The sequence below is a fragment of the Chelonia mydas genome, chromosome 2 (genome assembly GCF_015237465.2).
Source record: "Chelonia mydas isolate rCheMyd1 chromosome 2, rCheMyd1.pri.v2, whole genome shotgun sequence".
Taxonomy (NCBI): Eukaryota; Metazoa; Chordata; order Testudines; family Cheloniidae; genus Chelonia; species Chelonia mydas.
The window spans coordinates 259,639,866-260,095,628 of record NC_057850.1 but is presented as its reverse complement, the minus strand read 5'-3'; the positions used below and the strand labels follow the sequence as shown (position 1 = coordinate 260,095,628).

The 455,763-nt window shown below is 52.3% G+C and overlaps 15 protein-coding genes, 2 long non-coding RNA genes and 1 other non-coding gene across 47 annotated transcripts; 5 read left to right on the top strand and 13 right to left on the bottom strand.

Annotated features, from left to right (window-relative positions):
- Positions 1-2,358: 2,358 nt before the first annotated feature.
- On the bottom strand, positions 2,359-15,652 carry LOC102944463 (zinc finger protein 436). 4 transcript variants are annotated; one of them, XM_043541816.1, is made up of 7 exons: positions 15,486-15,615; positions 12,947-13,109; positions 12,739-12,865; positions 7,395-7,499; positions 6,727-6,813; positions 5,844-5,945; positions 2,359-4,753 (listed from the first exon to the last, which is right to left on the bottom strand). In XM_043541816.1, exons 2-7 carry the CDS (start codon positions 13,022-13,024, stop codon positions 3,624-3,626), a joined length of 1,629 nt encoding a protein of 542 aa, XP_043397751.1. In that variant the 5' UTR covers positions 13,025-13,109; positions 15,486-15,615; the 3' UTR covers positions 2,359-3,623. The 4 variants fall into 4 exon arrangements, with proteins under 4 accessions (XP_043397751.1, XP_043397752.1, XP_043397753.1 ...); XM_043541817.1 differs by having other exon boundaries at positions 2,359-4,750; XM_043541818.1 differs by having other exon boundaries at positions 6,727-6,810.
- An 11,327-nt stretch (positions 15,653-26,979) lies between these two features.
- LOC102944020 lies at positions 26,980-73,233 on the top strand. 5 transcript variants are annotated; one of them, XM_043541782.1, is made up of 25 exons: positions 26,980-27,321; positions 40,297-40,423; positions 45,649-45,768; positions 46,542-46,640; positions 46,755-46,907; positions 47,409-47,567; positions 48,360-48,518; positions 49,237-49,407; positions 50,742-50,903; positions 51,399-51,560; positions 52,088-52,270; positions 53,183-53,353; positions 53,906-54,079; positions 54,276-54,437; positions 56,144-56,317; positions 57,268-57,435; positions 58,387-58,563; positions 58,813-58,983; positions 59,332-59,505; positions 60,505-60,660; positions 60,826-61,011; positions 62,651-62,878; positions 67,692-67,856; positions 68,934-69,107; positions 69,792-73,233. In XM_043541782.1, the coding sequence occupies exons 1-25, from the start codon at positions 27,295-27,297 to the stop codon at positions 70,739-70,741; spliced, it is 4,752 nt and encodes a 1,583-aa protein (XP_043397717.1). In that variant the 5' UTR covers positions 26,980-27,294; the 3' UTR covers positions 70,742-73,233. The 5 variants fall into 5 exon arrangements, with proteins under 5 accessions (XP_043397717.1, XP_043397718.1, XP_043397716.1 ...); XM_043541783.1 differs by having other exon boundaries at positions 58,810-58,983; positions 60,826-60,969; XM_043541781.1 differs by having other exon boundaries at positions 58,810-58,983.
- Positions 73,234-79,027: 5,794 nt separating this feature from the next.
- On the top strand, positions 79,028-368,235 carry LOC102941352 (zinc finger protein 420). Its single transcript, XM_043541827.1, has 7 exons — positions 79,028-79,237; positions 83,917-84,318; positions 330,474-330,600; positions 336,136-337,559; positions 366,088-366,309; positions 366,415-366,418; positions 366,485-368,235. The coding sequence occupies exons 1-7, from the start codon at positions 79,214-79,216 to the stop codon at positions 367,111-367,113; spliced, it is 2,832 nt and encodes a 943-aa protein (XP_043397762.1). The 5' UTR covers positions 79,028-79,213; the 3' UTR covers positions 367,114-368,235.
- LOC102943808 (zinc finger protein 586) lies at positions 84,049-101,235 on the top strand. The gene is made up of 6 exons (XM_043541821.1): positions 84,049-84,178; positions 87,195-87,321; positions 89,796-89,909; positions 91,145-91,261; positions 91,819-91,932; positions 99,599-101,235. Exons 2-6 carry the CDS (start codon positions 87,288-87,290, stop codon positions 100,813-100,815), a joined length of 1,596 nt encoding a protein of 531 aa, XP_043397756.1. The 5' UTR covers positions 84,049-84,178; positions 87,195-87,287; the 3' UTR covers positions 100,816-101,235.
- LOC102942476 (gastrula zinc finger protein XlCGF57.1) lies at positions 105,307-187,501 on the bottom strand. Of its 11 annotated transcripts, XM_037891403.2 has the most exons (8): positions 187,290-187,501; positions 185,028-185,429; positions 182,668-182,794; positions 180,275-180,388; positions 178,648-178,764; positions 177,979-178,092; positions 176,662-176,775; positions 174,340-176,131 (listed from the first exon to the last, which is right to left on the bottom strand). In XM_037891403.2, the coding sequence occupies exons 1-8, from the start codon at positions 187,311-187,313 to the stop codon at positions 175,569-175,571; spliced, it is 1,575 nt and encodes a 524-aa protein (XP_037747331.1). In that variant the 5' UTR covers positions 187,314-187,501; the 3' UTR covers positions 174,340-175,568. The 11 variants fall into 11 exon arrangements, with proteins under 11 accessions (XP_037747314.1, XP_043397736.1, XP_043397743.1 ...); XM_037891386.2 differs by lacking the exons at positions 174,340-176,131; positions 176,662-176,775; positions 177,979-178,092; ... (2 more) ...; positions 182,668-182,794; positions 185,028-185,429 and adding exons at positions 105,307-108,006; positions 109,300-109,413; positions 109,923-110,036; ... (1 more) ...; positions 116,963-117,349; positions 119,498-119,606 and having other exon boundaries at positions 187,369-187,480; XM_043541803.1 differs by lacking the exons at positions 174,340-176,131; positions 176,662-176,775; positions 177,979-178,092; ... (2 more) ...; positions 182,668-182,794; positions 185,028-185,429 and adding exons at positions 156,504-158,167; positions 159,286-159,417; positions 159,535-159,663; ... (1 more) ...; positions 166,206-166,332; positions 166,780-167,175 and having other exon boundaries at positions 187,290-187,497.
- On the bottom strand, positions 153,205-153,277 carry TRNAI-UAU. The gene has a single exon. It is a non-coding gene; the product is annotated as a tRNA-Ile (tRNA).
- Positions 189,216-220,173, bottom strand: LOC122461341 (zinc finger protein 777-like). Of its 5 annotated transcripts, none has more exons than XM_043541795.1 (8): positions 219,874-220,173; positions 211,698-212,099; positions 209,210-209,336; positions 203,529-203,642; positions 203,228-203,341; positions 202,844-202,957; positions 191,649-191,762; positions 189,216-190,691 (listed from the first exon to the last, which is right to left on the bottom strand). In XM_043541795.1, the coding sequence occupies exons 1-8, from the start codon at positions 219,895-219,897 to the stop codon at positions 189,589-189,591; spliced, it is 2,112 nt and encodes a 703-aa protein (XP_043397730.1). In that variant the 5' UTR covers positions 219,898-220,173; the 3' UTR covers positions 189,216-189,588. The 5 variants fall into 5 exon arrangements, with proteins under 5 accessions (XP_043397730.1, XP_043397732.1, XP_043397733.1 ...); XM_043541797.1 differs by having other exon boundaries at positions 189,216-190,688; XM_043541798.1 differs by lacking the exon at positions 219,874-220,173 and adding an exon at positions 218,984-219,016.
- On the bottom strand, positions 237,632-251,921 carry ZNF777 (zinc finger protein 777). Its single transcript, XM_037891385.2, has 6 exons — positions 251,490-251,921; positions 248,798-249,190; positions 244,898-245,024; positions 243,666-243,782; positions 242,040-242,294; positions 237,632-238,995 (listed from the first exon to the last, which is right to left on the bottom strand). Exons 1-6 carry the CDS (start codon positions 251,511-251,513, stop codon positions 237,896-237,898), a joined length of 2,016 nt encoding a protein of 671 aa, XP_037747313.1. The 5' UTR covers positions 251,514-251,921; the 3' UTR covers positions 237,632-237,895.
- LOC119565451 (zinc finger protein 777) lies at positions 261,721-268,171 on the bottom strand. Of its 4 annotated transcripts, XM_043541813.1 has the most exons (6): positions 268,010-268,171; positions 266,625-267,014; positions 265,588-265,714; positions 264,570-264,683; positions 263,449-263,559; positions 261,721-262,949 (listed from the first exon to the last, which is right to left on the bottom strand). In XM_043541813.1, the coding sequence occupies exons 1-6, from the start codon at positions 268,031-268,033 to the stop codon at positions 261,997-261,999; spliced, it is 1,719 nt and encodes a 572-aa protein (XP_043397748.1). In that variant the 5' UTR covers positions 268,034-268,171; the 3' UTR covers positions 261,721-261,996. The 4 variants fall into 4 exon arrangements, with proteins under 4 accessions (XP_043397748.1, XP_037747323.2, XP_037747322.2 ...); XM_037891395.2 differs by lacking the exon at positions 268,010-268,171 and having other exon boundaries at positions 265,588-265,669; positions 266,625-267,511; XM_037891394.2 differs by lacking the exon at positions 268,010-268,171 and having other exon boundaries at positions 266,625-267,510.
- LOC102941811 lies at positions 277,474-309,566 on the bottom strand. The gene is made up of 16 exons (XM_043541894.1): positions 309,353-309,566; positions 307,363-307,752; positions 306,407-306,533; positions 305,810-305,923; positions 305,437-305,550; positions 303,806-305,115; positions 296,336-296,734; positions 295,067-295,193; positions 290,295-290,408; positions 289,750-289,860; positions 286,868-287,774; positions 284,231-284,765; positions 282,474-282,872; positions 280,738-280,864; positions 279,899-280,012; positions 277,474-278,375 (listed from the first exon to the last, which is right to left on the bottom strand). Exons 1-16 carry the CDS (start codon positions 309,374-309,376, stop codon positions 277,474-277,476), a joined length of 5,814 nt encoding a protein of 1,937 aa, XP_043397829.1. The 5' UTR covers positions 309,377-309,566.
- On the bottom strand, positions 285,717-298,036 carry LOC102939812 (zinc finger protein 777). Of its 2 annotated transcripts, none has more exons than XM_007068399.4 (6): positions 297,569-298,036; positions 296,336-296,734; positions 295,067-295,193; positions 290,295-290,408; positions 289,750-289,860; positions 285,717-287,774 (listed from the first exon to the last, which is right to left on the bottom strand). In XM_007068399.4, the coding sequence occupies exons 1-6, from the start codon at positions 297,590-297,592 to the stop codon at positions 286,864-286,866; spliced, it is 1,686 nt and encodes a 561-aa protein (XP_007068461.2). In that variant the 5' UTR covers positions 297,593-298,036; the 3' UTR covers positions 285,717-286,863. The 2 variants fall into 2 exon arrangements, with proteins under 2 accessions (XP_007068461.2, XP_043397750.1); XM_043541815.1 differs by having other exon boundaries at positions 297,885-298,036.
- LOC119565455 lies at positions 316,051-327,718 on the bottom strand. Its single transcript, XR_005224150.2, has 3 exons — positions 327,505-327,718; positions 326,669-326,791; positions 316,051-318,566 (listed from the first exon to the last, which is right to left on the bottom strand). It is a non-coding gene; the product is annotated as an uncharacterized LOC119565455 (long non-coding RNA).
- Positions 352,974-353,544, bottom strand: LOC102940256 (histone H2A). The gene has a single exon (XM_007068400.4). It carries the CDS (start codon positions 353,513-353,515, stop codon positions 353,087-353,089), a length of 429 nt encoding a protein of 142 aa, XP_007068462.1. The 5' UTR covers positions 353,516-353,544; the 3' UTR covers positions 352,974-353,086.
- Positions 358,077-373,447, top strand: LOC114021408 (protein ZNF783). 2 transcript variants are annotated; one of them, XM_037891411.2, is made up of 4 exons: positions 358,077-358,360; positions 364,123-364,249; positions 364,835-364,948; positions 365,583-365,803. In XM_037891411.2, the coding sequence occupies exons 1-4, from the start codon at positions 358,196-358,198 to the stop codon at positions 365,639-365,641; spliced, it is 465 nt and encodes a 154-aa protein (XP_037747339.1). In that variant the 5' UTR covers positions 358,077-358,195; the 3' UTR covers positions 365,642-365,803. The 2 variants fall into 2 exon arrangements, with proteins under 2 accessions (XP_037747339.1, XP_037747340.1); XM_037891412.2 differs by lacking the exon at positions 365,583-365,803 and adding an exon at positions 372,883-373,447 and having other exon boundaries at positions 358,079-358,360.
- A 5,383-nt stretch (positions 373,448-378,830) lies between these two features.
- Positions 378,831-379,166, bottom strand: LOC122464284 (oocyte zinc finger protein XlCOF19-like). The gene has a single exon (XM_043538844.1). The coding sequence runs from the start codon at positions 379,164-379,166 to the stop codon at positions 378,831-378,833; it is 336 nt and encodes a 111-aa protein (XP_043394779.1).
- On the bottom strand, positions 379,162-385,677 carry LOC122461356 (zinc finger protein with KRAB and SCAN domains 5-like). Its single transcript, XM_043538843.1, has 3 exons — positions 385,654-385,677; positions 382,340-382,466; positions 379,162-380,162 (listed from the first exon to the last, which is right to left on the bottom strand). The coding sequence occupies exons 1-3, from the start codon at positions 385,675-385,677 to the stop codon at positions 379,585-379,587; spliced, it is 729 nt and encodes a 242-aa protein (XP_043394778.1). The 3' UTR covers positions 379,162-379,584.
- A 4,168-nt stretch (positions 385,678-389,845) lies between these two features.
- LOC119565481 lies at positions 389,846-394,991 on the bottom strand. The gene is made up of 5 exons (XR_006289182.1): positions 394,761-394,991; positions 394,159-394,164; positions 393,935-394,054; positions 393,445-393,546; positions 389,846-390,780 (listed from the first exon to the last, which is right to left on the bottom strand). It is a non-coding gene; the product is annotated as an uncharacterized LOC119565481 (long non-coding RNA).
- A 38,396-nt stretch (positions 394,992-433,387) lies between these two features.
- Positions 433,388-441,293, top strand: LOC102940911 (MAP7 domain-containing protein 1). 4 transcript variants are annotated; one of them, XM_037891390.2, is made up of 4 exons: positions 433,388-433,524; positions 435,909-436,585; positions 438,824-439,027; positions 440,133-441,293. In XM_037891390.2, exons 2-4 carry the CDS (start codon positions 436,048-436,050, stop codon positions 441,164-441,166), a joined length of 1,776 nt encoding a protein of 591 aa, XP_037747318.1. In that variant the 5' UTR covers positions 433,388-433,524; positions 435,909-436,047; the 3' UTR covers positions 441,167-441,293. The 4 variants fall into 4 exon arrangements, with proteins under 4 accessions (XP_037747318.1, XP_037747319.1, XP_043397745.1 ...); XM_037891391.2 differs by having other exon boundaries at positions 433,470-433,619; XM_043541810.1 differs by lacking the exon at positions 433,388-433,524 and adding an exon at positions 434,352-434,490.
- Positions 441,294-455,763: the final 14,470 nt, after the last annotated feature.

The window sequence follows — 455,763 nt, the reverse complement described above, 5'->3', positions numbered from 1 at the left end:
AGAGGTCAAGTATTGCTGGCGAGCTCTTTGACTGAGAAACTTTCCACTGGAGCCTGCTGAGTCTCTGGGAATCACAGGGTGTGCTCCAGTTGCATGGGGTGCATCGAACATATTCTGAAGGAGCGTTACATAAAATCTAGGGCACGGCAGTCAATTATTTTTTGTCAAAGTCCAGATTTCTTCGGCAAGGTAGAATCAAGGTCCAGACTCCAGAGAAAATAATAAACACCCAACAACAATAACGATGATCAGTACAGCAGAACCGCAGAGTTACGAGCCTCTCAGGAAGGGAGGTTGTACGTCACTCTGAAAGGTTCGTCACTCAGAACAAAGCGTTAGGGTGGTTCCTTCAGAAGTTTACAACTGAACATTGACTTAATGCCGCTTTGAAACTTTACCGTGCAGAAGAAAAATGCTGCCTTTAGCCATTTTAATTTAAATGAAACAAGCACAGAAATAATTTCCTTACCTTGCCAAATCTTTCTTTTTTTAAACTATCCCTTTATATTTTTAGTAGTTTACGTTTAATGCAGGACCGTACTGTCTTTGCTTTTGTGTATGCGGGGTGGGGGTGGGGGGCTGGGGCAATGTCTCTGCTGCTGCCTCATTGCGTACTTCCAGTTCCAAATGCAGTGTGGGGCTGACCAGTCAGTTCATAACTCTGAGGTTCTACTGTAAATAAAAAGATCTCAGGGTCCATTCAAAAGCATCCGCAGGTCAGGATTTGGCCCGCGGTCCGCCTATTGATTACCCCGATCTACGGCATGGGTTGTAAATAGTTTGTCAGGTTCTACTTTTTGTTGTTGCAGGAGCCAGGAAATTGCATTAAACCTGGACAGCCTCTCACCAACCTTAGACTTTAAGGTCAGAAAGAACCATTAAGCTCACTCTTGGGAAGATCTCTGTGTCTGGACATCAGTGGCACAGAACAGGCTCCTGGCTGAGCACTGATTCCACCAGGCAACTCATCACATGGAAAGGAGGGGATTGCAACCCACCTAAGGGCTAATTCACAAACGGCCGACGGGAGCTGGGAGCAGTTTTGAAAGGGGGCTGTAGATATTTGGGTTGGGTTCACAGATTTTAAACCTTTAGGGGGAGTTCTCATACTCGCCTGGGAGCAGGAAGTTGCACTGTGGAAACCCAGATGACCACAGAGTGACTGTTCCTTATTCAGACTCTCTCTTCCCCAGCGCTAGATCACCCCGAAATGGCACAATTTACATAGTCAGTAGGGGCACCATAGACATCTCGCCCCGTAGGGCCAAGTTCTGCTCTCACACTGCAGGATGGGGATCTAATGCTAAAGCCAATGGTGAAACTCTGACAGACTTGAACGGGAGCAGCACCGGGTGCCCGCTCTGGAGGAACCCCACTGACCGCCGTGACATCGCTCTGGATTTACACAGCTAAAACGAAGTCGAAACGGGCTGTAGCGGGGTGGCCGCCCGCTCCTGCCCAGAGAGGTTTAAAACAGCCCTGAGAGAGGGCTGTTGCAGGAGAAAGGCAGCGGGGCTGATTGGGGAAGCAGCCTCAGCTGGGGGCCACGCCCCAACCAGGGTCCAGCTAGCTCTATAAAGGCTGTGAAAGAGAGAGACGGGTCTGGCTGCAGAGGCTTAACTAAGTATCTGGAGGGGAGCAGGGCTGGGGATAGGCCAAGGGAGCCGGGGAGCTCCAGCCTAGGAAAGCCCCAGGCTGCAGGCTTGGTAAGGCCTATTAGATACTGGGATTGCAGGGGACAGCCATGGGTAGCCAGAGGCAGCAGGTCCAAACCCCCTCGCCTGTAATGAGTGGCTTATGCTGCAGTCTGCCCCAGGGAGCGGGGAGCTAGTTGGTGACTGGCAGTAGTCTGGGACTGAGGCGAGGTGGGGATAGTGGGGGGGGGGGTTCCCCTGGGAGGAGGAGACACAGAGCTGTGGGGTACTGCCAGGGGGCAGCACCCAGTTAAAGGGGCACCGGGGTCCTGGCAGGGACATGGGTGCCAGCAGCAAGGCGAGACACCAGCCGACAGAGGGCGCTCTGGAGGCTGGAATGCTAATTCCCTGAGACGACCAGCAGGAGGCGCCGCCGGTGAGTCTGCGCCCGGTTACAAGGCCCAAGCCAGATGCTGCACCAGGTCTGCCTCATTTACGGCTGTTCAGCCCCACTGAAGACAATAGGGTTGGAGCAGTGTAACTGAGGAGATTTTGGCCTGGTGCCTGTCCCTCCAGCTGACTTTTCTAGAGCAGGGGTTCTCACAACAAATGTTTGGTGGCCTCAGAGTGCGGCCACCAACTCTTGCTGGCAGCCGCTCTCACAATTTTTCCTAAAATACTTAATTAACTTCAGGAAAAACAAATCAATATAGACAGATACATGTCCAGGTCAGTGTGATTCATTTATGTCTGGTTTTTTGCAGACTCAATATTAAAAATAATGTACAGTTGTCTCTATTCTTTACTGGCCCTAAACAGAATAGAAACACAAGGTGCTCTGCACGTTCTTGTCTTTTTTTTCTTCTTCTTTCTTTTGCTTTTTGGGTTGCTTTTTTTTTAGACTTGCTAGAGAGTCAGTCTGCTGTGAGAAGTGCTAACAACATACAAGTATCACTTCTCACAGCAGAGTGACTCAGTCCCGGCAAGCCTGGGGACAAATTAAGCCCGGATGGGGAAGTGGGTATGGAGACCGCGGGGGCCAGGGACGATAGGGCTCAGGGGAAGGCAGTGGGGGCCAGGGTGATGGAGAGGATGAACTCGGGGCCAGAGCCCGCCATGGCAGAGCCAGGGAATGAAGCCTGAAGCCCCACGGCTGGAGCCCGACACTTAAGGGCTGATGCCCGACCCCGCTGCCCCCAGGAAGGTGGGGAACTCACTGGCTGCCTGCTCCTCCAGCTTGTGTGTCTCCAGACGGGGGCAGAGCCCAACCACTACTGACAGCCTTGGAGGTGGGGCCAATGCTTTGCGGCGCCCCCCCCTCCCCGATCCCTGCTGTGGCCACAAGAAAAGCCCCTGGTGGCCGCATCTGAGAAACACTAGACTAGAGCCCTTATTACCGCAGTGATCTGCACTGTCTGGGCCAGGCAGCTCCTCCCGGGGCGAGGCCTGGGTCAGCAGGGCGAGTCACCCATCTGGGGCGAGCCGCTCAAGAAGCGGGGCTAAGCGGTAATGGAGTGAAAGGTCAAGCTTGACAAAGCCCTGGCTGGGCTGATTTAGTTGGGGATTGGCCCTGCTTTGAGCAGGGGGTTGGACTAGATGACCTCCTGAGGTCCCTTCCAACCCTGATATTCTATGAAACATGCCCGGAGCTGGCTGCCAGAGCCTGGGCCACAAAAGCGTAACTTACACTTGCTTGAGATGTCGTGGGGTGGATCAGACCCTGGTGTAAGTGCTACTGAAACCAAAGGGATCTCAGTCCTGGAGGTGCTGCCAGACAACATGTCGGCTGGGGTGGCTTGATCTAGCACCCCCTGCTAGTCCCTTTCCCTGCTCCCCCTCCGCTCAGCTTCCTCAGTTAGCACATCCGCTGAGAAGCGAATGGAGGGGCTCCTGACTTGCACTGGCGGGAAGGGGAGCGGAACGCGGCTCACAGCCCAAGTGACGTGGTACTCCAATTTCCTGACCGGCTCGCAGCAGCACCCCCATGGTTCATTCCTTGCCGGGCCGGGCCGGGCCGGCCGCTGGGAGGCGCTGCCCCAGGTGGGTCCTTTGGTGGGCAAGGAGGTTGGACACGTTGCTGAAGCTCTTGCCGCACTGGGCGCAGGGGTAGGGGCGCTCGCCCGTGTGTACCCGCTGGTGCTTGGTGAGGTCCTGCTTCTGGCTGAAGCTCTTGTCGCAGTCCGCGCAGGGGTAGGGGCGCTCGCCCGTGTGCACCCGCTGGTGCTTGGTCAGGTCGTGCTTCAGGCTGAAGCTCTTGCCGCAGTAGGAGCAGGGGTAGGGGCGCTCGCCCGTGTGCGTGCGCCAGTGCGTGTACAGATTGGAGACCTGGCTGAAGGCCCGGCCACAGTCGCTGCAAAGGTAGGGCTTCTCCCCCGTGTGGATGCGCCGGTGCGTCTTGAGCCGCTGGCTCTGCCCGAAGCTCTTGCCGCAGTCGGCGCAGACGTAGGGCCGCTCGCCGGTGTGGATGCGCTGGTGGATGGTCAGCTTCTGCTTGTCCTTGAAGCTCTTGTCGCAGTTGGTGCAGGCGAAGGGCCGCTCGCCCGTGTGGATGCGCTGGTGCCGGACGAGCACCTGCTTCAGGGTGAAGCTGCGCCCGCAGATGTTGCAGGCGAAGGGCCGCTCCCCCGTGTGGATGCGCTGGTGCTTGATGAGGTTGGAGACGTGGCTGAAGCTCTTGCTGCAGTCCGTGCAGGGGTAGGGACGCTCCCCCGAGTGGGTTCTCTGGTGCTTGGTGAGATCCCACTTCCTCCGGAAGCCTTTCCCGCACTCCGGGCACTTGTGGGGTTTCTCCTTCTTGGGAACACTGCTATCCTGTACATCGGGAGGGGCCGTCCCATTGGCTCTCGGAGCACACTCCGGGCACGGGCTCGGCCCCTCTCCAGTCTCAGGCCCTGACTGCATATTTAGGGAGTTCCTAGAGCACCGGTCACACCCCCACGTGGCCCCCAGCTCACTCTCCGCTCTCTGAGCCCCACATGAGCTCCGGGAGGCTCCTTGCAGCTCAGGGCTCAGGACAGCTCCCTCTTCTGATCGCCGGAGTAACACCCTGTAGGGCTGCAGAGTCTCAGCCCCTTCATCTGGATGCTGCTCCTCAGAACCGCTGCTGACCCTGCCATCTGCTGGGTGGAAAAGAGAATCCAGAGATTATCCCTCAGGGAAGAGAAAACACTAATATTCTGGGGCTGAGCACCCCACACCCCTACTTGCACGACCCTTCTCCCAGGAGGCACTTGCAGCTCCTGCAGGAAGTGGAGAAGGGCCTGCGATTTCAGCGGGGAATAGACAATGGGCCACATTCATGCTGGGGTAACTCCATTAACTCCAATGCAATTACCCCAGCGAGGCGTTGGCTCACTGTGTTCTCATGAAAGCAGATTTTCTCTTATGACTACCCCATAGCTCCCAGTTCTGTACTGCCAGCCCCAGGCAATGGGCGTCTCCAGGGCGCAAGCCTCACCCTGCCGCAGCATCTCCCGACAGGCAATTTGTGCCGCATCTCCCAGCATCCGGTGAGTGCAGGAGCCACCAGGAGAAAGTCACCAACACTGCAAAGCGCTGAGGGTACGAGAGCAGGGAAGAGCCCGACCTGCCCCGAGTGGGGAGAGTCCAGCGTGGGCAGACTCAGTGTGGGGGTGACCAGAGGGAGTTTCCCAGGGGCTCTCCTAACAGGCCCACCTGCTCCCAGTCAGGGGATTTAGGGAGAGCGAATCCGGCAAGAGTTTCCCCTAATCTTAACCACCTCAGTATTAAAAATAGCCTCCCCTCAGACCTGGCGGGGGCGTGTCTGACCCGGGACAGCAGTGTCTGTAAGGGACTGAGGGCGTCAGGCCTGTGAGGAGGAAACTGTGTGTGCAAGGGAGATGAAAATTCCTCGTGTAAACACCCATTGACTGGAGGGGCCGGGAGTCAGCCCTGGGTGTGCGCCAAGTGTGAATGCCCAGTCGCGGCAGTGACCGCAATGGTGCGAGTCTGGGTGTCGAGCATGGCAGCAGAACGCTATCTGGCGCGGCAGCTGCATTCCCGCACCTTGCCGCAATAGCCCAGAGAGATCAGAAAACGGGTGGGCAAAGGGCTTGGCAAAAGGCCGACAGGCACCTCCTCAGACACGACAAACCCTGCTGGAGGAAGCCCGGGCAGCAGCTCGGCGAGTCACCGCTCCCAGCTCTTCGCCCGGGAGTCGGAGCAGCTCCCGGGACCGCTGCCGCTCACCTCGGCCGATGCTCTCGGGTCTCTCCCACGCCACGGCGCACTGGAGGATGCTGGCCCATAACCGGCCCTGCTGCTCCCCGGACCCACTCAGGACATCGCCGCCTGATGGTTGGAAAAGAGAATCCAGAAATTGTCTCAAGCTGCAGCCAAGAGGAAACGGCTCCTAACCACCAGCAGCGGGATGGGGCTGGGACGTCCCCCAGATGGCACATACAGCCTGGTACCAGCAGCGCACAACTCCCAGCTCCTCAGAGCACAGAGAGGTGGGGGCATCATTTGGGGAGGGTTGGATTGCAGCAGGGAGGAAAGAGAAACAAGGTACCAAATCTACTCTGCTGTACGCAGGTCCCATTGCATTCAAGGCTTCCCCCAGGGTTGATGGTACCCCAGGAAGCCTGTTTCCTTGGCCAATCTCTTGTGAGTCCCTAATGGGTATGAGATATACCGGGAAGGTGGCATCCCCCAGTCACACCCACCTGGAAGGACACAGCCTACATCTTCCCCCCACAGCAAACTGCGGCAGCATTCCCATGGAGGGGCCCCTCTCCATGGGCTGAGAATAGGACACCGTCGCTGCCTGTACAGACACACTGCTGAGGATGAAGGGCCCAGGAGCAGCCTAGCCTCTCCCCAGCAGGAGGCAGGAGTGTCCCACTGGGGCCAGCGAGCGGGCAGGGAAGAGTCCATGCTGGATGAATGGGATGTAACGTAACCAGACACAGGTCTGCCTGGGCCCCCAGCCCAGTCCGTGATCTTAGGGAAACACAGCCCAGTGCCTTTCCCTAACCTCAGCCCCATGTGAACGAGAACAGAGCCTCAGCAGCCCGGACGGGGTCTCTGCCCAGCTCTTCTCTCCAAGGGAGCTGGGCTGGGTGTTACTCACCTCGGCAAGGGCTCTCCGGAGGCTCCCACACCATGGAGTCCTGCTGGGGGCTGACCCACGGCTCACAGCACAGCTCCTCCTCCTCTGCTGGAGGGAACATAACCCAGATGCTACTTCCTAGGCCCGGGAAACACTCAGACCCCCCTGCAGTGGGGCCTGACTAAGGCAGCCTCACATCCCTCTCCCAGCATATGCGTCTGTAGGTCACCCTGTCGGCACAGGACTGACGGCTCTGCCTGGAGGATGATCCTGCTTGGGAGGAGCAAACACTGGAAGTGTCCAGCAGAGCAGCAGGGATGTGGGGGTGAAAGAGCCAGCGCCCCTGACTAACAGCCCCGCTCCCCAGGAGAGACTGAAACAGGAGAACGTGCCAGGTCAGCGGACAATTTTCACGGAAATAATCATGGTCCACAGGGAGTCTGAAAACTGAGGGGCAAGGGGCTTGTGCTGGGGATGAATAGGCAGGGGAGGGGAGGCACATGGGACATGACACCTATGCTGGAGGAAGCCAGGGGAGAAAGGGCAGCCATGGCAGCAGCCTGGGACGGGGTCACTGGACTCTGACCCTTACAGTCCCTTCTAACCATATGGTTCTATGATTCTGTCACTCCAGCTCCTCACTGCAGAGCGTGAGCAGCGCTGAGGGAGCGAGGATTACTGCTACTCACCCGGAGAGGGGCTCTCCCACGCCACGGGGCCCTGCGGTGTGTGGACCCACGGCTCTTCCCCACGCTCCAGCCGATATAAGAGGTCAGGCTTGGGGCTTGGGTAGCCTGTGAGTGGGAAGAGACCAGGGGCTGTCAGGGCTTGGTATCATATGAATAGTTTAGTCTTGATTTCAGCGAACAGTTTGTCGACACCTGCACAATTGGTGTAAAACCGCTCAGGAGCGTTCCAGTTCTAAAATGGAGAAGGACTAACAGAGGGTGGAGCGGAACAGACTGAAAGCTGTGGACACGACACAGAAGAAACAATATGTTTATCACCTTGAAGTGGTTCCTTTTAACTGACGCACATCCAGTGAGATGAAAGGGCCACGTCGCACCTCTCTGTGCTCCTACGTGCTGCAGGAGGGTGAGCAGATCCCGCATTTATCCACACCAAATGCCATTCGCTGCAGTGCTGCCCATTCACCTGGCTTGTTTCGATCTCTCTGAGCCAGCGGCTGCCCAGGGACACTCGGGAGAGTGACAAAGGGCTCGTCTACACTTGAAACGCACCATTGCTGCACATCAGCGTAGACGCCACCTGCGCCGGCAGGAGGGGTTCTCCCATTGGTGTAGGAAATCCACCTAGCCGCGAGCAGGCAGCTAGGTCAACGGAAGGATTTTTTCCATCAACCTGGCGCTGTCTACAGGGGGTTAGATTGGCTTAAGTACATTGCTCAGGGGGGTACCTGGGTCAACCTAACTTTTTAGTGTAGACCAGGCCTTAGTTTGCTGGAATTTACTCCTCCTCCAAATTAAATTACAATGAACTAAAGCCCCTTTGTTCCTGAGTGAGACCATCCATATGGGAGTTTAATGTGCTTTCATTTATGCCCATTGGCTTCACACCTTTGGTGGATTCGTGACGCTGGCAGACTGGCTGCCAGCTCGTGTCACGGCCCCTGTGCCTCAGGGAACACTGACCAATGCGTACCTGGAAACCAGTTTGACTCACCAGTGTGTTAGTAGGGCTAAAATAGATATTAGAGTGACAAGAATGGGTTTAGACTTCATGAAATGCTTCTAGGATGCTGCATGTATAAATCTCGCTTATGACATCTGTACCCCAGGTTATAAGGTAATATTTAAATATTGGCTCTAATGTAGCTACAAAAGTGTTTGCTCTGAAACTGGAAAACCTCCCAGTCAGGAGAGAAGCATTCCCGAGTATGAAATGCTAGTTTACCACAAGAGGGGTCTCTCCTGCGCAACAAAAGAAGCTCTCTGGACATCAGACAAGCCCATGCGTAACACCAGTGGACAGAAGACTGTTGATTGCTCCCCCCATACCCACGAAGAGGAGACATGCACATACGTTCGACCCAGCCATGGGAATTCTACGGGAAAGTAACAAAAATGCCAGACCAGAAGTAACTTTATGCTGTTTGGCCTCAGAGAGGCAAAGATCCCCAGCTGCTCAGGTTGGATTAGCCCTAAAGGACATACAGAGCTTGCCTATTATAGAAGCTTCTCTTACCTTTTGAACCTAAGACTGTAACTCATTTGTGTGTGTCTGTTTACCTGCCTTAACCTTGTAAATAACTATATTTCTTTCCCCTAGTTAATAAACTTTAGTTAGTTTATTATAGGAGTGGCTTTAAGTGTTGTCTTTGGTGAGAGATCTAGTGTTCACTTGACCTTCGGGACTGGGAGTAACCTGAATATTGGTAAAAAGAAAAGGAGGACTTGTGGCACCTTAGAGACTAACAAATTTATTTGAGCATAAGCTTTCGTGAGCTACAGCTCACCTCATCGGATGCATTCAGTGGAAAATACAGTGGGGAGATTTTATATACACAGAGAACATGAAACAATGGGTGTTACCATACAGACTGTAACAAGAATGATCAGGTAAGGTGAGCTCTTACCAGCAGGAGAGCAGGGGGGAAAGGGGGGAAAATCTTTTGTAGTGATGATCAAGGTGGGCCATTTCCAGCAGTTGACAAGAACGTGTGAGGAACAGTGGGGGGGAATAAACGTGGAGAAATAGTTTTACTTTGTGTAATGACCCATCCACTCCCAGTCTTTATTCAAGCCTAAGTTAATTGTATCCAGTTTGCAAATTAATTCCAATTCAGCAGTCTCTCGCTGGAGTCTGTTTTTGAAGTTTTTTTGTTGAAGAATTGCCACTTTCATGTCTGTAATCGCATGACCAGAGAGATTGAAGTGTTCTCTGACTGGTTCTTGAATGTTCTAATTCTTGACGTCTGATTTGTGTCCATTTATTCTTTTACGTAGAGACTGTCCAGTTTGACCAATGTACATGGCAGAGGGGCATTCCTGGCACATGATGGCATAGATCACATTGGTAGATGTGCAGGTGAACGAGTCTCTGATAGTGTGGCTGATGTGATTAGGCCCTATGATGGTGTCCCCTGAATATGATATGTGGGCACAGTTGGCAACGGGCTTTGTTGCAAGGATAGGTTCCTGGGTTAGTGGTTTTGTTGTGTGGCGTGTGGTTGGTGGTGAGTATTTGCTTCAGGTTGGGGGGCTATCTGTAGGCAAGGACTGGCCTGTCTCCCAAGATCTGTGAGAGTGATGGGTCATCCTTCAGGACAGGTTGTAGATCCTTGATGATGCCCTTCCCCCCCCCTCCCACCCCCGCTCTCCTGCTGGTAAGAGCTCACCTTACCTGATCACACTTGGTACAGTCTGTATGGTAACACCCATTGTTTCATGTTCTGTGTATATAAAATCTCCCCACGGTATTTTCCACTGAATGCATCCCATGCAGTGACCTGTAGCTCACAAAAGCTTATGCTCTAATAAATTGATTAGTCTCTAAGGTGCCACAAGTCCTCCTTTTCTTTTTGCGGATACAGACTAACACGGCTGCTCCTCTGAAACCTGAATTTTGGTGTAAGGGACCCTCTATCACAAAGGCAGGCTTGCCTGGGTGGCCAGATTGACAGTCCCCTGGGTCACGCTGTCTGTGACTCCATACAAAGGCTGTGATAGTGCTTGAGGCGTTCACACTTGTTACTTGAGGGGTGAAATCTAAGTATTGAATGCACAAGCAATTGGGGGTTTATGCCAGTCTGCCCTGAGCTTGGCACCCACATTCGTGAGCCACTCCAGACAGCCTGACAGGATCCACCTTAGCTGTTCTGATTGTCCCTAAGCAGACATGGCCCGCAGGTCCTCCCAGCCCTCTCTGGTCTTCAGTAATGTCCCTCTGTGCCATCTGCGTACCTCCCTTTCCGGAGCAGTGACCACCACAGGACCTATTAGAGAATCTCCCGGCCCCAGCGGTTACCTTCTGTCTTGATGAAAACAGACCATTGAATCCCACTCTTGGATTTGCAGCTCCTTGCCGGTTGCTAAGCCGTGCCAATACTCTGTCCCCCAGGCTCTGGGAGCTGGCAAGAGCCACGGGGGGCCTGTTGTACGTCTGGCTCAGGCAGGGCTGGCCCATAATAAGGAGCGTTATGTGGTGTGTCTCACAGAAGTGTAGTCACTCCTTGGGCCGCATGCGCACTGATGAGCCTTCGCTGCGTTAGAGGTGGGAGAAGCATTACAGTATGTGACAAAAGAGACTGGGAGCTGCCATGTGACTACAAGGAGGGTGGTTGAGAAATTCTTGGGCACAAGGGATATGAAGTAAGGGGCATCTTCTACAGGTCACCACGACAGAGGGACAAGAGAAAGAGGAAAAAATTCCTGCACCAAGCCCCAGTCCACACACCGCTGTAGTTGTGGGGGATCTGAATTACCCAGATAGCTGCTGCGTAATAAATACACCCAAGCAATCATCTTCAAAGAGGCCTTCTGGATAAGGCAGCTTATGATCCTGGCTGTAGAGATTCCAACCAAACAGGAGAGGCCATCCTGGGTCTGCTTCCTAATTCTAAGGAGGAACTGATTGCCTGTAACAGGATGGCTCGAAACATACCACCATAAAATGCCTGAGTTTATCCTAGTCAGCTAGATTCACACGGGGCCTTCTCCAAAGCCCACTGAAGCCAATGGGCGTCTTTCCGTTGACTTCAAAGAGCTCTGGAGCAAATCCAGAAGGCGGCACTCTTTTGCAGGCTGATTCACAGGGGTAGAGAGAACGCGTGAGAAGGACTACAGGACTGGATTCCTAGCAAGCGAGGGGCAGCGGGAGGCAGTAGGGACGGGAGCCAGTGCGGAAGACGACAAGATAATTAAGGCACAACAGGGCACAGCTCCTCTGAAAAGAATAATGTACGAAAGAAAGAGCGGGCACAGCTTCCTTCAGGAGGGACTGTTCCCGGGTGCGAGGGTCTATGCTAGAAACAGAGTGAGGAGGCAGGTGAAAAGAAAATGTACAGTGCAGAGAAAAGATAAGGGCAGTAAAGAGGCCAAATGAATTAATGACAGACAAAGGGCAACAGTGAAAAGAATGGCTTTTACAAGTGTGTCGTGGGAAAAAAGTACAAGGGGGAACCATCAGTAAAGGAAACCAAAATGGCCACGGTACTCACTCCTTTTGGAAATGGTTCTTTAAGAAGAAAAATAAAGAAATCTGAACAACCTGTAAGGACGGGAGACCCAGTAAAAATAACCATTGATCTAGAACTGGTGAGAAAACACTTGGAAAACATACACCTATCCAGATCAGCCTGTACGTATGAGATGGCACCCTAGGGTACTAAGGGAATTAGCTAGCCAATTTACTGACCATTGCTTTTGAAGAGTCATGAGCAGATAGACCGGTAACGAGATGGCAGAAAAGTCCGTTAAGTGCCGATTTTCAAAATGTGCAGAGACGACAGAAAATATGGGGGTTATTAACAGCGTAATAGACATCCATGCATAGACCAGAAGCCTTGACACAACTCAGGCCTCGGCCTATAACACATCAAACAACAAATGCTGCTTTTGTGTTTCACGCACAGATGAAGGCTGGGTAACTGCAATGGCTACCTAGCTAGGCTTAACCACAAACTCTCGCACAGTTGTGAAGTGACTGGCCAGTGAGAGCGCCCTGTCTGTCTTGTCCCTGACAAGCAGCCTGTTCTTTGTTTTTTCTCACCTAGGGAGATCACTGTGAAAGCTGGAGAGAGAAAACAGCAGCAGGTGTCATAACACCTTGAGTGAGTCACCGGAACCACCGACGCAGCTTGAGAAGCTGGTCATCCCTGCAAGTGTGAAGCAGAGCTGGAGAACCCACCGTCACGCCAGAGTGCTCATTACACAGACTTTCAATGGTTTTAAATCAGCCCCTTGCTCTGCCAGAGGTGGCTGGGATTCTGAACACAGATCAAACATGCTAACGGGAGCCCCGAAACAAAGAGCCCAACCATGTCTCAGCAAAAGAACGAAAACAGTTCTTTACCCAAAGAAAGCAGCATTTCATAGTTCTCCGTCATCACCTCCCGGTACAGCTCCTTCTGCCACTCCGCAAACATGTCCCACTCCTCCCGGGAGAAATAGACAGCAACGTCATCAAATATCACTGGCACCTGCAATCACAAGCATTCCACACTCAGCACTGCCGGCAGCCCCGAGACCCAGCAAAACGGCTTTCTAGGGGGGAAATTCACCCCTGGGCAGAAGGCTAGCACAGGGTCCAAGTCCCATGTCAGCCCTAGCTTTGTGAATGATTCACAGCGATAACCCATAGCAAGTATCTCTCAGGGGGGTTATCCATCCCTGTGTACTTCAGCCAGACTGGATGATCACAGGGGTCCCTTCTGGACTTGGAGTCTATGGGGAAAAAACATGTAAGATTAGCACCAAATGCAGCCTGGAGCGAGTAGGTTCAACCCCTCGGAGTGTTTGGGCCAGATTCAGTGGTGATGTAAGCGGTAGCATGAGAGGCTACTGGAACGTGTGTCCTGGTCTAGTCCGGGCTAGCTCCCAGGCAGGTGTGCAGGAGGCGAGTAATGCACCTGCCAAACCGGCAGAAGAGGAGTTACCCTTGCTCAGCATTTGTCCATAGCTCTCCGGGTGCGTGGCAGCACCCGCCGCTCTGGAAACTCTGGGCTGTGGCAGAGCAGCTGCAGTGAATTCGAGCAGCCCGATCCCGTGCTTTACCAGCTCTTTTGTACAGGGGTCAATACTGAGAAACGGCACCGACGCCCATCAAGTTACACAGGTGTAACCGATAGCAGAATCTGGCCGATGAGCAGTTCCTGGTCCCACTGAACTCACGGCAAAATCGCCCAGTGGTTGCAGGAACTGGCCAGGAGTCCCCAGAGAGCTCACCACGAGCAAGGGTGCAAAAGGAAAACATCCCTAGCGTGAGTGATAAATGACGCAGACACAGGGCGGTGGGAGGGAGGATGCTGAAGGGATGCTATGCACCATTACAGCCCCGGTCCCTGCAATCAGCCTGAAACGATGGGTGAAATCCGGATCCTGTTGAAGACAACGGAAGTTTTGCACCGACTTCAGGGGGGCCACGCTTTCACAGGGCAGCTCTAAGATAGGCGTGAACTATCCCCACTCATGGCAGCGTGTTCATCAAGACGCCTGTCTGGGGACTAGTTAAATATCCACATTGTTCACAGCACCGAAACCTGATCAACAGCCCACCCTCCTTAGGGAGCTGCCTGGCTTACCCTGCTAACCTGGACAGAGCAACGGGGGCTTGGGCTTGTCTTTGCTTTGACAATGAAGCATAACCTAGACCTGTTCACACTGAGGTTGTATTTGGGTCGTGCCTGCCCTGGGTCTCCTGAAATGCTCTGTGGATGACTGGAGAGCTGGGGGGTTCTTTCTTAAAATTGCTAAAGAACGTGCCCATTTCATGCTCTGGACACATGAACAAAAGCAATCAAAAGAGCATTACAATGTACAAGTAAGACCCAAGGTCCCAATAACAAAGGCCCTGCTAAGCCCCACAACCTCTCACAGCGCCCCTCCTCCACCATGCAACATTCCCTCCTCCCTGGAGACCTGGCACATGGCCCTGGCTGCTGAGGGCATGGGGCAGCCCACCCATCCCAGAGCCATTGCCCGCACAGGGCCCCGGGCTGGGGTCCACAAGGGCTGTAAGCGTCCTGTACTGTTTACACGAAGCTTGAACTCTGCAGAACCGGCTGGGACGGCGGCTGGCCCTGCTTCGCTCCTGCTCTGCGCTAGAAACGCACACGGGTAGCGCTAGGGTCTCTCCGGGCAGGTCTACGCTTGAAATGCCGCAACGCTGCAGCTTCGCCACCCTGTGCCAAGGGGAGGGCGTCTCCCGTCGGGGTGCTTAATCCAGCCCCAGAGAGGCGGTAGCTGTGGGGCAGAGAGAAGCTCGCCCGCCGACACAGCGCTGTCTACACCAGGGTTACGGTCCATATAATTACATCACTCGGGGATGTGGATTTTTCACACCTCTGAGCTGGGGGGGGGCAGTGGCTGGGTGTCGGGGTGGGTCCCACTGGGTGGGGGGGCAGTGGCTGGGAGGTGACACTTGGGGGCTCCCACTGGGTGGGGGGATATCACTGGGGGGGTCCAGCCGGGTCGGGGGGTCCCACTGGGGGGGTCCCACTGGGTAGGGGGCAGTGGCTGGGGGGTCACACTGGGGGGGTCCCGCTGGGTAGGGGGCAGTGGCTAGGGGGGATCATACTGGGGCGGTCCCGCTAGCTAGGTGGGCAGGCAGTGGCTGGGGGGGTCACACTGGGGGGGGTCCACCCGGGTGGGGGGGGCAGTGGCTGGGGGGGTCACACTGGGGGGGGTCCACCGGGGGGGGCAGTGGCTGGGGGGGTCACACTGGGGGGGTCCACCCGGGGGGGGGGCAGTGGCTGGGGGGTCACGCTGGGGGGTCCAGCCGGGTTGGGGGGGCAGTGGCTGGGGGGGTCACACTGGGGGGGGGTCCACCCGGGTGGTGGGGGCAGTGGCTGGGGGGGTCCCGCCGGGTGGGGGGCAGTGGCTGGGGGGGTCACGCTGGGGGGGGTCCAGCCGGGTGGGGGGGCAGTGGCTGGGGGGTCACGCTGGGGGGTCCAGCCGGGTTGGGGGGGCAGTGGCTGGGGGGTCACGCTGGGGGGGTCCAGCCGGGTGGGGGGCAGTGGCTGGGGGGTCACACTGGGGGGTCCCGCTGGGTGGGGGGCAGTGGCTGGGGGCGAGCTGGGGGGCCGGAGCGGCGGCTCCTACCTGGGCAGGCGGGGCGGGTCCGGGTCTCCCGGCCATGCCCGGCGGGCGCCTCCCCGCGCTGCAGGAGGCTCCGGCCGGCGGGCCCAGCCCGGCTGCTGCCCTGCGGCTCCGGGGACCGGAGAGACCGGCCCGGCCCGGCCCCGCACGGCTCGGCTCGGCGGCCACCCGGGCAGGGCATGCTGGGAGCTGGGGGTTGGGCTGGCAGCAGGTCCCACCCACACACACACGGAGACAGCCACACTCACCCACAGCTCACACCCACACCCACAGTGACACAGCCACACTCACACCCACACAGCTCACACCCACATACACACTGAGACAGCCACACTCACCCACCGCTCACACCCACACACACAGCTCACACCCACAGTGACACAGCCACACTCACACCCACACAGCTCACACCCACACACACAGTGACACAGCCACACTCACACCCACACAGCTCACACCCACACACACTGACAGAGCCACAAACACACACAGAGCTCACACCCACGCAGACACTGACACAGCCACACTCTCACACACAGAGCTTACACCCACACACACTGACAGAGCCACACACACACACAGAGCTCACACCCATGCATACACTGACACAGCCACACTCTCACACACAGAGCTTACACCCACACACACTGACAGAGCCACACACACACACAGAGCTCACACCCACACACACTGACAGAGCCACACACATACACAGAGCTCACACCCGCGCATACACTGACAGAGCCACACACACACACAGAGCTCACACCCATGCATACACTGACACAGCCACACTCTCACACACAGAGCTTACACCCACACACACTGACAGAGCCACACTCACACACACAGAGCTCACACCCACACATATACTGACACACCGCACTGACACACACAGAGCTCACACACACACACACTCGACACAGCCACACGGACAAGTACAGAGCACTGACTGCACCCATCCACACACAGCACTGACACACACACACACACAGCTCACAGCCACACTGACACACACAGAGCTCTCTCTCACACACACACTGACACTGCCACACACTGAGCACTGACTCTGAGTCTGCACCCATCCACACACAGCACTGCCATAGACTGAGCTCTCTCACACACAGTGCTGAGCTGACACAACACCCGCTGACACAGACTCACACACACAACTGACTAGGCACTCACACTAACACAAACACAGCACTGAGCTGACACGGCACATACTGACAGAGCTCAGCTGACAGGACACGCAGCACTGACACACAGAGCTAGCTAGGCACACACACACGGCACCCACTGACACAGACTCACATACACAGCGTCGACGCACACAGAGCACTGATTCTGCATGCATGTGCACACAGATAAACTCATAAGAACAGCCACACCGAGTCAGACCAAAGGTCCTTCTAGCCCAGTATCCCGTCTTCCGGCAGTGGCCAATGCAGGTGCCCCAGAGGGAATGAACAGAACAGGGAATCATCAAGTGATCCATCCCCTGTTGCCCATTCCCAGCTTCTGGCAAACAGAGGCTAGGGACGCCATCCCTGCCCAGCCTGGCTAATAGCCATTGATGGACCTATCCTCCATGAACTTATCTAGTTCTTTTTTTAAACTCTGTTGTAGTCTTGGCCTTCACAACATCCTCTGGCAAGGAGTTCCACAGGTTGACTGTGCATTGTGTGAAGAAATACTTCCTTTTGTTCGTGTTAAACCTGCTGCCTATTAATTGTATTAGTGACCCCTAATTCTTGTGTTATGAGAAGTGGTAAATAACACTCCCTTATTCACTTTCTCCACACCCGTCAAGATTTTATATCTGTCATGTCCCCTTTTAGTCGTCTCTTTTCCAAGCTGAAAAGTCCCAGTCTTTTTAATCTCCCCTCATATGGAAGCTGTTCCATAATGTTAATCATTTCCATTGCCCTTCTCTGGACCTTTCCCTTTCTAATAGATCTTTTTTGAGATGAAGTGACCAGAACTGCACACAGTACTCACCGTGTGGGTATCCCATGGATTTATCTAGAGGCAATATAATATTTTCTGTCTTATTATCTCTCCCTTTCCCAATGATTCCCAACATTCTGTTCCCTGTTTTGACTGCCGCTGCACTTTGAACGGCATTGTCAGAGAGCGAGCCACAATGCCCCCAAGATCTCTTTCTTGACTGGTAACAACTCATTTAGACCCCATCATTTTATATGTATAGTTGGGAGTCTGTTTTCCAGTGTGCATTGGGCTGGCAAGCGACTAAAACAATTAATCGTGATTAATTGCACTGTTAAACAATAATTAGAATACCATTTATTTAAATATTTTGGGATGTTTTCTACATTTTCAAATATATTGATTTCAATCACAACACGGAGTGCAACGTGGACAGTGCTCACTTTATATTTATTTTTGATTACAAGTATTTTCACTGTAAAAACACAAAAGAAATAGTATTTTTCAATTCACCTCATACAAGTGCTGTCGCGCAATCTCTTTATCATGAAAGTTGAACTTACAAATGTAGAATTATGTACCAAAAAAACTGCATTCAAAAATAAAACAATGTAAAATTTTAGAGCCTGCAAGTCCATTCAGTCCTAGTTCTTTTTTAGTTTATCAATTTGTTCTAAACCTCTTGTAATGACATCTCAATCTGGGATGGTTCCTCAGATCTGTCACCTAACAAGAATGGCTCAGGTTTGGGACTCTCCCTCACATTATCTGCAGGAAAGATTGATGCAAAGCATTCATTTAGCGTCTCTGCAACAGTCTTCCTTGAGTGCTCCTTTAGTACCTTTACTGTCCAGTGGCCCCACTGGTTGTCTGGCAGGCTTCCTGCTTCTGATGAGGTGGCAACACAAGGAGTTACTCAGGAATAGCCTTTCAGGAATTCTAACGTATACAGGTTTTCATACTGCACTCATCAGCCTCACATCTCAGCATCTTCCAGTAGCGCATTAAGAGACGTGACTAACATCTGTCATGTGTTTGTTCTGTCATGCCCCCATCTCCCCCAGTGAGGAGAAATGAGTTCAGTAGAGCATCATGGAGGAGGGGGTTTCTGTTGTTTTTTTGGGGAGGTGGGCGACAGTGGTATTTGTTTGTTTAGCTATATCAGAAACCACTCTTATTCCAGAATAAGAGTGCCCACAACTGGAGTTATTCTGGAATAGCTGTTCCACTTTAAATGCTTGTTTACAATGTCACTTGAAAGTGAGAACAGCATGGCACTGTTTTAGCCGGCGTTGCAAGATATTTACGTGCCAGATGCTCTAAAGAGTCATATGTCCCTTCATGCTTCAACCACCATTCCAGGCAACTCTTCCTTATTCCAGAATACTTTCATGTGTGGACAAACCATTAGTCTCCTGGTAATCCTGGGCTCAGGGCCGGCATGCAGCAGTACAGCATACCAGCCCTTCTCCCTGGCCCTGTCTTCACTACCGAGAAATGGTGTGTCCTTAACTCAAGTTAACTAACTGGAGATAAATTATAATGAAAGCAAAGCAAACTGGAGTTTTCCTGAGTTAACAGGTCCAGGGGAACCCTATGCTTCCCCATACTGTTTAACTCAACCTGCTAACTCGTATGGAAACCCAAAACTGCCTCGTCTTCACCAGGATTTTAGCTGGAGTTAGCACACGGTTTCAGTGGCGAAGACAGCTGCTGTCTTGTTCTCCTGGTTCTCTGTTTTTATTATTACTATTTTTTAGTCATTCCCTTCAGTTGGTCTTCTGTAGAAAACCTGAGTCTGCAGAGAGTTTGGAACAATTACTCCGAGGGGTGTGAATTGCCCCATTCATCTCAGCGAGGGGTTAGCTCAGAGCCTCAGATGCCCAGTGCTAACAATGTGAACAGCAGCAGCCCGAGCGGGCGGGTCACAGAGCTCTGCAATTTACCCGTCTGGGTGCCACAGGGGGTGGCCTTTGGGAGGTGCCATTTCTCCTCCCTCCCAAACTCCAGGAGCTGAGCCCAAGGAGCCTAACATAGCCCCAGGGCACATTCCAGGCCCAGCTCGGGGAGCTCAGCCCAAGGAGCCAGGGGAGCTCAGCAGCTACACCTCTCTGTGAGCAGGGTCTCATTCTGCTGATTCATATGGCGGGATGTACCTTGTGGGCTTGGAAAGGGACCATCACCTTTTTCTTCTCCTGATTTGACCCCTCTTCCTAGGCGCTCTTTAATCCCCCTCCTGCTCCCCACAATCCATTCTCCTCCCCATCTCTCCCCGCCCTCATTCCCTGCACTCCCCCAGGCCCCCCGCCCCACCTCTCTCCCTCCCTGCTCTCCATATTCACCTGCACCCAGCCCTGCTCTGTCTCTCCCATGAACCAACCAGCCTCCCTCCTCCCCACATCTCCCTCTCCCCACTGCTGCTAACACCCCTTCCAGGCTGAGTTTCACTCTGACGCACCTAAGCTGTGGATAAGGATGCTGGGTCACGCAGGCCAACAGGAGCTGCCTGCCCTCAGACACACTAACGTCTCAACTGTCCCTAGAGCCGGGCATGTCACACACGAGCCCCAAGCCTCTCTGGTCCTACTGCCCATTTATGCTGCTCTGGCAGCGTAAAAGGGTGATAAAGTGGGTGGATCCAGCCACGGGGGTGGGGGAGGGATCCTGGCATAGGGGATTCCCTGGGCGGCAAACAGCAGGCATAATGGTGTGTAATCTAGGCACATCAGGGGCGGGGTGGGGAACTGCAGGCACAGCCAGTGCATGGCTGGGCTCCAGCTAGTCTCAGCTGCTGCAAAGGCAGGCACTGTGGGTTTGGGCCTTTTCCTATTTCTTTCTGCTAGAGAAGGCATGAAAGTGACCCGTTTTTTCTTGCGGGACCCTGTGGGTAACTGGAGGAGTGGTAGGGTTATGACATCAGTGTGGGGGAGTGGTTATTTGAAACGCGTCAATGTTTATTTTCATTAACCCATATTTAACTCAAACACCCGAGGCACACTTGGGAAGTAGAATGTCTTAGTTAAATAGCCAAAACACGCAGCCGCTCTGGAGGCACAAAAGCGATTTGCGTACTATTGGAACTGTGGGAGCTGAGGAAAACCAGGCTGGGAGCACGGTGCTAGTTTTAAGACCTGCGATAACTAGATAACTAAGGATCACTAGTGTAAGACCCTTTCCCTCCAAAGCACTGAGCAGGGACTCTCTGTGATGAATGGGTGGGCATCTCTCCTGTGACTGCAGAGAGTACAAGGGGCATAGCTGGGTTTGGAGCCTCCCAACTAAGCCTTGTCCTCTTCTTGCGGTTTACACCACTTTACCCGTGACCAGTAGGGAACCCAGGCTCGCCCACTACTCCAGGTTCCCCCCAGCACACAGCAGCCCTACTGCTCAACTTCAATCCTCTGCTGCTGTCTCTTTGGGCCTCTTCCTATGGGGCTCTTTTATCTCCAGCCCTACCTCAGGGCCAGCGTCCTCAGGTCCTTCTCCCTCTGCAATCCCGGCTATGTACATTCAGCCAGCCATACCTTCGGTCTGATTGTCCGGCTCCACCCATGTTCATTCCTCTGCTCCCAGCCAGACCTGCCAGGGCCTGCGGCGCCTTTGATCTGAGCCTCTTGGCTGCTCAGGCAGGCCTGGGGGACCCACCTTTGCTGCTCCTGTCCAGTCACTTCGCTGCTTCCTGGGGCGGGGTGTAGTAGGGCCCCAGGGGCTCCTGAAGGGAGCTGCACAGGCCAGGGGCACCGCGTCACAGGGCCCAAGCCCCATCTTTGAGGAACTCCGCCAGTAACCTCCCTTCAGCCCAATAGCTCCCCGTTCAACACAACCCATGGTCTCCTCTCTGAACAGTTCCTTTCCCGCCTTACAATCCTTGTACCAGCCAGCCCTCAATGGAGAAAGAAGTGGTTCGGGACTATTTAGAAAAGCTGGACGTGCACAAGTCCATGGGGCCGGACGAGTTGCATCCGAGAGTGCTAAAGGAATTGGCGGCTGTGATTGCAGAGCCATTGGCCATTATCTTTGAAAACTCGTGGCGAACGGGGGAAGTCCCAGATGACTGGAAAAAGGCTAATGTAGTGCCCATCTTTAAAAAAGGGAAGAAGGAGGATCCTGGGAACTACAGGCCAGTCAACCTCACCTCAGTCCCCAGAAAAATCATGGAGCAGGTCCTCAAAGAATCAGTCCTGAAGCACTTACATGAGACGAAAGTGATCAGGAACAGTCAGCATGGATTCACCAAGGGAAGGTCATGCCTGACTAATCTAATCGCCTTCTATGATGAGATTACTGGTTCTGTGGATGAAGGGAAAGCAGTGGATGTATTGTTTCTTGACTTTAGCAAAGCTAGGCAGCAGTTCTGCAGAAAAGGACCTAGGGGTGACAGTGGACGAGAAGCTGGATATGAGTCAGCAGTGTGCCCTTGTTGCCAAGAAGGCCAATGGCATTTTGGGATGTATAAGTAGGGGCATAGCGAGCAGATCGAGGGACGTGATCGTTCCCCTCTATTCGACATTGGTGAGGCCTCATCTGGAGTACTGTGTCCACTTTTGGGCCCCACACTACAAGAAGGATGTGGATAAATTGGAGAGAGTCCAGCGAAGGGCAACAAAAATGATTAGGGGTCTGGAACACATGACTTATGAGGAGAGGCTGAGGGAACTGGGATTGTTTAGTCTGCAGAAGAGAAGAATGAGGGGGGATTTGATAGCTGCTTTTAACTACCTGAGAGGTGGTTCCAGAGAGGATGGTTCTAGACTATTCTCAGTGGTAGAAGAGGACAGGACAAGGAGTAATGGTCTCAAGTTGCAGTGGGGGAGGTTTAGGTTGGATATTAGGAAAAACTTTTTCACCAAGAAGGTGGTGAAACACTGGAATGTGTTACCTAGGGAGGTGGTAGAATCTCCTTCCTTAGAAGTTTTTAAGGTCAGGCTTGACAAAGCCCTGGCTGGGATGATTTAATTGGGGATTGGTCCTGCTTTGAGCAGGGGGTTGGACTAGATGACCTCCTGAGGTCCCTTCCAACCCTGATATTCTATGGTTCTATGATTCTACCAGTCTCCAACTTCACGAATAATTTTCCATGTGCTACATTGTCAAATACTTTACTTAAGTCCGATCTACCGCATTTCCCTTGCCTGGAGAATCAGAGCCTTATGCCAGGGCATGTCTGCACTGCAATCAGGAGGTGTGATTGCAGCATTTGTAGACATATCGAGCTAGCTTTGATCTAGGTAGATCAGCATAACAGTAGAAGCGAAGTTGGGGCGTGCATAAGGTGGCTGCATAAGCTACCTCCACCCACCAGGACCCCGATACATACTTAAGTGGCATCCCTTCGCTGCTGTTACAGAGCTACCTAGCTCAAAGCTAGCCGGGGTCTGTCTACACCTGCTGCAATCACACTCCCTGATTGCAGGGTAACCATATCCCAAGTCTCTCACGTCTCAGGTTTGATACTCTGTGTGGGGTACACCCTGCCTGTTCCTGCCCCATGAGCGCCAGGGCTGTCATGTGACCATCGCATGGGGCTCTGGGTTCCAGCCCTGCCCCGTGTAAAGATAGACACTGGGGAAGACCCCAAGGGGTGGACGTGGCTTTCCATGCCAGCCTTTGTTCTCCCAGCAGGAGTGAAGCATTTGTGGCCTCGGACCCAGGGGGTGGAGAAAGCTCTCTGCAGTGTGATGAGGAATTTCTCTTTCAGGTGTTTGTTTCGGGGGGGGGCTGTAAAGGCGCCAGACGCCATGATTCCATGTCCCGTTCCCACGCCTGCATGCAAGGACGGAAACAGTGAGCGGATGTGGTGCTCATGACACCCAGAGCTGCAAGCCACCACGTCACCCCTCTGCCTCAGCAGGAGTGAGCTTTGCTGGAGATTAGACCGTGTATGTCAGCGTCACCAGCAAACTCCTCCAGACTCTGCAAGGCTCACAGGTAACAGTCAGTGCACCCATGGGCGCCAGGTTTGTATAATTTTTGGTGGTGTCTAGAACGGATCCAAGCAGAGCCATCCCATCCATAGGATGGACTGGGGCAACCACCCTGGGCCTTATACTTTGGGGGGCCCCGTGCTTCAGGGGAACACGGGGTTCTGGGAAGCCTGGGGGGTTAGTGGGGGGCCTGGCACTGGCAGCAGCGTGTGACCCGGCTCCAGCCCGCCCTGGTCCCCCTCTTCCCACCCCTGCTCCGCCCCCACCCTGCCTCTTCCCACCCCTGCCCCACCCCCATTCCACCCCTTCCCCCAAGATCCCACCCCAGCCCTATGGATGGGACGGCTCTGAAAATATAAGCGCAAACATTGTTGGAGCCGGGCCCACGTTTCTGAATATTGGTGGAGCACGGGAACCACGGGCTCATATAACTCACCTCCTATGTGCGCCCCAGTTCCTGAGCTCCCCAGAGGCATCTCTCTGCAGCGTCCGTCCCCTCCCACTGCGGCACTCACAGAAATTATTAAGTTTGCTCCCTCCAGCGAGACAGAGCGCACAGCAGCCAGCTAGGTGAGCCGCAGACTTCGCTTCAGTACGCAGCACTGTGACGGCTGCTGTATAGTAAAACCAAGAAAGCTTTCTAACAAAGAAAAGAGAGGTAAGGGACAGGAAAAGAGACAGGGCTGGTAACAAAAAAACAAAGCAAAACACATTTTCCCGTGACTAAAACTCAATTCTAACAAATTATATCTTCACCTAAAACAGTTTCTCACTTGCAGCAAGTTCGCAGCAGCTCCTGCCCTTCAGACCAAGAGGACCCACTGTTCACAGGCTCTGACTCGGATGCTGTTCCTATGTCCCCTAAGTGACGGGTAAGGAGAATGTCTGTTTGCTCCCCACGTGGTTCACCAAAGTCCATTGTTTTTGCCATCATAGCCATGGAGACTTGCTGGGGTGCAGTCTCTGTCCAGGGCAGGCTGAGGGGTTCGCTCACTGAGCTGTCGCTTGTTAGCGTAATTGCTTTGTTTATCTTACATGTAAATGTACTTTCCTTGTCATTTGGCTTACGAAGCTTGACTGAGACAGATGGACCCACATTCCTTTGTCTAAGCCAAACTTGTTTATCAAGCCTGCTCCCAAACATGCTTTAGGCACATATTTCCAGCGCACACATACAGAATTCCACACACCATCCGTACCTACATCACGCGATGATATTCATGACCAACGTGGCACGTGTTTTTTTATGATACCTTACTTCATACACTTTTATGTACAAAAATATTGCATATCACCAGTTGATTCAAGGGCGTACTCTTTGGGGCTGAGTCCCCCCTGTTCTCCCTGGGGTATCTGGACCCTGATTGTCACAGTGGAACCATGTTGTCATCTGGCAAAGTCAGGTACAGAGAGAAACAGCACAAGGACTCACAATGCTACAGTTGGCCCAGTGCTGCCGAGGGCAGGATCTTTATTCTTATGAGGCCAAATTCCTGACGGCAACAGACCTTTAACTATCTGCCTCCTTCCAGAATTCCATAACCGAGAGTCTGAACCACATCAGGCTAAAATGTACATCTCCCATCAGCTGAGCTGCACAGCTTCGGAGCCAGGTTACTTCAACCAGTTCAGGTGTTTTCTGGCTCTAGGATCACACAACAGCCTCCTTGGCAGTTGGGGGCCTTCTCCTCTCGGGCTGCTGGACAGGGAGTGACTTTAAAACAGCCGTGTCCCAGTTTGCTCAGGTCTCTCAGTGCACTTGCTGCTTAAATCAGTTTCCGCTGGTGTAAACAAACCCACTTGCTGCACATGCCCAGGGTCTCCCTCCTCTGCGCATCTGTCACAGGTACAAATAAAATCTCCCTGCTGGCCCTAACTTATTTCGGAGGGACACGCACAGCTGCCATCTCAGCAGCACGAGCGTCTGTGGCTGCAGGAGTGGGCTCAGCAGACGATTCCTAGATTCCAAGGGCCAGTCCCTGCAGCCCCATTCCCTGCTCCCTGAACCAGCAGCAAATGGCTCTGCACAAATTGGAGCTGCCCCCAGGGTCTGGAAAACCCAAGTGGGATTATGTCAGCTTCCACTCCTGCCCCCGGGGGCTGAGACCCACCCCCAGCCTGGACACAGGACCCTGCCCTGCAAGAGGCTGGCAAGGAAGTGCAGAGTTCCCACAATTCCCCCTCCTCACTCCCAGTCCTGGGAGTAGCTTCCTGAGGTTGGAGGGAAGAAATTTCATTTCATTTGGGGGCCACCGAAATGTTTTGGCTTTATTTGGACTGTTATATATTTGTTTTATGTTCTTCTACCATGTTAATATCATGCCAGGCCACGTTGTCATAACCCTGAAACTTTTTGACTTTTCCATTAAAAGTGACAATGTAAGTAAACACTGTAAAGCCCAAACCAAATATTTTTACATTCTCGAAATGACTGGAATCATGTTGATAATTTCTCAAATTGCTACGCTCCCCTGGAATGCTTCAATTTTTGTCAAAGCTGCGTTTTCCGACAGAAATCTGTTCCCTTGGAAACATTTCCACCCACTGCAGACTTGATGAGTTGCAGTCTCCTCTTTCCAGCCCCCAACCCCACTTGTTTCCCTTTTCCTCCTTCCTCTCTACACCGTACGGTTGATCTATGAGTCTATGGTCTGGTGTGTTCACAGCAGTTTGGGTGACCTTGGTGATGCTGATGCCTTGGTGACTCATGTGTAATGACTGCTTGGGATGTGATTATCCCTTTCTTGGTGTACGTGGTCATGCATAATATTTTAACCACCCTTTTTACGTTTTAGGTGGGATTTTATGGGCTAAAAGCGTTTTTCACGCCCTGCCTCCTTCCTTCCGGCTCACCCAGTGGTGTTTACAGAGGTGTCCACGAGCAGTGGGCTGTCCCCTGGGGAGGATGTGTACACGGACACCCCTCAGCTGCTGTAGCGAGTGGGTGTCTCTGGACCGGCCGTGGCTGCTTGATTCCTTATAATGTTTATTGACAGGCCCAGCAGAGCCACTGGCATCAGTGCCTGGGGGAGGAAAGGAATCAATAGGTCTGCATGAGAGATGGCATGTCCCCGCCAGGCTGGAGGTGTGCGAGACAGCTCCCAGGCTACCGGGCAGAAAATGTACAGATCCCAAGGCCAGAAGGGACCCACCTGATCATCTAGTCCGACCTCCTGCATCACACAGGCCTGGCACATCCCCAGATCATCCCCGGAGCAGATCCTTTAGAGCCACACACCCTCTTGCTTTTAAAAAACAGCCCGAGAGAGTGACAGCAAGTGGCCTGTACCACTCCGGCCTCAGGGTCAGTGACGCCACCGACTGCTGCGGAAGAGACCCGGAGCCCTGCGGCCCGAGCCGGGGGGAGCCGGAGCCGGGCACCCCCAGGGCATCTGAGCCCAGGGGCAGTGAGCGGATTGGTTTCCTCTCCTAGACCCACAGACTCAGAGAAGATCAGGGCTGGAAGGACCCCGGGGGGTATCCAGCCCACCCCCTGCTCAGCGCAGGACCAGTCCCCCGCCAGCTCCAAGGCTGCAGCCGGTCGCGCTGTGCCTGGCCCGGCGCTGCGGGCGGGGACGCGGGGCTCGCAGGGGACTCCCCCGGCCGGCTGCGGGCGGAGCCGGAGCCCCCCAAGGGGCGCGGGGAGGCTGCTGGGAGGTGTAGTCCCCCCCGGAAAGGCTGGCCGGGAAGGGGGCAGGACCGTTCCCAGTGATGCTTTGCTGCCGCGCACGGAGCGAGGCGACGACAAGGGACCTGCTCTGCCCACGGAGCTTCCCCCTTCCTGCGTGGGCGCCCCACGCCCCTGGCTCCGTCCTGCCCTGGCTGCCCCCAGCGCCCGGGGGAAGAGCCGCTCCGGCAGGGACCGAGCCTCCCCGCCCCAGCCCAGCCGGGCAGCGGCAGCCCCGGCCGCCCGGGCTCCGGGGGAGGCGGGCGGCGAGATGTCCGGCGGGGTCGCCGCTGCCCAGGTGAGGAGGGGGCGCGGGTGGGAGCGGCGCTGCTCGGCCCCTTGGCCGGGGGGAGCTGGGCTGGCCGGGGCTGGGCTGCGTTTGGCGGGCAGGAATCAGGCACCCGCCTGCTTTGGGGGCAGCCCCCGTCTCCAGAAGAGGCCCCCGGCTGGCGCTGGGGCGTGTGGGTCAGAACTTGGGGCGCGGGTCCCTGGAGTGATAAACGGGGTCCGGTTAGCTGCCTTGTTCCCGCCCAGGCTGGTCGCCCGGGTCCCGAGCGGGGAGCAGGGAGGTTTGAAGGGCGAGGAGACCCGGACACTTCCCGGGGTAGGGGGGCGGGGGGGTTAAAAAGAGGGGGTTGCGCGTCCCAGTGCTGGGAACTGTGCTGGGTGGCACCGGGATCCCTGAAAGGGGGTTTTCCAAAGAACAACCCCGTGTAGATTTGGTCTCCCCCCCGCCCCCGCCTGGGGTTCAGAAAATGCCCAGCGGGTGACACCGATCAGAGTTACTTGGCACATGCCAGGGGTGGCCTCTCACTGGAGAGCACCCTGGGGACGTGTGTGGTGCTGCCTGGCACAGCCCAGAGTTAGCTCCTCCTTGGGCTGCCCTCACCGAGCCGTGGGCCTGCCGGAAAGTGCTGTGTGACATGACCCAGGGTCACTGCGTGCTTGGGACCCAGATATCCCGGGAGCTTGTCTGGCGCGGAGATGTTGCTGTTTTCACCAGCCTGCAGTCAGCAGTCTCAGGTTTGTGCAGGGAAATGCTGTCCGTTAGGCTGATGGATGGCTAGCCTGACTTCTCACCGGGCAGACCGCCTGCCTTCCCACAGCGAAAACGCCTCTCACGGGGCAGCCTTCCCCACGGCTGCCATTCGGGGAGTGCTTTGCCTGTCGCAAAGAACTCCAAGTGCATTCCCAAAGTTCTTGCTTTTCCACGAGCCCCCAAACCAGCCAGCGCGGCTTTGTTCAGTTCGGGCAGGAGCGCGAATCTTTGTATGGATTTGTGCTGTGCCCGGGGCTTGGCGAGAGACCCTCCACAGCTCCTGAAAAGGGGTCGTAAAAAAGGGAGAAAATATGCCGAGATTCTTGCTCTTTCTTTCAGTCGCAAAAGCCAAACCCCACGGTGCCATGGGGCTCAGTCAGGGGAGGTAATGTAGTCTAGTGCGTGGGGCCCTGGCTGCTATTCAAAGGACCCGGGTTCTGTTCTACTGTATCACTAACCTGCTGCATGATTGACCTTGGGCAAGTCTCTTCATCTCTGTTTCTGCTCCCACCCTTTGACTGTCTTGTCTGATTAGATTGTGAGATCTTCAGGGCAGGGCAGGGCCTGGCTTTCACTGTGTGTTTGTACAGCACCTACCGCAATGATCTCGGTCGGAGCCTCTAGGCACTACCCTAAATACAAACAAGAATTACAGTAATCCTCACTGTGGTGAACTAAAGGAGCAAGAGCTTCAATAGTTGGTAGCAGTAGTAAGCTGTTATCCTCAATATAGTCTAGCCACTAGAGGGAGAAATGAAACACACTTTACAACCACGTAACACAATATTAATTTCCTGGGGACAACTTTTTCTTAGTTCTCTTTCAAGCCTTTTATTGCTGGATGACTAAACACAACGCAGCTAAAAACAGCAGCAAACAGCAGGTCAAGAGCCCAATGACGTGGGACCATTTTTTTAAAAAAGGGGGTTCAGGGAAGGATCCTAGTCAGGGGCAGCAGAGAATGAAACTGCAAACAAAGCTAGTGTGTTCAGAGGCTTTTTAGATTTGAGGAGGGGTTCAGCCATGGGGGAGTCTCTGGCAGGGGGAGGGGGCCCACGTCCAGTACCTGAAGAAATGCGACCACCGCCGTTCCATGCCCTGCCCAGCTGGGGTGCAGTGGTGGACGTGCTAGATCGCAGGTGGTGTCAGTCAGGGCATGGATGCCAGCAGGGAAGGGGCCCTGGAGCAGATCTCACCAGAGCAGATATTATAGGAGGAGCCCACGATGTTTGTTCATGTACGGGCCGGTCGGTGTCCCTGAAATGGAGTCACACAGTTGGGAGAATTGAGGGCTGGTGGCGGTGCCAGCCCATGGAGAGAGAAGCCCTCAGTTTGTCCCTGTGCGGGATACAATATGGACAGCGACAGGGCCGTCGTCCCCACGCACGCACCCCACCCCGCCTCTGCCCAGCCCAGGGCGGAGAGGCCACTTTGGCCTCTGAGTCCCGGCAGCCCCCGGCCTCTCTCAGTACTGAGGTCAGCGAGCAGCTGCTGCACTGGTGCTGTGGGACTTGGGAAGGGGTGTGAGCTCCGCCAGCCCCGGTGAAATCAGGCACCGTTCGGCCTGAGCGAGGGTATCCGAATCTGGCCCTCGCTGACCAGCGGCAGAGCGGGCTCTCAGCCCAGCAGAGGGCATCCTGAGCCGGGTCAGTGCAGTTGCCCAGTTCGGTGACGTGATGTCCACTGGTCTTTGGGAAGAGCAGCCCTGCCGTCAAACTCGAGCCTTCTGCCCGGCAGCTTGTTGTCAGTGTCACGTCAGCAAGGCTGGGGCATCAAAGCACCATAATAGGGCCCGGCAGGTTGTGTTTCACGAGATACTGCGGGGTGAAGTGTTCCTTCGGAGGCTCCCCAGCCCCGGGGAGGACATGAGGCCAATGGGCAAAAGGGGAAGGTCAAAGGGGAATCCAGCATTGCATTAAAACGTGTCATGACTCACCCATGGCTGTCCCTGAAACAGAGTCCCCCACAGCCCGGACACGCACACGCAGGGAAGTGTGTGCAGAGCAGGGAGTCTGCACGTTGACATAAACGCATGTGGGCCTGATTATTCCCTCCCCGCCCCACCGCCTTGTGTATTCGTTTGCCCCTGGGCTAAATAGATACAGGGCCCAGCATAGGGAGGTGTGTCAGCGGGGGTGGGGGGCTGGCAGGGCACTCCCAGGTAGTGCTCTCTGCTGTGGGGTTGGGGGCTGAGGTGCAGTCCATGGGGGTAGCACCAGGGCGGCTGCTGTAAGTTAGGGGCTCGTCTTTGCTAGAGTCTTTTGCCTCCAGCTAGTTGATTGCCAGTTAACTCGAGGTGATTAAACACCTTCGTACAGGCTAGTTGGGACACTCCCTTCATATTTGTTCCAGATCACAAATGTTTGTTCTTCCCCGTAGACTCTGCACTAAGGGTTTATCTTGACCAGCTAACTTATTAACATGATCCCTTGCCTTGCCTACGCTAGGATTTTAATGTGTGCTAGTTAACACAAGTTCAAAAGACAACGCTCTGCCTAGTGTGGACGTGGCCTGAAGTCCTGCTTGAATCATGTTTTGAGAGTCTAAGGGGTGCACAGGCCTTTGTGCTGACCCCAGCACTGGGTGTCTTTCACCCTGTGGTGATGGTTTATAATGAGACTTGCCTCCTTCCTTGGGGCAGAGGGTTGTGAAGTGTAGTTGATCCATCCTTCTACCATGCTTTGAGATCCTCAGATGAAAGGGCCAGGTGGTTTTCTCTTCCTGTGCCCTAACATGCAAATGTCCTCGGCTAATCTCTGCATGATTGATGGACCCCGAGCAGCCAGGGTGTTAAAGACCCATGAACGATTATCACACATTCCACAGGAAGCCGAGCCAAGGAGCACACAGCATTAAAGGTTTGACAAAGTTACTTCTTTTGAAAATATCACGGTGTCGGACTTAATTATGTCACGTCAGCGTCATGTCATCCCTGAAGGAGCCTTAACGGAAGAGTGAAATGTCAACAGGCAGCGGGGGGGGGAGAGCAGCACCAGGGATTCCTTCGATCCGGCGTCTGACGGGGCACGTACGCGCGAGCACGCCTGGGTCAGAAACCGTTCGCAGTCGAGGCAAAGGATAATTATTGCTACTGCACCCGGGCAAGGAAAGGACGACGCAGGCTGCGGAGCACAACGTGGATTCCTGCCCTACAAACGGCTCCCTGCCGCTCTAGGGGGACACTCAGCGCCCTGCTGGTAACCGTAGGAACTGTGGGTATCGGTGATGTTGGATGCCCAAGTTTCTCAGTGCCCAGGGTGAGAAATCTCAAAGGGCCCTAATTTTCCGAGGGCAGGTGCTCAGCACTTTCTGGAAATCAGGCTCCTTTTAAGACCTCTCAGGTTGGGCACCCAAACTCGCTAGCCACTTCTGGGAACATTGGCCTTGTCAGGGTCTGCTGGGGGCAACTTACATCGGTCTATGTACTGCAGTGAGAGTGCCCATCACCTGACACAGGAGACACATGCCTTGCAGACTTTCTGTCTGCAAAACCAAATCGCCCTGTTGGCCGAAGGCTGGAAGACTCCAGCTCTGGATCAGAACTTGGTGGCTTGGACCCATCTCTAGCATTGAAACGTTTTGTTTGAAATGTGCTGCGGAGTTTGACTGTGGTGGCAGCTTCCTTGTGGAAGGGATTGTTCCTGACAGTACCCACCTGGGTAGTGGGTCTTGCGGCCAGCTTGGATCAGCACCCAACGGTCTGGATGGTTTTCCTACACATGCACCTCTCCCAAGTAGCATGAGAAGAAGCTTTCTCATGAGACTGGCCGTGTTTCCTCCTCTGCCTCGGGATGGAAATACGAGCAGAACAGCCTTTGTACCCCAGCACGTATAGTCCAGCTCCCATCAGTGGAAGAGCTGACAGCAAACCTTTCTGGAATATCTGAGCAAACAGTTTGGTTCCAGCAACGGGCAGAGGCTTCAGGTCTGAGCCTGGGGTAGAAGTGTCTAATTTGGGGGGTTTTGAGAACTTGTTTTCAGATCACAAGTGGGTCCCCAGTTATTTAAAACACTCACACATTCCCCTTCCCCCTCCCACGCACCCTCTCCTCCTCCCCACACACACCCTCTCCCCACACCTACCTTCACCCCGCACACCCCCTATCCCCACCCTCTTGTTCTGCTAACGGGGCATGGAGGCCTGTCACATTCGCTTGTACCATTCCGTCCTGATCTTGACACAGGGTTTCCAGAGGTCAAACGCTGCTGTCCTTTAGCAGGGCTCCTACCCCAGGGATCTCTGGGTAGCCTTGAGCGGCCAGTGCAGTTCTTGTCCTGCAGGGGCCCAGGCATGGGACAGAGTGGGCCCAGATTCAGAACAAAGGGCACAAAACCGTTGCCTTCAAAAAGGGGGAAGTGAATTCTTGAACATGAATGACATCCTCCTTTCAATGTCAGTGTCTGACGTCAGTAACTTCCTCTAGGGGAAGCAAGATCAGCGTGAAACCGAGGCAAACTTGGGTTTAAAATGCGGGACTGAACCATCCCGCAAGGCAGAGAAGAGAGGAGTCATTGGCCTGACATTGCCTAGAGGCAGTTCTCTGGGAGAAGTTTCCCCTGATTGATTTGTGCTGATTTAAAATGAACCTGGCTGAGTAACAGGGCAGCAAGGAAATCATGTTCCAGTTAAGTGCTGGCTTCCAGGAGCTAACCAGGAGGCATACTCATCTCTGATCCCCCCAGCTAAAATCTCAGGCAAAGAGGGGCTTCCCCAGCACTGCGGGGCCTGAGCGGTTTGGCCCCAGGCCTTGTCAGAGCACGCAGTACAGGAATCGCAGCTTAGCTCTGACTACAAGCCAGGACTGACAGCTTTCAAAATCCATCAGGAATGGTAACGGAACGCAAGCCCCGAGACTTCCTGGGAGCCGTCCTGCAAGAGAGGCCAGTGCCATCCAGACCCATGCCGCGTGGCTTCGTGCTGTCGTTATTTCTGTCAATAACCGATCTCGTTTGCTAATCAAGCCAGCATTCCAGGACCTGCCGGCGTGAATCATCCCAGTGCAGCGGGATAGCAGCCATTATCCGTGCTCAGTCAGGTGGTGGTGGAGATGTCAGAAGCTAACCAAAGGTAACTGGCCCAGTCACTGCGTCTGTCTCCGTTCCCCGGGGCACTGACCCGTTCGCTCACCTCCCCTCGTCCTCTCTGCTGCCAGATTCCAGCCTGGCACTCCAACAGGGTCGGGCATCTCTGAAAAGCAAACTCTGTTTTACAAATGTCTGATTCCCAGGGTGCTCTAGGCCTGGCAGATCCCAGCCCCTGCCCTCCATGGGGGATATTCACCCCATCTCAGACTCTTGTATTGCTGTCTGCCCCTAGACTGTGGTTTTATAACATGCCATGTAAGGGCCCAGGCCTGTGCTGGGGGCTGTGCCCCCCGATGAAGTCCATGGGAGGAAGGGGGTGGGATCTGAGGGAAGGGGAAATACTATACCACGTTCCTCCTCTTTTGGGGGACCGTTCTGCCCTGGATTCCATATCTTGAGCCTGATTCTGATCTCGCTCATTCTGGTGTGGACACCGAAATCAGTGGAGTTCCTCTGGTGTAACAGCAGTGCGGACAGGATCAGACTCGGGTCCCTTCGAGCTGGCGTACGGCTCTGATGCAGCAGCGATCGCGGGAGTGGAAAGATGTGAGATTGGGGGGGGGGTGCCTCTTTTAACAGCCCCACTCCAGTTAATACCATCACCATGCTCCACACCACTTACATTGCACCTTTCACCCCAGGATCCCATAGGACTCTCTGAGCACGAGCAAAGGCTCCTGTTTCCCTTGGCAAGGAGACACCAGGGGCTTTCAGCAGCACTCAGCTCATTCTTTGAACGGAGATTTTTCAGTGTGCTCTGCTGTCAGTGAGTTCAGATCCACATGACCTGTCTGGGGTCTTCACTCTGCTATCGGAGCGTTGTGGGGGGTGTAATGTCAAAAGCTGCTTCTGACAGATTTTGCTACCAGTACCAGTTACTGACGGGTAAGGATGTTCCTTTTTGTTGCCCTGTCACCTGGTCCGGGAATAGCAAATTGTGATCTATGGGGTACTCCTGTCACGCTTTGCTACCGCTCACCTTTCCCATCCTCTGGTCCAAGGGTAGCTGGTTGTGACGGATTAGGTCACTCCTGTCACAATTTGCTATCATTTTGCTATCTCTATTTTAAATGTGGACACAAATAAAGAGAGTTATTTTCCAGAATTTTAAAACTTGATTATTGTAACATGGGATATAAACAAGAATAGCTTCCTTTACACTTCAGCTTTTTTTTCCAGGAACAAGCATTCAAACTTATCTTTAGATACACAGTTATTAACAGGTTTTTTTCTTCACTCAAATGTACACTAAAATTAAACTTCTCAATTACTCATTTGTATTCCAGCCGTGTTATTCCAAGGAAACCAGAATAGTTCTCTTAACAAAAAAAACAGACGTTTCTGTAAACATCTGAACGATGCACACTTTGTGCAGTTGTTCTCTTTCTCCTCATCGGAGGTCTTCCCTTGCTTTTTGCTTGTAACACTCCTGCTAATACAGCCCAGAATGAGGTTTGCTTTTTTTGCAACAGTGTTACACTGTTGACTCATCTTTAGCTTGTGATCCACTGTGACCCCCAGATCCCTTTCCGCAGGACTCCTTCCTAGGCTGTCATTCCCCACTGTGTATGTGTGCACCTGATTGTTCCTTTCTAAATGGAGTACTTTGCATTTGTCCTTATTGAATGTCATCCTATTTACTTCAGACCATTTCTCCAGTTAGTCCAGATCATTTTGAATTTTAATCCTGTCCTCCAAAGCATGTGCAACCCCTCCCAGCTTGGTATCGTCCGCAAACTTTATAAGTGTACTCTCTATGCCATGATCTAAATCACTGATGAAGATATTGAACAGAAGTCGACCCAGAACTGATCCCTGCGGGACCCCACTCGTTATGCCCTTCCAGCATGACTGTGAACCACTGATAACTATTCGCTGGGAACGTTTTCCAACCAGTTTTGCACCCACGTTATAGTAGCTCCATCTAGGTTGCATTTCCCTAGTTTGTTTATGAGAAGGTCAGGCGAGACAATATCAAAACATAAGAACAGCCATCTAGCCCATCTTCCAACAGTGGCCAATGCCAGGTTCCCCAGAGGGAATGAACAGAACAGGGAATCATCAAGTGATCCATCCCCTGTCGCCCATTCCCAGCTTCTGGCAAACAGAGGCTAGGGACACCGTCCCTGCCCAGCCTGGCTAATAGCCATTGATGGACCTATCCTCCATGAACTTATCTAGTTCTTTTTTGAAACCTGTTATAATCCTGGCCTTCACAATAGCCTCTGGCAATGAGTTCCACAGGTTGACTGTGGATTGTGTGAAAAAATACTTCCTTTTGTTTGTTTTAAACCTGCTGCCTATTAATTTCGTTTGGTGACCCCTAGTTCTTGTGTTATGAGAAGGAGTATATAACGCTTCCTTATCTACTTTCTCCACACCAGTCATGATTGTATAGACCTCTGTCATAACCCCCCTTAGTTGTCAATTTTCCAAGCTGAAAAGTCCCAGTCTTATTAATCTCTCCTCATATGGCAGCCGTTCCTTGCCCTTCATCATTTTTGTTGACCTTTTCTGAACATTTTCCAATTCCAATATATCTTTTTTGAGATGGGGCAACCACATCTGCACGCAGTATTCCAGATGTGGGCCTACCATGGATTTATATAGAGGCAATATGATATTTTCTGTCTTATTATCTCTCTCTTATTATTCCTTTCTTAATGATTCCCAACAGTCTGTTCGCTTTTTTGACTCCCACTGCACATTGAGTGGATGTTTTCCGAGAACTATCCACAGTGACTCCAAGATTTCTCTCTTGAGTGGTAACAGCTAATTTAGAGCCCATCGTTTTATATGTAGAGCTGGGATTATGTTTTCCAATGTGCATTACTTTGCATTTATCAACATTGAATTTCTTCTGTCATTTGGTTGCCTAGTCACCCAGTTTTGAGAGATCGTTTTGTAGCTCTTCGCAGTCTACCTGGGACTTAACTATCTTGAGTAGTTTTGTATCATCTGCAAATTTTGCCATCTCACTGTTTACCCCTTTTTCCAGATCATTTATGAATATGTTGAACAGGACTGGGACCAGTACAGACCCCTGGGGGACACCACTATTTACCTCTCTCCATTCTGAAAACTGACCATTTATTCCTATCCTTTTTTGCTATCTTTTAACCAGTTACCAATCCATGAGAGGACCTTGCCTCTTATCCCATGACTGCTTACTTTGCTTAAGAGCCTTTGGTGAGGGACCTTATCAAAGGCTTTCTGAAAATCTAAATACACTATATCCACTGGATCCCCCTTGTCCACATGCTTGTTGACCCCCTCAAAGAATTCTAGTAGACTGGTGAGGCATGATTTCCCTATAGAAAAACCATGTTGACTCTTCCCCAACAAATTCTGTTCATCTGCGTGTCTGACAGTTTTGTTCTTTACTATAGTTTCAACCAATTTGCCTGGTACAGAAGTCAGGCTTACCGGCCTGTAATTGCTGCGGTCACGTCTGGAGCCTTTTTAAAAAATTGGTGTCACATTAGCTATCCCCCAGTCATTTGGTCCAGAAGCTGATTTAAAAGTGATCGTTTACAGGCGACAGTTAGTAGTCCTGGAATTTCACATTTGAGTTCTTTCAGTACTTTCGGGTGAATCCCATCTGGTCCTGGTGACTTTTTACTGTTGAGTTTATCAATTTGTTCCAGAACCTCCTCTGATGACACCTCAATCTGGGACAGTTCCTCAGATGTGTCACCTAAAGAGAATGGCTCAGGTTTGGGAATCTCCCTCACATCCTCAGCCATGAAGACCGATGCAAATAATTCATTTAGTTTCTCCGCAATGGCCTTATTGTCCTTGAGTGCTCCTTTAGCATCTCGATTGGCCAGTGGCCCCACTCATGGTTTAGCAGGCTTCCTGCTTCTGATGTACTTTAAAAAATTTTTGCTATTAATTTTGAGTCTTTGGCTAGCTGTTCTTCAAATTCTTTTTTGGCTTTCCTAATTATATTTTTACACCTCATTTGCCAGAGTTTATGTTTCTTTCTGTTTTCCTCTCTAGGATTTAACTTCCACTTTTTAAAGGATGCCTTTTTTGCCTCTCACTTTTTTGCCTCTCACTGCTTCTCTTACTTTGTTGTTTAGCCACGGTGGCTCTTTTTTGGTTCTCTTACTATGATTTTTAATTTGGGGTATACATTTAAGTTGAGCCTCTATTACGGTGTCTTTAAAAGGTTTCCACGCAGCTTGCAGGGATTTCACTTTTGGCGCTGTACCTTTTAAATTCTGTTTCACTAACCTCATTTTTGTGTAGTTCCCCTTTCTGAAATTAAAAGCTACAGTGTTGGGCCGCTGTGGTGTTTTCCCCACCACAGGGATGTTAAATTTAATTATATTATGGTCACTATTACCAAGAGGTCCAGCTCTATTCACCTCTTGGACCAGCTCCTGTGCTCCACTTAGGACTAAATCAAGAATTGCCTCTTCTCTTGTGGGCTTCAGGACTAGCCGCTCCAAGAAGCAGTTGTTTAAGGTGTCAAGACACTTTATCTCTGCATCTGGCCCTGAAGTGACATGTACCCAGTCAATATGGGGATAATTGAAATCCCCCATTATTACTGATTTTTTTCATGTTAATAGCCTCTGTAATCTCTCTGAGCATTTCACAGTCACTCTCACCATCCTGGTCAGATGGTCGGTAATAGATCCCTACTGCTGTATTCTTATTAGTCAAGCATGGAATTACTATCCACAAAGATTCTGTGGTACACTTTGGTTCATTTAAGATTTTTACTTCATTTAATTCTACGCTTTCTTTCACCTATAATGCCACTGCCACCCACACGACCTGTTCTGTCCTTCCGATATATTTTGTACCCTGATGTTACTGTGTCCCATTGACTATCCTCATTCCACCAAGTTTCTGTGATGCCTGTTATATCAATATCCTCATTTAAAACGAGGCTCTCTAGTTCACCCATCTTATTATTTAGACTTCTAGCATTGGCATATAAGCACTTTAAAAACTTGTCACTTTTTAACTGTCTGCCATTACGTGATGTAATTGAATGGGACTCTTTTTCATTTGACTGTTTCTCATCAGATCCTACCTGTATTTTATCATCTTCCATCCTCTCCTCCTTACTAGGACATAGAGAGTCTCCATTAGGAGATCCTCCCCTAAGGGATGTCTCTGTCCGAACCATGTGTTCCTCCCCACCTGTCGGCTTTCCCCCAGCTCTTGGTCTAAAAACTGTTCAAGGACCTTTTAAATTTTAAGTGCCATTTAAAAGCCTTACTGAAGTCAAAATATACCCCATCCACAAGGCTTGTCAAAGAAGGCTATCAGGTTGGTTTGACATGATTTGTCATTTTGTCATGTTGGTTTAACTGGGTGTTTATCCTTTTAACAAATTTGTGTCCGTCCCCACCCCCACCATCTTTTCATTGCTGTCTCTGTCTGAGCAGGCACAGGAAACGTTAATCTGCTAACGAACGTGTTTCAGGGGGTGTGACGCTGTATGGAATCTGGGGGACACTTTAGGTTATTGTGACTACCAGGATTATAAAATTGCAATGAGTTAAGCCAGATATGCCATGTAAGGCATCTGCAAAAATATTATGATTTGTTTATATGTTTGTATCACCTTTTGTATTATGTGTTATAGATAGGTCTGTATTTCAGACTTGTTGTATGCTTCTGGGTGTCACCCCAGACAATTGACCCACTGAGAGAGGGCAGGTACATCTTATGACTCAGCAAGGCTTGCAGGGACAGGCCTATGGACAGAACTCTGAGGCTTTCAAGCCATGTGCTGGGCAGCTTGTGTTTGGAACGAAGGCCACATGGCAAAAGACTATAAAAGGCAGCTGCAGCTCCTCCAGCTTGTCTTCAGTCCTGCTTCTTACCTCTGGAGGGTAAGATCCAAACCTAGACTGACCTGGCAATGCGGCTGGCCCTTTGGGGTCAGAAGAACATTTTGTATATGTGAGCAGAGTTTAAAATAACTTCTCAGTCTACTGGACCTAGATGCTGATTGGGAGCCAGAGACTGGAGTGCAATAAGGGGACTGTGTGATTCCTTTTTTGCTTCGTGATCACCAGTGTGGGGGATCAGAAGCGCAGTTTGTGACTGGTTGGGAGGTTTGACTTCAGTGTTACCCACCTGTCTTGGGAGTATCTGCTCTCCCTTTTGCAGCCTGCCCTGACCTTGGCATCTCCAGTGAGGGCTGCTCCCAGGCACCTCCAGTCTCAGGGGGTTCCCCTGTACTGAAGTGAGTTAGCTAATGTCCGTGAACATGCCCAGAACTGTATAAGAAGGGGTAAGAATTGTTAATGCTTAGAAATATTTTTTCACACAACTCTCTGGATCCCATTAGCCATTCTGGCTCGTCACTGCTCTCCCTTCCTTGCTGCTCATCCAGGCTATTCAGGCTAGGTGCCGGGCAGCGGGTAGTTCTTTCAAGTGCTTCCCCTTTAACTGGGTCTGGCCCTGTTCCACCCCACCCCGCTCCAGGGGCTGTGTCCACATGCTGCAGCAGGCTGGACATGGCACTGCCTGCCGACAGCTGGGGAAGCGCTTCCCCTCGGGGCTTCTCCTGTTCTCGGGGCAGAGAGGGGCTGGTGGCTCGGAGTGGGCATGCTACTGAAGGGCCTGGGGAGTGTTTGGAGGGGGCGTTATCACAGGTGCTGGAGCTAGGGGTGTGGAGGGGGCTGCCGCACCCCCTCGCTTGAAGGGGTTTCCATCATATCCAGGGTTTGCAGCTTGGTTCAATGGCCCTCAGCACCCCCACTGTGCAAATTGTTCCAGCACCCCAGGGTGTTATGACAGGGGGAGTTTGTCTTCATCCTGCCTCAATCTCATCCAGCCTCTCCTCCTCGGCTTTAGGCAAACAATTGGTGTGAGGATGGGAGGGGTTAGGCCGGAAGGGGAGGTGTCCCGAAGAAGAGCTCTGGCTTGAGAGGTGAGCTACCATATGAAACCACTTGCGCCTGCTTGCTCTAGTTAATGTTCTAGGTGCAATGGGCGTGTTAATGACTTGTCTGAGAGATATCTAGTAGGGAGTGCATTTCCCCATCAAAATCACAGAGGGAGCAAAGTTAATAAGGCTCAGGGGCATGGGCCAGAAATGGTGAGCCCTGCTTATTTACAGGACTCCCGTACTCTGCCCCAGGCCCGGAATCAACTCAGCCATTTGTTTGTCTTCAGGTGCCGGTGACATTTGAAGACGTTGCTGTCAGGTTCTCAGCAGAGGAGTGGGAGATCCTGGAGGGATGGCAGAAGGAGCTTCATAAAGAAGTGATGGAGGAGAATTACCAGTTGCTGATCTCGCTAGGTAAGGAGCAGCATGTTTTATGTCTGCATGGAGGGCTGTGGGCCATTACCTGGCGTTGCAGTTACAAATGTGTGTCTTTCCGGCTCCGCCGACATTAAACCAAGTGCAGGAACTGTATTTAAACTTCTCTCCAGCTACGCTGGTTTTCAGTGGTCTGCATAGGTAGGGCGAAACTGTCCCTGTCTGCACTCATAGATTCATGGATTCCAAGTCCAGAAGGGAACATTGATCTCTTGTCAGGCCACAGGACTTCCCCCAAAATAAGCCCTGTAGCAGATCTTTTAGAAAAACCTCCCATCTTGATTTGAAAATTGCCAGTGATGGAGAATCCACCCCGACTCTTGGTAAATTGTTCCAGTAGTTAATTACTCTCCCTGTCAAAAATTTACACCTTATTTCCAGTCTGAATTTGCCCAGTCTTCAGCTTCCAGCTATTGCATTGTGTTACACCTTTCTCTGCTAGATTGAAGAGCCCATTATCAAATATTGGTTCCCCATGTAGGTACCTATAGGTTGTAATCAAGTCACCCCTTAACCTTCTCTTTGTTAAGTTAAGTAGATTGAGCTCATTGAGTCTGTCACTCTAAGGCCAGTTTTCTAATCCTTTAAATATTCTCAGGCTCCTCTGTGACCCCCCCTCCAGTTTATCAACAGTCTCCTTGAATTGTGGGCACCAGAACTGGACACAGGATTCCAGTACCGATCGCACCAGGGCCAAATAGAGATGGTAAAATAACCTCTCTGCTCCTACTTGAGATTCCTTTGTTTCTGCATCACAAATCTCATTCCCTCTTTCAGCCACAGCGTCCCATCAGACGCTCCTGTTCGGCGGATTATCCACCACGACCCCCACCTCTTTTTCAGAGTCGCTGCTTCCCGGGACTTAAGTATGGCCTACATTCTCTGATCCTAGAAGAATACATTCACATCTCACCATATTAAACAGCAAATTGTTGGCTTGTGCCCAGTTTACCAAACCATTCAGATCTCTCTGAATGAGTGACCTGTCTTCATTATTTACCGCTCCCCCGATGTGTGTGCCGTCTGCAGACCTTATCAGTGATGATTTTGCATTTTCTTCCAGGTCTTTGATAAAAATGTTAAATAGTGTAGGGCCTACAACTGCTCCCTGCGGGACCCCACTGCAAACAGACTTGCTCAGTGATGATTCCCCATTTACAGTTACATTTTGAGACCTGTCAGTTAGCCAGTTTTTAATTCATTTAACGCCTGCCATGTTCATTTTATATCCTTCTAGGTTTTTAATAAAAATGTTGTGTGGTACCATGTCGAACACCTTACAGAAATCTCAGTATATAACATTCATACTATTACCTGTATCAGCCAAACTTGTAATCTCATCAAAAAAAGATATCAAGTTTGTTTGATAGGATCTGTTTTCCATGAACCCATTGACTTGCTGTAATTACATTACCCTCTTTTAGTTCATTTTTAATCAAGTCCCGTATCAGGTGCTTCGTCATCTTGCCAGGGATCCGTGACAGGCTGACAGGCCTATAATTACCCAGGTCATTCTGTTTACATTTTTAAAAACTGGCACAACATTAGCTTTCTTCCAGTCTTCTGGAACTTCCCCAGTGCTCCACCTCTTGTTGAAAATCACCATTAGTAGTCCATTGAGTCCCTTAGCCAGCTCTTTTAAAACTCTTGGATGCAAGTTCTCTGGACCTGCTGATTTTAAAATGTCTAACTTTAGAAGCTTCTGATTAACATTCTCCACAGACACTAGTAGAATGGAAAGAGTGTTATCATCACCATATGATGAGACGGCATCATCTGTTTTTCCCCAAATACAAAACAGAAATATTTACTGAACACTTCTGCCTTTTTGGCATTATTGTTGCTAATTCTACCATTTCCATCTAGTAATGGATTCTTTTAGTTCCTAATATATTTAATAAACTTCTTATTGTCCTTAACTCTGCTTTCAATAGATTTCTCCTTGTGTTCTTTTGCTTCCCTTATAAATTTTCTAAAGTTCCTAACTTCTGTTTTATATTCATTACTATCAACTTCCCATTTCTTCTATTTGTTACATATTATTTTTTTATTTTTATAGCTGCCTTTGCTTCCCCTCTAAATTAGGTTTGGTTTTTAACCAGCACAATCTTCTTCCTCGGTTGTGGGATTGAGGCTTTTGGGGCATCTAGTAAGGTATTCTTAAATGATTCCCAAGTATCATTCACCACAACACAAGCCGTGTTTAACCACCTTATTTACAGGAGTGTTTGTTTTTGCTTGTGTGGGAGGTACAGGCTCTATCTAAGATACAAGAAGGCCCCCCATCACTGCAGTAAAGGAGCACCTCATGTTCTTTAACTCGTTAACTTTCACAGCACCCCTGTGTTATTATTTCCATTGTACAGAGGAGGCTCAAGGCTACACAGCAGCTCAGGGCTTGTGTCCCAGCTCGAATGGACAGACGCCGCTGGCTCGGCTCGAACTAGCAGTGTGGCCGTGGCAGCAGCCCCAACGAGCCGCACGGGTATGTGCCCAGGCTGTCAGGCGGAGTGACTAGCCAAAGCCCCCACCCAGGCTGCTGCAGCCACGAGGCTATTTTTAGCATACTAGCCCGGGTGGTGTGTGTACGTCACGCTGAGTGGGGAATTACCCCTCCCAGCTGCTGTGTAGACATGCCCGGAGCGACGAAGTGACTTGTCTGGGTCACACGTAAGCATGTCAGAGAAATCTGTATTAACCCTTGTGGCTACCCCCTGGTTCTCTAACGCATTCCTCCCCTGTTTCTTTTCTGCCCATTCCCGGGCAGGAATGAGCTATGTTATAACATACTTTGGCCATAGCTGGGGTGGGGTTTGGTTCTGTAGGGTAGAGCAGTGGCTCTCAACCTTTCCAGACGACTGTACTCCTTTTGGGAGTCTGATTTGTCTTGCGTACCCCAAATTTCACCTCACTTAAAAACCACTTGCTCACAAAATCAGACATAAAAATACAGACGTGTCACAGCCACACTCTTAACGGAAACGATGTTCTCCTTGTTACCATACCATTATCAAATAAATCCACTGGAATATAAATAGTGTACTGACATGTCAGTGTCTAGCGTCCAGAGCAGTATAAACCAGTCCTTGCTTGCATGAAATTTCAGTTTGAACTGACTTTGCTGGCGCTTTTTCTGTAGCCTGTTGTAAAACTAGACAAATCTCTAGCTGAGTTGATGCACCCCCTGGAAGACCCCCACGTACCCCCCGGGGTACGCGTCCCCCTGGTTGAGAACCACTGGTATAGACGGAACCGTTGGACACTTTTCTTTAGAAGTCTGATTCCGACACGGTTTTGCCTCGTTCACACTGGCTGAGTGAAACGCGCAGAGCTGGAACTATGTTTCAACTGCAGCTGGTGTAAGACCTGATTGGTGTGGCTGAGAGTTACACACATGTACACACACACACACACACACACACACACACTCTCCACGAGCATTCATCTCCAAATCCTCCCCTGGCACTAGCATCCCTTCGTTTCCACCGGTGGTAGCCGCAAGGGAGCACTAATGTAAACTGGACACTGATGCTTTGACCGCTGTGTTATCTGACCCTGTCTAGACAGCACCGTGGGGAATACTCTGGCAGCTGGTCTGCACCTCGCTCCCGCTGGTGGAGCTGCACAGGTGGTTCCAGGGGTGGGGAATGTGAAGAAAAATGCCAGTGTCCACAAGGCCTCGCCACGCAAACCACAGGCAGCTTCCACTGGCAATGGCTCATGGGAAGGCTGGGGACGACTCTCCTCCCGCTCAGATGGTGGGAACCCTTGGAAGCCAGAATGAGAGGAGAATCCAGTTCTTTCGTTTCCTCTCTGATCCATGTGGAGGTCCCTCCTCTGTCCTGAGCTGGGCTGGCATTTCAAAGCAAAGCTCAGCCCAGACCTGTTGTGAACCCATGAGTTGCCCCAGGTTTGCTGAAGACACTAACGAACGTTGCACCAAACCAAGCCTATACTGTAACCCTGTAACTAAATCCCGAACCAGGAGGCTGTGGTGTGCTCACGAGTTTCACGGGGAACCCCTCTGGCTCTGACTTCCATTGGGAAGTTTTAATTTCAGCTAAGGCAAATGAGCCATTGAGCAAATACAAAGTCTCTGACTGCGGGAAAGAGCCGTCTCACCCCGCTTCCCGCCACTCTCTGCACTGAACCATCTCCATCTCCGGGGGGGCTGTCTCTTCCCTGGCCGGGGGGAGTCTGACATTTGAAGCGGCAGGATGTAGAACATAGATAAGTCAGAGTGAAACTGGAAAGGATCCAGAGGCGAGCAACAAAGATGATCAGAGGGAGGGAACACAAGCCATATGAGCAAAGGCTGAAGGGACTGGGTATCTTTAGTCTGGAAAAGAGGAGATTAAGGGGGACATGATAGTGGTCTTCAGATACTTGAAACTCTACCATAAAAAAAGATGAAGAAAAGTTGTTCTCTCTGGCCACAGAGGGCAGGACAAGAGGCCATGGGGTCAACCTGCAGCAGAGCAGACAGAGGAAATCTCAGGAAGAACTGCCTCGCTGTCAGAACAGTAGGACAAAGGAACAGACACCTGGGGAGGTTGTGGAAGCTCCTTCCCTGGAGGTTTTCAAGAGGAGGCTGGAGAGCCGTCCCTCTGGGATGGTTTAGACACAACAAATCCTGCATCTTGGCAGGGTTAGACGGGATGAGCCTCGCGGTCCCTTTGAATCCTGTGGTTCTGTGATCCTATGAAACATGTCCCCACCCCGGGCAGCAGTACACACCGAGGTTTGCACCATCTCCTGCCCCTGCTTTGCACCATCCTGCCTGACATGCAGGTTGCCCTGTTTGTCAGCTCCCACCCAGGTCATGTGTTAACGGCCCTGTCCGGGGCTCAGCTGAACTGTAGCCAGGTTCCCGGACAGCGCCCAGACTGGGCTGGATTCTGGCCCGAGCTGAATGACTCTGCTGGCCGTGGTGGACAGACGAGAACTGGGGAGACTAGACGGAAGTCGCTCTGAGCTCCATGGACGGCCGGCGAGGTGCAAAGAAGCATTGGCCCCGTCCTACTCAGCAGCTTCATTGTTTCTCTGCCCCCGGGACAGCCCCGGTCCCCGGCTGGGGTGGCTTTGAGCTCCTGGGTGGCTGCTGGCCCTGCTCGGACTGGCTACTGGTCGCCCAGCCTCTGGCTGGCCTGGGGTAGCTCGCCAGAGCGAGAGTCATTGTGCTGAGTCTTGTTTTCCCTGACCAGGTCAGCCAGTTCCCACGCTGGCTCTTCTGGCCCTGACTGCAGAGCGGGAGGCTGCTGGCGGCCAGATCCGCAGCGTCTCCGGAGAGCGAGAGCTCGCCAGCAAAGGCGGCAGCTCAGAGGGTGAGTGAGCCCTTCAGTAACCAACGCTAAGCCACTGCCCGCCATGCCAGCCCTGGCAGTGGGTAGACTGCAGACGCCTCTGGCTGGCTGGTGTGTCAAGGGATCTACTGCACACCCGTCGCTGGGCTGGCTGAGACCTGACAGCAGGCCCAGCCCCCCAGAAGATATCGTCTAGACCCAGGGTGTCTGTCTTCTCCTCTCTCCCACCTTCCTGGGGCCCCTTTCCGCTGTCCACAGAGGGAGCCCCATGGGGTCCAATAGAGCTACTAGGAACTGACTCTGCCCCCACCTGCCACTTTGGCCCCTATGCACCTCTCTGGCAGTGCCTAGGGGCCGGTGATACAGCCCAAGGGGTCAGGGGAGAATACCCTGGCCCTTTGCAAGCCCCAGCATAGATGGCAGATTGGGGGAGGGAGAAGCTCATGGTGTTAGGGGGAGTCTGATCCATGCCACAGCCCAAGACAGCTGCTCTGACTTACACTGGGAGTTGTCAGCCCAGAATCTGCAAGCACAGCCCCCTCCTCCGGGGACAGAACGGGACCCTCCGTGGTCAGCTTTCTCCTACCACCACTGAGTAAAGATGGTCTCCTGGTGCGAATCCCACACCAGCAGCCAACAGACCTCCCTGCGGTGAAGCGATGGGAGGCTGCTGGTTCTGCAGCCTGAGGCATTTCATAAGGGTAATAGGAACCATGTGGATGGAGACCACCCCCAAATAGATAAAATGGTGCCCATCGTGACATCCACTATTCCATGCACCCACGTCTTTCTAGGTGAAGAACTGGCCTTTCCAGGGGATGACCCAGATGTGGGTGGATTCTGGGACTCAGGGCAAACAGAAGAGGACGGGTGCCCCACAGGAGATGAGGAAGGTAAGAGATTCCCTGCCCGAGGTGGAAAAGAAGGAAAGAAAGAACTGCTCTTTCCTCAAGTCAGGTGCCGATCACACTGGGCTTCTGGTAAGTTTTTCTCCGTGTCTCAAGCAGGAGAGCGTCAGGGCAGCCTGCATCTTAGCGCACTGATGAAGCTGGTGAAGGAAATCCCAGAATTTCTCTTTGGGAATTCAAAGGCCACTGTGGAGCCAGCTGAGGCTGCTGATAGTGAAGCTGAGATGGGCTCTGAGAGGGCGTGTGCCGACGGTAAGTGGGTACCATACACTGGGAATAGCACACCCGCAGGGAGAAAGTCCCTGGTTCTGTTTTATTTATGAACCCTGAGCTTGGTTTTAAGGTGCAAGTTGAAAGCAGAGAACGTAGTGGCTTTGTGTATACCTACCTGAGATCCTTTTGTGCACCAGGGATGGCAGGGGGGAAAGCAGGAAATTGCATGAGGGAAAACTGGACTAAAGGACGGTAAAGACTGGCCTCGCTGGCAGAGCAGAGGAGGCGTCCGTGGGTCAGTAACGTAGAGGAGTTGACAGGTACAGATCTCCTGAGCCTGAGGCCAGAGCCTTTTGCCCACAAGACCATCCATCCTCTCGATTAGTGGTTCACAGATGCCCATCCAATGACAGTGGAGAGGTTTCTCTTTAACACTAGGTCTAAATATCCACTGTCAAAGATCCAGGTGGTTTTATAGGGTTAAAATGAACCCGCCCCTCAGCAACAGGCCCTGAGCTGATGCTGGCTTTGTCTGTCCAGTTAAACCAGAAATAACTCCAGAGAATCCACCTGCCCTTGGCCTGGAGAACTGTTTAGTGGAAGTATCTGTCAATAGACCCAGTCATGCCGACACACCGAGCAGCTGCGAGTCCACCAGTAGCACGGAAGGGGCTCAGCTTGGGAGGCTGTATGCGGAAGGTGAGTCACGGAGGAGTCAGGCTATGCTAGTGACATGGTAGGTACCAAAACTGCCTTGGCCGGCCGACACGTCCCAGAATAGTGCAGCAGGAGTGTGACACAGTTGTCCCGGGTGTGTGAGGGGACGCGGAAGGATCGGGGCAGGGGGGGTCTTAGAATGGTACGGATTTGGGATGGACACGATCTGCTGGGTCCCATCTAGCTCATCCGTTGGGAACCAATCTGAATGAAATTAAATGGCTAGAGCGACAAGGCTTCTCCCCCTTCCTTTGCGACTTGACTCCACAATCCGTTAGATCTCATGGGTTCCTGAGATCCAGCCTAAACTTTCCTTTCCTCCGTTCAATTTGGTGACCTGTCCTCACACCCCTTTGGGTCAAGCTGAGCATCTCCCATTCCTGCTGGTTCATACCTTCCCATCCCCTGGTGTCTCTTCCTCATGGCTTAGCCAAACTTGACATCCTGAGGCTGCGTCTTTCCCCCTAAATCACCCCTTCCCTGGGTTTCCTTTCCCTGAAAACATTCCAATTCATCCATGACCTTCAGGCCCTGGGGCACCAGATCTGAATGCCTCGTTCCACGGGCACTTTTGTAGAGATGACCTGCTCCGGGGTGTGATGGATCTGTATGTGCAGCCCAGCCTTGCTGGCAGGAGTGTGAAGAGAGAAAAGAGAAGTGCTGGGGGTCAGTGTAGGTTCCTGTAGATTTGACAGGGCTCAGAGACCAACTGCACCACGCTGCCGCGGCTCCACATCTCCCGCTGATCTGTTTCTTTTCTGACTATTAACACAGAAGTGGCTCCAGAGAACAGCCCCCTCCAAGGTCTGCTGAACTGCCTGAAGGAAATTCCCATCAACAGGCCCCGTCACCCCAACATGCAGAACCCCAGCGCGCAAGGAGACGTGGAACACAAGAGAGTGGGGGTGGAGATGAAGAGCTTATGTGCTACGGGTGAGTTAAAATGTCTTAATACCTTAATGCACAAAGGAACAGCATCTCGCTAGGCAGAGCGGAGAGATCAGACACTCTGCTTCTGGTTGTGTGGTATAATCAGAGAATGAGCTAGGAGCTGATTGACTGACACTGGTTTTACACTGATGTAACTTCAGTGGAGTGACTCCTGATTTACACAGTGTAACTTAATAGCACAGGCCCCAGGGTACAAAACTACACAGCCCGAATTTGGGGCCCAGTTAAGCCCAGAGTATTTGGGTGCCAGCTGAATAAGAGCCATTCGTTATTCGCGTGTCTGTGTGTCCATCCTACAGGGGTGTCACTGCATTGGTCAGTATTCTTGCTACGCAGAGGAGAGGTACATGCATGAACCAAAATCCGTGTTGCCGTGTTAACCTTCATATGGCCATGCTCCATCCTTCCTACACTGCATCCCCTTCTTCGCACCGGTAACTGGAGAGAGGTGTCTCAGAAGGGGAAGAAGCGCTGAGGCCATGTTATTTCTGTGATTGTGGATCTTCCCTCCCTTGGTTTCAGGCATTCTAAAATCAAAATGAACCTAGTTTCTGGGTGGACGCTTGGCATTTGAAAGAAGCATGTGGCCTGTCTACGGTCTAGCCGCTGATCCAGTCGGCTGTGTTGACTGTGTTCAGGAGAGAAGGAGCCGAGCCATTCGGTTGCAGGACTTGGACTGAAATTGAGTTTGTTTCTGTAGTTAAAACAGAAGTCACGACAGAGAGTTCCCCGACCCAGGGGCTGACGGGCTGCCCTGTAAAGAGGCCCAGTTATCCAAGCACCCCAACCAGCAGGTCGTCTACCAGCAGCGCACAAGCGGGTGTGGAGGACAGGAGGCTGGAGCTGGGGCTTTGGAGATGTCCTTATGAAGGTATGGTTCAGTCAGGCATAGGATAGGGCCTGACATGTCTCCTGGTAGAGTCCATGGAAAGACACCTGTTGACCTCAGTGTCAGTGGATTGGCCCCTTCTCCTCAGAAGGAGGATGTGGTTTGCAAATGTATACGGTTATAGGATTCGTGTAGGGTGGAGTTTTGGCAGCAGGGTGATGTGCCATTAGCTGAACACTCTAGGGCTCTGGGATGGATTTGACCTAAAACCTCAGTGTGTTCTCAGGACCTGGTCACTCCATTGCTGGGGCTTGCGAGCTGACAGAGGGGTCTGAAATTCTGAGAGATTTGGAGAGAAACCGGAGGGACGTCTGGGGATCAGAGGACAGGACTGCATAACCCCATATGAACACCACTGATTCTTACACCAAATAAAATAGGTCCAGAGAAGCCCTTATTTCCTCCCCGATCGGGACCAACTCAGCCAGTGCACACTGGCACAAAAGAGAGGAAACACAGTGACCAGTCAGGCTGTCTGGGGAGAATCTCCGTAAAGGCCCCTAGAAATATAAACTCTTGGGTTCTCAAGGTTAAACCACTGATCAGCCCAGAGTCCCGTTTCCTACAACCCTGGGGGTACCGTACTAACCCCTCCCACCCGTACGTTATCTACAAATGTGCCCCAGCTCCTGACTGCTGGCTCTGAGCCCCCACCTCTGGGGCTTCGCTGACGATCCGCTGGTTGTTCCCAGTATTGACCCTCTGCCTCCTAGATCAGCGGTTCTCAATCGGGGGCCCTGGCCCACTGTGGGTCCGCGAGCCCTTTCAGGGGGGCCACACGGCCCCGTGGCTGAAACCCAAGCTCAGTGCTGAAGCTGGGAGCAGCGCGGGGCTGAAGCCACACCCGCCCCCCCCCCCCCCGACGCCGTGGCCTCTGAGTGAGTCAGTGGGTGAAGGTGGCACTCCCTCTCTGGCCCCCGCTGTGCGGAGCTGGCTCGAACCCTACCAGACTTTGACCCCCACCCCAAATAGAAGCAAAACTGTGCCTATGCCTAAGGGTCCCCCCTGGCCCGGAGCCCTGAGTTCCCCCTCGCACCCCCTGCTGGGCCCTGGAGTTTTTATAGCATGTGGAGGGGGCCTCAGCAAGAGAAAGGTTGAGACCCCCCCCTGCCCTAGATCTGGGCAGGAGGTTCTCCCAGCGATGGGGGACCAGCCCCACCCACTCTCCCGGGGGTGGCACTCAGAGGCTGGTGTTTAAAGGGCTCAGGTCATGTGATTCAGAGTCAGGTGGAACCTTTTTCCCGTAGGGCGAGGGGAAGTTAATTGATTGAGTTAATCATGTGTTTATTTTAATATTCACGCCACGGCGACGGCAGAGAATAGCCCCCTCCAAGGCCTGCTGAACTGTCTGAAGGAAATAATTGTTCACAAGCCCCATCATCCCCACCCATCGCCCTGCCAATCGGCCAAGGGCCGCACGCGAGGAGACCCAAGGCAGAGGAGGCCGGAGAGCGAGGATGGGAGCTCCTCTGTAGAAGGTGAGTGTGTGTAAAATTATAGCTCCCCTTTTGGAATCGGGAACAGCTCTTTGCAGCCGGTGCTTGGCTGCCCCTCGCGTGATGCTCGCTGTACGGGCAGGGCAGTTGGCGAGAGACGCAGGAGCGGGGTGACTGGCCCTCAGAGTGTGTCTAGGCCTGGTGCCTGGTTCCCACGTTGTCTTGCACATATTTGTAGGGGAGCTGGCTCGAAAAATCCAGTGCCCACATCCGGGGAGCAATAATGCTGAGCGCTTGCACAGAGAAGCCATCGCAGGGCAAGTCTTGGCGGGCTTTGCCGGGGTGGGAAGGGTCGTTATCTCTCTCCCAGGCGAGGTAAGTGCAGGGATGTGTCTTGCTCAAGTGAATCAGTGACAGAGGTGGGGGTAAAAGCCCGGGGCCCCCTGCCCAGCTTGTTCTCAGTCTGCCAGAGTACTGAATGGATGGACTGAACCAGCCCCACAAGTGCTGACCCGGACTTTGCTGTTCTGCATACAGTGAAAACAGAAGTAACCACGGAGGATCCACAGGACCCCGGCTTGGAGAGCTGCCCATCAGCCAGGCCTGTGAGCAAAGCCAGCCCTCCTCCCGGGCCGTCCAGCCGCTCCCCCATTAGCAGGGCAGAAGGGGAGGCCAGCGGTAGGAACCTGTTTGGCGAAGGTGAGCCATCGAAGTCACACCCCATCCCGTGTACGTGCCTTGTGTGAGATGGCACCGGAGGGGGCGCGGGCCATATGCCGCTCTGCCCCTGCCTGCCTTCCCTCCCACTGTCGAGACTCTGCCATGATGACCGGCTGGTGGATGGCTCAGTGATCCTGGGGTCTGTCTCGCCTGCCCGCCATCCATCGCTTCCAGCGGCCCGCCCCCGTCCAGACCTCCTGGTCGTCGTATTTATACCCAGCAAGCAGAGCCAGTCCGTCCCTCAGGCCACACTGCTGATGTAAGGAATCCCCGGCCACATAGACAAGTGCGGGGTCAGCCCGTGCTCCAGGGGCCTGTCTGAGGGGAAATGCTTTAACAAGGTGCGGTACCAAGGTATCGGCCCCGAAGGGGGACGAGGCAGAGCGTCACATGGCTGCTGCCTGCGGAGGTCGGAGGCGTGGGGCAGCGGGTCTCTATCGTGCCCCATAGCGAAGGGAGCTGCTGGGCAGCAGCTGCCAGAGGCTGAAGTTCTGACTTGCTCACAGGAGCTGTTAAAACGGACGGAGCTGCGGGGAGCTCCCCTGCCCAGGGCCTGCTGAGCTGCTGGAGAGACGTGGCCGGCCCCTGTCGTCCCGCCCGGCCAGCCTGCAGCTCCCCCACCAGCAGCGCCCACCGGGGGGCAGACCAGAGGGGGCTGGACCCGGGGCCCTGGCACGGTCCTTGGGAAGGTGAGAGGGGGGTTCGCTTCCACACTGGGGAGGGAGACGTTCGCAGCAAACCTGAGGCCCCGCGGGTTTAAGAGGCAACAACCCGCCCCTCACCCCTGGGCTAGTCGTTGCTGAAAAGGCTTGTGGAGCGTCAGGAGCTGAACGCTCCTCGAGCGGGTCTCCAGGGCCGGGGAACGGGCTCAGGCTGCGGTGGGGACGAGGTGCGCAGCGAGGGAGCGGAGGAAGAGCCAGCGAGCCCCCCGCTGCGAGCGGGACGGCCTGGTTCCCTGCTGAGAACCCAGCCAGACCTTGGCAGACTAGGCGGCCGCCAGGGCACGTCATGGGGAGCAGTCGCCACGCCGCATTCACACTCCGGCACAGACCTCGGCGTTCCCCCGTGCAAGGGGGTTTGCACGGATATAATTGCACCAGTGTCACTGGGCAGCGCTGGGGTAAAACAGGGCTTGCACCAGTGCATTTGAAATGAGGGTAAGCCACAGTGGCGCACACCCCAGTACACACTGGTTGAAAGCATCTATCGCAGTTTAGCTCTGCCAGTGGAAATGAACCCCGTCTAGACAGCATCCTGTAGTGCTGTAACAGCTCTGCGTGTATTCCCAGCAAGCGCCCACAGCACTGGCCTGTGTCCCAGAGCCTTGGCTAGTCACTCCGGCTGGCTGCTAGCCTCAGAAGCCAAATTCTCTCCCCAGAACAGGCTCATAAAGCAAAGGACTCTCAAAGTGCCTCTCAGGTCGAGACCAGGAGGCTGGTGGGGCCTGCACAGCCCCCTGTGACTCTGCCCGTTTGGGGGATCTCCCTGCGGGAGCCCGGGGGGCTGGCCAGTGAGCGGTACGGCGGGGTGACTGTGCTGGGGGCAGACACCACCTGTCCTGCACCTGCAGGCCGTGCCCTCTCCATTGTCCGTTAAAGCAGAGGTGGCGCTGGAGGACTCCCCGCTGCGCGGCCTGGAGAACTGCCTGAAGGACATCGCCGTGACCAGCCCCCGTTGCTCCCACCCACCCGCTAGCCGCTGCTCCAGCCGCGGCGCACAGAGAGCCCCGGGGGAGAGGCCTGGGCGAGAAGCTGGGAGCCTGTCCGCCGAAGGTGAGAGCCGTAGTGCGTAGTGGGGGCGCCCCCGCTGGGTACACCTCGGAGACAAACGTGCTGTGGCTGGGCAGGAAGGGTCAGCTCCTCTGCTTGGAAATCGGACAGTGGGCAGGGGAGGGGGTTCAGATCCCTAAAATCTCTATGATTTGGGCACCAGTGGTGCCAGACGCATTGCGTACACAGGGGCCTTGCTCCATGCATTGGTCCGCCTGCTCTGCAGAGGAGGGACTGTACTAGGGAACATGCAGAAATCAGCGGGTCATTACCAGGACCAACCTGGTTCCATCCCCAGCCCTTTCTGTGCCGCCCATCCCACGGGGGTGCAAGGGGCAGAGAGGAGGGGTCTCGGAGTGCAGTTGATTGCTGTTCACGTCCATTTCGAGTTGAATGAGCCGCTGGCCCAATCCCCAGGGTCTGATCGGAGGGCGTCTAGTTCTGGGAGCTGGGGAATGGGCTGGTGGGTTTATCATGCGCAGAAGGGCTGGGACGCCTCTTCCAGCCACAGCCACTGGGCTGTTATTCTGGGCATCGTTCCTATCGTTAAAACAGAAGCAGCGACAGAGGATTCCCCCCTGCGTGGCCTGCTGAGTTGTGTGACAGACACAGCCGCACCCTCCCCCCAGCATCCCAGCCCGCCGACCTGCAGGGCCTCGGCCAGCGGCACCGAGCGGGAGACGGAGCCGAGGGGAGCGGAGGCCGGGCTCTGGAACTCGTCCCCGGGAGGTAGGACAGTGCTCCAACCAGCGGTCCCAATTGAAGTCCATGGGAATCTGCCACAGACTATATGGGACCAGGACTGGGCCCTAGAAAGGGGTGGGATGGGCCAGAGTCCACTGTTGCTATCTGCGGCTCAGGAGCAGGTCGGTCCTTTGGCCACTGACCCTGAGCTGGAGCGTGTGTCTCCATGTTTCTCAAGCAGAGGTGACGCCAGGGACCAGCCCCCTCCACGACCTGGCGAACTGCCTGCAGGAAACACCTGTCCGTACATCCTGGGCTTCCCGAGTGCTGGCCCGCAACGCCGGAGCAGATGTGTCACCAAGGAGACCTGCCACGGGGATGGTGCGGAGCTGGTGCGGAGAGGGTGAGCCCAAGAATACACGAGCTATCACACCGTGGGTCCTGTCGACAGCTGCCCGGCTCACTGGAGGGTCCCAGCTGCCCACCTGCAAACCCCTGTCACTGAGCGGTCTCTGCCTTACCCATCTCCGACGCTCGCACGGCGCTTAAACAGCCTCTTCGGTCGCTCTTACGTTACGATTCCATTTCTAAATGGTTCCAAAGGTTCATAAATGATGAATGGACGTGACAAGCAGGAGACAGGTGCCGATGGGCACATCACCAGCAGCGGCTACAGATGGTTATAAGCAGGCGTGGTAGAATTCAGGGGGTTTTATATTTTTGACAGATAATATTGATATTGATTTTTAGCATTTTTTTCCTGTTTTTAGCCATTTAAATGTTTCACAGTTGCGCAAAACTATGAGCTGGGTGGGGGTGTCTGTCGCTAGGGGGGTCAGACAATAACTACTTACTGACAGTAGACCGTGAGCTTCAAAAATGTAAAGCTTTATAGCCATTAAAAGACAATCTGTCAACACTGTGTGTCAAAATATACCCATTAACTATCCTTGCATTAAACCCTACGTCCGCAAGCTGTATTTTCCCTACTTTGGCCATAGAATTGTGGGACTGGAAGGGACCTCGAGAGGTCATCTAGTCCAGTCCCCGGCCCTCGTGGCAGGACGAAATATATATACATTTTGATGACTATTGATGGAAATATTTTTTGTCGGTTTGTGTGTGTACGGAGAAATGCACGTTTGCTGACAAAAGTCTAACCCTTCCAAGCTCAGTTATAAGCCATAGTCAGAAGCAGTTTGTTGGGCTCTGTACCAATTGATTAACATGTGTGTCAATCGTTTATTAACCCTTTTATAAGCTATTTATACAGGGAACCGTACTGTAGAGTTTGACCTCCTTTTCTCTCCTTGGTCTTGCTGCGATCAGCACTCTGATCCTTCCAGGCGGCTGTGAGGTTTGTTTTACCTCCTCGTCTCTCCTGTCTTTGCCTGAGTGTCTTGCACAGCTTTCAGGTCTCTCTGGCGTCTGTGCGATCAGGTCGCTCCTCCTTTCCCTTCTCCATTCCTTTGCTACAGCTCCAGAGGGGTCTGGTTCCTCTTCTTTCAGCCACCTGGTTCCCCCCGGCTCTGTGCATGCACTCTCTGATTCGCTTGGCTATGCCAGCATTGTTGCATTCCTTGGCTCTGGTTTCTCTAAGGCTTTGAGTTGGTTTGGGGTCCTAGAGAGGAAGGATGGCATGGTGGGTAAGGCACTGGGGTGGAACACAGGAGAGCTGGGTTCTGTTCCTGGCACAGGCTGTCTGTGTCCTGGGTCAAGTCACTTTGGGTCTCGTTTACACTGGTGTACATCAAGAGTATGTGGGCCAGACCCTTGGCACTGTTGAGGTCCCTTTCCATCCCAGAGAATTGGTAACAAGCTTCATGTGTTCAGGAAAGGAGTGAATGAGACACTGTGGGGACCATTAGATCATCTAGCCCGACCTCCTGTATAACACGGGCTGTTCATGTTACCCCTGCGCTCAGCCCGCTCTGCACCACCCCTACAGCTAGTCCCCACCTTCGGAAGGGCGTACGTTTCTCTTCTAAAGCAGGCAGCGGGACGAGTGTCTGCCCAGGCCGAGAGCCGGCCTAAGGCCCGGTAGGTTTTACAGAGCTCAGCGATATGTAGCTCCAGCTGATATTGGCTTTGGATCTTTTCTTTAAACAGACATCAGCACAGAGACCTCGCCACTCCAAGGTCTGGAGAACTGCCTGAGGGACATCCCGGTAAATAAACACCGTTACCCCCACATGCCAGCCAACGTCGCCTTGACCAGCCCCACGCAGAGAGACATGGGACAGAGGAGGCCAGGGGCCGGGAGCAGGAGATCACTTGGAGAAGGTCAGATGAAGTGTTTACACCATAACCCAGTGTCACCGCCATAAGGATCAGGTGGCAGGGAGGGTCAGCCGGAGCCACAATAACACCCCATGGCAATCCTATTCCAGTGCTAACCATACTCCTGTGCAGTGATAGCCTGGCTCACTTCCATCTCCATTCCACGCACTGAGCAGAAGTCACCCCTCGGCAGGGTCCCAGCACACGGCCTGGGCGCCACTTCAACTCTGTGGGCTCCAGGGGTGAATTCCACCAGACCTGCGGCCCCTGAGCTGCTGCTAACTTTCACTGTGCATCACACAAGTAGAAATAACGGGGGGAAGAGTTTGCGTTCCTGGCGTGCAGATTCTGATCTCGCGTACGTCTGTTTTGGCTTCTGGCTTCTCCCTATGCCAATGAGAGCAGAATCAGACCTGGGCTCTGAGTGGCGTGTGGTTCTGGTGCACGCTTTGCCTTATGGAGGGGTGGGGATGATGTGTAACCTGCTATAAACACAACGGGGGTGCGTGTGTGGTTTTTTAACCCATAAAAACAAACACAATGTGGGCTGGAAGCCAGGGGTGTCTAGAGAGGATTCTCCCCTCTATGGATTGGGGAAGCTTTTCCAAGAACTAGCTGCAGGTAAACCCGCTTCTGCCAGCCTGCTGCTCTTCCTGCAGCAATAGAAGTGAATCCAGACAGATTTGATCTCTTCACAACAAAGGCTCCTATTTATCCCTGGTGTAACTCTGACTTGAGTGGAGTTCCTCCAGGGATGAACCCAGCTGAATATCTCAAAGTCCCTGTGAAACACCTAGAATTCAGAGCCAGAGACATTCAGAGCCTCTGCCTCGACAATCGCAGTATGGGAGCGGAGGTGAATCGCACTGGACGCAGGCTCATTCAGAGATGGAGGGAACCCATCCCAGAGCTGCAGGCCATGCCCTGACGCAGGCTTGGTGTTGTTTAAACAGACGTCAGTACAGAGAATTCACCGCTGCGAGGCCTGGAGAACTGCCTGAAGGACATTCCTGTACCTAGCCGTAGTCAATCCAGTACCCCAGTCAGCCACTCCTCTATGAGCAGCTCACTGGATCCACGTGGCAGACTGGAGACAGCGGGGTGGCCAGTGAAAACAGAAGGTAAATAGAGAGTTCACAGTGTCCCTGGTTCAGCTTTGCAGAACTCACCATGGCATGGATCTGAAGGTAACATCTGTCTGCGTCGCTTTTCGGTCTGTTTTACTAGCCCTGGAATTCCATGGAAGCATTTCCCTTTTTAGGGCAGGATTTTCAGACAGGGAAGCAGCTCCTTGTGGGATAGTCCCAGACCCACTGGAAGTGGAGCTTAGCCCGACTTTGGGGGGAATTGATACGTTATGGGCATATCGACAGCACTGTATGTCAGCCACCAGTGAATACCTAATACCTTGAATGAGTCTGTTCCTAAATTCCCTGTCAGCCGTGCGGCTGCCTATTTAGTGCCGCCCAGGTGCTCAAGGAAGGTTTGAACCCCTCTGATCTCTCCTCTGGAGCAGGGTTTGGACCCCTCTGATCTCTCCTTCTCTGGAATACTTTTTGCTTTTCTCCCAGATTTTACGATCTGCTCTTCTTGCCTCTTGCTGCCTTCGGTTTAGTTCTTAGGACCCCTCAGGCCAGATACCCAGCTGGCTCACATCGGCGGAGCCCCCGTGACTCCTGTAGCTTTGTGCTGATTTACAGGAGCTGGGGATCTGGCCCTCGGCGCGCGTGCAACACGTGGTTCCTTTCACACTTTTCTGGCAGCTTTTCCATGGATTTGCACAGTGCTGATTCCCACACCCCGACGTCCCCCAGACCCTGAGGTACAGTGAGACGTGGCTCGCTGGGAAGCCCATCACCGCGGCTCCTTGCCGTGGCCCCGGCTGTGCTGGGGTCTCCTTTTGGGGCTCCCTACGGTCACACACTGCACTCCCGCTGGAGGGCCCGAAAGGCTTGGCTTTTCAGCGTGCCTGGCAGGGGCTGGGAGCTGGGAGCAGAGTGTCCGAGGCGGATGGGAGCAGGGCTGTAACTCCCAGCCTCCTGCTGACAGAGATGTCGTACCTTTCGTTAAAGCAGGGGCCGTCTCAGAGGTCACGCCACCGCTCCAAGGCCTGGAGAACTGTCTGAAGGACATACCCATGACCAGGCCCAGATGCTCCAGTGAAACTAGTTACTTCGACCCCAGCAAAGCCCCGGGAGAGGTGGAGCAGAGGAGACCGGTGCCGAGACCCTGGAGAGCATGCGCGGCAGGTGAGACAAGGAGCTGGGAAAGCACTGAAATGGGTGGGACTGCGTGTGACTCCTCAGTGGGCTTCTGGGAAAGAACGGGACGGAGAAGAGCGAGAAGGAGGGATTAAGATTTGATCCTTTTAAATTCACCTTCATCCCACTCTTTAAATCTAAAAATGTTTTGAACCACTGGGTCCTGAAATCCCCCGGGTGCCCATGACACGTCCCACCCGGCCCTGATGTTGGGCGTTTGTATTATTAAACCAGCAGCAAGTGCGGAGAGCTCCCCCCTCTACGGACTGATGAACTGCTTGAAGGAAATACCCGCAGGCCGGCCGCGCTATGCCAGCACCCTGTCTAGCTACTCCTCCAGCAGCAGTGCCGACGGGGAGAGGGACCCGTGGGGCGCTGGGCCGGGGACGTGGAGGTGGGGCAATGAAGGTGAGCCAGGGGCTTCGTGGCATCTCGTGGACTGTCAGGCCATGCCGTTCTCTCCATGAGCTCTCCCCGGCCTCACACAAAGCAGCCAGCTCTTACGGCAGCTGTGCTGGTGACGGGGTGATCTGCACTAGCAGGTTATCTGGGGGCATTGGGGGGTGATGGTGGGCAGTAACCCTGGGCTGAGGAGCAATGGTGAGTGGGGGGAACTGTGGGGCGAGGGGACCAGTGGGCTGAGGAGCGATGGTGGTTGGGGGGACCGTGGGCTGAGGCCCTGGTGAGCGTGGGGGACCGCTGACAGCAGCTTCTCTGTGGCCCAAGCTCTGTGCTGATCCTGTGTTGTCTAAACAGAACGGAGCCCCGAGAATTCCCCTCTCCGAGGCCTGGAGAAGTGCCTGCAGGAGATCTCGGTGCCCAGGCCCCGGACCCCCAGCTCCCCCACCACAGCTGCTGTGGTGGGCAGCCGGCGAGGAGACACAGCGCAGAGGAGGCCAGAGACGGGGCACTGGGACTGGCACGGTGCAGGTAAGAGGAGGATCAGGTTCACAGTGTGAAAGGAGGGGCTGTGCCCTTTCCTGCTGCCCTGCTTTCTGCCAAGGCCCCTTGTTTGCCTGGTGTGAGAGGCCCCAGAGCCAGGCCTCACCCACGGTCCTGTACAGAAGGGGACGCTCCGGAGTGCGGACGGGACAATCAGTGAATAGGACACATGGAGGGGGATGGTGGAGTTTTCCTTCTCCCTGTGTCTGCCCCCCAGAGTCAGGGTAAACCGAGGCGCTGGGCAGAAGTGTGAATTGGGGGAAGAACGAAGCGATGGAGCCTCCGTTGGAGGCGGAAGGAATCGGACCCTTTGCCGAAGTCACCGCAGAGCGCTCCCCCCTCCATGGCCTGCAGCGCTGTCTGACGGGCCTAGCGGGGAAAGGCTCCGTCGCTCCAGCAGACCTGCCAGTGACAGCCCCACGCGGGGGTAGCGCAGCGGAGCCCTGAGGCGGGGTTTGGAGATCACAGGCGGAAAGTCAGTCCAAGGTGCCCAGCCGTGGCGGTGGCCTGGGTTAGCAATCTGAACGTCGTCAGGTGGGGCTCGGGGGTGAACGGTGGGAGGTCGTTCGGGTACGAATCCTGCTGGGCCAGAACAACGGTCCCTACGCGAACCACCTTGCTCGAACGGGACGATCGTACTGCAGGCATCTGGCAGATCCAAGACAGCCCTGGGCTGTTACTTGATGTCCAGGTGTCCATGCAACGGTCACATGGTTGTGGTTGCTAGAGGGGTGGTGAGGAACCTCCAGGACAGACGGGAACTGAAACCAGCACGGCAGCAAATCACCTCTCAGGAATACGCGCTTCACCATGCTTCCGAGACCAGGCGAATCCGCGGGGCCCCGCCACAGAGAGGCCATTCCCTGAGGCCTGTCTCGGAACAGGCTCGTGCTCGCGACCCCATGGCACGCTCTGCAGCGCCGCGGTGTCTGGAACGAGCGGCACCTGGCAAGAGTCTGACTCTGCCTCTGTCTGTGTTTATTGTACCTACAGTCAGCGCCCATGTCCACGGCCCAGAGAGCTGTCTGAAGCCTCTGCCTGGAACCAGACCCAGTCACGCCAGCCGCTTGTCGCCCCCCAGCACAGCGGGAGACGCGGGATGCAGCAGCCCAGAGGCTGGGATTTCGAGATTTCAGGCTGAAGGTGAACAGTGGGACTTTAAATTGTATTCCCTTGAACCAGGCTTGTTCCTGGCTCACTCTCTGGGCAGGGGAACTGCAAACCTTTCGGCCCGGTTGGTTTTCCAGGGCTTGAGGGAAGGACTGACCTGGCCTAATGCCCACTCCCTGTCTGGTTTCTCTGCTGCAGATCAAAGGCAAGAGGAAAACCTCCCAGGCCTGGAGGAGGTAGCTGCGCCCAGATCCTGTCCTGCCCAGTCCCCTCCCAGCAGCGCTCGGGGAGACGCAGAGCGGCAGGAATGGGATGTGCACGCGAGGAGCTCCAGTAGCAGCGGTGAGCCGGAGAGCTTGGATGTTACGGCTCTGTCTAGATCAGGTACTTCTCTGGCCCCCAGCACCATGCCTCCCAGTCTGTGACTGCATTTACTCTCCTTCACCACTGTGGGCAGGGCAGGGGTATGGTCCCTGGTCACACAGAGTCTATGGCTGAGCCGGGGCATGAACCCAGGTCTTCACAGTCCTAGTCGAATGCCCTAATCACGGGACCACCCAGCCTCTACTTGTCCTGCCTCTGACTCTCACACGTGATGCAGGATTCACTTCCAACTTTTGGGAGCAACAAGGACAGCCATAGTGTAGACAGGGCTCAGGAGCGCTTCACTTAGTTCTAGTGGAATAACCGGGTGTCTCTCCAGGAGGCTGCTCAGTTCAGACTGGGAGTACACACTCAGAATGGCTCCCTGCTGCCCTTCCCCTTCCCTGTACACCTGCCCCTAACATGGAGAGCTCAGTTCCCATTGGCTTCACTCGGAGCTGCACCCGCAGAACGGGAAGCATTCAGTTATCAGCACTGCTCACAAACCCTACCGCTTGGGAAGTAGCTCTCAGCCCCTGGGAGCCTCCTCCCCGGTGGCCCTCTACCTCGCAGCCCGTCGTGCAAGGCGCTTCTCCTCGCACAGCTTGGGGCCTCCATGGCAGGGGCGTCTCTTTCCGCTGTTGCCCTCCAAGGGGCTCGCTGACTGGTCTCCCGTCTCCAGCGAGCATAGGAATGGGTCTGCCAAAGCTGAACCAGGCAGGAGAATCCAAGCTGCTGCCACGGGTCTGAGAGCCAGGTATGGTCACGGAGACCGTGAGCAGCTGACCCGGCTTTATAGCAAAGGGCCTTGAGAGGCTTTTCAGTTTGCTTAAAGCAGAGGGAACGGCAGTCGGTGACCCGGAGAGTTCTCGGAAGGAGAGTCCTGTGAACAACCTGTCACCCCAGCACGCCAGCAGGACGGGAGTTATGGGGCCACGGAGAAGGGGGACGGGTGCTGGGAGATCCCCGAAGGAGTCATAGGGTAACCCAAGGTCCCGTTTAGGTACCAGTTCAAGGTACAAAAGTCTAGTGCAGACCAGCCTGAGTTGGGGCTGAGCGTCTGCATCTTGCACTGAAGGCAGCAGGAGAGGCAGGTCCTCAGCCCCGAGACTGGGGTGTCATCTGCATGCTGGTACCATTCGTTCTGGGGTAACCAGGGAATCTAAACCCCCGAGGACAGGGCGAGGAAGGTACCAGAGTGTAGCCCCCAGAGCCAGGTTAACTCCACCTCTGTGTAACCGCCCGCTGCACTCTCAGGAGAAAGCACCGCTCGCCACTTAGATTATAACGAGCGTGCTTCTGCATGGCGACGACCACGCTTCCCGCCTCTCCCGGGACAGTGGAACAGTACATAAGAGCAGCCACACTGGGTCAGCCCAAGGGTCCATCTAGCCCAGGATCCTGTCTTCTGACTGTGGCCAATGCCAGGTGCCCAAAGGGAATGAACAGCACAGGGAATCATCAAGTGATCCGTCCCCTGTCGCCTATTCCCAGCTTCTGGCAAACAGAGGCTCGGGACACCCTCCCTGCCCAGCCTGGCCTATAGCCATGGATGAACCCGTCCTCCAGGAGCTTGTCGAGTGCAGAGCAGCTCGGGCAGAGCGTAAGCCATGGACGTGGGGACTGGGACACAACCCGGCTCAGGCTTGATGTTGTTCAGGTGTGGAGGGAGCTGGCCCCACGGAGACTGGCCAGGAGCGGACAGCAGACTCGGCTATTTCTGGGGCGGCAGAAGTCACGGTATGGAGCTCGCCCCTCCCCAAGCTCAACTGTTTGAAAGAGATCACTGCCAACAGACCAACGCCTTCCTCACCGCCTGCCCACACTGGGCAGGGAGACGGGACGCTGAGGAGAGCAGAGAGCAGGGGGAGGAAGCTGTCCGGGGAAGGTGAGCAATGGAGTTCATGGCTTTAACACCTTAGGCAGCCGCACTGCAAGGCCTGGCTGGTCCAGGGGGTCTGAGACGCCTGAGAATAAGCCCGGGGCATGTGGCTTGCCGGGGGCTGGTTTCCTTCCCAGAAATCAAGGTTCTGCGGGTGCTCGAATGCACACGTGTGGGTGTCTGGATTAGGGCTCAGTCTGCAGGCTGGGTGCAAGGCTTGTAGGCTCTGCAGAGAGACGCCTAGATTCGTCGGACCAGACAGGGCGAGAGGTTGCTTCCTCCAGCCCCCTGCACAAATGTCAGATGTATCGCTCAGCTGAGGTGGAGAGGGGGAGAAAACCACATCTGCCACCACAGCAGATTCTAGACACGGGCCCCCCTCGACCATTCCTCCAAGGGCTTTGATTGTACCTCTCGGCTGGGGACAAAGGGAGAGGAAAGTGTTCCCATGAGCAGGGCCGTCCTTAGGCATATGCAAAATACGCAGCTGCATAGGGTACCTGAAAATTTGGGGCACCCCTGGGTCTTAGTGTCCACACTTCTGGCTTTCCTATCCCTGTTCTGACCCTTCCGGCAGGCTCCCAGCTGGCTGCTGCAGCCTGGTGAGTCTTCCTCGGGAGGGGATCTAGTAGGTAAAAGTGAAAAAGCCTCCAGCCTGCCCGACCTATTAGCACAACATGGAACCTGTTAAAGAGCCATTCAAGGGGGGATGAAGCCATTCAACAGGCATGTGCCAACCCCCAGGTATAGACTGTCAGTTTCTGAATTTACTGACCAAAACAGTTGGGCATTGCTGTAATATTTACTCAGAACATGTCAGTCTACAGGACCTTAGTTTAAAATTTGCTTTAAAAATATTTCATTAGTGAGTTGGTGAAGATGATAAAATCACATCTCTAAAAAATCCTTGCATAGATTTTTAGATGCACAATCATCTTTAGCCTTAAATGCTTGGATCTTCAGACATATCGTTTTTTAAATAAATCCTTCAAAAGACCACCCTTCTCTAACATACACATTTTAATTTTAGGTTTCAGAGGAGCAGCCGTGTTAGTCTGTATTCGCAAAAAGAACAGGAGGACTTGTGGCACCGTAGAGACTAACAAATTTATTTGAGCATGAGCTTTCGTGAGCTACAGGTCACTTCATCGGATGCATTATTTTAATTTTAATTACTATAGTAAAAAACACTTGTTTCCAAAGTCTTCCTGTCCTTTCTGTCCATCCCTTTCTCCTTGAAGAGAGCCCTTAAATGACAATACCCCTTTCCTTCCAGATAGCTGGACAAAGAGTTTCCTTTTCTTTCATAGAATCATAGAATATCAGGGTTGGAAGGGACCTCAGGAGGTCATCTAGTCCAACCCCCTGCTCAAAGAAGGACAATCCCCAATTAAATCATCCCAGCCAGGGCTTTGTCAAGCCTGACCTTAAAAACTTCTAAGGAAGGAGATTCCACCACCTCCCTAGGTAACGCATTCCAGTGTTTCACCACCCTCCTAGTGAAAAAATTTTTCCTAATATCCAACCTAAACCTCCCCCACTGTAACTTGAGACCATTACTCCTTGTCCTGTCATCTTCTACAACTGAGAATAGTCTAGAACCATCCTCTTTGGAACCACCTCTCAGGTAGTTGAAAGCAGTTATCAAATCCCCCCTCATTCTTCTCTTCTGCAGACTAAACAATCCCAGTTCCCTCAGCCTCTCCTCATAAGTCATGTGTTCCAGACCCCTAATCATTTTTGTTGCCCTTCGCTGGACTCTCTCCAATTTTTCCACATCCTTCTTGTAGTGTGGGGCCCAAAACTGGACATACTACTCCAGATGAGGCCTCACCAATGCCGAAGAGAGGGGGACGATCACGTCCCTCGATCTGCTGGCTATGCCCCTACTTATACATCCCAAAATGCCATTGGCCTTCTTGGCAACAAGGGCATACTGTTGACTCATATCCAGCTTCTCGTCCACTGTCACCCTTAGGTCCTTTTCCGCAGAACTGCTGCCTAGCCATTCGGTCCCTAGTCTGTAGCGGTGCATTGGGTTCTTCCGTCCTAAGTGCAGGACCCTGCACTTATCCTTGTTGAACCTCATCAGATTTCTTTTGGCCCAATCCTCCAATTTGTCTAGGTCCCTCTGTATCCTAACCCTACCTGCCACCGTATCTACCACTCCTCCTAGTTTAGTATCATCTGCAAATTTGCAGAGAGTGCAATCCACACCATCCTCCAGATCATTTATGAAGATATTGAACAAAACTGGCCCCAGGACCGACCCTTGGGGCACTCCGCTTGATACCGGCTGCCAACTAGACATGGAGCCATTGATCACTACCCGTTGAGCCCGACAATCTAGCCAACTTTCTACCCACCTTATAGTGCATTCATCCAGCCCATACTTCTTTAACTTGCTGACAAGAATACTGTGGGAGACAGTGTCAAAAGCTTTGCTAAAGTCAAGGAACAACACATCCACTGCTTTCCCTTCATCCACAGAACCAGTTATCTCGTCATAGAAGGCAATTAGATTAGTGAGGCATGACTTGCCCTTGGTGAATCCATGCTGACTGTTCCTGATCACTTTCCTCTCCTCTAAGTGCTTCAGAATTGATTCCTTGAGGACCTGCTCCATGATTTTTCCAGGGACTGAGGTGAGGCTGACTGGCCTGTAGTTCCCCGGAGCCTCCTTCTTCCCTTTTTTAAAGATGGGTACTACGTTAGCCTTTTTCCAGTCGTCCGGGACTTCCCCCGATCACCATGAGTTTTCAAAGATAATGGCCAATGGCTCTGCAATCACATCCGCCAACTCCTTCAGCACTCTCGGATGCAGCGCATCCGGCCCCATGGACTTGTGCTCGTCCAGCTTTTCTAAATAGTCCCGAACCACTTCTTTCTCCACAGAGGGCTGGTCACCTCCTCCCCATGCTGTGCTGCCCAGTGCAGCAGTCTGGGAGCTGACCTTGTTCGTGAAGACAGAGGCAAGAAAAGCATTGAGTACATTAGCTTTTTCCACATCCTCTGTCACTAGGTTGCCTCCCTCATTCAGTAAGGGGCCCACATTTTCCTTGACTTTCTTCTTGTTGCTAACATACCTGAAGAAACCCTTCTTGTTACTCTTAACATCTCTTGCTAGCTGCAACTCCAGGTGTGATTTGGCCTTCCTGATTTCACTCCTGCATGCCCGAGCAATATTTTTATACTCATCCCTGGTATTTGTCCAATCTTCCACTTCTTGTAAGCTTCTTTTTTGTGTTTAAGATCAGCAAGGATTTCACTGTGAAGCCAAGCTGGTCGCCTGCCATATTTACTATTCTTTCTACACATCGGGATGGTTTGTCCCTGTAACCTCAATAAGGATTCTTTAAAATACAGCCAGCTCTCCTGGACTCCTTTCCCCCTCATGTTATTCTCCCAGGGGATCCTGCCCATCAGTTCCCTGAGTTCTTTACTTCTGACTGTCTGATGAACTAGTTTTAAGAGAACCCTCCAGCAAAATCAGTACCTAGTAAGATATAAAATCCTTTGTTATGCCTAAAATCTTTGGAAACATATTTTTAAAGTCTGTGAAATTTCATAAGCACGTCTATTGTTATGGAGATCACACAAAGTAAATTAGTGTCCCTTTTTCTAAAAGCCGTGAACATTGTTATGAGCACACTAAACCTCTGTGACTGATGAATTTAAAATAATGTCTTTGTTTCAGTGAGTTAAATATGTAGTACTCTGGAATGATTCCTTTCTGAAGGCTTAAGAGTACATTTAAAATATCCTCATCATCGTATCCACTCATTATACTCCACACCCAAACAGAGCCATCATATGAACAACATACCCCCATATCTCAATGTCTGTACTCTGACCCGTTAACCTTCTACCCCCAATCCGGGAGACTGCAGATTATGTATTCCTTACGCCACCCGATCCTAAACCGAACTTCACACCCCTTGATAATCTGTACCTTATTCCCTGATAACCAGAAACTTCTATGCTTCAACTCTGTACCGTTTTCTTTTTACTTCAACATCATCTTAATAAAATTATTAAATATAAAACCAGCTTAGAAATACTGATTAAGAAAATGTAAAACAGAGAAGAGCTGCATCATGTATCCCATAATATTTAACGTTGTGTTCAGCGGGGCAGCTGACTCGCCCTTCCTACAAAGCTTTTGCAAATAAACCTCTGACAAACTTCAGGGCATATCAAAAAACCCGTGACGGACACTTCTTATTCCCAAGTTTAGTGCTTTTAATTAGGTACCTTCTGCATGTCCAGTCTGCATGAGGGAGGGGGCACAGGGGTCTCTGCAGGGAACTGTGACTCTCCACCACCGTGAGGCGGGCCGGGCGTCTTGCTATCCTTTGCTGCTTCATCCCCTCGCCGCTGGGCTGCGAGCCCGGGCTGCTGTCGGGCAGAGGGGCACCAGTTTAATAACACTGCGTAGGGCCCCATAAATCCTACGGATGGCCCTGTCCATGACACAAGGGGACTAGTGAGGGAGGAGGCCAGAGGATGTGCAGCCCCCCTGGGAGGAGGCGGGGGAGCACACGGTTACATGATGGGAGGGCTGGGGGGCATGTGGCCTCGGGGGGAGGCTGGGTGCAGCCCCACTGACTCCGCTCTGGCCCTGGCCCTCGGGGTGCGTGGGCTATGAATGTACCTACGGGTTTCCTGCCCCTGTAAAGTCCGGGTGTGTACCAGCAAGTGTACGAGTGGGTTGAGGATTCCATCCCGAGTGGGGATCAGGGAAGCCCGGTCAGTTTCCATGGCTATAGCGTAGCGGGGTCTGTCCTGTAGCTGACATGGATTTCTTGGTTTAAAACAGACAGTACGGCCGAGACTGCCCATCTCCCAGGTCTGGAGACTTGCTGGAGTGCAGTGCCTGAGAGCCGACGCAGCACCCCCCTCGCCATGTCCTCCAGCAGCAGCCCACGTGGGGCCAGGGGGGAGAGGAGCCCACAGCCAGGGCTTTGCAGGCTGCACAGAGAAGGTGAGCCAGCCAGCGGGCCTGGGACGCGGTGTATGTGATCTGCACTGCACGGGCCAATCTGTCGGCTGGGGTCAATCAGTGAAGTCGGTGAAGCTTTGCTGATTCATGCCCGCGGAGGTTCTGGCTGTGGGACTGCGTGGTATAGAGAGTCTCATGCTCCCAGCCTTGCGATGCGATGAGAGACTGACAGACAGGAGCGCTCCATTGACAGGTCCCCGGCCTGCCTAGCACTGATAGCTCTGCCCAGCGTTGCCCCGCTTAGCCTCTTGGATTTCACGCTGGAAATCTTCACGCACTGAGGAAAACCGGACCTTTGGGAGGGTGTTCCTGGGAACTGACAAATGTGGCATTATTATCGGTTATTATTATTAATGATCTGTATTAGTCTAGGGCCTGGGACCCCCGTCAAAGACCAGGCCCCTGTTGTGCCAGGCGCTGGACAGACACAGAGCGAAGAGGGTCCCTGCCCAGAGAGCCGACGATCTAAGCCCCTTTGGCCAGATAACGCCATTTCCCCTGCAGTGAGATTCCCCCTCCCCCGAAGTAAGGAGCGAGCATTTCCGCTGGGGGAAACCGGCCATCTGAGCAGCCAAGGGACGTTTCCTCCCATCAGAACTGTCTTTGTGTTGTGGGAAGCAGAAGAGAAACTCTGTCCTCAGCTCCACAGTCCACAGGCACAATGGGAGCTGGGGCGGTGAGGATCCCAAGGTTTAAGACTGACGATTCCTGCCAGTGCCCCATCCTCCTGGAGTACAGTGGGCTACCTGTATTTCTGGGCTGGGAGCCCAGCTTCCGATGGGACTAATGGCCCATAGAGAGGGTCACCGCTCCTCCGTCCTGCTGTCCTTAGCTTGCTACGCTCCTGTGCTCATAGACTCAGAGAAACTGGAGCTGGAGAAGACCCACTCGATCTCTGGGTCTGTTCCCGCTCCAGACACTCCAGTAACGAGGGCCCGAGATGTGCCAATAGATGAATGGTTTCCTGTAGGAATAAGGCTGCAGTGGGTCTGTAGCACTTGGCGGAGGGTGGGACCTGGCTTGATCTGATGCAGGCTTTGTTTGTGTTGGTAAAATCAGAAGGGATGCCAGTGGACGCCCCTCGCTATGGCCCTGCGACCTGCCCTCAGGGAACCCATGGAAACGGGCCCAGTCGTTGCAGCACGCCGAGCGGCACCTCGCCTGCCCGCGATGCCCCGGGCCACAGGCACGCTAGAAGACCCAGGACAGGGATTAAGAGACCGCACACTGAAGGTACCTTGATCGCCTTGCGCCTTCCGAGTAGGTTCCTCGTTAGGCCCCCCAATCTGTTTTCAAAGGTGCTGAGAACCCACAGCTCCCACTGACTGCAGCGGGGCTGGTGGGTGCTGGAACCAGGCCTGCATTTAGGAGTCTGATCCGGTTCTTCCCTCCTGGGGTGGGGTCTCATTGGCTCTCATAAGCCAAGCCGAGTCACTGGATGGGAGACCTCCAAGGAAGACGTGAGTACAGCGGGAAACAGTGCTTGTGAACGAACAGGTGGCGATCTGAGTCCCTCCTGAGCCAATGCCCCAGCCCCACCTTTCACATCAGCTGTAAAACCCAGGTGCCTGTCGGTGGGCGTTAAAAATCCCATGGCACTTTGTGCAAGAGTAGGGGTGTTAGCCTGGGACCTGGTCCAGTGCCAGTTGGGTAATTACACTCGGTTTTACTTCACTCCCTCCCACAGCATAACTGGATATCCCGCCCTTAGCTTCCTGTCCTCAGCTGTTGGGTAGCGTTGCTGGAAGACAATCAGCTGCCACCTTTCCCTCCAGAGGAGGCTGCAGTGCAGTGGTGGGTGTGGGGATTCCTGCCTAATATAGTGCTAGGAAATTGTCTCTAGAAGAGCGCTCTAGAAATGGTGCTGACCCTTGCTTGGTGTTGCCGGGTCTGATATGTTTGTCCTCTGGACCGTAGCCAGGACAGATGCTGCCCGACCACCCAGCACCGGCTCCTGTACTGATGGTGAGGACGGTGGACAAAAGGCAGATGCCACATGGGAGGAATTTCCGAAGAGACAATGCTCCCGCGCAGCGCCATCTCCGTGGGAGTGCTGCGGCTGGGAGAGCGGGACGCCCCTGGACCTCGGGGTGGAGAGGAGCGCGGTCGAGGCCGTCCTCTCGGAGAAGCTGGACCGGGTCTCCCAGGATTTCGCGGCCATGTGCAGGGACGTGTCGAGCATGCAGAGCCGCGTGGCCCAGCTGGAGCGGGACTCGAGGGGCTGGGCCCTCGAGCTGGCTGCCCTCCAGCAAGGCAACAAGCGCCTGAGTGAGACCGTCCGGCGGCTGGAGAGCCGCTGCCACGTGCTGGAGAGCCACGCCCGTCGCAACAGCCTGCGGCTGGCGGGCCTGCCGGAGGGGGCGGAAGGGGGAGACCCCGTCGCCTTCCTGCAGAGGACCCTGCCCACGGTGCTCCACCTGCCGGCGGACTGGCCGCCCCTGGAGATCGAGAGCGCGCGCCGCGTGCACGGGGGGGCGCGCTGGGACCCTGCCACCCGGCCCCGGGCGCTGCTCTTCCGTCTGCTGCGCTTCTCCGACAAGCTGGCCATCATGCGAGCGGTCAGGAAACACGCGGAGCCCCTGACCTGCGGCGGCGCCCGGGTCGCCCTCTTCCCGGACGTCTGCCCCAAGCTGCGCCGGGGGAGCGGGGCGCGGCACGCAGCCGTCAGGGGGCTGTGGCGGGCGGCGGAGCTCCGCTTGGGTGCTCAGCCCGCCGGCTGCTGCCACAGCCGGGCACGAGGACATTGGGAGCCGCTGCCCAGCCCCCCGGGCCACGCGCCCGCTGCGGGTACACGGGAGCAGAGTCGCCAAAGGGCAGTGACAGAGAGGGGGGACTTGGAGCCGCTGGCTCCGCTCACCCCCCTTTGAGTCACAGGGTCCATCTCCCTGCCCTGGAGACCACAGCACCCCTTGGGTCCGGACTGGACCTCTCCCACCTCCAGCTCTTTGTTTCCCTGACTGTCGCTAGGTCCCAGCACTTGGCTGCGTGACTCCACCGTGTCCGTGTTTTCCCCGCCACGGTGTGCACCTGCGCTGCTCAGCTCGCAGGCGGGGGGCTCCGGGAACTGCAGAGCAATAGACTCGGCCGTTATTGGGGCCGGCCCTGCGGGGAGCCCTTGTATTGTAACAAGTGAGATAGCATCAGAGCCGCGTGTTAGCGAGCTGCTCAGGGAGCCCTTCGGGGGCTAGGCAGTCTGCGAGGGGGGGGCTCTGGGCAGGGGTCCGGGGTAGGGTCAGGCACTCGGGTTTGCTTTGCTCCCCCTGACAATTGCTCCTTGCCGGCTGGGGAGAAATTTGACATTTCCCCTTTTTTCCCCTGTCCGTCGCCACTACCCAAGCTGGTGTCTTTTCCGTCCAGCTTCTAACCACCCCCCGACCCTGGGGGAGTCGCGCTCGCTGCTACGTCTCGGCAGCAGTTTCACAGGGAAGAGCCTTCAGGGACCCGGCCAGGGCAGAAACCTTCCTGGTGGGAGGCATCACTCACAGGGACGTTGCCAGAGTACGGGCACCGCCGCGTGCTCCAGTTCCCCGTCGGCACTGCCCGCGCCCAGGAGGCGCTGAGGTTAAAGGCTGTCATGGGCTTGCTGGGCTGGTCCTTTCCCCGGCTGTATATCGGCTTCCACTGGCTGGATCCACCACCCACAGACTTACGCTTATTCCCCATTGCCTCAGCCCTCTGTTTTGCTGCCCAAACTCTCCTCTGCAACTCCCCAGGCAGCTCCCGGCACTCTGGAGAGTTTCTGGTTTTCGGGCACAAGGAGAAGCTGCCAGATTTGGAGCCCTCTGCGCCCGAACAGGTCCCGCCCCCCACGTGTGTGAGCCCGGAACAGCTCCCGCCCCGCCATGTGCGTGAGCCCGGAACAGCTCCCGCCCCACGTGCATGAGCCCTGCCTTGGAGGGACCATCTCTGAGCGCAGAGGGAAGTTCATTCTCCTTCCTCCCTACCCCGGCCGAGACTACAAACAAAGGGACCGAAGGCTCGATCCTGTCAGGTGCTGAGCGCTCCGGCCCCGCTGTAGCGAAGCATATTAGCTTGTGCTTAGCTTTAAGCCCCTGAGTAACCCCTCTGAAATAGGTGCTTTCCTGGATCGAGGTCAGAGCGCTCAGCACCGCAGGATCAAGCCCTGCATGGGGGCTGTGTGATAATTACACCCACCCACTCCGTACCCAGCTGCACCCGCCAACTCTCCCAGCAGCCATCAGTGCGCGATCGGAGCTGGATTTGAACTGGAGAGCTGCAGTGAAAGGCTCCTGCGCCCGTAACTAGGTCCCGTTACCTAACTCACACCAATCTCATCTCAATAGGCCCCGATCACTTCAGTGTCCAATTGCCGATCTCCATCAGACAGGTTCTTTATCACACGTATTCCTAGGCTGTCCTGTCTCTGCAGCACCATCCTGCGTGTAAAGCACAGGGTGAGCAGTGAGGCTGAATGCGAACTGGAGCTAGGCAGGACTATGGTAGAGGATGTGCCATGTATCGGGCCAGGCAGCCCCGTGAGTGGTGCTTGGACAATCCCAGCATTTTAAGAGTTAATTAGTCCAATGAATCATCCTGTTTGCTGAATGGAAGTGACAGGTGCCTCCCTGGATAGTATTCATCAAGTTCCCTAAGCTGGCCCCATGTCTCAGCCAAAATTTACTGCAGCTGGAATTTCTTTGTCTTCAGGACGCCCTCTGCCTATTCCCACTGGGCAGCTCAAAGACCTCTGGTTACAGGGGAGTCACCTTCCGGTACCCACACCTGCCGCTTGAGTTCGCCCCCACCCCCAGCTCTGCCAGTGCATTGCACTGGGGCCTGCTTTTCTGGGGTGGGTGGTGGCTGCTCTGCAGAGCAGGAGAGTTCTGACCCTGCCGGCTCCCCTGTCGCTCTCAGGTTTGCTCTAACTTGGAGGCCCTACTCAGTAGCCACAGGGCACTGGGGGCCTGATTCTGAGCTCTCACCCGCGAAATCGGGAGTGACTCCGCCGTCGGGGGTGGAGCCGTGCCGGAATCGGGAGTGACTCCGCCATCGGGGTGGAGCTGTGCTGGAATCGGACGCTTCGTGGCACAGGTTCCCTTCTGTTGACAGCATGGTGTTTGTGAGATCCTTTCCTGCTGCCAGGGTGGGCGGCACGTGGCTCTCCTGATTTCCCTGTGTTTCTGTGCTCACGGCACAGTTGGACTGCATTAAAACACTGATTTTAACCTGCTTGGCCCCCTTGCCTGGTGTTTGTTTGAATTCCCTGCACCTGCGTTACGGGTGTAAATCAGGCGGGCCATGGGCCAGAACCTGCTGTCTGGGTAAATCCGAGCCACTCCACGGCCTGCAGACTGGGGAGTTCCCCTGGTAGCCGAGAAATTCAGGCATCTCCTGTATGAAACCCCCCTTCGGCCCCCGAAGAGAGCGCGGGGCATTTGCTGGGGATTTGTGAGCAGCCATGAGGGATTATGGCCTGGGCTGGGGTCCTGAGTGTTATAAACCTGGAGCAAACCCCACCAGCCTCCGGATTTCCGTCTGGGTGAGGCAGTGCGAAGTGCTAGAGAATCAATGCCCCGTGCACTAGCCAATCCGATTTGCTCGAATCACCGCCCAGAATTCCATTCATTTGAATAAATCTACATGGGAAGTGGCTTCTTAAGCGCGGGGCGTGAATGTTCCCGACCCGCCATATTCTGTCTGCAGCAGCAACTTGCATTCGCTTTCCACTCAAGGCACCAGTGTGTGAGGCTGGTCGTACCCAGCAGTCGGCAGCTGTATAACGAAGCCCTGGCCTCAGAGATACAGCGGGGATAGAACCCAGGACCTTCCCCTCCCAACGCACAGCCCTTACTGCTTGAGCTACAGGAAGTGCTCCGTTAGGTATGAGCCGGCTCCTATCCTCCCTGGAGCAGCCACTAGAGGGAGACATAATCTCACACGCTCACAGTTAAGGGGCGGTAGCGACCCAGGGATGGACAGTGAGGGGAGGGGGGTAGTTGGTGGCTTGCTGGGTGTGACTGTGGGTGACACACAGGGCCAGACCACGTGTAATATAAATTAAGACCCAAACACCCGCGTGAAGGAGCACGGCTGGAAAGGGCCCAGCCCAGTGCCCTCTGTGTGCGGCACACCGGGGCCAGTGTTGCCATGGGGACAGGTCTGCCCAGGGTGCCATCCCTGGGGGTCTCTCTCCCCTCAGCCCTGCCCCAGTTTAAGACTTAGGATACTGGCCAGGAACTGTGGTGTTAAAGCATTGGGAGTTTCCAGGGGCTGGGGAACCTGTCGGGGGCACGGTGGCTGGGTCTGGAGCTGGGACAAAGTATGGGGAGGGGACTCCAGGTCTAAGCCAGTTCCATGTCACCTGCCTCTCCTCACCCATGAACCCCAATCCTCCATGGGATGCTTGGCCCACCTCCTGCCATTCCCAGTGCCACCTCGCCCCACTCGGGGGAGGAGACAGTGCAGGCATAGGGCATGGGCCTGCAGGCACAAAGTTGTCTGGGGATGGGGTCCATGGGGCTCTAGAGGGCCGGAGGGAGAGGGTGCTGAAGGGCAGGCAGTGGGGCTGCTGCAGGGGAGGAAACTCCGCTCCCGTCCATCCCCTGGGAACCCAGAGAGCAAGTGGCCTCCACCCTCGGGCTAGGGGGGGCTGCCCCACTGCTCCTCTGCTCTGTGCAGGCAGCCCCTGCCGGTAGGGCGTCTGCAGCTCAGGCCTGGTGGTGGTTTGCTGCCCACCGAGGTGAAACACGGGAGCACTGCGGGTCCGTGCCAGCACCTAGCAAGAGCACGGCCCCAATTGCACCCAACAGCAGCTGCGGGCGCCCCAGCCCCTGTCAAGCAGAAGTAAACCCGTTTCACGCTCCTCTCCCCTCCAGGGCACGTGAAGGTAATAAGAGCTGACGGCGCCCCTGACATTTCCCGCCGTCCCCGGAGCCAGGCAGCTTCTTGGCTCCCACAAAGTGCTGCGCACGCCCCCACGCTGGCCGTGCACTCACACCCCATCGCTCCCCCGCCCTCTCACACGCTCTCTTCCCCCGGGGGGGGGGCTGTCCCGTCTCCGTGGCAATCAGCAGCTGGCGCAGCTCTGAGACCCTGGCTCAGGGTGGAGAATGAGGCCTGGTCTGCTCCAGTGGCTGAGTTCTCGGACCATCCCGCTCACCGCAAATGACTGAACGAGTGCCCTGTGTCCTGCACAGCCCCGGGTCTGAGCACCTGCCGCATGAGGGTTAAAGCTGGAGGAACGCTTCTTGGACGCGCTGGCCAGAGAAGGGGAAATGCGCCCTCCCCTCGCTCTGTGAAGTGCCCATGAATGTAGCAGTTGGTGAATTAGGACTAAAATGAGCCTGCGTGACAGGTGTGGGTGCCCTCTTGTGGCCTTTTAAAACCAAGGCTCCCTTGAGTGGGGCTTTCTGCAGACTGCAGCGGTTGGACTGGGGGGCACAGCCCCAGGCGTGTCCCTCCTGTGACTGACAGGGCTGGACAACGGGGAGTCTCCCTGCTGTCTACTGCAGGGTTTCCTCCAACTCAAAGGCCTTCACAAAACACGCTCTGTATTCTTCCCCCCTCCTCTGCCTGGTGGTGCATGTAAGCACCTAGTGCACCAGGAACACATAAATGTGAGGACCTGAACTGCTCCACTCATTAAAGATCCCAAGAGTCCGGGGTTAACCCCCGGGGCCTGACTCTGGTAAGTCGCTCTGCCTCCCTGAACTCCCCTGCAGTTTCAGTTGACTGTGCCAGTCTTCACTTCCTAGCCTACAAACATACCCGTGTACGGTGCTAAACAGCTGCTGCATCCCACCCAGAGGTGGCTGCGTTTACTTGGTGTGTGAATGATCCTGTATATAGTCTGTGGTGGCTTACAGGCTCTTCATGGCTAAAAGGCACTAGCCAGGCCCATGAGTCCTGATCTGCCCTCTCTTCTAGTCTACATGTAGCCACTTTCTTCACTGTGGTATCTGCGCCTTCCAGTCGTGCATTAAAAGCAATGAGACTAACATCGGTCCTGTATTTGCTCTTTTCAATCTCCCAGAGGGAGAAGCATGTGCAGAGCCGTGTTTGGTTTTGCGAGGGGGTTCGGTGTTTACAGATGCGTGTGTTGTTAGAACGGTGATAGCCAAGAAACGCACCTTGCGCTTGGAGCAGAAGGCGGGATGTTCATGCCGCAATCTCAGCCCATTTCCGCCCCCGAGAAAGTTGTGTCTCCTGCATCGCTAAGCTCTGGCCTTATTACAGAGCATTCCGACGAGCCAGAGGAGCCTGGCCTGTCGCCCACCATCTTCGTCCCGGCGCGTTCGGCTCTTTCACAAACCCTGGGCCCAGGCCCTGTGGCACTGGGAAGAGAAGGCCCGAGACGGACCCTGGTTTGAAATCCCCTGGGCAGCTGGTGTCGAGAGCAGAGGGCAGGTGTGAGGGGCGCCAGAGCTGTGTTGCTGAGGAGACCTGCTGCTGCATCTGGCCCAGCTGGAGTTTCCTCAGTGCTGAAAGAACAGGAGGACTAGTGGCACCTTAGAGACTAACCAATTTATCTGAGCATAAGCTTTCGTGAGCTACAGCTCACTTCATCGGATGCTGAAGCCTCTGGTGCCCAGGCATAGCTGGGTGTTTGAACAGCACTTAATTCCTGCGCTCACACCTTTAGCACACTGAAAATAGGCCGGATCCTGTCCAAAATCCAACCCGGGCCCTTCCCCGGCCGGCGTGCAGCCTCATCAGCCAGGTCCGCGCCAACTCTCGGAGCCCGAGGCTTCCCCCGGCCTGTCACATCTGTGACTGCACCGGAGAATGATGGCATTAACCTTTCCCAAGCACCCCCTTGGGCCCCTTCACGAGTGCTGTGCCTGGCTGGTTTCCTCGCCTTGTTTTCCTTGAGGCTGCGGGGCAGGGAGGGCCAGACACTACAGATTATCAGGGGAGTCCGCCTGCCCCTTGAAGGAGGAGGAGCTTGGAGTGATTCTAGCCTCAGTATTATATTATTCGGGGGGTCTTTTGTTCTGTTTTCATAGATTCGTAGATGTGAAACCGGACTGGCCCACTCTGACCATGTGGTCTGCCTGCCTGTGGGACGCAGCAGCTGCTTAGCAGTGCACAGCTACACCACACAGTGGTTAGGACCGGTCGTGATCTCGCACGAAAGACTTGGGGGCGAAAAGTGCACAAACCAGAAGGCAAACTCAACATAGCCCCAATTTATTACTGTGTAAAATCTCCTGATGTTTTGGGTCCAGTTCCAGCTTTCCCAGCGCTTGGGGCTGGAGCAACAGCCAGCAGGAAATTCCCTTTGAAACAGTGAATGAGCAGAACCCCCCCACCCCGCCTATTAGGCAGAGTGGGCATGGGGGAGGCAGCCATGGGGTAACAGCCAGGCCAGGCCCAGCCAGGCCACTCTCAGCCTGGGATTGTGCCACCTTCTTACGTACCACGGGACCCACGTGAAGGCCTGTGTCTGAGCAGCTGGGCAGGTGGAGAGCAGAGGCTGCAATCCAAGCCATGGAGAGGGAGGTGCAGTCTCCTGGCACAGGGCTGCTGCAACTGGAAGGGAAAACGGGACGGCCGGGGGCAGCATTAGCAGTGGCTCAGGGGTTCAGCTACACCCCCAGAAACCATCCGGTGCTCCAGTGCCATGCAAGTTTGGCCCTGCTGTCCTCTGTCATGTGGAGGGGGCGGGTGGCTGAGCCAAATTTGAGGGAGTGGCGCTGCACCAGGTGACAATGCCAACTCAGAGCAGGGAGCCGTGCCCACCCCTGCTGGACAGGACTACTCGTGGTAACCCGCCCGCACAAGCCCCACTAACACAAGCCCATCGACCCGGCTCAGTGCAGACAGACCCAGGGCACGGCTGGCCCCAGCAGCTGGTGTGACTCTTACAGGGCAAATCCTTCATGGGGTCTCTCCCTGCTCCAAGCCCGCTATAGGATGGAGGTGGTGACATGGCAGAGAGGTGGGAGACGGGAATCCCTCACCCCATCAAATCCTCCTCTAGAGACCTTTGCTCTCAGCACCAGCTGTGCAGTCCTAGGGGTCGGAGGTTGCTGCAGGGATCAGCTGTGGGGCCACGAAAGCCACTGCGAACGCACCAGTACCACGGAATGCCGCGGAGCTCAGGTCGCACGTGAAACGATTCTGGGAGAGCCAGTCCGAACTGATCAGCAGGATTCTGCCCCGGGGCGTGAGTTTGGAGAGGAAAGAAAAAGGCGGCTTTCGAGGGAGTAAAAAAGAAAGTGAGTCGTTCCAGCCGACTGGTACATTTTAACAAAAATTTAGAATTCAAAATAGAAAACTGTAAAATCAAGCCAGAGGAAGCGTTGTACTCGACAACCAGCTGCCATTGCTACACCTACAGCTCTGTGGGATCCAGAGGAGCAGCCGGGCCGGTCTGGACCCGCAAAAGGAACAGGAGGACTTGTGGCACCTTAGAGACTACCACAGGTATTTCAGCATCGCTGTGTGTGTGTAAACACTGTCAGTGATTATTTGCTATTAAAATATAAACAACACCATGAGATCGCGCCATGTCAAGGAAGGTTCAATCATGGAGGGCTTAGCATAGTAAGAGTCATTGAAACACTGGCCAAAGTAATCAATGCAAAGGCACAGGAGGACACTGGGGAAGGGTTACAAGACAGAGTGCGGGCCAGGGAAGCAGAGCCGCTGACAGGGCAGAGCTGGGAGGCTTTGAGGCTTCGCGCAGCCGTCTCCGCCGGCCGAGGGCTGGAGTCACCGCCGGCCCCGTGTGCGACCCTTTGCTGTGTGGACGGGGCATGTGAAACTCGTCCCTGACGCAGGACTCCTTGAGCAGCTCAGGGCGTCCTTTCAGCTGGGCAAGAGCCCTTTGCCCCTCCCTCGCCTGGGGCTTCCCCTGCCCCGTCCTCAGCCCCGGCTCCTGCCCCGCTCCCCCCTCCCCCGGGCCCCGCCCCAGCCCCAGTGCCGGGCCCCGCAGCGGCCTCCCGTCACCCCGTCCCAGCCGGGAGCAGAGGCCGGAGCCGCGGGCCAGCCGGGCCGGGAGCGGGTCTCCCACAGCGGCCGGGGCCCGAGCCTCCGAGTCGGGCACTGACCCGGCTCCTTCCCGCGGGCGGGCCCCGGGCTCAGCCGCGGCCCCGCTGGACAGCTCCGCCCCGGGGCCCCCGCCCGGCCCGGGCCGCGATCCCCGCCGCCAGGGGCCGCTGCCGCCCCGCTCCCCGCCGGCCCCGCCCGCCGCTCCCGGCCCCTCCCGGCAGCCAGGCCGCGGCTCCCTCCCTCCCTGCGGGCCGCGCTCGCTCTGCTCCGCCCGGCAGCGGGGCCGGCCCGTGGCGAGGCGGCGCCGGGACTCTGCCCAGCCCGCAGCGGGAGCGGGGCTCGGCCGGGCCGGGCCCGCGGGAGCAGCCCCGCCCGGGGGGGCCATGGCCGAGCGGGCCGCTGCCCAGGTAAGGGCCCGGCGGGCGGGGGAGCCTCGGGCCCCGGGAGCGCGGCGCTGCCCGGCCGGGCTGGGGGGTCCCGGGGCGGGTCCGGCTCCCCCTGCCCGACCAGGGCTGCCCGCGGGCGGGGCGGTCCCGGCCCGTTTCTCCTGCTCCGGGGCGTGTGAACGGGGAGCGGAGTGAAACTGATCCTGGCCCCGTCTCCGAGCTCTGAATTCCCCGGGGCTGGGTCCTGCTGCCCGGGGCAGGGGTTGGAAACCGGCCCCTCTGGCCTGGCGCTTTGGGGTCTGATTGTCCTTTGGGGCGGGGGGGAAGCGCCCTGCTCCCTAGCCCGGCATTGCCAGAGGCCTTCGCTGACCCCCTGTGCCCCCCTGGGTGTGGGGCCAGCGTCCCGCACGTCTGGAGAGCGGGGCAAGGTCTCTCCGTTCAGGCAGCCTGCGCCCTGGGTGTCAGTCCCGGCTGCCGGAGGCTGTCAGCAAGGGGGTGCATGCAATGGCAGCAGGGCAGAGAGCAATGCACGGGGTGCGAACCTGCTCGTTTCTGAGCTGGGGAGCAAGGAGTAGACTCTGCTTCTTCGGGCCCCAGTGCTAGAGCGACCATCACGCAGAGAAAGGTAAATGCCCAAACCACAGCACGTTGTTCGGTGTTTGTAGGGCACCTGGCACAGAGGGGTCCTGGGCCCTGACGGGGGCTCTTAGCCATTACCACAATGCACACAGATAATGTTTTCAGTTAATGTTATCTGCTTAGTCTTCCCTTCCCTGCCTGCCCCTCCCTGTTCACCCCAAACACCTGTTACCACTCTTCATCGCGCTGTGTCTTAATGCTAGACCTGGTGGTACGCTGAGCATCTCCTGAGAAACACAGAACAACCTCCACCTCTCCCAGAAGGTGCTCAGCTCTTCCCAGGATCCAGCCCTTAGCTGTAAGCTCTTTGTGTCAGGGGCATTACCTGTGCCTGCCCCACACAGCCCCGTGCCTGTCTGTGGGGCTGGGTGGGTGGGGCTGGATTTCAGGCCGCAGCAATAAGATGCATTAGAATTGGGAAAGATAACAGAGAAGGGCAACAAAAATGATCAGGGTTATGGAACAGCTTCTGTTTGAGGGGAGATTAAGAAGACTGGGGCTGTCCAGTTTAGATAAGGGGGGATATGGCAGAGGTCTATAAAATCAGGACCGGTGTGGAGAAAGCGAATAGGGGAGTGTTATTTACTCCTTCTCATAATACAAGAGCCAGGGATCACCTGATGAAATTAACAGGCAGCAGGTTTAAAACAAACCTAAGGAAGTATTTCTTCACACAACACACAGTCAACCTGGGGAACTTGTTGCCAGGGAATGTTTTGAAGGCGAAAAGTATAACAGGGTTCGCGTAAGAATTAGGTTTCAGAGTAGCAGCCGTGTTAGTCTGTATCCGCAAAAAAAGAATTAGGTAAATTCATGGAGGACAGGTCCATCAATGGCTGTTAGCCAGGATGGTCAGGGACACAACCCCATGCTCCGGGTGTCCCTAAACCTCCCACTGCCAGAAGCTGGGACTGGAGATTAGGAATCGATCGTTTGATAACGGCCATGTTCTGTTCATTCCCTCGGAAGCATCTGCTATGGCTGCTGTCGGAAGACAGGATACTGGGCTACATGGACCATTGGTCTGACCCACGATGGCCGTTCTTATGCTTAGGTGTAGAAATCTTGACAGTGCCCGTTTCAGTCAGGAGAGGCAGCTGGAACTGGGACTGTCACAGCTTTACACCGGCTTTGTAGCATCACTGTCTCTCCGTCTCCAGGGGACCCAGCTCCCCGCCAGCACTGGTGAGTGGAGGCAGAGCTGGGGCTGAAAGTCCTCTACAGCTGAGACCAGCGGGGAGAAGTGACCTGGAGCGCAGCCCCCCAAACAAGCCAGAGCTGGAGCGATAGCGAACAATGCTCTAGCCCAGGGTTTCTCAATCTGTGGGTCATGACCCAAAGTTGGAGCGCCAGAATGTTTGAAAGGGCCACGGGGCGGCTCCTGCAGCTCCAGTCTCGTGAGGCAGGCTGGGCTTGACTCCCCGCTCTGGGCACTGCGGTATCCAGGGCACAGTGCCGCTCGGGTTTGGCCCAGCTGCTCCTCCATCACGACAATGGGGGGCCGGCCAAGCCGAAGCTGAGTGAGTGGTGCGGCAACCCATGCGCCAGGTCACAAGGCCACTTGCATAGATTTGGCCCCTTTAGCAGGGCACTGTGTGGCACTGCGACCCCGGAGGTCACGGCACCTGGAGCAGGGAGCTGAGCCCAGCCGGCCCTGCAGGACTGGAGCTGCTGCTGCAGGGTGAGTGTGGGGTGGGCTCTGCGCACCCACCCACAGGCCCTGAACCCCCTTCCGGGGGCAGTTCTCAGCACCCCTCCCCCGGGCCGATTTACTGGGCTGCAACAGGCCATCAGCTTTTACCAATGGGTCCTGGCCAAAGAGGTTGGGAAGCGCTGCTCTGGCCGTCTCTCCCTGGCCACAAGGGCTCGGGGCGGTGCCCAGGGATCAGCAGCCCGGGCCCTAGGAGCTGTACGGTCGGAGCGGTGGCAGCCAGAACCCCAGCCAGGGAGCTGCAGTCAGGGGCAGCCAAACCCGCAGCCGCCAGGGCCAAGGAGCAGGCGCAGCGCTCGACAGGCTGGTCTCCCCGCTTCAGATCCCCTGGGGTTCGGCCCAGTTGTCCTGGAGTTAAGGAGAAAACAGCCAGATCGGTCAGGCTGCCCCAGGGCAGAACAGTCAGTGGGCATGGCCAGGGCTTCCACATGCCCGCCCAGCTGCCTTTGCTGCCACCGGTACCAGCCCGTGCGCGCCCAGGAGCCCTGCGGCCCACCTGGGCAATTGCCACCCTCCCCCACCCCTGTCGGGGGGCCTAGGCTTCCCCATCCACCCAGTTAGATCCCCCAGCTCCATTCACCCTCCTGCCTCCTTCTCTCCCATTGTAAACATGTGTGACACTTCCCAGGGTACCCAGGGTTGGGAGCCACTTTGCGAGCACCTGCCCTTAGCTGGGCCTGCTGTGGATCAGCTCCCTGAACCCACCAGCCTCTGGCAGCCCGAGCGCTGCCCTCCAGGCCCCCACAGGCCTCACTCTCTCCGCACAGGTTAGCGATAGGCGCTCACCAACCACCGAGTCCTCGGAGCGTCCTGCTGGAGCACCCAGCCCTGAGCCGCTGAGCGCAGAGCTCTCGGATTCGCTGCTCCCAAAGGAGCAGAACACGCCCGCTCAGGGTCCCCGCTCTGCGGCACGCAGCTCCGGTAGACGTAGAGCGACAAGGAGGAGACGTTTATAATCAGAGAACCGAGATTCAAGCGAGGGGCAGAAAGAATGTTGGAGACACACGGTTACGTATGAGACAAAATCAGAACACGCTGCCTAGCCCCTAAACAGGACTCCCAAGGCCTGGCCCTGGCTCCTGCGAGTAGCTGACCCCCCCACCCCCCTCGTCCTTTCCCCAGCCTTTTGAACCGATTTGGCTGAGACCCCTTCCCATAAGATCAAACACACTGGTGGTTTGTTCACATAGACGGAAGGAGAACTGGGGGTTTATTTGCACCCCAGATCTAGTCTCAAGAGTTCATTGTCTTACTGTAAACAGGAGAACCCCGGCTGTCCTTGTTTTGTCCAGCAACCTCCACAACCTAGTGTCTAGCATTTTGCTCAGACTGTAAATGGCCGTCCATTGTGAGTCGTACAGTAATTAACTTGCACATGACCAGCCAGAGTGAGATAAATGTCTCTTCCCCCCGCTTGACAGGAGTTTGTGGATCACCTGTCAGTGACTTGCCTTAACTCACCGCCCTAGAGAGCAGAGTTTTTAGCATAAAACAGAACTCTTCACCTATTTTCCGTATATACATCTCGCAATGGTTATGGCAACCCTTCTGGCGCTGGCTTTCGTTAGAGACCTTACGTGATGTTTCTTGGCAGACGAGTAGGCAGATGCAGACCCAGGGGATCTCTGTGGCCCATATGTACCCAGGTCCCCACTCCCTCCATATCCCCACATGTTCACCGAGAAATGGGGGGAAGGACAGCTCTGCCTTTCCAAGCCCCCGCATCAAAAAGCCTCCTACACTTCATGTATTAAACCCTGTGGAAATTCCACAAACCAAACCTTTGTCTAACAGGGTCTGGCTGGGTAGGTGTGACCCCCTCCCCCAAGGGAAATCAAAAGGAGCAAGGAAATGACACTGTCTGAGGCTCCCCTTCACTGTAGCCCACACTGCAGCTTTCCACAGACAGTGAGAGACTCGGCATCGTGCCAAGGAACTTGCTCCCGCCACTGACCCGGAAATGTTCTTTGTGCACCCCATTCCTAGCACGTCCTTAACGGCAACCTTGTGCGTCCCCCATAGAGACAGGCACCCCCTCCCTGCTGGTCCTGTGTGCACATGTCCCAGTATCGGTGGAGGTGGCGGGGAAGGGTTTTGCGTTGTACTGGGGGAGGAATGTGCTGTGCGTCTCCACGAGGGAATCCCGTCCGCTGACGCAGGGCTGGGCGCTTAGCGGAAGTGCACTGTGTGGACGGCAGATTCAGAGGAGGCCGTTGGCCTTTCCTGGCTTTTCAGGGCTGGCTCTCTGGGGCATCTCACACTTGCTCAGCCTCAGTCACTTTTAAGTGAAGTTTCGTTTGTGGAATAACGAGTCCCCCAGCTCCACTTACGTTTCTGTTCTTACAAACAGGCTCCAGAATGGGACCCGGAGTCAAAGCGCCCAATGGCTTTACAGTCCCGCTCTGACCCCAGACAGACTTCCGAGAGGGAGAACCAGCTGCAGCCGGCAAAGCTTTCCATGTGGCCTGCAGTAGCTGCAATCCAAGCTGTGGACAAGACAGTGGATTCCCATGCCACGCGGTTACTGACTCTGGAGAGGAGAGTGGGAACAGCTGAGAAGAAATTAGTCGATTGTGAGAAAACGGTGATACAATTTGAAAGCCAGCTGGAGAGTAAGTGGGCTGCGCTAGGAACTCTGATCCAGGGGTATGGACGGCTGCAGAGGAGGCTGGAGAACATGGAGAACCTGCTGAAGAACAGGAACTTCTGGATCCTGAGACTCCCCCCAGGCACTAGGGGGGAGGTCCCCAAGGTAACGATACCCCAGCTGGCGCCGAGGGGCAGAACTAAATCATGGGCAGAGATTTTCAAGAGTCGGTGCCTAAAGCTGGGTTCCTACCTTCATATTCAGGCAATGAATAAGTGGCCTGATTCTCCCAAGTGCTGTGCGTCCCGCCGCTCCCATTGGAGTCCGCCGGTGTTGTCGTGTGCTCAGCACTCTGGAAAATTGGAGTATTTATTCATTGCCTAAATATCGTCCCTTTGTGACCTGCGTGGCTAGTCAAAGTGCAGGGCCCTAGGGATGTTCCCGCTGGAAGGTAGGTATTGATGATGGAGTCTGTCAGGCTGGGGTTTTCTTGGACGCAGTCTTGTTTATCTGCGAGGAAGGCACAAATGGTCTCTGAGCGCAGGAGGCAGAAGGAGCAGTGTCTTAGCCAACAGCCTCCAGCCTCTGTAGCAGCACCAGACCCAAAGGAACTCTCTGGCTTTCTCCAGGGTCAGACACCAGGCTGTGGCTTGGTTTGCTTTCTCCCTCGGTCTCTCTCTTCATCTCTGCGTGTTCTCTCTCCCCTCGCACACACGCACGCCCTGACCCAAACAGACTTCTCCCCCCATTCGGTCCAAAACTGGGGTTCACAACCCCTTTTGTCTTAGGTTGGGGCTTGGGGGCAGCAGTGATTTATTTATCCTGATAGTTATGCTAGTGGAAAGATGTGTTCACACCCAGTTTCAGAGATGTGTGACCCATATCCCAGCCACCTCTTGGATAACAGGATGAACGTAAGAGCTTAACTTTTGACATCCACTTTTGAAACTCGTGGCCTCTTTCCCAGGTCAGTCTATTGAAAGATTTCTTTTCCCGTTGACACTCCATCTCCGCAGCAAGATTTCCCCAGTCAGGGCTGCGCGCTGGAGCGTGATGGCTCGTCTCTCTTCTGGAAGGACCCCAGAGTACGTTCTAACCAAGTTACAGAAACGCGCTACAATAGCGCCCAGGCGAATTGTGTTGACATGCTGCTCTGACGCTGTGTTGGCTGTTCCTTATTCACTGGCCTAAAATGGTTTGGATGAAGGGAGTGATGTGATCTGGCTGCCAACCTGTGTGACGGTGCCTAAAATCACATTGGTTAGGAACACCGTGGCTGCGCTGGGCCCATTCCCTCCCCGCTGCAACTCCGTGGTGTCAGCACACAGCTATCAGCGCTCAGGCTCCGTATCAGAGTACAGGGTTCAAATGTCTGCAGGGCAGGAAGGACGGCCTAGGGCATCGGGCACTGAGCTGGGACTCAGGAGACCTGGGCTCAGTCCCAGGTTTCTTATGTGTCCTGGGGCAAGTCACTTAGCCTGTGTGTGCCTCAGTTCCCCATCTGTACGATGGGCATAACAGCACTGGCCTGCCTCACAGGCCTATTGTGAGGCTACACACATCCGACTGTGAAGTGTGGAGATACAACGGTGACAGGGGCCATACAGGTACTTTGCTTAGGTTCAAATGTTGCTCCATATTTGCAGCCTCTGAGAACAAATTCTGTAGGCAAAACCTGAACAAAGAGTCGCTCCACAGGGACCTCCTGGCTCAGTTAATCACTGGGGCCAGTGCCGGAAATTGCTTGATTGTATTATTTCTGGAGGATATACCACCAGATAGTAATTTAACCATAAATTCCTTTATGCAAGCCAAAGGCCAAATGGTATTTATGCAGTTGCTCCACCCGTGTCTAAAATGCTAAGCTATAAGCAGTTGCAACCTGGATCAAGTGACACACATTCAGAAGCAGTTGACCAGAATATTCACAAAAAATACCCAGCCCGGGGGCTGCTCAAACCATTGCTGGCTGGCTCCACCTTGGGCAGGCAGGCAGTGGTAACGAACCCCTGAAGAGCTCACCCCTTTATACTCTAACAGACAAGTGATGTCATCGCCAATTTCTAACTTTAGCTAAGTACCAGTATGGGGCACCTTTCCGCAAGATATGGCAGTGGGGCCTCTGTCGTTCTAATTGTCTTAAATGTATGGATCTTAAAGCTACCTGCACTGGCCTTTTCTCTTCTTCCGCAGGCCCATGTTGTAAGATAGTACTGGGGCGTTAAAGGTTACTGCTCGTTTATCACATGACAAAACACCTTCTCTTTTTGTGTTAGAACCAGTGTGTAAGCATTGCTTATCATTCAGAGGCCCCTCTTCCAAAAATCTCCTTTTTCATCTCATTAGCCACCTTCTAAGCTCAGCATCCTCCCCAGAATTGGTCTTGCCTACATGCCACGTTCTTTCTAACTTTTAAACCTATTCTTTCCAAAGCCTGTTCATGGCCATGAAAGCCCCTTTATTTTACTTAAACTACAAAACACATTTTCTTTAGCCAAGCTCATTTAACCCTTTCCATATCTATCTAATCTTACAGCCAGCGTGTTCCCTTGGATCAGCATGCAGAGAGGACCTTCTCCATGTCTCTGCCCACTTCCACACACAAAGCATGAGAGGCAGCTGCCTCCACGATGGCGTCTTCCCAGAGCCCTGCACAGCCCAGGAGTGGGGAAATCCCTGTGCAAGGGGTATGTGGGTAATGTGGAGCCCCCTAGCAGCCTGCTCCATTTGAGCTGTGCAGCCTGGCAGTTGGAGGATGGGATCCACGTGTTGCATGGATGGCGAGGGGGAAGCAGTCTCTGTCCTACCCCTCCACCTGACCAAATTCAGATTTTCCTTTCCAGCTCTACTGGTGCAGGGGTGGGGCAGCATAGCCTCCTGCAGCTCTAGCTGTGATGTCTGGGGTGTTCTTACATGAAACCCATTTCTAGTCATTTTCCCAATAACAGTCAGGCGACATTGCTCCTCCCCATCTCCCCTGATTCATACGACAGGTGGGATTGATGCAGGACGTACTGAGTGTGCAATGCTTGTGATTCCAGGTGCCGGTGACATTCGACGACATCTCCGTCTATTTCAGCGAGCAGGAGTGGGGGAGCTTAGAGGAATGGCAGAAGGAGCTTTACAAGAACGTGATGAAAGGGAATTATGAGGCCCTGATCTCCCTGGGTAATTCTTTTTTCTTCGCTCGATTACGAGAAGCCGTGAGTTCGCTGAAGGTAGAGTTGGCTCCAGCTCAAGTTTACTCTCCAATTCCTTTCGTTCCTGGTGGGTCGGTAGGTAAAATCCTTGCAGTGCGGGTCGTGGATTAAGGGCTCGTCTACCCTTAAAACACTTCAGCAGCACAGCTGTGCCATTGTGCCGCTTCCGCGTACACACTACCTGTGCCGACGGGAGGAATTCTCCTGCCAGCGTAGCTAATCCGCCTCCCTGAGGGGTGGTCGCTGGGTCGACAGAAGACCTAGAGCTGTCTACATGTGGACTTAGGTCGGCTTCACTACACCGCTCGGGGGGTGGATTTTTCACACCCTGACCGATGTAGTTAACCTGACCTAGTTTTCTAGTGTAGACCAGGCCTGACACAGAGCTGGTCTACACTTAAAACGTGCATTGGCATAACTATGTCTCTTTCTGTTTGCGAATACAGACTAACACGGCTGCTACTCTCTGAAATATGTCTTTCAGGGGTGTGAAAAACCCATACCCCGGAGAGCCATAGCTACGCTGACCTGTCCCCTGGTGTAGACGACACTAGGAGGATGGAAGAATTCTTCCCTCCATGTAGCTGCCGCCTCTCGGAGAATTGGACTAAGTGCGGTGATGGGAGAACCCCTCCCGTCGTGGTACTGAGGGACTGCACGGCCGCGGTAGAGTGACGCAGCTGCAGCTCCAGCGTGTTACGTGTAGACGTGGCCCCAGTGTTGTTCCGAATCCCCCCCGGCAATGCTCTCGAGAGAAGGGGTGTGTTGACTGCACACGCACAGAGACTCTGGCTCTGTTGCGTTGGTCTCTAATCCTCGTGCTGACCGCAGCAGTTGTGTCAGCCCTCAGGGAAACGTTTGCTGACCCAAGTGAACACAGTGCTGCCGAAAGGTGCCCTGGTGTAGCTGGAAGCACTGGAGGCCTCGCCGCTCCGCCCATGTTCCTCACTCCTGGCATCTCTCGGCTTGAGCGGCCAGTTACTCGTTCTAACTGAGAAGGTGGTTCTGCGATTGGGCTGCATGGAGACCCCAAGTCGCATTACACAGGTACTTCCCAACCAGCCGCCAGAGGGCAATGGCTTGTGTTCCCCACTGACCTGAGCTGGATTTGAGCCAGTCACCTAGGAGAGAGATTCTGTGGCCTGTCACTAATTGTATGGACCAGCCAGTTCCAACTCCAGATACTGCACCAAATTCACTGCTGGTGTGTGCAGGTGCCACTCCCCTTTGCCCAGTGGGTTCTGAGTTGCCAGCTGCATTGCAACAGATGCAAATGGTGTCACAGATCCACAAGATCTGTGCTATACCCCGGCCTTTAACCGGCCCCTGGAAGGACCCGCTCAGTGCGCCAGACCCCCAGGGGGTCCCACTCTTCCACAAGGGGGGGGCCACACGGCCTCAGTGCCCCCAAGACTGAGACTCCTGTTTCTCACTGTTAGCTCTGCCCAGCAAGTCCAGCTGAGAGAGACCCCTGCTCAGGGACCAGTGCACGGCAGCGAGCGTGGGCAGGGCCGCCAGGCGCGAGAGCCGGGTTCATTAGCCGGCTGGAACACGTCTGGGGTAGCGCTGAGACCAGCGGTTCCGCGAGTTCAGACTGGCCAGCGCCGGGGCTCCCACGAGCCCTGCTGCCGTAGCCCCGACCTTCGCCGCCCTTGTCCCAGGCCTCTGAGCCGTCTCCTGCCACCTCCGCCCAGTTAACCGTTAACCCCAGCGGCCGCATGTCGTGTCGGGACGGCAGGGGCAGGAACGGCCCTGGCTGCACCATGCCTAGCCGGCTGGCCAGACCCCTGGCCCCAGCCACGCCGGACCCTGGCCGGACTGGCCCCAGGCCCCGCCATGCCAGGCCCACCCAGCTACCTCGGTTAACCAGATAAACAAAATAACTGTAATCGTTTAACCGGTTCACCTTTTTAACGAATATTTGTATCCCTAATACACATCATGTAATTAGTAGGAAGGAAAGGAATAATCCCAGGGGTTGACAGTGGACAGCAAATTCGATACCCCAGATGCACTGCCCAGTTCGCCCCAAGTTTTCCTTGGCTAAGATCCTGCACCTGAAATGTCAGGACATAACTGTACTTTGTGTGTCAGAGAACAGCCCCGGCGTCGCCAGGCTCCCTGGCGCCCTTGTCTTGTAGAATAAATAGTGTCCAAATTAACCCGTCTGCCCCTCTGCAGGTGGCTCCCTGCGCGGCTTCTTGGTGCTTGATAAATAGCATGTGGATTAATACTTCCTGTGCCCATGGCAGCCCCTTCCCTTAGGAGGAATCAGAGAGCCCCAGCCATCAGAGGAACAGCACCCTCCCCGGTGCAGCTTCTCTTCACATCACCTGTCGCCCCCAGCACTCGGGGGTTGGGTATTTCAAAGCATTGATAATGATCTGGAATGAGTATCCTACTGTGTGAATCAAACCCCGGAGCGTCTCTCTCCATCTGCAGACTACGCCATCTCCAAACCTGACCTTCTATCCCGGATTGAACGAGGGGAGGAGCCGTGTGTCGGGGATCGGGGTCGTTCAGAGGAGAGCGAGATCCCTGCAGACCCCAGCCCAGGTACCCTGAAACAGCTCAGAAATGAGCCCTGAGGTCTCTCGCTTCAGCTGGGTTCCCAGGGGTCCCGTTCCACTGACTGCCGTGGCATTGCCAGAGCTGGAGGTGTGACTGCCTGGCGAACGTGCACAAGGAGTGAAGTCAAATGGCTCGGTCCAGTGAGAGCTTCACGAGCTCTTTCATTCCCTCTGTTTCAATGGGCACTTTTCTGACACTTGTGCCAGGGCCAGGAGAGAAGAGAGAAGACCTCTCTGGAAGGAGCACGTGGGAAAAGGGCTCCTTTGAGAACCCTAAGCCCGGAACAACCCAGGGGCAGTTACACAATGTAACCCTGGCAGCCTGCGTGCTGCAGAACGTCCCGTGTCCTGAACGGGCTCTGAGACGGGACAGGCTCGTCCAGCCCCCGGGGGAACCACTAGAACGAAGGGAAGCTGAAATTCTAGCAAGCTCTCAGGACGTGCAGCTCTTCCCCATAGGTGGATTTCTGTTGTCCTTGTCCCTAGCAAGTGCCATCTGCAGCCGTCCCCTCATCCCACCTCGGCCCCCTGCCCCCTTCCTGACCATTCTGGCATCGACCCCACCTGCAGCCCTCCATTTCCCCTCCCACCGGAGCTGCACTAGTGTCTGTTCAGAGCAGCCCCCTCTGAAAACCGATGCTGGGCAGAGATGGGTTTCATAGAATCATAGAATATCAGGGTTGGGAGGGACCTCAGGAGGTCATCTAGTCCAACCCCCTGCTCAAAGCAGGACCAATTCCCAATTTTAGCCCCACATCCCTAAATGGCCCCCTCAAGGATTGAACTCACAACCCTGGGTTTAGCAGGCCAATGCTCAAACCACTGGTTTGAACCTCCTTGGCCCAGCTCTCAGCGGGGAGGAGAAACACGCAGGGTGTGTCTGCGTTCAGGCTGGAAGGGGGAAGTGCCAGCCAAGGAGACGTACCTGCGCGAGTTCTGATCAAACAATAGAAGTGTAGCCGTGGGGGTGCGCAGCGGGAGGGACAGGCCGCCCCACGTACGATCTCATCTGAGCCATTACGGACGTACTTGGGGCAGCCAGCCCCTCCACCGCCATGGCTACACGTCCAGCTCGAAAGTCGACGTACCCTTAATACCCTTGGCTGGGATTTGGTAAACAGCCTAGCGACTTCGGGCTCCCACCTACAGTGAATGGGAACTGGGTGCCCAACTCCCCTAGGCTCCTCTGAAAATCTGAGCCTTTCTCTTTCCTGTGAACAGAACCCCCCATTTCTGCATCAGACATTTCATTGTGGATTAACCAGGAGGAGGAGGATCCGGGCTGCGGGGGCCAAGGGGACTCTGGGGAAAACGAAATCAGTGGAAGCCCCTGCTCGGGTGAGTAATGGATTTCACCATCTCGGAGCTGCTGAGCGCAGTAATCACCCCGGAGCTCTTATCTCTGCGCCCAGCCATCTCCAGGGACCAGCAGCCGTTTCCTCACCCTCTGGGCAGACTGTCACCGACGTCTGCATTGCTGTACCCGACTTCTGCTGGCTTATCCCCCTGCCTTTCAATAGCACACAGCCTGCCTCCGCCTCGCCCCGTGTGGGGCTGGCAGTGCCCTGCGGGTGCTGGCAGGGAGCAGCCCCTCTGCTCAGGAGCTGGGACGGGACCTGCCCTGCGTGCACAGGATACTGTCTCACTCCCTTGCCTCCAGCGTGGGAGCCTGACCCATCTGGCCGTTAGTACCCGTGCTCTGCGTTCGTTAAGCCCAGCGGGGCGGGGGTGTCCCTTAGTGTTCTGGCCGTTCAGCAAATCCCCTCCTTTGGAGCCGCCCAAACTTGTCTTTGGGCGGAGGAGGGGTCCAAAGCGAAGGTGGTCGGGCCTGAGCTCGGTGTTTGGCTCCGGCCGAGAGCGGGGGAACGCGGTGTAATCCTCTTTGCCCTGAACAGAGTTTCAGATTGTCCCCCCCGATGCCGTGTCCTGGGTTAAACGAGAAGAGGAGCCGTGTGCACAGGATCGGCCGGTCTCTGGAGAAAGCAGAACCCCTGCAGGCCCCAGCCCTGGTGAGTAGCAGCCAAGACCACTGGGCACAGGGTGTGAGGGGACGAGCGGGGAATCCAGCCGGACCGTTTTACAGTTTCTGCTCATCTGGTCTCAACTTCTGATATGTTGTTAGTTTACAGGCTGCAAGCCAGCCGCTCGCACCCCCTCCTGGCCCTGCCACCACCCAGTCCCATCGCTGAGCCTCTCCTCCTTTCCCTCTTTGGACAGTCTGACCACTGGTCTTAGCCCCTCGTTTTCTGCTGCCTCTTGATCCTCACAAACACCTTTTGTATCCATTAAAAAGAGGTGTCTTCTCTCCTCCAGCAAAGAGCCAGTGCTGGCTTTAAACCCCTAACTCAGGGTTTAAGTGGGAGTAGAAACCAAACTGGAACGTAATCCCACAGGAGTGGAAGGGACCCCTGGGACCTGGAGTCCAGTCCCTGCTATCGCTGGCCACCCCAGCATGGAACTCGTTGCTGGAAGTTTGTTTATCCCTGTTTTTTCAGGGTGGCACCAGATACAAGCATTTATGGCTAAATTAGTATTAAATCCAAGCGGAATTTGTACGGTTGCTCCAAACATGCCTAAAAGCCCCACTAGTCAGGAGTTGCTACCTCCGAACAGTGACGAACCTTGATAAGCCTGTACAGATGTTGATCAAGGATACGCACAAAAAGGAGTCGGCCCAGGGGTGCTCAAACCCACGCTGGCTGGCTCCCGCGTGGACAGGCAGACACGCTAATGAACGAAGCTCACCCCTCTATACCCTTCCACAAACAAGTGATGTCCAATCACCTGCCGTTGTCTTCTCTAACGGCCAGGGATTAGGCAGTGTGGAGTTGTCCTTTCTCTGGCTTTGGCTAAAAAATGCTGGAGCAGTTGGACAAGGAATTTTCCTTCTGACTTCATCAGCTCCGGTTCCGGTTTAATATTTCCCGCAGAGTGTACCCTGGTGCAGGCACGGCTGCTTCAACCCTCCTGTCGCGCCTTCCCACAGCTGGGAAGTGCCTGCCCTGTACCGAGCCTGCAAAACCAGATTCTCTGTAGTCAAGTGCATCTAACCCTGGATAGACTAACCCGACCTGTTCAGAAACCTGCAAGCTCCACCTTCAGACCCCTTTTTCTTGCCTCCGCTTCTGTCGGGAGCCCCCTCCGGGACGTCTGTCCCCTGATGGTTAGAACCCGTCTGCGAATTCCCAGCCTGCTCTTCCCTGTGAACAGAATCTCCTGCTCCAGCGCCTGGCCTTTCCCCCTGGGTTAAACCGGAGCCGGAGCCGTGTGTGGGGACTCAGCCGGCTTTGGAGCAAAGGGGGCTCCCTGCAGAGCCCAGCGCAGGTGCGTGTTGGAGAGAAACCGCTCGGAACCAGTCAGTGCCGACAGGAGCTGGTCAGATCCAACTTCCAGCGCATTGCGACTGCAAACGGGCCGCCGGGATCATCAGGCCCCTCCCATCCCCTCCAGCACGGCCCCTCTGCCGGAGGGAGGGGGGTGGCGTAGGCCTGGCCATTCCAGCGTCACTCCACCTGGGGAATTCCCAGCGGGCCACGTAAGGCTGCTGTGCAAGCCCAGAGTCGCTCAAAGCAGCCTCATCGCTGGTGATCTCAAGGCCCAGGGCCAACCCCAGCATCTCAGGGAGACGGGGAAAACTTCCCCTCTGCCCTTCTCTAGGGGGAACAAAGAATTTATCAACCCTGAAGCGAGGCGGAGCCCGGTCCAGTAAACCAGCACCTTGATGAGTGTTCCCACTCACTCCCCACGGCCAACTTCCTGGGACTTGACTCCAAAGCTGGAGCCCCTGAATCGCAGAATTCCCTCCCTCCCCGGCAGGTGACGTGAATAACGGCTGCTTTCTTCTGCCCCGGCAGGTGACGAGATCCCGCTCCAACTTGCAGAGGAGCCTCGTGCCGAGGGGGGGGGGCGAGGGCCCAGGCCCCCCTGGGGCGTCCAAAGGGACCAGGGTCCAGAGCCCCGGGGAGGGCCCTGCGGCTCGGCAGAGAAGCGTCCTAGGGAGGTCGGCTCAAGAGGAGCATTGGGGAGCTCCGAGCGGCCGGGGGCCAGCAGAGAGCCGTGGGGGGCGAGCGGCCCAGCCCGTGGCCCGAGCGTGGGAAGTGCTTGGGGCAGAAGCCGTCGCTGCTGAGCCCCAAGAGGAGCAAGCTGGCGGAGAAGCCCGCCAAGTGCAGGGAGTGCGGCGAGAGCGTCGGCCGGGTTCAGTGCTGCCTCCAGGACCAGCACATGCCCCCGGGCAAGCTGCCCTTCACCTGCGCCGAGTGCCGGAAGCGCTTCCGCAAGAAGCGGCCCCTGCTCTTCCCCCCTGGGCCGCACCCGGCCGAGCAGCCCTTCTCCTGCCCCGCCTGCGGCAAGGCCTTCAGCCGGCGGGACGCGCTCCTGGCTCACCAGAAGACCCACCTCTGAGAGCACGAGTCCTTTGCACTGCCTGTGGGCAGGGCTCTGTCGCCGAGGGGCACACGCAGCACCAGTGGGCGCCCGCCATGGTGCGGGAGGAGCTTCGCCCACCTGTGCCTCCTGGCCAAGCACCAGCGGGTCCCTCCAAGGGCACTCAGTGTGGATGGGGCTTTGCCCACCAGGACAGCCTGGCACAGCACCAGAGGACTCGTCTCCTGCACGAGCCTGCCGAGGCCACCGCGGGGCTGGCAGCGAGGAGCCAGGGCCTCTCGGGCTGCACCGGCCCCTGAGCTGGGCTTGGCAACCCAACCCCCAGCTGTGCCCACGTGACACGTGTTACATCCCACCCGTGCCAGGCGAGGCAGAGACCCTCCAGGAATAGAGTCCCTGGGGAGGGTTTGCGCCAGCTGGGCTGTGGCTGCCCACCCGAGCCCTGCAGAGAAACCATCTGTGCGGGGACAGGGCTTCCCACAGCTCCGTGGTGGGGAACGTGTCGGGTCGGAGCACTGACAGGTCCAGCACCCGCTGGGAGGAGCAGCCGCACCGCTCCTGAGCACGGGGAAGGTTAAACAGGGACACTGAGAATCCAGGCAGGAGCGTCACTCGCTGTGGGAACATCCTTGGTCATACACCACGAGCCAGCTGGGCTGGTGCGTTCGGGTCCCTTTGCGCACCCCTGTGTTCGGGCGGCACAAAGGGGCCGGAAAGCAGCCAGGTCGGGCCAGCTGAGAATCCCCGGGCACGGGGGAGCTCTCGGCTTGTGCACCTGACTCCCGTGCCACCATGGCCCACCCAGCCCTGTACTGGGGGCTCAGCCAAAGCGCCCAGTGCCCCAGCTCTCCCCAGTTTGCCCTGAGCGCCGTGAGCCCTCCACACCTCTGACTATCCCCCGGGCAGGGGATTTGGTGCTTGTGGAAGATACCAGGTTAAGCACGGCTGGACAGTAACGGTCTCCATCCCCAGAGCAGGCCTGGCACGTGTAGTGACCACGCCAGCGTCCCCACCAGGCCCTTCTGTTCTGGGGTGGATGGGCCGTTCCTAACTGCGGAGACTCCAGTGGGGGTCTGGCTCGCATGCTCTGCCTGTTGGTAGCTGGACGGTCTGACCAACGGGCTCCAACAACGGCTGATGATAATGATGTTTGGCCGGTACTGACCTGGGACCAGGTCACAGGAGTAAAGCGCCATCCCTTGTGACCAGTCCGCCCTGCTCCCCGCCACTTGGCTGCTCCGAAGTCACTGAGGCACAAGATCACATACAGTGGAGAGCAACCGCGTGCGTGCACCGAGTGTGGGAAAAGCTCCCGGTATGAGCATCTCCCGGTTACCTGTCGAGAGTCACAGCAGGACGAGCTCCTCCTCAGGGACGGGCCCCTGGGCCTGCAGCAGGGAATCAAACCTGGGCCCCTCTGTACCAAGGACTGGTCGCTCAGCCGTTCTGGTTTGACGGTAGAAATATCGCAGCTGTTACCGGCTCAGAAACAGCTCAGGAATTTAACTCTCGGTGCTGGGAGAACCCAGCGGGTGTAGTTCTCCACTGCCTTGCACCCTCTGCAGTCTTTTCCCCCGTACAAAGTGCGTGCAGAACGCTTCCGGATCAGCTTGCTGCAGCCTCTCCCCCTGGGCCAGTGGAAATGAGAGCAGAGGGTGCAAGGCTGTGGGGACGCAGGCCCTGAGTTACAGTCATGGAGGGCAGGCTGTGTCCTGTAGTGGCAGGAGAATGGAAAGCACCGAGGGACTCCTTGTTGGTACCACAGCCGGACACATTGATGAGAGGAGAAGGGAAGGGTGCCAGCTGGACCGTGGCTTGGTAGTGGAGCAGTTTGCAGGCTTGGCTCCAGATGGGGAAGGGTTCCACAAGGAGCCATGGAGCGGAAGGGGAGATAGAAGCCAGGTACTGTCCGGGGATGATCTTGCTTGCTCTTGGAATTATTAACAGTATTTAAAATTAATATGAGAGACCACCAAACACTAATTGAACCATAAATCCCTTTATTCAGGCCAAAAGGTATTTTATACAATTGTTCTCAATATGCCTAACAGCCTCAAGGATAAGTGGTCACTACACCCAATACAGTGACAAAGTATTCGCAAGCATGTGGTCAATATATTTACAAACAGGCCAGACCCAGGGAAAACTCTCATATCCTGGCATGCACAGTATGATTAGGTAGGGGCTGACAATGAGTCCTTTGTGACAAAGTGGGAATTTTTCATAATATTTTGTCTGAATAGTGTGTGTGCTTCAGTTTCCCTTCTGTGGTGCATGGGTAACTAGGTGGTGGGGAAAGGTGACCCTTGTAGAAGACCCAGAGATCCCAGTGGGACTGATGCCTGGCTGTCTGGGGCTTGGGCCCAGACAATGGCCCGGCGATTTGGTAACTAGCAACTAACAACCAGGCCCACCCTCTGCAGGAAGCCAGCAGATTGTGACCAGCAGGGGAACAAAAGGCCTGCGGGGGAGGCCGGGTGACACCGTTTGCCCAGGAAGAAGAGCAAAGGATGGAGGAGGGGCCCTTGGGCTGCTGGTAGCAGGACACTTCTGGACTGGGGGCCAGAGAGGGCTCAGGACTGACCAGGTGACTGTGCTGTACGGCTTTGAGAACTCCGAACTTCCTACGCTGTGGTCCAGACGTCTAATAAACCCCTCTGCTTTTACAGCGCTGGCTGCATTGCTCCAGTTTAAACAAGGCGGAGGTGCATTGCTCCCTTAGGGTGTGTGGGGCTTCCCCATGTATCCAAGCCAGGCGGACTCGCTGAGGGGAGCTCACGGTGGAAGCAGGGGGGCTGAAGGCTCTGAGGTGTGGTCCCATGAGGCGGGGAAGCCGAGGGGCTTACCTTAGTGAGAGAGTGAGACCCTGAGGGGGGGCTGACACAAGGGGTCCTCCCAGGGACTGCTCTAGACCCCCAGACCTGTGGATCCGTGACACCCTCACATTCATAACTCCCTTTATCCCCTTCACCAAACAAAGCATACAACCTACCCCCTCCTTTCTTCCCCAGGCCTTTCCCCGGGTCTCTTCCCCTCCTTCCTGCTGCCTGCAGAACAGCGGGAGGGTTTGGGCTTGTTGCTTTTTAAACAGTTTGTCTTGTCACAGCAGCTCTTTATTTTATTAGTTACTTTTTGACCCATACACCCTGCCCACACTGCAAGTACTTCTTAATATTCTCACGACATCTTTTATTTGCTGATGGGGGCCTTACTAGCCCCAAACCATAAAGCAGACATTGTTTTCTTAACCAAACTAAGCTCTCTTTAATTCTTTCCATTGCATGACTATCCCTACGACCCGTGGGGATGATCTCCTATAGTGGTGGACAGAGGGCCCATTCTAATCGGCCACGGACTAGTCTAGCCATGGAGACAGCTCCGTTCCCCCTTGCGAGGCGAGGGAAGTTGGCACAGGTGTCGCGCTGTGCCTGCTTTGTGGACAAAGCGCGGACTGTAGGCTCCAAGACTGTTGCTCGGGCACCGTTCACCAGCGCACTGAGGCGCCTTGGTGGCAGCAAGGCACCTCCCAGCCCCCTGCCACTGAGCAGGAGACCAGAAGCTGTGCAATCTTCCGTGCTCCCTAGCTGGGGATACCGGGGTAGTTCACCTGCCCGCACGTCCGGAAAACGCCCCATGTTCCAGGCATGCAGCTAACGCCGCGAAGCCAGCGAGAGCTGATGGTGTTCAGGAACTTGCAGGAGCTGCCCGTTTAGTTGCGATGACTGTGGGCCCAGTCCTGCAAACCCTTGCCCATGTATTACTTCCATGAGTGTTCCCCTTGAAGTCAACGGGCCACATCCTGTCAGTGTGAACTGCAGGTCCCTGGCCCAGTAGGAAGTCACCTGTGAGTCAGGGTTTGCAGGCTGAGGACACATGCACTAGAAAGCTGCATCCTGCTCTTTGCAGTGTGGCTCCCCCAGGGTGAGCGCTGCTGGGGGACCAGCAGGAACATTCCCCTGGACAGGGCTCTGGTATCAACACCGGGTGCCTCAGCTGCTCCCACTGACTGCGGTGGGAGTGGGGGTGCATTCTCCACTCAGTGCGATTCCTCCTAGAGCCATTGGTGTGCGAGCAGCCAGCGCCTGTCCCTCCAGTGACGAAGGGGGCGGGTTTAAAGCCATTTCATTTGCTTGGTAGCAGCTACTCCGTGAACAGTGACCGAGCTGCCTGCCCCTCCCTCCTCTGCCCGGGCAATGCCATTTCCAGTCCCGCTCCACTGGCCCAGATGGAGCGTGTGGGGGAGCCACGTGTCGTGGCTCAGGCAAAAGGGAGCGAATCCCTGCACACCCCGGTGTGGGGGAGTTGCAGCAGGTGTCTCAAAATGCTTTGCACTGGAGCCTGGGCCGCACTTAAAAGTTAGGTAGATGTAGACGCGGCTCGGTCGACGGAAGAATTCTGCTCGACGTAGCTACAGCCTCCTGGGGAGGTGGCTTCAGTACAGCGATGGGAAAGCCTCTTCCGTCGCTGGGGGAAAGGCCCACCCTGCAGCATTACAGCTGCGCAGATCCAGCGCTGTAGCTGTGCCCCTGGAGTGTGGCCATGGTCTTTCAGGGACATTGGTATAAAACACAAACCAGAAATCCAGGAGCTTGAGTTAGTTACATTTACCCCAAACACTTGGGTTTCCTCTATGGAAACTCAGTTAAGATGGGCAAACAACCTTAACTATGCCCCTCAGCCGCACCCGAAAAGAAAATCAGGAAGGCGGTCTGCCCTATCTATCCCGAACACACGTTTTCATCTACACTGAGACTAGAATACATGACTCTCCATCATCTCTGCATTGTAGGCCTGCTAGCTCGGTGTCTGATGACGCTTGGCTCACTAGCTGGTGTGGGGCAGCACGAGCCCAGGCCTGGGAAGTGCTGCGCTTTGCATGGAAGGTCCTTGGGCCCCCATAGCACCTCGCAGGATAGGGCCAGCACTGAGTGGTGAACCTCTTTGCTCTGCTGTTTGGCGAAGCAGGGCTTTGTAAAGCCTCGGCTAAGCTGAAGAGCTTTGTTCAGGGTGGGGAAGGCAGGCTGCCTTCCCGATGGTTGATGCTCCTGGATTTCTAAAAGAATAAAAAAACTGCAGAACAGCCCTGACACAGGGGAGGCTGCAGTTTTCTTGCAGCCTTGATCGCTCCTACACGTCCCCGTGCCCTCCATGGTTTCAAAACCCCAAACTAGGTCAAATCTCATGGTCCCTTCCCAGGAGCATCCCAGCTGACTTTCCGTTCCTGATTCAAGGCTACTGTACTGACTCCGTTGCATTAACTGAATAAATCTCTGGATTCTCTCTTTCTTTCAGCAGCCGGCAGGATTGTGATCAAAGCCGAGGAGCAGCAAGTTGAGGAAAAGCCTGAAATCCTGGAGCTGACGACGACATTACTGGGAAGAGCAGACGACGAGGCTTTCCAGAGCCAAGGCCAGCCAGCAGAGAGTCTGTGCAGCTCAGAAGGACAGCAGGGAGCTGGAGAGGGCCTGGAAGAGCCCACCGCACGCGGGAGCAATCTGTGTGAATGCAAGCCAGGGGCGGCGCTGGAGGAAGCCCGTGCAGACCAAGGCCCATTTACACCTGCAGACCATGGGCCAGGCGTCAGAATCGAGCAGCTCCCTCCCCTGCCCCAGAGAATCCTGACTGGAGGAAAACCCTGTAACTGCGCTGAATGCGGGGAAAGCTCTTGCCTCCAGCCCAGCCTCCGGAAGCACCAGTTGCCTCATGCCGGACAGGGGGCTAACGTCTGTGGCGAGTGTCGGCAAAGCTTTCGGCCGAAGAGGAGCCTTCTAACACACCAGCGATCCCACGTGGGGGAGGGCAACGGGCCCTTCATTTGTCCCGCCTGCGGGAAGAGCTTCGGCTGCCACCCGGCGCTCACGCGGCACCGGCGGCTGCACGGCGGGGAACGCCGGTACAAGTGCCCCGCGTGCCCCAAGAGCTTCCTGCAGAAGCGGCACCTTGCGGATCACACGCGGCTGCACACGGGGGAGCGGCCCTTTCCGTGCCCGGCCTGCGAGAAGACCTTCAACGAGAAGTCCAACCTCAACAAGCACTACCGGATCCACACGGGCGAGCGGCCCTACCCCTGCGCCCAGTGCGGCAAGAGCTTCACCCAGAAACACCATCTCCAGAAGCACCAGCGCGTCCACGGGGGGCCGAGGCCGCAGCCATGGGGGGGAGGGGGGGATGGCTTCCCGGCTCCCCCGGCAAACCCTGCGGGGGAGAGACTCTACCCCTGCATCGAATGCATGGAGAGCTTCACCCAGAAGACAACCCTGGAGCAGCACCAGCGACTGCACACCCAGGAGAGGCCCTTCCAGTGCACCAAGTGCAACAAAAGCTTCCGGCACAGGCAGTCGCTGAACAACCATCAGAAGAGCCACTCTCCCCCCAGGGCTTCACCCCGCCACAGGCAGCGGACGGAGACAGCCCCCGCAGGGGAAAGACTGAAAACAGGCAGCAGCCCAGCGGGCTGGCAGTGGGGAGGAGGCAATTTACAGGCTGTTCCCTCCCCAGAAATACAGTAACACATTACATGACGGGCCCATACGCTCTATAATAGCAGCTGGCGTTTACCGAGCGCCAGACTGGTCCAAAGCACGGGCCAGTCCTTCATGAATCCTCCCAGTGCCCCTGTAAGACGGGGGGTCAGGACTGACCTACCTGCTTCACAGGCAGGGAAAGTGACTTGGCAAAGACCATGCAGTGAGTCAGTGACAGAGCCACGAGCAGCACCCAGGCGCGCACTCACTCCTCCAGGCCACGCTGCTTTCGGAAAGTGTCTTTAACTGAAGTGGGACTTGACCCTGGTAACTAACATGTAATGGTAAACAGCAGATGCTACATTAGAGACCGTTACCTGAAGGCTGATGTGTTTTGAGACCAGTTATTTTTTTAATGTACATGAAAGACTATCAGTGGGTTAGGGGCTGGGGAGGCTGGAAAGTCTAGTTATGGGGCTGGGACAATCAAACAAGCTCAGAGGGGCATGGGGAACGGGGGGGGCTGGGTCTGACAGTGTCTTCCAGCCCCACCTACGCCATGTTGTTCACATGGACATGGAGCCAGGCGCTGGTTTCCCTGAGCCCCCTCCCAGCCCGTGTCCTGCTCTGGGTGGGGTTGGTAGAAGTCCCTGGCAGTGGAGGGGGATGTTCCTGCCATAGGCCTTGTCTACACGGGGAAGGGTTTGCTGACAGCGCTATTGCAGTAGGGCCGGACCAGCAAACCCTGCTGATGGCCGGCACAGCTTCTACTGGCAAGAGTGCGTTTGCTGAGCCACGGGGGAGAGGAGCTGGAACGGGGCGGACGAGGGCACGTGGGAGAAAGGAGAGCAGAAGCGTTGGAGGCAGCTCCTCGAAGGGGTGGGAGGAAATGGGAAGGCAGAAAAATGCACATGGCAACTTCATGCTTTTGTCTGGTGTGCAAACAAAGCATGTAAGCCCTGCCCTGAGTGGCTAGCAGGGATGCACCTTGGGAAAAGAAAGGGGCTTGCAATGGGTTTGAGGGCAGACTAGGAGGTACCAAGCATACTTGTAACAGGGAGGACTTTCCAGGCACACAGGGTGGAGAGACAGCAGGAGCAGCGAAGGCTGACAGGCGAGGGAATGGGGGGGAAAGTGCAGAAAAAAGTCTAAGCTCTCCTAACTTGCTTGCAGAAGTCCTGCAATAAATACAAACCTCCCCTTGGGGCCTTTCACCCAGGCCTGGGTGAGTCCTCACGGATCTAGCCAATTCTGGTCGCTATCTGGAGCTCCGGAAACTAGAGGGGTACAGCACACGTGGGGGAGAGGAGAAAGTGGCTTGGGAACCCGCTAGCTTGTGCTGTCTGTCATGGCACACAGACCCTTATGTTCTGGGTGCCTTGTGACGTCACTTGACGGGTCGCCAGCTAAATGAAGAATTTTGGGTTCTCTGGCCTCAGCCGCAGGAGGGTTCGGCCCCCAGGGTGGGTGCGTGCGTGTAGCCTTGCCACGGCCATTGTACCCAGCATGTTGGCTAGCCTTGCGCTGAGCAGGGTGCAGCACGTGAGGCCTTAGTGCCGCGTGCCCAGAGCCTGGTCTACACTGAGGCTCCCGGCGAGTTGCTTCAACAGTGAGCCCGTTTGGGGGGAAAGCCTAGTGTAGGCACAGCAAGGGCTGCCAGGCCAGCCTCTTCTGCCAGCACGAACGAACAGGTGACCCCAGCGAGGAAACAAATGACAGGCCGGTGGGAAGGCCAGGAGGTGGGTGAGCAATTGTGCCGTGGCCATGGGAATTTTCTGTCCAACGCTGTTTGCCGTACCTGGCAGCTGTGGGTGAGGGGTGACCTCCAGCTGGCTCCGCGGGCCACCTCCCAAAGCTGCCCTCACACCTTGCAGCAGAGGCCAGACTCAGTGCCCTTGGGGAGGGGTCACGCCTGCACTGGGCAGGGTGGGGGAGGCTTTGCCACACCTGCTCTGTGGATAAATGTGGGACCTTCCATTGAGTGAGCGTCTCAGCTGGAACAAAGCCGGCGAAAAAGACTTCTTAGGAGGAGGAGCCGCTTAGAGCAACGCCCCTGGGGGGGCAGAGGGCGTGTTGGGGCCAGATGGTTCCAAGCAAGGAGGTGCTGCTAGCCTCGCTGTCCAGGAAGGGGTGGGGCTGCCCCGAGAAACCCAGGCCATGTCCTCTTGCCCCCCAGAAGATGGAGGGGTTTGCACCAGCAGCCTCACACCAAGGAGCTGCTCATAAGAATGACCATACTGGGTCAGATCAATGGTCCATCTAGCCCAATAGCCTGTCTCTGACAGTGGCCAATGCCAGGTGCTTCACAGGGAATGACCAGAACAGGGCAACGATTGAGGGACCCAGCCCCTGTCGTCCAGTCCCAGCTTCTGGCAGTCAGAGGTTTAGGGACACCCAGAGTTACATCCCTGACCACACTGGCTAATAGCCAGTCATGGACCTATCTTCCATTATCTAATTAATTATACTTTTAGCCTTCACAACACCCCCTGGCAATGAGTTCCACAGGTTAACTGTGTGTAGTGTGAAGAAATACTTCCTTATGTTTGTTTTAAACCTGCTGCCTATTCATTTCATCGAGTGACCCCAGGTGCTTGTGTTATGTGAATGGATAAAACACTTCTTCATTCACTTTCTCCACACCATTCATGATTTTATATCATATGGGCTCCATACAGCCCCTAGGGGTGCAGGCCTGCAATGTGCATCTGTGCAGGTCTGTGTGCCTGGGGGGGCTGATGTACCACGCCATGTTTATACCTTCCCCCTCCCCTGAGAGTATTGCCTGGGGCACACTGCCCCCTCCCCAGCAACCACTGCCCCTAGTTGTCAATGTGGCCAGCCACCACCAGCCATTGGAGCGTCAGGGTGATTCTAGGCCTGAGTGTCAGATGGGGAATGCACATCTCCTCCCGCAGCCGTTCGATCATCAGTAAGTGGGAAAGGGGGAAGTGTTAAGACGTTCTTTCCACCCTGGATTAATTCATCAGAGAGCTGGTGCCGAAGGAATCCATCTACACTTAAAACATATCAGAACAGCTGGGAACGACACCCCTCTGCCCAGCCTAGCTCTGCTGCCAAAACCCAGCATAGATGCAGCTGGACTGACAAAAGGGGGCTTCTGTTGCTGAAACTAACAGCATTCAGGATGGTGTTTCTGTACCAGCTTCTGGTGGTCTACACTACCTGCATGGGGCAGCGGGAAGCAGGTCCCTGCCCTCCTCCTGTCTTCAAGCAGAGGAATTTTTAAGCAGAGCCAGTTTGGAGTCAGTGAAGCTCAGAGCAGGGTGAGATATCTCTTGCCTTTTAACTGTATGGGGGTGAAGCCAGAACAGTGATTCTCAAACTTTTGTACTGGTGACCCCTTTCACATAGCAAGCCTCTGAGTGCGACCCCCCCCTTATAAATTAAAAACACTTTTTCATATATTTAACACCACTATAAATGCTGAAGGCAAAGCAGGGTTTGTGGTGGAGGCTGACAGCTCACGACCCCCCATGTAATTACCCCCCGATGCCCTGAGGGGTCCCGACCCCCAGTTTGAGAACCCCTGAGCTAGAACATCCCACCAGGTCGATGGCCCTGTATTTCCCAGAATGACGTTGGCAACGGTGACACTGCTGACTGCTGTTTAGCTTGTGGTCCAGTAGGACGTGGCCTGTGTGAGCCCCCAAGGTGAACACCCAGCAACAGGCAGCTAACCGTGTCCCCCTTCCCTGGAGACCCAGGCTAGCACACGGCTGTGGCGCAAGAGCCAAGCACTGGTGCCTACGCAGCACAGACAGGGCCCCCTCGTGATGCCCGGGGTTTGGTTCGGGCTCTTCTACAATGAGCAGGCTTGAAGGAGAAGGATACGCCAGAGTTCACTAGCCCCTGTGAACAGAACAGCTACACTGAGTCAGACCGATGGTGCATCTAGGTCAGCATCCGGTCTTCTGACAGTGGCCAGAAGGGAATGAACAGAACAGGGCAATTTGGAGCGATCCATCCCGTCGTCCACTCTGTAGCCTCTGACTGTCAGAGGCTACAGAGCATAGGGTTGCATCCCTGCCCATCCTGGATAATTGATGGACTTACCCTCCCTGAACTTGTCTAGTTCTTGTCTGAACCCCATTACAGTCTTGGTCTTCACAACATCCTCTGGCAAAGAGTTCCTCAGGTTGACTGTGCGTTGTGTGAAGTAGAACTTCATTTTTTTTTGCTTTAAACCTGCTGCCTATTAATTTCATTGTGTGACCCCTCGTTCTTCTGTTATGGGAAGGAGTAAATAACATTTCCTTATTTACTTTCTCCACACCAGTCACAATTTTATAGACCTCTGTCATATCCCTCCTTAGTCGTCTCTTTTCCAAGCTGTAAAGTCCCAGTCTTATTACTCTCTCCTCATATGGAAGCCGTTCCAGACCCCTCAGCAGTTTTGTTGCCCTTCTCTGTATCTTTTCCCATTCCTATATATCTTTTCTGAGATGCAGTGACCAGGACTGCACGCTGTATTCAAGGTGTGGGCGCACCATGGATTTATATCAGGTCATTCTGATATTTTCTGCCTTATCTATCCCTTTCCAAATGGCTCCTAACATCCGGTGCTTTGGGTGCTCTAGCTCCTGCTGACGCACTACAGAAGAGCAGCCCAGAATGCACCTATACAACCCCAGAGAGGCCCAGCGGTAGACCTGCAAACATGGGTATGATCACAGCTGCTCTGCAGGTAACTGTTACCTGTCATCTCTTCAGGGAGCCAAGGACCCCCCCAAACAAACAAAAACCCAGCTGTGTAGACAGCCCTGAAAGCTTCAAAAGCTTGCAGCTGCAGGTCTCATTTGAGGGAGGCCTGCAGGCAGCTACTGGGAAGGTAAATAGCTCCTAGCCAGAGCAGATCCGCAGTGTGATTAGCAGGGGAGAGCCAAAGCACCAACCTTACACTGCATTGTAGCTAGAGCTGCTGTGGCGGACGCAATGCCTGCTCTGGAGAGTTCTCACAAGCACCCACACTACTCCTAGGTCGGGCAATGTTCATCGGAATTGAGCTTGGCCCCAATTCCCCCACAGCCCTTTTAACAGCTGAATTATGTGGTTTGACCTTTAAAGTGAAATACTCCTAGAGTCTGCCTTCCTGCGACAGCTCCAGGACCTGGGACAGAGTCATCACACCTTACTGACACGCTTTGACCACCCTGCACCCAGCTTAACTTTATTTTTTGCTGCTGCTCCAGGGTATTTGAGGGTACACCCCCACCACGAGTTGCAGTGGGAAGCAGGAGTGTCACAAATAGAACAGAAATCACTGCTTCAAGTTTACCAATCGCTTCCACGGACTGGCAAGCGAGCCAGACGCTGCATTCCTGCTCTCACCCGCCAGGGTGAAGCTCAGCTTCCCTTTCATGAGGGCTGAAGGTGGTGAGGCAGAGAGGTAAGAGCATAGGCGGCCTGTATTGTAGACCTGGTTCTGCCTCTGGCTTGCAGACCCGTCTCAGCCTCGCCGCACCTCCGAGTCCCCAGCCGTACCGACTGCGGGAAGCCGCCCAGCGCCGACAAGCAGACCGCATTGGTCTGTAGCACTGGAGGACCTGGGGGACAAAGTACTGTTAACCCAGCACACCTGCCGACGTGCTGACGCTCACTCCCAACAGCCTGTGCACCACTTCTGCAGTCACGTAGGAAGTCGTTCACGTTACAGCAGCATTCTGCGACAGCGGCTCGTAGGCCTGCCCTGCACCATCCCCGCAGAGCAGAGCCTGCTGGCGACGTTCCCGCTGGCGGTGTCAGCAGTCAGGAGACTGTTCGTACAAACAAAACAGCTGCGGCCGCTTAGACGCTTCCAATGCATCGTTCAGTCCGTTGTGGGGTCTCTACCCCGGGCCCGGCACGTAACGGCTGCTTGTAGCTCACATTCAATACAGCCTTGCGTCAGCATCCCTCGCGTCCAGCGCTCCCCTCCCATCCGGCATGCAGAGAGGGCGTGCGATTCACTGCAGGGTTTCACATGGAGTGGATCTGGCTAGTCTCTGGGGGAGGCTCTCCCACTGCAGCTCCCAACGCAGGGCTCACCCCCCTACTACCCTGTATTTTCCATTTTCGGGGACAGCAGCGGGCTCTTGAACTCTGCCCCCGGCGCAGCCGGCGTGCCACCCTGCTGGCCGGCCTGCGCGCACGGGTGCAGTCTCAGGGACTGCTGGCAGCGGAAGCTCTTGGCGCAGGCGGAGCACTGAAAGGGCCGCTCGCCCGTGTGGATGCGCTGGTGCTTCAAGAGGTGCTCCTTCTGGACAAAGCTCTTCCCGCACTCCCCGCACGGGTAGGGCCGCTCGCCCGTGTGGATCATCTGGTGGCGCACCAGCCAGGAGTGGCAGATGAAGCTCTTGCCGCACTCCAGGCACTTGTAGAGCTTCTCCTTGGTGTGGTTGCGCAGGTGCTTGAGGAAGTAGGGCTTCTGGGCGAAGCTCTTGCCGCACTGGGTGCACTTGTAGGCGCGCTCGCCGGCGTGGGTGTTCTGGTGCACGGTCAGGTTGGTGAGGCGGGTGAAGCTCTTCTCGCACTGGGCGCACTTGTAGGGCTTCTCGCCGGTGTGCGTGCGCCGGTGCTCCACCAGCGTGGAGAGGCGGCTGAAGTGCTTCTCGCACTCCAGGCACTTGTAGGGCTTCTCGCCGGTGTGGGTGCGCTGGTGCTCCAGCAGGGTGGAGAGGCGGCTGAAGCACTTGGCGCACACGCTGCACTTGTAGGGCTTCTCGCCGGTGTGGGTGCGGAGGTGGGTGGTGAGCGTGGACTGGTGGATGAAGCCCTTGCCGCACTCGGTGCAGACGTAGGCGCGCTCGCCCGTGTGGGTGCGGTAGTGGTTGGTGAGGTTGGACTGCTGCGTGAAGCCCTTGCCGCACTCGGGGCACACGTAGGAGCGCTCGCCCGTGTGGGTGCGCTGGTGCTTCACGAAGTGCTCCCTGCGGCTGAAGCACTTCCCGCACTCGGGGCAGAGATAGGGCCGCTCCGTCGCGGGGGCCCCCGGGGACACGGTGCTGGCTTTCAAGGGGCTGAAGTCTCTCTCGTGCTGGGTGGGTTTCTCTGGCATATGTACTGCCAGGGTCACGTTTGGCCCATTGGAGCTGTACTGACCCTCGCAGGACAGGCTGTGCTCGGCACTATGGTAAATATTCTCTTCCGGTCTTTGGGCCGAGGTCCAATGAGGCTCCAGCTCCTGTGAATCTTGCTCCTTGTTGTTCTTTTCGTGGCTGGCGAGCCAGCCGTCAGCTGGAACCAGGAGGAAACGCAAAATGTAATTCACAGGACAGACTGGGAGAAATGAAACTATGCTGCATAAAGCAGTGGGGGGAATGAACTCTCTGGCCATGCATCAGAGACCAAATGAGGGGAAGGCTGGGCCTCTGGTTACAGCACTAGGGTCTTTCTCTGCCACAGGCCTAGGGCAGAACACAGCCTCTCTCCACCTCACTTCCCATCTGCTAGTGGAGGACAGCAATCCTGCCCTACCTCCCAGCAGCATGGGGAGGATAAAGACAAAGCTTGGGAGGTGCTCTCCATAAACCTCCCCAAAACTTCCTCATCATCCATCTTCAAATTCCTCTGCAAAACTCTCCTTCACCATGACGCCATGCAGCCTCTGACACTTAGGCTGCACGGCCTGTCATACGGACCAATATTGCCCCTTGTTTTCCTGTCCCCCCCATCTGTCTGTACCCACGTGTTGTCTCGTCTTACACTTAGATTGTAAGTCCCTCGGGGCAGGGACCGTCTTTTTGTTCTGTGTCTGTACATCGCCTAGCACAGGGGAGTCCCAATCCAGGCTCTTAGGTGCCACATTAATACAAATAATTAACGACAATAATAACGAAGATCCTGCAGGACTCAGATACTACAGGGATGGGTCTACCAAGAGACAGACCAATAGTTTGAGATGCAAAGGATGTTGGCATGTCTTTGGATACAAACCCTCCCTGCCACACAGGCAAGTAAGGTAAAGACTGATTCTATCCGCAATCATTACTGAGAGATTTCTCTCTCAATCCCTACACAGGGAGAAACGAAACAGGAACTTCACAATTGGCCAAGTTCTGCACTCGAATGCGCCCAGGCAGCTCCCATTGATCACACGGGCATGTACTTGAAAGAAGAATTTGGTTCAGTACCTCAGTGCCACTTGGAGCAGAGAGTCACCAGGCAAGAAAGCCTAAGGGAGAACATTTCTTGTCCCTGATCCCTTCCAGTCAATCTATCCATGGATTTCTACAATGCTCACCTCTGAGCACCCCAGGAGATTATCAACACACCAAAGTCCTACAGGTGGTCTCACTCACGCCCCCAAAGAAGTCCTGCTAACATGTCCCATCCGAACGTTCAAAGGGATAAACTGCCCTGTGGGGTATGCAGCATTCTTCTTCCTACTGCAACTGAGGCCTGTCACAAAGATAATGCTGCTCACCCTGAACTACAGAAGACGAGTTTTAGAAGTATAAAACTTTTGTTCAAGCTCTTGCTTTTAAACTAGACTGCCAGGATTCAGAGTCACTTGAGCCTGCCACACACCTGCCATGGGCTCTGTAAGGGCTTCTCTTTTGTCTGCATCCTGCTGCTCCTCAGCAATTGGCTCTTCCTCTTGTTTAATCTGAGCGGAGATTGCGAGGGTAGAAATCGCAGACTCTGTTAATTGAAAAGAGAGAGAGCTCAGTGAGGATTTTCTAACAATCACTGCCCGACATGAAATAAATAGCTTGTGCCTCCCGGGTGCAACTGGATAGCAAAGACTTAAATAACCCTTGCCACACATGCATCCAAGCCATATGCATCCGAGCCAAGTCTTATTGCTAATACAGCCCTCACTCCTTTTGAAAATTGTTCCATAAACCTTTCAAAATGATCCCAAGCCCCAAAAACCTCCATCTCCGGAGCAGGCAGTCACTGACTAGAAACCAGACATGCTAAAGAGGATATAGAGGAACCAAACCAAGTGGTTAAGGGCACTGACCAGTCCGCACACTCAAAGAGGAGGGGCTAGAGCCAGAAATAGTTTTGATTGGTAGAGACAAAATCTGACATAAGAAAACTACTGATTGTTTTTAAGCAAGCAGCTCTAATGGCAGATGGAGGCTTGTTGAAGTTACAGCTGCTCGCTTCACCCGCTGTTTCAGTCGATTTCAGGCAACCCTCACCTGTGCTGGGATCTGCAGTGGTTTCTCTTTCCTCCGACTCCTGCTGACCCCTCACACACGGCTCTTCTCCTCGCTCAATTCGGGACAGGATGTCAGGTTTGGAAATTGCATAGTCTGTTTATGGGACAGGACATAGTGGTAATTAATAAACAGATAAATCACAATTCTTTGCTACAAGTTATTTTAAATCAATCCCCTTCTATCCCTGGAGGCAATCTGTATCCGACTGAGTGAAAAGCAACCCCCGCAAAGCACCTCCTACGCGGGATGTCGAAGCACTTCACAAAGAGTGGATGCATCTCAGCCACCTGGAAGCCAGAGGAATACTGCCACAGCACTGCATGAAGAAGGAAAGAGACGGCAAGTGACATGTCCAAGGTCACACAGGGTCTGTGGCACACCTGGGACCAGAACCCAGGTCTCGAGTTCCAGTTCTGTGTTTAGCCCCACCACCATCATCCTCTTACGTAGGGACATCAGTTACTTGCACCACTTCTCTATGACACACCCTTTATGCAGCAGAATTTACCACACCACACACAGCATCCAATTAGCAAGTTGCAGGTGAGTGCATCGATGCCAACAGGAGTTATACTAGTGTTCAAGTCAGCGCCAGATCAAAATCAGGCCCACAGAACACAAACGGTTTTCCACATACGAGGGCTGAGCCTATGAGCAAATACAACCGCTAGTCACGTCTCGAGAACACTGAACACGGACCACCGCCACCACGCTGTGCATCGGCTTTCTGTCATGACAAAACTGAATGCATGCAGGCAGGCATGCACAGCCACCAGAACTCACAGGAGTTTGAGAACACCCCTCAGCTGGAGGAGTCCAGCCAACACTCCAGAAGTCAAGCATTTTCTAATAAATAAGTGAAAAACGTTCCTTACCCAGTGAGATCATATATTCATAATTCCCCTTCATCACATTCTTGTACAGCTCCTTCTGCCAGTCTTCTAAGTTCTCCCACTCCTCCTGGGAGAAGACGGCGCTGTCATCAAATATCACCGGCACCTGACACCAAACATTCACTTAGCACCTTGCTTTAAATCACATCTCTTACACTTGTGTCACTAATATATGAAATAGATAGGGAGTGCCTAAAAAAGGCAACTAGATTTAATGGAGAAGATGGGCATTTTTTAAACACACTGTTTATGTTATAATTTAATGTTTATTATATTTGAAAGAACAATAGTAAAATGATGCAACGAATGAAAACAAAAGGGGACAGTATTCATTGACGGGGAGAAGCAAAGGAATACAGTTTGTATTGCAATGCCACAGAATGAAAGCTGAGTTACAATGAGACTAACAAAAGCCAGAAGTGTCCCATTTAATACCATTACTCGATAAGATTCCGGCTGCACTAAACATGGAGCAATATTGCTTCCCCTTTAACAAGCATTTTTCTTCAATATTTTAAAGTTTATGGTCAGAAAGATACAGGGCCAGATTCAGATCTGTTGCACTGGTGTGAATCTAGAGCAACACCATTGAGTTACTCCAGCTTTACTCCAAGGCAATGGAAAAATATGCCTTGTTTTGTGGAAAGTAACCAATTCCTCTCCAGTTGCATTCCACAAAAAGAACAGAAGTATTTGTGGCACCTTAAAGACGAACAAATTTATTAGAGCATAAGCTTTTGTGGGCTACAGCCCACTTCATCGGATGCATAGAATGGAACATATAGTAAGAAGATATATATAGATATATACACACACACACACACACACAGAAGGTGGAAGTTGCCATACAAACTGTAAGAGGCTAATTAATTAACATGAGCTATTATCAGCAGGAGAAAAAAACTTTTGTAGTGAAAGCTGCTTTACAGCACAATAAGGTGCTGAGTTTTGAGTTATTAAAAACGTATTGGAAACACTTTTTCTACAACATCTGCACACTGCACTCAGACATTACACAATGGGCACGAATATGAGAACCTGGGTATACTGCTATAAATCACACCAATCCAAGCAGTAACACTGGGAGCGGAAGAGGGATTATTTAGCTTGGTGTAGGAATGAATTATGAACGGAGGAGAAGCCAGAGACGACATCATCAGTGTCAGAGGGATGGTAAGGAAAAGGGACTCACTATTAATGTTCATTCAAAAATAATTCCCCTTGCTTTGGATGAGGAAGGACTACCGTAGGTCTGACCAGTGCAACACCGGGCACCTTTGACATATCTTTATTTGCGAAGTTAGTCTCTGTATATCATCATCTGCAGGAAGTCTTCTAGAGACCCTTTAGGGGATCACAGTTCAGAGATAAACTGCAAAACACAAAATGTCTGCCTCTGGCTGTACAGACAGGCCTCAGTACAGGGAACAAGGGAAAATGAGTCTGGACATACCCAAATCGACGTCTTTCAAAGCTACGAGAGCTAGATGTACTCAGGGCAGGGTCACTGGGAGGGATAAAGGGACTGGATCATAGGCTGGGGGAGGAGTGTGGGCAGAGAAGACAGTCTCCTGGAGGAACAACTACGACCTGAAGCACTGCTACCAGCACACCACCACCAACGGCTGATCTCAGTAACTTCCCCTTCCCTCGGAGCAGCACAGCTCCTGGCAGAGGAGTGAGCGTAAGTGCTTCTCTCCTTTCTGAAGCATGTTCAAGAACAAAGGCCCCTCTCCTCCCAAGAGAGGATAAACTCGCCCCAACACCCAACAAGAGGGCTGCAGTGGGACTGGGGATTCTCCTGGTAAGAGCCCCAGATGGATGTTACAGGACAAGTTCTAGGCAACTATCCAATGAACCCTCCAGACCTAATGAGACTAGCTAACGCTAGGGGCTAATCAATGCACTACCTCTATTCAAACCATTTTGCAACGGGGAATTAAAGTGCCTCTGGATCAGAAATATGAAAAATCTAGGACTATCAATTAATCGCAGTTAACTCAAGGCAAATTAACTTGATTTAAAAAATTAATCACAATTAATCAGTTTTAATCACACTGTTAAACAGCAATAGAATACCAACTGAAATTTATTATATATATTTTTGGATGTTTTTCTACATTTTCAAATACATTGATTTCAATTACAACTCAGAATACAAAGTGTAGAGTGCTCACTTTATATTTTATTACAAATATTTGCACAGTAAAAAAGAAACAGTATTTTTCAATTCAACTCATACAAGTACTGTAGTGCAATCACTTTATCGTGAAGGTGCAACTTACAAATGTAGAATTATTTTGTTACATAGCTGCACTCAAAAACAAACCAATGTAAAACTTTACAGCCTACAAGTCCACTCAGTACTACTTCTTGTTCAGCGAATTGCTAAAACTAAACAATTTGTTTACATTTACGGGAGATAATGCTGCTCGCTTCATATTTACAATGTCACCTGAAAGTGAGAACAGGCATTTGTACGGCACTTTTGTAGCCAGCACTGCAAGGTATTTATGAGCCAGATCTGCTAAACTTTCGTATGCCCCTTCATGCTTCAGCCACCATTCCAGAGGACATGCTTCCATGCCGATGACGGGTTCTGCTCAGTAACGATCCCAAGCAGTGCAGACTGACTCATGTTCATTTTCATCATCTGAGTCAGATGCCACCAGCAGAAGGTTGATTTTCTTTTTTGGTCGTTCGGGTTCTGTAGTTTCCGGTTCCATCACCTCTGACCGGGTCCTGGTAGAAGTCTCCGGAACAGAGCTAGGCGGGATGGCTGGTTTAGCCTGGCTGCGGATGACCATTCCCACCCTCTTGGCTAGCTTCACATGATTGGCCAAGTCTTCCCCCAACAGCATGGGGATGGGATAAGCATCATAGACTGGACCGCCAACTGGGCTGTAGGCAAGTCAAAAGAGTTCGACTTGAAGGGTTGAATTGTCACTTGGACCTCTGGGTCGATTAAATTGGGGTCCACTAAGGAAGCGTGGATGGCCGACACTTGTGCTCTGGCATCCCTCCACGCTGTAACCTTCTTCCCGCCCACACTCACAGTTTCCCTCCGCTTGGAGGGTATCTGGGAGGCATCTGGGCCTGAGGACCTTTGGTGGGACCCCGGTGCAATGAACTGTAATCTGTTGGGGTTCTTGGGGCAGTTGGCCTTTACATGCCCCGACTCGTTACATTTAAAACATCGCCCAGCTGACTGGTCACTAGGGCAAGGTGGGTTGCTGGAGAACGGTGTGGTGAGACGATAAGGTGTCTGGGGTTTTTCTTGGGGGGTAGTCGGGGCTTTGGGTTGCCCCCGGTTGTAGGGTGTGGTCTGAGAGTGTCCCTTCTGGTATCCACTCAAACTGCAACCAGGGTTGTTTCTCTCTCCTCCCTCCACCCGTTTTGTTCCAGTTTGCCCCGCCTCTCTGGTGGTCTGGGACTGCTCGTATTGATCAGCATAAGAAGCGAGACTTCCTGCTGAGTCCATTTTCTTACCCCATAAACACTGTTTTATATCATCCTTGGACATATTCAGCAATTGCTCCTGTATCATCAAATCCCGCATTCCTCCAAAGCTAGTTACATCCCGTCCTTTGAGCCATTTATCAAACAGATCTGTCATCTGGTTTACAAAAGCCACATTACTTAGTCCAGACCCTCTCTTAAGGGCTCTAAATTTTACTCTGTAAGTTTCAAGTGTAACTTGAAATTGTTTTAAAACCAAATCTTTACATTTATCATAGTCACAAGCCTCATCAATAGGCATCTTATTGAATATGTCCAGAGCTCTTCCAGTCAATTTTGCGACCAATGTGGTCATCTTGGGAGCGTCAGGAATTTTATGGAGTGTGCACAGTCTCTCAAAGGTGAGAAAATATTCAGCAATATCACTGGATTCATCATACTGTGGACAAAGTCGCTCCCATTTGTGGATTGTTGGGGAAGGATTGTTAGGGTTATTCGGTATATTCTGCTGAGCCCTTGCCTTCTCTATCTCCAGTGCATGCTTCCTCTCTCTTTCCCTCTCCTCCATTTCTTTTTCTTTTGTCTCTATTTCTTTTGCTTTTGCCTCCATAGTTCTCTGGTGGGCAGCCTCCGTTGCCTCCTTAGCTCTCTGGTGGGCAGCCTCCTTATTGAGTAGTTTTAATTCGACCAGTCTCTGGTGTTCCTTTTCTCTCTCTTCTGCTTCCAGTCTGGTTATCTCCAGTTTCTGTTGGGCATTGCTTTCTGTCATCTTAGCCTCTCTGTTTTTAACCTACCTATACCCGAGAGTTAGAAAGAAAAAAAAACTTGGCTTGTAAAATTTACTGTGCTGTAGCCTGATACCTTTGCCTCTGATAGCTGTTCCCAGCCTACAGAAAAATCCTTTTGTTATGGAGCTGCTCTGTCCCCAAGCAAAGAGACAGAACCTGCAGCTGTAATCACCTTTTTAAAAACCTTTTAAAATCCTGCTGTGCTTCTGGTTCAAAATGATCCCACTGCTCTGCCACCATGTCAAGGTTCCTTCCCCACTCTGAACTCTAGGGTACAGATGTGTGGACCCGCATGAAAGACCCCCTAAACTTATTTCTTTACCAGCTTAGGTTAAAACTTCCCCAAGGTACAAAGTCTTTGCCCTTGGATTAGGTAAAACGCTGCCACCACCAAGTGTTTTAGACAAAGAACAGGGAAAGGACCACTTGGAGTTCCTATTTCCCCAAAATATCCCCCCAAGCCCTTCACCCCCTTTCCTGGGGAGGCTTGAGAACAAACAAGATGAGCACAAACCCCTTGGATTTTTAAGACCCAAAAAACCCCATCAGATTCTTAAAAATCAGAACTTTATTAGAACAAAAAAAAAAAACGATAAGAGAACAACTCTGTAAGATCAGAATGGAAGATAATCTTACAGGCAGTCAGATTCAAAACATAGAGAATCCCTCTAGGCAAAACCGTAAGTTACAAAAAGACACAAAAACAGGAGTACACATTTCCTCCAGCACAGCGAATTAACAAGCCAAAACAAAGAAACCCTAACGCATTTTCTAGCTAGATTACTTACTAACTTTACAGGAGTTGAAGGGCTTGCATCCTTGATCTGTTCCCATGAAAGGTATCACACAGACAAAACCCTTTCCCCCCTCCTCAGATTTGAAAGTATCTTGTCCCCTCATTGGTCATTTTGGGTCAGGTGCCAGCAAGGTTACCTTAGCTTCTTAACCCTTTACAGGTGAAAGGATTTTGCCTCTGGCTAGGAGGGATTTTATAGCACTGTATACAGAAAGGTGGTTACCCTTCCCTTTATATTTATGACAAGTACCTTGTTTGCATTTTGCCATATCTGCAGTGAAAGTGTTCTTAAATCAAACAACATGTGCTAAACTGTCATCTGAGATTGCCATAACACAAAATATACGGCAGAATGTGGGTAAAACCACAGAGCAGAAGACGTACAATTCTCCCCTAAGGAGTTCAGTCACGAATTTAATTAACACATTGTTTTCTTAACAAGCATCATCACCATGGAAGCATGTCCTCTGGAATGGTGGCTGAAGCATGAAGGGGCATATGAATGTTTAGCAGATCTGGCACGTAAATTCCTTGCAATGCCAGCTATAAAAGTGCCATGCGAATGCCTGGTCTCGCTTTCAGGTGACACTGTAAATAATAAGCAGGCAGGATTATCTCCCATAAATGTAAACAAACCAGTTTACCTACTGGTTGAACAAGGAGGACTGAGTGGACTTGTAGGCTCTAAAGTTTTACATTGTTTTGTTTTTGAGTGCAGTTATGTTAAAAAATATTCTATATTTGTAAGTTGCACTTTCAGGATAGACTGCACTACAGTACTTGTATGAGGTGAACTGAAAAATACTATTTCTTTTCGTGTTCTTTTTACAGTGCAAATATTTGTAATAAAAATAATATAAAGTGAGAACTGTGTCCACTGTATTCTATGTTGTAACTGAAATCAATATATTTGAAAATGTAGAAAACATCCAAAAATATTTAAATAAGTGGTATTCTATTATTGTTTAAAAGTGCGATTAATCGCTATTTTTTTTTTTAACCGTTTGACAGCCCTAGAAAAATCCCTTCGTTACCCAATACAGGCTCAGCCTTTACTTCCTGTACTAACTGGGGTACAATTACCTTTGGGATTTCTCCATTAACACCAGGAGGAAGCCTCAGGATCCAGAAGTTCCTGTTCTTCAGCAGGTTCTCCATGTTCTCCAGTCTCCTCTGCAGTAGCCCATACTCCTGGATCAGAGTTCCCAGCACAGTCCACTTACTCTCCAGCTGGTTTCCAAACTCCAACTCTGTTTTCTCACACTCGAATATTTTCTTCTCAGCCGTCCCAGTTCTCCCCTCCAGACTCAGCAACCGTGTGGCAAACGAATCCACCTTTCTCTCCACAGCTTGGATGGCAGCCACTAGCGTCCACATCGAAATCTCTGCTGTTTGCACAGACGTTCGTTCAGGGACACCGGGGGCCTGGGAAGACATCAGGCGCTGTGACTCTGCATCCCATTCCTGAGCCTGTTTGCAAGGAGAGAGACGGGAAATGGAGCTAGAGCCACGTTTCCATCTGGCAAAGTTAGATACAGAGAAACCGCACAAGAGCCGCTCACATGCTGAAGACTCCTCCGCACTGTGCAATCTTTACTCCGACAGCGCCGCTGTCCTGATGCGAGAAATGAGGTCTTTTGACATCTTTATTAGAATTATAAACTTGAAATGAGGCCCATAAAAGGTTCAACTGCCCTGGGCTGACATGTGACATGAATATTAGCTACCCAGCTATTTTCTTCTGAAATTAGTGCTGTGAAGGTCTGAAGCGGACTTTGTCAACAAAGCGTCACGCGCCCTAGCCAGAACTTTATACCCACACAGGGGAGGTTTAAGGGCTGCCTCCAGCTTGCAATCGAGTCAGTTTCTAAAGTGAGAGTTAAGACTAGCATCAGCTCTTACAACGGCCCTTTAATGAGCCTGCTAGTTTCGATGATCACACACTCCTAATTTCTGTTAAATGTTTCTCGTCCCTGTTGCTGTGTGAAAGACCCAGACAGAGTGAAAATGCCTACACGAAGGGATGTCAAATGCCCAGTGTAAACAAACAAAGAAAAGAACCTATAATTTTCCTCTAATTTCCTTCTGTTATAGTCTTTTTTGCTGTTACTTGTAACATTATTAGTGATTTTAAGTTGATGTCCCCTCGAAGTTTGCAGATGCCATGTTGGGTAAGTTCATGTTCCTATAGCTGCTGCATGAGAGATGCTAAAAATAGTTTTTGTGAAATACAAGCAAGCGTGTACACACTGTACAAATAAAAAGTTGTTTTAAAAGCAGTTTTGGAGGCAGCCAAACTCTCTGCATGCTGGTGGCTTGATCATTTTCCATTCAAAATGCCAAGTTCATTTATTTGGAAGAAGCTAGTGTAATGTAGCTCTCCTAGTGGCAGTCACAACCCAGTGGATTCTGGTCATACAGGAATCTACAGCGCTTTCCTGCCAACCAGGAGATACTGACTGGTGTAGTGGGAACCACAGAGTTATAAGCTCTGCGTTTTTCACTGAATATATTTATCCACACTTTTGACACTTACGCACTGAGTGGTCCCTCAAATTCGCAGGAACTATTCAGACGTGTAAAGTTACTCACATGAATAAGTGTCACTTTCATTCCTGCAGACTATGATCCTTTGCTGCAAGTCAGGCATGCAGTTCTAGTTCATTTCATTCATAGCTTAAGCTACTAAAGGGCAATGATGCCTGACAAAGTTTTGTCACTGACATGACCTCTCATGAGAGAGCCACAGGAATAACGTACAAGCAACGGAGGTGGTGTCATCTTTAAAACAGTGTCAGACACTAGAGGAATGAGACAAAACCGTACAGCAAAAAGGATCTATTTTAAAATGAAGAATCAGTGACGGTCAGAAGCTAGGCTGCCTTTTCAAAACTGATAACCCTTACACAAAACGGCCAAATGTGAGCTCTGATTTAGCCACGTTGAGCGTAAGCGGACAGCTAGAAACCCACAAGGAGATGTCCGAGAGGCAGGCTGAGAGTTCAGTTTGGCCAGAAGGAGACAGGTCTGCGCGCCATCAGCAGAGAGAGGAGAGCGGGATTCGTGTCTGCAGATGAGATTACCCGCCCAAAGATAAGGGGCAGAGGGAGGAGAGACGGGCACTGCACTGCGCACCGTACGAAGATGTAGCGAGCGCCGGCCCGTGCTGGGGAGAGCTGAGGCTGGGAGGAATCGGTGCAGCCGACACCCGCCCAGGCAGTCCCCCGGGGGGCGAGCAGCCTCCCTGAAGGCGAGGGGGCCCCGTCCACGGCAGAAGTCAGGCAAGGCGGAAAGCCTTTCCAGGACCCGGGCCTAAGCAGACCAGACCCATCAAGGAGGAGAGAAAAGCGCCCCCACCCCCACGACAGCGAACACGGGGACGCTTGGCAGGCGAAATCCAGCGGCCCCCCCACCCCCACTCCCCTCCCGCCCCCGCGTGGGCGCCGCACACTCCTGAGTCACCGCGAGGGGGCGCCCGAGGACAGTCATGAATCCAGGCGGGAAGAGGCGGGACGGGGGGGCTGGAGCGACCCCGCAGCCCGGCCCCCGAGACAAAGCCACGTCACGGCCCCGGGCCCGAGCCGGGCCCACAACCCCGCCCCCCCGCCGGGCCCTCACCTGGGCAGCGGCCCGCTCGGCCATGGCCCCCCCGGGCGGGGCTGCTCCCGCGGGCCCGGCCCGGCCGAGCCCCGCTCCCGCTGCGGGCTGGGCAGAGTCCCGGCGCCGCCTCGCCACGGGCCGGCCCCGCTGCCGGGCGCCGCGCAGTGCATGCCGGGAGCCGGGGGAGCGGGGGGCGGGCAGCCGGCGCCGGCAGCGCCCCCTGGCGGCCCTGGGGGGAGCAGCCCCGTTCGCGCGGCGAGGCCGGGGGGGGGGGGGGGCGGAGGGCCGCTAGCGGCCCCCCCCCCGCTGGGCCCCACTCCCACAAAAACCCCCACCCCACTCCTCTCCCCCCTCCCACATTCCCTGCCCCCACCCCATCCTGCTCCCCATCCCCACCTCTATCCTCCTCATTCCCCTGCCCCCACCCCCACTCCCCCCCACATTCCCTGCCCCACCCCACCTCTATCCTCCTCCTTCCCCTGCCCCCACCCCACTCCCCCCCACATTCCCTACCCCCACCCCACCCTCCTGCCCACCCCACTCCCCCCCACATTCCCTGCCCCCACCCTACCTCTATCCTCCTCCTTCCCCTGCCCCCACCCCACTCCCCCCCACATTCCCTACCCCCACCCCACCCTCCTGCCCCTCTCACTCCCACCCCCCACATTCCCTGCCCCCACATTCCCTGCCCACACCTCTATCCTCCTCATTCCCCTGCCCCACCCCACTCCCACCTTCCACATTCCCCTGCCCCCACCCCACTCCCCCCCACATTCCCTGCCCCCACCCCACCCTCCTGCCCACCCCACTCCCCCCCCACATTCCCCACCCCCACCCCATCCTGCTCCCCACCCCCACCTCTATCCTCCTCATTCCCCTGCCCCCACCCCACTCCCCCCCACATTCCCTGCCCCCACCCCACCCTCCTGCCCACCCCACTCCCCCCCCCACATTCCCCACCCCCACCCCATCCTGCTCCCCACCCCCACCTCTATCCTCCTCATTCCCCTGCCCCCACCCCCACTCCCCCCCACATTCCCTACCCCCACCCCACCCTCCTGCCCCTCCCACTCCCACCCCCCACATTCCCTGCCCCCACATTCCCTGCCCACACCTCTATCCTCCTCATTCCCCTGCCCCCACCCCACTCCCACCCCCCACATTCCCTGCCCCCACCCCACCCTCCTGCCCATCCCACTCCCACCCCCCACATTCCCTGTCCCCACCCACCCTGCTCCCCACCCCCACCTCTATCCTCCTCATTCCCCTGCCCCCACCCCACCCTCCTGCCCATCCCACTCCCCCCCCACATTCCCCTGCTCCTGGCCCATTCCACCCCCCACACACACACACATTCCCCTGCCCCCTGGAGATGCTCTTCAGCAGGACCTGGGCACATCAGATCAGTGTGTGTGTACTGTGGGGGGGGGGCACCTGCACCCACCTGACAACTGCTGTGGGCAGGAACCCCACGGGATCACCCATTCTCACCCTCTCTGCCCCACTTTTCAGTCAGTAATTGTTCCTCTTGCCTCATTGTCCTGCGTGGATGCTTGGAGGAGTGGGGGGGAGGTGGGGGAGCTGGGTTGAGGCCACATGTGGCCTGTCTGAATTTGGGGGAGGGGGCAGTGAGCACGCCTGGCTCAGGGGCTCTTTGGTGCACGTGTGGAGTTCCTGGGGTGCTTTCACCAGACCTCCAAGAGCAATCAAGCCGTGCCCCAGTACAGCCCTTGGGAACACCGGCCCCCGGGGTCCACTGGGGTATTGAGCAAGATTAACACTGTTGAAAATGTCGTGTGGCCAGGGAGGCTCTGAGCTGCCCAATTTCACCGGCACTGGTTTGGAAACTTCTGGCCTTCGTGCACCGTTGAATGAGATACCAGCTGTATGGGGCTGATCCTGTGAGCCCCACAGGCTGTGCCAGGCCTGGACCTTATCCTGAGTCTCCTTTCCATAAACATGCATACATGCCCGGAGCTGACCCAGCTCTTGAGTTTCTATAAAACCAGGTGGTCTCAAGATATGAGATAAGATTCCCAATCCCACTGCCCTTACCCTTGTGAGCCCTCCCACAGAGAAGGACGAGGCTAATCAGGATTACACTGAGTAGGCTTTGGCCCAAGAACGATTAAGAGGCAGACGTGTCAGAGCAGAGGTTTAACGAAGTGAGATTGGAATAAGGTTGGTAATCACAGACACAACTCCGCTCACGCTGATGTATCCTGATTAATTATCTTGAATGCACCCATATATGTCGATAGCTGAAAAGACAATTTCTGCCCTCAGCTGCAGCAGCATATCAGGACTGAGGTCACTGAAATCAGTGGGGTTTCTCTGGACTTACCCTGGCGTAACGGCAGAACTTGGTCTCCAGCCAGAACACGTTAGAATACACAGCTCCGTTTCCCACAGCATGCACTTCCATGTCGAGATGGTGGCGTAGCATGGGAGCGTCTGGGACCCTGAGTAATCAACGCTGACAGAGGATTTCCGCTCGGCATTTTGCCCCTGCTGCTCCTTGTGGTGTCAGCATCTGTCAGTCCTGGAGGGCCAGGTTTATCAGAGAGCCGAGAAGTATTTACACATACACTCACGTTGTAGAACAACCCTAAGAGGCATTTCAAAGCCAACACTTAGTCTCAGGTGGCCAATGAGAAGCTGTTCGCAAGGAGTACCCTGCACGTAGGGTACTTCAATGCACTAGACCAAGTATGTTAGATTTAAATCCAGCAAGGGCTGTTTCTTGTGTATTTCACACCTTTCCTACACCTTACAATGACCCAGCACAAGGGACCAAGCTGCAACTCTGTAACTGAAATAACTGCCTTACTTCCCGCCCCCTCCCCCGGCAAATGTGGCCAACTGCCCCCTGCCCCTCGCAGGTCCGGCACTGAAGGAACCCGTGCAGGTCTGCAGTTCCCTGCTGAGCCATGACAGCAGCTGGTGTGGAGCTTGGGAAGGATTCTGGGGCACATCTGAGCCCTGAAGACAGACGCCATCTGCTGTGTCAGAAGAAACCCTGCTTGCCAGGAGGAGGCCGGATTGGAAAATGAAGGCCAGAAGAGGAAGGAGGTAGGCAGCAATGGAGAAGCTGCTCACAGGTCAGTTGTGCATATGGCACACTCAGGTACAAGGTCTACTCCATACGCAGAAAACAGGCTCTTTTAATGGAGCATGTTTGGCCACCTTAACTATACGCGTAGCTGTAAGCTTTGCCTGTAATGTGTCACATTTTGTACAAATCACCCTGCAGTGATAACCTTTTGGCCAACCTACAGTAATATTTAATTCGGCCTCAGGTCAGACTTCTGTCCATCTCGGCCCTTAATACAGGGGAGATCAGATAACCCACCCTCCAAGATACAAGAGGAGTGCTCAGCATAGCAGGGAACAATGCGGGGACACAGGAGCTTTGTCACCTTTTCCCTCCCTCCCATGATTCCCAGCGCTCCCGGCACTGTACCAGCCCCCCATGGCTCTGTCCCCACCATGCACTAGCTAAAGGAGCGTGGGGAGCATGTGCTATGTCTTGGAAAGGGCCGGCACAATGCCTTCTCCGGTAGGAAAGAGGATTTTATCTCCACGCAGGGAGTCTCAGCTGTGAGCCTGCTGCTGCAGTTAGGTGCCCAGGCCAGGTCAGCCCTTTCTCAAGAAGAAACCAGGAGGAGGAAGTGGTGGCAGCTGTAGGGTATTCCAAGATGGGTCTCTCTCGCTGAAGTTGTTCCACTTTGTATAAATACTTAAATCGTCATTGGGCCAGAATGTGAGAGTGATTGTACAGCTTGGGGATCAGGGCACTCACCTGGGAGAGCCAGGGTCCAGCCCCTGTTCCAGTTAATACTGTATTCTCCCGGGGGAACTGCATCACTGCGCATGCACCGAATTCATGTCCCCCGCAGATTTCTTTGCTTCCCCGCAGAAAAATGACTTCTGACAGGAAAGCAAAGGGAAGCTGCAAGAGCGGTCATGCACCCCTCTCCAGCAGCACTGGCAGGTTGGCTCGGGTGCCCAAAGCAGCCAGTAGAGACATAAATCACCACTGGGGGGGCAGGGCTGGACAGTCATGCAAGAGAGAGAGAGACTCTCTCCCTCTCGCTCACTGTTGCCGCATGCTTGGCATGGAGGGGCAAGGCCTCGGGGTGTTTCTGAGGAGATAGGCATGGGGCAGGCTCTGTCCCCTCTGGCAGAGCAGAATGTAGCAGCCTGCCTGCTTAGTGAATTGTTCCCATTCTCTTTGTGAATTCCCCCAGGAATATAGAACAGGGGTAAACGTTTTAAGGCTCCTTTACATTGCCAGAGTGGTGTAAAGGACAGTATGGCCTTATAAATGCTTATGGTGCTTTAGTGATTAGAACTGGTCTAAATTTTTGGACTGAAAAAATTTCCTATCAGAATGTGCTCCATGAACTGTTTGCTACTGACCTTTCTGGAGATGGACAGTAGCCAATATAAATTGTGAGTTTGATTCCCCAGCCCTCACTAGTTCTTCAGTTGTCTATGATGTAACACTGAGCATATGGATGCATATATTTGTTGAATAATAACTAGAAATAAAGGGTCAAACCTAGTTACATTACTGGTAGGCAAGGGGGTTTGGGGATTTCCTCCAACGCTCCCCACTCCCATTCTCCATCCATTGTATTGTAGTTTAAGTAAATTACCAAAATAATTGAAACTAGAGTGATTATATTGCATTATTTTGACAAATAAAATATGCAGAATTTTAAAATACACTGCGCAGAATTTTTAAATTTTTGTAACAGAATTCCCCCAGGAGTAAATACTTCAGTATTATACACATTGGAACAGCTTCAGGAGGAGGGACTGAGAGAGTCCCACCCCAGAATTAAGGCACTCAGCTGGGAGGTGGGAGATCTGACTTCATGTTGCTGCTCCAAATCAGGCAGAGCTGTGATCTGCAAACAAGTCTGCTGCTTCTCAGGTGAGTGCCCTAAGCACTGGGCTATTGGGTACTCTGGGACAGAGAGACAGACACACACACATCAATCTGGTCTTCCCCAGCTGTCTTCTGCGCAAGGCCCGATTTGATAGGTGCTCTGAGAACACCTATCCATTTGGGCCCTGCAAGCAAGAGAGGGGGAGCAAAAACCTCCCTTAAGAATTGCGCCAGGATTTGGGAGTAAGGTATGGTGCTGAGTAGCTCCAGGGCACCAGAACGTAGGCAGTTTTGTGCACACCTCCTGGCAGAAACATAGTTGCCTGCAGGTTGAGGGGGAGTGCAGCATGTGTTTTGAGGATCTCAGTGGCACCTAAGTCCCTTTGTGGATCTTGTCCTGGCCAGCAACATCATCTGGGCTAGAGAATTGCAGGGAGCAGTCAGGTTCCTACAGGAGTCCCTGGGTCAGGGCAAGGACCTGGAGAGGCTCAGAGAGGTGAGGGAAATGGGCAGAGGAATGACTTCATCTTGACATTTTGTCTAAGTTTCTGTTGAACCAATAAATGGTGCCCTGTGGCAAAGGCCTGGAACAGACTCTGGCGTGGCGTCAATCCACCCTGAGCTGGCATGAGAACCCACCGGTTGACAGGCTCTGATTTTTTTCAGTCAAATAATTTCTCCATTTTACAGTACCCATCACGGTGGTATCAGGGGATTTTACAGGGTTTAAATTGAGTCATTAATTCTTCCAAGTACAAAGCTAAAACCTCACAGCCTTAAAGTAGATCCCTGAAACCCCACTGATCAGAATAAATCGGTGTCTGTCATTCAAGTCTCTGTTATATTGCATAGTCTACTTATAGCAGGGGTTCTCAACCTTCATTGCACCAGGAACCCTTCAGACAACAAAGTTATTGCATGAGCGGGTGGGGGAGATGTGGGGGAGGGAGAGGAGAAGGGGGCAGAGCCCAAGCCTCGCCACCCCGGGTGAGGGTGGAGCTCAGGCTTCAGCTTCAGCCATGCGTTCCAGCAAGTCTAATGCTGGCCTTGGCGACCCAATTAAAGTGGGGTTGCAACACACTTTGGGCTCCCGACCCACAGTTTGAGAACCGCTGACTTACAGCAAGCTTGGCAGAATTCCATCTTTTTTATCATTTCAATGGATAATGTTTATTTAAGCATTTTTTTTCAATTTTTATCAATTTAAATTTTCACAGTTGCACAAAATTATGGGTTTAAGCATTTTATTTTTATTGATTTAAATTTTCACAGTTGTAGGAAATTCGGGGGGGAGATCAGACAATATTTAATGGCAGACACAGATTCAAAAAGTTAACGCTTTATAACCGTTAAAACAAATAGTCGACCTCCTATGTCAAAAATACAAAGCAAATATCCTGAAACCAAACTCTAGTAAGTTCTCAAGCAGCATTTTTCTTTCTTTTCCTACGAGTAAACATCGATTATTATTGATGTGTTGTACCAATAAAATAAAAACCAGCAGGATCTTATTAAAGGGAAAAAGGCAAAATACCACATTTATTGTGAATACAGAAAGAATCATAGTAAGCAGTTAGTTACAGCTATAACATTCCATTCAATCTCATATTTATTCACACATTCACACACACACACACACACACTCACACACACACAGGTTCTGCAAGGTTGTTATCATAGTTACCAGCCTTAGAGTTGCTCATGCCAAGCCACTGGCCAGGTGGCCTGGACATGAGGAGGGAGCAGGGCCTTGTCAGATGCTCATCTGATGCTCCTGGAAGTTGCTTTGCAGAATCAGACCCCAAAGTTCTCACTTTTTAGAGTCTATTTTTATAGGAATTTCTTCCTATGCCAGTCTATGGGAATTGCTGCATCATGCTGTTGCTGAATCAATCAGCAGATAGCACATTCCTGACGGCTCCAAGATGTTATCTTGTTCTTTGGTTCTCCCATTCTTGAGGCTGTTGGGTGGATTCCAGTCTGCCCTCCGGGGGTCCTCTGATTATTTCCATTTGATGCCTTCTTCAGCTGATGGACACTGGATTCTTAGGCTGGCACCTCCCTGATCATTCAGTTATTATCCACACCAAGCATCCATCCACATACATCCTCTATCTCTATTTTAATCACAATTGTTAATACAACAAAAGGGCGGGGAGTCTCTGGGTGCTGTTTCTGTTGTTAGAGTATTGCTTTGAGTCTCTCTCTCTGTGAATTGCTTTGAGAACAGACTCTGTCTTAGAATGTACTAACACAATTAGCAGCTTGCAAGTTTCACACACAGAGGGAGAGAAACAGTACCAAAAACCAACAGACCTCTTAATTAGTAATACCCTGGAATTTAAACTATGGGGAATCAAACTCATTTGTGATTTTAATACAGAACTTCTTTAATATGATCCAACAAAATTCTGAAATCAAACTCTAGTAAGTTCTCAAGCAGCATTTTTCTTCCTTTTCCTACGGGTAAACATCGATTATTATTGATGGAAATATTTTTTCATGGGTTTGTGTGTATGGTGAAATTGACATTTACTGATAAAAATCTGGTCTTTCCAAGCCTAGTTATAACTTATTACAAGACAGAATCAGAGAACGTAAGGATCATATAGTCTAACCCCCTGCCAAGATGCAGGATTTGTTGTGACAGGTGATTAACGAATGATTAATATTGATCATTGTGTGCGTGCGTGTGTGTGTATATATGAAAAAATCTGTATGGGCATTTTCTGAGCCAAAACCATCAAATATTACGCTGGACTCAAATAGCACATTTTATTGTGATTCTTTTCAATTTATTTTTTTAATCTGTAAAATATACAAAAAGTTAACAAAAGGTCATCTCCCTGCATCCATTGACTAGGGCTCTTAGGTGGATGGTAATACAAATTAATAACAAACAAGTAAAGCAAAGCCAAAAGATGCAGGAGAACGTATATACAGATTCATTACTAGTTCTGTACCACTAAAGAGACACGCGTGGAATTAATACAAAATGAGAAGTCTCAGTCATAGAGACTGTACGATCTAGAGCCTTGAGGTTGTAGTCAGAGCCACATGGGCAAATTCAACCCCCGCGATGGCTTGACTAGCACTGGGGTTCAGGGGCTCAGTCCTGCAAACACTTACCATCAAAGTAGTGAGCCCTCCACTTGAACGATCCCACATAAACCAATGAATCGACGTTCTCTACTCAGCATTGAGGGCCTGATCTGACATCCAATAAAGTCAATGGCAGTTTTTCCATTCACTTCAATGGGAGCTGGATTAGGTCCCAAGTGTTTGCAGGATCAGCATCTACATGAGAACCAGGGATAACAGGCAGGAGAAGGGGAAGTACGTGTTGCAATGAGATGAGCTGTGCATTCCATGGGTTCGTTCCTTGTTGGTTCTTTTAAAAGCCCAACCCCCCAGCAAATTAACCAGCACGATGTGTATGCATCCAGAGCCTCACCACTCCCTGTAATGGGAGAGTCATTATTACACCATACGACACTCTATGCTGGGAACCACGACTCTGAAAAAGACATGGCGGGCTTGGTGGACAATCAGCTGAACATGAACTCCCAGTGTGACACTGTGGTCAAAAGAGCTAATGCGATTCTAATGGGAATCTTGAGAGTACAGTGTATTTTACCTTGTATTTGGCACTGGTGCAGCCACTGCTGGAATCCTGTGTTCGGTTCTGGTGCCCACAGTTCAAGAAGGAGGTTAATCAATTGGAGAGGGGTCAGAGAAAAGCCACGAGAATAATGAAAAAATTAGAAAACATGCCCCTTATAGTGATAAGATAAACAGTCTAACAGAGAAAGTTAAGGAGTGACTTGATTACAGTCTACAAGTACCTACATGGGGAACCAATATTTAATAATGGACTCTTCAACTTAGCAGGAAAAGTTGGAATGGCTGGACAAATCCAGACTGGGAATAACATGTACATTTTTAACAGTGAGGGTAATTAATCACTGGAACAACTTACCCAGGGTCATGGTGGATTCTCCATTCCTGACAATTTTTAAATCAAGATGGGATGTTTTCCAAAAGCTCTGCTCTAGGGATTATTTTGGGGAAGTTCTCTAGCCTGTGTTACACAGGAGGACAGACTAGATGATCACCATGGTCCCTTCTGGCTTCTGAATCTATGAAAACTGTGTGTGCAACCTCTCACCCATTTTAGTGACATCTGATGGCAGTTGCCTCTATACCCAAGCCCCACAATACTAAACATTACAAACACAGAAGTGATACAATGCTACCCACACCAGCCAACACACAATGGCCAGTGGTGCTCGGATGGCCAGGAAATAAAGAAACAACATGCTAACCAAACCAACACACCTTACGGCTTGCTCGGAAAGGGGCCAGACTTGTTAACGTCAAACAGTTACATCACACGCTGGGTTTTAAGCCACAACAGAAAGCAAACCTGGGAACCTACGCATTTAAACTGGCCCTTAGTAGCCAGCTGCAGACAGGGCGTACTACCTGATGTCTCTCACCTGACTCACCCTGTCATTGCTTTGATGGCATCTCTTCTAGCAGCCACCTACCAAAACGTTTTTCCATCGGGAAATGCAGATTCATCAAAAACTTTTCGTGGGAACGTATCAGTTTCAACTCAACTTTCTCAGCTGCAGGCTGGAATTTCTGGTCAAAACAAGAGAGAATGAGACATCCCAGAATAGCCAATAGCTCATTGGGTCGGGCACTCCCTTGGGATGTGGGAGAATCAGGTTCAAGTTGCATAATTAATTGATAGTTGTATTGATTAATCTCTTAGATTGCTGTGGTCAACAAAGGTTCGGTCTCCTGAGGACGACAGCATCAGGAATATTATCATCAATATCATTAGAATAAGAGACTCTAGGAGCACACGAGAAACAACTGCAATTCATCACGAGTCCCTTTATTAACGAATCCACTGAGCAGATAAACAATCCCACTGAAACACACCAGCAGACAGAGCAAGAATGCAAAGAGTTTGGCCCTATGTCTAGCATCACTCATGTGTCACATCTCCTACTGGGGGTGTCATAAATATAAAGGAAAGGCTAAACAGCTTTAAAATCCCTCCTGGCCAGAGGAAAAGCCCTTTGACCTGTAAAGGGTTAAGAAGCTAGGATAACCTCGCTGGCACCTGACCCATATGACCAATGAGGAGACAAGATATTTTCAAAGCTGGAGGGGGGGAGAAACAAAGGGTCTCTCTGTCTGTGTGATGATTTTGCCAGGGACAGAACAGGAATGGAGTCTTAGAACTTAGTAAGCAATCTAGCTAGATCTGCGTTAGATTCTGTTTTGTTTAAATGGCTGATAAAATAGCTGTGCTGAATGGAATGTAGATTCCTGTTTTTGTGTCTTTTTGTAACTTAAGGTTTTGCCTAGAGGGATTCTCTGTGTTTCAAATCTGATTACCCTGTGAGTTATTTACCATCCTGATTTTACAGAGGTGATTCTTTTACTTTTTTTCTTCAATTAAAATTCTTCTTTTAAGAACCTGATTGCTTTTTCATTGTTCTTAAGTTCCAAGGGTTTGGGTCTGTGTTCACCTATGCAAATTGGTGAGGATTTTTATCAAGCCTTCCCCAGGAAAAGGGGTGTAGGGTTTGGGGAGGATTTGGGGGGGAAAGACGTTTCCAAGCAGACTCTTTCCCGGTTATATATCTGTTAGACGCTTGGTGGTGGCAGCAATAAAGTCCAGGGGGAAAAGGAAAATAGTTTGTACTTTGGGGAAGTTTTAATCTAAGCTGGTAAAAATAAGATTAGGGGGTTTTCATGCAGGTCCCCACATCTGTACCCTAGAGTTCAGAGTGGGGAAGGAACCTTGACGTGGTGGCAGAGCGGTGGGATTAACTTGAAATCATTTTGAGATCAAGTTGAGATTTTTTTGAACCAGAAGCACAGATTTTAAAAGGACAAAGAAATGGAGGCAGCGAAAGAGGCAGAAAAAAAACAAGAGGCTGCCCACAGGAGAGCTATGGAGGCAAGGGGAAAAGAACTGGAGGAGAAGGAAAAAGAGAGGAAGCATGCACTGGAGATGGAGAAGGCAAAGGCTCAGCAGAATATACCAACAAACCCTAGCAATCCTTCTCCAGGTACCACTTCCCATCCCAGAAAGTTCCCCACCTACAAGGCAGGCGATGATACCGAGGCCTTCTTAGAAAACTTCAAAAGGGCCTGCCTTGGGTACAGCATCTCTACCGATCAATACATGGTAGAGCTGAGGCCGCAGCTCAGTGGACCCTTAGCAGAGGTGACGGCTGAAATGCCTAAGGAACACATGAACAAGTATGAACTGTTTAAAACCAAGGCGAGAGTCAGAATGGGGCTAACACCCGAGCATTCCCGTTGGCAGTTCAGAGCCCTAAGGTGGAAACCAGACGTGTCATTTACCTGACTGCCTACCACATTGTGAAACATTGGGATGCCTGGATAGCAGGAGCAAGTGTTAAATCTCCAGAAGAGCTGCCCTTCCTAATGCAAATGGAGCAGTTCTTAGAGGGTGTTCCTGAGGAAATAGAAAGATACATCCTAGATGGGAAGCCCACAACTGTAATCGAGGCGGGGGAGATTGGAACCAAATGGGTGGAGGTGGCAGAAAGGAAAAAAACTGGTCGCAGTTGGAGCGGATACCAGAAGGGACAACCTCAGACCACACCCTGCTACCGGGGGCAGCCCAATGCCCCAACTACCCCCCAAGGAACACTCCACACACGTTATCGTCCCACCACACCGTTCTCCAGCAGCCCACCTTGCCCCAGTGACCCATCAGCTGGACGATGTTTTAAATGTAACGAGCCGGGGCATGTAAAGGCTAACTGCCCCAAGAACCCCAACAGATTACAGTTCATTGCACAGGAATCACACCAGAGGTCCTCAGGCCCAGATACCTCCCAGATACCCTCAGAGCAGAGGGAAACTGTGAGTGTGGGTGGGAAGAAGGTCACCGCATGGAGGGACACCGGAGCACAAGTGTCGGCTATCCATGCTTCCTTAGTGGATCCCAATTTAATCAACCCAGAGATCCAAGTGACGATTCAACCCTTCAAGTCCAACTCTTTCAATTTGCCTACAGCCAAGTTGCCTGTCCAGTACAAGGGCTGGTCAGGAACATGGACTTTTGCAGTCTATGATGATTATCCTATCCCCATGCTGTTGGGGGAAGACTTGGCCAATCGTGAAGTCAGCCAAGAGGGTGGGAATGGTCACCCGCAGCCAGGCTAAACCAGCCGTCACGCCTAGCTCTGTTCCGGAAACTTCTACCAGGACCCGGTCAGAGGTGATGGACCCGGACCCCAGGCCAATGTCTGCAACAGCAGTAGTGGATCCAGTCCCAGAGACCCAGACAGAGCCAGAACCGGAACCAGCGGAACAACCAGCACCAGACCCATTGCCAGCACTGAATCCAGTACTTGCAACCCCAACACCAAGGGCCCCACCGAACCTGAACCAGCAGCAGCCCATAACCCTACACAAGAGGCTCAGCCGGAGCCTGAACCCCAACATAGTGTCCCTGTGGAGAGCGGTTCACAGTCAACGGAAGCAGCCCCATCCCCTACATCGCTTCCAGAGGGACCAAGCATAGGTCCACAATTCAGTGAGGAACTGATGTCTCCAGCATCAAGGGAACAGTTCCAGATCGAACAGGAAGCAGATGAAAGCCTCCAGAGAGCTTGGATGGCGGCACGGAGCAACCCACCGCCTCTCAGCTCTTCTAATCGATCCAGGTTTTTGTAGAAAGAGGACTTTTATACAAGGAAACTCTTTCTGGTGGACACCAGGAAGACTGGCATCCTCAGAGACAGTTGCTAGTTCCAACTAAATACCGGGCCAAGCTCTTGAGCTTAGCCCACGATCATCCTAGCGGCCATGCTGGGGTGAACAGGACCAAAGACCGTTTGGGGAGGTCATTCCACTGGGAGGGAATGGGCAAGGATGTTTCTACCTATGTCCGGTCTTGTGAGGTATGCCAAAGAGTGGGAAAACCCCAAGACCAGGTCAAAGCCCCTCTCCAGACACTCCCCATCATTGAGGTTCCATTTCAGCGAGTAGCTGTGGATATTCTGGGTCCTTTTCCAAAAAAGACACCCAGAGGAAAGCAGTACATACTGACTTTCATGGATTTTGCCACCCGATGGTCGGAAGCAGTAGCTCTAAGCAACACCAGGGCTAAGAGTGTGTGCCGGGCACTAACAGACATTTTTGTCAGGGTAGGTTGGCCCTCCGACATCCTCACAGATGCAGGAACTAATTTCTTGGCAGGAACTATGGAAAGCCTTTGGGAAGCTCATGGGGTAAATCACTTGGTTGCCACCCCTTACCATCATCAAACAAATGGCCTGGTGGAGAAATTTAATGGGACTTTGGGGGCCATGATACATAAATTCGTAAATGAGCACTCCGATGATTGGGACCTAGTGTTGCAGCAGTTGCTCTTTGCCTACAGAGCTGTACCACATCCCAGTTTAGGGTTTTCACCATTTGAACTTGTATAGGGCCGTGAGGTTAAGGGGCCATTACAGTTGGTGAAGCAGCAATGGGAGGGATTTACACCTTCTCCAGGAACTAACATTCTGGACTTTGTAACCAACCTACAAAACACTCTCCGAACCTCTTTAGCCCTTGCTAAAGAAAACTTACAGGATGCTCAAAAAGAGCAAAAAGCCTGGTATGATAAACATGCCAGAGAGCGTTCCTTCAAAGTAGGGGACCAGGTCATGGTCTTAAAGGCGCTCCAAGCCCATAAAATGGAAGCATCGTGGGAAGGGCCATTCACGGTCCAGGAGCGCCTGGGAGCTGTTAATTATCTCATAGCCTTCCCACCTCCAACCGAAAGCCGAAGGTGTACCATATTAATTCTCTAAAGCCCTTTTATTCCAGAGAATTAAAGGTTTGTCAGTTTACAGCCCAGGGAGGAGATGACGCTGAGTGGCCGGAAGGTGTCTACTACGAAGGGAAAAGTGCTGGTGGCCTAACGTGATGACGGTGGAGCTGGGAGGGATCCAAACCCACATCAAGTTACTCCCCACTCCTACCCTTCCCCCCACAGCGTGTGCTTGGGGCTCACAACCACCCGGCCTCTTAAAACCTTAACACAATCGGTGCTGAATGAAACAAAAGTCTAACTGACAAGCAGAGTCTCCAATTCATGGGAAAGCGACGTGGGAATCAGTTAATGCGTTAGCAAGTAGGGCAGAGGCAGAGAACTAGAAAGCCCTGCTGAGAACATAAGGAACTGCAAAACATTGATCTGAGTGGGCCTCCACAGGACCATCCCCACCGTGGCATCCAAGCACTCCCTCCTGCTCCGTTCCCTTGCAGGGGAAAGCCCCAGTTATCTGACCTGTGGACTCTCTACAGTTCAGGTGGGCCCCCTCAGCTCCAAGATCCACCTAGACACTAACACGGTTTCTCTGAGACTCCAGCCACCCTAACATTTCAGAGGCAGCCGGACAATACTCACCTGGGCATCACTTCCTAGATAAGGCCCGAAGGGACCATTATGATAATCTACTTTGAACTCCTGCATGACTCAGGCCAAAGAACATCACCCAGCGCTTCCTGCATCCTTTCCCAGGTGGTAATTTATCAGTCCTCGCCGGCCACTGCCTTATTTCCTGTTCTTACACCCAGTGGGACTGGGCTGCCCCCTGGGAGCTGAGAAGCCCTTCCCTTCCCCCAGTGTGAGATCTGTACTGGTAATTGAGAGACTGGTCACAGTGGAAGCTTTTGTTGCAGTGGGTGCAGTGATCACGTCTCTCCTGGGTGCGTTGTCTGGTGACCAATGAAGGCTTCTGTGGACTGGCAGCTGGCAGCTTCTCCCTGCAGTGGCTGCCCTGGTGCTTCAGAGGGCGGCGGATGCCGGGCGATCTGTCGGTGCATTGGGCGCATCCTCAGGATCATCTCCCTGGCATGGACCCTCTGGTGCCGCAAGGGGGTCACCTTGCGAGTGAAGCGTTTCTCATAGTCAGGGCAGCGATACGGCCTCTCTCCCGAAGGGACCATCTGGTGCCTGCGGAGGCTGTAGAAGCAGGTGAACGTCTTCCAGCACACGGTGCATGTTGGGAAGATCTTGCTGTGAGTCTTCTGGTGCCTCGTTAGATCTACCTCCTGGGAGAAGTATTGCTTACACTGTTGGCACACGTACAGCCTCTCGTCGGTGTGACTCGGCCTGTGCTCCCCGATGCCAGATTTGCTTCTCGTGCTTCTGTAAGGGGTTCCCTTGGACTCCGTTCCTGGGCAGAGTCTCAGCTCCAGATCGCTGCTTTCCGCAAGTCCAGGTGCTGGAGCTCTCTCTCCTTTGTGGATCCTCTGGTGCAGAGCAAGATGCTGCTTGGAAGTGAAGCGGATCTCACACTCAGGACACTCGTACGGCCCCTCGTTTGCGTGGCTCCTCTGGTGAATGATAAGGTTTATCTTCAGCCGAAAGCTCTTCCCGCACTCTGTGCATGGGTGTCGTCTGTCCCTCGGGCAGCTCCGCGGGCAGACACTCAGAGTCTTTACGCCACTCTCATCTTCGGCAGAGTCACATAACCTTCTCTTCTCAGGGTTTGGCTGCTGCATCTCAGACCACAGCTGGGCCTCAGCCAAGGTCTGGAGGACCTTCTCTCTGGGTCTTCCTGGTAATTCCCCCTCTGCCTCCAGATTTTCAGGTTCACAATCCCCATCAAACCTGGTTTCTTCTGTCATTACCTGGCCATCTCCTGAAATGAACCAGCAACACAAAGGTTAATTCGTTTCATTCTCTTGGGACACAAGAGTCCTTTGAAGACTCAGGAGAATCCCGAGCCACACTCGGGTCCCAAGAGGGCGGGTTTCTTTGCAGAAAGGAAGCGTCAAGGAGTCTGGGAACATGCACTTCAGAGAAGGGGAGGGGCAGCATATTTTAGCCTATTTCAGCATGTAGAAAAAGAGACACTTTACCAGACACACTGAAAAATCTTGCAGGAGCAAGGTAAATGCAGAGCTTGCAAACTACACTCTTTTCCGCAGCCTCTACACTTTCTGTAGAATCAGAAAACGTAAGATATATGTAGCTATATAAAATACACATGCACACAGAGGACATACATCTTATGTTTTCAGATCCTGCTGAAAGTATAGAGTGTGCAGAAGAAAGTGGAGTTTGCAGATTCTGCAATTACCTTGCACCTGCCATTCTGACGTTAACATGAGCATTAAGTGCTGAATATTGCAGGCAAACTAGTTTCCCATTAAAAATGTGTAATTCTAACAGACCCAGCAAGCTCCGTACAAACCCTCAGAGAGCAGCCATGTGATCTGACTCCGGTAACCCTCGTCCTCCCTCACTCTCACCCCAGTTGTTTTCTTGTCTATGCAACGTCTGCAACGAGATTATAAATGGCTCTCTGGAGCAGGGACTGTGTCTTTGTAGCAGCTGTGCAAAGCTCTGAGGGCGACATTCCCAGAGGATGCGTACATGGGCAGCGCAGGAGGAGCTGTGGGTAGGTCCTGTGCTGGCCCTCTGCACAAGGGATGAATTTTACCCTGTAGAAATGAAGCTCGATACAAAAAGGCCCACTACATTAACAGAGTGCAAAGGCTGCAAAGTCAACCACTTGTAAATTAGAGATGCCAGAAGTGACGTTGCCCGTGCAATCTTTCATTCAGCCTTCTTGTGCACGTGCGTTATGCTCCCCTCCCTGGCTCCTACACCTGCCCCTCTGCTCCAGCAACTGAAAACAGCATCTTCTAACAGAAAGTATCAGTCACCCTTCCTGAACCATATCAGCACTGCCAGTTCCACCTACACCACAACAGGGTTGGAAGGGAACCCAGCACACTTGCCAGGTAAACTTCCTTTGCCCTCTACCTTTACTCGAGAATTCTGAAGGAACTCAAACGTGAAATTGCAGAACTACTAACTGGGGTAGTTAACGTATTGCTTAAATCAGCCTCTATATACCAGACAACTGGAGGGTAGCTAATATACTGTTAATTTGTTAAAAAGGCTCCAGAGGTGATCCCGGCAATTACCGGCCGGTAAGCCTAACTTCAGCACCAGGCAAATTGGTGGAAACTATCGTAAATAACACATAGATGAATATATGTTGGGAAATCATGGCTCACCAATCTATTAGAACTCTCTGAGGACAAGGGAGATCCAGTGGATGTAGTGTATTTGGACATTCAGAAAGCCTTTGACAAGGTCCCTCACTGAAGGCTCTTGAGCAAACTAAGCAGTGATGGGATAAGAAAGAAGGCCCTCTCATGGATCAGTAACTGGATAAAAGATAGAAAACGAACAGTAAGAATAAACGGTCAGTTTTCACAGTGGAGAAAAGTAAATATCAGGATCCCCCCGGGATCTGTACTGGGACCAGGGCTGTTCAACATATTCATAAATGATCTGGAAAAGGAAGTAAACAGTGAGGTGGCAAGTTTTTCAGACGATAGAAAATTACTCAAGATAGTTAAGTCCAAAGATGACTGCAAAGCGTTTCAAAGGGATCTTAAAAAACTGGGTCAAAATGGCAGATGAAATTCAATGTTGATAAGTGTAAAGTAATGGAGGATAGGTCTATTAATGGCTATAAGCCAGGATGGGCAGGGATGATGTCCCTAGCCTCTGATTGCCAGAAGCTGGGACTGACCGACAGGGGATGGATCACTTGGTGATTCCCTGTTCTGTTCATTCCCTCTGGGGCACCTGGCATTGGCCACTGTCAGAAGACAGGATACTGGGCTAGATGGGCCATTGGTCTGACCCAGTATGGCCTTTCTTATGTTCTTAATGCACATTGGAAAAAATAATCTCAACTATACATACAGAATGAGGTCTGAATGAGCTGTTACCACTCAAGAAAGATCTGGGAGTGATGGTGGATAGTTCTCTGAAAACATCCCTCAATGTGCAGCGTCAGTCCAAAAAGCGAACAGAATGTTAGGAACCATTAGGACAGGGATAGATAATAAGACAGAAAATATCGTAAAGCAGCTCTATAAATCCATGGCACGCCCACACCTTGAATACTGCGAGCAGTTCTGGTCGCCCCATCTCCAAAAAAACTCTATTGGAATTGGAAAAGGTTCAGAAAAGGGCAACAAAAATGATGAGAGTCTGGAACAGCTCCCGTGTAAGAGATTAAAAGGACTGGGACTGTTCATCTTAGAAAAGAGACGACGAAGTGGGGGGTCTGACCGAGGCCTGTAAAACTAGGAATGGGGCGGAGACAGTGGCTAGGGAAGTGTTATTTACCCCTTCACATAACACAAAAACTAGGGGTCACCTGATGAAATTAATACGCAACAGATTTAAAACAAACCAAAGAAAATATTTCTTCATGCAGTCCACACCCAACCTGTGGAGCTCTTTGCCATGGGATGTTGTGAAGGTCAAAAGTATAACGGGGTTCAAAAAGGTATTAGATACATTTATGGAGGACAGGTCCGTCAATGGCTATTTGACAAGATGGTCAGAGACACAACCCCATGCTCTGGGTATTCCTAAACCTCCAGCTGCCAGAAGCTGGGAGTGGACGACAGCAGACATTTCACGCAAAATTGCCCTGTTCTGTTCATTCCCTCTGAAGCATCTGGCACTGGCCACCATCAGAAGACAGGACACTGGGCTAGAGGGATCATTGGTCCGACCCAGTGTGGCTGTTCTCGTGTTCTCTCTTTTCCATGTTGATCCACAAATCGCACATCCACTGATGACACTGACTCACACCTGATTTGGGGCCCACGAGCGCCCCCGGCTATTCACATCTCACCCACCACTGAAGAGCACTAGGGCCGTGCTAGACGGTAAGTCAGGATCCCCTCCTCACCTCTGCCCCCACCACCTCTTACAATGATGTGCCATCTCGCAACACTTCCTTTTCACTTTTCCGACCTCACACTCTCTGCAGACCAGAACATCAAGAGAATTATTCTTCTCCCTCTCCATTAGCACAGGCGGGACATCAAGAGCTGGTGACACCAAACGTTTACACAGTGCATTTCTGTGGTGGGTCTCAAAGCGCTTTACAAGGGAAGGAATAAATCATTCTCCCCATTTTACAGAGCAGAAAGGTAAAGAAGCTGCCCAAGGCCCCAGAAAAGCCAGTAGCAGAGCTAAGAATAGAATGCACAGGACCATGTAACGTCCCATATGCAGAAAAGAGGTAGAACCATAGGAAATCAAAGGGTTCCGTTGGGTTACTCTGTTTCTCACCAGTGCTGTGGTCTGTAGGGCTCGGTCTCCCTTCCAGACCTGGCTGATTGTTCTCAGAGGGTTCCTCCTCTTGTATAACCCACGATAAAATATCCATGGTAGAAACCGGAGATTCTGTCCGCGGGAAAAAGAGCAACATTCATTACATGATGGACACACACACAGCTTCTGAAGGGTCTGGCCCCTTATCTCTGCTCTCTGCTATTTCTTGGCAGAAGGAGACTTGCTCTGAAAGGATTCAAACATCTTCCTGAAGCTCCAGGGGAAGCTGAAAGTTAAGCAGCCATGAGATGCTCTGAAAGGGAACGGGTCGAGTAAGAACTAGCTGGGACTGGAGCAAAGACGTGGAGGTAAACGACCAGCAAACACCCAGATGTCCGTAAGGGAGGGTCACCGAAGTCTCTCTGGATTCTGGAACTCCAGATTCTACCTTCTCAGCTTCAGCTGCTGCCCTTCCCCCTACATCTTCAGCTCTTATTAACCTTCTTCACCACCGCTACTCTCAGCCCCCACCATCCCCCTCACTCACCTTCGCGTGTGACCCTGCATTTGAAATCCCTCCATTCAAAAAACCCAACCTTCACATCATCAAGACTTGGCACTTGAGCCCCATCGTTTTTCCTCAGGGACACGCCCTAACTAACAACGTTCTGAAATACCCTCTGCCTGCAAAGCTCCGGCTGCTACTGCCCAGCGAGCTCCTTGGGACTCTCCTTTAGCCCCTCTTCCACCACTCTCTGGCATGAAACGGGGGCATCTCACTCCATCAGTTTCTTCTCCTCTTGCCATGGGATCAGCATCCAAGTTCATGACCCTTCAGACCATCTTCCATCCCCTTCCCAGTCACCCCTCTCTAGCAATCCTATCTACTCTTCCACGCTCTGGAGGGCAGGGTCACACCTTTGGCCTAATCACACTGCTCTCTCCAACCCAGCTAACGTGATTTACCTGTGCTCACCATAACCCTGAAGCCACCCCAGTCTCATGTTCCCATTACCCCTGTTACTGCAAAGGTTCTCATTTCCCTGTTCTCTCAGCCCATCTCCCCAGTGCTCCCCACAATCTGACCCAGGGGAAAATTCCTTCCTGCCCCCAAATATGGCGATCAGTTAGACCCTGAGCATGTGGGCAAGGCCCACCAGCCAGACACCTGGGAAAGAATTCTTTGTAGTAACTCAGAGCTCTCCCCATCTAGTGCCCCATCTCCGGCTATTGGGGATTTTTGCAACTAGCAGTTGCAGATTGGCTATATGTCATTATAGGCAGCCCTATCATACCATCCCCTCCATACACTTACCAAGCTCAGTCTTGAAACCATTTAGTTTTTTTGCCCCAGTGCTCCCCTTGGAAGGCAATTCCAGAACGTCACTCCTCTGATGGTTAGAAACCTTCATCTAATTTCAAGCCTAAACTTGTTGATGGCTAGTTAGTTCTTGTGCCAATCCATTTATTCTTGTGTCAACATTGGCACTTAAGCTGAATAACTACTCCCTCTCCCTGGTATTTATCCCTCTGATGCATTTATAGAGAGCAATCCTATCTCCCCTCAGCCTTCGTTTGGTTAGGCTAAACAAGCCAAGCTCCTTGAGTCTCCTCTCGTAAAGCAGGTTTTCCATTCCTCGGATCATCCTAGTAGCCCTTCTCTGCACCTGTTCCAGTTTGAATTCATCTCTCAAACATGGGAGACCAGAACCGCACACAGTATTCCAGATGAAGTCTCACTAATGCCTGGTATAATGGCAACAACACTTCCCTATTTCTACTGGAAATACCTTGCCTGATGCATCCTAAGACCGCATTAGCTTTTTTCATGGCTGCATCAGATTGCCGGCTAACAGTCATCCTGTGATCAACCAATACACCCAGGCCTTTCTCCTCTGTCGCTTCCAACAGATAGATCCCCAGATTATAGCAAAAAATGTTGTTAGTCTGTAAATGGATGAGCTTGCACTTTGCACTATTACATTTCATCCCGTTTCTATTACTCCAGTTTTCAAGGTCCTCCAGATCTTCCCGTATGATATTCCGGTCCTCCTCTGTGCTGGCAATACCCCCAACTTTGCGTCATCCGCAAATTTTATTAGCACACTCCCACTTATTGTGCCAGGGACACGAATGAAAACGTTAAATAAGATTGGTCCCAAGACCGATCCCTGAGGAAGTCCACTAGTAACCTCTCTCCAGTCTGACAGTTCCCCTTTCAGCATGACCCGTGGAAGTCTCCCCTTTAACCAGTTCCTTATCCACCTTTCAATTCTCATATTAATCCCCATCTTCTCCAATTTAACTAGTAATCTCCCATGTGAACTGTATCAAATGCCTTCCTGAAACCCAGGTAGATTAGATCTACTGCATTTCCTTTGTCTAAAAAAAACCAGAGCAGGCCTAAATGACACAGTGGTCTAAACACCCTGCCCTGTCCACCGTAGCGCTCCCAACATTGCTACCTATGGTGTCACTGCCCGGATAGATTTCCTGAAAAAGAATGGGGGAGGGACAGCCGTAGTGAAGCATGCTGTGACGCTCCGTCTAACTCACCTGGGCAGGCATCTATAGGAACTTCATTCTCCTCTGATCCCTCTTCACTCTGATCTTTTTCTCCCGATCTACCCTGGGATCCTGGCTGATCCCTTAGGTAGGGTTCGTCCCCTCGCTCAATCTGAGACAGGATGTCAGGTTTGGAAACAGCATAATCTGTTCACGGGAGAGGACATGAAGAAACCGCATGTTCCATTCATAACTGGTTGAGCTCTTTTTACACAGAACTGTAAATGATTTTAAGCCAGCTCCTGAAATCACTGGAAGTGATGGGCAAGCTGGACGGAGGCAAACGTTTTATTAGGATTCCTACACAAATGCGACACAGGTAAGATGGATTTTGTTCCTCGGAGAGGGGAATTCAAGGATTCACATGTGCAAAGGGCCTTGAGGCCTCATGAGCAGTACAAGTCAAACCTCTTGCTTATTTTCAAGCCTGCAGCCAGCCCACGTCCAGCTCATGACATGAGATCTTACAAAAGGGGACTGGCTTTTTTAATAGGAAACCTTTTGTTTCAACTTTAATAATTATTTAAAGAGCAGTTCTTCTGACCCACGTATTATCAGCTGCATGTGCCTGTCTGGGGAAGGGACACAGAAACTACTGCGACACGGATCTGTCTGGGGAATCAGCAGGAGAACATGCTCTTTCAGTCTCTACAGACCGTTCTTCAGAAGTGTAGCTCGTCCCCTCTGAACAGACTGTAAAGTTACTGTTGTTGCCGGAGAGACGGACTTTGACAAAGGTGATTTTACATTGCAAACCACACAAGGAACCTAGCAGGTTTCTTTATAGGGACCGGACATGAATAAATAAATGTTTTACCAAGTGATGTAGGAGATTCTCCATCATTAACACCTTTTATATCAGGACTGGATGTTGTTCTAAAAGATGGGATCTGGTTCATACACAAATTATCAGGCTTAAGCCATGGAACTTCACCCAGCAATCCTCAATTGTGTTAAAAGAGGTCAGACCAGATGATCACAACGATCCCTTCTGCCCTGAAAGTCTGTGTATGTAACACTGGAAAGCACCTGAGATCTAGAGATCAGAATCATCATTGTGTAGCTCATGCTCTCCTTATAAATGGGGGGGTGTGGGGATCAGATAACTGAGAACGTTGGCTGCCAGTGCTGGTACCTGGAAACCAAAGGAACATGGGGATTTGCCTGAGGGGCAGCCAAGCTGGTACCTGGCAGAGCTGGAAATATACAGGTAAAACCCGAGCCCTACCCAGGGAGATCAGGGTCTCATAATTCTCTTTCATCACATTCTTGTAAAGCTCCTTCTGCCACTCGTCTAAGTTCGCCCACTCCTGCTCGTTGAACTAGACGGAGACGTCGTTGAACGTCACCGGCACCTGGAATCACATGCATTGCACGCTCAGCACTTTCTGCTGCAATTACAAATAACCGTCTTGAATGAAAGATGAAGGTGTGCAAGACAGCGTTTGGCTTTTACTACATGTCTGTGCTGTGCCTAGTACACCGGAGCCCCACCCTGGGTGGGGTCTGTGAACGCTAAGACAATACACACCACAAAGCTCTGCTCCACACCCATTTACACAGGGTCTAGACTAGCACCTACAAATGTGCTCTCTGACTTGAGCTGCCAAAGGCTACACAACAAATCCTCACCAGCTGTGCTTCTTGGCCCCGAGATCAATGTGCTAACCACAGCTACCACTCTAAGACCAGGTGTACACTAGCACTTGTGTCAATTGGGGTGTGACAAAAACACACACCCGACCGACATAAGTTTCGCCGACAGAAGCGCCGGTGTGGCCAGCGCTATGTCGGTGGGAGACACTCTCCTGCTGACATAGCTCCCGCCGCTCGTTGGGGTGGTTTAATTCTGCTGGCAGGAGAGCTCTCGCTCATCAGCACAGAGCGATCACATGGAGACCTTACAGCTGCAGCGGTACAGCTGTGCCACTCTAAGGTCTCTAGTGTAGACAAAGCCTAAGCCTCAAACGAATGAGGAAACAGCATGGACAGCAGGTCAGGTACAAATCAGACAGTTCACACATTATTAACCATCATATGATGCTGAATTTCAGAACCTACCCGCCATATATGCAAGGCCCTTTCAATACAGCTAATACAAGGTTGGGCTTTATTTTTGCTGCTGGAGTCTCTGTTGTTGGAGGTTTTTAAGAACAGATTAGTCAAACACCTGTCCAGGATGGTCTAGATAACACTTAGCCCTGCCTCAGAGCAAGGGAGTGGAATAGATGACCTCTCGAGGTCCCTTCCAGTCCTACCCTTCTAGGATATTGTTACCTTGGGCACCTCCTCATTAGTGCCTGGGGGGAGTCACAGGATCCAGAAGTTCCTGTTCTTCAGCAGGTTCTCCAAGTTCTCCAGCCTCCTCTGCAGCAGATTATTCTCCTGGATCACAGTTCCCAACATGGCCCACTTACTCCCCAACTTGAAATCAAACTCCACTGCTGTTTTCTCACCGCCTATTAATTTCTTCTCAGCTCTCCCCAGTCTCCTCTCCAGATTCAGCAATTGCATGGTGTATGACTTAACTTTCCTCTCCATTGCTTGAACTGCTGCCATCACAGTCCCCAGGGAACACTGTGTAGTTTGATCATGAGCTTCTTTCACTGACCTTTGTTTGAGGACAACAGAGGATTTTAGAGACAGCAAATGCCATGAATCTGTATCCCATTCTGAACCCTGCGTAAACAGACAGAAATTGATAGTGGAGTTGTGGTCACGTTCCCGTCAGGCAAAGCCAGCTACAGACAGAAATAGCCAGAGAGGATATGTCTACACTCCATGCTAAGCCCAGATCTGTGGGACCCAGGATTGAGCACAAAGTGTTTCCAAACCCGTGCTTGAGCGTCCACACTGCAATGGGAACCTGGGCTTCACAACTATACTGGTGCATCCCTCCTACAATACACAGACCTAAGCGTGTGACACCGTGGTCAAAAGAGCCAATGTGATCCTGGAATGCATAAACAGGGGACTCTCAAGTAGGAGTAGAGAGGTTATTTTGCTTCTGTATTTGGCAACTGCTGCTGGAATACTGTGTGAAGTTCTGGTGCTCGCTATTCAAGAAGGATGTTGATATCTTGGAGAAGGTTCGGAGAAGAGCCACAAGAATGATTAAAGGATTAGAAAACCTGCCTTAGAGTGGCAGACTCAAAGAGCTCAATCTATTTAGCTTAACAAAGAGAAGGTTAAGGGGAGAGTTGATTATAGTCTATATGTACTTACACAGGGAACAAATATTTAACAATGAGCTCTTCAATCTAGCAGAGAACGGTAGAACATGATCCAATGGCTGGAAGTTGAAGCTAGACAAATTCAGACTGGAAATAAGGTGGATTATATATATATATATATATATATATATATATATATATATACACAGTGAGAGTAATTAACCATTGCAACAATTTAGCAAGGGTCCTGGTGGATTCCCCATCACTAACAATTTTTAAATCAAAGTTGCATCTAAAAGATCTGCTCTAGGAATCATTTTGGGGCAGTTCTCTGGGCTGTGTCACACAGGAGGTCACACTAGGTGATCACAGTCGATCCCTCCTGGCCTTAGAATCCATGAGTCAGAACTTCAGCTTCTGTGGGCATATATTATTGTATCCCAGGATTCCTAGCTCCCTTGCCAGCTGAGGCTCTGGGGCTTGTTTCACTGTGGGTTGCGGGAGAACTTGTCTGCCTGTCTCGTGGGAGTTGGCCAGAAGCGTTCTGGGAGTTTTGAGCCCACGAACTCATCCAGCCAAGCCATTTTGTGTCCACATGCTCCCTGCAGCCAGAACCGATGTGGATCCCGAGCTGGTGAAAGAACTTCTCCACTTCACACTGTCAGCCCTGTTTCCCGTCACAGGCGGAGCATCTGTGAGATGCTGGTGGACATTCCAGTGGCAGTTTTTGACCTGCCGAAGGCACCTCCTGGAGGGGGGTTCTGGCATGCTAGCTGGACCCCGTTGATGCTGCTCATGCCTGCTGCGTTAGTTGCAGACTCCCCCTATGTAGACAGGAGCTTCTGGAGCGGGGCCATAAGCACAGACTGGTGGGATCACATCATCATGCAGACCAGGAACGACCAACAATGGGTCTGGAACGTCAGCAGGAAGAAGCAGGCGTCCCTGAAGGTTTGTGATCAGCTTGCCCCCCACTCTAGTGTCGGGACACATGCACAAGGGGGGCCACGCCAGCGCAGAAACAGGTCACGATAGGCTTCAGGAAGCTGGCTACCCCAGACTGCTACAGCACTGTGGCTAACCAGTTTGAGGCTGGCAGACCAACTACGGGGGTGGCTGCGGCAGAGGTCTGTGAGGTGACCAGGACTGTGATGCACCCAAAGTTAGTGAGCATTGCAAACGTTCCTGTCATAATTATCGGCTTTCAGAGAACAGGCTTTCCAAATTGTGCCAGGGCCACCGATGGAACGCATGCACCTGTTGTTTGCCCGCTGCAGGGAGCACAGGAATACATACGCTCCACCATTACGCAGGCCCTGGTCGACCACACGGGCAGATTCATGGACGCAACTGTGGGATGCACTGGCAGGACGCATGATTCTAGGGTGTTCCAGAGATCCGGACTTTCCCATCATTAGTCCCACTGCATGACATTGTTATACACTGTCCTCACAGTTATTCTAGGGGACCCTGCTTTACCCCCTGTTGCCAGGGCTTATGAAACCTTAGCCTGATTTCTGAGGACCTGGCAAAGGAGGGTTCAACCACACACTCCGTAGCTGTAGGATAACGGTGGAATGTGCTTTTGGCAGATTGAAATCCCATTGGCACTGCCTTCAAAACCCTACGGTCCACATTACTGTGGCCTGCTGTGTTTGCAAGGAGAAGGGGGAACCTTTCTTGCCAGGAGTGGGATATCTGAACCGGCCCACACCACCAGACAGCGCATCTGCCGTGACTGGTGCTGGACCCACATGCACGGTCCCATGCAGAAGGGGGAAATAAATGTTATCTGAGGTTGTGCTGTTTATGGATGTGGGGCAGCTGGGTGAAGGCTTCTGTGAATCTTTTGGTATTGTGTGTTATGAATTTTATAAACACTTTCATGGACTATATGGAGATATAGAGATGCATCAGGTATTCAAGAATGGGACGTCTCATATTAATAGGGATCACTGACATAGCCCTGAAATATCCCCACCGTCAGGGTTTATGGGCCTAGTTGCAGCCTCGGTCACTTGTCTCTCCACGTCTATTAAATGGTTTCAGGTCTTGATTTACCTCGGGTGAGATCAGTGTTAGGAGCAGTTGCGAGGCCCTCTGACCACCTGGAAAGCCTGGCTCAGTAGCACCACGCTACAGAGAGTTTTAGGGTAATGTTACTTTGAAGCAGGGCAACCCCTGACCTTTAAATAGCACCTCCCACGCCCACGGGCCAAGACACTGGGGGCTTTTAGGAATAGACGTGCCCTGAAAAGCCGCTCTCCTCCCCAGAGGTGGCTGCCTGTCAGCGCCCACCAGTCGGATCAGTTCTTTCCCGGGCCTCGGGGAAAAGCCCGATCCCGGGGCCAAGAGCGCGGGGAACCTGCGGGCACCAAGCGCCGGCGGAACCGCGGCTCCCGGCGGCCGGGGAAGGGAGGGCGCCGGAGAGGAGCCGACACGGGGGAGCGGCTGCCGGGCGCGGGGCTGCGGACCGGCTGGGCGCCAGGGGGCGCTAGCGAAACGCCAGGGGGCGCCCTGCGGGGGGCGCACTGGGCATGCGCAGGCGAACGGCGCATGATCAGTAACACCTGCTGAAGCCGCTGCCCTTCCCCCTGCCCGTCCTAGCCTGGGGGTTCCTCTGCTCCGTACGGGGGGGCCGGAAGTTGACTGGGGGGGGTCCCGGAACCGGCGGCAGGGTTAGGGGAGGGGCTGAGGGATGGGGGGGGAGCGGGGTTAACCCAGGGGCGATGCAGGGGTACGGGGGGGGGACAGTGACCCCGGGGGGGGGGGCTGCGCCCCCGTGTTTGCAGCAATGGGGGGGGAGCAAAGGGGCTTATGTATTTCCCCTCCCCCAGACAGCAGCGCCCGGCATGGGCCGCCCCGGCTCCCCAGCGCCCCGTCCCTGCAGCGCCTCCTCGGTGTGCGGGCCGGGGGGAGAACTGGGTGAAACCGGGGCCTCCCTAACCCCCCCCCGCCCCCCCGGGGGCTGTGCATCCCCCCCCGCATTTCCCCAACCCTCCCGCCCCCCAGGGGGCTGTGCACCCCCCCGCATTTCCCTAACCCCCCCTCCCGCCCCCCAGGGGGCTGTGCACCCCCCCGCATTTCCCTAACCCCCCTTCCGCCCCCCAGGGGGCTGTGCACCCCCCCCCGCATTTCCCCAACCCCTCCCGCCCCCCAGGGGGCTGTGCACCCCCCCGCATTTCCCCAACCCCCCCGCCCCCCAGGGGGCTGTGCACCCCCCCTGCATTTCCCCAACCCCCCCTCCCGCCCCCCAGGGAGCTGTGCACCCCCCAGCATTTCCCCAACCCCCCCGCCCCCCAGGGGGCTGTGCACCCCCCCCCCGCATTTCCCTAACCCCCCCGCCCCCCAGGGGGCTGTGCACCCCCCCCGCATTTCCCTAACCCCCCCCCCCCCGCCCCCCAGGGGGCTGTGCACACCCCACCGCATTTCCCCACCCCCCCCCCCGCCCCCCAGGGGGCTGTGCACACCCCACCGCATTTCCCCAACCCCCCCCCCGCCCCCCAGGGGGCTGTGCACCCTCTCCCCCCCCCCCAAGTGGTCAGCTAGTTCCATGCAGTGCTGCCAATTTACTGTTTGGTTGGAAATTTGGATGGAAATGGGAACAGACTGTCAAAGCAGATACAGCGCAGGGGGTAAAACACGTATACCTGAGAAAGGACAGTGGGTTTGAAACGTCTGAACAAAGCCTGCCCCCCTCCCACAGCTGTTGTTTTTGCTGACAATGCGCATTGGTGTCGGCAATGTTGGCCAACCTTATCATTTAAATGTGTGATTCGTAGGCCAGGTCTGACTGAGCTCTGCCCTGGCAGCTCGTGATGAACCGGGGTGGGGGGAAGGCTTCAGGACCAGACTGTATTGACATGAACCCACCTACGCTGCCGAGGTATCCAGCAGACAGAGCTGCATTGCCCAAGGGATCGATTTTGGCTGGTGTTGGGAGTTTCTGTACTAACCATTTTTATTATAATTAATTTTTACATAAGAACGGCCATATTGGGTCAGACCAGTGGTCCATCTAGCCCAGTCTCCTGTCTTCTGACAGTGGCCAATGCCAGGTGCTTCAAAGGGAATTAACAGGGCAATTATTGAGTGATCTGTCCCCTGTCGTCCACTCCCAGCTTCGGGCAAACAGAGGCTCTCAGAGCATGGTATTGCATCCCTGCCCATCCTGGCTAATAACCATTGATGGACCTATCCTCCATGAACTTATCTAGTTCTTTCTTTGAATCCTGTTCTAGTTTTGGCCTTCACACCAGCCTCTGGCAAAAAGTTCCATAGGTTGACTGTGCATCGTGTGAAGAAGTACTTCCTTTTGTTTGTTTTAAACCTGCGGCCTATTAATGTCATTGGGTGACCCCTAGTTCTTGTGTTATGTGAGGGAGCTTTTCATTTTCTCCACACCAGTCAAGATTTTATAGACCTCTAACATATCCCCCACTTAGTAGTCTCTTGTCCAAGCCAGAAAGTCCCACAGTCTTTTTAATCTCCCCTCATACGGAAGCTGTTCCATACACCTAATCATTTTAGTTGCCCTTCTCCGTACCTTTTCCAACTCCAATTTAACTCTTTTGAGATGGGGCGAACAGGACTGCACGCAGTATTTCAAGATGTGAGCATACCATGGATTTATATAGTAGAAGTGGAGGAGCTTGGTTTGCCAGACCGATCAGCAAAGCCAATGCGGACAAACTATGTGAAAAGGCTGCAAAACACCAAGCCTCTGGACTGCACCGACATGCAGAAAGCCTTATAAGCCCATCATGGTCAAAGCCAATTTTAGAAGTACTTAATGAGGCTGTTAAGAATGCTGCAGACACAACTCAGTTTATCAGGTTTCAGAGTGATAGCCGTGTTAGTCTGTATCAGCATGAAAGCTTATGCCCAAATAAATGCGTTCGTCTCTAAGGTGCCACAAGGACTCCTCGTTGATAACCTAGCAGATTCCTACAGATAGCAGTTTCACATACCCTAGAGCAGAGGTGGGCAAACTACGGCCCGCGGGACCTTCCTGCCCGGCCCTGGACCAGGAGGCTCACCCCCGTCCCCTCCCCCGCTGTTCCCCTTCCCCTGCAGCCTCAGCTCACTGTGCCCGCCTGCGCGATGCTCTGGGCGGCGGGGCTGCGAGCTCCTGCCGGGCGGCACAGCTGCAGAGCCTGGCCTGACCCGGTGCTCGGTGCTGCACGGTGCGTGGCTGGCTCCGGCCGGGCGGTGCGGCTGCAGTGCTGCCAGCCACCGGTGCTCCAGGCAGCGCGGTAAGGGGGGATGGAGCAGGAGGGGCTGGATAGAGGGCAGGGGAGTTCGGGGGTGGTGGTGAGGGGGCGGGGGGTGTGGATAGGGGTCAGGGTGGGGAACGGGGGGTTGAATGGGGGCAGGGGTCCTGGGGAGGCAGTTAGGAAGGGGGGGGTTGGATGGGGCAGCGGGGGGCAGTCAGGTGCAGGGGTTCTGGGGGCAGTCAGGGAGAAGGGGTGGTTGGATGGGGTAGGGGTCCCAGGGGGGCAGTCAGGAATGAGAGGAGGGGTTGGATGGGGCAGCGGGGGGCAGACAGGGGTGGGGGTTCCAAGGGGGGGTCAGGGAGCGGGGGGGTGGTGGTGCAGGAGTCCCGGGGGGGGGGGGTCGGGGTGAGAAGCGGGGTGGGGGATAGAGAGCGGGGGCCGGGCCATGCCTGGCTGTTTGGGGAGGCACAGCCTCCCCTAACCGGCCCTCCATACAATTTCCGAAACCCGATGCGGCCCTCAGGCCAAAAAAAGTTTAGGGCGGGGGCGGGCAGAGTGTGCGAAGCTGCTATCTGCAGGAATTAGCTACCTCAGATAGCAGTTTCTAGGAAAGTAGGACCTGTCGCTGCTATAGGGAGCGAATTCCTACAGATTGCAGTTTCACATACCCTACGGCAGTCGTGGGCAGCCTGCAGGCCGCACGCGGCCCATCAGGGTAATCCGCTGGCAGGCCGCCAGACCGTTTGTTTACATTTGCATGGCCACTCGCAGCTCCCAGCGGCCGCGGTTTGCCGTTCCCAGCCAATCGGAGCCGCAGGAAGAGAAAGCTACCGGGGAGAGGCTGTTCTCGATTTGATTTTGACAAATAGGGAGGAACTGGTTGAGAATTTGAAAGTGGAAGGCAGCTGGGGTGAAAGTGATCATGAAGTGATAGAGTTCATGATTCTAAGGAATGGTAGGAGGGAGAACAGCAAAATAAAGACAATGGATTCAAGGAGGCAGATTTTAGAAGACTCAGGGAGTTGGAAAGTAAGATCTCATGGGAAGCAAATCTAAGGGGAAAAAAATAGAAGACAGCTGACAGTTTTTCAGAGAGAAATTATTAAGGGCGTAAGAGCAAACTACCCCACTGCATAGGAAAGATAGGAAATATGGCAAGACACCACCCAAGCTTAACCAGGAGATCGTCAATGACCTAAAAACCAAGAAAGAGTCCTACAGAAAGAGGAAAGTAGGTCAAATTACAAAGAATGAATATAAACAAATAACAAAAGTGTAGGGGGACATAAGAATGGCCCTACTGAGTCAGACCAAAGGTCCATCTAGCCCAGTATCCTGTCTTCCAGCAGTGGCCAGTGCCAGGCGCCCCCGAGGGAATGAACAGATCAGGTAATCATCAAGTGATCCATCCCGTCGCTCATTCCCAGCTTCTGGCAAACAGAGGTTAGAGACACCGTTCCTGCCCATCCTGGCTAATAGCCATTGATGGACCTATCCTCCATGAATTTATCTAGTTCTTTTTTGAATCCTGTTATGGTCTTGGCCTTCACAACATCCTCTGGCAAGGAGTTCCACAGGTTGACAGTACGTTGTGTGAAGAAATACTTCCTTAAACCTGCTGCCTATTAATTTCATTTGGTGACCCCTCGTTCTTGTGTTATGAGAAGTAGTAAACAACACTTCCTTATCTACTTTCTCTACACCAGTCATGATTTTATAGACCTCAATCATAGCTCCCCTTAGCCGTCTCTTTTCCAAGCTGAAAAGTCCCAGTCTTATTAATCTCTCCTCATACGGAAGCCATTCCATACCCCTAATCATTTTTGTTGCCCTTTTCTAAACCTTTTCTAATTCCAATATATCTTTTTTGAGATGGGGCGACGACATCTGCACACCGTATTCCAGATGTGGGCGTACCATGGATTTATATAGAGGCAACATGATATTTTCTGTCCTATTATCTATCCCTTTCTTAATGATTCCCAGCATTCTGTTCGCTTTTTTGACTGTCGCTGCACATTGAGTGGATGATTTCAGAGAACTATCCACAGTGACTCCAAGATCTCTTTCTTGAGTGGTAACAGCTAATTTAGACCCCATCATTTTATATGTACAGTTGGGATTATGCTTTCCAATGTGCATTACTTTGCATTTATCAACATTACATTTCATCTGCCATTTTGTTGCCCAGTCACCCAGTTTTGAGAGATCCTTTTGTAGCTCTTCACAGTCTGCCTGGGTCTTAACTATCTTTAGTAATTTTCTATCATCTGCAAATGTTGCCACCTCACTGTTTACCCCTTTTTCCAGATCATTTATGAATATGTTGACTAGCACTGGGCCCAGAACAGACCCCTGGGGGACACCACTATTTACCTCTCTCCACAAAATCAGAAAGGCCAAGGGAGATGAGATCAAATGAGATCAAACTAGCTAGAGACATAAAGGCTAAGAAGAAAACATTCTACAAATACATTAGAAGCAAGAGGAAGACCAAGGACCAGGTAGGCCCATTACTCAACAAGGGGGGAAAAAGCACTAACAGAAAATGTGGAAATGGAAGAGATGCTTAATGACTTCTTTGTTTCGGTTTTAACCAAGAAGTTTGGCGGGGATTGGACATCTAACATAGTGAATGCCAATGAAAATGAGGTAGGATTAGAAGCAAAAATAGGAAAAGAACAAGTTAAAAATTATTTAGACAAAGTTAGATGTCTTCAAGTTACCAGGGCCTGATAAAATGCATCCTAGAATACTCAAGGAGCTGACAGAGGAGATATCTGAGCCATTAGCAATTATCTTTGAGATGTCATGGAAGACGGGAGAGATTCCAAAAGACTGGAAAAGGGCAATTATAGTGCCCATCTATAAAAAGGGAAATAAGGAAAACCCAGGGAATTACAGAGCAGTCAGCTTAACTTCTGTACCCGGAAAGATAATGGAGCAAATAATTAAGCAATCAATTTGCAAACATCTAGAAGAAAATAAGGTGATAAGTAACAGTCAGCATGGATTTGTCAAGAACAAATTGCGTCAAACCAACCTGATAGCTTTCTTTGACAGAGTAACAAGCCTTGTGGATGGGGGGAAGTGGTAGACATGGTATATCTAGACTTTAGTAAGGCTTTTGTTACTGTCTAGCATGACCTTCTCGTAAACAAATAAGGGAAATACAACCTAGATGGAGCTACAATAAGGTGTGTGCAAAACTGATTGGAAAACCATTCCCAGAGAGTATTATTCAGTGGTTCACAGTCATGCTGGAAGGGCATAACGAGTGGGGTCCCGCAGGGATCAGTTCTGGGTACGTTTCTGTTCAATATCTTCATCAATGATTTAGACAATGGCATAGAGAGTACACTTATAAAGTTTGCGGACAATACCAAGCTGGGAAGGATTGCACGTGCTTTGGAGGATAGGGTTAAAATTTAAAATGATCTGGACAAACGATTGGAAGTAAATAGGATGAAATTCAATAAGGACAAGTGCAAAGTACTCCATTTAGGAAGGAACAATCAGGTGCACATAGAATATCAGGGTTGGGAGGGACCTCAGGAGGTCATCTAGTCCAACCCCCTGCTCAAAGCAGGACCAATCCCCAATTTTTGCCCCAGATCCCTAAATAGTCCCCTCAAGGATTGAACTCACAACCCTGGGTTTAGCAGGCCAATGCTCAAACCACTGAGCTATCCCTCCCCACCAAAAACAACTGCTGCCCCATGTGAGGAACGAACTCGCAACCTTCAGATTATAAGACTGACGTGCTACCTACTGCGCTAACGAGGCAGCTCACAAAATACACAGTGGGAACCTACGGCCTAGGAAGGAGTCCTGCGGAAAGGGATCTGGGGATCATCGTGAACCACAAGCTAAATAGGAGTCAACAGTGTAATGCTGTTGCAAAACAAGGGAACATAATTCTGGGATGTATTAGCAGGAGTGTCGTAAGCAAGACACGAGAAGGAATTCTTCCGCTCTGCTCCATGCTGATTAGGCCTCAGCTGGAGTACTGTGTCCAGTTCTGAGCACCACATTGCAGGAAAGATGTGGACAAATTGGTGGAGAAGAGCAACAAAAATGATTAAAGGTCTAGAAAACATGACCTATGAGGGAAGACTGAAACATGGTAACCATTTTCAAGTATGTAAAAGGTTGTTACAAGGAGGAGGGAGAAGAATTGTTCTCCTTAACCTCTGAGGGTAGGACAAGACGCAATGGGCTTAAATTGCAGCCAGGGAGGTTTAGGTTGGACATTAGGAAAAACTTCCGAACTGTCAGGGTGGTTAAGTATTGGAATAAATTGCCCAGAGAAGGGAATCTCTATCAGTGGAGATTTTTAAGAGTGGGTTGGACAAACAAGTGTCAGGAATGGTCTAGATCAGCGATCTCAAACTCAGATCACCACGAGGGCCGCATCACTGAAACCTCCACCCCTTCCGTGAGGTCCTGCCCCTGCCCCGCCTCTTCCCACCCCTTCCCTGCCCCCATTCCAGCCCCTTCCCCAAAGTCCCTGCCCCGGCCCCACCTCCTCCTCTGAGTGCGCCACCAGGGCCGGCTCAAGGCACCAGCTTTCCAAGCAGGCGCTTGGGGTGGCATTCAGAATGGGGCGGCAGTCCGTGTCCCACAGCGGCAAATTCGGCGGCAGCTCCGCCGCTCTTCCGGGCGTGGCGGCAAATCAGCGGCGACTGCTTGGGGCGGCAAAATTGGTAGAGCCGCCCCTGCGCGCCACGTTCCTGCTCCCGCCGCCCTCCCTCCCGGTGTGTGCAAACAGCTGTTTGGCAGCAGCTGGGCGGGACGCGCTGGGAGGTAGGTGGAGGAGCGGCGGTGACGTGGCGCGCTCAGGGGGGAGGAGGAGGAAGGGGTGGGGGCAGGGGGAGCTTGGCTGCCGGTGGGTGCAGAGCACCCACTAATTTTCCCCCGTGGGTGCTCCAGCCCCGGAGCACCCAAGGAGTCGGAGCCTATGGCGAGCCGCAGGAAATAACTCTGCGGGCCGCGTGCTTGAGACCCCTGGTCTAGATAATACTTTGTCCTGCCATGAGCACAGGGGACAACACAAGAGTGCAGGGGACAAACTGCTGTCTGTAGGAATTTGGTACACCGGACGGCAGTTGTTTTACAATAGCAGATTCTTACAATCCGCTACACATCAGCCACGGCTACAGGTAGCCCAGTCCTACAGGGAGCAGTTTCCTACACTACAGGCAGGGCGGGTGGGGGCGCAGCAGGGCTGGAGCTGGGTCCTGGCACCTTCAGGGGCGGGGGGATCCAGTCAGCACCAGGGCAGCAAAGGGAGCCGGGGGCTGCTGGGCTGTAGCTGGGGCCAGGGCAGCTCCCTCATTCTGTCTCCCCAAATCTACCCCCGCCCTCACCAGCCGATGCCGCCTCTTTGGGCCTCCCCCCTTGGCCGGGGGACCAGAAAGGAGAGACAGGCTGCCTGCCGCACCACCTCCTAATGCCTCCTCCCCACAAGGGAGCTCTTGTGGTGCTGAGTCCCACAGGCTGATGGTTTTGTAAAGGAACATTTCCCTTTCCCAGGGGCTGCCTTTGCCTTTCCCTTAGCAGCTCCCTCTTCGTTCATCAGGGTGAACAGGTGCACCCAGGGCACCCGCTCCTGCCCCTTCCTTGTTTTATAAACCTCCAGCCTGGCCCCTTTTGTCTCATCTCTGCACAGCCCTGCTCTTAATACACCTTCGGTTCTTTGCTATCGTCGCTCACCTTCCGCCCTCGACGCCTCTCCTTTCCTCTTGCTCCGTCCCCAGCCGTAGCGGGGCAGATACCCCGCTCCTGGGAGAAAAGGGAGGCTGACGGGGGAAGCAGCTACAGCGGTGGCCACACCCAATCAGGCCACAGCTGGCCCCGATATAAGGGCTAAGGGAGGAGCTGGCTCAGTCTCACTCCGGCCTGGAGTGGGAAGGCCCTGGCTGCCTGGGAACAGAGGGCACCTGACGCAGAGCAGCACTGGGGAAAGGCAAGAGGAGCTGGAGAGCTCCAGCCTGGTAAATCCCCAGGCTGCGGCCTTGGGTAAGGCCTGTCAAAGGTACTGGGGCTACAGAGGGGCAGCCCGGGAACAGGCAGAAGCAGCAGGTCCCACCCCTTGCCAGTGATGAGTGGCCATCACAGACTGCAGTCTGCCCCAGGGAGCGGGGGCTAGATGATGACTGGCAGTAGCCACTGAGGCAAGGTGGGTATAGAGGGTTGGGGGTTCCCCTGGGAGGGGAGACCCAGAGAGTGGGGGTACTGCTGGGGCAGAACCCCCCCCCGGTAAAGGCATAGGGTCCGGGAGGGACACAGGGGCTTGAGGCAGGTGAGACACCGGCCAGGTGAGGGCGCGCCGAGAGCTGGAACTGAGCTAATGCCCGAAGCAACCAGCAGGAGGCGCCGCAGCGGTGAGTTCTTGACCTGCTACATCATCTCTTCTTACCTCCCTCTCCCCCACCAGTTTTTCCTTTTCTCTGTCATCCTGTCTTCCCCTCCTCCCCCACCGGCCTATTCTCCCCCATGCCCATTGGCCTCTCAAGCTGTTTCCAGCCCTCATCTGCAGCCCCCTCCTCATCTCCTTTCACACCCCTGCAGAGGTAGAGGGGAGGGCTCCTTCCTCTCCCCCACACTCTCACTGCACAGGGCCACCGGGATTTTTCAGCTGCCCTCTGGGCCCACTTCTCACCCGCCCATGAGGTCATCAGGCGGAGCAGGGGAACCGGCTGCAGGGCTCTCCGCTCCCCAGGCACCCGGGTCAGTGGGCGTTGGTGCTTGATCCTGCCCTCGGTTCATTCCAGACACCCCCTCCCACACAGTGGGCCGCTGGGGGCTTTTCCCCACACAGCCCTGGCAGCATGCATGGGCCCGGACCCTGCACCCGCAAACTAGCACCGGGCTTCACAGCCGCGCGAGCAACACAGTGAGAGCAGGGCCCTCCCCTCTCAGCCCTGCCCCGCCCCAGAAAGTGGAGCCCCAGGTTCCCAGGCTAGTCCCAATTTTAAATCAAGACTGGGGGTTTTTTGTAACAAAAAAAAAAAAAAAAAGAGAGAGAGGCTCTATTTCATCCAGGAATTCTTTTGTGCAAGTCACATGGGGTGTGTCATACAGGTGGTCGGACCAGAGGACCCCAGTGTGCCCGTCCGGCTTTGGAATCTGTTTAAATACTGACACGTATGTGACTCCTGTGTCCAGCGTTTCTTACCCGCTCCCGCGAGCCGCCCGTTTCCGCCCTCCATCCCTGTGTATCGTCCCATAAAAACCAGAGTTTTCCACTTAAATATGAATTTGCTGCCAGTTCGTTTTCCTGCGGTCGTGACACCCTGCTCTAGTGCAGTTGCTTTCTTGTAACCTCTTATCCCGGAACAAGCCTGCCTGGGTCGCCATGCCTGTGTCTGCCAGCTGCACGGACGCCCCATGGCTTGGCCTTCGTTACCTTAGCCGGATAAGGTGAAATCAACACGACACCCTCGTCTCCCAGGTGAATTGGCTGTAGCTCATTAAAAACCAAAGACCAATCCTCCCCTTGGCTACACCCGCACAGCCCCCCAGCTTGGATGGCTGTGAACGAGGGCAGACCGGGGGCGGCTACTCAGCCTGGAAGCCTTTGAGCCATTCAGCGTCTCCCTCCTGGAGACTGCCGCGCTGACCCCGCAGGGTTTCTGCAGCCCGGCTCGCTGGCCGGTTACGGTTTCTTCCTGTGGCTGTGTTTGTGTTTGAGGAGGTGCTGCCGGCGGATGTAGGCCTTCCCGCACTCGCCGCACTGGTAGGGCCTCTCTCGCTCCGTGTGGATTTTCTGGTGGTCCACGAGGTGGTGGTGCCGGTTGAAGGTTTTGTGACACTGGGCACACTGGTAGGGCCGCTCCCCGGTGTGGATCCTCTGGTGCCGGATGAGGTCGGAGGGACGGGTGAAGCTCTTGCTGCAGTACGGACACAGGATGAGCGATCCCTTGCTGTGGTCGGCATGCACCCTTTTGTGCAGGACGAGACACCTCCTCTTGGAGAAGTGCTCCATGCACTCCCTGCACGTGTACGTCCTTTGCACACGAGGCGGCTGGTATTTGCTCAGACTCGATTTGTGAGCCAGCCTCTTGACCCGTTTGGTGATCCCGCTGGAACCGTCTTCAGTCTGGCTTCGGGGCTGGGACTCAGGGGGAGCCGCTTGGCTGGAACGTTCCTGAGGAGCCGGGGGCCCGCAGGCCCCTGCAGCTGTCTGGTGTCGCAGATGCAGCAGAAATTTCTGCTTGGCTCTGAAACTTTCCCCACAGTTTGGGCACTCGTACAGCAGCTCGTTTGCGTGGCCCTTCTGGTGGATGATGAGATTTATCTTCAGCCGAAAGCTCTTCCCGCACACTGTGCACACAAACAGTCTCTCTCGCGTGCTCTTTCTCTGGTGGTGGATCAGGGCCCCACCCCAGTGAGTGGAGTTCACTGTCCTGCTCTCTGCATGGTTTCTCTGCTGTGTTACTGAGCTGCATGCAACCTCCCGGGCTGTTACCTCCCCAGGATCCTGGAAATCCTCCTCTTCAAATCTTCCCAGTAACATCCCCGGCACCTCCAGGTTTTCAGGAAGTTCCTCCCCAGGGCCCTGGTCATGCTCCCAAGGGCCCAAGACAGCTTCCTCTTTTGCTCTTTCCAGCAACGTCCCTGGCACTTCCTCCACTTGCTGCACCTCGGTTTTGATCACAATCCCCTCATCAGCTGGAAATTAAACAGAATCCAGAGATTACTCACTCCATCGGTGTGATATGAAGGAAACCTAAAGGTTCGGACTTTCCTGATTCCTAATCTCAGGGGCTGGGTCCTGTCACGCTGGCATAATGCGAGGCACTGGCTGTTTAGAAAGAGGCAGACATTTCCCATCTCCGTGTTCACAGAGGTTAGGAAATGACCTACTATTAGCAGAGTAAAACTGACCTCTGGGCCTGATCTGGGCTTCCAGTGACACACAGGCCTCTCACGGCCTCACTGCACAGGGTGAGTCGCACCAGGAGACTTCCCTGTTGGGTAACCCGCTTCCCAAGTGGCCTCAGGCTTCTCTCCGAGAAGACAGGCTTTAGAGTCACCCTTGAGTGATCCCGTCATGCGTCTGAGGTTTTGCCATGGACAGCCTGACGTTAACAGCACGAGACATGGAGGCTGGGTTTGACTGGTCAGTGATTTAACAAAGTCACTTGGCAGTTCCTCTCTGGCTGAGAACTGAGAGGATGAACTGTAAGAGCCACGTCCCGAAGCTCTAATTCCAGACATGGAACGACACTGCCGGCAGACTCTGACCCTGGCTGCACCCAGAGAACTGAAGAGGAAACAATGGGCACGTTTTACTGCAGCATCGGAATAGCAGCGGTGTGTTTTTAACAGCTCTGCTCATTAGCTGATTTCAGTCATTTTTGGTTCTGAACAACCTCAAAGCTGGGCTGAAGGAGTAGGCCAGCCCCCCTACCATCAGACACGATCGCTGGAGTTACAGGAGGGAGGAATCGGACCATCGAATGCACTCCATTCAGTCCTGTGTGATCAGAGCAGCTGTGGAGGGAATATAATTAACATACCAGCTGTTCCTTCTCTGAAGCAGAAAAGGCCAGTGATAGCATTTCTTACTCTTTACAACCCTTTCTGGTGGACAGTGGGATTTACAGTCATTTCTCTCCTCCCTGAGACCATCTGCATCTCAAAGGCCTGTCCTGAAATTGTCAGGCAGAGACAGGCATATGAATATCACGCCGTCCCCTGAGCAGCTTAGTGCTGTCTGGGCTGAGGCACCAGATGAGGTGACTTAAGAGTTGCAACAAAACACAAACATTGCTTTCTCCAAATACCTTCGTCAGAGGGAAGAGGAGGGGACCAGCTCTGCTTCACTGACTCCTCCGAACACTCAGAGGAAGGACGGGTGATAGGAGGCATTAACTGCCTGCAGTTGGTGAGGACTGGTAGGAAGCCGTGAGGAACATCTGCCGTGAAGAGATGACAATTGCTGGTTACCACTGGATTACATACAGCAAGAAGGCACTCGTAAAGACGGGATTTATTGCTCTTGCTGTTTCTGGTTGGGTTAGTCTGTTACTCACCTGGGCTGCGGTGTGGTGGGTCTGTTGGGATTTTCCTTTCCTCCAAGGCCCCTTGATCCTGCATATGGGGTTCCTCCTCTTGTTTGATCTGTGACAGAGCGTCACTTGTCAACATGGGGGATTCCGGCCCTGAGAAAGAGAATTACGTCATTTTACCGATACCCACCTATTTAAAAGCAGCATTTTGGGCACGGGGATTTCATCCTCACTAACATTTGCAAAGCACTTTGAGCTCCAGGGGAAGATGGTTCTGAAAAGCAAGTCAGTAGTTAGTCACTGGGGGATATACTCCATCAGTTATGGGTGGTGTCACAGCCTAGTGAAAAGCATGAGTGTCGTTTTCACTAGGTCATCCCACAGCAGTGAAAATCCAATCCCATCAACACAACCTCGCCGTGTGACAGACCTCAATCCCTGAGACTAAGGACCTGGGTTCTCAGCCCCAGGCTCACGAACTGATCGCAGTAACTCCTTCCTTTATTGTTAAATGGGGGAGGGGCCCCAGCTAGGCGGCAGGAGGGATCCTGGTATAGAAAGAATGACAGATTTCGAAGGACTCAGAGCTTCAGATTAAAGAGGAGGTTACTCACTTTGTGCAATAACAATGGTTCTCCGAGTAGTATGCCTATGGGTCCGTCACTGTAGGTGTATCTGGGCGCCCGCGCCTCTAATCAAAGAATCTAGGTAGCAGCGTTCGGTCGGCCTGCACATGCGCTCTCCCTCCCTCGTGGCCTGCCTGGAGGCCATCTAGCGCTGCGCGGGTGAACCAGGCTCCATTCCTTCTCTACCGCAGAGCCCCTTGCCGAGAACTCCAAAGTCGGGGGGCAGGAGCACCCACAGGGTCACGCGTCTCGAAAAACCATCGTTACGGCACAAGGTGAGTAACGTCCTCTTCTTTGAGTGCTGTCCCTATGGGTGCTCCACCATAGCGACTTCCCAGCGGTATCCCCCGTGGCGGGCTGGGGCCTTGGGGTGGGGTCTGTCACTGACAATAGTGCTGAGGAGCCGAAGATGGCGCGAGAGGCCGAGTCCCGAGGAATCGCGCAAAAGCATGGGCAGAGGCCCTGCAGATTTCTGAGACGGGGACGTCTTTAAGAAACACGACCAAGGGGGAAACGGCTCTCGTGGAGTGCTTGGGATTCCTGATGGGGGCAGGAGTATGTAACAATGGATAGGGCAACCGGAGACCCATTTCGAGAGCCTTTGAGCTGATATTGTGGAGCCTTTGGATCTTTCTGCGAATGAAAGGAAGAGTTTAGGAGACCTCCTGAAGTCCTTAGTCCTGTCCAAATAAAATGCTAGTGCTCTCCTAACAGCCAGCATATGCAGTATTGCCTCTCTCTGTCACAGGCTGGTTTTGGAAAACCGGCGAGTTTCTCATGTACAGTCGAGTGTGTGGAGTCAAATGTGCATGCTGCCACATGCCTGAGAACCTGGAGGCACTTCCTGGCTGGGGTTTGTGGGCTGGCCTGGCCCGTCCCTATGAGATTCTGTGCAGTGAGAGGAACGCACTCGGTGCCCTGCATCGAGCTTGGCACCAATAAACTCCTGCGATTGAACTGGGGTCAGGGTCGATTTCTGGGTATTGAGCTGGAGCCCCAATTGTGCAACCATGTGCATAGTCTTCTGGGTGGCCTGCAGGGCGTCTTCGAAGGAATGAGCCTTGAGAAGGCAGTCGTCCAGGTGTGGGTAAATGACAATACCTAATGTTCGTAGGCGCGCCTCTGCGACGGAGAGGATATGGGAGAACACAATGGGCGCGGACGAGAGGCTGAACGGGAGCGCTCTGTACTGCTGATAGCCCTGCCCAAAGGTAAATCGCAGGACTCTCCTGTGCGACAGTCGGATTGAGATGTGGGAATCGGTGTCTTGTAGGTCGAGGGCCAAGAATCAAGCTCCTGGTTCCAGTTACAGAATAATGGCTGCTAGTGTGACCACCTTGAACCTTTGCACCTTCACATATCTGTTTAGCGCCCTTTGATCCACTATGGATCTCCAACCTCCCTTTTCTTGGGGATCAGGAAATATCTGGAATAAAACCTTTGCCTCGGAGGTGAGTAGGGACTGGTTCTATGGCTCCGAGGCATAAACAGGTGGTCTATTTCCTGGCATAATAGTCTCTCATGAGAAGGGTCCCTGAAGAGGGACCAGGGGAAAGGGGAGAAGGGACATGAGGTGGATGGAGTAACCCTTTGAAACAGCCTCTAAGGCCCATTTGTCAGAGGTGATGATCTCCCAGCTCCTGAGGAAGACTCAGGCGACTTCCGAAGGGATGTGACAGGTCCGTACGTCGCAGCAGCTCTTGCAAGGAGTGGATGCTCGGGCCCTCAACCTCATAATTTGGTGTTTTGAGGACGAGGGTTGAGAGGTGAGGATCGGGAGGCTGACGGCTTGCGCTTTTTACATCCTGGGCCTCTTACACTCATAATACCATTGTGCTGGGGAGAAATGAGGTGGCTGGGATCTGTGAGGTGGCTGTGAACCGAATTTCCTTTTCCATCCCAGGGTTTAGATTCCTAGAGCGCATAGTGTGGCTCTCGAGTCCTTTAAGGTGTGGAGTGATGCCTCTGTTTTGTTAGCCAAGAGTTTGGGCCCTTCGAATGGGAGGTCCTCAGCTGCTGTCTGCACTTCCTCCGGCACCCCCGAGAGGTGTAACCAGGACGCCGCCTCGTTACCTCTGCTGTCGAGACTGAACTGGGCCCTCTTGCACGATGGCTTGAAATTGACCACTTACCTGAAGTGCAAAAGGAACAATGAAGACGTTGGGTTTTGCATAGTTCATGTAGTTGTATTGGGCCATTAGGGCTTGATAGTCGAAACCCTGAATTGTAAAGTCACGAAGAGTATGCCTTCCTCCCCGATTGGTCGAGCCTCTTCCAGTCTCTGTCACTGGGGGTGGATCTGGTGTGATGTCGCTTTCCTTGCATGTTAACAGCATCCAGGATGAAAGAGTTGGGCTGACGGTGAATGAAAAGACCAATCTGCCTCCTTGAGGGACACGTAATATCTTTTGTCTGCCCTCTTGCAATAGAGGCCGGTGTCTGCCAGATGGCCTTGGCAGGGTCTAAAAGCACCTCATTGACTGGGAGGGCAATCTGGAAGAAGAAGAGGTGTGCAGTATGTCCAAATTTGTGGTGTGAGTCTTTCACTGCCTTGAAGGGAATTTGCAGAGCCTCACCCATCCTCTTAGTAAGATCTTGGAAAAGCTTAAAATCATCAGCTAATGATGAAGGAGGGGGCATCACCACCTGATCAGTTGAGGAGGAGGAGATGTTCATCAGTGGAGTGGTTTTCACCTCTAGTCTGGCCTCCTGTTGCTTGAAAGTTTCTTCCCAAGCCTCTGGATACAGAGGCCAGAGGGGATTGTCTGGTGGACTCTCTGTGGGAGATTCTAGATCCTCGAGAGGTGTGGGGCCTGTGGGCTGCCCATGGATCCCAGTAAGGCCACTGAGGGGGAAAGGGCATGGGTGGCACTGCCCAAGGGGGACCATACCAGGAAGATTGGAGATCTGAGCATGGGTGCAGCTGTGTAGGTCTCAGATGCTGTAACAGAGGGTTGTGACGTAAGACCAGAGAAAAGCGGTCCTCCTGGTCACTGTCTGAGTCCCCACTGGAGTGGGGTGGGGCTGAGAAGGGCGCTGGAGGTGAATGCCCCGGTGCCAATGGTGGTTCTGGGGACCGAGATGGGCTCGGTGCTGGAGCCTGGGTACCGAGTAGTGGGGACTCTGGTTCCTCCATAACCAGAAGGTCCCTAGAGAAGCAGAACTCTGGTGGTACCACTGTGGTCGATGCTGACTCGTCAGTACCGACGGCCTTTTATGTGCGGCTCGTTCCAACAGGAGCTGCTTTGAAGTGCTCCGTGCCAAGGATCTTTTTGTTGGCGCCAATTTTGTAGAGACGCTACTGAGAGTGGTGCCCATTCCCCAGCCTGTGCCCCGTGGGTCCCTAGGCGAGCTCTTGGTGCCGTGCTTCGGAGTCATCGGTGCCAAGGTGACCAAACACACCGGGGATCCCCTTTGGCTGGTCAAGAGCTCGGTTTGAGGGCTTGCAGCCCTTTTTTCTAGAGACTTTAGAGGGGAAAGTCAGCCGACTGTCTCTGCGATTCTCCCTCTCTGGAGGTTGAAGGCTCTGGAGCGGGTTCGGGACCAGGGTCAGATGCCAGTTTAAGAGCACGCTCCACGGGGAGGAGTTTCCAGTTTTGTTGCCGGTTCTTTCGGGATCTAGCCTTCAGCTGCTGGCAGAAGCTGCACTTCTACAGACTACGTGCCTCTCCGAGAGACACAACAAGAGTGTCCGTCCACCACGGGCATTGCCTCCCTGCAGGAGAGGCACCTTTTAAAGCAGGGTGGGAAACGGTCATGCGCCTACTTAGGTGCCAACTTTATGGGTGCTCTGGGGCTGGAGCACCCACGGGGAAAAAAGAGTGGGTGCTCAGCACCCACCGGCAGGCCCCACCAGTCAGCTCCTTCCCCTCCCCCCAGCACCTCCTGTCCGCCGAGGATCAGCTGCTCAGTGGTGAGCAGGAGGCGCTGGGGGAGGAGCGGGGGCAGAAGAGGTAGAGCGAGCACAGAGCAGGGGGGGAATGGGGCGGGGAAAGGCAGGGCGGGGGCGGGGCCTAGGGGAAGGGGTGGGGTGGGGGCGGGGCCTGGGGCAGAGCAGGGTTTGAGCACCCCTGGGGAAAGGGGTGGACAGAGGATTAATTTTTTTTTTTAAGAATCAAAGAAATAAAATGCCCTGTGGCTCTCTGGGCACGACAAAAGCTAACGGGAATGCTAAGGACTGAAAACGTCGTGCTCTGCTTCCGGGCTAAGGGCGATTGAGAAGGAGCAGAGGGCGGTCTGCCTGGGCCGTGCTAGGTAGCCTCGAGGCAGACCACAACGGGGAGAGAGCGCGAGCGCGGGCCGGACAGACCTGCTACCTACATTCTCTTACGAGAGGCGCAGATACAGCTCCAGTGGACCACCCACAGGGACGCTACCTGAAGAAGCAGCATCACTCACCTGTGCAAGGCTCCACAGGGATTTCTGCCTTCTCCGAGTCCTGCTGATCCCGGACACATGGTTCTTCCCCTTGCTCAATACGGGCTAAGATGTCAGGCTTGGAAATGGCATAATCTATTTCGAAGGAAAGAATGACAGCAGGGGGCACGACGTTACAAAGAATTTGACTGTGCTTGGCGCTCGGAGGACAAATAAAGGAACAGTTCCCTGAGCAGCTCAACTTCTAACTTAGATTTACCAGCATTTGCTGCATCAGTGTGAGGCACCAGCTACAGAGACCAGCCAGGTAGGGAGCCCCAGGGTGAAGGGGAGAGACTGTACCAAAAACACACAATACTGACAGCCGAGTAAATCCTGTTCTCTCCATTCCATCCCCAGGCCTTTACAGAGCCTTCAGATCTCAGCTGTCCAGCAGGAAGGGAGGGTCTTTGACACAGGAACTCGGTATTAGCCAGTGGAATTCACCCTGCAGATGCACATGGGGATTTCTCCCAGGAAGAATGTTAAGGCTCTTGGATGGTTTGCCAGGGGAACCATGTGCTGGACAAGGATAAAAGGCACAGTCAGATCTTCCTGGGGCAGCCAGTCTCTGACCTGCTCGTGGTGTAACCAGGGCCCTTGCTATGAAGGGATGCTGGTTCTGTGACCCCTCTCTAGGTTTCATTTGTTGTTGCTACCTTTGAGTCTCCACGGTGACCTGAAGATGGCAGGGGTAAGAGTGTCCCCGACCTCCTCTGGGAGGATGCGCCAGTCTGGGGCCCGCTGTTGAGGAGGTCCTGCCTCCTGCTCCTCCCAGTCTATACCTGGGTTCCAGTATGTGTCAAGTGCCTGGTGTAGCGGCCTTGGAGGGCGGGGCAAAGAGCTCCTGACACAGTCTCTGTTACTTCTTTGTGCTGGAAGGAGCTGGCGCAGGGCGGCGACTTTCTAGAGGATGGTTCTAAATATGCGATATTCTTTAGGGGAGAAAATTACCATTTAAAATGAAGGCAGGAAAACATCATATTTAGAAGACTAAATTTCTACCCAAATCGCTCGTGGGTGAAGGCAGTTTTGCATCAACACTCCAAGGAAGGGTAGTCTCGCCCGGAAGGCTCCCAAGACCTGGGTTGAAACCCAGCTCTGCCACAGACTCCACATGCGACCCCGGGCAGATTTTCAAAAGAGCACGGAATGGTGGGAACACGGCTCTTCTGAAAATCTGGCCCCGGTGGTGGGGACTGTCTATAAGCCTTTGAAAATGTAGCTCTTAATCGCTCTGGGCCTCAATTCCCCATCCACAACATGGTGATGCTACTGCCCTACCTTACGGGGGTGTGTGAGGATAAGGCACGTGGGTGCTACCTACAGTGATGGAGCATGTATAAGAACCAAGATAAGTCAGGAGTGGACATCACCAGATTTCTGTAAAGAGGACTCAGGCCAAAGCAGATAAATGCAGTTATCCAACGGGAGAAAGCACAGGACATGGAGAGCTCAAGCCACCACTGGGTAACTTTCACTCTGTTCCTGTGGGAGGATGCACGGAGTTGATCTTTCAGAAAATCTTCGAGAGCTACAAGCGCCGACCTAGCAAAATGCAATGTGAGTGGAGGGTAACTCCGAGCTGGATTCCAGCCCAGGAACTGCGCACAATTTACTGCTTCTAACGAAGGAGGGAGAACGGATCCTTACCCAGCGAGATCAAAGTCTCATAGTTCCCCTTCATCACGTTCTTGTAAAGCTCCTTCTGCCATTCATCCAAGCTCTCCCACTCCTGCTCGTTGAAATAGACGGAGACATCGTTGAACGTCACCGGCACCTGGAATCACACGCATTGCACGCTCAGCGCCTGCTGCTTTTGTACCATCCTGTTAACAGCCCCTCACATCTTTTATTAGTTATGAGACAATGAGCACAAACAGCCCCAGCCCCACTGTCACCACAGGCCATCACTATCCCTCTGGACAAGGCAAGGCAGCCTTTCTTCCTTCCCCGTACCTTAAAAGGACTTCACGACCTCCCCACCTCCAGGGGACTGCTGTTGCTTAAACCTTCATCCCTCTGCAGGCTGCTGACAAGCCTCACTGTGTATGTGCTGGGCCCACATACATCACCCATCCCTCCACCAGCCACTTCCTTCTTGAATTTGCAACTACAGTGCCATAGCTCATGGGGCATCCCAACGTGGTCCCAAGAATTCACAGCATGGTGAATGAACAAGACCATCTGATAATTCTATATTCTATTTTGCTCACATCCCTGTTACCTGGGGAACCTGCCCCTTAGTGCCTGGGGGGAGTCTCAGGATCCAGAAGTTCCTGTTTTTCAGCAGGTTCTCCACATTCTCCAGCCTCCTCTGCAGCAGATTATTCTCCTGGACCAGAGTCTCCAGCACGGCCCACTTACTCTCCAGCTGGTTCTCAAACTCCACCACCGTCCTCTCACAGTCTATTAGCTTCTTCTCAGTCGTCCCCGTTCTCCCCTCCAGGTTCAGCCACCGTGTGGTGTGAGCCTCCACCTTCCTCTCCACGGCTTGGATTGAAGTCATTACAGCCAGGGAAATCGCTGCTGTTCCCAGCTGGGTTTCTCTCACAGTTTGTTCCGGGACGGCAAGGGGTTGTAAAGGCATCACACCCTGTTGCTCCGAGCCCAGTTCCAGAACCTGTTTGCAAAGACAACAAATGAAAACTGAGCCGGAGGTCGTACCCTAATCTAGCTACAGAGGCAAAATTAGGGTGACCAGATGTCCCGATTTTATAGGGACAGTCCTGATATTCGGGACCTTTTCTTCTATAGGCGCCTGTTACCTCCCACCGCCTGTCCCCATTTTTCACACTTTCTATCTGGTCACCCGAGGCACAATACAGAGCTGCTCCCAGGCTCCATGCTGCTCAGCACTGCCCAGGTGCGGCAGTCACAGACCTACTGATATTTTCATCACAGGCGTCAGGTGGGATCGCAGACCTTATCACGTGAAAACTAGCGACACAGGGCGCGGTCTGACGACAAGACTCAAGGGGTTTACTGTGGCCCCATTACCGGCAATTCTATTAAGTGGGTGGCCTCATTTTTAGATCCCATCGTTGGCCGCAATTTGCCAGGGTTCAAGCAGATTCAGAACCCACCTACCAACTCCTGCCGGCACAACCCGCCTCCTGCTACCCATGGGGGATGCCCGGTCGTGCCAGGAGAGAGTCTCGCCCCCCAACAGACGTTGGCCCAGTGCCAGATCTGACCTCCCCAGCTGGTCTGGCTAGTGCCCGGGAGCCCCAGGACAGCCGGCGGTGCCCACCGCAGGGTTCGGCGTTTCGATCTCGGAGGGGTGGCTCTGGGACCCGCCCAGGGCCGGGCACGCTGGCACCAGGACCGGTGACAACGGAGCAGCGCTAGGCCACGGTCTCTGCTCGGACACGGGCCGGGTCCCCACGGTCCTGCCCCGGCGCGCTCGGGTTAATTTCCCCGCTAACCCGGAAGGTGCCCGCAGCGTGCGGGGGGCCGGGACCGCCCCGCCCGCGGGCAGCCCTGGCCGGGCGGGGGGCGCCCGGACCCGCCCCGGGACCCCCCAGCCCGGCCGGGCAGCACCGCGCTCCCCGCGGGCCGCTCCCGGGCCCCGAGGCTCCCCCGCCCGCCGGGCCCTTACCTGGGCAGCGGCCCGCTCGGCCATGGCCCCCCGGGCGGGGCTGCTCCCGCGGGCCCGGCCCGGCCGAGCCCCGCTCCCGCTGCGGGCTGGGCAGAGTCCCGGCGCCGCCTCGCCACGGGCCGGTCCCGCTGCCGGGCGGAGCAGAGCGAGCGCGGCCCGGAGGGAGGGAGGGAGCCGCGGCCTGGCTGCCGGGAGGGGCCGGGAGCGGCGGGCGGGGCCGGGCCGGGAGGCCGGGGCCGGCCTGTGCGGGGCCGCCGGGGCCAATCTCCGCCCCGAGCGCGGCTCGGTCTCGGCTGTGACAAAGCCCGCGGCGGGGGTCGGGGGGCTGGGAGCCGCTAGGTTCAGGCGGCGCCCTGGCCCCGGCCCCGGGCGCGATCCCGCCCGCAGCGAACGGGGGTGCGGACCCCGCGGGGCTGCAGCAGAAACACCCGGGGCTGGGGGAGCCCTGCGGGGCAGCCCCGCTCCTGGGCTCAGGCCGCCCCTTCAGCACAGCGAGCTGGGAACCCGGAACCCCACGCCTCACCTGAAGGGCCGGACTGGGGCAGACCCATGGTGCCCAGTGCCCTGTCTCTGACTGGGGCCAGGGCCAGGTGCCCCAGAGGGAATGAACTGACCGGGCCAATTATCCAGGGATCCCGCCCCTGTCATCCACTCCCAGCTTCTGGCACTCAGAGGTTTAGGGACACCCAAAACACGGGGTTCCATCCCTGCCGATAGCCACTGATGGACCTGTCCTCCGAGAATTTATCTAGTTCTTTTTTGAACCCTGTTTTAGTCTTGGCCTTCACAACATCCTCTGGCAAGGAGTTCCACAGGTTGACTGTGCGCTGTGTGACTACTTCCTCTTGTGTTTTAAACCTGCTGCCTGTTCATTTCATTGGGTGACCCCAGGGGTGAAAGTAAGTTAGAGGATTTAACAGTGAGGGGGAGTCCTGAGCAGGGGGCGTGGCCTCAACCAGAAGAGGCAGGGCCAGGGCTCCAGCTGCGGTCGTGGCGGCTGGGAGCCCGGGGCCCTTTAAATCACCCCCCAGCTACCAGCTGCAGAGGCAGCTGGGAGCCCCAGGGCTCGGGAGCGATTCAAAGGGCCCAGGGCTCCCGCTGCCGCCACCGCAGCGGAGCCCTGGAGGCTCCCGGCTGCCACCGCTACCCCGGGGCTCTGGGCTCTGGCAGAGCTTTAAAGGGCCTGGGGCTCCACTGTGGTAGCAGCTGCCGGAGCCCCGAGCCCTTTAAATCCCCGTCGGAGCCCTGCTGCCCGAGCCCTGGGGTAGCGGCAGCCGAGCTCTGTCGGGGATTTAAAGGGCCCCAGGGCTCCAGCTGTCGCTACCGTCTCGGCCCTTTAAATCCCCGCCGCAGCCCCGCCACCGCTACCCCAGGGCTTTAAATTGCCGTCTGGGAAAGCCGGTCCCGGTACAGTGCACCGTCTCTTGCTGGTACACCGTACCGGGGCGTACCGGCTTACTGTCACCTCTGGGTGACCCCTAGTTCTTGTGTTATGGGAGGGAGTAAATAACACTTCCTTGTTGACTTTTTCCAGACCAGTCATCATGGTTTTATAGACCTCGGTTGTAGCCCCCCTTCATCGTCTCTTCTCCAAGCTGAAAGTCCCGTATTTTTAACCTCTCGCATGGAAACTGTTCCAGACTCTCATCATTTTTGCTGCCCTTCTCTGAACCTTTTCCAATTCTAACAGAGCTTTTTCGAGATGTGGCAACCAGAACGGCCCGCAGTATTCAAGGTGTGGGCGTTCCATGGATTTCTATAGTGGCATTATGATTGTTTGTGTCTTATCTCTTTTCTAACGGCTCCTACAGTCTGTTCGCTTTTTTGACTGACAGCACATTGAGCAGCTGTTCTCAGAGAGCTGTCCACCATGACTCCAAGGCCTCTCTGGAGTGGTAACAGCTAATTTAGGGCCCAGTGTTGTACGTTGTGTTGTAGCTGTGGTGGTCCCAGGATATAAGAGTGACAGGGTGGTATCTTTCAGACATGAAGAAGAGCTCTAAGCTCAAAAGTTTGCCTCTCTCTCTCAACAGAAGTTGGTCCAATAAAAGATATTACCTCCCCCATCCTGTCTCTCTGCTCTCGACCCCATCATTTTCTGTGCAGAGTGGGGATTGTTTTTTCCAATGTGCATTAATCAGCATTCAGTTTCATCTGCCGTTTTGTGAGGTCTCTTTGTAACTCTGCCCAGTTTGCTTTGGACTGGTCTCGAGTGATTTTGTATCATCGGCAAACTTTACCACCTCACTATTTACCCCTTTTTCCAGATCATTTATGAATAAGTTGAACAGCCCTGGTCCCAGTACAGATCCCTGGGGGCCAGTGCTGTTTGCCACTTTCCATTGTGAAAACTGACAACTTATTCCTACCCTTTGTTTCCCATCTGTTAACCATTTATTGATCCATGAGAGGACCGTCTCTCTTATCCTACTTTGCTTAAGAGCCTTGGGCCTGCAAAACAAGTGTTGAAACTGAAAATCAGAGGCATAACCAATGCTGCAATATCTGAGTCCTTCAGACTCCAAGGATTAGCTTTCTTAGGTGGCAAAGTGACCAGTGTATTAATAAGGGTTATTTATATTGCAATGGAGCCTAAAAGACCCCATCAGATCAAGACCCCGTTGTGTTGGGTGGAGCACAAACAGCCAAGGACAGTCCCTGCCCTAAGAGCTCACCAGCGTGCATTTCCTTTGCTTAAACACAAGTGTGATGTAGTTACCTCTACCTGTTCCAAGTTCCCTGGGGAATCCAACATTCAGCAAGCCAAGGGTGAAGGATATTCTAGGCAGCCTTACAAAAGTGTCCTGACAACGGACCCCCTCTGCCGGAGAAGTTTTCTCAGCTATGTTTACTTAGATTGTCAGCTCTGTGGGGCGGGGGCTGTCTTTCTGTTCTGTTTGTTCCTTCAGTGTCTAGCGCAGCGGTGTCCTGGTCCTTGACTAGGGCTCCTAGGTGTTACAAATCATCAGACCAACCCAGGGAACTGCAATGCTCTTCCAAAACCCGCCAGCCTTCCGTCCTCGCTGAATTCAAACCACATGCATCCGCACGTCAAATAAACGCCACCTCCCCAAAACATTGGAACCCTCCAACACTCCAGTGAATTCGCCTGGAGCATGCAGAGGGGCCAGTACGGGGTCCACGCAACACTTTGGTGCTATAGGGCTGAAGCAGGATGTAAGATGCTGATGGCCTGGCTGGCCTTCTGCACAGGGGAGAATTCCACCCGCTTGCCTGATCCAAGTAACCGCTTCGTCTCCTCTCCGTGACTTGAATCCCTCCCTTGGGATGTTCCCCTCCCTGGTGTATGTTAGAGCCTCCCTTGTCTACCAAGTCCGCCACTGTACGCTCCTGGGAGGCAGACACCTGTCTATCCGGGGAAGTGCCTTGCTCACTTGTGGACACTAAAACAATGCGCAGGTTTCCGGCTGCCTGCAAGAGCCTAGACTGTGGTGCTGTGTAGCCGTGCAGTAACAAGACAAAACACACTGCTCTGTGCTAGACACACTGCTGAGCCACACCGTGACAGTGCCGCACTGTAACGCAGCCGGCTAGCGGTGGTGCGTTTCCTGCCCTCTGAAACGCAGCGTCTAAACCAGGCCGGGCTGAGATCCAGCGGCCCACGCCGGAGCGTGTTACCGCACACGAACAGGAGCAGGTGACCACGGCAGGGCAGGAAAACAGGTTCTCCTTGGAAGCACTCTCCCCCCCCACCCCCCCGTGGCCGCCTGGGGCCTGCCCGTCGTTCAGAAGGAGAAGCCCAGCTCAGGCTCATGCAAGTCAAGCTGACCCGCAGGCTACCACGCTCACATCCTCTCGGGCAGACGATCAGACTCTGCCCTTTCCTCCTATGTTCCCGCTTTCCCTCCTGGGGGCTGCACCCAGGTTCGTGGATGCGTGGGGCAGGCCCAGCCCCTCTTCTTGGCTAGGGCTTGTGTTACAAGAAGGCCTCAACCCACCCAACGTCCATTTTTCTGGGTGCAAAGTGGATCCAGCTCCCACTCCTGTCCTGGCATGGACAGGGGCCATCGCTACCTGTCTCTTTCAGCTGTCCAGAGTGGGCCACAGAATTCAGCAGGGTTCCACCTGCATAGGGCAGGGCTGGAGTTTGTTTGTAGCAAACCATACACTCCCTGCTCCCTGTTATTTAGAGACCACAACACTCTTCTTCCCTCTGCTGCAGGAGGACAGAAAGGAGCCAAGGCCCATGGAATTAGCTTGTGCTATTTTATTTACAGACTTTAGAAAACCCCCATTTCTACCAAGCTGCTCTTTACATGTTTCTGGAGCAGACAGGTTTCCAGCAGCCTTTTGATCCTGGAAATCATGGGAAGGGGATTCTCTTCCCCTGACTCCTCCTGAAAAGGAAACCCCAGTGTATGTTGGGTGTCAGAGCATCAGTTCCGAAACGCGCCCAAAGCCTCTCAAATGAAACTAAAGAAAAACCGCAGCAGCCCGCATCTGTGATGCAGAATAAATACCTCGACATGTGAATCAAGGCAGAGAGGAGAAGCCCACACCAGGCTGGTAACAGGCTGAGCTGGGGAGGTCAGAGAAGGCAGGCAGCCAAAAGCAGCATTTTGAAAGTAATTTAAAAAACCCAGCTTATTCTGACATTTCGCTGTGTATGCTGCCACTTCCCTTAAGCAGGTAGGGATGTGGAGTAGAACCAGCAGCATCAAGGATTTATGTTTCAATCCAAACCTAACGTTCTAGAACAGGGGTCGGCAACCTTTGAGAAGTGGCATGTCAAGTCTTCATTAATTTAAGGTTTTGTGTGCCAGTAATAAATTTTACATTTACAGGGCCCCCACCGATGGAACCCCAGACTGGCAGCGGGCTGAGTGGGCCTGGCGGCCAGGACCCCGGCTGGCAGGGGACCGGGCGGCTGGAACCCCAGACCAGCAGCGAGGTGAGCGGGGCGGGCGGCTGGTATCCCAGGCTGGCAGCAGGCTGAGCAGGACCGATGGCTGGGACCCCGGCTAGCAAGGGGCCGGCAGCCAGAACCCCAGACCGCCAACGGGCTGAGCTGGGTAGCAGCCAGAACCCCAGACCATCAGTGGGCTGAGTGGGGTGGCGGACAGAACCCCAGACCGGCAGTGGCTCACCCGTTGCCAGTCTAGGGCTCTGCCGGCTCCTGCCAGCCGGGGTCCCGGCCGCCGGCCCCGCTCAGCCCACTGCCGGCCTGGGGTTCCGTTCACCCAGGCAGGCAGCAGGCTGAGCGGGGCCGGCAGCTGGGACCCTGGCTGGCAGCAGTGTGCCAGTAAAAATCAGCTCGCGTGCCGCCTTTGGCATGCATGCTGCAGGTTGCCGACCCCTGTTCTAGAAACAAGTTAAGCTCCAAGCCTCGGGCCCCTTAAGGGAGCTTGGTGTCCAGCTCCCATTGACTCTGAATGGAATTTAAGCACCTAATTCCCAAAGGCTGTTATGAAAATCCCAACCTAGCAGTCCTCACTGGAGAACCATCCATGACTGCAACTCAGGGCCTGTCCGCCCACTGCCTTGCACCCTCTGCTCTCATTGACACTGGCCCAGGGGGAGAGGCTGCAGCAGCAAGCTGATCTGGAAGCGTTCTGCACGCACTTTGCACAGGGGAAAAGACTGCAGACGGTGCAGGGCAGTGGGTTCTCCCAGCACCGAGAGTTAAATTCCTGAGCTGTTTCTGAGCCGGTAACAGCTGCGATATTTCTACCATCAAACCAGAACGGCTGAGCGACCAGCCCTGTTCTGCTTTAGAACAGAGGGGCCCAGGTTTGATTCCCTGCTGCAGGCCCAGGGCCCGTCCCTGAGGAGGAGCTCGTCCTGCTGTGACTCTCGGCAGGTAACCGGGAGATGCTCATACGGGGAGCTTTTCCCACACTCGGTGCATACACGCGGTTGCTCTCCACTGTGCGTGATCTCGTGCCTCAATGACTTCAGATTTCAGAGTAACAGCCGTGTTAGTCTGTATTCGCAAAAAGAAAAGGAGGACTTGTGGCACCTTAGAGACTAACCAATTTATTTGAGCATGAGCTTTCGTGAGTTACAGCTCACTTCATCGGATGCATACTGTGGAAATCGCAGAAGACATTATATACACCGACACCATGAAACAATACCTCCTCCCACGACAGTGGGGTAGGAGGAGGTATTGTTTCATGGTGTCTGTGTATATAATGTCTTCTGCGACTTCCACAGTATGCATCCGATGAAGTGAGCTGTAGCTCACGAAAGCTCATGCTCAAATAAATTGGTTAGTCTCTAAGGTGCCACAAGTCCTCCTTTTCTTTTAATGACTTCAGAGCAGCCAAGTGGCTGGGAGCAGGGAAGACTGGTCACAAGGGATGGCACTTTACTCCTGTGACCTGGTCCCAGGTCAGTACCGATCAAGTTACCATCAGACATCGTTTGATGACCTGCCCGAGCCTGTTGGTCAGACTGTCCAGTTAATAACAGGCAAGAGCGTGCGAGCCAGACCCCCACTGGAGTCTCCGCGGTTAGGAACGGCCCATCCACCCCAGAACAGAAGGCCCTGCCCAGAAGATAGTCAGAGGTGTGGAGGGCTCACAGCATTCAGGGCAAAGTGGGGAGAGCTGGGGCACTGGGCGCTTTGGCTGAGCCCCCAGTACAGGGCTGGGTGGGCCATGGTGGCACGGGAGTCGGTGCACAAGCCGAGAGCTCCCCCGTGCCCAGGGATTCTCAGCTGGCCCGACCTAGCTGCTTTCCGGCCCCTTTGTGCCGCCTGAACACAGGGGTGCGCAAAGGGACCCGAACGCACCAGCCCAGCTGGCTCGTGGTGTATGACCAAGGATGTTCCCACAGCGAGTGACGCTCCTGCCTGGATTCTCAGTGTCCCTGTTTAACCTTCCCCATGCTCAGGAGCGGTGCGGCTGCTCCTCCCAGCGGGTGCTGGACCTGTCAGTGCTCTGACCCGACGCGTTCCCCACCACGGAGCTGTGGGAAGCCCTGTCCCCGCACAGATGGTTTCTCTGCAGGGCTCGGGTGGGCAGCCACAGCCCAGCTGGCGCAAACCCTCGCCAGGGACTCTATTCCTGGAGGGTCTCTGCCTCGCCTGGCACGGGTGGGATGTAACACGTGTCACGTGGGCACAGCTGGGGGTTGGGTTACCAAGCCCAGCTCAGGGGCCGGTGCAGCCCGAGAGGCCCTGGCTCCTCGCTGCCAGCCCCGCGGTGGCCTCGGCAGGCTCGTGCAGGAGACGAGTCCTCTGGTGCTGTGCCAGGCTGTCCTGGCGGGCAAAGCCCCGTCCACACTGAGTGCCCTTGGAGGGACCCGCTGGTGCTTGGCCAGGAGGCACAGGTGGGCGAAGCTCCTCCCGCACCGGTGGCGCCAGCCCCCCATGGCGGGCGCCCACTGGTGCTGCGTGTGCCCCTCGGCGACAAAGCCCTGCCCACAGGCAGTGCAACGGACTCGTGCTCTCAGAGGTGGGTCTTCTGGTGAGCCAGGAGCGCGTCCCGCCGGCTGAAGGCCTTGCTGCAGGCGGGGCAGGAGAAGGGCTGCTCGGCCGGGTGCGGCCCAGGGGGGAAGAGCAGGGGCCGCTTCTTGCGGAAGCGCTTCCGGCACTCGGCGCAGGTGAAGGGCAGCTTGCCCGGGGGCATGTGCTGGTCCTGGAGGCAGCACTGAACCCGGCCGACGCTCTCGCCGCACTCCCTGCACTTGGCGGGCTTCTCCGCCAGCTGGCTCCTCTTGGGGCTCAGCAGCGACGGCTTCTGCCCCAAGCACTTCCCACGCTCGGGCCACGGGCTGGGCCGCTCGCCCCCCACGGCTCTCTGCTGGCCCCCGGCCGCTCTGAGCTCCCCAATGCCCCTCTTGCCCTGAGCCGACCTCCCTAGGACGCTTCTCTGCCGAGCCGCAGGGCCCTCCCCGGGGCTCTGGACCCTGGTCCCTTTGGACGTTGTGCAAACCGCCCCAGGGGGGCCTGGGTCCTCGCCCCCCTCCTCAGCACGAGGCTCCTCTGCAAGTTGGAGCGGGATCTCGTCACCTGCCGGGGCAGAAGAAAGCAGCCGTTATTCACGTCACCTGCCGGGGAGGGAGGGAATTCTGCGATTCAGGGGCTCCAGCTTTGGAGTCAAGTCCCAGGAAGTTGGCCGTGGGGAGTGAGCGGGGACACTCATCAAGGTGCTGGTTTACTGGACCGGGCTCCGCCTCGCTTCGGGGTTGATAAATTCTTTGTTCCCCCTAGAGAAGGGCAGAGGGGAAGTTTTCCCCGTCTCCCTGAGGTGCTGGGGTTGGCCCTGGGCCTTGAGATCACCAGCGATGAGGCTGCTTTGAGCGACTCTGGGCTTGCACAGCAGCCTTACGTGGCCCGCTGGGAATTCCCCAGGTGGAGTGACGCTGGAATGGCCAGGCCTACGCCACCCCCCTCCCTCCGGCAGAGGGGCCGTGCTGGAGGGGATGGGAGGGGCCTGATGATCCCGGCGGCCCGTTTGCAGTCGCAATGCGCTGGAAGTTGGATCTGACCAGCTCCTGTCGGCACTGACTGGTTCCGAGCGGTTTCTCTCCAACACGCACCTGCGCTGGGCTCTGCAGGGAGCCCCCTTTGCTCCAAAGCCGGCTGAGTCCCCACACACGGCTCCGGCTCCGGCTTAACCCAGGGGGAAAGGCCAGGCGCTGGAGCAGGAGATTCTGTTCACAGGGAAGAGCAGGCTGGGAATTAGCAGACGGGTTCTAACCATCAGGGGACAGACGTCCCGGAGGGGGCTCCCGACAGAAGCGGAGGCAAGAAAAAGGGGTCTGAAGGTGGAGCTTGCAGGTTTCTGAACGGGTCGGGTTAGTCTATCCAGGGTTAGATGCACTTGACTACAGAGAATCTGGTTTTGCAGGCTCGGTACAGGGCAGGCACTTCCCAGCTGTGGGAAGGCGCGACAGGAGGGTTGAAGCAGCCGTGCCTGCACCAGGGTACACTCTGCGGGAAATATTAAACCGGAACCGGAGCTGATGAAATCGGAAGGAAAATTCCTTGTCCAACTGCTCCAGCATTTTTTAGCCAAAGCCAGAGAAAGGACAACTCCACACTGCCTAATCCCTGGCCGTTAGAGAAGACAAGGGCAGGTGATCGGACATCACTTGTTTGTGGAAGGGTATAGAGGGGTGAGCTTCGTTCATTAGCGTGTCTGCCTGTCCACGCGGGAGCCAGCCAGCGTGGGTTTGAGCACCCCTGGGCCGACTCCTTTTTGTGCGTATCCTTGATCAACATCTGTACAGGCTTATCAAGGTTCGTCACTGTTCGGAGGTAGCAACTCCTGACTAGTGGGGCTTTTAGGCATGTTTGGAGCAACCGTACAAATTCCGCTTGGATTTAATACTAATTTAGCCATAAATGCTTGTATCTGGTGCCACCCTGAAAAAACAGGGATATAAACAAACTTCCAGCAACGAGTTCCATGCTGGGGTGGCCGGCGATAGCAGGGACTGGACTCCAGGTCCCAGGGGTCCCTTCCACTCCTGTGGGATTACGTTCCAGTTCGGTTTCTACTCCCACTTAAACCCTGAGTTAGGGGTCTAAAGCCAGCACTGGCTCTTTGCTGGAGGACAGAAGACACCTCTTTTTAATGGATACAAAAGGTGTTTGTGAGGATCAAGAGGCAGCAGAAAACGAGGGGCTAAGACCAGTGGTCAGACTGTCCAAAGAGGGAAAGGAGGAGAGGCTCAGCGATGGGACTGGGTGGTGGCAGGGCCAGGAGGGGGTGCGAGCGGCTGGCTTGCAGCCTGTAAACTAACAATATGTCAGAAGTTGAGAGCAGATAAGCAGAAATTGTAAAACGGTCCGGCTGGATTCCCCGCTCGTCCCCTCACGCCCTGTGCCCAGTGGTCTTGGCTGCTACTCACCAGGGCTGGGGCCTGCAGGGGTTCTGCTTTCTCCAGAGACGGGCCGATCCTGCGCACACGGCTCCTCTTCTCGTTTAACCCAGCACACGGCATCGGGGGAGACAATCTGAAACTCTGTTCAGGGCAAAGAGGATTACACCGCGTTCCCCCGCTCTCGGCCGGAGCCAAACACCGAGCTCAGGCCCAACCACCTTCGCTTTGGACCTCCTCCGCCCAAAGACAAGTTTGGGCGGCTCCAAAGGAGGGGATTTGCTGGACGGCCAGAACACTAAGGGACACCCCTGCCCCACTGGGCTTAACGAACGCAGAGCACGGGTACTAACGGCCAGATGGGTCAGGCTCCCATGCTGGAGGCAAGGGAGTGAGAAAGCATCCTGTGAACGCAGGACAGGTCCCATCCCAGCTCCTGAGCAGAGGGGCTGCTCCCTGCCAGCACCCACAGGGCACTGCCAGCCCCACACGGGGCGAGGCGGAGGCAGGCTGTGTGCTATTGAAAGGCAGGGGGACAAGCCAGCAGAAGTCGGGTACAGCAATGCAGACGTCGGTGACAGTCTGCCCAGAGGGTGAGGAAACGGCTGCTGGTCCCTGGAGATGGCTGGGCGCAGAGATAAGAGCTCCGGGGTGATTACTGCGCTCAGCAGCTCCGAGATGGTGAAATCCATTACTCACCCGAGCAAGGGCTTCCACTGATTTCATTTTCCCCAGAGTCCCCTTGGCCCCCGCAGCCCAGATCCTCCTCCTCCTGGTTAATCCACAATGAAATGTCTGATGCAGAAACGGGGGGTTCTGTTCACAGGAAAGAGAAAGGCTCAGATTTTCAGAGGAGCCTAGGGGAGTTGGGCACCCAGTTCCCATGGACTGTAGGTGGGAGCCCAAAGTCGCTAGGCTGTTTACCAAATCCCAGCTAAGGGTATTAAGGGTACGTCAACTTTCGAGCTGGACGTGTAGCTGTGGCGGTGGGAGGGGCTGGCTGCCCCAAGTACGTCCGTAATGGCTCAGATGAGATCGTACGTGGGGCGGCCTGTCCCTCCCGCAGTGCACCCCCACGGCTACACTTCTATTGTTTGATCAGAACTCGCGCAGGTACGTCTCCTTGGCTGGCACTTCCCCCTTCCAGCCTGAACGCAGACACACCCTGCGTGTTTCTCCTCCCCACTGAGACCTGGGCCAAGGAGGTTCAAACCAGTGGTTTGAGCATTGGCCTGCTAAACCCAGGGTTGTGAGTTCAATCCTTGAGGGGGCCATTTAGGGATGTGGGGCTAAAATTGGGACTTGGTCCTGCTTTGAGCAGGGGGTTGGACTAGATGACCTCCTGAGGTCCCTCCCAACCCTGATATTCTATGATTCTATGAAACCCATCTCTGCCCAGCATCGGTTTTCAGAGGGGGCTGCTCTGAACAGACACTAGTGCAGCTCCGGTGGGAGTGGAAATGGAGGGCTGCAGGTGGGGTCGATGCCAGAATGGTCAGGAAGGGGGCAGGGGGCCGAGGTGGGATGAGGGGAGGGCTGCAGATGGCACTTGCTAGGGACAAGGACAACAGAAATCCACCTGTGGGAAAGAGCTGCACGTCCTGAGAGCTTGCTAGAATTTCAGCTTCCCTTCCTTCTAGTGGTTCCCCCAGGGGCTGGACGAGCCTGTCCCGTCTCAGAGCCCGTTCAGGACACGGGACGTTCTGCAGCACGCAGGCTGCCAGGGTTACATTGTGTAACTGCCCCTGGGTTGTTCCGGGCTTTGGGTTCTCAAAGGAGCCCTTTTCCCACTTGCTGCTTCCAGAGAGGTCTTCTCTCTTCTCCCGGCCCTGCCTAACCTGGGGGCACCAGCCAGGGGAAGTCCGGTGTCACAGGGTGTCTGAACACAGTTGGTCAAACCAGGGGGGAGGAAGCGGAATCAAGATCCAGATCTGGATTTGTGGCTTCATCCCATCGCTGCTCTTACCCACCGGCTGGGATTAGATTAAAAAAGCAAAGAACAGGAGTAACACACAAACAGGACGCTCAACCCCCTCGTGCAATCTCAGGGATTCGGAGGAAGCAACGTCCATTTCGCCCTAATTCCCCCAAATGTTCTCCTGTCCCTGGCACAAGTGTCAGAAAAGTGCCCATTGAAACAGAGGGAATGAAAGAGCTCGTGAAGCTGTCACTGGACCAAGCCATTTGACTTCACTCCTTGTGCTCGTTCGCCAGGCAGTCACACCTCCAGCTCTGGCAATGCCACGGTAGTCAGTGGAACGGGACCCCTGGGAGCCCAGCTGAAGCGAGAGACCTCAGGGCTCATTTCTGAGCTGTTTCAGGGTACCTGGGCTGGGGTCTGCAGGGATCTCGCTCTCCTCTGAACGACCCCGATCCCCGACACACGGCTCCTCCCCTCGTTCAATCCGGGATAGAAGGTCAGGTTTGGAGATGGCGTAGTCTGCAGATGGAGAAAGACGCTCCAGGGTTTGATTCACACAGTAGGATACTCATTCCAGATCATTATCAATGCTTTGAAATACCCAACCCCCGAGTGCTGGGGGCGACAGGTGATGTGAAGAGAAGCTGCACCGGGGAGGGCGCTGTTCCTCTGATGGCTGGGGCTCTCTGATTCCTCCTAAGGGAAGGGGCTGCCATGGGCACAGGAAGTATTAATCCACGTGCTATTTATCAAGCACCAAGAAGCCGCGCAGGGAGCCACTGCAGAGGGGCAGACAGGTTAATTTGGACACTATTTATTCTACAATACAACAGCGCCAGGGAGCCTGGGGACGCCGGGGCTGTTCTCTGACACACAAAGTACAGTTATGTCCTGACATTTCAGGTGCAGGATCTTAGCCAAGGAAAACTTGGGGCAAACTGGGCAGTGCATTTGGGGTATCGAATTTGCTGTCCACTGTCAACCCCCGGGATTATTCCTTTCCTTCCTACTAATTACATGATGTGTATTAGGAATGCAAATATCGGTTAAAAAAGTTAACCAGTTAAACGATTAAAATTATTTTAAGTGATTAACTAAGGTAGCTGGGCAGGCCTGGCATGGCGGAGACTGGGGCAAATCCGACCGGGCCTTGGGTACGGCATGGCCAGGGGTCCGGCCAGCCGGCTAGACGCGGTGCAGCACGGCCAGGGCCAGGGAGCCCGCCAGCCGGCTAGGCACAGCCCAGCCCAGCCAGCCCGACGCAGGGCCGCCAGGGTTAATGGTTAACTTCGGACACCATTTGCATCTGTCTCAATGCAGCTGGCCACTCAGAACCCACTGGGGCAAAGGGGAGTGGCACTGTAATGGGGTGGCACCCTTGTCTTGTGAACACCCACTGGCTGAGTGTGTGCGTGGCTGCAGTTTTTCCTCAGTTTCTCAGCTCACTGTGTCCCCCTTGGCTGCTGCGCTTGTCAGGAAGGTGTTCAGAACTCAGTCCTCTGCCCGAGTCTCACACAGTCCAGGTGCAAACGGACCCTTTCTGGGGTATTAGTCCAAAATGTCCTGCAACCCTCCAGGTCCTAACCCAGTGACCCTCTAAGTATCAGCCACATGCCACATCCCTTTAACGACCTGCGTTTCCCTAGGCCACCTCTCCGTAGCCTGTCTTAATTGAGTCCTGGTAGCCAGTCAGCAGCGATTCCCTCGCTTCCCCGATCCCTGCCAGCAACTACCTGTCTTAGCCCTTACAGCCCCTGCAGCCAGCCAGGAGCACCTCTTGTTCCCCCGGTCCCTGCAAGCAGACTTCCCTGGGCTCAGTCCTGCCTGCAGTGAGCTGTCCATGGTCCTGCTGCTCTTCCGGCCAGCCAGGAACCCAGTATTCCCTCCTCCAGCTACAGGCAGCAACTGACTGCTCGTCCTCTGCTGCTCCCTTTTATATGGCCCTTCTGGCCCTGATTGGCTGCTCCAGCAGCCCCTCTGATTGGCTGCTTCCCTTGCAGCCACTCTAGGCTACCTGGAGGATGTCTCTTCTTCTCTTTTCCAGGGAGGGGTGAGGCAGGGCTGTGAGGCCTCCTCCAGATCTAGTCCACCCTGTTACAGGTACCCACACACACCAGCATTGAATTTTGTCCAGTATCTAGAGTTGGAACTGGATGGTCCACACAATTAGTGATAGGACACGGAATCTCTCTTCTAGGTGACTGGTTCAAATCCAGCTCAGGTCAGTGGGGAACACAAGCCATTGCCCTCGGGCAGCTGATTGGGAACTACCTGCGTAATACGACTTGGGGTCTCCATGCAGCCCAATCACAGAACCCATCTTCTCAGTTAGAACGAGTAACTGGCCATTCAAGCTGAGAGGCCAAGGCGTGAGTGGGAGCGAAGCTCATATATGAAATGGCGAGACCTCCAGTGCTACCAGCTACACCATGTCACTGTGTTCATTTGGGACTGCAAAGGTTTCCATTAGCTCAGACACAACTTCTGTCTTCAGTCAGGAAATCTGACATTAATGCAACAGAGCCAGAGTCTCTGTGCATGTGTAGAATATGCACAACTGAATACACCCACCATCTAGGCCACAGGTAGAAAGCACTGGAGGTGGAGCAATAAGGAACAACACTATGTATTTTACTTTCTTTTTAAAATGCACCGTCAATCCAAGACCCGCACTACAAGGATTTTACCTACTGATCCACCAGGAATGAAAGGAATTGGAGAGTAAACCTGAGCTGGAGCCAACTCTGCCTTCAGCGATCTCACAGCTTCTCTTAAGAGAGTGAAGAAAAAAGAATTACCCAGGGAGATCAGGGCCTCATAATTCCCCTTCATCATGTTCTTGTAAAGCTCCTTCTGCCATTCCTCTAAGCTCCCCCACTCTGGCTCGTTGAAATAGACAGAGACATCATCGAACGTCACCGGCACCTGAAATCACACGCATTGCACACTCAGTACCTCCTGGGTCAATCCCACCTGTCGTATGAATCAGGAGAGATGGGGAGGAGCAATGTCGCCTGACTGTTATTGGGGAAATGACTAGAAATGGGTTTCATGTAAAAACACCCCAGACATCACAGCTAGAGCTGCAGGAGGCTGTGCTGCCCCCACCCCCGCACCGGCAGAGCTGGAAAGGAAAATCTGAATGTTTGGTCAGGCGTAGGGGTAGGGCAGAGACTGCTTCCCCCTCGCCATCCATGCCACGTGCGGCTCTCCCCCAGGATCAGTGCTGGAGCTTCCATCCTGCTCTCCAGGTACCAGGCAGTACAGCTCAAATGCTGCTACGGACTCCACATCTGCAGCTGCTCCCAGATCCCCCTTTCACGGGGGGGGGGCCCTTCCCGGGTCCTCAGCCGGTTTCAGGAACTGGGAAGATGCTATTGCAGAAGCAGTACTCTTGGAGTACTGATCCAAAGGAGATCATCTGTCCCCAGCGATTAACTGAGCTAGGAGGTCCCTGTGGAGCGACTCTTTGTTCAGGTTTTGCCTACAGAATTTGTTCTCAGAGGCTGCAAATATGGAGCAACATTTGAACCTAAGCAAAGTACCTATATGGCCCCTGACACCATTGTATCTCCACACTTCACAGTCGGATGCGTGTAGCCTCACAATAGGCCTGTGAGGCAGGCCAGTGCTGTTATGCCCATTGTACAGATGGGGAACTGAGGCACGCACAGGCTAAGTGACTTGCCCCAGGACACATAAGAAGCCTGGGACTGAGCCCAGGTCTTCTGAGTCCCAGCTCAGTGCCCGATGCCCTAGGCCGTCCTTCCTCCCCTGCAGACGTTTGAACCCTGTACTCTGATACGGAGCCTGAGCGCTGATAGCTGTGCGCTGACACCACGGAGTTGCAGCGGGGAGGGAATGGGCCCAGCGCAGCCACGGTGTTCCTAACCAGTGTGATTTTAGGCACCGTCACACAGGTTGGCAGCCAGATCACATCACTCCCTTCATCCAAACCATTTTAGGCCAGTGAATAAGGAACAGCCAACACAGCGTCAGAGCAGCATGTCAACACAATTCGCCTGGGCGCTATTGTAGCACGTTTCTGTAACTTGGTTAGAACATACTCTGGGGTCCTTCCAGAAGAGAGACGAGCCATCACGCTCCAGCGCGCAGCCCTGACTGGGGAAATCTTGCTGCGGAGATGGAATGTCACCGGGAAAAGAAATCTTTCAATAGACTGACCTGGGAAAGAGGCCACGAGTTTCAAAAGTGGATGTCTAAAGCAAGGCCTGGTCTACACCTAAAACTTAGGTTGACCTAATTTCGTCACTCAGGGCTGTGAAAAATTCACACCGACCTCTAAACCCCAGAATTCTTCTGTCGACTTAGCCACCACCTCTTGGAGAGGTAGATTACACGACAGGGATGGACGAACCCCTTCCGTCGCAGTAACGAGCGTCTGTAACAGTTCCAGTATACACAGACCCCTCAGCTCAGACATTCCCCCTATGATGCCTACAGGTACGGTGACTGCAGAGGTCACCATCTTCTGACACTGGATGTAAACACTTCTTTAAATTAACAGAACGATCAGGGGAAATTAATCCCAAAATCTCCACCGAAGACAAAAGGGGTTACGAACCTGTGGGAGAAGGGGCACACACGAGCATGTAACACACAGAACTGACAACACTGAGGAGGGAGAAAGCCAGCGAGTAGCAGCCTGGTGGTCGGGAACATGGGTTGGTGTTGGACCCTAGAAAAGCCTAGAGAGAGATTTTGGCTCTGGTGCTGGCTACAAAGGCTTGGAGCTATAAGCTAAGACACTCTTTTAGCTTTTGGTTCCTCTCCTGTGTTGGGAGAAGCAGAACTTTGTACCTTCCTTGTAAATAAACAGCATTACATCAGAGAAAATACCATCAACATAAAGTTCCAGCAGGAACATCCCCAGGGCCCTTCACTTTGACTAGCCACGCAGGTCACAAAGGGGCAATATTTAGGCAATGAATAAATACTCCAATTTTCCAGAGTGCTGAGCACACGACAACACCCGCGAACTCCAATGGGAGCGGCGGGACGCTCAGCACTTGGGAGAATCCGGCCACTTATTCATTGCCTGAATATGAAGGTAGGAACCCAGCTTTAGGCACTGACTCTTGAAAATCTCTGCACATGATTTAGTTCTGCCCCTCAGCACCAGCTGGGGTATCGTTACCTTGGGGACCTCCCCCCTAGTGCCTGGGGGGAGTCTCAGGATCCAGAAGTTCCTGTTCTTCAGCAGGTTCTCCATGTTCTCCAGCCTCCTCTGCAGCCGTCCATACCCCTGGATCAGAGTTCCTAGCGCAGCCCACTTACTCTCCAGCTGGCTTTCAAACTGCATCACCGTTTTCTCACAATCGACTAATTTCTTCTCAGCTGTTCCCACTCTCCTCTCCAGAGTCAGCAACCGCGTGGCATGGGAATCCACCGTCCTGTCCACAGCTTGGATTGCAGCTACTGCAGGCCACATGGAAAGCTTTGCCGGCTGCAGCTGGCTCTCCCTCTTGGAAGTCTGTCTGGGGTCAGAGCGGGACTGTAAAGCCATTGGGCGCTTTGACTCCGGGTCCCATTCTGGAGCCTGTTTGTAAGAACAGAAACGTAAGTGGAGCTGGGGGACTCGTTATTCCACAAAAACGAAACTCCACTTAAAAGGGACGGAGGCTGAGCAAGTGTGAGATGCCCCAGAGAGCCAGCCCTGAAAAGCCAGGAAAGGCCAACGGCCTCCTCTGAATCTGCCGTCCACACAGTGCACTTCCGCTAAGCGCCCAGCCCTGCGTCAGCGGACGGAATTCCCTCGTGGAGACGCACAGCACATTCCTCCCCCAGTACAACGCAAAACCCTTCCCCGCCACCTCCACCGATACTGTGACACGTGCACACAGGACCAGCAGGGAGGGGGTGTCCTGTCTCTATGGGGGACGCACAAGGTTGCCGTTAAGGACGTGCTAGGAATGGGGTGCACAAAGAACATTTCCGGGTCACTGGCGGGAGCAGCAAGTTCCTTGCCACGATGCCGAGTCTCTCACTTATAAAATCATGAGTGGTGTGGAGAAAGTGAATAAGTTATTGACTTGTTCCCATAATATAAGAACTGGGGGCCACCCAATGAAATTAATGGGCAGCAGGTTTAAAACAAATAAAAGGAGGTTCTTCTTCACTCAGCGCACAGTCAACCTGTGGAACCCCTTGCCTGAGGAGGTTGTGAAGGCTAGGACTATAACAGGGTTTAAGAGAGAGGTTAAGTCCATTAATGGCTATGAGCCAGGATGGGTAAGGAATGGTGTCCCTAGCCTCTGATTGTCAGAGGGTGGAGATGGATGGCAGGAGAGAGATCACTAGATTTTTACCTGTTAGGTTCACTCCCTCTGGGGCACCTGGCATTGGCCACTGTCGGTAGGCAGGATACTGGGCTGGATGGACCTTTGGTCTGACCCAGTGTGGCCGTTTTTATGTTTATGGAAAGCTGCAGTGTGGGGTACGGTGAAGGGGAGCCTCAGACAGTGTCATTTCCTTGCTCCTTTTGATTTCCCTTGGGGGAGGGGGTCACACCTACCCAGCCAGACCCTGTTAGACAAAGGTTTGGTTTGTGGAATTTCCACAGGGTTTAATACATGAAGTGTAGGAGGCTTTTTTGTAGGGGGGGACGAGGGCTTGGAAAGGCAGGGCTGTCCTTCCACCTCCACCCCCCGCCCCATATCTGATGGCATATGGAGAGAGTGGGGGTTTCCAGCGGGGGAGAAGGAAAGAACAGGGTGAATGGGGCTGGGGGATCTAAGTGGGTGGACGGGGGACCCTGATAGATCTGGCTGGACTCTCCCTAAATCCACAGTCTGAACAGGAATCGTCAATGTGATGCAGCGGCAAAAAGGCCGACCTGATTCTGGGGTGTGGTGACAGGAGTGCTGGACACTGGGGAGCCCCAGCCAGGGGGAGCTCTGGGCCCAAGTCCGGGCACCCCCATTGAGGAAGGAGGTGGGCACGCTGGAAAGAGCCCAGAGGAAAGGGACAGACCTGATCACAAGGCTGGCAAACCTGACCTGCGAGGAAGGGCTGAAAACACGGGGCAGGTTTAGTGTCAAGAAGCGAGCTCCGAGGGGGGACCTGCCGCGTCTCCCGACGCGTGTGGGGCTGTTAGAAAAAGCAGGTGAGCAATTAATGGTCCTCCGGGGCGGACAAGAGCCAACGGGCTTCTCTGCAGCCGGGGGGGCTCCGGGGGGGGCTCTTCAAGAGACGCTTTTGACCTCTGAGGCCACCTCTGCTCTGCACCGGGGCCCCGGGGGGCTGCAGAGCCCCCCTCCCTGGAAACGTTTAAAAACCAGTGGGACGGACCCCAGTCAGGGCTGGCCCAGGGGGCTGCACCCGACCCCCCCGGAGCCGCCCCGGCTGGGCGGGGAGAAGCTCCCAGGGCCCGAGGCTCCCCCGCCCGCCGGGCCCTTACCTGGGCAGCGGCCCGCTCGGCCATGGCCCCCCCGGGCGGGGCTGCTCCCGCTGCGGGCTGGGCAGAGTCCCGGCGCCGCCTCGCCACGGGCCGGCCCCGCTGCCGGGCGGAGCAGAGCGAGCGCGGCCCGGAGGGAGGGAGGGAGCCGCGGCCTGGCTGCCGGGGCCGGAGCGGGTCCAGTTTCCGCGCGGCCCGGGACGCCGCTTCCAGGCTCCGCCTCTGCCACGTGTGGCCGGAGCCCGGCCCGCCTGCGCGCCCCTGGCCCAGCGTCCCCGGGGGAGGGGAGCGGCTGCCGGGGGCGGAGCGGGGGTTTCTGCCCCGGAGAAACAGGAGGGAACCTGGGCTCTGCGTTTGCCTTTAACCGCAACCGCCCTCCCGCGGGGTCCCCGTGCGACCCTGAAGCCCCCGGGCCGCTCCCCGCAGCGGGCCGAGGCCAGGCGGGCCAGGCGGAGGCCTCCGGGCCGGGCCGCAGCCGTGAGCTGGAGAGAAACCAAAGCACCCGCCGCTTGCGCCGGATCTGCCCCCTGCTAGAGCAGGGGACGGTCCCCCCCATCCACTGCCCGGCCCCTGAGCGGGCCTGGAAAAGAAGCTGCTCTGTGGCTACCCCGGGCTTCTGGGACGGGACTGGAGCCGGAGCAGCGGCTGGCCCCGCCGGGGAAGGGAAAGGAACAGAGAGGAGAATACTTCGTCAAGAATAAGGCTCTTCGGCCCCAACATGGCAATAAAGGAAGGGAAATGACTGTCTGACTATTCGTGACCTAGCGGCTCCCTCCAGCCCACCTGCTAAAGGCTAAGCCCAGTGCAGGCCTGTGAGGTGAGGGGCGTCCCTAAGCCCAGCCAGTCACAGCCATGCCCCAGGGGAGAATCACTCCCGCCACCCCCACGGCCCAGGCTGCATGAGACTCAGGGCCCCCAGCCTTTGCCCGTCACACCCATGGCAGGACACACACAGGCTGGGGTGCTGCACAAGGAAGCCAGCTCCTGGCTCTTCCTCAGCTAAGGAGGAGGTGGAGGAAGGGCTGAGAGGGCTTCACATCCCCAGCAGGCTATTGTCCAGCCTTCACTTGCCCCTCTCAGCTGTTACACTCCTGCTCTCACACTGAGTGCATCCATCAACATGTGGCACACAAACATGCCTCCTTTGTGGCTGGGACTGTTACCAGCTAAGTAAAATTGCAGCTGGACAGTTGCACCTGGAGGTCTGGATGGAAGACCAGACCTCCAAGAACAGGCAGGAGGCTGCTGGCATTACAGCAGTAGCGCGGGTAGTGTTACCTTGGGGGCTGTATTCTATTCTAGACAGGTTCTCGCCCCACACGTCTCCCCAGAGCATTGGAGCACCTCCTGGCAGCGCATCAAACACGGTGACTAACTGCTGGGGCGTTTGTTCTCGCCCCAGGTGGAGCAGCGTTTGCAGTGGAGGGTCCAGGCTGGATACACACACAGCTGCGTGGTTATGGCAGAGAAGGCAAGGTCTACGCACGGCACCTTGCACATAGGACATGTCTGCATGGCCCCGCAGGTCAGACGCCCGGGGTGTGAGCTGCAGTGGGCAGTACAACTCTGCACTGCACCCGCCCTGTGTGGACCCGGCCAGTGCGAACTAAAACGGTCTTTAGTTCACATGACCAGAGGTGGACTACACTACTGTGAACTAGGTCACTTTCCGTTCACACGCGTAGGATAAGCACAGTGCCTCACTTCAGTTTACACCCGTCGTCCAAACTGCAGGGCGGTGCAGACAAGCCTTGAGAGGGCAGGGTGGTGAGGTCTGTGATAGGCCTTAGCTGTGGTGGGAGTTCATGCTGGAGCCTTGGGCTTTGTCTTTAGTTTTTGTAATGATGGTGAGGCAAGATGGGCACCATGCTCCACCTCAGGGCTGGCAGCATTTTCATAGAGTATTAAATGACTCCTAGACATGCACTGTAAAACATACAGGGAACCTTTACACGTCAATCTGAAATCACCAAGTGAACACCAAATACACGGAATTCCTTTGTCATAACAATATCGAGTGGTTCACAAGGACTGCTTTATAAACGTTACAGCACACTAACAAACATTTCACTGCAGGTTAAGGGTCCAATACCGCTAGCCCCGGCACACAGCTCACTGAAGGCAAGATGGATGCAGTACCTGCTTTCATGTCTTCATGGGTTCCTTTTTCTGTGTTCGTGACGCTTTCATTGTGAAGAGATACCAGCCTATAAGTCTCCCCCCACTGCCAACACATTCTCTGCAGACTAGCCTGCTGTTAATACTCGGGCCCTCAGCTGATCCTGTTCTCCCAAGTGACATTTCAGAGTCCACTGGTGTCTAAAGTGTTTGGAGCACTCAGGGTCTCTCTCAAGTGGACCCGCCAATGCTCGCGGAGGTGCTGCTTCCGTGTGAAGTTTTTGACGCACTCTGTGCACTGGTAGGGGCGCTCCCCAGTGTGAACACGCTGGTGCCCCAGGAGATGGTGCTTCTGGGAGAAGCGTTTTGGGCATTGGGTGCAGTGATACGGCTTCTCCCCCGTGTGGATCTGCTGGTGCTTCAGGAGATGGTGCGTGCGGCTGAAGCTCTTGCCGCACTCGTGGCAGTGGTAGGGCCGCTCCCCGGTGTGGATCCTGTAGTGGTTGGTGAGCTTGGATTTATCCGTGAAGCTCTTCTCGCAGGCTGGGCATTTATAGGGTCTCTCCCCCGTGTGGCTCATCTGGTGTCGGATGAGATGGGAAGAGCGGCTGAAGCATTTCTCACAGTATGGACAGATAAGAGGCCCTTGGCCCTTCTCTGTGTGGGTTCTCTGGTGTATGAGGAGGTTGATGTGCAGCCGAAAACTTTTCTTGCACTCTGTGCACACGTACAGCCGCTCTCCTGCCTGCAGGAGATGAGGATTGCTTAGGCTGGAGTTCGGACTGAAGCTGCTGTCGCATTCCGTGCTTGGACAGCATCTGCCTCTTGCCGGGTCAGCTTGGAGACTGAGCATCTGGGCCGTGCTTTGCTGATGGTCTGGCAAGCTGCTGGCTCCCTCTCCTGCATGGACACTCTGGTGCAGCAGGTGACAGAGGCCCTTTGCACATTTCGGATAGTCATAGGGTCCTGCTCTGGTGTGACTCCTCTGGTGAATGATAAGGCTTTTCTTTAGCCTAAAGCCTTTCCCGCACTCGGCACACTTATTAGGCCTGTCTTTGGCAGACTTTCTCTGGTGAATGGCGACTGGCTTGTTGTTGCCAAAACATCTTTCAAGCTGAGCTGGTCCCCTCCTTCCTGGGTGGTTCTTCAGTGGGGATGCTGCACTGCACCAACCCTCCTCAGGACTCTGTCCAACGTCCTCCTGGGACGTTCCTGTCAACGTTCCAAGTGCTTCCAGGATGGCAGGGCATTCCTCTTGCTCGGTTTTGATCAGGATCCCATAATCTGCTGGACAGGAGAGAGAGCTTTTATTTCAGCCTTCTTATTCATGTCTATTATTTGTTAGCTCCCTTCCCTGCATGCACCAAAGATTTCAAAACTGGGGGCCTAAATTCACAGACCTAAATCCTCTACCTAAAAGAGGCCCAATTTTGAGAGCCGTTGAGCACACGCAGACCCTGCTCATGGCGCTCAGCTCATGGGAAAGCCCAGCCAGAGAAGAGGTCACAGCAGTCAAAGCAGGAGGTGATCAAGGTGGGAATAAAGGTTCCAGCTGCAGGGGGAGCGAAGGAGGGAGGGATTTCTGAGGCAATGTAGAGACAAAGGAGGAGAGAAGCTGGAATGATCAGAAGACAATGGGTAAGGGAACAAGGGGAGCAACTTCTGGCTTCCAAACTTCCCACTGACCATTTCCCTCCCTCCCGTCCTCATTTCGGAGCCATCTGCGCCCCGAGCCGTGGCCTCCTCTCCTTCCCACAGCCAGGCCTCTCCCTTGCTTTGGGCGGAGGGAGGTCAGTCATTTGCTTGTGCTGCCTCATCTACTTGCAACAACTTTTCTCTCTCTCTTCTTTTTCGTCTAACCTCACCTTAGGACGTCAGCCTATTATCATGGGTCTACAGTCAGCTGTAACCCCAATTCACCCCCCCCTCCCCACACACACACGTGACTGGACTCGACGCAGGAGTCGCTGGGTAGGATTCAGTGGCCTGTGTTATGAGGAGGTCAAACTGGTCCCTTCTGGCTTTAAACTCTGCAGACTACAGCTTCCTTCCATCCTGTCCTCTGGGCACCACGTCTGCAAGATGACTCGCTTGCCTCTCTGCCCCTCCAACACATGAGCCTGCCCCCTGTGCCCCCATTCTCCCATAATGTCCTGTGCTGTAAATTCTCTGCTTGGGCAAGACTCTGCCCCCAGCTCTGTAGGGCGCTGCCTTTCCATTCACTCACTGGCACGCATAACTCACCTGGGCGGGGGTCCGTAGGCATTTCTCGCTCCTCCAAGGCTCCTGGATTCCTGACACTCGGCTTTTCCTCTTGTACAATCCAGGATAAAATGTCAGCTTGGGAAATTGCATAATCTATGGAAAGAGACATTGGGGGCTGTTATGTTTTATTGACACTGATGGAGCTGACGTCTCAAACCAAATGGTTTTGGCCAGAGGAGAATAAAACAGTGGGGAGGAGATGGGTTTGTCCCATGCAAGCCAGTCAGGGGTCCCAGGACACCAGGGGACTGGATGGCTCCTATACAAAACAAGCATTAAGGCCTTCTCTCTGCTACAAATTCCTGGTCAGAATAGCGGTGGCCTCCTAGCGTAGAGGCAGCTTATCCCAACAGAAGGAGTTTTTCTGTCGGTACAGTAACATCGCCTCCCCAAATGACATCACTGTGCCGATCACCTACACTGGAGGCCATGCCAGCACAGCTGTGTCAGCTGCGGGAGGAGGGGTTCACATCTGTGACCAACACAGCTATACCGACAAAGCTTTGTAAGGCAGAGCTTCCCTGGGCGGCTTCCCTGTTTCCAAACCTGCTGAAAGCCCCAGATGTTTTGAGAAATGATCGGCTCCAGGAAGGAAATCAAGGCTGGCTGCTTTAAGAAAGTCCACGTGCCCTGGATGCCGAGCTCCAGAGTCAATGTGCCACCTTCTTCACCCCACCCTTCTATGCCACGGCAGCCGGGGGCCAAAGGAAGATGGGCAGCATGGCAGGACGGACAGAGACACTTAGGGGGAATGGGAGATTTAGCATCGGAAGGGTTCCTGTCCAACGGGAGGATGTGGGGATCCCATGAGAGGCCCCAGGCAGGACTACAGAAGAGGCGGCAGCATCCCAGCCCCCCAGGCACAGTCACTGCAGCCGTCAGGGCCGGGCAGCTCCCCGAACTGGAACACGGGCATTTCAGCTGTTCCTCACCAGGTGGGCACCCAGGAGCCTCTGACTGAAGGGTTGGCCACAACATCTGAGCCAGCCGTTACAACGCTGAGTCTCCTTCAGACGAAAGACATTTTTGGTTTGTCACTTCCTGATAGAGAGAAGGGGGTGGGGCCTGCAGGAGACACCGCTGACAACCAGCCACCAAGAGAGCTGGAGGGGAGGCCACCAGCTGAAGGAAAACATTTTCAGGTGGGTTTCTAGGGTATTTAATAATGTTGAAAGAACAGTTCTTCTGACCCACGTCCTATTGTTGCTCCTGTCCCCCCTCCTTCCCCATCTGCCAGAGAGCACAGGGAAGGAATAGAAATTGGCCCTTTTTGAACTGGCTTCTAAACAGGAAGCCTGGAATCACCCTACGGGAACTGGCCACTAATCCCATTTTACCTGGTGTCTGCCTCAGACAAGAGTCTTTGAATCTAGATGCTACTTGGGCAGCTGGGCAATACTGTATCGCGAAGGGATATTTTTTCCCGGCTCCTGACTCAGATCAGTTCTGAGGCATGAATCTCAAGAGTGCCCAGAATATTTAAAATCTAGATTTCTTAGCTTCTAAACTTTGTAGAGTAACAGGACTTAGGGAAGTGAAGTACTTCTCACCCAGTATCAAACAGCAGTCCACCTTTAATATCTACGGCAGTATTAGGGAATGGAGACTTTACATCCAGTATTTTCCACTGCATGCATCCGATGAAGCGGGTTTTAGCCCACGAAAGCTTATGCTCAAATAAATTTGTAAGTCTCTAGGGTGCCACAAGTCCTCCTGATTCTTTTTACATCCAATGTATCTACTGACTTTTTTAATGCTTAGGAGGCTTAAACAGAAATCATTTTAATTAAAAAACTCCTAATCAAAATGTAGTTACTGTCCATCTGCTTTCTTCTACCCACCCATTTCTAAGGTGCCTAGTGTCTGCAAAATATTTAGGAGTATAAAGACACAAAGTAGACACCATATCAGCAACCAATTAACTTCTCTCTCTCACTAATGCACTGAAATATGTTTTATAATAGTGAAGAATTAAAAGATCAACACTAGAAAATATACTAGAAAGAACAATTCTGCACTGGCCTCAATGGGTAGGCTCATAAAGACCCAGTAGAGATAAAAAAGTTCGAGGACTTTACTGCTGTGCTTGTGATCTTTTTGTAGGAGATACCGAAACAGCCTAGAAGTCACCTGTGGCGATTACCATATAAATGAAATTATAATTTGTGCAGGCTACAGAAATAATCTCAAACTAGGGAGAGGATTACTGCAGGAGGGCACGTTCCAGTTCCCAGGAAATCAAACATCTGAACTTAGGGGGCTGCAGTTTGAGTGGTAACCGAGAGTCTCTGCATCCTTTGTCTTATCCAGCAGTTCCTTTTGCATCTTTATCTTGGAAGGTCTGTGAATTCCTTGCAATCAAGTCATGGGCCGTGCTGGAGTCAGTAATGCAGCATGCAAGCTCTAGTGGCGGAAGGTTCATTTTACTGCCAGAAGGACGTTTGCTTGGACTGCCTGGTCAGTCTGAAAGAGCAGCACTGGATCCCTAGTTATTTAGTGGCTCCTTGCTTACAAGCCAAGTTTAGGTGGTTCTCTCTGCTGTCTGGCATTTGCGTGGGCACTGTCCTGTTCACAGCTGGTACAGTACTGGCTACGCGCACGCGCACACACACTCAAATTCCACTGCTGAGTTTTTTTAAATCAAGTCTTCCTGGTGTGAGGTGGAGTTTCACTCACCTATGACCCCTTCTCCATTGAGAGAATGAAGCATCACAAGAATGTCCCCTGGCTTTAGGTTTTGCTCTTAGCCGCAGAATTCAGTCGTTTAGACGAGGCACATGGGGGCCTCCCAATTGAGAAAAAAGTCCAAAGACACATCATATATTCCTTGGCAGCTCAGTGGTGCTGCAGTGTGAAGCTCCTCCTTAGCCCACACCCCAGGACCACGCAGAGCTGCTTTCACAGCTCGGACTTTGTCCAGAACCCACAACGGGATGGGCATCACAGAAAAGAAACATTCAGAACTTTGCAGCTTCAGTAGTTTGTTCAAGCTTAATTTTATTATTATTAATAATCAAGTATCTACTGCCGTCAATTTACCCGGCACTTGACAGAGACAGACAGTCCCTGGAGGACTCACAGTCTAAACAGTACAAGTTTAAAAGGGAAATAAGGGGGTTAAGTGAAGTAATTAAAAAAACAGACACTGAAGAACTGGCTAGTGTGTGTGTACTGGACAAAATCAGAAGTGTTCCTCCACCTACCACAGGCCCTATGTTGCTAAATGCTAAGAGAGATTCTCCTTTTGCACATGTGGCAGGGCCCTGTGTTTCTGGAAGACCTGGGTTCTAACCCTGCTGCCCTCGGGTGGTTCAGGGTGTGCAGCATTGTGGCACAGGTGAAGCCTGACGTGCTCATGGATTAGTACACTTTGAAAAATGAATACAGAGACAAACAAGAGACCTGATCACAACCCTCAGAGCCACTGGTAAATCAAAGAACTCACCAATGCTGGGAAAAATAAACTTCTCAACTAAAAATCCAACACAGTATATTAAATATGAACTCCCAGCTGCACAAGGGCTAAAAGAGTCATGAACTGTTTTTTTTTTTTTAAACTACTCAGGTTCATTGGGTTTAAACCCAGATTGGCTCAGGAGTGCGGATGGACCGAAATTGGGATAAGTAGGGAGTGGGGAAAGGCCCTGTAAATGGCTAGAGTCCCCACTCCATGCTCCCATAATGGTTACTGTCCAAATTCAGTGCCCTTCTGGAGTTTGCCTTTATTTAAATGACTGAACAAGACCTTGTGGCAGGACCGTACTGAAACTAAGTCAATCACCAGCCAACTCTCTCCTGAAAAACTATATTGAAGTTTCTGCCTGCAGGTCGCCCTTTACCTCTCTCTTCCTTAAAGGCCCACAGCCTTTGATGTTCCCAAATGGAGCTTATGAGACCCACCCAGGTCTGGCTGCCAGACTGAATCAGTGGAGCAGCTCTGCCCCTCCACGAGGGGCCACAGTCCTAACAACTCGACACCAGTTACAGGCCCAAACTGGAACCCAGGAGAGGACAATATAGTTTCTAACCCAGGATTAATATGATGTGGCCCTGCCTAGTGACCAATTAAAACATGTTTAAAACATTTCAGGTAGCAGTTTTAGCCCCAGTGTAGCTGGGATCTAAACATTTAGACAATGTACCAAATAGACTCACACAGCTTGGTAACATATAGTTAACAGTCCCCGAGTATGGCAAGACCTGATTCCTAAAAATGAGAGTAAAAGAACTGAGAGGAGAATAAGAGAAGCAGACACACCATGAGCTGCACAGAAAGGAAACAAACAAAATACTGTATAGACGGGAAAAATACCGACCAGATAATAAATAAACAGAAATATTATGCTACAACTACCAGGAAAAAGAGGGCAATCAAGACAGTAATTCACTGCAATATGAAATTCAGTACACATTGGAGTGTAGTGAAAGTGCTGTCTCCTGCTAACAAATTGTTTTTCTATTCAATTGCATTGTTTGTGTCTTAAACAGAGGTATAAAAGGAAACCTTGCGAATGCGCTCTCGCCTGCAGATGTACTCATGTGCGATGAGTCTGGGACCAAATTCTGATCACAGCTACTGCAGCATAAGGCGGAATTACTCCAGAGTCTTCAGTGGGTTTCCCCAGATTTACAGTGTCATTTAGAAAGAATTTGGCCCAACTGACAGCACATGAGAAGTCAGTTTCAGTGCTTAAGGAGCTGGAAGGATAGTTCTAGGGAACATGGCAGCTGCAGAGCAAACTTCCTCTATCTGCCCTGTCCATATGCCTCATCACTGCCCTACCCCTAGCAACCAACTCCCATTCCCTGGGATCTGCACAGAGACTGTCAGCCAGGGCTTTGGAGCTGTGCTCCGGCTCCGCTCCAGCTCCAGGCAAAAACCTGCAGCTCCACTGCTCTGGAGCTGCTCCGGGCTCCAGCTCCAGGCTCTGCTCCAAAGCCCTGCTGTCAGCAAGGGTGTCACTTAATGCCCTGTGTGTGTATACTTTTAGTAACCTGTAGACTGTTTGGGGCATGTACGACATGTGACTAACTTATGGAACTGACTGCTGCAGGATATCATCGAGGGGAGTAGCTTACATATTGCCAATTCCAGACAAATAGCAGACATTCCCGAGAAACATATTTCGTTATCACTTCAATTAAGTGATTCAGTTTACTTGGTTTTTTTTTAAACTTGGAGCATTTCACATTAAAAGTATTTTTCAAGCGAGCTACAAGATACCGCAACACACCACCACTCCAGCAAGAAGTTTGTGTGGCCCCTATTCTACAGTGTGCATCCTTTGGCGGTAAATTGTTTCTTTTGAGTGTCTACAGCAATGAGCTCATGGCAACAGTACAGGGCCATCGCACTGAGGGGGCCCTGTGTGAGCTAGAAGAAGATGTTGTCCAGCAAAGCCTCTCTCATGTTCTGCACGTTTATACGGTTCCTCTCACGGGTGTGGATTTTTTGATGTTGGAGGAGATGCTGCTTTTGCGTAAAACTTTTTGTGCACTCAGTGCACTGGTAGGGTCTCTCCCCCGTGTGGATCCGCTGGTGTCTAATCAGATCCGAGGGGTGACTGAAGTTCTTCCCACAGTACGTGCACATTAACGACCCTCCACTCCTTCCCGTGTGCATTCTCTGATGCGTGATGAGGCCTTTCTTCTGAGAGAAGCACTCCTGGCACTTATTACACTTATAGGGTCTCTCTCGCACGTGGCTTTTCTGGTGCTGCCTGTACGGTGGTTTGACACTGAAGCTTTTCGTGCATTTAGTGGCACTGTAAGGCTTGTCCGCTGTCTGGATTCTGGGGTGGGATTTCAGGTGGTGATTCTGTTTGAAGCTTTCCTCACACTCCACAGAGCTGTAAGTGGCCCCTCCAGTGTGGAGTCTCGGGTGCATCGTCAAGTGCTGCTTGTACACAAAGCTTTTCTCACACTCTGCAGGTTCATAACATCCCAGCTTTGCGTGGCTTCTCTGGTGCATTGTGAGGCTCTTCTTCAGCCGAAAGCCTTTCCCACACTCAGCACACACATGTGGTCTCTCACCTGGGCAGCTGCGCCGGTAAAAAGGTACAGCGTTGCTTTCCCTGAAGCTTTCCTCCCCAGGGACTGACTCTACCGGCCTGTTCTTGTCATGGTTCCTTTGCTGCATTATTGAGCTGTCTGGATGATCCAAAGGCCTTCCCTCCCTGGGAGTCTGGACCACAATTTCTTCAGACATTCCAGATAACGTCCTTTGCAGCTGCAAGTTTTTGAGACGTTCCCCATGCTCCAGCAGCTCAGTTTTGAACATGATTCCATTATCTGCTGGAATAAAACAAAAATAAAATACAGAGAATTTTATTGTGTCCGCCTGGGATAAAGGAAACCTGTTAATCATTCCCACTTCATTACAAAAGCCCATTACGTTAGGTTTCTCCCAAGCAAATGAGCTAGAACAGTCCTGGGCAATATTTTGTGTTTAGAGGAGGACAGGGTGAAAAGACAGATTCCAGCAGTGCTGAGCATCCGGCTCCCCTTGGAGACAATGAGCTCAACAACCTCTTGTTTTCCTGTTTCAGTGCTTGGAAACACCCGACTGTTACCAAGGCCCCGGAGAACCAGGGGCGAAGCAGCTGCTTTTCCCCCTCACAATCTAAGCTTTCATGCCTAAAGAGACAAAATGCATTTCACTGGCTGTAAGTCCCCCCCGTGCAGAAGACTCGCCCAACACACTGAAAGCCTTCATACCGCACTTACACTTTGTAAAGCCACAATATAAATGGCAGCAGGAGTTTCCATCTTCACTGACTCTCAGCTGCTCCGCATCAGCTGTGCTTAGTTTACAAATCAAACCGTGAGTCCTCTGGCTAAAACTCTGCAAACTCAGCCTGGGATCTGAGAGGTAAGATGGGGTCTTCCTTATGGCACATCACCATGAATCCCAAAGACTCTGCAGGCTGGCTCAGGTCTTTAGGGACGCCTTTACAACCCCCCTTGTCTTCAGTGGGTGTGCACAGGCGTAACGGATTGTCCCTGTCCCTGGAACCGAACGAACAATTCTGCTGATGACGAATCCAGCTCACTCCCTTTCAGCGGTACTGGCGTTTAGTCGTAAGAGCTTATTTTAGCCTCTCGTGCCAGCAGGCGTGAATGAGTAAACCTAAGAGCCTGCTGAGTAAGACGGGGTCATGTTCACCCACAGCTGCAGAGTAGGACTGTGTGTTAAGAGATGCTGGGAGCCCTGGGGAGACCTCCTGCACTGGGTGAATTTCACCCTTTGGGAAGGGTTGTCAAGGGCTCTGCTGGATATAGATTGAAACCAGTTTCTTTAAAATATCCTCCTAACATTGTCCCAGCTGTTGCTGAACTCCTCACTCCTGCCTGCAGCCAAAGCTCCTGCTCCCTGGCTCCTGTCCATGGCAGAGGGCTCTGCCTGTGGTGCCTTTTCATGGCAAGGCCAGACCACAGCTCCGCCAAAAGCTCCTTCTAGGGCCTTGGGGCCAGAGAGTCCAACCTCTCTTCCTCCGCCTCGGGGACAGGCAGGCAGCAGCTGTCGCCCCGCAGCAGCCGAGTTACAGTAGCATCTCAACAAGAGACTGCATACAAACCGGAGAGAAGCAGAAACAGAGAGAAGCATTTAAACTTCGCCTCGTCTAGCAGCAACTGTGGCTAGACGCACTAGAGCGGGCTCGGAGGTTTCGACAGAAAAGGGGGGGAATCGGTAGCTGTGGCCTTCCCTGATGAAGCTCTCTCAGAGTCTTGTCAGTCAGCACTGCTTGTCCTTACAGCCACTGTCTGTCCAGCGGGCTCTCAAAAACATGCCCCTTGCCTCTGTTCTCTCCCTCAGGTCCAGTGCTCCCCGGAGGAGTCCCTCTGTCCAGCCTCCCAACCCCCTGGCAGGGAGCCAGGCAACCCCCCTTCAGAATCCTCGGTTTGGGTGCCTGTCGGTGTTCAGAGCTCGTGAACATGAGCCGTTCTCCACCGACCCACCGCCATCACCACAGCACAGCACACTGCCTTTGCTCAAACCGTCTGCACTGCTGCTTCCTTCGCCGTACAAGTGGGTCAGCAGCGCTCATTCTTCCAACGGCTCTTTGGATCCTGGGCACGCACCTTCCCCTTTGCTCCCTTGGGAGTATCTGCGCAGACGTCCTTCTTAGAAGAAGGAGGAACACGAGCAGGCTAATTGTTTCCCATTCCTGGACAGGACGACCACTGTCTGTGCACAAGGATCCCGTCACGATGGGGCAGACCACGCAGGAGGTTTCGTCGTCAGGACATTTGCCACAGTTCTCCAGTCACCTCTCACCTCAAAGCTGGCTTCACAATCTTCCCAGAACGCTGACAGGCTAATCCTGCCCGTGACTCGCTCCAGGAGACCAGGCCACGCCATCTGGCCATTCCAATCCGAGCATTTCATTCCAACGGGCTTGGCTATGAGCACTGGGATATGGAGCAAAACCCAGCCAAAGGGCAGTGCACACAGAGCATCGATAAATAACAGCTATCAAGTCAGGGGGAGGAGTCCAACAGGGCAAGGCAGGGATCAGGCTTATTTCAGGTCTTTACTAATGACTGGAAGGAGGAGTAAATAGTGTATTAATGAGATTGACAAAGGTTATTAAACTGGCCAGGTTACAAACATCAAGAGGAATGACCAGGAGAAGATAACAAGTTAGGTAAGAAATAACAAAAGGAAATTCAACCTGGAAAACACAATTAGCACATGGAGGGAGAAACAACCTGGGACACCCGTACTCAAAGAGCAGGAGGAACCTCAAAAGCAGGAAGTGACCCATGGGGTGGGAACAGATTGTTAATTAGTTAAGAGCTTTTACGACAACGTTGGCGGCGAAAAGAGCCAGTGCAGTTTGGGGCAGCACATACAGAGACATCGTCACTCTCCAGACTGCTGTTGTGAGACTGTACTAGGATTGCCAACTTTCTAATCACACAAAACCGAACACCCCTGCCCGCCCCTTCTCCAAGGCCCCATCCCTGCCCCACCCCTTCTAAGAGACCCTGCCCCCACTCACTCCATCCCCCCTCCCGCCGTCGCTCGGTCTCCCTCACCCTCACTCACTTTCACTGGGCTGGGGGTAGGGGTGCAGGATGGGGTGCAGGCTCCAGGGTGGGGACAGGGATGAGGGGTTTGGGGTGCAAGAGGAGGCTCTGGGCTGGAGCAGAGAGTTGGGGTGCGGGAGGGGGTAGTGGCTCCGGCTGGGGGTGCAGGCTCCTGGGTGGGGCTGGGGACGAGGGGTTTGGGGGAGCAGGAGGGGGTTGTGGGCTGGAGTAGGGGGTTGGGGTACAGGAAGGGGTGGGGGCTCTGGCTGGAGGTGCAGGCTCTGGGGTGGGGCCAGAAATGAGGCGTTCAGGATGCAGGAGGGGGCTCCAGGCTGGGGCCGAGGGGTTTGGAGTGTGGGAGCAGAATCAGGGCTGGAGTAGGGGGCTGGGGTGCAGGAGGGGTGAGGGCTCCGGCTGGGGGTGCAGGCTCCAGGCTGGGGCCAGAAATGAGGCATGCAGGAGGGGGCTCCAGATTGGGGCAGCGGGTTGGGGTGCAGAAGGGTGTCCAATAAAAGATATTACCTCACCCACCTTGTCTCTCTAATATCCTGGGACCAACATGACACCACCACCACTGCATTCAGGATTACTTCCTTAGTGTCTCTGATACTATTCAACCTCTACACACAGCCACTAGGAAAACTGGTGCAGGAGGGTTGTGGGGTGCAGGCTCCGGGAGGGGGCTAAGGGCTGGAGTGCGGGCTCTGGGAGGACTTAGGGTGCGGGAGGGGGTGCAGGGCTGGGGTGCAGGAGGGGAATTGGGGCATGGGCTCCAGCTGGGCAGCGCTTACCTCAGGCAGTTCCCAGTCTGCAGTGCAGTGGGGCTAAGGCAGGCTCCCTGCCTGCCCTGGCTCCATTCAGTTCCTGGAAGCGGCTGGCATGTCCGGCCCCTCGGCGGAGGGACCATGGGGGCTCTGCACACTGCCCGCGCCGGCAAGCACTGTCCTCACAACTCCCATTGGCCACGGTTCCCGGCCAATGGGAGCTGCGGAGCCAGTGCTGGGGGCAGAGACAGCGTGCAGAGCTTCCCAGATTGCCCCTCCACCTAGGGGCTGCAGAGACATGCCGGCCACTTCCGGGAGCTGTGCGGAGCTAGGGCACAGGGAGCCTGCCGCCTTAGCCCTGCTGCGCCGCCAACCAGACTTTTAACATCCCGATCAGCGGTGCTGACTGGAGCTGCCAGGAACCCTTTTCGACGGGGCGTTCTGGTCAAAAACTGAACGCCTGGCAACCCCAGACTGTACCTGGAATCCGGCTTTCATTTCTAAACACATTGGTGCCAGGATTAGTGAGAGGGTGGGAGGAATTATGGGAAGAGCAACCAAAGCAATCCGGTGTGTCGGGGCTGATTTATGAGCAAAGACTGAAAGCTTTCACGGTCAGGTCCTCAGGCCTGGCATCTGGGGCATGGAGCCCTCTGGAGCTGTGCAGAGCACTGAGCCCCAACCACGCCTGTGGGATTCCCCATCCCCTCCTCAGGGAGGGGCACCTGACCCCTGCTCAGAGCTGCAGTCAGCGACTCCGCTCCATCTGGGTGCCTAGGGACGATGGCAGGGAGGCAGTGAGCATGGGCAGGGCTCATGAGAGCCCATGCAAGGGGCAGGCTCCTCACAGTTGGCCCGACAGACTAAATGGGTCATACTCCTGGTTGGCAGGCCCAGGACGGAACCGTCAGCTAGGAGCTGACCATGGGGCCCAGCGTCCCCACAAAGTGATCAGAGAGCTGCCCCTCCCAGCCAATGTACGGGCCTTGTCTTATTTCATCTTCGGGGCCCTCCCTGGTTGTCCTTGGTCTTTCCCACATGCTGGTCACTGCCATAGCATCTGCTGCCCCCGGGTGGGTTTTATTTTGGGGGCGGGTTACTCCATTGCATAAACTGCCATGTTTCTGGTGCTTTCCCTCTGTTAGGGGGAAATGCTGTGCTCAACTCTGGCCTTAAACCCTTCCTTCCCCCTCCCCTTGTCCTCAGACTGGCTCTGGACCCTTGTCCCCCTCTCTCCTGTCACGGCCACTTCCCCCTCACGAGCCTGCAAGAACACTCCCACCCCGCTTCCTCCCCCCCGGGGAAGTCCCTGTACGACGCCGGCCCTCCACTCCACCTCCGGCTGCACAGCATTCTGTGAGACTGCTGATAACTCACCAGTGCTGGGCCCTGAGAATATCTCCCCCTCCTCCGAGGCCCCCTGCTCCTCGATGCACAGCTCCTCCTCTCGCTTTATCCGGGACACACAGCTTGGCTGGGAAAATGCACGCTCTATTCATGGAAAGAGAAAACAGGCGGCAAGTTGACTTTCTTTTGTGAATCCCCTTTGCCCCCATCGCAGCATCCTTCTGTCCTCCCCTTGCAACAGCCAGCTGCATGGCTTTTACACAGGACTTCTCTTCCCGCGTCTTCTGCTCCCTCTGCCCCTTTTCATAAGAGCTTTCCCGAGCTCTCTAAAGCAGGGGCCTCTCTTTTACCTCACTCCATGCATTCTGTGACAAGATAGCTACAAAAACACTGCTGTTTCAGCACAGCACTCACCGATTGGGGGTTCAGCCGGGATCTCGCTTTCCTCCGAGTTCTCCTGTCCCTTGATGCACGGCTCTTCCTCGCCTTCACTCTGGCAGGTCGCATCAAGCGTATACACCAGCGATTCTGTGCATGGGAAAGATAAGTCCCATTATGCTGTTCTAACAGCTCTACGCTGTAGCTGCTAACAAGTCATTGAACCGGAGCGAAAGCGGTGTCATTGGCAGTTCACAAACACCTTTGTTTCCTGCTTAGATCCCACAGAGAAGACACCACAGAAAGCCCTAAAATAAAGAAGAGAGCATGAGTTTACCTGTGCTGGGCTCTGCAGGGATTCCTCTTTCCTCTGCGTCTCCCTCCTCCCCCTCGCAGGGCGCTTCCCCTCGTTCAATCCGTGCCAGAAGGTCAGGTTTGGAGAGTGCATAGTCTATGGATGGAAAAACAGGTCAGCGTTCCCTGGCTCCGTGCAGCATTGAGCAGTAAGAAAGTTTGTTTCAGGGAAGCCTGGCTGTTTAAAAATAGCCAGAGCTCCGCGAACCAGCTGAGCAGCGGGGAACAGCAGAGCAGCACACAGCAGGAGTTTGCCTGGGAGTTCGCCTGGGGTGAGCCCAGTGAGGCTTACATCTTGCCAGCTTCTCTGAGGAAGCTCATAGTAGGAAAGTGATATGGAAGGGGGGGTTCAGCTATTGTGACCTGCACTGGATGTGCCATGTTTGTCTTTCTTCCACAGGACAGAAGCGACTTTGTCTGTACAAAGTGCAAGCTGGTCTCCATATTGGAAGAGAAGATTGAAGGTCTGAAGCAATAGATATCGACCCTGCGTTGCATACGAGAATCTGAGGATTTCCTGGACAAAAGTCAGGATATGCTTCTATGGGCACAAAGCTCTAAAGATTTAGAGCAGGTTGCACAGCGGAGCCAAGAGGCCAGTGAAGAAGCTTGGCAACATGTGACCTCCAGAAGAAGAAGGGGGAATGTCCGGGTACCAGCAATGCAGACACAGGTAAGTAACCGTTTTCGTGTTCTCTCCACAGGTACCATTGCGGAGAGTGGACCAGATGATACATCTGGGGGGAGAAAGCAGAAGGAGACTCCGCTGGTTGGAAGGCATGAGATGCGCTGTCCTGAGGTTGGGGGTTCCAAGACCACCACTCCAAAGAGAAGGAGGTGGGTGCTGGTGGTTGGGGACTCTCTCCTCAGGGGGACTGAGTCATCTATCTGCCGCCCAGACCGGGAAAACAGAGAAGTCTGCTGCTTGCCAGGGGCTAAGATTCGTGATGTGACGGAGAGACTGCCGAGACTCATCAAGCCCTCGGATCGCTACCCCTTCCTGCTTCTCCACATGGGCACAAATGATACTGCCAAGAATGACCTTGAGCGGATCACTGCGGACTACATGGCTCTGGGAAGAAGGATAAAGGAGTTTGAGGCGCAAGTGGTGTTCTCGTCCATCCTCCCCGTGGAAGGAAAAGGCCGGGGTAGGGACCGTCGAATCGTGGAAGTCAACGAATGGTTACGCAGGTGGTGTCGGAGAGAAGGCTTTGGATTCTTTGACCATGGGATGGTGTTCCATGAAGGAGGAGTGCTGGGCAGAGACGGGCTCCACCTAACGAAGAGAGGGAAAGGCATCTTTGCGAGCAGGCTGGCTAACCTAGTGAGGAGGGCTTTAAACTAGGTTCACCGGGGGAAGGAGACCAAAGCCCTGAGGTAAGTGGGCAAGCGGAATACTGGGAGGAAGCACAGGCAGGAACGTCTGTGAGGGGAGGGCTACTACCTCATACTGAGAATGAGGGGTGATCAGCAGGTTATCTCAAGTGCCTATATACAAATGCACAAAGCCTTGGAAACAAGCAGGGAGAACTGGAGGTCCTGGTGAAGGAAAGGAATTATGACGTCATTGGAATAACAGAGACTTGGTGGGATAACTCACATGACTGGAATACTGTCAGGGATGGGTATAAACTGTTCAGGAAGGACAGGCAGGGCAGAAAAGGTGGGGGAGTAGCACTGTATGTAAGGGAGCAGCATGACTGCTCAGAGCTCCAGTATGAAACTGCAGAAAAACCTGAGTGTCTCTGGATTAAGTTTAGAAGTGTGAGCAACAAGAGTGATGTAGTGGTGGGAGTCTGCTATAGACCACCGGACCAGGGGGATGAGGTGGATGAGGCTTTCTTCCGGCAACTCGCAGAAGCTACTAGATCGCACGCCCTGGTTCTCATGGGCGACTTTAATCATCCTGATATCTGCTGGGAGAGCACTACAGCGGTGCACAGACAATCCAGGAAGTTTTTGGAAAACGTAGGGGACAATTTCCTGGTGCAAGTGCTGCAGGAGCCAACTAGGGGGGGAGCTTTTCTTGACCTGCTGCTCACAAACAGGGAAGAATTAGTAGGGGAAGCAAAAGTGGATGGGAATCTGGGAGGCAGTGACCATGAGTTGGTCGAGTTCAGGATCCTGACACAGGGAAGAAAGTTAAGCAGCAGAATACGGACCCTGGACTTCAGGAAAGCAGACTTCGACTCCCTCAGGGAACTGATGGGTAGGATCCCCTGGGGGAATAACATGAGGGGGAAAGGAGTCCAGGAGAGCTGGCTGTATTTCAAAGAATCCCTATTGAGGTTACAGGGACAAACCATCCCGATGAGTCGAAAGAATAGTAAATATGGCAGGCGACCAGCTTGGCTTAACAGTGAAATCCTTGCGGATCTTAAAAATAAAAAAGAAGCTTACAAGGAGTGGAAGATTGGACAAATGACCAGGGAAGAGTATAAAAATATTGCTCGGGCATGTAGGAATGAAATCAGGAGGGCCAAATCGCACCTGGAGCTGCAGCTAGCAAGAGACATTAAGAGTAACAAGAAGGGTTTCTTCAGGTATGTTGGCAATAAGAAGAAAGCCAAGGAAAGTGTGGGCCCCTTACTGAATGAGGGAGGCAACCTAGTGACAGAGGATGTGGAAAAAGCTAATGTACTCAATGCTTTTTTTGCCTCTGTCTTCACGAACAAGGTCAGCTCCCAGACTGCTGCGCTGGGCAGCACAGCATGGGGAGGAGGTGACCAGCCCTCTGTGGAGAAAGAAGTGGTTAGGGACTATTTAGAAAAGCTGGACGTGCACAAGTCCATGGGGCCCGATGCGTTGCATCCGAGAGTGCTAAAGGAGTTGGCGGCTGTGATTGCAGAGCCATTTGCCATTATCTTTGAAAACTCATGGCGATCGGGGAAAGTCCCGGACGACTGGAAAAAGGCTAATGTAGTGCCCATCTTTAAAAAAGGGAAGAAGGAGGATCCTGGGAACTACAGGCCAGTCAGCCTCACCTCAGTCCCCAGAAAAATCATGGAGCAAGTCCTCAAGGAATCAATCCTGAAGCACTTACACGAGAGGAAAGTGATCAGGAACAGTCAGCATGGATTCACCAAGGGAAGGTCATGCCTGACTAATCTAATCACCTTCTGTGATGAGAGTACTGGTTCTGTGGATGAAGGGAAAGCAGTGGATGTATTGTTTCTTGACTTTAGCAAAGCTTTTGAAACGGTCTCCCACAGTATTCTTGTCAGCAAGTTAAAGAAGTATGGGCTGGATGAATGCACTATAAGGTGGGTAGAAAGTTGGCTAGATTGTCGGGCTCAACGGGTAGTGATCAATGGCTCCATGTCTAGTTGGCAGCCAGTATCAAGTGGAGTGCCCCAAGGGTCGGTCCTGGGGCCGGTTTTGTTCAATATCTTCATAAATGATCTGGAGGATGGTGTGGATTGCACTCTCTGCAAATTTGCAGATGATACTAAACTAGGAGGAGTGGTAGATATGGTGGCAGGTAGGGATAGGATACAGAGGGACCTAGACAAATTGGAGGATTGGGCCAAAAGAAATCTGATGAGGTTCAACAAGAATAAGTGCAGGGTCCTGCACTTAGGACAGAAGAATCCAATGCACCGCTACAGACTAGGGACCGAATGGCTAGGCAGCAGTTCTGCGGAAAAGGACCTAGGGGTGACAGTGGACGAGAAGCTGGATATGAGTCAACCGTGTGCCCTTGTTGCCAAGAAGGCCAATGGCATTTTGGGATGTATAAGTAGGGGCATAGCCAGTAGATCGAGGGACGTGATCGTTCCCCTCTATTCGACATTGGTGAGGCCTCATCTGGAGTACTGTGTCCAGTTTTGGGCCCCACACGACAAGAAGGATGTGGAAAAATTGGAGAGTCCAGCGAAGGGCAACAAAAATGATTAGCGGTTTGGAACACATGACTTATGAGGAGAGGCTGAGGGAGCTGGGATTGTTTAGTCTGCAGAAGAGAAGAATAAGGGGGGATTTGATAGCTGCTTTCAACTACCTGAGAGGTGGTTCCAAAGAGGATGGTTCTAGACTATTCTCAGTGGTAGAAGATGATAGGACAAGGAGTAATGGTCTCAAGTTGCAGTGGGGGAGGTTTAGGTTGGATATTAGGAAAAACTTTTCACTAGGAGGGTGGTGAAACACTGGAACGCGTTACCTAGGTAGGTGGTAGAATCTCCTTCCTTAGAAGTTTTTAAGGTCAGGCTTGACAAAGCCCTGGCTGGGATGATTTAATTGGGGATTGGTCCTGCTTTGAGCAGGGGGTTGGACTAAATGAGCTCCTGAGGTCCCTTCCAACCCTGATATTCTATGATTCTATGAAGAGAGTTTAGGCACCGCATCACTGTTCAAAGTGGTGCATAATGGGAACGAAGCTCCTAGAGAAACAAATGCCTGGTGAGGGAGGATCTGGGCTGCTTGCCAGAGGTTCAGGACTCTCCATGCAGTGGGAGATCGTTATCTTTCAGGCACTAAATATTAAACTACTTCCCTAGTTATTAACCTGCAGACAGGCCAGAGACCCATCCAGGCCAGAGCCTGTCTAGGAGGTAAGCCAGCAGTGGCCAACCTGAGCCTTAGAAGGAGCCAAAATTTACCAATGTACATTGCCAAAGAGCCACAGTAATACGTGAGCAGCCCCTCATCAGCTCTTCTCCCAGTGCCTCCCACCCACCGGCAGCCCTGCCGATTAGCGCCTCCCCGTCCCACCCCGCACCTCCCGATCAGCTGTTTCATGGCATGCAGGAGGCTCTGGGGGGGAAGGGGGAGGAGCGAGGGCACGGCAGGCTCAGGGGAAGGGGTGGGAAGGGGTGGAGTGGGGGCAGACCCAGGGGTTGAGCAGTGAGCACCCCCCAGCACATTGGAAAGTTGACACCTGTAGCTTCAGCCCCAGAGCCGGTGTCTAGACAAGGAGCCGCATATTAACTTCTGAAGAGCTGCACGTGGCTCCGGAGCCCCAGGCTGGCCACCCCTGGGGCAAGCGATGGTTATTTTGTATCCACAGTTCCTGAGACCAGAATGAGAACCCACGTGGTTTATTAGTTTCCTACATTAGACCTAAAGGGTGGATTACAAGCACCAGATCCCACCACAAGCCGATTGTCCATCGATCCCTCCCCTTTGTTCAGTTTTTCTCCACCTGGCCCCCTTGTCTCTCCTGTCCACTGCCTTGAATCCAGCCTGTGCCCATCAGCCCTTGTGAGGTTTCCAGCAGCCCAGGTGTCTCCAACACACAGTTCAGCGACAGGCCTCCACAGTCAACGGTGCTTGTGTACTACACCACCAGCACATGCCTCCCTCTAGCGACAATGATGCCTCTGTGCATTTCCCACCAAACAATTCTCTGCCTGTGTGCTCTTCCTCTGTTACCCTGTTCTGTAGGAGATTTTACATCAGCACCACACATGGGCCATAGCAGGTTTCGGGATGCGTACTTCCAAGTAACTGCAACCATTATCCACAGCCAGAAGGCACTGGAGATGGAGGGACCAGGTCACCCCTGCATACCTTTCATTCTAGACTGGCATCAACAACAGTGAAAAACGTGTTGACCCACCCAAAGATTCTATGTCAAGTGCAAATCCATTAGCCCAGCGCTGGAGCTGAACCATGAATATCTGAGATCGCAGAACATCTACTAAACGAGTGAGAACCAATATTTACCCAGCGAGATCAGAGATTCATAGTTCCCCTTCATCACGTTCTTGTAGAGCTCTTTCTGCCATTCCTCTAAGTTCTGCCATTCTTGCTCAGAGAAGTAAACGGCATCATTTTCAAATGCCAATGGGACCTGTAATGACAGAGGTTACAGGTTCAGCACCCCAGTGCCTTAAAGTCAACTGCCACTTACATCTTCTTTAGCCTTTAAGAGACCGGGGGGGGGGGGGGGGGGGGGGGGGGGAGAGAGAGAGAACGGGACGAAGACACACAAGAACATTTCTCATTATTATAATTTATTTTTACAGCTTCCGTAAGAGTTCCAGGTACTGTACAGAAACCCACAATGCTTCCCCTCCGAATGCCTAGAATTCAGACACAAACATAAGGAAACATATGAGGAGAGGAACAAAAGGGAGGGGAACAACTCTGCTCTCTAGAATAGCACCATTTGTGCTACCTATTGGGAAGCCCATTGTGAATGCCAAAGCACTGGTACCTTCATTCCCATTGAGCAGTATCTTAGAGCTCGTCTACATGGGGAAGAAGCCCAGAAGAGCTAGTGCAGAACAGCTATTCCACACTAAGAGTGCCTTCGTGTAGTGTAGGTTAATCCATTTTGGAGGTGCTGAGGAAGAGCATCCACATGGGGTACTGTGCTTCTTATACACACCGTATGGCCGAGTATCGTAGTCCGAGGCGCCTGATAACAAGTGGAAGAAAGACTGTGGCGAGCGCCTTCCACTTACATCATGCACAACTGGGCAGAGAGCTGAACGTAGTTCTCAGTGGTCAGCGAACAGAACATGATTCACACCCGGGTCCTTCCAGGCGTCACGTTGGAGGGAACTCTCACATTTCATGACCATCTTACAGAGACAGCAACTAAGGTCAAAACACGCAACAACCTGGCCGGGACGACATGGGGCGCCAACGCCCAAACGTTACACACTTCAGCCTTGGCACTCTGTTACTCAGCAGTGGAGTGCCGTGCTCCAGGCTGGGCTCGCTCATCTCACACAAAGATGATCGACGTACAACATAATTCTGCCATGCGTTTTATTTCATGCAGACTTAAATCTACTCCTCTACCATGGTTACTGGCTCTCTGCAATATTGCTCCACCCAGTGTTCACAGAGAGGAAAGCGTAGCAAAGCTCGTGATGAAATTATGGGATATGCCACATATACCGTTAATTAAAGCCTTGTTTAATCCACCACACAGTCATCTGCCCTCATGGCGCCCTTTGTGGATAAGTTTACCAGGTGCGGGATTTATGGTAGAGGACGCATGGTGAGCTTCATGATCCGCAGAGAAAGTGACAAATGATTATCTTGTCTCGGACCCCACTCAACATCACCCCGGGTTGGACTGACCACGAAGGCAACGGAGCCTTCTGAACCAGTTTCGTACTGGGCAGAGAATTTGTGCTGCAGCGGAATTTCGGTGGCGTTTTAGAGACAGTCCACTAGGTTGATGTGGGCAGCCACAAACCATGACACACACTGTTGAGGACAGCAAAATGACTCAACTTCCTGGTGGTTTTTGTGCCTTGAACATCGATAAGGACACTGTGGCTTGGCTTGACTAGATTGCACACGCCAAATAAATACACACCACAGCTATTTTGCAGTAACTTCCCCATGCAGGCAAGAGTAGCTCCAGTGACTTCAGCGGGACTACTGGTGGATGAAGATACTGCTCAGAGTGAGTAATGGTTTGTGCATCTGCTCCCCTGTGATCAGATACAATACGATATTCATTCACCCGATGAATTCAGTTTTATTTATGACACTTCACATCAGTCAAGATTTTGTACAGAGTAATGAAAAGGCAGCAATCGGAGTTACCCCTGCAGAGTCCTATTCAATATTTAATGAGAAGTGGAGAAAGGCTGACAACTGCGAATGAGCACAAACCTCAAGAACAATTTATAAATTGAATAAAGCTTCCAAATTCCTTGAAGCAAACTGTCTGGCCTATCGACTGCACAGATTGCTCCGGCCACACTTGCAGAGCTCTAACCAACTTACCTCAAATGTATTTGGTTTGTTGTATTTACAAAATTCCACTGGCTACTGCTGTAGCGTCTATAAATGTGGCACGATCAAAAAGATTATAAAGTCCACGGACACAACATGGTGCTTTCAGATTCACTCTAGTTTCTAACATTATATAACATATTGCACTAGATCTCACAGAGGAAAACGAATAGATACGGAGTTTCACACAACTTGGTGCAGAGAGATCCACTTACAAAAATAAAGACTCTTTGAAGAGTGAAATCTTTTGAAAACGTTCCTCTCTCAAAAACAATGGGCCCATTTAACACCAGACTGTCCCAGAAAACCCCTCTGCTGCCAATAGGGGGGACACATACAAAATTTCAGGCATAAAGGCGTTTGGGAATGTTAGAGTCAGAGTGGTAGTAATCAGAGATATAATGAAACCTGTTTTACTACAGTTCTTGAATATTATTAGCTACATCATTACCTTGGGAACTTCCCCCTTAGTGCCTGGGGGGAGCCTCAGGATCCAGAAGTTCCTGTTCTTCAGCAGGTTCTCCATGTTCTCCAGCCTCCTTTGCAGCAGCCCATACTCCTGGATCAGAGTTCCCAGCGCGGCCCACTTACTCTCCATTTGATTACCAAAATCCACTACTGTTTTCTCACAGTCAAAATATTTCTTTTCTGTTGTCACTGTTCTACGCTCCAGGTTCAGTAACCGCGCGGCATGAGAATCAACCTTCTTTTCCACCGCTTGAATTGCAGCTAGAACAGTCCAAAGCGAAATCTCTACAGAGTTTGGCTTTGTCTCTTTAGCAGAAGTTTGTTGAGGAACAGCAGAAGGTTGGAAAGGTGACCATTGCTGGGGCTCCATGTCCCACTCCTGATCCTGTCCACAAGAAGAGAAACAGATGAAGTTGGGGTCCCATCACCATCTGTCACACCCAGCTACAAAGAGAAAGTGCAAGAACTGCTCACCACAGGCTGCTCAGCACTTTCCATGGATGGATGTTTATTTTTATAGGGTCACACTCCAGATGTGACCATAAAAAGCATGTTAACACTATTATCCAACTAATTTGCTAGTTTTATAACTGACAGTTAGACTGCATTGGGCTGAAGCTTGATAGCTGCATTGCACAGACAATCACCATGTTTTACTAACATTTGGACCTGATCCTCGTTTTCAGTAATGTCCCGTTACACCACTAGGGAAGCATAAAGGGACCTCACGTGTTAACGAGGATCAGGGTTTTTTAATCAGCTTTGCACAATTTTCACTTCCAAAATGACTCTTAAGTAGTTTCAGGCACTCTTTTTTCCCCCCCTCCTTTGCCTTGGTACCTGCTTCTTTTCCTAACCCATTTCTCAGACACAGTATTCTTCCTATGCTGGTGACTTGCGCTTTATATTTCAAGATATTCAGTTTATGTTGGTTTGTAATGCACCTAACGCACATATCCAGCAACTCTTTCTCTGTCAACATGCAACTAGATGCAAGAGTCAACATGCAACTACAAAATGTTACCACTGATACTGTCTCATAACTCAGGCCTAACGTCACACCAGTGAAAGGGAGAGTTATTTGTGTGTGTATTCATATTGAAAAAAGAAACCCCCAGTATTAAATTCTGACATATCCGCAGTGTCTTTCATCGGAAGAATCAGACCTCAAAGCACTTTTCAGGCTATTCAACCACTGCAGTAATTTGGAGACAAAATGCAGAGTAAGCACTGCAGTTAGCAGATAAATTCTGCTCTCAGTTACACCAATATGAAAGTAGAGTAACTCCACAGAAGTCAATGGAGTTACTCTGGATTTCCACCAGGATAAATGAAAGAAGAAATTATCCTCCTGTTTGAAGGACGATGCTTGGTGTTAGTGACAATACTGAGCACTGGAACTTAACCCCTTTTCCAGGCCATGTCTACACTACACAATTAAGTTGACCTAAGTTACGGCTGGTCTCCACTACCAGGGAGATCAACGTTCAGAGATCAATTTAGCGGGTCGAGTGAAGACCTGCTAAATCAATGGCAGAGCGCTCTTCGGTCAACCGAGGTACTCCAGCTCTCTGAGAAGAGTAAAGGAAGTTGACTGGAGAACGTCTCCCGTCGACACAGCACAGTGAAGACACCAGGGTAAGCTGACCTAAGCTACGTCGACTCCAGCTACGTTATTCGCATAGCTGGTATAGCGTAACTTAGGTCGACTTACCCCCGTAGTGAAAACGAGCCCTTAGACTTACAGCTACCGCAATAATTACTGCCATTTTTCATGTCCTCGCTACCCTCCTTCGGTCAGTGGTGCACGTCCTCACCAGGAGCGCTTGCACTGACTTAAGAGGGGCACAGTCTCGGGGGCTGAGAGCCCGGGCTCTCAGCCGGAGCCCAGCTGTCACCAGGCTCTCAGCAGCGGGAGCTCCATGCAGAGTGGGGAGCCGAGACCCCAGGCGGCAGCCAGGCTCCAGCTGGGAGCTCTGTGCGTAGCGGGATCAGAGAGCCTGGGTTACAGCTGGGAGTTCTGTGAGGAGCCCACAGCCCGGTCTCTCAGTGCAGGACAGTGAGGCTCCAGCTGTCAGCACTTCTGGGGCTCACAGCTGGAAAAAAAAACTTCCCCCTGACCCCCTCCAGCTCAATTTCAAAACAGGGACTATACCAGCAGTGAAAATGCCATTCTTGTCAATTTCACAGCTCCAGCGGTCAGCCACCCTGACAGCCAACAGGCGATGCAAGTAAGGCAGTGTCTATACAGACATTGCGTCCCCCAAACTACGTCGACCTAAACCTTATGCCTCTCATTCAGGTGGATTTACTAGGTCGGAGTAGCGAGCGAGTTACAGCCACGGGAGGAAAACTATAGCATGTACACTTACATAGGTCAACGTAACCTGGCTAAACTTTGTAGTTTAGACATGCCCTAACATCACATACCCCCAAACTAATTTTAATAGGTGTCCTAAAAAATGGGAGAAATCTATAGCCATCCTAGAAAATTACTGTTCTGCTCAATTTCTTTTGGTAAGAAAACAAAATTAAAGTAAATTCAGCCTGCTTTTCACAAACATTTGTACGGTATACAGACATAGCACAGTATTAGCTATGAGCATGTGTTTAATTCTATTGCCCCATAAGTCTTTTCCCTTAAAGGAATGTTCACTCATAAGCTCTTTTTTTTCTTTTTTTTAAAAGTACATCAGAAGCAGGAAGCCTGCCAAACAATCAGTGGGGCCAACTAAACGATTGAGGAGGAGCACTCAAGGAAAACAAGGCTGTTGCAGAGAGGCTAAATGAATTCTTTGCATCAGTCTTCACTGCAGAGGATGTGAGGGAGATTCCCACACCTGAGCCACTCTTTTGAGGTGACAGATCTGAGCTGCCATTAGAGGAGATTCTGGAACAAAACTGATAAGTTAAACAGTAATAAGTCACCAGGACCAGATGGTATTCACCTGAGAGTTTTGAAGGACATCAAATATGAAATTACAGAATTATTAACTGTGATATGTAACCTATTGCTTAAATCAGCTTCTGTCACCAGATGACTGGAGGATAGCTAATGTGATGCCAATTTTTTAAAAGGCTCCAGTGGCGATCCTGGCAATTACAGACCAATAAGCCTAACTTCAGTATCAGGCAGACTGGTTGAAACTATAGTGTGAATTGTTGGGGAAGAGTCAACACAGCTTTTGTAAGAGGAAATCATGACTCACCAATCTATTAGAATTCTTTGAGGGGGGTCAACAGACATGTGGACAAGGGTGATCTACTGGATATATTTCAGAGTAGCAGCCGCGTTAGTCTGTATCCGCAAAAAGAAAAGGAGGACTTGTGGCACCTTAGAGACTAAGACTAACAAATTTATTAGAGCATAAGCTTTCGTGAGCTACAGCTCACTTCACTGGATGCATACAGTGGAAAATACAGTGAGGAGATTTTATATACACCGAGAACATGAAACAATGGGTGTTACCATACACACTGTAACAAGACTGATCAGGAAAGGTGAGCTATTACCAGCAGGAGAGTGGGGGCAGGGGAGGGGGAACCTTTTGTAGTGAAAAGAAAAGGAGTACTTGTGGCACCTTAGAGACTAACCAATTTATTTGAGCATAAGCTTCCGTGAGCTACAGCTCACCTCATCGGATGCATACTGTGGAAAGTGTAGAAGATCTTTTTATATACACACAAAGCATGAAAAAATACCTCCTCCCACCCCACTCTCCTGCTGGTAATAGCTTATCTAAAGTGACCACTCTCCTTACAATGTGTACGATAATCAAGGTGGGCCATTTCCAGCACAAATCCAGGGTTTAACAAGAACGTCGGGGGGGGGGGGGGGGGGAAACAAGGGGAAATAGGTTACCTTGCATAATTACTTAGCCACTCCCAGTCTCTATTCAAGCCTAAGTTAATTCTATCCAATTTGCAAATGAATTCCAATTCAACAGTTTCTCGCTGGAGTCTGGATTTGAAGTTTTTTTGTTGTAATACAGCAACTTTCATGTCTGTAATCGCGTGACCAGAGAGATTGAAGTGTTCTCCGACTGCTATTACCAGCAGGAGAGTGGGGTGGGACGAGGTATTTCTTCATGCTTTGTGCGTATATAAAAAGATCTTCTACACTTTCCACAGTATGCATCCGATGAAGTGAGCTGTAGCTCACGAAAGCTTATGCTCAAATAAATTGGTTAGTCTCTAAGGTGCCACAAGTACTCCTTTTCTTTTTGCGACTACAGACTAACACGGCTGTTACTCTGAAACCTTTTGTAGTGATAATCAAGGTGGGCCATTTCCAGCACTTTACAAGAACTGTAGGAGGGGAAATAAACAAGGGAAAATAGTTTTACTTTGTGTAATGACCCACCCACTCCGAGTCTTTATTCAAGCCTAAGTTAATTGTATCCAGTTTGCAAATTAATTCCCATTCAGCAGTCTCTCGCTGGAGTCTGTTTTTGAAGTTTTTTTGTTGAAGAATTGCCACTTTTAGGTCCAGTAATCTCTTTGGTCACTTGATTACGGGAGTGGATGGGTCATTACACAAAGTAAAACGATTTCCCCTTGTTTATTTCCCCTCCTACTGTTCTTGTAAAGTGCTGGAAATGGCCCACCTTGATTATCACTACAAAAGGTCGTCCCCGTCTCCCCTCCCCCCCCCCGCCCTCCTGCTGGTAATAGCTCACCTTTCCTGATCACTCTTGTTACAGTCTGTATGGTAACACCCATTGTTTCATGTTCTCTGTGCATATAAAATCTCCCCACTATATTTTCCACTGTTTGCATCCCATGCAGTGACCTGTAGCTCACGAAAGCTTATGCTCTAATAAATTTGTTAGTCTCTAAGGTGCCACAAGTACTCCTTTTCTTTCTACTGGATATAGTGTACTTGGAATTTCAGAAAGCCTTTGAGGAGGTCACTCACCAAAAGTTCTTATGCAAAATAGGCAGTCATGGGATTAGAGGGTAGGTCCTCTCATGGATCAGTAACAGGTTAAAAGATAGGAAACAAAGGGTAGGAATAAATGGTCAGTTTTCACAGTGAATAAAAGTAAATAGCAGGGTCCCCCAAGATCTGTACTGGGACCAGGGTTGTTCAACATATTCATTAATGATTTGGAAAAAGGGGTAAACAGTGAGGTCGCAAAGTTTGCAGATAATACAAAACTACTCAAGAGAGTGAAGTCCAAAGCTGTCTGTGAAGAGTTACAAAGGGATCTCACAAAACTGGGTGACTGGGCAACAAAATGGCAGATGAAATTCAAGGTTGATAAATGCAAAGTAATGCACATTGGAAAACATAATCCCAACTCTACATATAAAATGATGGGGTCTAAATTAGCTGAAATCACTCAAGAGAGAGATCTTGGAGCACTGTGGATAGTTCTCAGAAACATCTGCTCAAAGTGCAGTGTCAGCCAAAAAAGCAAACAGAACGTTAGGAACCATTAGGAAAGGGATAGACAATAAAACAGAAAATATCATAATGCCATTATATAACTCCATTACACCCACATCCTGAATACAGCATGCAGTTCTGGTCACTCCATCTCAAAAAAGATATATTGGAATTGTAAAAGGTATAGAGAAGGGAAACAAAAACGAACAGGGGTATGGAAAAGCTTCCATATGAGGAGAGATTAAAAAGACTGGGGCTGTTCAGTTTAGAAACAAGACGACGAAGGGGGGATATGATAGATGTCAATAAAATCATGCCTGGTGTGGAGAAAGTGAATAAAGAAGTGTTACTGACCCCTTCATGTAAAACAAAAACCAGACGCCATACAATTGAATTAACAGGCAGCAGGTTTAAAACAAACAAAAGGAAGTATTTCTTCACACAACACACAGTCAACCTGTGGAACTCACTGCCAGGGGATGTTGTGAAGGTCAAAAGTAGAACTGGATTCAAAAAAGGGTTAGATAAGTTCATGAAGGATAGGGCCATCAATGGCTTTTAGTCAAGATGGTGAGGGAGACAACCCCATGTTCTAGGTGTCCCTACATCTCTGACTGCCAAAAGCTGGGACTAGACAACAGCAGATGGATCACTAGATGATTACCTGTTCGTTCTTTCCCTCTGAAGCATCTGGCACCAGTGCCACTGTTGGAAGACAGGATACTGGGCTAGGTTCGTTCATTGGTCTGACCCACTATGACAACAAGGAGTCCGGTGGCACCTTAAAGACTAACAGATTTATTTGGGCATAAGCTTTCATGGGTAAAAAACCCACTTCTTCAGATGCAAAGCTTATGCCCAAATAAATCTGTTATTCTTTAAGGTGCCACCAGACTCCTCATTGTTTTTGGGGATACAGCCTAACACAGCTACCCCTCTGATACTTGACCCACGATAGCCATTCTTCTGTAGTAGGTTTCTGTTGAATTTGTGGAACAATATGGAATTATTTTGGGGGTCAAAATAGCACTTGTAAATTCTCACAAATGTTGCCTGTTTTATACTTCAAAGGAACCAAGAATAAATTTAAGGCCAAATCATGAGCTTCAAGGGGAGCAGCAGGTGCTCAGCAACTCTTACTACTTGTCCCCTTGCCGGAGATGTGGTTTTACTTTTAAAAACAATCCTGGTGCATGTTCAACTCAATTCTCTTTGCCTGACAAACACAAACCCCTTCCACATGTGACTGCTCCCACTGACAATGGGATGAGGCGTTAGGATTTCTCATGTAAGGGATGCACGATCTAGCACGCATTGAGTTTAATAAGATTAACAAAAAGCGAGGTTTAGTCAGAGAATCAAAATGTAATCACAATACCAAACAGCATTTACATGGCATTAGTTTGTACCTCCCCCCCAGAGGGCTATGCATCCCTCTCTGGTACACATGGAAACAATTCTTTAAAATTCTATATAACACAAAAAAATGTATCTCTTAATATGGAGTGGCTTTATTGCATTCACAGAAAACAACAGTCTGTTCATCTGTGAAATAGTCTCCCAGGAAAAGGGGTGGGAGCGCTGTTGCTTGGGAGACTTAAGCCAAGACTGAACAAAGGCCTGGGTATGGGAATGGACAAGATGATTTTATTGTTCTTTCCCATTTCTCAGTTACATGATCCAGATTTGTCTGGTGGTTTATTTTTCCTCTACAATTTCCAACCACTTATGTCAGACTTGTGCTTTTTTCTTTTAAATTGACACGTAATTTCAAAAGCAGTTATAGATGCTTAACGGAAACCAATGGCTGAATACCTCCTGGCACAGAACACCCAACCAATAATAGTTCACGGCCCCGATTCTGCATCTGCATGTACCTGTGTGATGCTCCACATGAATTCAATGGGGCTCTGTGTGTCAGACCCATGCTCGCTTACTGCTGTGGGGCTCTGCACAGGCACCCACAGAGGATCAGGGCTGAAAACAAAAACCATCTCAAATGAACCCCAAGGGGGAACTTTGAGCTATGAAGAAAACCCACCCGGAAAACTACGAAACTATGAAAAATGACTCTTAAAAGGCCTGATGTAACCCAACAAATCTAGTGACAATAATAACGTAGGCAGCATGTCCGGATGAAGAGTGACATGGTCAGGGACGAGGAAGGTGAAAGTTGAACAGGAGCCGGGCTGTGGGGTTGCTGCACAGCCGCTGAGGGCCCCGGCCCCAGCCCCACACTCCGGCAGGGCCAGGACAGGAGGATTTTATACTTGCTGATTCCCCCACGCTGGGCTGAGCCGGAGCCTCTCTAGCTTCCTGGGCCGGTCCGTGGCACCCCCCTATTTATCTCTGCGCCAGTATCGATGACAATCATCACACCCCCTCTACACACCCACACACACACCCAGACCCCCCCCACCGACCCACCCACACACACACACACACCCCAGATCCCCCCCACCGACCCACACCCCCCCCACAGACCAGACCCCCCACACACACACGCACGCACCCCCCAGACCCCCCCACACACACACACACGCACCCCCCAGACCCCCCCACACACACACACACGCACCCCCCAGACCCCCCCCCACACACACACGCACCCCCCAGACCCCCCCACACACACACACACCCCAGACCCCCCCCACACACACACACACCCCAGACCCCCCCCCCCCACACACACACACCCCAGACCCCCACACAGACCCACCCCCTCCCGCCCCCGGACAGGGGGTTTCCTGCCCCCCCGGGCCCTTACCTGGGCAGCGGCCCGCTCGGCCATGGCCCTTTGTCCCGGCCCGGGCGCGCCCCTCACCGCGGCCCGGGGGCGGCCCCGGGAGCTCCCGCTGGCCGGGCTGGGGGCACCGGGCGAGGCTGCTCCGCAGGGAACGAGCCGGGCGGCTGGATCCGGATCCAAGCCCGAGCCCCGCTCCCGCTGCGGGCTGGGCAGAGTCCCGGCGCCGCCTCGCCACGGGCCGGCCCCGCTGCCGGGCGGAGCAGAGCGAGCGCGGCCCGCAGGGAGGGAGGGAGCCGCGGCCTGGCTGCCGGGAGGGGCCGGGAGCGGCGGGGCGGGGCGGGGCCGGCGGGGAGCGGGGCGGCAGCGGCCCCTGGCGGCGGGGGGATCGCGGCGCCGGGGCGGGTCTCCCAGACTGCGGCCCCAGGACCCCCCCCGGCCCCGGCTCACCCGCCTCTCGCCTCCCGCCGCCAGGCCCCGCGGCTGGTCCCCCTGGGCCGGGGCGGGCTCCCGCCCCTCGGCCTCATCCCCCCCACCCGCGACTGGGCCCCCCGCCTTTCCCAGCCGGCCTTAGCCCCCGCCCCCTCCTCTGCAGGGACCCCCCCTCCTGCCCGCGTCCCCCCCACCCACCTTTTGGGAAGGGGGGCAACAGGGCTGGGCTTTCTGCTGGCGGCAGAGGAGGGGGCTGCACAGCTGGGATCCCCCCGTCCCTGCTCTCCCCCTTTCCGGGGTCCTTCCCAGGGAATTACTCCCCCCACACACACCCCACCCCCCGTGTGCCTCTGCCCCCTGCCAGGCCCATCCCAGAGGCTCCGGGGGCAACAGCCGGCCACAGCAGCATTGCAGGGAGCTTCCCCTCACCAGCATCGCATCACAGAAGTGTGGGGCCGGAGGGCCCCCCCAGAAGTCATCAAGTCCAGCCCCCTGCACTGTGGCAGGACCAAGTAAACCTAGACCAGGCGCTCTCAAACTTCATTGCGCCGCGACCCCCTTCTGACAACCAAAATTACTGCACGACCCCAGGAGGGTCACCAGGCAGCAGGAAGCGGGCTTTGGTCCTGGGCCCCCCCCCCCGCATGTCTAAACACCAGCCCTGGTGACCCCCATTAAATTGGAGTCCTGACCCACAGTTTGAGAACTGCTGACCTAGACCATCCCTGTCAGGTGTTTGTCCAACTTGTTTCTAAAAGCGTGCCATGATGGGGACTCCACAAACTCCCTCGTGAGCCTATTCCCCAGCTTAACTACCCTTATCCCTAGAAAGCTTTTCCTGAAAACCTACCCTAAATCTCCCTTGCTGAAGATTAAGCCCATTACGTCTTGTCCTACCTTCAGTGGACAGGGAGAACAATTGATCCCCATCCTCTTATCTAACAGTCCTTAATGTAATGGACGACAGTTACCAGGTCTGCCCTCGGTCTTCTTTTCTCAAGACTAAACATGCCCTTTCTTCATAGGTCAGATTTTCTAAACCTTTTATCATTTTGACAGGTTTCAGAGTAGCAGCCGTGTTAGTCTGTATTCGCAAAAAGAAAAGGAGTACTTGTGGCACCTTAGAGACTAACCAATTTATTTGAGCATAAGCTTTCGTGAGCTACAGCTCACTTCATATCCGATGAAGTGAGCTGTAGCTCACGAAAGCTTATGCTCAAATAAATTGGTTAGTCTCTAAGGTGCCACAAGTACTCCTTTTCTTTTTATCATTTTGGTTGCTTTCCTCTGCACTCTTTCCAATTTGCCCACCTCTTTCCTAAATTGTTGCACCCAGAACTGGACACAGTACTCCTACTGGGGCCTCCCCTGTGCCGCGTAGAGCAGGACAATTACCTCCTGTTTCTGATACATGACACTCCTGTTAATACACCCCAGAATCATATTAGCCTTTTTTACAGCAGCATCACATTGACGAGTCATATTCAGTTTGTGATCCACCATAACCCCTAGATCTTTTTCGGCAGCACTACTGCCCAGTCAGTTATTCCCCATTTTGTGGTTGTGCGTTTGATTTTTCCTTCCTAAGTGTAGAACTTTACACTTGTCTTTATTGCATTTCATCTTGTTGAATTCAGACCAGTTCTCCAATTTGTCAAGGTCATTTTGAATGTTAAACCTGCCCTCCAAGGTGCTTGCATCCTTTCCCAGCTCGGTGGCATCTCAAATTTTATAAGCATACTCTCCATTCTACTATCCAAGTAATGACAATATTGAATAGTACTGGACCCAGTCCACTAGATACACCCTCCCAATATGACAGAAAACCATTGATAAGTGCTCTTTGAGTACAGAATTTCAACCAGTTGTGCACACACACACCCTTATAGTCATTTCGTCATTCTAGACCATATTTCCCTAGTTTGCGTATGAGAATGTCATGTAGGACTGTGTCAAAAGCCTTACGGAAATCAAGGTATATCATATCCACTGCTTCTCCCCTCCACTAGATCAGTTACCCTGTCAAAGAAGGAAATTAAGTTGGTTTGGCATGATTTGTTCATGACAAAGCTATGCTAACTATTCCTTATAACCCTATTGTCTTCTGGATGCTTCTAAATTAATTGTTTAACCATTTGCTCCAGTATCTTTTCAGGTACTGAAGTTCGGCTGACTGGTCTATAATTCCCTGGGTCCTCCTTGTTCCCCTTTGTAAAGAGAGAGATACTGCGTCTGCCCTTCTCCAGTTTTTTGGATCTTTCCCATCCTCCAGTTCTCAAAGATAATTGCTAATGGTTCCAAGATTGCTTCAGCTAATTCCTTAAGTACCCTAGGAGGAATTTCATCAGGCCCTGCTGATTTGAATACATCTAACTTATCTAAATATTCGTTAACCTTTCTTTCCCTATTTTGGCTTCTATTCCTTCTCCCTGATTGTTAATATTCATTGTGTTTACGGAGGGACAATCTCACTCATCGATATATTTTGCTTTCCACAACCAAATCCCTGTACAACTTTTCATGAGTGATGTACCCGAGTATTCAGATTCTAATTTCTAAACTGTATTGTTAAATCTATTCACATAAATTTGGGTTATTGCTGATTATGTACTCTGTGTATCATGTGTCTTTTAAAAACAAACCTTGTATTTGTGGATAATCTAAGCGCTATACCCAGATGTACAGACTCTCTTTCCCCAACCTATGTATTATATCATTTTTTTAACATTAGCTTTAAAAATTTTTAATCTGGTCATCGTTAGCCTTTTTAGTGAAGACTGAAGCACAATAGCCATTAGGCGCCTCAACTTTCTTGATTTCATCAGTTATTTATTAGCTCTCCTTCCCTGCTAAGTAGAGGACCTACACTTTCCTTCCTCTTTCTCTTGCTCCCAATGTATTTAAAGAACCACTTTTTATTGCCTTTTATGTCCCTTGCCAGGTGTAACTCATTTTGTGCCTTTGCCTTTCTGATTTTGCCCCTGCAGACCTGTGCTGTTTTGTACTCTTCCCTATCAATTTAACCATGTTTCCACTTTTTCTAGGATTCCTTTTTGATTTTCAGGTCCTTAAAGAGCTCCTTACTTTTACTACTCTTCTTGTCTTCCCTTTGCATCAGAATAGTTTTCAGTTTGCCTTTAATATTGTCTCCTTGAGGAACTGCCAGCTCTCCTGAACTCTTTTTTCCCTTCGATTTTCTTCCCCCGAGAACTTACCTCCCAGTTCTCGGAGTTTGTTAAAGTCTGCTTTTTTGAAGCATATAAATAGCAACCTAGCATCATAGCTCTCTGCTGCCTTCGGTTGCCATACTTGTTGGAAGGGCATCCCACACCCCATTGTTTGTTATTCTGAGTCATTGCATCACATCTAAAATTAGACTGTAAACTCTTCAGGGCAGAAGCCTTGTCTACATTCCTTCTGTGAAGTGTCTAGTACACCTTTGTGCTGTTTAAATAACAACAAAGCTGTACTGGACAGAGTAATTTGCAGAAGGGGAGGAGAAACTGAGGCACAAACAATTAAGTGACTTGGCCACAGTAACTCTCCAAGCCAGTAGCTGAGGCAGGAGTAGAACCCAGGTCCTTGGAATCTCACTGAGACACTGCCTTCCCTCTTGTTATTTGGAGGGCTGGACAGCTGCTCCTCAGCCACAAGATCCCTTGTATTATAGGTTGTGACAAGACATTTGTTTAAAGGTACACCTTTCTAAGTGCTCTAAAATCAACATGCTTTGTCGGATTGCTTTGAAATTTGGCATACCTCAGGAGGGTGCATTCTACAAGCAATGAGCCTATTAAGAGGCCTATACCCATCTTTGTAAACTGCCTGTAGGGAAGTTTTTATTTGGTTGGGGGTTTTTTGTATGCTGGGCAATAGGGTGTACACAAAACTTTCAAAACAAGGTAACACTAGATTTTAAAGGTGGGACAGTATCTTTTAAATATAATGGAATTTTTATTTCTTCCTCTTTGGTTAAGGCAAAATCAAAATGTCTTATTTATGAGCGGTGGGGGAGTAGGAGGAGGGGGTGCTACAGCTTACAGGTTTAAAGGCGCTATGCAGTGAAGAGTTTTACAAAAGGGCAGGGAAATGAATCCTTTGGGACCACTTCAATGTGATGACAAATAAAATGGGGGGAAAGCAATTGTTCTGCAGCTAGCTCTCTAAAATATTGCTCCAGAAGTAAAGAGATTGGTGCGTTTTGATTACAATACAGGGCTTTGTAACAGTGGGAAAAATATGTTTGAGCTTGAAGTTTTGCACCAGTGCAGCCAGTAGCTTTGTTCCCTCCTCATTCCTTTAGGGTTCATGTCTAGTCACTGCTCTTCGTTGAGGGTCTAGTGTGTGTCTTGGGGTACGGATGAACAAAAGGTCTTTTTGCTTTTCAGGTAATTCTATAAAATATCACTCAGGCTGCAGAGACAAGGAATTGGGTTATTACGGTACGGGGGAGGGGGGGTGTTATTCTGCAGAAATGACCAGTCTTGCAGTTTTGCCCCAGGATGTACTCTCATAACTCCTGAGGCCTTTGTAAATGTGATTTCTGGCCCCCTGTGAAAAATGATTAGAAAAGCTGGAAAAACCAAAGGCATAATCTAATGTGTCATGAGGCTGGGGAGAATTTTTGTATGACACGTGGTTCCCCCAGGCTAAAGCATGGCAGCTACAAAGAACAGGTATAAAAGTGTTTAACAAAATAAAGATTTTCAACATTTACTAAAATGACCCTGCAACACTCCTAAGAATCCAGACCAACTCTCATCCTCCAGCTCTGTTTTTGTGTGTTATCTTTAAAAGTCTGGGTTAGTGTGTCTAAGTGTTCAATGATTTTTAATTTCTTTTTTGTATTTTGCTAAATGTGTCTAATAAGTTAATAGTGCTAAATAGTTACTGCTAAAGTATTTTAGATTGAATGTTAAGAACATTTGTATCTACTGCCTCTTAAATACCAAATATAGGTTTCCCTAATATTCCATTGCTGTTTTTATTTTATTTATTAAATCCATGTTAATAATGTTAATTAAATGTACATTCTGTACCTTAAATTCTGAAAGAGTTCCTGGGTTACCATAACAAAAAGGGAATAGTTTGTGGAAAATAGAGGTTAAAAGCGTTACCAACTCTTTTTATATTAAACATTTACAATGTTACTTTATACAGTAAGTAGTTTAAATTGGACTTGCATTTTGTCTTATACAGGGATGTATTAACCAATTTTACAGCAATAGAGTTCCTTGAAGTTAGATTGTGTGTGGGTTTTCTATCAAATAATACTGAAAAATAAGTGTGTGTGTGTGTGTGTGTGTCTGCGCGCGCACGTGAGAGAGAATGAGAGAGAGACGTCTATAAAATAAAACTCATTTGAATTTATGCTTCAGGTAGTTTATAAAATAATATACAGTTTGGTTTGAATGTATGTTTAATTGCTCTGGGAAGGAAGAGGGGGGGCGGCTGTTGGTGCTGTGCGTATGTATGTGTGTTTGCAAGTGCAGGGAGGGGTCAGTATTATTATCTCTGGTAAAAAGTGTAAAACTTTTACATAAAATAGTTTAAACTAGGTCTGCATTTTGCCTACTTGGGGTGTATTAAACAATTCTACACCATCAGATTTCTTTTAAGTTAGGCTGTGTGTGTATTTTGTATAAAATAATGCAGAAAAATAAGTGTGAAGATGTGTGTGAGTGGGTCTTACCTATAATTAATTATAAAACTAGTTTGAATATATGCTTACAGTCATTTATAAAATAGTATACAGGTTGGCTTAAATGTATACTTGTCTTTGGAAGTAGGGCGGGGAGGGGGCATCAGTGGTACTTTGTGTGTGTGTTTGCATGTTGTATCTTTTGCTAAAAAAAGAATAAGAAGTTTATGGGCCTTTCAAAAACTTTACTAAAAATTAAGAGTCCTCTAATACCATCTAAGCCAATAGGTGCTAAGTTCTAATAAACTTTTATATTTTTGAAAAAATACATTACTTTGAATAAATGGAATAAGGGGAATTGGAATAAAGTTTAGCCATGTAATTCCAGTGTGGTCTCTCTAGCAATTTTTAAAGACATTTGCTAAAGGAAATGTGTAAAAAGAGGAAAGTTTATTCCTTGGCCACAATTAAAAAACAAATATGGCTAATTGCTACATTTACATCATCATCAAGTTCGCATTACGCCTCTGGTGTTTAGGGCAGTGACGATGCTCCTCCACTCCTGTCTGTTTCTGGTGAGTCTTTCAGTGGTTCCCTAGTGGTGCCCCAGGGTTTTCAGCTCAGCTTCTACAGCTCTTCGCCACATTTTCTTCTTCACAAGGTTGTTTTTGGGCAGCCTCATTTTCACTTCCTTCAAGTGTCCATCTTATTGCTACTCTGGTGATGGAATCAAGCTTCCATCCGAAGCACATGACCGATCCATCTCCAACGCCTCGTGGCAATGACGGTGCTCAGATCCTCTTGGCTGCACTGTGTCAATAGATCTTGGTTTGAGATTGTTCTGGGCCAAAAGGTACAAAGGATTTTTCTGAGGCAGGTTGTATGGAATGAAGACAGTTTGGACATGTTATACTTTCTCATTCCCCAGCATTCTGCACTCTAAAAGTAGTGTTGACACTACGCAGCTCTGATTAATCTTGAGTTTGGTTTTGGTGTTGTATTTTGATGATTTCCAGACTGTATTTAAGCTCCTGAAGGTGTTCCTGGTTTTATTGATTTTGTTCCACCGTCCTGCCTCATGGTGCTGCCCAAGTATGTGAATGTTTCTACATTGGTGAGAACATAATCCTCTATCCATACTGGTGAGGGTGAGGCAATATTAAAGGTCGTGATATCGGTCTTATTGCGGTTGATTTTCAGTCCAATTAGCTGGCTGAATGTATTGAGTCGAGTTGTTTTTTCTTGTATATGGTGTTGGGTATGTGATAGGAGAGCGACATCATCTGCGAAGTCCAGGTCTTCAAGGGATTCCTTTCCGTATAATCAATGTCATCAAAAGCTTCTATTTCAACTTTATGTGCAGAGCTGATCACAGTGAGATTAGTTTTGAAGTCAAAACTGGAGTATGTCAGGGGTGTGTCATGTCTGCAATCCTCTTCAACATTACCATCAACTGGGTAACGCGGCACAGAACAGAAGACCTGTCAAGAGGCATTAAATGGACACTCTTCTCATCCCCCACCCTTAAATTTACATAGGTGTTGTACAAAGTTGGATACGCGTATATACGTACTTATTTTGTTTGGATTAATTACACTTTAATAAATATGATACAGAGAATAATCCCATAGAAGGCCATGAGACTAGAATAAACCTACAAACTGGCTCAGGAAAATGTGATGCAATTGAATATTCAAGGAGGTGTGATTTTGCAAAGGTCCCATAGTTAAAGGATACCTGCTGAAAGGCTCAGCCAATGAAGTGTGTTTTGTCCCAAGGTCCCAGAACAGGGGTTTCTGCCATTTGTCTCTTGCCCGTCTGGAGGTGGGGGAAGTTTTTCTCTTCTCTCGTCCTTTTTCCTTTTTGTGTTATTTTAAAACTTTCTTGGTCATTTCTGAAGGGAGGCTGGAGAACAACTGTATCCTGTATGATATAATTAATTCTCTAGTTATATATGAGTATCTCTCTATATAAATAATTAATGACAAAGAGAAAATATAACTACACACACACACACACACACACACACACACACAGAGAGAGAGAGAGAGAAGTTATATTTTCTCTTTGTCATTAAGACTTTGCAACCTTTGTGTAGTTGTTTAATGAACTGTATTAGGAACACTACTAACAGCATATGAAAGCTTTTCCTCTAAAAATACATGATTATATGTCAGTACTAATACTTCTTTACTCCTCTGACTTTAAGGCTTTATTTAGAACTGCGCTAAATGCATATAAAGATATTTTTTTCTAAAAATGAGAAAAATGCATGTATGTGTCTTAAGGTCTCCTTTCTCTGTCATTAAGCCTTTACACGATTGTTTAATGACTTTCTTTGGAAACGTACTAACTGCATATACAAATATTTTCCTCTCAAAATGCATTTTATATATATATATGTATTAAGTAACACTTCTGCTTTATTCTTCTTAGTAACCTTTTCTACAATTATTTAATAGATTTTATTTAGAAAAATACTAATTCCAGAAAAAAATATTTTTCTCTAAGAATGCATCTTAACACTTCTCCTTTATTCTTCTCTCATTAAGACTTTGTACAGCTGTTTACTGTTTATTTAGAATTGTACTAACTGCATAAAAAACATTTTCCTCTAGAAATGCACAATTTTATATAACACTCCTTTATTCCTCTATCATTAAGGCTTTGTACAATTATTGAATGAGTATTTAGAAATGTACTTAATGCATAAAAATATTTGTCTGTATACATTTCGTGCATATACATATGTATTTGTCTATGTATTATACATATATATGTATGTACCACCACTTCTTTATTACCATCTTTAAGACTAGGTACAATTATTTAATTACCTTATTTAAGAATGCACTAAATGCATAAAAATTTTCTCTAAAAATGCATAATTCTATATATGATGTATTAACATTTCTGTATTGCTCTGACATTAAAGTTTTATTTAGAATTGCACTAACTGCATATAAAGATTTTTTTGTAAAATAGTGTAAATATATATGCATTAAATCTGTCTTCTGTAATTACTAAGGTTTTTGTAAATTATTTAATTATTTTATTTTGAAGTGCATTAAAAAACTTCATTAAAATTATAGAATCATAGAAATGTAGGGCTGGAAAGGAACCTCGAGAGGACATCCAGTCCAGCCCCCTTCACTGAGGCAGGACCAAGGAAGCCTAGACTTAAACCTAAACCTGTTTTTCTCTAAAACTCAGAAAATTGCATGTGGTTATACATGTATAGCTGTATTAACACTTCTCCTTTCTCTGTCATAAAGTCATTACATAACTGTGCAAGAGCTTCATTTAGCAAAGTACTAACTCCATAAAAAAATTTTCTAAAAATGAATGTTAACACTTCTCCTTTATTCTTGTGTCATTCAGGCTTTGCACACTTGTTTACCAGACTTTATTTATAAATGTACTAACTGCATAAGAAGCATGTTTTCCTCTTAAAATTAGGGAAAGACATAACATCTATGTTTTATTCATTTATTTTTAATGCTTTCAGTAGGGATAAGTTAAATAAGAGATGCATTTACATACCAGATAAACAATGGTGAACAAATTGGGGAAAGAGACAGCCTGGCTACACCTCAATTGGGAAGAGAAACTTTATCTGAGCTATAAAGACCGGGATGGCGGGGGAGGCTTCTAAACTCAGATAATGAGCAACTGAATCAACTGATTGAATGCAATAGTCGTGTGTCATGGAAGGTCTTTTATGAATGCCTGTAACACGCTGGTGATTTATACTGTAAAATGTATTAATGCTATGGGAGGAGTTATGAATACTCATTTATTGTGTGTTTTGAAGTGTGTGGTCCAACAAAGGCAGGAATAGTTCCCGCGCAGACAGCAGAGGGAGGGCAGCTATTTTCCTGTCTCTTGTGTAAATTAAGCATGGTAGAATCAAAACAATGGAAGCCCTATTTACGTACAGGGGGATGGGAAGCTCACAGGAGCTCAGCGCCTGGTGGACAGATCAGCCTGAGTACACAGGAGGGCTTCCTGCCTCCTGAAGCAAGATTATTGATCTTCGGGAGATATAAGCAAGGACAGATAATAAGCCATTTCAGGCATCCATCACTAGACAGACACAAGAGGCCAGAGCTCTTGCAAGCTTAGAAAGACAGGTCCTTCAACCGGGGGAGCTGAAGTCTCTGAAACTGAATTTAGATGAGAAACCTGCTTAGGCAAAGATCTTTCACCTGGGAAGACAAAGGAAACCAGCCCCTTGTGCTTTTGTGAAAAGTCCTGAGAGAAAGTCAGCCCTGGCTGGGAAGAATAATGACTGGTGAGAGAGTATCTTGAACAAAGTCTGTATCTTGCTAAATTAAGTTTTAGACTTTTAGATGTGTTTTCACTTTTGCTTATAACCCTTTCTAATTTTTTTGCCTTTTACTTAGCATCATCTAACCTATGCCCTGTTATTAATCAGTATGTTTTATTTTACTATAAACCAATTCAGTGATGTGTTTGAAGGGAAGGGTATATTCACTGCAGTTAAGCTAATAAACTGTGATGTGTTTTTGTGTCTTTAGAGGAACAAATTAATTGTATTATTTCTCGGAACAGTCCAGGACATTGCAGAGCTCATGGTTTTGGGAAAATGTGGAACTGGGAGTGTCTCAGGGTGCAAGTAGTAACCCAGGCGGATGGAAGTCTGAATGAGGCTGTACTATACTGCTGGGGTCAGGGCTGCTGAACCAGGACTGTCCACCACACAGACACTCAGGATGTGACCTGCATGCTGGTAGGCTGATTGGGAGTGGCCCAGGTTGGGAGCTACAGCAGCAAAGCATTGTGAGGCGCCCAAGGTTATACGGCAGGCAGTGATGCAACCTCTCACTGGTCTGGATTTGCATCCCACACTGACTGGATCATGACACGAGCCTTTCCTTTTTAAATGAGCTGTGTGACCTACAAAGGATGACTGAATTCTAACTGCTGCTCAGATACCTCCGCCTTCTGTTGCCATGACTAAATTACTTAACCAGCCTGCCTAAGTTTCCCAATCTGTAAAATGAAACAGTTCAGAGAATCTTGTGAGGATTAACATGAACAAAAGGTTTTGAAATTAAAAAGCGTAAATGAGGAGCATCATAGATCCTGCTATCACACAGCAACCAATGCAATGTTACCAAATTCCTTCCCAAATCTTACAACAGAGTGATAAAGTCTTTACTTATCTCCTAGTCACACCTGGTTTATAATACTGCACTTCCCTGTTTCATGATCTTCCAAAATCCCTCCACTCTGATCTGTGGGAGGTCCTGAATTCTGGAGCTAGTCTCTTATATTAGCTGTGATTGTGAAATATGACCATGGGCCAGAGTTTTATAGATTTCTCTCTAAATCAAAGTAGTCAGAGGTCTAGCCACAAACAGATCAGATAGTGCCATGCCTAACTACTCATATTTGCACCACAATTCATTGCAGACAGAACAGTGCAAACACAATGATTTTCAGGCACAATATTGTTTCCATTAGAATGAAGGCTAGGTTGTGACATGGCTGATATTAGATACTGTATCAGTCTAATCCTTTGTCATGTTCAATGGCTTCCTACTACAATCTCTGACATTAATTCAAGATTGTCCTCCTCATTGCAAAGCTCTCCTCACTCTCATTCCACCAGCTCCGCAACTGCACAGCCACCCACACTGCCCTCTACTCATTGTGCGTCTCCAGCCTGTGCACCTCCTCCCCATGGTTGTACTGAATGTGATGGTACAGACACTATGGTACCTTATCTATACGGAACACTTTGCCTCTCCAAGACCCTGACTCACTTCCTGTTCTCTACTCCCTTTAGATTAAGATCTGCTCTGAACCTTATCACCTTTTCCAAAATCTCTGTCGCTCTTTCCATCCTCTGTTCTCAGTAACTAATTTGCAAGAGAACTTCTGAGAGCTTGCTACTTTTTTCCTTTCCAGCCCTTCACCTTTCTCTCAACGCCCTCTCCCTACAGAGTTTTCCTTTCTTCTCCAACCTCTCACTGCAGTATTTTGTGTAACTCACCTGTACAGGGATCTCTCACTCCTCAGAGTCCCCCTGATCCTTGACACATGGCTCCCCCGTCTTGCTCACTGTAGGCTACTAACAGGGGTCAGAAATAGTAGAATCTGTTTATGGAACAATATACAATTCATTTAGACGCTAGCTGGAAGGAATTATAAATGATTATTGAGCAATCTGCTTGTGAAACTGGAGGTGAAGGGTGATCCAAAGCAAAGAAGCTACTTAGGAATCTGCAGAAAAGTAAAAAGTCTGATAGGAGGGAGGTCCTGCTCCCAACAGCGCATTCAGAACAATGGTGATTTCAGACACCTCTAAGCCTTGACCCTCCAGAACCCACAGCAAGTAGAGAAAAAACGCTGGAAGTGGAACGTCACTGATCACCAAGCTTCTAATAAGGGAGTGGAACATTCTCTTCACCCAAAGGGATCAAAGATTCATAGTTCGCCATCACATTCTTGTGAAGCTCCTGAATTATCCCACGTCTCCCAGGAGGAATAGAACAAGATGTCATCAAACATCACCAGGACTTGAAATCATGAGCATTCACATGCCACACTTCCTTATTCAACTGCATTATTATTAAATAGGAAAAGGAGTAGGAGAATATAAAAGTCCTCATATAAACATTCCTCACACTCCCCTAGTATCATTGTTGTGCAAATTACTGCCACCATGTTTCTGTTTTGCAATTCACATTCCTTTGCATCTTCAATTCATTACTGAGAGACTCAACATTTCATTAAACTTGAATACAGCAGTTCAATTGAATTGCTGAATAAAATGTATTAGCTGAATAGCCCTGTATCTTGAAACTCAAACATATTTGAAATGCCCAGATGATCCAGTGTTGGGGCTCATAGGAGTGCCTCACGAGGCTCAGTGAATGTATCCTCACAACACTCCAGAGAGGTAGGCCAGTACTATTTCCCCTCACTACTAAAACAGGGATCTTAGACCCAGACAGGCAAAACTCCAAGTTATCAGTAGTAGCTTCAGTGTGCCCTCCGTTCCTGGGTATCTCACATTCTATATCGGAAGCCAGAATCTCAGAGGCGGAAACAGCCAGGCCAGCCCTACGCGTCTGAACATGGGCAACCGGGAACGGAGGGATCCCTAAGAAGAGACGGATTTTAAAAATGTGATCCTCACTTTTGTCCTAGATTTGGCTAAACTGTGCTTTATCGTCCATTCATCCCCCCAGCTGTCTGTTCCGCCCACCTGCTGCATCCTGTCCCTCAGCTAGACTGCGACCCCTCTAAGGCAGGGACTGTTTTCTTTGTTACTTCTCTGTACAGCAGCTAGCACAATGGGGCCTGATCCTAGACTGGGGTTCCTAGGCACTATGGTAACATAAATGACTTGCACAAGGTTTCACCGGAAGTCTCTGGCAGAAGCAGAAATAGAACCCAGATCTTATGACTCTCAGTTGTGTGTGTTAATCACAAAAAATTCTTTCCGCCCATGCTAAACTCCTCTTTAATGTCTGACTCAGAGTCAGGCTTTGCTCCTACTACTAGCTGAGATATTGTTAACTTGAGAACTTCACCATTAGTGCCTGGGGAAGTCTCAGAATCCAGAAGTTCTTGTTCTTCAGCAGGTTCTCCACGTTCTCTGCAATAGATTGTACTCCTGGATCAGAGTTTCCACCACAGCCCACTTACTCCCCAGCTGCTTATCAAACTCCATCACTGTCCTCTCACAGTCTATTAATTTCTTTTCAGCCGTTCCCATTCTCCCCTCCTGACTCAGTAATCGCGTGACGTGAGAATCCACCTTCCTCTCCCTAGCTTGAATTGCAGCCACTATTGTCCACAGGAAGAAAAGGAGTACTTGTGGCACCTTAGAGACTAACCAATTTATTTGAGCATGAGCTTTCGTGAGCTACAGCTCACTTCATCTGATAGGGAAATCTCTGCAGTTTGCAATGAAGTTCATTCAGAGGCCGCAGGGGGTTGTAAATGCATTGGATGCCATGACTCCACAACCCATCCCAGAACCTGTTTCCAAGGACAGAAAATTAGAGGAATGCAAGGTCATATTCTCATCTGGCAGAGTCAGCTACGAGACACAACTCAAGAGCTCTCACTTGCCATTGGCCCCTCGGTGCTTCCTGAGCTTGGATCTTTGTTCTGACGGAGTCACATTCCAGTGAAGATACTTTATGGTTTATTGAGGTGTTAATTATGAAGCTGATTGAGGAGTTAAATCTCTTGACAGCTTAAATTGCTTTGGGCTGAAACTTGACATGCACATCACACACCAAAGCAGGGCTGTTTCATACCCTGCCCCCTAAAATCTTTACATCAGCTTTCAGATATTTTGTGTCTCCAGAGCAGTCCCAGATTAGCCTCTGATCCTTTTGGACCTTGTGTTTGTAAGGCAGACTCTGGCCCCCATCCTGCAATCAGATCCGCATGGGCAGACCATGTGATGTATCACAGCAGCACCAAGAGGCCCCAGCTGAGATGGGACTCCATTGACCAAGGCACTATACAGACACATGCTAGGCACACAAACCAGTGCCCCTGCACCCACACTGATCTGATTGCAAGATCAGAGGCTCATTTAAGAACTAAAACCTATTTAAGATGCTTGGTGTCTTGTCTGCACTGGTGATTTCTGTTATTTGGTTCAGTCTGTTCAGTTGACATTGGTTTGCAGAGCAGCTTCTGCACAAGCCTACAAACTCCTTCACTCATGCACCTACAACTTGAGAATAAACCAATTCAGCTGACAAATACTCATCTCAGAGGGACCCACAGCCCATGGGTCATAACAATAAGAGAAACATTCTTAAATCTTTAACATTGAGAAAGGAATTTTAATTTAAAAACATACTGAGAAAATAGGGCCAAATTCTTCTAACGGCTGCATTCAGTGCCTGGATGAAAATGAGAGCCGAACTTGATGCTATGGGTTTAATTTAAACTTAAATACAGAGAGTGAAACAACGACATCCCCTGAAGTCTGGGTTGGCTGGCCTAATTCAAAGCATTACCAGCCTGGAAAAAGGAAACCTCCTTCCAAGCGTGACATTAAAACAGAATATGTATGCAGCCTGGAAGCAGCCTGGAATGTACAACACAATTGTCTTTCCCCAGCAGTGAGTGGAGTTGTGTTGCACGTACAGCCAATACTCACAGGCCAGCGCTGTCCCTTTCTACTAGCTGGACAACACACAAGTCTGTGTTTGCTACAGCCTCTGAGACAATACAGCTTTCTGCTTTCAGAGCCCAGGTTAAATCGCTCACCTGAGCTGGAGCCCACGTTCAGCCAGGATCCACCTTCCCAATCCCAGATGCAGATGGAACTCAGTGGGGCAGGAGGACTCCAGATCTCACCCCCTCATCTCTGCACAAGGGTGGACATTAGTGTTTCCCCACTCCCTCTCCCATGCTGGGCTGGGCAGTCCCCATTTCTCCTCGCTAGGCGATGGGCTATGCTGAAGAGACAGAGTACAGCCTGGGACCCAGCCGGTAGCCATTTAAAGCAAAACCCAGAGACGATTCTTCCTCAGCTCTGGGCATGAGCAGCACCCCCTGCACAGGGGAAGAGCTCACAGAACAGGCCAATGGCCAAACAGTATGGACACTCAGCAGAGTCCATAGTTCAAATGCCGAGACAGTCCCTGACTGCTATATCCCTGACCGGGTTTATACTGGTTCCCAATATCTTTGTAGCGGATCTTGTTACTTTTTAAATTCTCTCAATCCAGAATGCTTGTATTTTATCTGGAAGAAGAGAATTCCAAGCATTAGAGCCACGCAATTAAAACAGCCAGAGGAAATATGTGGTATTATAATTTGCGGGAGGGAGGTACCACTGCAATTTCCAATACAATGCTCTATTGCAAAATCAAGTTGTAAGGGCCCACGAAGCAAGGCCAGTCCAGTGATTAGGGCTGTTGCTTAGCACATATAGGACCTGAGTTCAATTCCTTACAGGGTGTGACGGGATAAACACATTACAGGTTGAGAAGTACTTAGATACTATGATAATTGGGGCCACATAAGCACTTTAGAGTCAGTGCATAGCTAGCTAATACATTACATTTTATATAAACAGAACATACATTGATACCTCTAATGAGATGCTTATTTTTACGTAGCACACAATTTCGTCTGAAAACCACATTAACAGCTTTAAAAAGAAATAAACGCCATGGTTACTGGCCATATTGTCCAAGTGGGTGCAATTTATCTGTGGTCAGGCCAGAATAAGGCACTGGCACCACTTAAATCCCACTTAAGTCACCCAGTTGCTGGCCATCTGCACAGGGGAGAATTTCGTCCAACAGGAGAGGATTCTACGTTGGCACCCAGGAGTGGACTGTACAGACTAATACGACTTTTCAGCTCAAATTTCTCTAGATTTAATCTGTGACCAAAGCCAATAAAATTAAATGTGGTGCCACTAATCACGTGAACTGCAAGAAGCATGAGATGACAGAACTGGAATAATCACAGAGCTGTAAGAATTTCAGAAAAAGGCACTGGGAGGAAGGAGCAATCCAGTAGCACAAAGCTGGATTGTTTATAGCCCAGTATGAAGAGCTATTGGTCCCTCACTCTGCACTGACTCCAGTGTGACAATAACATGAAATTCAATACCTGAATATTCACCATTCAGTGGATCCCTGGGAAACACAACCAGATCTAGAAACCGGTGTTTCCTAAACCCAACCCAAGGCTTTATTCCTATTTCCACCTGGGCTGCAGGAGATTCAGAGCCACGCCAAACACACCCAGAAGAGCACCTGCGACACAGCCACCCCACTCTGTGCTGCGCTGGTCTTTCCCATTCACAGCAGGACACACGCGACAGGGATACTGTGCTGGGAAACCAGCACCTGGCTCCACATCACTCTGAACACTGTGCTGAAACTGGCGCTGAGAGGGCTCCTCCGAGGATCTCCCAGCCCCGCCCTCCCCTCCCAGACCTTACTGAATGAACATGCACTGAGCCAATGCCCCAGTGCAGCGTTCAGGAGGGCAGTGATCTTTCAGGTGAAACAGAACACCAAGGCCCTGACCACTTACGCTCTAATAAAGCCCATTAGAGAGTTAACGTATATCTGCAAACTTTCTAATGCTGAGATGGGGCAGCTGAGAACAGTTGGCCAAGGGATGCAGTGGAAACTTTACCACTTGGGTCCTTTGAAATTAGAATGACCAACACATTTGGGAACATCATGTGTTGGCAGGGAGACAGACTGGATAACTGAGTAGATTCTTTTCATCACAAGAGCAGGGGTCTTTACATCAGTCAGCTAGACAAATTTCCACTTTCCACTGTCTATCTTCCCAGAACAATAGAGAGGTAGGTGGCTGGCTGGCTTCCAGGTGGCATGACCATTTTAACGTGACTGGGATTCCACGATATTGTATAATTAATCACTGTTAGGGCAAGCCATCCTTTATCATTTTATATCTAAATACTCCATACAAAATTCCTTTTTGTAGTTTCTGTGTGGATATACTAATCATCTCGACTGGGATTGGAGCACGTACTATTCCTGTGCACTGTTAAAGAGATGCCATGTTCCACCCTGGGGCAGCTGCATCTCGGCAGCAGGTGACACAATCCCTGTATAAGGCATGTAAACCACTTTGGGATTTTCCAGATTAAAAGGTACGATGTACAGTGCAAAATTATATATTTTAAAAAACTGAAATCTTAAATTTGCGTATCAAATAAAAGTTACTTCACATTTATTATCAAAAGGAATAGATTTAAAAAGCAGTTAGTCCTACTTCAGCAAAATATCCTGTACATTATGATGAATATTTACCCTAAATTAGCTTTTTCTGTTCTTTTTAATTTTGCTGCATGTTATTTGCTTCATTTGTTTTACATCAAATTATCAGTCCCTACACACTGTTGCACCACTGCTTCCTTTCACAAAGACTCCGGACTCAAATGCCCAGGTTGGAGGCAGCTCCCATTGGCGCCTACTCCCCTGTGTGCGTCCTCAAGTGGTACTTAAGGGACTGTTTATATCGGAAGCACTTCGTGCACTCGGTGCAGGGGTAGGGCCTCTCGCCGGTGTGAGCCCGCTGGTGCTCCAGCAGGTGGTGCTTCTGAGTGAAGTTCTTGCCGCACTCAGTGCAGTGGTAGGGTCGCTCCCCAGTGTGGATGCGCTGGTGCTCCAGCAGGTGGTGCTTGCGGATAAAGCCTTTGCCGCACTCCGTGCAGGCATGCGGCCGCTCCCGCGTGTGGATGCGGTAGTGGTTGGTAAGCTTGGACTTCTCACTGAAGGTTTTCTCGCACTGGGTGCATTTATAGGGCCGCTCCCCCGTGTGAGTCCTCTGGTGCCTGAGGAGATGGGAGGGACGACTAAAGTTTTTCCCACACTGAGGGCATATGAAGGACATCTCGCTCTTCCCAGTGTGGATCCTCTGGTGCATTATCAGGCTGATCTGCAGCCGGAAGCTCTTCCTGCACTCACTGCATGTGTACGGCCGCTCCCCCACGTGCGTGATCTGGTGTTTGCTGAGGCTCGACTTGTGGCTGAAGCTGCTCTCACACTCAGTGCATTTATAGGGTTTCCCTGCCGGTGGCGTTCTCGGCTCTGGCTTGAGGCTGTGCTTGTCTCTGAAGTTCTCCACACGTCGGGCCGGGCCGACTCCCCGTCGTGTGTGGCTGCGTTGGTGCAGGATAAACTGCTGCTTGATCCTGAAGCTTAAGTCGCACTCATTACATTCATAGGGCCCCTCTTTGAGATGGTTCCTCTGGTGGATTATAAAGTTGATCTTCAGCATGAAGCTTTTCCCACACTCAGGACAGATATAAGGTCTTTCCCTGGTGCGGTTTCTCTGGTGGACAATGACCGTCTTCGTTTCACTGGAGTCTCTTTCACAGGGAGTAGATTGCCCTGGCCTGTTTCCGATTGGGTTTCTCTGTTGCATTTTGGAACTGCACTGAGCTTCACAGGTTGTCCCCTGCTCATGATTCTGGAAAATCTGCTGCTCTGCTCTGCCTGAGAACATGGCATATGGCTCCAGGGTGTCAGGATCATCCTCCTCCTCAGTTTTGATCACAATCCCGTCATCTGGGAAAATTCAAAAGAGAACCAAGACACCATTAATTTCATCTGCTTAGGATAAAGGAAGCCTCTTATGATTAAGACATTCTTGATACACAATGGAAACTGCCTGAAGAGTTTTTAGGAACAAGTGACATGCTGGGTCAGACCAAAGGCCCATAGAATCATAGAATATCAGGGTTGGAAGGGACCTCAGGAGCTCATCTAGTCCAACCCCCTGCTCAAAGCAGGACCAATCCCCAACTAAATCATCTAGCCCAGAATCCTGTCTTCCGACAGTGGCCAATGCCAGGTGCCCCACAGGGAATGAACAGAACAGGTAATCATCAAGTGATCCATCCCTTGTTGCTCATTCCCAGCTTCTGGCAAAGAGACGCTAGGGACACCATCCCTGCCCATCCTGGCTAATAGCCATTGATGGACCTATCCTCCATGAACTTATCTAGCTCCCCACTTGGGTATGAGGAGGTATATTTGTTTAAATGGGAAAACAAATTTACCGTATATACTCGATCATAAGACGGTTTGTTTATAAACCGACCACCCCAGGATGGATAAGTAAAAATGGTAAAAACTGTATGACCCTTTCATAAGCCGACCCTATATTTCAGGGGTTGGCAAACTTTGGCTCCTAGCTCATCAGGGTAAACCGCTGGCGGGTTGGGATGTTTTGTTTACGTGGAGTGTTCGCAGGCACGGAGCCCCTCAGTTCTCAATGGCGCCACTTCCCGCAGCTCCCATTGGCTGGGAACGGCAAACCACGGCCAAAGGGAACTGAGGGGCTCCATGCCTGCAGATGCTCCAGGTAAATAAAACGACAATGTATTAGATAGTCAATTTAATGATTTCATAGAGTTTAAAATCATCAAATTTTGCTGAAAACCCGTTTATAAGCCGACCCCCGCTCTTTGATGCGTCACTTTTTTACCAAAAATATTTGGCTTACGAACGAGTATATCTGGTAATCTATTCAGCAATCCCCTCAACCACTTCGCCCTGAAACAAATGTGGCCTGGCATACAGTTCAGGGACACCATTTTGTGGTATCCCCTTGTTAATAAAATATTGGCTGAGTATAGATCATTCTCAGCAAGATCAGAAGCATCCTCAATGACACTGTGCAGACCCCAACCTGAGAAGAGTGCTTGTTTGCCAGCCGTAAGTCCTGCAGCAGGAGTCTGGCTCGGTCTTGCCATTTGTATATAAACAAAGCTATTATTAGCTTTTACACTTTAGAGAGTCAGGGTTTGTAAGTGAGACACGGCTCAGTTCCTAAGGACAGCACTACACCACCACAGCAGCAAATTATCATCACGTGCATCAAGGATCACCTAGGATGGAGCTAAACGTATCTATGAAATAAGCTAACTAAAAGTAGGGTCAAAAATTGTTCCAATTCACTTTGTGTCGGTAGGGGATAGGTAAGAAAACAGAGGAATGCACATATAACCCAGACAAATAGTTGGCTGCCAGCTACTGAGAGAAACAAGAAAAGGTTTCTTTAAAAAAAAAAAAAGGGGGGGGGGTGTGGGGGGGGGAGGGTTGTTTACTGATCTTCACAAAAGCCAGAGAGATCTTGGCAACACAAAATACCATAAAGCAGCACATAATACTGAGCTACAAGGCGCGGGGGGGGACGGGGGGGGGGAGAAACACGACGACTTTCATCCAAGTTTTACTTTGGATAGTAAAGTCCTGGATGAGATAGCTCACTCCAGTAATGTTAATTTGGCTAAAACAATTTGATCCATTTTAGGTTTGTTTTAGGATTCTCCCTCTGCATTCCCCACTTGTAGGAAAAGGATGTGTTAGGCAAAACGGGATGAAATCACTCTGACCACACAGAACTAAGACGAGGCTGGCTTTTCCTTTTTGGCCACATTAGCAAGGCAGACTTAGCAGAATGGAAAATATTTGCACTAATCACAGGACCCAGTTAATCATCACTCTGGGTCTCCCTGGAAAACTTGGCATGGTGATCAGGCCCCTCTGGGTAAGTATGAGGTAGCCTCTGCTTTCCACTGGGCGTGGTATTTGATTAGTTCCCAGTCATGCTACATGGCACAGAACATCCAAGGTATACATATAGGTCCGGTAGATAGTCCGGGTGTCTGCTCTCCCCTAGCAGAGCTCACCAATAACTTTATACCCAATTTCTTGCCTTCTAGGAATAAGACCTTTGACAGGTTACAAGACTTAACTCTAGTTCCTACGTAACAGTCATCCGAACACACTTCCAATTCTACCTTAATCCTATTTTAGCTCATAGTATTTATACAGCAGTTTTCTTCTACCCAGAGGGGGCTGCTAGGGTGTGGTAAATCCTCAGGAAAAGCATTGTTTGGGGATAGACGAGTTTATCTCTGAAGCACTTAGTTTCTTCAGTGTTTCGATCCAGTTTCTGAGCAGACTAGCTGGTGATGGAGAAGCGGATATGGTTGGCTAATGCTTTCCTCCATTCCATGTAGTGAGTATCTGTAGTGTGGGCTCACTGGCATTTTACAAGATTTTGCAATATAACAGAGTTCCTCTCATACTCAATGCATTGGCAAGGTGTCTCACTCTCGAGTCTCTGATGTCTAATAGGACACAAAATGTGGCTGAAGCCTTCACCCCACCAGGAACATGCTAGTCACCTGTTACAGCCTAATGAATGAAGTCTCTGCTGTGCAGTAGGACTGGTCTTCAGAGAGACGTTTCTGACATTTACTATATGTGTCTGGTGTGTCTTACTCTGGAGTCCCCTGACTTCATGTGTGACTTCCGCTGCTCTTATGGTCACTACTTCCACAGGTTTTCCTCCTGCATGGGTTTCTGGTGGGATTTAAGACTGTTCTTTTGCTTAAAAGTTTCTCTCCTCCCCCCAGGCAGACTCTGGGCTTCCCTCCCGTATGGATTCTCTGCTGCACTGTACGTCACTGCTGTACTCTGGAGCTTTTCCTCACTTTGTACATTCATACAGTCCTGCTTTTGCTCTGCTCCTCTGATGTAATACAAGGCTTCTCCTTGGCCTAAAGCTTTTCTCACATTCAGCACATACAGCCTCTCACCTGTGCAGTTACCCTGCTGAACAATGACTCTTCTGATTTCACTGAAATCTGTTTTATATTCGGTGGACTCGTCCAGACAGTTCCCTGAGGGGTTTCTCGGAGGTGTTACTGAGCCATATGGACTACCATGGGTTGCTTCCTGGTCTGGATTCTGGAAACTTCCTTCTGATCGTTCCAACATTCTGTGCAGCTCCAGGTTTTCAGGGCAGTCCTCAGGATGAATCTCCTCTGTTTTGATCACAACCCTTATACCTGCTGCAATAAAGAGAGAACCCAGATATGATTCATTCCACTGAGTTGGGATATAAGAAACCATTAGCAATAATCCTTTTCTGATTCACAGTGCATTCACATCACGGAAAGAGTTGTGGAACTGCAGACACCACAATTTTAGGGCTGATTTGCCACTTTTGCATTTTCCTGCAGAAGGCGATTTGCCCTGACCTCAAACCACTACTGCAGAAGTCTTTAGTAGTGCCTCAGTCACCTCAAACATTCCCGGGGTTAATGATCTTCCTAAATCCCAACGCTGCAAGCTTCAGGGGGCCCAGAATCCGATAGCCAGTATAAACTCTTTCTCCAAGACCATCTCACCCCAACCCTCCATCACCTTTCTATGCAGCTCCATATCCAGCCTCTTGGCCACGCAGTGAGCTCATTCCACCCTCGCTCTCTGATCCTCCAGTTGCTCATTCTGGTTGCCCTAATCCTCACCTCTCCTAATGGGACAAGGTGCAGAGACACCACCTGGTCCCCAGTGAACAGGATGTTCACCCCATCTTAGCTTCCCCTCAGTCTGGAAAGGTGCACTCAGAGAGGCGTGCTAGGAAGGATGGGTTAATGGATAGGGCCCTGGACTGGGACTCAGGATACTTGGGGTCAATGTCTCCGTCAGCCAGACTGCCTGTGTTAACCTGGACAAGTCACTTAATCTATCCTGTGCCTCAGTTTCCTGATCTATAAAACATGGACTAGCACACCTTACCTCAAAGAGATACTCTGAAGACAAATCCATCAGTGACTGTGAGGTGCTTAGATGCTACAGTGAGGAGAGGCAAATAGATAGAAAGAAGGGCTATAAGAGCGGCTGCTTGGGAGGCAGGGGAGAAGGAGGGCCTTTGGAAAGATTGGGCTGAACCCCCAGCATTTCCATTTCCCTGCTTATATTAGCTGATTATCTTTCCTTGTTATAAGCACTAACCCTGCAAGGAAGATACCTTGCTGACTGCAGCTGTACTGTTTTCCCTGCTGAGTCATTCCACCACTTACAGTGCCCTGTTCCCATGACTCTCCACAGCCTGGAGGGTCACTGTTCTGCAGGCTGACCTATATCTGGATACTGAGTAATTACGTGTCCAAACCTTGCTCCCTTGAATCTAAGATTGTCTTTAACCCCAACTGTGCTTTCCCTCTCCCCTTACTGTCTCTCTGTTCTTCCCTCACTGTAGCAACCCAGCAAGGGAATACTCCTGCCCTTGTTCTCTCTCTCTACTCCATCTCTGGCAGAACTCTGCATTCTGCCCAGAACCAGTGCCCCTCCGATGTGCACTGCACCATATCATTATTCTACTTCTCAGACACTACAATTAATACATTTACTCAGTATTGCGTTAATCTGCTACTCACCTGCACTGGGGTCAGCAAGGATTTCTCTCTCCTCATCCGAGTCCTGCTGCCCTCTGACCCGTGACTCTACTCCTTGTTCGATATGTGACAAAACACCAGGTTTGGAAATTGCAGAGTCTATTCAGTGAGAAAGAGATTATTGTGCCATAAGCTTTAACAACATTGCCCCTTACCTTTCCTACATAAGACCTGAAATTACATTTAACTCAGACTCTGAAATCAGCTGGACAGTGTCCCTTTAGGGCACTTGTTCTTTATCATAATGATCTGAAAAGCATCTGCATACAGGAACCGTTCCTCGCCATTTTCCATAAAAGTCACTTCTCCCCCAGCACCATATTCCAGAAGCGATGACCAGCGACCACCCTTTAGCAAAGGAGATTTCTGGGGGGGACATTTCAGAGGAGTTCAGCAGTGGCCCAACTTAAATGGGAACAGCACTAGGTCAGTGCTGAACGTCAGCCTCTAATTATTAATGCACGTGTCTATGCGGCATGTCCACAGCAGGTTTTATATTCAAAGCACCATTTTAAAGGGAACTCCGCATTCCTTAAAGGCACTGGATTAAGAATTTTGGAGACCCGTGTCCCGCGTTTATCCAGAAAATAGGTGCAGCATAAGCAAACAACGCAGGCTTTTCCCTGGCTGCTCTGCCAGCATGTCTCAGCCCTGACGTGAGGATCGCCTAACAGTGTTTATAAGAAAGACTAAGATTTTGTTATGGATATTTTCAGTAAAAGTCACGGACAGGTCATGGGCAATAAAGAAAAATTCACAGAAGCCCGTGACTTTTACTAAAAATATCCATGACAAAATGGGAAGCTCAGCTGCAGGGTCCTCACACTGTCGGGCAATGGTTAGGCAGCTGTGGGGTCCTATTCGGCACTCCAGGGGGTGCTTGGAGCTCCGGGGGCCCCCCTCGCCACCCACTAGGAGCTCCAGGGGGTAGGGCCACTCGGTGCTCTGCACACACCCCCCGGAGCTAAAGTCACGGATTCTGTGACTACCATGATCTCCATGAAAAAAATCATAGCCTTATTTATAAGGGATGAACACACACATGTCCAGTCACTACCCAAAGCTAGAAAGCAATGGAAGGAGGAGTATTTTTAAGTCTGCTTTTAAAACGGAGCTGACCTTCAATCATAAAGGCGCTGAGGACACTATGTGCTGACCCACCAGCCCGTAAAATCTCTGAAGTTCGTTTATAACAGGTGAAAACTGATCTTTACCTAAGGAGACCAAAGATTCATAATTGCCCTTCATCACATTCTTGTACAGTTCCTTCTGCCATTCGTCTAGTTTCTCCCACTCCTTCTCATTGAAATAGACTGAGACGTCATCAAATGTCACAGGCACCTGGAATCACAAATGTTACACACTTAGCACCTTCTGCAACACTTTTATCTTGGCATCTGATTCCTTAACTTCAGTGAAAGGGGAATAAATCCTCTCTCCATCCCACTCAGATGTCAAAGCTAATTCAGTGAGCTGAAGAATCCACAACACAGAAATCTATTCTCATGTGTATCTGGAAACAATTCTCAGATTCCTGTTTCCACAATATAATGTACCTCAACTGAAACCCTGGCTCTGAACACTGTCGCCTTCAAATCCAGATCAGAATTTATCCAAACCCCACAGATCTGATTCTGATCTCACATCAATATAAACTGGGACCAAGGCCACTGAAATTATTCAAGTTATAATGTGCGTCAAATTGTTAAATGAGATCAGAATCAGGCATCATGGTTGATCCTCATTTCTGTGAAGGAGATGACCTCAAACCCCCATGTTCAATTGCTCCAGAACTCTGGAGAAATTCTGTTCCAGACCTGACGTTCACAGTTTTGGACTGTCACTAGTTATTATATAAATCCGATTCAGAAATGTTTACAGTTTTCAGATACACACAAAGGCAGCTCTTTTCTGCAGAGCTGGGCAAATATTTCATAATAATTCATTCATATGGTGAATTCCACCTGATAAAATCATCAAACAGATTGCAGTTTTCGAGGTTATTTGCCAACTAATTATTTCTGCAGATAATTCCAAGCTGTAGCTAATTTGCAAGGACTTTGTTATGAGTATTTGAACAGAGCAGTTTGGATTGGACACACAGCCCTTTGTTTCAGTTCCGATTGGATGACTATGATTCAGAATGAAGTTTCCAGTCAAGTACTGACACTTATAAATTTGATAGTCTTTGTGAATATGCAACAACGTTTATTTTAAAAAAATACCATTTTCAATGACATTTCCACCAGTAAACATACTTGCTAAAATATCTGTGACGTACAAAAGCTGTCAATGCAAATATGAATGAACATTAAAGGAACTTTTATTTTTCTTTGGTTGCATTGTTCACCTAGTACCAATTTTTAAGTACATCAAGCCTGTCCCCTTTCTCCTGAGTCCCAGCCATGCCCTTTTGCCTGGCACCAGAGAACACCTACCTGTTGCTTCCTGCCACCCTTTCCTAGCCTCAGACACCCCTTACCTGCTCTCTTCTGTTGCTTGGTTGCCTCACTAATAGCAACTTGTAATATCAAGGAATCAATCTGGCATGGATCAGCGTTCACGTCACACTGCCCATCAGTACCCGGCCTTGGCCGTGGAAGCTAATGATCCAGCCAGTGGACCAAATACAATGATGAATCATGGTCACGTGCCACCTGAGGCACGTTGTGTATACACTAAGAAGAAGTCTGGCTACTGGAGGAAGACTGCCAGCCATGAACCATTACCCCCAAATCCTAATTAACTGGATCTGAGAAATCCCTACTTTAAAAAAATCCCTACAGCAAAAAAATATTTAGTACATCAGAAGCAGGAAGCTGGCTAAACAATCAGTGGGATCACTGGACAATCAAGGTGCTAACGGAGCAGTCAAAGATAAGGCCATTGCAGAGAAACTAAACGATTTATATCAGTCTTCAGTGCACAGGATGTGAGAGAGATTCCCACACCTGAGCCATTCTTTTTAAATGACAAATCTGAGGAAGCTTAGGGAACAAATTGATAAATTAAACAGTAATAAGTCATCAGGACCCGATGCTACTCACCCAAGAGTTCTGAAGGAACTCAAATATGAAATTGCAGAACTACTAACTGTGGTATGTAACCTATCACTTAAATCAGCTTCTGTACCAGATGACTGGACAATAGCTAATGTGATACCAATTTTCAAAAAAGGCTCCAGAGGTGATCCCGGCAATTACAGGCCAGCAAACCTAACTTCAGTACCAGGCAAATTGATTGAAACTATAATACAGAACAGAATTATCAAACATAGATGAACATGTTTTGTTGGGGAAGAGTCAACACAGCTTTTGAAAAGGGAAATCATGCCTCACCAATCTATTTGAATTCTTTGAGGGAGTCAAACAAACAAGTGGACAAGAGAGATCCACTGGATACAGTGTACTCAGACTTTCAGAAAGCCTTTGACAAGGTCCCTCCACAAAGAATCTTAAGTAAAGCAAGCAGTCATGGGATAAGAGGGATGGTCCTCTCATGGATCAGTAACTGTTTTAAAAAGACAGGAAACAAAGAGTAGGAATAAATGGTCGGTTTTCAGAATGGAGAGCGGTCAATAGTGGTGTCCCCCAGGGGCCTGTACGGGGACCAGTGCTGATCTACACATTCATAAATGATCTGGGAAAAGGGGTGAACAGTGAGATAGCCCAACTGGCAGATGATACAAAATTACTCAAGAGAGTAAAGCAGACTGCAAAGTAATGAGCATTGGAAAACATAATCCCACCTATACATACAAAATGATGGGGGTCTAGATTAGCTGTGACCACTCACGAAATATATCCTGGAGTCAGTGGACAGGTCTCTGGAAACATCCATTCAATGTACAGCAGCAGTCAAAAAAGCTAACAGAATGTTGGGAATCATTAGGAAGGGATACATAAGACAAAAACAACGAGGAGTCTGGTGGCACCTTAAAGACTAGCAGATTTATTTGGGCATAAGCTTTCGTGAGTAAAAAACCCACTTCTTCAGATGCCTCATCTGAAGAAGTGGGTTTTTTACCCATGAAAGCTTATGCCCAAATAAATCTGTTAGTCTTTAAGGTGCCACCTGACTCCCCATTGTTTTTGTGGATACAGACTAACACAGCTACCCCTCTGATAAATAAGACAGAAAATATCCTAATGCCTCTATATAAATCCAAGGTGTACACACATCTTGAATACTCCATGCAGTTCTGGTCACCCCATCTCAAAAAAATATATATTGGAATTGGACAAGGCACAGAAAAGGGCAACAAAAATGATTGGGGTATAGAACAGCTTCCATATGAGGGGAGATTTCTAAGACCTTAGAAAAGAGATGACTAAGAGGGGATATAATAGAGGTCTATAAAATCTTGACCGGTGTGGAAAAAGTGAATAAGGAAATGTTATTTACTCCTTCCCATAATACAAGAACTAGGGGTCGCTCAATGAAATTAATAGGCAGGACGTTTAAAACAAACAAAAGGAAGTATTTCTTCACACAACGTACAGTCAACCTGCAGAACTCTTTGCCAGGGGATGTTGTGAAGGTCAAGACTAGAACAAGGTTCAAAAAAGAATTAGATAAATTCATGGAGGATAGGTCCATCAATGGCTATTCTGTTTGCCAGAAGCTGGGAGTGGATGACAGGATGGATCACTTGATTGCCCTGTTCTGTTCATTCCCTCTGAAGTTCCTGGCACTGGCCACTGTCAGAAGACAGGATACTGGGCTAGATGGACCACTGGTCTGACCCCGTTTGGCTGTTCTTATGTTAATATTTTTGTTCATAACAGGGACATTCTCCTCTGATCCACTTCCCACAAACAGCTCCAGAGAGGGAAAATATTAAAAATGAAAATATTAAGGGGCAGTTTTATTTCTGAATTGCTTTGAGCTCCTAGTTCAATTAACTCACACCAGGGCTCACTTCTTCCCAGCTCCCCTGCACGCCTGACTCCAGCCACAGTATATGCTCTACTGTTCTCTAGTTGGCAGTAGGCACTTGTAAAATGTGCCTCTAATTCTGCACCCAAACTGCAGGCTTGAGCTTGCATTCAAAGCTCTAGAGACTGGTTTGAACATTTAGTCTTCCCTGCCAGCACTAGCTGAGATATTGTTACCTTGGGGACTTCTCCATTAGTGCCTGGGGGGAGCCTCAGGATCCAGAAGTTCCTGTTCTTCAGCAGGTTCTCCATGTTCTCCAGCCTCCTCTGCAGCAGCCCATACTCCTGGATCAGAGTTCCCAGGGCGGCACATTTACTCTCCAGCTGGTTGCCAAGTTCCACTGCTGTTTTCTCACAGTCTATTAATTTCTTCTCAGCCATCCCCGTTCTCCCCTCCAGATCCAACAATCGCGTGGCATGAGAATCCACCTTCCTCTCCACGGCCTGAATTGCTGCCACAACAGTCAGGGAAATCTCTGCAGTCTGAGTTTCTCTTTCGGAAGTTCGTTCCGGGACAAGGGGAGGCAGCAAAGGAGATGGGCACTGAGTCACTGCATCCAGTTCTGGAGCCTGTTTGCAAAGACAGACATTAGCCGACCATGTGACCACAACTCCATGCCTACAGAGCGAAACAGGGCAAGAGTCTCCTGCTCTTAGCAATACCTGCTATTGGATCTTAAGTCTTATGGGGACGTTCCCATGGGTTTCCATAAGCAGTCAGTGCACATGTCCAGTTACAGCTCATATCTAAGGGACCCACAGACTTCAGTTAAAGGAAGAGTTATTTTTCAATCTTTTACTTGATTAGAAAAGGGGAAATGAACTTCACTCTCTTATATGTCTGTAGTCCCTTTTCCCTATGTGTGCCAGACTCTTAAGTAGTATTTAGATTGTTGAGAGTCACAGTAGGATTTGAAGCCATTAAGAAGCTCACTCCTATACCATCCTTAGGTTACATTCTCACTGGAATACACAAAATAAGGGATGTGTCTTGTCAGTTCTCAGGAGGAAAACCTGCAAGGGAGACCCTGGCTGCCGCTGGAAATGGTTTTGGCGATTTGGTTCTGTACTGATGTCTAAGCAAAGATTCATCAGAAATTCAAGAGGCACTGTGCTACTGAGGTGCCATCTTTCAAGGTATGTCTACACTGCACCCTCCCTATGGCAGTGCATAGAGTACATACAATACATGCCCCCCAGCACAGGTAAAAACAGCAGTGCAGATGGTGAGGCACTGCTTAGACGAGTAAAAACATGGCTGTACCCTACACAGTTCTCCACAAGCCCAAGCTGTGCCCTCCTTGTATATACTGCTATTATTTAGCAGTGTAGTGTCCCACGGTCTCCTTGCTGCTGGAGTGTTCCCCACCACAAGGAAAGGCTCTGGAGGAGGGAAGACAGTGGGGAAAGGCTCCAGCAGATCTCTGCAGTGACAAAAGGCTCTGGCAGGGGGAAGACAGTGGGGAAAGGCTCTGGCAGCAGGGAACTGCCGGAGTTTTTCCCCGCTACAGTGAAAGACTCCAGCCGCAGGGAAAGGCTCTGGCAGGGAAGAGGCACGAGGAAAGGTTCCAGCACCTCCTCACTGCAGAAGCCTTTCCCCGCTGCTAAAGCCTTTCACTGCTGGGTGTAGCTACATACTGCAGGGTGGTTGCAGCCTACCTTTCACTGCAGCGTGCAGCTACACATACCCTACAAGCCATGGCCATGGTGTGCAACGTAGACATACCTTCAGATGAGAGAGAAAAAAAGAGACCTGACTCTTTATAGTCATTTAACATTCCTTAATACTTTCCATAAGAGTCATGGTATGAATAAGAGAATTCTGGACTTTCCTCCTTCGTAGATTTCACCCACAGAATTAGTTTAATACAGTCATTTTTGATATGCTGTCCTCGACTTCGTGTACACGTTTTGCACACACTGGTAAAGAAGGCACGTTCCACCTAGAGGTCTCTCTGTTTAGGGATCCCAGTAGATATGTCTAGTTTTTATGAAAAGCTTTTGAACTCTGGGGGCTTAAAGTAGCTATACAAAGAATAATAAAATCCAAGTAATTAAACTAGAGAAACAAAGCCGCCATTACTAACAAAACAGAGCCCCTAAGATCTGTTATGATGTGAAAAATAAGTCACAGAAATGGGGTTGTGGAGTTATGCTTCAAGTCAACAGACACTTTAGGATTTCAACCCTCCAGTCCAGACTATGAGAGAAACAAAAAAAAAAGCTCAACACCTGAAGTGTTGTGAAATAAAAGAGAATGTATTATTAACCATCATCACTAAGCATAAACATTTTCCCCTTTGAGAGAGGGACTCTCCAATAGTCACAAGGTCCCATAAAGCTCATTTCTGCCACCTCTGGAAGGCGGCTGCGATGCCACTGTGTGTGTGTGCGCAACACAATACCCCGAGTTATGGTTCAACAACAAATGGGTAGGAACTGCTCTCCTCCAGCCCCGCAGCAGAAGCCCGACGCTGCGGTCCTAGCCAGGCGGGAGCGCTGGCTGCTGGCAGGGCGGGCCGGGCTGGGAGGTCGGTCCCCTGCAGCGGGGCGAGCAGAGCAAAGCAAAGCCCCGCTCCCTGCTCCCCGGACCAGCCGCAAATGGCCCCGCAGGAGCGCAGCTGCCCCCCGTGTCTGGGAAACACCAGCTAGATCACTGTTGCTCCCGCCCGGGGGATCAGGACCCTCCTCCCCCTTCAGCGTCCAGCCCGGGCCGTGCCCTGCCCAGGAGCCAGCGGGCAGCGCCGCGCTCCCCGCGGGGCCGGCTCCCGGGGTCCAGGCCCGGCAGAAGCTCGCGAGGGCCCCCTGTCCAGGCTCCCCCCGCCAGGCGATTTCCCGCCCCGCTCGGGGGCCCCCGCCAGGCCCTTACCTGGGCAGCGGCCCGCTCGGCCATGGCCCTTTGTTCCCGGCCCAGGCGCCGCCGGAGCTCGGCCGGGCGGGGGGATCGGGAGCTCGCCCCTCACCGCGGCCCGGGGGCGGACATGAGCGGTTCCCCGCCCGCCCGCCGGGGGCGGCGCTCGGGGCCCGCGGAGCTCTGCCGCCGGCGGGCCGGGCTGGGGGCGGGCAGGGCCGGGCGCGGCTGCTCCGCAGGGACCCGGGGGAGTCACGCCGAGACTCGCCCGCCGCCCCGCTGAGGGGACGAGCCGCGCGGCTGGATCCCAACGGGGCCCGGCCCGGCCCGGCCGAGCCCGAGCTCCGCTGCCGCTGCGGGCTGGGCAGAGTCCCGGCGCCTCCTCGCCACGGGCCGGCCCCGCTGCCGGGCGGAGCAGAGCGAGCGCAGCCGGGAGCCGCGGCCTCGCTGGCAGGGTCCGCGAGCTGCGTGCGGGGCGGAGCGGGCCGGGCAGCGGGGCCGGCAGCGGCCCCTGGCGGCGGGTGGGGCGCACGGCCCCGGCCGGGCGGGGAATCGCCTCCCCTCGTCGGCCCGGCGCAGGGGCCCCCCGCGGGGCAGGCGGCTGCCGAGCCCCGCCCCTTCCCCCGCAGCCGGGCGGGGAGGGGGGGGTCACTGCGAGCCCCGGCTCCCGGAGTCAGGGGATCGCGGGCGGAGCTCAGCCTCCATTAACAACGTGCTGCTTCGGCCAAGGTGCTGTGCCAGGCGCTGTCTCCCCCCGGGCGGCTACCCGCCAGCGGTGCCGGCACGGGCTGCCTCGGGGAGTCGGGAACCCGGCGGGACCTCCCTAGGGGGCTTCGGGGCTCACTCCGGGACTAGTCTGATCCCTCCTACACGCCCCAGACCCGGTGCGGGCGGAGCAGCGATCGCTGCCCCGTTGCCCCGCGCTGACCCGCGGCAGGTGGGCTAGCAGCGGGTCGGTCAGGGACACCCTCCCCCCCCCATGCTGGGCTCCCCAGTCCCGGTCCCTCCGCACCCCCGGGCTCTGCAGCGTGCGGGGGCCCACGGGCCTGGCGGAGGCAGCGCAGGCCCGAGGCGGTGAGGAGGGGCCGATGGCGGGGCGCCCCACTCTCTGCGGCCGCCATCGGCCTGACTCCGGTGGGCGCAGGGGGCTTCAGCGACCAGGTGCTGACCCCCACAGTAGCTCAGCAAACCCCTGTCGGGGCAAAATCGGCAACGGGCAGGGGAGAGGTCCTGGGGGTCACCCGTGCGTCTCCTCCGGGGCATCGCCTGTCCCCCCCCCCCGGCACGCAGCGGGAGGGGCATCCCCACCCCCTTCGGCAGACGGGAGGGGGAGGCAGTTGGGGGGGGGGGGTCGCCCACGCTCCCCTCGGGCGGGGGGAAGGCAATTGCAGGGGGGGGGGCTGCCGGCATCCCCCTCCATCATGGCAGCGGGGGAAGGCAGGCTGGGGGTGGGGGTCACCTGCCTTCTCCTCCAGCATAGGAGGGTGGTGGGGGGAAACCGCCCATGCCCTTCTCAGGCGGGGAGAGAGACAGTCACGGGGGTGGCGAGTGCCCCCCTCGGGCAGGGGACGGACAGCGGGGGGAGGGGGGAATTGGCCCGCCGCGGCATTCCCCTCATGCGGGGGGGGGGGTCTCGCGCGCCCCTCTGGCACAGCTGGCCTCCTCTCCTCCCCCCCTCCGATTGGCTTAGGCAGCCCTCCATCCCCCAGGGTTCACCCAATCACAAGGCTCCAACGCCCTTGGCCAGGTGAGCACCCTGCAGCCTTCCCCCCCCCCCCCCCAATCATCTGCCCGGCAACAAGCCTGGCTCCCTTTCTCCTCGCACCCATTAACCCGGGTGAGGCTGGTAACCCTGAGGGCTGCCGCGGAACAGGGGGCCCAGGGGCGCGCCCCGGCAGTAAAATCCGCCACCCCAGTCCTCGCTTCTGGTTAACACCGCAGCCAGCTGAGCTGGGCCTGCCTTGGAAAGCCCCTTGCCCCCAGGGCCGGCGGGCTGCCTAGACCCTTGACTCTTTCGCTTGGCTGAGGCCGAGGATCCCCAGCCCTGTGGAAGGGCCCTGGAGCTTGAAAGGACATAAGAAAGGCCATATTGGGTCACACCAAAGGTCCATCCGGCCCGGTATCCTGTCTTCTGACAGTGGCTAGTTTCTTTTCCCACCAGAGAAAAGATAAGACCTCACCCACCTTCGCGTAGTAGTTCGGGCAGCACCCCTGGAAGCCCCAAGAGAGACTGGGACCTGGGCGCGGCCCAGTCACCGCGTGAGAGAGGGTCTCTGGCCCCAGGGCTTCACAATCCAAGACAGGGAGAGGAAGAGGCCCAGAAACCGGCCCAGGAGCACCCAGCAGCTCAGAAATACACCCCTCAGTTAGCTGCCCTACTCCCTAGTCCTCTCCTTTTAAGCAATACCCAATGTTGCTCAGCAACACTAGGTTTTTCCTATAGTGCCTCTCACTGTATTATGGGAGTGCCAAATGGGCAGTTTAGATCTGCAGAGCATTGCCCACTGCCCAGCCCAGCTAGGACTCTGAGTACCACCCAGAATGACTGGCTCTGGGCAGCTACACAGTACGTCAGAGTCCATAACCCTTTAATCTATAACTTCACTTGGAGTCCCACAGTCATGACAAGCTCCGCCTAGAGATGACCGACAGTCAGTCTCATTGCCCCTTCAGAAGCTCTGCAGCCACAGTCCTCATGCCAGGTTCCCACCACAGTTGTTTCTAGCACTAGGTGCGGTCCTGAACCCAAAGTGGCATTCATCTCCGTGACAAGCCTTAGACAGCAGGTCCCTCCAGTGGGATAGAACAAAACATCTGGGTCAGCAGCCTGAATCATAGAATATCAGGGTTGGAAGGGACCCCAGAAGGTCATCTAGTCCAACCCCCTGCTCAAAGCAGGACCAAGTCCCCGTTAAATCATCCCAGCCAGGGCTTTGTCAAGCCTGACCTTAAAAACCTGTAAGGAAGGAGATTCTACCACCTCCCTAGGTAACGCATTCCAGTGTTTCACCACCCTCTTAGTGAAAAAGTTTTTCCTAATATCCAATCTAAACCTCCCCCATTGCAACTTGAGACCATTACTCCTCGTTCTGTCATCTGCTACCATTGAGAACAGTCTAGAGCCATCCTCTTTGGAACCCCCTTTCAGGTAGTTGAAAGCAGCTATCAAATCCCCCCTCATTCTTCTCTTCTGCAGACTAAACAATCCCAGCTCCCTCAGCCTCTCCTCATAAGTCATGTGCTCTAGACCCCTAATCATTTTTGTTGCCCTTCGCTGGACTCTTTCCAATTTATCCACATCCTTCTTGTAGTGTGGGGCCCAAAACTGGACACAGTACTCCAGATGAGGCCTCACCAGTGTCGAATAGAGGGGAACGATCACGTCCCTCGATCTGCTCGCTATGCCCCTACTTATACATCCCAAAATGCCATTGGCCTTCTTGGCAACAAGGGCACACTGCTGACTCATATCCAGCTTCTCGTCCACTGTCACCCCTAGGTCCTTTTCCGCAGAACTGCTGCCTAGCCATTCGGTCCCTAGTCTGTAGCGGTGCATTGGGTTCTTCCGTCCTAAGTGCAGGACCCTGCACTTATCCTTATTGAACCTCATCAGATTTCTTTTGGCCCAATCCTCCAATTTGTCTAGGTCCTTCTGTATCCTATCCCTCCCCTCCAGCGTATCTACCACTCCTCCCAGTTTAGTATCATCCGCAAATTTGCTGAGAGTGCAATCCACACCATCCTCCAGATCATTTATGAAGATATTGAACAAAACCGGCCCCAGGACCGACCCCTGGGGCCCTCCACTTGACACCGGCTGCCAACTAGACATGGAGCCATTGATCACTACCCGTTGAGCCCGACAATCTAGCCAGCTTTCTACCCACCTTATAGTGCATTCATCCAGCCCATACTTCCTTAACTTGCTGACAAGAATGCTGTGGGAGACCGTGTCAAAAGCTTTGCTAAAGTCAAGAAACAATACATCCACTGCTTTCCCTTCATCCACAGAACCAGTAATCTCATCATAAAAGGCGATTAGATTAGTCAGGCATGACCTTCCCTTGGTGAATCCATGCTGACTGTTCCTGATCACTTTCCTCTCCTCTAAGTGCTTCAGGATTGATTCTTTGAGGACCTGCTCCATGATTTTTCCAGGGACTGAGGTGAGGCTGACTGGCCTGTAGTTCCCAGGATCCTCCTTCTTCCCTTTTTTAAAGATGGGCACTACATTAGCCTTTTTCCAGTCATCCGGGACTTCCCCCGTTCGCCACGAGTTTTCAAAGATAATGGCCAAGGGCTCTGCAATCACAGCCGCCAATTCCTTCAGCACTCTCGGATGCAATTCGTCCGGCCCCATGGACTTGTGCACGTCCAGCTTTTCTAAATAGTCCCTAACCACCTCTATCTCTACAGAGGGCTGGCCATCTCTTCCCCATTTTGTGATGCCCAGCGCAGCAGTCTGGGAGCTGACCTTGTTAGTGAAAACAGAGGCAAAAAAAGCATTGAGTACATTAGCTTTTTCCACATCCTCTGTCACTAGGTTGCCTCCCTCATTCAGTAAGGGGCCCACACTTTCCTTGGCTTTCTTCTTGTTGCCAACATACCTGAAGAAACCCTTCTTGTTACTCTTGACATCTCTTGCTAGCTGCAGCTCCAGGTGCGATTTGGCCCTCCTGATATCTTTCCTACATGCCCGAGCAATATTTTTATACTCTTCCCTAATCCTCACTACCCCTTTTCTGGGGCAGGGCCTGCAGTTCCAGGATGGATTCTAGGATATCAGCAATATCCTCATCCCCAATGCATGAACTCTGCTGGAATTCTGCTCGCCACAGTCTCCAGTCCTGGCCTCCAATTCAGCAAGATTTCAATCAAATTAGAATTTCTGACGGAATGAACCCCATCTCTCCTCCATGTTGAGATGAATATAGGAAACGGCAGCAGTTCCCAGGGCGTTCCAGGATGCTCATTACAAAATCCAAGAATAGCCTTCCGGCCACACACAGCCTGGCAGGTGTCACAGGATTTACCTCTAGAGTGCCCCCTTTGGGGAGTGGGTAGGGGCACCTCCCTTTGTTCCCACTGCCTTCCTTTGGGTGCTGCAGTTGTTACAGAGTTGATCAGAAGAGGAGCTGTGTGTTTCCAGATACAAGTATCAGGGGAGTAGTTCTGCCCTCCCCCCGCAGTAGTTCAACAAAAAGGGCAAAGTAGAACAGTCCTGCAACCCCAATGCAGTGTGGATCATAGAAGATTAGGCTTGGAAGAGACCTCAGGAGGTCATCTCGTCCAATCCCCTGCTCAAAGCAGGACCAACACCAACTAAATCATCCCAGCCAGGGCTTTGTCAAGCTGGGCCTTAAAAACCTCTACGGATGGAGATTCCACCACCTCCCTAGGTAACCCATTCCAGTGCTTCACCACCCTCCTAGTGAAATAGTGTTTCCTAATATCCAACCTAGACCTCCCCCACTACAACTTGAGACCATTGCACCTTGTTCTGTCATCTGCCACCACTGAGAACAGCCTAGCTCCATCCTCTTTGGAACCCCCTTTCAGGTAGTTGAAGGCTGCTATCAAATCCCCCCTCACTCTTCTCTTCTGCAGGCTAAATAAGCCCAACTCCCTCAGCCTCTCCTCATAAGTCATGTGCCCCAGCCCCCTAATAATTTTTGTTGCCCTCCATTGGACTCTCTCCAAGTTGTCCACATCCCTTCTGTAGTGGGGGGACCAAAACTGGATGCAATACTCCAGGTTGGCCTCATCAGTGCCAAATAGAGGGGAATAATCACTTCCCTCGATCTGCTGGCAATGCTCCTACTAATGCAGCCCAATATGCCGTTGGCCTTCTTGGCAACAAGGGCACACTGCTGACTCATATCCAGCTTTTCATCCACTGTAATCCCCAGGTCCTTTTCTGCAGAACTTCTGCTTAGCTCGTCGATCCCCAGCCTGTAACAGTGCATGGGATTCTTCTGTCATCAGTTCAGGACTCTGCACTTGTCCTTGTTGAACCTCATCAGATTTCTTTTGACCCAATCCTCTAATTTGTCTTGCAAGGCAAACAAGTCAGAGTCTCTGAGTCAAAGCTGGGTTTCTTTAACCCCTGGTCAGTCTGAGAGGCCCAGGATCTTCAGCAGCCTTCCTAGTCAGCTGGTTCTGTGGATTCAGGAAGCTCCGGGCCCTGGCTCTCCTTCCCTCTGAGTGCCACCCTTACAGAGCTTGGTGCCTCTCTTTTAGGGAGCAGGTTTCACAGATGTGCCAGTGTGGGAGCTGATTGTGCTTACAGGTGCTTATTAACCCCTTCCTGGCTGAGGTGGGCACTTGCTCCACCACATCAAGTGCTTCCCACACCAACCCCTCCTCCCACTCTGGGGAGTTGTGCTAAACATGTATGGGATAGGTACCACAGTGCAGTGGTACAGAAATGGCTGGGGGCAGCACGAATGTCCTGCACACAACGGCACAGCTAACGCTGGTGAGTGATATGGACACACTGAACTGTTGCATTGATTCTGGCAACACTTAGCTTCACCATTTCAGCTTGAAGCGATGCCTGTCTCTCCAAAGTGTGGACCTAAAGTGGTGCAGACTGTTGCACTGGTTCCATCAGAGACAAGCTAGCTTTGTTGGCACAGATGTTACACTCAGCAGGCATGGATCTAGACACAAGGCTTTGCACAGACATAGCAGGCTTAAACCACAGCAACCTGTAGTAAATGGCCCTGGAGGAAAGGCAAATCCTCTAGAGCAGTGGCTCTCAACCTTTCCAAACTACTGTACCCCTTTCAGGAGTCTGATTTGTCTTGTGTACCCCAGCTTTTACCTCACCTAAAAACTACTTGCTTACAAAATCAGATATAAAAATGTCACAGCATTTATAAAATAAATAAATTGGAATATTATACTTACATTTCAGGGTATAGTATACAGAGCAGTATAAACAAGTCATTGTCTGTATGAAATTTTAGTTTGTACTGACTTCACTAGTGTTTTTTATGTAGCCTATTGTAAAACTAGGCAAATCTCTAGATGAGTTGGCATACCCCCTGGAAGACCTCTGCGTACCCCCAGCAGTATGCAGACCCCTGGTTGAGAACCACTGCTCTAGAGGGATCCAAGCTGGATTATTACAGCCTGTGGTATGAGAACATACAGGTCTCTCTCACTCCATGGGTGAAACTGGGAATGTCTGTGCTGCAATTAGACACCCACTACTGGCTCGTGCAAGCTGACTCGGCTAAGGGGCTGTTTAATTGCTGTGTGTAGACATTCACCTCTCAGGGTCGTAGAGGCCAGACTCCAACCCAAGCTTGAATGTTTACACCGCAATTAGCCTAAGCCAGCTGCCACGGGCATCTAACTGCAGTGTAGACATACCCTCAGTAGCTTCAACCTGGCAATAAAACGAAGAAGCTGAATATCCGAACCTTCTTGAGCCAATTGATGCCTGGGAAACACCTGTTAAATACCAACTTTGGTGCAGCCCTGCCTGGCCAGGGTATTTCCTAAACCCACTCACAGGTTGCAGACCCATGTGATGGATCAGAAAAATTATTTCCACCCCCTCTCTCTGGGGTGCAGGAAGCTCAGCCCGCCTCTCTCAAAAAGCAGCTACTGAGACATGGATACCCCCACTCTGTTCTGCTGGGGGCCTTTCTTCACTCATGGCCACAACAGAACACAGCCTGTCTTTCTGAAACCTCGTTTGGAGGTCTAGTGGTCAACTAAGACTTAACATGGCCAAAATAGAGCTCCTGATCTTTCCCACAAAGCTCTCCTCTCACCCCTTGTGACATTTTTGACTCGTCTCTCTCCTTTAAATCAGACATCCAGGCCATGTCTATATCTTGCCACTTCTTACTGCACCACATCTCTAGTATCTGACCTTTCATCTCTGCCCATGTAGCCAGAATTCTTGTCCAAGTCTTGATCATCTCACATCTCGACTCTCCCTTCCTCTCTGGCCTCAACGTCAGCAATCTCGCAGCCCTCACACACATTCAAAACGGTGTTGCTAAAGTCCTTTTTCTGGCTCATCACTGTCATCCTCTCTTTCCCTCCACTGGCCCCTCCTCTTCAGTCGCATCGAACAAGAAGTCCTCCACAGTGTAGTGCTATCCTATTGGACCTCTTACCTCAGCACAACGTTCACTCTGCCTTTGCTCCACCAACGGTGCCGGCTTCCATTGCTGATTCTCCACTTCTCCCACAACACCACTTACACGTGGGGAAAGCTCCCGGTCAAAATCCATAAAGCCACTACACCTTGTCCTTTAAATCCCTCCTCAAAACTCGAGTCTTCCAAAATGCACATGAGAAACTGCAACCTGATAATGGCTGGGCAGGTGGAGAGCATCCGGCTAAGAATTTAGATAGTCTCCCCCACTCATTTGTCTCATCGACCTGATGCATCTTGTCTTGCAGACTGTAGGCTCTTTGGGGCAGGGACCGTCCTGTATTACGTCTGTCAGTGAACAGCAGAATGGGGCCCTGACCTAGGTGGGGCCTGGAGGTGCTATCACAATATCAATGTTATAATTTAACAATAAAGGAGCCTGGGGCCAGGACGCTGCTCACGGAAACCAGCTTCTGGCTCTACATCTGCGTGAGCAACATGGCGTAGGTGAGTCTCAAAGAACTCTACATGCACAACCAGCTGTTCTCAGCCCCACCGTTCCCTCCCAGCTTGTGTAGGCTGGGCCCACACCCTCCGGACAAGATTCTGAACCCCTCTCTCTCACTGGTGAGCACTTATCCAATGCTCAGTCCCCTGGAAATCAATGGGGCCAGTAACTGCTCCGCTATGGGGGTATGGGATTCACAATCAGGCAGATATGGAGGGTACCAGCCCTCCTAGGATCTTAATCATCTGACAATTATTTCAATAAGCTTTTTTTTTGTAATTATCTCAAACTCGTCAGGTAAGAATTCTTTCTGAATCACTCCCCATGCATCGTGGTATTTCAGACCGGACGGATTCGTGCAATGGAACATACTGCTGCTGCATGGCAGGCTGAGCTGCATTGGCAGACGGTCAGTTTCTGACGGTATCTTTGTTTTGCTCTTGATTGTACATTTTATTATTGTGCATTTTGAAAAGAGGATTTGAGAGAACGTACATGTGAACGACTCTCAGAGCAACAGCTCTACCCACGTGGATACGAACAGAGCAGTGGTTCTCAACCTATTTATCATTGTGGGCCGTATATGCGGCCCACAATGTGTTACCGGGGCCAGAGGTTGAGAACCACAGCACACGCCTCCCTCCCCCTCCCCCGAATTTCCCCCCACAGACCCCTAAGCCCAGCATCTCCCACTCAGAGACCCCTCCATAGAGTGGGGCCAGGAGCAGAGCTCTGGGCGAGGGGCCAGGTGACAGGGACCCTGGACCCCACTGTGTGCGGTCGGGCAGCAGCCCTGATCCTGGACCTGGCCACATGGGACCAGGTGGCAGGGCAGCTGGGCGGCAGGCCTGATGCCAATCCCGCGGGGCCGGCCAGCAGCCCCAACGCCAACCCTGGACCCTATTGTGAGGAGCTGGCGGGCAGCAATGGACCCTTGCTGTGCAGAGCCAGCCAGCAGCCCTGGACCCCCAACCCCGCGGGGCTGGATAGCAGCCCCAACCCCGGACCCCAGACTTTTTGGGGCCAGGTGGCAGCCCTGGACGCCAGACCTCTACTGTGTGGGGCAGGCCCTGGACCCCCGCCTTTAGCGCACAGCTGGACTGCAGCTGTGTGTTAATTGGGCCACATGCGGGCCACGGGTTTAGAACTCCTGGAACAGAGGAACGTAAATATTAACCAGCTACTTCCCTTGGGGGATGGGTCCAGGTGGAAGAGTCCCCGCTCCACCCCCTTCTGGAAAGTCAATGGGACTGAGTCACTCAGGTACTGCGGAAAATGTCCCCCAGGCAGTCTGTTACTTCAATGGGCTCATGGACAGTTATCCAGATTTCATGATGCTCACGGGTTAATAGCAGCCCTGTGATGTCTCAAGCACAGAATCCATCATTTGAATGGTGCCCGAGACACAGCCCCAAGGGAGAGATGTCCACTCCCGTCAAGAACACTGAACATAAGCTAGTGACAGTGACTAAACATTGTAGAAGAAAGTGAACGTGTTCCGTTAACTGACAGATGGCTTCCCCTTTCCAATGGGCACCTTACCTGCATACCACCAGCTGGGAATCCTGATTGACAGGTCAAACACCTATGAACACTGAAAAGTAGCTCTCGTTGGCTTAAGAAAGATGCAACTACCTTTAGTGTGATGAATTAGCAAGAGAGAAACACAGGAAAGGAACGACAAGCTTCCCAGGGAGCACTGAGCCTGCCTAGCTGTTTTTTGCCCTAGTGGGAATGGACTCAACTGCTAATAAACCAGCAGCCTAGACCTCTCCACGGATCATCCCACTGACATTTAGTTCCCTGTTCAACACCCAGAGCCTTGGTCTCTCTCCTTTGCTCAGATGCCATCATGATTGTCCCCAGCCAGAGTTCCCTGGTAGCACTTAACACAGCATCTACGGGGGGAACTCCTTGTGCATCAAGGGCAGCGACGCAGGCTCTCCCCTGTGCGTTTTGCCTGGCAGGTCGTGCAAGCGTCTCTGTGCTGCCAGGGTCCCCCAGAGTTTCTCCCCCGTGTGGATGCGTTGGTGTCCCACCAGGTGCTGCTTCCGGGTGAAGCTCTTCCGGCACTCGGGGCACTGGTAGGGCCGCTCTCCCGTGTGCAGGCGCTGGTGGGTCAGGAGGTGCTCCTTCCGCATGAAGGTTTTCCCACACTCGGTACAGCCATACGGTCTCTCCCCAGTGTGGATCATCTGGTGCCTAATGAAGTTCGAATGGTGGTTAAAGCCCCTCCCACATTCGTTGCAGATATACGAGCCCCTGCTCTTCCCCGCGTGACTCCTCTCGTGTATCATGAGGTTGATCTTCAGCCGGAAGCTCTTCTTGCACTCAGCACAGGTGTGCGGCCGGTCCCCCGTGTGGGAGAGCTGATGTTTGCTGAGGCTCGACTTGTGAGGGAAGCTCCGCTCGCACTCAGGGCAGCTATAGAGTCTCTCCCCTGGCTGAATCTCTGGGCAGGATTTGAGACAGTGGTTTTGCTTGAAGCTCTCCCTGCGCTCAGGAGGCATGTGGGCTCCGCCATGGATCCTCTGGTGCAGTACACACTGCTGCTCATAGAGGAAGCTTTTCCCACATTCAGAACAGACGTACGGCGCCTCTCCTGGGAGGCTCTCCTCCTGGACAATGATCGTGGTGAAGTTACTGAAGTCTCTCTCGCCCGCAGCAGAGTCCTCCAGACTGTTCCCGTCAGGGTATTCCCCCTGGATGCTGACGTTGCCCTGATCGTCACAGATCGGTTCCTGCTCAGGGTACTGGAAAACAGTCTCTTCTGGTGGTCCAGCCAATGTGCTGTACAGCTCCAAGCTCACTGGGATTCCCTCCTCAGCTTTGACTACAACCTCGTTGTCTGCTGGACTCAGAGGAGAAACCAAGAATTATTAGTTTTCTGTTCCTTGTCCATCCACCACCTGCCTCTCTTGCACCCTGCCATCTTTCTGCTTCCAGGCACCATCTGCCTGAGAAACCTGTGTCACCAACTTACTGCCCCGCTCTAAAACTCCTACACAGGCAGACAGCGAGCGGGAACTTATGGTGCAATGACAGTACCTCGTGCCAGCCAAGGAAAATAGACTCCAGGCTAAGAGACTTAGAGGAGAATGTCCCTTTGGCATAAAAAGGAGAAGAACCAATTCCGTTCCAACCCACCTTCCAAAGAGCCCAAAAAGAGATGGCTGAATGGAAGGCCTGGTGGGTAGCTGTGACTGAGCCCTGCAAAAGTGATCTGAGAAATGCAGTTTGAGAGAGAGGACTATCTGACAGGACGGGACGCTAAGAGCTGACAAAGGTCTCCCTTGATTGACAGATTCCTGTTGCACTCACTGTTTGAGTCATTCCAATCGCTCGCTCACCTGTGCTGGGCTCTGTAGAGATCTCTCTCTCTTCCGAGTCCCACTGATCCCTGATGTACAGGTCTTCTTGTTTTACCCACGATACAGTATCATGAGTAAGGCTCAGTGATTCTGTTTGTGAGAGGAGAGAAATTACATTGTGATTAGCTAACATCCACCCATTCCCATGTTTCTATTAGCTAACATTTACACAGAGCACCCAGGTGCTATACAGAGAGAACAGAAAAACAACCCACGCTGAAAGGTGCCTACAGTCTGGGCTTGGTACAACACGATGCAGGGAGAGATGAGAGCAAGCGAGAGGTTTGCACAAAATAAGGCAGTGAAGATGCAGCTTGTGTTGGTTCCTGATTTTTATGTCAATAGAGAAGTTTGGTGTGTATAGTAGCGAACCAGGCTGGATTTCATGGCTCTTTGCACTTGCACCCGAACATTATGGCACTCAGGGTCACTAGTCCCTTTGGAAAAGCTTGGCCAGTGGGCACAGGGAGTATGAAAAGCAGCAGTCCTTACCTTCCTCTGTCTCTGCTGAAATATGGTTCCTACCTTAATCACGCACCTAGTACAAACCCTCTGTGTTGCATTTCTTAATTCCTGGCTCTCTGCTCCAGAGAAGGCACATAAGCTTTCCTGGCTTCTTTTCCATCTCTGAACCCCTCCATGGCTCTCTCCATCCTGGCTGGCTGAAGTTAGAGCAAACTGCTTCCAAACCAGCCAGCTCTGTGGCTTCACTCAGAGCTCTCTCTGTGCCATCCGGCGTACCCGATCAATGAAGAACCACCTCACACTCCACAGCTGGAGGGAACGCCTCTTCTTGCAGTGCCCCTCCTTCTCGATCTGTGCTTCCAACTCTGTACAGCACTATTTTACCTACCTGTCCTGCTTACAAAGCCTCCATTGCTATAATCTGAGAGTCCTCACATCAAGTATTTATCCTCAGAACACCTCTGTGAGGTAGGACAGATAGGGCATATAGACAACAAGGTCGCAAAGAACGTCTGTCGCAGAGAAGGAATTGAACCTAGGTCTCCCAACTCCCAGGCTAGTGCTCTGACCACTGAGCCATCCTTCCTCTCCTACATCTGGCAGCAAAGCACCTTATGACGCTCCAGATAACTCACCTGTGCTAGGCTCCATCGGGATCACTCTCTCCTCAGAGTCTTCCTGAGCCCCCCCACACGGCTCCTCCCCCCGTTCAATCCTGGACAGAAGGTCAGGTTTGGAGATGGCGTAGTCTGTTCATGTGAGAAGACAGGAAGGGGTGGGAGGGTTAGTCATTGGTACTGAGTATTATTTACGGACAAGCAAGGGTGATTTTAAACCAATCTGCCCTCCCGGTTCAGGCACAGAGAGGAGCCCTCCATTCCTGCAGGCAAGCAGCACGGTGAGAAGCCCAGACCCACACTTTCCTGTGTGCCTATTTCAAACCACAGCGCCCTCACACAAGCAGGGAGAGAGCTGGCTGCTAGGAGAGAGGGGCTGGTGGGTTGCTTCCCCCCCCCAAAATTCAGACATCCAAAGGCACAATAGAATAAAGCTGTAAGATTTATAAGATTTGCTGTGTATCAGTTTCCTGACTATTGCATCTTTCCTTCTGTTGAGTTTTTAGCTCTTGAGGTTGGTGATATCAGAAACTGGGAGACAAGGGAGAGAGCGAACACCCAACACAGCAAAGTAACGACAGTGAGCAACCGAGTCGTCACTCGCCACCCTGGGCAAGAGCACCAGCACCACGAGTCACCGCCCTCCGTCTAGTCTAGCAGTAATGTCAGGGCACGTTCACAATGCACAGAGCAGGCCTGGGATATTCCAACTGTGTCAGCACCAGGGTGTGTAGGCTGAACATGTGCAATGATATGGACCTGTTATTCAGGGCTGGAAAGCTGCAGATCTCTCATTCTCTGCGGAATGGAAGGAACGAACGAAGCACAAACTGAAGGCTACAAGCGTTGCTTCACTGGAACCATCATTGCTGGTGAAAGGTGCCTGTTGCACCTTCATCCCTACAGAATGGATAGGGCACGAGCAACAGCACTGCAAGCTTGCTCTCCTCTCCCACTCCTAGGAGGACCATCTCTCGGGTTTACTTCAGCGATCACGGACATTCTAACAGGTGAGTGAAAGAAAACTGATCCTTACCCAGCGAGATCAATGATTCATAGTTGCCTTTCATCACATTCTTGTAAAGGTCTTTCTGCCAATCGTCCAGTTTCCCCCACTCCTGCTTGGAGAAATAGACGGAAACATCATCGAATGTCACTGGCACCTGAAATCACAGGGGTAATATAGGTAAAGAATTAAAAACAAAACATGATGTTAACATGACAATATCCACTTAACTTAGGGTTTGCCCTTTGTTTATGGGCCTTCCCTCAGTTTTCTATCCAGGTAACAATGCCAGTATCCAGTCAATCTAGATGAATGCTTGTAGTATGAATACAAGACACTAAATTTAATGCTTTATTTGTGTTCAGACAGTGCATAAGGGACAAACCCTCAATCACGCAGAAAGTCTTTACTCATGTGACTTCAGTGGGGCTACACACCCTGAGCTGGTGTGCTAAATCAGATGAGAATCTTGCGAGTCAATCTAAAAAAAAAAAAAAAAAAGAGCAAATCTATGTGGCAAAATATGTCCTTTGTTAAGTTTCAGTGCTTATCGCTTCTGTTCCTCTTGGCCCCTAGGATTCATGTTACCTTGACCTGCTCAGATATAGAATATAGCCTCTTTACCTGAAATTTGTTTTAATATACATCAGCAGCTACACCATCAAGGCCTTCCTTGCCTCTTCACTGCTCAAACACCTTGTTTTATTTTTCTCATTAAAGACAAATTTAAACGAGCAATTCAGCACTTCTGCCATTTTAGATTCCTGATCATTTATCAATTTTTTTCTCCTCGGATAAGTTTGTAAAAGGCCTTCATATTCCTCTTAGCTCCACAGAAATCAGACTGCCTAGAGAAGCAGGGATGGCGCAGAATCCAAATAACTTGGTAATCAAGGATGGAAGCAGCCAGAGAGTGGAGGAGGAAAACCACACACTACAAATTATATTAAAATAAAAGAGCACATAAGATACAAAAGAGGATCATTTCTCTTCAATTCCCCTTTCAATACCTGATCCAACTTCAAGACTTTATAGCTCCCGCTCAGCACCAGCTGGGATATCGTTACCTTGGGGACTTCTCCCTTAGTGCCTGGGGGAAGCCTCAGGATCCAGAAGTTCCTGTTCTTCAGCAGGTTTTCCATGTTCTCCAGCCTCCTCTGCATCAGTCCATATTCCTGGATCAGAGATCCCAGCATGGCTAGTTGGTTACTAAACTCCATCATTCCTTTTTCTGTGCCACATATTTTCTTCTCAGCTGTCCCTGTTCTGCCCTCCAGACTCAGTAACTGTGAGGCATGGGAATCCACCTTCCTCTCCAAGGCTTGAATAGCAGCCACTACAGTCCACAGGGAGATCTCTGCAGTTTGCAGCTGGGTTTCTCCCACAGCAGTTTGCTTGGGGACAATGTGGGGTTGCAGAGGAGCCGAGTGCAGGGACTCCATGTCCCATTCCCGAGCCTGGGTGCAAGGACAGAAATTGAGAGAATTGAGGTCTCGGTCCAACCTAGGAGAGTCTCCTCCAGCCCTTGTCTCCATGAGATCATTGTACCAATTCAACTAAATCAGTTAAGAAACTGCAGCCCCCATGTGAGGGCACTTTGACTTCAATGTAAAAGTGCCCTATATCCATGTAGCTTAAGTCAGTTCCTTACTGACAGACAAAGGGCGGGGGTAGATTTCTTAGACCATAGCCTGAGCATCTGAGATTTCAACGTCCAGCCTGCTGGTTTGCCTGCTATTTTCTATTTTGAAGCCAGAGAAATAATTGCACATCTACCTAATCCCAGGCATGTTTTTACAGCTGTTCATTTTAATTTTAGTAAATCTTTTTTGTGGACACTGCCCTAAACCCGCTAAGATAGCATCCCCCCCCCCACAGGGGGCGGTAACATGGAGCACTAGGAGGATGGGAAACACACGGATCCGTCCCAGGGGGGTCTCAGGAGTTTGCAGAACGTGGACCGCGGCCCTGCGCATCATCGCGCTTCCTACCGGCCATCCCGCACGGAGCGCCCTGGAGGAAAAGGCAGCCGCTGTTTACATGGCAAAGTAGCCCGAAGACGGCAGCGCTGTCACGTTTGCCTGCAGCGCAGGAAGGCGAAGATTTGCAAAGTCGGGGCTCACATTTTGGCTCCGGCACTTGGGTGCCCCGCTTTTAAAACCCCCAAAACCAGAGCAGGCAGGGAAGGCTCCGGACAGGTGCAGAAGGCCTTTTGGGGCGAGAGGAGAGCGAGGCCCAGGTGACCAGCCCGGTGCTCGGCATCTCTAAGGCACAAAGACCGGGGCGTTCGCCGCGCCAGGCAGCCTGGCCCCCTTCCTGCAAACCCCCGCCCGGCCCTGGCTCGCCGGCCCCGCTCGGCGCCCAGCGCTGCTCGCCCCTGCGCCGGCCCCAGCCCGGCCGGGCAGCGCCGCGCTCCCGGGGCCCGAGGCTCCCCCGCCCGCCGGGCCCTTACCTGGGCAGCGGCCCGCTCGGCCATGGCCCCCCCGGGCGGGGCTGCTCCCGCGGGCCCGGCCCGGCCGAGCCCCGCTCCCGCTGCGGGCTGGGCAGAGTCCCGGCGCCGCCTCGCCACGGGCCGGCCCCGCTGCCGGGCGGAGCGGAGCGAGCGCGGCCCGGAGGGAGGGAGGGAGCCGCGGCCTGGCTGCCGGGAGGGGCCGGGAGCGGCGGGGCGGGGCCGGCGGGGAGCCGGGCGGCAGCGGCCCCTGGCGGCGGGGATCGCGGCGGCGGGCGCGCTCCGAGACTGGCCCCCCTGGACCGGCGCGCAGCCCCGACGGGCTCTAGGGCGAGCCTGGGCTCGGCCCGCGCTCGCAGCGGGCCCCGGCTCGGCGGGAGCGTTGCGCCCCGCAGCGATGGGGGCCCGGGGCCTGTCGCGCTGCTGCTTCCTCCCCCCGGTTATCGAGGTCTCCGTGGGCCGCCCCCGCAGCCGTGCCCGTTGCCAGCCGCTCCGCCCGCGGATCACACCCGCCCGGGGTCACCGGGAGCGCTGACGGCGCATTGCCCAGGGCCCCGGCTGGTCGGTGCCATCCAGCAGGCAGGGGGGCGGCAGCCGGGAGAAGCAGCTGGGAAGCTCGTCTCCCTCGCCCGCAGAGGTTGGCCCAATAACTGAGGTGAGCTCACCCTCGCGGGCGCTGGAGCAATTTTTATAGAGCGGGTGCTGAGAGCCATTGAACCAAACTGTGCAACCCCGCTAGGCAAGGGATGTGCCTGCGAACTCGGGCCAGTCCTGCTTTCTGGGCCGGTCCCCCCAACAATGGGTCTACGCGTTCGTCCCCCCAACCCTCCTTTCCAAAGCGCCTTGGGGTCTACAGAGGCGCCCAGTGCTGCCGGTCACATTTCATAGACGGGAAACAAGCCCCAGAAGATGGGCATGACTTGCCTCGTTTGCTGTGTGCTGCACTGGAACAAGACACTGGTGTCTAAACAGGCAGCCTTTCAGCTAGTGGGGTCTGACCCTTGCAAATGCCATAAGGTCCCATGGCCGCAGTGGATCCATCCCTAAAGCAGAGCTAGTACGTCTTCCGCTTGGTCTGAGATCTGCAGATGAAAGGAGGCGTTAGTAGGACATCTGCTCAACGAGCAGCAGCCGCCAAAAAAGCCAACAGACTGTTAGGAACCGTTAGGAGAGGAATATAGATAATAAGACGGAAAATATCATAATGCTTCTATATACAGCCATGGTATGCCCACAGTCTGAATGCTGAGTGTAGTTCTGATCACCTCATCCCAAAAAAGGTGTATTAGAATTGGAAAAGGTACAGAGAAGGGCAACAAACATGGTTAGAGTTATGGAACAGCTTCCAGACAAGGAGAGATTAATAAGACTGGGACTGTACAGCTTGGAATAGAGACGACTGGGGGGGATATGATAGAGATCTGTAAAATCATGACTGGCTGTGGAGAAAGTGAATAGGGAAGGGTTACTTACCCCTTCACCTCACACAAGAACGAGGGCGTGACCCAGTGTGCCTAGGGCAACCCTCACTGGAAATGCCAAGGTCAGAGCAGGCTGCAAAAGGGAGAGCAGATAACCACCAGTTTTGGGAGTAACACTGAAGTTAAACTCCCCAACCAGTCACAAACTGCGCTTCTGATCCTTCACACTGGTTATCACGAAGCAAAAAAGGAATCACACAGTCCTCTCATTGCACTCCAGTCTCTGGCTCCCAATCAGCGTCTAGGTTCAGTACGGGGCGGAGTAATTTAAAACTCTGCTCACTATACAACATGTTCTTCTGACCCTCAAAGGGCCAGCCGCATTGCCAGGTTAGTACTAGTTTGGATCTTAAATCCCACACCGCCAGCCAATCCTTTAGTGTCTGAAACTAAAGGTTTATTATCAAGAAAAAAAGAAAGAACAAGAGGAGAGTTGTTAAATGGTAAAACAGTCACATACATACAAAGACTTCAAAGTCCATAGAGCAGGTTCTTAGCAGTATTGGTGAGTCTGCAGGCTTGAAAGTCCCTCTGGAACACATCCACAGCTAGGATGGGTCATTCAGTCCTTTGTTCAGAGCTTCAGTTTGTAGCAAAGTTCCTCCAGAGGTAAGAGGCAGGAATGAAGACAAAATGGAGAGGATGCAGCTGTCTTTTTATAGTCTTTTGCCATGCAGCTTGTGCTTCCTTTGTTTCAAACACAAGCTGCCCAGCACGTGGCATGGAAACCTTAGAGTTCTGTCCATAGGCATGCCCCTGCCTGCCTTGCTGAATCATAAGATGTAGCCCCTGAACCTTTCAATGGGTTCATTGTACAGCTGATATCCCTTGATGGGCCATCAAGCAGGCTGTTGCCAATCTGTCTGGGAGTGTCACCCAGATGCAGAGCACAAGTTTGGAAATACAGATATACCATGTTTCAGAGTAACAGCCGTGTTAGTCTGTATTCGTAAAAAGAAAAGGAGGACTTGTGGCACCTTAGAGACTAACCAGTTTATTTGAGCATGAGCTTTCGTGAGCTACAGCTCACTTCATCAGATGCATAGCATATCGTGGAAACTGCAGAAGACATTATATACACACAGAGACCATGAAACAAAACTTCCTCCCACCCCACTCCCCCGCTGGCAACAGCTTATCTAAAGTGATCGTCAAGTAGAGCCATTTCCAGCACAAATCCAGGTTTTCTCACCCTTCCCCCCCCTCCCCCCCCCACATACAAACTCACTCTCCTGCTGGCAACAGCCCATCCCCCTTTGAAACCCCTCTTTATAATGCGCATGATAATCAAGGTGGGTCACCTCCAGCACTAATCCAGGTTTTCTCACCCCCCCCCACACACACCCCCCTCCAAAAACCACACACACAAACTCATTCTCCTGCTGGCAACAGCTCATCTTACGATGTGCACAGCAATAATCCAAGTTTAACCAGAACGTCTTGGGGGGGGGTTTGCAGGAAAAAAACAAGGGGAGACAGGCTACCTTGCATAATGACTTAGCCACTCCCAGTCTCTATTCAAGCCCAAATTAATAGTATCCAATTTGCAAATGAATTCCAATTCAGCAGTTTCTCGCTGGAGTCTGGATTTGAAGTTTTTTTGCTTTAAGATAGCGACCCTCATGCATAGATATACCATGCATATCTATAACTTACAATACAAAGGTGATACAAGCATATATTAAAAAGATTATCATACTTGGCAAATTACAGTATAACATTTGTACAGATACCTTACATGGCATACCTGGCACAACTCATTGCAATTTTACAATATTGGTATTCATAATATCCTAAAGTGTCCCCCAGATTCCATACAGCATCACAAAAGGGTCACCCAATTAAACTAACAGGCAGCAGGTTTAAAACAAACTTCAGGAAGTACTTCTTTACCCAATGCACAGTCAACCTGTGAAAATCATTGTGAAGGCCAAAAGTATAACTGGGTTCAAAAAATAATTCGATATGTTCATGGTGGATAGGTTCATCAATGGCTATTAGCCAGGATGGCCGTCCTCTAGGTGTCCCTAAACCTCCAACTGCCAGAAGCTGGGTATGGGCGACAGGAGATGGACCACTTGATAGTTGCCCTGTTCTGTTCATTCCCTCTGGGGCACCTGGCATTGGCCACTGTCAGAAGACAGGATACTGGGCTAGATGGACCTTTGGTCTGACCCAGTCTGGCCGCTCTTACATTATGTTCTTATGAGATTGGCACAGGCTGAATGTTTCAAAAGCAACTAGTGATATGAATGTGATGGGATACCCGGGGTGCAGCTTGGGACTGTGGGACTGCTGTGCCCCCCTGAACTCTCTCCAGCCTGGGCTGTCTCTCACAATGCCTTGCTAGTGACCAGCAGCAAACCCCTCCAGGCGCTGTGATCGCTCAGCATAACCACATGTGGAGCCCCCACACCCAGCTAGATGGCATGAATGCTCCCAGAGCCACTCATGAATCACACAGGGAAAGGCACCAACATAAGAACACCAGCCAGATCCCCCCAGCTCCTAGCACTGTACCCCAGAAATATAATGTCTTGCACTGCTCAAGACGAGCAATGCAGATTTATTAATTGGTTCACCACTTCATCAATGGAAAGTGGACATACACCAGCCTTTGCAGAGCCTGAGCAGATTTACCAAACACTTCATACAAACTCACTGGTAAAGCTAAACAGTAAAACAAATTTATTGACTACAACAGATAGATTTTAAGTGACTATAAGTGATAGGCAAAAAGTCAGTATTAGTTACCAACAGAAAATAAAATATAAGCACGCAGTCTAAAGTCTCAACCCTATTAGACTAGGCAACATCTAGATTAAGGAGTTTTTCTCACCCCACTGGATACTGCAGTTCATAGTACACAGATTTCACCCTTGAAACATAGGCCAGTCTCCTCTGTTGGAGTCTTAAGTCTTCTCAGTGTCGTTCCTTGCAGCATCAGTGAGGGCAGGAGAAAGATGAAGAATGGGCCTGCTGTGTTCTGTTTTATACCCTCAGTCCCATGTGCTTGGGGAGCACAAGTCCAGGCCTGTCTGGGTGCATTGCTGAGTCTCCAGGCAAGGATGAGCAATTCCCTTGGTGTGGCCTCATGCAGGTGAGTCATTGAATTGTAGCTCCCTTGCCGGACAATGGCGGTTGATGGGTTGTTTGACACCCCGCCTGGGCATTTAATACTTTCCTTGCTGTTGCCTCTGGGGAGCTAGTATCTGGCAGATTCCCCGATTTACAGCATGTTTTAGTGACAACCATACTACACAATTCTCATAACTTCCTGTGCATTAATGATATACATATATGGATAGAGAAATGACTTTCAGCAGATCATAACTTTCTCCTGATACCTCACACGGTCTGCTTTATATGCAAGATCACAGTTATATACAGATGAGGAATATGGGGGTTACAAGACGCTCCCCCCAAGGTATAGTATGTCACAATGAGGTGACATGTTTGGGTGTCCAAATTGAAATATGTGAATGGGGCCCAAGGTTTTTGAAGTGCTGAGCAACCTGCCTCTGAAAATCAGGACTCTTTCAGATGGCTCACATTGGGCACTTGGAAATCAGGGCACCCAAAATCCCCCATTATTGATGAAAATTGAGGCCACAGATTTATTATTAGTTTTAGCTACAGTGGTTTATTTTGGGGGCTTGGTATTTTGCAGTCACTCTGCACCCCTAGCATGCAACACAGGATTTGCATAAACCTGGCTCCTCCCCTTCCCCCAGCCCTAGCCTTCCCCCGTCATCGCCTTCCACCCTTGCCTGTGTGGGTCTGGTGCAGAGACCCTGAGTGAAGCTGTGCAGGGCTTGCACTTGTGCTGTACAGGGGTGGGGGGTAATTGTTGCTTTTATTTTAAATCTAGGAAATTAAATAACAAAAATGGCATTAAAAATGTGAAGGATGCAATGTGAAACACTTGAAGATCAGGAAACGACCAAGTTGCAGTTGTGTGAAATGGAGGTTTAACTCCAAGGAAAAATTTACATTTAAAGGACTGGACATTGGATTTAACACTCGCTATTAACATAAAAGGAAAAGACATTCACACACACAGATCTCACTGATGATGAAGTAGCTAGGAGCACACACCAATATGTATTTAGCCAGGATTTAAAGGCTGAGAGTATGTCATGTAAGGTCCTGCGCTATGTTTCCAGGAGGAGTGGGATCCTTCGGGAGGTCGGCCCTGTCTGATCACCCCGAGATTCCTGTTGGGGGTGGCTCAGACCGGAGATGAAAACGGGAGCCCAACTGGCAGAGACGATTTTACTTGAACAGTTCTCCCAGATATTCCCCCCTGGGGAAAAGGACGAGTCCTATGGCATCGACCTGAGACAACCTGGCAGCTAAGACCCCTGTGATGATGACGCCTTGCAAGGGGCCTGCTAGGGCTAGCACAGGCCAATGAGAAAACTGGCCACACCACAACAAGGGCACAGATAAGGTTGTTTGGTCTGAAAAATGACCATGCGCCATCCTTACACCTGCTGGCTGGTGGTGGGTTTCACCAGCTCTTCCTCCAGGGATGGAGGCAGCTTCTCGGTCATGTTTTGTATTGAATTAAAACCAAGGCCTTGCTCTTGCAGCAGGGGGATCCACACAGGCACAAGGACCCATCTAAATGCACCCCGCTGCAGGATGCGTTATCGCTGTGGGTGGCCAAAACTCTGGGCTACCTGTCAGGTTTTCCCCACCAAGCTTCAGAGAACATTATTCCAGGGCTCCCCCGACAGGCATGGTCTGTTCTCCCCTCTCCCGCCATATGCCACCCCTTTTCTCCTTCCCCTGCACGTTCTTCTTTTCTCACCTTCTCCATCTCCCCCCAACCCTGTGTGGGCTTAAGGGTTTCCAAAGTCTGGATCCCCCTCCCTGTTCTCCAAAGTTTGCCCCCTCCTTTCTCCCCTGTCCTGCAGTTCTTCAGCCCTCCCATCTAACCCCCCAGCCCATTGCCACCCCTGCTCCTCACTTCCCCTGGAAGAAGCCCAGACCTCAGAGCTCTCTCCAGCTCAGGAGATCTGCTCAGCCTAACTAGGGTTTAGGAGTGTTATTGTTACAATGTCGGAACAGACAAGCTAGTTACACCATAGGGGGAATAATCATCATTTATTAGGTGCCAGGACACAGAAGACGTGGTCCCTGCCCCCGAAGAACTTACAGTCTAAACAGCCAACACAAACACAGCTAGCCACAGCTTACACTGGTCATGGGGGAGGAGGGTAAAGGTGGAGTAAGTGTGGGGGGTAGCAGATAAGCAGTGGGGGAGGGGTACGGGGTGGAGGCTCTCAAGGAAATTAGGGGGTCAGAGTGGAGAAAACTGCAGAAAGGTAAAAGAGACAGACTAGCACCCGACAGGACCCGGTCCCAGAGGGAACCTACCCCATCACAGCTGGTTCATAGCTTCCCTCCATCTCCTGGCATGCTTTGGAGAGCCTGGTTGGTGGGGTCACTTCAAAGCTGTCTTCACTTTAGTTTCGGGCAGATGCTAACCAGCAGCACACCAATGGGCTGCCCCCAGCACAGAAATCCTTCAGTGACCAACCAGCCCTTGGCGTCCGTCCGCGGAGACTGCGAGCCGGACTACTGCAGCGGGCTGGGGGCAAGTCACACTGGATTCAGTCATGAGGCGGATTTTTACCATCCCGTGTGGCCAAAAACAAATCGAACCCAGACCAGACTCTTGCTGCTACCAACCTGCCCCCCTCCTCCAAATGGCAATGAGAGGCAGGATGGCCCAGTGGCTAGGGCACCAGTCCTAGACTTCAGTGACCTCAGTTCAGTTCCCTGCTATGCCACTGACTTCCTGAGTGACCTTGGGTGAATCACTTAGCCCGTCCCTCAGTTTCCCCAGCTGTAGAGTGGGGGTAATAGCCCTGCCCTACCTCCAAGGCTGTTGAGAGAACCTCATCCCATGGACCTTTCAACCCACCAAGTTCCTCCCTCCTGGCTTTCTGCCCGTTTCCCCTCCTCTCTCTGATTCATCCCACCCACCTTGGTCCTTCTCAGGCCATGTCCCCCAGGGGCGCTCTGCTCTCGTGTGCTTCAGGCAGCGTGGGAGCCATGCCCTGCTCAGTGATGCTGAAGCACACGGGGGGGGATCCGTGCCCCTGTGCTGCAACAGGCGAAGCGCTCTGCCCCATCTCACTGAAATGGCCTTAGAGATCGGGTGGGGGAAGGTTACAACGTATATGGGCTTGTGACCCGCAGACTCCTTGGTGCCACCTGGCAGAGGGCACAGGGTTTTGCAGGGATCCCCTAAGTCGGATGTATGCATCAGAGTTCATCGAAGGTCTCTACGCAGAGCCAGTAGCCTACCAGTCATCAGAATCATTGCATGACGTATGTATGGAGAATGGTTAAAGAGAGCTGGCTCTGGACTGAAAATGACCTTCTTAGGGTTTTGGAGGGAACAAGGCAGGTCCCCAGGAGGCGACACACCTTGGAAATGCTCATTTCAGGCAGGAGGTAGCAGACCCCGCTCTCCCCCCCAGCCATGTGTGACTGGGCAGCTCACACCACGGGCCGGCTGCACACCGAGCCACAGGCAAAAGGGGAGATTGTGAACATCCTCTCTCGCAGATTGCACACGCTGACACAAACAGCAGCTGACGGCCTGTTATGAATAAAGACAAAGGATGGGACTGGTGGAGGTTGGGGGGCAAGGAAACACCCGGAATCCCTCACCTCAGAGGCAAGCACCTAGTGAGGCTGTAAAATGCTGCCAGGATTGGGGTGTGAGCAATATTCTCCCAGCCGTGGGGGCTCTCGGGAATGAAAAGGCAAGGTCCTACAACACTGGTTATGATTTTATTTTGGCTGGAACCATCTGCTATCGCTTGATGCTCTGGGCTTCATTAAATAACCTTGTCCTCGATTTCACGATGTACCAATCTAAGTGCTGGGTGGGAAGCGGAGCAGCAAACTGAGGGGCAGCGGGGGGGTGGGCTGTTTCTTGGGAAGCAGCAAATCTGTGAATCCTGCAAGTGAGCGGCAGTCCAGGGGCTGGACACGCCAGACAGATGCTGCAGGCTCGAGGGGGCCTATCGGTAACCAGCAGAGAGGAAGGGGCCCTGCGAGGCCTAGCTGGGCGGGCTTGTGTTGCCCGCTGGAGTTGGGAAGCTGACCCCTGGCAGGCACAGACCAAGCTTCCCCACACTAAGGGCAGGGGGTAACAAGGTACCCCAGGGAAGCACCACAGGGCGCTCCAGCCAAACAGCAGGCAGGTGGGAAAATTAACTGCAAGAAGGATCACCACAGGATCGAACTGGAGGAGCCCAGGGAAGGAAGGAATCCCGAGCAAGATTCCCAGAGGATCACGGCTGGGTCGTCCACGGCCCCTGCTATGAGAATACACGGATCCCGCACAGATTCCCATGGGGCAGCAAAGTGTGGGAGCGGAATATCTGAACATTCATGAGCCAGGGGATCCCCAGGCAACACCCACTGAAACCGAGCTGGGTGCAGCCCTGCCTGGTGTGGAGTTCCCTAACCCAGGCCATAGGCCGTGGTCCCACATGGTGGGTCATAACCATTACTGCCAGCTCTTCTCCCTGGACTGCAGGAGGCCCAGGGCCTGCGGCGGGGATGCTCCTTTCCCTGCTGCCGGGGCCCTTTACCACTCAGTCACAGCAGGACACAGAGGCTGGGACACTGCAGAGAAATCAGTGCCAAGCCCCACATGAACAACTCGGTGGAGGTGGGGCTAGGAAGGCCCCATGTCCCCTTCAAGCTACCCCCCATCGCCTCACCCTTCCCTCCCAGCTAGGCTCTGCCGGCCTTGAGACCAGAACAGGGACCCTCCGCCTCCTCCAGGCTGACACTCCTACTTCTCTTAACAAAAGGCTGCATTCGAAATATAGCTTAGTTCCTGTAACAATCAAGTCGCTGCGGTGCCATGGCTGGAGCTCCCGGGCGTTGCTCTCGGAGGCAGGCAGCCCCCTGTAAGCCCCACGGAGCGTGGATTCTGGCCCTGCGGTTGGTCTACCCCACGTGGCCCGGCCCGGGGTCCAGCACGCCCTGCAGGGGGAAGCCCTTCCCGGTGTGGATGTTCTGGTGGTAATAGAGCGATCGCTTGTAGCGGAAGCTCTTGCCGCACTCAGGGCAGTGATAGGGGCGCTCGCCTGCGTGCATGCGCTGGTGCTCTACCAGGTACTGGTTGCGCGTGAAGCTTTTCTCGCACTCGGTGCATTTGTAGGGCCGCTCCCCCGTGTGGATGCGCAGGTGCCGCGTCAGGTTGGAGTGGTGGCTGAAGTACCTACCGCACTGTGTGCAGATGAAGGAGCCTTCGCTCTTCCCCGAGTGGATCCGCTGGTGCAGCACCAGGCTCACCCTCTGCTTGAAGCTCTTCCGGCACTCGGCGCAGGTGTAGGGCCGCTCCCCGCTGTGCGCCAGGTGGTGCTTCCGCAGGCTGGACTTGTGGCAGAAGCTGCGCTCGCACTCGGAGCACTTGTAGGGTTTGCCTCCCGCCTGGGCCCCGGGGAGGGGTCTGGGGCCATGTTTCAGGGTGAAGCTCTCCCCAGGCTGCGGCAGGCAGGCCCCCGCTCCTGTGTGGTCCCTCTGATGCAGGGTGAGATGCTGCCGGCTGCGGAAGCTCTTCCCGCACTCGGCGCATACGAACAGCCTCGCTGCTGCGGGGCTCCGCAGGTGAACAAGCAAGGGCTCGAGCTCCTGGGAGTCTGTCCCGCACAGAGACGGCTCCTCCAGGCCGTTTCCGGGCAGGCCCGCTGGCTCCCTCTCGGGGCTGCACAGACTCTCCTCAGGGGGTGTTCCCTGCTCCAGACACTGGAAAACCTCCGTTTCCGGCGAAGTCCTTTGTAGCTCCAAGTTCTCCAGCTCCTCCTCAGGGTTCTCCTCCTCCACTTTGACCACCACCCCACCATCTGCTGCAACACAAAGAGAAGCCAGGCTGTATTCACTGCATAGGCGGGGGATGGAGGCAACCTCCTGAAACTACGGTGTCGTGGATTCCCAGTGCAAGCCCATGGCCGGGCTGGGACTGACCATGGCCAGGGAGCTGAAACCCCGGTAAAGGGGGGCAGTTATAAGTGTTCTGCTGATCTAAGGCCTTGTCTGCACAGAGCTACAGGCAGGTCTCCCACTGCCCCGGTTCAGCGCCACGGGTGCCATCCGCCTTTCGGCACCAGCAGCATCTCAGCCACCCTGTCACTCCTCCCAGGGCAGGTGGCGAGCGGCGAGGGGCGGTTTGTCCCAGCGCCCCTTGGGAGGGGAGATCTCCCTCCATTGTCAGCGTGCGCACGGCGGGGGGGCACAGGTGCAGGGAAATCGCTGACTGCGTATCCCAGGGTAGGGGTCCACCATCCGCTGCGCTCTGCAGAACGTCGGCTGTGCTGGGAACAAGTGGCTTTCTCCCCCTGCCGTTAGGATGCAGCCAGCGGGCAGAAGGCTGGAGAGCCCCGCCTGGCAGACCACACGGCCGCAGCAAAGGGCCGTACGCTGTTACTCGTACCACTGCAGGTCACTGACAGCTGGGAAACGAAGCCAGGCCCCTTTCATAGATCCCAAGACCAGAAGGGACCATTGGAATCACCCAGTTGGACCTTGTGTATCACACAGGCCAGAGAACGGCCCCAGAATAATTCCTACAGCCGATCTTTTAGAAAATCACCCAACCTTGGTTTAAAATGGTCAGTGGGTGGAGACCCCACCCTGACTGCTGGTAACGCCTTCCAGTGGATCATTACTGTCACCAGCAAAAATGGACACCTTGTTTCCAGTCTGAACTTGTGTAGCTTCAACTTCCAGCCATTGGATCCAGCCCGCTTCTTAACTCCCCTCCAGCGGCCTCTCCCACTGGATCCCAGGAGGTGAACTGCCCTCCCTCCCAACCGGAGGTCAACGTCAGGGGTCGAACGAAGCCATTAACACCCTCCTGTGTGGGCCAGGGGCTTGAAATATTGCCTGTCTGCCCCACTGTGATGGGCTCTTTACCCACATGCTAACTCTGCTCTGCTTTCAATCACCTCCTTCAGCTCTGCACAGTGGCTCCCTTGCTGGTCTGCCCGGCTCTCACTCCCGAGGCCTGCGAGAGTGTGTTCCCTGTTAGTCCCTCTTAGGGTGACCTGACAGCAAGTGTGAAAAATCGGGATGGGGTGGGGGGTAATAGGCTTCTATATAAGAAAAAACCTCAAATACAGGGACTGTCCCTATAAGATCGGGACATCTGGTCACCCTAATCCCTCTACGCCCCCCTCTCCTGTCCCTCTCTCCTCCCGCCTCCCTCCAGTCTCCCCTCTCTGCCACTGGTCGTCAAGAACGTTCACTCACGGCTTTCCCAGCCCATCTGCTCTGCACACAGTTTCCCCTCCCCACCCCCAGCTCAGTCCGGCACCTTCTCTCTCTCCTACCTCTGGCCAGAAAGCATTTTGTGAGGCTGTCTATAACTCACCCGAGCAGGGCTCCAGAGGGATCTCTCTCCTCTCGGAGTCCTCCCGATCCCTGACACACGGCTCCTCCCCCCGGTCTATCTGGGACAGGATGTCGGGTTTGGAGATGGCATAGTCTGTTCGTGGAAAGAGATATCGACACTCACCGGCTACCCGGTACACGGAGCGGGAACGGACTTCAAACCAGCTCCCTCTGGTCACTGATGGCGATGGGATGGGGAAGAGGAATGGAGGCAAACACGACACCAGCAAAGCTGCTCTCCCCACCCCGATGGGTCCGTGAGGAACTGCAGGGAGTGGAGCCCTGCTTGCTCCATATGGGCTCAGATCACAAGACTGCTCCCCAGCCGGGCAAAAAGCAGAAAGGGCTAGCTGATGGGACAGCTGCCAGGACTCACCTCCACGCAGGGAGGGAATGGCACACGGATCCCCTAGCCCCACTGCAGGGAAGGAACAGACAGAGGAGAGCACCACGTGTATGCTCAGGACCCTCCGGATCAGCAGCTGGGCCAGGCCCATGCCCCACATGTGTGTAATGTGCTCTGGATGGGGCCCGTTCTCCCCTAAGCACCTCTGATGAAGTGGCCAAGCAGCGTTCAGTTGTGAAGGCTGCGGCTTGAGAGGCGGGAACCGTCCTGGACTGACACCAGCATTTAATGCAATCGACCCTCCAGCCCTGTAGCACGTCAAACCTGCCGGTGAAGGACACCGTGCTGCATAAAGGACATTAAATTCACTTGACTTTTACAGTCCCTCAACAGCCTCCGGAAGGCAGAGATCTGAAAAGGCAGAGATCCCTCCCCCAGAGCAAAGGTCACAGGTTTTATGAGAGGATCCTTACCCAGCGAGATCAGGGTCTCGTAATTCCCCTTCATCACGTTCTTGTAAAGCTCCTTCTGCCATTCGTCTAAGTTCTCCCACTCCTGCTCGGAGAAATAGACGGAGACGTCATCAAATGTCACTGGGACCTGCAACCACAAGCATTGCACGCTCAGCAGTGGCTGTCAAATCGTAATGGCAGCAGCAGGCGCGGTCACGTGACGCTACACACGAGACCAGGGGAGAATATTTAACACACGCGCCACGGAAATGCTTCACAACTTTTCTTCTTCTTCTTCTAACCACGTTACTGGACAAACTGCTCAGAACAACTCGCACAGGGAGGAGGAAATAAACATCATCATATTTCATCCCTTTTTGTCACCCAGGGCTCGATTCTGATACCCTTATTCCTGGTGAATAGGGTATGCACTCAGGTGCTACTCGATGTGAGTAAGGGTGTGACAATCCGGGCCTGTTTCCTCTCCGGAATTCCCTGTCCCCTCCCGGATCTGTCAATGCTCGTCCTCCCACTTGGTCCTACATGAAGAGGTGAAATCACCCGAGGAAGCAACCCCAGCAGTAGGATCCCTGTCACATGGTAAGTGACAGTGAAGAACACACAGCGGTACAGCCCTTCCAGAGGCTTTCACACTTTATCCCTCTCCTTTCATTGGCTGGAGGGTAGGAAGGAGCAGAATGGGGTTAATCAGCTCTGACCAGGGCTTTGCAGTGCCCTCACAGACTGGTTTATATCAGATCTATAGATCACCTGGGTATAACTCCCCTTCCATTACTGGAAGCCCCAGCTGCGCTCAGAGTCCCATTGTGCTGAGCGCTGTATACACACACAGGAAGAGAGCCTCCTCCCCACAGAGCTCACAAGGCAGTCATAGGGTTGGAGGGGAAAAAGGCTCCAAGGGAAGGGATTTGCTCCAGGTCACAGACCAGGTTGGTGGCAGACCTAAGAACAGACCCCAACTCTCTGGATTCCCAGTCCAGTGCATGCTCTGATATGGTTCAGGATCATTCCCGATTTTTAAAGGGGTGCCCTCAACTTAAAAAAAAAAACCCATACGCTTCCTTCTTAATATGCAACTCTTACGGAGCCCAGAACCGAAAGAGATGAGGTGGGGCTTTTCCTCTCTCTTTTTTCAGCCTGTTTGCTTTGTGCACGACAGCACCTTTGTGTGAGCTGCACTTCTGTCATCTCCCTCGCAAAGCCGGCCAGTTTCCCTGTTGTTTGTGTGGGTCTCCCACACCGCCACGGCTTAAAAGGAAGGAGCGATTTTCAAACCCTCATGAATTGGCCGGGGGATCAAGGGGCGGAGGACGACCTGAAGCCACTTTCAAGTTGTTTCTAGCCATTGATTCTATCCTAGTTATTTGTATCGTGATCGCCCCTAGTGGTCCCAGTCAGGAGTGGAGATTATAGAGCTGGCACCACACAACCATCCCACAGAAGTGATTCTCTGCTCCAGAGAGCTCACTGACCCTCTGGGGGGAGCCGTGACTGGCGTGTGTAGCACCCAGTGGGAGGAGGAGCGGGGGCTGATGGATGGAATCACAAGGTAACTCGAAGCAGATGCTGCTTCTTAGCCAAAAAACAACTGATCAGCGTAATACCTGTACATCCTGCGTGGGGCTGAGTGGGGTGTTACATCTGGCCCTTGCATGTGTGGAGGAGAAATTGACTCAATTACCTCATAATTTCCCTCCATCTTTAATCAGTATGATCTAGCCAGCTGGGAAAATTACCTTGGGCACCTCCCCCTTAGTGCCAGGGGGGAGTCTCAGGATCCAGAAGTTCCTGTTCTTCAGCAGGTTCTCCATGTTCTCCAGCCTCCTCTGCAGCAGCCCATACTCCTGGATCAGAGTTCCCAGCACGGCCCACTTACTCTCCAGCTGGTTCCCAAACTCCACCACGGTCTTCTCACAACCTATCAATTTCTTCTCAGCCGTCCCTGTTCGCCCTTCCAGGTTCAGCAACCGGACGGCGTGAGCGTCCACTTTTCTCTCCACGGCTTGAATTGCAGCCACTAGAGTCAGGGAGATCTCCGCAGTTTGCAGCGGGGCTTCCCTCACAGAGGTCCGTCTGGGGACAGCGTGGGGCTGCGAAAGAGGTGAGTGCTGGGACTCCACGTCCCATTCAGGAGCCTGTGTGGGGACATGGAAAATGGAATTGGGAGCATAGTCCCGTTTGTCAACAGCAGCTCCAGAGAGCAACAGCCGCTCGCATGCTACAAGCTGCTGGATGCTTTCTCAGACCCCATTTTTATTTTTATTGAATGCACACATAAAACCTCCTGGAGAATTAGCATGATGTTATGCAGAGGTCAGGTGGAGAAATTAAGCACTCAAAAGTACGAGATTCCAGAAGCTAAGGCTGAAAGATCAACTATCAGGCACATTTCTGCTTTGAAACCTGTTGTTGCCGCAGGGAAGTTGTGCAGACCAGCGGGCGCTGGGCTGGGTGACAGCCAGTGGGAGGAGGGGGGTGTCCGCAAGACACACACGTTATTAAAGATGTGGGCTACACCATGGAAAAGTTTCAGACCCCCTGCCTAAAGTGCCCCTGCTGCCCACTTGAGAGACCAGCTGAGTATTTGTAACCACCCGACAGACCCAGCAAAGTAAGAACTGGAACATTTCCGCGCTCTCGAGGCCCAGCAGATCCAGCATCGTTCCAGGGCTTTTCTCTTCAGAGCCAACCATTGTGGCAGCCCTGGAGGATCTGGGAAGTTTTCAGCCAGCTGTAACCAATCAGAATTCGTCAGCGGGCCAAATACAAATAAATAAGTTGCTCAGAGCAGCAAAGGAGAATCTCTGGTCAGGCTGCCTTTTATAAAAGCATTGGGGGGAAGGGGTAGCAAAGCCCCCCTGAGCTGCAGCGACGCCTCCTTGGGCAGCCGGGGGGCGGGCGGTATCCAGTCCGATCCCCACACACGTGTGAGGGCAGAAGGGGAGGTTTGTGTTTTGAAGGGTCTGAAAATCCTGTCTCTGTCCCAGAGCCCAGCCCAGCCCCAGGGGTGCAGGAAGCGCTGCCCTTGTTCCCGTGCCGTTAGAAACCCGCGGTCTGGGCGCCCAGGACCAGAACTATCCCCTTCCCCCGGGGGGGGCTCCAGGAAAACCGCCCCGCAGGCTCCCCGCAGGGACAAAGAGCAAAGCCCCTGGGCGGGCAGGCGGAGCAGATGCCCCAGGTTAACCTGCCACCGGGCCCGGTCTCGGTGTCGCCGGCCGCCCGCCTGCCCGCTGCTCCCCGCCCCGACGTGTGCCCGAGCCCGGGAGGCACCACCCGGCCCCGGGGCCCTCCCCAGAGCGTGCGGCCCCGGGCGGAGCCGAGCCCCGGCGGCAGGAACCGGGCGCGGGGCCCTGCCCCCATCGCCCGGCGCTCAGCCGAGACCGACACCGCGGCTGCCGGGCAGCAAAGCCCCGGTCCCGGCTCCCGCGGGCCCGGGAGAAGCTCCCGGGGGTCCCCCCCGGACAGGGGGTTTCCTGCCCCCCCGGGCCCTTACCTGGGCAGCGGCCCGCTCGGCCATGGCCCTTTGTCCCAGCCCGGGCGCGCCCCTCACCGCGGCCCGGGGGCGGCCCCGGGAGCTCCCGCTGGCCGGGCTGGGGGCACCGGGCGAGGCTGCTCCGCAGGGAACGAGCCGGGCGGCTGGATCCGGATCCGAGCCCGAGCCCCGCTCCCGCTGCGGGCTGGGCAGAGTCCCGGCGCCGCCTCGCCACGGGCCGGCCCCGCTGCCGGGCGGAGCAGAGCGAGCGCGGCCCGGAGGGAGGGAGGGAGCCGCGGCCTGGCTGCCGGGAGGGGCCGGGAGCGGCGGGGCGGGGCCGGCGGGGAGCGGGGCGGCAGCGGCCCCTGGCGGCGGGGGGATCGCGGCGCCGGGAGCCCCGGGGCCTTGTCGGACGCTCTGCGGGCTCGGGTCGGTCCCGTCCGCACGGAAACGCGGCGCTCGGGCCGCACCCGGTTCAGCCGCCTGGAGCTCGGGCCGGGGCGGGTCCCTGCAGCGGCCCGGGCCCGCTGCAAGGCCGCTCACCGCCGTCAGCTCCCTACGGTGCAAGGCCGGGCCGCGGGGCGGAGTAGCCCCCACAGGGGGTGGAAAGCCGGGGCGGGGGCCCCAGCCGACGGGCCCCTCGCGGAGTTCGCTCCCCGGGCCGGCAGGTTCGCTTGGATGCCAATCCCGGCTCCTGCCTGACACCCAGTGCCGCTCAGGCTCCCAGTCAAACGTCTCCCAGCCCTTCAGAGCTACCAGCCTCCCCCCGGGCCAGGAGCGGCGGTCGACCCCTCACCCTGCGGGGAGCACCCCCTACACAGCACTGGCGGAGCCTCCCCTTAACGCCACACAGAGCCAGATGGGTGCAGTGCTGCATGCAGGGGGGAGATCCCAGAGCCGCCCCAGCACCATTGCCATGGCAATCACAGGGGGGTTCCCTTTCTTACTGGCCTGCGACTCTAGATGACATGGGATTGTGTCAGCTTCACCTTCAGGGGACACTGACTAGCAGCAGTGGACGCTTCTTGTGGCCGTCATCTCACAATCGCTGGTGTTTTCCTTAACACCCACTTTCTGAGGCCTGGGCTGACCTGACAGTCACCACTTTCACTTACCAGTAAAGGAAAGGTTCTAATTGTCAGGAAGAGCTTTGAGAAAACACACACACACATCTCCATCATTTATTACTTTTAACACCTCGTGAGGCTGAAACCAACCTCATGATTTGGCGGTGGGTGGGGGGCATGACATGATTTTTCAATGCTTGGCCATTGACAATATTGTTTTCATTGACTACAAGGGGGAGCTAGTTCAGACCATGCAATTGACAAACTAATTAGGTTGCTAGGAAAGTGCTAGGAAAACTTGCAACTCTTAACAGGTACAGCCAAGCGTGCTTCAGCCAGGGGAGCGGGGGAAAAGGGAGAACAAACTATACAGCAGGGAGAGGATGAGACTGGCGGGGAGGTAGGAGAGAGCTCCAGCCACTGATTCGCCGGACAAGGGCTTCAGAATGGAAACACTGTATTGACAGATTTTGCAAACAAGGTATTACAAAAACACAACCAGGACCAGCAGCTGACATTCCACAGAGAAAGAGACATCTAGTTACAGTCACTCCTTAACACCACTTATTTCTTATGTAATTCAACCAATATTTACAAAAGTCTGAAAACCTTGGGTCAGTTATTTCATACATTTAAATAGCTTAGATCAACTGTGAAATATAGTGCCACATGTTTTATTGTATCTTAGAATAATATCCTAGTTCTGATATAGCATTAACTAAAACCACCCCTCCCAGGATTTAGCATAAGTTGCTCTCACCTGTGTCACTTACCCTTGTGACCAGTAAAATCACCTTCAGTGGCAGTTCATATGAATGAATCATAGGCAACTTTCCATTGGGCCAAGTCCAAAAGAGAGTCTAGAGCCCGCTTGGTGCATAATTTCACCCTCTCAGGGGTGGAATGAGAAGAGTATCTCCACAGTCACATCCTCCCCTGGAGTTACTCTCCCACCCAACAGCCTTCATCCATGTCCATCTGCCTCCCTCCCGGTCCCCTCTGCTCCAATCCCCTCTATCTTCCCATTCCAGGACCGTTTCTGCGTCCACTTCTTCCAGCTTGGGGTTTTTCTGTCCCTTTCCCCACCCCTGCATCACCTCCCCAGCCAAGTTCTTCTCTTCCACTAGATTGACTGGCCTGCTGGCTGGGAATGGTGCCCCCTCCATGCTTCCAGCATTGCAATGAAAGCCGATGGAAAACAATGACCATGAAAATTGGTATCACTCCTATAAATATGCACCAGAAACAGGGTAGGTGGGGAAACACCTACGAAATGCTGCCTCCTGCTGGCAACCCGGGGAATAGCTCATTTATTCTCCAGGGGTGAAGTCCACAAGGCCTATTAAGTCCCATGCAACCCACACAGGGTTTAAGTGGTGCACAGGCCTCATGCTGGCCCCCTGCATGGGGTGGATTTCACCCCAGTAGTTAGGAAGAGGAACTCCATTTAAACGTCAGTGAAGCAAAGCTTTGTAGCATGGCCACAAGGACGGGCCGTGGCTTCCGTTCATTCGCCGTTGTGATGCACCTCCCATGCTTTCTTTCATTTTAAATGCAACAGCCCCTCAGTCCCCACCCAGGGTGGAGCTACTGTTTATTTTCTTTTTTCACACCGAGGAGGGTGGTCTGGGTTCCTGTCTCCAGCTGCTGTGAGCCCTCCAGGGGCTGGGGGTTCCGCGTGTGAATTTTCTGGTGGCAGTTCAGCGACTCCTTGTAGCGGAAGTTCTTCCCACAGACGGGGCACTGGTACGGCGTCTCCCCCGTGTGGACCCGCCAGTGCTTCAGGAGATGATCCCTGCGGATGAAGCTTTTCCCACACTCCGTGCACTGATATGGTCGCTCTCCCGTGTGGATCCGCTGATGTCGGATCGCTTTGGAGAGGTCCCGGAAGTCCTTGCCACAATACGTACACGTCAGGGGCCCATCGCCCTTCCCCGTGTGAAGCTTCTGGTGTAAGATAAGACTCACCTCCAGACTAAAGCTCTCCCTGCACTGAGTGCACGTATAGGGCCTCTCCACCATGTGGTTTGCCTGGTGTTTTACGAAGCCGTATTTGAGACTGGAGCTTTTCTCTGGCTCAGGGCGCTTAGGGGGTTTTGAACGGATGGGTGCCTGGGTTTTTGGAGGAGTTGTGATTTTGGGTTTCTGTCTAATGTTTTCTCCATGCTCCAGAGAAGTGCAGGCTCCCCCTGATGCATGGATTCTCTGATGTGTGGCAAAAAGCTGTTTGTCTAGGAAGCTTTCCCCACACTCGCAGCATATGTACGGCCCCTCTGCTGCATGTGCTTCCTCAGAGACATTTTTCATTAAATCTCTTCCACGGCGAGCAGATCGCCTCAGCCCAGTCCCAGGAGGGCTCCTCTGCAGCATCGCTGAGCTGGACTGGCTCTCCTTCGTCAATTCCTCCTCAGGACTGCAGAAAAGCTCTTCCCAGTCTCCTGGTAACAGGCTAGGAAGATCTAGGTTTGCAGGACCTTCCTCACCACACTGCTGCTCATCTGCCAGAACAGAGAGAACAGAGACATTCACTTCATCCAGTGGCCTAACAAAAGCCTCATTATGTGCACTGTAAACTCGCTGGGGCACAGACTGTCCTGTTAGGTGTGTGCACGTGCCTAGCACAATGGGGCCATGACCCCCAGCTGGGGCCTACAGACCTTACTGGCATGCAAATAGATCAAAACATTTCTGATTCACAACCGAAGCCTGAATCTATGGCGACGAGGCCCAGCTAGATGGAGATGGCGGGTTTCTCAGGAGATGAAGCACAATAAATCTCGGAGAACATGGCGTTTACACTGGAAAAGATACAAAATATTCTTGGGGCAAGGCCCCATCTTTGTTCTATGTTAGAACAGCACCTAGCACAATGGGGTCCTGCTCCGCTTCAATGTTTGGCAGTTATCAAAGACACTGGAAAGAAACATAGAGACAGGACTATTGCAGACTCAGCCATTTTAGGTGAGAGCTGAACACATCCCTGATTTCTGCAGAATTTAAGCTTTGATTTTAAAAGTAGCCACAGGTGGGGCTGGGCTGCCAGCATCACCTATTATTAAAGTTGCCCAACCCTTTCCAGTAGAACACCCTCTTTTCAGTTGTTTAGAACTTTGCCAAATCTTAATAGTTCTAGCTGAAATGTTCCATGCTGCGTATCTGCCTCAGGCTGAATTTTGTGTGTGGGTAAATTTTCAGTCAAAACAGTGCAGCCATTTATGAGAACAAGGCTGGGGAAAATATTTTGGTTTTCAGTGTTAAAATCCTAGCAACCTCTCTTTTTGAGAAGCTCTCGCACTCCTGTGCTTTGGGGCAGGGACTGGAAATTTGGCAGCAAGAGGTGGGTCCTTTGAGCCAGGGATGTGCTTTTTGATGTTCCTGTGAAAATCACCCAAATCTGGCCAAGTTAGAACCCTCTGAAAATTCTACATTTGCACATGCTCACTAGATTTCTCACAGCTTCACTGGTCAGTTAGTCAAGGAATCTGTCCGTGCTCCGCATGCTCCAGACCCTCCTAGCTTGTGTGTGCTGGACTGTGCAAGCGCCATCCCCATAGCACGACTGAGCAGTGCACAAGCAACCGTAACCCTAGCGCTTCCTAACCCATGAGTGCTTCACTTGCAACCTTAATGTACTTCTAACATGGTTTGTGTGCGTCCCATTACAGGTCCAACGTCCCTTTAAACAGGCTTTGCAGGAAACCTCTGCAAAAGTGTGAATTCCACCCTCCTTCACTTCCCTGGGATCCCATCAGCAGAACCCAAGTATGACACAAGGTAGTGCTCAGCTGGACTCTAGATACTTTTAAATACTATTTTATGTGTCCTTGTCTCTCTAGGCTGGATTCTCCACCCTCACACACCAGAGAAGACATACACTGTTCCTGCTTGTAGTCCTGGCTACACCCACTACACACTACCATAGGCTGAAGTCCCCTCTCCCCAGTTCCATTACGGCTCTCCATAGCTTTCCTCTCAAGGCTAGGAGCCTCACTGCTTATCTTTTACCCTGCAGTGCTACTCTACTCTTCTAAATCTCTACTCCCCAAACTTCAGGGAACTTCAGGGATCAGGCAGCCTTTAAACCAAGCAACTCTTGCAGTTCTAATATCACCCCGCCCCCTCATTCACTGGTTTCCTACATTTCCTCGGATCCCTCAGCAGACTCTTTCTTCCCTAACACTCTGACCTTGTGTCTGCCTATCACTCCGCGTGCCGACTCCATCCACGTGAAACTCCTCCCCTTTCCCTCTCTCTTGCCCATCTCTTTTCCACGGAGGCTATATGATCCGTCCAAAGCTCAGAGCCCATGGCCTCTCTGTTATTGCCCCCTCCCTAACTGCAATCAACCACTCTCAGCTTCCCCACTTTCCTTCTTTGTCCGGGTGCAGACTCAGAGCCTAGATCTACAGAGCGCCATCTCTGTTCCACCTCTGACTACGTAGAGCTCTGTGATGCTCTGTGTCTAAGACTCACATGTGCCAAGGTCCGTAGGGATCCCTCCCTCTTCAGAGACTCCCTGATTCGTGACAGGCGGCTCCTCATATTTAGTCCACAAGCTCTCACTGGGAGCAGAAACGGGAGATCCTGTTCACAGGAGAGAGAATTACATGTTGTTTTACTAACATCCATTAGATGCTATAGAGATGATTTCAGGAGAGAGGTCAACATCAGATTAGAACCAGAGGTAGCTAGAAAAGGCTTGACGGGGGGAGGGATAGCTCAGTGGTTTGAGCATTGGCCTGCTAAACCCAGGGTTGTGAGTTCAATCCTTGAGGGGGCCATTTAGGGATGAGATGGGATTGGGGAAATTGGATAATTTAGTTGGGGACTGGTCCCCCTTTGAGCAGGAGGTTGGACTAGATGACCTCCTGAGGTCCCTTCCAACCCTGATATTCTATGATAAGAAAAACATTGACAAAACTCAGCAGCAGAGATATGCATGAAAGACTCAGGCAGACTGCCCCAGGTTTCAGCATCTCTCTCATACGGTTTATGAGGAGTTTTAATCTATTACTCACCCAGGCCGGGATCTGCAGGGATTTGTCTTTCCTCAGAGTCACTCTGATCTCCCACACTGGGTTCCTCCCCTCGTTCAATCCGGGACAAAAGGTCGGGTTTGGAAATGGCAGCATCTGTATGTGGAAATGGATATTGGGGGCAGAAACTTTTATTCATACTCACGCAGTGCAGGTCAGAATACACACAGACCCTTAAAATCACTGCCGGCTACCCCCATTTCACTGCTACGGGTGACGGGAACAGAGGCTAAAGAAGATGCTCTCACACCCACAGTCTGAGCAATCACACTCAACTGCACACGGCTCGCTCTGCCTGGCTCAGGCACCAGGAGTGTTCCCAGGAGCGCTCCCAAGGAACATGCCCTGCAGCATGGGGAGGAGAGTAGGAAGATTTTATCTGTGCTTATCTGAACATTTCCTTTCTTGGAGTAACAAGGTTACCAGATTCATTACAACAAGTACTAGAGCCTGCTTGCAGCTTGGGGGCAGAACCAGCCTGGTCAGACACTGACGGCAGGGGAACGCCCTGCACTATGAAATTCCCTCCAGTTGAGGTAACTTCCACAGCCAGGATAATTTCATTCTATTTTCCTAAATTACAGACTGTGTTAATTATACTTTGGGGAAAAGGCACAATGATTTCTCCTACTGCAGAACATGGTAAATTCCACCTAACAACAAACCCGAATCCCTGGAGGTCAATTTCCAGCTCTATTCTGGAGGATGCATTTGTCTCCGGGGGGTGGGGGAGGATCTGTGGACCTCATTACTCAAAGAATCGCTCAATCTATGAGTTTCCTTTCAAGGCCAGAAAGGACCACATTGATCATCCAGTCTGACCCCCCTGGATAACACAGGCCAGAGAGCTTCCCCTAAATAATCCCGAGAGCAGAGCTTTTAGAAAATATCCAAACCCAATTTAAAAATTGCCAGTGATGGAGAATCCACTATGACCCTTGGTAAATTGTTCCAGTGGTTAATTAACAACAATATTTAATAATTTGTCCATTATTAAATATTGTCCCCCATGTAGATAATTTTTTCCCCATGTAGATATTTAGACTGTAACCAAGTCACCCCTTATCCTTTTCTTTCTTAAGCTAAATAGATATGAGTTCCTTGAGTCTACCACTCTCAGGCAGGTTTTCTAATCCTTTAATTGTTCTCGTGGCTCTTCTCTGACCCCTCTCCAATTTATCAACATCCCTCTTGAACAGCGGGCACCAGAACTGGACCCAGGACTCCAGCAGCGTTGCACCAGTGCCAAACCAAGAAGGAAATAACTCAAGATTCCCCAGCTTATGCATCCCAGGAAACCTACGTGAAAGATGTGACTGTCACTATTCCCCACCCAGGGGGGAGTCCTTAGGCCATGCAATGTGTAGACTGAAAAGGACCATACTTGCAATACTGTTCACCCACGTCAGCACTGCTTGTGAAAGCATGGGGGGCACTTTGAGCGTCAGATGGCAGTTCATATTTGTTTATTTTGGTTGGCTGATGTCACCTGAGAGCTTTCATGCCCAAGCAGGGGCTGAAATGACCCCTGCCTGGTCTTGGCTGCCTGGGAAAGGCCTGGAGAGTGAGAAGTCCATTCTTCCAGGTAAAAATCTCCCCCGGTGAGAAACACTGCATCGTCTACCACCAGGGGAAATAACCACACTTGTCCTCGTAGCGATACCAGGGGAAATTGACTTGTGCACAATAAGGAAACTTATGGCCTTAGAAAATGGAGGCTGAGGGAAGGTAGAAACCAAGAAATGATGGGCCAAGAGGCACGTTCCTGCCTCCTGATTCTTCCACAACGGGGCTGCTGTCCCTCTCCTCACTCCATAACCATCTTCTGGGGAGCAGCAGGGAGGTGGTGAAGCATGGGACCAGCAACACAAGCTGGAAACAATACCCAAGATGTCAGCAGCAGTTGGGGACGACAGCCCAATGCTTTCTCAGTCTTTCAGGAGAGGCAGGAAATCCCTGTCCTCCATTACACCTTCCCAAGGTGCATTAGGCTATATACAGCTATAGTTTGTCTGGGGAAGCTGCAGACCCAGTCTGCGAAACTCCACAATACTCCATTCACTCCGGCCAGGAAGAGTCTATCCTGTTTTGTTTTTTACTATCTGATTCTTTCCTCTGCTTTAGGCTGCTGGCCTTCCTCTCCTAAGCAGGGAGAATTCCCTTTGTAGGGGAGCATGTGTGCACATACACCTAGAGGAAACAGTATATTTCCACAGCCTGATGGTTTCTGCATCGCTGTGCCCTGCTGCATGCTGGGAAGGTGAGTGTGGAAAACAGCGCTCATTTTATTTATTCATTTTCCCCTTCGGAAATAGGTCCCCATAGGGCCACTTCAGAGGGAGGCATACAACTGGGCTCAGATTGCCCTGAAAATATTGCCAGTGACCGGTGATCTCCCTGTCCGCAGAGGCTGGGCTTCTTTATCTCCCCTTCCCCACATGTCTCTTGAGTCTCTCAAGGAAGGTACTGGCCTGGGGCTCAAGGATGGGCTTCCCAGAAGTTCCACTGCTCTCTGTGGCATGGGATCCACAAGGGCAAGTTAGGTCTCGGTTTACTTTGGAAATGTCAGCCTGGGACGTAAGTAAGGCTCCAGGCGGGGGAGGAGGAGGGGCTTTATAGAGATGACAACAGGGGGAAAGCTGGGCCGGGAGCCCCTTTCCTGCACTCTCTGGCGTTGGCAGCATCTGTGCTGTGTCAGTTCCCTCCATGCACAACCCGTGAGGAAGTGGAGTGGGAGGTGGCGCAATCAGAGGCATGGCTGCTGGTGCAGGTTGTGGGGATGATGGCGGCATGATCTCCATGCTGGTTCACTGCCCTTCTAGCTCCATCCTCTTCACATAAACGGAGTGCCTGCTTGCCCAAGGGCCAGCTCTTTCCAATCCTACCTGCCACCTCTCCTGTCTGCGGAAACTGGGCCCAAGGTGACCCCACCCAGACTGGGCTGTGAGCAAACTGCACTCCGCACACAGCACCAGCCAAGCACCCAGCAAGACGCTCAGTAATGGAGTGAAGCAGGAGACAGACCTTTCCTTTTGCCTCTGGCTGTTCCCAGCCTAGCTCCGTCCCTGAAGCCTGGAGGGACAGCAGCCACTGCAAATGCCTCCAAATGGGAAGCAGAGCTGAGGGAACCAACTCCTTCAAAATCCAATGCTGCCCTGGGAAGCAGACAAAATACGGAGCCCAGCTGTGAGGCTGAACATTTGAAATGAAGTCTGGAGTTCCCTCAGCAATGCTGTCCAGCAGGGACGGCTGGGGGATGCCAGGCTGCTGGGGAGGCAGAAAACTGGAGGGACCTACAGAGGATTATTGCCAGTGACTGACAGGCTAGTTCTGACGCCAAGAGGCAAGCAGACTGAAGTACCCATTTTAATGGATTTGGACCTTAGCACGAAGACGACAGGTAAATTCCCCTCTCTCCATTCAGAGCACCCCTCTTCTACCTGTGCCCCAGCTCTGTGATAACTGTTGTCCGTCTCCACTCCAGTATCCAGGGTTCACACCAAGTTCTGGACTGCCTGTCAAGCTGAGGCCTGGTCTACACTACAGAGTTAGGTTGATGTAAGCTACCTTACGTCAACCTAACTATGTAAGTGTCTACACTAGAATGGTGCTCCCACCAATGTAACTCGCCCACAACATCCACCTAAAAACTCCACCTCTGCGAGAGGCGTAGCACTTAGGTCAACGTAGTTCGGGCGACACAGTGTCTGTGTTACTTACATCGCCTGTTGGTTGACAGCCCAGAGTCTCCCTGCTACCTCCCGGGGAGGGATTGGGGGGGGCGAGGGGAAGACAGCCTGTACCCAGCTGCCACCCAGGCTCAGGCTCTCCTCCCTCCCCCCACCGCCCCAATCCCTGACTGGGAGGTGGCTGGGATTGGGCTCTCCTCGCCCCCAACCCAATCCCTCACTGGGAGGCGGCAGCAGGGTTCCTGGCTGTCAGTCCTGGCAACGGGGCTCAAAGTGGGAGCCCCACCCCACCCTGGGGCTGACAGTCTGAGCTGGGAGCCCAGCAGTGGGCTCCATCTCACAGGTGGGAGCCTACCAGCATGAAATTGACATTCTTGTCAGTTTCATGGCCGCTATTATTTCACATTTTGTCCAGGCTCTGGCTGTCAGCCCCAGAGCTGGGGGTCTCTAGCTGTGAGTCCTGCTGTGGGCTGACAGCCTGAGCCAGAGAGGAAATGTGACACAGCAGCAGCTGTGAAACTGACATGAATATCAATTTCACTGCTGGTAGGCTCCCTGCTATGAAACTGAGCCCAGCATCAGGCCTGGGTGGGGGAGCTCTAGCTATGAGCCCTGCATGGCTGTCAGTGCCCCACAATGCACCACTTCAGTCAGTGCAACGTTCCTGGCGAGGACACGCACCACCAGTAGGAGGAGGGCAGTGTGGACAGCTACAGCTGATTTCATTACTGCGGTGGCTGTAAATCGACCTAACTTAAGTGGACCTAATTTTGTAGTGTACACAAGCCCTGAGCAAGGTGCACTAATTGTGCGGATTCTTTTGTGATGGACACACCCATCCACTGACTATCAATAGGTACTGATAGTGCAGCCTAGATAATTAACTGAACACCCCGCTATTGCGTCAAAGTCTCCATATCCCATTATCAGACCCCTTCCAAGACATCCAGACCCCTGATCCACCAGGGTGCAATGGAGCTTGCATAAGTCAGACCCCGGGGAAATCTGGCACTTCAGAGACCACACAGCTTCGAAGAGAGGAACAAAAGCCCAGCCAGTCTTTACCCAGCGAGATCACAGCCTCGTAGTTGCCCTTCATGATGTGCCTGTAAAGCTCCTTCTGCCATTCGTCCAAGCTCTTCCACTCCTGCTCAGAGAAATTAAACGAGTTGTTGTTGAAAGTCACTGGGACCTGCAATTATAAGGATGATACACTCAGCACCTTCTGCTCCCTGTCTACATACCACCCCATTCTGCCCTGTCTTCTCCCTCCCAGTGCTCCCTCTGTCACCATATTCTCTTCTGGATTTTGTTGTTCCTCCCCATTCCCACCTGCTGCTCCCCAAGATTGGGCTTGGCTCCCATCAGCTGTACACAGCTGAAATCCATTCCCCGCTGAAGTCTGTGACAAAACTCCCATTGACTTCACTGGGGCCAGGATTTCACCTCATCTAGTCCTTGCCTTTTCCTACAGCCAAAGCCTTCTGTATGATTTCCATCGCAGACCCTTTGGACAGCCTGCTGCATGCTTCATCCTTTAGTTGCGTCTATTGCAATTGACCCTTGATCCTGTAAAGGGAGGGACATGAGCAGACCCTGGTACTCGTGCAGAGCCCCCCAAACTGCACGAGACTCTGCAGGAGCAAACGGTCAGCCCACACGGCTCTGACTGCAGGATCGGTGACTCAGATTGTAAGTCGCTCAGAGCAGCAGCACGCCTTACCTATGCGTTATCAAATGCCCCGCGTACACCAGACACTATGTAGGCTGAGCTGCCTTGGGCACTTTGACCAATCAATATCCAAAAAAAGATGGTTTAGTTGCAAAACCCTGTTCCAATTGGCTGAGTTGGCTTCTCTGGGGATGTCACACCCTGCATTTAAATCTCCCATTAAACACAGCTCTGCCATTGCCAGCCACACTGTTACATTTACATTAGAATTCTCCAAACAACTAAATATATGAGTGAGATGGGCACAGAAGAAACACTGCTGATTTTATCTCAGTGGTTGGTTAGTTAGCCTGTTCCCTTTCTCAAATTGTTTGTCACGCGATTAGTGAAAGCCTCCCCCCTTCACCTTAGCCTGAGCTAAGGGGTCAAATTTCCAAAGGAAGCAACGTTAGAAGCAGAATCCATATACCTTGGAAACAATGGGACAAAGGGAAGCTGCAGAGCAGGCAAGCAGCAAGAATGGGGATGGGAACACCCACAGTACGACTCCCTTTAAAACAAATCTACTTGTGCAGAACATTCTGAGCGTATGAAAAGCCCCTTCAGTGTCTGGTAGAGGGTCTGGCTTTACATCCCCTCAGCACTAGCTGGGACCTTGTTACCTTGGGGACTTCTCCATTAGCACCAGGGGGGAGTCTCAGGATCCAGAAGTTCCTGTTCTTCAGCAGGTTCTCCATGTTCTCCAGCCTCCTCTGCAGTTGTCCATACTCCTGGATCAGAGTTCCCAGCGCAGTCCACTTACTCTCCAGCTGATTCCCGAACTCCACTGCTGTCTTCTCACAACCGACTAGTTTCGTTTCTGCCATCCTCATTCTTCCCTCCAGATTCATCAGTTGTGCTGCCTGAACCTCAACCTTCCTGTCCACAGCTTGGATTTCAGCCACGACGGTAAGGGAAATCTCTGCTGTCTGAAGATCTGTTTCTTCCATAGAAGTTGTTTCGGGGACAGCAAGAGGCTGTTCAAGTGACAGGTCCTGGGACTCCATGTCCCATTCAAGAGCCTGTTTGCAATGACAGATATTGGAAAGGAGGGGGTCACATTCTCACATAGCAGAGTCAGTCAAAGAGAGAAACAACAAAAGAGCCACATGCCACAGCCAGCTGAGAGCTTCCCGAGTCTGGATCTTTACTACTACAGGGTCACAATGAGAATGTGAAACTTGAAATCCAACCAAACATGCATTACGAGTAATTTCAGCTCCTCTCTCTGTCCCTGCAACCCCACCAATGTTTGTGTTTTTCCAGTTGTATTTTTGATTTTCTCTCTCTCCCCTCCCTGGTGCAGTGTGAAAGCCTCCCCATCCCCAGCAACAGGGGAAACAGACCACCCGCCCAGAGAAAACAGCGAAACTGAGTATACACAAAGGGCTGTCAAATGCACAAGGCAAATAACTGGGGGAAAAAAAACAACCCACCACCCAATTTCCCCTTCTCTAATCAGTGACTTGTAAGAACATTTGGCATCGCATGTAACAACAGCCGGTAAGAGCTTTTCAGGCAGATGGCTCTTTCCGCTGATGGAGCCCTTTGGAGCCTTCTGCCTAGAGGTTTCTCCGCCACAGCAAGTCTCTCTGGGCTACAGAGGCGGTGGGAGCAGCTCTAGTCACAGCATTTGCTGCCATAGAAACACACCGGGGTGGGGGGGGGGGGCGGCTCTTGCAGCTTGAGAAGCGGCAAAGCTCCATTCCCCGCTCCCTGAACCAGGGACCCCCCCCGCAGCCCCTTGGGCCTAGGCAGGGAAACCCAGGGCTCCCCTGGGGCCGGCTCCCGGCTCCCCGGGCCCAGGGGGAGGATGCCGCCCCCCAGGGCGGTGCCGGCCCCCGCCGGTCCCTTACCTGCTCGGGCGCCCACTCAGCCATGGCCCTGGGTTGGGAGCGTCGAGCCGGAGCCTGCCGGGGAGCGGGGCCGAGCGCAGCGACGGCTCTGGGCTGGGCAGAGTCCCAGCACCTCCTCAATAGGGGCTGGGCACGGCGGCCATGCTGGGGGAGCAGTGCATGCTGGGAGTCCGGCTCGCCGGCCGCGGGGTCCGAGCGCCAGCAGCGCCCCCTGCAGGGGGGAGGGGCAAACGGCACCTAAGGGTTTGCAAAGCCCCCCACTCTCCTGCGGGGAGGGAGGGTGCCAAGCCCACATAGAAACCCGGGGTGGCGTCGCCTCTGTGGGTGCTGGCCCCGTGCACAGCCTGGCTGCGGCCGGCAGGCGCTTAGCAGCGGGGGGGTGCACTGTGGCATCGGCAGGGTGCCCCCGTCGGTTGCATTTGCATTAACTTTTGCGTTGCCCAGCTCCGAAACAGTTGCATCCTTGCAACCTTAGCGTCGTGCTACGGCAGCGTCAGTATTTAACACGCTGGCTGGTGTCTGCCCAAGGATGGCATCCGTCCGTTCAGCTGTGTGTCATTGACTCAGTACTGCAAACAGCTAAGGGGGAGTCTCCTTTCAGGCCAGTGGCGGGGGACTGGTTTTTGGACACACATCGCAGCCACATTTGCCTAGCTTGGTGTGTGACATTTCTCAGAGGAGAGAAAGTCAGGGGTGTGATGAAAGAGCCCAGCCTGCCACACTATTGCTGAGGGTGGAAGAGTGTGAAGCAGCTGGTGGGTGGGAATTTGGCAGCGGGGGTGGGGTAGGGGCTCCAGACGGTCTTAATAGTGAGAGGTGTTCAACTGGGGAAGCTGATGGCTGGGGGCTGGCAGGCGCCAGGGGGTACCTGGGAGTTCAGGGTTGGGGGTGTCTGGGGCAGCTGGAAATGAGGGGCAGGTCGGTAGATGGGGGTGTTGCATGATTGAAGTCTGGGGTATCTGGAGCAGTTCGGGTGAAAGGGCAGCTACCTGGGAGGAGTGAGGGGCACCCCAGGGGGTGTTTCTTGGGCAGCTGCGGGGGGGCGGGAGCTAGCTTGGAGGGATGCCATGTTTAAGAAGGATGAATTCAAACTGGAACAGGTACAGAGAAGGGCTACTAGGATGAGCCGAGGAATGGAAAACCTGTCTTATGAAGGAGACTCAAGGAACTTGGCTTGTTTAACCTAACCAAAAGAAGGCTGAGGGGAGATATGATTACTCTCTATAAATATATCAGAGGGATAAATACCAGGGAGGGAGAGGAATTATTTAAGCTCAGTATCAATGTGGACACAAGAACAAATGGATATAAACTGGCCAATGGGAAGTTTAGACTTGAAATTAGATTAAGGTTTCTAACCATCAGAGTGAAGTTCTGGGACAGCCTTCCAAGGGGAGCAGTGGGGGAAAAAAGACATATCTGGCTTCAAGACTAAGCTTGATAAGTTTATGGAGGGGATGGTATGATGGGATAGCCTAATTTTGGCAATTAATTGATCTTTGACCATTAGCTGTAAATATGCCCAATGGCCTGTGATGGGACGTTAGATGGGGTGGGATTTGACTTACAATAGAGAATTCTTTCCTGGGTGTCTGGCTGGTGAGTCTTGCCCACATGCTCAGGGTTTAGCTGATCGCCAGATTTGGGGTCAGGAGGGAATCTTCCTCCAGGGCAGATTGGAAGAGGCCCCAGGGCTTTTTCACCTTCCTCTGTAGCATGGGGCACGGGTCACTTGCTGGAGGATTCTCTGCACCTTGAAGTCTTTAAACCATGAGTTGAGGACTTCAACAGCTCAGACATAGGTTAGGGGTTTGTTACAGGAGTGGCTGGGTGAGATTCCGTGGCCTGCGTTGTGCAGGAGGTCAGACTAGACGATCATAATGGTCCCTTCTGACCTTAAAGTCTATGAATCTATAAACTGGCTGGCAGGGAGAGAGGGAAAGTATCCCTGGGGGGATGGTGGGCACCAGGGAGCGGTGGGTGGAACTGGCTGGGAGGAAGGGGTACGGGGGTCAATGGGGGAGCAAGCTGGGGTTTCCCTAGAGCAGCGGGCAAAAGAGTATCAGGGGCAGGGGAGCAGCCTGGGGGGGGTCCCTGGAGCAGCGGGGGATCAGGGCAGCGGGCAGGGGTCCCTGGGGCAGGGGAGCAGCCTGTGGGGGGGGTCCCTGGAGCAGGGGGGGATCGGGGCAGCGGGCGGGGGTCCCTGGGGCAGGGGAGCAGCCTGGGGGGAGTCCCTGGAGCAGCGGGGGATCGGGGCACCGAACAGGGGTCCCTGGGGTAGGGAAGCAGCCTGGGGTGGGGTCCCTGGATCTGCGGGGGATCAGGGCAGCGGGCGGGAGTCCCTGGAGCTGCGGGGGATCGGGGCAGCGGGCGGGGGTCCCTGAGGCAGGGGAGCAGCCTGGGGGGGGTCCCTGGAGCAGCGGGGGATCGGGGCAGTGGGCGGGGGTCCCTGGGGCAGGGGAGCAGCCTGGGGGGGTCCCTGGAGCACCGGGGGATCGGGGCAGCGGGCGGGGGTCCTGGGGCAGGGGAGCAGCCGGGGGGGGTCCCTGGGGCAGTGGGGGATCGGGGCAGCGGGGGGGGGGGTCCCTGGGGCAGGGGAGCACCCGGGGGGGAGGTCCCTGGGGCAGCGGGGGATCGGGGCAGTGGGGGGGGGGGGTCCCTGGGGCAGGGGAGCAGCCGGGGGGGGTCCCTGGGGCAGCGGGGGATCGGGGCAGCAGGCGGGGGTCCCTGGGGCAGGGGAGCAGCCAGGGGGGGTCCCTGGGGCAGCGGGGGATCGGGGCAGCGGGCGGGGGTCCCTGGGGCAGGGGAGCAGCCGGGGGAGGTCCCTGGGGCACCAGGGGATCGGGGCAGCGGGCGGGGGTCCTGGGGCAGGGGAGCAGCCGTGGGGGAGGTCCCTGGGGCAGCGGGGGATCGGGGCAGCGGGCGGGGGTCCCTGGGGCAGGGGAGCAGCCGGGGGGGGTCCCTGGGGCAGCAGGAGATCGGGGCAGCGGGCGGGGGTCCCTGGGGCAGGGGAGCAGCCGGGGGGGTCGCTGGGGCAGCGGGGGATCGGGGCAGCGGGCGGGGGTCCCTGGGGCAGGGGAGCAGCCGGGGGGGTCGCTGGGGCAGCGGGGGATCGGGGCAGGGGAGCACTGAGGGGAGCAGGCGGCAGGGAGGGCGGGATCCCGGGGGCGGCCCGGCCCTCGCTTTCCCGCCCCCGCACCCCCCCCGCAGCCCAGCGACCCCGGCAGGGCATCGCCGCCCGCCGCGAGGTGAACGCCGCGCGGCAGCGCCCCCGGCGGCTCGACGGAGGAACTGCAGGGGGCGCCAGCCGGAGCCGGTCTCTGCGTGCGGTGGGGAAAGGTCCGGGGGGAGGGGCTGCAGCCCGGCCCCGCCCCCGGGTGGAACAGCCGCCCAGGAGAGGGCGCAGGTCACAGACCCTGCGGGACCCCCCCTCCCCCCGCCTCAGCTATGGGGTAGGACAGGGGGCGCCCCTCCCCGTCCCTGCAGGGTCTGGCTAGACCTCCCCCACCCCGTTACAAACTGGCCCCCGGGAGAGCAGGGCCCTGACGTCCCGGACCCCTGGCAAGCGGGCGCTGGGCAATGGGGGGGTTCCCTGCTGTCACCCTCCCTGGTGCCAGCCATTGAGGTCTCACCCCGTCTCAGTGCTGACAGCGAGAGGCCGGGACCCTTTGCTAGTCCCTCAGCCCCAGGCCGGGGGTGGCAGGCTGCGTCCTACCCTCCGCCCTGGAAAATCTTTCAGGGCTCGGCCACAGCAGCCCAACACCAGACACCTCCCCAGAACCAGATGCGGGGACTGGGACCGGCCACCTAGCACCCCTCGGCCATTCCTAGGGATGGGCTCCCTAGACTGGAACAGAGGGAGAATAGGGCGTGCAGGCCAACATGGGCACAAACGTGGCAGGGGGTGGCCAGCACAGTGGCCATACAGAACCACAAGCTTTTCAGGAGCACACACTGGTGGTTCCATGCACACTAAGTCTTAAACTTCAGGTTAATGCACAAGATTCACTTAGCATTTCATACACCTCTGAATGCATCCGATGAAGTGAGCTGTAGCTCACGAAAGCTTATGCTCAAATAAATTGGTTAGTCTCTAAGGTGCCACAAGTCCTCCTTTTCTTTTTGCAGATACAGACTAACACGGCTGCTCCTCTGAAACCTCTAACAGGAGTACTGATAACGACAGCCCTGGACTAGTGCCTTCAGCGCTCACTGCCTCAGTTTCCCCATCTGTCCAATGGGCGTATTTACTGACCTCGCAATGCTGGGTGTGTTAATTAATAGGCCTGACCCTGAAAATGGGTCTTTCACCTGACAAGCATTGGGAAAGTGCTAGTGAAACTCAGCTTGTAGCAGGAGGAGGTTAGAGTGGCGGCAGCCAGGGGGAGTGGAAGATAGACCAGTGGAAAAACCGGAGCTGGGCTGGGTTAGTGGCGCTCATTAAGCAAGTTACACAGGTGGCCGAATGGAAACGCTGGGAAGCTCAGCAGAAAGGGGTATGGTACAAAACACAGACTTGCACCTGACTTGAAACCAAGGGAAAGACGTTTAGTTAGAGGCACCATGTTCATTAAACTGATATTTACAACAGTATTTGAAAACCCTCCTTGTCCGCATGGCTTGGATCATTCAGGAGACACCCTGCCAGGTTTTACTGTCACCAACGCAGCAGCTCTTTAGGATGTGTACTGGGAAGTGTACTCAGAACCCATGATCTACTTGACCAACCCAGAGTGACACTCCCTTCATTTATGAATCCGAATGGATTGTGGCCACCTTTCCACTGGCCCCAAACCAAACAAGCCTGAGCCTCCTGCTATCAAGCTCTACCTCATCAGAGACTGAGCTAAGAGCTGTGGGACTCTGCTCTTTAGCTTTGCCCTCTTCCTGGGAGGATCACCTCTCTTTTCTCCCCCCACCCCCACCATCCCTCCTTCCTGTCCCCTTTGCTCCATTCTCCTACTCACTGCCACCTTCCTCCCCATCCCCCCCACCCACAGGGCTGCCCCTTCCATGCTTTCTTTACTCCATCCAGCTGCTCGATGCAGGCCCTTGGTCCCTCTCGCTTTTAAGCTCTCCACTCTGTGGGCCTATTCCTACAAAGTGCTGAGCTGCGCCATCAACTCCCATTGCAGTCAACAGGACCGGAGACCATTCAGTACCTTGTCACATCAGGCTTAGACTGTGCATCCGCCTGCTTCATTCCACCCAGCAAAATCCTTCCCTTCCAAACAGGGAGGGGAGGAAGTCCCCTGTTCCATCCCTGGCCCGTAGGTAGGAGTGCTGATCACTGTGTTTCAACACCACCAGGCTTTTTAGTCTAGTGCTTCACTCTCCTGGCTCAGAGCGGCAGCAAAAGGAGATGGAACAACAGTGACAGAGGAACCTGTACCCCTTCCAAATATCCACAAGCCAATGAATAGCTGGCAACACCTCCCAACCTGAGAGCCCCCCCGGGAAAAAGTTCATATTTATCACCAAAGAGATTTTAAACAGGAGTCAGTTGCACATCATGGCCTGTGTCCTTCAGCAGTGACAAATGATTTGGGGGGCCCCCTCAGTTTTCAATTGGGCCTTCAAGAGGTCTGATTTTAAGCAAGTGCCAAGCAGACACCTTCTGAAAATCAGGCTCCTTTAAGGCTTCTCCAGCTGGGCTCCCAAAATTTAGAACGTGTTAAAATAATTTTAAATTTGGAAAGCACTTTGGGCTCTACTGATGAAAAGTGCTAGGTGAGAACTACGTAGTTTTATTAAAAACCCCTTATAGGATGGCGGCATGAAACTGCCAGCAGTTATAAAACAGTTATCCAGCGCCGGCTGTAGGCTGGATGTTTAAGGAATTTAGTGGGTTGTTTTAGGCTGCGATTTTCCAAGCAGCCTCAGGGAACGTGATGCCCCGGAGTTGGATGTCTAACTCCTGTAGGGAGACACGGTGGATGAGGAAATATCTTATCGGACCAACTCATCTTGGTGAAAGAGACAAGCTTTCCAGCTTGATCTGAAGAAGAACTCTGTGGGGCACAAAAGCTTGTCTCCTTCACCAAGAGAAGTTGGTCCAATAAAAGGAGATTCCCTCACCCACCTTGTCTCTCTCATATCCTGGGACCAACACAGCTGTGACAACACTGCACACTCCTGGAGGTCGAATTGGGAATCCCAGCCTCCCTGTACGTCACATGACGTCAGAACCTGCAAGGCGCTCCCAGCCCGGGGACTCCTGCCCCGTCTCTCTCATAAACAACGAGGTCTAGCCGGGGTTTGTTGCTCGGGGGCCAGGGCGCTGCCCACGGGGCAGTGGTTCCCCAGGTGGATTTTCAGGTGGCAGTTCAGCGACTGTTTGTAGCGGAAGCTCTTCTCGCACTGGGGGCAGCGATGGAGTCTCTCGCCCGTGTGCACGCGCTGGTGTTTCAGCAGGTGGTGCTTGCGGATGAAGCACTTGTCGCACTGGGCGCAGGCGTAGGGCCGCTCCCCGGTGTGGATGCGGAAGTGGTTGGTGAGCTGGGATTTCTCTGTGAAGCGCTTCCCGCACTCCCCGCAGTGGTAGGGCCGCTCTCCCGTGTGGATGCGGAAGTGGCTGGTGAGCTTGGACTTCTCGGTGAAGCTCTTCTGGCAGGTGGGGCACTGGAAGGGGCGCTCGCCTGTGTGCAGCCGCCGGTGATCGACGAGGTAGTACTTCTGGGTGAAGCTCTTCTCGCACTCGGGGCACTGGTAGGGCCGCTCGCCCGTGTGCACGCGCTGGTGTTTCAGCAGGTGGTGCTTGCGGATGAAGCGCTTCCCGCACTGGGCGCAGGCGTAGGGCCGCTCGCCGGTGTGCGTGCGGTAGTGGTTGGTCAGCTTGGACTTCTCCGTGAAGCTCTTCTCGCAGTCGGTGCACTGGTAGGGCCGCTCCCCAGTGTGGATCCGCTGGTGCCGGACCAGCTGCGAGGGGTGGCTGAAGTTCTTCCCGCAGTCTGTACAGAGCAGCGAGCCCTCACCCTTCCCGGCGTGGAGTCGCTGGTGGACGAGGAGGCTTATCTTCAGCCTGAAGCTCTTCCTGCACTTAGCGCAGGTGTACCCCATGTGACTGACCTGGTGCTTGAGAAGGCTGGATTTGAGGCTAAAGTTTATCTCGCCCTCAGAGCATTTGTAGGGCTTTGCACCTGCCAGGACCTGGCTTCTCTGGGGATGTAGGAGATTGGATTTCTGAGTGAGGCCTTCTCCACATACTGGAGAAATGGAGACTTCCCCTGGTGCGTGGACTCCCTGGTGCACTGCGAACAACTGCTTACAGACAAAGCTTTCCCCACATTCATTGCATATATACGGTCCCTCTCCTGGGTGACTTTCCTCCTGATCAGTGGCTGGTGCAAGGCCGCTGAAGTCTCCTCCACACGGAGTGGGCTGGCCCAGGCTGCTTCCTGCAGGGTTTCCCTGCTGTGTCAGTGAGCTGCACTGATTTCCATGGCTCCATCTCTCAGCAGGTGTCTGGAAATCCTCCTCTGAGCTTCCTTGCGCCCCCCTGGGAAGTTCCGGGATGGCAGCACTGTCCTCAAGACACCACTCATCTGCTGGAATATAAAAGGGAATCCAGAGAGGATTTAACAGCAACCTCATCCCAGGACGTTCCTCATTCACCAGGAAAACCCAGGAAGTTGAGAGCGGAGAGGGTGCCTGTCTGCAGAGTGCCTAGCACACTGCTGGAGCCATACAAATAAATAATCATAACCTCCCCCCCATTCTGCTTCACCATAGCTACCTTGTCCTTACATATTTATCACCTTCCCACCCCCCCATTCTGTTCCTCCAGTCTGTGATCTACTTCCATTGCCCAGTAACATCTCTCTTCTCTGCCTCTGCGGGCAAAGCATTTCCTGTGTACGTAAACTCACCCTTGATGGGATCTGTAGGGATTTCTCTCTCCACCAAGCCCCCCTGACTTTCAGCACATGGCGTTTCCTCTTGTTTAATCCATGAGCTATCGCTGGGAGTAGAAATGGGAGATCCTGTTCACGGGAAGGAGAATGACATTAGGTTTCTCTCACACCCGCTGAACCCTTTAGGGAGGATTTCAGGGCAGATGGCAACATCTGACTGGCACCAGCACTAGGTGTGAAAGGCGAAAACTCCCACAGAGAAGGAACATGTTGATCGAACTCATCAGAAGAGATATAACAACTACAAGAGCACAGGAAAATCATGTTAATTTCCTGCCCTCGACGACTTCTTGCTGCTTCCAAGTTGCTCTGGTCAGTTCCTCCTCACCTGTGCTGGGATCCGGCGGGGTTTCTCTTTTTTGACATTCCTGCTGTTCCTGGACACGAGGCTCTACCCCGGGTTCAATCCGGGCCTGAGCATCAGGCATGGAAGCAGCATTGTCTGTCCATGGAAAAGGATATTAAGGGGATTAGGGTTTGGTTAATAATTCACTGAGTTCACACCTACAAATCCACAGAATCTTTAACTAGTTTAAACCCACCCCCTTCCATCACCAGAGGCCATGGGCAGCACCATTGGAAGTAAATGATAGGGTGGCTGCTCTTTTCTTAACGACAGGTCTGACGTGGGACTGGCTCGCTTTGTCTGGGCTCAGGAACAGTAAGCAGATCACAGGAGTGCTCCCCGAATCTGATCAGCCAAGTAGTGCGGAGCAAAACGGGCCCTGCAGGAGATGCTTTAGGTACCCCCCATCATGCATGGGGAGAGAGATCAGGAAGAGGGGTTCCCTACCTCCTTGTGGGTAAGACCAGAGTCTTCCAGAGGCAGGGCTAGCAGGTGCCTACAGCCTGAGCAATATACTGAGCAGCATCTGGCACTTCCGAGATCTGACTGATACTAAAGGAATTTTCAACTCATCTTTACCCAGCGAGATCAACGTCTCATAGTTGTTCCTCATTGTGTTCTTGTGAAGCTCCTCCCGCCGTTGCTCTAAAACCCCCCACTCCTGCCCGGAGAAACAGCCCGAGACCTCATCGAACTTCACAGGGACCTGAAATCAGAAGCGTCACAGCCTCAGCACCTCCTGCCCCCCACTGGGGAGAGTATTCAGCACCTCCCCTCCCCAGCACAGCCTCACACAAACCTCCATCATCATCACCTTCAGAGCATGACGCAGCTCACCCCTGCCTCTCACAGCGCCCCCAACGCTCCCTCCCATGGCCGTACTCTGCCCAGTTCCCTCTTAACACTCTGTCATCTTCTCCAGGTTCTGCCTTTATGCCTCTTCTCATGCTGCCCTTACATCTGGAAAGCTTCCAGCAGTGCGTATGCCAAGCATTCTCCCTCCTGCCTTCTCAGGACCCACTACTTTCATCTAGCCTTCCACTGCTGATTGAGCGTGACTTTACCCCCCTCTTCATGCCTTAGCCTGCAATAGTCCGATTGATGTAATAAAACCAAAGACTGACACTTCAACTGATCATTGACCAGTTGCATACTACGAAAACCTGTAGTACTGAACCTGCAGCTTAAGACTTGATGACCACCGTTAAAATCGATAGCTCTAGACTACATTTGCTAATTTCCTGTTCTCATTCCATGGCTCCCTGTACTCTCTCCGGATCTGAGAGCCTGTCACAGCATCTTAGCTTAAGACAGAGTGTCTTGTAGTTCTCCCCCTTTTAGATGGGTCTGTAGATGGGGAGGAGGAGAACGGAGCTAAGGAGCCCCAACCAGTGCTTCGTTATGCACCAGTACACCCAATCTATCCAAGCAATTTTGTAACAGACCTGAATATCACTGGGCTACACACCCTGTGGACATCTAATAGAGGGGACAGCTTTACTTCTGCCCCTCAATGCTAGCTGGGATATTGTTACCTTGGGGACTTCTCCCTGGGTGCCTGGGGGAAGTTTTAGGATCCAGACATCTTTTTTCTTCAGCAGGTTCTCCATGTTCTCCAGCCTCCTCTGCAGCAGCCCATACTCCTGGATCAGAGTTCCCAGCACGGCCCACTTACTCTCCAGCTGGTTCCCAAACTCCACCACTGTCCTCTCGCAGCCAACTAGTTTGTTCTCCGCCATCCCCATTCTTCCCTCTAGCGTCAACAGTCGCGTGGCATGCGACTCCACGGTCGTCTCCACAGTCACCTCTGGCCACATGGCAGTCTGTTCCAGCGGCAGCTGCATTCCTGCCTCAGAAGTATGCTCAGGGGCAGTCGGGGGGGTTAAAGGCACTGGCTGCTCGGCTGTGACATCCCATTGTGGAGCCTGCTTGCAAGGAGAAAAGAAGAGATCGGCCACAAAGAGAAAGGGCGTAAGGCCCGCTCACGTGTTCCAGGCTGTTCCATGCTCTCTGGGCCCGAGAGTTAGTCTTTTACGGCTTCCTTCCAGATGCAACAACAAAAATGACAACAGACCCTTCTCTGTCAGCCTCACGTTGGTGGGTTTGGGACTCTAACGATACAAACTTCTCAGGCTCGTCACCGACGTACTCGCTACACCCGCTGATCTGAACGCTTCTTCCACCAGGTGACCTAATTCCGCTGCCATTTCAAAACAGACGTGGAGAAGGTTCTTGGGGAACACATGCCAGGCCTATCCCACACCAGAGACTCTTACCACTCAGCTGAGTGGCGCTCCATGCGTGACATTTTTCACCGCTGGAAAGAGCCAACCATGCGTTACCTAGGGAGGTGGTAGAATCTCCTTCCTTAGAAGTTTTTAAGGTCAGGTTTGACAAAGCCCTGGCTGGGATGATTTAATTGGGGATTGGTCCTGCTTTGAGCAGGGGGTTGGACTAGATACCTCCTGAGGTCCCTTCCAACCCTGATATTCTATGATCTCCCGCACAGCCTGACCGTGAGCAGTATGACAGGTGCGCAGGGGAGGGAGGAGCAGAGTGGAAGGGAGCCTGGAAAAACCAGCGAGATGGGTGTACTGGAGAGGGCCCAGGCCAGCCTTTGTTCAAGTAGAAGGAGTGGTAGAGCCTGGGGAAGGCCAGTCAGGGGGTAACACAAGCCTGGAGGCTCTGGTGCCGCCAATATCTATCTCCTCCTACTCCTCTTCCCTGCTCCTGACAAGCACATGCCAGCCGAGCTGGGGAAAAACTGAGAGCAGGAAGAGACGGGCCCCGTCCGAGCGCTCAGTGCTGGGGCTGCAGCAGCAGCCCCCCCGTGAGAAAACCCTGCTCGGTCCCTGCTGAGGGCGAGAGACTCTGTGAGCAGGTGTGCGGGTGGCATGGGCCAGCACCACAGCCCTGGCACGACACCGGGCAGCCAGGCCTGCGCAACCAGGTTGACGCTGCTGCTGCCAGGACGCCCCAGAGCGCACGGCCCCCACACGCTGCTCTGCGGCTGTGGGTTTTGGGGGACACGACAGCCGCGGCCACCCGGGGAGGTGCCTGGGGGAGCCCGGACCGCAGGGAAACAAGCTCCCTAGGGAGGATGGACAACGGCCGTGGGGTGGAAAAGGGGCGGCAGAGACACGGCTGAGGGGTGTTTGCCGCAGCTGGCTCAGACTCGGGTCACAAACGGGGACAAAACCACTGGGGTGGTTGTAGTGTAGACGGGGCCTCCGATCCCTCATCCCCCGGCAGCCTGAATCCTTCGGCTCCAGCTCGGCTCCCAGCCGCTTCCCGGCTTCCCCGGGGCGGGACAAAGACCCAGGCCGACCAGAGCCTGGGCAACCCCGAGCCCTCCAGCGGCCAATGTCCCGTGAGGGCCCCGAGCCAGCGGGGCTGGTGGGAGCGGGGGCGGGTCCCTGCTCGCCGCCCCGGGGCTCAGCCCCGGCCAGCACCGCGCTCCCGGGCCCCGGCCGGGCGGGGAGACGCTCCCGGGCCCCGAGGCTCCCCCGCCCGCCGGGCCCTTACCTGGGCAGCGGCCCGCTCGGCCATGGCCCCCCCGGGCGGGGCTGCTCCCGCTGCGGGCCCGGCCCGGCCGAGCCCCGCTCCCGCTGCGGGCTGGGCAGAGTCCCGGCGCCGCCTCGCCACGGGCCGGCCCCGCTGCCGGGCGGAGCAGAGCGAGCGCGGCCCGGAGGGAGGGAGGGAGCCGCGGCCTGGCTGCCGGGAGGGGCCGGGAGCGGCGGGGCGGGGCCGGCGGGGAGCGGGGCGGCAGCGGCCCCTGGCGGCGGGTGGGGTGTGACCGGAGCCCGGCGGGGGGCGGCGGCGCTGGGGCTCGGGGGTTCCGGCGTCTCGCAGCCGGACTCGCCCGGGGACCGGGGACCTGCTGCTGCGGCCTGTTAGCCGCGGTGCTGAGCCGCGCCCCGGGGCGGCCCTCCGCCGCTGGCTGCCGAGCCGGGGCAGGCGGGCGGCTGGGTGGCGGGACGGCTGGTCGCCTGTTGTGTTCGTTCCCTCTGAAGCCCCTGGCCCGGGCCCCTGGCCGAGGGCAGGCCCCTGCGGTGGGTGGACCATTGCCCTGGCCCAGTGCGACCCTTCTTCGGCTGGAAGGGTTCGATGTTTGTTGGGACAGGTCAAGGTCACGGTACATAGAAACCTACGAGCCGTGTTCCGATCTACAGGACTGGCCGTGCACGGACAGGCGACAGGAGACAAATGCTGCCGGAGAACTTATTGGTGTTTGGTTTTGAATGAAGGGGTGTTCGTATTCGTATATTTGGACTTGTTGACAGTTGGTGTTTTAACGGTGATAAAGCATTATCTTTTTGACTCCCAAATTAGACTGTTGTAAAATCATTATTGGCTGACCTCCGCCTTCCCAATATCCCGCAACTGTGAACATTTACATTGATTTGAAAACACTTACTACCTGCCTCTGGAAATTTCCACTACATGCATCTGACGAAGTGGGTATTCGCCCACGAAAGCTTATGCTCCAATAGGTCTGTTAGTCTATAAGGTGCCACGGGACTCTTTGCTGCTTTTACAGATCCAGACTAACGCGGCTACCCCCGATACTACTCGTAACTTTTCACAACTGCGAAACATTAAAATCAATAAGTATTGGGGGGGGGGGGGGCTTTAAAATGAACATTGATATTATAAAATTATTTTAAAAAAAATCAAATTCTGCTAAATCTATGGAAAAAGCAGTCAGGACACCATGATTCTAGTCTCTATCTGCCACCAACCTGCTGGGAGATCTCTTGCACAAGTCTCCACTCCATGCCTGTTTCCCCTCCGACCGTTTGTCTTTATTTAGGTTGTAAGCACAGTGCCCAGGAGCCGGCTGGACCATTAATGTTGATTTTCAATAAGTCTTGGAACACTGGGGAAGTTCTAGAAGACTGGAAGAAATCTCATGTGCCAATTTTTTAAAAGGATATTTATAGGCCTGACATCAGTCTGGGGCAAGATAATGTAATGGCTGATACAGGACTTGATTACTAAAGAATTAAAGGAGGGTAATGTAACTAATGCAAATCACCATGAGTTTATGGAAAACAGATCCTGTCAAACAAACTTGATTTTTTTTATGAGGTTACAAGTTTGATTGATAACGGTAGTAGCAATGGCATAATATACTTAGACTTCTGTAAGGCATTTGACTTGGTACTGCATGACAATTTGATTAAAAGACTAGAATGATATAAAATTAACATGTCACACATTAAATGGATTCAAAACTGGCTAACTGATAAGTCTCAAAACATAATTGTAAATGGGGAATTGTCATCAAGTGGGAGTGTTTTCAATAGGATCCTGCAGGGATTAGTTCTTGGCCCTACACTATTTAACATTTTTATCAGTTTCCTGGAAGAAAACATAAAATTGTCACTGATAAAGTTTGTAGATGACCCAAAAATCGGGAGAGTGGTAAATTATAAAGAGAGCAGGTCACTGATTCAGAGCGTTCTGGATCTCATGGTAAACTGGGTGGAAACAAATATGTATTTTAATATGATTCAGTGTCAACATATACATCTAGGAACAAAGAATGTCGACCATACTTACGGGATGGGAGACTCTGTCCTGGGAATCAGTGACTCTGGAAAAGATTTGGTGGTCCTGGTGGATAATCAGCTGAGCTCCCAGTGCCCTGCTGTGGCCAAAAGGACTAATGCAGTCCTGGGATGTGTAAACACAGGACTCTTGAGAAGCAGCAGAGAGGTTGTATCTCTGTATCTGGCTCTGGTGTGACTGCTGCTGGAATCCTGGGTCCATTTCTGGTGCCCACAATTCAAGAAGAGTGCTGGTAAATTGGAGAGGATTCAGAGAAGAGCCATGACAATAATTAAAGGATTAGAAAACCTGCCTTCTAGTGATTGAGCTCTTTGAGTCTATCTATTTAACTCAACAAAGAGAAGGTTAAGGGGCGACTTGATTACAGTCTATTAGTAGCTACACGGGGAACAAATATTTAATAATGGGCTCATCAATCTAGCGGACAAAGGTATAACATGAGCCAATGGCTGGAAGTTGAAGCTAGACAAATTCAGATTGGAAATAAGGCTTAATTTTTTTAATGGTGAGACTAATTAACCAAAAGGGTCGTAGTAGATTCTCCATCACTGACTATGGAGTGTTTGGTGAGAAAGCGCTTAGCCCTGAAATCCTTCTTTCTCTGAGTGCAGTGGCATGGCCTCTCTGCTGTGTGAAGGCTGGTGTGTTCTCAGCGAAGCTCCTCTCTTGCCAGGGGCAGCGGTACAGTCTGTCTGCGTGGGTTTTGGAGCGCCTGGTGCGCAGGTGTTTCTCAATGAAGCCTTTCCAACACACAGTGCAGCAAAAGGGCCTTTCCCCAGGTGGGTCCATTTGTGAATGGGGAGATACGATCTAAATCTAACACTTTTCAGACACTTAGAGCACTGATACGGACTCCCTCCAGGCCTTCCGAGACCCTGCTCTTGGCTAGAGCTTTCCACACAGCTACATGGTTCCTTTGCCACGTGGGTCTCCTGGTGTTCAGTAAGATCCAAGATGCATAGATCCTCACATTCAGGGCATAGCAAGGATCCATAGCTACCTCCAGAGTCAGAACTTCGGCACGTTCCAAGAGATTCCTCTGCCTTTGCCCAGGATCTGTGGAGGGACATGGCCCCTCTTCCATGCGAGCGTCCTCCAGAACAAAAACAACGAGGAGTCCTTGTGGCACCTTAGAGACTAACAAATTTATTTGGGCATAAGCTTTCGTGGGCTAGAACCCACTTCATTGGATGCATGGAGTGAAAATACAGGAGCAGGTATAAATACATGAAAGGATTGTGATTTGAAAGGAGTTCACTGCAACCTCTCTTATACCGAGCAGAGTCCTCGGGGTTCTTTCCAGTCCTGTCAGTCTGCTGTCTCTCTCAACTCTCACGGGTCATTTCCTGTTCTACCCTTTGGAAAACCTCCTTGTGATGGATTGTCCCCCCACTCCAGGGTGCCACCTGATGTACTGGGGTTCCACTGAGACCACCTGTTCCACCAGCCTAGGCTCCCTCACCCTGTCCTCATATGCCAGGCCCTCAAGCCTCCTCTAGCACACACACAGGTAGGGACATGCCCAGTTGTAGGAAGACACAGACTTTGAAGACTGTGCACTTGAGTGCTGGGCAATCCCCAAGCTGAGTCTGCATGGGAAGACTCAGCTTGGGGATTGCCCAGCACTCAAGTGCACACCCCCTCTGGAGTTTAAACGCAAAACTGTATTGTCTTGCACTGCACAGAAATCTGTACAGCATAAGCTCAGGAAAATCGGCCCCTCCCTCAATGTGGAGGAAGATGTGCATAGCTTTTTGCCCCCCTAGTTATTAATTGCACAAACTGGTTTATAGAAAACAAAAACAAGTGTATTAATTACAAGGAATAGATTTTAAGTGATTATAAGGAATAGCAAACAGATCAAAGTAGATTATTGAGCAAATAAAGCAAACACAAAAACTAAGCTTAATACACTAAAGAAACTGGCTACAAGTAAAAAGAAAAGGAGTACTTGTGGCACCTTAGAGACTAACCAATTTATTTGAGCATGAGCTTTCATGAGCTACAGCTCACTTCATCGGATAGCTCATGCTCAAATAAATTGGTTAGTCTCTAAGGTGCCACAAGTACTCCTTTTCTTTTTGCGAATACAGACTAACATGGCTGTTACTCTGAAACCTGGCTACAAGTAGTAATTTCTCACCCTAAATGTTGTTTTAAGCAGGTTGCAGAAATTCTTGAAGACAAACTTCTTTTGCTTGCAGCTTAGAATTCCAGATATTCCTTTCACAGACCAGACACCTTCTAGCCTGGGTCCAGTCCTTCCCCAGTTCAGTTTTAGGTGTTTTTAGCAGACATCTTGGGCCGGGATTCAATGAAGAACCAACTCTGATTAACTCACACGCCAGCCTTAAATAGGATTTACATATGGCAGGAATCCTTTGTTTCCCAGTTTGAACCCCACCCCCTAGTAGTGGCAAAATACTAGCAGCCCAAGATGGTGTCCAGTAGCAGGTGACATGATCACATGACCCTGCAGTGTCAAAGCAGCATCCCAGGAGGCTACTCAGGAAGGTGGGAGATTAGCATCTTCAAAGTCCTATTGTTCTCCCTAATGGCCCATTCAAGCTGATTGCATACTGTCTGGTGGGCATTGCCCAGGTGTAAACACAGTTGTAATTGTTACTTTGTCAATATTCCTAACTTCAGATACAGAAATGATACATGTCTACAAATAGGATAATCATAGTCAGTACATCATAACCTTTCCAATGATACCTCACATGACTCATCTTGCATAAAACATACCTTAGTTATGCCATATTCCTATCATAACAATAGCTCGATGAAGAATATAGGATGTGGATCACACTCCTCTTCTGAGCGTCCCCCTGGTGGTGGTAGGCTTTTAGGCTGCTTCTCAGCTTTGATCATGGTTCCCCCATCTGCTGGAATAAAGGGAGGATCTATTTCCAAAGTCTCTTATGAGGAAGGCCTAATTATACTCAGTAATAATAGCCATAGAGTTGGTTGACCTCCAGCACGGGAGCTAGCATAATTTTATGAATATGCTGGCTAAAGTGAGTCTAATCTGTTAACGACATCAAGAGCCTGAAACGGATGGTAGTTAAGAGTCTTTAAAGCAAATGTAAAAGGTTAAGTTTTTGGTAAATCACTTACCTAGGAGATCGAAAATTAGCACACAACTGCATCTCAGAGCACAAGGGAGAACAACAGGGACAGAGATTCCTTCAGAGTAAGGCCACCCATGAGAGGTGTCGAGTGGTTGGAACAGACCAAGGGGTCAGGTACTCTTGGACATACTCCTGGCTCCCCCACTAACTCCCTGCCTTCCACAAGGAGCCAGTGACAGACCTGGGACTAGAACCCAGGTCCCCGACTCACAGTCATTTCCTATGACCACTAGAGAAAGCTGCCTCTGTTATGAAGCTGCCTCCGTATCAGTCACATGCACCTGTTCCCTTCAGAAATCTGTCTCTTGCCAAAAAACTAGAGCAACAGTGATGCAGCTCCTCCCCTTCTTCCGCTTAGTAAGAACTTCAGAGTCTAATCGGTTTCATCTAAATCCTCACAGTTTCCTTATGCTCTTTATTAAAAAACTCAGACACTCACTTGGATGCACCTGCTCCTTCTCTCAAGATGAGTACAGCCCAAAAGAACAATAGCGCGTAAAGAGTATTTGGCAAGAGTCAGCCCACCTCCCATTTGGGGCCCAGAGGGGACAGACTAGGAAGGCCATTGCTTCCGCTTGGTTTATGTCAGAACATTAGGCTTATCTAACAGTGGCATTTCATTATCAGGTGCAATCAGTTGCTTTGGTCGCAATGCTGTGTTCTCTGAAGTGACGCATGTTCCCTTTCCCCACTCTAGCCACCCTCTGACGGGCTTTGACACATCACTGTGCAGAAGCTGTTTTCCATAATCTAGTTCTTGCCTCTGATCATTGACCCTTCAGCCACTTCGGACAGGTCTACCCTAGAGTTACATCGCCCTACGTTACGTCGGCATATGGCCACCGCAGTTAGTACATCGCTTGTGCGTGTGCATACCTGGCTGCTTGTGTTGGCGGTGCTCAGGGCCGGCCTTAGGGAAAATGGCACCCTGGGCGAACTTGTATATTGGCATCCCCCCAACACTCCTGGCCCCCACGGGCTCCCTGGGCTTCCCTCCCCCGCATCACCTCTGGGCCCCGCTGCCTCCCGCAGTGTTTAATTTGTATTGAAAGAGATGCCAGAGCTGAGCCGTGGCTCAAATTAAGCACTGGCAGGGCGGCCTGATACTGGCGGGTGCTGGCCGGGCACCCAGCTCTGAAGGCAACTCCACTGCCAGCAGCAGTGCAGAAGTAAGGGGGGCCTGGCAGATGGTGTATTGCCACCCTTCTGCACCTTGGCTTGTGGTGCCTGATGCTCGGGCATGTGGCTCAAGGCAGGCTTCGCACTGTCGCACGGTGACTGCATCTTGTCAGAGCCCACGGTCCTCCTGCAGCCCTCTGGCCACTCCTGGCTCACCCAGGGCACTGGTTCAGATTTTGGGGGGTGGGAGGAATCTTTATTCATGATTCCAGGGACTACTTAGGCACCTGAAAACTCTAGGGTTTTTTCAGATAATAATTTAGGGATTAGCTGACAGGAGCACTTTCTCTAATTGTTATATAAAGAAAGAAAAAATATATACAGTACAAATGCCAATTAAAGCCACGTTTAAAGTTTATATGTAAATTTAGAACAATCAGGAGATAATACAGCAAGATATTCCCCATCCCAAGCCTTGAGGTGTCAGTTCACTATCTTTAGTGGAGATAAATAAAAATAAATAAAATCTGCTTACCTTCTCTAACAGAAACACTGTGTTACTGCCATTATCTCCTCTGTTCTAGTCAATTGTTGTTCACTTAAAACATAATTTCAACATGAGTAAGGGTTTTTTTCTCTTTTATTAAGAAAGGGAATTAATTTTTCTAATTATTTTGGCATCTATGTTTACGGATCACAATCATGTATGTGACTCACTAACATTTGACACCATCATTGCTATTGGTATCAGAGCTGGAACTGCATTTATTTTCATGCAAATTTTAAGTTATTTTATAGATATAACTAAAAATATAATTTGAACATAAGCCACCTTCATCTGCCCAGTGTCTAAAGTTATGTGTTTAGCTAATGTTTTTTAAACTGGCATTACTAAATGAGTACAAGCTAAAGGTGCATTCTAGGAGGATACTATTATTTGCTTGTACCACTTTAAATAATGAATGACAAAGCACAATATGATAATAACAGTAATAATTATAATTACTCCAACGAGGACAGGTTAGGCATTTTAGAACTCACTACTCAAAGAATTCAATGTAAGCATAAGAGAGAAATAAAATTATGAAATGCACAGACCAGTCAAAAAACTAAAATAACAGCACTTGGAAAGAATAAAATTACAGAGACTATATGTGTATTGCAGGAAGTACCAACAAGTACAAACAACAATATAAGTATGTGTTGGGGGGCGATGAGTGTGAAAGAGACAGCATTTGTGAGCTGATGGCATGTGTGAGCTGGGGGAGTGTGTGAGAGACCGCATGCTGCCCCTTGAAGAGAGCTGCACTCAAGAGTCTGAAGGAAAGCTCCTTCAGATACAGCAGTAGCCACCAGCAGCTCCGTCCCGCTCCTGGTGAGCCCTGTCCTCACACACACACCCGCCCCCGCTCTGTGGAGACAGGGTACATGGGCGGGGGGGGGGGGGGCGGAGGCAGCCTGACATCAGAGCCCCTCCCCGCCCCTTTACAGCAGACAGGAAGCTCCTGGGAGCAGCTGGCCAGGGGCAGCTCCAAGACAGGGGGCAGGAGCCATGGGGTTGCAGATGCCAGCAGGGGGAGGGGCACCCCTGCTCCGGAGGCGCCCCATTTGTAACAGTGCCCGGGCTTGCACCCCATTCACTCATGCCTAAGGCCAGCGCTGGTGGTGCTTGCAGTCACCAAGAGCACTTGTACTGATGCAGAGTGAAGTGCACCATGGGTAGGTATCTCACTGGAGAACTCGCCACCATCCAGCACAGGGTCTTTTTGAAAGATTTTGCAATGCTTGATGGCTTTGGTGGAATGACAGTAGAATGAGCCTTTGGTCATTTGAAGGGTCGCTGGCGTAGTTTATTTACCAGATTGGACCTCAGTGAGAAAAATATCGCAATGGTTATAGCTGCCCACGGTGTCCTGCATAATATGTGTGAAGCAAAGGGGGGAAAGTTTCCACTAGGTGGATGGTAAAGTTGGAGCGGCTGTCTGCTGAATTTGAACAATCAGATACAAGGGCTATTAGAAGAGCTCAACGTGGAGCTATACATCTCAGGGAGGCTTTGAAAGACCATTTTAATAGCAAGCCAGAGTAATGTGTGTTGCTGCAGTGTGCTTTACCTGGCCTTGCTCTTTTGCAGCCTAGTCTGAATCTTGTGCTGATTGCTGTATATGTAGGAATATTGCATTGTCAATGAACCTATTAATTTTGTTTGTGAATGATGTTATGGGTTGTGTGACACAGTGCAGTAACTGGGAATTGGTCACTTTCAGAACTGATCTGTATCAGCCAGCATATGTTGTGAACCAATAAAGATCAATTATGTTCAAAAATATAAAATGTTATTCTGTAACATTCAAATGAAAACCATTTCAAATTTTATAAACCTTAATAAATTTAGCAAACAGAACTTATGAAGGGGAAAGAACAGTCATTTCCATTTCAGGTACACATACACCAACTGTGGCTTTCACAGGTCAGTGTATGTGAAGCTGTGATTGTCTTGTCTAAGCACTGACCCCTGATGCCACGTGGAATGTTCAGGGGCAGGCCAAGGGAGGTCCCGATATTGAATTCTCTGTGGGCTGCAGAGGAAGGTGAGCTGCAGAGGAAGGTGGGATTGTTGAATCTGCAAGTCCACCAGAGTTTGCAGCATCTCTGTTTGCTGTCTGAGAAATGCAGGCATGTCCTACTGCACGTCCCTCTCCTTCTCCTGCACTTTTTCCCTCTCCCCTCTATCCTTCTCCAGGCTGTCTGCAAGAGTGACCCTCCAGGCCCTGTGTTTGTTCCCTCATGCAGCACTGGCTTGCTGGATCTCCTGCAACTTGTCATCCTGAGCCCTCTTCTTTCTCCTCCTTATCTGGCATAGACATTCATGGGTGAGTAGGAAGAGACCCTGAAGGCTGCAGTGGTAGCAGCTGTAGAGAAAACACACAGAGATACCGTGGTCATTATATTCACAATGGAAATCAAAACTTAAGAGGCGGAACTCACTCCCCTTGCTCTCCAAAAGTTGTAAGCACATTCTCACTTCTGCTTGGTATTGCTTGTGCACAGCACCAGTCACAACCATGGTGAATATGGTCTGTCGGGGTTGGGGCAATGAGGTGGGAATAGCTTGGTTACATGGTTCTAGTTGTATAGGGCAGCAGCACTGAATACTGGCACTGTTTTCCACAGTAATTTTAGCTGATATCTCACTCCTGACGGTAAGAGGCAGACAGAGCTCAGTGGCTGCTGGCATCCCCATGCCGCCTGGGCCCGTATACTGCTAGTCTGAGTGCTGCAATATTGCCTGCTGGAATAATCGCTGAGTGGTATGGGACAGTGTCCTGCTGCAGCAGAAGAAATAAGGCAGCCCTCCCCAGAAACCTTCTGCAGAGGATTGCAGAGTACCTCCATGGAAGAGTCACTTAGATCTCTACGGAGGGTTCATGGGACATCTTAGTGCACATACACAAACTGCTCCGCATGGCCCCCACTAACTGTAGAGTAAAAATGAATAAATCAAAATATGAGTGCTGCTACTCTGGGGGGCCAGCCTTGTAATTTCAAAGTAAAGTGCACACGTACCCAAGCTTCCTTCCCCTGCATCAGGTTTGCCTGTGCTCAACTGATGGGACTGGCTGGACTGCGGTGGAGTAAAAAACAGGTCCTGGCTTGCTGCAGAGCTGGATCCCCCAGTTGCCTGTCCCCCATACTCCTCTTCTTGCTCCCACCTTCTCCTCCTCACTGTTCGAGGCAGGGGCCTGTGACTCAGGCTCCTCTGAAGTATCCACGGTGCTCTTGGGGATGGTGCTGGGGTCTCTGTCGAGGATGGCATGTAGCTCTTTGTAACAGCAGCAGGTCTGCATTAGGCCAGGGAGTGGGCAGTCAGGCCTAGGGGATGGAGCCACAGTCAGGCCCCGTGGTTAGGGCCAGAGTCAAGGGTCAGAGCTGGAATCAGAAGCCAGGAACCAGAGCCATGGGTCAGAGCCAGAAGCCAGGAAGGCAAAGGAGCAAATATTCCTCTGTCATAGCAGAGCTGTTGGTGGTGGCATGTCTGCGGCAGTTGCTCGGGAACCAGTTGTTTCTAGCCCTGTAGAGTCTTAGCGCACGAATGGGTAAAAATCATTTAACAGATGGGAAAAGTGAGTCTCAGAGAAACTACAGGCCTGAATTTTCAGAAGTACTGAGTGGGGATACAAGAGCAGAGGGAAGGTTTGTGCTGGAACCTCCACTGTGACTCTCTCAGTAGGCTCACTGGACCATGGAGAACGTAGTTCAGACAGTTATCCACTGCATCTGATTAAATTGTGGACTCTGGTGCTGCAATAGCTTTGTCCCAACAACTCCAGCAGCGTGTTTTGTCCAAGTCGGATTTCTCTGTGGGCAGGATAGTAGCATTCCCTTTTTACTGTGGCTTTAGTCACTCTCAGAAATATCTACCATCTAGCAGGGGGTATTCAGAAACATTTTGAGTGGCTGCTTTCGCATCACAATTAAAAGGGAAAATGTTAACACGGGCAGTGGCCTGGTAGGGGTCTACTACCGATCACCAAATCAAGAGGAGGAGGTGGATTTCCAGAACTAATAACAGAAATACCCAAAACACAAGAAAGACCTTGTAGTGATGGGGGACTTTAACTACCCAGACATCTGTTGGAAAGGCAAAACAGCAAAACACAATATCTCCAGTAAGTTCTTGGAATGTGTTGGGAACAACTTCTTCTTTCAGATGGTGGAGACAGTAACCAGAGGTGGTGGTGGGGCAGCCATTTTAAACTTGATGCTGACTAGCAGGAAGGAACTGCTTGCAAATCTGAAGGTGGAAGGCAACTTGGGTGAAGGTGCTCACAAAATGATAGATTTCATGAGGCTGAGGCCTGGTCCACACTCCAAAGTAGATGGGAGGGAACAAATGCCCTCAAGAACTAAATCTAGGGGATGACTAAGGGGGAAATGATAATCATCCACCAATATCTGGGGGCAGATCCTCAGCTGCTGAAAACCAGTGTAGCTCCATTGTAGTTAATAGGACTCTGACAATTTACACCAGTTGAGGATCTGGCCCATGCATCCATATTAAGGAAGCACAGGAAAGGGTTAGGGAGGAGAACCTTTAACTGATGAAAGGAAGATGAACCAAGAAAAAATTAGATTGGATCTCACCTTATTTTCCTCAAGGCGCTTACAAATTGTTTAATCGTTTGTTCCAGTATCTTGCCAGAGATCAAAGTAAGGCTGACTGTCTATAATTCCCCTGATCCTCCTTTTCCCCCTCTTTAAACATAAGTACTCTGTTTGCCCTTCTCCAGTCCTCTGAACCTCACCCATCCCCCAGGAGTTCTCAGAGACAATCACCAATGGTTCAGAGATGGCTTCACCTAGTTCCTTAAGTACCCTAGGGTGCACTGAATCAAGCTCTGCCAACTTGAATACATCACACTTATTTAAATATTCTTTAACCTGTTTTTTCCTATTCTGGCCTATTTTCCTTCCCCCGATTATTAATATTAATCGTGTTAAACATCTGGTCACAATTACCCTTTTTAGTGAAGACCGAAGCAAAAAGGTATTAAACCCTTCAGCCTTCTGTGCCATCTGATAAACTCTCCTTCTGTGTCATTAGCTCTCCTTCCCCATTAAGTAATGGACTTGTACATTCCTTTGTCCTTGTCTTACTTCTAATCTATTTATAGAACCTCTTTGTCCTGCCTTTTATGTCCCTTGCTAGTTGTAACTCATTTTGTGCCTTATCTGTTCTGATTTTGTCCCAGCATGCATGTGCTGTCTGTTTGTAGTCATTCTTAGCAATTTGTCCATGTTTCCTCTTTTTGTACAATTCCTGTTTGATTTTCAGGTTATTAAAGATCTCCTGCGGTAGCCATATTCGTCTCGTATTATTCTTCCTGTCTTTCCTTCACATCAGGATAGTTTGCCATTGTGCCTTTAATATTGTCTCTTTTACAAACTGCCAGCTCTCCTGAACTCCTTTTCCCCTTAGATTTTCTTCCTATGGGACCTCCTTACCTACCAATTCCCTGAGTTTACTGAAGTCTGCTTTTCTGAAGCCCAGTGCCTTTGTTCTGTTGTTCTCACTCCCTTCCTGCCATTAGAATAACGAACTCTGTTATTTTGTGGCCACTTTCACCCAAGCTGCCTTCCGCCTTCAGATTCCCAACTGGTTCCTCCCTGTGAGTCAGAATCAAATCTAAAATAGTGCCCCCCGGGGTACATCTTCCACCCTTCTGAAACAGTATATTGACAGCTCTATTTAATTTAGCCGGAGGAGAGGCGTTTCATGCTTAAAAGCAATTTTAGGGATGTCTGAGAAATATGATGGGGTTTCTCAGTGTAACAGCCACATCATAGAGGTCCAGGTGCTTCACCACCAAGACAGCAAGCAACCCCTGCCTTCCCTTGGGGCCTGATCAGTTCTGTGGCTGCAATGTGGCTCCCTGTTAACAAACTGCTGTGGGAAGGCACGGAGATTGCGGTAAACCGGGCAGCTGGAACATTTCATTAAACCACACCAGCGTGGACTGTGACCTGGTGTGATTTTGCCATCTAGGTTAGGTCAGCGCTTGGCTGGGAGACCCCCAGGGAGAAGCCAGGTACTGCAGAGAACCGTGTTCCTGAGGCAGGGGTGCCCCTTTTGTATCAGTCAGTACTGGAGCAGTGCCCCAAGTTTTTAATTCCCCCAGGATGTCTGCACTGCCAATTCTCTGATCCTCAAGGGTCATTCTAGCCCCAGGACCTTGCACCCCCAGAGGACAAGGCAGGTTTGGAGTCCCTGGGGTAACATTTAAACATCATGGCCGGGCGTCCTGACAATGGAGGAAGTTGTAGGAGGCGGTGGCAGATTAACTGCGGGAGCTTTGGAACCTGTGTAGAAGAGTGGGGGCACCAGTGCCGGAACTGTTGCCAGGCTCTCTGCTCCTCTTCTTCTCCCCAAGGATCCTCCCCCTGGCTAGGCTGGAAGCCGAAGCCAGGCCATGGTAAGGAGCCCTGGACTGCTGTGGGGAGCCCTGGACTCTCCATCTGCCCTGGACGGCATGCCAGGAGGGGTAGGAACGTGGGCCAGGGGCTGCTCTCGAGCACCCTGGCCAGGGGGTGGGGCCTTGGGGAAAAGAGGAGGAGCAGGGGGCAGGGCTCTGTGGCGAGGGGGTGGGGCTAACTTAAGGCCCATCTCAGCCCCCCATTGGGAAAAGGGAGGTGCTTTGTGGTGGGGGAGCTGCTCACCCTGCTGCGAAGCGCATCCCCTACTGCTCTGTACCTGTCCGAGGCGAGGAGGGACAGGAGGAGAGGCGCCCTCAGGGGAGCAGTGGCCTATGTGAGTTAAGCTGCAGTCCAGTTACCACATCTCCACATCACAAAACCCCGCCATTAGCTCACTGGGTCCCTCGGCGCTCTGCATTTAAGGGGGATCCTTGCTACCACAGCCTTTGTTCGGGCAAAATGCACGTTACCATCCACCTTAAAACGTGTTGGTTGGTCCCCTGAGGTCGCAGGGCAGTTGCCCCTTTGCATTTCTCCATCCCAGCGGGACATCGTGCCGTGTTTTATTACGGCACAAGGACACAAGTGTCATGGGGAAATTATGTTGACCTGGGAGACAAACTGCTTGGAATGTCTCCTGCTCTGTAACAGGTTGGGGCCGCCTCCTGTGCACCCCCTTGTGGCCACTGGCCGCTCCGGGGCACCGTGCCTCAGTTGCCATCTTCCTCAGGCCCTCAAACTCCACACACGGGGTCAGTGCTGGAGATGTGGCTTAGCCTTCTGGCCAAGCCACAAACAAACACGTCCAACTGAAAAGTCCCAGCACACAACGAGTTCTTCTGCCCTTCATGGGCTTTTCTTCAGTCTGCCCTCTGGGCCCTGTTCTTAATCCCTTTCTGGGCTACCTTTGAGTCTTCTCCCTGCCTCAGTATAGAGCTCTCAGCCCCCAGGCTAGCTCCACTGGTATCCTGTCTGCGGACGCTGGCTCCAGGCCTTCTACAGGAGGGGTCGGGCAGCCAGCCCCCTTCCTGTGATTCCTCTCCTAGCCTGAGCCCTCTCAGTCCTTGTAAAAGGCCCAGGTGTCCATTAAAGCATCAGAGGGCCCCTCTAGTCGCACCCCCTCAGACTGGGTATGCCTACACTGCAGCTGGGAGCGTGCCTCCCGGCCTGGAGAGACAGACTCATGCGAGCTCTGCTCAGTGTAGTGCTCTGAAAAGAGCAGTGTGGACTTGGCGGCATGGATGGCGGCCACTCAGGCTCGGACCCCGGGGGTCTCGGACACCAGTGGCTAGTCTGAGCTGCCGCCTATGCAGCAGCAGCCACATGGCTCTTGTTAGCATGCTGGCTCAAGTAGAGGAAGACGTATGATATAGTAGAGGAAGTAGCATACCATTTTACAGAAAGGGAAACTGAGGCACCAAGCAACTAAGGCCAAAATATTCTGACTTGGGTAGCTAAAGTAGACCCCTGTATCCATATTAAAGCACTTAAATAAGTAGCCTCATTTGCAGACAGGCTGAGTACCCAGCAACTCCCCCTGAAATCAATAAAATATAATCCAGTTCCATACCATTCAGCACCCAGGTTTGAAAGGTTTGGCCTAGCTCATCTGCCCAAGGTCAGACAGTGAGTCAATTACAGAGCTAGGAATGAAGCCAAGCTCTCCTGATTCCCAGCTTTGGATTTCACCACCAACACCCTCCTCCCTGGCCCCTTCAGACAGACGTTGTGTCTGAAGACCGCACACTGTGTTCTTCTGTTGCTGGACAATCTCACTAGCCTCTCCCACTGCTGAGGGCTCCGCGGCCGACACTTCTGAATCACGTGCTCTCTCCGGGTACTCACCTGGCCCCAACACCTGAACACCTCACGCTCTGTAATGTATTTATCCTCACAGCCCCTGGGAAGGTCAGGACGGGCTATTAGAATTGTACAGATGAGGAACTCAGGCCTGCCTGCAGGGGTTGGGTTTCTGTCCAGGAACCAGGCTTAGTTGCTGGCAGGAATCAGTCTCATGGCAGGAATCGGGCTCACCTTCTCTGTGACCGGTGTCAGGGTCCTGAGTCCCAAAGAGATCTTGGCTCCAAGGGAGGTTGTGGAATCCCCATCACAGGAGGTTTTTAAGAACAGGTTGGACAAACACCTGTCAGGGATGGTCTAGGGGTTTATTTGGTTCTGCCTCTGCACAAGGGGCTGGACTTGATGACTTCTCAAGGTCCCTTCCAGCCCAGCATTTCTATGATTCTATGAAAATCTTCTCCAGCTCCTCAAAAAATGGACAGGTCACATTACTACGACCAGCACCCCTGGTTTTAATGTAAGTCCGAATGAACTGTTTGCTTTTTATCCGGCACTGATTGGTGTCCTGGTTCTGGCCCCTCACAGTCATCTGCTTAGCAATGGCCACAAAAAGAGCTTCCTGTACCGACGCCTCTCCACAGATGTGATGAGATTCAGGGTCTCAGCAGGTTCCAAGCAGCTGCTCAAGGCATGCTGTAGAGGCTTCTGGAGTAATATCACAGCAAGGCGGATATACTCAAACCCAGGACCAAGGGGGCAAAGTCTGGCCCCACGCCAGATTTTAAATGCGGGACAGGACATCTGGTCAATGTGACCCCAGAGCAGTGGAGGGCACACAGGTAAACAGACAGGTCATTAATGGTTGCCTGCAAAGCAGTGTGAGATAGTAGTTGGAGGACTGCCAAAGTAATACGCTGCAACATTGCATGCACGTGAGCAATTGCCTAAACTAACTCAATTTGCAGCAAACGTAGTTCTCTTTGAAAGAGGGCTCCTGTGTCCTTGATAAATCCAGAGTTAGTGGACTATAATGAATTGCATCGTGTGTACGCAAGTATTTTCAAACCGGTTTAACTCCCCCCGATCCTATGTCGACAAGCGGGCCAGGGCCGTATCCAAAGCCCAGTGAAGTCAGTGGGAATCTTCCGATTAACTTTAAAGGGCTTTGGGGCAGACCCCAAATAACTTGTTCAAGATGTGCAGGCTGTCCATGGCAGTGTAGGGCACTGAACCCATGGCAGAGCACTAACCACTGGGCCAGGCTTCCTCTCCAATCACAAATAAGCGTGTGAGGTCTTTAAAATCATCTTGTGGTTCCCATCTTGTGACGAATGAAGCCCAGCTTGCTATTTCCTGGGGAGAGAAACACAGCTTCGCCAATGCTTATCACACGGTTTGTCCAAACTGATGCCACACGGTCCATATAAGCTGATGTTGCACAGTCCATATAAGCTGATGTCACTGATATAATATTTAGCACTTTATTCTCAAAGTGTTTTGCCAACAGTAACTGCTCAGATACTACAGAGATGAATGCCATGGATATGCCTATAAATAAATACTAATGACCTGGATCCTGAGCTGTGCTTCGGACGCTTGCTCCTGGGGCTGTTTTATATCAGCTACCCATGGCCCCAAGGGGCCTTCCCAGTAGCCAGGGATCAGCATAACATAGGGATGCCTGTGCCACCCCCTGTTTTCTTGGCTATGTTCTCTGCTAAGATGGGGGCATGTAAGAAACATTATGGTGGCTCTATGCCCCCCAAGATACTTCCCTACACAGCCTTATACTGGGCTTCACAAGCCATAGTTAACCCTCCTGGCATCCCCCTGAGCTGAGAGGCAGGCGGAATTAGCTCCATTTCTCAGGGGGAGGAAGTGAGGCACACAGAGCTTAAGTGATGTGCCCAAGGCCGCAGAGCATTGTGTTGCAGAGCCAGGGCCAGGAGCTGGCTTAGCTCCTAGCCCCATGCTCAGGACACACCTCTCTCTGACGGACCCCCCAACGACATGACACTGAGCTCCAGCTACTGACACACACAGACCATTTCTGGGCCCAGGGGCTGCTTTCTGCTGCAGCTGGGGAGGCCTGACGTTCCCATTGCATGCACACAGGGCTTTGGGGCTGATGCTTCCTACTGAGCTTGAGAGCCCCAGCCCTCGGTCCTACCGGGAGAGAGCGAGGCCTGGCTTGGCTTAATGGAGGGGTGCCAGGGCCTGGGAACGCTTTGGGGTTTACCTGAGAGTAGTGTGGGACCCAGAAGTCTGTTGGCAGGAGCCCAGCTTCATCGCTGTCCTGGTGCGGCAGGCCGAAGATCCAGGCTACCCCAGAAGAGGGTAAACAGGGTGCTCATCGGGGAGCCTAGAAATCCGTTTGCCATGGGGAAAAAGGTGGAATTTGCATTTTTACAGAGAATCTTGAGTTTTTACATTGTGTGAAAAAATAAAAGCCCGTGTTAACGAATCACTATTTTTTACTGACAGCACCAGTGTCCCCTAGTGAGTGCAACCTCCCCCTCCTGGGGTCGATTTCTGAAGGTGCTTTGAATGTCCAGCGGAGCCCCGTTTATCTGCTGGACCTGGGCCCGGATGGATAACCGAGAACCGGCAGAACCGGCAGAGAGCTTTCCAGCCTTTGTCCTCAGATTCTGACCGCTCCGGCCCAGTCGCTGTCAGCCCAAGGAGGCCGGTGGTTCGGGTCATACAGGAGCCGGATACCGGAGGCTCCCATCAGTGGGGTTCTCCTGGGCATCAGGAACACATTGTGTCCAGCAGGGATACCTGGATATGGACATCTGTGGCTAGGGAAACTCACGTTCACTTTAAACCTGGAAAAATGAGGATTTTTAGGGGTGAATTTGAGGGGTTTATCACGGAAGATCCGGATCCCCGGGGATCCGGTTTAGCACGGCTGGGGCCGCCTGGCGATCCGGTTTAGCAGGCTGGGGCCGCCTGGCGCTCTCGGGCTCGATGATCCGGCGCCCCCCCCCCCGGCCGAGGCATTGCAGTGACCCGGGCTCTGTGCCATGGCCGCATGCCCGGAGCTCGCCCCGCCGCGCCGCTTTGTGTCCAGACCTGTGCGCGGCTGGTGCGGGCAGATCCGGAGACATCCCGGGTTCCGCGCTCCGCACATCGCCCGGCTCCGGCTCCGGCTCCGGCTCCGGCTCCGTCCTCTCCCCGCTCGCCAGCCTTTGTCTCCGTCCGCACCCGCCTCTCGCCCCCGCCCCCTGCTCCAGTTCCAGCCGGTGCGCGCCTGAGCCGGGCTGCGGCTGCCCTGGGGAGCGGAGCCGCCGAGCGGGGCGGAGGCAGGTGGAAACCCCCCGCTGGAGCCGGTGCGCGGCGGTCTGCGGCTGAGCAGCCCTGGCCGCTTTGCCGTCTGCCAGCCAAGCCTTTCGCCGCCCGCGGCCCGCCCGCGGGGCGCCAGGACAATGCCCGGAGCGGCCTCGGCTCAGGTAGGGCATTTTACAGTCAGCTTCCCCGGTGTGGCCGTGGAGGCGGGTGGGGGGCGATGCGCAGCGTTTACTGGCAGCCGGGGCCCTTCCCCTCTGCACCAGGTGCACCAGGGATGCGTGCGGACGGGTCCGGAGTGCCCGGAGCGTCGGACCCTGAGGCACAGGCAGACTGGACGGCTAGCTACAGATAGGGCTCCTGTCCACGGCATCTGAGCCCTCTCCCAAGGATTTTAACCAAACAAGTAACAGGAACAATGCCTTCCTTCCTAGCCTATGGGGGGGAAAGAACTCGATTTATTTAATTGGGGGGGGGGATATGTTTGTTTATGTGAAAAACTCCTTAAGGGACCAATAATGGAACAGTTCTAAAGCTACCAGCAGGATTTGAACCTACGTGCTTCAGAACCAAAATAGGAGAGGCCACCACTTGAGTGGAAGGGGCAGCATTATTACATGGTAGCGGTAGAAGGCTATTATCCTCTATGTAAATCAGCCACTGGCAGGAGGGGAGCACACTTCATAAGCATATTGCATTAGGATGTGGTCTGAGTTTTGCATGGGGGAGGCACAGTGCACCGAGGCAGAAGATTGGTGCATACTCAGGGCAAGAGAGAATATCAGAAGAATTTGCGAGACACTGGGGAGGGAGTGGACAGTAAGTGTGCATTGCACCTGGGAGAATCACAGTTCACTGGGTCCATGTGAACCGAAAAGATTGGAAACAGAAAAGGGACCAGATAGGAATAATCTGTCTGTGAAATCAAAAGATAAGGGCAGGAGAAAGGATGACCTTGCGGCAGCTGCCTGGGGTTTTTCTCTGGAGCTGAGTTAATAACTGGGTTTTTGGGTCGGTGCCCAAACTGAAACAGCCAGAAAAAAATCTTGTGGGCTTCACACCAAAGCTGAATTTTACAAAAAATTTCTCAGCAAAATGAAAAACACAAAAATTTCATCTGGGTCCAACTAAAGATTTCAAATGTCGATTGGAAACAAGATTTGGTTTGGAAATAGTCATTTCAGAACGAACTCGCCAAACGCTTCAAAATGTTCCGCCGTTTCTGAAATGTTTGTTCGTTTTGGGTTTTTGCCCAAAACTATTAATTGAATTCGACCCACATCCACGAATCATTTCGGTGCCCTGGAAAAATGCCTTTTCCAGAAAATTCACTATTTGCCAAAAATGTGTTGCCTGCATTTAGTTGTCTCCCAGCACCTCTCGTGCCAAGCAGAGGGGGGACTTCCAAGCCATCCTGCACTTCAGAATGGCCTGGACCCATCTGAGTAGGACACCTCATCACAGCAGCTAAGAGGAAGAAGAAGGACTTTGAAAATTATGGTGATTTGGGGTAACAAAAAAATGCTGTCGGAAAAGGTAAGGCCGGGCGTGAATGCAGGGGATGAAATCAATGAGGGCTCCACAATGGCTCGCCTAATAATGTGGTGCTTAAATCTGGCCATCAGTCAGAAAATTACCAAAGAGGAGGTGTGGTCACCGAGGCTGGAGCTGTTGATGGACAGCAGGAGACGGGATACATGCAGAGAACCAGAATATATACAAAGCAGCTCATCCAGATAACATGCATTGTAAGGCTTGAAAGGAATTCGCTAATGACCCTAGAGGCCTGAGCAGACAGGAAGAAGGTAGATCTTGGTGCATTGAAAAAGAGAGAAAGCCTAGCAATCACTGTGTGGTTTGTCACACTTTAATCTCTAGCAATGTCTACTGCTATATGGATAGATATTGATGGTAGCCTAGAGACTGACGTCAAGATCTGAACCCCATTACACTAGGCACTGTAAAGACATGTGGTAAGAGATGGTCCCCTCCACCAGAGGTTACAGTCTAAATAGACAATGCTGGGGAAGGGAAACAGACAGGAGGTGTTTTGCCCAAGGTCACGCAGCGTGTTGCCAGGAATAGACCCCAAATCTCCTTTGTTTCAGTCCAGTTCTCTCTCCACTGGATGACACTACCTTTCCTCAATGGAAGGAATATTAAGGGTTAAAAACCCTGTAAGCAACTGGAGGCTGGTGGAACCATGAGCAATAGGCAGCGAGGGCTAATAAAGAACCAATCACGCCAGCCAAATGTTATTGCTTTTATTCAGATGAATTCACAAAAGTAGCGGCTGTCAGGAGCTCACTGGCAGCAGTGAATTAGACGCTAAGGGAGCCTAAGTGCAGGGTGTCACGAAAATTTAAGTTTACCGCTAATTGGAACTGGTTTGGCCACGGAGGTATGGCGTGGAAATAGGGAGTGCAGTGGGGTGGGGTTATAAACGGAAATTAAGGGGACTGAGTAACAACGCCGGGTGGAGCTGGAGAGAGATACTCAGGAGGGTTTTGCTGGGCTTGATTTTAGGCTGGGTTGTAGTTACGGTGTGTTTCATGATCTGGAAAAAGAGGGGAGAGGCCCACAAATCGCATGCACCAATGGCACTGCAATGGGAAGCCTTTTCAACGCCAGGGAGGACAGAGGAGGATATGAAGGGGCCTAGAGAGGTCGGTAGGCTGGGCTGGAACTCCACGACTGCCCGGGACAGGTGGTGACTGAAGCAGCAGGTGCTGAGCGTTTGGTGCTTGTTATTGCAGGTGCCGGTGACGTTCGATGATGTCGCCGTCTATTTCTCCCGGGAGGAGTGGGAGATGCTGGCAGAGTGGCAGAAGGAGCTGTACCAGGAGGTGATGAGGGAGAATTATGCAAATCTGATTTCTCTGGGTAAGGATCAGCCTTCGTTGTTTTACTGGGTGCAGCAGGATCATTGAAATCCCTGGGCTGTCTTTAGTCTATTATTATTCATTATTTGTTTTACAGTAACCCCTAGGGGCAACCAATCCAGGATCAGAGCCCCACCGTGCCAGGTGCTGTACACATTGGCTTTAAAAAGCTAGTCCGTGCTCCAGGGAGCTCCCAGTCCTAGGATAAGTCTTGCCTACTAAGCATGCAATGGCCCAGATCATCAGCTGATGCAAAGGTCCGTAGTTCCATTGAAGTCAATAGAGCTGTACTGATTGACCCCAGCTATGGTTCCGACCCCTGACGTGACATCCCTGGGGAAAGACAGTGTGCTCCTGAGGGTCAGTAACAGACGACCACCCCCGAGTGACGCTGCACCCCGTGCTGCTCCAGCCTTGACCCTCTAACCTCTTGCATGTGGGAAGCACAAGGCTTTCTAATGCTGCTGTCACTGATGTGAGCCTCCGGCACCTACCCAACCCCCACAGAGGCTTCCTGTCTGAGCCCCACTTGGTAAAACAGGAAGCATCGTTCTTGGAACCGCTCCGCAGCAAAGCAGGACACTGGAAAGCAGACAGGCGCATTCGGCCCTCAGTGCTGCTCTGTTATCAGTGGAATGAGTCACAAGCAGAAGCAGGTCATTTCTCAGTTTCCCCGAATGGAGGGAGAGAAATTCGCCCAGCACATGGCTAAAGCACCAGACGTGTCCCGCTCATGGTAGGGGAGTGGACTGCTATAGACCAGCAAATCAGGAGGAGGAGGTATTTTTAGAACAAACAGCAAAAGCATCCAAAGGACAAATCCCAGTGGTAACGGGGGACTTTAAGTCCCCAGACAGCTGTTGACAAGGCAATATGGCAGGGCACAGACTCTCCTAACAGCTTGGAATGTGCTGGGGAGAACTTTTTGTTTCTGAAAGTGGAGGAAGTAACTAGGGGGCTGCCATTTTAGATTTGATGCACGATTTGTACGCATGATTTCTCCCTGTCATATAAGAGGCTAACAACAAAAACAGCACCCCGAGCCCAGCGCCGCCCAGGCCTAGCACTCCAGGCTGTCGCCTGGGTCACCTGCCCCTAAATCCAGGCCTACCACAGAACACCCTGCCATAACAGAAGGAGGGGGTAAAACGTACTTTGTTGCGGGTGGGATGGGGTGGGCAAAAAAACAGACTGTGGGAGTTTGCAGGAAAACACTACATCTCTTGTCAGTTTACTAAGAGTAGCCTATTTGGAAAATTGCTCATTGCTCAATTGTTTGCGTTTCTCTTTCCTATCCGTGTTTATTTCCCTCACCCCGAAGCCGGTGCAGTACACCAGCCCAAGTCAGGGCCAAGAATCACACTCCCGGGTCGTGCTGTTCTGTGACGCCACATATGCGCGCTCAGTGTCTGTGTATCAGCTTGCTGTCAGGGCTGTGAGCAGTTTTTCCGTTAAATGTTTTTTGAAAAGCAGTAATAATCCTGACACATAAATAACTTGAATGGGATGTTTCAAAGTTCTCAAATCGGTGCTCAGAGTCCAATATAGCTGCTTCAGGAGATCTTTAATGACCTGAAAATCAAACAGGACTTGCACAGGAAGAGGAAACATGGACAAATTGCTGAGGATGACTCTAAAAAGACAGCACCCACATGTAGGGACAAAACCAGAAAGGCTAAGGAACAAAATGAGTTCTAACTAGCAAGGGACATGAAGGCATTAGGAAGACATTCTATAAATACATCAGCAGTCACAGAATACAAAGGAGAGTGTGGGTCCAGTACTTAATGGGGAAGGTTTTGCTTCAGTCTTCACCGAAAAGGTTAATAATGACCAGATGTTTAACACAATTAATATTAACAACAGGGGACAGGAACACAAGCAGGAAGAGGGAAAGAACAGGTTAAAGAATATTTAGATAAGTGAGATGTATTCCAGTCAGCTGAGCTTGATGAAATTCACCCCAGGGTACTTAAGGAAGTAGATGAAGCAATCTCTGAACCATTGGTGATTATTTTTGAGGACTCAGGGAGGACGGGTGTGGTCCTAGAGGACGGGAGAAGGGTGAACATATAGCCGATATTTAAAATGGGGAAAAAGGAGGATCCAAGGAATTATAGACCAGTCAGACTAATTTCGATACCTGGAAAGATACCGGAATAAATTATTAAACCATCAATCTGTAAGCCTCTAGAGGTGGTGAAGATGATAAATAATAGCCAACATGGATTAGGCAAGAACATATCATGCCAAACCAATCTAATTTCCTTCTTTGATAGGGAAATCTACCTAGTAGATGGGGGAAGCAGTAGATGTGTTATATCTTGACTTTATAAAGGCTTTTGGGACATCCCATGTGACATTTTCATTTGCAAACTAGGGAAATGTGGTCTAGATGAAATTACTATAAGGTGGGTGCACAACTGGTTGAAAGACCGTACTCAGAGTAGTTATCAATGGTTCGCTATCAAACTGGGAGGGTGTCTCAAGTGGGGTCCTGCAGGTGTCCGTCCTGGATCTGGTACTAGTCAGTATTTTCATTAATGACTGGATAATGGAGTGTAGAGTGTGAAATGTACAGATGACACCAAGCTGGGAGGGGTTGCAAGCACTTTGGAGGACAGGATTAGAAATCAAAACAACCTTGACAAATCGGAGAATTGGCTGAAATCAACAAGATGAAATTCAGTAAAGACAAGTGCCAAGTACTACACTTAGGAAGGAAAAATCAAACGCACCGCTACAACACGGGGAATAACTAGCTAGCCAATAGTATTGCTGAAAAGGATCTGGAGGTTGTACTGGATCAAACTGAATTGAATATGAGAGACACAAGGTGGGTGAGGTAATATATTTTATTGGACTAACTTCTGTTGGTGACAGAGACAAGAAGTTGGTCCAGTAAAAGATATTATCTCACCCACCTTGTCTCTCTAATATCCTGGGACCAACATGGCTACACCACATCCCGCTTTGCTCAGCACTGGTGAGGCCCCAGCTGGAGTTCTGTGTCCAGTTTTGGGCACCACAATTTAAGAAAGATGTGGGAAAACTGGAGTGGGTCCAGAAGAGCGACAAAATGATGAAAGGTTTGAAAACCTGACCTACGGGGAAAGGTTGAAAAAATTGACGTGTTTAGTCCTGAGAAGAGGGGGGCAGGGAAAGGGGGATGGACCTGATAACAGTCTTCACATATGTAAAAAGTTGTTATAAAGAGAACCGTGATCAGTGGTTCTCTTTGTCCATTGAGGGTAGGACAAGTGGTAATAGGCTGCATTTGTAGCCAGGGAGATTTAGGTTAGATATTAGGAAAATCTTTCTGAGGATGGCTCAGCCCTGGAACAGGTGACCTCGGGAGGTTGTAGAATCCCCATCATTGGAGGTTTTTAAGATCAGGTTGGACAAACATCTGTCAGGGATAGTCTGGGTCTACTTGGTTCTGCCTCAGCGTGGGGGCTGGACTAGATGACTTCTCAAGGTCCCTTCCAGCCTGACATCTCTAGGATTTGGGAAAGCGTATGCTGGCTTGAGTGGGACTTATGTTGTGCCTCAGCCACATGCTGGCCCCCTGCACGGGGTAAATTTCACCATTTCGGAATCGCTTAAAGATTGTTGCTAAAAAATCCACCTTCTGCTGTTACTATGCACGACTTTGAGAGGGTCAACAAGCACGTGGACAAGCGGGATCCAGTGGATACAATGTACTTAGATTTCCAGAAAGCCTTTGACAAGGTCCCTTTTTGACAAAGGCTCTTAAGCAAAGTAAGGAGTCATGGGATAAGAGGGAAGGTTCTCTCATGGATCGGTAACTGGTTAAAAGACAGAAACAAAGGGTAGGAATAAATGGTCAGTTTTCAGAACTGAGAACGGTAAATAGTGGTGCCCCCCCACCCCCGGGGGTCTGTACTAGGCCCAGTCCTGTTCAACATATTCATAAATGATCTGGGAAAAGGGGTAAACAGTGAGGTGGAAAAATTTGCAGATGATACAAAACTACTCAAGATAGTTAAGTCCCAGGCAAACTGCGAAGAGCTACAAAACGATCTCTCAGAACTGGGGGCCTGGACAACAAAATGGCAGATGAAATTCAATGTTGATAAATGCAAAGTAATGCACATTGCACAACATAATCCCAACTCTACATATAAAATGATGGGGTCTAAATTAGCTGTTACCACTCAAGAAAGAGATCTTGGAGTCATTGTGGATAGTTCTCTGTAAACATCCACTCAATGTGCAGCGGCAGTCAAAGTGAACAGAATGTTGGGAATCATTAGGAAGGGATAATAAGGGATAGTTAATAAGACAGAAAATATCATATTGCCTCTATATAAATCCATGGTACGCCCACATCTGGAATACGGTGTGCAGATGTGGTCGCCCCATCTCAAAAAAGTTATATTGGAATTGGAAAAAGTTCAGAAAAGGGCAACAAAAATGATTAGGAGTATAGAATGGCTTCCGTATGAGGAGAGATTAATAAGACTGGGACTTTTCAGCTTGGAAAAGAGACAACTAAGGGGGGATATGACAGAGGTCTATAAAATCCTGACTGGTGTGGAGAAAGTAAATAAGGAAGTGTTATTTACTCCTTCCCATAACACAAGAACTAGGGGCCACCAAATGAAATTCATAGGCAGCAGTTTTGAAATAAACAAAAGGAAGTATTTTTTCACACAACGCACAGTCAGTCTGTGGAATTCATTGCTAGAGGATGTTGTGAAGGCCAAGACTACAATAGGATTCAAAAAAGAACTAGATAAGTTCATGAAGGACAGATCCATCAATGGCTAATAGCCAGGATGGACGGGGATGGTGTCCCTGGCCTCTGTTTGCCAGAAGCTGGGAATGAGCGACAGGGGATGGATCCCTTGATGATTACCTGTTCTGTGCGTTCCCTCTGGGGCACCTGGCATTGGCCACTGTCAGAAGAGAGGATACTGGGCTAGATGGGCCTTTGGTCTGACCCAGTGTGGCCGTTCTTATGTTCTTATTACTCTCAAAACATTGTGGGCCAGACTCATTCCTGATGTTCAGGGAAGTCAGTGGAGCTACTCCAAGGATACATGTGAGTCTAGGATTTTCCTTCAGTTTATCCAAGAGACAGTTAAGAGATGCCTAGATCACAGTCTCTGAGTACCTCCATGGAGCGGAGATTTTTGATAGTAGATGCCTCTTTAACCTAGCAGACAAAGGCCGAATGGTAGGTGAAGCGAGGGAAATTCAGGTTATAAATAGGTCACACATTTTGTAACAGGCAGGGTAATTAGCTATTGGAATAACTGACCTAGGGATGTGCTCACTTCACCATCACTTGAAGGCTTTAAATCAAGACTGGATGTCATGCTAAAAAGCATGCGTTAGCTGGCCCAGAAGTTTTGGTCTGGATGTAGAAATCACTGGGTGAAATTCTCTGGCTTGTGTTCTGTAGGAGGTCAGACTGAAAGATCGGAATGGTCCCTTCTGGCCTTAAAATCTATGACTCGTTACCGCCATCCCATCCATAAATAATGCCTGGACTCTTTTCTCCGTCCAGCAGGGGACTGGCCCAGGCAGAGAAGCAAGAAGAAAAATGAGGAGGAATGTGCTGAAAAGTTGGAAGCCCCTGAGCTTCCGACTGGAATCGGCTTGGCCAACGGCTCAGAGAAGGCAAAGATCTGCAGCACTCGGAGTGCCCGCGTCCCAGAGCCAAGCAGCGAGGAAGGCGGCTGGCTGGGGCAGCTTGTTGAAGGTGGAAGAGGGAACAGCCACTGCATGCAGCCCAGTGGGAATCAGGGACCCAAGAAAAGGGCGAGACCACACAAGTGCGATGAGTGCTGGAAAAGCTTCACCTGGAGATCGGAGCTGGTTCAGCACCTCAGGACTCACACTGGGGAGCGGCCGTATAAGTGTGCTGAGTGCGGGAAGGGCTTCAGTCAGCACGTCAACCTGACCATCCACCAGCGTATCCACACCGGCGAGCGGCCCTACCGGTGCAGTGAGTGTGGGAGGGGCTTTACCCAGCATATCAACCTGACCCTCCATCAGAGAATCCACACTGGGGAGCGCCCGTACCAGTGCAGTGAGTGTGGGAAAAACTTCATCCGCAAATCCAACCTGGCCAAGCACCAGAAGATCCACACGGGCGAGAAGCCCTTCCAGTGCGCCCAGTGTGGGAAGAGCTTCGTGCACAAGTCCGGCCTGGTGTCGCACCACAGGACCCACACAGGGGAGCGGCCGCACCAGTGCGAGGCGTGTGGGAAACGCTTCGGCCACAAGTCGGGCCTGCTCTCGCACCGCAAGACCCACACGGGCGAGCGGCCCCACCAGTGTGCCCAGTGCGGGAAGAGGTTCCGGCATAAGTCAGGCGTGGCCTCACACCAGAGCACCCACACGGGCGAGCGGCCTCACCAATGCTCCCAGTGCGGCAAGCGGTTCTCCCGCACCTATGAGCTCATCTCCCACCAGCGCCTGCACACGGGGGAGCGGCCTTACCCATGCGCCGACTGTGACAAGAGCTTTGTGCGCAAATCTAACCTGGTGAAGCACCAGCGCGCGCACACGGGGGAGCGGCCCTACCAGTGCGGCCAGTGCGAGAGGAGCTTCTCCCAGAGGTATGAGCTGGTGGCTCACCAGATCACCCACACTGGGGAGAGCCCCTATACCTGTGCCCAATGCGGGAAGATCTTCAGCCAGAAGTCAAACCTCGTGAAGCACGAGCGCATCCACACCGGCGAGAGTCCCTTCCCCTGCACCCAGTGCGGGAAGAGCTTCAGCCAACGCGCCAACCTGGTGAAACACCAGCGGATCCACACCGGGGAGCGACCATTCCAGTGTGCCCACTGCGGGAAGAGCTTCAGCCAAAAGTGCGAGCTCGTGTCTCACGAGCGGATCCACACTGGGGAGCGGCCATTCCAGTGCACCCACTGCGGGAAGAGCTTCAGCCAGAAGACGAGTCTGATCGCTCATCAGAGGATCCACATGGGTCAGCGACTGAGTGAATGTGCCCAGGGCGATGCCCTCCCATCCAGCTCTGTCTGGCATTCCAGCTGATGCCAATGGGGTCTGACGTGCAGATCAAGGGTGGTGCGTGGCTCTGGGTATGGATCCATCAGTAAATATCTTCTTGCCTACCAGGGAGCAAACAAGGGAGGAATTGGGGCTTTCAAGTGGGGACAGCTTGAGATTTCCAAACACATCCGAGAAAGATTTTAAATGGCTCCTTGAATCTCCCTTGTTAGGAGAGGGTGGATATTTCAAACCTGTCTTCCGGTTAACACAGAGACCGTGTCAGACTCACTAAGGCTCAGCAGATTGGGAAACACCATGTAATTGTTGAGAAGTCCAGGAAACATCTGGCAAAGCAGGAACCATGTCGAATAGCAGAGTGTTCCCCCAGAAGAAGAGGGGGCAGATTTGGAAGACGCAGGGCTGATTCAAACCTTGGGTTTTCCAAATGTCTGATGATGAACCTTCTGAGCTTGACTGACCCTCAGGAAGACTGTAAGTTGGGAGTATGGAGTGGTAGACCCCTCATCAGTACCCTCAACTAGCCAATGGGAACATGGAGGGCTGGAAGGGGTGGAGAATGATTAATGGGGTATGAAGAACAGCTGGTCAAATAATATTCAGCAAATATATGATCTGGTTCTTGTTGAGCAATGAATCAAAGAAATAACTTTTTGAACCATTCATTCAGCTGTTGAAAACTGTTCCTCAAAGAAATTATTTGGGGCCAGGTTCACAAAGGTGTTTAGGTGCGTAAAGATGCCGATAGGTGCTAGTGAGATTGACAACAGCACCTAGTGAGTCAGGCACCCCACTCCCCTTGACTCTCAGTGGTATCTCTGGCCCAGGTCCTCAAAAGTAGTTATGCACCTAACTCCCAGCGGGAGTTATACTTGGAGGATCTGGCTGGAGGCGCCTAACCTGCTTAGGAGCTTTTGAAAATTCTTGTATGCGCTTAGCTGCATCTCTAGACACCGAAATGCTTTTGTAAATCTGGCTGTTGACCAGGGCTGGCCATACCATGAGGCAAACTGAGGCAGCCACCTCAGGTGCCAGACTGGGGGCGGGGCGGTGCCACTAGGACCCAGAGTTTCAAAGTTTTGGCCCAAGTGAGGGGGCATGGGGGCGTCATTTTGAGCTCCCCACCTCAGGTGCCAAAATGTTGTGGGCCGGCCCTGCTGTTGACCAATAACAGCAAAGGCCAGTGCGTAATGCTGAGCCCTTTCCCTGGTCTTCTCCCAGAGGCAGTTCTATTTCTGTGTGGCAGGTTTAATCGCATCCTGGTGCGTGGGCGATCAAAAGCCATTATTCCTGATGCTCTTTCAGTGGTGAGTAAGAAATAATGTCAAAACTATCCCAATAATAGTTATTTCCTGGATGCTGAATTGATTAAACTTATCCCAACTACTTCATATATATGAACCCGTTCTTTCAAAAACATCAGTAAAGGAGGACACTGCCCTGATTATGTGGAAATATATATGCTATGACATGGCTAAGATCATGAAACCATGTGTTCTGATAGCCTTCGCTCCAGTGTGGTCCCCACACGTAACCCATTAACTGAGAGACTCTTTTCAGAACCATTGTTTTAAATTAACAGTATCAACTGGATTTAAATTGGTGTCTTCTTTAGCCCAAAGCGGAAGTTATATTTTCTTCTGATCTGTCTGGATAAACTTAACACAGTGGCCTCAAACTTGTAAAACTGCCTCTCAGGCTGGTATTCCTCTCTGCGCTCCTCACACGTGACCTGACTCACCTCTTTAATGAATGCTGTTTCCTTTTTATTTATGCACTGATCTAATTCTTTCCATTATGTACCATATAAAAAAGCCTTCCCCATGTTAACAGGTGCCTTTTTAAAGCACAACGTGTAGTTCAAAGGTAGGAAAATTCTTCATGGTCTTTGACTCATTGGCTTTTTTTGGTCTGCTTTATGTTTTGCCTCCTGTAGTGTAACTTCCATGTCTTGCTGCCTGCACGGAGGCCTTGGTGTGGAGCAGGGAGCTGGCTTGGTTTGAACTCTGCAGTCCTTATTGCCCAGGGGTTGGGTTATAATTTGGGTATGATTCTGTAAGTGCTCCGTGCCCGGGAGTCTGGTTGACTCCGAAGACAGTTCTGTGATTGGAATGCTCATGGGCCTGGGGCCTGGTGTTTCAATTCATCTTAGCCATGGATGGCTCCCACCTCTACGTCACCTTCTCATCTGACAGGAATGCTGTGACTTCCATTACGCCGGAATGGAGAGCTGGGCAAGGAGCAATCCAGACAAGGCACAGAGGTGATGCAAGTGGACAGGGGAAGTGTTTTGAGGAACTGTTTGCAAAGGTGACCTTGCCCTTCACTGACAGAGTACGTTTACCCTGCCACTCACAGCAGAATCCTGCTTGGTTACTCATTGCTCTTGAGTTTCAGCTAGCTGCGGCCATCAGAAAAGCCAGCTGCTACTTCCCATTAGCCAAACAATTATGCTCATTCCTTTCTGATGTGGACCCAGCCACAGAGACCCAAGAATGTGTTGCAACCTTCTCTATCTGGGCTTACCAAGGAGCTGCATCTTCTAAGCAAAACTGTCTGGCATCAGTCAAACAATGGGTCCATTTCTAGGTGCTTGCCCTGAATGGGCTAGAGTCCAGAGACCTCTGGGACCACCTGTCTTCTCCATTCCCCGCTATCCTTCCTACACTCAGAGGGGACGCTGAGGGTGACAGAGCCCAGATTTCATCTTGTGGCAGCAGAAGAACAAGGTTCTTGGTGAAAAGCCCACGCCTGTGACAACCACTTCCCCAGCACATCACCTCGATACGCACATCTCACTACCTCGAAAGGATGCTGTAAGAAGACACCTGCTTAAACTAGCATTTCCCCATGCAACCAGGTTGTAACGACGCCGTTCTCACACATCATCAGCTACCAGTGTCAGAAAACAGATTAAAGGGAGAAAGGTTCAGAGTTTTACCTCCTACATGTAAAATGAAGGCTCAACACCCTGAGTCACTCCGCCCCTGGCGATGAGTGAGACAGCAATACCTACGGATAAATGAAATCAAATAGTGCATTCAGGGAACAATGCCAAAGCATCCTTGTCACTAACTTCACCATGTCAGTTCAGATACAGGGCAAGAACAGGCTGTGTAGCCTAGTGGACAAGGTCTCTGGATCAAATTCTTCCTGGACATAAGCAGACAAAACTCCCATTGAAATTGCTGGAAGTTGCCACCACTCACACCAGAGTGGGACTAGACTTCGGGGCTTGCAAAGGTGGTGAATTCAAATCCTGTTACTTGAGGATACTTTCTTGTCTTGGCATCAGATCAACTGTTATGTTTTCACTACTTAATTATCATCATCAACTTTATGACTTTATCCTTCAAACACTTAGTATCTGGAGTGATGCTTTCTATCATGTAGGCAGTTCTCCTGCTCGTGAATATTTACGGGATCAGAGTCTTGCTTTGTGTTCAATGAAAGTATTTAAATAGTTTTCAAAGTAACAGCCGTGTTAGTCTGTATTCGCAAAAAGAAAAGGAGTACTTGTGGCACCTTAGAGACTAACCAATTTATTTGAGCATAAGCTTTCGTGAGCTACAGCTCACTTCATCGGATCCTTACAATGTGCACGATAACCAAGGTGGGCCACTTCCAGCACAAATCCAGGGTTTAACAAGAACGTCTGAGGAACAGTGGGGGGGGAGGGGGTAGGAAAAAACAAGGGGAAATAGGTTACCTTGCATAATGACTTAGCCATTCCCAGTCTCTATTCAAGCCTAAGTTAATTGTATCCAATTTGCAAATGAATTCCAATTCAACAGTCTCTCGCTGGAGTCTGGTTTTGAATTTTTTCTGTTGTAATATCGCAACTTTTATGTCTGTAATCGCGTGACCAGAGAGATTGAAGTGTTCCCCGACTGGTTTATGAATGTTATAATTCTTGACATCTGATTTGTGTCCATTTATTCTTTTACGTAGAGACTGTCCAGTTTGACCAATGTACATGGCAGAGTGGCATTGCTGGCACATGATGGCATATATCACATTGGTAGATGTGCAGGTGAACGAGCCTCTGATAGTGTGGCTGATGTGATTAGGCCCTGTGATGGTTGCCAACTGTGCCCACATATCTATTCAGGGGACACCAACAGGAGAGTGGGTTTGTGTGTGTGGGGGGGGGGGGCGCGTGGGGAGAAAACCTGGATTTGTGCTGGAAATGGCCCACCTTGATTATCATACACATTGTAAGGAGAGTGATCACTTTAGATAAGCTATTACCAGCAGGAGAGTGGGGTGGGGGGAGAGAAAACCTTTTGTAGTGATAAACACCCATTTTTTCATGGTTTGTGTGTATAAAAACATCTTCTGTATTTTCCACAGTATGCATCCGATGAAGTGAGCTGTAGCTCACGAAAGCTTATGCTCAAGTAAATTGGTTAGTCTCTAAGGTGCCACAAGTACTCCTTTTCTTTTTTAAATAGTTTGTTTCTCAGTGAAGTAACAAATCATACAGTACATCATAGATGGTTTGCTTGGTTATTAACTACTGTTATTTGATTGTATTATTTATGTAGTACCAACACTGTACATTAAATGATACATGCATGCAGGTCGTGGTCTGAAGATCCTTGCTGGTGTCCATCAGATTAGCTCTACTGGCTTCAACAGCTGAGGATCTGACTGGTGGAGAGAGGACTTTGCAAATCTATTCCTACGCATTGTTTAGTTATTGGCCATAAAACGCTTTGAAACTGGCAGGTGCTGTATTCCATAGAGTGGTTGCCATTTGTAACAGGTCGGGGCACTCACCGACGCAGTGCCTCCTGCTGGTCAGTCCGGGAATTAACTCATCCAGCTCAGGAGCGCCCTCTTCTGGCCGATTTCCCTGCCCTTACCTGCCTCTCTGCAGTCCCTTTATCTCCACCATATGTAGGCCCCATGTCCAGTCTGGACCACGGTGCCCCTTACCTTGGGGTGCTGCCCCTCACCCAGGGAAACCCACTCTCCTGAGCCCACCTCATCTCAGTGACTACTGCCAATCGTCATCTAGCCCCTTCTCTCAGGGGCACACTGAAGTCTGAAATGGCCACTCATCACTGGCAAGGGGGTGGTTGGACCTGCTGCTTTTTCTTGCCCTGGCTGCCTTCCTGCAGCCCTAGTACATCCTCAGGCCTTTGCTGCAAGGCCTCAGACTGGGAGGTCGCCAGGCCAGAGCTCCCCAGCTCAGCCTGCCCTTCCCCAGCACTGCTCTGTCCAAGGTACCCCTGTCTCTACCCAGCAACTAGGGCCTTCACCTCCTTCTCCCCAGGAGCCCTTCTTATACTGGCCCAGACGGGCCCTGATTGGCTGCCTCCAACCCGCTCATGATTGGCTCCCTGGGGCAGCCCTCTCCCAGGGCTGTTTTTAACCCCTTCCAAACCGGAGCAGGGTGACCGCTCCACTACACCATTATACAGCCAACATTTATCGTCACGCTAGAGATGATGTCACAGTGATTTCCTATGCTAAGCATGTCTCTGATAGGCCAAAGTTGGTAGCGGCTTGCCTTTCATTGCTGATCATCAGGGATCCTAGTTGTCAGTGATAAACAAACTCCAAAATTCTCCAATAAAAAAAAAATCCGTGTTTTCCCACGATTAAAATTCAGGTTATGTTTAGCGCTTTCCGTGTGTCTACAACTGTCTGCCTTCTCACGTAGTCTACAGCCTTGCTGTGAACAGTACCACACAGCACAGTGCCATCCACATGACATTTGTCCTTGCCAAACTCAGGGACACGGGGTTAGGGGTGGTTTTCAGGTTTGTGGCCTCCTTTCATAACTTTAATTACTCACGGCTGGAGGCTGAAGTGAAATTTGAGATGCATTTAAACGCGAAGCTCTATACACCAGAAGCAGTTTATTGGAGTGTGTTTAGCTATGTACATTTAAAGCACATTCAAAAATCAACCACAAGAGCGGGAGGCTGCACGCACTGAATACGTGACACTGGTACTTTCAGTAAAATCTAGTTAATAGTTAATATATGTTTTAATTTTTTCACAAAATGTAAAAAACAAGATTCTCTGTAACAACGCAAATCCCGCGTTTTTCCACGGCCAGTGGATTCCTAGGATCCCTGGTGATCATTGTGAGAATCAAGCACTATTTTTTAGGTTTGATTTTTAAAATAAGCAGCCTGATCCAGCTGCCATGACCCTTGCTCAAGCCAGCTGTCCCGCTGAAACCAGTGCCCCTCCTGATCCTGGTGGAAATACTCCTGCTGACTGACACTCGCATGAGCCAGATCAGAATTCAGCCCCTTAAAGTCAATGGGGTGACGTTTTTCATTCATATTAGTGTCATTATAGTAGCCTCTGGAGGCCCCTCATAGCGAGTGCCGCACAAAGACACAGTGAGAGAGATTTGCTGCCCAGAGACCTGGCAGTCTCGCCAAGACAGCTGAAGGGCTGCAAGGCGACAAAGGCACAAAGTGGTGCAGCGACTTGGCCGAGATCACACAGCAGGTCAGTGGCAGAGGTGGGCCTAGAACTCAGGTCTCTGAAGGGTCAGTGTAGACCTCTGCTTACAGCCATCTTGAGCAGGGAGCACTCTGGGGACGGGTTGCAGGCTCAGGCCCTGTTTTTGTATCGCAGACTAATACCTCGGCGTTACAGACACGCTAGCCAAGGGGGCATAGCCTGGGGGAAGAAAGGCCCCGAGAGGAACATTTCTTCCCTTTGGACTCTTGCATCCTTCAGTGCTCTGCTGTATCACTTGTGCAGGGTGAAATCCACGCCCTAGGGCTTGAGCGGCATGTGGAAGATTCCTAGGTCTCCCATAGCCCCTGGCTCAGAGCTGAGCCCCAGCTGCTGTGCCAAGACCTGGCCCTTCCTATTTATTGCAGATGTTTAAAAAAGCTTTCGTGTTGCAGAAGCAAAAGTGCACAGTGAGGGCTGGTTTCTTTGCAGGGGCTTGTGCATGGACATAGGTCTCAGCGTGACCCAGGGAAATTACTTTGTAGCCCTGCTCTTTGGTTTGGATTTTTCAATGTGGAATTGTCTCAATATGTTTCTGTTGCATTCAGGGCACCTTCCCTTTCGGGCCTGTAACTGTGGGTCAGTTGTACCAAAGGACGGTGTAGCCTAACGGGTAACGTGTCTGGTTTGAACTTCCAACTCTTACTGGGGTTATACTTTTATTAAATGTCTAAGCAGACTGCTCCATCACTGTGCTTCTAGGTAAGTTCATCCTTGAACCACGTCTGTAAAGGGAAAAAAATCCAAAACGTTTGCAACATCAGTAGATCCAAGCTGGAAAATAAAAATTTCAGCCATGTAGAGATGCCTATGCAATCCACTGGCAAAGCATGTGTCATGTCCCCCTCAACTGGCTGGCCCCTATAAGGATAACGGCCTACTACTGCTGTTGCTGTTGCTGTTACTCCTTTAACTCAAGTGGTAGAGGTTGGTTCAGTAGAGCTGAAGGTTTGGGATGGAAACCCTGCTGAAGACCTATGAGGCAGGGGTTCATTACATCTCAACAGCTCGGTTAGGAAAGGGTTAACTTATTACATTTAAAGAGCAAGATGCAGATACGGTAATTTGGTCTCCCCTTCTGCGATTGACTCAGGCTTGATCTACACGAGTACCTACTTCAGTCTAACTATGTCGCTCAGAGGCATGAAAAAGCCACACCCAGAGCGATGTATCTATGCCGACCTTCACCCCCCCACCCCCATGTAGACAGCGCTATCTTGGTGGGAGAGCTTCTCAGGCCGGCATAGCTGCAGCCTCTCCCATCGGCTTAGAGCGTCTTCACCAGATGCGCTACGGCGGTGGAGCTGCGCCGATGTAACTGTAGTGTAGACCTGCCCTAACTCACTCCTGGGAGCTTTAAACTGGGGAGTGGCAGCTCCGTGTCTCACATCAGCCACCCAGCAGGGCATAAAGTCTAGTGGTTAAGGACTGAGATTCACGTCTTCTGGGGTCTGGTCCTCTCTCTGCCCCTGAGCAAGACATTTCCCCTCTCTGTGCTATAGGTTCCTCAGGTGTCAATGAGGGATTGCATTCGTTGCACAGGGGGGGCTTCATTCTTTAAAAGCTCAATCTTGCCAGCCCTTTACTTAGTCAATGGGAGACATTCCATGTACTGAGGGCTTGCAGAATAACATGGCTGCTTCTTGAGATATCAGGGCCCAGATCCTAAGCTGGTGTAAATCCTGTCACTGCACTGACTTTACACCGCTAAAGATTTGACCCTGCATCTTCATAGGGCTGAACTCTTTATTTTCCTAATTAGGGTTTTTATTAAAACCCGTGAGATGTGCCGGCTCAGACGTGGTGTCGAGATCCCCACTGTGTTTATCGAGATCCCAGAGGGGCAGGGTCGTAGTAGTGCACTGTATTGTTATTTCTACATGGCTGCCTACATGATTCCAAATCAAATGGAGGACAGGTCGAGCAAGGGCTATTAGCCAGGATGGGCAGGGATGGTGTGTCTAGCCCTCTGTTTGCCAGAAGCTGGGAATGGGATGGATCACTTGATGGTGACCTGTTCTGTTCATTCCCTCTGGGGTACCTGGCATTAGCCACTGTCGGAAGACAGGACACTGGGCTAGAGGGACCATTGGTTTAATCCAGTATGGCCGTTCTTATGTTATATTCTTAAATACATCAAACAACTATATCCAGTACTATGTAATATTCAGATTCTAATTAAATGAGCATATGCAGAGATATATTGGCTGCCGTCCATTCTTGTCTCCTCTCACACCTCATTGCTTCTGCCTTTCAGAGAAGTAAATAACAATGCGGAAAATTCATCCTTGGTGTAATTTAGCTCAGGGGGTCAACCTGTGGGTCATGACCTAAAATTGTGTCACCAGAATGTGTCAAAGGGTCACGTAGGAGGCCTGGGTATTGGGGAGGGGGTCAGCTCCTGCTTCTTGGCAGGGAGACCCTGGCGTGGCGGGGGGAGGATGCAGAACCTGCCCTGCACCACCCCACAGCGGCAGCTCTTGCAGCTCCGCTCCTGTAGGGCTGGCTGGGCTCAGGCCCCTGCTCCGGGCGCTCTGAGCTGGTGCACAAGGTTGTGGTGCCACTCAGGTTTGGCCCAACTACCCCTCTGTCAGGTGACAGGGTGCAGCCAGGCCAAATGTGAAGGCGCAGCAGTGTGACCCATGCGCCGGGTCACAACACCAGTCATGCAAATGTGGCCTGGCTGGCCACTCGTCAGCAAGGGCCAAACCTGAGCAGCACTGCACCCCTGAAGGTCACAACACCGGGAGAGGGGACCCAACCGAGCCCAGCCAGCCCCATGGGACAGGAACTACAGGAGCCACCACCATGGTATGCAGGGTGTACCTAGTTAGTACTTGTTACATTAATGTGTATATTGTGGATACGAAATGTGTAGTAAACCAGACGTTTTTTGCATTAAAGCTATTTACTGGGTCATGACGGGCCGTCAAGGTTACAAATGGGTCCTGAGCCCAACCAGATGGAGAACCACTGGTGTAGATGGACTGGAATTCGGTCCAGTATTTTGTTGCATCAGGATCCAGCATGTGGGTGGTCCCTCGGCTATTCATGAGGAAGCAGCAAGTCCCAAGTGAATTGCTTGTATTCAGTTATTACACCAAGAACATAGTGGATGAAATAGCTCACTCAGCGACTCCAAAGTCTGGCATCTCCTTGTGTCACCCTAGCCGGTGTCCTCTCGCTTTCGCACCTCCTGCTGGGTACAGGCAGTGTCCACAAGACGGCACTAAGCTGCAGTCTCCACTCTAAACAGATGAAGAAGACGTTTATTTCTTCCTGGGACCCACCTCCTGTTTCTGTAAAACACGGGAGGTCATTGTCCCACTCTACGCAGCACTGGTGAGGCCCCTGCTGGAGTTCTGTGTGCAATTCCGGGTACCACACCTTAGGAAAAATGTGGACAAGTAGGAGAGAGTCCAGAGGACAGCAGCAGAAGTGATAAAAGGTTGAGAAAACCTGACCTGTAAGGGAAGTTCTAAAAAACTGGGCAAGTTTAGTCTTGAGAAAAGAAGACTGAGGGGGGACCGGGTAACAGTCTTCAGAGAAGACAGTGATCCGTTGGAACAGACTCCAAGGGAGGCTGGGGAACCCCATCACTGGAGGTTTTTAAGAACAGGTCAGAGCAGGGATTGGCAACCTTTGGCCCGTGGCCTCCCAGGGGAAGCCCCCAGCGGGCCGAGCCGGTTTGTTTACCTGCCATGTCCGCAGGGTTTCGGCCGATCGCAGCTCCCACTGGCCGCAGTTCGCCGCTCCAGGCCCATGGGGCTGCGGAAAGTGGCGGCCAGCACATCCCTCAGCCCGCGCCGCTTCCCGCAGCCCCCATTGGCCTGAAACGGCGAACAGCGGCCAGTGGGAGCCGCGATCGGCCGAACCTGCGGACGCGGCAGGTAAACAAACCGTCCCGGCCCGCCAGGGGGCCGTGTGCCAAAGGTTGCCAATCCCTGGGTTAGAGAAACAGCTGTCAGGGATGGTCTGGGTTTCCTTGGTCCTGCCTCAGCACAGGGGGCTGCACTGGTTGACCTCTCAAGGTCCCTCCCAGCCCGACATTTCTCTGATTACATCTCTCTTGGTGTCCTGCTCTGCAGCATTAAAACAAAATAGCTTCTGACCCTCTGCTTGTGAAGAAAACCTTCCTAATGCGACACAATTCATTGCTAGCTGCAGACAAAGAGCCTGAACCATGAGCTCTGAAAGGTGTGAGCCGCTCTTGATCCTATCCATGGACTGTTAGCTGGCACTCCGTGCTGGGTTCCCTGCCCAGTGCTGTCCCAGGTGCCCACAGGGGTGCCAACTCTCATGGTTTTGCCAAGAGTCTCATGACAATGATTGTTTCTCCAGCCCCGGGCCTCCCCTGCCCCGTGCCCACTCTCTCTCTCACACACCGGGCTGCAGCAGAGCCATGCATTGTACAGCGAAAGCTAGAGGGAGCTGCCTCCTCCATCTCTGCTCCTCCTCCCGGAACCAGACACATGCACGGGCCAGATGTGGCAGAGTCAGCCTCTGCAGCACCCTCTTGTTGCCCACTGGGATAGTACTCACCCTGCCTCAGTTTCCCTCAGTCTGTGATTGGCCGCTGCCTCCCACGTGGTCTGATGCTGCGGCAACTTACCCCTCACCCAAAGTTCCCCTCCCAGGAAACCAATGTTCCCAAACAAATATAACAAAATCAACAGAAGATGCTCTGTCCCAGCCTTGGGTGGGACCCCATCCTTCTACTCGGGTTTAGCTAGTTACCCCTCACCAGCGCTCCCTGCCTCAGGCCTGCCTTTCCTCCGGGGAGACTCCCAGGCACTGATCTCTCTCTTAGACAACAGTCCCAGGGGCAGCATGAACAGAAGGGCCTTGGCCCCTCGTGGGCTCAGCACCCTGTTCTTTCTGCTCCTCTCTCAGGGCTTCCTCCGGGAGCCTCCACTCTTCCGGGGCCGGTCTCCAGAGCCTTCCACCCTTCCGCAGCGCCTTGCCCTAACAGCTCGCTCGCCCTTTGTTGGCATTGCAGGACCCCTTCCCAGCCGGGTTTAGTAACTGACCAGGGCCGCCTGCTCCCTAGCCAATCGGGATCAGCTGGGGGAGATGATCTGTCACAGACTGGACCCGACTCTCCCTAACGGGCCAGCCAGCCTGTGCCGCCAGGCCTCTCCCTTCGCATACAGTCCAGTGGGGCAACTGGTGGAGGAATCTCACCTCCCAGAATGGCCTGTGTGCCCGCAGCTTCCTCAAGGGCTGGTGAGTCCGGGAGAGTCCCTCTGCCAGCCTCTCCCACTCCTGGTCCTGCAGAGCTGGGCACTATCACCACCACGGCTCCTTCCCGGAGCGAGGCCCCTGCACGACGCCCCTAAAAGTGGGGTTCCGCAGGCCAAGGAGTGGGGAACACGGACGGCAGTCGTGCTTGGCTGCGCTGGCAATGCATCGAGGGTTGGGGGAAGGGAGCGCCCCTTGGTCCCCGGTCCCGTGCTGGCGCAGGTTATTCCATCCCCTGCGTCTCCTTTGACTGCACACAGTAGAGCGCTCGGAGGCCTGTCCCCAGCAGGGCCAGCTTGCCCCGCGCTCCCAGAAGCTGGAGGTGCTGCTGGCAGCCAAGGCCCTTCTCAGGCCAAAGTGCTGTGGGTGCCTTTTATTTCTGCCTCTTCTTTTCACCCCCTCCCTGGCCCGGGTGCCTATGGGAGCAGCGCTCCCAAGCCAACGGAGGGGAGGTAGAAATAGCAGCCTGGCCAGCAAGCACCAAGCGGGCAGGTTCACGTCCAGCAGATGCCAGTTAACCGAGCTGAGGCTGCTGAAGGAGGCTGGCGTCCTCTTATTGCTATCGCCCAAGGTGCCCAGCCAGGGGCGCTGGGTGGGCCCTGCAGGGACGGGGCTCTGTGCACCAAGGGCAGAGCTGCAGGGTCTCCTCTGCCCGTCGCTCCCCCATAGAGACAACCCGACATCTCTGCCTCCAGACCTACCCACCACGATCCAGCCCCAGATCCTGCCTGCCCCGCTGCTCCTCCTCTCCACTCACCCCTGAGTTCCTGGCACTGTCTCTGCAAAGGCCCTTAGGCCAGGAGAGAGAAGGACCTGGCTCAGCCCGGCGTGTCCATTACTCTGGCTGCTTTGCCACCTCCCAGCTGGGAACTCCAAGCTTCCTCTGGTGAATTCAGGGGAGAGGAGGAGGAAAATCAAGGGCACCATTTCAGATTTTGGTGAAGGGGGGGAGGCAACTTTAACTGTGATTCCAGGGGTTACGTAGGCACCTGAAAACTCTAAGGGAGGCAGATAACTTAACAATTAGCTGACAGGAGCCCTGTATCTAATTCCTATATAAAAGAAAGAACATTTAAATAAATATTAGACCCACTCAGCTCTAATATAACATGTTCTTGTTGTGGCAAGTCACTTAAGGGACACCAATTAGGTTTAAAATGTTAATGTATATTCTTACTTTGTTACTAACTCTGCAGAGAGAGAGAGACCCCATCAGGACTCCTGGGTTCTATCCCAGCTCTGGGAGGGGACTGGGGTCCATTTAGGAGGAGGTGGGTGGGCTCCTGTCCCCACATCGAGTTTGGAACCAGAGATCTGCTCACAGTGCATGCCCTAGCCCAGCTCTGGAAGGGAGTGGGGTCTAGTGAGTTACAGCACGGGGCAGATACATCTGGGTTCTATATAAGAACATCAGAACGGCCATACTGGATAAGACCATTGGTCTATCTAGCCCAGTATCCTGTCTTCTGACAGTGGCCAGTGCCAGGTGCCCCAGAGGGAATGAACAGAACAGGGAATCATCAAGTGATCCATCCCCTGCCGCCCATTCCCCGCTTCTGACAAACAGAGGCTAGGGACACCATCCCTGCCCAGCCTGGCTAATAGCCATTGATGGACCTATCCTCCATGAACTTATCTAGTTCGTTTTTGAATCCTGTTGTAGTCTTGGCCTTCACGACATCCTCTGGCAAAGGGTTGGACTGTGAAGAAATACTTTCTTTTGTTTGTTTTAAATCTGCTGCCTATTAATGTCATTTGGTGGCCCCTAGTTCTTGTGTTATGTGAAGGAGTAAATAACACTTCCCTCTTTACTTTCTCCACACCAGTCAGGATTTTATAGACTCTATCATATCCTCTCTTACTCCTCTCTTTTCCAAGCTGAAAAGTCCCAGTCTTATTAATCTCTCCTCATACAGAAGCCGTTCCATACCCCTAATCATTTCTGTTGCCCTTTTCTGAACCTTTTCCAATTCCAGTATATCTTTTTTGAGAGGGGGCGACCACATCTGCACACAGTATTCAAGATGTGGGCGAACCATGGATTTATATAGAGGCAATATGATATTTTCTGTCTTATTATCTCTCCCTTATTATCCCTTTCTTAATGATTCCCAACATTCTGTTCGCTTTTTTGACTGTCGCTGCACCTTGAGTGGATGTTTGCAGAGAACTATCCACAATGAGTCCAAGATCTCTTTCTTGACAAGTAACAGCTAATTTAGACCCCAGCATTTTGTATGTAAAGTTGGGATTATATTTTGCCATGTGCATTACTTTGTATTTATCAACACTAAATTTCATCTGCCATTTTGTTGCCCAGTCACCCAGTTTTGTGAGATCCCTTGTAACTCTTCACAGACAGCTTTGGACTTAACTATCTTGAATAATTTTGTATCATCTGCAAATTTTGCCACCTCACTGTTATCCCCTTTTTCCAGATCATGTATGAATAAGTTGAACAGCCCTGGTCCTAGTACAAACCCCTGGGGGACACCACTATTTACCTCAATCCCCTACAAAATACTGACCATTTATTCCTACCCTTTGTTTCCTATCTTTTAACTGGAATGCCTGGCAGTGCTTTCAGGATCATCTAATAATCCTTAATTTAATTTAATGACAAGCCTTTTGTTATCTTAATCACCCAGCCTCTGTTTATAACAAACTCCCTGCCCCAAGGGGAAAGCTGAGAGCAGCACAGAACTCATCACATTCCACAGTCAAGCTCTGTCTGGGGCTAGGGCATGTGCTGTGAACAGACCTCTGGTTCAAAACTCGGGGGCAGGGAGGGAAGGAGCCCCCTCAAAATGGCGCCCCTGCAGGAAGACTAGGATTAGGGATCCAAAGAACATCCCTGGGCTGATGCCGTTGGCTCCACCAGGGAAGATTTGGGACAGACAGCCAGCGTGGAGAAGTGAAGCTCTGAGGAAAGTTTTGAAAGCAGCGGAGGCCTGTTAGATAGAGAGTGGAGACCTGGCAGAGCAACCGAATAACACAGCAGCATGAAAAGTACTAAGGGCCAGAATCTCAGCTGGTGTCAATCAGCAGAGCTCATTCATTGAAGACTTGGAGCTATGCTGATCAACAGCAGCCGAGGATCTGGCCCTACATGATTAATTCGACATTTTAAGATGGGTTTCAAACCAACAAATCTAATATTGTTGCATCTCTCCTCCCCTGCCAGGCCTTTCATGTCCCAGGATAAGTTTGTTTTCCTGCCTTTTACCTTCCAGCACCTTAGTGCAAATTCAGCTGCTCTCATGGGAGGAAAGATCAGGCTTCCAGCCTATCACAAAAGACAGAGAGCAAAATGCGCTGCCGACAGCCACGGTTCTTTAAGCCACTTAACCATACAGCACCTAAGACTTTACGGTCCAAATTGTGGTCTGTCGAAGCCAATGGCAAAATTCCCATTGGCTTCAACGAGACAGGGGTCTGGCCCTTCCTGTGCAAAGCGCTGTGGAGATATTGACTAGTCCACGGTAGGTAAAAATTGATTTCCTCCTTTTACAGATAGGGAAGCTGAGAGACACAGAGATTAGGGGACTTGCCCAAGGCCCAACTGCAAAGCTGGGATGAGAACTCAGGACATCACGCCTCCCGGGCTCAGATACATCCCACGCGGCGCCGCCTTTCTCTTCTCCATATACACTTTTATTAATCCATCCCTGGCAATGAAAAGCAGTGCTGGGTTTGTATCTTTTAATAGAGCACGTGGGTGGCTGTGAAAGGGAAGGGCCAAGTCACTCCTATTTCTCCTGGAGGGTGTTCTCCCCTGGCAGACGAAGACTCTTGCTCCTGGAGGATTTGCTGCTTTTGGTCTTCAGCAGCATGGCCTGGCTGTTGGGTAGGATCCCCCCCTGGAAGACAGCATCGCTGCCCAGCAGTAGTTTGTGGAGGTCCTTGTTACGGCGGATGGCAAGCCGCAGGTGCCGCGGCGTGATACATCTCCTCGGGTCGTCCCGGGTGGCGTTCCCAGCCTGTGCCAAGAGCTCAGTGGTCAGGTACTCAATCACGGCAGCCAGGTAAACCAGTGCTCCTCCTTTGATCCGCTTGATGCAGTGACCCTTACGCAGCATCTTCTCTATATGGTCCACAGGGAAGTGAAACTTCTCCCGAGAAGACTGGGACTTGGAGTTTGCCTGAGGTGCCTCCCTGGTCTTCCCCAGCCCAGACATGATTGCAAATTCCTGCGGCTCCGTGGCACTCCCTGCAGCAAACAGCAAGAGGAGCGAAAGAGGCTCGGATTGAGGATTCAACACTATGGCGGTGGGGGGAAGGGAGGGAGGAAGGATGGCAACCTTACATTTTGATTCGTTGGGTATGAACCAATGGGAAGCAAGATCCTTTATTAGCCAATGGGGATATTTCCTCTCTTTATGATGTCATTTTCATTAACAGCCTGTTGACCTTTGCAGTTTCAAGGGAGAGGTGAAGACGAGCATAGGTCTTTTTAGACAAGCTCTTGTGTAATATGATCTTAATTTACAGGATAATTCCTTTAACTCATCACGTTTACACACATCATGTGCAGAGGGGTGGGAAGATGTTGTCTTCCCCTAGCAAATACTTCCTTCTCAAACATGAACCAGCATGGGTTCTTCCCTGCGCACTCCTAGCTGATGGTCTCCTCGTCACTGAGCTACGCAAGTTGGAGATGGACAAGACCAAGTAGTAAACACTCCCAAAGGACGGAGCCCTGCCATCCACAGCACTTTACAAAGGTGGGTAAGTATCACGCAGGATAAGCGACTACACTCACAGTGTGGCAGAATCCAGTCCTGTATTCTAATCCTTAGACCACACTGTTTCACATCTAGTCAGGTCATATCTAGCCCTTTTCCAGTCTTTTCCCACTACTTCCCTTCGGAAACTCTTCCGCACCCTCATACTTCAGTATAATGAAGGCACTCAGATACTGCGGTGATTGGCACCAAGATAAGAACCTAAATAGACAGATGGAGATTACTTGCTGTCAGTAAGCTTTCCGGATATTCATCATATATCTGCCCTTTCTTAATCCGTCCCATTACTGCTAGTTCTCTCTTTATAACACCCTAAACAATTCCTCTTCCTGCTCGGTGTTTATGAGATCCTACTGAAACTCACCCACCTCACAGACCTTTGAAGCACGGAACTGACGTGCTCCATACCTGCCATTCCCCTCCAAGCTAAGAAACCCCGTCTGCTTCATCCACCATCTACAGAGTCACTCTGGTCACCACACACGACCTTGCCCATCCTCCCTGGGTGGATGGAAGATGCCCTCCTCCCAGCCTTCAGAAACATGCCCCGGAAACACCTTTGTACCAGGTGCAACGTGCCAGATTGACAGCTCTGAATCCTGAGCAAAAAGGTGCAAAGCTTGAGGGTCAAAACAGCCTATATTTCCCCATACCAAGATGCCTCAACGCTGGCCCATGAACCGTAGGTGCCCACCCCGTGGGTGCACCGGGGCTCAAGCACCCATGGGGGAAAAATAGGGGATGTTCAGCACCCACAAACCACAGCCGCCCAGCGAGGCTGACGTTTGGCGGCTGGCGGGAGGCGCTCGGGGGAGGGGCATACCGTGAGTGGGAAGAGGCGGAGCAAGGGCGGGGCCTCAGGGGAGGGGCTGAGCAGGGGCAGGAAGAAGTGGAGTGAGAGCAGGAAGAGGCGGAGCGTGGGCGGGGCCTGGGGACGGGGCGGGGGTGGCGCACCCACCGGGAAAAGTACAAGTCAGAGCCTGTGCTCATACATCACCAGCAATAAAGACTGCCATGGGCTGCCACCCCAAATAGCCCAGCATGGCCCTGCCTGTGCTCTGCCAGGAAGGCCCCCTGCTGCTTGCCCTTCCCCCTCAGCCCCCCAGCCCAGGCAGGCTGGCTGCCCCTCTTCAGGGAAGTGTGCTGGAGCTAGGGCTGGGGCTAGGGGACTTGGGGTGGCTGGGGCCGCCCAGCGCTGGGGAGTCCCTGGGTGCTGGGGGCGCGCTGCCTGGCGCTCAGGGGGGATTGCGGGCTGCCCGCCTGGGGGGGCTGCATGCCGCCTGCCCTGCTTGGCACTCAGGGGGCACCCACCTGCTTGAGGGCTGGGGGGGCCGTGTGCTGCCTGCCAGGTGCTCCGGGGGGAGGGGGGGGGCTGGCGACTGTGGGGGTGGGGGCTCTGGGCTCTGGTGGGAGGAGCAGGGCCGGCCAGGGGCTAGTCTCCGCAATCTGGTGGGTCACCCACCACTCATGAAGACTGCACAATTAGAACATGGTTAACATGCTGCTGATGATGCCTGAGGTGGACTAAAATCCAGCTCACTCACCCACTCTCCGCCACTGCAGGGCTGACAGGAGTAAAAACCAGTAAAAACTTTGTGTCGCTAAAACGTAGCAGCTCAGACGCTGCCCATGCAGAGGGAGTAAGGAGCAAGACGGTGCCACTTTAAAGTTCCCGCCACAATGAAGTTCAAGAAGAATCAAAATTCAGGTAAGCACAGGGCATTAAACCTACTACGAAGCCTGTGACCAAGTGGATTTTTCCTCCTTATTATGTTGTATGCAAGCCTAAGTGAATCTTACCCTTTTACACAAATACTGGGTGTGCCTCAGTTTCCCTGTGTATTGCACCAATGCCTGGGTGGTGGGGATAAGGGTGTGTGACTTTTGCCGAGACCCTTGGGGGCAGGTGAGGCAGCTCCAGCTGCCTGCACATAGGCGATGGCCTCTGCCCTCCATAAGCAGGAGGGGGATGCGACCAGGTGACACTTTGCCCTGGAAGCGAGAAAAAGACCAAGAGAAGGGGCATGTCGGAGGTTGGGTTGCTGGAAGCTGGACAGTCTCCTGTTTGGGACTTGGAGTCTGGCCCAGGATTCTCCAAGATGGACTTTGCTGAAACTCACTGATTTCTGTGCTAACAAGCTCTGTTCTACGTGGTGTTCCTGTTGACTAATAAACCTTCTGTGTTATACACTGGCTGAGAGTCACGGCTGGCTGCAGAGTTGGGGTGCAGGGCCCTCTGGCTTCCCCAGGGGTCCCATCCATGTGGACCCGCCAAGGGGAAGTGTGCGGTGTGAACAGCGGGGCTGAATGCTCTGAGGTCAGACTGGGAAGGCCATAGCTGAGGAGGTTTTTTGCCCTGAACAGAGTGCCCTGAGGGGAGTCACGTTACCCAGAGTCCTGGCTGGCTTCATATAGAGCAGTTCCAGAGCACCGGGCCTGTGACTCCGTCACAAAGCCCAAGATGAAAAGACACGTGGGAGGAAGGGTGGTTTGGTCATTAAGGCACAGGGCCAGCATTCAGGAGACCTGGTTTCAGTTACCGACTATCACATACATTTCCTCTGGGGCCTTGCGTCCATTGCTTAATCATTGTTTAATCTCCAGCCCAGTATCCGACAGTGGCCAGTGCCAGGTGCCCCAGAGGCTGGGGCTGCACCGGCAACCCCCCATCAGCTCCCTTCCACCCCCCAGCACCTCCCACCTACCAGCGAGCCCCACAGATCAGCGCCCCCCCTCCCCCCACATCGCCCATTCCCAGCTTCTGGCCAACAGAGGCTAGGGACACCATCCCTGCCCAGCCTGGCTAATAGCCACTGATGGTCCTATCTTCCAGGAACTTAGCTAGTTCTTTTTTGAATGGAGATACTAGCACCGACATTCCCCATGGGGGGCTGTTATAAGGATAAAATCATTCCTGTTTGTGAACTGCTCTGCTCCCTCTATGCTGAGCACCCCAGGAGAGCCTAAAAATAAACCTGACTGTATTTGGGATCAAACACCATACAGAAGCTTGTATGGGAGAAGGGGAAGGAGACACATACCCATTGCAAAGCCCCAGCCCCAGGGCAGGTACATTATGTCAATGAAACTGAAAGGGAGGTGAGGAGATTTAAAATTGATAGCAGGAAATATTTTTCACACAATGCACACTTAGGCGGTGGAACTGCCACATGAAGTCCACGAATGCAGTAAAATTCAAAGAGGGATGTGATGCTTATATGGCTAACAAGGACAGTTAGAGTTTCAATAGTTAATGCTAACCAAAAGGGAAGGGAGCTAAACCTTGTACTTCACAGTTTAAAGCCCTGGTTCTCAACCAGGGGTACGCAGAGGTCTTCCCAGGGTTCATCAACTCATCTAGAGATTTGCCTAGTTTTACAACCGGCTACATAAAAAGCACCAGCCAAGTCAGTGCAGAACAAACTAACATTTCATACAGACAAAATGAGACAGTCAGCACTGTTTCCATAATAATGCACTGGGACACTTTTGTATTTTTATGTCTGATTTTTTAAGCAAGTAGTTTTTAAGTGAGGTGAAACTTGGGGTACACAAGACAAATCCGACTCCTGAAATGGGTCCGGTAGTTGAGAGCCACTGGTTTAAAGCAATCTCTAATGATCGGAGAAGAGGATAAAACTCCTCATGGGGCAGATTATCCCGCATCTGCTGTGCGGTTTCTTGCCTCTTTCTCTGAAGCTGCCCACTGTCAGAGACGGTACTAGATCCCTGGTCTGACCCAGTGGGGCAGTTCCTGTGCTCCTGCTCTCATGTGGCATAGACCCCAGGCTCGGGCCTCTTGAAACAGACTATCACAGCTTGTCAGGCCGTTAACCAGAGCCCGGGTTGGGGGCTGCCAGTACCAGTGCCCGCAGGCTCCCCGTTTTTAAGGGTTCCCCTGCCCAGGCTGGGCACGGGTTAGCGCCTCCCCCCTGGACTGGCCCGCAGCCACAGCCGGGGAGGGCGGGGAAAGGCGCTGGGGGCGCAGAGCTGCAGGACGCCGCGAAGCCCCGCTGCGGGCGGCGCGGCCCCGGGGGCGCGGGGCAGGACGCGCCGGGAAGGGGAGGAGACCGGCGGGCGGGCGAAGGGACCCGCTCCCGGCAGGCCGGGGCTATGCCGAGCGGGGCCGCCAGGCGTCCCTGTGGCAGGACTCCCGGCCCGTCTCGCCCGCCCCACCGCTCCCTGCTCCGGAGCTCGCTTCCCGTCCTCCCGGGGCGCGGCCGGCAGCCCAGCGCCATGGGGAGGGAGAGGCCGCGGGCCGGGGCGCCCCCGGCTCAGGTAGGCCGGGGCCCAGGGCCCGGCTGCGGGGCGTGCGAGTGGGGAGCGGCCCCTGGCACAGCGGGGCCTGGAGCCTGCGCCGGGCTGCGGCGCGTCCGCTCCTGCCTCGGGCTCCGGGGGGCGGCCGCCTTCCCCTCCCCGCTCCAGCCCCTGGCTCCGGGGGGCGGCGTGGGGGGAGCCCGCGGCCGGGGGAAGCGGCAGCCGGCAGCTCCAGCCCGCCGGGCTGGGGAGAGCCGAGCCGCCTGGCAGCCGGCGGGACGCAGCGCCCCGCCTGCCCGGTCCAGGGCCGGGCGCGCTGCGGGTGTGTCCGCGGAGTCCCAGTGATGGGCTGGGCGGGGCTGGCCCCTGGGTCACCCCGGCCGGAGACCCGCCTGCAGGCGACCCCAGCGCAGAGCTCTTCGGAAACCAGCCCGGCTGGACTGAAACCTGGCCGGGGATGGAGAATCCGCCCGCCCCCGGGGGTTCATTACCCCTCCCCGTTAAAGTCCCAGAGCCTTGGGCCAGCAGGGACCGATCCAGCCCCAGCATGTCCCGGTGTTTTCTAATCATGGTTCGTTTTATGTGGTGGAATTTGTTAGGTTGTTTTATCCATTTTAGGGGGGGCAGGGCGAGTCCTGCTACCCCCACTCTATGTGGGTTGGTGGGAGGCCCTGGGGGGGGGGAGCGTGTGGGGTCCTGCCCCCAGGGCGGGAGGGGAGGTTGGCTCCTGTCTTTTTTCTGCATTTCTTATCTGCTAATGTCTGTTGATTGCTGTCTAGCTTCCCTTCTTTTCACTTTTCTATTGATTTTTACATCTAATTGTTGCCTTCACCTTTGAACGGGGATGGGCTGTTAGCCAAAGCTGCCCTCTTGATTAGCGATACAAGGGGGGGTGAGGTCCTATCTTTGACTGGACCAGCTTCTGTGGGGGGAGAGAGGAGCTGTACAGAGCTCTTCTTCAGGTCTGGGAAAAGTACTGGAGCCTGGCAGCTAAATACAAGGTGGAAGAGATTGTTTAGCGTAATTAGTTGGGACCATTCAAGGTGGAGTGGCTGGTTAACACATCTGCAGTCAGAGGACGAAAAGCTTTACAGATTGTTGGGTCTCTGTTCAGTCCATGATTTTTAGTACCTAGCAGGGTTATGAATTTAATCTCCCAGGCTCCTCTTTTGAAAGTGTTGTGCAGGTTGCCTTTGAGGACAAGGACTGAGAGGTCAGATGTAGAGTGATCGCTTTGTGAGACGTGTTCACCCACCCACAGCTGACAGGGTGTTTTTGACTTTTATCATTTGCCTGTGCGAGGTCATTCAAGAGTGTCGTGACCGTCTGGTGTGACCCACCTGGTTGCTATCGGGGCATTTAGTACACTGGACGAGGCACACCACATGTTGTGATGGGCATGTGTAGGATCCATGGATCTTGAAAGGTGTGTTGTCGGCGGTGTTGAGCATTGTAGCAGTGGAGATATGTCTGCAGGTTTTGCATCTGTTTTGGCAGGGTCTGGTGCTGCTTTGAGTTGGTGTGACCAGGTCTGTGGGGAGCTTGCTTCTGATGATGAGCCTGGAGTTGTGGGGGGCTGTTTGGTTGCCATAAGTGGGGGTTCAGGGCAGATTTCTTTCAGGATGGGGTCTCCATTGAGGATGGGTTGTTTGATGATTCCCCATATGGGTTCCAGTGTGGGGTGGTAGGTGACAACTAGGCGTGTATAGTCAGGGGGCTTTATTTCTGTATGGAAGCAGGCTCTCTCGGGGTATGTGGGTGGCCCGTTCCAGGATACAATCTACTTCTCTGGTGGAGTGTCTGTGTTTGGTAAAGGCAGTTTTGAGTGTGTTAAGGTGTGAGTTCCGGATTTTCACCTCCAAGCATAGTCTGTGGTATCTGAGTGTTGAGGTGTAGATAACAGATTTCTTGGTGTGTTTTGGGTGGTGACTGGATCTGTCAGGATAGGTGTGGTGATCCGTGGATTTCTTGTATGTAATTATCTGTAGGGTTCCATTGCTGAAGGTGGTCGAGGTGACCAGGAAGTTGATGCTGGTGTGGACGGTTGGTGGTTGTAGAAGTTGTGGTGAAAATCTATGAGGGAGTTAGTCGTCTGTCCAGAGGATGAAAATATCATTGTTGTCTCTCAAATATATCATTATTTTTGGGGTGCACTTGTCTAGAAATTCTTTTATGTATAAATAGGGTGGTGCATTGGGGAGCCATCCTAGCACCCAGGGCTGTTCCCATGCTTTGGACTAAGTGTTTGTTGAATGTAAAGTTGTTAGGGGTGAGGATGAATTGGATGAGTTTGGCGATGTGTTTGGGGTGGATCTCTGAGGGTTGTCCATTGTCGTGCAGATATTTGAGGTAGGCAGCGATACTGTCATTGTGAGGGACGTTGGTGTTAGGGAGGTTGTTAATGTTGCAGCGTTTGTGGAGGAAGCTCGTAGCATCCTGGAAGAAGCTGGCCCTTTGTGCGATGTGCGGTTTGAGGATGGTTTCTGTGAGTCCTGATATTCCTTCAGTAGGAGTGCCGTGGCCAGATATGATGGGTCTGCCTGGAGTCCCCTGTTTGTGTGGCTTTGGAAGCATGTGGAAGGTCCCTGGGGTGGGTCGTGGGGGGTCCATTTGTAGGATTTCTCTTTCTTCATTGTGGAATTGCAGCTTTTTGGCCCTCTAATCAACTCTTGTTAAAGAACTCCCCGTTTTCAGACACATTTTTCTGTCTGTATTTTTCCTCCCAGTCAAATTCACTGAAAATTTTCCTCAGCTTTGGGAAATTAGCCCTTTTGAAGCACCATGTATATGTATTACTGTTTGGGACTGTCCTCTGTTTGCCTATATTGAATGTAATCAGGTCATGATCACTGGTCCTGAGGCAACCACAGCTTCCAGGCTAGCGGTTAATTTACCTTTGCCAGCCAGAATGAGGTCCAGAATAGTTACCCCGTGTTGGGGGCAATACCTTTTGGGTTAGAAAAGTAACAATGGCATTTCTGTAGTGTCGAGAAGCGCTTGTCAGACCAGATGCCGTTCGTCGTACAAACACAGAACAAAAAAATGGTTCCACATCTTTAGAAACTCCTAGTGGTGTTTTATTATTGGCTGCATGAGGCCCCCAGCACATCATTCCAAGCGGAAGTCCCCCAGAGCTGCCCAGTTTTTCTTTCCCCACATTACAGACAGGTGCCTACGGAGAAACTCCCTCTGTTGCTTGACTTGATAAGGTGGCGTGTACCAGACCCCTCCCTGTGCTTTGTAATTAGCACATTGATCCATATGCGTTCAAGATCCTGAGGTTCTGAGTTATCAAAAACTCTAAAACAGGTGTAGAAATCCCCCTCCCCCCGTTCTTTTAGCCCCGATGTTCATCCTAAACAGGTTATAACCATTCATTTTAACATGCCAGTCTTGCAAATTGTCCCACCAGGCTTTAGTAATTATAGAATCGTAGGACTGGAAGGGACCTTGAGAAGTCATCTAGTCCAGTCCCCTGCACTCAAGGCAGGACTAAGTATTATCTAGACCATCCCTGACGGGGGTTTGTCCAACCTGCTCTTAAAAATCCCCAATGACGGAGATTCCACAACTCCCTAGGCAATTTATTCCAGTGCCGAACCACCCTGACAGTTAGCAAGTTTTTCCTAGTGTCCAACCTAAACCGCCCTTGCTGCAATTTAAGCCCATTGCTTCTTGTCCTCTCCTCAGAGGTCAAGAAGAACTATTTTTCTCCCTCCTCCGTGTAACAACCTTTTATATACTTGAAAACTGTGGTGCCCGTTATATCATATCCCTTCTCATCAGTGAGAACTTCCAATTCCGTCTGCTTGTTACCCAGACTCCTACATTGGTATAGAAGCAATGGAAACATTTCTTCCCTTCCTCTCTGTCACATTCATTCAGATTGTTTGTGAGACACGGAGTCTGACCTTCTATTGCCTTTGCCTCCTTAGCACCCTCCCCCTTTATTGTTAGTTTAATGCCCTCCTGGCTGGTCCAGCTAGTCTCCAACTGAGATTAGCCCCCACCACCTGTGATATGCAGGCTGTCCCGCCCACTGGAACGTGAGGGGCAGCTGCCAACCAGCCCTTATAAACTCAGAATGTTCTTTCTTTTCTACTGATTGGCTGCTTGCTCCAGACCTCCTGCGCCCCCCCTCCAATTTGTTCACTTCAGCTGCCCCCACCCTCATCCTCTCCCTGCCCTTGCCTCTCTCAGTCCCCGACCTCCTCTCCTGCATCTTCCTTTGAGCTAATCAGTTCCTGTGTTCCCTTCCCTCCCACTCCTGCCCTGTCGTATGCTGACGATGTATAATAATTAGGGCCCTACCAAATTACCACAGCCATGAGAAACGCGTCACGGACCGTGAAATCTGGTCTCCCCCTGTGAAATCTGGTCTTTTGTGTGCTTTTACCCTATATTATAGAGATTTCACAGGGGAGACCAGTGCTTCTCAAACTGGGGGTCCTGACCCAAAAGAGAGTTGCAGGGGGGTCACAAGGTTATTTTAGAGGTATTGCGGGATTGCCACCCTTACTTCTGTGCTGCGGCTGGCGGCGGCTCTGCCTTCAGAGCTGGGCTCCTGTCCAGCAGCTGCTGCTCTCCAGCTGCCCAGCTCTGAAGGCAGAGCCGCCGCCAGCCGCAGTGCAGAAGTAAGCGTCGCAGTACTGAAACCCCCCCCCCCCCCGGGCCCAACTCCTTTTTGGGTCAGGACGCCTACAATAACAACACCGTGAAATTTCAGATTTAAATAGCTGAAATCGTGAAATTTACAAAGTTTAAAATCCTATGACCATGAAATTGACCAAAATGGACCTTGAATTTGGTAGGGCCCTAATAATAATGTAAGAAAACCCTATCCCCAAATTACAGATCTAAACAAAAAATATTGTGGAAGGTACCTGACACTTTCATGGTTTGCTCTGCTTGTACGTGGAAGTAACCGGCTTGGTGGCAGCTGAAAAGGAGCCGGGGGTTAGAGTGGGGCACACACTGAATATGGGTCAGCAATGGGATGGAGTTGTGAAAAAGGCTAAGAACATTCTGGGGTGTATTAACAGGAGTGTCGTACGTAAGACGCAGGAGGTCATTGTCCTGCTGCATTCAGCACTGGTGAGGCCTCAGCTGAAGTACTGTGTCCAGTTCTGGGCACCACACTTCAGGAGAGATATGGCTAAAACACCTGTCAGGGATGGTCTAGCTTTATTTAGTCCTGCCTCAGTACAGGAGGCTGGACTTGATGACTTCTCGAGGTTGCATCCAGCCCTGCATTGCTATGATTCTATTATTGTGCGCTCCTTTCCCTGTTCGTGTTTGTCTTGCCCGCTTACGTTGTCAGCTCTTTGGGGCCGGGACTGTTCCTTAGTCTGTGTGTGTGAAGCTCCCAGTGCAGTGGGGCTCTGAGCTTGACTGGGGCCTCTGGGCACTACTGAAATGCACGAATTAGATAATAAAAGCCCCGGGTGCAGGGCCTGAGCAGCATGTCTGAGTGGAGGCTGGACTCAGGCCTGGCTTCCCTGTTAATAGCCCAGGATAGCGTATGCACCATTCGAATGAGACATGAGAGAGCTCTGATCAGGCCTCGGATAGTGTCCGTCAGCCCAGTGAGCCCTGAGAAAGCAAAGGGTGCCTCCTGTTCCCTCCAGGACCTTGACGTTACACCCATGTGAGGTGGGCTGCCCTCAGGACAGGTGTCTGCTTTCAGGCGGGTGCCCACAGGTGTGACCCTCTGGCCGGGCTGAGTCTGGGGCGGCAGGAGATGGAAGCAGCAGGGGCTGAGCGTGGAATGCTTGTCACTGCAGGGCCGGGTGATGTTTGAGGAGGTGGCCATCTGGTTTTCCCGGGAGGAGTGGGAGATGCTGGCAGACTGGCAGAAGGAGCTGTACCGGGCCGTGATGCTGGAGAACTATGAGAATCTGTTTCTTCTAGGTAATAAGTGACTTGGGCTGGAGGACACGGGATTTTGGAGGCATGGTCACTGCTTCAGACGCATTCAGAATCCCTTCAATAAGCATTTGAAATATCCTAGGATGGCCTGAAATAACCTGTGCCCTTTGTAACACTCACTCAGGTGTTAGCCAAGCAGCCACCCTGCTTGCCAATGCAGGAATCAGTTCTGCTGCAGGGAGCTGGCCAGCAGCCAGGAGAGAGCCCTAGCCCCAACCAAGCTAGCCTGGCTAGCGCTCACTTTGCTGCCGATTGGTTTGGTGACCTCCAAATATGCAGGGATCCACAGATGTTTCACAGATCCCAAGTCTGGTTTTCCCCTCCCTGTACGTTAACCCTTTGTAGGGGGCACCATCAGTAATCAGCGATGCACTTCCAACCCTGATGATCCGTGAGACTTTTGAAGCCGTCTCTGCAGTACAAGAGTAGAAACTGATGTTTCCCTTCAGTGAAAGTTAAAACCAGCTTCACATTTAGAGCCCTAAAATCAGGCAGACAAGTGAGCTCTGCAAGTGCCAGGGACTGGCTCTGTCCAAAACTAATGCGATTTTCTCTCTAAATAAACAGGCCATGCAGATGCCAAACCTGAGATGATAACCAAGCTTGAACAAGGGGAAGAGCTGTGTGTCGGGGACCAGCAGGCCCCGGAGGGGAGAGAAATTCTTCCAAGTGCTTCCAGGGGTGAGTATTCCCCATGACTGCTTAGACCCAGCTCTGTCAGCCCTGCCAGCTCAGCCTGGGACTTTCCCTGAGCTACAATATCAGGATTTGGGCTGTTGAAGTTAATGCAAGGTTTGCCTGCGTTGAGACAGAGCAGAACCTGAGAAGTGAATCCAGAGCGCAGCCCGTTTATAAACTGGGAGTTTTCATCAAGATTAGTGCAGTAAAAGCAGCATTCTATAAATGAACCTCTGCCCCTTGTGGGACCTTGGTACCTGAACACCACGGAGACTGGCTGGGGTAACAGTCTTTTCCTACTGCCCGCTAACTTGGTTCGTCTAGTAGCTCGGGTGGGAGACGTCAGGTAGCAGTGCTAACAGCTCGGGGTTGACACCTGACTGAAGATGCATAATAGAGTGGGTGGGGTTGCTGCAGTTGAACAGAATATCATTGGTTTTTTTCCCTGTTGCCATTTAAGAAATAACTAGGAAATTTCATTACAAAATCCATGTTAAAATAGCATTATTTGGGTTGCAGAGTCAGACGCTCCAAAGCTAGGAAATGCCAAATTTATGTTTACCCATGCAACTTAAATTCAGCCCCTTTTGTATCATTAAGATCTTTAATTACATGATCACATATTGGTTTTGCACAGGACCCTGGCCTCATTCAGTGCACAGGACATCTGTCAATCTGAATTTTCCAACATTCTGATGCTTGGCTTTGCCACCTAAATAACGTTCCTTTAATGCAGTTGTTCTGCATGGAATATGTATGAATTTTACCTTGAGAGTGTCTGTAACTTGACCTTTCACAGTGGTTAGACAGTTAATTCCCACCTCATCATGATACAGATTTCTAATATGAAGCCTATCATCTGTGCAGAATTTCTCTGTAATTTTCCATCAGCAAATTGGTCCAGGAAGAAAACTAAAAGGCAATCGGACCTGGAAGAATGTCATGGAAATCCAGATGCTCAAGGGACCTCATCAAAAAAGTTCAAAGAGAAAGTTTTGTGCAAACAAACCAGAAGATCCAGCAAACTCACCAGTGACCCTGATCTCCAGAGCTGCGGCACAAAAGAGAAGCTGCTGAAATGTACGGAGTGTGGGAAAAGCTTCACCAGGAGGCAGAATCTGAGCACGCACAAGAGAATCCACACTGGAGAGAGACCTTACGGGTGCAGCGAATGTGGGAAGAGGTTCAGCCGCATGCAGCACCTCGTGTCACACCAGCGAATCCACACAGGAGAGCGACCGTACCAGTGCACCGAGTGCGGGAAGAGCTTCAGCCAGAAGTCCAACCTTCTCACGCACCAGACCATCCACACGGGGGAGAGGCCCTTTAAATGCACGGAATGTGGGAAAAGGTTCAGCCAGAGAGTCTACCTGACCCAGCACCAGAAAACCCACACGGGAGAGAAGCCGCATAAATGCATGGAGTGCGGGAAGAGTTTCATCCAGAGGAAGGTGCTCCTGACGCACCAGAAAAGTCATGCCGGGGAGGGAGGGCCGTACCTATGTGCCGACTGTGGGAAATGCTTCACCACACGGCCAGGACTGAGGTATCACCAGAGAATCCACACCGGGGAGCGGCCGTACCCCTGCGCCCTGTGTGGGAAAGGTTTCGCCACCAATTCCCGCCTGAAATATCATCAGCGGATCCATTCGGGAGAGAGGCCTTATCAGTGCAGCGACTGTGACAAACGCTTCCGGCACAAGTCGGCTCTGGCCTCCCACCAGGGCATCCACACCGACGAGAGGCCTTACAAATGCACCGAGTGCGGGAGCAGCTTCCGCCGCCGGAACGGGCTTGTCAAGCACCAGAGGATCCACACGGGGGAGCGACCCTACCCGTGCGCGCAGTGTGGGAAGAGCTTCAGCACGAGGAGCACACTCACCGATCATCAGAGGACCCACACCGGGGAGAGACCCTACAACTGCAGCCACTGCGGGAAAAGCTTCAACCGGGTCTCGCAGCGCCGGAAACACCAGAGAATCCACACGAAAAAGCGACCGGAATGTGCCGAGTGTGGGAAAAGGTTCCGGAGTGAGAAGGAGCTCGCCACGCACCAGAGGGTCCACACTGGAGAGAAGCCATACCAGTGTCCCCAGTGCCAGAGGCGCTACCATCGGAAGAACGAACTGGCCAAGCACCTGAAAAGCCACGTGGGGATGAAGCCATAACCTCGGGCTTAGGGAAGCTGGGTGTGGAGAGCACCACACCAGACACGAACCAGCCCTCCAGGCCCAGCACTGCTCCATTCCAGGAGTGTCTCGAGGAGACGTATCTGTGAGTTAGGAATGTGGGGAGGGAGAGGGAGTGGTCTTGCGAGGGCAAGGTGTGGTCAGGGAAGTATCTCCCTACTGCTGTCCCTGTTCAGGGCCTGAGCCGGGATTCCAAGGTGCAGGCAGGGCTGGAAAACCCTCTTTCACCAGACCCACAGAGCAAGGCAGTCTGGGAATTGTAGGCCCCAGAGAGGCCAGGACTGTAATAGGCCTGTTGAGAAAGGGCTGGGTTGGGGTATATAAGAATCTACCTTCCCTCAAATGCAGGAGAGACTCAGAGGGAGCCAGGAGGGGTCTCTGAGAAGAAGGGGCAGCTTATCTATCGTTTCGTTTGGTTTGGTTTGCTCATTTTACAGAGATAGAACTTTTGATTTAGGGGTTGTCTACACACAAGTTTACACCAATTTAGGTAAGTCAGTACAAACCCCTGTGTGGACACTCTTACTTCAGTTTATTTGAGCATAGATTAAATCTGTTCCTGGCCAATTTAACATAAATGAAGTAAACCTGGTTTAAAGAGAGAGAAAAGTGTTCACATGGTTTTTTAGACCTTTTAATTAAAGAGGATCAATATCAGACCTTCTGTTAAACTGGTGCAACTGAGCATGTAAATGTTTGGGATTTGAAATGACTGTGGGACATCCCCTACCTCAAGGGGGACTGTCCTAATTCCAGAAAGATCGGGGAATGAAAAGCCCTGAACCGCAGATTGGGGTAAGGGAAAGGTGTTTTGTTTTAAAGGGGGCCATGGCCATGGCTCCTTGTTTGGTTTAGCGGGGTAACTGTATGATAGCCGTGCCCCAGCTCTGGCCTCCTGTGGCTCTGCTAAAGTTAAGGCGGAGAACTCCTTTCTCTTTAAATGTTGGCTCTTCTGAGTGCTGTAACTTGGATTGCTTGGAAAGATACATATGGAACCAGGTGGGGAAAGTTTCCCTCTGAAGTCAAATCTTGCACAGCCCCTGAAAATTCCCACAAGAAATGGCTGCTTTGTAATAAACATGCTCTGGTTCAACCACAAAATACAGGCTTGGTGCAGGAATTACGGGGTGGGGTTCTGTGGCCTGGCTGTGCAGGAGGCCAGACTAGATGATCACAAGGGTCCCTTGTGGCCTTAAAATCCACGACTATACCTTTAGCTGTGTGGTTTGTGCAGAAGGAGGAGAACCCTGAGTAACTGTCTGTAGCACACAGACCCCTGCAACAGCCACAGTGCCAGGCCTTGCAGTGGGTGGGACAGGCAGCCTCCACCTGCCAAACCTCATATAGCAGGGCTACCGAATCAAGGCCTAACACTGCACTGGATGCAAAGTCAGAGCGTCGGGCCAGGGAGCTCCCCAGATTGCAGGTAGAAGCCGGGGATGCTGCGTATCAGTAACTGAGTGTGTCAGCAGCTGGAACGGAGAGTGGGGAGGAAAAATCAAACCGCAGAGCACAACGGGGTTGGCAATTGCAGCTGTTGAGAACCTGCTCTCGGAACAAGCTGTGTGCTAAGCAGTTGCATGGAAAACAGCCAGGTCTGTAATATTCAGCTGGCTGGGGTCCTAGGGATGCTCTGGTCTCTGGCTGTAAAACAAAATGTCCTAGAGCGAAATGGGAGAGCTACAGAGACAAAGAGTTGCTCCCAGCAACAGCTCAGGGGAAGTGAGATCGGACCACCGATGTGCATAAGAACGGACACACTGAGTCAGACCAAAGTATCCATCTAGCCCAGTATCCTGTCTTCTGACAGTGGCCAGTGTCAGGTGCCCCAGAGGGAATGAACAGAACAGATAATCACCAAGTGATCCATTCCTTGTTGCCCATTCCCAGCTTCTGGCAAACAGAGGCTAGGGACACCGTCCCTGCCCATCCTGGCTAATAGCCATTGATGGACCTATCCTCCAGGAATTTATCTAGTTCTTTTTTGAACCCTGCAGAGTGAGAGGGATTGTGTTATTATTTTGTAGGATACTATGTTGACTGGTAAAGATCATAGAGATGCTGGGGGCATCCATGCCCACAAGCCCCTGAAGATGCAGACACTTGGCCCTTCTTGTATTGAGCAGTGTAACTTACCTATGGCTGTGGGGGCCGCTCCTCTGTGTTCTGGAGGGAGGCACAGGAGATGAGTACACTTGGTGCCTCTCTTCCCCAGCTGAGAAAAATCACCCCGACTCCCCATAGCACCCAAACACCTTGCTGACCCCATCTCCCTACACGGAGTCTCTCCATTCAAAGCCAATTGCTTCCTGGCCGGCCCAAGGGAGCCACCTCCTGCTGGGTCCCAGCCTGAAGGCAGGGCGGTGGTACAGGGCAAGGCAGGAGGGTGAAATCCTACTAGGGAGGGAGGTTTTGCTGAGACTCCCATCCGCATTTCCCAGCAGCCAGGAATCCTCCCACTCCCTGCTCCAACATGGCAGTCCCAGCCTTTAACATAAGAACGGCCATACTGGGTCAGACCAAAGGTCCATCTAGCCCAGTATCCTGTCTCTGACGGCGGCCAGTGCCAGGTGCCCCAGAGGGAATGAACAGAACAGGTAATCATCAAGTGATCCATCCCATTGCCCATTTCCAGCTTCTGGGAAACAGAAGCTAGGGACACCATCCTGCCCATCCTACCCATTGATGGACCTATCCTCCATGAATTTATCTAGTTCTTTTTTGAACCCTGCAGAGTGAAGGGATTGTGTTATTATTTTGTAGGGTACCATGTTGACTGGTAAAGATCGTAGAGATGCTGGGGGCATCCATGCCCACAAGCCCCTGAAGATGCAGACACCTGGCCCTTCTTGTATTGAGCAGTGTAACTTACCTATGGCTGTGGGGGCCGCTCCTCTGTGTTCTGCAGGGAGGCACGGGAGATGAGAACCCTTGGTGCCTCTCTAACCCAGCTGAGAAAAATCACCCCGACTCCCCCTAGCACCCAAACACCTTGCTGACCCCATCTCCCTACACGGAGTCTCTCCATGCAAAGCCAATTGCTTCCTGGCCGGCCCAAGGGAGCCACCTCCTGCTGGGTCCCAGCCTGAAGGCAGGGCGGTGGTACAGGGCAAGGCAGGAGGGTGGAATCCTACTAGGGAGGGAGGTTTTGCTGAGACTCCCACCCGCATTTCCCAGCAGCCAGGAATCCTCCCACTCCCTGCTCCAGCATGGCAGTCCCAGCCTTTAACATGAGAACGGCCATACTGGGTCAGACCAAAGGTCCATCTAGCCCAGTATCCTGTCTCTGACGGCAGCCAGTGCCAGGTGCCCCAGAGGGAATGAATAGAACAGGTAATCATCAAGTGATCTATCCCATTGCCCATTTCCAGCTTCTGGGAAACAGAAGCTAGCGACACCATCCTGCCCATCCTACCCATTGATGGATCTATCCTCCATGAATTTATCCAGTTCTTTTTTGAACCCTGTTATGGTCTTGGACATCACAACATCCTCTGGCAAGGAGTTCCACAGGTTGTGTGAAGAAATACTTCCTTTTATTTGTTTTAAACCTGCTGCCTATTAATTTCATTTGGTCAACTTTGTCAACTCATCCACCAATATTAACCATTTCCCTGGTGCCAGCCTCGTTTCCAAGGGTTACAGTGTGTTCTACTGATCTGCTCAGTGGCTGCTCATTAGATACAGCAATGCTATGACTGATATCCGGGTGTCTCACAATGAAGGGGAGCCAGGTCCGGGTATAAAGCTCGCCTGGAAAAGGCTGTTTCTGCAGCTCTGCTGCTGTGTCCCTCTGTGCCTGGGCAAGTCACTTCCCTTCTCGCTCCGTTTCACCTCTGAAATAGGGACTCTCGCGCTGACTTAGCGCAGAGGCTTCTGTGGGGGATAACGTTTGTCCGATGCCCGGGAAGAGGTCCAGCGTTAAAGAGCTCTGACAATGAAACAAGTGCAGCTGTTCTAACTGGAGGCTAGAGGATGAACGTGAACTTGGACCAGGCAGCTGTAGAGGAGCTAAATATTTACTACTATTAAGCTTCTCTCGCTTTCTTTGCTGGGCGTTTGGTTTTGTTCCACCACGAGGCTGCAGCCTGACGTTGCTGAGTGGAAAGCCGCGAAATGCATTTCCCTTTGAGGATCAAAATGTGCCTGCAGTTGGTAGGTCAAAATCAGCTCCCGCCGCCCTCCGAAAGCACCTGCCAGACAGCTAAGAATTGAAGAGCTGTGCGTGGCTGGAAAGCTTGTCTCCCCAATACAGCTGGTCCAACAAAAGATCTTACCTCCCCACCTTGTCTCTCTAATCTCCTGGGACCAACACGGCTACAACAACCCTGCCATCAAGGCAGTTCTGTTCTATATACAGGGACAGCGCTGGGGGGGCTAGTGCCAACCCAAAATTTGCCTTAGCCCTCCCAGAGCCACCCCTCCCAGAGCTGGGCGCCCAGCCAGCAGCTGCCACCATCTCTGGTCACCCAGCTCCCGCCGCCAGGGCAGTCTCCCCTTCTGTGAGAAGCTGATCCATGGCTAGCGTGGCACTGGGGGAGCTTGCCCAATGCTAGAAGTGGGCGTGCCCGGGTGGGTCTCTGCTGAGCGGGGGGCTGAAGGGGGGCCTCTGGCTCAGGAGTGGGAGCTGAGCTGCTTCTGTACTGAACAAGCACTTGGGTTCCTGAGGGCTTGATTTAAAGACACACTCACACCACACACAGTCTCCCTCTCAGACAGCCTCCCTCACGCACTCCCCCAACACACACACTTTCTCCCTCCCTCTCTCTCTCTCTCTCTCTCTCACAAACACACACACTCCCTGCAACACACACAGTTTCTCTCGCCCTCACACCCTTGTATTGTTGTTACTTCTTGGTACTTCCTGTCGAAATGCACAAGGCACATATATTCTCTGTCCTTTTATCTTTCAGAGTTCGTTAAGGATCACAGTGCTGTTATTTTAGTTTTTGGACTGGTCTGTGCATTTCCTAATTTTATTTCTCTCTTATGCTTAAGTTTAATTCTTTGAGTAGTGAGTGCTAAAATGCCTAGCTTGTCCTGGCTGGAGTAATTATCATCGTTACATATTGTGCTTTGTCATTTATTATTTGAAGTGGTACAGTCAAATAACAGTATCCGTCGAGAATGTAAATTTAGCTTGTACTCACCTTAGCAATGCCAGTTTAAAAAAAAAGCTGAACACAGAATTTCAGACACTGGGCAGATGAAGGTCGCTTATTTTAAAATTGTATTTTTAATTATATCTGTAAAATAATTTAATACGTATGAAAATAAATGCGGTACCAAGTCTGCTACTAATAGTAAGGACAGAGTCAAATGTTAGTGAGTCACGTACATGATTGTGCTCGGTAAATGTAAATGCTGAATTTATCCAAAAAATAAATTCCTGTTAATAAAAGAGAAACTTAACCACATGTTAAAATTATGTAAATATGTTTATAGTGGAGTGAGAAACAATTGACTAAAATAGAGGAGATAATGGCAGTAACACGGAGTGAGTCTGTTAGAGAAAGTAAGCAGATTTTAAGCAAATTTTATTTATTTTTATTTATCTCTACTATCTATAGTGTACAAAGTATCAAACGTGTGTTTCTGAGACCTGTGTTAAGGCTCCAAAATTGATACCTCAAGGTTTGCGATTGGGAATATCTTGCTGTATTATCTCCTGATTGTTTTAAACTTGCATATAAACTTAAAATGTGGCTTTAATTGGTGTTTGTATATATATTTTCTTTCTTTATATAGGAATTGGATGCAGGGCTCCTGTCTGCTAATTTCTAATTATGATCTGCAAAAAAACCTACAGTTTTCAGGTGCCTAAGTAGCCCTTGGAATCATGGTTAAAGTTGTGAGACCCGCCCCCCCCCTGCAAAATCTGAAGTGGTGCCCCTGTGAGGAGGGCCATGCAGGTTTGTGGAATTTAGGAAAAAAGGTACAAAATTTTGGGGATACGTATAAAGTTATGGGATAGGGAACACTGCGTTATGGGAAGTTGATCCCATGCTCCCAGTCACCTCTGTGTGACCCATTTGGGCCCTAGTATGTGTTCCCAAAATATAGTGCAGTGGATGGTGGCGAGTTGCACAGTGAGATACATACCCACGATGCACCGCACTCTGAATCAAAACAAGCACTCCTGGTGCGTATGCTCACCGCTGACACATGGAATCAAGTAGGAGAGCGCTTCAGTCTCCCTGGACACTCAATAACAGACTTAAAAGTGGCCGTTCTTCAACAAAAAAACTTCAAAACCAGACTTCAACGAGAAACGGCTGAACTGGAATTAAATTGCAAACTGGACACCATCAAATTAGGCCTGAATAAAGACTGGGAGTCGCTGGGTCACTACAAAAAAATAATTTCCCCTTTGTTGATACTCCCACCTTCTTGTCAACTGTTGAGAATGGGTCACATCCACCCTAATTGAATTGGCCTCGTTAGCACTGACCTCCCACTTGGTAAGGCAACTCCCATCTTTTCATGTGCTATATATTTATACCTGCCTACTGTGTTTTCCACTTCATGCATCTGATGAAGTGAGCTGTAGCTCACGAAAGCTTATGCCCAAATAAATTTGTTAGTCTCTAAGTTGCCACAAGGACTCCTCATTTTTGCTGATACAGACTCACACGGCTACCACTCTGAATACTAACTGGCAACTGTATGCTGACATAACTTGAGTTAACATAAGTTTGTAGTGTAGATATGGCCTTAGATATATGAATTGTTCGGGAGAGGTAACAGCAAAAGTATGAGGCTAGGCCAAGATTCGCACAGGGGTGTAGGCTCCTACTTTTGTGGATCTGGACCTACTGCATCCGAAAGGCTCAGGAACAAAAGGGCATATAAAGAGAATCCCATAGCATTTATTTCTTTTTAAAATTCATGACTTGGAGGTGTAAACTCATGATTTTTGAATTTGTGTGGTTGTCAAGCAATCTGGGGGCTGTAGATGTGTGCTCATTATGTTGTAAAGGCCAAAACTATAACTGGGTTCAAAAAAGAATTAGATAAGTTCCTGGAGGAAAGGACCATCAATGGCTATTAGCCAAGATGGTTAGGGATACAACTCAATGCTCTGGGTGCCCTAGCCTCCGACTCCCAGAAGCTGGGACTGGAGGACAGGGGATGGATCACTCAGTAATTGCCCTGTTCTGTTCATTCCCTCTGAAACACATGGCACTGGCCACAGTCAGAAGACAGGACACTGGGCTAGGTAGACCATTGGTCAGACAGAGAGCCCCAGTCTTCAGCCTTGCACAGCAGCACCTGCTGCGTACGATGAATCCACTGAAAGTCGATTGGCACGACGAGTCATGATACAAGTGTTGCCGAAGCACAAGAAGAAGAAGAAGGACAGGCCCCTCGCCTGTCTCTTGGGGAGGATACAATACACCCAGGATAGAGTAACTGTCCATGGCCATGTGATTCTCACCGGGAGCTGGATTACACGGGTATTACACCACTATAGCTCTGCCTGTCAACTTTGCCATGGAGACAAGTCCTTACCCTGCGCCCCTCCTTGGAGCGATTCGCGATAAACCTGGGAAAGCAGCGTCTCAGCTGCGCAAGGACAGAGAAGAGCCAGGTGGGAAATGGAAACATTTATCAGGGGGCTGAAGATTTGGTTTTCGAAATACTCGTGGAGCTGCCCAATCTCTTGGATGAAGCAGGAGTGTGAAAAATCACTGCCTGGGGGAAAGGGCTACTTGATGTTATTGTTCATTGCCAAGTTCTAGCTCCAGTGTCTGGCTCTTTCGACAAAGTAGAAAATAAAACAGGCCCCGGAGCTTTCCCATTCCCAAGTGCTTTTTGTCCAAACATTTCAAAATGCTTCATTAAGTCTCACTACCCTGCTTTCAAGCAGCTGAGTTTTACTCTGGCTGCAGCTGGGGAAAGCGGAGCACAAAGAGATTAAGCAGCTGGCCAGGGTCCCACACACAAATACCTGGGGCGTCCTGACCCCACTCCAAGTCCCTCTTTCCTTCCTTGTGGAAAAAATGGCAGTCCAGAGTGTCCAGACTGGACTGACCCTCGTAGTAAAGACTTCACAGCAAAGCACCGAGGGGCTCCGGCAGATATCCTGGGGAAGGAGTTCCCCGAGTGAGGTCCCTGGCCAGAAAAGACCCTACCCTCAGCCCCTTTCAGAGGGAAAGTCAGGCCAGACAGCACGTAGCACCCTGCTGAGTTTAACTGCCTTAGCGGGACAGAGGGGCGCAGTCATGGGATTAGTAGAGTGGTTGGCACGGGGGGGGTACAGTGGCAAGGTGATGCACAGCAACTACCTGGAGTTTCACCATCATTTTGATCAGAGCAGTAGACCCCAGTGGAAGCTCTCTTGGGCCCCTGATGGACTCAGACCTATGACCTGCATTTCCCCTGTGTCTTGAGCCGGTCAGAGCCCTCTTTCATTTAGGTGAGGGTCACTTAGCCCCATGGGTTTTTTGGTTTTTGCCCCACGCCCCAGTATCCCTGTAAAACCGTATTTATCAAAAGTAAGTCTCTGAATCTTCAGTCCTCTACTCGGACCCCTAGACACACTGTCCCCAAAAGTACAGCGACTACTTGTGCTGCCACCAATGGGGGGCAGGGGGGAGGCTGAGTTAAGGGGGCCAAGGAGATTCGACACAGCCGAGCTCCCAAGGAGCGCAGAACAGACCCAAGAAGCCAGACCCAGCAAACCTGATTCAGAACCCCCCAGCCCCCGCCCCAGAAAGGCCACGTGGAGAGCAGTCAGCTGAGGGTTACTCTAGGAGTCCCCCCTTTCGTTTCGGTTCGGTGTCAGCACATTCTGACAGAACACGGATACCGCCCAAAGCGTCAAAGCCACCCCAGCTACGCGGATCGCTCTTCCGGTCCACCGCCAACTTCCTCAGGGCGGAACGAGCCGAGAATACCTAGCTCAAACGCTCTTTGCACTCAAGTGCTAGATAACCCTCCTAACCCCCCAACCCCCGCAGGAGGTGGGAACCTGCTATTAGCTCTGCGACTGACCGATCAGGAAATAGCGATCTCCCCAAAGCCCCCAGGGAGTCAGCCTCAGAACTCAGCAGCTCAGGGCTCCTAAGCCATTGCTCACAACACACCTGCCTCTGTGGCTACAACATTCTGGGAGCTCTGCTCTATGAGTGAGGGGCACGAGTCTCCTGCTTGTGCATGCACACTTGTGCTTGCTCGCACCAAGCTCGCACAAGTATCAATAGCCACGGGTAGCGGGGCCGCGGCTGAGCCCTGCAGAACACAGACCCGCTGCTCTCAGGCGCACTTGTGATCGGCCCGGCTCAGTCGTGCCTCCCGGGCTGCCGCAGCCACCCAGCTAGTGATACCTGTGCTCGCTCGCTGAGCGCTCGCCGGGGCACCCCAGCCCTGGCTCCTAGCGCAGGCAGAGCCTCGGGGGGAACTCACCTCTGCTCCCGCTGGCTGAAGGGGGATTTGAGTGCTGCATAGGCCATCTGCGTGGGCTGAATTTCCCCCCAATTCTCTCACTTTTAGACGTGCTGGACAAAATTCAGGCCACAACTCCTGTTGAGGGCAGTCTATTTATTGGCCCTCTCCCGCACGTTCCAGGCTTGCACTGCACCTGTGGAGGTCAGGGATCCTCCTAAGCCTGCTCTCTCCTCTGCCCACCTCCCCTGCTGGTGGTCAGAGCTGACCTCTCACTTGCACCCGACTTGTGCATCTTCTGGAAAAGAAATCCAGGGTGCTGGGCGCTGAGCCCCTCCCGGGCGGTCCTGCATGCTCTCCCAGGCACCGGCGGGCAGGCAGAATGCTCAGCGCCATGAGGAGCCCAGCCCCCCATCTTTATATGGCTCTTCCTCACGCGGTGTCTGCCCGCCTCCCAGCTTCATCCCACGAGCTCAGCATCGCAGGGGCTGCCTCTGGTAACAGGCCCTCAGGACCGAGAGATCCTGCTCCATGAGGCTCCCTCTGCACCTGCTGGGACAAGGAGCTTTCTTCAGCCTATCTGGGGTTACTGGGTGTGTTTCCACTTGACCCTTTAGGGTGCTCCATGATGGGTGCTATGAAAGAAACAAAACCCGTCTGTACCTCCTGGTCGGGTCTCGTCTCCAGATCAATTAGAAATGTACCAAAGTTTCATTGCCTTGAAACAAAGCACAGGGGATGTCCTGCACCCAAGAAATTTGGCGGGACGACTGGTTGGCACGTCTGCGACACCCCAGCCAACCCGCTTCTTTAAGTAGCAAAATGTACACAAACACTAGCAACCAGTCACCGCCTGCCTGCGGTATGAGCCTCAGGGCCAAACAAATCACTGGTGTACTGCCACTGAAGTCAGGAGATTTACATCAGGGATGCCTTTGGCCTATAGATTTGAGGAGGACTCGTTCTCAGGAGCACTCCTGAAATTTGCAGGGCGATTACTTGGAGCGTTGTCAAACTCACGTCCTTCCTCTGGGCACCGCTTTGAAGGACAGCCTGATCCTCAGCTGGTGTAAACTCGCATAGCTCCTTTGAGGTCACTGTTGCTCCACCAGTTCACACAGCTGAGGATCTGGCCTTCACTGGGCATCCTCTCTAACAGGAGGTGGGTTGGGTTTGGTTTTCATTTCCGGCTGTTGTACCTGAGTCCTGGTTTCTCCCTTCACTGGTCTGCTGCGGATGGTAACTTGATTTTGCAGTTGAACACAAGACATATTAAGCCACCTCAACCACTCCTCCCCTTTTCCCTGGCAGCAAAGCTCCCCCAGGCTTTGCTCAATCTTCTTTCAAAAGATCCCAGCTTTGGGGCTTCCACAGCTTCCTCTGGGAGACCGTGTCACAGACAAGTAGGTCTCCCTTTCGGAGACTGTTATTCAGCCTACATTTACCATTGCTCCGTTTCAGCCTGTTGTTTCTAGTGAATCCCCCTTTACCACACTAGACATTTTTTTCTCCTCCCTTTGGTTATTGCTCTGCTCAGTGATTTCCAGTCATACACCCAATTGGTCCATTGATTTGGCCTCTCTCCTGTGTGTGCTCCCTTGTGCTGAACTGTTCATAGAGAGTGACCTTCAGAAACAAGCAGACAGCCTTCGCTGGCTGATCAGAAGTTCATACACCTGAAAGAGTTCCTTCCACTCCTAAATCCAGAAGGCGGCTTTGAGGAGGAGTTCTCCCCCAGATATGTATGTGTGCTTCTTCCCATATTTAAAAGGGGTAAATGGTTACCCTGGATTTCTTGTGGCTCGTTAGACGTTCACGAAAATTGGGAGCGTCTCCAATATCTTTTGGGTGAGTGAATATCAACAAAAGATTTTCCTGGATTCAGTTCCCAATGCTTGAGATGTTCACCTGCCATCTCCTTCCGTATGGGCTATTACCCCAGTGCCTCATTGCCAGGAAAAGGAAAGTCGCCGACCATGACCACCCAGAATGGGAGCTCCCCACTCAGCTCTTCCATGCACAGGTGAGTTTCCAGGGGACATTGCAGACGCTCACCCTGGGGGAAGACGGGTGCATATCCCTCAGCCACGTGTGCTCTGTCCCCATGGTGGGTTCTCTGGTGCAGGAGGAGAGGATGCTTCTGAATGAAGCCCTTTCCACACTGGGTGCACCAGTAAGGTCTCTCTCCCGTGAGAGTCTTATAGTGACGTTGCAGGTTCTCCCCCTTCTGGAAGCTCTTCCCGGACTCCTGTGTGCTTGTGTTGATACATCTTGAGGGTCCTGACAGCATCCCCACAAAGGGTGCAGCCCTAGGGCTTCTCACCAGCGTGCGTCCTCTGGTGCGTCACCAGAGTCTGCTTGTGCCGAAAGCTCTTGCCGCAGTCACAGCAGACGAAGAGACTCTCCCCGGTGTGAGTTTGCTGGTGAACTTTCAGCACCCGGTGCGTCCGGAAGCCCTTCCCGCACTCGCTGCACAGGTAGGGCCGCTCGCCCGGGTGGATTCTCCGGTGTGTCACCAGGTGCTGCTTCTGGATGAAGCTTTTCCCGCACTCGGCACAGGGGAACGGGCGCTCCCCCGTGTGCGTGTGAAAATGGCGCTTCAGGTTCTCGCTCCTCCGGAAGCCCTTCTCACACTCGCTGCACATGTGCTTGGAGGGCTTCTGCGTAGCGCGAGTTTGCCGACGCCGTCGGAGCTGCCTGGGCACCGTGAAGCCTTCTCCGCAGTCGCTACACGGGTAGGCGCTTGCCCCGGTGCAAGTTCTCGCGTGCCTCACGAGCGATTGCCGGTGCCTGAAGTTCTTCCCACAAGCCTCACACACGTGGAGCCTCTTTCCCGTGTGGGTTTGCTGGTGAATGCGGAGATCCCCGTGTCTCCAGAAGCTCTTCCCGCACTAGCCGCACGTATGGGGTCGCTCCCCCATGAGGGTCTGCTGGTGCAGTGTGAGATGCACGGGGGTGCAAAAGCTGTCCCCGCAGCCAGGACCGCTGTACGGGTTCTCTCCAGCATGGATTCTCTGGTGGACCCTAAGGGTTTGCTTACAGCTGAAACTTCTCCCACCATCATTACACTTGCGTAGCTCCTGCCCAGCGTGAGTGAACTTGAAGAACCCGGAACGTCTGGAAGCTTTCCCTGCCCTCGCTGCAAGGAAACGCCCTCTCCCCCCGGTGGGTGCTCTGGTGTGTTTTAAAGCGGGCAGACGAGCTGAAGCTCCTCCCACACTGCGGGCGGTTATACGGCGCCACCCCTGAATGGGTTCTCTGGTGCGTTACCAGATGGTGCTTTTGGCGGAAGCTCTTTCCACACTCCAGGCAGGGGTAGGGTTTCTCCCCGGTGTGCGTCCGAAAGTGGTGTTTCAGATTCCCACGCTTCTGGAATTCGCTACATTTGTGAGGTTTCTCATCTGGGCTGAGCTGCTGTGGATTTGCGGTTTCAACATGCTTTCCTTTCAGGTGGGCTTGATCTAGTTTGTTTCTCCTCCCCACAGCAAGGCTGCCCTGACCAGTGCGGTTTACTCCCTGGATAGAAAAAAGCGAATGATATTCCTTTTCAGAGTCTCTGAGTGGTGTCTCGCGTTGTCCCAGGTTCTCAGCATTTTCCCTATCATCCTCGTCCTCCTTCTTTAGGACCCTGAAATCAGCTGCTGGAATGAAAAAGAAAAAAGTATTCTGGGCATCCACATGTGTTGGTTGCAAAGACCAAATTTGTTACCACCTAAAACTTGCTCCTAAGACATTTCAGCCCTTGCCACGCAGGTCTGCTATGCCTGCGGCTCAATATACCGTGGGTAGCAATTGTGAGCCTGGCCCAATTATGGGGCTGATTCTGCCACTCTTGCATTAAGCACTCCCACTGAAACCAGTGGGACTATGTGGCCCAGGTCAAGATGGGGGCTCTTAACCCAGAGAGCCCAAATTGCAGCCCTCCAGACTGGAGCGCTGGGAGAAGACCCGATCCCAGTTTGACCCCCGGGGGTTTTGGGGTGGCAAAAGGGCACGGGCCGCATAAACCTTCCCACATGCAGCATGTGAGTGCTATTGACCACCCCCGACCTAAGGGAGGGCATGAAACTGGAAGGGCGTAAAACTGGAAGGGCCTGATGTAACTCCCACCAAGGAATGGGAGAGATGCTGGGGCATCCATAGGAACGTTGGTGGGTTCGAACTTCCCCAGGTTACTGGCTAAAGTGACCCCACTCAGTTCGGTCTCGAAGGGGGGAGAGATGTGACGAAGTGGGACTGTTCTTAATGTTTCCTCTGAATATTGTGGGGGTGCCTCAGTTTCCCCTAGGCAGCTCTTAAGTATCTAGGTGGTGGGATAAGGGTGAATGATCGTTGCAGAGCCCTAGAGGGCAGGCGTGTGCAGGCGTCTGGACACAGAGAATGGCCGACACCCTGTTTCCTGGCAACTGATGGCCTGGGCCCTTCCCCCCTGCAAGGTGAGAGCTAAAGGGTTGGAGAACAAAGGGATCAGGTGCCCTCCTGGCCCAGGAAAGGGACAAAGCCCAGAGGAGGGGGGGGCTGGAGAGAGTTTCAGTTTGCGGCAGGCTGGGGACATGGAGTGAAGCGCAGACGGGGTTGTCTGGCTCACTGCCCCCCCAAAATGGACCCAGCTGAGGGGTCCTGTTCTCTGCACCTACAAGCTCTGTGTTAGACCATGTTCCTGTCGTCTAATAAACCTTCTGTGTTCCCGCCTGGCTGAGAGTCACGTCTGACTGCGAAGTTGGGGGGCAGGACCCTCTGGCTTCCCCAGGACCCCACCTGGGCGGACTCGCTGTGGGAAGCACACGGAGGGGCAGAGGATGCTGAATGCTCCGAGGTCCGACCCAGGAAGGTGGAAGCCGTGTGAGCTGTGTGTCTGCAAACAGGCTGCTCACAGAAAGGAGACTGCCCCAGAGTCCTGCCTGGCTTCGTGGGGAGCAATCTTTGGAGTAAGGTGAGATAGGGTGACAAATGTGGCTGTATGTTAGAACAATTTTCCAAACAGTGTGTGGTATCGAATTAAGTTTGAAGGTCCATGTAGCTGAGGGCTTCTCTGAAGCAGGCTTCAGGAGAACACTTGCAGGAGTGAGTCCTGTTCAGATAACAGGTTCCACAGCATGGACCCCTCAGTGAGTTTTCCTGGATACTCTGATCTCAGCCCAGTCTGCGTTTGCTCTAAAATTCCTTGAATCCTCTACTCCAGCTCCACAATCCATTGGATCTCATCCTCCAGTTAATCTCCCCGAAACAAAAATTCATTCTTTTCACTAGACAGTAAACTCTCCCATGGGCCCCTGGGATTGATAACAGCCTGGATCACTTTCCCAATGTAGCCCAGCACAAGCACTCCTCTCTGATGGCTGCTGTTGTCTCCGGTGGTAGCAATCTGTTCACTGTTTCTATGGCCGGGAAGCTATTAAAGTGCCTACTCCCTCACAGGTAATTCTATTTCTTCCAAATCCTGATGCTCCCAGAGCGATGGCCCTTCCTCCGGATTGTTCAGGGACACAAGAGCAGATCTGGGAACTGGATACCCTGTTCACAAAGACAGGATGACACACCAGTCTGCAAGGTTCTCCTTCCAACCTGTGCTCTACTCCTGAATTCCCCACCCCTGGAGCAAGAGGCTCTCCACAGCGTTAGCAATCCACACCCGCATCTGAGCGGCATCACTCGTAGTGGGGCCAGGACTCAGCACTTCAATGTTCATTTGCAAAAGCTCTATGGCTTTTTATGTACCGGGAAAGCTGGGGCTTGGATATTCGCCTCAATCTCTGATCCCACCCAGGAATGTCAAAGCTCCAACACGCAGTCAAAAACAATGAAAACTGATCTTTACCTAGTGAAATCAGATGATCGTAATCCTCCCTCATCATCTCCCTGTACAGCGCCTTCTGCCATTCTGTCAATTCCTCCCACTCCTCAAGGGTCAAATAGACAGTGACGTCCTCAAACATCACAGGCACCTGAAATCAAGAGGAACATACGCTCAGCACCTACTGCTGATGCCCTGAGACGCAGCCAGGCAGAGGGAAGTGTTTGTAGAGCGTGTTCATATTCTGCTCTGGATGGTTCATACGTGCAGTCTCATTTCTGGACACTTGTAAACTCCCAGGAATAGGAACTGGGTTTTGTACAGAGTCATTGCTCTCTAATTTATCCGGTGGCATCTGAGCACCTCAACAAAGAGATAAAAAGCCCCAAAGGAGCTTAGAAGTTGTAGTCTGAACTTTACTGCTGCTCCATGGTTTCCTCATTGCTCCATCTCTACACACACAGGCCTCTCCTCCACTCCTCCTGGACATCTGGAGCTATTAGTCTCACACAGTACATTGGCCAATCCCTTGCTACAGGCCCCTTCTGACCAATCAGAACCTCCAGAGCAACGTCCGGTCAGCGACGTAGGAGCTTGCATGAGAGAAAAGTAAAGTCCTGATTGGCTGGAGGCACTTTACTATCCAGAGGTTTTGTCTGTTGAGTAGATAGTTCTGCACCCAGCCCTTCGGAGCCCCAATTAGTGGGTTACTCCTTACAGTGCATTGAATCCATCTCCTCTGTCAACTGCACATATAGAATCTCCACACCTAATCGGAGATTACGGCTTCTCGCTGAAACACGTCTGCATGTTCTGTCTCACAGCGGGCTGGTCCAAAGCCTACTGAAGTCAATGCAAGTCTTTCTAGGACTCCAGTGGGCTTTCAATGCGGCCCGAGACCCTCGCATCTTTTCCCTGCTCTTCGCAGCCCTGAACTCGATCCTTTTTCTGGAACATGTTGGGGTGATACTGACGTTTATTTTTGTCTTTTAAGGGTTGGATGAGGGAGGCCCAGTGTTTACAGCACCAGCGTCCCTGCGTTTTAGAACACGAGCAGCCGGCTGCAGGCTATGAAGTGCTGTAGCCCCGTTGCACAGTTGCCAATTTTCACGCGGTAAATAAGCACCCGACTTTCACAATAAGCCAAAAAAAAATCAAGCTAATCCCACTTCAAAACAAGGCCAGAACAAGCCAATCCCTAAGAACCCCAACATGCTATGTGACTGGATCCCCCCGGCCTGCATGCTGGGTCCGTGCTGGGCCCGCTGCGTGCCCCTGACTCTCTCCCCGCTTGCCCCTGCTTGCTGGGAACCGATCCAAAACAATGACGCAACTAGCTACAAGCCAAACAAGCGAAAAACTAGCCAACAAGCAACTCACAAGCCAATTAAGCCAAAAACAAGCCCAAATATCTGCGTTTTTTTCACGGGTTTGGCCTATTGGGATCCAGGAAGTGGGCGGGCAAAGCTCGCCCACCGCTAAAGGATCCCCCCCCAGCCTAAGGGGGAGATCCACAGGACCTGGAGGCCAAAAAATTACGGGGGACAACTAATGAAAAACAGGGACGGGAGTGCGGTCAAAGGGTCAAAAGAAGGGAACCGGACGGGGACACCGAGCAGAGAACCCCAGACAGTGCCCACCGCTCCTCAAAGGCCTCAAGGGAGTCGGTGGACGCCGCCCAGAGGAACTCTGCCTGGAGGCGTGAACGGACGGAGGATTGGAAATAGGCCCCGCAGTCGCAGGAGACTCCATCGGCCAACCTCCTCACCCTGGTTTTATAGATGGCTACTTTAGCCAGGGCCAGGAGGAGGTTGACCAGGAGGTCCCGCGACTTAGTGGGGCCACGGACAGGGAGTGCGTAGATAAGAAGGTGAGGAGAAAAGTGCAACCAAAACTTTAATAAAATATCGGTGAGGAGCCGGAATAGGGGCTGCAACCTGGCGCACTCCAGATAGACGTGCGCCAGGGTTTCCCTCACGCCGCAAAAGGGGCAGGTGTCCGGGATTGGGGTAAACCGCGCCAAGTACACACCCGTGCTCACGGCCCCGTGTAGGAGCCGCCAACTGATATCCCCGGCGGGCCGCGGGACTAAGGTGGAATAGAGGCTGGCCCACCGGGGCTCCTCACCCTCTAGAGGTGGCAGGAGGTCCCGCCACTTTGTGTCAGGGCGGGATGTGAGGGTGAGGACATGAAGGGTGTGGAGCACGAGCGTGTAGAGATGTTGTTTTGGCGCGGTCTGGAACCGGACCGGCTGCAGCTCGTGCAGCCGGCTCACGGTGAAGGGGCGGGGGGGTCGGTCGGGTCCACGGGGCAGGGGCCCGATGAAAAGGTCCGGAGGGCCTGGGGTGGAGGGTGGGCGGGGCGCGCCCTCTCGCAGGACCCGGTCGAGGTAAACCCGAGCAGCGGGCGGCAAAGCGGCCCTCACCTCGTGAAGTACGCGCAGGGCAGTACGAGGTCTGGAGAGCCCCATGCGCTGAGCGAGCGTCAGGGGATCCAGCCAGTCTCCCCGGTCGTAGTCCAGGAGGTCTCCGACTTTGGTGACTTCTGCCAGGACCAACCTCTGGCGCACCGAGGGGGACTCCGCCGCCTGCACACGGAGGTAGGGGTTATGTAGCAGGGGCTCCGCGAGGAGATCTTCCCCCACGGAGGCCGCCTTCACGGGTTTGGCATGTCTGCCCTGTCGGTGCCAGAAGATTAGGGAGACAAGGTGGGGGAGGTCAGATCTTTAACTGGAGCCGCTTCTGTTGGGGAGAGAGCCCAGCGGCTGCAGTAAGGGAGACGCCCTCACCCACCTTGTCTCTCTGGCCAGCCAACAGAGGGGGAAGCGCAGAAGGGTTGAGCGTTACCCCTGCAGGGGCCCGGGGACACGCTGCATGGAACGAGCGCCCTAGGCGGGCTCTTGGCTCCGATCTCGGGCCCCGATCCTGCCCCGTGGGCGGGCCCCTGGGCTGGGCGAGGCCCCCCATGATTGCAGGATCCGGGCGGCGCGGGGCGTTCAGAGCCTGCGGGAGTGGGGCCGGGGGAACCCACCCCCTGCCCTGCCGCGGTGGGGGGGCGCCTCTGCCTGGGACCAGCGGAAGGCAGCCCTCGGAATCCCCCGTTCACAGCCCCGTGCCCGGGGGCCGCCCCCCAGCGCCCGAGGGAGAGGAGGGAGCGGCAGCGGGGCACGTGTCCCCGGCAGCCGGGGAAGCTGCTCCCCCCCCAGCCCCAGAGGAGGCCGCCGGGGCCGTGCAAACTCCGCCCCTGATCCCGGTGAACCGCGGGGGGGACCTGCCCCGGGCCGCTGCCGGCCCAGCCCCTTTCCCTGGGACCCACCCGCAGCATCCCCCGGCTCCTACCCGAGGGCGGGCCCCGTCAGCCATCGCCCGGGCGCTGCTGCAGCCGAGCGGGCGCCCCGCTCCCGAGCCCGGCTCCTGGGAGCCCCGGGCCCCCCGCACGCTCCCGCTTCGCCGGGGCCATGCCGCCTGCGGGGCTGGCGGGCACCCCCTAGCGCCCCGTGTGTGTCACCACCGGCCGGGCTGCGCCGGGAGAGCCCGCCCCTACCTGCAGCCGCCGCTTTCAGGCCCCCTCGAGGGGCCGGGGTTCGGGCCCGGGCTTGGGCCGGCCGGGGGTGCGGAGCCATTAATAAGAGTTGGTTCTGGGTCCAAAAACCACCCGCGCCTAAAGCATGTGAGGGGCCGGGGGCTGGTTCCTCCCGTGAGCGGCTTGCCCCAGCCCGGGGTGAGGGGTGGAGGTGGCCACTGGAAGGGTCAGCGCTCCCTTTCCCGCAGAGCTGGTTTGGGGGTCGGTCAGCGGCGGCAGTTTCCCTTGCGTACGGTGATGATGCTAATCAGGACGGGCGAAGAGCTTTTTCAGCCCTGGACTTTGTTAACATGGCACAGGGCGGAGGGGCCGCCGAGCCAAACTCTGATACCGCGTGTGTAACGTGCGGCGCTGTCTATATTCTGCTCGGCTCCCAGTGGAGTCACTCCGGATTTATAGCGGTGTCAAAGCAAGAGCAAAATTTCACTGGAGTCTCTGGAATGATTGATCCGTTCTCACTTCTTCCGCCTGCATCCGACTGTAGGAGAACTCCAGGACAACTGCTTCATGAAGGAACAGCCAGCTCCGTGACCCAAGGCCCTCTTGGCACAGCGGTACATACGGGTTGGAAGGATCCCCTGGGTCTGGTATGTTTGAGGTAGCCTGCCCATTAATGGTATGTAGGGTCTCCAATGAAAGCCTGTGTCCCACGGGTTATCAAAATCATTGCGAGATGTAGGGAAAACAGGTGAAGAGTTCTGTTTTATGCTAAAAACTCTGCTCTCTAGGGCGGTGAGTTAAGGCAAGTCACTGACAGGTGATCCACAAACTCCTGTCAAGCGGGGGGAAGAGACATTTATCTCACTCTGGCTGGTCACGTGCAAGTTAATTACTGTAGGACTCACAATGGACGGCCACTTACAGTCTGAGCAAAATGCTAGACACTAGGTTGTGGAGGTTGCTGGACAAAACAAGAACAGCCGGGGTTCTCCTGTTTACAGTAAGACAATGAACTCTTGAGACTAGATCTGGGGTGCAGATAAACCCCCAGTTCTTCTTCCGTCTATGTGAACAATCCACCAGCGGGTTTGATCTTATGGGAAGGGGTCTCAGCCAAACCGGTTCAAAAGGCTGGGGAAAGGACAGGGGACTGGGTGGGGGGGTCAGCTCCTCGCAGGAGCCAGGGCCAGGCCTTGGGAGTCCTGTTTAGGGGCTAGGGAGCGTGTTCTGATTTTGTCTCATACGTAACCGTGTGTTTGGGGGGAGGGATAGCTCAGTGGTTTGAGCATTGGCCTGCTAAACCCAGGCTTGTGAGTTCAATCCTTGAGGGGGCCATTGGGGATCTGGGGCAAAAATTGGGGATTGGTCCTGCTTTGAGCAGGGGGTTGGACTAGATGACCTCCTGAGGTCCCTTCCAACCCTGATATTCTATGTTTCCAACATTCTTTCTGCCCCTCGCTTGAATCTCAGTTCTCTGATTATAAACGTCTCCTCCTTGTCGCTCTACGGCTACCGGAGCTGCGTGCCGCAGAGCGGGGACCCTGAGCGGGCGTGTTCTGCTCCTTTGGGAGCAGCGAATCCGAGAGCTCTGCGCTCAGCGGGGTTAGGAGTGCTAGTCAAAATGTAGGATTCAGGCCTGTATTTCCACCTGAGACAGAATTTTGGGCCGTTTGCCTGTTTAATTCTTGATACACTTATATTCTTACTAATATGTGTGAACAAAGGGATCCTTACTGAAATGTGTAAACAAAGGGCAAAAATGTGGCTTCTGCCTGGCCAAGTGGGTTTGTTGGTGTAACGGGAACAGATAAGAGCAGTTACAGTGTTACTGGGCATGGCGGGCGGGCGTGTAACAGACAAGCACACACGTGAAGATTGCCTCAGCTCCTATCTCAAGGCAAGGTCAAGCAACCAATCGGGAGGGGCAAGGAGGATTGGGGGAAGGTATAAAACACGAAAAGGCCAAAGAAATGCCCATCCTGACCATAGCACAACCTCGCTCCTTACCCCTCCCATGGGGTACAATAGAGGTGGGACGAAGACCCCAGACTCACGGCCCCCCAAAATGGGACACGACCATAAATTGTAAGGGTATGCATTGCAGGTATAATTATGCCTGCTAAAGGGGAATGGGGACACAGGGTAAAGGCTCTGCGGCGTCGGAGCCGGGAAGGGGGACGCGGGGTAAAGGCTCCGCGGCGTCGGAGCCGGGAAGGGGGTGGTCGTGCCCTCGAGTTAATTAGATCTGCAGAAAGAGCTCTGTTTGTAATGAACTATTTTTATTGCTCCAAACCCCTGCACACAGTACATGAGATTACACAGGATTCACAGGTATTGCTGTTAGGGATGTAACTATCGTTTAAAGAAGTACCCGTTTAAACTATTAAAATTATATTGTTAACTGTTTAATCGTTAACCATCTACCCCTGGCGTGGGGCTACCCACCCTGCTGTCTCTGGAGTGCAGTGGGCTGGGGGATCATTTGCGTGTGCACGGCTGGGCACTGCCACCCCTCGCTCTCCCAGTTTCTAGCCACTGCCTAGTGCGGCTAGTTCGGCAGATCGCTGCCGGGTGAGCAGCGGTGCCAGGGCAGAGCCAAGCGTTCCAGCAGATCCAGTGGTTCCCAGCCAGATCCACCGCTGCAGCCAGTTGTAAGAGAAGCAGAGCTGGGGGGGCTGCCCCCAACGGTGCCCTCTCTGCTGGGCACGAAAGCGTTGCAAGCTCCCGCGCTCCCCGGGTATTGCTGTGACATTTTTGATGTGCGCATTAGGTATTACAGTGTCACAAATTATTTTACCAACTTGTTTTAAACGTTAACTGGAATATATTACCGGTAAGACTAACACTGATTGGTTAACCGTGTAACATTTGACATCCCTAACTGCTGCATGGTTCTACCACACGCGACAACGCTGCAATAAACCCCTTCTCTCACCCCTAGAGAGAGACGTTGGTTTCTGCCATTGCTACTCACAGCAGCGAACAATTACTGTGTGTTCCGAGTGACGTCTGCAGCACGCGCCCAATGCCTCCGCTGATGCCAGCCGTTCTTGTGCCTTCCAAGCTCCCACAGAGGAGGAGGTGCAAAGACAGCAAGATCAAGCCCTAGCCTGGCTCAGAGAAGCACGGGGCACACAAACTTCACACTAGATTTTTTTAAAAAGCTTCCAAATTTTTGTGTGTGTCAGCGTGGTGCTGGAGAAAGGTGACAGCCCAGGAGACAGGCTTCCTCTACCCCCAGAGCATGTACACAGACAGCGCGGTGCAAGCAACCCAAACCATGCTCTTGGTCTGGGGAAGTCCAGTTCTAGCAGGCAGGACCGTTAATTCGGCACAACTCATTCAAACCTCAGCCTCTCTGCTGGGAACACTACGAAGGGGGCTAATTTGGGAAGGGTACATGGACATCTGTCCACTGGTAAAATGGCTGAGACCCAGCATACTCATTTCCCATGGGCCACTTTCCATCAGTATCAACCCCAGTGAGATTTAAACTGGTAACCCAGCAGTAGAAAGCTCTCCCTCTCATTAGGGATTGCTATTCAGTTCTCGACTTTTCTAAAAATCGCCTGTGTAGATCCTGCAAAGTCTGGTGGCACCATGAGCTCTAACACCTCAGCACGTTATGTGACCTCACACCTACCAGAAAACAGCTGAAGCACTGAGCCGCCCTAAAGGTCACAAAGCAATTCCTGGAGACTTTCCTAAGTGACAGATCTGCGTGTGCGTGACTTTAACGATAAAGCTGTCTACTACTTGGACTCCTTTTAGTTCTCCAGAGCTAGACCAGCTAAGGGGGAAGAGAGCTGGATTCCAAACCTTCTTGGACATCAGTGGGAATTATTGTGAGGATTTCCTCTGGCCTGTGTTACCCAGGAGGTCAGACTAGATGGTTGCAATGGTCCCTTCTGGCCTTGGAATCTAGGAATCAACAGAATTGTTTAAGTTCAAGACATTTTCACAGGGGCAAAACTACTGAACGTAGTAAACACAAAACCAGCAGACGTGTTGAGCAAGAACGTGCCATTTTTACTTTTCAGAGTAAAACCACCCTTTAAATAGTTCCACTCAGGTCCCATGTGCTGATATACGGTGGTTTTATTAAGGGTGAATTGAACAATGAGCTTTAAAGTGTCCACCCCATCAGATGGGTGGGGGAATATTTCTTACACTTTTTGGATGCTGTTCCTACCTTGGGCACATAATATGTTTCCATTTGTCAGGGCAAGTTTTCCCCACGTGCAACAAGATGTCGCATTTTTGTTCTTTCTGTGCAACTTGCGGCCCAGCGGATTAAGCCCCATGGCTTGTTTTATTGTAACACACAACAGGAAAAGTGAACTTTGGAACCGTGATCACCAAGACCGGTGTTTCTCTTGCATGAGTGACCTGGTGACGCCAAAGATCATGAATGGCTTGAAAACATCTCCCGCACTCTCTGCACAGGCAGGTGGCTTGGTTACGTGGGTCTCCTGGTGCCTGAGCAGCTGTTGCTTCTGAATGAAGCACTTCTCCCACCTGGTGCATTTAAACCGCTTCTCCCCTGCGTGGACTCTCAGGCGCATTGCCGGGTCTCGCTTTTGAGCAAAGCATTTCCCATATTCAGCGCACACATGGGTCCTCTCTGCACGAGCGAGCTGGTGACGGTCCAGAGCTGCATGATTTGAGAAGTGCTTCTCACATGGGCTCCTTTTCTTCTTGTCCTGCTCCAAGGGATCTGGGATTGTAGCTGACCTCTTGTCACTCAGGCCGGACAGATCTAACGTCACGGGCAGCCTCCTGTTCTGCTTGGAGACGTTGCTCTCACTCGGGCAGGCTTCTTCCTTGACGGAAGCCTGCAAGGCATGCTCCCTAGAGTCCCGGGGGTAATAGACTGACTTGTCGCAGGCTTACATCATACACGTCGTCATGCCTCTCCACCTTGAGCTGGACCCCGAGAGCATCTGCAGGATTAGAATCAATGGCCAGACAATGGTCAGCGACAAAGCATCCTGACATGACAATAGATTTTGTTTCACGGGGGATTCCAAGACACAGAGCCTTTTAGAAACTTAGTATGGCCCTGCAAGGGGGCCAGCTCGGGACTCACAAATCCACTTGGCAAGAGGAACTCTGCAACGTGTAGCCTCAGGCTCTTAGACCAGAACACAAGGGCTCTTCTCAGGCTTTGCTTCACCAACAAAGGTGCCGGTGTGCACAGTTCTATGTCGGTGGGAGACCTCCTGCTGACATAGCTCCCGCCGCTCGTTGGCGGTGGTTTAGTTCTCTCCCGCTGGCACAGAGCGTCTACACAGAGATCTTACAGTGGCATAGCTGTGTAGACATGGCCTAAGCTGGACAAAATTGACTCCGCAAACCCACCGGCATGTTTTGGCAGATAATTTGTTATCCAGACACTGTGCTCTAGACCTGAATTGTAAAAAAAGATCCCCCACCACCATCTATACCAAGATGTGAATTCAACAGTGAAATGAATACAACTCTCCCTGAGGTTTTGGGCCTGGATCTGACCCACATCACTTTCCCTGCTAAGTGCGGGTAGAGCAGAAGCCATTTCATCAGGAACAACAGACCTGCAGGATTTTGGTTTTGGCAGAGGGAGAGAACTGGTTACATTTCTAATTGCCCTGACTCCAACCATTACTGGGGGTTGCAAGGTTGGTCATTCCAATGCAGCTGAACCCCCTTCCCTGTTACTGGCTGGAGGAATATACGTGCACAAAACTGCTCCGAGTTGCCCAAAATACAGGGCAGGAACTCCATATTAACAGAGATCACTGTAGACACGTTTTCTGAGCAGTGTGGAGCACAGGAAGGGAATCCCTATCCGGCCAGACACCACACAACCCACCGTAAACTTCCCATTGATAAAGGGAGACAAGAAGGAAAAAAAAAAGCAAGGGAACATTGGTATGATCCAAGAGGGGCTGTGATGTAGGCATGCCCAGACCAACCCAGGCAGGCATTAGATCTCCTGCATGTCCAATCACCCTCTTGATACTTCACGTAAGGGCGGGGTAGTGTGTGGTCTCTGCCGAAAGCTCAGAACTCGCTGATCACCATGGATAATATGAGAGGTTTGTATGGGAAATATTTTAAGAGCTATGGAAAATGTAGGATGTTACCTGTTGGAGAGAGGCGGGGCGGGGCTCAGAACTAACTCAATCAAGAGTGGGAACATGACCCAGCCCAGCGTCTGACCACCTGCAGGCCTGAGCACTGACAAAGACAAAGGGACCCCAAGAGACAACTCTGAATAGGGGGCCCTGAGGGCTGAGCTGAAGTGAATGCGATGCCCCAATTATGAAACCAGATAAAATGTCTGGGACTGTATAAGGGCTGAAGAAAGGGCACAGGACGTTATCCATCCAGAGGTGCCGCTCTGGCAGTGGGAGTGTCTCATGAGAAGGGAATCCCAGCTCTCTGGGCTGGACAAGCGCTGGCTGGCCGGACTGACTGACCATCGCGTGAGAAATACCTTATTAACAAGTGCCTTTCCAGTCTAAATAGTACAGGCTTTAGTTTGCATTTTACCTGTATCCTTATGTTTCCAAATCCTTTCACTTACTTTTATTTGAAACTTTTACTCAAGCTTTGCTGAATAAACTTCCATTTGGTTTTACTATAGACACATCTCAGCGCCTTGTGCCAAAGAGAACGCTGAACTGAGGCTAGTAAACCGGAGCACGCTGCTTCCAGGGAGGCAACAGACCAGCGCGCGTTGTGGGTGTCCTGAAGACAGGGGACGAGGTGCTCAGCTGCACTAAACTGCTAACCTGCAGTGGGAAAGAGCAGGGCTTGGGGTAGCCTGCTGTGGAATGTGTGTAGCCAGCAGCCGGTAGCTTCAGGAGAATTTCCCCTGGTGGGCGCAGACAAGACTCCTTCATGCCGTTAGCAGGTGATAGCGATTCACCCCGCACATCTAGGTTAGCTCTGAAAAGCGTCACACTCTGATGCCAAGAATAAAACATATTTGCTGTTTTCTGCAGCGATACAAACCCCCTCACGTCTGCTCCAGTGGCCTGACACTGAGCATTCTTCTCTGGCGAGAAAGGTGGTCATAGCACCAAGCCCTGGAATCATAGAAGATCAGGGTTGGAAGGGACCTCAGGAGGTCATCTAGTCCAACCCCCTGCTCAAAGCAGGACCAATCCCCAACTAAATCATCCCAGCCAGGGCTTTGTCAAGCCTGACCTTAAAAATCTCTAAGGATGGAGATTCCACCACCTCCCTAGGTAACACATTCCAGTGTTTCACCACCCCCCTAGTGAAAAAGTTTTTCCTAATATCCAACCTAAACCTCCCCCACTGCAACTTGAATTGGAGCAGCACTTAGCTGGTGCAATTCAACACGGTGCAAAGGGCCAGCCCTTTGGGGGAATGTCTGATCAAACATACCGCCGGATTCTGCATTCCTGATGTGCCCGAGTCCCCCACACTTCACTGCAAGGTGGATCCACAGCTTGTGGGAATTGCCATAGCTCCATCAACTTCAATGTACACTCCATCAGCTTCCCCCCACGCCGGGAGCAGATCTGCCCCTGGGTGTCTGAATGCACAAGGAATGCAGACGCAGGCCTACTGAGCATGCAAATGTTGCCACTCACGTGCAGGTGATTCTTTTCCTTTCAGTTCCAGCTGATCCGAGAGGCCCGGCTCTTCCTCTGGGCCAATCTGCGATAAAATGGCAGGTCTCCCAAATTCATACCCTGTGAACACAGACAAAGGGATTACGGAGCCACCGGTAGGAGCTGGCCCAGTCCCACAAGCTCTTGATCACCACCTGCAGGAGTTGAGGATGCTCAGCACCTAGCAGGATCAGACCCCGAAATGTCAGTTGCAAAGAAAGATTAATATTAAACCAGAACAGAAATGTAAATCCTATTTCCGCCTGTTTGTGCTCTGGGCTTCCAGCGTGCCCCATTCCACGTGGATGAATGGAAGTAAGCGAGATTGCTCCACTCTTGTTCAGAGTGGGCGTAGCTGGGCTCCATCAGGAATCCATGAGTCTGGAGATTAGCCCTGAATCCAAAGCCTTAAAAAAACCCTCCAAAGATCCCACAGCTCCATGCCAAAAAAAAACCCACCGATCTTTACCCAGTGAGATCAGACTGGCGTAATTCTCCTTCATCACCTCTCGATACAGCTCCTTCTGCCAGTCAGATAAAACTTCCCACTCCTCTTGGGAGAAAAAGACATCTTCAAAGGTCAGTTGCACTTGAAATCACAAGCAGTTACTCAGCCCTGTCTGCTACCATGGCCTGCCAACTCTGACAAGACTGGCGAGTTTTCCTTCCTGAGTTTCCGAGGACACGTCCTACCCTAATCTCTGCAGGGAAGGGCCAATCATTTACTGTGTCTGCGTGTGTGTGTACAGCACCTCATGCAATGGGGCCTGATCCTGACTGGTGCTAAAGTAATATACAGCCAGAGCCTTCCGATACACAGGGAATCTGATCCCTGCAGTCCCTGGAGCTAGACTCTGTGCCATCCTGGGGGTAGAGGTGATGGTTCTTTGCATGGTACCGCCTCCAGGCAGGAATTTCAGGCTGAGGGTCAGAAGAGCAGGGCAGAAGCCCATTTACAGGAGGGGCTCCACAGCTCTTAGGGCTACATGGATACAGATATTTTGGATACAGTTCTCTGCATTTTTATGGCATTTTCCATCTGGGGAACCCAGAGCACCCGGTCAGTCTCACCGCCCTCCTGTCAAGTAGGAAAAGAGAGTTATCCCCATTCTGCAAGCGGGGAAACCAAGGCCGAGAGAGGTTAAGGGACTTGTCCAAGATCACTCTGGCAGCATGTGGCAAAGCCGGGTCAAAAACTAATAGCACAGGAACGGGGTCATTTCAGTTCTCTGAGTCGGAAAACTTGGACAGCCCTGAAATCACTGCCCAAGCTGTGCCTCATTCCCATACCACACATCTGACCCAAGCCCCTTTGGTTTGCCCACAGTCGGGGAGGTCACCGTCCATTTCTGTTTCCGTGGCCCGGGCTGCTACAGGCTGGTTCAACTCCTCTTTCACGTCTCCCAAAGCTACGCAACTGAGAGCCGGGTTCTCAGTTACACCGAGGCCTCTTTACGCCCCTCTGGCAGCACGGAGGTGCCTGAAAGCGGAGGAGACAGCCCCTGAGACTGTCCCACACCAGCCAGTGTAGGTGTAGGGGCTCTAGGCCTGCCCTGCTCCCAGTTCGGGGGCAGATCGGAGGCACGGGCAGAGTACCCAGCACTCTGGCTGTTCCCAGCACCTCAAGGCTCACAGGCAAGTTCTCGAAGCAGCAGAGGTTGTGTTTACGGAGCAGGGGAGCTAGGGAACTACAGGGTCTGTCTGCGTCCAGCAGCCTCTGTAGGGAATCTCCTTTACACTCAGTACAACCGAGGCCTGTCTCTCCTCCCCCACAGCACAGAACTCCTTCTAGTCCCCCTAACAACTCTTCCGAGGGATAGATGGGCAGCAGGGGGTTGTGATATGCCTGCAGGCTAGTAGACACCTACAGCTGGCCCCTGCCAGCTCGTGGCATTACCCTTAGGAAGCCAAAGACCCCAGCTCAGCACACTCCCAACCCCCAGCAATTCCAGTCCTGGCTCCGGCAAGGATGAACGTAATTGTGTGCATGGAAACAAAGCGCTTTCGCACGCTGCAAAGGAAGAGTAACGTGCTCACCTCAGAACACTTCACACTGCGCTAGACCACCAGCTCTCCCTCCCAACCCCCCGGGTGATCCCATCAGTGCCACCACCCCGCAGTCGCCAGTGGGGAAAGCAGACGCAGTGCACAAAGAGGTGAAGTACACAACAGGGCCCAGAGACAAGGTCAGAAGGGGGCATTCCTGACTCCCGCGACTGTGCTCAGGCCTGGGCCATGCTCCCTCTCCCATTCCTTCTGTTTAAAACACCCCCAAGAAGGGGCGGGGGGGCAGGCTGTTCCAGCCCTAATGTCCAGCCCTTCCTCCAGGGTGATTCTGTGCCAAGGCCAAACCGCTCCTATTATTATTAGGGTTACACCGGTACTTAAAGAGCCCGCGGGGCCAGCCCTGGGGCCCCTTGGGCAGGGGCAGCCCTGGGGAGCGCACAGAGGGCGAGAGCCGGACAGCTGCATTTTGGTTTTGCTGAGGTCTAAAGCTCGGGGATTTCCCCCGCTGCAGGCGCCCCTGCGGAGCCAGCCTGCCCGGCCCGCGGGGGCGGTGAGCCTCCTCCCCGGGCTGGGGAGCCCCGGCCGCGGCCAGCCCCCGGCGGGGAGGTGCGCGCAGCTGTGCTGACACCACGGGGCTCACCCAGCTGGGGCTGCAGCCCCCTCTCCCCCCCCCCCAGGGCTGCAGGGGGGCTGCCCCCCCAGGGGGGCGCGTGCCGGGCCCCCCCCCGCAGCCCCCCGGCGGGGCCGGCCCGCTAGCCAGGGCCCCGGCGCATTCCAGCCCCGACCCGAGCCGCAGCCATGGCCCGCGGGCTCCGGCCGGGGCGCAGCGGAGGGGCCCGCGGGCGGCCGGTCCCAGCTGAAGGCAGCGGCAGCCGCTTGGCCCACGCTGCCTCCTCCCCCTGGTCCCGGCCGGCTTGCCTGCGAGGCGCCCGAGGCCCCCGCGGCGGAGCAGCGCCCGTGTCCGGCCCGGCTCTCGGCCCGGGGCCGGCGTCTCCTCGCAGCTCCGCGGGTCCGCTCTGCGCCGCTTGGCGGGGCCGCCCAGGAGTCCGGATTCAATCCCAGCGCTGCTGCCGGAACCCGCTGCCTCAGTTTCCCCTTCTTTAAAATAGGGAGAGCAGCGTCCCTGGCACGCTGGCGCTTCGTTAAGCGAGGGGGAGTCAGGGGATATCATGTTAGGGAAACCACTAAATCGCAGGGTCCTTAAGGCTTCCGAGGGGGGCCGTGGGTGCATGTCACTGGAGGAGTTTAAGAACAGGCTGGACAAACCCCCGTCAGGGTTGGGCTGGGTTTGCTCAGTCCTGCCTCAGCACAGGGGGGCTGGAAGTGGTGACCCTCCTCCCTCCCACATCCCTTCCAGCCCCCCCCTACGATTCTGTGATTTTACAGCTTGCGCCCTTCGAGAACGCTGAGCTCGGCAAACCGCAAATGTCTGCAAACCAGGCACGCTGTGTTAAGGTACACGCCAACATAACCTTAACTCTGCCCTCTTTTAGCGCTGCCCATAACGCGGACTGTCCCACTCTGCCTTTTCCCTGTGCTGGACAGGGCCCTGCCTGCATTTGCTGTGTGCTCAGACAGTGACTCTGCTTCCCGCACAGAAGGCCACATTTGGGAGATTTAACTACCCCGTCGGACCCTTTTACAGCCCTGTCACACCTGCACAGAGGATACCACCTAACCCTGTACTATCCCCTCCGCATTGCTGAATCCACAGACTGCTCTCCTGTCCCACCTCGCTCCTGGCACTGACCCAGAAGTCACCCAGTTTCAAGGCTGCATGGGCATTTACCTGAACTCTGTACTGCCAGCTTTTCAGAAGTTGAGTTTCACTGAACTCCACATTCTGGAAGGGCCGGAGCTGTCACCAGGCCACCTTAACTCTGCGTTCACAACGGTTTTTGCCATTTAATAATGTATTTTGTAATAGCTGGGGAATCAGAAGAATTTCCCTGCCCCTACTTGGCAGTGAGGTGACATCACACACCAGCTGTCTGCCATGCTCCACCCCAGAGGTGACTGCGTTTTAGCAATGAAGTGATTTCCTGATATATAGTTTGTTGTGGGATTCTGCCGAATGGAGGCTATTTTAATTTTCCACCTTTTCCTTAATCCTGAGAGTGACAGTAACCACTGGACGGAGAGAGTTATACATCTTCTGTTACCCTGCCTCAGTTCAGTCTGTCACCAGCACTGTCACCTCTCCCACGTTAACCCATCAAGATATATTCTGAGAAACTCACAAACACTGATGACCGTATCCTCCCAACACCTCTGTGGTATAGGGGACCTTTATTAGGCCAATTTTTACAGATGGGGAAACTGAGGCACAGGGCCTTGAAAGGCCAGATTCTGCACTGTGCAGAACAGAAGGTGCAGCGTGATGGGGGTGGACAAGGATGTCTCTATGCCACCTTTGTTCCTTCCTAGATTCTGGGCTGCTCTGGGTTGAAGGGGTGTTGGTGGGGGTGGCCCCCAATTAATTTAGGGCCTACTCTCCCTTACAGCAGCTTCCCAACTGCTGCCAATGTGCTGCTCCACAGCCGAGAACTGGCAGAGCACAGAGGGGGATGGGAGAGGGGCCAATGAACGCCTGCCCTACTCTCCCCTAGGAGCGCCCTGCCCTCTCTACACCACTGGAGCATCATAAAGCGGTCCAGAATCTGACCCTAAGTCACATGGGAAATCTGTGGCAGAACTGGCACTGGCCCCAGATCCCCTGAGTCCCCATCCGGTGTATTAGCTGCAAACCTCCTTCCTCGCACCTGAAAGATGATAGCTACCTACTAGCATCTGAAGGGCTGACGCTCCAAGGGTGGAGAAGAATTGTTTGGGATGGCTCGGGCGTCCAGGTAATCTCCCACGTCTCCATGTATGGGTTTAGTAACTGGCTGTATTTGTTTGGTCAATAACATGTTTTAGTTGCATTTGATTTTTCTAAAGTTTAGGAAGAGGTAACAACTAGCACAGGAGTCAATGCACACAGACCTTCTCATCTGACAGGAGTAACTTTTATAACCCTGACCCAGTCAGGTGACTGGGGCCAGCAAATGACTCTCACACTGAGGCTACTCCAGTCTCATTGGTGGGTCTGCTCGCATGCTAAGCTTTCCCCCTCTCTCTTCACTTTGCCCCAGCTTCCCATTGACTACAGACATCCCAGGAACTGTGGTCATGTTTGTTAAATTCAGGAGAGTTCCCTTTGATTCTTGGCCGCTGCAACCTCCATTTATGCTCCTTTCTTTTTCCCTCTTTCCCCGGAGGACCCATCCGGAGAAGGATAATCTTAAACACACTTGCTCGGTGTGAGGGACTGTGACTCATTGCCAGAAAGGGTTAAACATCCTGCAAAATAAATAACCCTCAAAAGACATGTGGGGAGATAATGTTTGTGTTTTTGTGTATTTACATATGTATGAGTAGGGTGAACAATGTAATCAGCAGTCCCTGTCTATGCTGAATTCTCATAATTCAGAAACGAAAAGAACATCCTATCATGTAAATGAATTGTAAACACAGGATATCTCGGTATTCATCTCTCTTTGAAATGTACTGTGAATGGGGCAGGAACGAGTAAATGGCCTTATGTTAATTCATATAGCTAAGTGCTGGTGATGGACCTCCTTCAAAGTCATCCTAATTCCCAACTTGTCAAAAGACATGAAATTATATAAAAGATCCTTGGGTCCTGATTCTGTCATCTCAGATCTGCTTAGGCTTCATCAGGGGAAGTTTAAGTCGCAAGACTGAGGTCCCAGTTATGCTGGTACGCCCTGAGTATGAGATTTGGACATTGGACTATAACCTATGAACTATCTCTGAAAGAACTCTTTGCAACTACAAAGCTCACCATCTCTGCTATAAGAACAGGAGGACTTGTGGCACCTTAGAGACTAACCAATTTATCTGAGCATAAGCTTTCGTGAGCTACAGCTATGCTCAAATAAATTGGTTAGTCTCTAAGGTGTCACAAGTACTCCTTTACTTTTTGCGAATACAGACTAACACGGCTGTTACTCTGAAACCTGTCATCTCTGCTATGAATCTGAACCTCAATGGTTTGAACTCATGTCTGTATGTATATTGGTCTTTTAACCATACTCTCTCTCTCTCTTTTGTTTTTTAATAAATTTTAGTTTAGTCTATAAGAATTGGCTGTCTCGTGTATTTGGGTAAGATCTGGAATCTTCAATAACCTGGGAGGTAATGTGTCCGATCCTTTTATATGATGAAGTAAGATGATGTAAGATTTTCAGGAATCTTCATCACATTTGACTTAGATACCTGGAAAATTTGACTTAGATACCTGGAAGGAGGCCTGAGGCTGGATCACTTTAAGGGAACTGTGTTGTTGGGACTTCTGAGTAACCAGTGAGGTAATAAAGAAGCTGTTTTAGTCTGGCTTGGTAAATCTAAGTACTGGAATATCCACCAGCTTTATGAGGATTGTCTGCCCCATTCTTTGCAGTTCACCCTAACTGAGTGATCTCAGCTGGCTCCCACTAGGACCCTGGTCACAGAGACAAACTGAGATGCAGTGATTCTGGCAGAAACTTTTAGAGCTGACTTTGCCCTCTAACAAGGTCCACGCAGCTTTAGGCTACACATGGAGGCCTTACAGGGCAGGAGGGCAAGAGTCCTGTTGTATACAGCTCTGGTTCGACTGCCCTGAGTGTTCTGTTCTGAGCACCACTTTACCTGAAAGACATTGACGAGCTGAGGGAATGCAGAAATGGGGAGGATATAGGCCCGATTCTCCATCGCAAGGTGTCGTCATTCCTGCCAGGGCTCCGTGGGCGTAAATTGCGACCAAATCAAAATGATGGCATTTTACACTGGTCTAAACGATGACACTGGTAGGTCCCTGCTTTCAGGGCCAGCCCCTTGCTGGTTTTGCAAGATACAGTGTTATTCCTCCATTTCTGTGAATGCCTGCAGACTGGCCACCTCCAGGAGCACCTATTGAGTTCTGGGAGGAGCCTGTGCCTGCCCACACCTGAAGGCCCCTCCCACAGCCTAAGGGGAGGAGCTACCAAACCCAGGGCTCAAGTGAGGTTGGGGGATAATGACAAACAGGGTCAGGAGTCAGGGTCATAGGTCCAAAATCAGAGATCCAGAGGGGGACACCGAGCAGAGAACCCCAGATAGCGCCCACTGCTCCTTGAAGGTGTCTAGGGAGCCAGCAGACATGGCCCAGAGGAACTCTACTCAGATGCATGATGGAAGGAAGGAACAGAAGTAGTCCCCACAGTCCCACAGCACCTCCCCATCCAGCATCCTCCTCCTGGTGGAATCGATGGCCTCCTTGGCCAGCACCAGGAGGAGAATGACAAGGCGGTCTCGTGACTTCATGGGGCCACGGAGAGGGTGTGCGTAAATCAGGAGGTGCAGGGAAAAGCGCAGCCAGAACCGATGGAGAAGATTCTGGAGGAGAAGAAAAAGGGGCTACAACCTGGCGCACTCAAGGTAGATGTGCATCAGGGTCTCCCTCACGCCGCAAAAGGGGCAAGTGTCAGGGAACCCTGCCAGGTACATGCCCTCGATCAGGGCTCCATGAAGGAGCCGGCAACTAATATCCCCCGTGGGCCATGGGATCAGGGCAGAATACAGACTGGCCCACCAGGCACTTCCAGGAGCAGCTGAGCCAGTGACAATGATGGTGTGAATGAGCGGGTGGGGAGAAGAGGAGGGTGAGAGCTGGGCAGGGCTGAGGAAAGAGGGACTAGATCGAAGGATAAGGGAAGAGAGAAGAGGAAGGAGCAGAGGGAAAAGAGGATTAAAAAGTCGAGAAAGTAAAAGAACAGAAGGTTTCAAAGAGGAAGAGAGAAGGCAGGATTTGGAGCTTGGAGGCCCCTAGTTGAAGAAAGGCCACAAGAAGATTGAGGAGGCTGGAAGGATCAACATATGCGTTAAATCCTCCAGCCTGGGCTGAGAGACATTTGAGAGGGGGACATAACAGTCTACCAATATCTGATGGGGGTAAACACCAAAGAGGCACAAGAAATAATTACCGGACAGGGAAAAGTTTCTTTAGTTTGTGATCGATTCCCCCACCCCCGACCCCCCACTCACACCCAGCCGAGCAGCCTCTACTGCAGTGCAATACTTCTCAATTACCAGCTTGCAGTGACGGGCACACAGCATCACACTGCTGCTGCGTACTCAGAAATTCACTAGTCACTATGGTGTGCAAAACACCCTCCGTGGCTACTAGCAGGGATGCTAAGGGGCATATACTGCATAGACCCATGGAGAATAGCGCCATCTACTGCTTTCCCCCAAACTTCCCGAGACCGTTGTATTTCATGCCAGTCTGCAGCACGGATGTGCAAAGCCTGCCCTGGAAATGCACTATTTCACAATCAAGACGTTAAGAAGCTGCCATGGAAATCGCTCTGGCACTCAGCTACAAGGCTCCTAAATAGCAGATAAAGGCTCCCCTCCACAGCTCAAATTAACTTGCAGTCCATTAAAAACAGGATAACAAAGGTTCAGCACATACGCACTGACAGTATGGACCATTCTGGTGTTCAGACTTGCCGAGATTTTAAGTCATTGTAAGTCATCGTGATTCCTACTTAGGGACTAGGGCCCAGAGGAAATTAGGAGCCTGAATATCTTTGTGGATCTGGACCTATATTTTTTCTGCTGGTCTCTCATCTTGGGTGTACGACTGCTTGGGAGCCCAAATGGAGACATCTGTCGTCACTGGTGACTGAAAATTTGAGGCTGTATAAATCTGCGATCAAAAGATTCCCTCCTGCGGCGCATCTCTGTCAGGAGCACACGCTGTTCCACACTGGGCACCCAGCACCGCACCCAGCTGTGTCATCTCTGCGGCTCTCCCACCCAGGAGACCATGTCCAGCGATGGTTACCATTCAGCTCATTGCTCACCAGATACAGGAGGTGGCAGCTGAGGACTGCAAAAAATGTTCAGATCTATTCAAGGACAGACTGCCAAAACCCCACCTCGACGTCCTGCTGCTTAGTTAGGCCCTCCTCCAGCAAACCACTTAAGCATGTGCAATGGGACTATTCGTATGCTTAAAATTAAGCACGTGCTTAAGTGCTTTTCTGGCTCAGAGCCAGAGTACGTGTCCTTGCAAAACACAGGTGTAATCTGGTAGACTGGATTTCGCCGTTTCACCAATGAGTGAGGGACAGTGTAAAACTGGTTTGCAGGCAACTGCTTGGGAGATTTGATCGGTGTTTGCTGGTTTATATGTTACTATGAAACATCATGAAGCCTTATTAGTCATTTAGCAAAACCCACACACAGACTTCAGCTCCCTACATCTCCAAACCAACCTCTGAAAAAAAGAAAAGAAAACCCTTCCACTTCTGGTTGCTTGGTTTGGCGTCAATCCAGCAATGCACTTAGACACATGCAGTGAGACTGCTCACATGCTTAAAATTAAGCATGTATTGAAGTGCTTTGCTGGAGAGGGGCCAGCAGGTCTGGGCTCACAAATCACTGACGGATGCTGTGATGAGAAAACCAGACATCAGGCTGGAAGGTACCTCTGCAGCCCTGGGTAGGGGACAGTGTAAACCTGCCTTGCACACAGCTGGCTGGAAGATTAAAGCAGTGTTATATGTTGGTTTAGATTTTGTAACTATGAAACATCATGGAATCTTATTTAATTGCTGAGCCGATTTCACTAAAAAAATGGTCAGCTCCATCAACGCCTTGTCCCCACCTCAGCTTCCGGCTGCTTAGCTTGGCCCCAATCCAGAAAAGCACTCAAGTGCGTGCAGTGGGACTATTCACATGCTTAAACTTAAGCACATGCCTTAGTGCTTTGCTGGACCAAGGCCAGAGCGTGCGGTCTTACAAATCACTGCTGGGTGCCGGAACAAAGAAACAGATGGATTTTGCCTTTGCAATACCGAGTCAAGGACGGTGCAAAGCCGGCTTGCACAAAGCAGCTTGGGAGAATCGTAACAACTCCATAGTAGAAGTTGAGTTCTGGAATGCACTTGAAAACGAGACACAAATTCTTGGTTATTTTTATATGGAGGCAGCCTTATTCCGTGTGAAATTTCCTATGGTGTTAGCTATTACGCCCTTTGAACTTCCGGAGCAGTTTTTGCTGGATTCTGTGTAATCCATTTGTAATGGGTGGCACAGGGGCCGACTTTCATTTTTCTAGGTGGGTGCTGCATCCTGGCTCTGCCCTAGGGTTGCCAAATTTCTAATTGCACAAACCCAAACACCCTTGCCCCACCCCTGCCCTGAGGCCCCACCCCTTCTCTGAGGACCTGCCCCCACCCACTCCAGCCCCCCTCCTTCCGTCACTTGCTCTCCCCCACCCTCACTCACTTTCACTGGACTGAGGCAGGGAGTTGGGGTGCAGGGGGGGGTGAGGGCTACAGCTGGGGGTGCAGGCTCTGGGGTGGGGCCGGAAATGAGGGGTTCAGGGTGCAGGAAGGGACTCCAGGCTAGGACAGGGAGTTGGGGTGCAGGAGAGCGTGAGGGCTCTGGCTGGCGGTGCAGGTTCTGGGGTGGGGCTGGGGATCAGGGGTTTGGGGTTTAGGAGGGGGCTCCGGGCTGGGGCCAAGGAGTTTGGAGTGTGGGAGCAGGCTCAGGGTGGGGACAGGGGATTGGGGTGTGGGAAGGGATGTGGGCTCCAAGAGGGGGCTCAGGGCTGGGGTAGGGGTGTGGGAAGGGGTGCAGGAGCAGGGTCTGGGAGGGAGTTTGGGTGCGGGAGGGGGTTTTGACCTGGGGCAGGGGGTTTGGGGTGCAGGCTCCGGCTGGGCAGGGCTTACCTCAAGCGGCTCCCAGTCAGTGTGGCGGCAGGGCTAAGGCAGGCTCCCTGCCTGCCCTGGCTCCACGCTACTTCCGGAAGCGGTCGGCATGTCCGGCCCCTAGGCAGAGGGGCCAGGGGACTCTGCACAGTCCACACTGCCCATGCCCACAGGCGCCGCCCCCGCAGCTCCCATTTGGCCACAGTTCCCGGCCAATGGGAGCTGCGGAGGCAGTGCTGGAAGCAGGGGCAGCACACGGAGCTTCCCTGATCACCCCTGCACCTAGGGTCCGGATATGCCGGCCGCTTCTGGGGATCTGCGTGGAGCCAGGGCAGGCAGGGAGCCTGCCTTAGCCCTGCTGCCACACCGACTGGATTTTTAACGGCCCCAGTCAGCGGTGCTGACTGGAGCTGCCAGGGTCCCTTTTCAACCAGGCATTCCGGTCAAAAACCAGATGACTGGCAACCCTACTCTGCCCCATGGTCCTGCCCCCACTCTGCTCCTTTCCCCAAGACCCCATCCTCGCTCCCGCCCTCCACCTCCACTCCACCCCTTCCCCAAGCCCCTGCCCTTGCTCCACCTCTTCCCATCCCCACTCCACCTCCTCCCCCCAGTACCTCCCACCTGCCACCAAACAGCTGATCGGCAGGGGCCGCTGAAAGATGATTGGCTGGTGGCTGGCGGATGCTAAGCACCCTCTATTTTTTTTCCATGGGTGCTCCAGCCCCGGAGCACCCACAGAGTCGGCACCTCTGATGGGCAGTATCTAAAATTGGTCTTTGGCTAAGATATGTTAGGATTTCTTCTACGTTATTGCTGATGTAGATCTTCAAACCAATATTGTGTATCTGCACCAACACTGGCTGAGAGGTGCATCTTGAGAAGATCTGGTACAAGGTGGAGTTTTTGCAAAGAAATAACTGGGATTAAGGGCTATTTTTGCTGTTGTTTTTCATACTTGCAAGTTTATCCTTCAGCAGAGGTTGGCACATAAAAGCTCCTTCAGCGAAACTCCCAAAGAAGTGCCCTCTTTTAAAATGCCTACTACCATCTCTCACAATGGGACTGAGGTCTTTTCCCTACAGCCTATGTAGCGAGGAGCTTGGTGGTGTGAGGTTCTCTGCTTGGTGTCCCCCTCTGGATCCCTTGTTTTAGCTCCATGACTCTCAGTCCCGTCCTCACTTGCCGACTGGACTCAGTGGTTCCTCCCCCTCGGCTGAGGGAACCGACCTTTGTTTTTTGGGGGACCTGGACCCGCCCGGCCCAGTACGCACCATAGGTACAGCCTATGTGGAAGAAGATTTAGGCCAGTGGCTGTCAACCTTTCCAGACTATGGTACCCCTTTCAGGAGTCTGATATGTCTTGTGTACCCCAAAATTCACCTCACTTAAAAACTACTTGCTTACAAAAATCAGACATAAAAATACAAAAAAGTGTCACAGCCATACTGTTATTGAAAAATGGCTGACTTTCTCATTTTTACCATATAATCATAAAATAAATCATTGGAATATAAATAGTGTACTAACATTTCAGTGCATAGTATATAGAACAGTACAAACCAGTCACTGTCTGCATGAAATTTCAGTTTGAACTGACTTTGCTGGTGCTTTTTAGGTAGCCGGTTGTAAAAGTAGGCAAAGATCTAGCTGAGTTGATGTACCCCCAGGAAGACCTCTGCATCCCCCCAGGGGTACGCGGACCCCTGGTTGAAAGCCGTTGATTTAGGCTTCCCGTAGCAAACATGCTGCTGCTTCTCTTTATTACCAACAGGAGTGAAGCCAGGTTACCCGCAGGAAAGGTGCCGGCTCCCTATGCCAGGAAGCCTCGGGGTGCACGGTTTTTTGAGGGTTGATGGATGATTTTTCAGTGCTTGTTTTTGCATTACTGCTCCAGTCCTTCTCCAACCCCCCAGAGTACCAGCACTGTGCCCATGGGCATGCCGAGGGCAAGGCGGAGAGGATGCAACATTGCAGCTCTAGCCATCTGGAACTGGTTTTATACCTGGCTCAAGAAAACACCATGAAAGGGGCCTACCCTGAATTTTCCCTTATTCAAATGGCCACCATCTCTTATTACTGCCAAAAGGTTGAAGCCGGAAAGGTCGCCGCCATGGCCCTATGGGCAGTATCTCCCTGTGGAAGTGTGAGGCTGCCCTTAGTAAAGATGGCTGCCACCTCCCACTGTTTTCAATGGGATTGAAGCCCTGACCACAGGCATGATGGCTGCCACTGCAGGGTTCAGGGGGCTGGACAGGGCACAGGGGCTGTGAGGAGCAGCAGAGGCCTCGTGAAAGGGGGACGGGGAGAGTGAGGGGCAGCAGGAGGCAGATTTAGGGGTGCAGAGGTTGTGGGGGGCAGGAGGGAGGGTGATGGGGGACCAGGGGAGTGTGGGGCAGCAAGGAAGCTGAGGGAGATGCAGCCGGAGTGGGGGGCAGGAGGGAGGCTGAGTGGGGAGCAAGGGGGAAGTTTTGTACAGGAGGGAGGTTGAGGGGGGAACGGAGGTTTTGGGGAGCAGGAGGGAGACTGAGTGGGGAGCAGGGTGGTATGGGGGCAGGAGGGAGGCTGAGGGAGGAATGGGGGACTTGGGGGCAGAAGGGAGGCTTAGCGGGAGCAGGGGGAAGTGTTATATAGGAGTGAGGCTGAGGGGGGGATGTGGGGATGTGGGGGATAGGAGGCTGGCTGAGGGGAGCAGGGAGCAGGAGCGTATGGGGACAGGAGGGAGGCTGAGGGGGGAGCAAGGGGGAAATGTTGTACAGGAGGGAGGTTGAGGTGTGAACGGGGGATTTGGGGAGCAGGAGGAGGCTGAGCGGGGAACAGGGGAGTATGGGGGGCAGGAGGGAGGCTGAGAAGGAGCAGGGTGAAAGTGTTGTATAGGAGTGAGGCTGAGAGGGGAATGGGGGGATTTGGGGGGCAGGAGGGAGGCTGAGGGGGTGCACAGGACAGTGATAGAAGTGGGAGATGGACAGGATTGGATGGCAGCTCCCCCAGCCTGGGGGGGGGGGAAGGGGAGTCCCCTCTGAGTAGCCAGGAGAAGGAAGGCCGTGCTGCAGCATTGCTTTGTCTACACTGCACTTTTGTCATTAAAACTTTCGTTGCTCAGGGATGTGAAAAAAACGCCCCCCGAACAACAAAAGTTTTAACAACGAAAAGTGCTGGTCTGGACACTGCTTCGTCTCCTGCCGCCAAACTACTGCCCCTCGTTGGGGGTGATTTTATTTTGTCATCGGGAGAGCTCTCTTCTGGCGACAAAGAGCAGCTGTGCCATTGTAAGGTGCACAGTGTAGACACAGTCTAACTCTCGTGACCTGATGACTAGTGAGTGCCACAGGTTGACTGTGCATTGTGTGAAGAAATACTTCCTTTTGTTTGTTTTAAACCTGCTGCCTCTTCATTTCATCGGGTGACCCCAGGTTCTTGTGTTATGTGAAGGGGTAAATACCGCTTCCTTATTTACTTTCTTCACACCATCCTGATTTTATAGCGCACTGCCGTAGCCCCACTCTGTCCGAGTCTGAGTGCCCCAGCTGTAATAGTTTCAGGATTAATCTACTCCGCATTTTTTGTATTATTCTTGTGGGTGCCATAAGTAGCAGGAAGTTTTACAATGCAGAGAACTTGCCCAGTGGAGTCTACAGCCAGAATGTGCAATGTAACACATTATGTTTTATTTATTTATTAGCTTCAAACAGCCCTTGACAATTTACCCTTATCCAAATGAGGATATTGGTTGGAACTCAAAGTCAATGTAATTTTTGTTATAATTTGTATAAAGAACTTGTAAGGGCATAATTGCATGTGAGACTGAGCATATCTAAGGGTAGTTAAATAAAGTTAAAGTAGAAGATATGGGATAGTGTCTCTGTTGTGTTCATTTGGATGTTGGAAAAATACGCCTGCTCCTTACTATTAATTGCTGTATTATTAATCAAATAAACACTGACAACCTGAAATCTAGTCAATTTCAAAAAAGTCTCACTGCCAAATTTTGGGTGGTTTTGTTGTTGTTTACAGTCGTCGTTTCCTATTTTCCCAGACATCTTTCTCTCCCTTGTTGCTGTGTGAAAGTCTGGCACAAGCAGTAGGGGAAAGTGACTGACTATACAGAAGGAACAGTGACACCAGCTTAACCCAGAGAGCTGTTGAATGCACAAAACTCACTGGAAGAACAGATTTTTTCTCTCTGACTTCTTTCCGCCACAGCCCTCGCAGGTGTTCCTTGTAGTAACTGGAGGTAAAACTGTCAGACAGAAACGTGACATTATTTTAAGTTGATGCTGTCTATTTAAGCAGAAGGCTGCATAGATCAAGATGGACCATTGCACACTGGCACACACAGGTCCAGATCCACAGCCCCTCCTCAGATCAGGGGCTTTAGACCCTAAGGAGGTACCTCAGCAGACAAATACAGAAAACGAGGCATGTAACACCATTAGCAATGACCCAGTTCGCACTGTCTCAGGGTGTTTGACTACACTGTGAACATATCCTGAGAACTAAGCCACATAGCTTTTTGGCCAAGAACAGCTCTTGGCCCTCAGTCCCATGGAGGCCAGGACAAAGATGGCCGTGGGCCCTCCAAATACTGCAGCCCTTGATGTTCTGGGGCCTCCAAATATGTTCCCACTTTGTCAAAGTGGCCTGTATCCTGGGGCAGCTCTGCTGTGCGATCAGGCCAGCTTCCATGTGCAGTCAGCGACTCCTCCCCCTCCTCACTGGGCTCCTAGGCAAATTTCCTTGGGGTACCCGCAGCTCCCCCAGTTCCCAGGCGGGGAGTCTCCTGGCTCTCTAGACTGCTAGCTTATGTGCCACTGCAAGTGTGGGGTCTCTCCTAGGGGGGGTCTCTCCTAGGGGGAGTCCCATTCCTCCCCCTGTGGCCAGATTGATGGGTTGGGATCCTCCTGGCAAGTTCCTGTGGAACTGTCCCTGCACAGAACTGTCAAGCTTGCCCTGGTGGACAGAGTGTGTGTATCTGTCTTCTACTTTGAGGCACGTTCCTCTGTTGGTCTGCCCTGGATCAGCCTCAGTAGTTCACATGGGTGAGGGCCCGCGGTCCCTCAGGCCCTCCTCTCCCAGCCAAGGGACCGCTCCAGTCCTGAGCTGCTTCCAGTCCTGCCTTTGCCCATGGAGCTTACTGCAGGGATCTGCTCTCCCAGGGCAGCCAGAGCACAAGCACCTCAGCTTCCTACTGCCTCCCTGCCGGCCATCCCCATCTCCTTGGGGACACCTCCAGCTGTCACTGCATGGGGACCTTCCGGTCAAGCCGGCAGCCAGTTCTGCACTGTCTTGGGGTGGGCACGTCAGGCTGCCTGTACCTGCCCCTGGGTCACCTTCTTTTGGCTGTCCGTGTAGCTTTACCTCTCCCAGGAGCTCACTGGCCCAGATCAGGGCCTTTGGGGGCCTCCCCTCACCCTGCCCCATCCAGTCTCTGGCTGGTCCCGCCAGCATCCCTGCCAACAGCCCCACAGCCACCCTAGAAGGAAGAGGGAGTGGCAGCCAAATGGCCATCATGGAATTCCTTGTTTCTGGAGGGTGGGGTGAGGAGAACAGAGGAAGGATTTAAGCCTGGCAATTTTTTGAGCCAGACTCCACTTCCGATGCTGGCATTTTCTGCTGCTGGCCACGAGTTCCCAAACAGAGCTAGTTTGAGGGCAGCCCTCGAATCATGGGAGATGGCTTCTGAACTGGCTGGAGGCAGAGAGATTATTATCTATGTTACAATAACATGTCGACGCCCCAGTCAAGACTCAAGGTGCTTGATGCTGTACACCTCTCACGATCTAGGCCTAGGATAAGCACTGCAGACAAGGGGGAGAGAGAAGGCTGGGTAACGTTAGAACAAGGATGATTTTGCGGAAATAAGCAGCAGTCGCAGCTCAGCGCCTGCCTGGCCAATGTGAGCGGCCAGTGTCCAGGCAGAGGTGAGTCTTCGGGGAAATCCGAGGGAGGATAAGGTGGTGCCCAACAGTCCGGCTTCACAGAAGAACTGCCACCTCAACTCTGCCCTTGTGGGAAGCTTGGGGAAGGAGATGCTACAAGTCTGAGGCAGTTCGGGTTACAGATGCGATCTGTAGCATATGTTGGCTGTACTAATAGTGAAGTCAGATTCCCATTTACACCAAGGATTTTCACACTGCTCTGGCAGTGGGGGTAAATGTAACTGATACATTTTAAGGCCACTTTTCCCTGCAAGAGCTAGAGCCTGCCACCGTAGCTACACTTCCATTTTGAGCGCACTAGTTTGATCTGGAAATTACCCCTCCCGCTCCAGGGCAGACGTCCCCTTTGTGTGACCGGGACGAAGGCTGACGTCTCTGGATGGGTCTGTGTTGTGAGGTGGCTCAACTTCATTCCCTTGCTGCGCAGGTTGTGTGTGAGGGAGGTCTATGTGTAGCAACACACAATGCAGTGTTGTTTCTGCAGGGTTTTCTCCCCCTGTTCCTGAGTGGGATTAGAGCAAACAGAGACCCCTGCCCAGCAAAGCACTTAAGCATGGGAGTAATCCCATTGCACATGCTTAAGGCCCTGAACCAGTCAAGCACTGGAGTCATGTGAGTAGCCAGCCAATGAGATGACTCACATGCTAAATTAAGCACGTGCTTAAGTGCTTTGTTGGAGTGGGGCCTAAGTGCTTTGCTGGATCAGGGGGTTTTTTTGTTTTTTTTTCTGCTGACAGCAGCAAGTCATCAAGGCGCTTATCCAGCAAGGCACTAAAATGTGTGCTTAATTTTAAGCACGTGAGCAGTCCCATTGCACATGCTTAAGTGCTTTGTTGGCTTAGTGCCTAACTAAGCAGCAGGAAGCAAAGGCGGGGGGGGGGGGGTTGCTGGGGCTGGAGCAGGATGAAGCTGAACACTGTTTGAAGTGAAGCCTGCTGAGGGATTGAATGAGACCCTGTGATATGTCAGAGTCACAAAGTATAAAGCAGCCACCACCAGGATCATTAACACCCGGCTCTGCTGTGGAACAGTTCTGGTTCTTCCACACCTGGTACACCTGACACAAAGCCCCAGCAGCAAGAAAACGAAACGTTCATCTGCCTGGCAGTACATAGCCTCTACTCTTCTACCCAACGGTACGCAGCTTCCCACCGCGGTACACCAAAGAGCACACGCCAACCATAGCTTTAACTCCAGGGATACCAGCCTTCTTCCCTCCCCGTACCAAAGCGCCCCTCATCCACAGTGCTGTCAGCCTCAAGAGATCAAAAATCACGAGTCAGACCCTAAAAATCATGAGATCGGCCCAAAAACCGTGAGTTGTTTTTTTTTAAATCCAATCATGGTGTAGTCTGTGTTTTGACACTTTAAACTCCCCTCTGTTCCTCTGCCAACCTGTGTGATAATTTCAGGTTGAAAAGTCAACCGTCAACACATACAAAATACACGCCTCAGCCTGGCTGTTCACATGGAGACAGCACTTACCCTCTCCTCGTCCCTGAGACGGGGACTGCTAGCCTTTTCCTGTTACTGTCTTGATCCAGCCACGCTACTTCCCTGCCTCCCCAGTCTCCTGCCCCCAGTGCCCCAGGACCTGCTCTTTGCTCTAAGGCAACAAGTGAAGGCAGGGCTCAGTGGCAGGCCAGGTCTGTGTGCTCAGCCCTGAGGCTCTTGGACAGAGCTCTGCCCAGCCCTGAAAATCACGGGAGGAGCCTCTCATGTCATGATGACAGCTCCTCCTGCAGGCACAAAAATCCTATGGACATCACTGTTTATTTCTCTCCATTCTGACAACTGGCCATTTATTCCTACCCTTTGTTTCCTATCTGTTAACCAGTTACTGATCCATGAGAGGACCTTCCCTCTTATCCCATGACTGCTTGCTTTTCAAAAGTCAATTTACATTAAATACATTTTTAAATGTTTTGATATTTTTTGTTTTAGAAATCTAGAACTGTTATGTGTTTTGGTGTAACTTGCATTATCCTTATGTTAAGTTTGCATTATCCTAACAGAACATTTAATTTATTCATATATGTTTTATATGTTGCAGGTCAAAGTGAAAATGAAAAGACAAAAATCAGTGCTACAATTTTTGCATTCAAAGACCGCAGAAACCAACCAAGATGAAGAACACACCAAGAACCAAGAATATACCAACATGTCATCTCAAGGTTCAAGTGGGGTCTCTACATCCGACCAGCCCGAAGCACACATACAGATACCTACTGAAGAAACAGTGTCGCCAAAACCTAAAGGCAGTTCCCGATGTTTGTCGGTCAAAGTTTTCCAACGTATTGAAGTTACAAAAGATGACTACTGGCATACCTCTTGCAAAAAAGCTTACAAAGAAGGAAAGCTCCACAGTGCTACAATTGGTAAAAGTGGAGGAGCTTGGTTTGGCAGACCGATCAGCTAAGCCAATGCTGACAAACTATGTGAAAAGGCTACAAAACACCAAGCCTCTGGACTGCACCAACATGCAGAAAGCCTTATAAGCCTGTCATGGTCAAAGCCAATTTTAGAAGTACTTAATGAGGCTGTTAAGAATGCTGGTGACACAACACAGTTTATGTGAACAAACATGGCTGTCACATCATACTTTGTATTTAAGCAAGAGATACCACATACTACAGGCTGGAGGCCATGTTAAATGCATTGTCACTTATTAATCCTGAAGGTGGGCACTGGTTCCAAACAAGACCAGCAAATGCTCACTGTCTTTCTGCAAGAAACTCAACTGACTGGTTAGAAGCATACAGTGCAACAGTGAAAGACTCAGCAGTTGAAAAAGTGAAGAACTCTCTCACCACATTCAAAATATGTGCATGCATGGCTGATGAATGCACTGAAGCAAACGTGTGTCAAGTATTAAGTCATTGCATATCTTATCTTGATGTCAGGGGTTGGCCAGTAGCTGCATTTCTAGATGTTCTGGTTATAGAAGACACATCGGCTGCATCTGTGACATCTTAGAAGAGTTAAATGCTTGTCAATTGAACCCAGAACAGATGGCTACTTGTGCATTTGATGGAGCTGCAAACTTCTCTGGAAGACATGGTGGACTATAAGCTTTGCTCAGAGAAAAGTCTAACCCTAATCTCTCTTATACACACTGCAGAGGCCATCTACTCCAGTTAGCGCTAGTACGAGGTGCAGACTCTTCAAAAGACATTAAAAAAGCCATAAATTTAATGTCTTCATTATACTCTTTTTTCAGCAAGAGTCCAAAAAGACTGAACATCTTGGAAAAAACGGAAGATACACTGGGTCTGAAGTTCAAATTAGTCCAACCTGTGAAAACCCACTGGCTTTCTCATGAGCGATCCGTGGATATTGTCTCAAAATTACTGCAACCGTTATTACTGGCTTTGGAAAGTATCTACCAAGATGGGACAGATCTAAGTAGTGAGGCTGGTGGACTACTTTTGCTACTATGTTCAGAGAAGAGTATCGCCATTCTCTCTCTTGTAAGTCTACTGTTGAAACCGATTGAGTCATTAAACAATATCATCCAGGCATCTGCTACAACAATAGTAGATCTCTGTCCAGCAATGGAAGCTACATTTGGCTCAATCACAGAGATATCCATTGAAAACATACTGGAAGAAGCAAAGACTTCAGTCCAGAAGTTGACTAATGAAGGCCCTTATACTGACTCCTTAAATGAAGAGGACAAGAAGTGTTTGTTGAGACAGCTGAAAAAGTACACAGACTTGATTCTTACAAATCTACAACAGCAACTTCTGGATTCTACTCAACCTCTACAAAGTTTTTGCTGATGCCTGTCCTATAAAACACGGACAGTTGAGTGGAGTGAGGCACTATCAGCCATGGGGCTCCCATGTGCTCAGGACAGAATAGAGAATTTGAACACACAGTGGAATATCACATGACGAATGAATGAAGATTTGACTGCAACTTCTTCTTTATGATCACTAGTGACACGACCTGATGTTTGTGCCCTGTTTCCTGGGCTGAAAGAAGTAGGAATTCATCTCTTGCTACTCCCAGTCACAACAGCTACAGCTGAGCGTTCTTTTTCGTTCTGTTTGGATGGGCCCATGCTTTGGGGGGGGGCCTCACAGACCTGTGTAAACTTTGCACTTTGTGGGCCAGCCACTTATCAGGGGGACTAAAGAGTGACAAGGCACAGCCCTAGGTTTCTCATCTGGAGACCCCACATGTCTCACCCCAGAGACGAGCTGGATGTGGGAACTAAACATGAGTTCAACATGGAAAAGATCAATCAAAATACAATAACCCTTCAGGAGCTGGGTTTGGTTTCATCTAGGACCTCAGTGCTTAAGATTCCAGCTCTGAGTTCACAGATACAGCTTTGTAGTGGGGCGGCTGCCCCACTCCGATAGGCAGGGGTTAAAAGCAGCCAAGCTAGGCTGATTGGGGAAGCAGCCACAGCTGTGGCCGGCTCACTTAGGGCCCAGCTGACCCTGATCAGCGGGCTGGGGGCCAGGAGCTGAAGGAGTCTCACTCTAGCCCTGGAGTGGGAAGGGCTATAGCTGCCTGAGAGGAAGGGACCTGAACTGGAGCAGTGCTGGGGAATAGGGCAAGGGAGCTCGGGAGCTCCAGCCTGGTAAAACCCCAGGCTGCAGGCCTTGTTGAAGGCCTATACAGCCCGGCAATAGGCAAAGGCAGCAGGTCCCACCCCCTTGCCAGTGTTGAGTGGCCATTACAGATGCAGCCTGCCCCAGTGAGTGGCGGCTAGATGATGAATGGCAGTAGCCACTGAGGCAAGGTGGGTTTAGAGGGTTGGGGGTTCCCCTGGGAGGGGAGACCCAGACTGTGGGTTACTGCTTGGGGCAGAACCCTGAGGTAAAAGGGCACCAGAGTCCGGGAGGGACACGGGGGCCTGAGGCAGGCAAGACACCAGCCTGCAGAGGGTGCTCCGGGCTGGAACAGAGCTAATTCCCAGGACGACGAGCAGGAGGCGCCGCAGCGGTGAGTCTTTGCCTCGCTACAAACTCCCATAGGATTGCAGCACTCGCTATCTGAGACCAAGTGGGGTGAGGTATCTGTGGGGTGGGTTGGAAAGAGTGCCCAGTTCCAGGTCATAAGAACAGCCCTACTGAGTCAGACCAATGGTCCATCTAGCCCAGTATCCTGCCTTCCACCAGCGGCTGGAGCCAGAGGCTTCAGAGGGAATGAACAGAACAGGACAATTTATCAAGTGATCCATCCCCTGTCTTTGCAGTGAGAGGAGTAGGGACACCCGGAGCATGGGGTTGCTTCCTGGACCATCTTGGTTAATCGCCATTCATGGACCTATCCGCCAGGAACATATCTAATTCTTTTTTGAACCACATTATACTTTTGACCTTCACAACATTCCCTGGCAATGAGTGTTGATAAATGCGAAGTAATGCACATTGGAAAACATAATCCCAACTATACATACAAAATGATGGGGTATAAATTAGCTGTTACCACTCAAGAAAGAGATCTTGGAGTCATTGCCAGTATAGTCTAGCCCTCAGAGTTCAGAGGTGCTTTCGCATGAATTCACGGGGGTGAGGAGGAGTCACCCTGCTAGGTCCTACAGCCGCAGGCTGCTCACTCTGGCCACTAGTTTTCATCATGCCACCGTTCACTCTATCGCTCGGTCCCCAATGGCCCTGCACTGTCACCTTCTGCTGCCACCTGCCACTGTGACCTCTGCGAGTCGGTCTCTGGAGGTCCCTCCAGCTCTCGGTGATTTCAGCTCTCAGTGGGGGAACCTCGCTGCTGTGCAGGCTGGGCCGTCGCTTCCACAGAAACGCTGTCCCGCAGCCGGTCTGAGCACTTAGACCTGATTCTCAGCGATTTCAGCTCTAGTGGTCACTTAACAAACCAAAAGACTCTCTGTGGAGCCTAATCAGCTCTGTCTCTAAACAGGAGAGGGGGGCAGGTCAGATAGTGCCTGTGACTCTTAGGCAGGGCCCACCCCACCAAGCAAAACCCCTGTCCCCACCCTCTGTCTCTCCACTGGGATCTGGCATTCAACCCCCCTGCTTGGGGAGAGCCGTTCAGTTGAGGGTGACCCCCCCAGTCAGGACAGGCTAAGCACAGATCTGCTGCCCTTTATTCATACAATAACAACAACAACATTTAATTACCCCCACATTCAAATTTAATTTTTTTTATTAAAGCTAATGCTAAAATTATATAACACACAGGTTAAGGAAAGAGTGTCTGTACAGCTGGGTATAATGTTTAGATTATCCAAAGTACAAAGATTGGGTTAAAAGTCATACAATACATATAGTACATAATCTGCAATAACCCAAATTTAGGTGAATAAATTTAACGATACAGTTTAGATACTAATATCCAAATATTTTGAGTACATCACTCATGAAAGGTTATACAGAGGGTTGGTTGTGGAAAGCAATATATCAATGAGTGAAGATTGTCCCTCAGTACCTGAGAATTTATTAAGATGATGTTTTTAAAAAAAAAAAAAAGAACGGTACACAGTTTAAGCGTAGAAGTTTCTGGTTATCAGGGAATAACATACAGATTATCAAGGGGTGTGAAGTTCGGTTTAAGATCGGATGGCGTAAGGAATATATAATCTGCAATATCCCTGATTGGGGGTAGAAGGTTAACGGGTCAAAGTACAGACATTGAGATATGGGGGTACGTAGTTCATATAATGGCTATGTTCAGGTGTGGAGTATAATGAGTGGATGCTATGATGAGGATGGATTGACCCTCACTTGATGAGATTTAATGTTCAGTGAGATTATGGGTCCAGTTCATATGGTCCAACGGAAAAAGTCTCTTGGTCCCTTTCTTGTAGTCGATGTACGATGTTGCTCCGGCTCACGCCTCCTGGTACTGTCGGTGGCCAGTGATGTGTTTGATGAGGCCAGTCAGCCTCACCTCAGTCCCTGGAAAAATCATGGAGCAGGTCCTCAAGGAATCAATTCTGAAGCACTTAGAGGAGAGGAAAGTGATCAGGAACAGTCAGCATGGATTCACCCAGGGCAAGTCATGCCTCACTAATCTAATTGCCTTCTATGACAAGATAACTGGCTCTGTGGATGAGGGGGAAGCAGTGGATGTGTTATTCCTTGACTTTAACAAAGCTTTTGACATGGTCTCCCACAGTATTCTTGCCAGCAAGTTAAAGAATTATGGGCTGGATGAATGGACAATAAGGTGGATAGAAAGCTGGCTAGATTGTCGGGCTCAACGGGTAGTGATCAATCGCTTCATGTCTAGTTGGCAGCCGGTATCAAGTGGAGTGCCCCAAGGGTCGGTCCTGGGGCCAGTTTTGTTCAATACCTTCATTAATGATCTGGAGGATGGCGTGGATTGCACCCTCAGCAAGGTTGCAGATGACACTAAACTGGGAGGAGAGGTAGATACGCTGGAAGGTAGGGATAGGATAGAGAGGGCCCTAGACAAATTAGAGGATTGGGCCAAAAGAAATCTGATGAGGTTCAACAAGGACAAGTGCAGAGTCCTGCACTTAGGACGGAAGAATCCCATGCACCACTACAGACTAGGGACCAAATGGCTAGTCAGCAGTTCTGCAAAAAAGGACCTAGGGGTTACAGTGGTCGAGAAGCTGGATATGAGTCAACAGTGTGCCGTTGTTGCCAAGAAGGCCAATGGCATTTTGGGCTGTATAAGTAGGGGCACTGCCAGCAGATCGAGGGACGTGATCGTTCCTCTCTATTCGACATTGGTGAGGCCTCATCTGGAGTACTGTGTTTTGGGCCCCACACTACAAGAAGGGTGTGGAAAAATTGGAAAACGTCCAGTGGAGGGCAACAACAATGATTAGGGGACTGGAACGCATGAGTTATGAGGAGAGGCTGAGGGAACTGGGATTGTTTAGTCTGCAGAAGAGAAGAATGAGGGGGGATTTGATAGCTGCTTTCAACTACCTGAAAGGGGGTTCCAAAGAGGATGGATCTAGACTGTTCTCAGTGGGAGCAGATGACAGAATGAGGAGTAATGGTCTCAAGTTGCAGTGGGGGAGGTTTAGGTTGGATATTAGTGTAAGCAGTGTCAGGATGAGCTCCACCCTGACATCTGGTGGTGAGGTGTGGCAAGTTGTGGAAAAAAACTTCAGGGGCCGATCTCATTTGCATAGGCACACCCACCCCGCCTAGACTGAGGCCATAGCTGCCCAAATGGTCACTTTGGCTGCTGTTGGATCCCCAGTGTCTCTGTTATTGGGGCAGGAAGAATAAATTGTTATTACCCTGATTATGGGAACTGCGCTTGGAACTGTACTTGGCCTTTTGTTATGATGGAGGGACTCACCATCAACTAAGTAGCACTTGCTAGGCAAGGGTCATGGGTTCCAAAACTGTGTGAATTGAGAGAGGTTGGGGACAAGTATTAATACTTGGTGGCATGGGCCCTTTGGTGAGGGCCTTACATGCTAATTGCACTTCTCCCTCTCTCCACTGTGGAATATCAGAGCTAATTTTGATTTCGTTAGAAGTCTAGTTACAGGCTGCTGAGCTCCCTTTGGTGCACCAGTACTGAGGCTCCCCTACTACAAGCTGAATTCACCAAAGAGCTGAACTGACTAAGAGCTGAAATCACTGAGCATTGTGTTAAGTAGTGGGGGAGCCTGAAGATCTATTGTGGAGCAGTTTGCGGGATGGCTGGAGTGCCGTGTGGACAGGCTGGCGGAGCAGTTTGTAGGACGGTGGGAGCTGTTGGTGGGACCCGGAGCTGTTGGTGGACTGGCTGGTGGAGCAGTTCGTGGGATGGCGGGAGCTGCTTGTGGGCTGCGGAGCTGAGCGAAGGAGTTCGTGGGGTGGCTGGCGGAGCGGAGCGAAGGCCTATGGAGCTGTGGGGCGGTCAGCTTCAGATCATGTAAGGTGCCTCTTACCCCCATCCCATCTCCACCCAGGGTGGGAGGTAAAAGCTCCGCAGATAAACTTTCGAACTCTGGGGCTGCCCTGACCAGGGACAGAGTCTTTTGGGTCATTGGACTTTTGGGACTTTGGGTGATTTGGGGTTGCTGGACTCAAGAACCAAAGGGAAAGGGGCATGCCCCAATTTGCTTGGGGTGGGTTTTTTTTGCTCATGGGTTGTGTTATGAATCCTGTTGGTGGTGTTTCCCCAACATAATGCCACATTGTTTCTCTCTGTTATTAAAAGGCTTTTTGCTACACTCAGACTAGGTGCTTGTGAGAGGGGAAGTATTGCCTCTTGGAGGCGCCCAGCAGGGGTGGTATATATTTGTCCCAGGTCACTGGGTGGGGGCTCGAGCCGGTTTGCATTGTGTTATTGGAATGGATCCCCTAGATATTGAACCCGGCCCTTGTTGCTGCCAACTCTGACGGGCAGAAGGGTTACATTAGGAAAAACTTTTTCACTAGGAGGGTGGTGAAACACTGGAATGCGTTACCTAGGGAGGTGGTGGAATCTCCTTCCTTAGAAGTTTTTAAGGTCAGGCTTGACAAAGCCCTGGTTGGGATGATTTAGTTGGGGATTGGTCCTGCTTTGAGCAGGGGGTTGGACTAGATGACCTCCTGAGGTCCCTTCCAACCCTGGTATTCTATGATTCTATGTAGATGTCCCTGGACCATTGTATGGTTGGTTGTGGAAAGCAAATATATCAGTGAGTGAAGATTGTCCCTCAGTACCTTAGAATTTATACTACACATGATCTTAGCCACCTAGGCTGAGAAACGATTTGTCACCCAACACCAGCCAAAAGTGTAACCCAACACCAGCAAAAATTGATCACTTAGGCAACATAAATCTGTCTGCTTGGATACGGAGGCAGATTAGGTGTGTTCATGTCAGCTTTTCTCCCTCATCCCCCAGCTGATCACTAGCTGTCAGGGAAGAGCTCATTCAGACCTTGCTTACAAATCAGAATATAAATTATTAGGTTAGCCAACATCCCCAAAACAAATGCGCCGACATTGTCATAAAAAACAACAGCTATGTGAGGAAGCCAGTATTTGTTCATACTTTTCAAACCTGTTATGCTTTTTCAGGTATAAGTATTTTATCACATATTGTATATGCTTTTAAAGTGTGAATTAAAGTTTCAATTTCAAATCAGATTTCCAACCAATAACTATATTGGCAACACTGCTTAACTAGTTGACCACTGTGGGGGTGCTGGGAAAATTCAGGGGCGTGTGTGTGTAGGGAAATCCCTGAGAATCCAGAAGCAATTTACTCCTAGGTCTGACATCCTTACCCAGCTAGGTCAACATTTAGCACTTCTCCCTCATCAAATCCTGATAAGCTACAATCTTCCACTCTTCCCAGGAGACACAGACAGCGATGTCACCTAACCTCACTGGGCCCTGCAATCAGAAGCATTATACACTCAGCACCTTCTGGCACCCTGAATCTTGATGTAAGAACCCACAGCCTACAACCAAGATTGGAAGGGTTTGAGGCAGCTGCTGCTTCTGCCTCACCACCTGGGGCTCAGGCAGGGTGGCCACCACATGGTGCTGAGAGATTGACCCCTGCAGGAAGTCCTGCCCTAAGGGGCATGAGCAACAGCCCTCTGTGGTTTCCTGATTGGCGGGCATTTCCCATATAAACTAGGAAGCCATTTCTGGGAGCTGTCTGAGTAACACAGACCTCTGGTGCATACCTGCCTTGATCTCATACTCCCAGCTCTCAACATAGGCTTGGCTGCTTACCCCCATCCCTGGTTTTCTGTCTTTGGCCTAAGACGTTGGCTGACCCTGTAAGGATGAGGCCTTTGTCTGTGGCCATATTAAGAGAGCAGCAGCCATGAGCTAAGAAGCAGAAAGTCACATCCTCACATTCCATCTAAATAAGGTTAAAACAATGTAATATTGGGCTGTTCAGAAGGAATCCTGTCCTAATAACACCCATCATCACAAGATAAAGAAACAGATCTTAAGATGGTTAAAGAAAACTTTGTTTGATAGCATTCTGTATGACAAGAAATCACGTATCAAGTTGTGGTTGTGAAATTCCTATTTCTTTACTGTTTTGCCTTTATGGTCCCTGCTTCTCTATTGTTTATCTGTATGGTCTCTGCCTGGCTCTTTGATTGCTGCTGTCTGTTGCATAACTAATTTTGCTAGGTGTAAATCAGCCATGGTGGTGAGGTATGATTGAGGTATGGAGCTGCAAACAGCAGAGCGGCTAACAGAGGGAGTTTGCCTGGGATCTGTCTGAGAGGAGGTACGCTAAGGGCTGCATTAGGGAGGCTGTGTTGGTGAGTATCTGAGTGTCTGTTGTGGGGACAGTTGGACAGTTTGACCATGGGCTTGATTGGTTGTTTGTTTGAAAAGTGTGAATTGGGAGTGCTTTTTTCCAGGTGAGCCTTGGGTGGGCCTGACTATTATAAAAAGCCAGTCAGCTGCGAACCAGTTGAGCAGCGAACAGCAGAGGGAGTTTGCCTGGGAGTTCACCCGGGGAGAGCCCACTGAGGCTAACGTCTTGCCGGCTTCTCTGAGTAGTTACTACAACTCCTGAGGAAGCTCGTAGAAGGAAGGTAACATGGATGGGGAGTGTTCAGCTGTTGTGACCTGCACTGGATGTGCCATGTTTGTCTTTCTTCCACAGGACAGAAGCGACTTTGTCTGTACAAAGTGCAAGCTGGTCTCCATATTGGAAGAGAAGATTGAAGGTCTGAAGCAACAGATATCGACCCTGCGTTGCATACGAGAATCTGAGGATTTCCTGGACAAAAGTCAGGATATGCTTCTATGGGCACAAAGCTCTAAAGATTTAGAGCAGGTTGCACAGCGGAGCCAAGAGGCCAGTGAAGAAGCTTGGCAACATGTGACCTCCTGAAGAAGAAGGGGGAATGTCCGGGTACCAGCAATGCAGACACAGGTAAGTAACCGTTTTCGTGTTCTCTCCACAGGTACCATTGCGGAGAGTGGACCAGATGATACGTCTGGGGGGAAGAAAGCAGAAGGAGACTCCGCTGGTTGGAAGGCATGAGATGCGCTGTCCTGAGGTTGGGGGTTCCACGACCACCACTCCCAAGAGAAGGAGGTGGGTGGTGGTGGTTGGGGACTCTCTCCTCAGGGGGACTGAGTCATTTATCTGCCGCCCCAACCGGGAAAACTGAGACATCTGTTGCTTGCCAGGAGCTAGGATTCACGATGTGACAGAGAGACTGCCGAGACTCATCAAGCCCTCGGATCGCTACCCCTTCCTGCTTCTCCACGTGGGCACAAATGATACTGCCAAGAATGACCTTGAGCGGATCACTGCGGACTATGTGGCTCTGGGAAGAAGGATAAAGGAGTTTGAGGTGCAAGTGGTGTTTTCATTCATTCTCCCCGTGGAAGGAAAAGGCCTGGGTAGAGACAGTCGAATCGCGGAAGTCAACAAATGGCTACGCAGGTGGTGTCGGAGAGAAGGCTTTGGATTTTTTGACCACGGGATGGTGTTCCAAGAAGGAGGAGTGCTAGGCAGAGACGGGCTCCACCTAACGAAGAGAGGGAAGAGCATCTTCGGAAGCAGGCTGGCTAACCTAGTGAGGAGGGCTTTAAAATAGGTTCACCGGGGGAAGGAGACCAAAGCCCTGAGGAAAGTGGGATACCGGGAGGAAGCACAAGCAGGAGAACGCGAAAGGGAGGGCTCCTGCCTCATACTAAGAAAGCAGGACAAACAGCAAGTTATTTCAAGTGCCTATACACAAATGCAAGAAGCCTGGGAAACAAGCAGGGAGAACTGGAAGTCCTGGCACAGTCAAGGAATTATGATGTGATTGGAATAACAGAGACTTGGTGGGATAACTCACATGACTGGAGTACTGTCATGGATGGATATAAATGGTTCAGGAAGGACAGGCAGGGCAGAAAAGGTGGGGGAGTTGCACTGTATGTAAGGGAGCAGTATGACTGCTCAGAGCTCCGGTATGAAACTGCAGAAAAACCTGAGAGTCTCTGGATTAAGTTTAGAAGTGTGAGCAACAAGGGTGATGTCGTGGTGGGAGTCTGCTATAGACCACCGGACCAGGGGGATGAGGTGGACGAGGCTTTCTTCCGGCAACTAGCGGAAGTTACTAGATCACAGGCCCTGGTTCTCATGGGAGACTTCAATCACGCTGATATCTGCTGGGAGAGCAATACAGTGGTGCACAGACAATCCAGGAAGTTTTTGGAAAGTGTAGGGGACAATTTCCTGGTGCAAGTGCTGGAGGAACCAACTAGGGGCAGAGCTCTTCTTCACCTTCTGCTCACAAACCAGGAAGAATTAGTAGGGGAAGCAAAAGTGGATGGGAACCTGGGAGGCAGTGACTATGAGATGGTTGAGTTCGGGGGAGGGATAGCTTAGTGGTTTGAGCATTGATCTGCTAAACCCAGGGTTGTGAGTTCAATCCTTGAGGGGGCCATTTAGGGATCTGGAGCAAAAAAAAGTTGGGGATTGGTCCTGCTTTGAGAAGGGGGTTAGACTAGATGATCTCCTGAGGAACTTTCCAACTCCGATATTCTCAAGGCACTTAGAGGAGAGGAAAGTGATCAGGAACAGTCAGCATGGATTCACCCAGGGCAAGTCATGCCTCACTAATCTAATTGCCTTCGATGAGATAACTGGTTCTGTGGATGAGGGGAAAGCAGTGGATGTGTTGTTTCTTGACTTTAGCAAGCTCCCACAGTATTCTTGCCAGTAAGTTAAAGAAGTATGGGCTGGATGAATGGACGATAAGGTGGATAGAAAGCTGGCCAGACTGTCGGGCTCAACAGGTGGTGATCAATGGCTCCATGTCTAGTTGGCAGCCGGTATCAAGTGGAGTGCCCCAAGGGTTGGTCCTCGGGCCAGTTTCGTTCAATATCTTCATAAATGATCTGCAGGATGGTGTGGATTGCACCCTCAGCAAGGTTGCAGATGACACTAAACGGGGAGGAGAGGTAGATACGCTGGAGGGTAGGGATAGGATAGAGAGGGCCCTAGACAAATTAGAGGATTGGGCCAAAAGAAATCTGATGAGGTTCAACAAGGACAAGTGCAGAGTCCTGCACTTAGGATGGAAGAATCCCATGCACCGCTATAGACTAGGGACCGAATGGCTCGGCAGCAGTTCTGCAGAAAAGGACCTAGGGGTTACAGTGGAGGAGAAGCTGAATATGAGTCAACAGTGTGCCGTTGTTGCCAAGAAGGCCAATGGCATTTTGGGCTGTGTAAGTAGGGGCATTGCCAGCAGATCAAGGGACGTGATCGTTCCCCTCTATTTGACATTGGTGAGGCCTTATCTGGAGTACTATGTCCAGTTTTGGACCCCACACTACAAGAAGGATGTGGAAAAATTGGAAAACATCCAGCGGAGGGCAACAAAAATGATTAGGGGACTGGAACACATGACTTATGAGGAGAGGCTGAGGGAACTGGGATTGTTTAGTCTGCGGAAGAGAAGAATGAGGGGGGATTTGATAGCTGCTTTCAACTACCTGAAAGGGGGTTCCAAAGAGGATGGATCTAGACTGTTCTCAGTGGGAGCAGATGACAGAACGAGGAGTAATGGTCTCAAGTTGCAGTGGGGGAGGTTTAGGTTGGATATTAGGAAAACCTTTTTCACTAGGAGGGTGGTGAAGCACTGGAATGCGTTACCTAGGGAGGTGGTGGAATCTCCTTCCTTAGAAGTTTTTAAGGTCAGGCTTGACAAAGCCCTGGCTGGGATGATTTAGTTGGGGATTGGTCCTGCTCTGAGCAGGGGGTTGGACTAGATGACCTCCTGAGGTCCCTTCCAACCCTGATATTCTATGATTCTATGATTTAAGGATTGTTTTACAACATGTTTGGATTGTTTAGAAAATGGTTTAGTCATATTTTAGTAAAATGATTGGCTAAGGTGCAGCTAAGCAAGACTCAAGTTTCACTATATAAACTGGGGTCCAAAAGGAAGTTCTTTGGAACCAACTCCAGGACACAGCCCCAAGCTCAGAGCTGCCAGACCTCAACACTCTGCTAATGACACCGGGCAGAAGCTGGAGTTTCCCCAGATGACCTCATCCTGACTGGCCATCAAGAAAAGTTCATCTGTCTTATTGGGAGTGGTGAGCACTGTATGCTTAGTGTGTGCAGCCTGTTTTGGTAATTGTTAATAAATAGAGGTTAAGTAGGATATTACTGTGTAAGGCTCTTTCACTGGTAAAAGACCCCGCAAAAGATTAAGCCCTGAGTCCACAGAGAACGGGTGTTTGCTCTGAGTCCACAGGGAATGGTATTTACCTGGAGCCCTTGGAGCCCACGGAGGAGTAGAGCCCGGAGCCTACGGAGGGGTAAAGTTAGGTGCCTTTCGCCTGGAGCCCTAGGAACTGGGAAAGGGTAGGCGTGCCTAAATCAACCGGGTTATGCCTTGAGAGCTAGGAACTAGGTAGAGGTGGGATGTCCTAGGGTGTGCAGGCAACAAATTTAGGGTAAAGTGGGTGCCTTATAGTGTGTGTAACAGAGAATTTTGTGCAGGTAACAACCCTGGTGAAAGACCCGGGCCAGGTCTGGACTGACCCCAGTTCTCAGTTTGGTAATGGACTCTGACTTTGCAGCTTTTACCTGACCTGGCCTGGTCCCAGACTGATCTCTGCCCTTCGGCCCTGATAGTGAGCAGCTTGCTCCATGTCCCCGGGCTGGCCCTGACACGCAGCGTGGTGTGGTTTTTTGTTTTGTTTTGGGTTTGGGGAGGTTGCCCCATCAGCTGCATGGAGAACACCCAGGAAGAGTCATGCAACTGATTGGGCAACTGAGCTGTATTATCTCGTCCATGGGCCCTTTCTGTGGAAGGGAAATCCCCCTTTTAACGGGGGTCCTGGGGAGGTGAGGTGGACACAGGAATGGCCCTGGTAACACAGCTACATTGGATCTGTGCTGCCTGGGGGGGGAGGGGGGGCGGGAGTGTGGGTGCTGCAGTCTTCAGATCCCCTGTGGGGGGGATAAGGGATAGCTGAGAAACCCACCGTGCTTGGGAAAAAGGCCTGCCCTGTGGTTTGTTCTGTAAACCCCACGGAATGATTTGGGGGAAGCATTAAAGGGAGCTGCAGGAGCTCAGTGCCCCTCAGGATCAGGCCCACAGGGTAGATTTTTATCAGCTGGTATTTCAGTGATCAGAGAGTCAAATATTCTGTGTGTTTTCCAAACTCAGCCTTATTGCTGCAGAATATCTTCTATAATGAGCGGGACTTCAGGAGCATCTAGTTTCGCTGGATGAGGGCTCCAGCCAGGTGTTTCTGACATGAAGCTCAGCAGTGAAAGGATTAACAACATCAGCCTTTAAAGGGCACCACCACCCCTGGACAGGTCAATGCTTCCTTCGCAGCTACTGGTGCAGCCAGTATCAATGCAGATCCCGCAGGGAAACAGGGTTACATTCAGAAGCCTCTACCCAACCAGAAGGGCTGAAAACGTGCCATTATTACTAACAAAATGTTAGACTCTGAGGACCACAGAGAGCCACTGAAAGGACAAATCCAGAGATCCCACCCGATCTCCATTGTCCTTGCCCAGGTCTCACCTTGGCAGAAGCCCCTGCAGCCACTTCCCCTGTCACTGTCGCCTCTGAATTATCCATCTACAGATTCTAGGGGAATCGCGTTTCTCAGGGATTGCTGGGCAGAGGGCAGAAGATCTGGCTTTTTGGTGCCCGGACCTCTACATTTTACCTCCCCTTGCAGCTCAGTCTCTCCTAATGGCTGCTGTGCTCACTCGTTGGAAATGAACTTCCAGCTTGGAAAATGAGCTCTTCAGATCTGTGGGGCCCAAAATCACCACCGACTGCCCCAGTCCACAAATTCTTATTTTCCTTGGGTAGCATTCCCTTCTGTGCACAAGGTTCCTTTCCCTCTGCCAGCATCTCACTCATTGCATGACCAGCTGTTCACTTTTGCACCATCCTTTGTTTCTACCTGCCGCTTCCCGAATGTAGACAGGTCGCCAGCGTTGTGACCACCGGGCATTCAAATCCTGCTCAGGGCAGCTCGAGACCCCATGCCGGGTTAAATGCCAGCAGCCACCGGGCTACGCTGGAGCTGGCCGGGTTGTAATATAGGAGTGCTTGGTAAAAGACAACTTAATGTTATTTCCTGGCCCCAGTCACTGGATGGGGTCAGGGCTACACAGGTTCCTCCCCCTCTCACATGATGACGGGAGTCAGTCCCGACTGCCCCCATTCATGGATTCCAAGGCCAGAAGGGACCACAGTGATCATCCAGTCTGACCTACTGTATAGCACAGGCCAGAGAATGTCCTCAAAATAACTTCCCTACAGCAGATCCTTTAGGAGAAACACCCAGTCTTGTTTAAAAATTGCCAGCAATGGAGGATCCACCACAACCCTTGGTAAATTGTTCCAATGGTTATTTATTCTCACCATTAAGAATTTAGGACTTATTTCCAGTCTGTGTGTTTCTAGCTTCCACTCCCAGCCATTGGATGGTGTCAAACCTCTCGCTGCTGTTACGTCTTCCATAATCCCGATAATGCCAATCACAGTCTAACACAGGCCATGGATAAACCCATCTGTGGAGATGTCAAGGAAGGAGGCCAGGAGACGACCTCAGCCACTGACAGATAAGAGCCTCTCAACCTCAGTGGCTTATTGATCACACAGCCACTTCTTGACCTCAGAACTGCTCTGCTCAGTGGCTATGGTGGGACTGCGTCCTAGAGCCTGCGTTTGCTGCAGTGGCTGCTGGTTTTCATTTTCACCAAGGGGATGGAGACATTGTAAGGACCCTGCTGGCTCATTCAGGAGGGTGTATCGGGGGGGGGGGGGCACTGTGCTAGCCCCTAGTTTAACACCGAGCCTGCAGACGACTCCATAATCCCTCCAGCACAGCAATCAGTGAAGGAGGTCAGAGTGGACCTGGCTCAGAAGGGAGCTGGAGGCCGCAGCCTGGGAGCTGGCTGCAGAGGGACGGCTGGAGAGCGGGCAGCCTGAGAGCTGGGGCTGGAGGCCCTGGGAGCCGGACAGACACATCCTGGTGCTGGCTGTAGCTACAGTGGGAGGACACAGGGCTGTGGCCTGCAGGCAAGCGGACAATGTGGAGAGCTTACCCAGGCCTTTGTTAGGTGTCATATCGCTGGACTAGACTGCTGCGAAGGACTGGGCAAGGATCAGTTGGATTCTCTTGGTTTAACTGGGGCAGTAACCATGCCCAGAGTGCCTGCCGCTGTTTATTTCGGCCAGCCCTAGGAAAGGAACCCTCTGTCACTCAGAGTGTGTGACTGTTGTGTGCGGAACCCAGGAGGGCTGGAGTCTGAGGGACAAAGAATTGGGACGTCTGGGATGATCCTGAGCCCATGAGATTGGGTAGCTGGCAGTGGGTACAGAGCACCCTGGCAGATTTCCTGAGACAGCTACCTCAAAAGAGGGACAATCCTAGGAAAGCCCGGGCAGGTGCCAACCCTGCTGGAGCCAGTAGAGCCCATTGCTTGGACTCCTCTGAGTGCCTGGTGCACCCCATGAGCTACCAGGCCACTCGGGACTGGTGTCCTACAGCCACTCCCTGCAGTGGGGCTGGTCACAGCATGTCACAGGCACACTGGTGGTAGCGTTGTGGACGTCCATCACCAAGAGAGCCAATGTGCTCCTTGGTTCTAGCAAGATGTCTCCTGCACCTCCGGTAGCACTGAGCCTCGGGGTGGTTATGACATCAGCCCTCGGGGTAAATGGTCTCACTGCTGCCTGGGCAGGCTGCCAGCCACTTTCTGTTTGGCTCTAACATTCTGTGCCACTTGCAGTGAGGGTATCTGGTTGGCCTTCGTGCCATGGTATTTCTTCTCTCCTTTCCTGGCGTGTCTCTGCATCAGGGTTAACTCAAGACGTTTGTTAGATGCTGGCACCTCTGCCCATGGATTGCTGAGCTGGTGACTCTGATAAAGTGCTGTGACAGGTGTTGCGGAGTTCTAACAAAGCTCAATACAAAAGACCCCTTGAATCTGCTGGGACTTTTTAAATAGCTGCTTCTAGGGACTTTTCTATTAATCCAGTTGCTGTGAGGGGCTCATCTACCAAAGAGAATTGTCAAAATGAGCCACTCCTGCATTATGGACTAGTAACTCATCTAGAAACTATAGTACAGAACAGAATTATCAGACACATCCATAAACATGATTTGTTGGGGAAGAATCAACACGGTCTTTGTAAAGGGAAGTCATGCCTCACCAATCTCGGAGAATTCTTTTGAGGGTGTGAACAAGCAGGTGGATAAGGGTGATCCAGTCAATACAGTGTACTTGGATTTTCAGAAAGCCTTGGACAAGGTCCCTCACCAAAGGCTCTTAAGAAAACTAACTAGTCATGAGATAATAGGGAGGTCCTCTGATGGATCAATAACTGGTTAAAAGATAGGAAACAAAGGGTAGGAATAAATTGTCAGTTTTCACAATGGAGAGAGTTAAACAGCAGGGTCCCCCAGGATCTGTGCTGGGACCTGTGCTGTTCAATGTGTTCATTAATGGGGAGTGAACAGGGAAATGGCAAAATTTATGGATGATACAAAATGATTCAAGATAGTTAAATCCAACACAGGCTATGAAGAATGACAAAGGGATCTCACAAAACTAGGTGACTGGGCAACAAAATAGCAAATGAAATTCAACATTGATGAGTGCAAAGTAATGTACATTGGAAAAAATAATCCCAACTACACATATATAATTATGGGTTCTAAATTAGCTGTTACCGCTCAAGAAAGAGATCCTGGAGTCACCATGGATACTTCACTGAAAATTTCAGCTCAGTGCACGGCAGGGGTCAAAATGGCTAACAATGTTAGGTACTATTAGTAAAAAGTGTAGAAAATAAGACAGAAAATATCACAATGCCGCTCTATAAATCCAGACCTTGAATATCGTGTCCAGTTCTGGTCACCCCAAAAAGGATAGAGTGGAACTGGAAAAGGTCCAGAGAAAGGGAACAAAGATAATCCAGGCTATGGAATGGCTTCCATATGAGGAGAGACTAAAAAGATTATGGCTGTTATCTTAGAAAAGAGACAACTAAGGGAGGGTATGATAGAGGTCTGCAAAGTCGTGAATGGTGTGGAAAAAGTGAACAGAGACGTATTATTTACCTTTTCCCATAATACAAAAAACAGGGATCAGCCGATGAAATTAATAGCCAGCAGGATTCATATAAACAAGAGGAAGTACTTTTTCACACAATCCACAGTTAACCTGCGGAACTCACTGTCATGGGATGCTGTGAAGGCCAAAAGTATAACTTGGTTCAAAAAAGGGATTAGATAAATTCATCCAGGAGAGGTCCATCAATGGCTATTAGACAAGATGGTTAAGAATGCAATTCCATGCTCAGGGTGACCCTAAACTTCTAACTGTTCTGTACAGTCCCCCTGAAGCCCAGGCACTGGCCACTGTCGGAAGACAGGATACTGGGCTCGATGGCCCATTGGTCTGACCCAGTCTGGCCGTTCTTAATCTTATATTCTTAATCCCACGCTGAGCAAACTGCTCCTCAGGCTGTGTTGCTGTGTCATGATTAAGCACATTGCAGGGTGTGGGAGCTGAGGGTGCTCAGCCCCTCGCAGACCTGGCAGTGGCAGGATCAGGCCCTTTGTGAAATTCTTTTTGGAGGAAAGAGAACGCCAGGAAAGGTTGGTCCTCGCTGATGACCATTTACAGCCATTCTCTTCCTTGGGGACAGATGCCGTACACTAGCCAGAGGCAGACACCCTCACGATTCACCTGCGCCCTGCCTAAACTGAAACTCCCCCACATCTTGCTTTGCCACTCCCTCCTTTGGTTTCCAGGGCTGCAGGTGTTGTTGCCGGGCTGTCACCGGGCAGAGACTGAACCAGCCACCTCTTTCCTCCCACACCATGCGGTTCAGGTGCTGGTCCTCCTCCTGAGCTCACTCCCTCTCTAACAGCAGCTCTTCTCCTCCAGAGAGACTCAGCATCCAGTCTCGAGGGTGCCACCAGCTGTCCATGATCTGCTAATATGCACATTTGGGATGGGATTTACTAGTCTCTTGACCCTCCCACAATCCTGTCCTTGACTTGGTCCCTGTACCCCTGTCACAGGGGAGCCCCAGGGACAAAGGCATTTCTCCTCCAGTCTCAGGGCGGCCACTCTCTCCCTGTAACTTTCCTGTAAGACCTCACCTAGACACAGCTTTTGTACTGGTATAACTATTTCGAGTAGGGTGTGATTTTTTTTTAACCACCTTCATTATATCAATATAACTGCTAGTCTGGACATGGGCTCACCAGTATAACGACACCTCACAGCTTACTCCCCTTTCTGACAAGTATCAGCTATACCAGGATAAGCCCCTTTATGCCAGCAGAACTGCGTGCTCCCACTTTCACGATATCGGTGTAGTTAAATGGATTCTAACGTGTGTATAGACAACACCTAATCCTCTGTCCTATCAGCTCGCCATTGCTTTTCAAATCAGCCAAATCCCCTGACTTTCTCTACCAATCTCTTAGCTCGTGAGCTACTCTCCCAAGGGAACCTCCATCTTGGACTGGATATAGAACATAAGAATGGCCATACTTCATCAGACCAATGGTCCACCTAGTCCTGTATCCTGTCTTTCAACCGTGGCCAGGTGCTTCAGAAGGAATGAACAGAACAGGGCAATTGTGAGTGATCCATCCCTGTGGTTCAGTCCCAGCTTCTGATGGTCAGAGGTTCAGGGACAATCGATGAGTGAGGTGCATCCTGGCCATCTTGACTAATAGCCATTGATGGAGCTGTCCTCCATGAACTTACCTAGTTTGTTTTTTTTTAACCCGGTTATACTTTTGGCCTTCACAACATCCCCTGGCAATGAGTTCCACAGCTTGACTGTGCATTGTGTGAAGAAGTACTTCCTTTTGTTTGTTTTCAACCTGCTGCCTATTCATTTCATTGAGTAACCCCAAGTTTTTGTATTGTGGAATCGGATAACTAACACTTCTCTATTCCCTTTTTCCACACCATTCATGATTTGATAGACTTCTATCATACCCTGCTTTAGTTGTCTCTTTTCTAAGATGAACATCCCTAATCTTTTTAATGTCTCCTCAGATGGAAGCTGTTCCATACCCTTGCTTATCTTTGTTCCTGTTCTCTGAAACTTTTCCAGTTCCACTCTGTCCTTTTTCAGATGGAGTGACCAGAACCGGGCACAATGTTCAAGATGTGGGTGAACCATGGATTTATACAGTGGCATTATGATATTTTCTGTCTTATTTTCTATCCCTTTCCTAATGGTACCTAACGTTCTGTTTGCTTTTTTGACTGTTATTTTCAGAGAATTATCCACAATGATGCCAAGATCACTTTCTTGAGTGGTAACAGCAAATTTAGGCCCCATTATTTTGTATGTATAGTTGGAATTATTTTTCCCGGTGTGCATTATCTAGAACTTATCAACACTGAATTTCATCGGTCATGTGGTTGCCCAGTCACCCAGTTTAGTGAGACCCCTTTGTAACTCTTTGCAGTCAGCTTTGGACTGAACTATCTTGAGTATGCAACAGGAAAAATCCTGCCCAGGCTCTCCCTAGGTGGACTGCATGTGTAGCTTGCTAGGTTCTCAGATTCCTTTTCCTACACTCAGTTTCTCTCCCCTTCTATTATTTTTTATCTTATCTGTTTTATTTAATTCTATATAAAACATTTTGGGGATCTAGTGTACATGAAAGCTGCTATTCCTTGTATGTTGTTTGAATGTAAGACACCCGGCCCATTGTGCTAGCTGCTGGACAGAGAAGTAACACAGAAAACACTGGTTGCCCCAGAGAGTTCAACATCTAGGTGTCAGGATGCAACAAGTGGATATAACAGGCTGGGGCTGGGAGATAAGAGAAACAAAACTGTACAGAAACAGAGAAAAATTGCATCATGTAACTGCAATCTTTTTATCTGCCTAGACACTCCCCCCCCCCCATCTGAGCACCTCCTCCCAGATATTTATGGGTTAATCTTCACCTGCTCCCTGTGAGGTAGGGGAGCATCGCTGTCCCCAGTTTCGCGCTGGGGACCTGAAGCACAGAGAGGCTAGGGGATGTGGCCAAGGGTACACAGGAAGGCTGTAGCAGAGCCCAGAGTAGAGGCCATCTCTCCTGGCCTGAGGGCTGCTTTCCACCTGCTCCATCCCAGGTTTCGGTGTTGGGGAACTCAGCCAAGCAGAAAGAGGAGGAGGGAGAAGGCAGCATTTGTGCCAAGCCAAGGTGGAGCGGGGGGGAGGTGTCCGTTTATTAGACCGTGTGCAGGGTGCCTCCAACAAGCAAACCCTGTAGCTGACCTCTCCCCCCACCACCCCCGCTGGAGAACAAGCCTCCGTGGGTCGGGAGCCAGCAGAGGGCAGCAGCAGGCTCGCCGGCGGCTCGCCGTGCCTGCCACTCGGAGGCAGAGGAAATGAAGGCGAGTTCCTCTGAGTCAGGAGCCATTAGCCCAAGAAGCTGGAGCGCCCAGCGCCAAGCGCCGTGAGTGCGGGCGCGGGGAGCCGGGGCGCGGAGCCCAGCCTGCGGCGGGGCGCGGGGGGGACCCGAGCGCCGCCGCCGCCGGGCGCCCTGCTCAGGTGGGACGTGGGCAGCGGGCGCGGCGGGGCCGCTTGGCCCCAGCAGCCGGGGCACGGGGCGAGCGGCGGGGCTGGGAGTTCGCGGACAAGGGCGAAGCGCCGGGCCGGGCCGCCCCGTCCGGGCCGCCCCCGGGAGCGGAGCCGAGCCTGCCGCGAGCTCTGCCCGGGGGGCGACGCAGGCTCTCGCCGCTGGCCCCCGCTCTGGCAGCGGGACCCGCTGGCTGCGGCGCTGGCCGGAGGGGCGGCGGGAGCGCGGGTCCCGGCAGGGGGCCGGGGTTCCCGCCCCGGGGGGCAGGGCCCTTCCCCGGCGGCACCAGAACTTGAGCCGCCGGCCGGGCTGGCCCCGGGGGCTCCGCGCGCCTCTCCCTGCTGCAGCGGCGGCTCGGCCGGGCTGGAGCCGAGCCAGGCGGAGGGGGGGGCGGCACCGCGGAGCCCGCCCGCGGCTCCCATTGTCCTCGGCGGGGGCCGGGGCGCCCCGGGCTGGGCGCGCTCCGCCGCCGGGCGCGGGGCTGGGGCAGCAGGGGGCGGTGCAGGCGGCCCCTGGGAAGGGCCTGCCCGGGGTGGGGGGCGCCCAGGAGTCCCGTCCCGTCCCCCCCCCCGGCCAGTCCCGTCCCCGTCCCGTCCCCGCCCGGCCCTGCAGCCCCAGCCGCGCCGCTGGGTCCGACCCGCGCCCCGCCGAGCGGGGGAGGGGGAAGCGAACAAAAGGCTGCCGCCTGCCAGCCCCGCCGCTGCCGCAGGAGCAGCCCGGGGGGGCCGGGCGCGGGGGGCCGGCCCCAGCCGGGCAGGCTGCGCTCGCAGGAGGCCGCTGAGCGGCTCAGCGCTGGGGCGGGGGGGAGCGGAGCAGAGCAGATTAGCTCCCCAGCCGGCCGTGGTATGCAGAAAATGTTGAGCTTGGAGAGAGTGTGTGTGTGTGTGCACGGCATAGCCCTGTGTGCGCGCGTGTGTGTGTGTGCACGGCATAGCCCTGTGTGTGTGCACGGCATAGCCCTGTGTGCGTGTGCGCGCGCGCGCGTGTGTGTGCACAGCATAGCCCTGTGCGTGCACGTGTGTGCGTGCAGGGGCATAGCCCTGTGCGTGCACGTGTGTGTGCAGGGGCATAGCCCTGTGCGTGCACGTGTGTGTGCAGGGGCATAGCCCTGTGTGCGTGTGTGCGCGCGTGCGCGTGTGTGCACAGCATAGCCCTGTGTGCGTGTGTGTGTGTGCAGGGGTATAGCCCTGTGCGCGCACGTGTGTGTGCACGGCATAGCCGTGTGCGTGTTTGCACGGCGTAGCCCTGTGTGCGCGTGCGTGTTTGCACGGCGTAGCCCTGTGTGCGTGCGCACGGCGTAGCCCTGTGTGCGTGTGCGTGCCTGCGCGTGCGTGCGCACGGCATAGCCCTGTGTGCGTGTGCGTGCCTGCGCGTGCGTGCGCACGGCGTGGCCCTGTGTGCGTGCCTGCGCGTGCGTGCGCACGGCGTGGCCCTGTGTGCGTGCCTGCGCGTGCGTGCGCACGGCGTGGCCCTGTGTGCGTGCCTGCGCGTGCGCGCGCACGGCGTGGCTGCACGCGCGCGCGTGTGTGCACGGCGTGGCCCTGTGCGCGCGCGCACATTATGATTCTGTGCGCATGGTAGGGCTCTGTGTGAGCATGTGTATACACAGTATGGGTGCATGTGTGCGCTATAGCTTTTATTTTATTTTATAACCTATAGAGTAATATCTACAAATGAAATCATAATATCACAAAACCAGACAAATTCCAGACGAAGTCACTTTGAAACGAGACATTGGAGCGTTCCGCCCGGCTAAGGTCTCAAGGGACCGTTTCAAGCCTTGTCCAAAAGCTTGATTTCACGGTTTTTCCCCCTTTCTAAACCAAATTTCGCTGGCATGGGCAGGTTCCCGTGGAACGGTTCGATTTTGACAAAGGGGTGTTTTCTGACCGAAAACCATGGTTCTGTTGGGCAATTTTGGACCAGGTCTGATATCCAGCTGTTTCGGTACTTTGCTGGTCCCCATCTCCATGGTCTCTGTGCACCTTGCAGTCCTCACAACTCCCCAGTGAGGCAAGGGTACAGTATTATCCCCATTCGCACATGTGGAAACTGAGGCACAGAGCGCTTAGCAGGACGGGCTAGTCTTTCTTCTGTAATGCATGTCTGACCGAGCAGGTGTTGGCTCTGGTTCTCCACCCACGGAGGATCCCAGGCTTGGGTCTAACTGGGGGTTATCAACTCTTCCACTACAAGATGGATTGTCTAAGGAGGGAGCTTAGACAGCCCGCCTTTACCTCTGGCTTTTTCTCCTCTCTCAGGTGCTTTCAAGCTGGGATGAGCGTCTCCCCCGCCACCTGGCACTCTGGAGCAGTTCTTTAATCCTCCCAAACCACCCATATCCGTCCGGATTTGTGTCCCGGAGCAGGATTGGCTCCAGGCCTTTTTCCCCTTGGCACCATGGATTCCTCAGCTGCTCTGGCTTCTGCTCCTCCTTCTTCGGCTCCCTCTGGGTCCCGGAGCCCAATGTTTTCCTCAGGAGCCGACCGAGAGGAGTGGGGGCCTAGGTTCAACTGTGCCCCTTCCACTTCTGCCGCGGCCTCCCAGGGGTTGGCCACATCTGGCCGGAAGAGGAAAGCCAATTTCTCCAACGACGAGACAGAGACTCTGGTCTGGAACGTGGTTCGGCACTTCAGCGCCCTTTACGGCTCCGAATCCCTCCGAGCTCACCCTGTGCGGCGGAAGCAGCTGTGGACCCAGATCCAGAGCCGGGTCAACTTCCTGGGCTACACGGAGCGCTCCATCGATGACCTCAAGCACAAGTGGCGAGACCTTCGGCTGGACGTCAAGAAGAAGATCACCTCCAAGAAGCATCCCCCTATGAACAGGGCAGGAGGGCCTCTCCACAAACCCCGCCTCACTCCCCTGGAGAAGATGGTGGCCTCTACCTTCTTACAGGCCAGCCATGATTCAGAGCCCGAGATCATCTTTGACCCCGGTGAGCTAAGCTTTGGGTTTCTCTGATAGCAGGTCTGATGCACATGAGCTCACAATGGTGGTAGGGTCAGGGAGGTCTATGGGTAAAGGAGATGGAGCCAGAAGACCATTCCTCCAGGGAAAGGGGCTTTCATGAATATCTGTTTCCATCCTGTTGTCACCATCTGAACACATCAGCCTCACCTAACAGTAATGTAACAAATCCCTGGCCCTCTGGGACTTGGTTCGTGGTGAACATTTACTTATTGTGCTAGCTCAGAGAGGATAGTGAAAAAAGACTTGTCAGGTTTGCCTTTTTTCTAGTCAGTCTCCCTTTTGGGTTTTCCTGCAGTAGGAGAATACTGTCATGTCTGGGTGGCAAAGGCTGCTGGGAAATGTTTATACTCAAATAGCCAAACTAAAGGAAATAGCTTTCCCTGGATTTTTTTTTAAAAATGGTGAAAATATTCCTGTTGCTCTTCGGTTTTGTAAAACTTTTTTGTTTTTAAAAACCTCTAAATGCTGCATCTAGCCTGATCGCATCCCTTTTACAGGTAACTTGCAAGGGGGAAAATCATGGGTTCGTGCCCTCTTTTGACTGCATGGGTATGTGTTCTTCGGAGTCAACAGTGCCACTGTGAAATAGCACTGGAGCTGTGCGGAGCGGTTGCGCTTGCTGACACGTTGTGCTCACTTGAGCTTTAGCCTCTATCCTTGGATAAGCCAGCCAACGGGAGGTCAGGGCTTTTGGGTGTGGGCAGGATTTGGGCAGCACTCGAGTTAACTCTGCAGTGACAACAAGTCCTCAGGTGTATCAAGTAGGGTTGAAAAGTTTCTCCCCCCACACCCAAAAACCAAAAGTGGGGGATGGGGAGGCACAAGGGAGTCTGCTTGTTTTTACATTAGAAATATGGGTTTCCTCTGGTCTCTTTTTCCTGTGAGACTCTCTGCTCTACTGTAGAACTCGAAGGAACATGCATGATTTGTCTGATGTCAAGAGTCACCTGATGAAGGCTCTGATTCAGCAAAGCACTTATGCACCTGTCTAACTTTTTAAACATACTCAAGGCCATCCCTGTTAATCAAAGCACTTAAGCACATGCTTTGACTTCAGTTATACTTACCGCACTGCTTAAAGTTAAGCATGTGCTTAAGTGCTTTGCTGATTTGGTGCTAAAGTTAGGCATGTGCTTAAGTACCTTGAAGAAGTGGGGCCTAACTGAGAGAGTGATTTTTTTTCCAGAGTGATTAAAACTCTTTGTTTTGTTTGCTTTTTGTGGCCCACTATTTAACTCAAGTGCATGAGACACACTTGGGAGAGAAACCTCAGGGTTAAAGACTCTCTCTCCTCCTTCAGCAAAACATGGAGAGAGCTCCTAGTCCAGATGTCTGGAACTACCGCTAAAGCAGGAAAGACCAGACTGGACATTCTCAATATGTTGAAGGTCAAACAAACAAAACCTTGGGTTTTTTGTTTGTTTAAAGAACCATTTCAGGCAGCCTTTTATACTTTATAGAGGACCAAAAATAAATAAAAGGGGCCAACTCCAATTCTCGTTCCCTTTGCTGCTCACCTTTAAGATCAGATCAGATCACTAGCTTTTGGTGAAGGAGGGACATACAAGCACAAATTGTTAATTTAAATGTATACTGTAAAAAATCCAGGCTGTTTTTGGGCTAGACACGGCTTATATAAAAACGCAATGGAAATATCCTGTTGGACTTCATAGAAAATCCTGATCTTTCTGTAGGGTGTTTTTGGACCGTCCTGGAGCGCTGATCAGAGACTGATCTCCCTGCTATAGAATTTTATAGGGCCGTTCTGAAAACCTATAGAAAGCATCTAGTTCACTTAAGTTCTGTAGTTTGTTGGAGTAATTTTTACATGCCTCTGTGCGGTTCATCCCAATTCCAATGGCTGGGTTAAGCTAGACAAATTCAGATTGGAAATGACACACACATTTTTAATGGTGAGAGTAATTAACTGTTGGAAGAATTGACCAAGCGTGGTGGTGGATTCTCCTTCACTAACAATTTTCAGTCAAGGTTGGATGTTTTTCTAAAGTATCTGCTCTAAGAATCATTTTGGGGCAGTTCCCTGGCCTGGGCTATGCAGGCAGTCAGACCAGATGATCACAATGGTCCCTTTTGGCCTTGGGATCTATGAAAAGTCCTATAGGATGTGTCCCTTGGGGAATCCTAGCCTGTGATAGCATGATAGTCGCTATCCTCTTAAGTCAATCGTCTCTTCCTCTTGCAGACTTGTTCTTCCCAGGTGCGTCCAAACAATCGATCATGTCCTTCCAGCCTGCAGTCAGCCACCCCAGCATCTACATAGACACCAACGGGCAGCCCTCTTCTTTGCCTGACGTGGAAGGTTCCGCCGTGCCTCGGCTCGCAGTCCAGAGTCCAGACCCTTCTGTGATCTGTGAATACAGCCGAGGCGAGGGGCAGAGCAGTTCAGGTAGGGGTAATGGAGAAGCTGCCAGTAGCCACAGTGAAGGCCAGGCTGACTGTCCAGGGCACAGGCCTCTTTGATAGTTGGGGAAAGCAGTGGCTGGTGCCTGTTAAAGGCTCAGCCAAAGGCTCCTGAGCATGGGGAAAATGATCACACTAATAATTACTTTTTTGTGACGCGCTGTCTCCTGCAAGCGCCGCAGTGGGGATGCTTTTGAAGGCCAAGGAGTGGTTACATTTGTTAAAAATGGTGAAATGATTGTGACTCTGAGAACCTGGCCCAAGCATGTCCATTACGTAGCCCCAGTGAAGTTACACCCAGAATGGAGTAGCGCCCCATAGTCAAATCTCAGACCTCCATGCACTCCTGGAGAAACTCTTTGCAAGGATGTGTCTCCACTGTCCACTTCGAACAGCCCAGTGGTTAGCTTCAGGGCAAACACTTGTGCATTCACAATGCTCAAACTGTGGGTGACTATTCCAGTGCTCCTGCCCTCTAGTGTCCAGGTCTCCTAACACAAGAACAAGGAGATGGTCAATGAAACGAAAAGGCAGCAAATTTCAATCTGATCCTAGACAATAAACATTTTTCCTGCAGCACACAAGTAGCCTGTGGAACTCACTGCCACTGGATATTGTTGAGGTCAAGAATTTAGCAAGATTCCAAGATAGAGTGAGCATTTATATGGATGACCAAACTAGCCAGCATTATCCAACTTAATCTTCAAAAATAAATTGGAAGGGATGTAACAACCTCATGGTTCAGGGCTCAAGACAGCCTCAAAGTATTGGGGTTTAGGAGGAGACTCCCACTGCGGGGCCAGATTCTCCCATATCTGCTACCGCAGGCTTCTTACACCTGCCAGCAAAGTAGCAGTTTCTGGCCGCTGTCAGGAAAGGATACTGAACGTTCCTGGTGGGTCTGAGCAGCGCCCGTGCAGCCCTGCCAGGGTTCTGTGTGTCTGTGGCTGGTTTGAGTGGATTTTTAGTAAGAAGAAGATCCTGGGGTGGTCCCAGGGATGTGGGGAGAGGGGACCAACTGGGAATCTAATGCATGGCGCCACAGACGGTGAAGCAGATAGACTTACCTGCTAGCTTCTCTTCTGTTTCAGCCGAATCAGGGCCGGAGCTGCGAACTCCAGAGATGTCGGCCATGTCCCCGCCTCTGAGAAACGAGTCCCTCGTCTCCTACGCCTCCATGTCGGAGGAAGAAGAGCGGGAAGGCCAGGAGGTGGACGGGTGCCCCGGCGCAGCGATGGGCCTTCAGCCTGGCCCGGAGCCCCAGCTGTCGGCCGAGGAAAGCGCGAAGGCATCCCGGCAGGCCATGCTCATCCGCCGGTGCAATTCCCAGGGCTCCATGAGCTCCCTCCCCGAGGATACGCTCAACCACGTGGACGCTCACGCAGACTGGGCCCACGAAGGGGTCTCCGACCTCCCCTCCTTGGGCAGGGTGCTGGACGCCTCCCAGCCGGAAGAGGAGGAGGGCAGCCGGGGCCCCGAGGTGGGCTCCTTGCCCAGGGTACTGATGGGGCCCACGTGGGAGAAGCAGCAGCAGCAGGAGGAGGAGCAGCAGCAGCAGGCGCGCTCCCCGCTGCATGGCGCGCTCACCGAGGAGTCCCTGCCCTCCTCCGCCTCGCCTCAGGAGGACCAGCCCCCTGCCCCGGTGCCGCCCTCGCGGGGCCTGGGCTGCTCTTGGCTGCGGGAGGGCAGGAGGGAGAGCTGGAGGACTAACATCCACCGCCTGCTGGACCTGGAGGAGCAGTGGGACCAGCTGTACCACCAGGAGCTGGCCATGTGGCAGGAGGAGCGGGCCACGCAGCGCGAGGAGCGGGCGCGGGACAGGGAGCTGCAGTTCCGCCTGCTGGGCGTCCTGACGGACATCCGGGACGAGCTGCGCTACCTGCGGCAGGAGCGGGCCAGCGCGCGCCAGAGCCAGGCCCCGCCCGCCGAGGCCGAGGCCGGCGGGCTCTTAGACCAGCCGCCCAAAGCGGAAGTCAGCTTCCCCGGGCCGACCCTGGGCAGCGCCGGCTGGGGGGGAGAGCGCCATGGCCAGCAGGAACCCCTATGGCAGCCGGGGGCGGGGGCGGCGCCGGGGCCGGCCGCGCGGCTCCGCCTCCAAACACAGACGCCTCTTCCTGACCAATAGCTAGGAGTGGCTGGGGGCTGTCAATTCCAGTGACGGACATGGTGTGCGGACAGCCCTCCCGGAGCCTGGGGGCGAGCGCACGGGGTGGGCACGCAGCGTGCGCCTGGACATGGCAGGGCAGGGGCGAGTGTGGTGCGGGGGGGGGGGTTGCCTGCTACAGGAGCTGCGTGTGTGTGCTGGAGGCGTGTGTGCGGCGGGGGGGAGAGAGAGAACCATTTGGGAATATGCCTGGTGTGCAAAAACATTGGTGCGTGTGAGAGCTGGGGAATCGACAATGCCAGTGTAAGTTTATGGCAGGTGTGGGTGCAGTTTGAGTGTCTGCACCAGCACCTCTCCGGGGGGGGAAGGCGTGTGTGTGTGTTTGTGGGATATGTGGGGAGAAGTGTGCGAGCCTGTGGTGTGCATGTCAGTGAGAATGGGGTGTGAATGTATGGGCTGCAGGCAGGACCGCAGATGTGTGTGGGGGGGTGAATGCATGTGCTTGTGAACTTGCAGTGGCAGATGTGTAAGCAATGCATGGGTGTGAGCATGTGGCACATGTACGGGAGAGCTCTGCAGGGCTGGTGTGCAGTGGGAAGTGTGTATGGCCGCAGTGGTGCGTGTCTGAGTGCAAGTGGGTGAGCATGTACTGCATTGTGTGTGTGTACACGAGTCCAGTGTATGTGAATGAGGCAGCCGTGTGGCAGGGGGATTTGTTTGGGAATGGAGGGGTGTATGTGAGTGTGAGCAGCCCTGGGAGGCTGTGATTGGTTGCCAGGGGGCGTAGGAGGGGTGGTGTCCGTGGCATGAGCGTGAGCATGTGTGCTTGTGAAGGTGGTGTCTGTCTGAGCAGTGGGAGGGTGTTAGTGCACACTCCATGTACACAGGATGTGTGCGCGCACAGCTGAATGTCTGTGGCCAGGGGGGAGAGCCAGCTGTGCTCAGGATGGCAACGTGTGAATGCAGGGGGGCATGCTGTGTGTGTGTGAGAGGGGTGTAAGTGACTGGCTGTGATTGCACCCGAGAGGTGTGTGCACAGGAGTGTGTGACTGCCCGGCAGGGCACGTTGGGGGCACAGGGACAATCAGGCAGGGGCGCACTTGTACGAGCAGGAGTGGCTGGGGGTGGGGGCTGAGTGCACGTACGTGTGTGTGTGTGTGTGTGTGTGAGCGCACGGGGAGGTGAGTCCGAGCAGCGGTGGGAGGGTGCGTGTCTGTCGTGCATTTAGGAGAGATGCTTGTGTTGGGGGGGCGTGTGCATGTGAGCCGGAGGGGGGGGAGCTATTTTAAGACACGGCCGGGGGGGTGGCTGCATGGAAATGCTGCACTCCTCCATCTGGGAGGTGCGTGTATGCGTGACCCGGGGCATGTGCCTGCCGGCAGGGGGCAGATGTGCAAGTGCGCTAGGCTGAGTAGGGTCGCTACTTTCTGGGGGGGAAGGGGAATTAGGAATAGTCGCTGTCCTGCGAGAACATTTTATGCAAATCATTTAATAACCTAATTTGCATATAACCATAAACTTCTGTTTTAAAAAAAAAAAAACCCAAACCCAAGCCTGTGTGTGGACTCAGTGCTGGTTAAAGCTGGGGGGATGGGCACTGCGCCCATTCTTGGTTAATATTTAGTACCACTTTAGATGCCCGTCCTCTGGCTCCGAAATGCCTCTTTGCATTGGCAGCTTCTCCCTGCAGCTCCTTCCCCCAGGCTCTCCTGGGGCAGGCTGGTCGGTGGCCGGAGGACAATGGGTGAGTGGATGGCTACCGGGGCGCGGGCTTTCCTGACCACAGGGCTGATGGGCAGGATGGTGTGAATCCAGCTGAGGGCGAGTCATTGGCCTGATGGATCCTGCTCTGCACACGCCTGTTCCCTTATACAATGCTCGGTGTTCCCAAATAGCTCTCGAGCAGACTGGGAACTCCATCAATTCTTTTTCCAGGTGGGACATCTCTTAACACACTGGCTGGTGCCCGCGTCATACCCTTAGCACTGGGCTCTCCCCAGCTGGCTGGCAGGCAACATGTCTCCTAGCACTGAATCCTAGAGCCAGACTGGCTGTAGGAAGTAAATCGTTGACTAGGAAGGGGCAAGGGTGACCTGACTCTGTTGCCCTCCTGTGCAGAGAAGCATGGTGTGAGCTGTGCAAGGCAAGGACTTGCCTCTTCTGTGTTTGGTGCGATTCAATCCCTGCCTCACTTGTGGCCATCTGATTGACCCTGCCATGACGGGCAGCTCGGTTCCTGCCTGGTCCTTGTGGGTGTGTTTGCTCCATGGCTCTGCCTAGAATCATGGTACCAAGCATGCTCAGGTCTGGGCTGGATTTCCTATTTGGAGATGAGACCCGACGGGCAGCTCCATCCACTGTGAGGCAGCTCCTCCTGGCGGAGTCACAGCAGAACTGGAGGACTTGTGGCACCTTAGAGAATAACCAATTTATTTGAGCATAAGCTTTCGTGAGCTACAGCTCACTTCATCGGATGCAGAACTGGGCTCTCTTCTCCACCCCAGTAGCATTCTCTAGGGCAGCCTGCGGACCTGGGAAGGGGAATGCAGCTGCTTCCATGGCCAAGCGGGGGCGCCACAGAGCCATCCAGCCCAGAGTTAGATGCTGCTGAGTGAACAGACCCTGGACACGTTTCCTGCAAGGATTCATGCCCTGGGCAGGTTCCATTCATTTCTAATTTAGAAGCAGAAAGGCTCTTTTCCTGTTTTCAAGCTGGCCCTGCTGGGCGGTGTCCCCTCGCCACACGGTTCACCCTCCCTTGGTGTAAATCAGGCTAGTGCCAAGGAGGTCAATGCAGGAGCTGGCCGTGTGCTTTTGAGTAAAACCTTGTTCCCTCCACATTGCAAACATGAGAACTGTGCCCACCCAGGGCTTCTGGAAGCAAAGTGTTCCCACGTGCATGTGCCAACCAAGGAATGCCTTTTCCCAGGTAAGAGAGAGGCAGCAGGATCTGATGCGGGGGTGGGACTGCACTGGGGCATATTACTCCGTGTCCTGCAGAGCTAATTAATACACCGGGGCCTGGGCTTGAGTGGAGGTGGACTTTGGTTTAATGGAAGATACCCAAGGGCAGTGGCTCTCAACCTTTCCAGACTACTGGACCCCTTTCATGAGTCTGATTTGTCTTGCGTACCCCCAAGTTTCACCTCACTTAAAAATGACTTGCTTACAAAATCAGACATAAAAATACAGAAGTGTCAGAGCACACTATTACTGAAAAATTGCTGATTTTCTCATTTTTACCATATAGTTATAAAATAAATCAGCTGGAATATAAATATTGTACCTACATTTCAGTGTATAGTATATACAGCAGTATAAACAAGTCATTGTATGAATTTTTAGTTTGTATTGACTTTGCTAGTGCTTTTTATGTACCCTGTTGTAAAACTAGGCAAATCTCTGATGAGTTGACATACCCCCTGGAAGATCTCTGCATACCCCCCAGGGGTTTGCTTCCCCCTGGTTGAGAACCACTGCCTAAGGCAGGGGTGGGCAAATTTTTTGGCCCGAGGCCACATCTGGGTATGGAAATTGTATGGTGGGCCATGAATGCTCACAAAATTGGGGGTTGGGGTTTAGGAGGGGGTGAGGGCTCTGGGGTGGGGCTGGGGATGAGGGGTTGGAGGTGCAAGAGGATGTTCTGGACTGGGACTGAGGGGTTTGGAGGGCAGGAGGGGGATCAGGGCTGGGGCAGGGGGTTGGAGTGCAGGAGGGGGTCAGGGGTGCAGGCCCCAGGCGACACCTCACGCAGCTACCAGAAGCAGCAGCATATCCCCTCTCTGGCTCCTATGCAGAGGTGTGGCCAGGAATTCTGTGCGCTGCCCTGTCTGCAGGCCCTGTCCCTGCAGCTCCCATTGGTTGCATTTCCTGGCCAATGGGAGCTGCGGGGGCGGTGCTTGGAGTGGGGGCAGCATGCGGAGCCCCCTGGCTGCCCCTACCCGTAGGAACCGGAGGGGGGGGGCATGCTGCTGCTTCCAGGAGCTGCGCGGAGTGGGGCAAGCCCCAGACCCTGCTCCCTGGCGGGAACTCAAGGGCCACATTAAAACATCTGGAGGCCTGGATGCGGCCCCCGGGCTGTAGTTTACCCTTAGGCCAGAGGTGGGCATGGAACTCGCACCTGACGCTCTCACCAGCCCCGTAGCAGCACAGGTGTTGGAATTGCTGACTTCTCGTGGTCCCTTCCAGCCCTACTCTGCTGTGATTACCCGAGCCCCTGGAAACGGGAGTCTCCGCTTTTATCAGTGGAACCCTTTCTACTCCCCGGATCCACGGCAAAGAGCACTTCTTGTCTCTAGCTCAGCCTGTCTTCGCAGCGAGCAGGTTTGGCTGAAGCAGTTGGCAGCATCTTCCTCCCTAGATTTCCCATTTCCCCAGTGCGACTGTGCCCTCGTGAGCAATTCCCACCCAAAGAGATGTTTGCTGTTCCTCGTGCCCTGTGCTGGGGCAGAGCGGAGAGCCAGGCTGGCATTCTGCTAGAGTGGCTCCTTCCCAGCCGTGCTGGAAGCCAGACAGTTTTTGCCCCACTCCCGATATTCATAGACTGTTTTATCACCTCCGGGAAGTGTTAACAAACCAAGGAGAGGTGGTAAGGTCCAGTGGGCAGGGCTCCGGGCTGGGTGGGAGGTGTGAAGCCTGGGTTCTATCCCTCGACTCTGCCACTGACTCCTTACGTGACCTTGAGAGAGTCCCCTTGCTGCTGGCTGCCTCAGTTTCCCCATCAGTAAGGTGGGGTTAACACTGCCCCTTTGGGAGCTGTGGATGAAGGGAGCTGTACAGGGGCTGGGTACAAAATCAGCCCCCTGCTAAGCTTTGTTCCTCTTTCCATTCCCTCCTCATGGCGCACTGGCTCTCTGGGGCTGAGTCGCGCAGTTGGAGAGGCAGTGGCTCTGTTGCTGTACGAACCCAGTGACGGTAGGCGCATTAGTTAGCATCTCCTTGCGGAGGTAACTCGTCCTTCCCTGCCCTGAAATGCTCATAATCCCACTAGCTTCCTGACCGTCACTTTGCTTGGGAAGCTACTTCTCATTTGCTGCCTACCCAAGGTCCCTCTCCACTTTAATCCTTCCCAAGCCTCCCCTCCTCTTCCTGGGCCTGTGTGATCCTGCTGACGCATGAGCCTGCCTGCTCTATTCTGGGGCTGCACTGAGCAAATCTGCTTAAGGAGGGGAGGAAGCGGGTGACTTTCCCCTCTTGATCAGCTGGCAGCTTTTCATGTGCTGCTGAAGATCTAGGGTCCCTTGGCTCTGAGTTCCCCTCCCTTGGGCCTCGCAGAGCATCAGGGGTGAGCTCAGAATCCCCTGGGGCTGGTAGATGGGTCCTGCGACAAATCCATGGCTGACTGGGCCTGTATGGATTGCACGCTGCAGCCACCCAAACCATACCAAACACCGGCAGCTGATCCTCCTCCACTGACAGCACAGGGCTAAAGGAGAATCTCCATATGGTGCCAGCAGAATAGAGCTTATGACACTACTTGGTCTTGTCCAGTAGAAGTCAGTGCTGCACGTACACACTAGCCAGAGCTTACAACATAAATATGAGAACTATGGACAGGAAAGAGGCCGCTCGCCCGATGTTTGGCTGCCTGCCACCAGCCTGCAGGTAAAAGCTGTTTAGGGCCATGTACGAACAAATGGTGCAGCCTTTAAATCCTGGTGGAGTTCTAATGCTAATTAATGAGAGAGCCCTGTGAGTGCCTCCCAGCGACCAGCTCTTCCAAGGACTGTAATTAAATGCCCTGGCCTTGGCTAGACTGGGAAAAGGAGGCATGTTTGGCAAACCTATTAGCTAACGTGGTAATTAACACGTTCTTAAACCCTACTCAGCACCAAGTCTAGACAAAGAGTGGGGTTTTAAATGTGTTATCTGGGACTCCGAGGTCGGCTGGTACCACTGTCCCTGTCTAAGGCTTGGTCTACGCTGCAAACTTAGGGTGACATAAGTCCTCTTGAATCAACCTAGCTGGGTATGTGTCTCCCCTTCAATTTGTCTCCCACTGATGTAAGCTCCCCATATGGCAACACGGTAACACCGCTGCCGGGCGTGGTCAAAGTACCGTGGTCAAAGTGCTGAGGTCAATGCAGCGCAAGTGTCGAACCTGCGTTTCCTATGTCGACCTTAACAGTCCTCCAGCAGCTGTCCCACAATGCCTGACACGGACCGCTCTGGTCACCGTTGTGAACTCTACTGCCCCGGGATCGTGGAGACCAGAAGCCCCCCACCCCCCTCCACTTTAAAACCCTGCACATTTTCCCGATTGCCCAGCTTGGTGAATACATCTAGCAACTCTCCATTGCTGTGTGCAAGTGCCCAGCTAACCATGCTGACGACGCGCTCCAGACGCGCTCCAGGAGATATGGGACTTCCTGGGCCGGTGGGGAGAAGAGACCAGCCACAGAAAGGTGGACCTCTATCACCAGATTGCTTGGGGGATGCAGGAGAAGGGGTCCGACAGGGACCAGCAGCAGTGCCCTGTGAAAGCAAAGGAGCTGGGGCAGGCATGTTGGAAGGCCAGAGAGGCCAACAGTCAAGACGCAGACCCGCTGCTTTTACAAAGAGCTGCATGCTCCACATGGCACAGACCACCACCGTGGATACCTCCAAGCAGCCCGAGTCACAGGCCCCTGCTGTGAGCACGGAAGAGGAGAGGAGGAAGATAGGGGAGAGGTGACTGGGAGGTCCAGCTATGCCGCAAGCCAGGACCTGTTTGAGACGCCACAGCAGTCCAGTCCTTCCCGGCAGCCAAGCACAGGTGGGCCCGACGCAGGGGAAGGAACCTCGGGTAAGTGTGTAAATGTATTTCTCATCACAGCGATGTACCAACGGCGCCTCCAGCTTAGCAGTACACAGCTGTCGACTGTTCGTTAATTTACTCGTACTGGAGAGGCAGTGACACACCAAAGAGAGGGAGCCTTGTTATCTGCCCTTTGTTCCCCTGTAGAGTTAGGCAGGGGAGCCAGGGAAGGCAGGGCAGGCACGTGGACCAGTTCGTTTATGTTCACAGGGATGACCCTTGGATCCTCGGGAGAGAGCTCAATGCAATGTCCATGGGGGTGCTCTGTGATCCTGTCCCAAAGGGTTCTGGGGATGGGTGCCTTGTTTCTTCCTCCCCAGAAGGACACTTTCCCACCACGCCCGTCAGTGATAACTTCGTCAGGCACCACTGTCTCTGCAGAGTATACAGGCCCAAGTGGCTTAGGGATGCCAGCAGCCGCTGTGCTCTGTGCCTGTGTTACTCAGGAGCGAGAGATCTGCTGCAATCACCGCTGTCTGTGGTGCCAGGATTCAGTGCTGTTGCTCTGTACTCATAGCTTCATGCAACCGAGTATTTCCCTCACCCATGATGGGCCACACTCACCAGGGCGGATGCTGTGGGTGGGGCCGGGCACAAGCACTCCAAAGCAGAAGTGTTAATAAACACGTCTTGTTTAACACTTTAGGGAAGCAAGGGAAGGGGGCGTTCCCTTGACTTTTGCTCTCTGTTGTGAGTATACTGACAATGGTACCTCTGGGTGTTTTATCTGTAGCAGGTGCTACTGGGGCCTTGAGAAGTTCCCCCTCGATACCACCAAATGCTTGAGCCAGGTAAGGAGGAAAAAGAAGAGGTTTCAAGATGATGCCATGTTCAGTGAGCACCTGCAAGCTAGTGCTGCATCAGCCTGTGAACAGAGGGGCTGAAGGATGAATTGTGCAGGTAGCCAGGAGAGAGAACGGAGCCTGTCTCCTGTCTGCTCTGAGTCCCAGTAGGAACCAACTCTAAGGGGAAAAACAGTTGAAGACCGTTGGCAGTTTTTCAAAGAGACATTATTAAGGGCCCAAGATCAAACTATCCCACTGCGTAGGAAAGACAGGAAGTCTGGCAGGAGACCACCCTGGCTTAACCAGGAGATCGTCAATGATCTGAAACTCAAAAAAGAGTCCTACAAAAAGTGGAAACTAGGTCAAATGACAAAGGATGAATATAAACAAATAACACAAGTATGTAGGGACAAAATTAGAAAGGCCAAGGCACTAAATGAGATCAAACTAGCTAGAGACTTAAAGGGTAACAAGAAAACATTCCACAAATACATTAGAAGCAAGAGGAAGGCCAAGGACAGGGTAGGGCCATTACACAATTGGGGAGGGGGGAAAATAATAACAGAAAATGTGGAAATGGAAGAGGTGTTTAATGACTTCTTTGTTTCGGTTTTCACCAAGAAGTTTGCTGGTGATTGGACATCTAACATAGTGACTGCCAATGAAAATGAGTTAGGATCAGAAGAGGGTAAAATAGGGAAAGAATAAGTTAAAAATTACTTGGACAAGTTAGATGTCTTCAAGTCACCAGGGCCTTATGAAATGTATCCTAGAATACTCCAGGAGCTGACTGAGGAGATATCTGAGCCATTAGCGATGATCTTTGATCAGTCATGGAAGATGGGAGAGATTCCAGAAGACTGGAAAAGGGCAATTATAGTGCCCATCTATAGAAAGGGAAATAAGGACAACCCAGGGAATTACAGACCAGTCAGCTTAACTCCTGTGCCCGGAAAGATAATGGAGCAAATAATTAAGCAATCAATTTGCAAACATCTAGAAGAGAATTAAGTGAGAAGCAACAGTCAGCATGGATTTTTCAAGAACAAATCATGTCAAACCAACCTGATAGATTTCTTTGACAGGGTAACAAGCCTTGTGGATAGGGGGGAAGTGGTAGACATGGTATATCTTGACTTTAGTAAAGCTTTTGATACTATCTCGCATGACCTCATAAACAAACAATGGCATTTTGGGATGTATAAGTAGGGGCATTGCCAGCAGATCGAGGGACGTGATTGTTCCCCTCTATTCGACACTGGTGAGGCCTCATCTGAGGTACTGTGTCCAGTTTTGGGCCCCACACTACAAGAAGGATGTGGAAAAATTGGAAAGAGTCCAGCGGAGGGCAACAAAAATGATTAGGGGACTGGAACATATGAGTTATGAGGAGAGGCTGAGGGAACTGGGATTGTTTAGTCTACAGAAGAGAAGAATGAGGGGGGGTTTGATAGCTGCTTTCAACTACCTGAAAGGGGGTTCCAAAGAGGATGGCTCTAGACTGTTCTCAGTGGTAGCAGATGACAGAACAAGGAGTAATGGTCTCAAGTTGCAATGGGGGAGATTTAGGTTGGATATTAGGAAAAACTTTTTCACCAGGAGGGTGGTGAAACACTGGAATGCGTTACCTAGGGAGGTGGTGGAATCTCCTTCCTTAGATGTTTTTAAGGTCAGGCTTGACAAAGCCCTGGCTGGGATGATTTAACTGGGGGTCGGTCCTGCTTTGAGCAGGGAGTTGGACTAGATGACCTCCTGAGGTCCCTTCCAACCCTGATATTCTATGAAACTAGGGAAATGCAACCTAGATGGAGCTACTATAAGATGGGTGCAAAACTGGTTAGAAAACCATTCCCAGAAAGCAGTTATCAGTGGTTCATAGTCATGCTGGAAAAGCATAATGAGTGGGATCCCACAGCGATCAGTTTTGGGTCCTGTTCAATATCTTCATCAGTGATTTAGATAATGGCATAGAGAGTACGCTTATAAAGTTTGTGGATGATACCAAACTAGGAGGGATTGCAAGTGCTTTGGAGGATAGGATTAAAATTCAAAATGATCTGGACAAACGAGAAATGATTGGAAGTAAATAGGGTAAAATTCAATAAGGACAAATGCAAAGTCCTCCACTTAGGAAGGAACAAGCAGTTGCACACATACAAAATGGGAAACGACTGCCTAGGAAGGAGTAGTGCGGAAAGGAATCTGGGGGTCATAGTGGACCACAAGCTAAATATGAGTCTACAGTGTAATGCTGTTGCAAAAAAAGCAAACCTCATTCTGGGATGTATTAGCAGGAGTGTTGTAAGCAAGACACAAGAAGTAATTCTTCTGCTTTACTCTATGCTGATTAGGCCTCAACTGGAGTAATAAGAAAAGGAGTACTTGTGGCACCTTAGAGACTATCCAATTTATTTGAGCATAAGCTTTATGCTTATTCTCCAATAAATTGGATAGTCTCTAAGGTGCCACAAGTACTCCTTTTATTTTTGCGAATACAGACTAACACGGCTGTTACTCTGAAAACTGGAGTAATGTGTCCGGTTCTAGCCACCACATTGCAGGAAGGATGTGGACAAATTGGAGAGAGTCCAGAAAAGAGGGACAAAAATGATTAAAGGTCTAGAAAACATGACCTATGACGGAAGACTGAAAACATTGGGTTTGTTTAGTCTGGAGAAGTGAAGATTGAGGGGGGACATGATAACCGTTTCAAGTACATAAAAGGTTGTTACAAGGACGAGGAAGAAAAATAGTTCTTCTTAACCTCTGAGGATAGGACAAGAAGCAATGGGCTTAAATTGCAGCAAGGGAGGTTTAGGTTGGACATTAGGAAAAACTTCTTAACTGTCAGGGGGGTTTAGCACTGGAATACATTGCCCAGTGAGGTTGTGGAATCTCTGTCATTAGAGATTTTTAAGAGCAGGTTGGACAAACACCTGTCAGGAATGGTCTAGGTAATACTTAGTCCTGCCATGAGTGCAGGGGACTGGACTAGATGACCTCTCAAGGTCTCTTCCAGTTCTATGATTTCTATGAAAAGGAGAGGGAGATGCACCAAGATATAATGGGGCTTCTCCGGCAGCAAACACAGATGCTGCAGTCTGTTGTGGACCTAGAGGTACAACAATTCCAGGCTCACCTCCCTTTGCAGTCCATGGAGAATGCCACTATAATACCTCCCTCAGCACTTCACATGGCTTCAGGGGCTGCATCCCTACCCCTACCACTCCACTGCAGGGAACATTAAGGATAACCACAGCTTCATATACACTGACCTGTGAGAGCCATGGTTGCTGGATGTGTAGCTACAATGGGCATGAATGTTCCTTCCCATTCTCTAAGCTCTGTTCCATACATTTATTAAGGTATAATGTATTTGCTTTAAACCTGAAAAAAACATTGAAGTTTTTATTACTCATTTTGTGCCCCATTGTCCTCGGCTGGCCACTTGCTCCAGGAACTGACCCTTCCTGCCCATGCATGCCATGGCCCATTGCCTCCAGGGGGGCCCACAAAAGGCTAATCTGTCTCTGATTCCACCTCCACCCTGATGGCAACTTTCCCCCCTTTGCTTCACAGATATTACGCAGCACACAGCAGGCACCTCAAACCATTGGGATTTTTTTCACTGCGATCCAGCCTTGTGAGTAAACAACACCAGCACCCTTTCAGTCTACCAAAGCCACATTCAACTGCCATTCTGCACCTGTTGAGCTGGTAGTTGAATCTTTTCTTGGTGCCGTTGATATGACCAGTGTTCAGCTTCATGAGTCATAGGAGTAAGAGAGAAGCTGGGTCCTCCAGGATCACTGTTGGCATTTCAACATCACCAATGGTAATCTGCCCATCAGGAAAGAAAGTCTCTTCTGCAGCTTTCTGAACAGTCCTGTGTTTTTAAAGATGCGAGTGTCATGTACCTTCCGTGACCCGCTAACACTTATGTTGGTGAAGTGTCCCTGGTGATCCACCAGCATTTGCATAACCATAGGAAAATAACCCTTTCTGTTGACTTACTGTGTGGCAAGATGGGTTTATGCTCTGGTGTCCCTGTGCCACAGGGCTGGGGTGAGCTCAGCACACAGATCCAGGAATATGGCCTTGTGCATCCAGAAGTTCTGCGGCCACTGCTAATCTTCCCAATCCTGCATTATGGTGTGAAACTAGAAGTCAGTGCTTGTTTCTCAGGCCCAGACACAGCGCTCCACCATCTGCAGCTGCTCCGTGAATGCCACCAGCAACCCTGAATCGGTTCTCGCTATGTCCCTCCACAAACTGTCCGTATTCCCCATTGAGCTGGTTCATCTTGTGACTCTGAAACGACTGGCAATTCATGGTCCCTGTGCTTGCACCACTCACGACGCTATGCAGGCTCCATGCTTCGGCCAGAGATGACAGCCAGGGAGGAGAGCCCTGCAGGTTGGTGAGATTTTTAAAAAAAGGTGTGAACATTCTGGGATATAAATGACATTATGGGATGGAGACAGGGAAGGATGACCATGGAGAAGTGGGGGCGGTGAGAAAGAAGACTCTGAAAGGTTCCTCTAAGCAGCCAACCTTTAGGCTCACGTCCAGGCTAATGAGTTGATCTGGCTGGAGAGGACAGGCCAAGGAATTCACGCCAGTCCCCATGCTGAGCCAGTAATCCCCCGTAGCTTCCCCAAGGAAGGAAGCTCAGGAGGCACACTGAGCACCCACGTACGTGAGTCCAGGTGGCCTGGAGAGCGACGCGCTGGTCCTGGCCGCTGGGCACTTTGGGGAGCGGTTTGATATCTTGGGAGCAGGTTGTTAAGCACATCAGTCCCTGCTCGACACCGTTGCCTGCACCCCTTCACTGCGTGGGGTGCTGGGCCAATAACTGAGTGTGGGAACAGCACTGGCCCATGGTAGCTACTGCGTACTGCAACCAGTGACAGATGGTCCCCGTCTCCTAGACGCCCCCTTCCCCCCTGGGCCCTGGCCACACAAGCAAACAGGCTGTGGAGTCCCAGAGCCGCCGCCTGGTCTCTGCCAGCGAGGCAGCCGCTAGCCACGCCCAAGCCCTGGCTGGAGGGGGCCCGGCAGCCCCTGTTACCAGCCAAGGGCTGCAGGAGCAGCTGCGCTGCCGGGCTGGGCCTGGGCAGAAGGCTTTGTCCTCCCCAGGGTTTTCGTGGCTTTGCACGGTGGCCCGGGCCGCAGCCTCTCCTGCCCGGAGGCTTGTGACACACGGAGGGCGGAGGACCGCGGCGTAAGGAGAGCAAAGTGAGAGGCCATTGCTAGGCTGCGGTCCAGGAGAGCTCTCCAAAGCCTCCAGAGAACGAGCTCAAGAGGCGGCCGGGGCAGCACTAGGGCAACTGCCCCCCGCCCAGAAATGGCAGTAAACTAAAGCCACCTTCGCACCTGTTCTCTGGGTCCAGCCCAGCTGGGAAGTAGCTGCCAGGCTCTCCAGCTGCCATCAGGGGACCACGCGCTCTCAGTCCAGCCTGCAGAACAACTCCACTGGGGGCTCCAGGGGTAAGGGCCTCATTTGCTATGGGCAAAGGGGGGCAGCTGTCCCCCCCAGCCTCGGTTTGCCCCTCCCCACCCCCCCATGACTTGTCCTAGGTCTATACGTTCCTCTCCCCCACCCTCAACTTTGCCGGCCAGAACAGAAGCCCATATACTGTTCTATAGACCGACACAGCTCTGCCCCCCACCCCCGAATTTTTCTGAAATGACGCCCCTGTCCAAATAATGGAGCGGGCAGGCGAGGACATAGAGCTATCCCTGGGGAGAGGCTGGCAGATGCAACGAGCGGGACATTGGTCCTGCTCCATCCTTCACTAGCTCGACAAGGAGAAGCTCCCAGGAGGCTCTAGCCATTGTAAATATTTGAAGAACCTTTAGGGTGGTGGGTCGCTCGGGCCGGGAAATGGGAGGGTATGTCTGCACGGCACTCGGGAGGGGTGACAGCAGCACATGGGAGCGTACCCCAGCTAGCTAAAAATAGCACTATAGCCCTGGGGCACTGGGGGCAGCATGGGTAGCCACCCGAGCACAAGCCAGGCCTGGGCCTACAGACGATCTTGGGTGTACCCTCAGAGAGGCAGGAGTGAACCAGGGAGCTCAGGAATGAACCCAGTGCTGGAAATGCCAGTTTAACACGGGGAGAAGGCATCCAAATGGCACTCGCATTCTTGAAACCTCAGGGTCCCCAGTTCTGCTCGGGGTGCCCAGTTCTGCTCGGGATGCCCAGCTAGACTTGGGGTGCCCAGTTCTGCTCAGGATGCCCAGCTAGACTCATGGTACCCGGTTCCGCTTGGGCACCCAGTTCTGCTCGGAGCACCCAACTAAGTGCAGGGGCAGGGCCCTCAGCTAGTAACAATCTCTCTGAGCCTGGGATGGCTTCCATCCATGTCTGATTTTTTCCACATTTCTTATTAACCAAAGAAGAGGTCAGCTGGCCTGGCCCATGTCAGCTTGCCTGAGCAGAGCAGCAGGAAGAGACAGAACACAAAGCCCCCTTAGCCAGCCAGCCGCACCCCCACCAGTTTGTCCAGAGCATCTGCGTCAGTAGGGCCAGGGAGCCGGCTGGGGTGTATGGTCATTGGGGTGTCCTGCCGTGAGCAGGTGTATCTTCAAATGGCACAGTCTGGCTGATTTCACCCAGCTCTCTGTTGAGCCCAGCTGCCCCCTGTCTCTGAGTCTCTGCTGCGAATCCCTTCGCACGAACAGCCTCGGAGCAGCCTGGAAGCCGGATGATCTTGCACAGAAGGGCGGTTTCTCTCTGGGAGCAGGAATCTCATTGTCCAGGAGCTCGGGGGACGTGCAGGTGGAAACACATTTTTCTGGTGTATGCCGTTAACATGGTTCCACTGATGGGCTGACGTTGCCATTGGCCCACAGGGCACCAAGCCAGGAGTGTGCTGGCCGGACGCTCAGGACAAAGACACACTCACAGGTAAATGGTGTCTAATAAAGTAGGCTCCCCCATTAGCTAAATCACTTCTTTCGCCGGCTTTCCTCCCTGAAGCCCAGGCTGTGCTCGCGCTAATGCTGAACCCTTTCACAGCCATCAGCTG

Coding starts and splice junctions, on each gene's coding strand:
- LOC102941811 (XM_043541894.1), bottom strand. CDS start 309,376: ATGGCCGAGCGGGCCGCTGCCCAG. Junction 287,775..289,749: donor CCCTACGGACCTTGGCACAT/GTGAGTCTTAGA, acceptor CTGTTCTGGCAG/ATGAGCAGCAGTGTGGTGAG. Junction 284,766..286,867: donor GTGAAAAAAGAAAATAAACA/GTAGCTCCACCC, acceptor CTTGCACCGTAG/GGAGCTGACGGCGGTGAGCG.
- LOC122461341 (XM_043541795.1), bottom strand. CDS start 219,897: ATGGCCGAGCGGGCCGCTGCCCAG. Junction 209,337..211,697: donor CTAAGGGGGAAGTTCCCAAG/GTAATGATGTAG, acceptor CTGTCATTACAG/GTCCCATTGGCATTTGAAAA. Junction 203,643..209,209: donor TGAATCTCTGATCTCGCTGG/GTAAATATTGGT, acceptor TTCCATCCATAG/ACTATGCACTCTCCAAACCT.
- LOC119565451 (XM_037891394.2), bottom strand. CDS start 267,092: ATGGAGACAAGGGCTGGAGGAGACTCTCCTAGGTTGGACCGAGACCTC. Junction 265,715..266,624: donor CTAAGGGAGAAGTCCCCAAG/GTAACGATATCC, acceptor CTGTGATTTCAG/GTGCCAGTGACATTCGATGA. Junction 264,684..265,587: donor TGAATCATTGATCTCGCTGG/GTAAGGATCAGT, acceptor TCACATGAACAG/ACTACGCCATCTCCAAACCT.
- LOC102944020 (XM_043541781.1), top strand. CDS start 27,295: ATGTCCGGCGGGGTCGCCGCTGCCCAG. Junction 49,408..50,741: donor TTGGAGATGTCCTTATGAAG/GTATGGTTCAGT, acceptor CGGCGACGGCAG/AGAATAGCCCCCTCCAAGGC. Junction 50,904..51,398: donor TGGGAGCTCCTCTGTAGAAG/GTGAGTGTGTGT, acceptor TTCTGCATACAG/TGAAAACAGAAGTAACCACG.
- LOC122464284 (XM_043538844.1), bottom strand. CDS start 379,166: ATGTGCAGCGAGTGTGAGAAGGGCTTCCGGAGGAGCGAGAACCTGAAG.
- ZNF777 (XM_037891385.2), bottom strand. CDS start 251,513: ATGGCCGAGCGGGCCGCTGCCCAG. Junction 249,191..251,489: donor CCGAGCGGGCCGCTGCCCAG/GTAAGGGCCTGG, acceptor CTTTGCAAACAG/GCTCCAGAACTGGATGCAGT. Junction 238,996..242,039: donor TCAGCAGGGTAACTGCACAG/GTGAGAGGCTGT, acceptor GAATTTTCCCAG/ATGACGGGATTGTGATCAAA.
- LOC114021408 (XM_037891411.2), top strand. CDS start 358,196: ATGCCGAGCGGGGCCGCCAGGCGTCCCTGTGGCAGGACTCCCGGCCCG. Junction 358,361..364,122: donor CCGGGGCGCCCCCGGCTCAG/GTAGGCCGGGGC, acceptor TTGTCACTGCAG/GGCCGGGTGATGTTTGAGGA. Junction 364,949..365,582: donor TCTTCCAAGTGCTTCCAGGG/GTGAGTATTCCC, acceptor GGTTTTGCACAG/GACCCTGGCCTCATTCAGTG.
- LOC102940911 (XM_037891390.2), top strand. CDS start 436,048: ATGGATTCCTCAGCTGCTCTGGCTTCTGCTCCTCCTTCTTCGGCTCCC. Junction 436,586..438,823: donor CGAGATCATCTTTGACCCCG/GTGAGCTAAGCT, acceptor TTCCTCTTGCAG/ACTTGTTCTTCCCAGGTGCG. Junction 439,028..440,132: donor CGAGGGGCAGAGCAGTTCAG/GTAGGGGTAATG, acceptor CTTCTGTTTCAG/CCGAATCAGGGCCGGAGCTG.
- LOC102942476 (XM_037891386.2), bottom strand. CDS start 119,521: ATGGCCGAGCGGGCCGCTGCCCAG. Junction 110,037..110,818: donor TGAATATATGATCTCACTGG/GTAAGGAACGTT, acceptor TCCCATAAACAG/ACTATGCAATTTCCAAACCT. Junction 108,007..109,299: donor CCTTACAGAGCCCATGGCAG/GTGTGTGGCAGG, acceptor TCCTGGTTCCAG/CTGACGGCTGGCTCGCCAGC.
- LOC102944463 (XM_043541816.1), bottom strand. CDS start 13,024: ATGGGTTATCGCTGTGAATCATTCACAAAGCTAGGGCTGACATGGGAC. Junction 7,500..12,738: donor TGAAATGCTGCTTTCTTTGG/GTAAAGAACTGT, acceptor TCCCACTCACAG/GCTACCCAAGCCCCAAGCCT. Junction 5,946..6,726: donor TCCGGAGAGCCCTTGCCGAG/GTGAGTAACACC, acceptor TCCAACCATCAG/GCGGCGATGTCCTGAGTGGG.
- LOC102940256 (XM_007068400.4), bottom strand. CDS start 353,515: ATGTCTGGGCTGGGGAAGACCAGGGAGGCACCTCAGGCAAACTCCAAG.
- LOC102939812 (XM_007068399.4), bottom strand. CDS start 297,592: ATGGCTGAGTGGGCGCCCGAGCAG. Junction 296,735..297,568: donor CTGAGTGGGCGCCCGAGCAG/GTAAGGGACCGG, acceptor CATTGCAAACAG/GCTCTTGAATGGGACATGGA. Junction 287,775..289,749: donor CCCTACGGACCTTGGCACAT/GTGAGTCTTAGA, acceptor CTGTTCTGGCAG/ATGAGCAGCAGTGTGGTGAG.
- LOC122461356 (XM_043538843.1), bottom strand. CDS start 385,677: ATGGCTGACGGGGCCCGCCCTCGG. Junction 382,467..385,653: donor CTGACGGGGCCCGCCCTCGG/GTAGGAGCCGGG, acceptor TCTTGATTTCAG/GTGCCTGTGATGTTTGAGGA. Junction 380,163..382,339: donor CGATCATCTGATTTCACTAG/GTAAAGATCAGT, acceptor TTTTCATTCCAG/CAGCTGATTTCAGGGTCCTA.
- LOC102943808 (XM_043541821.1), top strand. CDS start 87,288: ATGAAAGGGAATTATGAGGCCCTGATCTCCCTGG. Junction 87,322..89,795: donor TGAGGCCCTGATCTCCCTGG/GTAATTCTTTTT, acceptor CTCCATCTGCAG/ACTACGCCATCTCCAAACCT. Junction 91,262..91,818: donor CAGTGGAAGCCCCTGCTCGG/GTGAGTAATGGA, acceptor TGCCCTGAACAG/AGTTTCAGATTGTCCCCCCC.
- LOC102941352 (XM_043541827.1), top strand. CDS start 79,214: ATGGCCGAGCGGGCCGCTGCCCAG. Junction 84,319..330,473: donor CTAGGGGGGAGGTCCCCAAG/GTAACGATACCC, acceptor TTGTTATTGCAG/GTGCCGGTGACGTTCGATGA. Junction 337,560..366,087: donor TCGCTCATCAGAGGATCCAC/ATGGGTCAGCGA, acceptor AAGAGAATCCAC/ACTGGAGAGAGACCTTACGG.